The sequence below is a fragment of the Lutra lutra genome, chromosome X (genome assembly GCF_902655055.1).
Source record: "Lutra lutra chromosome X, mLutLut1.2, whole genome shotgun sequence".
NCBI lineage: Eukaryota > Metazoa > Chordata > Mammalia > Carnivora > Mustelidae > Lutra > Lutra lutra.
In genome coordinates, this window is record NC_062296.1 from 24,188,003 (window position 1) to 24,675,589 (window position 487,587).

The 487,587-nt window shown below is 38.6% G+C and overlaps 5 protein-coding genes, 1 long non-coding RNA gene, 1 other non-coding gene and 1 pseudogene across 27 annotated transcripts; 4 read left to right on the plus strand and 4 right to left on the minus strand.

The window, feature by feature from the left end:
• Positions 1–29,826: 29,826 nt before the first annotated feature.
• Positions 29,827–173,054, minus strand: STAG2 (stromal antigen 2). Of its 6 annotated transcripts, XM_047715230.1 has the most exons (35): positions 171,933–172,156; positions 161,011–161,099; positions 116,911–117,054; positions 112,967–113,045; positions 106,867–107,031; positions 96,224–96,320; positions 92,222–92,298; positions 87,554–87,758; positions 85,014–85,165; positions 82,904–82,977; positions 81,693–81,816; positions 80,782–80,880; positions 80,604–80,683; positions 74,341–74,448; positions 72,243–72,354; positions 70,447–70,564; positions 69,713–69,816; positions 68,115–68,207; positions 67,887–67,976; positions 67,082–67,285; positions 65,386–65,456; positions 64,730–64,817; positions 64,560–64,640; positions 62,663–62,755; positions 59,687–59,861; positions 54,940–55,079; positions 52,752–52,853; positions 50,610–50,758; positions 48,853–48,981; positions 44,397–44,620; positions 40,891–41,080; positions 40,690–40,800; positions 37,566–37,692; positions 36,569–36,646; positions 29,827–31,743 (listed from the first exon to the last, which is right to left on the minus strand). In XM_047715230.1, exons 3-35 carry the CDS (start codon positions 116,952–116,954, stop codon positions 31,720–31,722), a joined length of 3,807 nt encoding a protein of 1,268 aa, XP_047571186.1. In that variant the 5' UTR covers positions 116,955–117,054; positions 161,011–161,099; positions 171,933–172,156; the 3' UTR covers positions 29,827–31,719. The 6 variants fall into 6 exon arrangements, with proteins under 6 accessions (XP_047571186.1, XP_047571184.1, XP_047571188.1 ...); XM_047715228.1 differs by lacking the exons at positions 161,011–161,099; positions 171,933–172,156 and adding an exon at positions 172,922–173,054; XM_047715232.1 differs by lacking the exons at positions 161,011–161,099; positions 171,933–172,156 and adding an exon at positions 172,846–172,895.
• Positions 171,555–174,938, plus strand: LOC125091433 (uncharacterized). The gene is made up of 3 exons (XM_047715095.1): positions 171,555–171,605; positions 172,892–174,294; positions 174,405–174,938. Exons 1-2 carry the CDS (start codon positions 171,555–171,557, stop codon positions 173,837–173,839), a joined length of 999 nt encoding a protein of 332 aa, XP_047571051.1. The 3' UTR covers positions 173,840–174,294; positions 174,405–174,938.
• A 40,696-nt stretch (positions 174,939–215,634) lies between these two features.
• On the minus strand, positions 215,635–275,014 carry XIAP (X-linked inhibitor of apoptosis). 3 transcript variants are annotated; one of them, XM_047715199.1, is made up of 8 exons: positions 274,888–275,006; positions 243,773–243,903; positions 237,712–238,620; positions 236,560–236,659; positions 235,240–235,318; positions 234,505–234,547; positions 229,123–229,323; positions 215,635–220,211 (listed from the first exon to the last, which is right to left on the minus strand). In XM_047715199.1, the coding sequence occupies exons 3-8, from the start codon at positions 238,586–238,588 to the stop codon at positions 220,018–220,020; spliced, it is 1,494 nt and encodes a 497-aa protein (XP_047571155.1). In that variant the 5' UTR covers positions 238,589–238,620; positions 243,773–243,903; positions 274,888–275,006; the 3' UTR covers positions 215,635–220,017. The 3 variants fall into 3 exon arrangements, with proteins under 3 accessions (XP_047571155.1, XP_047571154.1, XP_047571156.1); XM_047715198.1 differs by lacking the exon at positions 243,773–243,903 and having other exon boundaries at positions 274,888–275,014; XM_047715200.1 differs by lacking the exons at positions 215,635–220,211; positions 243,773–243,903 and adding an exon at positions 225,148–225,609 and having other exon boundaries at positions 274,888–275,014.
• Positions 274,082–341,922, plus strand: LOC125091434 (uncharacterized). The gene is made up of 5 exons (XM_047715096.1): positions 274,082–274,091; positions 274,692–275,158; positions 276,425–276,509; positions 305,565–305,606; positions 341,428–341,922. Exons 1-5 carry the CDS (start codon positions 274,082–274,084, stop codon positions 341,448–341,450), a joined length of 627 nt encoding a protein of 208 aa, XP_047571052.1. The 3' UTR covers positions 341,451–341,922.
• On the minus strand, positions 289,494–289,601 carry LOC125092498 (U6 spliceosomal RNA). Its single transcript, XR_007124960.1, has one exon. It is a non-coding gene; the product is annotated as a U6 spliceosomal RNA (small nuclear RNA).
• Positions 341,923–346,094: 4,172 nt separating the features above from the next.
• On the plus strand, positions 346,095–353,615 carry LOC125091579 (uncharacterized). Its single transcript, XR_007124684.1, has 4 exons — positions 346,095–346,391; positions 347,370–347,513; positions 347,789–348,134; positions 353,035–353,615. It is a non-coding gene; the product is annotated as an uncharacterized LOC125091579 (long non-coding RNA).
• A 17,715-nt stretch (positions 353,616–371,330) lies between these two features.
• THOC2 (THO complex subunit 2) lies at positions 371,331–484,944 on the plus strand. Of its 14 annotated transcripts, none has more exons than XM_047715065.1 (39): positions 371,331–371,437; positions 388,737–388,795; positions 393,659–393,750; positions 395,992–396,043; positions 400,017–400,087; positions 401,160–401,281; positions 401,825–401,958; positions 414,904–415,070; positions 425,251–425,343; positions 428,051–428,206; positions 428,791–428,963; positions 430,210–430,405; positions 441,302–441,343; positions 441,773–441,903; positions 442,002–442,103; positions 448,932–449,028; positions 449,640–449,733; positions 450,137–450,217; positions 451,837–451,933; positions 454,104–454,221; positions 454,801–454,980; positions 455,777–455,941; positions 460,302–460,577; positions 461,672–461,813; positions 462,268–462,425; positions 463,334–463,462; positions 463,801–463,932; positions 464,016–464,200; positions 464,708–464,886; positions 465,131–465,233; positions 465,928–466,358; positions 466,580–466,638; positions 468,047–468,163; positions 473,151–473,288; positions 473,634–473,703; positions 473,788–473,945; positions 475,991–476,067; positions 476,551–476,596; positions 484,125–484,944. In XM_047715065.1, exons 1-38 carry the CDS (start codon positions 371,367–371,369, stop codon positions 476,576–476,578), a joined length of 4,875 nt encoding a protein of 1,624 aa, XP_047571021.1. In that variant the 5' UTR covers positions 371,331–371,366; the 3' UTR covers positions 476,579–476,596; positions 484,125–484,944. The 14 variants fall into 14 exon arrangements, 13 of the variants coding, with proteins under 13 accessions (XP_047571021.1, XP_047571025.1, XP_047571019.1 ...); XM_047715069.1 differs by having other exon boundaries at positions 476,557–476,596; XM_047715063.1 differs by lacking the exon at positions 484,125–484,944 and adding an exon at positions 482,027–482,158.
• On the minus strand, positions 481,844–482,652 carry LOC125091435 (tyrosine-protein kinase Fer-like; annotated as a pseudogene).
• Positions 484,945–487,587: the final 2,643 nt, after the last annotated feature.

The window sequence follows — 487,587 nt, forward strand, 5'->3', positions numbered from 1 at the left end:
CCAAACAAAATAAATGCCCAAAAAAGCTACACCTAAGCATATAATTTTCAAACTACAGAAAATTAAAAGAAAACCTCCTGAAAGAAATCAAAGGAAAAAGCAACCTTACCTATAGAGGAACAAAGATAAGATTTATATCCAACATCTCATAAAACATGCAATCAAAAAGAAAGTGGAGTGAAATAGTTAATAGTGGAATTAAAAAAAACACTGCAAATCTAAAATTCTGTACTCTGCAAAATAGAAATAGAGAATTTCCCAGACAAACAAAAACTGAAGGAATTTGTTGCCAATAAACCTGCCTTGCAAGAAGTGTTTTGAAAAATTATTTGATGAGAAGGACAATGATATAGGTCAGAAATTCAGTCTACATAAAGAAAGAATGAGCACTGGAAAAGGAATAATTGAAGGCAAAATTAAAACTTTAATTTTCCTTATTCTTCTTTTTAAAGATTTTATCTATTTACTTGAGAGCTCATGGGCAGGAGGTAGGGGCAGAGGGAGAGGGAGAAGCAGACTCGCTGCTGAGCAGGGAGCTCCCCCTCAACATGGGACTTGATCCCAGGACCCCAGGATCATGACTTGAGCTGAAGGCAGATGTTTAAGTGACTGAGCCACCCAGGCACCCTTATTTTTCTTATTCTTTTTTTTTTTCTTAATTTTTTTTTTAAATTTTTTATTTTTTCAGCATAACAGTATTCATTGTTTTTGCACCACACCCAGTGCTCCATGCAATCCGTGCCCTCTACAATACCCACCACCTGGTGCCCCCAACCTCCCACCCCCCACCCCTTCAAAATTCTCAGATCATTTTTCAGAGTCCATAGTCTCTCATGGTTCACCTCCCCTTCCAATTTCCCTCAACTCCCTTCTCCTCTCCATCTCCCCTTGTCCTCCATGCTATTTGTTATGCTCCACAAATAAGTGAAACCATATGATAATTGACTCTCTCTGCTTGACTTATTTCACTCAGCATAATTTCTTCCAGTCCCGTCCATGTTGCTACAAAACTTGGGTATTCATCCTTTCTTTTTTCTTTTCTTTTCTTTTTTTTTTTTACAGCTTTATAAACATATATTTTTATCCCCAGGGGTACAGGTCTGCAAATCGCCAGGTTTACACACTTCACAGCACTCACCATAGCACATACCCTCCCCAATATCCATAACCCCACCCCCCTCTCCCAACCCCCTCCCCCCATCAACCCTCAGTTTGTTTTGTGAGATTAAGAGTCACTTATGGTTTGTCTCCCTCCCAATCCCATCTTGCTTCATTTACTCTTCTCCTACCCCCTCAACCCCCCATGTTGCATCTCCTCTCCCTCATATCAGGGAGATCATATGATAGTTGTCTTTCTCCGATTGACTTATTTCGCTAAGCATGATACCCTCTAGTTCCATCCACGTCGTCGCAAATGGCAAGATATCATTTCTTTTGATGGCTGCATAGTATTCCATTGTGTATATATACCACATCTTCTTTATCCATTCGTCTGTAGATGGACATCTAGGTTCTTTCCATAGTTTGGCTATTGTAGACATTGCTGCTATAAACATTCGGGTGCACGTGCCCCTCCGGATCACTACGTTTGTATCTTTAGGGTAAATACCCAGCAGTGCAATTGCAGGGTCATAGGGTAGTTCTATTTTCAACATTTTGAGGAACCTCCATGCTGTTTTCCAGAGTGGTTGCACCAGCTTGCATTCCCACCAACAGTGTAGGAGGGTTCCCCTTTCTCCGCATCCTCGCCAGCATCTGTCATTTCCTGACTTGTTAATTTTAGCCATTCTGACTGGTGTGAGGTGATATCTCATTGTGGTTTTGATTTGTACTTCCCTGATGCCAAGTAATATGGAGCACTTTTTCATGTGTCTGTTGGCCATCTGGATGTCTTCTTTGCAGAAATGTCTGTTCATGTCCTCTGCCCATTTCTTGATTGGATTATTTGTTCTTTGGGTGTTGAGTTTGCTAAGTTCTTTATAGATTTTGGACACTAGCCCTTTATCTGATATGTCATTTGCAAATATCTTCTCCCATTCTGTCAGTTGTCTTTTGGTTTTGTTAACTGTTTCCTTTGCTGTGCAAAAGCTTTTGATCTTGATAAAATCCCAAAAGTTCATTTTTGCCCTTGCTTCCCTTGCCTTTGCCAGTGTTCCTAGGAAGATGTTGCTGCGGCTGACGTCGAAGAGGTTGCTGCCTGTGTTCTCCTCGAGGATTTTGATGGATTCCTTTCTCACATTGAGATCCTTCATCCATTTTGAGTCTATTTTCGTGTGTGGTGTAAGGAAATGATCCAATTTCATTTTTCTGCATGTGGCTGTCCAATTTTCCCAACACCATTTATTGAAGAGGCTGTCTTTTTTCCATTGGACATTCTTTCCTGCTTTGTCGAAGATGAGTTGACCATAGAGTTGAGGGTCTATTTCTGGGCTCTCTATTCTGTTCCATTGATCTATGTGTCTGTTTTTGTGCCAGTACCATGCAGTCTTGATGATGACAGCTTTGTAATAGAGCTTGAAGTCCGGAATTGTGATGCCACCAACTTTGGCTTTCTTTTTCAATATTCCTTTGGCTATTCGAGGTCTTTTCTGGTTCCATATATATTTTGGGATTATTTGTTCCATTTCTTTGAAAAAAATGGATGGTACTTTGATAGGAATTGCATTAAATGTGTAGATTGCTTTAGGTAGCATAGACATTTTCACAATATTTATTCTTCCAATCCAGGAGCATGGAACATTTTTCCATTTCTTTGTGTCTTCCTCAATTTCTTTCATGAGTACTTTATAGTTTTCTGAGTATAGATTCTTAGTCTCTTTGGTTAGGTTTATTCCTAGGTATCTTATAGTTTTGGGTGCAATTGTAAATGGGATGGACTCCTTAATTTCTCTTTCTTCTGTCTTGTTGTTGGTGTAGAGAAATGCAACTGATTTCTGTGCATTGATTTTATATCCTGACACTTTACTGAATTCCTGTACAAGTTCTAGCAGTTTTGGAGTGGAGTCTTTTGGGTTTTCCACATAGAGTATCATATCATCTGCGAAGAGTGATAGTTTGACTTCTTCTTTGCCGATTTGGATGCCTTTAATTTCCTTTTGTTGTCTGATTGCTGAGGCTAGGACTTCTAGTACTATGTTGAATAGCAGTGGTGATAATGGACATCCCTGCCGTGTTCCTGACCTTAGCGGAAAAGCTTTCAGTTTTTCTCCATTGAGAATGATATTTGCGGTGGGTTTTTCATAGATGGCTTTGATAATATTGAGGTATGTGCCGTCTATCCCTACACTTTGAAGAGTTTTGATCAGGAAGGGATGCTGTACTTTGTCAACTGCTTTTTCAGCATCTATGGAGAGTATCATATGGTTCTTGTTCTTTCTTTTATTAATGTGTTGTATCACATTGATTGATTTGCGGATGTTGAACCAACCTTGCAGCCCTGGAATAAATCCCACTTGGTCGTGGTGAATAATCCTTTTAATGTACTGTTGAATCCTATTGGCTAGTATTTTGGCGAGAATTTTTGCATCTGTGTTCATCAAGGATATTGGTCTGTAGTTCTCTTTTTTGTTGGGATCCTTGTCTGGTTTTGGGATCAAGGTGATGCTGGCCTCGTAAAATGAGTTTGGAAGTTTTCCTTCTATTTCTATTTTTTGGAACAGTTTCAGGAGAATAGGAATTAGTTCTTCTTTAAATATTTGGTAGAATTCCCCCGGGAAGCCGTCTGGCCCTGGGCTTTTGTTTGTTTGGAGATTTTTGATGACTGTTTCAATCTCCTTACTGCTTATGGGTCTGTTCAGGCTTTCTATTTCTTCCTGGTTCAGTTGTGGTAGTTTATATGTCTCTAGGAATGCATCCATTTCTTCCAGATTGTCAAATTTGTTGGCGTAGAGTTGCTCATAGTATGTTCTTATAATTGTCTGTATTTCTTTGGTGTTCGTTGTGATCTCTCCTCTTTCATTCATGATTTATTTGGGTCCTTTCTCTTTTCTTTTTGATAAGTCTGGCCAGAGGTTTATCAATCTTGTTAATTCTTTCAAAGAACCAGCTCCTAGTTTCGTTGATTTGTTCTATTGTTTTTTTGGTTTCTATTTCATTGATTTCTGCTCTGATCTTTATGATTTCTCTTCTCCTGCTGGGTTTAGGGTTTCTTTCTTGTTCTTTCTCCAGCTCCTTTAGGTGTAGGGTTAGGTTGTGTACCTGAGACCTCTCTTGTTTCTTGAGAAAGGCTTGTACCGCTATATATTTTCCTCTCAGGACTGCCTTTGTTGTGTCCCACAGATTCTGAACCGTTGTGTTTTCATTATCATTTGTTTCCATAAATTTTTTCAATTCTTCTTTAATTTCCTGGTTGACCCATTCATTCTTTAGAAGGATGCTGTTTAGTCTCCATGTATTTGGGTTCTTTCCAAATTTCCTCTTGTTATTGAGTTCTAGCTTTAGAGCATTGTGGTCTGAAAATATGCAGGGAATGATCCCAATCTTTTGATACCTGTTGAGACTTGATTTAGGACCAAGAATGTGATCTATTCTGGAGAATGTTCCATGTGCACTAGAGAAGAATGTGTATTCTGTTGCTTTGGGATGAAATGTTCTGAATATATCTGTGATGTCCATCTGGTCCAGTGTGTCATTTAAGGCCTTGATTTCCTTGTTGATCTTTTGCTTGGATGATCTGTCCATTTCAGTGAGGGGAGTGTTAAAATCCCCTACTATTATTGTATTCTTGTCGATGTGTTTCTTTGATTTTGTTATTAATTGGTTTATATAGTTGGCTGCTCCCACGTTAGGGGCATAGATATTTAAAATTGTTAGATCTTCTTGTTGGACAGTTCCTTTGAGTATGATATAGTGTCCTTCCTCATCTCTTATTATAGTCTTTGGCTTAAAATCTAATTGATCTGATATAAGGATTGCCACTCCTGCTTTCTTCTGATGTCCATTAGCATGGTAAATTCTTTTCCACCCCCTCACTTTAAACCTGGAGGTGTCTTCGGGTTTAAGATGAGTTTCTTGTAGGCAACATATAGATGGGTTTTGTTTTTTTATCCATTCTGATACCCTGTGTCTTTTGATTGGGGCATTTAGCCCATTAACATTCAGGGTAAGTATTGAGAGATATGAATTTAGTGCCATTGTATTGCCTGTAAGGTGACTGTTATTGTATATTGTCTCTGTTTCTTTCTGATCTACTACTTTTAGGGTCTCTCTTTGCTTAGAGGAACCCTTTCAATATTTCCTGTAGAGCTGGTTTGGTATTTGCAAATTCTTTCAGTTTTTGTTTGTCTTGGAAGCTTTTAATCTCTCCTTCTATTTTCAATGATAACCTAGCTGGATATAGTATTCTTGGCTGCATGTTTTTCTCATTTAGTGTTCTGAATATATCATGCCAGATCTTTCTGGCCTGCCAGGTCTCTGTGGATAAGTCTGCTGCCAATCTAATATTTTTACCATTGTACGTTACAGACTTCTTTTCCCGGGCTGCTTTCAGGATCTTCTCTTTGTCACTAAGACTTGTAAATTTTACTATTAGGTGACGGGGTGTGGACCTATTCTTATTGATTTTGAGCGGGGTTCTCTGAACCTCCTGAATTTTGATGCTTGTTCCCTTTGCCATATTGGGGAAATTCTCTCCAGTAATTCTCTCCAATATACCTTCTGCTCCCCTCTCTGTTTCCTCTTCTTCTGGAATCCCAATTATTCTAATGTTGTTTCGTCTTATGGTGTCACTTATCTCTCGAATTCTCCCCTCGTGGTCCAGTAGCTGTTTGTCCCTCTTTTGCTCAGCTTCTTTATTCTCTGTCATTTGGTCTTCTATATCGCTAATTCTTTCTTCTGCCTCATTTATCCTAGCAGTGAGAGCCTCCATTTTTTATTGCACCTCATTAATAGCTTTTTTTGATTTCAACTTGGTTAGATTTTAGTTCTTTTATTTCTCCAGAAAGGGCTTTTATATCTCCCGAGAGGGTTGCTTTAATATCTTCCATGCCTTTTTCAAGCCCGGCTAGAACCTTGAGAATCGTCATTCTGAACTCTATATCTGACATATTACCAATGTCTGTATTGATTAGGTCCCTAGCCTTTGGTACTGCCTCTTGTTCTTTTTTTTGTTGTGAATTTTTCCGCCTTGTCATTTTGTCCAGATAAGAGTTTATGAAGGAGCAAGTAAAATACTAAAAGGGTGGCAACAACCCCAGGAAAATATGCTTTAGCCAAATCAGAAGAGATCCCAAATTGTGAGGGGGGAGAAAGGGGATAAAAAGGGGTTCAAAAAGAAAAAAAAAAGAAACTATTTAAAAAAAGAAAGCCGATAAAGAAAAAATATAAAAAGAGGAAAAAATATATATATATTAGATAAACTATTTAAAAAACGTTAAAAAAGAAAACGGTAAAAGTTAAAAAAAAATTAGCAGAAGAAGAGAAAAAGAAAAAAAAATTGAAAAAGAAAAAAAAATTAAATTAACTGCAAGGCTAAAAAATCATGGGGAGAAAGCCATGAGTTCCGTGCTTTGCTTTCTTCTCCTCTGGAATTCCGCCGCTCTCCTTGGTATTGAAACTACACTCCTTGGTAGGTGAACTTGGTCCTGGCTGGGTTTCCCGTTGATCTTCTGGGGGAGGGGCCTGTTGTCGTGATTCTCAAGCGTCTTTGCCCCAGGCGGAGTTGCACCGCCCTTACCCGGGGCCGCGCTGAGTAATCCGCTCGGGTTTGCTTTCGGGAGCTTTTGTTCCCTGAGCGCTTTCCGTAGAGTCCGGAGGGCGGGAATGAAGATGGCGGCCTCCCGGTGTCCGGCCCAGAGGAGCCGAGAGCCCGGGGCCCCACTCCTCAGTGCGCCCTCAGAGAACAGCACCCAATGACTCCCGTCACCCTGGCCTCCGTCCGCCCTCCGAGCTGACCGAGCCTGCTACCGGTTCAGGGCAACCCCGAGCTGAGAGTCACTCCTCGGCTCTGTCTCTGTAGCCGGCTTCCCCGTTCTAATACCGGTAAGCTCTGCGACACTCAGACACCCCCGATCCTTCTGCGACCCTGTGGGACCTGAGGCCGCGCTGACCCCGCCTGGGCTTCACCCCAGTTAAGCCTCTGGAGCGATGTCCCTCAGCGGAACACACTTTTAAAAGTCCTGATTTTGCTCCGTTGCTCCGCCGGGAGCCGGGAGCCGGCCCCTCCCCCCGCGGTCTATCTTCCCGTCGCTTTGGATTCACTTTTCCGCCAGTCCTACCTTTCAGATAGTGGTTGATTTTCTGTTTCTAGAATTGCTGTTCTTCTTCTCTTCAGTCTCCCGTTGGATTTGTAGGTGTTTGCAATCTTTAGATAAGCTATTTAGCTGATCTCCCGCTAACCGAAGTAGTCTCAGCCTGCTACTTCTCCGCCATCTTGACTCCTCCTATTTTTCTTATTCTTAATTGATCTAACGGATAGGTTTGTTTAAAATAATAATAGCAACATTGTATTCAATTATGTATGCCTCTGTGTGTGTATACTCATGTACACTTATCGTATAAGTGAACTAAATGACAACAAAGGTACAAAGGACAGGAGGAATATAATTATTTTGTTATAAGATATTGCACTATCTGTGAAGCTGTATAGGCTTATTTTAAACAGGACTTGGAGTAGTTGTAAAGGTATATTACAAACTCTAGGACAACCACTTAAATAAGTAAAAAAAAAAAGTATATCTGATACACCAAAAAAGGAGAGAAAAAAGCTCATTTAAAACCACAAAAAGCAGAAAAAAAGAGTGGAAGACAAAAATAAGAAAAAAGAACAAGGACAATAAAATAAAAAAACAGTAACAAACATGGTAGTCCAACTATGTCAATAATCACTTTGAACATCAAGGGTCTAAATTAAGCAGTTAAAAGACAAAAAGAGAGAGAGATAAAACAAGATCCAATTATATGTTATCTACAAGAAACCTACTTTAAATATAGAGGTACATATAGAGTAAAAGTAAATACATAGAAGGGCACCTGGCTGGCTCAGTCAGTTTAGGATCCAACTTTTGATTTTGGCTCAAGTCATCTTGAGGTCATGAGATCAAGCCTTGCATGGGGCTCTGTGCTCAGCGACAATTCTGCTTAAGACTCTCTCTCCCTCTCACTCTGCTCCTCCCTATCCCTGCTCTCTCTAAATATAAATAAATAAATCTTTAACACAATTTATCAAAACAAACCTTGTGAACACAGTGGTTAGAGGGAAAATTATAGCATTGAATGCATATATGAGAAAAGAAGAAAGATTTTTTTAAAGATTTTATTTATTTATTTGACAGACAGAGATCACAAGTAGCAGAGAGGCAGGCAGAGAGGAGAAAGGAGGAAGCAGGCTCCCTGCTGAGCAGAGAGCCCGATGCGGGGCTCAATCCCAGGACCCTGGGATCATGACCTGAGCTGAAGGCAGAGGCTTTTTTTTTTTTTTAAGATTTTTTTTTTTTTTTTTTTTGACAGAGAGAGATCACAAGTAGACGGAGAGGCAGGCAGAGAGAGAGAGAGGGAAGCAGGCTTCTTGCTGAGCGGAGAGCCCGACGCGGGACTCGATCCCAGGACCCTGAGATCATGACCTGAGCCGAAGGCAGCAGCTTAACCCACTGAGCCACCCAGGCGCCCCTGAAGGCAGAGGCTTTAATCCACTGAGCCACCCAGGCGCCCCGAAAAGAAGAAAGATTTAAAGTGAATAATCTAAACTTCCACTTCAGGAAATGAAAAAGAAAAGCAAATTAGGTCCAAAGTAAGCAGAAGACAAGAAGTAATAAGAATTAGAGCAGATATGTGGAATTTAAGAAACAAGACAAATGAGCAAAGGGAAAAAGAGAGAGAGAGAGAAAGCAAGAAACAGACCTTTAATTATACATAGAGAACAAATAGATGGTTACCAGAGGGGAGGTGGGTGGGAGGATGGGTGAAATAGGTGATGGGGATTAAGGAGTGCACTTACTGTGATGAGCACAGGGTGATGTATGAAAGTGTTGAATCATTCTATTGTATACCTGTAACTAATATAACACTGTATGTTAACTAACTGGAATTAAAATAAAAACTTTAAAAAAAGAATTAGAGCAGAGGGGCACCTGGGTGGCTCAGTGGGTTAAGCCTCTGCCTTCAGCTCAGATCATGATCTCAGGGTCCTGGGATCGAGCCCCACATCAGGCTCTCTGCTCAGCGGGGAGCCTGCTTCCTCCCTCTTTCTCTGCCTGCTGCGCTGCCTACTTGTGATATCTCTCTATATATCTGTCAAATAAATAAAATCTTTAAAAAAAAGAATTAGAGCAGAAATCAATGAAACTGAAAAAAGGAAATCAATAGAGAAAATCACTGAAACCAAAAGCTGGTTCTCTGAAAAGACAACTGAAAGTGATAGTCTCTAGGCAGGATAAGGAAAAAATGAGAAAGCACAAATTGCTAATCCGGGCATACCTTGTTTGATTATGCTTTGCTTTATTGTACTTCACAGATAGTGTTTTTTACACAGTGAAAGTTTGTGGCAACCCTTTGTTGAGCAAGTCTATTGGTGCCATTTTTGTAATAGCATTTGCTCACTTTGTGTCTCTGTGTTACATTTTGGAAATTCTTACAATATTTCAAACTTTTTCATTATTTTATATTATGATGATCTATGATCAGTGATTATGACTTACTTAAATCTCAGACGATGGTTAGCATTTTTTAACAATCAAGTATTTTTAAATTAAGGCATAGATATTGTTTTTTCAGACATAATGCTACTGCATACTTAATAGACTACAGTATAGTGTAAATGTAACTTTTATACGTACTGGGAAACCAAAAAATTCACCTGACTCACTTTACTGAAATATTTGCTTTATTGTGGTGGTCTGAAACTGAACCCTCAATATCTCCAAGGTATGCTTGTATCTGGAATAAATGAAGAGACATCACTGTAGATCCCATAGACATCGAAAGGACAATAATGGCATACTATGAATAACTCTATGCTCACAAATTTGAAACCCTAGATGAAATGGAACAATTCCTTGAAAGATATAATCTGCCAAAACTCACACAAGAAGAAATAGGCAGAAATTATGGAAGGAAGAAATTATGCTAATTCTCCACAATCTCTTTTGGAAGATAGAAACAGAGGGTAATACTTCCTAACTCATTCTATAAGGCCAGCATGCCTAAATACCAAAATCAGACAAAAGACATTACAAGAAAACTACAGACTAGTATCTCCCATGAGTATATATGCAAAAATCCTCAACAAAATATTAGCAAATTTAATCTAATAATGCATAAAGAGAATTATATACCACAACCAAGTGGGATTTATCCCAGGTATGCAAAGTTAGTTCAACATTTGAAAATTGATTTAATTCATCACATCAGTAGACTAAAGAAGAAAAATGCCATGATCATATCAACAGGTGCAGAAAAAGCATGTGACAAAATCCAAGACCCATTTATTATTTAAAAAAAAAACCTCTCAGTAAACTAAGAATAGAGAGGAACTTTCTCAACTTAATAAATAATATCTACAGTCCTCCATATGCAAACAGTGAATCATGGAACACTATATCAAAAACTAATGATGTACTGTATGGTGACTAACAATATTAAAAAAAGAAATAATATCTACAAATAACCAATAGCTAATATCATACTTAATGGTGAGAAGCTCAAAGCTTTCCCACTAAGAACATCAACAAGGCACAATGCCCCTTCTCACTCCTGCTTTTTAAAATCATACTGGAAATCCTAGAAAATGCAATAAGATAAGAAAAGGAAAACAGAGGTTTACAGATTATGAAGGAAGAAACAAAATTGTCTTTGGTTGCAGACGATATGCTCGTCTATGTAGAAAATCCAAATGAATGGACAAAAAGAGAATTGGAACTAATAAGCAATGATACAATTCAATTGCTTTCCTATATACCAGCAATAAATAAACAGAATTTGACATAAAAAATGCAGTATCTTTCACATTAGCACACCAAAAAATGAAAAACTAAGGTATAAATCTAACAGTATGTGTATGTAGGAGTGCTGACAACACTGACTCCATCTTTGGGCCCTCAATCTTGTTTATGCCCATGCAATTACCTCCCTGGAGGCAATGTGTTCCAGGACCCTTCAAGGTTAATGTATGTCCTGACTGGAATGTGAGAAGGCTTGTTCTCATCTACCCTAAAGTGTGGCACAGATGATACCACTTTAGATAATTATCCTTTGACCTCACCACAATGCTCTTTGCTCTATAAAAGCTATGAATTAAGGTTTGGACTGTGTGGAGAATAGCTGTGTAGTACCTGGATTGTTGGTCTGCCCAATCCCCCCTGCTAGCAAGTTACCCTGAATAGAACTCTGTATAAACCATATGGAGTGGCTTGCATCATTTTTCAGTCTCAGAGTGCCTTCTCAGTCTGGAGAATACTTCACTGTCTCTCAACTACCTTCTGATATATATACAAGATACAGATGAGGAAAACTACAAGAATCTGATTAAAACTAGAAAAGAACTAAATAAATGAAAAGATATGCCATGTTCACAGACAAGAAGACTCAATATTACCAAGATGTCAGTTCTTCCCAACTTGATCTATAGATTCAATGTAATCCAAATCAAAATCTTAGCAAGTTATTTTGTGGATATCAACAAAATTGATTCTAAAGTTTACATGGAGAAGGGAAAGACAGAATTGGCAAGACAGTATTGAAGGAGAAGAATAAGTTTGGAGGACTGACCTTACCCAACTTCCAGACTTATTATAAGGACGACAGTGTGGTATTGGTGAAAGATTAGACAAATAGATCAATGGAATAGAATAGAGAACCCAAAAATAGATCCACATAAATACAGTCAGCTGGTCTTTGACAAGGGAGCAAAAGCAATACAATGGAGCAAAAATAGTCTTTTCAACAAATGGTGCTGAAACAAATGGATATCCATGTGCAAAAAAAAATGTAGATTTTCAGAGAATTAGCTCAAAATAGATCACAGTTCTAAATGTAGAATGTAAAACTATAAAACTCCTATAATGTAACATAGGAGAAAATCTAGATGACCCTGGATTTGAAGGTGAATTTTTAGATACAACACCAAAGGTACAATCCATGAAAGGAAAGATTAATAGGGCTGGACTTCATTAACATTACATTTTTCTTCTCCACAAAAGAAACTTTCAAGGGAATGGAAAGATAAGCCACAAACTGGGAAAAAGATTAATAAAAGACATATTTGATAAAGGACTGGTATTCAAAAATATACAAAGACCTCTTAACACTCAACAGTAAGAAAACAAACCACCCGAATTTTTTTTTAAAAATGGGCCAAAGAGGGGTGCCTGGGTGGCTCAAGTTGGTTAAGTGTCTGACTTCAGCTCAGGTCATGATCTCAGGGTCCTGAGATCAAACCCCACAAGTCCCATGAGCCCCACATCAAGCCCTGTGTCAAACCCCACATTGGGCTCCGCACTCAGCAGAGAGTCTGTTTGTCCCTCTCCCTCTGCTCACCCCAGCTCATGCTCATGCTTGCACTCTCTCTCAAATAAATAAATAAAATCTTTTAAAAAATGGGGCAAAGACCTTAACAGACACCTCATCAAAGAAGATATACAGATGGCAAATAAACATATGAGAAAATGCTCCACATGGTGTGTCATCAAGGGTAATGCAAGTTAAAATAACAATGAGATAGCACTACACATCTAGTAGGCCAAAATCCAGAGCACCAACAACACCAAATGCTGGTGAACATGTGGAACAACAGGAAATCTTATTCATTGCTGGATGGGAATGCAATGAAGCCACTTTGGAACACAGTTTGGTGGTTTCTTACAAAATTAAATACACACTTACCATACAATTCAGCAATCATGCTGAGGAGACAAATACCTTTGCCTACAAAAAACGTCTACATACATGTTTATAGCAGCTTTATTCATAATTGCCAAAACTTGGAAGCAATCAAGATATCCATGAGTAGGTGAATGAATAAATAAACTGGTACATCTAGACAATGGAATATTATTTAGCACGAAAAAATGAGCTATGAAAATTAACAAGTCAGGACACAAAAAATGTTGGCAAAGACGCAGATAAAGGGGAATTCCCTTACACTGTTGGTGGGAATGCCAGCTGGTACAGCCACTCTGGAAAACAGCATGGAGGTTCCTCAAAAAGTTAAACATAGAACTACCCTATGACCCAGCAATTGCGCTACTAGGTAGTTACCCCAAAGATACAGATGCAGTGATCTGAAGGGGCACCTGCACTTCAGTGTTCATAGCAATAGCCACAATATGGAAAGAGCCCAGATGTCTATTGACAGATGAGTGGATAAAGAAGAGGTAGTGAATATACACAATGGAATATTACTCAGCTGTCAAAAAAATGAAATCTTGCCATTTGCAATGATGTGGATGGAACTAGGGGGTATTATGCTAAGTGTAATAAGTCAGAGAAAGATAATTATCGTGATTTCACTCATATGTGGAATTTCAGAAACAAAACAGAGGAGCATAGAGGAAGGGAGGGAAAAATAAAACAAGAGGTAATCAGAGAGGGAGGCAAACCCTAAGAGACCCTAAACTCTAGGAAACAAACTGAGGGTTGCTGGAGGGGATGGGAGTGGGGTGATGGGGTAACAGGGTGATAGGCATTAAGAGGGGGACATGATGTAATGAGTACTGGGTGTTATATACAACTGATGAATCACTGAACTCTACCTCTGAAACTAATAATGTGCTATATGTTAATTAATTAAATTTTAAAAAGAGGTATCATGCCATGAGAAGACATGGAGGGATCTTAAATGCATATTACTAAGTGAAATCACCCAATCTTAAAAGGCTACACCCAATTTTAAAAGGTATGTTTCCAACTATATGACATTCTAGAAAAAACAAAACTATGGAGTCAGTAAAAAGTTCAGTGATTGTGGAGCTCCTGGATGGCTCAGTTGGTTGGGTATCTGACTCTTGATCTGGGCTCAGGTCATGATCTTGGAGTCCTGGAATCAAGCCTCCTGTTGGGTTCCCCGCTTGGCAGGGAGTATGCTTGGACATTATCTTTCTCTCTCTCCCTTTGCCCCTCCCCCAGCTTGCACTCTCTCTCTCTTTCTCAAATAAATAAATAGATCTTTAAAAAAAAGTTCAGTGATTGCCATGGGTTGGGGGTAAGGGAGACAGATGAATAGGAAGAGCACAGAGGACTTTTAGGGCAATGATGCTACTCTTTATGATAGTATATTGATGAATACATGTCTTTATACATTTGTCCAAACACACAGAATGTACAACACCAAGAGCAAACTCTAATGTAAACTACAGACTTTGGATGATAATGATATACTCATATAGGTTCTTGGACTGTAATAAATGTACCACTGTGGTGCAGGGTGTGGATAATGGGGGACACTATGCATATGAGGGGACAGGAGGTATATGGGAAGTCTCTGTACCTTCCACTCAGTTTTGTTACGAACCTAAAGCTGCTCTAAAAACCACAGTGTGCTTTAAAAATATTCAGAAAGCATTTTCTTCAAGCAGCACACAAAACTGACAGTGTTGAGAAATGTATGTCTCTGCAATGTAATGTCAAAATTTTATATGTGAAAAAATTTTTTGATGTGAAAACCTCATTTCTTTACAGAACTATTAATACTTTTTCAATAGGATTTTGGATTTATTCTTATATTCCAGAACTTCTGTCTATGATAGTGTTATTTACTTTTGGCCTTGGCTTCAGGTAAATACTGATTTTTTTACACTTGGTCATTAAGCATTTTGCTTAAATGTATATCCACTGCACTTCTAGTCACCAATTAAACAAGAGCATCAGAATCACAAATTTTCTCATTCATCCAACAAGCATGTGTTCTGGTTCTTCTTCAATTTTAGGTGTATCTTCATAACTTAATATCAGTTTGAAATAAGAAGATAGATTCTTTATCTACTCCCCCATGTAGGTTTTATTATCACAGACTAGGAGTGACAATCATAGAGGTTTCAAACCAACCCCTCAAAAATCAAAGTCACCTTTTTTGGTAGACATTCCTAAACATTTATGAAGTTTAGCACTAATGATCCAATTCAGCAAGTCACTCCATTTGGTTACCTAGGCATACATTTTACAACTAGTTTCGGGAATTATTGTTCCAAGCTAAATCTTTTCTGACATTCATTTTCATGACTGAGATTTGGTTACTGTTTTAATAGGTTTTTTCCAACCTATTATTACTATAGTGATGCTCTCTAGTTTAGAATTTGGGGGTCCGGTTCATTTATGTGCTAAAGCAGATCACAACTTCCTTCTCAAGAGTTTTACTGGCCCTGAGAGTGAGTAGTCCCTTGGCCTGCCTCCACCCAAAAGGGCAATGGCTTTCTATTCCAGGATGGGTTCTTCTTTGGCTCATGTTTCACTTGGGTTGACTTTTAAACACATAGCTCTGCACTTCGGCAAACAGAATAGTTGTGCTCTAAGGACTTGTCAGACAGCATACCCTCAAACCCACAGCTGGTCAACTTATCAAAAGCTCAGCTGAGAGAAATCAAATTTATGGAGGATCGCCTAAAGACTATGAAGTCTGGCCATTTCTCTAGTCTAAAATTTATCCCTGGGGGCACCTGGCTGGCTCAGTCAGTACAGCATGTGACTCTTGATCTCAGGGTCATGTGAGTTCAAGCCCCACACTGGGCATGGAGCCTACTTTTAACCAACTGAGCCACCCAGGCACGCCTGGAGCCTACTTTTAAAAAATAAAAATAAATTTATCCCTGGATAAAAGTGCATCCCTGAATACAAGAAACCTGTATCCTTGGACTGAATTTATTCGGCCCTACATAACTGCTTTTTAAAAACTGAGATATAATTTACATACCATAAAATTCACCTATTTAAAATGTATAGTTCAATGTTTTTTTGTATATTCAGAGTTGTGCAACAATTACCACAATTGTTCTTTGGAACATTTTCATCCCCACCCCCAAGAAAATCCCATGCCTGTTAGTTATCACGCTGACTTTCCCCTTTCCACCACGCTCATCCACTAGAAACCATTAATCTCTGGTCTCTCTCCTATAGATTTGCCTTTTTTGAACAGTTCATAAATGGAATTATCCCATATATGGCCTTTTTGACTGGACTATTCATTATACAAAATATTTTCAAGACCCATCCATGTTGTAGCATCTATTAGTACTTCATTCCTTTTTTTATGGATGAATAATATGCCATCCATGGATGTACGTCTTATTCGTGCATCTAATTCATTTGTTTAACTGATAGACATTTGGGTTACTTCTATATTTTGGCTATTGTGAATAGTGCTGCTGTGGAATTGCTTTTAATGAGTTGCATTTTGGCATTACACGAATAGCCTGCATTAAGGGATAGCCTAAGAAATAAGGTAGAAATGGGAAGTTTTCCTTACTGTTCTTCCTTCCATTACTCAGGATCCTATGTATGAGATTCATAAGAGTTGGCCTTAATCTGAAAAACTTGTTTTATGTGCTTAGGGATACTGTGAATCCTGTCATCATTTTTTTTTTTTTTTTTTTTTTTTTTACTTTTCGTGTTCACCTTTAGGAAGCTCAGAAACAAACTTATGGCCCACTCCTAGCAGGTATACAGGTCCTCACACCTGACTGATTTTTCACTTTTAATTATATTTTGTCCTGATTACTTGCTTATTTTTATATTGTTGTATTGTCTATTTTGAATAAAATTTTGAGCCCACTCAAAAGTCATGGCTGAACGGGAAGAAGGCCTTGAATATTGAAAGAAAGCAAACCAGAAGTCAGCTGGGCAAAAGAGGTCCATGCACATTCCCTCTTAAATTTCAATAACTGGTTTCAAGGCTGAGGCATAAAATTATGTTACCAAGACACAAAAAATCCTTTTACCTTTATCCATGTTTTCCAGAATAAGCTCCTAGAAATATTAGAGGTCTTCAGTTAAATATTTGTTACCAAACAATGGAGATTTACACTACCTATAGGAACTCATTTGTTATTTTTATTTTTTGCATATTGGAGTTCTGTGTACTATTTCATGAAATAGTTCTGCTAAAATGTTGGAAAACCCCTGGGAGTGAGGAAAATTAGAGACAAGTAGTCAAAACACTTGGGTTTGCCTTTAACCTGCTTTGTTAGTCCATGTGTATGCTTCTACCTGTGTTGAATAAAGTGAGTTGGATTAGAAATTTCTGAGGTTCCTTCCAATTCTGCCTTTCTATGATAAGTCACAAAAATTATATAGTTTTCTGAATACAGCCACACTACCAATTATTTAACAAGGCAAAAATCTTAAACAGATTGAGCTGATTTAAGTCAGGAGTTCTGCCATTGGGGAAGTGAGTAAGCCAGCAGTGTTCTTGCTGTTGTTGGCTAAGCTCTTTAATTACAATTGTACAGACTTCTTTAAAAAAATATTTTACTTATTTATTTCAGACAAAGAGAGTACACAATTGGGGGGGGGCATGGGAGGGGCAGAGGGAGAGAATCTCAAGCAGACTCAGTGCTGAGCATGGAGTCTGACATGGAGCTTGATCCAACAACCCTGAGATTATAACCTGAGCCAAAAACTAAGAGTGGGCCACTTAACCAACTGAGCCACCCAGGTGCTCCACAACAGTATACACTTTTTTAAAAAAAGATTTTATTTATTTATTTGACAGAGAAAGATCACAAGCAGGCAGAGAGGCAGGCAGAGAGAGAGAGAGAGAGAGAGAAGCAGACTCCCTGCTGAGCAGAGAGCCCGACACGGGGTTAGATCCCAGGACCTGAGATCGTGACCGAAGCCGAAGGCAGCGGCTTAACCCACTGAGACACCCAGGCGCCCCAACAGTATACACTTTTTAAACAATGGTAAATTAAGTTGCTTTCCAAAAGTATATACAGTCTGTGTGCAATTGGTTAGCTACCTCAGAGTCTATTTATTTGGTACTAGGAACGGGTTGTTAGCATTCCCTGTTTCCACAGACTACATCCTTCTTTCTTAGAAGCTAAGGATCAGTGATTCTTTCTTTTCTCTCTCTTCCTCTTTCCTCATTCCTTCTTTTCAGCATTTTGCTCTGGAGATGGTCAAACACAAAGGAAGTTTTCCAGAGTGAACACTCGTATACCCACCACCTGGAGTCTACAACTAATATTTTAACTGCACATACCCATTCATCTATCCACCTCATCCATGAATTGATCCTATTTTTTTAAGATTTTATTTATTTATTTGGCAGAGAGGCAGAGAGAGAGAGCACAAGCGAGAGAGAGAGTACAAGCAGGGGGAACAGCAGGCAGAGGGAGAGGGAGAAGCAGGCTCCCTGCCGAGCAAGGAGTCCGATGTGGGGCTCGATCCCAGGGTGCTGGGACTGTGACCTGAGCTGAAGGCAGACCCATAACTGACTGAGCCACTCAGGCATCTCGAATTGATCCTGTTTTTAATGCATTTTAAAAGTAGTTAAAAATAGCAATATATTTCACACTTAAACCTTCAGTATAAATATTAACTAGAATTAAATATTTGTTTATGGCTTTTGTTATGAGGTAAAGTATAAATAATATGAAATGCACAAATCTTAAGTCTAAGGGTTTGAGTTACATAGGACAAAGCTTATGTCACTTTCCAGTCAATTCTAGTTTTACACACCAGAGACAACCATTAGGATTTTTCCCACTATACCTTTTTATTGCTGAGTCATATCCCATTGTATAAATTTACCTTGGTTTACTTATCCATTCTCCTATTGATGGAACTTGGGCTATTTCCAGTTTGGGGCTATTACCAATAAAGCTGCTGTGAACAGGCTTGTACAAGTCTTTTTATAAACATGTGCTTTTTACTTCTCTTGGATGAGTACCTAGGAATGGAATTGCTGGATCATAGGGCATGTCTACGTTTCGTTTCCTAAGAAACTTCCAGACCTTTATCCAATACAAAATATTAGAGTTTCACTTGTTCCACATCCTTGCCAATATTTTGTGTCATCAGTCTTTTTGATTTTAGCCATTCTGGTAGGTGTGTAATAGTATTTCATTGTCATTTTAATTTGCATTTCCCACATGAGAGTAGTACAGAACACATTTCTCATGGGTTTATTTCTGCCTACCCATCTTCCATTGAAGTGTGTTCAAATCTTTTGCCTATTTTTATAGTTATTTATTTATTTCATTGAGTTGTCAGGGTTTGTCTTTTTAAGTATCTTTATGCCAAATGTGGGACTCCAACTCACAACCCTGAGATTAAGAGCTGTGTATACTCTATCGACTGAGCCAGCCAGGCACCCCTGGAGTTTTTTTTATCCTGGGTACGTCTTTTCTCAGATATATATGAATATTTCCCCCCGGTCTATGGCTTATCTATGTATTTTCTTAATGGCGTCATTTCATTAGCAGAAGTTTTAAATTTTGAAAGTCTATTTTACCAATTTTTTCTTTGATAGATATTGTTATCTATGCCTTAAGAAGCCTTTGCCCTACTGCCAAATCACGAAGATATTCTTCCCATGTTTTCTCATAGAAGTTTTAGATCTATAATCCATTACAGATTGATTTTTGTGCATAGTGTAAGATAGGGATTGAGATTCATTTTTTTTCATATGGCCATCCATTTGTTTCAACACCATCTTATCCAGGAAGGAATCAGAATATAAAATTAAGATACAGAAATCAATAGCCTTCATATATGCAAGAAATAATCAGAGAAGATAATGGTAGAGAAAAATTCCATTCAAATTGTAATAACAAAGATAAAGTACTTAGAAACAGACCTAATAAGAAATGTGCCAATCCCCTGTGGTGGAAATTTTAAACACTCCTGAAAGACACAAAGTAGAGTTGAACAAATAGAAAGAGAGTCCCTGTTCTTTTTTTTTTTAAGATTTTATTTATTTGTCAGAGAGAGAGAGAGAGAGAGAGAAAAGGGGGAGTGACAAGCAGCGGGAGAGGGAGAAATAGGCTCTCCGCTGAGCAGGGAGACTGATGCAGGACTCTATCCCAGGACCCCGGGATCACAACCTGAGCTGAAGGCAGACACTTACCTGACTGAGCCACCCAGGCATCCCAATAGTACATGTTCTTGAATAGAATAACTTTAGCATCATGAAAATATCAGTTATCCTCAAGTTTGTTTTTAAATATACCACAAACCCAATAAAAAAAACAAAAATTTTATATGGAACTAAACAAATTGATACTATCTATAGGAAAAAATAAGCATGCAACAATAGCTAGGAAAACACCAAAAAGGAAACCACATTTGGGATGTTAAAGCATACTATAAAGCCTTTATAAATAAAACAGTGTGGTATTGCTCACATAAATAGACAGACTGGTGAAATAGAATAGGAAGTCCAAAAATATAAACCAAATACACAGAGAAACTTAGTGTATGATAAAACTGGTATCCAAAAGCACTAGGGAAAAGTAAAGTAAAATAAAATCACTAGGGCAAAGATGAACTTTTAATAGTGCAGGATAGCCATTAAAGGAAAGATAAAAATCAGAGTCATACCTCACACCACACACAAGAATAAATCTCAAATGGATCAGAGAGCTGAATAAATACAATGAACCATGTACGTCCTAGAAGAAAATTGTGCTGAATTCCTATATATGCTGGGTGTAGAGAATGGTTTTAACTATGACTCAAAATCCAGATGCAATAAAAGATTGATACATTTGACCACATATAAATTGTAAGAACTTTTGCATGCCAAAATATGAAATGCACAAATCTTAAGTCTAAGGGTTTGAGTTACATAGGACAAAGCTTATGTTAATCTCATAAGCAAAGTCAAAGACAAATGACAAGAGTGCCTGACTGACTCAGTAGAGTATGCCACTCTTTTTTTTTAAGATTTTTTTTAAAGAATGATGAGGTGTTTTTTTTTATTTTATTTTATTTATTTATTTGACAGAGATCACAAGTAGGCAGAGAGGCAGGCAGAGAGAGAGAGAGAAGCAGGCTCCCCGCCGAGCAGAGAGCCCGATGCGGGACTCGATCCCAGGACCCTGAGATCATGACCTGAGCCGAAGGCAGCGGCCCAACCCACTGAGCCACCCAGGCGCCCCTTTTTTTAAGATTTTATCTACTTATTTGACAGAGAGAGAGATCACAAGCAGGCAGAGAGGCAGGCAGAGACAGAGAGAAGGGGAAGCAGGCTTCCCACCGAGCAGAGAGCACAAAGCGGGGCTCGATCCCGGGACCCTGGGATCATGACGTAAGCTAAAGGCAGAGGCTTTAACCCACTGAGCCACTCAGGCGCCCCGAGCATGCCACTCTTGATCTCAGGGTCATGTGTTCAAGCCCCACTTGGGCATAGAGCTCATTTAAAAAAAAAAAAAAAATGACAAACTGGGAGAAAATATTTGCAACATGTATCCTAGATAAAGGACAAATGATTCTAAAATCTAAGGAACTCTTTAAAATTGAGTGGAAGGGGCGCCTGGGTGGCTCAGTGGGTTAAAGCCTCTGCCTTCGGCTTGGGTCATGATCCCCGTGTCGAGCTCTCTGCTCCGCAGGGAGCCTGCTTCTCCATCTCTCTCTGCCTGCCTCTCTGCCTACTTGTAATCTCTGTCTGTCAAATAAATAAATAAATAATCTTAAAAAAATAAAATAAAATAAAATTGAGTGGAAAACATGGGGCACCTGGGTAGCTCAGTCAGTTAAGCATCTGCCTTTGGCTTGGGTCATGATCCCAGGGTCCTGGAATCGAGTCCTGTGTCAGGATCCCTGCTCAGTGGGGAGTCTGTTTCTCTCTCTCTGCCCCTCCTGCCTGCTCATGCTCACACTCAGTCTCTCTCTCAAATAAATAAAATCTTTTTTTTAAGATTTTATTTATTTGACAGAGAGAGATCACAAGTAGAGAAAGAGAGAGAGAGGAGAAAGCAGGCTCACTGCCTAGCAGAGAGCCCGATGTGGGACTTGATCCCAGGACCCTGAGATCATGACCTGAGCTGAAGGCAGAGGCTTAACCCACTGAGCCACCCAGGCAGCCCCTAAAATCTTTTTTTAAATAAGTAAATAAATAAAAATAAAACTAAGTATAAAACACAAACAAGCCTGATAATACAGAAAACAAAAGACATAAGACAATTCACAATAAAAGATGTAAAAAGGGCGCTTAAACAATAAAAATATTCAACTGCACTTCCATAATAGAAATGCAAATTGATGGGGTCCCTGGGTTGCTCAGTTGGTTAGTCTTCTGACACTTGATTTCAGCTCAGGTCATAATCTTTGGGTCATGGGATCCAGCCCCAAGTGGGGCTCTGTGCTCAGCAGGGAGTCTGCTTGGGATTCATTCCCTCTCCCTTTGCCCCTCCCCCCACTTACATGCACGCACTCTCTCTAAAATAAAGTTTTAAAAAAATGCAAACTGAAACTACACTGAGATACCATTTCTCAGCTATCAGATTGTCAAAATTTAAAAAGTAAGATAAGATGGGGGCACCTGGGTGGCTCAGTCAGTTAAGCATCTGCCTTCAACTCAAGTCATGATCCCAGGGTCCTGGGATCGAGTCCCGTATCAGGCTCCTTGCTCAGTGGGGAGCCTGCTTCTCCCTCTGCCTACTGCTCCCCAGGTTGTGTGCTCTCTCTCTCTCTCTCTCTCTGACAAATAAATAAAATCTTTAAAAAAAAAAAGACAAGACAGTTGGTGAGGCTTTGGAGAAATAGGCACTTGTACATTCAGTACCATATGGTGGTGGAATGCAAATAGATACAAACCTTAGAAAGAGAATTTGGCAATATTTAACCTAAATATGCAGGCATTTACCATTTTATTTGTTTGTTTTAAAGCTTTCTTTAAAAAAAAAAAAGATTTTATTTATTTATTTGACAGAGAGAGCACAAGCCAGGGAGGGGCAGAAGGCTCCCAGGGAGCCTGATGGGGGGAAGTGCGCATATGTATGTGTATATGGATGGGTATTTCCCAACTCTGTCATCTAAGATGGCTTCTAGAAGCAACCACAACTCAGTACCAATGAACACGTGTAGATCCTATATTCTGGTTTCTAAAGACCATTCTCCAATAAAAGGAACTGGGGCTGCTTGGAAAAATGGCTGATTCCAAGGCTGAGCAGGGGAAATACAAAAGGAGCCTGGAATATCTTGTGGTATCAAAAAGTAATGAAACAATCAAAGAATTATGAGAACATATCAAAAGATAAATAAAAACTTGAAAAAAAAAAAAGAGGAGGGGAGCCTGAGTGGTGCAGTCACTTGGGCATTTGACTCTTGGTTTGGGCTTGGGTCATGATTTCGGGGTCCTGTCACTGAGCCCTGCAACGGGCTCTGTGCTAAGTGCGAAGTCTGAGATAATCTCTTCCTCTACCTCTACCCCTCCCGCTTGTGCTCTTTCTCTCTAACATAAATGAATAAATCTTGAAAGAAAGAAAGAGAACATAAGACATAGGAGCCAGTTTGAAAGGACTCCCATTGGCCAAATCTGGGACAAATTGATGAACGAAATACTATTAATGAATTATAACCATAGATTAAAACAAATATTGCTGAGTCCATACTGATATAAATAAATAGTAATAACTGATTAAGACAAGAAAGTTGATGAGTTATAGAGTATTTACATGGACTCAAAGTATCTCCCCACAAAGTACTTATTGAATACAAGGCAAAAAAATAGCAACTTCACAGTGGAGAAACCCAGCATCATCTCAACCAAGTAATCAAAGTTAAAATCACCAGTACAGGGACAAATCAACATCATGTGCCTCCTGATACGATGCACTGAGAACACATTATTTCTGTAGTATTCCTGCTAAAAGTGGGTAAGCCCAAAACCATCTAATCATGAGGAAATATTAGACAAGCCCAAATTGAGGGACATTCCATAAAATGACTGGCCTGTACTCTTCAAAAATGTCCATGTTATAAAAGACAAAGACTGGCGATATTTCTGGATTAACAGAAACTAAAGAGACATGATAATTACATGTAATATGTCATCATGAATTATTTCTTGGACTAGATATTTTTATTCTCTTGATATAAAAAACATTAGTTGGATACTAGGAAATTTTTAAATAAAATCTGCAGATTAAATGATAGTGTTGTGTCAATGTTAGTTTCCTGATTTTGTTAATTGTAATGTGGTTATGTAAGTGAATATCCTTGGTATTTTAGGAAATATATATTACTTAGAGCTAACAGGGCATAGTGTCTGCAGCATTATTAAACTTTTCAGGAAAAAAATATGTGCATATTGAAAGAGAATGATAAAATATGGTAAAATGTTAACACTTAAAAATATGGATACATGGTTTACAAGACTTCTATGTACTAATTCTTGCAACATTTCTGTAAGTCTGACATTATTTCAAAATAAGTAAATGTAATATATAAAACATAGACAAAAAACTATAAATATTGGACTCTAATAAGTGATATGCCTCCTAAACAACATAGTTGTAAAAAATGACAGAACTTTCCACTGTCAGCCCAGAATACCAGAGAAGAGGAGCAACACCCTAACCTAGATCAGCTACCTTGGACTGCGGAAGGGCAGAGAAAAGCCTCTCTTATGTAAGCAACTGTATATAAGCCATTGTCAGGTCTTGTAACAGCAGTGTAGTCTACATCAACTAATACAGATCAAGTACCTGAAAGAGGAGAATGCTTCCAAACAAAATAAACTATTTGTCATTGCCCATGGGTGGCCATGGATAATGGACAAGAAAAAACTGCCAGAGGGAGGATAAGGAAGACAAAAGAAAAGGAAATCCCATCCAGAGAACAGAACCAGAAGTCTTCACAATTTCTGTCTAGCTGGTTTCCTATGAACCAAGTGATTGCTATATTTCCCATCCTTCTGTTTTCTGAATGTGAGTCATTGTAGTCATTCTGTCCATGCTTCAAATTTCTATACCGGGTGTCAGAGGATATCTATCAGTATTTGGACCTGATGGAGAAGACTGGACTTGGAGCTGCATGTAGTAACTGGGATAGGACTTCAGGTATGTCCTAATGACTTCAAGTATGTCCTAAGAATAGTAGGATGGATATACAGGGATGGCAAAAAGGAAAAGACTGAGGCAGAGACTGCCAGTGGTCTGCGAAAATGAGTTCTTCCCTTTACCCTGGGCATATGACTAAGGTACATTTCCCAAAACCCCTGCAAAGTTAGATGCAGCCATATAACTAAATTCACTTCAAAGGAATGTGAACAAAAGTGATAGATACCACTTGCAGGCCTGGCCCATGAAAACCTCCCAAACACACTCCTCCATGATCTTTCCCCACCTCCTATGGGCTAGAATGGTGATGACGAAACAACTTTGGAAGATATGTGTTAAAGATAGCAGAGTTGCTTCCCATTAGCCAGTGTTTCTCAACAACTATACAGAGAAAAGGTACCTGCCAATTTGGAAGAGCCGTCCTGAATTGCTATCAGAAGGAGAAATAAATAAATGTATTAAGTCACTGAATCGTTATTAAGTCTCCTCTTACAACAGCTTAGCCTTCTGCATACAGAGGCTCTGAGGCTCTCAAAGCATGCAATTCTGAATAAAAGGACTTTCAAAGTGCTAAAATCCTGAGAACATGTTGGATAAACCTTTAAACGCTATGGAAGGGCTGGTTAAAATGTGTCTATACTTACACCGAGACTTGGTACAAAGGACCCAAGAGATTTAGAGTCAGAAAATAAGAATCTGACCCAAACAGGTTTTGGCAGGCATTAAATTGAATGCCATGCTCTGCTCCAAGCTTAATTTTAATACCCCATCCAATCTTCTCAACTCACTACCAAAACCATTTGCAAAGGAGGGGAAGATGATGAAATTGGTTGTTCCACTAACACAGGAAGCCAGGAAATTACTAGGAAATTTCCATGTGGCATAAGCCAGACTCTGACAGCCATGGAGGTTAGCGCAGTTACAAGTTCCGTTACTCTTGTGCAGGCTTTGGGAAAGCCCCATGGGAACACCCTTCGGTTGGTTCCCTGTGATGGCAGCTAAATAAAAGGCATCCCCAGAACTCCACCAAAAGGGCACAACATTCAACCTGCCATCCGTGGGTTAGCATGGGGCAGAGGGAAAAACTGTGATTTGGAGGACGAAACTAGTTCTACAGATAGGTTAGAGAGAATAATACTGTAAGAAAAATTGGCAAAATCCAGGTCATTGGAACACTGAAGTGTTTCAGTGGAGTGGTAGGAATGAAGGCCGGATTGGAGTGTATATACAAGAAAGGATGGCAAAAAGAGGAATCCAGGCAGCAAAGGGAGAGAACCAGAGCAGTGGCTAGAGGGAGAGGTTTAGTCAGGGGAATGTTTATCCCCCTAGTTCTGAGGATGAAAGATGTTTTTATGTTGCTAGGAATGACTGAGGGGAAAATTAATAATGCAGGGGAGGCAAGAGGTGAATCCAGTGTCTCATATACAGCGACAGCTTATCCACCTACCAAAAGGAAATGTAGTATATAACACTACAGAGGCAAGTAGGTGGGTACATTTACTAGCACAAAGATGAAGGGAGGTGGTTAAAAGCATGGACTGTGAAGTCAGATGACCTGGGTTCAGATCAAGGCTCTATCACTTACGAGTTATGTACCCTTAGGCAAGTTGATTTAACATGGGCATCATTATCTTAATCTGTAAAAATCAACTATAAATTCAGAGCAAGAATTAACTATCAGTGAAGTACTTTGAAGTGTTCAGCACACAGTAAACACCCAACAAATACTGGATATTTCTTCAAAATTACTTACAATTTCGCTACAAGTACTGTGAAATTATTTAAAAACTAGCTTACCAAAGATTCTTTAAACTTCTCATGCCTAAGATGGCAGAGGGTAAATAAGATAAATTCAAAAGTAAGTAAACTTACTGTAGCTGACTTTTTTTTTTTTTAGGAGCAAGCAAGTGCACAGGGAGGGGACTGAGGGGCACAGGGAAAGGAAGAGAATCTTAAGCAGGCTCCACACCCAGCACTGAGCGCAATGCAGGGCTCAACCTTACCTCCTGAGCCAAAATGAAGTTGGATGCTTACCCAAATGAGCCACCCAGGTGCCCTGTTGACCTTTCATGCTTGCACTATCAGCCCCAAAACTGACTTCAATTGAGCAACCTACTTTTCAAGAATTTACAACTCATTTTTAATACAACCACACAACTGATGAATTGTAGGAAAAATACTGTATTTCTCAATGGTAGAATAAGCCCAATGTGACTCAAACATCCATTTTAGTAAACAAATCAATTTATCATAACTCATAAATGTACCCTACTAGGACTATGGACATTTGCCAATTCTAGGAATATTGCATGGAACACTTCAATTACCAAAGGTGCCAAGTTGTGAACACACTTTTTCATTTTTAAAGCTGATGTAAGGAGATAGATGGCCAACTGTCTTCCAGTTTTGCCCCACCCACCCTAAACAGTTACTGAATAGTTCTTACATCCAGGATAGTCGTTTATGCTGTGGCCCTTGCCTGGAATTCTCAGCCTTGGTTATACCTTTCACCTAGCCCACTTCTCAGCTTTTAAAATTCAACTCAAGTAGTAGCTTTATTCCTAGAGCCAAAAGGTGGAACAATCCAGATGTCCATCAACTACTGCACAGATAAACTGCAGACACATACAACATGGATGAATCTCAAAAACATAGTGAGACTTTGCAAAAAAATACATAGTGTGTAACTCCATTTATATCAAGTTCTAGAATAACCAAATTTGATCTATGGTGGGAAGAAAACAGTTGTTGCCTCTAGAAGGGATGGAAGCAGTGATTGATTGGTAAGGAACATAGAGGAACTTTCTGGATTGATGGTAATGTTCATTATCTTTGATAGGGATTTGGGTTAAACAGCTGTTAAGCATTTGTTAAAACTAGGCAAATATGTATTCACAGTATTTCATCACATATGAATTACACATCAAAAGAAAAAATGGTAAACAAGTATTAAACTCCTTACTATGACAGGCACACTAAATACTTAAATGGTGGACCCATGTTTGCAATTTTGAAATAAAAAAAATTTAAGTAGGTTCCACACCCAGTATGAAGCCCAACACAAGGCTTGAACTCACAACCCTGAGATCAAGACCTGAGCTGAAATCAAGAGTTGGGATGCTTAACTGACTGAGCCACCCAGGGGCCTCTAGTTTGAAATAAATTTTTTTAAAATGAGACCTATTGATAGATGGGTATGTGCTAAAGCAAGTTCACTGTAAAATTCAGCATTGCCGTGTGAAAACCTACGTAATAAAATGTTGGGGAAATGAAACCTAAAGTGACAACCTTATAGGAACACTTCTCCCAGAGCACACCCAGTTAGTGCCACCCTCTTCTGGGGTCCCAGAACACCCAATAAAAACATTGACTGTACTTCATTTTGTTAGTTGTGCATCTACATCCCAATCCCCCAGAACCATAAAAAACTTGACAAGTCTTACTGGTCTTTGCTTAGCAACACAAGGCCACGTACATAGTAGACAGTTGAGATTTGCTTAAGTGAGAGTGACTTCATCACTTAATTTTCTTATAAACAAAGGCCTTGTACTTCATTGGCTCTTTTTCTTTGGCCGAGTCATTACAACTACTAGAAGAATCTATCTGACCTAGAACTCACTCATGTGAATCCTTTTAAGTTCCCTTAACTTAAGGGAGGATATTGAAGGCTATTGAGGCAGGATATTGAAGACCTCTCTTCTGGGTTATTCTCTTCTTTCCCAGTCACTTTAAAGACTATCAACTGGTAACTATTCATGGGCTCAGGGCTCAGATTTAATTTATACTCTCTACAGAAGCCAGCTGGGTAGCGTATTAAGGAAAATGTTACTTCACACCACTCAGTTCTATAGCCAGCTGGATTCCATAAAGATGCCCCATTTCCTCACCATGGCACAATGAATAATGTGCCATTCTATCTTTATGCAATTATCTATTATCCTTATGTATCAGTTTCAATCCCTCTTGGGACTTACTGCAGCCAGACTTTCTGGACTTAAATGTCAACTCCCATCACTCACTAGCCATATATCCCTTGCCCAAGAGATTTTAACTTCTCTGTGCTTCATTTTCCTCACTGCCTCCTCATTTAGAAAAAGGTGGTGGGGTGGCGGATGGGGAGATGATAACAACTTGTATCACCTACTGTCATGACGTTTAATAAGTTATTCCATGTACACCACTTAAAACAGTACCCCAGCTATTAACTATCATTTAGTATGCTTACTTCTGAATCACCAATGACAGAAGACTGGTCTTATGATCTACAAACTAGACTAACCAATGTGCTAGTTTTACAGTGATATGAAGCCTTTTCTAAGAGTACAATGTAAATCTTGACACGCTGAATATTTTTAAGTCAATTAGAAAGTTCTTTTTCCAAAAGTTGCCTTTCACTCACTTCCAAGCATGAGCCCCTTGTTTAAGGGAGGTTTTACACACACACACACACACACACACACACACTTTCTCGTTCTCTAGCTCAGCACACACTGTTAATTTTTTAAACAGTCCTTACAAGTTTAATTATTTTATTTTTTAGTTCACTAGATCTGTGAGGGAGGAACCTTATCTATCTTGTTCACTGTTAGATCTCTAACACATGTCTAGAATATAGTAGGCACTCAAATGTATCCTGGATGAACAATGCAGACGTTTTAAAGAATTTTTAACCCACGCCAGATACAAACTGAAGCAATAATGGTGGCTTCTATTTTAAAGATAGCCCAATTAGGGATTTAGTCTCATTTAAAAATACATGATTCATTAAACATGTAAAATGACAATGTTTTCTATAAATTATCCCCACCCAAACACGTTAAAAGCTGTGATAAGAAATATGTTTTCTAAACCATTCATAGCCACCCTCCTCCTTTAACTATAAAAGATAAAACATACAACATGCTGTAGGTTTATTTTTATTCAAAAAGTTACTGTCTCAAGACATAAATACAAATCAGAAAACAGTACAATTAGGACAATAGAATGTGGAGGACAACAGGTTAGAGTAATATATAAAACATTTTTAGCTGGTTGAAAACAAAGCTGTAAGAACTGCTTTCACAAAGAAGTACTCCTTTCAAGAGTGAGAAAAAAAATCAACTTAGGTTTAAAATCATATATACAGTCCTCTCAGCAGTTCTAGTAATGCAGTGGTGTGAAAAACAACATAGGCAGTACTTTTTGCACATAACAATATTCGTAGATGGAAAATCTGTTAGACAAGTCTCGTTTCGTTTGTTATTAACCATGATTTAATAAAACAGTTGTATCTTTTAGCTAACCTATGGTTTTTGGCTACCACAGCCCAATGCTTGTTGATTTCTGACTCTAAGAACTGAAAGCCTTTTGGTATTCACCCATCTGAAGATATTCTCGTATTGCAAGCATATTAAGGCATGGAATGATTAAAATAATATACCTCAAGAACTGAGAGACGACTGACAAAAAGATAGATATACATGTAATATAAGTTAATATTTTGTTTTAAACGATGTCTAGCTGCCTAAGCTTCGCAAAATGAGTTGATGTCAAAATGGCAAGTAGCCACTTTCTGTTTTAAACTAATTTATTTGTGAAAGGACATAAAATGAAGTTTAAAGCTTAGCTTTCAAAGAATATTATGGGTTATGAATTCTATTATCCCATCTAATTTACATACAGAGGAAATGTACTGTAACCTGTTAGAAGTATCTTTAACCTGAAGACTGCTTGCAAAGACAGATAGATAAAACAATATAAAATACAAATTTAAAAATCATTTTAAAGCATGAACACTCATGCTTTTCTATTTTTAAACATTGTTAAACTTTCAATATATTTCTGAAACCTCATAATTTTAAGTTGGAATTTAAAAGTAAGAAAAAACTAAACAAACTGCGCAATTATAAAATCAGCACCAATTTATATATATATATAATTTTATTTAAAATTTAGATCCCTATTCCCACACTCTAATAAGCTGTATAATTTTTGTTTAGAATTTTTCTGCAAACATACTACAATAAGCTTCTTTTATTTGGAGACAAAATACAGTGGCACTACTGGAAGGAATATCACAACATTACATTTTTATCTTAAAGGACAAGCAAACTTTCAGGGTTGATAATGGGATAAGCATGTTTGAGACTGGTTACCTTCTGGCAGTTCACTGCATCTGGATTATTTCTGAAAAGTATAGAGAAGCTCTTGGATTTTAAAAATATCTTAAAATACATTTTAGATGAAAAAATTGTAAAAGTTCTGCTTATAAGTTTACTTTTCTCCACAATTACAATATTTAAAAGAAAGCTTTGTTGATTGATGTTTTAAGCATTTAAATTTAGAATGCTAAAAACAATTCTATCCTATAATTTCAGGGCAGGGGAATAAATTCATCCTTAACTTTGTTTCTTGGATGTAAACAGAAATCCAGCAGAGGTCATCATTACTTAGTACACCCAGTAAATAAATGTGAGAGGATTCATGTCTGTACCAAATGCCTCTTTAGATTGTTATATTTTCTTTAAAAAAAGCATGAAATAATTGATTCAAAAGCCAACTAACAGCGCATAAATAAAATATTTACTTTCTAAGAAAAACTGTAGCTTATCATCAAACTGTTTACTTGTCCTTTACTTTTTTCAGGCAAACAAAACTGCCCCTCAATGCACTTGATCTTGGTAAGCATAAGCATGTCATATTCTCCTTAGAGAAAAATCTGTACAGAATTTCACTGTATCTACCACACTTTATTTTAAAACTTCCTCTTCCACTTAGAAAATGACTTCACCACAGATTTAATTGAGTACTGGTATTAAAACATTGACACCCCAAGAACCTAATGAAAGAGAAAAAAAAAAAAACCTTGTTAAAATTATCATTCATTTCTTTGTAAAATGCATCTGTAAATGTTACATTAATGTTTGTTAACATGAAGTTTAATAATATGTTAATAAAACCACTCTGAAAAATTCCCCTCCCTTCAGATATATAATTCTAAAATTAAAATTACCATGAATATATTATGAAGTAACAACATCAGGCCTAATCAAGATGTTACTTACCTCACAAATACAACTAAGAGCAGGGACCATGTCTCATTTTTATGTTTATTCATACTCCTGATGCCTAGATAATGCCCTGAATACAGCTACTCAACATTTGTTGAATGAACAAATCTATGTGCTTCTTGACATATACTTCTGGCACAGGGTCAATGGAAAGAGCTTAACAATGTCTTGCAAACTTGGTCATCTACCCTGTGGAGTGGGTATAGCTTTTTAAAAGGCATTTGAACATGCAGACCAAAAATATCCAAGAACAATAAAAGTATGTAGAAATTTCAGAAAATCTAGCCTGAGTGAATAAAGAGAACTGTAAATTTTAAGAACTTAAATAAGGTGAAATCTGGGCAAAGTAACTTATACTGATCACTTTTTATACCACTCCTTTTGGTAAAAGAAGGATAAAATCTAAAAACCATCTGTCACTAACTAAAAGCTATTCAACTAAAATTCTAGCACTTACTATGATAAGGAATATTTCAAAATAATATAATGAGCTAGTAAAAAATGATTATAAAGCCAGAGGTTAATGAGCTAAGTAAGATTAGGAATGCAAAGCGCTCTTATTTGTAAATGAGGTCTCATTTTCAACAAAAGTGACAGAACTCAGAAATTGTTCTGATCTGAAGGAAGTGAGTATTTTCAGACCAGGAAACAAGTATCTACCCGATTACTTAACAATTCACTACAAGGAGGCTGCAAAGTGTTTGGAATCCCCAGTAATAAGAACAGAGAGGATTAATGTACCCCACTTCTTACCTGTCATTCACCAAAACCACCACTACTCACCCCTTGTTCTCCCCTACCCTCCAATAAAGTTCAGGGACCTCCCTTTTTGGTTAGAGTCAGAGATTGGATGCTTAGAAAATATTTCTACCAAAGAAGCCTAGATGATGTTTAAAGGTCCCTTCTAGCCATAATACTCTGTGACTCTGGGTAAGGGAAAGTCTGGTGATGAATGAAAGGATATAATCTCAGCTGGCAACTCTTAGTGTAGAGTGTGGCATGAAGATAAACTTTTCAGAGTGCCTAACTAGAAATCACATGAACAGTTTTTTTCCTGCTTTTTTGTACAGACTAGGTTATAAGTAGATTCTTCTACTAGAACATAAAATTAGCTCCACTAGACTAAACCCTTCTTTTACCAAGTTTATACTACAGATAATTCTAATATGAGAATCGCAACACAACAAAGAAGAATGACGTCAATGACACTTTCTGTGCTAATAAACTACACCTGTTTCTGGTGTTAAAAAGTTTAAGGTATAAAAAGTATAAATAGCAAGCTTTAGTGTGTTGTGGCAATACTGACCCACTAGAAGCAGAAAGTGATGACTGCTTTAAAATGTATAAATAGTATAAACAGCCAAGTATAAATATTTAAAAAGTATAAATAGCAAGCTTTAGTGTGTTGTGGCAATACTGACCCACTAGAAGCAGAGAGTGATGATTGCCACAAATAAACCAATATTGTTTCCAATAAAACTCACTAAAACATAAATCTACTATCTTGTGTATATGTAATCCAAAATTGAGCTGCTCAGAGTTCTTACACTACCACTTCTGAATCATGTGGATATGTTACAAGATATATTTAGATTTAGTAATAACTTAGAGCATCTATACTAGGATGTTTTGGGTTATTTCACTTAGAACTAGAGAATCTTAGAACTAGGTATAAAGGGATTTAAGTCCCAATTTTGCTATTGTTTTGATGAGTCACATATCACAGGCTTGAGTAAAAACAGATGTAGACTATTGCATAAAGATAAAAGATTTTTACATTTAAAAATGTCTGTTATTCTATTTCTTAAGTTACTGTTGAGACAACAGGTAAAGTCTGATATATATTTTAAAATAAACTAGTATTAAGTTAAATATATATTAACCAATAAATATAAAATAAGTACATACATATGGTCAAAGAAATCTAAAGATACCCAAACCTTGAAAGATTATTGGGCACTCAGTTATGTGACTGCTGCCATCATGTGGTAATACTATAAAACTACAGGAATAGATGTGTGTGTTCATTTTCCTAATTTTAATAGAAGCAGCTACACTACTATCATCTTAGTTATAACATAACATAAAAAATCTATAAATAACAAGTAATTATTAGGTTCCTATCTTTGGCCTCACTCAGATTGTAGTTTTCCTTAAATGCTATCAAAAATACACACACAATTTACATTGCTGTTTCATTATTTTAGAAATCTGAAGAACACCTTTTTGCACATCTAGTAAGTGACTAAGGAAACAAATGCCTCAAGCTTTCCTGACTTTAGGTGACCACATGAAAAAATAAAGAGAAGTCTAACTGCCCTTATCAATTCTGACTACAGTTAATCATTTTGATATCTAAATTACTTTTCTTGGTGTTTCTTATAAATGAGGTCTGATTTTAGTTTTGGAAAGTACAACAGCAGAGACAGCATGAAATTTTTAAGTAAAAAAGAAACTCAGATCAAATTACTACTCTGACACTAGAGTCGTAAAACTGAACAAGTCAATGAACCACTTCTTCAGACCCAAGTGTGCTTGAGTATAAAAGTGAGATATTACCACCTTTCTCACAAGGTTGCTGAGAGGATCAACTAATTCATGCCTAGCAGAGCATCAGGCACATTAATCTCTCACATACTAGCTTCCATCCTTTCATTTCAAAGAGACAGTCAAGGTGGACTAGAATACAAACTCCTGGAGGGCAGGGAGAAGACCAAACTGGTTTTAGCACTAAATTCCAGCTCAATAAATTGTTGAATTAATATATTTCATCATATCTGCTTGAAAAGATTCTTTTACTCCCCATCAGTCACGACCTTCACTTTTTTTTTTTTTAACCGGAAGATACATACTCCTAGATTATCAGGGAACCATATACTTCAATATGCATGTAAACTATAGACTTATCTGAGTAGGCCTAGATCACTTATGCTACTGAGAGTATGGACTTCAGATATGAAGAATTGACAGCACTTGTTAAGACGCAGAATCTCAGGCCACACTCCAGACTTACTGAAGCAGAATCTTTAGTAAGATCTCCAGATGATTCATGCGCACATCCAGAGACTGAGAAACACTTACTTAAAGGATCTCAGGGTGGCTTATCCAAAGATTCCTACACCTGCTGTTTTATGAAATGGTGTCTTCTGACTCAAACATTATTTATAGAATAAATAATTAACGGAATATGTTGGTGTGAGTTAGTCTGTCAAAAATTTTCGAAGAACTATCTGAAAGCAGATTATGAGGTGAGGAAGGGCAAGAAGAGAATAGTAGAAACTGGGGCATGGGAGGCAAGCCTCAGCCAATGGTCACCCAAGGCAGCAGGTGTTAGGAGGAAGGAGCAAAAATGGGTAGACACTAGAAAGTGAGATGGAAGGGGACTTAACTGTTTTATTCATTTGACAAATAAAACTAAACACCTATTATGCTAGGCAAAACTCAAAATGAATAAAATCATCACTGCCGGGCACTCAGCTTATTGAGCAAAATGTAGTATCTATTTCACTGCACGGATCTGGTAATTATCAAAATAAAAATGTACACGATGTGTTATGAGAGCCAAGAATAAAGCATCTATCTGGAGGGGTCAGCAAAAACTTTACAGGGACTATCAGAACTATTAAAGGATGAATTCACTAGGATGAAAAGGAAAGGGACAATTCTGGCAGAGAGAAAAGCTTATACAAAGTGATGGTGTCATGAAAGAGTTTAGTATGTCTAAGAGGAACTTTAAGACTTGATATGGCTGGAGAGCAAGATGCATGTAAGGAAAAAGCCAAGATTAACTGGCAAAGGACCAAGAACACAAAAGTCTTTGTTCACCACACTGAGAATCCACAATTTTTTCTTAATGGCAATGGCGAAAAAATCAGTGGAAGACCTAAAACTATGAGGGACAGAACCAGATCTGCATTTTAGAAAGATGACCCCAAAAGAGCTTTAAAGGGGTGCTGTAACAACGGGATCAGTCTAACAAATAAATCTAAATGCCTATTATGCTAGGCAGAACTCAAAATGAATAAAATCATCACTGCCTGGCTACTGCAACAGGCCAAGTAAAAACTGAAAACAATTTATACCAAGGCATTGTCAGGGACAATACAGCAGTGGGGACAGACAGGAGAGGTACTTAAGAAACAGAACTGACAATACCTAATAATAACCAGTAATCTCAATTACCTTCTCTTTATTATCAAACCTTTATTCAAGTTCTATTTTTTATCATGTCTTCGTATTATGATTTCTCATTTATCCTATCCATCCATAAATGCCAAGGATATCTTTCTGAAACACAATTCTGATCATGCCACTCCCTCATTCAAACTGAAGCTTACAGGAAAAGTCCAAATTCCTTAACATAACACTCAAGTTCCAGTTGGCCAGGGATTCAAAGGCACTTTTAATCTGTCACCACCACTGAATCACCCCTCCCATTCTCCTGAAAGCCCTCCTGCTGCCTGACTCCTTTTTTCTCCTGTCCAATTGTTTTTAACCACTCTCAAAGTGCTACCCCAGCTCTTCAATCTCGAATTTAGGGATTGCCTGTACTTTTGATTTTGCAATCCTGGGGTACATTTAAATTGAACGTACTGATTCATCCATAATTGAAGCTGGATCAAAGAAATCAGGTTTCAGTTCTGTTCTTTCTCGTCTGTTCTTTGATGGTGGCTAAGGAAAAAAAAAGGGGGGGGGAGTTGACAATCGCTATTATCTATAAACCAGACAGCAGCTGAAAATATTAAAATTATTAAGTCTTCATGTGGCATATTTAACTGTGCAAGTATACTTTACAATATTTTAAATACTGTACATTAAAACTACAGAATGCATAAAAATACAAAAAGCAAATCATTCACAGGAAATTATTCTGAAAGATGAAAACTAGAAAACTCATTTTTATTTTACTTTAAAAATGCCATTCTCATTTTCCTTTAAAGGTGCCAAATTACACTACTCTGAAGAGAAGCCATATTTAATTATTTCTTCCTTTCAAGGACAACACAGCAAGGTACACTATGAAGTACAATCAGAAGACCTAGCTTATAATAAGTCTCAGCTTTACTGCTGCTTCTTAGTTTTGTCTCCTTGGACAAGCTAATTGTCTTAAGTTTCAATATCCTCCACCCTCCTAACCTACTTCACGAAGTTCAGTGATATATGTGGCAAGATGAAATATGCAGAAGCATTTCATGTATTTGATAAAGCCTTATTCATATATATTATTTAATATGGAAATTTGTCTCAATAGTATGGTAATATCAAGTTACTTATGTATTGTTTTGATAATGGCAAATAAATGGAAAATAAGGTGGATATGATACCTGGTATAACAGAAAGCAAAATGTATACTTTAACTTTATATAGTCCTAAATTAATATGAAAATCTACCATCTTAAACTAAGAGTTAACACCCTCTTCAACCTTACCCTCTCCTCAATCCCTTCTCATATACCAAAATACCTGGCAACTATTTTATTTAATCTTTTTTGCAAAACTCACTTTTCATGGCAGGTATTTCCTTGAATTCCAACTTAATTTCCAAAGGATCTTAAACGAAAATCTGACAGAAATTATTAAAGTTTCTTACCAAGTCTATATCCATGGTGTCAAAATCCATTCCTTCGTTAAGATCTTCAATCCTCCCTTCTGAGGACATCATGACATCTTCAACAATCGGCTCTTCATCATCTTCCATTAGGCTTGTACCACGCCGACTAGAGAAATATAAAAACAAAGTCAAGATCTGAATCAATGTTGTGACTATTAATATACTGGCAGCAACTATGTAGCTCTCTATATTGAAGTGTAATGGAAAATGATGAAATTAAAGGTCAGGGAAAATGATTAGGCATTGATCATGTCATCAATGATGTCAAAACCCCAATGTTCACTTGTCTAAAAACACTAGGAGCTTTTATTCTACATTACTTCAATACATTTAGCTTGACAGTTCTGATATCCCACATAAAAGTTCAATGAGAATTTCCCACATGGGAACAGACAAGATACCTCAAATCCTTTTTGAAAGTAGGCAGGGTACAAATTAATAAACAAATATAAAACAGAGACCAAAGAAATGACATTTTCAGAATACATATATTTTCACTAATATATAATTAGTTTTACCCATCATTCACTCATTCGCTCAGTACCTAATTTGTACCAGGTACTCACTCACTTACTCATTCACACAGTGCCTACTATATGCCAGGCTTCTTTTATGTCCTATGAATGGGGAAAAAAAAGGTAAGTGAGACATGGTTCCTGCCCTCAAGGAGCTCACAGTCTACTATGGGAAAACAAAGATAATTGTTACAAAATGTGACAAATATCACAAGAGAAGTATGTATCAACTGCTATAAAAATTACTAAAAGAAGAGATTAATTCTGCTTCAGGTAGAAATGAGCAACATTTAGGCTAAAACTTGGATTCTGTGTCCTATGAAACTCAAAACTAAGATATATGTGGAAAAGTAAAAATAAAAACTTAACACCAAAAATTCTGTATGTTATCACATAATTTTAAAGCATAAACTCAGATTTCAAGTTCATAAATTAGCCCAGATCAGCATGAAGGAAGTCAATGTAATAGTGAAACTGAAGGTAACTAGTTGCCCAGTTTGCCCAATATTGCCTTCTTTCCCATTCATTTAACTCTTTTCACCTCTATCAAAATAAATTACTTACAATTTAAACAACACAATGTTGAGTTCTTAAAAAAATAATATAAAGATAGCAAGACATGATGTTTAACCCACACTATCTGAACAAACATGTTGACAATGGTCCCTGTTTTCTAAGAGTTCTGGAGAGTAAATGACAATTTTACTATATTTGGTAGAGACAACAATGAAGGAAGTATGTGTACTTTGTGGACCATGTTACAGAAAACCTGAAGTCCATTCTGCATCTCATCTGGAGTGGAAGATATGTGATAGAAACTATAAAAATACAAAGAGATAACTTGGAAGTATTTTCAGTTATAGAGCAGATACCATTACAGAAAAATCATTGTAAAACAAAATTTTTTTAAACTGTCAGGCAAAAGACCACTTATGGCACAGCAACCAGAAGAATCCTATGGTAATAATTATTTAAATGGGAGAATCTCTTTCAGTCACCTGGGGAAGTTTATCTCTAATGGGAATTAAACTACAAACAAAAGAATAATGATAAATGGTACTGAGTAATGAGATGCTATGGAAGATCTTAGGGACTAGAAGAAAATTTTCAGGGGAGAGGTAAGGACCAAATGACTGTATGGTAGAATTCCAGAATGGCTGAACTGGTGACAGGCAGGAAGCTAAAAATTAGCTTGTTGAATTCGGCATGAAATAAGGATATACTACAGGGAAATGTGGTCACAGAAACAGAGAAGAGGGGACAGGACCAAGTCATAATATAGATGATGACCATATCAGACAAGTTAGGATCCAAATCTATAGATTTAATAGAGTGTACTTTATCTGTAGAGGTTCGTAAGACCAGTACAGAAATAACTAAAGCAAATTTTAATAGGTTACCATACATATGGTAAATAATCATTCTTAAGAAGAACAGATGAAATTCTCATTATTTAAAAACCAACAAAATAAAACATAAATTTTAAAAAGATAACAATTACTATCTCCCAGTATTAAAACATGTGCTACATTATGTTACAAATATAAAGCTTCTGAACTCAAAATTTAAATAATCAGAATCATGTTTCCTTTTTTGTACTAATCACTGAAAGACTGCTTTTCTGCCATCTCTCCTAGAGCCAAAGCTAATATTCATAAAAGTCTCATACAGATTCCAGTAAAAAACAAAGCATTTAAAAGTCAAACTACAATTTTTTGCATTGGACATTTATTCATTCAATGAACATTTAACTTAGCACTTTTTATGTGCCAAGCACCAACAGGCAACAAGGTGGTCCCTGCCCTTGAGGAGCTCACAGTCTAGAAAAGGGACAAATTCATAAACAAATATTAATAATACAATGTGGTAAGTGCTACAAGAAATATGAACATACATAGTGTTAATGGGAGCATAGATGACCACAGCTTCACTTAAGGTGACACCTGAGCTTATTCTTTTACAACGATTTTACCAGTTGCCAAGAAATGGGGGACAGGATACTAAAATGTAGGCAGGGTCATATTTTGAAGGATCTTGCATGCCATGAGCTAAGGAGTTTGGACTTTATCCTGTAGGCAATGGGGACCAAGGGAAGGTTTAAGTCAGAGTTACATGATCAGATTCTTATTCTACAATAGTCATTTTTGATGGCAGTGTGAATGATGGAGTGGTGGTGGGGAGTGAGGGGAGGAGTTTGGTGAGAGGATCAATGGGAGATTTGAGGGAAGAAAACAAGTTAGAAAGCTAATACAATGGTTCGGATGAGGGATGAGGACCTGAACTAAGCTGGGGAATCAATTAAGATGTAACAAAAGGGGATTTTTAGCTGTAATTCTGTGTACCAAAATAAACAAGGATTCAAATTTAAACTTTTTCCAACAGATCAACCTAAGATTGGTCCTTTAGCTAACTAGTGAATATTTAACTTCCGAAGCTTTCTTCTGTTGGAAAGACCAAATTTTAGTTCCTTGATTATTTCAGCTAACTCTAGAGAGTCTGCTGAAATTTTTAGGCAAGGCACACATCAAAATATGTTAAAATGAATTAGTGAACTTCCTAGACTCAGACAATAAGGCACTCTCACTTACATGGCATGCTGAAGATTAGTTCGTAGTTTAACATAGCTCACTGCTGCTCTCTCCTGCTGTTGCCTTGCTTCCTCGTGTTGTCTTTGAGCTAACATCCATGTTACCTGCGTGCTTCAAGGAGAATTTTATTCTTCTTTTAACTTAACTTTTTTCTATGTAATTAATAAAGTTGTAATACAGAAAATGATCAAATGTACTTACTTATAATCCAGAGGAGTTTGATGATGTTCAGTCTGCATGGGATAGACACTCATGAAGCTATCCTCAGGTCGTAATCTTTTGGGCTCTCTCATAATCGTTGAGGTGAGTTGTGGCGTCTGCATCATAACTGGCGTGTGCAGTGTTTGTTCTCTGCTTAACCACATACTGTCACTACTACTGCTTTCTTCAGCTAAAAGAGAAAATTAATCGCAATAAAGTTCAGTCACTAACTTTGACTAACCAAATGTCTACTACAACCTACTCTGGTCAACAAACATCTGGTTACCTTCCATATGCTAGTGCTTGAAACAAACCAAGGTATGTAAGGTGCGATCCCTGTCCTTGGAGACAAAGAAAACACAGGCAATGACAACACAGTGTGGTAGTGCTACAAAAGAGGGCAGCACAGGTAGAATGGGAGCAATGAAAAGGATCAGAAACAACTCCCCAAAAGTGACTTCTAATTAGTGTAGATACTGTATAAACAGTGACATTTTTCAGGCAGGGAAAAGAACAAAAGCAGAAACGCTGAGGCATGAAACCGCGATGACTGAACCATATTAATTTGCTGATATTCAGCAGTTTTTGACCTACAAAAATGGCAATTTCATATGGTTCAAACTAAAAGTTTGATACTCCTAGGGTAAGCAGCAAAAGGTAAGGCTGAATAAAAAGACAGGAATCAATTTACAGAAAGTCTTATAAGCTGTGCTAAGGTGATGGGAAATACTGCCGAAGGTTTTATGGAAGGAAAACAATGTGGAAGTTACATGTTTTAGTCAAAGGTGGCAGTGTGGAAGGTGAACTTAAGAACATGGAAGACTAGTGAGCAAACAGGCCAGTTAGGAGGCTAATTGTATATAGCCCAGGTGAGTCAGAGGTAGGAACAGGAATGAATATAATGGAAGAATAATTCCTAGTTTACAGGATGCTCACCAACTCCAAAGGGAGCATAAATCCATATACACATTAAGCACTGAACCAAAAACACCAGACTTCACACCTGCAAAAGCTATTTGTTTTCAAATCTGTAGATGCTGCCATGATTAATAGAAGACAAATTCACATGCAAGTATTACTGAATTCATAGTGATTTTTTTAAAAAAGATTTTATTTATTCATTTATTTGAGAGAGAGAGAGAGAGAAAGAGAGAGACAGACAGACAGTAAGAGAGAGCATGACAGGGGAGAAGGTCAAAGGGAGAAGCAGACTCCCTGTGGAGTTGGGAGCCTGATGCAATACTCGATCCTGAGACTCTGGGATCATGACCTGAGTTGATGGCAGTGGTTTAACCAACTGAGCTACCCGGGTGCCCTCATAATAATTTTTTTTAAACCACTGATTTGGGAGGTGAAGGTGATAGCACTTGATGACTGACTGAATGAGTTTGCAGGAAAACTATTTTATTAGAAGATTATACATGTGCATACAGATGTGTTTTTAAGAAAAGAGTGGACAGGAAAATGTACTAGTACCTAATGACCTGGTGCCAGATAGATTAGACATAAATTTCACAATCTGTAATAAAATTATATCAGCCCTTAAGTTCTACTGTGTTTAGGCTCCAATTTTGCCTTCAACATTGCCCTGAACTAAAAGAAAAAAAAAAAAATGCCCCGAACTGGCCAGTCTGTCAGCATCATTCTTCCTTCTTCTAACTTACTAATGCCCCAATTTCTATGGTTTTCTCCAAAAACCTAAACAAAGAATATGGACTCTTTCTGTAAAAGCTGAACTACCTGGTTTGATAATCTATCTTCAAGATATTATATAAATACCAATTCATTTGTTCTCCATGTAGTCTAAGCAAAAGGAGAAAATTGATGGCCCAGCATAAATCTTCAACAATTAACTATTTGTTCAGATGAGAAATACTTATAGTGATGTACAGGAAACATCATCTTTTAATCAGATAACTTTTGGACTTAAATCTAAGGTTGTATTAGTTATAAGTTTATGCAGGGTTTTTTTTGAAGATTTTATTAATTTATTTGAAAGAGAGAGACAGCAAGAGAAAGAACACAAGTGGGAGAGTGGGAGAGGGAGAGGCTCCTGCTGAGAAGGGAGCCTGATGCGGGACTTGATCACAAGACCTGGGATCCTGACCTGAGCTGAAGGCAGATGCTTAACCGACTGAGCCACCGAGGTGCCCCAGTTTATGCATTTATATTATTGGACAAGAGATACGACCATTACTCTATGGGACAATCAAGTATTGAACACTATATACTTGACAATGGCTGAAGAATTATGTAGCAATTAGAAAATATGGCCCCCAAATCTTTGACACTCCTCCCATTAAGAGGTGGACAATTATGTCCCATCCCTTTGAAGCTAGGCCCTGATTGCTTGATCAAGAGAATACGGTGGAAATTATGCTGTACCAGTTTCTGGCCTTAAAAACCTGGCAGCTTCTACTTCTCTCTTCAGACACTTGCTCTTGGGAGCCCAGTCACATGCTGTGAGAAAGCGAAAAGCCATATGGAGAGGTCACATGTAGGTGTTCTGGCAGCAGACAATCCTGCTAAAGCCCAAGCTAATAGCTAGTACCAGATAAGTAAAGGTGCCTCCATAGGATTTGTCACCAGCCTTTGAGTCTTCCTAGCTGAGGCATCAGACATCATGTCCCTGATATGTCCTAAGTTTTGGGGTAGTCTGTTATTCAGCAATAACTGAAATTTTGGCAATTATGCTAATTTGTTTAAAAGTTCCAAAGGAGGGGCGCCTGGGTGGCTCAGTCTTTTAAGAGTCCACCTTCGGCTCAGGTCATGATCCCAGCGTCCTGGGATCGAGCCCCACATCGGACTCCCTGCTTGACAGGGAGCCTGCTTTCCCTCTCCCACTTCCCCTGCTCATGTTCCTGCTCGCTCTCTCTCTCTCTCTCTCTCGATGTCAAATAAATAAATAAAATCTTAAAAAAAAAAATAAGTTCCAAAGGAGAGTGAAAAAGTCCCCAGGCCCATTACAAACCAACCCTACAGTGTTAGGAGTTCAAGAGACTGAAATGTCATATTGCATTCCTACTTCTAGGATTACAGACAGAAATCTTTATCAAGTTCCTCATGATAAATGACCTCTTCCCAGAAATTCAAAAGTCAGAACCTCCCTGAATCTCTTGCTCCACACATAAACTAGATAATCTGATCTCCTAAGTAACAACTAGCTCTATAATGCTGAGTCCATATCCCTACGCATATATAGTATAGCATACTAATTAAAAAGCAGAGGTTCCAGAGTGAGACTGCCTAGCCACTGAATAGCTGTGTGATCTTATGTAAGTTACTTAACCTCTTTGTGCTGGTTTTCTTATCTGAAAAATAAGGACATACCTGAAGAGTTATGAGAACTGAGTTTATGTATATAAAATGCTTAAAACACAAACTTACACATAACTGGACACACTGTGCAAGATATTATTTAACACATATCTCAAATGTGAACTTACTGACAATTCAGTTAGTAAATGTAAGGGGTAAGTATAAAGAGAAATGAACCATGTTCTTACTGAGTGCAAGTTGCATGCCTTCAACTACTTTCCGTTTTCCTGTAGATGGTTTTGACTTTTTACTCCGCACAGTTGACCCCCGACTGCTGATTCCACTAATGACTGACATGGTATCATCATCACCACCAGCTAGCAAAGAATTTCGGTAAGACATCAGAGGAAGCCACACATCTTCTCTTCGGAGTGACATCTGAAAGGTCATGAACTTTTCCAAGTAAACATACCTTAAAAAGAAGTAGAAACTTTTGATACATAAAACTGCCACAGCTCTCTTTCCTCCTTTTTATTTATTCCTCCTAATGATCTTAATGTTCACATGCCATATGGAACATACAATGATTTTATTAGAATTAAACAAAAAGTAATTTAGAATGAAACAAAACAAACATTTCCTCAAAGCATATAGTAACAAATGAAGGCTGTTAACGTTTTTTTTCCTAATATGTCTCTGTTCTATCTTAATTTTACAGGTCTTCTGATAGAAGAACAAACCCAAGTCACATTTCTGGAAAGAAGACGGATTTAAAATCATGCAATTTGGGTTCTAGTATCAATTCCACCAACCCCTAGCTGTGTAAGTATGGGCACTTTACTTCACAATTCAAACTCAGCTTCACTAGTACACTGACGAGCACTTCTGTAGCTGTCAAAAGTCTTCATTAAATGAAATAATCCAGAGCATTTCAGCTTAGTATTTGTCAAGCATCCACTATGTCACTATGTCCCTGGCACTGGGGATTGGTACAAAAATGAGTTAAGATATGGCCTCTATCTGCAAAAAAGTTTCAACCTGATGGAAGTCACATATTGGCCCTTGGATGCAAGTATCACAAGGATTCTATGGGTTACATGTAATATAGCAATCAAAATTGAACCAACATTTGTGTGATTACTTATGTGTTAGTTATTTTTCTCTTGGGACCTTTAACTTTATTCTTAGTCATTTTTCTCATGGGATCTTTTAACTTAATATTCTTACAATCCTGTGAGAGAGACATTTTCCTTGTTTGACAGATGAGGAAGCAAAAGATAAGAATGAGAAAGCAATATAACCATGATTCAAATCCCAGGCTTCTGACACTAAGAGTTCAGTGCTTTATTGTCTAAATTATGCTTCAAATACACGAACACAATTTTTGTCAACTAACTATAAAAAGTGCAACCCAGGGACGCCTGGGTGGCTCAGTTGGTTAAGCAGCTGCCTTTGGCTCAAGTCATGATCCCAGTGTCCTAGGATCGAGTCCCACATCGGGCTCCTAGCTTGGCGGGAAGCCTGCTTCTCCCTCTGCCTCTGCCTGCCGCTCTGTCTGCCTGTGCTCGCCCGCGCTGTCTCTCTCTCTGACAAATAAATAAAATCTTTAAAAAAAAAAAAGTGCAACCCAAGTATTCTGTTGTCATAATTATGACTAATTCTAATCAATTCAAAAGCACCAGCTTGAACACCATTAAAGAGAAAGGATAAGAGGACTTACTTACAAAGATATTACTTGGTGTTAGCTCAGTATTTCTTAATTTTATTTCAGCTACACACAGTAGTACAGTACTCCTCAAAGTGTGGACTTTAAACTGGCTGTCAGTCTAAAAACTGTTACCAATCTGTGACAAGATATGGAGCTTGAGCCAAAATACACTCACTGGTAGAAAGATTTGTAGGTATGTATCTACCACATAGCTTAACTGAACATTCCAGATAAGGAGCCCTCCTTAATGCTACTTCCCTCTGATGCTATTTGTCCTCTTCCCTGCCACAAAGGCTACCACTAACTTGAACTTATAACCCCACACAAACTTTCATATTTTTAACATATTTTTTTCTCAATTTTTGATTTAAATTCCAGTTAGTTAACATACAGTGTAACATTAGTTTCAGGTTTAGAATTTAGGGATTCAACACTTCCACAGAACACCCAGAGCTCATCACAAGTGCCTTCCCTAAGACCTATTTAACCCATCCCCTCACCCACCTCCCCTCAAGTAACCATTAGTTTGTTCTCTATAGTAAAGAGTCTATTTCTTGGTTTGTCTCTTGTTTCCTCCTATGTTTGTTTTGTTTCTTAAATTTCACATGAGTGAAATCATAATATACTTTTAATATATATTTGTCTATAAACATTATAGAACAGTTTTATACTTTGCTTTTTGTACTCAACATTATGTTTTAAAAATCTAACCATTTTTGGAAGAGTGGCATCAGCTAATGTCATGGTATTAATCATTTTCCAACATGTAAGTCTATGAAATCAACATGTTGTTCACCTTAAAATTATACAATGTTATATAGGTCAACCATATTTCAGTAAACTTAGGGAAAAACTTTTAAAAGATGAATAAGATCTGAGGATATAACATGATTATAACTGATGATGCTGTATTATTATAACACTGCATAATTGAAATTTGCTAAAAGAGAGCTTAAGTATTCTCAAAAAAAGCCAGAGTAAGTATGTGAGGTTTTGGATGTGTTAATAACTTGATCAGGGGGATCCTCTCATAATATATACATATATGAAATCATGTTGTACACTTTAAATATATTACAATTTTATTTGTCAATTATACCACAATAAAGCTGGACAACATTTTTTAACATTTTAAAAACAGAATAATCAATTTGGATGTGTGAATCTTATTTCAAAGCCAATTCAATCAAACTGTAGAAATGAAAGTCATTTAAGACATGAAACTACCACAAATTTGAAGAATGACTCAGTGTTTAAAACATTAAGGAATTAGGGGCGCCTGGGTGGCTCAGTGGGTTAAGGCCTCTGCCTTCGGCTCAGGTCATGATCCCAGGGTTCTGGGATCGAGCCCCGCATCGGGCTCTCTGCTCAGCAGGGAGCCTGCTTCCTCCTCTCTCTCTCTCTGCCTGCTTCTCTGCCTACTTGTGATCTCTGTCAAGTAAATGGATGAAATCTTTAAAAAAAAAAAACATTAAGGAATTCTATTTACTTTGAAAAAAACCTAACCATTTTGACTGCTCATGATATTCCACTATACAAAACTCTATTGATCTCATTTTCTAATTAACAGATGTTATTTCGAGCTTTCCTCTATCCAAACAATGCAATGGTCAAATTCTTTTATGGTTCTCCATGTATTCACATGTAAGAGTTCCTCTAGGGTATCTACCTATGAACAGAATTACCGGATCATGAGATAGGGAGAATCTTAAAACTTTCCTAGACATTGCCAAATAGCTCCACAAAGTGGTCTTATACAAATTTATAGTCACCAACAATGTACAAAAGTTTCTTGCTGGGGCACCTGGGTGGCTCAGTGGGTTAAGCCTCTGCGTTCAGCTCAGGTCATGATCTCAGGGTCCTGGGATGGAGCCCTGCATCGGGCTCTCTGCTCAGCAGGGAGCCTGCTTCCCCCTTTCTCTCTGCCTGCCTCTCTGCCTACTTGTGATCTCTCTCTGTCAAATAAATAAAATAAAATAAAATAAAAAAATAAAAGTTTCTTGCTTCACATCTTTGGCAACACTTCAGACTATCAAGATGCCTTAACTTTTGCTAATCTGCTAGGTGAGAAATAGTTTTTCAATGTTTTAATTTATATTTTTTCTGATTAACAGTGTTAACATTAATTCTTAATTGGGATAAATTTATATATAATAAAATGCATAAAATGCACAGAACATTAAGAGTACAGCTGGGTCATTTTGCAAATAAACGCAGTAATGTAATCCACACACCTATCAAGATAAAGAATATTCCTACAAAGCACCTTATGTTCCTTTTCCCATTCAATATCCCCAAACTTAAAGTATCCACTATTGTAATTTCTATCACGAGATCAGTTTTGTCTGATTCAGAATTTCATGTAAAATGTATACAGTCTTTAAATGCAAAATATTGGTAGACTTTCAGAAGCGGTACATATACTAGGAGTTATTCATATTCTCCTGCCCTTTTATACCTCAAACAGGGGAGTGAATTTTGAGTTTAATTCCATTAGTTGGGTTCTCTTAGAACGTAAGTCACCATTTTAGGATACTACACTAGAAAATTATTCTAACTGGTCTGCTGAGGATAGGACTAGTAGTTAAAGCAAAAAAGATAAAAAGGAAACCTACTCTTCAGGGCACTCACAGCTCAGCACATAGACTAAGATGCTCCTGGATGAATTACCAATATTACTGTCTGTGAAAGGTTCCCTCCTTTGTTAGACTAAGTGAAGAATGCAGATAAGGATACATAAAGCATTCAAGTTATACCTCTAAAGCCACAACTACACTGTGAGGGGAACACACAGAATTAAAAAGGAGCATTATGCATAAGATATAGTTATAATCCTTAAATCATAAATTTTCTGAAGCATAAATTTTTTGTGCATTAATGTAATCCTGAATTCTAATCTGTGTGTGCACGCAGAAAGGAGAAAAACCAAGTATAACAATTCATCTTTAAGAATTTCAAAACAAAATTAAACACAATTATTTTTAGCAAATACATACACCGTTCTTTTGTCTTGTCGGAGTAGTTTAGAAGAAAATTCACTCAAAATATCAAGAAATGCCAAATTTAAAGGTGGATGGCTCTCTCCTTGTGGGTTAGGCTCTTTAAAAGCAAATTCTATGCCATCTCTGCAACAGTAACAAAGAGACAAACATTAAAAAGACTACAATACAAATTTGGTAACTTAGGAAATTTCTCTCTACAGTTTTATTCCACTACTAAGATATTTCCTCTGCTATGTATTTAATCTGAGGAATAAAGAAAATAAGGAGGCTATAGTGTGAGAATGAGCAAATATATTTACATTTTATGTCACTATTACTTTAAAACAAAACAAAAACACACAGAGGTACACACATTCACACAGAAGCCTTTACTCTGAATGTGGTTTGGTGTATCTACTTTCCTTCCTTGGTTCTCTTCTCAGAGAAAATAGCCCAAATTCTTTCATGTAATGATCAATACATTTTCTACATTTTCAAGACATAAAAGGAAAACTAACTTAAAAATAATTATTAAAAACTATTTGTAGTGACCCAAGCAAGAATAAATTTAAAACTTAAATTTCACTCAGGGCCTATTTTAACTATATTTACTTAATAATAAATACCTCTAATCAAGACAACAACCCAATATTATATTCTTATACTATACTGAAAATGTAACTGTGTAAAAAAAAAAAATCCAGATGAAACTGGAAAGAAGGAAGGTTACGACATGAAGAAAACAATATATTACCTTCCCAAAATAATCACCAATCACTGCATGTGTGGTCCTTAAATATTACCTATTATCATCCAATGTATTAAGAGGCATAAAAAGGAATTTGAGACTTTCAGAGCAAAATGAAAGGAGAGTAAACTGAAGTTGGGGTAGGTATGGAACTAACTTAAAGACCAGAAAAACATCTGTAGGGAGACAATTAACACTTTTATAATTAAGTAAGGAGTATGGGATGCCTGGGTGGCTCAGCTGGTTAAGTGTCTGCCTTTGGCTTAGATCATGATCCCAGGGTCCTGGGATAAGTCCCACACTGGGCTCCTTGCTCAGCAGGAAGACTGCTTCTTTCTCTTTCTCTGATAAATAAATAAATAAAATCTTTAAAAAAATAAGTCAGGCGTAAAAGAGACACAAATTAAACAAGAGACCTTTCGTAAAATTGGTTTGCTCAGAGGCTAAGCTCTTCATCCAGAATTAAGAAATTATCTATCTGTGTCTTGGTTATGTTAAAACTCTAAAATATGCTCATTATGTGAAAGTATGATTATCAGTAAATTACATGCCCCAAATAAAATCAGATCATTTCCAGTATTGATAAGGCAAAGAATATATGTAGACAGAAAGGTGGCTGTGGCTCAAAACATGGGAAAAGGTCACTATAAAATAGAAAACAGAACCAGAAAGAGAAAAACTGCATCAAGTCTCAAAAATTTCTCTACCTAGCAGTGAGATTATAATAAAAGCTGTTAAAAGAGATTTTATAATACCTAATGAATATGTGTTTTTCTTCACATAATTTATTAAGATTTTGTAATGCTTTAATTAAAGCAAAGACTTTCTATAAAAGAAGTTTTAATCCCAACACATGTGTTAATGGAGACAGCATTATTACTGGTTCTCAAGAAAGGATATATGCCACAGATTTGAAAAAAAATAACGCATCAATTGAGTTTGGTTATTCTAAACAAAAGAAGTAAATACAAAAAAATTTCATGATTAAAAAACAGGAGAGCTGAATAAAATATCTGGAGATTACTTGTGTAGCATAGCAATGGCCTCTCTTGTTTTCAATTGATCGAGTCCAAAAGTTAATGCAAAACGTCGAGCAAGCTCTTTTATGCCGCTAAATGTTGAGGATGATCTATCAAAATTATAGCCGTTTTCTTGTATCATTTCATTAAAAAGCTATTTGGAAAAAAAGAAAGCATGTTAAAGAAGTTTTGTTATAATTACAGATTACTAACATCTTTTAAGATCCCATGTTCTCTACTTTAAAATATAGCAGATGCTCATAAATGAGGCATTTCATTTTATTCTAAAACATGGATTTTTAAAAATCCCATGATACAAATGAACAAAAACACAGTCCTTTATATATTCAGACCAGAGGTAGTTACGGACATTAGATACTCTTAAGGTTATGGCACAACTCTGTTCTGCTGGTGTTAACTGGATCTTAAAACAGCATATAAAAATATAAAGAAAAAGGAAACCCATCCAATTATTAGGCAACTATGCTGTTACTCTACGTTTACATAATGCATTTTCACATCAAGAACTTCTGTCATAAATAAGCGCAACAAAACACAATTTTTCAACTACCAAAGGGCCAAGGTTTTTAACAGACAATGGCTACTACTGCTAAGAATATTACACAATGAGCACTCTGACCTGGTAGAAACAAAAACTGAGATAACCTATCTACGGGGGAATCTGTACTGAAAGCTTTAAAATTCTAATGTCCTTTGACTAAGCAATTCTAATTACTGGCCTTTACTCAAAGGAATTATAATAATATTTGTGCATGATACATAGGTACAAAAATGTTTTAGTGTTATCTGTAATGGCAAGGATGGTAAAAGACCTCAACATTGAACAAGAGATCTTGGTTAAATCATGGTCCCTCTATAAAATGTAATACTATACAGTCATTAAAAATGCTCAGGAAGTATTTAATGGCATGAAGGCAGTATGGTTTTATAACATGAAAAACTCAGGCTTGCAAAATAGCATGCCCAATATAGTTTAGTTTTTATAAAACATAAGACTTCATATAGGCATAAAAAAGACTAAGAAAGCTATTAAAAACTAAAAATGTATTTGTTAAGTGAAAAACAAGAATAAGTTGTATTTTTTTCTAGTTCCTGTATTTTCTAAATGTTCTACAGCAAAAGGCTATTATTTTATAGGAAAAGACTTAAATGTTACCTTTCAAAACCTTTTAAATTTTATTAACTTTAATTAGGAATATCTAAATATGCAAACAGAACTTAGAGATTTAACACCTAGATTTCTTAAAAACAAGAAAACTTATGACATTGAAATAGGTTAGGTTATATTCTGCATGCATTTGGTCTCCAAAGACAGAAGTATATTAAGCATATGATTTTTATGCAACTAAACCTACCTCACCACTGTCAAAATGAAAATGAGTATTGCAGTTTGATTATTAAGATTGATAAATGGTCATTAAAATAAATATAAAAATGAAAAAAAGTAAAAATCACTTGAACCCTACCAGAGCAAGTTAGCCGCAGCTAAAATTTTGGTGATTATTTTTCCAGATAGATATACAGATAAGTACAATTTTATAGGGATGCTATACTATAGTCTTTTAAACTTTATTCTCAAACTATGTGTTGTGATCTTTACATATTAGTGAATACAAATCTACACTAATTTTAGGTGCTAAACAATAACCAATGCAGAGATACACAACAAAACAGATTCATCTAATATCCTCTTAATGGACAAATGTTTCTAATTTCTTGCTATTATAAACACTGTTGCCATGTGTAATATGGTATACCCCTTTTTGGAAACTTGTCCTATTACCTCCTTGGATAAAATTTTAAAAGTAGAACTGCTGCCACAAATGGCAAACACATTATAAATTTTAACATATACTGCCAAACTGCCTACCAAGGTTATATCAACACATAGTGCTGACAGTACTATTTCCCCCCAAACATTAGATAGTGGTTACGTTTTGCTAATCTTACCAGTCTGAAAGCAAAAACTGATCTCGCTTACAGTGTCTACTACTGACATTGAAAATCTTACATTTCTATTTTTATGAACTGTCTATTGCATCCTTTGCCCAGTTTCCTACTTGTTATCTTGAAAAGTATTAGGTATTAATTACGTTTGCCTAAAGTTGATACTTTTCATATCTTACCTGCTGCAAACTGAGAATGAGGGTCTTTGCACACTGAATTTTGTCTATCTGCCTTGTTTTACTCATTGTTTCTTTGATGATATCTCCATAGTCATTATAATACTAGAAAAGAAATTTGTACAAATTAGAGCTTTATTTCTTAAAACTCCTGGACAATAAGACCAGTTTTATGTTAGTCATGTGAGTAGTATATATTACAAAATTCGTACTTGGCTAAAATTATGCATTCAAACAGAGAAAAGAATGTTTCTGAAACTTGAAGATAATTTCTAAGCATATTAATCCCTAACACCAATAAATTCCAAAATAGACAATCACCTTAAGCTCCAGACCGGTTTTAAGGAGGTGTGGAGTAAAACAATAATCAGGCTCTATACGCTTTCAAAAGTAACAAAAAGGACATAAACAAAGTTCTTCTGCTCTTTGTGAACTACTAAGACAATGAATATAATCAGTTACTTTTATAACTTTTTCATTGTTAACTGGCATGTAGATCATGTGCCATTTCCAACTTTGTTAGTTTGGCTTATAAAAACTAAAAGCCTGGGGGCCCCTGGGTGGCTCAGTCATTAAGTGACTGCCTTCGGCTTGAGTCATGATCCCAGGGTCCTGGGATCAAGCCCCGCATCAGGCTCCCTGCTCAGCAGGAAGCCTGCTTGTCCCTCTCCTGCTCCCGCTCCCACTGCTTGTGTTCCCTCTCTCGACGTCTCTCTCTCTGTCAAAAAAAAAAAAAAAGAAGAAGAAGAAAGAAAGAAAGAAACTAACAGCCTGTTAATACTTAAAAGAAAACTCACTGTGTGTCGACATTTATGTTGTCACATTATAATCTAAGACCTTGTTTCAAAATGAATACATAACAACTCTCAGAGATAACAGGATAACCATGCCCTTAAGGCTAATAAAATTGACTTTATAGGGGCGCCTGGGTGGCTCAGCAGGTTGAAGCCTCTGCCTTTGGCTCAGGTCATGATCCCAGGACCCTGGGATCAAGTCCCACATTGGGCTCTCTGCTCAGCAGGGAGCCTGCTTCCTCCTCTCTGCCTGCCTCTCTGACTACTTGTGATTTCTGTCAAATAAATTTTTTAAAAAATTGACTTTATAATATGCAAGCCTAGAAAGTTTAAAACTTGCAAAAACAACTTCATAAACCTTAGTTTTTTTCTTAAAAATCTAAAAATGGGGGGCACCTGGGTGGCTCAGTGGATTAAGCCTCTGCCTTCGGCTCAGGTCATGATCTCAGGGTTCTGGGATCGAGCCCCGCATCGGGCTCTCTGCTCAGCAGGGAGCCTGCTTCCTCCTCTCTCTCTGCCTGCCTGTCTGCCTACTTGTGATCTCTATCTGTCAAAAAATGAATAAAATCTTTAAAAAAAAATCTAAAAATGGTAATGCCAAATAACTTAAGTCCCAAAGTAATTTATGATGGTGTTAGAGTTCTATCATGTGGCAAAATATTTCAAAGAGAGAATTCATTAATTGGGTTTTTGACAAATTTATTACATATTTATCTGGTGACAGCAAAGACTTAAAAAAGTTTATATTCATAATTAGTTTTTCTTTAATCCTTTCTCAAGTAAAATCTATCTTATCATATTTAGTTATATTTCATTAGTATAATTAGTAATATCTTTTTACTACCACTTAAATATTAGAGAATCTCACAGGTACTTATGAAGACTGTGAATAACACACAGTGAATCAAATCAGATTTTCAAAGCCTAAAGGAATCTTAGTTATCACAGTGGAACAGATGAAGAAAGGCAGGACCCAACAGGTACTGAATTACTCAAGGTCAGGAGCTACATAGTAACCAAGCCAAAACTATAGCGGCTAGGTCTCCTGAATCCTAGAACAATACCCTTTTTATGCTACATCAAGCAGAGGAGGAACACCATCCTATTGTCTTAAACTACACCACAAAGATAAATTCTAACAGTGATACTTAACCCAAAATATTTCCAATATTCTAAATGAAGTGAACTCAATAAACTCAAAATGTCCATTAATGGAAGACTAGAAATACCAAGTAATATTATAAAAAATGTTAAATTTTAAAAGAAATTTATTTTATGCTAGAAAAGTAATTTACTATTTAAAAAATTCAAAGGCAATCAGAAATAAAAGCCAGTGTTACATTCATTTTCTTTTAAGCATTATAAAAAATAAGTTGCTGTCCATTTTCCAACTTTACCTTCATATACTGCTTGAAGATATCTGCAGCAGTATTCATCTCCACCACAGTATATACAATTAGCTTACAAAATGCTGCAAGTAAATTTCTCCTCTTGTGCAGAGCTTCAATTTTACTGGCTTCATCCTCCTGCTGACCATCTGGGAAAAAAAGTTACAAACATTAAGCCATCTGTATTTTACTTCAGCCATATGTATTTTTAATTCTTACTCTAAAATACCTTTATTTTGGAGAATTTGAAAAATACAGTAAACACATTCAAATAAAATACCAATTATAATCACTCCTAATATCTCAGTGAATGACCAGTCTATTAATCCCAATACACAAAATTTTTGTGAACTCAAAGAGTAAGCATAAGGCTGATTATTGAACATGTAACAGGAACCAGTTGAGTGAGTCAGAGGAACTGATGTTTAGTGAAGTCAGGCTAAGCCTGCCTAAGGCAATCATCCACCTCCCTAATAGGATCGCTTGCCAATGAGATCTGCATATTCAATGTTCACTGGTTAAGGCCATTGGGGGCTGGGGGCAGCCAACCTCAGAAATTCTCCTATCCCTTCCAAGGATGACCCCATCCCACCTGAGCCCCAACTCTCACTGACACATACTTACTTTATATATATTACATATACTCAATAAGTCTGACCTAGGAACTATTCTGTCTTTTTAAGATAACTTATGTTTCTGCTCTGACCCATTATGTGAGATGTTGACATTCAGAGTTATCACGGAAATAGGCTTATTTCCAACTTTGTAGTCAAGGAAGCTGGACTATAGCTTCCAAGTACTGCCAAAAGATTATTTCTGATTATTTGATACTGCAAACAAAATTGTGATGAAGCCTTTTATACAAAAAGCTATGTAAAGAATTTTCCTCTGAACAAACTTTATCAACAAAATCCCTTATTAAGAGCTACCTTATTCTGATTTACATTTCTTTGGTTAGCAGTGAAGTTCAAGTTTTTTGTGCATTTGTTAGACATTTATACTTCCTCATTTGTGAACTGTAGGGGTATACCCTGTCAGGTCTTCAATATAAGGTTCCCAATATCAAAAAAATAATTTGTAAAATAGGAATGTTCTTTAAAACAAATGTTTATTTTACCCTACCTCTGATAATCTTCAATAAATGCTAGTAAGTTAAAACCAAATTCTGAGACTAGGAATTTAAGACAGACCATAAGAAAAAGTTTTATCACAAGTGCATATTCCCGAATCCCAAAGACATTTGCTTAGAAACCTAAAATGTCTTGTTTACTCTTTCAGAAGATTACCCTGAACATAAAAACTTTTTGTAATTTTCTCTGTGATTATAATGGATTTCTATACAATACTGTTTCTAATCACTGTTCAGTACTACTCTCAGAAGTACACATATATAGAGGTTCTCCCCTATAGACTAAATTACCCAGATATTAATTACCCAGTTTTTGAGCTCTGATTTTCATTTTTTTCGCCTTTTTCTTTTAAGGTAGGGGTGTGTGTGTGTGTGTGTGTGTGTGTGTGTGTGTGTGAGTGTGTGTTAATCTCTACAACCCAATATGGGGCTTGAACTCACGACCCTGAAATCGAGAGTTGCATGCTCTTCTCAATGAGCCAGTCAAGGCACTCTGGGGTTTTTTTCACTTCGCATCAAAAACTAGCCACCTTTTATCTTGTGGGGATTAAAGAATGTTAGAGAAGTATCCAACATACTGGGCCTTTCGTATATGTCAACTGCCTTTATTATTCTGTGTTATCAGTGCCTCTAGAAGCATTCTCTTCCATTCTCTCATTCTCATCTAATGTACATGGGCTAACAAATCAAATAAATAACCATGGGTCTACAACACCAGGGGTTAGACGAGAATGAAAACCAATGGAAACTCACCCTGCTGGTGGGAGAATAAAACAATACAACCACTCGGGAGAATATTTTCACAACATATGGTAGAATTTAAGATGCACAAAGACTATATAATCTGGCAATTCCACTCTTAGGTATGCACTAGAAAAGCATTTGCACATGTGCTCAAGCCGGTAAGTTTAAGAACATTTATTGTACACTATTTATATAACAGGGAAAAAGTGGAAAAAGTTGGAAAAAGTAGTCATGCCTGGGTGGCCCAGTTGGTTAAGCATCCAACTCTTGATTTCAGCTCAGGTCATGGTCTCAAAGTCATGGAATCGAGCCCCACTGAGCCCACCAGGCCTCTGCACTCAGTGAAAAATCTTCTTCAGATTTTTTCACTTTCCTCCTCTGCCCCTCTCTGCTCATGCTCTCTCTAAAATGAATAAATAAAATCTTTTTTTAAAAGGGTAAAGTGGGGCGCCTAGGTGGCTCAGTCAATTAAGCATCTGCCTTCAGTTCAGGTCATGATCCCAGGGTCCCGGGATCCAGACCCACATCAGGTTCCCTGCTCAGCAGGGAGCCTTCTTCTCCCTCTCCCCTACTTGTGCTCTCTTGCTCTCTGTCAAATAAATAAAATCTTTTTATAAGAAAAAAGGATAAAGTAGGGTTAATTCATATTACATAATAATCCAGCAGTCAAGATGAATAAGCTATAACCATATGTCAACACTAACAAATTTCAAAAATGTTAATGCAAAAAAGCAAGATGCAAAATAAAATGTTCAACATAATACCATTTATATGGGAGCTAGCAACAGAAAATAAACTATATATTGTCAACAGATACATAAACTCCTGGTATAGTAAAATTAAAATGCAAAGGCATGATAACACCAATGCAGGATAGCAGTTATCCCCAGGGAAAAATAATAGGATTGAACAGGGATACAACTGAGGGTTTCTTCTGTATCTATACTTTATTCCCCCTCTAAAAAAATTGCTAACAAACAACAAAATTTGACAAATGCTGGTGGCAGATATGGACAAATGTTATATTTTACATTTTTCAAAAAAACTGGAATACATTTCATTTTTAAATAGGGGGAAAAAAAGGTCCAAGAAGGTAAGACTGAGCATAATTTCAAGAAGCTCCTAGAAAATTCAGAAGTATTGGCAAGCTTATTCTCATTCTAGTTTTATGGTATAAATGAAGCAGAGGCAGTCCCCCAACTATAACAAAAGGATTAAAAAAGAAAACTGATTTTGTATCAATTTTTTTAATGTAGCTAGGCTTTCCCAAGAAGTTTTAAAAACTCCTACTCGTCTTTTAGGATCCAATCCAGATGCTAGCTTATTTCAATGTTTTGACTGCCAGACCAGTTAATATGTCCTCTACATGACAACAACGTGGACATGCTTCTATTACTTATCAAACCGCATTATAATTTTTTTTTAGATATTTTTTGCACTTGAATTTTTTTTTGAAGACTTTATCTACTCATTTAACAGACAAAGATCACAAGCAGGCAGAGAGGGGGAAATAGGCTCCCTGCTGAGCAGAGAGTCCCATGCGGGGCTTGATCCCAAGACCCTGGGATCATGATTGGAGACGAAGACAGAGGCTTAACCCATTGAGCCATCCAGGAGCCCCTGCACTTGAATTCTTAAAAGGAATTGTCTCATTTTTTTGATATCCACAACATCTACTTCCTGACCAACAAATGTCAAATAAATGTTAAAAATAGAAGTGTAACTAAACCACCAACTCCAAGTAAAAGGAGTTTTTACTTACTTGTACTTTACTTTACTTACTTGTACTTTAGTACACGGACTTTTGACAACTGTTTTTGCTACTCTAGGTTTCTCAATTCTCTTCTGGCTAAGTTTTAAATACTTAATAACAAGTTCTTATTGAAAATAAGCTACAAGCCATTTCTAAAATTATATGTATTTAGAATCTGATTTGCAGTGGTACGTTAGTGTATGTATGGATATTCACATATACTGATGTTATATTTTTTTTAAGATTTTATTTATCTACTTATTTGTCTGTTTACCAGACAGAGCGAGCACAAGCAGGGGGAGCAGCAGGCAGCGGGAGAAGCAGATTCCCCGCTGAGGAAGGAGCCCAATGTGGAACTCGATCCCAGGAACCTGGAATCATGACCTGAGCCAAAGGCAGATGCTTAATTGACTGAGCCACCCAGGTGCCCCTATAATGATGTTATATTGTCCTTCAAGTATAACTTCAAATTAAGACCAAACCCAGAAAGAAGCCACCCAACACTTTTTTCCATGACCTCTTATTCAAGGAAGACATCTGTTGTATATAATTAAGTTAGAAAGAGTAACTTACCGCTAGGGAAGACTGGTGAGATTATTTTCCTGTGAACATTCTATACTGTCCCAGACATTTACAGAACAATTTCAAACATCTTCTAACATTGAGAAATTACAAAGTTTAATAACCCCCTCAAAATATGAAAACCTGTGTTACAAAAGTATACAACAAAAATGCCACTTAAATATTTTATTCTGCTCTAACTACCTGAAAACTGGTATTACCAATAACTAAGGGGAAGAGGGATTAAATTTTACTGAGTACCTACTTCATGCCCAGGCACTGCACAAGTCACTTTCCTCAATTAATTCAGACAGTTCTGTAAGGTAGCTACAAATTAGAAAAATAGGCTTGGGCTAGTGAGAAGCAAAGATCTGACTCCAAAGCCTATGCCCTGAGACATCACCATGTTTTTAGAATATTACAAAAATTAATATAAATGTGCTGAAACATGCACTTGTGTTTCATGTTTTCAGAATAAAATATCAAATAGTATCAGAACACTTTACATCACTGTTACTTAAATTTATGGTGGATGCAAAGACTTAACAAAAAGATGCCAACAAAATTACCTGCACTGTTGTTATCATCATCCTGTTCAATGAAGACATGATCCAGAATGAAGCTGAGCAACTCAGACTGCAATGAAGAATCAGGGGTGTAAACTAATGGCTCTAACATGTCGCGCCCTCCTGACATAATTTGATGGCTGAAGATCATCAGAATATCACATAGAATAGTGAAGGCCTATTAAAAAAAAAAAGTACAGCGTGCTATAATCCAAGGTTTCTCACCAACTACCACAAGTAACATATATTTAACACAGAAACAGAATCCAACTTCCAAGAAAAACCAGTGTAGAGTATGTTCTTCAGGTTTTCTGACTCCAAACCCAACACTCCACTATATGACAATACCTCATGGTATACATCCCTAAATAGGGAATAACAAACTTGGTACCATTCCTTTCCTCTATGAAGACAAAAACATACCAAGGAGATCAACTATCACCCAGAAGAGAGATCACAAAGTCCTTGGTACTTTTTAAGCACTCTTATTCTCAATATGTGTAGCGATTAAGTAGGAAAAAAAAAACCACAATAAACTATGTGCCTGTTTAGGTACTCATCAGACAAATCCAATAATATCATGATAAACATAAAGCCAAAGTTGTATCTCAAGAAGCTTATAAAAACTCTGCCAGGAGTTTTAAATGGATTCAAACACTGGTAAAAGTATTCAGAAGAAACTGGAAATTTTTAATTATCTGTTGGGAACGGGTTACAAAAACAGAATTTAGCAGTCACAAAGTCAATAGCGAATTACATTAAAGGAATTACATTTAAATTACTGCTAAGAAAGGTAACAGAGAGCACAAAGCAGATCTCAATAATGTTTTCACCTTTTTGGAACTAACCACATTTACTTCTTTCTCTTTTACTTTATGCTTTTACTTCTTTCAGTTTTTCCTCACTTTACTATGATAGTAGTCATTTACACCCAACAGGATATCTGAGTTTACAAAAACTTTCACAACACACGTGGTAAGAAAAAAAAGAGTGATAAGCATGGTGATACTGACTAAAAAGGTAAACTGGCAGGTCAAGTGACTTGACCAAGACATATTTCTGAAAGCCATTAGGAAGACTGACACACAAGGTATTTCATGACCAAATAATTAATTGCCAAGGCCTGAAAAACAGATTAAACAGAAGGTTACATATGATAATCCTTAAGAAATTGTGTTAACACTTTAATAGGGAATATTATGCTGAGTATCTTGGTGGCATATGAAAACAAAGAGGAATACTTCATGTTATTAATTTTGGATCAATGTATACCTCATTAAAATCTATCCTAAGAGTTTAAATTGAATTTACTGTCTATGGAAATTTTTGTTCCTTTCATGTGAACTATACAGATGAAAATTAAATTTCCAAATCCTTTACTGCTACAATTCAAAACTAAATACTTAACACTGGAGAATTTGGCAATGTAGTAATTATAGGAATATACTTCATACTTTTGCAAGAAAAATGTGGAAGTCAGTTACTGGATCTTGGCCATTTAATATCTTCTAATTTATTTATGCCCAAGCATACAGGTATGGGAGTGACAAATGGGAGTTGGAAGAAGAAAAATAAAATTAACAGCTGGATAATGAATGTGAATTTTTAACTATAAAACTCTAAAGGTATTTCACTGAAATCAGTTTTGATACTTTAAAATAAAATACAGACAAGGGACACTCACAAAGGTTGAAGGAATTTACTAATCGCTTTATAGCTGGATGACCATATCTGAACTGCTTTCACAGTAGCTTTAAGAAGGACAGGACTGGAAGAGACTATGCTGAGTGAAATAAGTCAAGCAGAGAGAGTTAAGTATCATATGGTTTCACTTACTTGTGGAGCATAAGGAGTAACATGGAGGACATTGGGAGATGGAGCAGAGAAGTGAGTTGGAGGAAATTGGAGGGGGGAGACAAACCATGAGAGACTGTGGACTCTGAGAAACAAACTGAGGGTTTTGGAGGGGAGGGGGGTGGGGGGTTGGGTGATCCTGGGGGTGGGTATTATGGAGGGCACATACTGCATAGAGCATTGGGTGTGATGCATAAACTATGAATGCTGGAACACTGAAAAGAAATAAAATAAAATAAAATAAAATAAAATAGAAAAAAAAAGAAGTATACCCTAATTTAAAATGAGTAGTAATCCCAAAAATTAAAAAAATAAATAAATAAACAAACAGTATCCAACGTAACACAAACTGATGAAAATAGAACTTCTGATGACTGGTGGGGCTCTCCCCCAATATGCAAAGGTTAAACAGAATGAAATGGTCAAAAAAAACCCTGGAAATCACCATAACCACTTTGACTGTATCACTATTAATATTTCTTATGATTATAAAAATGTCTTCTTCATAGAAGCATTAAAAAAGCAAATGTACAAAAGAGCCTAATCCTCTATTAGGGAATTAAAACTAAATAGGCTCTCAGTCCCAGGATTAGAATTCATTTTACAGATGGGAAAACTACCTATGACAGCAGTTAACAATGTATTTCCACAATGAGAGCATATGAAGTAGGAAGATAACACTTTGAAGGCAGGGGAATGATTAAAATTTTTATTTCAGACAAAGTCCACATAACACAAAAATAATGTGCATAGTCAGGATGGGCAAGAATGTCAATATCTATCTGATAATATTCTCAGAGATGACAAAACCATGTGGACCCGTTCCCCTCCCTGAGGCATACTTGCACTTGTTAAGTTCAAGAATAACTTATGTAATTTCATACGTCTAATTTGTATATATGGGCCTGTTTACCAAGTCATAAATAACACAGAATAATTTCAATGAAGGTAATCTATAAACTCCATATGAAATTATTAATCTGTTTTTTTTTACTATCATATACATGGACAGATATAAGACATTTCTGCTTTGTTCAAACTCAGTATTACTTAAATTTTCTGTATTAGTTCAGATATTTATTAAGGGTTGCTTACAAAAGATGGCTACCTACGGTAATTACTAACCTGTTCCTTAACAGTAGTATTCACGTTGGTCAGGTAATGCTGACATATCTGACAGAAAACTCTCATCTGTTTCTTTAAACGCAGCAAGTCCTCCTTAAAAAATTTAACATGAATAAAAAAAATTAAATTAAAAAAATTTAACATGAACAATTGTATAAAAACCTCATTTAGTACTTAACATACTTCAAATTACATAAAATATTATGATATATTTAACTATATTTACTCCACTTATACATTAAATTCTTCTTTATTATTTATAAGAAAGAAAAAAAATTAGACCTTTTTTTTAAAAAAAAAATAGCAACAAACTACAGCCTTAAAAGTAACAGGTATATTAGTGCATAATATCCAAAGTGGTCTGGGTCCTTTAAAATGAGAAAACCTGTATGACTGTATATGGCTATCTTTTAACGAATCTACTACCTCAGAATGCTTAGAGAGTAAAGATTAATGCTCCATCCTTGTTTTGTAATTTGAAGGGTAGCCAACTGATGAAGAGAAGAAATTAATTAATAAAAAAGACAGCATCTTTCAGTTGTACTTTTTAAAGAGATGGAAAAAATCAGTTTTGTAGTATTACTCCAATTTAAACAAATTTTAATGTCTTGTAAACTTATGTTAAAATGATAAAATCTGAGCCTGGGTGGCTCAGTGGGTTAAAGCCTCTGCCTTTGGCTCTGGTCATGATCCCAGGGTCCTGGGATCGAGCCCCGCATCAGGCTCTCTGCTCAGCGGGGAGCCGGCTTCCTCCTCTCTCTCTCCGCCTGCCTCTCTATCTACTTGTGATCTCTGTCTGTCAAATAAATAAATAAATAAATCTTTAAAAAAAGATAAAATCTTTTCCTAAAAACAGGTTTAGCTTGATTGATGTAGTAAAGAAAACTTAACCAAGCTTCAGATTAATTTTGTATTTAGTATCATTCATTTTTACCCTTTCCCCTCTACTCAAAATATAATCTTTTCCCACTTTAGTTTTTAATTCAATGCTTTTGACTCAGATGAGTAATCGTATTTGGTTGTTGTTCCTGCTATAAGCTTGATATTGAGTTAAATGAATTTCTTAGCTGTCTGACAAAAAATACACTAACAACAATACTGAATTGCTTTTTCAAGGGGAAAATATTCATTTCTTGCTCTTTAAAAGCTCACAGAAATTCTAAGCATTTAAAATTATTCTGTGATTTTACACAAAAGAAACTTAGTATCAAGACTATCGTTTTTGAGGGAAAAAGCTATGAACAACGAATTCTCTATCTCCAAGATATTACATAGTATCTATAAAAATGTACCTGAATAATATTTATGGCTATATGTACAGCAAGTACAATCTTTTTAAGTTTACAGTTTACAAATAAAAAAAGATAAGGAGCACCTAGGGTGGCTCAGTCAGTTACAAATGAAAAAGGCAATATTGTTTTGGTTCAATTACTAAACAGTGACTTACAATGAATTTGGAACATCAGTAGAAAGATCCTGCATATGAAAAATGTGATCCCAAAACAATACTGAGGCATAAGAAGATCTAGGGGCAGCTGGCTTGTTATCATCAATTTATATAATCCAATAGCTGTAAGCTTGTTTCGAAAGCTCTTGGTCATAATTTACAAAATCTGTATTTCTATATGTTCTCAATACTTTTGAGAACATGAAAATACATAAATTATGCCACCTTAAAATATGAAATTTTTTTAAATTTAAAATCATACCTTGAAACATATTAATGTTCTTTCACTGAATATACATCAAACTATAAACATAACTTTCTAATGGTACACATGCCTAAACAGTAATTTAGAAATAAGCAAGACTTTACCGAAATTGATCTCATTGAAAGTTTGCTGAAAACAGTTAATGATATTTAATGTAATAAGAACTCCACTGGACTACCACAAACCTTTGTAGAGCTGCTTTCAGTTATCTTTGCAAGCTGCCAAAGGATTACATAGTGAGTACACTGCAGTGCATGAATAACTATCTGTAAAAAGAAGAGAATACAGTTAAAACTATAAAGTCCCAAGTATTCATTCTCAAAGTTAAATATGTAACTTGAAAATAAATAAAAACCTGCTCAGGCATGTCTCCATTTTCAATTCCGGTTTTCAACAGTTTGTAATTACAAGCAAACAAATCCCACTTTGAAAGATCATGGGCACTGTAAAAAAGAATCAATTATATTTTAAAAAGTTAAGCTTAATCACTTTTATTCTGGACTTGAATGTTAACAAAATGCTGTCAAAGTAAATACAGCAAACTTTGTAACATGCACCCACAACAACAAAAAAAGTATTTTTTAAAAAAGTATGCTGGTTGACAGTCTATCAATTATTTCTCACTTCAAAACATGACTCTGTCAACTAATTTTTATATATAAGCACAAGAAATCTAGCAGAACTGGGACGCCTGGGTGGCTCAGTTGGTTAAGAATCTGCCTTCAGTTCAGGTCGTGATCCCAGCATCCTAGGATAGAACCCTGCATTGGGCTCCCTGCTCAGCTTCTCCCTTTGCCTGCTGCTCCTCCTGCTTGTACTCTCTCTCTCTGACAATAAAATAAAAAATAAAATAAAATCTTTTAAAAATCTTTTAAAATAAAATCTTTTAAAAAAATTATTCAAAAAAAAAAGAAATCTAGCAGAACTGATAACATTATAACACTAAAACATGCAAGTTGGTTTTGATTTTGCTACAGTTTTAAGAAATCAGAACATTAAAATTCGACTTACTTATGAAAAGCAGTGATTCTCTTCAACGTTGACAATACCTGATATGCATCATCTTCATCAGGTTCTTCACCCTATGAATATCAATTATATATAACATTAAATCTTAATAACCACCAAGTAAAAAATCTTAGACTATCACATTGGTGATAACACCTTGAAAAGAAAGAATAGCTTAATACCACAAATTAACTCTGTCATTCAATACCTAGATCTGTCCAAATTTAAAGCAATATGGCTGGAGTAATGAATCAACACAGTTATTATCACAGGTACATTACACCCAAGAGATAAACATTGAATGACATTCTCCCCTCTCTTTTGAAGTAATCTTGACCCAAACTATGAAGACATTTAGTCTTTCACAGTAAAAAATGTATTAGGACTAGAAAGAAAAAAAACAGTAAAGGATACGCAAGAGATCATAAAAACAACACCTAAAAGACAAAACCTTAATGAAAGAAACATAGTGCCCAAGACAGACATACCAGACCAGTAACAATTTGGATAAAACCTTCTGAATAAAGAGTAGTTATGCATAGTCCTTCCTGGATATCAATTTTCCAATTGAGAGTAACTTAAGTTTTTAAAAAATTTAGGAGTCTTACTGCATGAAACTTGTAAATTTTTTAAACACTACCAAACATACTGTACTGAACCCCAAGTCTCTCAAAAAATGCTTATTTCTAAACATGGTTTTTCTACATTAATAAGCTTAATTAACCCATTGCTTGATTTTAAATTAACTTGTCCTAATCACAATCATATCTAGCCAAGAGTAGAGCCATCACATTTTTAAACTAAGAATGTGATCACTGTACATTAACTTATTTCCACAAACTACCAGTTAAGCAAAACTTAGTAAAAGCACGACTGTTACACAAAAAAGAAAGCTAAAGAAGCAACTATTAAAAAGAAAACTTAAAATTACACTGTCCATATGATTTATGGCAACGACATTAATGACAAAATTATGTGAAAAAGGCTAAATGTATTGAGAATTACGACTTTATTTTAATGCAAGTCAATTAAACTGTTAAGTACATACTTCTTTTTTATTATGTTCAGTTAGCCACTATACAGTACATCATTAGATTTGATGTAGTATTCAGTGATTCAGTAGTTGCATACAACACCCAGTGCTCATCACAACATGTGCCCTCCTTAATCAAAAAAGATAAAAGTAAAAAAACTTTAAGTGTATTTGAGTGCCACACTTTAACTTTCTTTGGAAATATTAACAGAACAGAACACAGGAAACAACAAAATCAACAGTGGCTCTAACAGCAATTTATCAAGGCTTAACAATATCAAAGATTATTACCTTTCCTTACTAACACTGCCAAAACAGTAAGAAATAGCCTACTTTTTGAGGCTAGATAGCCACAGTCTAGCTCTCCTGTTTCATTTACACTGTGTTGTCTAACAGCCTCTAGTTTGGCTAAACCCTGGTAACATCTGAGATCATTTCTTTAAAGTTAAAAAAGTGTAAGGGTATTAGTTTTGCTTTTACCTTCTCCAAGTCACAGATTCTTACCACCTTCCCATTCTGGCGGAAGAGTAATAGTAGCATGATGAATCAAAGAACAGAATATCTGAATATTTTTCAACATACTGCTAGGGACTATCACCAGAAATGGTGACTAATTCAGTTATTAAAGGGGAGGGACGCAACTGACAAAATACTTTTAATATATACCTCTTGCAGAAAATCTTCAAGAAGCCGGTTAAATTTATCTGCCAACTCATCTATCAGTTGACTTCTTGAAATATCTACCCTGTTGAAGATTGTGAACTCTTCATTACAGAGTGCATGGTAAGTTTTAGAACATGCTTCCAAAACATCTGTATCTGTGTGCTTCTCTACAATATTCCGGATCTGTCGTAATAAGGCATCCAAATGCTGCAAAATCAAAGTTTTTTTTCATTAAAACTAAGGTACATATGATAGGCACAGAAAGCCTATACTAACTTGGTGAAAAGCTTCAAAAACAGTAACTCTCCCAGTAGGGCATACATTTCAGTGTGTTTTCCTAGTCGTGGTAAGTAAATACACTGACCCAAGCATACTTATTTCCTCAGCTTTAATGGGAACAATATTACCTATCTTATAGGGCTTTGGTAAGAATGTTAATACAAAGAATTTATATTTCTGGATATATTATATAAGTATTTATATTCCTGAAACACAGTAAAAGTACTTACTATTAACTGATTTCATTTTATAATTGTTATTATCCACTTACCTACCCCCAATCTCCACAAATCTCTCAGATATAATCAAATAATGGCTAGGAATGAGGGCATGGGTATGGGTATGAATCAAAGGGAAGCCTCATTAATACCATTCTCTAAATCCAACTTATAAAAAACAAAGAAGATATATAAAATGTAGGTTTCCTTTAAAATTAGAAGTTTCAAAAACATAAAGAAACAATATGATGGGACAAACTAAACTAATAGTTTTTCTTCAAGGTTGTTTTTATACAGAGAAAACATTGTACCTTTTCTAATCGTCCAGTGGTATAAATTTCCAAATCAAAATACTGCGGCAACTGCAGTAAGTTAGTCACCTTTTCTGCATCTATAGAGTACTTTGAAGTAAAAAAGTAAATAAATCAGGTCAAAACATCACAATAATGTTAAGTAAACATTATGATAAACATCAGTTTGACATTTCCAAACAAAACCTATTAATTCCTTACGAATACTCTTCTATTATACAAACTTACCTTAGCTAATAACTGAGGAAGGGCCACAGCAAAAAGTTCAGTGATTTTTGTCCTGTCATCCAACTGGGTCTTCTTCTCCTTCGCTGTCAGCACCTAAAGCAACACAACGATGCCATTAAGTATTTATTAAACCTAATAACACTGTTAGGTGCTCAAGTTGAAGTTAAGACATACAAAATAAGTAATGAAACTACAGTTCAAATGAAGGACACTAAAATCTCTACTGTAAAACATGAAACCCAAAAGTAACAAAGAATAACTTGCACAGTATTTTTTTTTCTTTTTAAAGATTTTATTTATTATTTGACAGAGAGAGATACAGTGAGCGAGAGAGGGAACACAAGCAGGGGGAGTGGGAGAGGGAGAAGCAGGCTTCCCACTGAGCAGAGAGCCTGATGTGGGGCTTGATCCCAGGACCCTGGGATCATGACCTGAGCTGAAGGCAGATGCTTAATAAGTGAGCCACCCAGGTGCCCCCTGCACAGTATTTTTTAAAAGCCACCTAAAATAACAGCACCAAAAAAAAAAAAAAAACCTCTTAATAGTTCTAGAGGCAAAATCAGTACCCAATTAGACTAACCAATGCTACCATTAGACAAATAAGGCAACAGTTAGGAAGAGGAAAAGTTTAGGAGCTTATAAAATAATGGGACTGAGTAGCATTTCAGCCTACTCTAAGCTGTGGGCCATGATGCATGGATTATGAACTCAACATGAATTCACTTAGGAGAGCATGAATTCTATCATCAATTAGAAAAAGAAGAAAAAAAAAACAGAAAACAAAATAAAACAGAATGTGTCACATACCATAAGCATTGTTCGAAGAACTTTTGTTTCAATTATACACAAATACACATATATATAGATGTATACTATGTGACAAACCATGTATTTTTACGCCTCATAATCAAAATAAGTATCAAAGGTTGTGAAATTATTGGTCTACAATACAAATGTATGTGAACTTTGTAGTGATGAATTAAAATATAATCCAAGGAAATAGGAATTTCTCCATTTTGATGAATAATTAGGTTTCAATTCCTAATTTTTATTAAAAGAAAAAGCAGGGGCGCCTGGGTGGCTCAGTGGGTTAAGCCGCTGCCTTCGGCTCAGGTCATGATCTCAGGGTCTTGGGATCGAGTCCCACATCGGGCTCTCTGCTCAGCAGGGAGCCTGCTTCCCTCTCTCTCTCTGCCTGCCTCTCTGTCTACTTGTGATCTCTGTCTGTCAAATAAATAAAATCTTTAAAAAAAAAAATAAAAATAAAAATAAAAAAAAATAAAAGAAAAAGCAAATCTATAAATAAACCAAAATGCAAAAATGCACCATTCTAAAATGGTAAGCTATATTAAGTCTTGAGAGAAGTCAATCACTTTATCTTCTATAGTAACTAACAAAGTATCTCATGGAAGGAACTCAAAATTTCCTGAATTGTTAATGCTTCAAAATTTTTTTCTAACATATATGTATGGACAAAGATCATCTGAAAAATAAAATGTAAGATTCAATAATGTGGCTTTATAGTTATACGCAAGAATTTTTAAAATCATATCAAAAGGAGAAACACACCTTAGAATAGTAATACTATACCAACATACCCTTTTGCCTGTCCCTCTTCCCACAGGGGGATGACATTCAGCTGCTTGTCTAATGGTACAAAGCATTATTTCAATCAGAGCACTCTCTTGTCTATCTGTTAGTGCTGAAAAAAAATCAGAAAGAATTAACCTTTTTCATTTTTCCCTATATGTTACTTGTAAGTATTACATAACAATCCTTCTGCTTGTGACAGAATCTGACCTAATGTACTAAAAAAAATCCCATTACTGTATCACAGCTAGGATGAGAATTAAACTTTACTGAACAGTACAAATCTGTGTACCACTGGTCCACAATTTAACCAAAGAAAATATGAACAGAGATACCACAAAAATTTTTTAACAACTCAGTACTGACAGCAACTACATTTTTCTTCATAATATTCACGTATATGAAAACAAAATTATTCATGTAGATTTTCAATTACTTTTTTTTAAAAGATTTGAGAGAGAGAGAAAAAAAAACACTCACACAGGGGAAGAGTAGAGCGTAAGGGAGAGAATCTCAAGCAGACTCCATACACAGCCCGAGGCCCAATCTAAGGACCCTGAGAAAGTCCTATGCCCAGCCAACTTAACCATCCAGGTACCCCTCAATTAGTTTTTAGTGTATGTGCTGCCAAAGCAAGCACTCTCGATTACTTTTTAATATTAAAGAGAAAGAAATGGAGTAAGTAAAATCTATTTTTAAAACTGTCTAGGTAACAAAACACCATAATTAAACACCCATTTACCTTCTTCTCCACTCAGCGGCTCCTCCAGCAACAAGCTATTCATACATTCCCAGTCTTTCAGTAGCTCGGTAGCGCAGTCCCACATGCTATCCACAAGGTATGCTGCATGTTCATGTAACTAAAATTTAAAAAGACCAATGTGCTCTTAGACAAACAGCATACTAGCCTCAACTCAAAAGAATGGAAACTTTGCTGGCACCATGTACAAACTCAAACAGCAATCTGGTTTTTTAGGTCAAATGGAAAGAAGAACAAAGAAGAAACTGCCGTAGCTTGCGGAGTGTAAGTAAACTCACAATAATTACTACGATAGTTAACAAGAAAATTAATTCTGATTAATTATATGCATGTATATTCAGTACCTATTTGGACTCAATACTACATGAGTTAACCACACTCAGTTATAAAATACACTGTTAATTTAATGGGAGTAATTATGGTTACTTAAACATTTTTTAAAAATTTACTTATCAATTCAATATATAAGCATATTATTTCTCTTCATTTTGTGAAGACTAAAAGGCCCTACAGATTCCCAACTTGTTTCCAGGGACTATCATTATAATGATACCAAAACCTGTCAAAGACATTACCAATAAAAAAATATGGAGGCCAACATCTAACATGAACAAAGAGGGAGTATCCTCAAAAACCTAGCAAAGTGAAACCAGCAATATATAGAAAGGGTAACAGATCATGACTAAGTAGGTTTTATCCTAGGAATTCAAGGTTGGTTCAACATTAAAAAAACTAGTCAACATTATTCAAATATTAACATAATGAAGGATAAAATATTCATCTCAATAAAATAATCATCTCAGAACAAGCACTGGACAGAATTCAACATCATTCATGATAAAACTCAACAAAAGAGATAAAAGAAAACATTCTCAATATAAATAACTACACCATGTGACCTATAACTAAATAACAATGTAGAAATACTGGATTCTTTACCCCTAAAATCAGGAACAATCAAAAGATGTCCACTCTCACCACTTCTATTCAACATTCTACTGGATGTCTTAATCAGTTCAATAAGGCCAGGGGAAAATGGCACAAATACAGGAAAGGAAGAAGTAAACTGAACATTATTTGCATTATTATAGGTAATCCCAAGGAATCTATTAAAACCTTACTAAAGTAAGTGAATTTAGGGAAGATACAGATGCAAAAGCCAACTATATTTCTATATACAGAAAAAATTTTTAAATTTAATTAAAAGACCCTAAAACTGACTGAGTAATACATAATATGAACACGAAAAATGTATGTTGGATCCTCTCAAATTCTGGTAAACAGGCAAATTTTCAATCTGAGGGAGACCTAGAAGAGCTGAGGTTAAATGTAAATCCCTACCTTCAACAAAAGTTAAAAAAGCAGGTACCAAATACTGAGAACGAAGCGCAAGGTCTGTATTAACAGTTTCGCATGAAAAATGAAGAGTTTTACATGGATTAGCTCAATGTTACCTGAGAAATTATTATCCACATTTTCACAAAGAAAATGAGACTTAGAAAGATTAAGCAACTAAACCAGTTACACAAGTAAGTAGAGGAACACAATTGGTAATAAGGTCTTTCTGACTCCAAAATTCATACTCTTGGTACTATACATAAATCCCATTATTTGAACATCTTACTAAAAGAATGTTTTTCTAAATTTTGTGTAATGGGTACAACTTTATTCTATCCAAGATTTACTGTGATATATGGAAGATTTTAAGATGTACATCATTTCAACTCCTTCTCCAAATTGTTTTGAACGTAAGTACAAAATGAACAACATCAACTAACCTCACTTTCCAGAAAGAAAAAAACCAATGTCTTAACAAGGTTGGCATTTGGACCTTGTCGCCCCCTTCTTTTCATCATTCCATCGTCCTCTGGATCTCTACGACTGAAGAGCCTATGATCAAGGAAAATATTAACTTTTAAAACAAAAAAAAACCATTATTTCCTAATTTTAAAAAACAGTTTGGATTCTATATTTAAGCATCTAATAGAAGAGAGTAAATGGGGCCTAAGTAGGTATTCTCCAACATGATACCCAAGTAAATAATAGTTATAAATCCTTTTCATTTCATACTTAATGGTACTTATAAGACCTCTTCAATTAACTTCTCCATTATTTCTTTTTTTAAAAGATTTTATTTATTTATTTGAGGGAGGGCAAACGAGCAAACAAAAGAGAACAAAAGCAGGGGTGGGGGGGACATGCTAAGGAAGAAGGAGAAAGCAGGTTCCTGGCAGAGCAGGAAGCCTACTGCAGGGTTCAATCCTAGGACCCTAAGACCACAGTCCCAGCCAAAAACAGACACCCAACCGACTGAGCCACCAGACACCCGTGGATTTTTTTTTTAAAGATTTTAATTTATTTGATAGACAGAGATCACAAGTAGGCAGAGAGGCAGGCAGAGATAGAGAGAGAGGAGGAAGCAGGCTCCCCGCTGCGCAGAGAGCCTGACACGGGACTCGATCCCAGGACCCCAAGACCATGACCTGAGCCACAGGCAGAGGCTTAACCCACTGAGCCACCCAGGCGCCCCTGGATTATTTCTTTTTAAAAATATTACTGCATTTTATGCAACTATTTCCTTTTGTAAAAGTATTACACTAGCCCATACCATTTATGCACATTAACCTATAAAGAGTCATCTCTTTAAAAGTGAACATATATTTTCCTTCTATCTTTCTTGCACAATTATTTCAAAGTGTGAATATAGTGGTCTCTTTCTATGGATATCATGGTGGTTTTTCCTTATAAATAACAAAGAAATACCAGTGGATAGCAATGAATAAAAACTGGACTATGAATATTTTACATCGTATACTCTAATAAATGCTTCCCCCACATGCATTTTAATAAAATCTTACCAGAAAGATACAGTTTAGTCCATGTGGTTCAAATTATTCTCTTTATTTTTTGTTTAAAGAGAAACTGTCTTTTCTTTTTTTTAAAGATTTTATTTATTTATTTGAAAGATAGAATGAGAAAGAACACACAAGCAGGGAGAGGGGCAGAAGGAAAGGGAGAAGCAGATTCCCTGCTCAGCAGGGAGCCCAAGGCCAGGCTCAATCCCAGGATCTTGACCTGAGCAGAAGGCAGACACTTAACCAACTGAGTCACCCAGGTACCCCATAAATTGTTCTCTTTAAAAGCCATTACATAACATTTGCCAAATGTTTCCTGTGGTCAGATATTCACACTGCTATCCATACTACTTAATCTGAAGTGTTATACCAACATAAAAAGGACTATAGGGTTTTAGGGATTCTTACATCAAACTCTACCAAACACGTAAAGCAAAGCCCTTTAATATTTTCTAAAGCAAGCAATAACAGACTTAGAACTAAATATTATAATAGGGCAATATTTAGAAACTGACATTGGCGAAAACAATAAAAAATTAGGAAAGGGTCTTAGCATGATGATTTTTATATACTTTGTATGGATTTTCATATATTTTATTCATTAAAAGACATTTCCCTTTGAAGATTTAATTTACACAAATCAAGTGAACTAGAGAACTGAAACCTCTGAAGGAAAGAGTAAAATGTGAAAGTCTCTACTTGACTTGTATGAATAGTTTTTTAAATGAATTATATATTTTTTTAATACTTATTAAAGTACAATAAATTACTGTCATAAAAGTATATTTTAAAGAATAACCAAAATTGGGGCGCCTGGGTGGCTCAGCGGGTTAAGCCGCTGCCTTCGGCTCAGGTCATGATCTCAGGGTCCTGGGATCGAGCCCCGCATCGGGCTCTCTGCTCAGAAGCCTGCTTCTTCCTCTCTCTCTGCCTGCCTCTCTGCCTACTTGTGATCTCTCTCTGTCAAATGAATAAATAAAACCTTTCAAAAAAAAAAAGAATAACCAAAATGTAGGTTTACTTTTTGTAGAGAAATTCCCCAGCTGCTACTGCTACTGGCCGGTGAGCTGAATAAACCAGATGGTAGACATTTTCACAATCTTCTGCAGTGAGAACTTCTTCACTACTCCTAAAAAAAAAAAAAAAAAAAAAAAAAAAAAAAAAAAAAAAAGCAGTAGCAGTTTCAATGACTTAATTTTAAGGGTATTGAGTACAATGATCCGTGCTCATACATTAAAAAATAATACACTTTTCACTAATGTGTGTTTAAGAAAATCGACTTCATTTGATTATCATCTGTCAGTAAAAGCAAGCCCTGATAAAAGAGCTGAATATTTTGTCAAAATCTAAGATCAATGGGAGGTAAAATGAGAGTGAATACCAAAATACAAAAATATCTGCTGAAGAGAAGTAATGATGTGACAAGGATATTAAAGAGAAAGGTAGACAAAATAATATAAACTAATGTAAAAAAAATTAAGTGGTGGCATTCTAAGAGCTTAGAGTTAATAATCACAGAAAACACTATATTTCACAGTAATATTAACAAGATAATATCACATTAAAATATACTAACAGCCCAATTATCTCACAATGATAAATACTTCATGCACCATGTACCGAACACCATATGAGGAAATGCAAATGGTTTTTTGAAATAATCAAAATTTAAATACCGAAGACCTTTAATTACAATCTACCACTGGAAAAGTCTTACTGAAATGTACTGCTCATTTTCTTGATCTTACTTTTAAAAAACAAAATAAGCCTAATAAAATCTTCTTGGTAAATAAAAGTCATTATTAGGCCCATCAACCATAGTACCCAAGGGTAAACATTGTCGAGTTCTTCCCTTACAGACTCTGCTTTCAGGGTCCTCGTGTCTCACAGCTCTTTACCCCCTAATATGCTTTCCGTCTGCTGTGAAATAAACAACCTCGGTTTTTAGCACTCTATATAAATTGAGAACCACAGGACCACCACCAGCAAAAAAGGTCTAAAGTACATTAGATGGTTAGCTGAGGAGCTCAGATCCTTTTTGGTTTTCTTTTCTTTTCTTTTTCCCCTTTTTGGTTTTCTGCTGTGTCAAGGTTTCCAGAAGTCTGATGTCTAAGGAAACATTACTTCTTTTTGAGAAAAATAAAACCAAAATGTTAAAATTCAAGTTTTGAAAGCATTCTGACTTAAATTACTCTATGTATAATACTGAACTGTTACTGGAAAAACCACTTGTGTCATTTTACAATGAAAAGACATATATTGGGACGCCTGGGTGGCTCGGTTGGTTAGGCGGCTGCCTTCGGCTCAGGTCATGATCCCAGGGTCCTGGGATCGAGTCCCACATCGGGCTTCTTGCTCAGCGGGGAGCCAGCTTCTCCCTCTGCCTGCCTGTGCTCACTCTCTCTGACAAATAAATAAACAAAATCTTAAAAATATATATAATCTTAAAAAATCTTAAAAAAATATATTGAATCAGGGGCACCTGGGTGGCTCAGTGGGTTAAGCCTCTGCCTTCGGCTCAGGTCATGATCTCAGGGTCCTGGGATCGAGCCCCGTGTCGGGCTCTCTGCTCAGCAGGGAGCCTGCTTCCCCTCCTCTCTCTCTCTCTCTCTGCTTGCTACTCTGCCTACTTGTGATCTCTCTCTCTCTGTCGAATAAATAAATAAAATATTTAAAAAATATATATATTGAATCAAACCAGTTAAAGTATAGTTAAATGTGCAGTAGTTTGCCCATTTTTATTGTTTGAGAAGGACTGTTCTTGACAAGTTTCAGTTATTAGGTATTTATAATGGCCAAATCAACATAAATGAGTCTATTATCCTTCGTAAAAATATGAGAAATAAGGAAAAATGTCCACAGGGTATTGAGGAAGAACCAGCTACAGAAATACCTGTAGAATACTATTACTTTCTTATTTCAGAATTCTACCGATACTTTCATAACATGTATATATATTTACAATTTTTTAAGTCCAACTAGAAGAGAAAATGTCATAGTTAAGACTGCTCAAAATAGCTATTACATATTTAATTCTTCCTCTACTGATAATCACTTATGTTATTTCAAAAATTCTATTAAAAATAATGTATTCAGGGGCTCCTGGGTGGCTCAGTGGGTTAAAGCCTCTGCCTTCGGCTCAGGTCATGATCCCAGGGTCCTGGGATCGAGCCCCGTGTCGGGCTCTCTGCTCGGCAGGGAGCCTGCTTCCCTTCCTCTCTCTCTGCCTGCCTCTCTGCCTAGTTGTGATCTCTGTCTGTCAAATAAATGAATAAAATCTTTTAAAAAATAATAATGTATTCATTAGAGAATGTGAGCATTTAAAATTTTGAATAAAGATACTGCCAAGCTTTTCTCCAAAGAGGATATACCAATTAATAGTCCCCCATCACAATGTTTAAGGACCTGTTTTTGCACAGCTTCAACAACACAGATACTATCAAACACTTTTCTTTGTCAAGCAACGGTTAAAAAATGATCTCATTTTAATTTACCTGTCCCTGAGTGTAGCTGAACATGTTTTCATATATTTAAGTTATTTTCTTTCTGTCCATGATCTGGTTCTCTAACTTTTGACCATTATTGGGTTTCTATTCTTTAATTTATTGAATATGACTCCAATGATAAAAATATTTTCACCAATCTGTCATTGATTTTCTGAGTTTATGGTATTTTTCACTTTTCATTTTTATGTAGTTAATTCAATGATTTTTTTTTAAGATTTTATTTATTTATTTGACAGACAGAGATGACAAGTAGGCAAAGAGGCAGACAGAGAGAGGAGGAAGCAGGCTCCCTGACGAGCAGAGAGACCAATGCAGGGCGATCCCAGGACTCCAGGGCGATCCCAGGACTCTGGGATCATGACCTGAGCTGAAGGCAGAGGCTTTAAACCACTGAGCCACCCAGGTGCCCCAATTCAAAGATTTTTTATGTCTAGGTTTTATTTCATGTTCAGAAAGATCTTGTTCATTTTACATATAAAATAAAAACATTTAATCTCCCCAAGTTTTCATCTAGTACTTTAATGGTTTCATTTACTTGCATTTAAATTTAAACATGTCATTCACCTAGAAATTTTTTTCCATTTTACTTTATTTCTTTTCAGTGTTCCAGAATTCACTGTTTATGTACCACACCCAGTGCTACACGCAATATGTGCCCTCCATAATACCCACCACCAGGCTCACCCAACCCCCCCCACTCCCCTCCCCTCAAAAACCCTCAGTTTGTAATTATTTTTATATAAGGAATGACATGGGAATCAGATTTAATTTTTCCCCAAATAGAACCTAGCTGTCACAAAACCATTTATCTTTTTAAGATTTCTTTATTTGAGGGGCACCTGGGTGGCTCAGCGGGTTAAAGCCTCTGCATTTGGCTCAGGTCCTGTGGGACAGAGCTCCGCATTGGGCTCTCTGCTCAGCGGGGAGCCTGCTTCCCCTCCCTCTCTCTGCCTGCCTCTCTGCCTACTTGTGATCTCTGTCAAATAAATGAATAAAATCTTAAAAAAAAAAAGATTTCTTTATTTGACAGAGAGAGAGAGCGCACACACATAAGCAGGGGGACCAGCAGGCAGATGGAGAGGGAGAAGCAGGCTCCCCACCAAAAAGAGCCTGACATGGGGCTCAACCCCAGGACCCTGAAATCATCACCCAAGCCAAAGACAGACATTCAGCCGACTAAGCCACCCAATACCCCAAAACCATTTCTTTTCTTTTCTTTTTTTTTTAAGATTTTATTTATTTATTTGACAGATCACAAGTAGGCAGAGAGGCAGGCAGAGAGAGAAGGGGGGAAGCAGGCTCCCCGTTGAGCAAAGAGCCCGATGCAGGGCTCGATCCCAGGACCCTGAGATCATGACCTGAGCTGAAGGCAGAGGCCCAACCCGCTGAGCCACAACCCGCTGAGCCACCCAGGTGCCCCAAAACCATTTATTTTCTTAGAGGAAACGCCACCCTCACCCTATACTAGGTTCCTGGATTCTTTATTCTCTGCTACTCATCAGTCTATTCACACACCAGTACCAAAATTTAAAAATTACTAGTTTTACAATATGACTTAAAATGACACTGGGCAGTCATCACTCATTAGTTTTTATCACAATTTTACTGGCTACTATTACATGATGAATTTTCCATAGGAGTGCCAGAAGTAGTATGCTGTATTAAAAAAAATACCCTTTGGCAATTATTATTTGGATCATCGTAACAACCTAAATGTCCACTGAGAGATGAATGGGTAAATAAGATGTGGTATAAACATACAATGGAGTATTACTGAGTTTGAAAAGTAAGTGAAATCGTGATACATGCTACAATATGAATGAGCTCTTAAGATACCATGCTAAGTGAGATAAGCCAGATACAACTGGACAGATACTTATGTGAGTTACCTAAAATAGTCAAATTCATACAGATAAAAAGTATAACAGTGGTCACTAGGGACTGGGCAGGAAGGAAGGAATGGGGAATAGTGTTTAATGGGTACAAAGGTTTAGTATGGGATGATTAAAAATAGTTATGGATATGGATAAGGGTGATGGCTTCACAACAAGGTGAACATACTAAATGCTACTAAACTACATTTAAAGTATATTTGAAATTGTAAACTTTTTTTTTAAAGATTTATTTATTTGACAGAGGGAGAGAGACAGCAAGAGAAGGAACACAAGCATGGGAATGGGAGAGGGAAAAGCAGGCTTCCCGCTGAGCAAGGAGCCTGAAGTGGGGCTCCATCCCAGGACCCTGGGATCATCACCTGAGCTGAAGGCAGATGCTTAACGACTGAGCCACCCAGGTGCCCCTAAAATTGTAAACTATTATGACTAATATTCCATTGTATGCATGCATGTGTGTGTGTGTATACATACACACACCCACACACTTTTCTTTATCCATTCATCTGTTGATGGGGGCACTTATATTGTTTCTACGTCCCGGCGATAGTAAACAACGTTCCAATATATATGGGGTGCATATATCTCTTCAAATCAGTGTTTCCATTGTCTTTGGGTAAATATCTAGAAGTGGAATTCCTGGATCCTATGGTACTTCTATTTTTAGTTTTTTGAGGAACCTCCAAACTGTTTTCATTCATAAAGAACTCATATAAGTCCACATCAAAACTGAAGAAAAATCTGATTAAAAACTCGCCAGAGGGGGTGCCTGGGTGGCTCAGTCATTAAGCATCTGCCTTCAGCTCAGATCATGATCCCGGGACCCTAGGATCAAGCCCCACACTGGGCTCCCTGCTCAGCCGGAAGCCTGCTTCTTCCTCTCCCACTTCCCTGGCTTGTATTCCTTTTCTTGCTGTCTCTCCCCCACTCTCTTTGTCTGTCTGTCAGATAAATAAATCTTTTTAAAAATAAAATAATAAAATAAATCAAATAAAATAAAACCTCGGCAAAAGATCCAAACAGACATTTTTCCAAAATAATACAGATGACCAAATGACAAATGAAAAGGCTGTCAACATCGCTAATTATTAAGGAAATGCAAATCAAAACCACAATGAGGTATCACTTCACACCAGTCAGAATGAAAGACAGAACAATATTGGAAAAAAAGGAAGCCTCATGCACTCATGCAAAGGGGAGGGGGGTAGGGGAATGGGCGAAATGGGTAAAAGAATTTAAGAGGTACAAACTTTCAGTTATAAGTAAGTCACAAGGATGGCAGTATGACGACAAGTACATCATAGGAAATACAGTCAGTAATACTGTAATATACATATTGTGGTGAGGATTTCATAAAGTGTATAATTATTGAATCAATATGTTGTACACCTGAAATGAATTTAATATTATTTGCCAACTACACTTCAATTAAAACTTTAAAATGTTTTTAAAAATTAAAATGGTAAATTTTTTTAAAAGAAAAAATAAATTACATTATTACATTTTAACATAATAGAATGTTTTAAATTCAGATTGTTTCCAGAGAAATTTCAGTAAATACTAATTTCTAAAAGTGTAACAAAATATAATAAGCACATTTAATACACTCAGGTGTTTAATTTTATTTCAAGGGCACCTAAGTGAAATGGAAAGGAAACTGACCATTAGAATGGGAACACATGAATTCCTAGCACAGTTAAAATTTTTTTACTCTAATGGTTTTTTCTTTCCATTTTCTCAGACTTACATGAGAAAATCAAACTTCCAGCTATAAAACTTCCATGACTTATGTTATTAAAATTTATAACAGATAAATTTAAACCATGTAGTCTAATGTATTATTTAAATATCTGGACATTAGTAATATGCAATAAGAACATACTTACTGTAAAACAAGAGTTAGTAATTTTATTGCTTGTACTGCAACATCATATTCTTTGTCAAGGGTCATGGACACAATTCTATCCTAAGGACAAAAGAAAATTAGGATATATTTAAAGTAAAAGTAAGAGAAAAATATTTTCAAACAACAGGTAATTTTTAAATACAAAAAGGAATACTAACCTTGAACCGACTGGTAAAAAGCTCCAGTTTGGAATTAAGCTCTTTGTTATAATAAAGCCCTTGTAGAGCAGTGAGACATTTGAGTCTTACCTCACCTTGCTAAATGAAGCAAGAAGAGAAAATTCATTAAAACTTGGCATATTTTCAACTTGAATATTCAAGACATACATAGTATCTTTTACTTTAGGTTTTTAAATATGTTCCATACAATTCTCCAAAACTCTAATTTTAAAAAACTCTCATCTTTGATAATGAAAAAATAGGAATCAGTACATACATTTAATACTAAATACCTTTGGGGTTACTATTTCTGTATGTCAAATGAAAATTTTTTGAAACTCTGTTCAGAGCAATACCATTGTGAAAGACAATAGTAGCATATTTCAGTAAGTTTTCCTTTACAGAAAGTAGTATCTGTAAAGGATATATGCACAGAACTTCAAGTCTAGTTAAGAGGCAGCCTAAGAGAAAGGTAGAATAAAAAAAGTAAAATAAAAAATGTCAGAAACCAAGTTGTAATTTATAATCTGGCTAAGATACATGTTTATAAAGAGATAAGAAAAGTTAGAAAAACTTTAAAAAGTATATAGCATTCACATAGTAAGAATAAAGACACTTCTTACAGTTCCAAGAAATGCCTATCCATCACCACCCACATGATTCTAATGTTTCACTATAAAAAATAATTCAAGATTGAAGTCTAAATCAGTTATTAAGATTTAAAAAATCGAGGGGACCACAGAGACCATGTTTTCATGGTCTTCTATTCAGATAGAAAAGCATAAAGGAGAAAGGCCTATAGGAATGTGGCCCCGGGTATACCTATACACAGATAACTCCTTAGGAATGAGAGCTATAGATAGCTATGCCTATGTATAGACATATAAACATTCTGTAGGGGCATATCTTACCTTATCATGCATAGTCCAGCCAACATATTTTAAATAACTGTCATTTAGAAAGGCATCACTATACATCTTCATCCAAATGCCAATTTCTTCAATGCAAATAGCTCGAATTTCAGCTATTGCATCACTGAATGGAGGAAGGAAAAATTATGTACATTAGTGCCACTGTAACATCAGGATTTGTGATTTATCCAAGAGCTGCCAAATACTTCACACCTAGTATGAACATACCACTATCCTAAAGATCACTGGGGGTTTAAAAGTAGAACTGAAGCATGACCCCTGAATGTTTACAGACTACTTGGCAAAGCGTAATTCTCATCACATATATACTTAAAATTAAACTAAATTACAAACAAAATTAGATTCCCACCGTTTATACCATGCCATATTCCAGCCTCTGCTCACACCTGCTAGGCATGGTGTGTTCAGAAGAGAGCAGGCATACTAGTTTGGTTAGAGCATAATTTTCCAGGAGAGAATTAGTTACATGTAAAACTGAGGCCAAGCTTCATTTGGATTTGAATGTCAGACTAAATTATTTTTAATTCATCCTGTAGGTACTAGTGAGTCACTGAAGACTTCTGAGCAGAGGAATAACACAACAAAAGAATGTTTTAGGAAAACTTCAATAATCTCTAGGCATGAGAATGAAAACAGACTAAGGTAATGGTGACAACAGAAACAAAAAGGTAAGAATGCACCAAGGGACATTACAAAGAAAGCGATTCAGTAACTGCCAAGTTGAGGAAGTGAGGGAGAAGTTGAATAAAAATACCACCAACATTTAAAGAATAGGTTACAATAGAAATAGTGATAAGATTAACTATTTCTTTCCTCTGCTCACTCAAAATAGTAAAAGAAAATACTTAAATCTATCCAAAATTTCCCACTAACATGCAAACGGTAGAGTCCAGAACGATTATGTATAGTTTCTGCTAACTTAGTACATCCAAAAGCAATTACGTGTTTTGTACCCTGACTCCTAATCGTAGAATTAGATTCCATCTGCTAGGCAGTTACTAGCCAAGCACATTATCCCATTTTTTCAGAGAGGAAACATCAATTTCAGAGCAGTTAAATAACCAGAGTATCTCAATCAGTGGAAGACCTTACCTTCTAACACTGATCTTATTCCAATGTTCTTTCTACTACTTTATACTGCCTAAACCACTAAATATCCAAACCTGAATAGAAGAAATGTAGTGACTTACCGGTATCTATGTACAAACACTCCCTTAAATATTGCATTCATCATATTTTCTATTTCATCTTGATTTTCTTGAAGCTGAAAAGAATACAATATTTCTTTTCAATTGTAATGGAATACAACCAAAATAACATCTAAAAGTCATACAGGTTTCTCCAGTATTTTCGTGATTACATCTCATTTTCAATTCTACTAGACAACAGTAACCACATAGAAAAATTAACAGCTGTTATAGGTCAGGTAGCTAAAGTCCCTTGATACCTGAATATTTGACTTGGCTTTTAATGTTTAGCTAGTAGATTAGCCTTTTCTAAGGCTCACGAATTTCCATTGCAAAAAGGCACATAAAAATTTGTTAAGTAATTGATTAAAACACATATCTATTATATAACATATATGTTCATATCCAAAAAGCATAATAGTATTTCACTATCTTGGTCATTATGATCTGAAAAAGAAAAGTAATGTTAACTAGTACTTGCTCAAAGAACAAAAGAGGTTTCAGTAAAATAACTTGGCAAAAACTTACGCTACTAAATTCTTCTGAAAGAAACAAGGCTCACCTTAAATAATCAAGAAAACATTTCAAAATCTTGATCTACTTACCGACTCCTATTATTTTCAATTCAGAGATTGAGAAATAAGACAAAATTGTTTCAGAGTTTGATAGTTAGGAGAAAAATCTTTCTCACAGTCTAAGTATCAATTAGCTCTTAGATTATATTCTGTAATTTTGTAAAATGTATTTTTTCTTTTCATGAATATAATATTCTTGCATTTCCAAGTAATGCTAACAAGGGTGTGCACTTCTTATATTCATTAGCACAGAGAGTCAAAGGTACAAAGTGGTCAAAAACTTAACCCTAACCCAGAAATATCAGTATCTTGTATTTGCACAGGAATTTTAACCTCAAAATCCTTTTACCTATACACACTCATTCAATGCTCACAATCTTAAACTTATGTCCAAGAATTGGGCCATAATTTCAAGGCCAAAGACATGCATTATATTTACCTAATAAATCATCTGATGAAATTTAGTAACTACAATTAAGAGGCAAAAAGGTCAATTCTTCACTTCAAACTATATGAAAAAGATGAGGGATTTAGGTAGGGGAAAATATGGACAAGATTTTCAGGCTTTTGTTGAGTCAGGGCATTTTAAAAAGTTATTGACTATCTCAGAAATAACCAACTAAAATTTATAGCTATCACCAACCCCAAATAAATCCAAATCAAGTAGTAAGTTCCGAATTACCATGTCAAATATTACCTCAAATGTATTATTAGAACATTTTGAAACATCAGATTTTGCCTACTAGAAATAAACATCACCAATATTAGATAACAAAATACTGTATCACTAATGAAGAAGAATTTAAATCACAAACACAACAATGAAAGATTTTATTTAGGGGGTGCCTGAGTCAGTTAAGCTTCCGACTCATGATCTCAGGGTTGTGAGATGGAGCTCTGCACTGGACTCCATGCTGGTTGTAGAGCCTGCTTAAAATACTCCCTCCCCCTTCCCCAACAAAATTAAAAAGATTCTCTCTCCCTCTCCATCCATCCCTCTCCTTCTTTAAAAAAAAAATTTTATTTAATATTATTTAGCATAAGAATGAAAAAAAACATCTTTCTTATTCAAAGTTAAATTTGGTAATCAGTCATGTCAATCAACTGCCTCCTATACTACCAAAAAAAAAAGGGCAGCAACTGAGACACCATAAATAGCCTGTTAAGTTATTTTTCAAAGTGATGTCACATAAGTGAAATCTGAATTCATCCTGACAACTAGTTCAGGGAGTAAGTTAGGAGAGACATTTTCATGGCAGAGATGAATAATACTAAGGCTTAAAACAACTTGTCCGATTGATCCAGGACCTTACTGAAAGCCTTAAACTCTTAACCCTAGTCTACAAAGAAAGAAAATACACACAAAAGGTATTGTTGGCATGGACAGTCAACAAAACTGATATTTAAACAACTTGAAATGTTATTTAAATTTAAATCTTTCCAAAAAATGTATCTGATAAACTAGCAACATTATATCATAATTAATGATCAAAGTTGGTCAGGGATTAACACCTCAAATATTCAATACAAAAGTTTACCTCTTTCCGCTTCTGTAGCAAGAGTTCTAGCCTCTCATTGGCTCGTTTTCCAATCATTTTATTCCGCTCTGCCTCATACTGTCTTTGTGTATTATCCATATTAATGCTAAGATTTAGTGCCACATTCACCAAAGCGGTCATCAACTTCATAGCTATTTTTAAAAGGAAAATTTTGAAATTAGTCTCACAGATGCGAAAGTTTACAATTTAATATCAAATTAAGAGAAATTAAAGACAAGATGGGCTGTTCTGCTTCTAAAAGAAAAGAAAAATACACCTGCTACAAATGACAACAATAAATGACAGCTAATGTGTACTGAACACTTACTATGTATCAGTTACCTATGTTAAGTATTTTTCATGATTATCTCCCAATCCTCCCAACAGCCCTCAAAGTTAAGTATTATCCCCATTTCATTCATGAGGAAACTAAAGTCCACAGAGATTAAGAAATTTCCCTTAGATTACACAGTTCACATTAAGTAGTTAAACCATTATTCAAAACTAGGTGATCTGACGTCAGACTAACTCAAATTCCACTATTCTAAAATGTGTCCCCTACAATGATCTTTTTCAAAGGTTAAAATTCAACTTCTCAGAAAATTTTGGTTCCTGTGGCAGTACTTAGCTATTTTGGTTACCAAAGGGAGAAGGAGCTTAAGTGCTTCATATCAAACACAATATGTAAAAATTAGTTTCATCAGTATTTGATTTCTTTTAATTTTACTCTATTGCATATCATCATAAAGACAAGGGTGAAATTACAACGAAAAGACCTAGATCTAGATGAAAAGTCAAAGTACAGAGGCCCCTGGGTAGCTCAGCGGGTTAAAGCCTCTGCCTTCGGCTCAGGTCATGATCTCAGGGTCCTGGGAAAGAGCCGCACATCAGGCTTTCTGCTCAGCGGGGAGCGTGCTTCTACCCCTCTCTCTCTGCCTGCCTCTATGCCTACTTGTAATCTCTGCCTGTCAAAGAAATAAAATCTTTAAAAAGAAAAGTCAAAGTACAAAGAAAAATATCACTCAATACAGTCCGTTTTATTACACTTCCTCCAGATCCCCTTACCTTCTGTTACTGAACCCTTGCTCACAGACAAGACTGTGATTTAAAACTTATTAATTGAAATATCTCACCATTTTATGCCTTTTTAGTTTACTCCAGACTATTCCTCAGATCTGGTTAATTGCGTAAGAAAACAACACAAAACTGTATCTCTATTTGTGACTACTGGGTCTCTTTAAAAAGGATTCTCAACTTTATCTTCAGAGCTATTTCACTCCCTTAGGAAACCAGAATAACAATTCTGATCTAAATTATTCACCTTATGCCATCATACTTATTTTAATTTGCTTTAGCCATCAAGTTCTTAACATTAAATGCTACCTAAGTTAATAGAGCAAGATCACATTCATATTTTGTGACTTCCAATCTAAAAACAAAAATCCTAGGGGCGCCTGGATGGCTCAATTGGTTAAGTGTCTGCCTTAGGCTTGCGTCATAATCCCAGGATCCTGGGATGGAGCCCCATGTCCCGCTCTCTGCTCAGCAGGGAGCCTGCCTCTCCCTCTCTCTCTGCCTGCTGCTGCTCTGCCTGCGAGTGCGTGTGCATGCGCTCTGTCAAATAAATAAATAAATCTTAAATAAAAAATAAAATCCTATAGAAAGACTGCATTTTTTCCCTCCACCTCCTTCCTCCAGATTACCTGCATTTTCTTTTTTGAAAACTGAGGATTTAGCTAAAGTACAGCTTTAATTCTTTAGGGAAATGCTCTAAAGGAAAATAATATCCCCATACTTGGAGAACAAAAACTTTTTGTATATATCAATATATTCTACCATTAGGGCTTATAATACTATAATAATGCCCAGCTGATTTTTTTCAAACTCAAACAAAAAAATACATGTTCAGTAATAGTGTATCAAAAATTTTACCTTCACCACAAAGGAGAAATCAAAAGATTTTATAAACACCAACATCAAAAATCACTGTCTAGAAATGTGTGAGGCTTAAAAATATACCTCATTTCAAGAAGCAAAGGATTTAGCTCAGCCTAAAGTTACTCAGAAAGGTAAGAAAAATCAACTCTTATGGTATGGTTAAAGAATAAACATCATCCTACAGGGACCATTAAACTAGGAGGGACAGTTCATATCACAGACAAAAAGTAAGGAACATTAGAACTACGTATCTAAAATGACTTAACAGTCTCCCCAAATTTTTTGTTAGTATCATTCCTGATAACACATCTTTCAAGAATGCAACACATTCCTATCCACCTCTTTTCCCTTTCTGTGGCATGTAATCAAACAGGCTGAACACAAGAAAATCACCATATACTAACTATAGTATACCTTCACAGAATCAAAACTGAAAATAATCATTGCATTCCCAGTAATTCACAGAGGGAGAGGAGAAAGTGTTCTGTTAATGGTTACTGTATAAGCAAAATTCATTAATGAGTCATCATTTCTTTTAATGAAAACCATTTTCATCTCTAACCTAAGGAAATACGCAAAAAAAAAACCTTCTAAATACTGACCTGCCAAGGTGCTCGTATGTCGAAATGCTCTGACTTGGGAGTCAGACAATCCTGTAAGAAGTGAAATGACTGTATCCATCATGTACTCATCATATATGATACTATATTGACACTGCCGTACTAACACGCCAATGAATTCACAAAAACTGGATTTGAACTTCTTCCACTGAGGACCAGCCATAGTAAGTGGATAGTCTCCACTATCCTAAAACAAAAATTTTAAACAGTAATTTCATTTAAGACACATGATTTGACAAAATTTTGCTTGTTTATGAAATACTCTAGGCAGAAGCTGAAAAGACTACTTTACCCCACCTTTCTTCTCCAATAAATCCTCAAAGTAGGAAGGAGTTACTTTTGAACAGTTCTGCTCTTTAAGACCAAAATGGATATTATGAATTCAATTTAACCAATAAAAATATATGCTAATTACTCAAAGTTAAAAATAAAAAGCTTCCCTCATCAAAGCAAAATATTATACTGATAAACAAAGATATACTCATTGAATTTCCTTAAAACAAAAGCCTAACAAAAGCATACCAAAACCAAACCAAAGTTATATTTTTAAATGGATTCAAAACAATGAAATCATATTTTCAACCAGTCTGATGTTATGATTTATAAATAATCAAAAGATTACAATGTATATTTTCATTACCCTCAAGGACTAGTGGACAGACATAAACAATGACATAACTTATTTTTAAACAATGACATAATTTTAAAACGAAATGGAGGTGCACCTGGGTGGCTCAGTCATTAAGTGTCTGCCTTCAGCTCAAGTCATAATCCCAGGGTCCTAGGATCGAACACCACACATCGGGATCCCTGCTCAGTGGGAAGCCTGCTTCTCCCTCTCCCACTCCCCCTGCTTGTGTTCCCTCTCTGTCTCTGTCAAATAAAATCTTAAGAAAAAAAAAGAAATGGAAATATAGCTATATAGACTGGAAACACTAGTACTTAAGTATTCTGCTATACAGAGATGAGGCATTCTCCAATGAATTACACTGAAAATCCCCATAAACCATTAAAAACAAATCCTTAAGTGGGGTGCCTGAGTGGCTTAGGGGTTGACCTTTGGTTTTGTCTCATAGGTTGTGGGCTAGAGCCCCATGTCAGGATACGTGCTTAGCAGGGAGTCTGCTTGAGAGTCTCTCCCTCTGCCCCTCTCCCCACTCACTCTCTCTCTAAATAAATTAAATCCCCCCCAAAAAACCAAATCCTTAAAAATAAAAAGGGCAATACTACACAGAACCTCTAAAGGCAAGAGTTGCTTTGAAGGGTATTCTGGAGACTTAAGATCATTTTATCAATAGAGTTTACCAATTTTTTAAGCCACTATATATATATGCCTGCTCTCTCTCTGTCAAATAAATAAAATCTTTTATAAAATCTATATATAAAAGATTTTATTTATTTGACAGAGAGAGAGCAGGCATAAAAGCAGGGAGAGCAGAGGGAGAGGGAGAAGTCTGCTCCCCGCTGAGCAGGGAGCCCAACGTGGGGCTCTATCCTAGGACCCTGGAATTATGACCTGAGACGAAGACAGTCACTTAACCAGCTGAGCCACCCAGGGGCATCCCAGCCATTTTTTATTTTTTTAAGTAGGAGAATGGTCGAGTTTCATTCTTCTGTATATAGCTGTCCAATTTTCCCAGCACCACTTGGTGGCTTGAGACAACAGAAATTTGTAGCATTATTTACAATTGTCAAAAGGCAGAAACAACCTAAGTGTCCACTGATGGATGAATGGATAAACAAAATGTATATACATACAACTGAATATTATTCAGCCTTAGAAAGGCAGAAAATCCAGATACATGCTGTGACATGGGTGAAACTTAAAGGCATTATACTAAGTAAAATAAACCAGACACCAATCAATCAATCAATATAAGTAGGGGCCCCTGGGTGACTCAGCTCGTTAAGTGTCTGACTCTTGGTTTCAGCTCAGGTCATGATCTCAAAATCCTGGGACTGATCCCCATGTCAGGCTCCCCACTCAGTGGGGAATCTGCTTCCCCTTTCTCCATGCCCCTCCCAGCTGCTCTCTCTCACTTAAATAAAATCTTTTTAAAAATAAATAAATAAACTCTATGCCCACTATGGGGCTTGAACTCATGACATGAGAGAGAATCACATGCTCTACCAACTGAGCCAGCCAGGCATTATTATTTTTGTCATTAGAGCAATTTTCTTTTTAATTTTAAGTCATGCCACATGTAAGCTGAACTATTATTTCTTATTTGAGAATAGGATCTTAATATTCTACAAAAAGGATTTCTTCCATATTCTCTGAATCTTTTAGTGACTACACTGAAATGCATCATCTTAATTATCTTAATTATCTGCAACTTTGTTTGCTTATACTTTCAAATCAGATCTCAGGATTCTTAAATAGCTGTTTCCTTTTGGTAAGAAGGTTCTCACTAAAACATTTAATATTAGTAGGTCAATAAAACAGTCATGTTCCCTGCCCCCTGCTGCCCTTTATCCATAGTTTCACTTTCCACATTCTAGTGACCCCATGGTCAACCTCCATCTGAGAGCAGATGATCCTCCTAAGGTGTAGTCAGAAGAAGGTCAACAGTAGCCTAAAACTATGTCACAAGGCCTATGTCATTCACCTCACTTCATCTCATCATGCAGGTATTTTATCATCTCACATCATCACAAGGGTGAGAACAGAAGATATTTTGACAGAAACTACATTCACATAATTTTTTACAGTAGAGTATTAAATTGTTCGGTTTTATTATTGTTGTTAATCTCTTATTATGTCTAATTTATAAATCAAACGTTATCATGGGTTACGTACACACAGAAAAAAAAACAGAATATATAGGGTTTACTACTATTTGTCGTTCTAGTCATCCACTGGAGATCTTGGAATGTATCCCCCGAGGATTGGGGGGGGCCTACTGTAATACCATTACTCATAATTACCTCTCAAGTACTTGTGACTGATTAATAGCACTTAGCGATCATCAAAGCCTTTTAAACAACTCTTGTCTATCTTTTAGAATGATCACTGAAGGCTCCTTCATCAGAGTAAGAAAAAAATGATAAAGTAAAACTCAAATGGGATAAGAGTTCCTACTTGAAAATTCACAGTGACAAGTTTTGAAGAGTGAAGCTGCTGCTGCTAGAATGCAGCTGTGAACAAACAAAAATCTCTGCCCTGAAGGAGCTCAGATTTTAGTAAATCTAAATGTCTTTATGAGTAACAATACTTCAAAGGCATCACTGTGATAACGGATTCACTCAAGTCTAAGCTACTATTTTTTATTTGTATTGTTTTTATTACTCATACTTGAACATAAAGGAGATTTTTTTTTAATTTTTTTTTAATTTATTTGACAGAGATCACAAGTAGGCAGAGAGGGAGGCAGGGAGAGAGAGAAAGGAAGAAGCAGGCTCCCTGCTGAGCAGAGAGCCCGATGCGGGGCTCGATCCCAGGACCCTGGGATCATGACCCCAGCCGAAGGCAGAGGCTTTAACCCACTGAGCCACCCAGGCACCCCAAGGAGATATCTTTTTTAAAAATTTTGTTTTCAAGTAATTCTCTATCTACACCCAATGTGGGGCTCGAACTCACAAACCCAGATCAAGAGTCACATGCTCCACTAACTGAGCCAGCCAGATGCTCCCATAAAGGATATTTTAAATAATTACATGTAGAGAGTGGACCATTAAACAACATGGGTTTGAACAGTACAGGTCCACTTATATACAGATTTTCTCCAATAAATATACCTACAGTACTGTAAATTTATTTTCTCTTCCTTATGATTTTTTTAAAAGATTTTATTTATTTTTTTGAGAGAGAGACAGTGAGAGACAACATGAGCGAGGAGAAGGTCAGAGGGAGACAGAGACTCCCCATGGAGCTGGGAGCCTGATGCGGGACTCGATCCCGGGACTCCAGGATCATGACCTGAGCTGAAGGCAGTCGCTTAACCAACTGAGCCACCCAGGCGCCCCCTTATGATTTTCTTAATAACGTTTTCTTTTTTCCAGCTTACTTTATTCTAAGAATAAGTATGTAATACATATAACATACAAAATGTTTGTTAATCACTGTTTATCGGCAAAGCTTCTAGTGAAAAGTAAGCAAGCTATTATAGTAGTTAAGGCGGGGGGGGGGGGGGAGCCAAAGTTACATGCATATTTTTGACCACGTTGGGGGGGGGCGGTAAGCATCCCTAACCCTCATGCCATTTAAGCATTAACATTATAGTCCTTTGCCTAAGCTACCTATTACCCAAATATTGACCAAATCTATCTTTAACAATATTCCAAGACATGTTCTTAGGCACTAAATTGTACTGAAGTTTTAATTTTTTGACAATAACAATAATAGCTACCATTTATTAAGTTCTTATTATATACCAGGCACTGTAAAATGCTAATAAAGTTTTCAAACATTACTCATTTAAATCCACAACAGGCTTATGAAAGAAGTATTTTTAGCCAAGAGTATTATTCACAGATGATAAAACCAATGCTAAGACAACAACTTGCCCAAGGTCACTCCTCATCATTTGATTCAATGTGATGCCAAAGCTGTTATCCATTAACACTAATACTCAGAATTTAAGAATACTTTTAAGGTTATATCAAGATCAACATGCATAAAATTATCAAAACATTAGGGTAATAAGTTACCTCATCAAACTCTTCAGTCATTTTTCGAATTATTTCAGAGTTCTGCATATGTCTAAACATTTCTGCTGTGACAACTCCTGAAATTTGCAAGTGTAAGAAGTTAATATACATTGTAGAATGAATAAAATAAAGAGAATTTCTAAGTCACTCTCTTACACTGTTAGTCTCCATCACATTCCTACCTGACCTTAATCGACTCTTGCCTACAATATGTATACTGGCTTAGTCCCTTTTAATATAATACACGTTATCAAGGGTTAGGCAGCACCCAGGATAACAATTAAAACTTTAAGGATATACCTGAAGACAAGAAAAAGAGTGATAGGTAAAGTTCACCCTAGCTAGGTTTCTTTGTTAAGCATTACTACACACACACACACACACACACACACACACACACACACACACGACAACTACATCCAATCATCCTCTAAAAGGGCTTCAAATAAACATAAACAGTAAGTTGTAGTTTCCATTCATCCATAATCTAGCTGCAAGTTTAAATAAAGAATAACAAAAACAGGAAGGAAGGGAAGGAGGGAGGAAAAAATAAAAACTATTAAAGATAGTACATAAGAAAAGCCCTAATGAGTGACAATGCCAATAAAGGCCACGGGTCAGAACTAACTAACTAAATAAATAAATAAGCATAAGTCAGGTGTTTCACAGAAAAGGAATCTGATAAGGATATTTAGAATTTCAAAGGAAGATGGGAAAGGGGAAGAAGAAGGATACACATTATAAGAAGTGAAAGTTAGCCAGGTAGAGATCAAATATCAGAAAAGGGATTTCTAGAAGAAATTATGAGTAGGAGACAATACAAGAAAAAATATACGTGAATTTCCACTGATAGGGTAACTGATTATTTTAAAATAGAAACTGGATGCTCAAAGCTGGATTTCTATTGCTGGATTACTTATTCCTTGCCAATCTTATTACTACTATGAATACCATAAATACGAGGCAGGATCTATAACCCTGGCTTTACTGATGAGGAAATAAAAGCTAAAGCCAAGAGAAGTTAAATACCTTGTCTGAGATTATTCATCTACATCATGATGCCACCCCCAAGTAAGATCAACTTCTAGTGGTGCTGTGAGGAGTCTGCCCTTACCACATTAAAGAACTACATGATTGTTTTAAGATATTAACAGATCTGGAAGAAGGCACCATTTCCCTTGCTAAAGAAGCAGCACTCTCAAATACCTTTTGAAGGGTTAATTTTAATCAAGTGACGGATATATCTTCTGAACCTTCCTGTACTTTACACCCAGGTGTTATAAACTTGGCAAAGCTATAGAAGGACAAGTTACTCAATCCCTGAAACAATTTCTACAAAATAAATATGTATATAGCAGTAAATCTCAAAGCAAACATACTGCATACATTTTGACAACTGTCCCATTTCTAAAGCTCCTCCCTCATCTCAGACCATTTAACAGCCAGAAACCCAAAAATAAGCAGAAAAAAAAAAAAACAGCTGTCACAAATTCCATGCATGTAACTCCTGGGGCAGGTGTGAAGGTGCCATTAAGACACCACGTGTGAGCCCCATGCCTTGAAATTATAGCAGACCTGAAGGGAGACTGCTAAAAACTGGCAAAATGAAAAGTGGCAGGTGACCAGGAAAGAAGAAACAAACACTGGTCACAGACTGAGCAAACCACAAAGCAGTCTGGAACCAGTCAGTGTAGAGTCAAACGTCCCTCCACACCTCAACAGCTGCTGAAGGCAAAAATTCAGTAAAATAACTGATGCTCGCAATGACAATCCTCAGCCCAAAAGAAAAAGCCTAAAGTACAGCACATATAAAGATGTTTCTAAAAGAATTCAATCAAAATAATTCTAAGTATGTTTTGAAAGTAATGACCTTAACTTTGATTAGATGATAAATTCTCCTTTATGGAGTTTTCTTGATTCATTATGACAGTGTTTAAATCTACCTGATAATTTAAATTTCCAACACTTTCAATTTTTAAAAATCCGGACAACGTGGTATATGACAAAGTACATCCAAAGGTTCAGTTGGCAAGCTCCTGATTCACAAAACAGAATGGTGCCAGGAAAGGAAACAATCTGATAAAGGAAAAACGTTCTGACTATAGCCTTGTTTTAAAATTACAATTCAGAAGCCCAACTAGGAAACTAAAACTGACCAAACTACAGTATGAACAAGGAAGACTGAAGATAGAAGTCAGAATTTCAGCTCATCGAGTTATTTCTGGCACCTGTTCAGTTGTTCTGCAATCAACCTTCTACTTTCACAGAATCTGAAGAGAAAGGACATGGTCCTTGGTTACACAATACAACTAACAGGTACCTGATTCCTTCTACTCCAGAAAAATAGACCAGACACAGACAAAATAAAAATAATACCAGTATATCCTCTTTTTCAAAGTGTTAATCTGATTCACCATATTGTCATTACTACATTTCTTTTGAGCAGAGTCAATCAAATTTTCTATATTGATTTGAAGCTACCTCTAGCTAAGAAGTCAAATTAGGCAACTCTCTGTACTCGAAGGTTTAAAATTCTCTAAAAAGTTCTCAAAAAAATTTTTTTTCTCAAAACTGACCATATTAATGGCATTATGCAGATCAGACTCAAGAAATTAATATATTTGTCTATCAGGCTTCACATACATAATATCTAGTATGCATGCTGCAATGAATGTTGTGATCAACCTCAAATAAAATGTATCAGTTCATAAAATATTATATGGAATTGCTAAATCATGATATTATACACCTGAAACTAATATAACACTGTATGTTAACTACACTGGAATCAAAATAAAATTTTAAAAACCTAACTGAAAGAAAATCTTTATATACAGTCAGATTATCTAAATTTTACACTGAGCAGTGTAATTTTAAGAGTTAGGATTTTAATCCTATGCTACCTGGGAGAAAAAAGTAATGTGGAAAGAATGTAACTCAATTTATTTTCAATAAAATGTCACTGAATCAAAGTTAAAAAAATTAAAAACTCTTTTTAAAAATGTTACTTGTTTTACAATTCCAGTAACAGTATTTTTGAAGTATTACTGTAGAATCAAAGCAGTAGACATAAATAAATTGCTTCCTGAGATTCTTTTTACAGATTTGTTTAAATCATTCTTCACCATCTTAACTTCTGAGATCTATTTTTAAGCAAACTTCCCTCCTTCTGATTTCTGATGTACATGTTTTTGGTGCCACTTTCATAAAAAAAAATGTAATACTCTTGGGAAACTCTAGCATTTATTTTCCTGGACATCTTCTTAAATTTCAAGGATGGACCAAGTATTAGGGAGAAACAAAATAGATAAAATTTGTCCATGATTTTGTCTGAATCATTTACTGATTCAGATCAAGATGTATGACACCACCCCAACTTACCTAATTGTGTCCCCCTGCTCAATGTCTGCACTATATATTTTTGCCCCAGGCAAGACACTACTGTATTTTATATTTTCCCCACTCATACTTGAAAATCTTTTTAAATAAAAAGTGAAAACATTTCCAAAAAGACTCCACTCCAAAACTTCTCTACTTTTTAAGAAAAAAACTAGAAATTTCACCAGAAATTTCACTACTTAACTTAGTTACTTACCTACCTACTTACTTAGTTACTGTCATTCATGGCACTTTTAAACTCCCTATACTTTACAATTCCCTGTCACTTGAACTTGTACCTCTTCGTTATCTTCCTCCTCCCATTTTAATCCATTTCTTTGGTCCTAAAACCAGATGCTGAAAGTGGGAAATGTATCTAATAAAAGTAATAGACGTTATAAATTGCAAAGCTTTTAGTTAATTTTTACACATGAACACACAACTATCTCAACAGAGTTTCTTTCTTTGTTCTTTGCTCCTTCTTCCTTATACATTCTGTATGATTATAACGCAAACAATTCCATATCTTGGCATTATTTTCCATGTAAAGTGCTAATATATATTTAGGTGGGACAAAGAGAGACGATTTCAGAACATTCTGCTTCCAAAATAAATTTATCTTACCTTTACAGCCTGAACACTGAATAAAAAAGTTGATGAGGTCAAGAAGTGCTATATCTCGGTCATGCTTGTATGATTCTATCCAATCATCTACCACCGACTACAGCAGAGAAGGAAAAAAAAAAAAACCATTAGCTTTTGCTAATGTTCTAAGAATTAAGTCTGATTAAAGTCATTAAATCTCAAGATTAAGTAGTATCACATTACTTCAAATTAATACACATTTATTTGTATACTAAAATTTAAAGTTAAATTTTAACAATAAAAGAAAACCAAATTCAGTAAAATAATCACCTGATAACACATAATGATGATCAGTCTTCTGTTTATTTTGCATTAAAAGGAATCTGAAAACTAACTATGGGACCCAACTCTATAAAGTGTACTTATTTCTTAGTGACATTAAGGATATCCTAGAAAAGGTTAAAAATCACACCCATGTTTCTTTTTGACTAAAATAGTGTACTAAATACAAATAACACTTAAATATTAATACTGCAATGGAATGAGAACAAAAATCTTTCTAAAAAGATGTAAATGCCTCTGTCAACGAGAAAATGCAGAACCAAATTTTTTTCAACAATGAGCACTATTGGTCCCATGTTAATAACAAAAGTAAATTAATGGCTAAATAAACATAGTTAAGTAGGACAGTTCATGATCTGTAGACAATTACTCTCCAAATAGATCTACAGAGTCAATGCAATCCCTATTAAAAACCCCGCTGGCTTCTTAGCAGAAACTGGAAAGCTAATCCTAAAATCCTTATGGTAATGCAAGAGATCTAGAATAGTCAAAGCAATCTTGAAAAAGAAGCACAATTGGAAGACTCACATTTCATTATTTCAAAACTTACTAGAAACTACAGTAATCAAGACAGTACTGGCTTAAGGACAAAAGTATAGATAAATATAATAAAAATGCAAATCAAAAATAAACTCTCATATTTATGGTTACTTGATGTTTGACAAGGATGCCAAGACAATTCAATGAAGAAAGACTAGTCTTTTCAACAATCGGTGCTGGGACAACTGGCTATATGCATGCAAAAGAATGAAGTTGGGAGTGCCTGGATAGTTCAATAGGTCAGTTAAATGTCTGACTCAACTTGAGCTTAGGTTATGATCTCAGGGTTTTGAGATCAAGCCCCTCATGGGGCTCCACACTGGGTATGGAGCCTGCTAAAGATTCCCTCTCCACCCTCTCCCTCTGCCCCTCTCCCTGCTCATTCTCTCTCTCTCTCTCTCAAATAACGAAATCTTTTTAAAAATTTTTTAAAAAGACTGTAGTTGGACCCTATCTCATACCATAAATAACACTTAAAATGGATCAGAAACTGAAATATAACAGCTTAAACTATAAAACACGTTAAGTCTTCATAACCATATGTTAAGCAAAGTACTCTTAGATATTAGACTAAAAGCACAAGACAAAAGAAAAAATGAATTTCATTTAATCATAAAAGTTTTGTTTCAAAAGACTCCATCAAAGATGAGAGAAGCAACCCACAGAATAGGAGAAAACATATGCAAATCATATATCTGATAAAGCACTGGTGCTCAAAATATAAAGGCATATCTCGGTTTACTGCACTTCACTGCGCTTCACAGAGAGAGAAGGAGAGAGAGAGAAAGAGAGAGAGGGAGAGAGTGTGTGTGTGTTTGTGTGTATTACAAGCCAAAGGTTTGTGGCAACCCTGTGTCAAGCAAGTCAATCAGAGCCATTTTTTCAGCAGCAGGTGCTCACCATGTTGTCTCTGTCACATTTGGTAATTCTCTCAACATTTTAAACTCTTTCATTGTATTTATTAATGGTAATCTGGGATCAGAGATCTTTGATGTCACTATTGTAGTTGTTTTGGGGCACCACGAATCGTACCCATATAAGACAGCAAACTTAATAAATGTTGTGTGTGTTGGGATTCCCCCACCTCTCCCTCTCCTCAGACCTCCCTATTCCCCGAGTTAACTGGGAATAGTATTAACAGATTAACAGATAACAGTGTTAAAATTAGGCCAATTAATAACCCCACAATGAGCTCCAAGTGTTTAAGTGAAAGGAAGAGCTGCATATCTCTCACTTTAAATCAAAAGCTAGAAAATGATTATGCTTACTGAGGAAGGCATGTGGAAAGCCAAGACAGGCCAAAAGATAAGCCTCTTGAGCCAAACAGCCAAGTTATAAATGCAAAGGAGAAATTCTTACAGAAAATAAAGTGCTGTTCAGTGAACACGTGATGACAATGAAGTGAAACAGCCTTATTGCTATATGGACAATGTTTTAGAGATATGAATAAAAGAATCAAACCAGCCACAACACAGCCTTTAAGCCAAAGCCTAATCTGGAACAAGGCTCCCAACTTTTCAATTCTTTGAAGGCTGGGAGAGGTGAAGAAAAATGCAGAAGGAAAACCTGAAGCTAGCAGAAGTTGGTTCATGAAGTTTAAGGAAAGAAGGAGTCTTCTTTATATCGAAGTGCAAAGTGAGGGCGCCTGGATGGCTCAGTGGTTTAAAGCTTCTGCCTTCGGCTCAGGTCATGATGGGATCAAGCCCCACATCGGGCTCTCTGCTCCACAGGGAGCCTGCTTCCTCCTCTCTCTGCCTGCCTCTCCACCTACTTGTAATCTCTGTCAAATAAATAAAATCTTTTAAAAAAAAAAGTGCAAAGTGAAATAGTAGTAAATGCTGATGTAGAAGCTGGAGTAAGTTATCCAGAAAACTAGATAAGATAATTAACCAGGGTGGCTACACAACAATAAATTTTCAATGTAGACAAAATAGGCTTATATTGGAAGTAGATGCTATGACTTTGATAGCTGGAGGAAGTCAATTCCTGTCTTCAAAGCTTCAAAGAACAGACTGACTCTCTTGTCAGGGACTTAATGCAACTGATTAAACTGAAGCCAGGGCTCATTTACCATTACAAAAATCCTAGAGCCCTTAAGAATTATGCTGAATCTACTCTGCCTACGCTCTACAAATCAAACAACAAAGACTGGATAATAGTCTATTTACAACATGGCTTACTGAATATCTGAAGCCCATTTCCAAACCCACTACTCAGAAGAAAAAGATTCCTTTCAAAATATTACTGTTACTGACAATACACCTGGTCACTCAAGAGCTCTGATGGAGATGTACAATGACATTCATGTTGTTTTCATGCCTACTAACAAAAAAATCCATTCTGAAGCCCATGGTTAAAGGAGTAATTTCAACTTTCAATTCTTCTTATTTAAGAAATACATTTTCACAAGGCTATATACATAGCCTTACATGGTGACTCCTCCATGGATATGGGCAAAGTCAACTGAAAAACTTCTATAAATGATTCATCATTCTAGATTCCATTTAGAACATTCATGATCCATGGGAAGAAGTCAAACTATCAACATTAGCAGGACTTTAGAAGAAGCTGATGGTAACTCTAATAGATGACTTTGAGGGCTTCATGACTTTCAATGGATGTGGTAAAAATTTCACTACAGATGTGGTAGAAAATAGCATAAGAACTACAATTATAAATGGAGCCTAGGGGCACCTGGGAGGCTCAGTCGGTTAAGCGTCTGCCTTCAGCTTGGGTCATGATCCCAGGGTCCTGGGATGGAGCCCCACGTCGGGCTCTCTGCTCAGTGGGGAGCCTGCTTCTCCCTCTCCCTCTGCCTGCAGCTCCCCCTGCTTGTGCTCTCTCTGTCAAATAAATAAACAAAATCTTTTAAAAAAAAGAAATGCAGCCTAAAGATGTGAATGAATTGCTGAAATCTCATGATAAAACTTTTAACGGATGAGGAACTACTTTTTATGGATGATCAAAGAAAGTGATTTCTTGAGGAGGAATCTACTCCAGGTGAAGATGCTGTGAAGATTGTTGAAATAACATCAAAGGATTTAGAATATTACATCAACTTGGATGATAAAATAGCAGGAGAGTTAGAGAAGACTGACTTCAATTTTGAAAGAAGTTCTAATGTGGGTAAAATGCTATCAAACAGTATCTCATACTACAAAGAAACCAACTGTGAAAAGGCATCTATCATTGCGGCAAACTTCATTGTTGTCTTATTCTAAGAAATTGCCATTGCCACCCAAACCTTCAGCAAACACCACCTCCATCAGTCAGCAGCCATCAACACTGAGGCAAGATCCTTCACCAGAAAAAAGATTACAACTCACTGTAAGCTCAGATAATTAGTATTTTTTAGCAATAAAGTATTTTTTTATTTAAGGTATATACAGTTCAGACATAATGCTGTTGCACACTTAACAGACTACAGTATAGTGTAAACATAACTTTTATAGGAATTGGGATACCAAAAAAATTCATCTGACTTGCTTTATTGTGGTATCTGCTTTAGTGAAGTGGTCTAAAATCCAACTCACAGGACCCCTGAGGTATGCCTACATCAAGAACTCTTGCAATTTAGTAATTTTTAAAAAATATTTTTATTTATTTATTTGACAGAGATCACAAGTAGGCAGAGAGCAGGCAGAGAGAGAGGAGGAAGCAGGCTCCCTGCTAAGCAGAGAGCCCGATGTGAAGCTCAATCCCAGGACCCTGAGATGGTGACCTGAGCCGAAGGCAGAGGCTTAACCCACTGAGCCACCCAGGCTCATGAAGTTTAAGGAAAGGGACTTAAGAGCAATTCAATAATTTTTAAAAGCCAAGTAATCTAATTAAAAATACAAAGATTCTGAATATAATTCTTTATAGAAGACATACAAATAGCCATTAGCTCATCAAAAGATGCTCAAAACTGGCCACCAAGGAAATGGAAATCAAAAGTAAAATTAAGACACCTCTTGGGAAACCTGAGTAGCTCAGCCCATTAAACATCTACCTTCAGCTCAGGTTATGATCCTGGGATTGAGCCCCACACTGGGCTCCCTGCTTATTGGGGAGCCTGCTTCTCCCTCTCTCTCTGCTGCTCCCCCTGCCTGTGCTCTCTCCCTCTCTCTCAAGTAAATAAATAAAATCTTTAAAAAAATAAAAAAGGTTTGGGGCCCCTGGGTGGCTCAGTTGTTAAGTGTCTGCCCCCAGCTCAGGTCATGATCCCAGGATCCTTGGATCAAGCCCCAGATCAAGCCCCACATTGGGCTCCCTGCTTGGCGGGAAGCCTGCTTCTCCCTCTCCCACTCCCCCTGCTTGCACCCCCTCTCTCGCTGTCTCTCTGTCAAATAAATAAATAAAATCTTTAAAAAAATAAATGAAACAAAAAAGGTTAAACAGTTACCATATGATCCTACAACTCAACTCCTAGATATATAATACCCAGGAGAAATGAAGACATATGCTTAAAAAAAAAAAAAGACTTGTATAAGAATACCTGTAATAGCATTACTCACAATACCCAACAAGTAGAACCAAAGCAAATATGCATCAGAAGATGAACGGATAAACAAAATGGGAGTATTATTTGGCAATAAAAAAGAATGAGATTATAATACATACCACAATATGGATGAACCTTGAAAACATTATGCCAAGTCAAAGAAACCACTGATAAAGGACCGCATATTGAATGAATCATATATATGAAATGTCCAGAATGGGCAAATTTATAAAAACTACATTAGTGGTAGCCTAGACCTGGGACAGGCACAAAGTTTCCTTCTGGGATATTGAAAAATATTTTAAAATTAGACTTGGTGTTGGCTACACAACTCTATGAATATACTAAACACAACTGAATTTACATTTTATTTTTTTTTTAAGATTTTATTTATTTATTTGACGGAGAGATCACAAGTAGGCAGAGAGGCAGGCAGAGAGAGAGAAAGGGAAGCAGGCTCCCTGCTGTGCAGACAGCCCGATGCGGGGCTGATCCCATGGGATCCCAGGATCCCATGATCCCTGGGATCATGACCCGAACCGAAGGCAGTGGCTTAACCCACTGAGCCACCCAGGTGCCCCTGAATTTACATTTTAAAAGGGTGAATTTTGTGGTATGTGAATTGTGTTTCAACATAGTATTTTTTTTTTTTAAATAGGACAGAGCTAAAAAAATAAAAAGCAGCACGTGATTCTTTGGGGGATAGAAGAGGAAACCAAACAGCAGATGAAAACTATTTTTAAATAACCAAGTTTTAAAAATTAGGATGACAGGGGAACCTGGGTAGCTCAGTTCATTGAGCATCCCACTCTTGATTTCAGTTCAGGTCATGATCTCTGGGTCCTGAGATGGAGCTGAACTGTGCTCCACACTCAGCAGGAAGTCTACTTGATATTCTTTTCCTCTGCCTCTCCCCCCGTTCTTGCACACACATGCACTCTTTCTCGCTCTAATAAAATAAATACATCTTTTTTTTTTTTAAAGCATCAGGAGGGAAAAATGTTTAAGTTATATACAAATAAATACGAAACCTGGGTATAAACTAAATGAATTATGTGTGCAATCTGATGTACAGAAATGGTGGTGTCATTACAAATTAAAGAAAATAAAAAGGAAATATTATCTAAGAATTACCTGGCTCAAAGAGATTGACTGGAGATCTTCTAAAATTTTACCTAATTTCTAGATTTCAGTCCTTTTCAATATTTGACAATAGCTTATGTATGTAAACTTAAGATTATTCCCAAATATCATACAGGTAAAAAATATCAAAAGAATATATTATGGGACTGTGAGAGTTTTAAAACATGGCCCAAAATGTTTGACACTGCTCTTCAATAAGTGGGGGTCTACATTCCCTTTTCTAGAACTGAAGGCAATAAAAATGATGCTTCCAAGATTAAGTCATGGACCACCATTCCACTTCTGTACTTGGTTCTTGGAGAACAGAGAATCAGATCTCTGCTCAAGACATCTCCAAACCCAGAAGCCATACTGTAGGAAACCCAAGCCACATGCAAAAACCATTTGTAGAGGGGCGCCTGGGTGGCTCAGCGGGTTAAGCCGCTGCCTTCGGCTCAGGTCATGATCTCAGGGTCCTGGGATCGAGCCCCGCATCGGGCTCTCTGCTCAGTGGGGAGCCTGCTTCTTCCTCTCTCTCTGCCTGCCTCTCTGCCTACTTGTGATCTCTCTCTGTCAAATGAATAAATAAAATCTTTAAAAAAAAAAAAAAAGAAAGTAAAGTGTTTTAAAAAAAAAAAAAAAAAACCATTTGTAGATATTCCAGGTAATAGTTCCAGCAGTGCCCAGCCTTCAAGTCACTCCAGATTAGGCACCAAAAATGAATAAAGAAGGCTCCAGGGAAGTATAGTCCTTACCTGTTTATGTAACCTCTGAGCATTAAAAGTATCTCAGGTTAAGGCACAAACCATCACGGATGGGAGCACAGACAATTTCATCCCTATTTAGTTCTGCCTGAATTCTAGACCAAGAGAATCATTAAGCCTAGTAAAATGGCTGTTCCTTTACATCACTAACTTTGGATTGACTTGTTATACAGCAATAGATGACTGGAAGAAGGGCTATTTCAACAATAAAGATATAAAAATACTTAATGAAATCTTACAAAAAAAGATCACCACATCATATTAAAAACTTATTCAAAAAGACCAAATAGAATCTGTACTGGGAATACAAGGCTGCTGTAATAAAAATAATGCAATATAACACATTAAAATATTTTAAAATTTTAATCATCAAGCAGTATGCTAAGAATTTATCCAATAAAATTCAATATATATTATCTAATAGAACTAGGGGCATATGCATGCATGATCCCTTTTTTTTTTTAAAGACTGATTTTTTTTTTGAAGATTTTATTTATTTATTTATTTATTTGACAGAGAGAGAGAGAGAGAGATCACAAGTAGGCAGAGAGGCAGGCAGAGAGAGAGGGGGAAGCAGGCTCCCCGCTGAGCAGAGAGCCCACCACGAGGCTCAAGCCCAGGACCCTGAGATCAGGACCTGAGCCAAAGGCAGAGGCTTAACTCACTGAGCTACCCAGGCACCCCTTTAAAGACCGATTTTTAAAAAAGATTTACTTATTTGTCAGAGAGAGAAAGAGAAAGCACACACGTGCAAGCAGGAAGGGTAGCATGCAGAGGGAGAGGCAGGGATAGGGAGAGGCAAGGATAGGGAAAAGCAGAGAGGCAGGCAGAGAGAGAGGGGGAAGCAGGCTCCCCACTGAGCAGGGAGTCCCGCTTAACAGCAGGAGCCAAAGGCAGACACTTAACCTACTGAGCCACCCAAGTGTCCCAGATCCCTCCTTTCTTAATATATAATAACTATTTTAAAACCAACAGCCAGTCTGATACTTATCCTCACCTCTAATTACTGAAATAGGTATACCCTGGGATTAAAAAAATGAATAATATACAGTCCTTGATCAAGAAATTAATGATCTAGAAGCAAATTCAGACATATGCACACCTATAATACAATATATTAAATGCTATAAGGGAAAGAGAAAAGTAAAAAATATATTCAAGGGGAGAAAGAGACAGAGCCCAAGAATGCTTCTCAACGAGTGACATGTGATTTAAGTTAATCTTTTGTGAAGACTATTCCAGGCAAAGGGAAAAACAAAAAGAAAGGTGGGGGGGGTGTGGAGAGTAGGGTGGAGGCAGAGTACGTACAGTGGCTGGGGAATAGGAAGCACATCATAAAAAAAAATCTGGGCTGGAACTTTTAGATAAGGAAGAACTGTTAGAAGCTTGTAAACAGGAGACTTCCTTGATCAAATTTCGTATTACCAAGATAACACAAGTGGGAGTACACAAAACAAACTGGAGGTTAAGAGTCCATTCAGAGAAATCAGTGGAGAGATACTGTGGACTTTTCACTTTTAAGGGTGAAAAAGAAAAAACAAGTAACACAGAGGTACAATATTAATATATGCCAAACCATAATCAACATAAAAATAAGGAAAAAGTTCATTCTTTAAACAATGAGATACCACTAACAAAACAACTAAATATAAAGCTAAATCCTCACATTTTCTATTAAAAATTTTTGATGAACTGAAAAGTTAAACAAAAACCCTATAGACTAGACAAAAATAGAACAGCCTAATTAGCTGTGGATATAAGTTGAGATTTCTGATGTTAACAAAAATGAAAGATACCAAAAAAAGATTAATGCATTTAACAGCTTAAAATATTATAGAGAAAAAGTATAATATAAAAAGGAAAGTAATGAAATGGTATATATAACGTAACTGAGACAATTTATTCCTTTGATGAAGTTTACCCAAAATGGGAATCAGAGAGAAGGGGATAACTTTCTAAATTAGGGAATGACTAAATAAACCATATCACTATAATATAGTAAGACATTATTTTTAAAAATATTGAATATATATATGAAATAATAATTTAAAACATTAAAGAAATAAAATCTACACCCTCATCACAACTATATAAAATGTAAACCATGTATGACTAAATTAAGGCAAATTCAAATTTTATTTATTTATTTTTAAAGATTTTATTTATTTGACAGAGACAGCTGAGAGGGAACACAGCATGGGGAGTAGGAGAGGGAGAAGCAGGCTCCCTGCTGAGCAAAGAGCCTAATGCTCAATCTCAGGGCCCTGGGTATATTATAACCTGACCTGAAGGCAGTTGCTTAACAACTAAGCCACCCAGGCATCCCCAAATTCAAATTTTAAAAGTCACATTCCTCTGTACAACTGATGATAGCTCAAAAAAACAAACAATTTTTATTTTACATGTAAAAATGTGGCTTATCATTCCCAACTGATACTTAAGAATTTATTTATAAAGCCATACATATCAGATAAGCCCATATTTATAAACAAGATTTGCATTTGTTACTCTCTCATAAGAGAATGTTTAAATGGCTAGTTCTCCATAAATCATTTAATTAATTAAAATTAATTCCCTAAAAAATATTCCCTATGGCTTTTATACAGTAAAAAATAACTTTATTAAGCATGTATATACTTGAGCATAGTGTTTATTCAATTTCTTTAAAACCATAATGGGGGGGGGGGCGCCTGGGTGGCTCAGTGGGTTAAGCCGCTGCCTTCAGGCTCAGGTCATGATCTCAGGGTTCTGGGATCGAGCCCCAGGGAGCCTGCTTCCTCCTCTCTCTCTGCCTGCCTCTCTGCCTACTTGTGATCTCTGTCTGTCAAATAAATAAATAAAATCTTTTTAAAAAATTTTTAAAAAAAGAAATAAAACCATATGGGCTTAGTCTCCACTGTAAAGCCTAAATGCTTCTATTGTCATAAAATTATACAGAAGGAATAAAATTAGGATGATTTGACATGGCTATGACTCTCACTTTTTACTCTTCTGCTAAGAAACAGCACAAGTAACAAACTTTGTAACAGACAACAGTGATCAACATAATTCAGTTCACTAAAGTGGAGAGTGATTATATTAGATCACTCAACCAAGAATTCTATATGGGCAAAGGACTTCATATTTTAATGGCAGACAAATAAATTCAGGGGAAACTGAAATCTCAGTTTACATCAGCGTATTTTTTTAGCAAATAATTTTTTATTATATGCTATTAAAAGAAAATAATGCAGCAGAAAATGACTCAAGACACAGCTTAAAGGTCTTATGTCTGAATATAGACAGATCCCTAGTTTTCCGATGACTTTGTTGCTTTTTTCTATAAGCAAGTGTTAGTTTCTTTTAGTGCAATTAGAAAACTCAGGGATTTTATATAACTCACTAAAGTTTAAAATGAACAAATAAACTGGGAAGAACACAATAAACATTACCTGCATAGCACTCTTGCCCATTTTAACAACTTCAAACAACATCATGTTTTCCACTCCATTCTGTTGGTGATGACCATTCATTCGGTTTGGACCAGAAGGAGGTTTTCCTCCACCATTTCCACCTTTGCCCTTTTCTCCTGGGCCCTTTTTGCCTTTTTTACAAGTCTGCATAAAAATACAAGTTAATTAAGTTATATCATTATCCTTGAAAATTTAAAATAAAGCTACGGCAGAAAGCAGTTAAAAAGGTACATAATTATAATATGTCTAAACCTGACCTAAAGAGGAGTGCCATACACATGTCATAATAAAATGATATGGTTGAGACAGCTTCTTTGTGGCATCAATTTTTTCATTTATAGTACCAGACACCTCACATGACACTGTAGTAAGGAGCACAGCCTCTGCAGACTGACGGACTACATGGGTCCAAAGTTTTACTCCTACTAGCTGAGTGATGTTGGGCAAGTTACTTAACCTTACTGTGCTTCAGAGTTTCTAATTTGTAAAGTGAGGATAAAACTGTGCCTACTCACAGGGTTGCTGCTTTAAGGGGCAGACTGCAGTGGGCAGCAAGAATAACAAAACACTTTATCAAATAAGTAACTCGTACTGAGTTCAAATTTCTAAATTTTAACTACTATTAGTCTTATAAATTACTGCAGTGCACTGATAAAGGAATTCTAAAAAGTATGTGTATCAACCTCATTCATATTCCGGATAAACGAAGGAGAATTCAAATTTTAAAAAATCATGTTCCTCTGTACAACTAGTGATAACTCCACACTCATTTATCAAGAAAATTTAGTTAATGAACACTATGAAAATGAAGCCCCTTTATAAGGAATTTGTCAGTACTGGGGAGTGGGGACTTCATAAATCAGCGAAAAGGCTGCCTACACGCCTCAGTTATAAAATACTTCCCACGGCCTTTTAACTTGTTATATAAAAGCAAGTCATTCCCTAACTCAGAATTCTCATTTCTAAAATGTCAAAGTTGTATTAAATCTTTACAGATTAGGGGCGCCTGGGTGGCTCAGTGAGTTAAGCCTCTGCCTTTGGCTCAGGTCATGATCTCAGGGTCCTGGGATGGAGGCCCGTGTCAAGCTCTCTGCTCAGCGGGGAGCCTGCTTCCCTCTCTTTCTGCCAGCCTCTCTGCCTACTTGTGATCTCTGTCAAATAAATAAATAAAATCTTTAAAAAAAATCTTTACACATTAGAATAGATGATTTCTACATCTCTTTTCAACCTACACATTTCTGTGATTTAGAGCAAGGATCGGCAAACTTTCTGTAAAATACCACACAGTAAATATTTCAGACTTTGCAGGCCACCACATTCCATCTCTGTCACATATTTTTTTTTTAAGGATTTTTATTTTATTTATTTGACGGACGGAGATCACAAGTAGGCAGGGAAACAGGCAGAGAGAGGAGGAAGCAGGCTCCCTGCTGAGCAGGGAGCCCAATGCGGGGCTCTATCCCAGGACCCAGGGATCATGACCTGAGCCGAAGGCAGAGGCTTTAACCCACCGAGCCACCCAGGCGCCCCATCTGTCACATATTCTTTATTTTTACAACCTTTTAAAAATTTAAAAAAAAATTCTTAGATCATGGACACTATAGAAACAGGCCATAGTCTGCATACCGCTGATCTACCGCCAACTCTACACACTTATTTCTACTGACAGCCTGTATGTTTGTATACTTTGTTCCACAGAGGATCCTTCCTCCTTCCTCAAGAGTCCAAAACCACCCTACTCTTAACAACTACCTCAAACTCCTTCCTAACAACTGAAATATATTACTTGTTAATTTACATTGTTTTGTTAATGAGATTCAGTCTTTGTGAACCTAAGTCATTAATTCCTAATTGCAGAATGAAAGGTTATTGTCCCCAGTAAAAGTAATTTCAGAGATAAGGGAGAAAGAAAAGATCAACTACAGAGAGTACACCAGAAAAGTAGAAAATGTTAGTGTTAATTAAATGGAATTATATATTTTCAATTTACCTATCATATGCTTCAATATTCCCTGTTGGTATGGAAAACTAGTACAATTAAAATGGCTCAGTGGATATGCTATGCTAGAAAAAAAAAACAATGTGCAAGGAATGATAATACAGGGAAGTACAAGAAGTAAACATGCTAACCTAGGCACAATCTTGTAGATGAAAAAACATCTCTAAAGCAAGACTATGGGGTCGGGGGATGTTGGGGGGGGCCTGGGTGGCTCAGTGGCTAAGCCTCTGCCTCTGGTCCTGATCCCAGGTTCTGGGATAAAGCTCCACGTGGGACTCCCTGCTCAGTGGGGAGTCTGCTTCTTCCTCTTCCTCTGCCCCAACCCTGCTTCTGCTCTCACCACCTTTCAACCGATGCGGGTTCAAACCCTTTAACCACTGAACTTCTCTGGACCAGTTTCCTATCTATAAAATCAGGAAGTTTTCTAATTCACAGGGTGGTTCAAATATTAAATTAGATAACGTATTTTTTAGCACAGTGCTTGGAACATACATAGCATAGTGTCAAAACGTAGTTACTATGATTATTATTATTATTATTATTATAATAAATCCTTAATCTGAGACCTAATACCTCACTCATAGCAGTGACTATACAACTAAACTGTGGCACAAAAACTTTGGGGAGTCCTCTAGTCAGATGCCACTGTGAGTCTTGTCCCAACTTGTAAATTAAATCAAAGTCAAAAGTACATTTTCAGTTTTGCAAGATGGCTGCAGAATAAGAAAAATTAGTTTTCTAATGGAATACCATATACTACCCACTAGAATTATGACGGTCTTTGGACAGTCATGAGTTAACATTTTATTTATTCACACTTTTGTCTCAAAATGTCTATGTTTTAAGAGACTAAAAACGGATATGAAATTATGAAATATGGATTATGTGAACTCTAAAAATATATGCCAAAGATTAATTAAATAAATTGTATTCCATAGATAAAATGGGGTGCTCTGACACCATTAGAAATGATAGCAAAAATTCACTGACAGGGGGCGCCTGAGTGGCTCAGTGGGTTAAAGCCTCTGCCTTCGGCTCAGGTCCTGATCCTAGTGTCCTGGGATCAAGCCCCACATCAGGCTCTCTGTTCCACAGGGAGCCTGCTTCCTCCTCTCTCTCTCTCTCTCTCTCTGCCTGCCTCTCTGCCTACTTGTGATCTCTGTCTGTCAAATAAATAAATAAAATCTTTAAAAAAAATTCACTGACAGGAAAGCTACTTACAACATACTATTTAGTTTTAAAAGCAAATTAAACAGTTTGCATAGTATGAATCCATTTAAGTAAAAGTCTATGTGCATGTTTACAGACAGGTGTATGTACAAAAGAACGGTTCACAAAATGTTTAAAGATTATCTTACCTCTGTGAGATAGGTTTACAGGGAAATTTACTTTATTGTACAGTTCTGTATTATAGACATCTTTTCTTTTGTTTTTAAGACTTTATTTATTTGTCACAGAGAGAGAGAGCACAAGAAGGGGGACTGGGAGAGGGAGGAGCACGCTCCCCACTGAATAAGGAACCCTGAGGTAGGACTCCATCCCAGGACCCTGGGATCATGACCTGAGCCAAAGGCAGATGCTTAACAGACTGAGCCACCCAGGCATCACTATTACAGACTTTTTTAAAAAGGATTTTATTTATTTGACACAGACAGAGAGAGAGATCACAGGTAGGCAAATAGGCAGGCAGAGAGAGAAGAAAGCAGACTCCCTGCTGAGCAGAGAGAACAATGCAGGAATCCATCCCAGGACCCTGAGATCATGACAATTACAGACTTTTAAAAGTAAATGTGTCACGGTGCCTGGGTGACTCAGTTAAGCATCTGACTCTTGATTCCAGCTTAGATCTTGATCTCAGCGCCACGAGATCAAGCCCTGCATGGGTCTCCATGCTCAGCGTGGAGTCTGCTTGAGATTCTTTCTCCCCTTTTTTTCTTTCCTTAGTCCTGCTTGGGCTCTCTCTCTAAATAAATAAAATCTTTTAAAAATTTTTTTAAATATCCTGCCACATTGCTGAATTGCTATATGAGTTCTAGTAGTTTGGGGAATGGATAAGGAAGATGTGGTCCATATACACTATGGAGTATTATGCCTCCATCAGAAAGGATGAATCCCCAACTTTTGTAGCAACATGGACGGGACTGGAAGAGATTATGCTGAGTGAAATAAGTCAAGCAGAGAGAGTCAATTATCATATGGTTTCACTTATTTGTGGAGCATAACAAATAGCATGGAGGACAAGGGGAGATGGAGAGGAGAAGGGAGTTGGGGGAAATTGGTAGGGGAGGTGAACCATGAGAGACTATGGACTCTGAAAAACAATCTGAGGGTTTTGAAGGGGTGGTGGGTGGGAGGTTGGGGGAACCAGGTGGTGGGTATTGGAGAGGGCACGGATTGCATGGAGCACTGGGTGTGGTGCAAAAACAAGGAATACTGTTATGCTGAAAAGAAATAAAAAATTTTTAAAAATTTTTTTAAATAAATAGATTTTTAAAATTTGTTGTAAGAAAATATAAATCCAAAATTCATTTTGGGAAAGAAAATGGTAAACAAAAACAAGTCATCTTTTACACACTGTATTTACACATTACATTACATGTACTTCTGAAAGGATATGTATAAAACATTTTTACAAACTAAACAGAGTCAAATGTACTTTCCAAAACATCAAAATAATTTACACATTCACCAAGTCATTCAGGGTCCTCAGGCTATGCACGTACATTCTAAATCTTCATTCTATTGAGTCAGAACCTCACTTTGTTAGGTTTTGGGGTTTTTTTTTTAAGTTTTACTTATTTAAGTAACCCCTATACCCAATGTGGGGCTCGAACTCACAACCTGGAGATCAAGTGTTGAATGCTCTTCTGACTGAGCTCGCTAGGCACCCCTCACTTTGTTACTTTTTATCCTTAGCATTACTTATAAAGAGTAAAACTCTTGTCAACTGGAACCTACTGGACTTAAACTGATTATAGGTTACATTTTTAGGATAGTTTAGAACAAGGAATTTTATTTATTGCTTTGCTTTGCTTTATGTTTGACTACTCATGAGTAAGTAAAGCCAACAGAGTATCACATTGTGCTTAGCATACTGTGCTTTACAAAATAAACTATCAGAAATACAAACAACAAGTGTTGGTGAGGATGTGGAGAAAAGGAACACTCATGCAGTGTTAGCGGGAACACAAACTGGTGCAGCCACTGTGGAAAACAGTACAGAGGTTCCTCAAAACATTAAAAACAGAACTAGCCTATGATCCAGTAATCACACTATTGGTATTTATCCAAAGAATATAAAAACGCTAATTTGAAAGGATATATGTATCCATATGTTTACTGCAGCGTTATTTACAAAAGCCAAATTATGGAAGCAGTGCAAATACCCATCCATAGATGAATGAATAAAGAAGATGTGGTATCTACATATACAACAGAAAATTATTCAGCCACAAAAAAAGAATGAAATCTTGCCATTTGCAAAAACATGGATGGAGCTAGAGAGTATAACATTAATCAAAGTAAATCAGAGAAAGACAAATACTGTTATGATTTCACTCATATGTGGAATTTAAGAAACAAAGGAAAAGAGAGACAAACCAAGAATCAGACTCTTTAACTACAGAAAACAAACTGATGGTTACCAGAGGGAGGTGGGTGGGGGAAGGGATGAAATAGGTGATGGGGATTAAAAACTATACTTATCATAATAAGCACTGAATTATGTATAGAATTGCTGAATCACTAAAGTGTACACCTAAAACTATTACACTGTAGGTCAACTATACTGGAATTAAAATTAAGAACTTAACAAAATTTTAAAAAAAGAAACAATGTTGTATTATTGATTTTTCAACTTTACAGTAGTGGAAAACAGATAATCAAAAGATATTTGACCTAGAAGCCAAAGAAACCATATACATTCAGAAGGCTTACCATACCAGTGGTGGGGAGAGAACTTTTATAAAAGACAACATGTGAGACATAACTAAAACAGCTATGTATTTTTATATGTACATATGCATATATGTATACAAATGACCTAAAGAACCAAAATAAAGTCATATATTCTATACATACTTTTCCTTTGCCTTGCTTTTGGTTTTTTCCTTCAATGTCTTCAAAATCTGTGTCAGAAGAAAAATGTGTTTCTGACTCCCTGTGACAGAAAGATAAGCAATTATTTAAAACTTTCGTTAGAAATATAGGTGAAGTTTCTATTTTTGCCATATTTTCTAAAACAAAGGCTTGGTTAACTCTTTACAAAATTCCTTATTAGCATTACATGTAACTAAGATGCTTCCCCAAACATCATACCATAGCATACTACCAAACATAAAATTATGTAACAAACTACAAGGCAATAATCTAAAGCAAAAATATCTATAAACATGTCTTATTTTCTTAATTTTTAACCAAAACAAAAACATATAATACCAGTGGCTCTCAAAATTTTAACCACAGGGGTACCTGGGTGGCTCAGTGAGTTAAAGCCTCTGCCTTCAGCTCGGCTCATGATCCCAGGGTCCTGGGATTGAGCCCCACATCAGGCTCTCTGCTCAGCGGGAAGCCTGCCTCCCCCTCTCTTTCTGCCAGCCTCTCTGCCTACTTGTGATCTCTGTCTGTCAAATAAATAAATAAAATCTTTTAAAAAAATTTTAACCATAGTAACTGTGGTGTTCTATTGTAATGGCTGGTTTCATTTTCTGATTCAACACCATGGAGTTCAGAGAAGACTATATTTTAACACTAGGAACTGGATGATCTTTATTAGGGAATTTTAGTGATATTAAGAATCCTCTGACCACTCCTCGCTCACTCAAAAATATTTGGAAATATAACTATACAAAACATGTACTTCTGAAAGGATATGTATAAAACATTTTTACAAACTAAACCATTTGAAATACAATAGGGAAGTGCTAACTGATCAAAATCCTTTATGAAGTAAAAAGGTGGTGAACTACAGGAGAACTGATTCTAGTACTAAGAAACTGTGTGATCTTAGACAAGTGACAACCTCTCAATCTTTTCATCTATAAACAATGTACATGCAAGAAGAATGAAATCTCTAAAGTTTCTTCAATCTCCTCCAATATGTAAATCTACATATTCTCACTGTCTCTCAAATAAATATATAAATCTGTAATTCTAAGAAGTTGCCCTTTATTTTGGAGTAGGTGAGGTGTTTTTTTTTTTTGTTTTGTTTTTTTGTGTTTTTTTTTAAGATTTTATTTTTATTTATTTGACACAGAGATCACAAGTAGGCAGAGAGGCAGGCAGAGAGAGAGAGAGAGAGAGGAGGAAACAGGCTCTCCGCTGAGCAGAGAGCTTGATGCGGGGCTTGATCGCAGGACCCTGAGATCATGACCTGAGCAGAAGGCAGAGGCTTTAACCGACTGAGCCACCCAGGTGCCGCAGTGAGGTGTTTTATATAATCTGGATTTTCTCACACATAAGGAAGAAGACTAATTTAAATACATATGTGTAATGCTTCCTATATATGCAAACATGGGTGTATCTAAGTAGTAGTAACATACCCTCACATTTAAGAGCTGAAGGCAAGGCTTACTTGAAATCTGGGTCATAATGAGTTTAGAACTGAGCCACACCCATAAAAGATAAAAGTTTTACCACTTCAAATATGTAATCCTAGTACCAGTTTTGCTTAAAACAAATGGAATCAAAATGCAAAGCTTGGGGCGCCTGGGTGGCTCAGTGGATTAAGCCGCTGCCTTCGGCTCAGGTCATGATCTCAGGGTCCTGGGATCGAGTCCCGCATCGGGCTCTCTTCTCAGCAGGGTGCCTGCTTCCCTCTCTCTCTCTCTGCCTGCCTCTCCGTCTACTTGTGATCTCTCTCTGTCAAATAAATAAATAAAATAAAATAAAAAATGCAAAGCTTTTCTTCTCTAACTAGATTTCTTCTATTTCCATTTTCATTGCTAAAATAACCAGTTGTCCAGAGGTTATGAGGTAAGTAGGTATACTTTATATACCTATAGTAATGGTTAAGTTGCTAGCAAGGAAAAAAATTACTATTAATAGCAGTTACCTACAACATAATTTAAACAATGTATTGAAGATTGTGGCAATCCTAACTATGTCCTATTACGTTGTGAGGAAAGGGCCTATAATAAATCCCATTTCCCAAGAGTTAATGCACCAAAACCTGAATGACTACTGTCATATTAACACTGAAAATCATGCCTATTACATCTTAAGAAGATTGTTGTCCTCAATATCCTTCCCACACACCTATATGGCCTTGCAAAAAAAAAAAAAAAAAAAAAGAAAAGAAAAGAAAGATAATGTTTTTAGGTATCTTGCTGTCTATAAGTAATATTTCTTTATTCCCAAGACATTTGTGGGACACTAGCTCTCTTAGCTCTGTAACTGCTATAAATCTGCAAACAATCACTAGTCTTCGCAATATTCCAATGGCCACAGACTAATCACAGGCTCAATTACACTCTTAATCCTCATCTCTCCCAACTAAAAGAATGAGCCACTAGAGGTTTGATTACTAACTGGAAAACCTTATGAAGAAAGCTAAAGTTGAGTAATCAGGGTAAGAGCCGAAAACATCCCCAACCAGAGAAGAAATACTCTTGAAAGTCTGCCTTTCTCCTATGTTTTCCTCTGCTTTTAAGATCAAAAGAACACCACCACCACCTATCCCAGGTAAAATAACCTATGCTAGCATGTTTATGGAGCATACCAGGTTAACCTTTTAGTGGCCTGAAATTTCATGAGTCATCTATTATATGACTGACTCTTCCACTCCTTTCTCTTTACCCTGTCCCCCATCTCACATACCCAACCAAACACTGTTTATTCTACCCTCCACATCAATTCCCTCTTACCCATTATCCTATTTCAGGCCTTAATTACTTGAGATATTCTAATAGTCAGTAGTCTAGTTTATAACACAAACATTCTTAATTATCTCCAATCTTAACATATTTAAGAAATTTCATAATTTTCTAATAGTCCAACCAAACATTGTATTTTCCTTGGACTATCCTGTATCCTACTTCAAACGAAAACAAGAAATTTTCCTCAAGAATCTTAAAAACAGAGTCCATATACACTGGGATTAAAATCACACTGAAAAGCACACTTCAAAATACTAGCAATATCCCCGTAGACCACCTTAGTCTCCACCGAAAATAATAAAATTATTTTTAAAATGAATACCTATAAAGCATCAAATGTAGACACTGGCTACCATTATGTACAAAGTATTTATCTGATGTTTTCAAAATTCGTAGCAGCCAAATTATTTTCAAATCAAGTGTTATAAAGATTCCAACAGCAAATATAGTATAGTATATATGTGTATAAAGTTAAAGGGATCCAAAGGCAGTTTAAGGGTTCCTTTTTCACTGAGGCACCTCATGAAACTGCAGCTTAGTATGAAAACCACTATTACATACAGTAGCTGAAATTCCTTCCTACATCAAATACTTAAGAGTAATTAGAATAAAAGTTGAAAAAGGAGTACAGGTAGCTTTTAAGACAAGGGTGAAGAAAATACCTATGTTGAAGTCACTTAATAGACCAATAAGCATGTAATTTTTTCTGAAAAAAAAATATGGACAGCATGTCCTACCTTCCCATATTTAAGCTTATTATCAGTGCGTTTTATAACAGAAATCTGGTATTATACCCTAAATACTACTATGTGGTATATATTCCTTACCAATGGGAACACTTAACTTTTAATTTCATGGCACTCCCTCAAAACAGTTGCTATTGTAAAAACTAAATATGGATTCAAAGAACTGCACAGCAAAATAATAAATTGTACTGTATCTAAATTAAAAATTAAATCAAAAACATACCACAAAAAAACATGGAATCACTGTTACAAAGACCAATGAATGAGCTTTGATATAAACTGTTTCAAAATATACATACTTTTATCTTATACATTAGAACTTCTGCAGAAATAATTTTAATTGAAGTTAATATATTGCCCATTTCGTGGAAAAAGTATTTAAGAATTTTCATAATATACTTACTGTAGTAGATTAAAATCAGTTGGTATTTCTGGAGCTGCTATCATTTCTTTATCATCTTCTGGAACACCCCAATGTCAGAAAGATATTCATAGATTTACGTGGGTAAAACAATGGTTTGCTTCTTTCTTCTAAGACAAACAATTCCTTTAAGGGAAGGGATGCCGTATTTATTACCAACAAATGAAAAATATTGGGAAGGATATCTGTACTCAAAAATTAAATTTCCCAGGGCCTGCTACTGTCCTTCAGGTAAAAAGGGAATTTTTCCCCCTTGCATTTGACTGCATTTTTTAAAAAAGATTTTTAAGACTTATTTATTTGAGAGAGAGTGTACAAGCAGGGGGAGGGGCAGAGGGAAGGTGAGGTAAACAGACTCCCCGTTGAGCAGGTAGCCCAATAAGGGGTTCCATCACAGGACCCTGAGATCATGACTTGAGAAGAAATCAAGAGTCGAATGCAGTTAGATGCTTAACCGACTAAGCCACCCAGACACCCTACCTTTTTAAGATACGGATTTGTTATAAACTGTTGCAATCCAACAACAGTCTTAACAGATACAAAGAAAAACCCCGGTATTGTAATTATTTTTAAAATTTGTATGACTCTCGCTCTTTGGTCTTAGCCACAGAAACAAGATGATGAAGGGGACATAATCACTGGAAACCACTGCAGTAAGACACACATCTGTGCCGCCACTGTGGCTCTAAGGCCTACCACCTTCAGAAATTGACCTATGGCAAATGTGGCTATCCTGCCAAGAGGAAGAGAAAGTACAACTGAAGTGCCCAGGCTAAAAGATGAAATACCACTGGGACTGGTTGAATGAGACACCTAATTGTATACCGCAGATTCAGGCATGGATTCCATGAAGGAACAACACCCAAGCTCAAGAGGGCAGCTGTTGAAACACCCAGCTCATCTTAAGTATTTCAACGATGAGTCACATAATAAATGTTCTGATTTTAACTAATTAATTAAAATAAAATAAAATTAAGATTTGTTATGATGCTCTTGCCTGGCTTAAAAAGACATATGCCCTAAACAGGAACAGGATGTGATTCTTCTACTGGTCCTAAAATCCTTATGACAAATTCAAATCATAATACAATGCCTGAAAACTCCACAGCCTTTGCTAGCAGTACCTGGCTGGTCATGAGTTCAAGCACCATATTGGGCATAAAACCTACTTTAAAAAAAAAAAGGGCAGGTTCTTCTACGATAGAAGAAACATAGAGCCCAAAGTCTTAATAAATAACCATGATAATACTATACTGTGTTGAACAGGGAAGGGGAAACAATGTTAGCTCTGAAGAACTTACAATCAATTTAAATACCAATAATGTCATATGAACAGATGAATACCATCTGTGACCAAAATAAGTTTAGTTTGGCCACAGGAAGGATATTATTTCTGGTTTTGAAGGTCAAAGATGCAGTTCCTAACTGACAGAAAGATCTAAAAGCAAATGACAAATCTGTAACAAAAGAGAGAAAATACGCTGAGTCTGAAGCTCTTGATTTGTATATAACTTTCTTTTATAATTTTCTTATGTTTTCCTTTTATTTCCATGTGAATCTAGGACTTGATGACTACCTAAAGAAAAAGCAGGTAAGACTTACATCCAATTAATAATAAATGTTAAAGTATCACATAATGATTAGCTTCTAATCTCTCCCAATAAAGACATTATACAAAAAAAAAAAATTCAATTTTTCCATTAATTTAAACATTTTTTTTAAAGTAATCTTTACACCCAACCTGGGGGCTGAACTCATAACCCCGAGATCAAGAGTTGCATGCTCTACCAACTGAGAAAACCAGGCACCCCATTTTCTCCATTAATTTTAAATCTCTAAAAAACATCATAAAAAATCATAAATGGCTAGTAATATTCAATTAATAAAAATTTAAAACAGTGCGCTTCCTAGCTCACTCTAATTAAGCTACCATGAACAACAAAATAATGAGGTAACAGGACAAACAAGAAGAATGAATAATCCACAAATCAAACCCTGAATAATCAAGAGTTGTCTATACCACCACTTTGAGTTTACCACCACTTTGAGTTTTTCTTTTCTTCTGAAGAATACTCATACTATAAAATCTTTATTTGGATATGACTGTTAGAATGGGCTTCTCCTTGCACTAAATCATGGTCCCAGGACTGGCTTCCTCTAAAGCCACTAATTGTTAATCTGTTACTATTCATATTATAACCTAGGGAATTATCTAAGTAGCGCACCAAAGTTCAGAAACTTGCCCTCACATGTAGGGTATACCCTAGGCTCCTAAAAACCCCAACTTATTAAAAAAACCTATTTCTTAAAAAAACAATTTTGTTTTTTATAAGGGAGCTGGAAAAGTATAGAGCTATAAGTTCTATACATGTCAGGTAATCTAGATGGCAAGTTGGAAATAAAGTGCTTGTATTGTCTGCCTACCTGCAATGCTCTCTATCCACCCCTCAAGCATTTTGTAAAACCAAACTTGCTGCATTCCTTAAATATACAATTTTTTTAAAGTAGTTCATAACTATATTCTCCTAAGGGACATAAAGAATGCATCAGCTCTGTAGAGCAGAGAACAAACACCAAATAAAATAAGTATTATGTGATACAGTTTTCACCTTCCTCTAAAAATAGCACAGATTTCTAGTGTACAAGTTTTGCCAGATCAAATTATATTGTTCAGTGTATAGGGCTATCTTAACATGTATTTGGTAATTAGAAACCAAAGCAAACACAAAAGAAAAATGGAATTTATAAAGAGGTGAGTCTCCCAGACGAGTTGTTTGTATTTTAAAAAGAAGTATCATGAAATGGTCTAACAGATTTAGAAAAAAATTATTAAACTGACTAACTCCCTATTCCAGTTAAATACATATTTTAAGAGTTTTTAAATATTAAAAATCCATCCAACTAATCAAAAGTATCTACCATGTGCCAAACACAATGCTGGGCACTGGGGCATGCAGGGGTGAACAGGAGAGATCCTTGCCATCATGGAACTACTTGTACCAACAAACATGAGAATGCGTTTCTACAAGAAGGTACTTAACTCTACTGCCACCTAATATTATTAAATATAAATATAAACTGCTTATGTCTGAGTTTTTACTATTTTAATCATTGTCTAAATAACCAATTTGCCACCAAACATTTCTTTATAGCTCAGAATATAAGTTGCTTTGTACTTTAAAAGAGGAGAAGCAATGGGTAAATTAGCACTGGGGTTTTTTTAAGAATGTAAACTTTACATGCAGGAAGGGCTATGAATTTTTTTTTCATTTTAAATGTCTACAGCTGTATATAAAAACAATTTGCTTACCCCAAAGAGTTACATTTAAAAACTTAAAAACGAGGTCTTTAAATATACTTAATATCATTTGTCTGAAGTTGGAAAACCCAAAACTGTAATAATATGTAATGTTCAAATAAAAAGTATGAGTTTAATGATTAAACTCACCACACCATTTCTGGACTACTATAGGTTACTAATTTTCCAAAAAATATGCTCAAAGATCACAAGGTGGAGCTCTCACCTAGTGTCAAGGAAAAACAGATTTTTTATCACATGTACCAATTCTCTGCAACTACTATAGAAGAGTTAACATTCCAAAAGCTTTGAAAAATAAATTATAGAAATGAAATTTGCTTTAACTCTCAATCACTATGTTCCTTTTAAGAAAAAATACATCCAAAAACAATTAGCTTGTTTATCCTCACTGAAAACTAAGCAAACACATTTGTAGATGAGTTGAATACACTTTAAAACCACTTCCTTAGGCTCACGTGTACAGTATACCACCATTAAAGGTTTGTTAAATACATTCATATATAATTATTGAATTAAGAATGGGTGATTATGTATTTTTAATTCTCTACATTAAATTCAAGTAAATGCTCTCAGCAGCACTGCTTTTATACAGAGATCTAAAAGCTAAAACTTGATCACCATAACTTTTTCAAGTTATCTATAATGAATATGTTTATAGCCCATTACTCAGAGTTTACATTACACGTTTAATTCAATAACAAAAAAGATTTCTTCTCTCACTTCTAAAAACATGTTGGACACCAATTACTATAACATATAAAAACAAACATATAAAAAATTATATAACTATGCTTGCATTTTAACTTCAAATGACTTACTAAATTCATTAAAATTACACCCCCCCGCATAAAAGTAAGAATACACAAAAAATCTGTTTTTCTATGATAGTGTTTAAAAATCTTAAAGTAATTTTGATTTTTTTGGTAAAAGAATAACTGTTTCAAAGTTCTTTTAACTCAATCCCAAGTGGTCTCAAGATAAAAATAAAAAGCTGCAAAACAGAGAGCCATCACTAACAAGGTCCCTCAGAATCCACACATTATGAGGGAGTGAGGGAAGCATTCAAGTAGCTAGGTGTGTTATTTCCCTAAAAATGCAGAAAAATTCAGCTGCTAACAGCCAGCAAATTTAGCACATACAAATACGCCAATCTATTATCTTAACACTCCTCCCAAAAGGATTACATCCTTCTATCTATGAGAATCGCACATAAGAAGTACACAGAACCTTATGAAATGCAACCATCACTATAATACACTTTAAAGTAGGAACTACCTAAAGATACAGCAATATGTTAATTTACCATACAAAAATACAATTAATAGAAAACTCATACTATTTATGATGACTAGTAACATGGGTCAAGATTGATAAATCAAAGCCCTATATTAGGATGCAATTATTACCAACAACTAAAAAGCAGCAGCAAAGGAAAACAGCATAACAGGATGGTGACAATGTAGGTGATTTTTATATTTTTAATCTATAATTTTATTGTTCATTTGGAAAAAGTAAATTACGAGGGTGGAAATGTGCTTTTGAATGTCCTCTTTTAAAACCTGAACTACCTGAGAAATTACAAAATATCTCTGCTGGTAAAACTTGATTTATTCATATTTCAGGTCTATAATCTTATGAAGTAGGTACAAAAAACTAAGTTCTATCATAGAATTATTTTTCTAGGGTGCCTGGGTGGCTCAGTTGGTTAAGCAACTGCCTTTGGCTCAGATCATGATCCTGGAGTCCCAGGATTGAGTCCCGCATCAGGCTCCCAGCTCCAAGGGAGTCTGCTTCTCCCTCTGACCTCCCCTCTCATGCTCTCTCTCACTGTCTCTCCCTCAAATATTTAAAATCTTTTTAAAAAATAAAATATTTTTAAAAATTTAAAAACTAAAAAAAATAATCTTTTTAAAAAGTAATCTCTACGCCCAACATGGGGCTAGAACTCATGACCCTGAGATCAAGGGTCACATGCTCTACCAATCAAGCCATCTAGGAGCCCCCAAAAAACAATCTTTATCATGTTCATCTACTCAAAGTGAACAGGGAACAAAACTTTATGAACTCCTGACAAGACCCATAGGTGTGCTCCTTTTACTGGCCTACCTACTTAGAAGACAAAAGGAAGAAGTCTCATTTAGGCTGAAATCGTGAAATGTTAAAAAGTAAACTTAGTTCCGACAGTAGCACATTTAATCAAAGCACACAAGTTATTATCCTTCCTTACATCAAATGATAGGTGGCAACTATGAGTACATAGTTAAGAAATGAAAAGCTCATCAAAAACACCAAAAAATTGTTATATGTAAATATATACACCTTCAAAAGAAGAAAATCTACTGCCCCTTTAATGATTACTAAGACTTTTTAAAAAAGATTTCTCCTTGCTCAAAAAAGATATTTTTCCTCCCTATGTTTATCTCCCCAATTTCTGCTACACATCTTCTGAGGAGATGACAAGGTGAAAAGAATGACAAACCAAGCAATGATCATGCATACCCAGACCAATAACAAATTTTTAACCAAAACATTTTTTAAACCCCTGGAGGCTTGAACTCAGGACCCTGAGATCAAGACCTGAGCCAAATAAGATCAAGAGTCAGACGCTCAGCCAAAGGAGCCACCCAGGCACCCAACCAAAACGTTTCTTGATAGCATACCCATATCATAGCTACCCACATATATCATTTGCAAATATAATTTCCTTTCCATAAGCCTGGGCAGTGTCCTTAAGAATTTCTAATGGTAGCACAGGGAAAGGTCATCTGGAAATGGTACTAGAAGAAATCTGCGCGGGGCACCTGGGTGGCTCAGTGGATTAAGCCTCTGCCTTCGGCTCAGGTCATGATCTCAGGGTCCTGGATCAAGCCCCCATCAGCTCTCTGCTCAGCGGGGAGCCTGCTCCCCATGCCCCTCTGCCTGCCTCTCTGCCTACTTGTGATCTCTGTCAAACAAATAAATAAAAACTTTAAAAAAAATAGAAGAAAAAATAGAAGAAATCTGACACTTAAGAGAATTAATTACCCTGTCTACATTTCTAACTAACTTGATAGGTCAAATGTTTGCCCTTACAAACTTAAAAAATAATATACAGAAGAAAGGCAGGAGGCCAAAAGTAAAAAAAAGACTTTCTCAAATAACTAAATAGACAAACTGAACACAATTAACGCCACAACACTTCTGAAACAATTTCTACTTTCAGGAAGAAGGGAAGGAGCAAGCTGGGGCACGGATATGGCATCACTACACACTGCCAGAAACTAAAGCCAGACAGAACTGGAAACATCCACCTGTTCCCTTCCTATTTTTAAGCATATGATAGTAGGTGCTCAGCAATCTTCCTCGTTTCCTTGTCTACCCACATTCCCCCAATACTTTCCAAATAGGACTCCAGTCCTAAACATAATTAGAATCACCTGGCCCAACCTACATACTGACCTTGCCCCAGATCTCAGACCATCAGTTTTGATTTCTGTAGAAAATTTAGCACACCACTCCTGAACGTGGAAACAAATGAGTACTACCAGTTGTGGTTAGGGGTGGGAAGGAGTAGGGAGGTAAGAAAATGGTTCTGCCTTATTCCTGCAGACCCACTACTGTTTCACCCTATACTCAGTTGTACCCTGTGCCTGAGTCATCCCAGGATCAATATTCTACTTTGTTCTTGCTATATATTATCTACCAGCCCCATCCAAGGAAGTGGATTCTTGCTCCTAAACCTACTCTAAACGGTCTCTGTCTCTCCAGTTGCCACAACCTCCTCTCATCTGTCTACCACACTGGCACTTGCTACTAGACACTGGATATCATGTCATACCTGATATACCGGACATATATCACCTATCTAATTCCAAGTCTGCTGATTCCCCAGTGTGCCCTAACAAGCTGTGGTTGATTTTTATAAATAAATATCAAAACATATAAGTATCAAATAAATATCAAAATAAATGTCAAAAGATAAAATATTTATCATATATTATCACCTTAAAATCTTACCTCAGTCTACCCAAGGTCAATAGCTAAATCATGAATAATTTTTTAAAATAGTATCAGTGATCACTCTTCAAATCACTTATACCAGAACACCATATTTAGCTTTCTACAGTGAGTTAATTTAAAAAATATACATGCCCCATTGACATTACTTTCTGTATGTTAAGACATCATGAATAAACAGTGATAATTACAACTGGGTGCAGTGGCTATCAACATTTCAGAGGTGGGACCCAATTAGCTGGTATTAATGAATATCTAGATCTGAAAATCAAATATACAACCATGAGCTAAATTCATATGTGAACACTTGTAAAAATGGTATACAACATAATATAAGCACAGTGCATTATTACCATCAAACTCACTTCATAGTGGGCATCACTGGCTCACTGGCAGGCTCCAAGCAGTAACAGATACTAAGACAGATTTCCTAGCAAAGTAGATGAAAACAAGCTAATCTTGCCTGAATTTCAAGGGAAATCCAAATTTTTATTTCACGTATTCTAAGACTGATTACATGAAAATTTCACATTTATTTATTCAAGGTGTACAAAAAAGTATCTAAATGAAATATTGAGTCTTTAATATTAATTCACAGGAAGGTAGAGATAAAATTGTAACTAAGATAATAACAAAAAAACAACTAAGATAATAACAATAAACAATAATAAAAACTAATTATAAACAAGCTAAACCACTTTATGGAGGATAATGGGAAATTTTAATATAAAATTTAGAATTACGGGGCACCTGGGTGGCTCAGCGATTGTCTGCCTTTGGCTCAGATCATGATCCCAGCTTCCTGGGATCCAGCCCCCTGTGAGTCCCATGCCTGGCTCCCTGCTCAATAGGGAGCTTGTCCCTCTGCTCCTGTCCCTACTTGTACTCTCTCACTCTCCCTCCCCCTGTCTTCCTCTCCCTTTCTCTCAAATAAATAAAATCTTTTAAAAATTTATTAAAATTTAGAATTGCAGTTACTACTAGTAAGCACAAAATTTTTGTCATTTTAGTATGACCACAAAGCACAACATACATCCTACATACTTAATATTTTTTGTACCTTCCATTTTTTATTAGATAACACCGTATTAAAATACCTAGCATTAGTATCCACTTGATACAAACTGCTAACCTTTCTACTAACACGCACACTATACAATTCATGGGCTTGAATTATATTCATATTGAAGTTTGGAAATCCAATATGCTTTCACAGTGAAGTTTATAAAAGCAGTATGGATACTTCCCATTTCTTCTTTATTTTTTTAAAGATTTTATTTATTTATTTGACAGAGAGAGATCACAAGTAGGCAGAGAGGCAGAGAGGGGGAAACAGGCCCCCCACTGAGCAGAGAGCCCAATGCAGGACTCCATCCTAGGACCCGGGGATCATGACCTGAGCCAAAGGCAGGGGCTTAACCCATGAGCCACCCAGGCGCCCAATGATACTTCCCATTTCTTATTGCACATCTAGGAGATTGGTTCTTCAATGGTAATTCTAAACAAAGACAATGACAGAAAAGTCATATGTATTGTACTCTAAATTTATTTAAATCCTAACCCTTAGCTTTCCTAGAGTAAAACATGTAAATGACTTTAAAAGGTAAATTTAAGCCAAAGAGACACCACGAAAAACCTCAGACCAACATCCTTGAACACCAATACAGAAATCCTCCAAAAAAATACTAACAAACCAAATTCAACAGCACATTTTAAGTATTATACACCATGACCAAGTCAGATTTATTTCCAGGATGCAAAGCTGGGGCAATGCATCAAAATTAACCAATGCACTATATTAAGACAATGAAGGACAAAAAAAATTCATAATTATCTCAACTGGTGCAGAAAAAGCATCTGATAAAATTCAATACCTTTTCATGATAAAAACACTCAACAAGTAGGAATAGCAGGAAAAAAACATAACAAAGGCCACTTGGGAAAAGCCCACAGTTAACACCATATTGAATGGTAAAAAACTGAAAAGTTTCCCTTTTAAGATCAAAAATAAAGCAAGGATGCCTGCTCTCACTTCTATTCAACATAGTATTAGGAGTCCTGCCTAAAACAGTTAAGCAAGGAAAAGAAATAAAAAACAGAAAGAAGTAAAATTACCTGTTTGCAGATGATATGAACTTGTATGTGCATAAAACCCTAAAAATTTCACATTCACACACACCCCTCAAAAAACCCATTAGAATAAATTCAGCAAAGTTGCAGGATACATAGTCAACACAGAAAAATCAGTTGTGCTTTTATATACTAACAATGAACAGTCCAATTTTATTATACATGCTGCCAAAGCAAGCACTAACAATGAACAATCCAAAAGGAAACTAAGAAAATAATTCTATTTGCAATAACACCAAAAGAAAAAAATTCTTAGAAATAAACCTAACCAAGGGAGGCAGAAGATTAATATACTGAAATTTACAAAACACTGCTGGATGAAATTAAAGAAGACACTTGGAGTGCCTGGCTGGCTCAGTCAGTGGAGCATGCAACTCTTGGGTCTCGGGTTTGTGAGTTTGAGCCCCATACTAGATGTAGAGATTACTTAAAAATAAAAGAGGAAAAAAAGAAAGAAGACACAAATAAGTCTAAAGATACCCTATGTAAACTGACTGGATGACTGTTATTATTAAGATGTCCATAGTACCCAAAACAATCTACAGATTCAATGCAATCCCTATCAAAATCTCAAGAGTTTTTTGTTGTTGTTGTTGTTTTGTTTTTTTGTTTTTGTTTTTTTTTGCAGAAATGGAAAAATTCATCATAAAACTCAAGGTACTAAAAATAACTCAAACAATTTGGGGGGAAAAAAGAAACAAAGTTGGAGGCATCACAATTCCTGATTTCAAAACGTATCACAAAACTACAATAATGAAAACAGTGTGCCACTGGCATAAAGAAAGACATACAGACCAACAGAACAGAATGGAGAGGGCAGAAATAAACCCTTGCATACACATTCAAATTATTTTTGACAAGACTGCCAAGACCACTCAATAAGGAAAGGACAGTTTCTTCAAAAACTGGTGCTAGGAAAACTGGATATCCACATGCAAAATATGAAGATAAACCATTATCTCACATCATATAAAAAAATTAATTAAAAATGGGTTAAAGACCTAAATGTAAGACTAAAACTATAAAGGTCCTACAAGAAAACGTTAGAGGAAAAGCTCTGTAACACTGGATTTGGCAATGATTTCTTGGATATGACACCAAAACAGGTAATAAAAGCAAAAACAGACAAAAGAAACTACCATCAAAACTTTTATGTATCAAAGGACACAATCAACAGAGTGAAAAGGCAAACTACAGAATGTGAGAAAATATTTGCAAATCATGTATCTAATAAGGTTAATATCCAGAATATATAAAGAATTCCTACAACTCAACAACAAAATATCAAATAACACAAATTTTAAAAATTGATAAAAGACTTGAATCAAAAATCACATCAAAACCACAATGAGATACCACCTCATACCCTCTGAGATGGCTAGAATCAAAATATACACAAGTGTCTGCAAAGAAGTGTAAAAAACTGAACACCTGTGCACTGTTGGTAGGACTGCAAAACTGTGTATCTGCTATGCAAAACAATATGGAGATTCCCCCAAAATTTTTTAATGGAACTACCATATGATCCAACAATCCCCATTTTCATGTATGTATCTAAAACTGAAAGCTGATTCTCAAGATATATTTGTACACCCACATTCATAGCAGCACTGTTCACAATAGCTAAGAGGTGGAAGCAGCCCACATGTCCATCAACAGCTGAATGGATAAACAAAGTAAGATGTATATGTACAACGGAATATTATTCTCCTTAACAAAGGAGGAAATCCGGTCACATGCTACAATGTGCAGCATGAACCTCCAAGACATTAAGTTACATGAAATAAGCCAGTCAGTCACAAAAACACAAATACTGTATGACTCCACCGATATGAGGTACCTAAAGTTGCCAAATTCGTAGAAACAGAAAGTAGAATAGTGGTTACCAGGAGATGGAAGTAGTGGGAAAAGGGGTGTTGTTTAATGGGTACAGAGTTTCAGATTTTCTTTCTTTTTTTTAAAAAGATTTTATTTATTTGACAGACAGAGAGAGAGCACAAGTAGAGCAGAAGGCAGAGAGAGAGGGAGAAGAAAACTTCCCAACAAGCAGGTAGCCTGATATGAGACCTGATCCCAGGACCCTGGGATCATGACCTGAGCCACAGAATGCTTACTGACTGAGCCACCCAGGCACCCCAAGTTTCAGATTTTCAAGATGAGAAGTTCTGGACATGTTACACAGGAGTGTCAATGTAACTGCTGATCTGTCCACTTAAAAATGGTTAAGATGCGGCGGGGGCACCTGAATGGCTAAGTTAGTTAAGCATTGGACTCTTGATTTTGGCTCAGGTCATGATCTCAGCGTCGTTATGATTGAGCCCCATGTCAGGCTCCACACTGGGCATGTAACCTACTTAAGATTCTCTCTCTCCCTCTGCCCTTCTCCCCACCCCCTCACTCTATCTATTGCTCCCAGAAAAAAGGTTAAGATGGTAAATTTCGTTATTTTTTTACAATAAAAAATTTCAACCTCCTTTTATCAAGTAAGCAACTCCTTTATCATACAAACTCACAAGATTTCATAAATCATCAAACATTTGAAAATACCTTTCTACTGAGCAAGTATATTATAGACCTTAACTACTGATATATTTTGAAACAATTTTCTTTTAGAGGGAGGGGCGGCAGATGGAGAGGGAGAGAGAGAATCTTCAGCAGGCTCCCCCCTGGGCATGGAACCCTACACAAGGCCAGAGCTCACAACCCCAAGATCATGATCTGAGCCAAAAGCAAAAGTTGGACACTTAAACAAGTGAGTCACCCAGTGCCCCTGAAATATAGTTTTATAAATAAGACACTAACAATTGATATCTACACACTCAAAGTACTTTGTTTTGGTAAACAGATTTTGTTACTTATATACTATGATAAAAATGAACCAGGGCACCTGGGTGGCTCAGTGGGTTGAACCTCTGCCTTCGGCTCAGGTTGTGATCCCAGGGCGCTGGGATCAAGCCCCGAATCGGGCTCTCTGCTCAGCAGGGAGTCTGTCCTTGCCCTCTCCGCCTGCCTCTCTGCCTACTTGTGATCTCTGTCTGTCAAATAAATAAATAAAATATTTTTTTAAAAAACTAACCAAAGGGGCGCCTGGGTGGCTCAGTGGGTTAAAGCCTCTGCCTTCGGCTCAGGTCATGATCTCGGGGTCCTGGGATCGAGCCCCGCATCGGGCTCTTTGCTCAGCGGGGAGCCTGCTTCCTCCTCTCTCTCTCTGCCTGCCTCTCTGCCTACCTGTGATCTCTGTCAAATAAATAAATAAAATCTTAAAAAAAAAAAAACTAACCAAAGCTTGTGTAACTTCATGGCAAAGGATCCAAAGAAATACCTAGCTTTTGGGGGGAAAAATGTACTTGGTTGAACAATTTAATAAGCTAGTCCCAGCTACATTCTCAAATTTACTCACTATATGGTATGAAAACAATCACTGAAACCCATTTAATAACAACATTTCTCTCCCTTGTTAAAAATTTGATGGTATAAGTTTCAGTTTCCCACAGGAGAACAGCACATAACTTAAAGCTGGAAAAAAGGCAACAAGAACCTTCTAGGAGCAATCAAGCAAACTGCAAGCAAAAACTAACTAACATGCAAGTTATACTGATCCCTAAAATATAGCATGTGGTTTCATTAATTTGGGAGAGGGAGCTTATCATTAGTGTAAACCATAAAGATGATACTGAAGAGAGATCAAAATGTTAAAACGTGTATAGATTACTGGTACTAGTGTTACAAAGGGCCCCCACATTTTGCCCTATAACCTATTCCATTTTTTTTTCATTTTTTTATTTTTTTATTTACATATAATGTATTATTAGCCCCAGGGGTACAGGTCTGTGAATCACCAGGTTTACACGTCATATCACTCACCATAGCACATACCTTCCCCAATGTCCATAACCCAACCACCCTCTCCCTACCCCCTCCCCCCAGCAACCCTGAGTTTGTTTTGTGAGATTAAGAGTCTCTTATGGTTTGTCTCCATCCTGATCCCATCTTGTTTCATTTATTCCTTTCCTACGTCGCCCAAGCCCCCACATTGCCTCTCAACTTCCTCATATCAGGAAAATCATATGATAATTGTCTTTCTCTGATTGACTTATTTCACTAAGCATAATACCCTCTAGTTCCATCCAAGTCGTTGCAAATGGCAAGATTTCATTTCTTTTGATGGCTGCATAGTATTCTATTGTATATATACACCACATCGTCTTTATCCATTCATCTGTTGATGGACATCTAGGTTCTTTCCATAATTTCACTATTATGGACACTGCTGCTATAATCATTCGGGTGCACATGCCCCTTTGGATCACTACATTTGTATCTTTAGAGTAAATACCCAGTAGTACGATTGCTGGGTCACAGGGTAGCTCTATTTTCAACTTCTTGAGGAACCTCCATGCTTTTTCCAGAGTGGCTGCACCAGCTTGCATTCCCACCAACAGTGTAGGAGGTAACCTATTCCATTTTTAGGGCCTTTATACACCCATGAGTATATTTCATCCACCCTGGTATGCCATCCAATGATGAAAGAGAGAGAGAGAGAAAAAAAAAACCAATTCTCAATTTGAGCTCTAAGATGATGGGAATTTTTTAAAGTCCTAGAGCAACTGAAACCAAAAGACTACCTTATTTCTAAACCACCACAAATATATTAAAGCATCCTGAAAAACATCTCCCCGGGGGTGCCTGGGTGGCTCAGTGGGTTGGGCGGCTGCCTTTGGCTCAGGTCATGATCCCAGTGTCCTGGGATCGAGTCCCACATCGGGCTCCTTGCTCGGCAGGGAGCCTGCTTCTCCCTCTACCTCTGCCTACCACTCTGCCTGCCACTCTGTCTGCCTCTCTCACTCTGTCTCACTCTCTCTCTCTCTCTCTCTCTCTCTGACAAATAAATAAATAAATAAAAATCTTTTAAAAAAAAAAAATCTCCCCGAAGGATTATCTAAATGCTAAAAAAGGAGGCAAAATAATGATTCAGCACACATTTAATATTAATAATGATATGCTATTAAAGGAAAATATATCCTAGAACTAATGCTTTAAGTATTAGGTACCCTTGAAAGTATACTTTGGTATATAGTATACTATAGTATACGATAGTGTATATATAGAGTATATATTATAGTATACAATAAACTATAAAGAGGTTTATAGTTACTGTGACCTTACTTTTAAGACATAATTTGTTGTACTAATGATTTTATCCGCTAAGTCATTAGAAAAGAAACTCAATTAGAAAACTCTTTCTACAGAAAAACATGTGTTGTAATGATCTACTTCACAAGTTTCTACCAAATAATTCAGCAAAAATCTGAGAACAACATGCGTAAGGAGATTCTTCATACACAACTATCTCCCATTTTATTCTATGATTATTACTTTGGCAAAGGGCTCAAAATGCTCCTTCCATCATGAAAAGCAATCTCTCTCTACCATCGATTATGCTCAACCTTACTGATTAATAAATTCCAAACAAGAAAAAGATTTCTTCTTCAACTGCTTCTTACAAATCATTCTGCTCGTTAGCCAAATACTCCACTCGTGTCATTTTACTCTAAAGTTTTACTTCATTATGCCCCTGTCACCGCCAATGCCCCTCCCTCCAACCCCGCCAACACACAGGTTAGTCCTGTTATTATATTACCTGCTTTGGCTAGCAGTGACAACTTACTAGGTATTCAACTATATTTCACCTGTCTCTTTTTCTGTCTAAAATTATACAGTAAAAAGCAGATTTCTCCAATGATGTAAAAATCATCAGCATAAGTACTAGTAAACCTATCTCACTAATTCACATTGATCGCAACTTGCAGATAGATCAAGAGATGGCTCAGGTCACTATGGCAGATTGAACTCTCACACCATGGAAAACGTCATCAACACAACTCAACATCTTCTGTTAGGTCTGACACTTAATATCAATGTCTGTAACAATTTGTTTTTGCCAAAATACTACTTTCAAGAAAGAACTGTAAAATATATATGGGTGTATTTGCGTAAAAACAAATACTGGAAGGATTGACAAGAAACTTTTTTTTTAAAAGATTTTATTTATTTGACAGAGAGAGATCACAAGTAGACAGAGAGGCAGGCAGAGAGAGAGAGAGAGAAGCAGGCTCCCTGCTGAGCAGAGAGCCCTATGCGGGACTCGATCCCAGGACCCTGAGATCGTGACCTGAGCCGAAGGTAGCGGCTTAACCCACTGAGCCACCCAGGCGCCCCGACAAGAAACATTTTTTAAGTTGCCTATAAGAGGGAGGGGATGAAAGAACAGCAAAGGCAGGAGTCTCTGCAAACTTCTATGCACAACTTTCTATATCAAATTTTAACTTTTTATTTGGAATTTTAACTTTTGATTTAGGAAAATGAATTACCTCTCTAAAATAGCCTGAATTTCTGAAATTCCTGAAGTTGAAAAAAAATTTAGAAAAATAAACCTAATCATGTATATGAAATGCGTATGCAGAGAAAACACTTATAGTAAGATTGCAAAACAACATCCTTAGTGAGATAAATTCCAAAGACAAAAAGACATATAAAGAAAATTCAGACTTAATAGTTTTGTTGTTTTAATACTGATTCTGCTCTTCTGAAGCTATTTTCTTTTTACTGTTGGACAGCAAATAAGTAATCATGTTAATGGTATTAAAAATCAAGAGTTTAGGGGCGCCTGGGTGGCTCAGTGGGTTAAGCCGCTGCCTTCGGCTCAGGTCATGATCCCAGGTCCTGGGTTCGAGCCCCACATCGGGCTTTCTGCTCGGCAGGGAGCCTGCTTCCTCCTCTCTCTCTGCCTGCCTCTCTGCTTACTTGTGATTTCTCTCTGTCAAATAAATAAATAAAATCTTTAAAAAAAAAAAATCAAGAGTTTAAGTGTAAGAGAAAAAGGCAGCTATTAAAAAAACCTTTAATAACACATGCTAAAAAATTTTTTTAAAAAAACACATGCTAAAATTGAGCTGAAGAACAATGAGATATCACTATTCCTATCAGAATGGCCAAGATAGGGGGCGCCTGGGTGGCTCAGTGGGTTAAGCCGCTGCCTTCGGCTCAGGTCATGATCTCAGAGTCCTGGGATCGAGCCCCGCATCGGGCTCTCTGCTCAGCAGGGAGCCTGCTTCCTCCTCTCTCTGCCTGCCTCTCTGCCTGCTTGTAATCTCTCTGTCAAATAAATAAATAAAATCTTAAAAAAAAAAAAAAAGAATGGCCAAGATAAAAAATAGTGACAAAACCAAATGACAGCAAAGATGCAAAGAAACTGATACTCATATACTGCTGGGTGTAATTGTTAAATGACACGGCCACTCTGGTAAAAAGTTTAGAAGTTAGTCCTAAAAGCCATACATGCTTGCCACAAAAAATAAATGTCTTTTTTAAAAGCTTTTATTTATTTTTATTTGAGGAGAAAAAATGTGTGCTCTGTGAACTGGGGTGGGGGGCAGAGGGAGAGGAAGAAGCAGACTCCCTGCTCAGCAGGGCTCAATCCCAGGATTGACACTTAACTGACTGAACCACCCACGTGCCCCAAGAAATGATCTTTATGTGACCAGACAGAAGTGTTATCTAAAAGCTATGGTGGTAATCATATTGCAATATGTAAATATATCATCAACACACTGTACACCTTAAACTTACACAATGTTATATGTAAATTGTTACATGTAAAAATTTTTAAAACTAGAAAACCATATATACATTTACCATAAGAACCAGCACTTATTCCCAAGCATTTATCACAGAGAAATGGAAATCTACGTCCACACAAATATATGAATGCAAATGTTCACAGCAGTTTCATTTGTGATGGCCAAAAATAGGGAATGATTTTGTTCTAGGTTGAATTGTGTCCCCCCAAAATCCGTATTTTGAAATCCTAATCCCCCATACCTTGGAATGTGACCTTATCTGGAGTTAGGGTCTTTACAGAAGTTATCAAGTTAAAACAAGGATTTCAGTGTGGGCCCTAATCCTGTAAGACTGGTGTGCTTATAAAAAAGGGAAATTTGGGGGCCCCTGGCTGTTGGTGGATCATACAACTCTTGATCTTGAAATTGTGGGTTTCAGCCCCACACTGGGTATAGATTACTTAAAAATAAAAAAAAAAAATCTTTTAAAAATGGGGGAGGGGGGATTTGGAGAGACATGCACACAAGTTAGATCATCAGGTGAAGACGGAGGCAGAGACAAAGGTGACACTTTTATAAACCAAGGAACACCAAAGATTGTCAGTAAACTACCAGAAGCTCGGCAAGAGATATGGAACAGACTCTCTCCCACAGCCCTCAGAAGGAACCAACCTTGCGGACACCATGATCTGGGATATCCAGCCTCCAGAAGTGTAAAACGATAGACTGGTCATTTAAGCCACCCACTTTCTGGTACTTTTTAATGAGAACACTAGCAAAGTAATACAAACTAATAAAAACACTAATTCAAATACCCTTCAATGAGTCGGTGGTTAAAACAAACTGGTACATCCATACTGTGGAGTATGACTCAGCAATATAAAGGAATTAACTGATGGAATGCAACAACTTGGGTGGATCTCAAGAAAATTATGTTGAGTGAAGAAAGGCTAATTTCAACAGGTTATATACTGTATGATTTCCCATTTATCTAAGAGCCTCCAGAATGACACAATTGCAGAGAACAAATCAGTGGTTGCCAGGGATTAGGGACAGGATTGAGAAAGGTGAAGGAAGGTGATGAATTTAACTATAAATAAGTAGTATGAGGGACCTTTGTGATGACAGAATAGTTCTATATCTTCACGGTGGTCGTTAACCCATCTACACCTGTGATAAAACTGGACAGAATCGGGGTGCCTGGGTGGAAGCATCTGCCTTCAGCTCAGGTCATGATCTCCGAGTCCTGGGATCAGCCCCGAGTCAGGATCCCCGTTCAGCAAGGAAGTCTGCTTCTCCCTCTCCCCTTTGCTCTGTGCTCTCTCTCTCTCTAAAATGAGTAAAATCTTTGTAAAAAAATGGGACAGAGTCATAAAAACAAACACAGTCACACAAATGAGTGCACATATAACTACAGAAATCTAAATAAACTCGTGTGGATTACACGAATGCCAATTTCTTGGTCTTGATTTTGTACTATAGTTATACAAGATGTTTTCATTGGTTGAAACTGAATGAAGAATATATGGAAACTTCTCTCCTGTTTTGGCAACTTCTTATAAATCGAGTATTATGACAAAATAAAACTTAAAAATGTCTAATCAAATTCCTAGCAAGGTTTGGAGTGCCTAGGTGGCTATGTTGGTTGAGCATCCAACTCCTGGTTTCAGCTAAGGTTGGGATCTCAGGGTCGTGGGATGGAACTCCTTATCGGGTTCCATGCTCAGCACAGTGCCTACTTAAGATTCTTTCTCTCTTCCAGCGTGCGCCTGTGCACGCACTCACATGCTCTCTCTCTCTCTCCCCCCCAAATACATAAATAAATAAAATATCTTTTAAGAATCCTAACAAGGTTTTTTTTCCCCCCTTCAAAAGCAACAAATGATTCTTAGGTGAAAAGGCAAAAAAATTATAAATGCCAAAACAATTCCGAAACAGAACAAATTTAGAGAACCCACACTATACTATACCTGATATTACCACACTGTATCACAAGCTTACTATAAAGCTACAGAAATCAAGACAGTACAAACGGTGATCAAGACAAACCTACAGAACTAGAAACCTGAAATAGATGCACATACGCATGGTCACTTGGTTTTTGACAAAAGTACCAAGGCATTTCAGTGAAGAAAGACAGTCCTTTTCAAATGGCTGGATACCCATGTGCCAAAAAAGGTTTCTTAATCCATACCTCGTAACAAATCCAAAAATTAACTCAAAATAAATGCTAGACTCAATATAAAAACCTTAAAGTATAAAACTTCTAGGTGGCTTTACTTATGGTCACTAAAAGGTAAAAAACAATCCAAATATCCTTCAACTGGTGAATGGGTAAGCAAATTACATTTACACCCATACAATGGAATACTACCCAATAATAAAGAGGAACAAACTTCTGATACACATGACTCAGCTGAATCTCAAATGCATTATACTAAGTGGAAGGAGCCAGGCTCAATAAGCTGCTTATTGTAGGATTCCATGTATATGACAGTCTAGAAAAGGCAAAGAAAAAAAAAACAAAAATCTACAGACATAAAACAGATCAGTGGTTGCCAGGGGCTCAGGCTGGAAAGAAAGACTGATTACACCAAGATTACTGAGGAGATCTGGGGGTGGAGGTACTAGAACTGTAATATATTTTGATTGCGAAGATGTTTACATAACTATACACATATGCCAAAACTCTCAGAACTGTACACTAAAAAAAGAGTGAACTGGACTTTATGTAAATTATCTTAATAAGAATTTTTAAATTTGTGTCCATCAGTGCTGTCCCCCACTACCAGTCAAATGCTTCCTTCTAATTAATTTCTCTAACAGCTACATTTGAACCCCAAAACGATGCTTTAGCCAGTTGGAAAATATTTAATTCAATGTTTCTCTGGTCATTTTAATCAATTAACACATAAGCTGTCCCTCATACCAATGGACACAATTAAAGATTTTGGCCAAAGGCCATAAGCATTCGTAATTTTAACAGATAACACCAAAACTGGCCTCCCTAAACAAAGGCTATACCAATCTGTACTTCCACCAGCAACCGATGTATGGGTCTGTTTCTGCACATTCACTAACAGCATTGTCAAGACTTCTGAATTTGGGGGGCACCTATGTGTCCTACTCTTGGTTTCAGTTATGTTGTGATCTCAGAGTCATGAGATAGAGCCCAGTGTTGGCTCCTTGGTCAGTGCAGTCAGCTTGTCCCTCTCCCTCCCCCTCTTCCCCTACTCCCTACTCCCCCCACAGACCCTCTAAATTTCTCAAATAAAAAAAGTTTTATTTGCCAATCTGCTATTATGAAAAATTCAAGACACAGAACAATCTCCTTAAAATGAGGTTCCACTTCACAAACTTAGGAATCAAAAATACTTTGAATAAATCCCATTATTCAAAACTGATAAACTGAAAGATTTGGATAATGCAGTATTCATCATTATCTGAGCTCTTGCTAATGAAAATCAGGAACCAAATAGGTCTGGCTAAAGAGGGGTACTTGCAGTTTTAATTTGCACTTCCCTAATTTCCTTATGTTTATTTAAGAGCCATTCTTACTGTCTTTTCCATAAACACTCTATTCATGTCATTTGCCCATTTTCCAAACAGGCTGATGATCTCTTTCTTACCAACTTCAAAAAAGCTCTTTAAGTGTTAGGATAGTCTTTCAAGCTTGATAAAACAGATTCTCTCCACTGCTTCCACAAAGACAGATCACTTCCTGCTAAAATAGCATCCTTGTGCAATGCAATAGGCATTACATACAGCTCCTATAATCTCTCCTAGCCTGACTAAACCTTGTCCACCAAGGCTTTATCTTCCAGTCTGCTCATCTCTTTCTCTGCTCCCATTGCCACATACGAAAGATACTATCTTTTGCACTTGAGATTTGAGATCAGCCATCTCCTCTTGAGCTAGCTCACTACTCTCCATGCTTCTCTGATGCACTACCTACCTCCCTTACATATTTTTTTGTAATGTGCACATTTTCTCTCTCTCCAAGTATGCATTTTAAAAAGTCTGCAAAGGGTTTTTTTCTGTTCACCTCATTATTTCTGTATCATACCCAAAAAGAAAAATGCCCTTACATCATGGTAAAACCAGAAGTCTTATCAAAATACCTAAGTAATGTCATAAAATGGTTTCTACAACACATCATAAACTTTCGCTAAACACTGACGGACACTGAATATTTTCTCAAAGGTTAAGAGTTTTGCCCAAGGTCACACGGGTGAGGAAAAATCTGGGCTTAAACCTATCTTCTGCTCATTTGCTATCTTGTTAGGCTAAACCACATACCATCTCTTCAGAACATAAATGAGATTATGCTCTTAAAGTCTTCTGAATCAACCCATTCCAAATATAAGATGTGTTGGGTTTCCTTACTCTGTATTTTAATATCTAAAATGATTACACAGAAAAAAACCCTGAAATATCTTATATACTTTGTTCAATGTAAGCACTAAAAACAACTGTTTCCTTACAATTGTGTACACAAAATGATCACTAGCAAAATCTTGAACAGCAGAAAATCCCCAACAGCTGCATTTTACCATCAATCTTATTATAAAGCAATGAGGCATTTGCCGCCTGTAACTGTGCTTTTCTGAAGGCGAGCAGTGGCTCCAGCATAAAACCAACAGTTGATCACTTAATAAATAAATAATGTCTACATGTAAAAGGGTGGTTCTCTTAAATTCCAACTGCATGAGAATCATATAAAATGCTTGTTTTTTTAAAGATTTTTTTTTTTAATGTATTGTCAGAAAGAGAGAGAAAGCACAAGCAGAGGGATCAGCAGGCAGAGGGAGAAGCAGGGTCCCCAGTGAGCACGGAGCCTGATGTGGGACTCCATCCCAGGACCCTGGGATCATGACCTGAGCTGAAGGCAGACCTTAACCAAATGACCCACCCAGGCGTCTCTAAAATGCTTATTAAAATGCAATGTCACAGGACCCACTTCTAGGGCTTCTTCAGTAATCTGTATAAAAGACTCAGATATCTGTATTATTCATAAATCCCCTACATAGCTAGGTCCATACTGCACTTTAAGAAAAGCTGCTATAAGCCATAGAATCTGCAACCTCTAATATACAGAATGACCCAGTTTTAGAGGCAGAGAAGGCGAGAATAGTTAGGAAGAGAAGCAAACACACTTCCCCTTTCCTGCCTTGGGCCACTTAATCATCTGAACCTTATTCACTCAAATGCCAGAAACCCCAGCTCAATTCATCTCCCCAAAATGTCCTTAAGAAGCTTCCCAGAGTTTAAGCCACCAGTAGTCACCATACCACTCTTCTTTCCACAAGAAAGAAATGGGTCTTTTCTAGAAGATATTGCCCAAGTTTAAGTTAACCAAGATTGAAAATCTCCAGGAACTTTATTCCATATGGACTTCAATTTGCCACTGGAATCTTCTTCCTCTTTCCGATTTCTATATTCTATAGAAACACCAGGAACTGCTACTTTCTAGAAAGTCTGAATAACCCAAGACAAAAGTTTACTTAATTGAAAAGTATCAGATAAAGTTTATTTTTTTAAACTGTGAGTTTAAGAAAAATACAAGATAACCTCTTTTAGTACTTGTCATATTTTTTAAAAGATTTTATTTATTTATTTGACAGACAGATCACAAGTAGGCAGAGAGAGAGAGAAGGAAGCAGGCTCCCCGCCGAGCAGAGAGCCTGATGCGGGGCTGATCCCAGGACCCTGAGATCAGGACCTGAGCCGAAAGCAGAGGCTTTAACCCACTGAGCCACCCAGGTGCCCCACACTTGTCCTATTTTAACAACATCAAGCCACTTCCCAGTCCTGAGGAGATCCTGCAACAACCAAAAACTATTGTTTTTATTAATGAAATTGAACCTATGGCTCCAATTACAATTCTTATCTCATTATTCCACAAGAGGTACAGTTTCTCCAGCCTATAGTTATAACCACCCTCTTCTACTCAACCTAGAACCATTCTTTAAAGCCCAATAAAAACCCTAGCTTCTAACATCAGTTTCTGATACCCTCTCAACCTAGTTATTCCTCCCCACCCTATCACCAAATCCACTGCCTAACTACCCTTTTCTATTAACCTAATATTTAGTTCAGCCTTTAAACAATACATTATTCTAATAATAATAATATAGTAATTATCCCTGTTCTATGAAATTCTCTCGACTCCAGCCCTTAATGAATCACTCCTTACAAGTGCAATACATTTATAGTTAAATGCACAAAATAAAGGATTTCAATTCAAATACTAGGCACCTCTATACTAGTACTTTGAGAGCCCTGATGATAAAAATAACAGGCACAATTTTCAAAATTTAAAAAAAGGATGAAGATGAATAAAACATGAACTCCATTTAATGACCATAATGCTGACATCTTTAGGGATAGAAAGGTACTAATGTCTGCAACTTACTCTGAAATGTATCAAAAAAAAAAAAGTCAATGACAATGGATAGAAGGGAGCAATGGCTAGATGGATGGGTATTGGCAAAGCAAGTATAGCAAAATGTTAAAGATAGAATCTAGGTGATGGACATATGGGTGATCACTCTAGAATTATGTATGTTGTAAATTTTTCATAATAAAATATTGGGGGAAATGAATAAAACAAAGTCATCCTCCTCAAATGAGCCACAAATGAGTGAAGATGCCACACAAGCAATTACACTATTAAGTACAATTAAAGTACACTGGCATAAATATGCATAGGAAGCCCCAGGGCACAGAGAAGTAACTCTTAACTGGGAAAGAGGAGCTTCGATATGGTTTCCATGTGACCCCAATCTAAATCTGGAAGGACATATACAGTTATGCTGGCAAGTGGGTGCAGGAATATTCCAGGCATTAGAAAGCTCAAGCAAAGAATCATGTAGGCATCACACAGCGTGGTATGTTAAGAGAACTAAGAGCAGTTGGATACTACTACAACGTGTAAGAAAGGAGGAGAGAAGGAGTAGGTTGGTTGGTTTGGAATGCCCTGATAAACTTCTACTGAATCTCAATCACTACTCACCCCCTCTAAGGCACATTCCCTTTAGACTCCCAGAAAATCACTACCTCTCTCTATTCCTATACTTTACACAAGTTTCCATCATTACAATAATGATCCTGTATTTATGTTTTTGTTTCCTTAGCTACTTTTTGTATTAAGACTGTGAAATCATGGGGCACCTGAGTGGCTCAGTCGTTAAGCGTCTGCCTTTGGCTCCAGACATGATCCCAGGGTCCTGAGATCAAGCCCCATATAGAGCCCGCCCCTCATCCGACTCCCTGCTCAGCAGGAAACCTGCTTCTCCCACTCCCATTCCCCCTGCTTGTGTTCCCTCTCTTGCTGTTTCTCTGTCAAGTAAATAAATAAAATCTTTAAAAAATAAAAAAGTCAGACAAAAACATAGTCTATTTAAAAAAAAAGACTGTGAACTCTTTGAGGACAAAAACTGCACCTTATACACAATTCATCACTCTGAAAAGACACCATTATAATACATATACAAAGTTTTTCTGACAAAGTATGCCCTAAATCACATCCCCATGAACTTCCCACCCAACAGAAACTGTCTAGGCCAACTTAGTATAAAAAAATAATACCACTTTTTCTGGAAGAAAAAAACCACTAAATTACATGTATTCCCAGAAAAAAATATATACATTTTTAAAAGCTCTGGGGGATAATTAGATTCATAAATATGAAGCACATACTGCTAAAATATGTGCTGATATTATAAAATGTGTCAAGGGGAAAGAACAAATTACAGACCAATACATATAAACTTTTTAAAAAATTTTTCTAAAACTTTATTTATTTGAGAGTGAGTGAGTGAGAGAGTGTTTGCACACATGCATGAGAGTGGAGGGACAGAGGGAGAGTGGAGAAAATCTCAAGCAAGAGTTCCCACTGAGCATGGAGCCCAACGCAGAGCTCAATCGCACTCACACCCTGAGATCACAACCTAACCAGAAATCAAAAGTTGGGACACTTAACTGACTGAACCACCCAGGCACCCCTAAACTTTTTTTTTTTAAAGACTTTATTTTTAAGTAATTTCTATATCCAATGTGGGGCTCGAACTCACACCCCTGAGATCAAAAGTCGCATGCTCCACCAACTGACCCAGCCAGGAATCCCACACATCAATACATATAAATATGATACAATTTTTTAAAAACATCTTATTTATTTATTTGAACAGAGAGAGAGAGATCACAAGTAGGCAGAGAGGCAGGCAGAGGGGGAGGGGGAAGCAGGCCCCCCGCTGAGCAGAGTGCTAGGCAGGGCTCAATCCCAGGACCCTGAGATCATGACCCGAGACAAAGGCAGAGGCTTAACCCACTGAGCCACCAAGGCGACACCCCTAAATATGATAAATTTCTTTATGCTTACAAATTTTCTATAAGTACACAAAGAAACTATTAGCAATGGTTACTTCTGAAATTGGGAATGGAGGGACTAGATTTTTCACATTACACCCCTTCTGTACTGAATTCTTATCATGAGTAGAGATCATTATTTTTATACAAGTAATAATACAGTTATTCCTTCTTTCAGAGTAGTTTGTGCTAAACATTTTAAAAATCCTCTGAAGACATGAAAACCATGCTACAGAATCTGTAAGTCTTTCAATGTCTGTGTAAAATACACAAGAAAAGCGAACATTCCAAGGAATACAGAAAACTCTCAATGGTTTCACCTGCAGACATATTTCCTGAGTATTAGTTTAAAAAAGAAATCAGGGGTGCCTGAGTGGCTCAGTAGGTTAAGCCTCTGCCTTCGGCTCAGGTCATGATCTCAGGGTCCTGGAATCAAGCCCCGCATCAAGCTCTCGGCTCAGTAGGGAGCTTGCTTCCCCCTGTCTCTCTACCTGCTGCTCTGCCTACTTGTGATCTTTCCGTCAAATAAATAAATAAAATTTTTTTAAAAAGATAAAAAAGAAACCAGACAGAGTGCCTGGGTGCTCAGTCAGTTGAACACCCAACATTTGATTTTGGCTGAGGTCATGACCTCCTGGGCTGGGGGATCCAGCTCCGCTTTGGGCTTCACACTCTGGGGAATCAGCTTGGAGATTCTCTCCCTGTACCTTTCACCCTTCCACAGCCCCACCACACACACACACTCATGCAGGTAAGTTAGCAGTCACTTGCTCTCTCAAATGGAAAAATAAATCTTTAAAAATAAAAATAAAAATAAATCAGGGACACCTGGGTGGCTCAGCGGGTTAAGCATCTGCCTTCAGCTTAGGTCAGGATCCCAAGGTCCTGGGATGGAGTCCTGCATTGGGCTCCTTGCTCAGCAGGGAGACTGCTTCTCCCTCTGCCTGCAGCTCCCCTTGTTTGTGTTTTCTCTGACAAATAAAATCTTAAAAGAAACAAACAAATCAGACAGAGGTGTGTACAAGAGCACACACATGCGGTGGTGGTGGGGGGGATATTAATATAACAATACCCTTAACTGGAACACAACTCGGAACAACTGAAAAAGTATCCTGGTAAGTTTTCAAACCACCAAGACCATCATATTATTTATACAGGCAAACTCTAACAAGCTTATTTTAAAATCCATATATAAGTGAGAAATACAAGAATCAATGATGCACTGTATCTTACAGTACTCACAGATGGATAGAAAAGGAGGAGTCAAAACTAACACCCCAACCAGTCTTTTTTATGGAAGCAATGAAACAGAAAAGAACACAAATACCATAAAATATATCAACCATAAAATGTATGAAGTAATTTGAAAGGCAGAGGGCAGTAAAGTATTTGCTTTGCTGATTGACAAGCTACACAAAAAGCAATGGGCATAGAAGATTACAGTGGATGGTTTCCCTCATAATACTGCATTGGGACATATATCTGGGGCTTAAAGCATGCTTCTTTTATGTCACCAAGAAGCTGAAGATTTGCAAATCCACTAAGGGAAAAATGGTTATATAATATAGGTCTACTTATTGTGGCTGTAATTTTCAAGAACAAGAGGAGTAACACTAAAATTCCATGGTAAAATCCAATAGTTGACTGATAATGTGTGCTGAGAGTCCACTTGAAGAATAAAGTAAAAATCCAGTAGTTCATAGTATTAAAGTCCCCTCAAAGTATTAAGATAAAATATATTGGACCATGTCATCTAGGTCAAACCTCCTGAATATTTTAAGGGCAATGACCTTCAATGCATACTACACAGGAAGCATGTGAGTTGGTTTTCACAAAATTACATTTAAGAAACTCAGAACAATCACACAGCATCTATTACCTAATAAATCAGTTATTTTCATTTTTCTTCCCAGGCTTTGTCTATATATGTATGCATAAATGCTTAGGTGTAAATTTTTTCAAAAAATATAAACACAAAATAGGGGCACCTGGGTGGCTCATCAGTTGACGATCTGACTCTTGATTTCAACTCAGGTCATGATCTCAGGGTCATGGGATCAAAACCCTGAGTCAGGGGAGTCGGTTTCTTTCCCTCTCCCCTCGCCACTCTCCCTGCTCGCCGATCCCTCTCTCTAAACTCTAAAATAATTAAGTATCTTTAAAACTATAAACACAGAATGGATAATAGTGCATAATTTTTCATTGGTATATGCACTTCTACCATTTCTGTAATATTCATAATAAAAACTAAGGGTTTCATGAAATTCCACCAGATACGATGTACCGTAACCTACTTACTTATTGTTAAACATTAAGACTGACCCCAATATTTCACTATAACTAACACTGCTTCCTGTACATAGATCTTATGTTAAATTATTCTTGATTTTCTCATTATTAGATCCAAGTAGATCAACATTTATTTTTGGGCTCTTGATTACAGACAAGGTACATTTCTACAGTTCTGGGCTATTTGTAAAATAGGAAATATTCACCTCTTCTTTGCCAAGGTTACTACTGCCTAAAGATTAAAAATGATAGCTCTCAAGCATTAGTGTCTGGCACTTAATAAGACTCAATAAATGGTAGTCATATTATTAAAACCTTCAAATCCACTAGCATTTAAGATCAGAATAGTTTTTTATATCAATTTGTACAAATGCTAAGTAATATAAAACCTCTGGTCGTATTTGCTATAAATGCTTTCTCTAATCTTTAAGTTTTATTTATTTAAGTAATCTCTATTCCCAACATGGAGCTTGATCCCACAACCCCAAGATCAAGCATCACATGCTCTCCCAACTGAACCAGGCAGGTGCCCCAAAATTTGTTTTCATCTTACCTGTTCCTTTCTGTACTGCAAAAAGTGAGTTTCATATGTAACATTTTGTAAAATATTAACATTATGGGGCACATTTCACATGTCAGAAACGTAACATAAGACACATCTTTAATTATTTTACCGTAGGTGATATCCTGCCCATTTTACAGATGAAAAAACAAAGAAGTTAGGTAATTTCCACAAGGCCACACAGTCACAAGATTCCAACTTAAATTTGCACAGCTCTAAGACTTATATTCTACTACCCCAAGATGCCTCAAAATACATACAAATATTTCAGGAAGCTATTAACCATTACAAGCATACACACGGGCCAGCCAACTATTAAGAAACCCAAATACCTTTGTTACCAGCCAGCCAATTCATTCAATAGCATATACATTTCCAAGATCAGAGACATGGAAGATTAGAAACAACAGAAAACCAGTCTGAGGAGAGCTGAATTGCAGTCCTGGCACATTAGCTTTGTAATGTTAAATTATTTCATAATTTATATATATGAGATTAAGAGTCATTAAAGCTTCCTCCTTATCTAAAATTCTATAGTTCTAAGGAACACAGAACCAGGAAACAAAAATGCATGTTCTAGAGTTTATTTTACCACATTTAGTTGTGTGACCTTGAGCCGTGTTTGGCACCTCTGAAAGGCTAACTCCTCCTTTGTGTAACTGCCTAAATACCACAAGACTTCCATCCCCCTAAAGGATTATTATGAGGACAAAGTCAAAGTGCTATGTAAACTCTACAATGCATTAAAACTATGCTGGAATCATCACTACTGTTACACTTGATTAACACACATAATGAACAGCACATCTGGAATTTAATATTAGGTAATATGTTTAACACTGGAAAATATAGTGCAAGCAAACATACTTCCCCTACCCCAACCCTCCTACAAGATGGTGGCAAAAAAGCAATAATACAGTTTCTAACTATTCTCTTCTCACTGGCTTCAGATTTCTTTTCTGCAACTTGCAAAAGAAAATAAGTCTGGAAATATACCAAATCAGATGCTTAAGAGTAAAAAAGCTTGTCTTAACTTGTGAAGATAAAAATGATCAGAAAAAATATGCTAATAGTCATAATCCAGATAATTATCTCAGACATAGTTACATATAGCACAAGATTTATTTAATGAACTTTAGAGACAGGGGTCTTTTTTAGCCTGACCTCTAACTTCTCGTATTCTATAGTAATACTGACAAGCCCAAACCCCTCAGATCTCAAAACTTTTTCCACTTCTCAAAACGATTTAAACAAAAAGCAAAAAACCCTGAGTGATTTCTAAAAGTTTGTAAGTTTAGTTACATTCATAACTAAAACTAATTTCTAAATAATTCTAAATCAGTGTCCAGATAAATTACTATCATTTTTTAAGTAGGCTCCACACCCAATGTGGGGCTCAACTCATGACCCTGAGATCAAGAGTCTCATGCTCTACCAACTGAGTCAGCCAGGCACCCCAAGTATCCAGATAAATTACTTAATAAGTTATTCATTCAACAAATATTTGAATACCTACTAGGCACTAGGTACTGTCAGAGCCACCAAGGTTACAGCATTAACCCACAAAATCCCCACTCCCACGGTGCTTAAATTCTAGTAGGGGAAAGACAGACCACAAAGAAAGAAAATACCAAGCAGTGGTAAAAGCTACCTTGAAAATAAAACAGGATGATTGTGTTGAGAGGAGAGCAGGGCTCCATTCACAACACTTAAACATCGTATCACATGTACATGTATAATCATTTTAACTAAAGCTATAAATACAAATTTTTTATATTTTTTATTTATCAATACAACTTGTGTTCCTAACTAAAGTAAATCAATCTATAGAATGTTTGAAAATTAACTACTCTGTATTTCCATTTACCCCGAACTTCTCTTCCTGGACTTGAAAACTGTTTAACTACAAAGTTACTACTGTAGAGGTGCCTGGCTGGTTCAGTCCATAGAGCATGCAACTCTTGATCTCAAGGGTTGTGAGTTCAAGCCCCACAATGGGTATAGAGCTTACTTTAAAAAAAAAAAAAAGTTGGGGCACCTGGGTGACTCAGTCAGTTAAGTGTCTGCCTTTGGCTCAGGTCATGATCCCACAGTCTTGGGATCGAGTCCCATGTCAGGCTCTCTGTGCTTAGCGTAGAGTCTGCCTCAGATCCTCTTTCCCTTTCCTTCTGTTATCCCTCCCCCTACTTGCACGCTCTAAATAAATAAATAAATATCTTTTTTTTTAAGTTGCCAGTGCATCTTTAATAACTCGAAAGTTAGATAGCCCAGAACATTCTCAGATATCCTGAAGAAAAAATGGTATCTTTTTCCACTGGTTTCACAATGCCTTGGCACTGACAAAATCTCAACAGGGAATCTACGGACTTTCTTCCTAGAAGTAGTCAATGGACTGACATAACCATAAACGCAACCAAGTAATTATTTTTTTAATCATGTAATTTTTTTGAATATTTTATTCATTTATTTGACAGAAAGAGAGAGATCACAAGTAGACAGGCAGAGACAGAGAGGAAAGCAGGCTCCCTGCTGAACAGAGAGCCCAATGCGATGCAGGGCTCGATCCCAGGACCCTGAGATCATGACCTGAGCCAAAGGCAAAGCCTTCACCCACTGAGCCAGCCAGGCACCCCAATCATGTAATTTTTTTAAAGATTTAATTTATTTATATAACAGAAAGAGAGCGATCACAATCAGGCGAGGCGGGGGGGCAGGCTCCCCGCTAGGCAGAGAGCCTGATGCCGGGGCTCCATCCCAAGACCCTGAGATCATGACCTGAGCCGAAGGCAGAGGCTTAAACCACTGAGTCACCCAGGCGCCCCACCAATCATGTAATTTTTTCAAAATAATGTCTAGGGGCGCCTGGGTGGCTCAATCGTTAACTATCTGCCTTTAGCTCCGGTCATGATCCCAGGGTCCTGGGATCAAGCCCACATGGAGCTCCCTGCTCAGTGGGAAGCCTCTTCTCCCTCTCCCACTCCCCCTACTTCTGTCCCCTCTCTCTCTTTTCTAAAAATAATAAATAAAGGGTGCCTGGGTGGCTTAGTGGGTTAAGCCTCTGCCTTCGGCTCGGGTCATGATCTCAGGGTCCCCGCATCGGGCTCTCTGATCGGGCTCTCTGCTCGGCAGGGAGCCTGCTTCCTCCTCTCTATCTGCCTGCCTCTCTGCCTACTTGTGATCTCTCTCTGTCAAATAAATAAATAAAAATCTTAAAAATAAATAAATAAAATAAAATAAAATCTTAAAAAAGAAAAGAATGTCTAACAGCCTATTTTACTTTATCCACCCTGCTCATGACTAAAAATAAGCATTACTATGAAGAAACAGGCTGAAGTAATAAAAATTTAATTTCACTGTAGGTTTCATTGCTAAAAAGATTACACTGCAGTAAGAAAAAAATCTGGGCTTTTCCCCCTGGTCTCATACTCTGTTTAAAAAAACACTTCAAGGGACCCTGGGTGGCTCAGTGGGTTAAAGCCTCTGCCTTCAGCTCAGGTCATGATCCCAGGGTCCTGGGATTGAGCCCCATGTCTGACTCTCTGCTCAGGGGGGAGCTTGCTTCTCCCTCGCTCTCTCTGCCTGCCTCTCTGCCTACTTGGGATCTCTGTCTGTCAAATAAATAAATAAAATCTTTTAAAAAAATAAATAATAAAAAACACTTCAACACGGCTTATCTACAAACTGTCCACTGACTGCAACTTAGCACTACTGGGCTAGACAAGAGGATGGATAGATTACTGACGGTTTCCTAAGAAACTGCTACTTGTATATTGAAATGAACTAGAAACACAAAGTGAATAGACATTACAAAATAATACATAGATCCAATTTCAAATAATTAGATATCTACTTAATACTAAAACCATTACTACCAGTGATTAACCTGAAAACTATTAACATACTCATAATTAAAAGGCCCTCAGGTTAAACTTACGTGTTGTCGGTCACATTCAAAATACCTTGCTCAAAAATAAGAGGAAATGTTCCTTCTAGCTAATAAAGAAACCCAAATTAAAGACATCTGAGATATCACTGGCAAAAGTGCTTAAAATAGAGGCGCCTGGGAGACTCAGTGGGTTAAAGCCTCTGCCTTCGGCTCAGGTCATGATCCCAGGGTCCTGGGATTGAGCCCCATGTCTGGCTCTCTGCTCTGCGGGGAGCCTGCTTCCTCCTCTCTCTCTGCCTGCCTCTCTGCCTACTTGTGATCTCGGTCTGTCAAATAAATAAATAAGTAAAATTTTTTTTAAACTGCTTAAAATAACATCTCCAAAGCAGGGATAGTGTAGTTAACATACATCACAGCTACAGTGGCTCTGTTGGGTGGGTACAATCCTATTGGAAAATAATAAATCTTTAGTTACTTAGAGCTTTAAAAAGTTCATGCTGACTGACAGCATTATCCCACTGCTGGACATAATTAGGGGGGAAAAAAAACCACAAAACTACTCACAGAAGCAGTGCCTCCAATCTAAAACAGAGGGAAGAGACACACCAACGTACAGCAAGAAAATTATTAGGTAGTTCATGGCATGGCACAAAAAAAGGCAAAAGCTCCATTATGTTGTGCACCTAAACCAAATGTAATATTTTATGTCAACTATAACTCAAATAATTTTTTTAAGAAGACAAACATTATGGGGCGCCTGGGTGGCTCAGTGGGTTAAGCCTCTGCCTTCGGCTCAAGTCATGGTCTCTGGGTCCTGGGATCGAGCCCCGCTTCTGGCTCTCTGCTCAGCAGGGAGCCTGCTTCCCTTCCTCTCTCTCTCTGCCTACTTGTGATCTCTCTCTGTCAAATAAATAAATCTTTAAAAAAAAAAAAAAAAGAAGACAAACATATGTACAGATCAACTGGCTGAGACCGAATTCCAATGTGTTTTTCTTCCCAAAGAGCACCAAGTTATTCTCCAGTCACCAGCTCGGTGTCCTACAATTTAACTCAATTCTGACACTATGTACCTCAAGATAGCATCAGATTCCACAGGTTAAGCGTTCAGTCCTACAAGACTGCCCTCTCCACCATCACCTTCTGCCACTAGTTGCAAACCCTGTGCTTCTGACAATGAGCTAGAGAATGCAGATTCCCATGACTGCCTCCCTGGACTTCAGAGGACAGTTGCAAATTCAGGTTGTCACCTGTACTTCTAACTAAACAGCTGTAAGTGAGAACTTCCTAGGACCCTCTCCTCAGGTTCAGTTAACTTGTTATAGCAGCTCACAGAACTCAGAGAAACCTTTTACTCACAGAACTCAGAGAAACCCTTCACCGGTTTATTATAAAAGAATATAATTCTCAGAACAGCTAGATGGAAGAGACAAAATAAAGCAAGGTACAGAGAAAGGACACGAAGTTTACCTGCCTACTCTGAGCTCACCACTCCCCGTATCACCTACCTGAAAGTTCTCGGAACGCTGGTGTTTTGGCTTTTGTTTTTGTTTGTTTGTTTTTTTAAAGATTTTATTTATTTATTTATTTATTTATTTATTAAAAGATGGAGAGAGAGCACAAGCAGGCAGAGCAGCAGACAGAGGAAGAGGGAGAAGCAGGCTCTCTGCTGGGCAGGGAGCCTGATGCGGGGCTCCATCCCAGAACCCTGGGATCATGACCTGAGCCAAAGGCAGCCGCTTAACCCACTGAGCCACCCATGCGCCCCATCTTTTGTGTCTTAATGGAGGCCTCATTACAGAAGCATGATAGATTAAATCGTTGGCCAATGGTGACTGGATTCCATCTCCAGCCCCTCTTCCCACTCCTCACAGAGTTGGCACCACCGGCAACAAACCAGTCCCATCCTCAAGTGCTTTCCAAGAGTAACCTCATTAACATAATTTAAGACATTAACTTTTTATTTTTTTTAAAAGATTTTATTTATTTATTTGACAGACAGAGATCTCAAGTAGGCAGAGAGGCAGGCAGAGAGAGAGGAGGAAGCAGGCTCCCCACTGAGCAGAGATCCTGATGCAGGGCTTGATCCCAGGACCCTTGGGTCATGACCCGAGCTGAAAGCAGAGGCCTTAACCCACTGAGCCACCCAGACGCCCCAAGACATTAACTTTTTAAATGTGAAAAAAAGCAGAAAAGATTTCCATGCAGTGGTGCAGGGAGTAGGGTACTGCAGGGGATTATACTGGAATATAGAAAAGCATTTGCTGTTTTGTATTCTTCTCACTAACAATATATACATTACAACCATATAAAACATATACATGGCACTCTGTACTTGCCCTTTTGTAACATTTAACATACTTAATTGTAACTGCTTATTTAATACCTTTTACCCCCAGCAAATTAAATTCTTTGAGGGCAGGGGACAGGTCATTGCTTTATCTCCAATGCTTAGTACAGTGCCTGCCACATACTAGACAAATATTTGTGGAGCAATCATACTTCTGGGTATATACACAAAAGAACTGAAAGTAGGGACTCAAAAAGGTGTTAGTACACCCATATTCATAGCAGCATTCTTCACAATAGCCAAAAGTTGGAAGCAACCCAAATATCCATCATGGATGAATGAACAAAATGTGTTATATACATACAACAGATTATTATTCAGCCTTAAAAGAGAAGAAAATTCTGGCACATCCTACAAAATAGATGAACCTTGAAAATGTTATGTCAAGTGAAGTCAGTCAGTCCCAAAAGGACATGCATTCTATGCTTCCTCTTTTATGAAGTACCTAGAATAGTCAAATACATAGACACAAAGGAGAACACTGGTTTATCAGGGACTGTTTTGAGGGCAGAGGGGAGATAGGAAATTGTTTAATGGGTACAGAGTTTCATTAGGGGATGATGAAACAATGCTGGAGATGGGTGGTGGTAGTGTTTGCACAATGAATAATGCCACTGAACTTTCAGTACACTTAAAATGGTAAAATTTTATGTCTACCAAAATTAAAAAATAAATATTTTTGGTATGAAGAAAGCATTAGAATTGTGGGTAGTTTTCCAGATTGGTAACAGTAATTTCTCTTCATAATATTATCCCAAGAAGCAGAAAAGTGGGAAAATTTTGTAAGATATTCATGTCTAGTATTATTCTACCCAAGATAACTTTTCCACAAAACCTGAAGAAAACTGAAGTTACCTATATACTTTATTTCACATAGAAGTACAGAGGGAAGAAAGAAAAAAACATTTTCCTTTTCAAAATAAGACTCTAACGAATCCAATCATAATTATCAAAGCTGCTTTGCAGAGGACATCAAATTGCAGTGTACTAATACCACTCACATATTTAAGTATAATCAGTTCTTTGATTATCCAAACTGACATAAATGTTTCATACAAAATAATTCCAATGAATTCTTACTTGACTTTTTAGAAAGTAGTAAGCCAAGTATGCCCTCCTTTGTCCTCGACCACTTCCCAGCTTAGTCTTATTCCTGGTAACTTGGGACCCAGTGCGCAAGAAGAACCCACCCCCCCAAGAGATGCCACAAAGAAAACAATCTACCTCAGGATAATCACTGATTATTATCAGTTTTAAAGATAATTTCAGCTTGACATAACCAGAACTAGTTTTTATACTGTACATAATTTAAAAGCATCTCCCAGAGGAGAGAACATGCCACCTGGATTCTTTTCAAATGTAGACACTTCGGGATTTTATTCTGCATTTTCCTAGATTTTCTCCTATCTCCCTGACCACTCTCTACCAATGGTCCTTCTTCTTTCTCCTGTCCAACAATGAGTTTTCACCCCCACCCTCTGATCCTTTTTAGAAATTCTCCCCTCTAAAAGCCAACATACTCTATGCACAGAAATCCCTAACATGTATCTCCTGGTCTTCTATCTACTGAACTCTGATTGCATAACATCGGCTTAAGGTTGAAGTATCTAAGATCTAATTCAACTCTTTCTCTCCAAAATCAGCTACCATTTAAATGCAAAAGCACATACAATATTATCACTACTGTGTTCCAACTACATTAATCACTACAAGAAAATTTTCAATAAGTAGAAACAAAGAAAGAGGTATGCATTCCAGGACATCATAAAATAATGACTTATGTGCTATCAAAATATTAACTAAAGCATCATAATTGAAGTTTCAATACATGGCAGTGTTTTAAACACACATGTATATTTGCATATACATATGTTGTACGTATGTCATTTTCTACTAATTTGTAAGTGGCAAAGCTAAGAATCCTCCTGTCTGAGGCCTACTCCCTAACACATCTACCTCCACACTATGCTCATTACAAATACACTATAACCTCAATTAACAAATCTTTAGGCAAAATGAGGGAACTGAAAGTTAAGACAGTAAGGAGCTGGAAGTCAGACCTCTACTAAGAGATAAAAGGCTTCACAGAACCTAGAAACTAAGCTGAGTGCACATGCTCCTCCTGGAATTGAAGGCAAGTCATGAGAAAAGTCTTCTAAAAACTGTAAGACAAGACTTTGTGACTTCCCCACTCCCACCCCCAAACAGGCTCAAGCACATGCCACAGCAGTTCACTATTCCCGGGAATGCCCACCGTGGTGCATTAAGAGTAAATCAGGGGGCGCCTGGGTGGCTCAGTGGGTTAAAGCCTCTGCCTTCGGCTCAGGTCATGATCCCAGGGTCCTGGGATCGAGCCCCACATCGGGTTCTCTGCTCGGCGGGGAGCCTGCTTTCCTCTCTCTCTCCTGCCTGCCTCTCTGCCTACTTGTGATCTCTCTGTCAAATAAATAAATAAAATCTTTAAAAAAAAAAAAGAGTAAGTCAGTATGGGGCGCCTGGGTGGCTCAGTGGGTTAAGGCCTCTGCCTTTGGCTCAGGTCATGATCTCAGGGTCCTGGGATCGAGCCCCGCATCAGGCTTTCTGTCCAACAGGGAGCCTGCTTCTTCCTCTCTCTCTGCCTGCCTCTCTGCCTACTTGTGATCTCTCTCTGTCAAATAAATAAATAAAATTAAAAAAAAAAAAAAAGTAAATCAGTATGAGACTCCTGGGTGGCTCAGCTGGCTCAGGTCAGGATCTCAGGGTCCCGGGATCAAGCTCTGTCTCAGGCTCCTCACTCATTGGGTAGCCTGCTTCTTCCCCTGCCTGCTGCTTCCCCTACTCGGCCTTTCTCTTTCTCTCTCTCTCTGACAAATAAATAAATAACATCTTTTTTTAAAAAGGGTAAATCAGTTTAACTCAGGGTCAGCTTGCAAAGAAAAGTCTAGTGAGTCTCACAATACCAGAGTTAAGGAGGAAAGTGCATGCTGAAGGCAAAGGATATTATTTTATATAACATGACCAAAAAATACTTCACTGAAAGGCTAATTACTTAAAAAAAAAATGTCCTGAATAAGTGAGAAACCAAGCCAGGCAGAGGGAACAGCAAATACAAAGGCCCTGAGGTAGGAAGCAAATTATTCCAGCCATTTGTTTCTTTAGGCCTCAGTTTTCCAAACTGTAAATTAAGTATATAACATCCCCTACAGCAGGGCACCTGTGTGGCTCAGTCATTAAGCATCTGCCTTCCACTTAGGTCATGATCCCAGAGTCCTGGGATCCAGCCACGCACTGGGCTCCCTGCTCTACTCTTACTTAGCCTGCTTCTCCCTCACCCACTCCCCCTGCTTGTGTTCCCTCTCTCTCTCTCTCTGTCAAATAAATGAATTTTTTAAAAATAACATCCCCTACACCATATAAGAAGGTAGTATATTACGTCAAGTATCTGACACATGGAATGTATTAAAAAACTGAGACTATTACAGTTATCTGGTCACCTATCATTCCGGCAAAACCCTCAGCATATTGTCCAGCACAGAGAAAACACTCAGAAAAATACTGTTAAATAATCCCCATAATAACATAAAGCAGACAGAGGTGCCTGGGTGGCTCAGTCAGTCAAGCATCTGCCTTCAGCTTGGACCATGATCCCAGAGTCCCAAGATCGAGCCCCACATCAGGCTCCCTGCTCAGCAGAGAGTCTGCTTCTCCCTCTCCTCTGCCCCACACCCACTCCTTCTCTCCCTCTCTCTCTAATAAATAAAATCTTTTAAAAAATAATAACATAAGGTAGATGGGATAGTGCCTATTTTACAGGTGGGAAACCTGTGAATCAGAAATTTGCCCAATCTTCTGCTGACCCCTAAAATTCCTGTTAAGGATAAACAAACACACTCTACAATTAAAGACAGCACTTAAAATAATATACTGCCAAGATAATGAAACCATTCAAATTACTGTCAACTAATCAGCAGCATTAAGAACATGGACTCTACAGCCAAACTGCCTGGGTTCACATCAAAGCTCCACTACTTCCTAGTTAAGTGTCCTTGGGCAATTTTACATATTTACTCACACCTCTGTTTCCTCAACCATAAACAGGAAATAATAAAAGTACCTACTTCATAGGGCTGCTGGGAGGATTAAATGGTTTTTTTTTTTTTTTAAGATTTATTTATTTGACAGAGAGAGAGACAGCAAGAGAGAAGGAACACAAGCCAGGAGATAGGGAGAGAAGAAGCAGGCTTCCTGCTGAGCAGGGAGCCCAATTCAAGGCTCTTGATCCCAGAACCCTGGGACCACCACCCAAACCAAAGACAGATGCCCAACAACTGAGCCACCAAGTAAATGGGTTACTTTTTTTTTTTTAAAGATTTTATTGATTTATTTTGACAGACAGAGATCACAAATAGGCAGAGAAGCAGAGAGAGAGAGAGAGAGGAGGAAGCAGGCTCCCCCCGCCAAGCAGAGAGCCCGACGCGGGGCTCGATCCCAGGATCCCGGAATCATGACCAGAGCCGAAGGCAGAGGCTTTAACCCACTGAGCCACCCAGGCGCCCCAATGGGTTACTTTTTGAAATCACTTCTATTTCAGTGTCTAGCATTTGGTTATCCAGTGTTAGTAGTAATAACATAAATTAAAAAAAAAGGAAATAACTATCAAAACCTTTCTACTTCCCATGGGGAATTTTAGAAATTGTAAAGCTACTGGAAGTGGAAAAGCAGCAGAAACAGGAGAAATGGAAACAGGAGAAAATGAAAAAAAAAAAAAAAAACCCACCACCACAAATTGACCTAATGTTGCCTGGACTCAAACCAATTTACCTGAACAGATGTTCCTATTAGTATTATTGTCCTTTAGTAGGAACACTAGTAGTGAGATTATATGCCAACAATGCTTTGGATAACATTTTACTTCATAGTTTATAACAAGTTTAATTACTAAATTTTTTTCTTTTTTTTTAAATTTTATTTATGTATTTGTTGAGAGAGAACAAGAGAGCAAGCAAGCACACAAGCAGGGGGAGCAGCAGACATAGGGAGAAGCAGGCTCCCCACCAAGCAAGGAGCTCAGTGCAGGACTCGGTCCCAGGACCCTGGGATCATCACCCAAGCTGAAGGCAGACACTCAACTGACCAACCCACCCAGGTATCCCTAATTACTAAAAATTAATTCAGATGTCCTATTTCTGAGGATTACGGCAGGTAGAATATAATAAACTTTATCATCTTCCCCCCATCCAAACCTCTTCTAGGTGTTACTTGATGCTTACTGCAAAATATGAAACATCACATGTTAACTTCAGACTGAAAATGATTTATCCTGGGACGCCTGGGTGGCTCAGTTGGTTAAGCAGCTGCCTTCGGCTCAGATCATGATCCCAGCGTCCTGGGATCGAGTCCCACATCGGGCTCCTTGCTCGGCAGGGAGCCTGCTTCTCCCTCTGCCTCTGCCTGCCATTCTGTCTGCCTGTGCTCGCTCTCTCTCCCTCTCTCTCTGACAAATAAACGAATAAAATCTAAAAAAAAAAAATGATTTATCCTTTATCAGCTACTGGTAGAAATAAACCTTTCTGGGAGCCTGGGTGGCTCAGTAGGTTAAGTGTCTGACTCTTGATTTTGGTTCAGGTCTCTGGGTTGTGGGATCAAGCCCCACAAGAGGATCTGAGAGATTCTCTCTCCCTCTCCTTCTGTCCCTCACCCCTGCTCACTCTTTCAAATAAATCTTTTTTTGTTGTTTTTTAATGATTTTATTTATGTATTTGACAGAGAGAGACACAGAAAGAGGGAACACATGCAGGGGGAGAGGGAGAAGCAGGTTTCCCACCTAGGAGGGAGCCCAATGTGGGCCTCGATCTCAGGACCCTCAGATCATGACCTGAGCTGAAGGCAGCTACTTAACAACTGAGCCAACCAGGTGCCATCAAATAAATCTTAAAAATTAAAAAAATTAAAAAAGAAGAGGGGTGCCTGGATGCCTCATAGTCAGTTAAGCACCTGCCTTCAGCTCAGGTCATGATCTCAGGGTCCTAGAATTGAGCCTCCACATAAGGCTCCCTGTTGGGCAGAGTCCGCTTCTCCCTCTGCCCCTTCCCCTGTTCCTGCCGTTCCATCCTTAACGCACATGCCCACACGCTCTCTCAAATAAATAAAAATCTTTAAAAAATCAAAAACACAAGGGGCACCTGGGTGCCTCAGTGGGTTGAGCCTCTGCCTTCGGCTTGGGTCATGGTCTGGGGTCCTGGGATCAAGGCCAGCATAGGGCTCTCTGCTCAATGGGGAGCTTGCTTCCCCCTCCCCCCTGCCTGCCTCTCTGCCTACTTGTGATCTCTCTGTCAAATAAATAAAAATCTTTAAAAAATTTTTTTTAAAATCAAAAACACAAGAAATGGGGTACCTGGCAGGTTCAGTCAGTAGAGCACGCAACTCTTGATCTCAAGGATCATGAGTTCAAGCCCCACAACGGGAGTAGAGTTTACTTAAAAAAAAAAAAATACAAGAGGGACACCTGGGAGGCTCAGTCAGTTAAACTTCTACCTTCAGCTCAGGTCACGATCTCGGGGTCCTGGGATGAAGCCCCACAACAGGCTCCCTGCTTGACAGGGAGTCTGCTTCTCCTTCTTCCTCCTGTTCATTCTCATTCACTCTCTCTCAAATAAATAAAATCTTACACACACACACACACACACACACACACACACACACGAAACAACAAGTGTTATCAAGGATGTGGAGAAAAAGGAATCCTTCCTTGATCACTGATTGTAGGAATGCAAACTGGTGCAGCCACTGAGGAAAACAGTATGGAGGTTCATCAAAAAAACTAAAAATAGAACTGCCATATGATCCAGTAATTCCACTACTGGGTATTTACCCAAATAATACAAAAACACTAATTGGAAAAGATGCACCCCTATGTTTGTCGCAGGATTAGTTCCAATAGCCAAGACAAGGAAGCACCCAACTGTCCAACAATAGGTAAACAGATAAAGATGTAGTGGAGGGGCGCTTGGCTGGTTCAGCTGGTGCGGCATGCGACTCCTGTATTGGAGTTTTAAGTTTCAGCTCCAAGCTGGGTGTAGAGATTACTTAGAAAATACAATAAAATCTTTAAAAAAAGATAGATGTGGTATATGTGTATGTATATGTGTGTGTGTGTGTGTGTGTAGTATTAGTCATAAAGAATGAAATCTTTTTTTAAGATTCTATTTAATTATTTGACAGAGAGAGGGAACACAAGCAGGGGGAGTGATAGAGGGAGAAGTAGGCTTCCCACTGGGCAGGGAGCCTAATGCAGGGCTTGATCCCAGGACCCTGGGATCATGACTTGAGTCTAAGGCAGACATTTAACGACAGAGCCTTCCAGGCACCGTAAAGAATGAAATCTTGCCATTTCCAACAACGTGGACGGATCTAGAAAATATAATCCTAAGTGAAGTCAGTCAGAAAAAGACAAATACCATGATTTCACTCCTATATGAAATTTAAGAAATAAAACAAATGAAAAAAGAGACAAACAAAAAAACATACTCTTAAATATAGAGAACAAATAGATGGTTACCAGAGGGGAGATGGGTGAAATAGGTGAAGGGGATTAAGAGTACCTATTGTGATGGGCACTAGGTAATGTATAGAATTTTTTGAATCACTATACTATCCACCTGAAACTAATATAACACTGAATGTTAATTAAGCTGGAATAAAAAAAAAATAAATTCAGGGTAGCTCAGTTGGTTAAGTATCTGACTCTTGATTTCAGCTCAGGTCATATCTCAGCGTCATGAGATCAAGCCCCTCAGAGTCAGGCTCTGCACTCAGAGTGGAAGCTGCATGTCCCTCCACTCCTAACACCGCTCATGCTCTCTCTCAAATAAATAAATAAAATCTTTTAAAACATAAAAATAAATTTTTAAAAATGTGTTTTAATTCTCAGAGCAGGAAAAAACAAGCCTTTCTCCTACTTAATTGCCAAAAGTCCTCAGACTACTTTGAGAAGTTTAACTTCCTCCTTGGTCTCAACAATTTTGGATTATTGTCTCCATTTTTAAAAAATCTGTATTTATTTTTTAAGCAGGCTCCATGCCCAACACGGAACTTGAACTCATGACCTTGAGATCAAGAGTTGCACACTCCACCAACTGAGCCAGCCAGAGGCCCCTCTCTTTTTTTTAAATTAAGCTCTATGGCCAATGTGGGGCTTGAACTCATGACCCTGAGATCGAGTCGCATGTTCCACCATCTGAGCCAGCCAGGCACCCCAATTATCGTCTCCTTTTCTTTTCCTTCCCAAAAAAAAGTTATCACTAAGAAATCTATAAATCACCCCACTGGGAGGCAGTGTATCACCACATAAAGAAGTATGTTAGACTTGGGTAAAACTGGATTTAAAAGTAGGCTCTGCCACTTACTAGCTGAGTGAACTTGGGCAAGTCACTTAACCATTCTGGAACCTCAGTAAACGAAAATACCACCAACTACATAACAAGGTTGTTTAAGAAATAAAAAAGTCAGTGTTAGAAAAGTACTACAACTTGCCATCTAGTAGATGCTGTAAATGATATCCTATAAAGTTCATCTTCACTGCAAAGCCAACTAGAGGAAATTAATTACTTTTCTTCCAACACACAGTTCTTTAATATGAATATTAATAATGTAATTATAATGCAGAGTTAAATTTCTAGAAAACCTAAGGTTTAATTCAATTATCATTTAAGAATCTGTATAACATACCACATGACACAAGAATTCAAAATTAGATGAAAACACAATTCCCAGTCTGAAGAAGTTAATAATTTACTTATAAGAGATAAATGTGAATATTCACCAATACTGTACACTTAAGCACTATATATTTATACACACACTCAAATAGTTACCTCTCATGTTAGACTTGCTGTTCTCATGCAGCAACCCGGATGCCTGCGTTTCAGCCTAACTTCAAAAGTTTAGGAAATAATTCCTCACTGAAGAATTTTTTTCTAGGGGCACCTGGGTGGCTCAGTTAGTTAACCAGTTACCTTCAGCTCAGGTCATGATCCCAGGGTCCTGGGATCAAGCCCCACCCCATCCAGCTCCCTGCTCAAGCCTGTTTCTTCCTCTCCCTCTGCCTACCACTCTGCCCACTTGTGCTAACTCTGTCAAACAAATAAATAAAATCTTTTTTTAAAAAGGAATTTTTTCTGGGACTCCTGAGTGGCTCAGTCAGTTAAGCTGCTGCCTTCAGCTCAGGTCATGATCCCAGGATCCTGGGATCCTGTCCCGCATTGGGCTCCGTGCTCAGCAGGGAGCCTGCTTCTCTCTCTGCCTCTGCCTGCCACTCTGCCTGCTTGTGCATATTCTCTCTCATTCTCTGACAAATAAATAAATAAATAAATTTTTTTAAAAAGGAATTTTTTCTAATATAATCCCATATTGTCCAAATAATCCCTCTGAAATTTTGAACACCCAGATATGAATGCAACTACTGAATATTCCTCAATGAATTGCTCACTTTATGCACTGATATTTAATCAAAACTCAAAAAAGTACATATACATAGAGCTGGAAAAATCCATTTGTCATTGACAAATTTGCTTTTCAAAAACATACCTTCATGCTTCAGCTTCTCTGCCAACCATGGCTACCACCACTTCCTCAATTCTCCTGCCAGGAATAAAGTCTGAGGAATGTCTTTTGGCCTGAGCAAGTAGTGGAAACAGAGAAGGATAGATCCCAAAAGAAAAATATTATGGCTTTGCTAATATTTCCTACATTTTCTCTATTTCTTTAGTGTAAAAGGGAAATTCTCAAAGGTTCATGTTCCTAACTATCTTTAATACTATTTCTTTAAACCACAAAAAAGACCTTTTTTAGTAAGAGAATATTAACCATGTTCTTTGTGGCAGTAGACACATCAGTGAGTGTGGAAAAATTCTTCTTGCTTTTAAAAAAGGGGGAAAAGATTAGAGATCCAAGAAAAGAGGAGATCATATAACCCCATTCTGAAATGGAAAATACTTTAAATATATCAAAACTAAATTATATATTTCATATACAGAGAACGAATTTAATGAGTATCATATACTGCTACAAAGACACTTTAAGCTAACATTCTAACATAGACTTCAAAGTCAAAAAGTTAAACACACAAACACATTTAACTTCAAATCCCTATTTTTAAGTTTATTTTTAAGTAATCTCTACACCCATCCATATGGGGCCTGAACTCACAATCCTGAGATTAAGAGTTGCATGCTCTTCCAACTGAGCCGGCCAGGCACCCTAAAATTCCTATTTAAAAGCAAGCATTTAGAAAGTGAAATAAAGACACACAAGAGTGCCATGTAACAGTGACTGCCAGGGCACCTGGGTGGCTCAACGTCTGCCTTTGGCTCAGGTCATGGTCCTGGAGTTCTGGGATCGAGTCCTACGTTGGGCTTCCAGCTCCACAAGGAGCCTGCTTCTCCCTCTGCCTGCCGCTCTCCCTGCTTTTGCACATGAGCTCTCCAGGACAAATAAATAAATAAAATCTTCAAAAAAAAAAGTCATTGCCGATTGCCTCTTTTGCTTTTACACAAAACCATAACATCATTTAGAAGATCTCGATTTTTGGAAAACATGGGGGATGAACATGGGCTCTTTTAACTTCATTTATAAACAACCACCCAAGACTGAAGCATTCCAAGGCTTCACTTACAGTCCTCAATCGTTATTTTTCACCCAAAGCTTTTCACTGGGGCGCCTAGGTGGCTCAGTGGGTTAAGCCTCTGCCTTCGGCTCAGGTCGTGATCTCAGAGTCCTAGGATCGAGTCCCGCTTCCGGCTTCCGGCTCTCCGTTCGGCAGGGAGCCTGCTTCCTCCTCTCCCTCTCTCTCTGCCTGCCTCTCTGCCTACTTGTGATCTCTCTCTCTGTCAAATAAATAAATAAAATCTTTAAAATAAAGAATACTTGTCACTGGGGCACCTGGGTGGCTCAGTGGACTAAGCCTCTGCCTTCAGCTCAGGTCATGAACCTGGGGTCCTGGGAACCAGCCCCACATCAGGCTCCCTGCTCAGCAGAGAGCCTGCTTCTCCTTCTGCCTGCTGCTTCCCCTCCCTCCCTCCCTCTCTCTCTGACAAAAAACTAAAAACTAAAAAAAAAACTTGTCACCAGGTGCACCTGGCTGGCTTAGTCAGTAGAGCATGTGACTCTTGATCTTAGGGTTGTAAGTTCAAGCCCCACTAAAATCTTAAAAAAAAAATTCTTGCCATTAATCTCAAATTAAGGACACCATATCAAAAACAACTGCATTGATGGCTACTGGTTTTAACCTAATATTCTTTAATATACCGTAATCCCAGTATGTAGTGTTTGGTGTAGTTTTTTTAATTTTATTTATTTGACACAGAGAGAGCGCGAGCGCACAAGCAGGGGGAGTGGCAGGCAGGCAGAGGGAGAGGGAGAAGCAAGCTACCCGCTGAGCAGTCCTAGATTAAAAACAAGCAACAGCTTTTTAAAATACCAACTGTAGGGGCTCCTGGGTGGCACAGTCAGTTGAGCGTCAGACTCTTGGTTTCTGCTCAGGTCATGATCTCATGGTCGTGGGATTGAGCCCCATGTCGGGCTCCCCACTCACTGGGGAGTCTGCATGAGTTTCTCTCTCTCCCTCTACCCCTAGGCTCTTTCTCTATAAAAATAAATAAAATCTTTTAAATAAATAAAGTCCCAACTGTATTAATTTCATATAATAAACCAAATCCACAAAAAATAACCTTTTGTCTATCAGTGACTATGTGGCCCACAGATATGGTGGGCCACTTTCATGATGGATTTAATGAACTAAAGAAAAGACTTGCAAAATTAGGTAGACCCACTTAATAACCTTGCAGTTGTTTGTAAAATATTGGCACCAACAAAACCTCCAAAAGTGACCTAGCTAAGGGATAAAAAAAACACACAAATTCCTCAATGAAATATTAAAATGGCCAAAAAACAGCCAAGTATGAAAAAACTTAGTCCTCTTAACATCAGCTCTCTATCGGGGCACCTGGTTGGCTCAGTCAGTTAAGCGTCTGCCTTCCCACTCAGGTCATGATCCCAGGGTCCTGGGACCAAGCCCCAAGTGGAGCCCTATGTCTGGTTCCCTGCGCTGTGGGGATCCCGCTTCTCCCTTACCCTCCGCCACTCCCCCGCTTGTGCTCGCTCTTTCTCTTGAATAAATAAAATCTTTAAAAAAATAATTTTTAAACAGAAGATCAGCTAACAATTACCCCCACTAAAAAAAAGGGGGGTGGAAATCCTAGTTTACAATATAGTATAATCTGAGATTATGCTAAAATTATTTCTCTAAATGTCTGAATTAACCTACAGTAATCATTTTGGGGGGATGGGATGTATCACAAATATAAACAAGCAGGAACAGAAGCCAACTACAAAAGTCACCCCCAAAAAAGGAAGTACTGATTTTATGATGACACTTCAGGGGCTCCTGGGGTGGCTCAGTCCTTGATCTTCATTCAGCTCAGGTCTTGATCTCAGGATCCTGGGATCAAGCCCCACCCCATCCGGCTCCCACCCAAGCCTGCCTCTCCCTCTGCCACGCCCCCTGCTTGTGCGCTCTCTGTCGCAGGGGCTCGGTACTCTCTGTCAAATAAAAACCTTTAAATAAAATAATAAATAAAAGAAATGATACCTCAATGTCTATAAGACTTAACTCTCAAATTATGTTACAGGATCAGTTTAACTTGAAATAAGTCTCTAAACTGTACCTTTTTCTTTCTAACACCACTTCTACCCAGTCACAAAATTATTTCTTTCAGCTTTCTTCTGAGAAGAAATTTAAGAACCCCCAAGAAATAGCACAGATTTAACATTTCCTCCCAAGAAAACAGTAAGGGGAGTCTGAATAATACGTAAGAAAAACACAACTTAGGGCGCCTGGGTGGCTCAGTGGGTTAAAGCCTCTGCCTTCGGCTCAGGTCATGATCCCAGAGTTCTGGGATCGAGGCCCACATCGGGCTCTCTGCTCGGTGGAGAGCCTGCTTCCTTCTCTCTCTCTGACTGCCTTTCTGTCTACTTGTGATCTATCTCTCTGTCAAATAAATAAATAAAATCTTTAAAAAAAAAAAAAGAAAGAAAAACACAACTTAAACAATCAAACTAGTTATCTTGGCTTTTTCTTTTTTTTATTTCAGTGGACCTCAGAAGTTGTTTTTCAACAGTCACTCAAAAGTCCAATAGTCACTTAAAAAAAGACAACTGGAAATTCTACTAGGAAGAATTTTAAAAACTGTCTCTTGTCTTTTGCAATCAACCCCACACCAACAGAAATTCCCCCAGGAGTAAAAATAAACTCTCAGAACATGGCTGTTTAAAGTCATTTAAATCACTTTCACGTTCAAATAAACTGTAGAGGTTGTGAATCCCCTACTATCACTTACTAATCAGGCAAGGTACTTGGCTTCCCTATACCTTAGATTCCTCCTGAAAAATGGAGTATTAATCAGGGACATCATACACCCAGTTTCTCTGGGACAGTTCCAGTTTATACTATTATCCCAGAATGCCATCTAGTTAGTGTCCCCTTTCATGCGCAAAAGTATCCTGGTTTGAGCAATAAATCATATGGTAATGGGTAACAAGGTCATGAAGATTAAGTGAGGTAATACATGTAAAGCATTTTAACAGTGTCTGATGGAGAGTAAGAGTTCAGTTAGTGTTAACTATTGCTAATGTTAGTCACTGTCAAATACTTTTTTTTTACTGTCAAATACTTTTTATAAAAATTTTGAATCATATAATGAACAGAATTTCTACAATATTTCTTTTTACAAATGAATTATGCATTTAACTTCCCACATTCAATTTTCTGAAACAACTAAGTAGCACTAACTGCTTGCAATCAACACTAACCAATTTATCCTGAGATGGCAATATTATCAGTTGCATTCATATTTTATTATATGTAAATTTTAGTAGAGGCTATATTAAGGTTACTGACAGGAAAGTAACTGAAAAGTAAAACTCTGGGGGCACCTGGGTGGCTCAGTGGGTTAAAGCCTCTGCCTTCGGTTCAGGTCATGATCCCAGGGTGCTGGGACCGAGCCCCACATCAGGGGCCCTGCTCAGCAGGGAGCCTGCTTCCTCCTCTCTCTCTGCCTGACTCTCTGCCTACTTGTGATCTCTCTCTCTCTCTCTCTCAAATAAATAAATAAATAAATAAATAAATAAATCTTTTTTAAAAAGAAAAAGTAAAACTCTGCTTAGCACCAAACCAAGGCCCTTAATATTCTGCAGCTCTTCTCATCCAGGGTTCCACAATGTTGATTAACCACAAAACTCAAAATTATTTGAATGACCATTTCCTGAATTCTCCCAAGAATGGCACAAAACTAGCATCTTGCCAGATACACAGGAGAAACTAATTCATTACATACAATGGATGCCTTGGGGCATAATCCTGTTGTAGAACACCAGGGTCTTGTTATTCTTGGGAGTACAAAGAGGTAAATATAGATGAAAAGACTCAATATTGAACAAAGAATCTGGGGTAGAAGAAGACTGCATCACTGGAAAAATTATCTCCCACAGAATGAAGCTTAAGGGAACAATTAACATAAAATATATACATTTGACTCATGGCTATGAAAAGCACTATACATTGTTTTACCTCATCTCCACTAATTTACTGTAGGCCAGCTATCCAACATCTAGCAGTCCTTCAGGTAAGAAAAGTTCTAATTGTAGTTTATAAGAAGCAGAAAGAAGAGAGGAAAAGCAAAGCTGAGACCAGGATTCCTGTCACTGATCACTAATGAACCTACTAATGATCAAAGACACCAATATTAACTATTACCTATACAAATTAGAACAAGAAAATTTAATAAAGTCAAAGATGAACTAGAATAGCAATTAGAAGCAAACAGAAATACTAACACAAGAGAATTATTTTTAAGGTACCATTAACTAACAACAAATTGCCCTTACAGAATCAGAGCAGTGAATTATAAAATAGTCGTTTTTATTTATAAAAATAAATTTTTATTTCAAATCTAACTGCTCAATAAACAAGCTGAAAGATTGGGAAACTATTCTCAGACACACTTAGCCTGTATAGAACATAAATGACACAGGGCAAAAATTCAGTGAAACCACTCTATCTACCATAGCATGACCACCCCCCCAAAAAAAATCAAGAACACAATTCATCATATTATCGCACAAACTTTTGTATAATGAGCACATGCAAGAAAAACAAAGCTCAGATTTGTTTCAACTAATCTTTTAGTGTAAAACAAAGTTTAGACTTTTCATTAGGCAGCAACTCATCTAACCCTGTGTAGATAACCCAAGACTTAAACCACTTAGTTAAGGGAAACTAATGAGCATCAACAAAAAAAAAAAAAAAAAAAAAAAAAAGAGTGCCAAGGTTTTGAGGCCAAATTAATTTGGGTCAGAATTCAGACCATCAATTATTATCATGTGACAAGTCATTTATTCTCTGAGAGTCTCAATTTCCCCATCTGTAAAATGACAATAACCACCTATCTTGCAAGGTATGTAAAATTAAATTAAAAATGTTAAAACAAAAAAAAGTTGAAACAGTTATTGGCATTCAAAAGGAACTCAAACTAAATTATTTCTTAGAATATCTCAGGATTCAACAAGTTATAGGTTAAATCCCATTATACCAATGTTATGCATGCAAAAAGTGTAAACAGGACTTACTCTTTTTCCCTTTAATAACAGTGCGACATTAAAAAGGAATTTTACCTTTGAGTGTACCCTAGATTATTCAGAGTTTACAGTAATCTCTCTAGTTGGTCTCATCAATCCTAGTAATGTATTTTCCAATTAAAAAATTTTTAAGAAACAGCATTAACATTATTCACCCATTCCTTTGGAGGAATGGGGAGTATAAAACAATTTCAATAATCTCCTGACTAACCATACGTAAAGACTTCTTGTTTTCTTCTGGTTTGTATCAAAGAGAACTATATCAAGCATACATTAGGAACACAGTTCAGGTAGCAGATTACCACAGCTGCTAAAGAGATGCAGTTTGTTTTCTAGAATGCACATATTCAAAACTCCGCAAGCAACACCACTTACACTGAATAAATATAAACTTTGGTTCGATTAAATGCAAAGCAGGCAACCCAGGATATGTTATAAAAAAAAATCTAACTGACAATTTTGTTTTCTCACATTATCTTCACCAAACAGAAAGAACATGCAATAACCAACACCCATGACAGCCAGAGATACAGAGAAAATATTATACAGGGACAGTACTGAACCACAAATTAAAAGTCCTATGCATGGAACAAATGTAGAAAACTGCAAAAGGAAAACGTACAGAAGTTTTAAAATAGCCTAAATCATTAAAGTTTCTTCTTTATTCTCCAGTAATTAATCACATTTCAGTATATACTGATACCCATAGCTAACTGGGACTATCCCTTTCCTTTGCTAAGGTCCCCAACTTCCAAAATAGGTATACACTAGTGCTCCACTGTACAATAACTGTCATTTCAAGTATCTGAATAATCTACTAATAGCAATTTCAAAATGCTGATACAAGACCAGGTTGGTTTTTTTTTTGAACATGTGAGGCACAAAAGTCACCACATTAAAGAGATGTGAACATTATCCTGCTAAGATAAAATGAACAGATCACTGTGTCCATTTAATGTAAATTTTAAACTCAAAGTTAGCTTGCAGCATCAAAATCTGGAGTCTTCCACCTATTATAAAGAACCAAAAGCAAAAAGAATACGCTATTCACTGTTTACTCCCTTCCCACACATGACTGTGGGTGGCATCAGTTAAACATGCAGAATATTAAGCACTACTAAACTGTCCAAGGCATATTTTCACATCTAACACTATATTCCCGAAAGATAATTTATTTGAGCCTGAGCCTGCTCCCCACCCTTCCCTACCCATTTTAATATACAGGTCCTCAGACAACCACCAGTCAATAAGGCAAGATTGAAAAAGGAAATAATGAGAAATATAGGATTTAATTTCATTAAAATCTGGAGTGTGTGAACTTAAAAAAAAAATCCTAACTAAACAGACTTCAAAGTTACCAAACTCATAATCTGTTGGCTTAATCGTTTAACTGTTACCTTGCCACAATAAATCTGAAGCCACAATCCTCATCACCTACTTAAGATTTGCATACAAATAGGAATTCAAATGTAATCTGTCTTCTCATAACATTCTTCTAAAGCTAAAATGCTAAATGTGAATATACAGACTAATATTAACAGTTATGAGATATCTGTTCCTAGACTAGGGTGGAATTTTGCTTTAATAATGATGAGGGAACACACTTCACCCAACACAAAAATTAAATATCTATTATTTTGGATTCCCTTTAGAACTTTGACATATATTCAAAAATACATCTCATGGGGTAAAAAGCCTGACACTGAACAACACAAAACTACAGAAAATAAGGTACTTACCTTCAAAGAGTGTAGGAACAATTCACAAATATACTAATTATGGAAACTGATTATTTTAACTGCAATGCACTTTTACTGCCGATGGTTAATGGTCAGAATGTCCTTTATAGAACACATTAGAATATTTTACATATCAACTTTTAACTACAACACCAAATCCTTAAAGAGGTGGGATTTAACTCATTTTATAAGTAAACATTTGTTTTCGTATCAGTTACCCAAAAAAAAGAACCCACCCCACCCCCACTGCCAGTCTCTGATACCTTGGAATGCTAGTTATTTCACAGTGGGAAAGAATGGCTAATAAGTACATTTCTTATCCAATCCTCCTCTCTACCCATTCATTAAACACCAAATACTGAAACTGAATTCAACTCCTACCTCTATCTTCCTACCAGGAATGCGCCCTAGGGCACCCAAATCCCTTCCACTGTCACTTACTGCAACTGCCAAAGCCCCTCCTATTAATAGTAAATCCCTTTCATACTGACTCACTGTAACTCCAACTTAATGAAATAGACAAGAAGCAGAATTTACAAACTTTGAGAATGGAATTTTCCCGTTTTCAAAGCCTTAAAAAAAGAAACTAAAAGTTGACCACATCCAGACTAAGTTACAAACATTTGAAGTACAGCCAATTTGTAAGAACTTATGTTGCTTATCCTATATTGGTTCAATTTAAGTATTTTTTCAAAGTTTATATATCAGGCATTGTGTAAGTATTTATATACAAGGACAAGTTTTCCATGCAGTAACTGATACGTAAATACAAACTTTATGTCATCACACCAAAATTCCAAGACAATTTGAAATCTTTTTTCAATTTTTTTGTTTAATTACGGAAATTTTCAAGTACACACAAAAAAGAAGAAAGAATAATAGTACAATGAGCTCTCCTGTAGTCATGACCCAGCTACAATCAACTCAAGGCCATTTTTTTTTCATCTCTACCTCCCACCCTCCCTCCTCCAATTATTATCTTCAGAAAAGAACTATAAGAAGACACTGTGCTCAGTAAAAACAGTGACAAAAAGCCAAAGATAGGGAAGTATCAAAGACTAGCAAGAAATCAAGAATTAAGCAATGTAACTGTCACCCTACACAACTACTTGTTAAGCGGAAAATTTAAGAATTCAGTTAAAAACAAAGAAATGGCCATCTTTAAGAATTTTAATAAAGTCCATAAGATCCAAAGGGCATATTTAAAATTATATCCACAAGGATAAAAAGGAATATGTGATGAAAATGAACTTAAACATCTGCAATTGGCTTACATTCATATAGCACTTCAGCTCAAAACGAAAAAAAAGAGACTATTTAACATAATGTGTCCTAAAATCACAATTCAACCACTTGAAAAAACGCTTAACACTTATGCCTTAACTGGTCCTTCTGATCCCTAATCATAGATTGATATCAATGTAAAAAGAAAACCAGGCATTTTAATGTAAGTGGTTTAAAATGTTCAAAATTAACCCCATCGTTCATTGGAAAATATATGAAAGCAAGTCTAAACTACCTGAATTGTATGTCATTAAACAGAAATGTATCCACTTTCCAGGGCCGGTTTTTTTTTTTTTTAATAAGTTCACATATACCCTGAAACGCAACGCGCTAGGCTACAGATAGAATTAGAAGACCGCCTCCTGCTCTTGCTCCTAACCAATACGCAGAGAGAGAAGGTTGGCAGGAAAGTGCTGCGAGGACAGTAACAAACACCAGCAGCTCCCGAGCAGGCCCTGCTAGAGCCAGGAATGACGCACTTCGGTAACCCGACTCTTTCTCCCCTCCACCCCCGCCCCCAGCAGCGGTGCTGACACCGCCAACAGCCCGGAGTAGGAAAAAAGACAACAGAAAAAAGGCAGAGGTTGGACCGCACAAGGTTTCATCAAGAAACCTCGATTATTCCTCTTTCGACACTAACCACTAGGACTAAACAGGAAAAGAAGCTTCGTGCTTAAGCAAGTCCCATCATGGTGGTTTAAGAGTCACTAAATTAAGCTGATAATGAGTCCAATCCACAGAGACAAATACAGGGTGTGGCTGCCGTGAAATACGGCGGTCCGTGGGAGAAAAGGGGTATGGAATTTACACTCCAGTACGAGGGGAAGATGGGGCTTTACCGGGGGTGGGGGGGGGGGCGGCCCGCGCATTTTAAGGAACCATTTCAAAGCAACACAAGCTTTTCGTTTACTTAAACCTAATCCCACAGATCAAAAGTTTCTAATAGATATACCGTGTAAATGTAAATAACCATTTAATCAAGCTCCATGACCCTCAATTAAGAAACTACATCCAAGAGAAAGGCGGAGGGAGAGGGAAGGGAGGGGTGGTAGGCAACAACATATAAAACATTTCTAGGCCACGGAGGAGAAAGTCTCACAAACCGGATGAAACTACTAATGCAATATTAAAAATTAAAGCTGAACACTGCAGCACGAAAAATCTCACGATAAAACCCATTACAGTTCAGAATTAAAAATAAAATGACATATACACCAAGGGAGAGCGGAAACTAAATGTCGAAAGTACAGCGGTTTATAAAAAACTAAAGGCAAAACAAGACCTTCTCGCGACGAGGAAAAAAAAAAAAGGCAGAAATCAACAATACGTTTACGAATGTAGGCCAGAAGAAAATGGGAACGGGGCTCAAAGTTTTGCGGAACTACTTGATGCTGTTTCCCACACCTTCTCTCTCCCATGGCCCATCAGACCCTTTTCCTGCTAAAATCGCCGTCCACAGATCACTGGGTACGCGAGAGAAGAAAAAAGAAAGTCAACCCCAAGCAAGAATAAAAGTGTGGAGGGAAAAAGCAGAAGCTGCCTACCTGGGGCAAGGATCAGCTCAGTTCGTGCCTTGAGAAAGACAGTGCGGGTGGGGGTGGGAACGAAAAGCAGCACTAAAACTAAAACAAAAGTGGCGCCAAAACCCCCCAACAAACAGCCTTCCACTCCCGCCCTTCCCCCCTCCTCCCATGCCAGGCAGGCAGGGCCCCCTTAGGGGCAAGGTCTGCACGCGGGGGCCAACACCGCCAGACCCCAGCCTATTTATAAAATTGTTGCCCGAAGAAAACTGACCGAAGTCGGGCCTCGGAAGGGATGGAGAGATCGATGCCAATCGCTTTCCCAAGCAGTTCCCCCACCACGCGCTGGAGATGATGGGGCGGGGGAGAAGCAGAGGGGCCCGTCACATGAATGTTGTTCCCTCTCTAGGAAGGGAGGAAGAGAGGGAGGGAGCGAAGGGAGGGAGGAAAGGAAAGAGGGGAAGGGAGGGGGCACGAGGGAGGGGTGTGATCAGAGTAGATTTTCCCTCGCCTCCCTCGGTCCGAGGCCCAAATATACACAACTGAGCCTCCGCTTCTCCCCTCCCCCCTAGGTTCCCAGCACCACCATTTTGCTCTCTTCCTTCCCCTCACCACGATACCGCGCTCTCCCCCACCCCAGCCACGGCCTCCCCGGCTTTCCTCCCCCGACTACGGCTCGCACGCCACCCCACCTCCAGTTTGGGCTCTCCCAGGCTTAAGAGCCTGCCGGAGAAAAGGCACCTAAATCTAATGCTACACAGAGAAGCGGAGCCTCCATCTTGCGCTGCTCCGCGTTCTCCATTTTGGGCCACCCATTGGGGGGGGGGGGTCTCCGTGGAGGCCCCGAGGGAGAGTTGGGCGAGGGAAGGAAGAGAAAATCTTCAGCGAGGGTAGTCGAAAAGAAGAGTCGTGCAGTAGAAAGCCACTCTAGGAGTAGGAGGTAGGGAGGAAGGGGGGCTGGAAGTTCCTTGGTAGTGTTGAGGTAGCCACTTGCGGGGAGAAGGCAGAAAGAAGGGTTGGGGGTTACACGGGGACGGGGATGCTTCTCCCCGTCTTGACTTAGCCACCCGCTCCATGGCTGCCCCCGCTGGGGGCAAAGGGAGTAGAGGGGAAATTAAATGGCAACAGAGTGCCCATTCTCTTTCCCTCCCAACTCCTCTCTCGCGCCCTATTTCAACCATACACACCTCACAGTGGGCCCCGCGCCCTCCGGGTGCCCCTCCAAACTTCTAGAAGCTTCGCCTCCGCCATTTTATAACTTACCTCCCCCCTCAGCGTACACAGAGGCAGCAACGAGACTGTTCGCCTCCCTCACTCCTCCTTCCTTCTTTCTCAGGCCGGGGGCTTCTTCACCCCTGGGCTGGTACAAGATATTTTCCCCTTCCTCTTCTTTACACCCTTGAATTCTACTCAGGGACGGAAGCTCCCGCGGTTCTAGAGCGGTGGGGGGTTTTGAAAGTGGCGGTCGGATCCGGCGGGTTTTTTTTTCTTTTTTTTTTTCTTTTTTTTTCTTTTTTTTTTTTTTTTTTTTTTGGTGGCGCTTCGGGATTGTTTGGGGTGTTCGCTCTTCGGCGACTTGGAGGCGAATGGAACGCGCAGGCGCCATCTGTCGGCCACGAACCCGCGCTCAGCTCCTGTTGGGAGGGAGCGGCATCTAGCGGTAGAGAGCTGGCACTGCAACGCTTGTCTCCCAGCGTCCTCCTCCCTATCACCGACCAATCGTGGCCGACTGCCTCCCGGGTTCAGCGTCTCCGACGCCGTCTGCGAACAAGGCGCCCGCAGGGGCGCGCCGCCGAGTGGGGTAAACAAGGTGCCGTGCCCGCGCCTGACTTACTCATTCGTTTGGCAGCGCTTCCGCCGCGGACCGAAGTGGGCCTCGTTTCCTCTTTCTTTAATGGGGTGGGGGGGCGCGCCGAGGGTCGAAAGGAGGTCGTTAGGGATGTCCGGCAGAGCCCCGGACCGTGGGAAATCGGAAACCGGGCTCGCTCGGGACTCGTCCCCCGGGCCCTTGCGCCCCGCGCGCAGCCCGAGGTTGGCAGCCCAGTCCGGCATCACCCTTCCCTGTCCCCTCTGACACGCCCCAGCGAGGGGCCTTCCGTCCTAGTTCCCAGACCCTCGCTTCCCCGCGGTCCCTACTCCTTACCACCAAAACAACTCTACTCGCGGAACTCTGGCACCTGATCTTAAGTGATATAGGGGGTTTGCTTTTTGAGTTTCTGTTTTGTTTTGTTTGCTTTCTGCTTCGGCTGTGGAGGGAAAGCAAGCCGATTCTCCACCAGGAAGACTTGACACGGGAGAAAAAAAAATTGTTTTTTTACAGCCCACTATTCCTGTCTCCCAGAAAACGTGGTCTTTCTCTCTAGGGTCTAAGAGACTTAAGGAACTGGGCTACGAGCCTAGGCCGGGCGCTCGACCAATTTATTGACTCCTGGGGCGGGGTGGGGGGAAGAAACGGGACGGAGCAAAGTGGAGGGAATTCGAAATTTGGGCTGAAGAAGTCGAGGGGTACCTACCCCGTTTTCCCCCGCCTTCCTCGATTATCCACCGTGTTCCTGGAAACGTGGGACCCGGCGGCCTTGCGACTTTGTTAAGAATTTTGGCTCCTTCTTATCCTGCTTCTTCACCCCTCCTCCAAGGTGAAGTGCAAAAGGACCCCTTGCGCTCCTTTGACCCCCCAGTTAACGCAAGTCTTTATCACCCTTTTTATTTTTTTGTTTGTTTGTTTGTTTGTTTGTTTTGAATCCAGCCTCCCGGACCTTTAACCGAGAGCTCTCTACGCGGGGGAGAAAAAAACTCAGGGAGGGCCTGTCCCCTCCGAAAGCGCCGCTTTTCCTAGGACAGGAAGAAGTGACCTTTTACAGTGTCTCCATTGCTGTTAAAGAAGTTCTCGGATTCATACAATAGTGTATAGCTAAGAGCTCTTAGTTCCTCTTTCTTTTTTTAAAAATTTTTGGTTTGAATATTCCTTTAATATTACCTTTTAATTAGAAGAAAAGGAATAAATGTATTTAATAACAAGACAAATTTTCTAAATGACGAGAAACCAAAGACCCTTGTGAATCGTGGAGATTTCACCCGGTATCACCTCTAAAGCATTCCTAATGCAATATAATGATTAATCTCAGCCCTCAAATTATATTCCACACTTGTTTTAGTTTCCCATTCTCTGTGCTTACTGTTTTTTTCCTGCAACTTCAAAAAAGAGTTATGGTATATTTAATCAACTGAACAATAAAAGTTAAACAGAAACATCTAAATATCAATAACAAATAAAATCCGAGACATTTTTACTTACCTCTAAAGCTTTCGGGAGTGGAATACTATTCAAAATAAATTTCCATTTCTTTTATAGACCATCTTTGGTAGAATATTATACAGTTTTTAATAGATTCAAGTTACAGAATGATGCAGCTAGAACATTAAATAGGGAGTAGTGGAAAATTTACAGTTATATAAGTTAATGCAAAATTCCACTTAAAGTAATAGAAAAATTGGGCTCTATACCAAATCATTTTACATTAATTTAGTTCAGTTGTGCCAATTTAATATCAATTGATATTCAATGATTTCCTGTCTTAGTATTAGCTGAAAACTACTGATTTTCTGCTCCAAACATCACATTATATAGTACATGGTACAAACAGTATTGCATCTATCTTATAAATTCACATTCTTGTCTGATTGTGTAGCAGCTGAGATTTTAAACAATTATATACTTTGAAAAGTTCCTTTTTAGTAAACTTATTTTCATCTTGTGAAAAATACCATAGAAGAAAATTAATAACTGTAACTGGTGTAACATCAGAAAAAATTGCATAGCAAATTTATACTGATACTTAAGTATGTTTCACAGTAGCCTCTCTTTCTAGAGCTTATTCACAAGAATATTTATTGAGCCTTCGGTATGTGCAGATCACAGTGCTGTGTGCCCCAGATCTATCCGAAGAAGTGAAATTTATTTCATAGGGTCCTGAAAGAAGAGTAAACCTTGGGAATTTGAGGACAAAGTGAGAAAATGCCATCAAATGAAATATGTAACTGACAGAAAATAAGCTTTAGTCTAATTATGTTGTAACCTATCCGTCATGGAAAAAAATCATCATATTGTAATGACAGGGGGCGCCTAGGTGGCTCAGTGGGTTAAGCCTCTGCCTTTGGCTCAGGGTCCTGGGATCGAGCCTTGCATTGGGCTCTCTGAGAGCCTGCTTCCCCCTCTCTCTCTGCCTGCCTTTCTGCCTACTTGTGGTCTCTCTCTGTGTCAAGTAAATAAATAAAATCTTTAAATATATATATATATATAGTGCGTGTGTGTGTGTGTGTGTGTGTGTGTGTGTATAAATGACAGAAGTTTTTGGTGCCTGATGAGAAATAAGAAAAAGGAAAGTTGAATACTTAGAACGTTTGATGCTATCTAAGGGACAAGACACTATTTGATGCAAAAATATTCTGGTCGCTAGAAATGCACACCCCACAGTGTAGCAGAGATAATCTTCTAGCCTTACCATAATCTGAATAAAGTATCCCATAGTTCTCTTCAACTCCATCTATACAAATGGAACAAGCTTCTGATTATAAATTAAGTTTCCTAGATAGCCTAGAGTACTAAGCAGCATGTATACATATTCTGTATTTTCTAACACCATTCTAAATGTGTCCTAAAATCCAGAAGCCTGAAGATGGATAAATTTGAATCCACAGAAATCTAAAATTATGTATATCAGAATACCATAAACAAAGTCAAAAGATGAAATATAAGCAGAATATATTTGCTATATGAAAGAAAAAGGCATAATACATGTGAAGAACTCTCACAAATCAATAAGATAAAAATACTCCAGTAGAAAAATGGAGAAAAGATATAAAGAGTCAACTTAATGGATAAGAAATGCAGATGGCGCTTGGGTAGCTCAGCTGGTTGAGCTTCCCACTCTTGGTTTCAGCTCAGGTCATGATCTCCTGGTGGTGGAATAGAGTCCTGAGTTGAGCTCTGCGATCAGTGCAGAGGCTGCTTCAGATTCTTTCTCCCTCTTCCCTCTCCCTCTGCCCCTCCCCACTCACGGGCATACTCTCTCTCTCTAAAATGAATTTTTTTAAAGATTTTATTTATTTATTTGACAGACAGAAATCACAAGTAGGCAGAGAAGCAGGCAGAGAGAGAAGAGGAAGCAGGCTTCCCGCCGAGCAGAGAGCCCAATTCAGGGCTCGATCCTAAGGCCCTGGGATCATGACCTGAGCCAAAGGCAGAGGCTTTAACCCACTGAGCCACCCAGGCGCCCCTCAAATGAATTTTTTTTAAAAAGAAATGTAGGTGGCTAATAAATACATAAAACAATGCTCAACTTCATTCACCACTATGTCCTACAAATTAAATACACTTTGCCTACGGCAGAGATGAAAAATTTGGGTAACATTGAGTGTCAGTGAAGAACTAAGAATTCTCATATACCATTGGTGGGAATTGTTTAAAAACAAGATATCTCAACATATAAAGTGTAAAATTAGGGGCGCCTGGGTGGCTCAGTTAGTTGAGCTTCTGCCTCGGGCTTAGATCCTGATCCCAGGGTCCTGGGACCAAGCCTTGCATAAGGCTCCCTGCTGAGTGGAGAGCTTGCTTCTCCCTTTCCCTCTGCCTCCAACTCCCGCTGCTTGTGCGCTCGCTCTCTCTGTCTCGCTCTCTCTGCCAAATAAATAAATAAAATATATTTTTTTAAAAAAGCAAAATGTAAAATTAGGCTAACACTTCTATTTCTAGGAATCTATCATGCAGATACACTTGTACAAATTACACAAAGATCTATGTAGTAAAACTTTCATCATAGCTTTGTAATAAAGAGAAACTGAAAATAGAAATGGCATCATTTAGGGAATTGGTTAAAGAAATTATACATCCATACAATGGGGTCCTATTTCCATTTAAGCAGTTAACTACAGGGACATCTGACTGGCTTACTTGGTAGAGCATGAGACTCTTGATCTCGAGGTCATGAGTTCAAGCCCCACATTGGCTGTAGAGCCTACTTAAAATTAAAAACAATATTTAAAAGCACGTACATATTTATCTACTGACACCCAAAACATCTAAGATATGTTAAGTGAAAAAATAATTTGTAAATAACTTAGATAGTATGACCCCATTTGTGAATATATATATTTATATACACACATATGTGCTTACATATGCATAAAACATTATTTTTTCATTATTTTATTTATTTATTTATTTATTTGTTAGAAAGAGAGAGAGAGCACAAGCAGGCAGAGTGGTAGGCAGAGGCAGAGAGAGAAGCAGGCTCCTTGCTGAGCAAGGGGCCCTTTGCAGGACTCAATCCCAGGACCCTGGGATCAAGACCTGAGCCGAAGGCAGTGGCTTAACCAACTGAGCCACCCAGGCATCCCTGCATAAAACATTCTTAAAGAATATATAGAAAACCTGGGCCACCTGGGTGGTTCAGTTGGTTAAACGACTGCCTTTAGCTCAGGTCACGATTCTGTTTTGTTTTGTTTTTGTTTTTGTTTTTTTGTTTTTATTTATTTTTAAGATTTTTTTTTTTAATTTATTTGACAGAGAGAGATCACAAGTAGATGGAGAGGCAGGCAGAGAGAGAGAGAGAGGGAAGCAGGCTCCCCGCTGAGCAAAGAGCCCCATGCGGGACTCGATCCCAGGACCCCAAGATCATGACCCAAGCCGAAGGCAGTGGCCCAACCCACTGACCCACCCAGGCGCCCCTGGGTCATGATTCTGGAGTCACAGGATTGACTCCCACATCCGGCTCCCAGCTCTGCAGGGAGTCTGCTTCTCTCTCTGACCCTCCCCTCTCTCATGTACTCTCTCTCTCTCTCTCAGTCTCTCATATAATAGATATATAAAATCTTCAAAAAAAGAATATATAGAAAACTAATGACAATTACCTCTCAGGAAAGAGGTTGTGTAAGCTTCCAGGATTTGTCATTTTACTTTAAAATTTACATTTTACTTTTACTTTATATGTTGCTACCTTGTGTGAATTCTTTTACAGTAAGTGGATGTTACTTATGTGATTTGTAAAATCTAATCCTGGGGGACGCCTGGGTGGCTCAGTGGGTTAAGCCTCTGCCTTCAGCTCAGGTCATTATCTCAGGGTCTTGGGATGGAGCCCCACTCGTTGGGCTCTCTGCTCAGCAGGGAGCCTGCTTCCTCCTCTCTCTCTGCCTGCCTTTCTGCCTACTTGTGATCTCTCTCTCTCTGTCAAATAAATAAATAAAATCTTTAAAAAAATCTAATCCTGGTTACTCTGGAAAACAATTTGGTACTTTCTTATAAAGTTAAACATATACTTACCATATGACCCAGCAATCTTGGTCTCTTAGTCCTGAGCATTTATCCTAGAGAAATGAAAATGTATGTTTACTCAAAAACCTGCATACAAATGCCCATAGGAGATTTACTTTTGAAAGTCAAAAGCAAGAAACAACCCAAATGTCCATCAGCCAGCAGATGGTTAAACTGTGATATGGTCAAACAGTGGAATACTACTCAGCCATCAAAAGGATTACTGATATATGGGACACCTTAGATGAACCTCAAGAGCATTATACTTACCGGAAAAAGCCAATCTCAAAGAATTTACACATCACGTGATTCCATTATGTGATAGTCTCAAAATGTCAAAATTACAGTGATGGAGAAGAGATCAGTGGTTGCCAAAGGCTAGGGTTGAGGAAAGTGTGTGACTATTAAGGGGTAATGGGAGGGTGTTTCTTTGCAATGGTGAAACAGTTGTATATTCTGATTGTGATGTTTACTTAAATCAACACATTATAAAATTTCATAGAACTGCAAACACACAGACACACACACACACAAATGCATGAAAAAATGTGAAATTGGATAAGGTTTGTATTTGAGCTAATAGTACTGTATCAGTGTCCGTTTCTGGGTTTGACAATGTACTATGGTTACATAAGCTATTATCATTGGGAAAAGGGTACATGGGAATTATCTATTATTTCTGCAACTTCTTGTGAGTCCTAAACTATTTCAAAATTAAAAATTTGTCATAAAAAATTGAGTGCTGGGGCACCTGACTGGCTCAGTCGGAAGAGCATGTGATTACTAATCTCAGGGTCATGAGTTTGAGTCCTGTGGTTGAGTGTAGCAATCACTTAAATGAATAAATAAATAGAAACTTGAAAAAAAATTAATGTTGGTAATAAGAGAAAAATCTCTGGTTAGTGGAAAGGTAATTACTCTACTATATATTAATAAACTGAATTTCTAGGTTTTGTGAACTTTGATATAGTGATTTAATTTCTGAAATCCTTATCATAACCCCTGTATGAATTTGTATGATTAAGGGCCTGATACTGTGACATTCAGGAGTACACTTTGGACCTGTGGTGTCAACAGGAAGTAGACATACCGATAGGCCTTGTCCAAAACGAATAGATGGCATCTTCTAAGACATCTCGAATACCTTATTATTGAATTTGCTGATATTTTTTCACTTTGAGTAACATACAATATTTCCAGTATGAGTTAATGGAACTGAAGCTGTATCTGTACACAAAGGATTGATTGTCCCTCACATCCAACCCCTCCCACTTCTTATCTGAGCTACAGTAATAGACCCATGTTCAATTTCTTTTGCATCCGACCCAGAACTGATTAGAATACCACTTTACTTCCTAGTGTCATACTTACTTACTTGCCCCATTCTTCCTCCTTTACTTTAACTCATTCATTTGCAGACTCTCTTACTGGCTCAGTTGGCCTTGAACAATACTAGAATGTTAATGTGCTTAAGGATAATCTTCAACAGATGGATAAAGAAGATGTGGTACATATATACAATGGAATATTATTCAGCCATCAGAAAGGATGAATACCCACCATTTGCATCAACATGGATAGGACTAGAGGGGATTATGCTAAGTGAAGTAAGTCAAGCAAAGAAAGACAATTATCATACGGTCTCACTCATTTGTGGAACATAATACAATGGAGAACCATAGGAGAAGGGAGGGAAATCTGAAGGGTGACAAATCAAACAGGGAGAAGACCCATGAGAGACTATGGACCCTGGGAAACAGGGTTTCAGAGGGGAAGGGGGTGGGGAATAGGGTAACAGAGTGATGGGTATTAAGGAGGGCACATTTTGGGGCACCTGGGTGGCTCAGATGGTTGAGGGTCTGCCTTCGGCTCAGGTCATGATCTCCAGATCCTGGGATCGGGCCCCTTGTTGGGTTCCCTGCTCAGCTGGGAGTCTACTTCTCCTTCTCCCTCTGCCTCTCCCCCTTTTTGTGCTCTCTCTATCTCTTTCTATCAAATGAATAAATAAAAATCTTTTAAAAAAAAGGAGGGCATGTGTTGTGACAGGCACTGGGTGTTATACATAACTAACGAATCATTGAACACTACATCAAAAACTAATGATGTGCTACTATATGCTGGCTAACTGAACATAATAAAAAATAAATTTTTAAAAAAGGGTGAGCTGGAGATCTTGCTAAAGTGCAAATTGTGATTCAATAGGTTTGAGGTTCGGGCGGGACCTGAGATTCTGCATTTCTAACAAACTCCCAGGTCATGCCCAGCCCGTGCAGCTAGTCTAAAGTCCACACTTTGTGTGTGAGGGCCAGAGGAACAAAGTACAAACTCTAGCTTTCAGTGCCTTCCACAGTCTTATCCAAATCTCATTGCTCGTAACTCTGAACTCTGCCGGGGCAATGTCTGTATAGGTCACTGTTTATCCCCAGCACTTAGAATAGAGGCTGAAATAGGATAGGTGCTGAAAAAATATTTGTTGAATGATTAAAGGAACGACGGAATAAACTAAACAACTACTCCCAGCTCATACTTTCTGAACAAACTAAATTACTTCCCATTTTCCTAGTACTTTCCCACCTCTGTACATTTGCTCATACACTTTTGTCTCCTTTCCCAAGATTTGCCCTATTCAAATTCTCTTCCTCCTTAAATGCCCAGCTTAAGTGAGAAAATCTCCATGAAGCCCCCCCCCATGTCCCAATACGGAAATAATCTCATTTTATGAGGTTTCTCCTACCAGATTTCAAATGCCTCGCAAATAATAATCACAATAGTATTCGTATTTTGTTCACATTTGCTATAACCACCATGGCTAGCACAAATGTTAGCATATAGCAGAAAATCAATATTTATTAAATTGAAACGGGAAAATAAAGAATTTTCCAGATCAGCACTATGTAGTGGAATTTTTTGTGATGATGGAAATTTCTGTAATCTGTGCTGCCTGGTATGATACACACAAGTAGCTATAGAGCACTTGAAATGTAGATAGTGTGACTGAGGAACTGCATTTTCTTAAAAGATTTTATTTATTTATTTGACAGAGAGACAGCGAGAGAGGGAACACAAGCAGGGGGAGTGGGAGAGGGAGAAGCAGGCTTCCTGCCGAGAAAGGAGCCTAATTCAGGGCTTGATCCCGGGACCCTGGGATCATGACCTGAGCCAAAGGCAGATGCTTAACAACTGAGCCACCCAGGCGGCCCAAGGAACTGTTTTTTAATTTTAATTAATTAAAACTTAAATGTAAATAGCTACATGTGACTAGTGGCTATGTACTGGACAGTAGCTTTCTAAGCAATTTTAGTTAACAATTGTTCCTCATTCAATAGTATTTTCTGAGTACCTCCTAGGTGCCAGACACAGAATAGGCTACAGGCTGGTGATACAAAGATGAATAATTCATGGTGCTTGACCTCAAAGAGCTTGCAACCTATTAAGAAAAGATAGTCAGGATCAAATAAATTCAATCAAGTGTTATAGATGCTATTATAGAAGACTGACAAAATAGATTGTGTGTACAAAGGTGAATGTGGGCATGAGTCAGAAAAGGCTTTATAAGGGAGTTAAGAGTTGAAATTACATAGCGTTCATTAGGCAAACAAAAGATAAAGAGCTTTGCTCCGGGAGGAGTGTGAACAAAGACATGGAATGTCAAAACAGAGAGCCCCTCTCCTCCTGGAACCACAATTAGTTTGGCTAACAACTGGGAAGTGGAGGGCAAAGAGCTCTGTTAAAAGGAGAGCTGGAGAAGTTTATGCTGGAGACATGCATACACAGGATCCCAATCACAGCCCCCCACCTCCACCACCAAATGCCCATGCTAAGGAATGAGCTTGCTATCTACAGACAATGGAGTGCCATAGAAGCAACGTGCTCAGCTTAACATTTTAGAAAGATGTCTCCAGATGGTGGATTGGAAAGGGATAGACAACCTAAGAAGTTGTAGCCGGGGCGCAAAGGCAAGAGCACCTGACACAGGGTCCCGAACAGATCAGGTTCAGCCACTTGCCACCAACAAAATCCGAAGGCGGAGAAAGGGTTGGTGATGAAAAAATAAAAGGATTTATTTCAGAGAGGCCACCACCGGGAAGACAGTGGACTAACATCTCAGAGACTGTCTCCACAGTGCTGAAAATCCTTTCAGGTTCATGTAAGGAAAATGTGGGACAAAGGTCGGAGGGTACAAGCAGGTGGACAGGAAAGGTCAGGTTGATCATTGTCCTGGGGTCAGTCATGCGGGGTCTTGCTGGCTCAGGGCAGACCTTATTGCTTGAGTGGGTAGTTTCAGTTCCCATCCCAGGATGCTTTGCCCACTGGGACTTTTGCCTGAGTTAAGAGTTAAGCTGGAAAGGAACTTAATCAATTAGAAAGCTAAAGGTCGGGCGCCTGGGTGGCTCAGTGGGTTAAGCCGCTGCCTTCGGCTCAGGTCATGATCTCAGGGTCCTGGGATCGAGGCCCGCATCGGGCTCTCTGCTCAGCAGGGAGCCTACTTCCCTCTCTCTCTCTCTCTCTGCCTGCCTCTCCGTCTACTTGTGATCTCTCTCTGTCAAATAAATAAATAAAATCTTTAAAAAAAAAAAAAAAAAAAAAAAAAAGAAAGCTAAAGGTCAAAATGGAGGTAGTGAAGTCGTCTTTCAAGGTTGATGGGGCTTGGACTGAACAGTGGAAATAAAAATGTAGTCAGGGTCTAGATAGGGTACACGTGATTTTTGGTCTGAAATAAGATGATAATTACAGTGAGCATCTTTTTGTCCTTTTTTGATAATCCATTCTATTTTCCTTTTTTTTTTTTTTTGCATATAGAGGCATAGCTTTTCACTGGCCAGATCTCCATGGAAGCAAAGTAGAAACTTAGTATGAATATCTGGAAATTTCAGGGAAAAAAACTGCCTTCTGCCTTCTGCTTAAATCATTTGAGAAATACTAGCCAAAATAATCCATTCCTATCAGTAGCCAATTCTTTCATCACTCAGTGCTGTCACTAGTCCTAGTTATTTGTATTAAATAGTTAAACATGTCATAGGATTTGTTGCACAGACAGATGACATTTGCATTATTTTTTGAGTGCCAACATTTAGTAAACAACAACAAAAAAGACAAGACACAGGCACACCTATTAACTCAGACTTATGGATTGTTTTATTTTTTTAAGATTTTATTTATTTAGGGCACCTGGGTGGCTCAGCGGGTTAAGCCTCTGCCTTCGGCTCAGGTCATGGTCTTGGGGTCATGGGATCGAGCCCCACATGGGCTCTTTGCTCAGCAGGGGGCCTGCTTCCTCCACCCCCACACCGCCCTCTCTGCCTGCCTCTCTGCCTACTTGTGATCTCTCTCTCTCTCTGTCAAATAAATAAATAAAATCTTAAAAAAAGATTTTATTTATTTACTGACAGAGCACAGGCAGGGGGAGCCGCAGGCAGAGGCAGAGGGGGAAGCAGGCTCCCTACTGAGCAGAGAGCCTGACATGGGGCGCAATCCCAGGACCCCAGGATCATGAGCTGAGCCAAAGGCAGAAGCTTAACAGACTGAGCCACCCAGGTGCCCCTTATGGATTATTTTATAGGTCCTATTGTGATGCAGGAGTTTTCAATGTGTTCAGGAGATATTTATCAGTTTATACCTATACACATTCTATGATTACATTATTCTTTTTGTTTGTTGCTGTTGTAGAACTCTTTGGTGGGCATTCCTTTTTATAGAAATAGCACTAGTTTTGGCAGCAGAAGCATCATTGTTAGCAGAATAACAGACAAACACACACACGCACCCCAAAATTAACATTTTTTACCTATTTTCCTATATGAGTGAAAGTGATTTGGTTAAAATCAGCATTGCCCAAGATCTCCAATACGGCTGTCTTTTTTTCAAGATTCTCTTTTTTTGGCATTCGTGCAAGCTTATAAAGCCAAGATCAGGGGCACCTGGGTGGTGCAGTCAGTTGGGCATCCAACTCTTGGTTTCAGCTCAGGTCTTGGTCTCAGGGTCTTTAGATAGAGCGGGCTCTGAACTGAGGGTGGAGGCTGCTTAGGACACTTTCTCCCTCTCCCTGTCCCTCTGCCCCTCCCTTCCTCTCTCTCAAATAAATCTTCTTTTTTTTTTAAAGCCAAGATCATATTAATTAATGCCTAGGAGGGACACCAACATTAATAACAGCAAAGGCTATTTCTTGAATTTAAGTGTATTTGGTGTTAGTAACTACCAACATTAAGTAAAATTCAAACACTTGAACCGCTTTAAGCATTTGATGTCTATCATTGGTAGCAAGTTTACTGTTATATGCTGATAACACTTCTAATGTTAGACACTAGAAATTAATGCTAGAACTGTTTGTGGAAAGATTAAGAGGTGTGAAGAAAAGATGAAGGGAGGGGTGCCTGGATGGCTCAGTGGGTTAAAGCCTCCGCCTTTGGCTCAGGTCATGATCCCAGGGTCCTGGGATCGAGCCCTGCATCGGGCTCTCTGCTCAGTGGGGAGACTGCTTCCTCCTCTCTCTCTACTTGTGATCTCTGTCTGTCAAATGAATAAATAAGATCTTTTTAAAAAAAAAAAGAAAAGATGAAGAGAGAATTGCAAAGTGGAAGAAGGAACTTCTGAGAAAATGTATTTTATCCCCAAAATATAGACAATACTGGATTAGATTCTGGACCAAACCCTTTTTTTAAGCTATAAAGGCTATTTATTATTGGGACAATTGGCAAAATTTGAATAAGGTCTAATACATTATATAATAATATTGTGGCAATGTTAATTTCCTGATTTTGATAGTCATATTATAGTTACTAGGAGGTTGTCTTCATTTTTTTTTAAGTAATCTCTACACCCAACGTGCAGCTCAAACTCAAGACTCTGAGATGAACAGTTGCATGCTCCCTGACTGAGCCAGCCAGGCGCCCCACTGTCTTTATTCTTGAGACATACACACTGAAGTATTTAAGGGTAAAGGAGGCATTATTACGTCAGCAACTTATACTCTTTTTTTTTTAACATTTTACTTATTTATTTGACACAGAAAGAGAGAGATCACAAGCTGGCAGAGAGGCAAGCAGAGAGAGAGATGGGAAGCAGGGTCCCTGCTGAGCAGAGCCCAATGTGGGGCTCGATCCCAGCACCCTGAGACCATGACCTGAGGCAGAGGCAGAGGCTTTAACCCACTGAGCCACCCAGGCGCCCCAGCAACTTATACTCTGATGGGTCAGAAAGAAAGGTAAATATATTCCTCATATACATGATACATATTATGGTGGTATGTTAGACCTGCTAGCACTGACTCACAAGAGCTGAGTGTGGACATCCTCCCAACTTCAGTTAGTGATCTCACATGGGGATCTTGAAATCAGACATGGTGAGAGCATTTACACCATGAAAACCAGTAAATGCAAGAGATTAGGGCTATTTTCCCCCATGGAGAGCCAGTTGTTAAAACATATTTACCATGGATCAAAATCAAGGATAATGTCCAGAGTCATGAAATTTTTTGTGTTATAATTGATAGACTTAACACAATTCTGTTTTTTTTAACCTGAGTTGATACATTAACAAAAAACCTAGTGATCTTAAACACTCAACAATTATAATAGTAGTAAGAATAATATTTTTTTTAGAATTTATTTGACAGAGAGAGAGCACAAGTAGGCAGAGAGGCAGGTAGAGAGAGAGGAGGAAGCAGGCTCCCCGCTGAGCAGAGTCCGATGCGGGACTCGATCCCAGGACCCTGAGATCATGACCTGAGCCGATGGCAGAGGCTTAACCCACTGAGCCACCCAGGCGCCCCAATAATATATTTTAATACACCATCCTCTAATCATCTGAAAATACATTTCAAATTTATCCACCCAAGAAAGTAGGGAAATATATACATTATTCTAGTTTTGCAGTTATTTAGTATACACTATAAAAGCAATCATATCTAGCAGTAAGAACCAATCCAGTTATGCCTAAACACAGCTCGCCTCCCAAGCACCTGAATTCTTCATGGGACTTTGTGAAGCTTCATGTTCTCTTTAACATCTCTCTTGAGTACTACAATCCACATTGGTCCCTTCCTTACAGTTCATATAATTGTCTAGAAGATACATAGAAGAGCATCCAGACCAGCGCCCCCCCTTTTTTTTGCACTCTATAGTGTTTTTTTTTAATTTAATTTAATATTTTTCAACGTTCCAAAATTCATTGTTTATGCACCACACCCAGTGCTCCAGGCAATACATGCCCTCCTTAATACTCATCACCAGGCTCACCCAACCCCACACCCCCCTCCCCTCCAAAACCCTCAGTTTGTTTCTCAGAGTCCACAGTCTCTCATGGTTCCTCTCCCTCGCCGATTTCCCCCAATTCACTTCCCTCTCCATCTCCCAGTGTCCTCCGTGTTATTCCTTACGCTCCACAAGTAAGTGAAACCATATGATAATTGACTCTCTCTGCTTGACTTATTTCACTCAGCATAATCTCTTCTAGTCCTGTCCATGTTGATACAAAAGTTGGGTATTCATCTCTTCTGATGGATACTCCATAGTATATATGAACCATATCTTCATTTTTCAGAGGAGAAGCTGAAGAGTCAAGAGATGAATGTCCCCAGTATAATACAATGTCCAGTGACAGAGCTAGGAGCAACACCATAGTCCTCTCATCTCCAAGCCCTCAGGTTTTTCTCTATGCCACTAGGGAACACACTTTTCCAGACCACATTTAGATACTGGATCATTGTCTTCTGCTTCCTAGCCAAATTTAGTATGCTTACTCATTTTGAGAATAGGAACAACTATTCAGCATAGTAGATAAGTAAAACTTGGTGCTCAGTAGACATTTGATATATCCGTTAGTTTAGAATGGCTTTCATAGAGACTTCTTTTTTTCAAAGATGCTTTTAGATTTATTTACAAAGCCATAAAACCTGACATATATTTTCTTAGAGTTGTAAATGAAGAACTGCCTACCAACAATGAAAGTGGATGACTTGTTTCACAGACGGTTGGACATCCAAATGTCTAGGTGCCAAATCATAAAATGAGATCAGCTTTGGAATCTCTACTGAGATTTTATTTTTTCAGATTTAAATATGGTTTACAGAACACTTTGAGAACCAATTTAAAGTCACTTCACAAAGCAAAACAGTATAGCCATTTAGATATTCTTAAAAGAGAAGTGTATCAATTATTGGCACAAAAAATTCAAAATATAAAGACTATCAGAAATTGCGTATGATGAACATTTTTTCATGTGGCTATTAGACACATGAAAAAATGTTCATCATCACTAGCCATCAGGGAGATTCAAATTAAAACCACATTGAGATACCACCTTACACCACTTAGAATGGCCAAAATTAGCAACACAGGAAACAACATGTGTTGGAGGGGATGTGGAGAAAGGGGAACCCTCTTACACTGTTAGTGGGAATGCAAGTTGGTGCAGCCACTTTGGAGAACAGTGTGGAGATTCCTCAAGAAATTAAAAATAGAGCTTCCCTATGACCCTGCAATTGCACTACTGGGTATTTACCCCCAAAGATACAGATGTAGTGAAAAGAAGGGCCATCTGTACCCCAATGTTTATAGCAGCAATGGCCACGGTCGCCAAACTGTGGAAAGAACCAAGATGCCCTTCAACGGACGAATGGATAAGGAAGATGTGGTCCATATACACTATGGAGTATTATGCCTCCATCAGAAAGGATGAATACCCAACTTTTGTAGCAACATGGACGGGACTGGAAGAGATTATGCTGAGTGAAATAAGTCAAGCAGAGAGAGTCAATTATCACATGGCTTCACTTATTTGTGGAGCATAACAAATAGCATGGAGGACAAGGGGAGTTAGAGAGGAGAAGGGAGTTGAGGGAAATTGGAAGGGGAGGTGAACCATGAGAGACTATGGTCTCTGAAAAACAATCTGAGGGTTTTGAAGGGGCGGGGGGTGGGAGGTTGGGGGAACCAGCTGGTGGGTAATGGAGAGGGCATGGATTGCATGGAGCACTGGGTGTGGTGCAAAAACAATGAATACTGTTACGTTGAAAATAAATTTAAAAAATTTAAAAAAACACTGAATAAAAAAAAAGAAATTGCGTAGGGAAAAAAAGTTGTTTGTCCCTACTTTGAAAAAATAACACTTCCCTACAATCTTCAGGATGAGAAAATGACAAAATTTGGATACATTTTCAAAAGGACTACCAGAGGAGGTTAGCAGTCTGAGATCCCAGTCATCAGAGAGACTTCAATTGGGATCTTTATTCCTTTAAGAGTTGTTCAAACAGGGGCGCCTGGGTGGCTCAGTGGGTTAAAGCCTCTGCCTTCGATTTGGCTCAGGTCATGATCTCAGGGTCCTGGGATCAAGCCCCACATCGGGCTCTCTGCTCAGCGGGAAGACTACTTGCCCCTCTCTCTCTGCCTACCTCTCCGCCTACTTGTGATCTCTGTCTCTGTCAAATAAATAAATAAAATCTTAAAAAAAAGAGTTGTTCAAACCTTCTTAAGGTTTACAACTACCATTCAGCAAGTTAAGACCAATACGACACCCACTTGACCAATTCAGTCTCTTCCCAAGAAGAAATAACAAAATTGAGGGTTTTTTTTAAAGATTTTATTTATTTTTTTGAGAGAGAGACAGTGAGAGACAACATGAGCGAGTAGAAGGTCAGAGGGAGACGCAGACTCCCCATGAAGCTGGGAGCCTTGATGCAGGACTCGATCCCGGGACTCCAGGATCATGACCTGAGCTGAAGGCAGTCGTTAACCAACTGAGCCACCCAGGCGCCCACAAAATTGAGTTTTAAAAGACATTCATTACAGCTGTTGTGACATGAAACTCAGAAACCTTTGAAGTATGACTTTCAAGTACAATGATCAATCACTATGTATAAAAAAATCTGATTTTATACAAAGCAGAATTGGTATGCTATTTGATTGGAGGTTAGTGTCTATACTTCAGTTTGCAGATAGCAGTAGGCAAAAATTAAAAGGCAATAAAGTGATAATAATAATAATAATAATAATTAATAAGACCAGTATTTGGTGTCATGACATCATCACTTGAACCAAATTGTAATTTTTTTTTAAGATTTGTTTATTTGTCAGAGAGAGACACAGCGAGAGAGGGAACACAAGCAGCGGGTAGTGGGAGAGGGAGAAGCAGGCTTCCCATGGAGCAGGGAGCCCGATGTGGGGCTCGATCCCAGGACCCTGGGATCATGACCTGAGCCAAAGGCAGACGCTTAACGACTGAGCCACCCAGGCGCCCCCCAAATTGTAATTTTAATGCTCAAGAGGGTAGCTGCAAATGTTTAGAAAGTCAAAACACCATTGGTTTTTTTTAACATACATTTTTTTAAAGATTTATTTATTTGTCAGAGAGCATGTGTGCACATGCAAGCAGGAGGAGTGGCAAAACAAAACAAAAACTTGATAAAGTTAAAGATGAAGAACTCCAGAGAAATTCTCATATAGATGTGCACAAAAAATGTTCATTACAGTACTTTTTATAATGGAAACAACCTAAATGTCCATCACGGAAGAGGAGATATATTGCTGTATATTCATATGACAGAATGCTATGTAGTAGTGAAAATGAACTACTGCTACGTGGGTAAATCTCAAAAATGTTATGTAAGAAAAAGCAAGGTGCAAAATAATAGTTAATACATTATGGTTAGTTTATTATGTTCTAAGTGCTTTATATGTATCAACTCATTTAATCCTTAAGACAACATTACAAGGTAAGTATTTTTATGAATTTCCATTTTATAGATGAGAAAATGAGGCACAGAGAGAGAAAGTAATTTGCCCAGGGTCACACAGCTAGTAACATGTACAGCAGATATTCCAGACCACCTCTGGCTCCAATGTTGGTGCTCCTCTGCATTGCACTATACTGCCTCTACTACTGAATGTATGATGCCATTTAATAAAACTTAAAATATGCACAACAATGTCCTATGGATAAATACCTGTGTGGTAAAAATAAGAAGACATGCATGGAAATGAAAGTCCATCCTCAAATCTATGATTGCAGCTACTTCTGAGAAAGGGAGACAGGAAATGAATGGAGGCAGGAAATTTCAACTGTATCTATAAAGTCAAATTTCCTTCCTTTCTTTCTTTAAAAAGGATCTTCAGTAAATATGGGAAATTTTTAAGATTTGACAACATTGGGCAATAAGTATATGGGAGTTTATAGTATTATTCTCTTTATTTTTCTGTATACATAAAACATTTCATAATTTTTTAAAGATTTATTTTTTTATTTATTTGAGAGAAAGAGCATGTGGGAAAAGGGTGGAAGGAGAGGGAAAGAGAGGATCTCAAACAGACTCCCCACTGAGTGTTGAACCCAATGCAGGGCCCGATCCCATAACCCTGAGATCATGACCTGAGCTGAAATCAAGAGCCAGATGCTTAACAAACTGAACCACCCAGGTGCCCCCATTTGATAATTTGAAAAATGAGTTTTGGAGTACTTGGCTGGCTCAGTCAGACGAGCATGCAACTTTTGGTCTCGGGGTCATGTGTTCAAGCTCCACGTTGGGTGTAGAGAATACCTAGAAAAAAAACAGGAATAACTAGGTGGCGCAGTCAGTTAATTGTCTAACTTGATTTTGGCTCAGGTCATGGTCTCAGGGTTGTGAGATGGAGCCCTACCTGTGGCTTCACACTCAGGGCAGAGCCTGCTCTCCCTCTCCCTCTGCCCCTCCCACTGCTTGTGCTCTCTCACTCTCTCAAATAAATAAATAAATAATCTTTTAAAAAAATAAAAAATAAAAACATTAGGTTCTACAAATAACAGTAATGAAAACTTCACAATAAAATATTACTAGTATACATTCATATATAAGTAACTCTTGAGAGACCATGCATAAGTTCAAACCAGAAGTCCACATAACGATTTGGAATTCCTTAAATGCAATACTGTTGTTTTATACTTTCAAGTTATATGGTTTAAAAAAAGTTATAGTTAATCAAGGGAAAGGAAGAATTCTGAAATCAGCTTTCCAAAGTATCCTGATAAATGAATAGGTTTGAAAAAAAAGCATGATTCAAAAAAAGAACAAAAAATACAAGATTCTATTTGGATAATAGGGCTTTTTATTTGCATAACAACTAATACAACATTTTTAAAAAGATTTTATTTATTTATTTGACAGAGATCACAAGCCGGCAGAGAGGCAGGCAGGCAGGGGTGGGGGGAGGAGCAGGCTCCTCGCTGAGCAGAAAGCCAGATTCGGGGCTTGATGTGGGGCTCGATCCCAGGACCCTGAGATCATGACCTGAGCCGAAGGCAGAGCCTTAAACCACTGAGCCACCCAGGCACCCCTAACACAACATTTTAATTTAAAGGTCAAACTATTGATTTGAAATGTGGCAGATGACCCGCCAAAATTTAAGATGCACTAGCCTTTGCTTCATTTGGCGGAAAGGGGGTTTCAGCTTCTGTTGACAAGAGAAAGAAACATCTTTATTACTATTTTCCCCTTTTAAGTAGAACAGAAAATCCCCCAAGTAGGTTTCCTTTCCTAGGAATAGTTGAGAGATGGGGTGGTTCAGTCATTCAAGTGTCTACCTTGGGCTCAGGTCATGATCCTGGAGTCTTGGGATCAAGCCCCCCACATCAAGCTCCCTGCTCTCCAGGGAGTCTGCTTTTTCCTCTCCCTCGGATTCTCCATCCTAGCTTGTGCTCTCTCTCTCTCTCTCTCTCACTCACTCACTCTTTCTCAAATAAATATAATCTTTTAAAAAAATTGTCAAGCGAGCTCAGGATTATATAAATATTCTATAGTTCCCCCCACCTTTTAATTTGTTTCTGCATCCCTCTTATTTACACATTTCCAAGCACATCTTCCCTGTACAGAAGAATTATCCCCATCTTTTAACCTGGGAGTGAAAGGAATTTTCCACTGCAAATGTTGCTGTCTAGCTATTGTGCCCATAAATTATGTTTCTGAAGCACTGATTCTCCATGATTTCCAAAGCAGTGTTCACTCCACACTGGAGGGGTCAACTTTGGCACATGCTCAAATCTCAAAAGTAACATGGAGTTAATTACCATGTTCATGAGACATTTGTTGCCTCTTCTCTCATTCTCCATGTATGTGAGTTCACCCCTTTGGTGTGAAAGATCTGGGAAAAGGAGGTGAGAAGGAAAAATCAAATTATGATACCTTTAATTTCTATGTCCTAACAAGGAGCTCTAAGTACTTTTATAATGCTGCATTTTCCTTTGCAACTTCCCTTTGAATTGCGTGTGTGAAAGCTAAGGAGAAGGACTGGGGCTATTACTTACCCTTCTAGTTTCATTATCTGTTAACTGGGAATAATAAGACAGGCTTGACAAGCTTTTGTTCTTTGAAGTTAGAGTTAATAAATATAATACATGAATCCATTCTCCTTTTAAAAAAATTAGATCATTAGGGGCACCTGGGTGGCTCAGTGGGTTAAGCCTCTGCCTTTGGCTCAGGTCATGATCTCAGGGTCCTGGGATCGAGCCCCGCATCCGGCTCTCTGCTCAGTGGGGAGCCTGCTTCCCTCTCTCTCTCTGCCTGCCTCTCTGCCTACTTGTGATCTCTCTCTCCATCAAATAAATAATAAAATCTTTTTTAAAAAATCAGATCATTAAAAAGGGTAAAGCTAAAATCTCTATTGGTTAGGGTTCTCCAGAGAAACAGAACCTGCAGCATATCTATATATCTATATTGATACTTATGCATGTGTATATGTATCTGTATGTGTATGTGTGGAGAGACAAAGAGAAGGAGAGAAAGAAAGAGAGAAACTGGTCTTATCATTAAGAATTGGCTTAGCATGGTGCATCTGGCTGGCTCAGTCAGTGGAGTATGTGACTCTTGATCTCAGGGTTGTGAGTTTAAGCCCCAGGTTGGGTGTAGAGATCGCTTAAAAATGAATGGAGGAATGAATGGATGAATGGCTCAGCACAATTATGGAGGCTGGGGGGTCCCAAGATCTGCGGTTGGCAAACTGAAGATTCAAGAGAGCTCAGTAGAGAGGCATGAGGAGCTGATGTTTCAATTTGAGCTGCTTAAGCAAGGAAGCAGGAGGAAGGATCAGCCTTTCTGTTCTGGTCAGGCCTTCAACTGATGAGGGCCATGCCCATTCGGGAAGGCAGTCTGCTTGACTCAAGTCTACTGATTCAAAGGTTAATCTCATTCAAAAACATTCACTGGAGGGAAAGGGGTGGAGGGTCAGGTGAGCCTGGTGGTGGGTATTAGGGAGAGCACGTATTGCATGGAACACCGGGTGTGGTGTTAACCAGCACAGACCATCCCCTTGGCACCTTCCCAACTTGCTTCCCTCCCTTCTCCCCACAAACATTTTTTAGTTTGATAAGCATTCTTCCAGATAAATCTTTTAAATACCTTTACCTAAATGGTATAGAAAAATACATAGTATTGTGGTATGTTACATAAATGGTATCATGCCATTCATATCCCTTTTTTATTTTTTTATTTTTTATTTATTATTATTTTTTTAAGATTTTATTTATTTATTTGACAGAGATTACAAGTAGGCAGAGAGGCAGGCAGAGAGAGAGGAGGAAGCAGGCTCCCTGCTGAGCAGAGAGCCCGACGCAGGGCTCTATCCCAGGACTCTGAGATCATGACCTGAGCCGAAGGCAGAGGCTTTAACCCACTGAGCCACCCAGGCGCCCCCATATCCCTTTGTTAAAAGATTTTATTTATTTATTTGACAAAAAAGAGAGAGAGAACACAAGCAGGGGGAGTAGGAGAGGGAGAAGCAGGCTCCACACTGAGCAGGGAGCCTGAGGCAGGACTGGATCCCAGAATCCTGGGATCCTGACCTGAGCAAAAGGCAGGTGCTTAACTGACTGAGCCACCCACGCTTATGATCAGGGGGCTAACATCAACAGATGGGTTTGGTGGAAGTGTGGAGGATGGACAATGGGGCAAGACTAGTATCATGGGAACCTTCCAACAGGCTGTGACACTGGGTCAGAGCGGAGACAATGAGGTAGACCCTGGACTAAAACTATGGCGGGGTAGACAGGATTCAAACTCAGGTTTATTAGGATGCAAAATATATGGGCTTTCCACAACCAAGCCATCTTTCAGTGTAATTATTTCATTATATTTCTAGGTATCATTAATATCTTCATTCTAGTTAAACATATCTTTTTTTTTTTTAAAGATTTTATTATTTATTTATTTGACAGAGAGAGATCACAAGTAGACGGAGAGGCAGGCAGAGAGAGAGAGAGAGGGAAGCAGGCTTCTTGCTGAGCAGAGAGCCCGATGTGGGACTCGATCCCAGGACCCTGAGATCATGACCTGAGCCGAAGGCAGCGGCTTAACCCACTGAGCCACCCAGGCGCCCTAAACATATCTTTTTTTATACAGACTTTGTGTCCCCTTCTGGTTTACTTTTTTTTTTAAGATTTTATTTATTTATTTGAGAGAGAGAGCATGAGTGGAGAAAGGTCAGTGGGAGAAGCAGACTCCCTGCCGAGCAGGGAGCAGGATGTGGGACTTGATTCCGGGACTCTGGGAAAATGACCTGAGCCGAAGGCAGTCACTTAACCAACTGAGCCACCCAGGTGCCCCCCACTTCTGGTTTACCTTAATAGTGGGCTTCATTTCATTTCTTACCTTGATGGGGAGGAGTTGAAGGAAGAATTAAACTTCTGCTGTTATCTAGTACCTTAATTCCACCATTGTATATTTTTGCTTAATAAAATGATTTTGCTTGCATTTTTTTGAAGATTTTATTTGACAAAGAGAGAGACAGTGAAAGAGGGAACACAAGCAGTGGGAGAGGGAGAAATAGGCCTCCCGCCCAGCAGGGAGCCTGATTCGGGGAACCTGATGCAGGACTCCATCCCAAGACCCCAGGACCATGACCCGAGCCAAAGGCAGATGCTTAATGACTGAGCCACGCAGGCACCCCTTTTGCTTGCATTTTTAAATGGCTGACAGAACATCAGTAAACAGAAAATGTATCACTTATGAGCAGTCCTCTGTTCTTCCCTTAATATAATTTGCGTCTTTATTGAAGTATGTGTCTAATTCTGTAGCCATTTTTATCTTTTCAAAAATGGCTAAAACAGGGGCGCCTGGGTGGCTCAATGGGTTAAGCCTCTGCCTTCGGCTCAAGTCATGGTCTCAAGGTCCTGGGATCAAGCCCCACATGGAGCCCCACATGGGGCTCTCTGCTCAGTGGGGAGCCTGCTTCCCCTTCTCTCTCTGCCTGCCTCTCTGCCTACTTGTGATCTCTCTCTCTCTTTCTGTCAAATAAATAAATAAAATGTTTTTTAAAAAGTGGCTAAAACAAGAGAGCAAGAAGAATCATTCATAAATTTCGGGAGTCATTCACTCATTTGTCCATCCATCCATCCATTCAACAGACATTTATAGAGTACCTATTATGTGACAGGCATTATGTTAGTTTCTGAGGATAAGAAGATGAATGTGACATGATATCTATTCTCAAGAAATTCACAGTAGATGGTGGGGGGGTGTCCTACAGGCAAATTGACACGATGCAGTGTGATGTGTGTTCTACCTAAGCAGGAAAGTAATATAGTGGTTTTAATAGGGGTTCCTTGAGTCAGGCACTTTGGGTCCAATCCTAGCGCCGTCATGTACTAGCTGTCACAGTGAGGATCTCCTTCAAGCAGCTGGTATGAGTATTGAGTTATTCATGTGAGTGATCGTTAGGTATTATTATTATGATAGCAGTAAGAACTAGGTGCTATCATGGCACAGAAGAGGGGCGCTTAATACAGAATGAGGGCCGTATAGGTCAGGAAAGTATTCCTAGAGATTGGGTCTTGAAAGAAAACTGGGAGTTACACAAGAGGAGAGGGCAATAGTTTTTGACACAGAGTCTAGCATGGGCAAAGGCACTGGGACATGAGGCATGGATGAAGTAAGGAGCTACAAGAAATTTGGGTCGCTGATATATAAAAGGCAAGATCAAGGCGAGCAATAGAATGAGATTAGGTAGGGGGACAAATCATGGCAGGCCCTTGTATTCAGTGCTAGAGACTGAACTCTCTCTTTCGAGAGTGACAGAAATCCATGAAGGCTTATGATTAGGGGGCTAACATCGGCAGATGAGTTTGGTGGAAGTATGGAGGGTGGAAAATGGGACAAGACTGGTATTATGGGAACTTGCCAACAGGCAGTGACACTAGGTTAGAATAAAGACAATGAGTTAGACCCTGGACTAAAACTATGGCGAGGTAGATAGGAGGATGGGACAGTCAAGAGATATTTAAGAATTGTGATAAGTAGCACTTGGAGGCCATTTGAACAAGGTAGGTAGAAGATTTGAGTCCCTATTTCTGCCATTCACTAGGTTAGGAAATATAGGGGAAAAAGTTTGGGAGATACGTTCTTGGCTTCAGTTCTAAGCGCTTGCAAGATAAAATCTAAATTCCTTAGCATGGCATTCAAGGTTCTCTATGATCTGGCCCTAAACTCTACTTCCAAGTGCATTTCATTGGTATAGCTTTTCCCAGTCAGATTATGGGAAGCTGTTTTTTCAGACTGTTTCCTTAAACCCCTGCCTCCTTCAAGAGTGTCAGGAGCATGCCAGAATATAACAGGGGAAACAGTCATGGACAGAAGAATAAGATAATGTCCATGAGATAATGAGATAATCTGATGGTCCTCCCCCTCTCATCCTCTGTATCACACATGATGAACAAAGAGGTGACATTTCAGCTGTATGATTGTTAAAAATGGCTCCCAGTGAATTATGCTTCCCTGCGTTTCAGGTCCCTTTGCAAAGTGATTCTGTAACTCCTCCTAGCAAGAGGTGGAGTCCATTCCCCTTCCCCTTGAATCTGGGCTGACTGTATAACTTGCTTTGACCAATAATATGCCACAGAAATGACATTCTGGGATTTCTGACTCTAGGCATGTCTGAAGGTAAGTAGCAGTTTTCTGCTTTTGCTCTTGGAATCCAGTTGCCATGGCAAGAAGTCTAGGCAATGGTTCTGGGAAGAGGCTGTGTGGAGGCAGAGGCCCTGGAGGATGAGAAACCACATGGAGAGAAGACCAGGTGTTAGATGACCCACCAGCTGAGGGAGCCCAGGCAAGCCCAGCACTCCTACCCAGACAACCCACATAATCTTGGCAAAATAATAAATCAAGTTGTTTAAAGCCACTCAGTCTGTGGGGGAGTTGTTATGCAGCAATTGGTAAATTAGACAAACTGGCAATGGAAAGGTGAATAGGAATTCCTTAGGAAGATAATGGAGGAAAGAACTTTCTAGTCAGACTGAACACTACAGACAAAGGCACAAAGGACAGAAAGGGCACAGCCTATCTCAGGAAGGGCAAATGGTCTTGTGTGGTTTAAAGTAAAACAAAACAAAACAAAACAAAAAACAGAAAAAAACAGAAGGTGCACGGCAAGAAGTAGCTGATGAAAGGGGAAGCTGGATTTAAGTTTGGAAGGGAAAAGTGTTGTTACCAGTTGAATTTATTTTTTTTTTAAGATTTTATTTACTCATTCGACAGAGAGATAGCACAAGTAGGCAGAGCGGCAGGCAGAGGGAGAGGGAGAAGCAGGCACGATGCTGAGCAGAGAGCTTAATGCAGAACTCGATCCCAGAACCCTGGGATCATGACCTGAGCTGAAGGCAGACGCTTAATCGACTGAGCCACCCAGCTGTAATTGAATGTGAGCTTTGACTCTATCTCATCTTAGCATGTTATACAGGAATTGTGTTTCTCTGGTATTGTTCCTTGTTGCTTTGTAAACAGTTCTCTCCCAAACTTCCTCAAAGAAATTATTAGGTCACCATCTAGTTTCCTTCAATGCTATCATGTAAAGATTACTAAGAAACACTGTCAGAATTTAGCTGCCTCTCCAGCAGGTAAGTGAATGTTGCCTTTCATTTTTCCTTCATTATTTAAGTAGGCTCCTTACCCAATGTGTGGCACGAACTCATGACCCCAACATCAAGAGTCGCAGGCTCTGAGCACTGAGCCAGTCAGGCACCTCCCGCTTTCATTTTTCTTAAGGTTTTTTTTTTTTTTTTTTTTTTTTTTGCTGTTCATTTATTAAAGACGTGAACATTCATTGAGTTCCTAGCACATGCCAGGCACTTGGAATTCAGAACATGTAAGCCACAGTTTTTACCTTCTAGAAATTAATAAGCAGTAGGAAATTACAAAACAGCATGCTTAGCCCCAGAAAGGAAGAAGAGGCTTCCATATAACAATTATTATCGAAGACAATACTGTATTTACAGAAAGAATTACCATCAAGATCCATTATTTGTTTCTGAAATAAGAGACTGTAGGTTTTTAAGCGGCCACGAAACTGTGATTGGCATGATGCCACCAGCTTTGGTTAGAGACCACCTGGAACACTTGAATGTCAACGTAAACTTTGCTCCAAAAAACCCAAATTAGGGGCACCTGCGTGGCTTAGTAGGTTAACCATCCGAGTCTTGGTTTCAGCTCAGGTCATGATTTCAGGGTCATGGGATCAAGCCCTGGGTAGGGCTCTGCACTCAGTGGGGATTCTGCTTGAGATTTTTCTTTCTCCCTCTCCCTCTGCCCCTCCCACCACACTCTCTCACTCTCTAAAATAAATAAATAAACCTTTAAAAAAAGAGCCAAATTACATATAGCCAGGCTCCTTTTCTACCTCCTATGTAATCCTTCTGTGAAATCCTCATTTTTAAAGTTCTTTTAATTATTTTCCTATCATTTTCTTTTTACAGACTAGGACCTGTTCTATGTTTTACACATTTTTTCATCCATGTATAATTTCTCAGCCACTTGGAGGTGTTGGAATCAGCTCTGGGCTAATACTTGCAGCTTCTGCATCTGGAGATTCTCATTGCTTCTTTTCCCCTTTTTGCTTTCGATCATACTTTTGTCAATTCCCTTCACCCAGTCTTTCTTCTTGCTCATTAGAAGTTACTGTATAGCCCTTTGATTCTTTTATAGTGTACTGGCTGTCAGTTCCCTTTTTGCCCATGTGCCTTTGAAAACCTCTAGGAGAGAAGCCCTTCCCTTTCTCCCATGTTTGCCCCAACATGGTAATCTTGATCCTGTGTCTGCTAAATTCTGAGCTCTCTCCTATTCCATGCTGGCACTGAGAACCCTAACTCAGCCTCCAGGAAATTATTTCCCTCCTTGCTTGGATGATATCCTTCAAGTCTTCCTGGGGATGGAAAATATCATCCGGCTGAGCCTTTAGGATGTTGTTTGAAAGAATGATGTAATTTGCCAGGAATATCTGCACAGTAGTTGGACTTTCAGTATATACATTATTTATCATCGCTTAGCCACACCTAGTCTCACATATCATACACATAGGATACTAGGCAAAGATTTGGCTTGGATCGGGAATTCTTTTCAGTTCTATATCAAGGTATATATTAGTTTGAGTCTATCTGAGTTACCTCATTATTGACTCACACAGAACATTTTAATTGGAAAAGGTTTTAATACTTAAACAGATGGCTGAGCCATTTTTTTCTCTTTGATTCCCTCAGGACAATAATTAACTCACAGAAAATGTCAACTAGAGTTTTCCTCATCTCGCTTTGGTCTTATCTACTGCTACCTTTTTGTTTCAAATATATGTTCAAAACCTAGCCTTAATATTTCTTCATTTCCAAAAAAAAGGCTGTATCTACATTTTTGCTATACTTGACACTCTAATATGAAGATTTAATCTTTATGAGATTTATTCCTTTCTCAAAACAAATCTGAACCAGCCATTTTGCAGTGATGGCACCTGGGTTAAGGTAAATTTCTGCCTAAACATCAGCATGATTTCCTATTCTTATTAATAAAAATATGATTCTATAATAAAAATAAATAGACATTAGGGAGTACCATTAATTTGTTTTTTATGATATCTTAGACCAACTTTTAAAAGAAATAAAGATCTTTAAAAGAAATAAAGCATCTTTTTTTTTTCTATTTTGAAACCTAAATTCTTTACATGGAATGTTAAGTTGTAATCAAAAACCATTTCTGAGGCGCCTGGGTGGCTCAGTGGGTTAAGCATCTGACTCTTGATTTCAGCTCTGGTTGTGATCTCAGGGTCATGGGATGGAGCTCTTTGTTGGCTCTGTGCTCAGTGAGGAATCTGCTTGAGATTCTCTCCCTCTCCCTCTGACCCTCCCCCCATGCTCTCTGTCTCACACACTCTCTCTCTTTAAAATAAATAAATAAAAATTTAGAAAAATATAAGCATTTTCTGCCTTTCTGATGTATCAAACTTTGGTTCTGAATCACTCCATCCTCAGAGGCCAGCTTACCTCTCAGGGGTGAGCTTTCTTCTTTTTGTCTCAGCCATGGGTGGTTTGTCTCCTTGCCCATGCTGTTTGAGTAGGGCCTAGCAAAAGTCCTGGTTAACTCTTTTTAACTGAAATTCTTATTGGGCTAAATGTAGATTTGCATGTAGTTGTATAAAAAATACAGAAATCCCTTGTACAGGTTCCCCCAGTGGTAATGTTGTGGGGTTGTTGAGGGAACAATCAAGAAAGAATTCTTGAGACATTGTATGGTGCAACTTAGTAACTTTATTTGAGTAGCACAGGGACAGGGCACTGGGCAGAAAAAGCTGCACTCTTCTGTATGAAGCTGGTGGTTATACGCTTAGTGCTCAAGGGGGAGGGGACATGCAGGGAGTATTACATCATAAATGTCTTCTTCAAATTTCTACTCCTAAAACCACTTCTGTAAAATTTCTCTTATAATTTCTGCTTATATAACATATATAATTGCTGCTTATAATTCATTTTGATATCAACCATTAGTGAGATATACAGGCAGTCATGAGACCCTTTAACAACGTAGCAACCAGGGGCGCCTTGGTGGCTCAGGGGGTTAAGCCTCTACCTTAGGCTCAGGTCATGATCTCAGGGTCCTGGGATAGAGCCCCACATCTGGCTCCCTGCTCAGGAGGAAGCCTGCTCCCCGCCCACACCTGCCTCTATGCCTGCCTCTCTGCCTACTTGTGATCTCTGTCAAATAAATTTTAAAAATCTTAAAAAAAAAAAAAAAAAAAGAATGTGGCAACCAGCAAGTATTTGATGCTTGTCGGAACTATGTAGGCTATAGGTCAGCCTTCTGGACTAAAGGTCAACATTTTTTGCTTCTATGCTTCATCAGTTACATCTTGCAAAACTACAACATTGTTGGGGAGGAAGGAATTTACTCTTCCTTTCAAGATCCTTCTTTTTTTTAACGATTTTATTTTCTAATTCATGAGAGAGAGAGAGAGGGAACAGGCTCCCTGCTGAGCAGGGAGCAGGAGATGGTATCTGATCCCAGCACCCTGGGATCATGACCCAACCCGAAGGCAGACACTTAGGCATCTGAGAAACCCAGGTGCCCATTCCAAGGTCCTTCTAACTAGACTAAGAATCACATTGACATGAGATAGATGAATGGGAAAACTAAATTTAGTTTCGTATATATGGGGAGTCCACACAGACATGAAATATCAAAGACAGACAACATGAGGCACAAATGACATACTGAGCTAAGAAGAGGGGTAGGATATGGGGATACAAGAGGAAGAAGACAGCAGGAAAAGTGAGAGGATGGCCCTGTTATGCATATAAGTTTCTTAGGTAAAGAGGAATCTCTGTTAATAGCTCTCCTCCTGGTACAGGTAGTAGGCACTTGAGGGGGAGGTAAAGTTTTTCCTGAATCTCTTGGGTTTTGATTGCTTTTAACTCAAATAATCCTCATTCCAAAGTGGCCCATCGTGGGGCAACCTGCTCTTGGACCCTATAGTATTATATCACAACCAGAATATTGACACTGATACAGTTCACTGATCTTACTTGGATTTCCCCACTTTAAAAAAAATATATATTTTATTTACTTTTGACAGGCAGAGATCACAAGCAGGCAGAGAGACAGCCAGACAGAGAGGGGGAAGCAGGCTCCCTGCTGAACAGAGAGCCTAATGCCGGGCTCTATCCTAGGACCCTGAGATCATGACCCGAGCTGAAAGAAGAGGCTTTAACCCACTGAGCCACACAGGCGCCCCGGATTTCCCCACTTTTTTTTTTTCTAAAGATTTTATTTATTTGACAGAGAGAGATCACAAGTAGAGAGAGAGAGAGAGAGGAGGAAGCAGGCTCCCTGCCTAGCAGAGAGCCCAATGTGGGACTCGATCCCAGGACCCCGAGATCATGACCTGAGCCGAAGGCAGCGGCTTAACCCACTGAGCCACCCAGGCGCCCCTCAGCCCTCCCCACTTTTAATTGTACTAATTTGTGTGTGTGTGCATGCATGTGCATGTGTGTATTAATTTACATACAATTTTAATCACCCATGTAGATTCATGTATCCACCACCACGGTCAAGATACAGAATAGTTCCGAGGCGCCTGGGTGGCTCAGTGGGTTAAGCTGCTGCCTTCGGCTCAGGTCATGATCTCAGAGTCCTGGGATCGAGCCCCGCATCGGGCTCTCTGCTCAGCGGGGAGCCTGCTTCCTCCTCTCTCTCTGCCTGCCTCTCTGCCTGCTTGTGATCTCTCTCTGTCAAATAAATAAATAAAATCTTTAAAAAAAAAAAAAGATACAGAATAGTTCCAATACCACAAGGATTCCTCCAGTTGCTCTTTTGTAACCACACCCATTTCCCTCTGCCCTCCCCTCCCCAATCCTTGGCAACCACTAAGCTGTCCTCCATTTCTTCAATTTTGTCATTTCAAAATTGTTATATAAATAGATAATTTTCAAAAGTTTTCTGCACTTAGAGTGAGAAACATATGCAGAGCTATAGTATTTCAAGAAGGGGAAAAGCCAAGCCCTCTTGGTGTTTTTTACTCCAATCGAAGGAAAATATTTCCTACCAGCAAAGTAAAAGTAAAATTGACCCACTCTCTGGATATCTTAGTCTGTTTAAGTTCTAGTTTTGTGATGGTAACTGAAGCCATTCAGAAATGGGCACTGCTTTGAGTAGTGGTTTCTATGAAAGGAAGCTCTGTTCCCCTAGGTAGTGCAGACAGAACTCGGGTTGGAGAGAATGAAAGAAAGCTTTTGCCTGAAATTCATGTAGAAATTGTCACACATATTGCTCAGGTAGATATAGATTCTCCTTTCAAGCCTGACATTCCAAAGGCTTAGAGACCACCTCTCAGAAGCCAAGAACAAAGATCAGACCTCTTTTGGGGCAAGGTTAAAATATTTACTACACAGTGAAATCAACTGCAAGACTGTTACAATCATACAATTGTAATACACAATTTCATATTCAAAGAAACGTATTTGACTATTCTGAAATATGTTTGAATTCTTTAAAACCTTTAAAACTACCAATTGCATTTTTTACTTATTTTAAAAATGAAAACCATAACTTATTCTTTACTTGTTATAGCAAATAAAAATAAAGCTAATTTTTAGTTGCCTGGGAGGAAAAAAAGAAGAAAGGGCAGATCATTTTTATGTCCTTACATTTATCTTGCATTTCAACATTATCACTACCAACAGATTTTATTTTCTTCTTTAAAATGGGGAAATGCCACGGATAGAAGGAAATTAATGAGACACACAACGATATGCAATGTGGGATGCTGGACTAGACCCAGGAACAGAAAATGAACACGAGGGGTAAAACTGGTGAAATTTAAGTAAGGTCAGTTGTTTACTGTTAGGTATGACTCTTGTGTATTTACCAAGGCTAATTTCCTGGTTTTCATCATTGTTCTAATTCCTTGAGTTGTTACTATTAGGGAAAGCTGAGTGGAAGATAAATGTGAAAATCCAGTATTGTTGCAACTCTTCTGTAATTTTAAAAGTACTTCAAAATAAAAAGTTAAAAAAACAAAAAGAAATTGTCACACATATTGACAGAATTCAAGCTGAGCTTGAGAAAAAGGTTGGATTTATACTCATATTCCATCTTAGAACCAAATGTTCAGGAAAAAGTGTTCTTTCCTTTGAATAAAGATGTCACTACGGATCCAAGGTCATTAGGATAGATAAGCTTGACGAGCTTTTCCTGTGACGGGGAGGGATACCACATTCTCTCGCTCCCTTCTGTCAAATGGTGAAATGGCAAAAGGAGTTTGTGGAAGGCGGCCCGTGTTAGGGGTCAATGGTTCTCTTTTCCTGTGTTCTCAATTAGCTTTGTTTTTCTAGGTTTCCCCTTACTACCCAGATAGACTAGGATGTTGTCAAAACATCTTGCTCGCATCTCCCCTCTAGTTTTCTGCTTGGCCAATCCCAGTCCCCCTCCTACCCCCCAATTCAACAACTCAACATTTGGATTTTAGCATCTCTTTTCTTCTCCTGCTGTGGAGTCATCTAAAGAATTTCACCTGCTGTGTTTCCAACAGGCCAATTAAAACGGGGGAGAGGGGAGGAGGGAAAGAATAGGAATAAGAACAGCAAAGAAGAAATTACCAAGTATTAAGCAAAGCAAAGAAGGGCCTCCTGTTAGGTTTCAGTGAAGCCATTGAGCTGATCTTTTACAATTTGGGGGAATTATTATCAGAGAGGAGATGAGTGAGTCAATTGAAATGGGAAAATTGAGAAACGTAGGTTGAGAGTGATCTGGAAAACTAAACTCCCCAGAAGGAAAGACTTTAAGAATCCTAAAGCCAAAGGATTAGTGGTCCTTACTACGCTGTGGGCTGCATTCGATTTTAAAGGCAACTGGTATCAGGGCTAAATAATGTAGTAGTAACTTGAGAACAGGGAAAAATCTACCTGAGCTCTATCATTTTGAATACCTATTAAAGAATGAGTGGAAGGAGCCAGCTCACTGCAGGATGTAATTATGAACTTTGAAAGCAAGGTTCATGCATGGATCTCAAAGCACATTACCAACTTCAATTATTTTTCATAACACCTCTGTGAGACCATTATTTCCTACAGACAGATGAAGAAACTGAGTCAGAAAGGTTACCAGACCCCTTCAATCACACCATGAATCACCTGCTGAGTTGCTCCTATTTCGGAGTTGTCATTTGAATTAATTGACCACTTCCAAATGAAGAGAGAACTACTTGAGCAGTGCTCTGAGTGAATTCTGGCTTTTTTTTAAAGTCTTATTTATTTATTTGTCAGAGAGAGAGCACAAGCAGGGGGAGCGGCAGGCAGAGGGAGAAGCAGGCTCCCCGCTGAGCAAGGAGCCGGATTCCAATACTCAGGGGTCATGACCTGAGCCAAAGGCGGGTGCTTAGGCTACTGAGCCACCTAGGCATCCAAATTTTGGCTTTGTTTGTTTGTTTGGATGCAAGGGAGGCTGAATTCTTTTTGAGATAGAATGTTGTTCAGGGGCGCCTGGGTGGCTCAGTCATTAGGCGGCTGCCTTCGCTCAGGTAGTGATCCCGGGGTCCTAGGATTGAGCCCCACATCGGGCTCCCTACTTCTCGGGAAGCCTGCGTCTACCTCTCCCACTCCCCCTGCTTATGTTCCCTCTCTCGCTGTGTCAAATAAATAAATAAAATCTTTAATAAAAAAAAGAATGCTGTTCAAAGCGTTATTACTTAATGGAATGTGTGGAAATATATTAAAATATTATTCAAGACACATGCCAGAAACCACAGATAAGCCCATATAGCATAACAGCCCAAGTGGGTCCTTTTGTCCTCCATCATTAAACTTGCATACAAAACAAAACAACAAAGGTGTCATATACAATCATAAAGTTTTTTTTTAAGATGTTATTTATCCATTTGACAGAGAGAGAGAGATCACAAGTAGGCAGAGAGGCATGCAGAGAGGGGGGGGGAAGCAGACTCCCCACCAAGCAGAGAGCCTGATGTGGGGCTCGATCCCAGGACCGTGAGATCATGACCTGAGCCAAAGGCAGAGGCTTAACCCACTGAGCCACCCAGACGCCACTACAATCGTAAAGTTTTAGTATCTGGAATGACCTTCAACAATCTCAGATCCTTTAGCTTTGGTCACACCAATTTCATGAAACCTACCCTAATTATTGGTTCACACCCTCATTTGTCCTTCTGTGTTCCTACAATAATGATAGTCTACACCACACAATCTAGCACTGTATCACACTGTATTTACATCTTTTGCTCTTTTGATATTTTGAGTTAAACAACACAGTGGTTACCAAAGACCCATGTATTATGTTTGGAACGGGGGATATCTTGTGAATGATGAATGTACATCTCCATTTGCTGACAAGACTGTAAACTCCAGGAGGGCCAAGCCTATCTTGGGGGAGACTGTTCTGAAGGAGGGGACCCTTGAAGTAGTCAAGGAGATGGAGAAAGGGAGTTCTGCCTAGGAGAAAAGCACTCCTATCCCTCCTATTCTCCCATCACTACCTCCCAGAATTTCTGCAAGCACTCAATACACACTGTTGGTGTGACTTAACAAGATTAAAGACATTGGTGGAGGCCCGAATGAAGTGAAAGAAGGTTTCAGTTAACTCATTAAACAAGGTGGCGTAATTTGAATACATATTTCTAATAAAAAGTTGCCTATGTGAAACTCATATATTGCATCCAGCCCCAGCAAAGGCAGTGATGGTTGCAGGCGATGGTTGCCTGGAAAATGAATATCTTTTCCTTTATCCCCAAACATACCTCACAAAACCTACTTTAGAAAATAAGTTTCCTATTCAGAAATTCAAAACCCATTACATACCAGCTTGAATTTCTCTCCCCTGTAGTGGGAGAGATTAAATGTGTACCCAGGAGACCTAGTGCGCATAAAGAACCCTTGAGAGGGGTGCTTGGTTGGCTCAGTCTTTAAGTGTCTGCCTTTGGCTCAGGTCGCAATCCCAGGGTCCTGGGATCCAGCCCCACATCGAGCCCCACATCGAGCCTCGTGTTGGGCTCCCTGCTCGGCGGGAAGCCTGCTTCTCCCTCTCCCACTCTCACTGCTTCTGTTCCCTTTCTCACTGTCTCTGTCTGTCAAATAAATAAATAAAATCTTTACCAAAAATAATGCCCTCAAACCTCTCATTCAAAACCCCCATTTTTAGTTCTTCAGAGGTGTCAGACTTTGTTGACTCTGAGTTCTGCACATGCTTCTCTCCTAGGCAGAACTCCCTTTCTCCACCTCCTTGACTACTTCAAGGGTCCCCTCCTTCAGAACAGTCTCCCCGAGACCCTCCCCCAAACAGTTTGAATTAGAGACAGTTACTACTGCCCTTCTGTGCTCTATGACAGAACAGATCCCCTAGCATCTAGCATAGAGCCTGGCACAGAGCAGGTGTTTGATGTTTGTTCATAAAAAGGGTTGAAATTTGTGGAAAACCAGCATGAATTCTAAATTGTATTATATTTGTCAATGCACAACTTTTAGATGTGGTTTTCCCACTCTGTTTACTTATTTCTTCATTCCTTCACTCATATATGTATGTATTGAAAAAAATTAACTCTGTGCTTATTAATGGACTAGACAGCATGGTAGTCATTGCAAACACAGTGATTGGGAAGACATGGTTCCTGACCTCCAAGGTTTGCCTTGGCAATGTAGTGAAAAGTCCTCTTTCCCACTTCCAAATTCTTGAGATCAGAAACACAAATTTTGGAGGCACCTGGCTGGTTCAGTCAGTAGAATGTGTGACTCTTGATCTCGGGCTCGTGAGTCCAAGCCCCAGGCTGGGGTTAGAGCTTATTTTATTTTATTATTTTTTTTTAAAGATTTTATTTATTTATTTGACAGACAGAAATCACAAGTAGGCAGAGAGGCAGGCAGAGAGAGAGAGGGAGAAGCAGGCTTCCCGCTGAGGAGAGAGCCCGATGCGGGGCTCGATCCCAGGACCCTGGGATCATGACCTGAGCCGAAGGCAGAGGCTTTAACCCACTGAGCCACCCAGGCGCCCCAAGAGCTTATTTTAAAAGAAAAAATTTAAAGAAAGAAATGTAACTTTGAGTTTTTCAGAATTAATTTCGTAATTCGAGTAGACACGCTAAGGATGTCATACACGTATTTACTGCTTCTATTTGGCCTTGTGGTTTGGTATCATATGGCCAGTCAGGTCTTGGCATCCAAAATAGAACCTGGATTTAGACATATATACTCTAAGTTCAGACAGTGAGGCAGCCAGTCTTGCTAATCCATGCCAAAAATTAGCTAAAAACATTCTCACTGCCTATAAGAACAGCTTGACTGGTGATTCACCATATGATTTAGGTGAGTCACATAACCTTTATGTCTGGGGTGCCTCAGCTGTAAATTACAGAGATGCTAGGAATATAATGAATGAGAGATACAATGGCAGAGTGCAAGAATACAGACCAATTATTTTATTGTCCCTAAATTTAATCTGGTTTATGTATTCTTATTTTCACATGTTAGAAAACAGAGCTGACCTGACTGCCCAAGCAAATCTATTTGAGAGCCCCTCAAATGGCAGGGTTTATGAATATGATTTCCACAATCGTACACGGCAACAATTTCTCCAATTATCTCTGGGCTGTTACCCATGCACTTTTCTTTTTTTAAAAGATTTTATTTATTTATTTGACAGACAGAGATCACAAGTAGGCAGAGAGGCAGGCAGAGAGAGGGAGAAGCAGGCTTCCCGCTGAGGAGAGAGCCCGATGCGGGGCTCGATCCCAGGACCCTGGGATCATGACCTGAGCCAAAGGCAGAGGCTTTAACCCACCGAGCCACCCAGGCACCCCTACCCATGCACTTTTGATATAAACACAAGGAGTAACCACATAGAGACTGGAAGACATAGAGACTATGTATATGAAGGGTTTTGAGAGTCATGGAAATGGCCAAGAAACTATATAAATGAATTTCATCACCATATATCCCCCATTAATCAGATGCTGGTCCAGAACTGTTTCGTTTTGTGTAAAACTGCCCATAATTAGTGCAGTAAATTCTAATTAGAGGAATGATTCCTTGGGCTTGTATAGAGGGTTTATACTTTTTTTTTTTAAAGATTTTATTTTTTTATTTATTTGACAGAGAGATCACAAGCAGGCAGAGAGGCAGGCAGAGAGAGAGGAGGAAGCAGGCTCCCTGCTGAGCAGAGAGCCCGATGCGGGGCTCCATCCCAGGACCCTGAGATCATGACCTGAGCCGAAGGCAGCGGCTTAACCCACTGAGCCACCCAGGCGCCCCGGGTTTATACTTTTTGAAGCTCTTTCATGTACATTTACTCATATGATCCTTCCAACAATCCTCTGAGATAGGTGGAGTGGGGATTATTATCCCCGTGTAGTAATACTTTTGTTACATTTTATTTTGTATAACTAACCAAATCTTGCTTTAGAACTTGTAGGTACCATAGGTCTTTTTACTTAATTCTTATATATCACATAAGAATATAATATATACAAAAAGTTTACAGTGGGAAACTAAGAGAGGTATAAGTAGAGCACATTCTTTTTAATAATCAAATGACAAACAAACAAACAAACAAAAAACCCTAGTTGAAAGGAAAACAGGTTTTTCCAGACAAGTAAGGTCATTCTCTTAATGATTAACATGGGCCTTTATTAAATTTCTACAAGGAAATCTATGCACAATGTTTATTTAATGAAAAATAAAATGATGTTTAGTAAGCTTTTATCCATTTCTGATTAATTTAATGGAGGAGAATTGGGATATTTTTGTATTTAATATAAGTTCTTCGGTGGGGGGGAGTAAGTTCCTCTTAAATATCAGTACGTGTTCATGAACATATTCATGTGTTCTGTTTTCCCCAATACGGTTGTCAGTAATCTGGCAGAAGCAGAGCCTAATCATTGCCAAACAAAATTCCAGTATTTAATGAGAAAATACATTTTTGATGCTTTGGCCAAAAATGCAAAGCCCCTTGCATAAGCTAATGGAATTAAAAAGAAATCCCTAGTACCTGGTAATGGAATAAAATTGAAGAAATACAATGCACAGACTTAAAGAAAAATAACTCTCAGAACTTTAGGTAACAAATGGATATCTATAATTTTGTATGTAGAGCACTCCCCCCTTATCTGTTTGGGATACATTCCAAGACTCCCAGTGGATGCTTTAAGCTGTGGATAGTACCAAACCCTTTATAGACTATGTTTTTTCCTACAGCTGCCTACCTATGATAAAGTTTCATTTATAATCTAGGCACAGTAAGAGATTAACAATAATAAAGTAGAGCATTGTAACATACTATAATGAAAGTTATGTGAATGTGATCTCCCTCAAAATATCTTATTGTGCTGTACTCACCCTTCTTGTGATGTGAGATGACAGCATGTTTATGTGATGACATGAAGTGAGGGGAATATGATGTAGGCTGGTGAGGTAGCGTTAGGCTATTGACCTTCTGACGATGGTCAGAAAGAGAATCTTCTGTTTCTGGACCACAGTTGGTTACAGGTAACTGAAACCATAGGAAGGGAACTAGATAAGGGGGGATTACTGTAAAATATATCTTTTAAAGATATATATATATATATCTTTAAAAATATTTAATTTATTTATTTGACAGAGAGAGAGAGCTCAAGTGGGCAGAGTGGCAGGCAGAGGGAGAGGGAAAAGCAGGCTCCCCACTGAGCAAGGAGCCTGATGCAGGACTCCATCCCAGGACCCAGGGATCATAACCTGAGCCAAAGGCAGACGCTTCACTGACTAAGCCACCCAGGTGCCCGCCCCCCACCCCAAATATATCTTTTTGTTTTATTTAAGCGATCTCTACACCCAATGTAGGGTTCAAATTCATGACCTCGAAATCAAGAGTCACATGTCCTTGTGACTGAGCCAGCCAGGCCCCCCTGTAAAATGTATCTTTAGTGAAGTTTATTGAAACAAAAATTACTTTCTTTAAAGATTTTATTTATTTGACAGAGAGAGATACCGTGAGAGAGGGAGCAAAAGCAGGGGCAGAGGGAGAAGGAGAAGCTCCCTGCTCAGCTTGCTTAGTGTTCTATCCCAGGACCCTGGGATCATGACCCAAGCTGAAGGCAGATGCTTAACGACTGAGCCACCCAGGTGCCCCTGAAACAAAAATTAGACTTTGAAGCAGGATCGTTTCAATCACATTACCTCAACTGATTATACTCGAGTTGTGTGTGTGGCTTTTTTTTTTTTCCAACTTTAAATTCCTCTGGGAAATTGACAGGGGAAAATAATGATCAAAGTTTGGTTTCTTGGGGCTCCTGGGTTGGCTCAGTGGGTTAAGGCCTCTGCCTTCAGGTCATGGTCCCTGGGTCCTGGGATCAAGCCCGGCATTGGGCTCTTTGCTCAGCGGGGAGCCTGCTTCCTCCTCTCTCTCTCTCTGCCTGCCTCTCTGCCTGCTTGTGATCTCTGTCAAATAAATAAATAAAATCTTTAAAATAAATTTTAAAAAAAGTTTGGTTTCTCTTGGGTTTTTATTCCTTGTTTTGAATGGGTATCCTTCCATTATTTATTCATAAATTAAAGTTAACAAGTATTGGCCCATACAAAGTATTTTTTATGCTGTTGTCATTAATTATGGTGAATATAGGCTCTTGAAATCTCACATTAAATAGAATAAGATTGGGATTAAAAAACCTCTGAGCAGACCAAATCTATTCAAAGCTAAATGGCCAGTTTATGTAAGTATTTGTTATAAACAAATTAGTGGTTTGCAGGAATAGAACAGAAAAGAAAATCACCGACTTTCATCTAGATTTAAGATTTTAATTTTGGGGTGCCTGGGTGGCTCAGTTGGTTAAGTGTCTGCCTTCAGCTCAGGTCATGATCTGAGGGTCCTGGGATGGAGTCCCTCATTGGGCTCCCTGCTCAGTGGGGAGCCTGCTTCTCCCTCTTCCACACTCCCTGCTTGTGCTCTTTCTCTGTCAAATAAATAAATAAATAAATAAAATATTTTAAAAAAAGAAATTGCAATAAGATCTAATGATCTTATAAGAAAAAACGATTTTAATTTTTGTTACGGTTAAAGAGACCAATAGTGACTAATAAGTGTGGATTTATGCAACTCTGAAGGCCTTCAGAGACCCGACACCACTACAGGAAAGAAGAAATCAGAGGTGCTATTTATTATGAATTAGAGAGGCTTTGAACTCTTAACATTCTATCATTGTAGATTAACTCCTCACATTCCACTGAAGCTTTGGCCCTTTCTAGAGAGCAGGTCTGTTCTGTGCAATTTCAACTGATTCCTGTCACACTAGCACCTGTGAGTGCAGCTTCAAATCTTTAACTCTTTCATTGCTTGATTGGAGGATAGTTTAATGGCATGGGCAATGTGGGGCAATGATGCATTTAGCAGTGAAAGGGCTAAAGATTTATACTTATTATTAAATTCAAAGAGTACTCTATGCCAGAAAGTTTTGTTGAAAAGTAGAATCAGAAGGGACTTTCAGGATGTTGTCTTTTATGTCTTCATGTTTTGATTACAGAAGAAAATACAGGACTGGATCAGCAATGAATTATAAGGAAAAGAATACTGAGGATGACAGTCATTTGCAGAGAGCTACATCAATTAATTTATAAGTTTCAGCCATTTAGTTCTTTCTGGATTCAGACCTTGTACCATATCCCAGGGGTTTTCAAACTTTAGCCTGCATCAGAACCACTTACAGGGCCTGTTAAAACACAGATTGTTGGGGGACGTGGGTGGCTCAGTGGGTTAAAGCCTCTGCCTTCAGCTCAGGTCATGATCCCAGGGTCCTGGGATGAAGGCCTACATCGGGCTCAGCTCCGGCTCTCTGCTCCGCAGGGAGCTTGCTTCCCTCTCTCTCTCTCTCTGCCTGCCTCTCTGCCTACTTATGATTTCTGTATGTCAAATAAATAAAATCTTAAACACACACACACAGATTGCTGGGTCAAGCCCCAGAGTTTCTGATTCAGTAGGTTTGAGATGGGGCCCAATTATCTGCAATTCTAACAAGTTCCTAGCTGATGCAGATGCTGCTGGTCCCAGGAACACACTTTGAGAACAAGGTATCCATTCACCATGCAGTTAGCTTACTCATCTATATATTTCAGGTTTTATTTATTTGAGAGAGAGAATGAGTGGGGAGGAGGGGCAAAGGGAGAGGAATCAGACTCCTCACTGAGTGCAGAGCCCTAAGTGGGGTTCCATCCCAGGACTATGAGATCATGACCTGAGCCAAAGAGGCTTAACTGACTGAGCCACCCAGGTGCCCCCTTTTTAAAATTAAGTAAACTTTATGCCCAGTGTGAGGCTTGAATTCACTATGTCAAGATCAAGAGTCACATGCTCTACCGGCTAACTCAGCCAGGTACCCCGAAACTACTAACTTCTAACAACTACCACATTTATTCTATAATCTATAAACAAATTACAAATGACATAGTGAGAACAGTTTTTTTTTTAAAGATTTTAGTAATCTCTACACCCAACGTGGGGCTCGAACTCACAACCCCAAGATCAAGAGTCACATGCTCTACTGAGCCAGCCAAACCACCCCAAGAACATAGTCTGAAAGTGTTCTTATTCTTTTTAAAGATTTTATTTATATGACAGAGAGAGGATGCGCGTGTGCGCATACTCTCGAGCATGGAGAGGGAGCGAGGGAGAAGCAGACTCCTCACTAAGCAAGAATCCCAGTGTGGGACTCAGTCCCAGGTCCCTGTGATCATGTGAGGCGAAGGCAAAAGGTTAACAATGAGTTACCCAGGCATCCCTGAAAGTATTTTTATGTATCAGTTCTTTTTTTTTTAAGGTTTTATTTATTTGTTTGACAGAGGGAGACATAGCAAGAGAAGAACAGAAGCAGGGGGAGTGGGAGAGGGAGAAGCAGGCTTCCTCCTCAGCAGGACCCTGGGATCATGACCAGAGCCCAAGGCAGACACTTAACAACTGAGCCACCCAGGCACCCCTTAAATATCAGTTCTGAGGGGGTTTTATTTACCCTAATCTTCAAATAGGGGAAAGGGCAATAAAGTTGACTTTAATTCTTATTTAGATGTCCATTAAAATTCAGCAACAGTAGAGTGTTAAAAATTTAATTTTTGTTAAAAAAAAATTCTAATCTGGTATAGGTACATAATAAGGTAACTACAGAAGAAATGACATGATGCCTAGGATTTGTTCTAGAATATGCAAGCAAAAAAGGGGAGGAAAGCGGGGAAATCGCAGATGAAACAAGATGAGGAAAATGTTATTTATTTATTGAATAGTTTTTATTTATATGACAGAGAAAGAGAGTGAGCACAAGCAGGGGGAGTGGCGGGCCAACAGAGAGGGAAAAGCAGGCTCTTTTGGGGCTCGAGACAGACGCTTAACCGACTGAGCCACCCAGGTGCCCCCAAAATGTTATTTATTGAAGCTGAATGAGGAATACCATGGAGTTAGCTATAATTTCCTTTCTACTTTTGTGTAAGTTTGAAAATTTCTGTTAAGAGAAAGCTTTTTTAAAAAAAATTTTTGGTGCCCTCTCTAGGGCTTGAATTTCAAGAGAAAGTTTGAAAATTCACATCTTTATCAATATTCATTGAAAGTATAGTTGACATGAAGAAAGGTAGGCTGCATTTAAATTTCTTGCTCATGATTTGTTATGGTGACTAATATTATCTCTTGGGAGAAATAGGCCAATCTTTGTGGGGCGAGGGTAAAATAGTTTGTATTTTTATACATTTTAAAAACAGGCTTTTCATGTACTTACAGATTTTTATAAATTAATACGAAGACAGATGTCTTTTTTCTTTTAACAGGACATGACTTGATGTGTACCTTAATGCCAGGCCCAATAGCAGAAAATATATTTAGGTTTCATTTTAGTATTTTTAAGAGGGCTATTTTATTTTTTCTAAGGAAGTAAAATAAATACAAAGGAATAAGATATCATTTTAAAGAATAGTACTTTATTGAATAAGTTTTATTCACAGAAAAATAAGCTTTAATCTATGATGCCAGATTATACAGTGGAAAGCTATTTTCTTTGTTTTCCATATTGATGGAAAGGTTTCTACTAAATGAAAAAAGTCATAAAATTATATTCACAAATATAGCACTCTATCTGAAAACATTTCACGATTATTCACAGCACTAAATACAATGACATAAGAATCCGTCATTCTGTCAGATTAAATATTAACAGTAATGAAAAAAATGCAAAATCTTCTAACCAAAAGTACATTAAAGCCTTTATTACATCAAATTGAAAAACGCGTATTTGTTAGTAAATATAGGGAAAATGACAAAATATACTTATATAGTAATTTTAAATGTTGCATTAATGATACACAATAAGAACGTAGGAAATGCCAAAAAAAATCTCTATGCATATCTGCAAACTTCAGTCTTCAAAATAGAATCTTACCACCCAAAACATTAACGTAGTATTGTACAATTTGAAGATATATGTATTTAAGATTGTCCTACTGTGTTAGTCATAAAGTGTCATTTAATATGTAGTGAAAGTTATGTTATAAAAGAAAGAATAGTTGAAAAAATAAACATTTGAGACCTCCCAGGAGAGGTAACTTGAAGTTTTTCACCGTCAAACCATGTGTCAGTCTGAGCTGCCACTAATTAGCTAGATAGCTTTGAATAAATCATTCACCTTTGAGCCTCAGTTGTCTCACCTGTAAAATGAGGGGGAAGAATCAGATACTCCTCTAAGGTCACTTCTAGCTCTGACACTCTAGGATTCTAGTATGCCACTAGTGAAATTTACATTGTGTTAAGTGAGTTAAGAGTCAAATTGACACTGATGATGAAAGTAGAAATAAGCCAATTGTTTCTATTAGGAAAACTCACTGAATTCGATAAAAATAGTTAAGATTTTTAAAAGAGGAACTTAAATATTTTTAAGGACCTGACCTATTTATTATAATTTACATCTTAACTATGAGAGTTGCCAAAAAAAGATGAGTAAGAGTCACCAAACGAGTTATCATCTAAGTCTTAGCCCAAATTTCCAGAGTCAAGGCAAACCCCTGAAGGGTCAGAGAGTATGCTGGGAAGGGAATAAACATTTGTAGCAAGTATCTGACATCCGGGGTCTTCCTGAACTCTCCTGATTTTATAAGACAGTTATTACTCTTATTTCAGAGATAAAGAAATAGCTCTCTCTTTTTAAAAGCAGACTTGGCTAAAAATAACTACATCTGTCAACAATCCCCTCCTGTTTTCTTAATTTCTCTAATGAAAGCGAAAAACCTACCCCATTTGTCTCACTCCTCCACCCTTTCCCCTCATACTCAGCCCCTGGGGAATCAGGAAATAAAACAATGATTTGGGCCTAAAGAGTACAATACACGCATCTAATGCTGGGGTGGTAGTCTCCATTCAGAGAGTTCAAAATACCTGTTTTATCCACTCAAATGAAAACAGGAAAAAAAAAAGCCTACCAAAATTTAAATAATGTAACCACAAAAACAAAAGATCAGAGTTAGGCAGGGCCAAATCCCATTATATACACCCATCACACCCACCCTACCCCATCTTAGCCCTTAACCAAAGGGGGAAAAGAAAAACCCCAAGAAAACCAAACCTAGCAGGAAAGGCAATACAAAGCCGTTAATTAATAAACTGGAGTTTACTTTAGAAATATGAAACCCATTTTTCAAAAATCAAAACAAGGCTTTTGATCAGCACACCAAATTATTATGAATAAAGAGAACTACTTATTACCAAACAACCTGACTCTTCACATGACTAAAATGTAGTAAAATAGGTGGTGACTTGGGAAATCTTTAAAGTGAACTTTCTAACAGAAAAGGAATGTCTACATGTAGATACAAAAAACTATTTTGGGAAAGGGGGAGGCGCAGATTTGGATCTGGTTATATTTTGACCTTGCAAGTAATCATTTTTTGCACAACTAGATGGAAAGGATCCAGTGCTTTTTATAGTGAGAACACAGACAAACACTGGTAAGTCTTAAAAAAAAAATGTGATTAGAAGTTGGAGTGCTGAGTGATTTCAGAACCTGAAGCAACAGCATTTCTAAACAATTCTTAAAATAAACTTGTTATCCACATCAGCTTCATGCATTACATTTCACAACTCACGGGGAGAAAAAAGGTCCTTCTTAACTCTAAACATTCAAGTTTTAAAAAAAGAGTTTTAATGAACTGAGGCTCCCAGAACAGGAAAAGTCTTATGTTAAAATAATCAGTCCTTGGCCAACAACTAGATTGAATTAACTACCTGACTTGGAGCTGACATGTTCTGGAAAACACATTTAAGAACCTTTAACACGTTTCTCCCCTTGTAATTTAAATTCAAAGCATAGACAATATAAGTAAAAGTTAACTTAATGAACATTTAACTAAACCTAAGTGGGAGTGCAAAGGTAAAGAACTGAGAGTTTACACCATAAAACAAGACATCCCCCCAACCAGGGCAGTCATTATTTAATTTGAAAAGTTCTCATTTAAATTCGCAATGCTTTAAATGACTGTCACTTAAAACAGTCATCCACAGAGGTGAGGAGAACATAACAATATTCTTTCTCATAGAAAATACAATGAAAATAGGATTTTTAAGTTTCACTCTCAAATGTTTCTCTGCAGTAAAATGCCTCACTCACCTCTATTGACAGGTTGGTTTAAGAATCTTTTAAGCAAACCCTGGGTGTTGTATGAAGCACTTTTAAACTTCTATTTTTTAATCTCTATTGACTGTTATTCAAGTTTTATTTTCTTTTTAATATTTAAACAAGTATTCTCATTTTCTTGTCATTATTTTGTAATTTTCAAGAGATTTTAAGGATCTTGAGAGAACATTTATTTCAGAAGTACCTACTACTATTACTAGTCAAGGAAACAAAACAACTTAGGTAAAGACTTGACATTTTGTTCTATATACATCTTAATTATCCAAACAGTAAAAACGCACATGAAACTTTAAGATACAAGATGATATGAGAATCTCAACATGGAAAGCTGTCACTATAACTACAAGCAGTGTACAAACATGCTTCTACTTTTTCCTACATAAGCTGACAGATGTTTAAAATACTGGGTTAACAAAGATCTTTTAGTAAAGTGACTTAGGCAGGCTTAAACTAGCAAGGATTAAGGATGAATCCTTACTAATTAATTGGAAGATCTGAGACATATTTTATATTTCATTTTACAAAATCAGGAATATTTATTTTGAAACAAGAGAAGACATGGTCTACCTGTCAGAAAACTACCACTCAGAAATATTTTTCATCCACAAAAGCAGGAAAAACAAAAAAACATTTAAATTTCACATTGGCACCAAAAAGGTTAACTGCTCTGCCTTCTTGGATTAGAAAAACTAAAGCTGAGCAATAAGTAGTTTTGCAGGCGTTTGAACATGCCTAAGCCTTTAAATCAGTAAAATACTTTCTAAAAATTCTGATTACAAAATTAATACATACCTACAAAAATCCAAACAGAACAAAATGAAAAAAGTAGAAAGTGAAAGGCCCCTGCAACGCCCCCTCTGGGCCCTACCCTCCCCCCACCAAGAGAAACCACACTTAACAGTTTGGTGCTTTATCGATCCAAATCTTTTGTTCTATACATATACAAAACACACACACCTTCATCTGACTCATTCTATACACAGTGTTTTGCCACTTCAGCCTACACTTAATATATCTTTGACCTCTTTCCATGTCAGTACATGTTGGCTAGATGGTATTCTATCCTTAAATACCCTTTTAACAATGACAAAATAATTTTTTACAATCACCCATCCAAGCACGTGTGTCTAATTTTAAAACAGAATGGACAAAATACTAAAACACAAAGACAAACATCTAAAAATAATCTCTATCTTTCCACCAGTGTGGAACAGTTCATTCCTTTTCACACAAAACAAATTATGTGATTCGGGAGATTAACTCTAATCTCCACGTTTACAAAGAATGCTCCATTTGTTAAGCCTCTATGAAAAGAATGAAAAATTCAGCTGATTAATTCACTTACACTTAGAAACTAAGTTAGTGTACTACAAATACACATTGTGATCAGTTACAGTATGATGCTTCTTAGTCTAGATTTCAATTAAATAAGAGTAAAAAAAAAAAGATATACAACATATCTAATATCCCCCAAAATCCAGAAATTCAAATTTTAGATTATGAACCAGAACATTGTAGTTTACATTTTGTCTACTTGGTAGCAAATGCTAATGGCATTCAATGCTGATTACTTAAAGTCAGTTCACATCACACACTCAATCAGGGTAATGACAAGAACATAATGTGCCTAACTGTAGAGTTAGATTAAGACATAAAATTTTTTAAGACATAAAAATTTTTTGCTTGAAAGTAATGACTGTGTAGCACATGGGACATTTGTCAACTGCTTCAGCACATTGTTTACAAGTGACCAGATGTCCACAAGGAATGAAAACCACAGCAATATTTCTATCCATACAGATTTTGCAAAGCTTTTCCTCTTGCAGGAGCCTTAGCTGCTCTTCAGCACTAATCTCTGCACAAAGAGAAAAGAAATGTGTTAATTTTTTACTTTCTTAGTTGTTGAAATGTACTGAAACAATGTGAACCCCTACTATGTGCCAGGTGCTAGGCAAGGGCCGGGAGACAGGATGACTCACACACGACGCCTGCTCTCGAGCAGCTTGCGGGCTAGAGAAGGACGTGAGCTGAGGCTATGGAGGGAAGCACAAAGTACAAAGTGGTAAGTGTATCATAAAGTTATGTACAAAGTGCTCGGGGATGAGATGAGAGAACCAGTTCTTCTGTTCAGATGAGGTGGGAAAAGCTTCTCAGGTTGGCAGCTGCAGGGTGTGGGGGACGGGGGAAGAGGTGGAGTGACATTTAAACATGGCCAGCAACTTGCCAGGCAGAGAAGCCAGGGTTAGGTAAAATGAAGTGACATATGGAAAGGGCATGACTTACTCCAGAAATGGAGGGATGGATCTGAGGGATACTTCTGAAGTGGGACTACTAGGATTTGGTGACTGACTACATGTGAGGGATAAGGAAAAATAGGAACCAGAGTTGATTTTAAGATTTCTAGTGTGGCTACAAGGGGATGGTGATGCCAAAAGGAAATATTGGTATGGCATTTTTCAAGTTGTTTTTGAGGTGTCTACAGGGCATCTGTATATAAATGTCATTGGACAGTCACGTCTTGAGATCAGGAGAAGTTAGGGCTAGAAAAAGAGATTTGGGTAACATCAGCATACAGGTGGCACTAAAGTACTTGTTTAATTCAGCCTTTCCCAAACTAGGTTTTGAGGTGTTAACAAATACATCACAAAAATGTGTTTCATGGTCAAACAAAACAATAATGACAGGGGTACTTGGGTGGCTCAAATGGTTAAGTGTCCCACTCTTGATCTCAGCTCAGATCTTGATCTCATGGTTGTGAATTCAAGCCCTGTGCTGGGCTCCACGCTGCAGTGGAGTCTACTTAAAAAAAAAAAAAGAAAAAAAAAGAACTATAATGACAACAACAGCAACAGTGGCAGCAGTTAACAGTAATATAGCCCTTATTATTACGTGCCAGGCACTATTCTAAAGGCATTACATATTTTTATTTTTTTTTAAAAGATTTTATTTACTTATTTGACAGACAGAGATCACAAGCAGGCAGAGAGGCAGGCAGAGAGAGAGGAAGGGAAGCAGGCTCCCTGCCGAGCAGAGAGCCCGATGCGGGGCTCGATCCCAGGACCCCGGGATCATGACCTGAGCCGAAGGCAGCGGCTTTAACCCACTGAGCCACCCAGGCGCCCCAAGGCATTACATATTTTAACAATCTTTGTAGACCAGTGGTTTCCAAATGTGGCCTCACGTGAGAATCACTTGGGGCATTTTAAAAAAAGATTTATTTATCTATTTCCGAGAGTGGGGAAGGGGCAGCAGGAGAGAATCTTCAGACGCCCCACTGAGTGGGGAGCCACGCTGGGGCTCCATCACAGGACCCATGAGATCATGACCTGAGTCAAAACCAAGAGTTGGATGCTTAACTGAGCAACTTGGGCGCACTTGGGCATTTTTAAAAATGATCGATTGCTATGCCCCATCCACTAAATCTAAAATTTCTGGGTTTCTTTTTTGTTGTTGTTCCAAAATTAAAATATGCAAAATAAAGAAGATATAGTTTTATACAACAACAACAATTTCTGGGATTACACACACTGGCTTGGGAACCACCGCTATGAAGTATAGGTCATTACAGTACAGCGCATATCCCCTCCTAGAAAGTCACATTTAACTACAGAGTTCCTTTTTTTTTTTTTTGTTCCCTTTTCATGGCATCCCCTTTAACATCCTGGGGAACACTGTTTGTTTGTTTGTTTTAAAGATTTTTATTTATTTATTTATTTGACAGAGATCACAAGCAGGCAGAGAAGCGGGCAGACAGAGAGCTCGAGGGAAGCAGGCTCCCGGCTGAGCAGAGAGCCCAATGCGATGTCGCGCTTGATGCCACACCCTGAGATCATGACCTGAGCCAAAGGCAGAGGCTTAACCCACTGAGCCACCCCGGCGCCCCAGAACACTGAAAACAAGTTTGGGAAACAGTGGTTCAGTTTTGTTCAACAAATATTTACTGAACACTTAACTAGGTTCTAGGAACTCGAAATACAACAACTAGCAAATACAAAGGCCCTAGGCCCCTAATCATTCTTAAACAAGTGAGAAACACAAGTAGACAGGAAATTATAATAGAATGTAATGATAAGGGTAATTGCAATATGTTATAAAGAACACAGGAAAGGTGTAAATGTGCACGTACACATAAACAGAAGTTCTCTTGGAAGAAATTATAGTTAAACTGGGTCCTAGAGGAGGACAAGGAGGAGTTAACTAGGAAAGATGGAGGGGGGACCCTGGGGGACAGAGGCAGTGGGAGAGGAGTGTTCTGGGCAGAGGAAACGGTATAGGCAGGCTCCGAGGGGAGAGACAGAACCAGGACTACAAGTACACGGATAAGCCTTGGGGAGAGACACAGCATGACTTGAGGCTACAGAAGATCAGCAGGTGCCCCACCATGGAAGACCTGGCAACCCACCTAAAGGAGTTTGGACTTGATCCTAAGGGCCCTGGGGGACAGTAAAGGGTATTAACCTGGAGAGAGATAGGAGATTTGTGCTTTGGAAAGGTATGCCTGACCAGGGTGGAGAGGAAGTATTATTTAATCTCTTTCTTCTTAAAAAGCAACCTCATGGGCATAATCAAAACTGTAAGCTCCTGTAAGCTCAAACATGGACTGCTCTGGAGATAAGATAAAGCACCGGTCCTCAGGAAGCTTCGTCTGAGGTGCTGGACAGAAAAGGAAAACCATTCTAAAACAATGTTACGAATGCTCTCATAGCAGCACTCATAGAGAAGAGGGAGCTCTGGACTCTAATGTAGGTACTGGGGAAAGCTTCAAAGAATGACCTCTAAGTGGAACCTTGAAGGATGAGTTCACAAGATGGATTTACGGGACTGGGGGTGGAGTGGGGAATACGACTAGGTACACAGACAGGGAAAAGGCAGCTGGGGTGCAAGTAACAATGGAAGTAAAGTGATTGCACTCTATACTGTTTTGTCTCATATGAAAGCATTTAACCAAGAAAGTTAGAATCAAGTACATACTCATGATGCCCCATAAGGAGGAAAATAATTAAGAAATTTACACATGGGGGCACCTGGGTGGCTCAGTGGATTAAGCCTCTTAGCGTCCTGGGATGGAGCCCCACATCAGACTCTCTGCTCAGCAGGGAGCCTGCTTCTCCCTCTCTCTGCCTGCCTCTCTGCCTACTTGTTATCTGTCAAATAAATAAATATGATCTTTAAAAAAAAAAGAAATTTACACATGACTTTTAGATGTGATGCTCCAATGAGTAAAAAATGAACACTGGACCTAGAAGAGTCAAGTTTAATGGAGACAGAAAGCAGAATGGCGATTATTGGGCTGGGGGAGGGGGAATAAGGATGTGTTGTTTAATGGGGACAGTTTCAGTTGTTTAGATAAAAAGAGTTGTGGAGACTGGCTGCACAACTGTGAATGTACTTAACACTACTGAATTGTACACTTTAAACATTTTTTTAAAGAGGAACACTGGACCACCTGTCAGGAAAACTGATTTTTATTCTCAACCAGCTGAGTGATCTTTGCCAACAGCACATCTATACTTCAATTTTCTTACTGAAGTAATGAAAGTTTTTTCTTTAAAGATTTTATTTATTTATCTGACAGAGAGAGAGATCACAAGCAGGCAGAGAGGCAGGCAGAGAGAGGAGGAAGCAGGCTGCCTGCTGAGCAGAGAGCCAGATGTAGGGCTCGATCCCAGGACCTGAGATCATGACCTGAGCTGAAGACAGAGGCTTTAACACACTGAGCCACCCAGGCGCCCCTGAAGTAATGAAAGTTTTTTTATGATCTTTCAGGTTCATTTTGGTTCTGATGATTTGTGATTCTGTTTCACAGAGCACAGTGGAATGAAATGCCAGGCCTACCAAACACTGTTATTGATTTTTCCTACCTTATTTCAGCCTTATGTACAGCAACTTACTTGACATGGTGAGGTTCTGGCCATAGATTTCACCCCCTGAGACTAATAGTTTACCTCTGACAATTTTATTTCACTCAAATCTTCAGGTAACTATTGGATTCTACATCCTTTACTATGGTACCTTTCCCCTTACACTTTCTTTAGTATTTAATTAATTTATTTATTTGAGAAAGAGATAGAGAGTACATAAGCAGGTGGAGGAAAAGAGGGAGAGGGACAAGAAGACTCCGCACTGCGCACAGAGCCTGATGGCTGGGCTCAATCCCACGACCCCGAGCCATGACCTGAGCCGAAATCAAGAGTCAGATGCTTAACCAACTGTGCCACCCAGGCACCCCATCTTTTTTTTTTTTTAAAGATTTTATTTATTTATTTGACAGAGAGAAATCACAAGCAGGCAGAGAGGCAGGCAGAGAGAGAGGAGGAAGCAGGCTCCCCGCTGAGCAGAAAGCCCGATGTGGGGCCTGAACCCAGGACCTGGGATCATGACCTGAGCCGAAGGCAGGGGCTTAACCCACTGAGCCACCCAGGCGCCCCTTTTTTTAAAGATTTTATTTATTCATTTGAGAGACAGAGAGAAAGCAAGAGTTGGTGGGGGGAGAGGCAAACTCCCCTGCTTAGCTAGGAGCCCAATGTGGGACTAGATCCCATGACCCGGAGATCATCACCTGAGTTGAAGGCAGATGCTTAACCACCCGAGCCACCTAGGTATCCCCAACTTTTAAAAAAATTATTTATTTGAGAGTGACCACGTGAGTGGGAGGGAAGGGAGAGGGAGAGAGAATCACAAGCAGACTGGCCACTGAGCACAGAACCCAATGAGGGGCTCAATCCCACAACCCTGAGATTGATCGACCCTGAGCTGAAATCAAGAGTAGGATGCTTAACCGACTGGGCTACCCAGGTGCCCCAGCACACTATGTAACCTTTAAAAAGAAATAAATATACTATCTGATACTATTTTTAGAAGACCATTTACCGAGCTATTCTCTGTCACATAGCCATTGGGATAAAGCTAGTACGGAATCTAGGATTTCTCAGTAAGCAACAGTAACAGCATAGTTTTTCTAATAACTTCCACCTGCTTTACCGCAGTTAGGCCCATCTTCTCTTCTGGATAGAATTAAGAAGAGTCTTAGTGCCAGTTTTTACTCATCAGCCCTTGGTAAGAGGAACAGGCAGTAACCCTAGTGTGAGAAGATAGCCTGTATCATCAGTTAACCTCCCTCTCAATTTAATGAGACCAAGAAGAAAAATGATGAATTCCAACTCCTGCTTCTGAAAGCTGCCATTTGCTCAGGACTTCCTTCCCACACCATCCTAGTTTGTAGTCTCTCTGGTAACAAGAATGCCCATCGACTCCTGTTGGATAGAAAACAGACACTCCCTAAAGTACTGTACCTTGTTCTCTTCTTATTGCAACCCACTAAATCATCCTGTTGCTGACAATACCTTCAGGTATAAAAACACCTTATTGTCAAACTTGAGTTGTGGTTTAGATGCAGAGAAAAATGATATGGTCACTTATATTTCTATTGTAGTAGAAAGACGACCAAGTCAGTGGTTCTTTTTACCACTGCCAGGACAAGTGAAGCTATTACCGGTTTTAGTTTTTTTTAAAGGCTTTATTTATTTATTTGAGAGAGAGTGAGAGAGAGAACATGAGAGAAGGTCAGTGGGAGAAGCAGACTCCCCGCCAAGCAGGAAGCCCAATGCAGTACTTGATCCCTGGACTCCAGGATCATGACCTGAGCCAAAGGCAGTTACTTAACCAATTGAGCCACCCAAGTGCCCCTATTACAGGTTTTAAATAAATGCCTATTTAGGAAAAGAACAGTATGCTTTCTGTTGAATGTTTTATATCAACTGATGTAACTAAAAATCACTGTTATACTGTTTTGTGACCAATTAATTATCTGAATAATGTTTTAGAAGCACTGGAAATAACTTAAAGATCAAAAGGGTGTATTCATATTTTAATTTTTTTTTTTTAAGTAAGCCCTACACTCAATGTGGAGCTTGAACTCATAACCCCGAGATTAAGAGTCACCAGCTCTTCTGACTGGGCCAGCCAGGAGCTCCAAAAGGGTCTTTAATGTAAAAAAAAAAAAAAAGGTAAACTTTTAGATTTATTAGCACTGGGAGAATTTTCAACCTTTGCGAGAGGTGGTCAAGAGCTCAGGGAATAATGACTATAACAGCGTACCTCAATACCCAAAATTACTCATAGTTTGAAATGTACTCATAGTTTGCCAAGCAAACATCAAAGAGTTGCTTTCATCCTTTTTTTAAAAAAAGATTTTATTTATTTATTTGACAGAAATCACAAGTAGGCAGAGAGGTAGGCGGGGGTGGGGTGGGGTGGGTGGGGATGCAGGCTCCCTGCTGGGCAGAGAGTCTGATGCGGGGCTCGATCCCAGGACCCTAAGATCATGACCTGAGCCGAAGACAGAGGCTTAACCCACTGAGCCACCCAGGTACCCCAAGTCACTTTCATCCTTAAAGAAGGAAGTTACATTTTTTTTAAAGATTTTATTTATTTATTTGTCAGACAGAGATCACAAGTAGGCAGAGAGACAGGCAGAGAGAGAGGGGGAAGCAGGCTCCCTGCTGAGCAGAGAGCCCAATGTGGGTCTCCATCCCAGGACCCTGGGATCATGACCTGAGCCGAAGGCAGAAGCTTTAACCCACTGAGCCACCCAGGCACCCCAGGAACTTACATTTTTTACCTTTTACTGCATAAACAACAAAATGGCAATTCAACCGGGGTGGGGCTGCTCTGGCTGAATAGGCCCTTACATGGTTTGTTCCTAAAAGGAGTTTATATGCTTCCCTTGCACATTATTTAATGCAATTTTTAGGGGCACCTGGCTGGCTCAGTCAACAGACCATTCGACTCTTGATCTCAGGGTTGTGAGTCCAAGCCCTGGGCTGGGTGTGGAGTCTACTTAAAAAAAAAGTTTAATACACTTTCCATATATGATTTACAGTACCAGGGTGCCACTCATTCAAGCTCTATTTAGCAATATGGTGTGTTTACAGGTTTACATCGCATGAAAAGTTGCAGAACACTCTAAATCCATTTCAATTACAAAACTTACAGATTCCACACATAATCATCAAAGCCTTCATTGTTCTTTATCTAAACCCACACCTAAATAAATCAAATAAATCAGGCATGCCTGGGTGGCTCAGTCAGTTAAGTGTCCAACTCTTTTTTCTTTTTTTTTAAAGATTTATTTATTCTAGAGAGAGACAGAAAGGGGAAAGGCAGAGGGAGAGAATCCTCAAGTGGACTCCCCACCCAGCGGGGAGCCTGATCCCACAACCCATGAGATCACGACCTGAGTTGAAACAAAGAGTTGGATGCTTAACCAACTGAGCTACCTAGGAACCCCAGCATCCAACCCTTGATTTCAGCTCAGGTCATGATCTCAGGGTCATGGGCTCAAGCTCTGCAAAGGTTCCATGCTCAGTGGGGAATCTGCTTGAGATTCTCTTTTTCCCTCTCCCTCTATCCCCTCCCCCAGCACTATCTCTAAAATAAATAGGTAAATCATTACAAAAATAAAATAAAATCACTAAACTAGTGGATCTTACTTGAATACCAATTAGGACAAATCAACTGTTACGACTGTTTCAAGACAATGGAAAAAATTAAAACTAACCGATATTCAAATGATATTATGGAATTACTGATAATTTTGTTAAGTGTGGTAACAGTATGTTATGGAATAAATGTATCCACTCAAAAATTCCTATGTTGAAGCCCTAAACACCCAATGTGATGGGACTCACAGATGGGCCCTCTGGGAGGCAGGTAATTAAATTCCAGATGAGGTCATAAGGGTGGGTGGGACCTGCTCATTATGGAATCGGTATCTTTTTTTTCTTTTATTTCTTTATTTCACTTTATTATGTATGTATGTATATACATATGTATGTATTTTTATTTTCATTTATTTTAAAGACTTTATTTTTAAGTAATCTCTCACATAATGTGGAGCTCCAACTCACAATCCCACGATCAAGAGTTGCATGCTCTACTAAGCCAGCCAGATGTCCCATGGAATCAGTGTATTTATAAGAGGAAAAGAGACCAGAGTGCTCTGCCTTTACAGAGAGAAAGCAGCCATCTGCAAGCCTGGAAGAGTGTCCTCATCAGGAACCAAATATGCCAGCACCTTGATCCTGGACTTCCTGGCCCCCAGAAATGTAAGAAATAAGTATCTGTTGTTTTAAGTCTATGGTATTCTGTTAGAGCACTCTGAGCACAGTTTGTTACTGCTTAACATGACAGCATTAAGTTAAAAAAATCTTTATCTGTTAGGTATATATTAAAGTATTTATAGGCAAATGATATATGGGATACCTGGAATCTTCTTTGAAATACCATAGCAAAAAATGTTGGGGGAAAAAAATGAAACAAGATTGGAAAATTGACGATAATTACTGTATCTGGTTTATGGGTACATGAGGGTTCACTGTACTGTTTTCTCCAATTTTGACTTTTCTTTGAATTTTTTATTAGCAGGAAGTTTTTTAAAAAAGATTTTATTTATTTATTTGATAGAGTGAGCACAAGTAGGCAGAGCTGGAGACAGAGGGGGAGGAGAAGCAGGTTCCCTGCCGAGCAGAGGGCCACATGGGGGCTTCATACCAGGATTCTGGGATCATGACCTGGGCTGGAGGCAGAAGCCCAACCGATTGAGCCACCCAGGTGCCCATAACAGAACATTAAAAAAAAAAATGTTTATCCCAGGGGGGATGTGAGAAGGAAAAAAATGAATGGGCCACAGTCATATAAGATATGATCCATAATGAAGTACTATTAGGTGTTTCTTGCTTTTTAAAAATAAAAACAGCCATGCATACCTTTTTGCAATGAAGTTTGGCTTGATTCATCTTGTGTATTGTCTTTCTGAGCACTCACTAAATCTGAAACCAGAATCTCAAGTGATGTATAGTTGCTCCCAGATGTCTGAATTTTTTCCTCCATTATTTTCTTAATGTCCTTGTAATTGAATCCCATTCGTAGAGCCTCTTGTAACATAGGATTTTGGAAGATGGCATCATCTGAAATAAAAATTGGTGAGGAAAAAGAACACAGAGTTTAAACAATTATTTTCATTAACACAACTCAACAGCAAAGTACAGTTAAGAAGAAAAAGGTACGTAGCAAGAAAATAAAAAAAAATCAAAGTTACTCTGGGAAGATTTTAAAATACTTAAGCACTGAAGAATCAGAATCTTATAATCATTGAAAATACAGTATTATTTTATTGCACTATGAATTGAGATTAGATGCTTTAAAGAGTAAAGAAATAGTGCAAGATTAGGTAAAACTGAGAAGATAAAGTTAAGTGCTTCAAAAATCAGATTTTTTTTTTCAAATCAGCTGTACTCATTAACAGCTAACCTAGATACTTAAGAGTAGATGTCTTTCCCAAGTCACTAGCAATTATTTTGGAAAAATCATGGGAAATGGGGGGAATTTGCAGTCTGTGACCTTGAATGTGTGAGTTTCCTATCTCTGAGACTTAGTTTCTGCAGCCGAAGGGGGTGAACTAGATAAGGAAACAAAATGAATAGAAATTCACTGTAATGGTACTCGAAGTAGAAATACAGGTTATGAATGGAACTGCTGAAAGAGGAGACTTACAACCTCTGATTCATCAATTCTACTTGAGTACTAAAAATAAGTACAAAGGTCCACCAAAAAAAAAAAAAAAAGATCCACCAAAGATATACACAAGAATATTCATAGCAGTGTCATTTGTAAGAGCCTCAAACTGGAAACAACTTGAACATCTATCACCAGGTGAATGGGTAAGTAAACTGTGGTATATTTGAACACTACACAGCAACAAGAAAAATGAACTTCTGCCACAGACAACATAATGAATCTCACAGATCTGATGAACAAAATGTCATCATAATGATGAACCAGAGACAAAAGAATATACCATATGATTACAGTTACTGGATGTTCAAGACTAATCTATGGTGGGGCTTCTGGGTGGCTCTGCTCATGATCCCAGGGATCAAGCCCTGAATCGGGCTCCTTGCTCAGCCGGAAGCCTGCCTCTCCCTCTCCCACCACCCTCTGCTTGTGTCCCCTCTCTCACTGTGTCTCTGTCAAATAAATAAATAAAATCTTAAAAACACAGAAGTCAGAACATAACTTGGGGTAGATGCTGATTGGGAAAGGGGCCTGAAGGAGTTTCTGGCATGGTGGGAATGTTCTATTACCTTTTTTTTTTTAAGATTTTTATTTATTTATTTGAGAGAGAGCGTGCAAGCAGTAGTGGGCGGTGGGGGGTGGGGAGGAGGGAGAAGCAGACTCCCCACTGAGCAGGAAGCCCTATGTAGGGCTCCATCCCAGGATCCTGAGATCATGACCTGAGCCAAAGGCAGATGCTTAACTGACTGAATCACTCAGGTGCCCCCAGTTTTATATTTTGATTTGACTAATGACTACACAGATAAATGCATGTTAAAGTTCACTGACTTAAATACTTAAGATCAGTCTATTTTAAGCATTTTATTGTATGTGTATTATACTTCAATAAATGTTTTTTAAAAAGAGAAGTTGGAAAGGGGTTTGATTGTAAGAAATATTACATGGTAAGTAATAAGAGAAGTAAGAAAGTAACTTAAGATCTTTGATTTGTTGGTTAGTTATAATGCAGATAAAAGACCATTTATGAGACTACTAAAGCAACTGAATGAGAAATCAGGGCAGAAACTAGGGCAGAACCAGTGGATTTTTGACAATATTAAAAAGGTTGAATTCATCAGACCTGGTGGCTAATTAAATGTAGAGGGATTAAGGAAAGCAAAGAGCTTAAAATGACTCAAATTACTGGGCGACTTTGTGAACTGAGGAACTATTAACCAGTTTGGGGGGAAAAGAACAGGACTGGATTCAGTCTGAGTGATTTTTTAGAAATGCTGAATTAAAAAAAAAAAAAGAAATGCTGAATTTGAGCTGCTTTTTGAGATTTCTAGGTGGATATGTCCAGAGGTCAGCTGGACATCACTCTTTCCTGGTTCTACTGTCTGATTTTTTTTTCCAGCTTGTTTTGCTGGCTCCTTCTGCTCACCTGATTAGACACTGGTGGTTCCCTTCTATTCCCTCACTGATTCCCCCTTTTTAACAATCTCTCTGAATAGTCCCCCCAATACCACAATTTTACTCTTATTTATGTGAGTTCCAGATTTTAAGACCCACCTACTTGGATATCCTGTAGGTATCTCAAGGTTATCCTGCTAAAAAACAAAATCAGGGACAACAGGATATCCACATGAAAAATAATTAAAAGGGCCCCCACCTTACACATATATAAAAACTAACTCAAAATGGATCAAAGACCTGACTGTAAGAGATAAAACCATAAAACTCTTAGAAGAAAACATAGATGACCTTGGATTAGGCAATGGTTTCTTAGATATAATACTAAAAGCATAAGCAACAAAAAAGTAAGATAAATTGTTTTCATTGAAATTAAAAATTTATATACTTCAAAGTACACCAGCAAGAAAATGAAAATATTTGCCAATCATATATCTGACAGGGACTTACATGTAAAAAACTAGAATATACAAAGAACTCTTATAAGCCAGTAACAAAAACATAAATAACCCAACTGAAAAACATGCAAAGGCGATGGACGCTTCTCCAAAGAAGACATACAAATGGCCAATAAGCACACAAAAGGATGCCTAACATCATTAGCTATCAGGGAAATGCAAATCAAAATCACAATAAGATACCACTTCACATCCACTAAGATGGACATAATAACAAGACATACAATAACAAGTGTTAACAAAAATGTGGAGAAACAAACTGGAACCCTTCTACACTGCTAGTGAGAATGTAAAATGGTGCAGCCATGTTGGAAAACTGGCCATTTATCAAAAGGTTAAATCTAGAGTTACTACATTTAATTCAACAATTCCATGCTGAAATATATACTCAAGAGAATTAAAAACCTTTGTCCACACAAAAATTTGCACACGAATGTTCATAGCAGCATCAGCATCATTCATAAGAGCCAAAAAGTGGAAACGCAAATGTCTATCAACTGATGAATGGATAAAGAGAATGTGGTATTACCCATACAATGGAAAATTTTTCCCCCATAAAAAAGAAGGAAGGATTCATATGAGTACCACAACATGGATGAACTTCAAAGCCACATATTATTCCATTTATATGAAATGTCCAGGATAGGTAAATCCAGAGAGATAGAAGTAGATTGGTAGTTGTCTGGCTAGACTTGAGGGTGAAGGGGCAGCAATGGTGACTGACTGCTAATGGGTACACAGTTTCTTTTAGGGATTATGATAATGTTCCGCAATTAATTATCAGTAATGGTTCCACGACCCTGTGAATATACTAAAAAACACCAAAGTGTACAGTTTGCAAGGGTGAAATTTTTGCTATATGAATTACATGTCAATTTTAAAACATTAATCCTGAACTAGAGCAAGAGTCTCAGTAGTCCTAAAAAGTACAGTATAGGGCACCTGCATGGCTCAGTTGGTTAAGCAACTGCCTTCGGCTCAGATTATGATCCTAGAGTCCCAGGATCGAGTCCCACATCGGGCTCCCTGCTCAGCAGAGTCTGCTTCTCCCTCTGATCTCTCCCTGCTCATGCTCTCTCTCTCCCAAATACATAAAATCTTTAAAAAAAAAGTACACATTGTTAGGGTGATTACTATGAAGAAATGTCACAGAATCTTTTTTTTTAAAGATCTATTTATTTGACAGAGAGAGACACAGTGAGAGAGGGAACATAAGTAGGAGGAGTGGGAGAGGAAGAAGCAGGCTTCCTGCCAAACAAGGAGCTCAATGTGGGGCTGGACCCCAAGAATTATGACCCAAGCCAAAGGCAGATGCTTAACGACCGAGCCACCCAGGCGCCCCAAGAAATGTTATAGAATCTTCATTTGTGGATAATTTAAAAAATATAGGCTGGAATAAGTGATTTCTTAAACTTTATTACTTATACCCATTACAAAACCTGTATCAAACATTATCAAAGTGGCTCTCCTTCTTAAGCATATTTATGCTTATATATAGTTTTCTCTTGTAACCCTTAGATGATGCTGTAAGGAGTGTGGAATTAGCAGACATATTCTAAATTAAACTTTTTTTACTATTTTTGAAACATGATGCCTAAGTTGAGAACAAGATCAACAGTGTGATGTACGTTTCAGAAGACCCTGTTTACAGTCCTAGTTCTATTAATGATTCATAATGTAACTGTGGGCAGGTCACTTAACCTCATTGACTGCGTCTCTTCATCTGATAATGGTATCATCTCTGCTTAACATAGTATCTTTCTGGTTTTTAAACATGTTTATGATGAGTAAATAATCTTCGGGATAAAAACCTCTACCTCTCTATAATGTAATAGGAAATAAACTGAACCAAGCCCCTCTTCGAAGAAACTGGGGGAGGCACAAAGATGGCATGGGATAAGGAAGCAGGTGGAGCTGATCATGGTGATGGCACATTAGCAGATCACTGGATTCATGATCCCGGGTAACTCAAGAAGCACCTGGGACAAAATACACTTACCTCTTCCTTTTTTGATTTTAACAGAAATGGCAATGGACAGCCATTTGGATCCAAATGGACAGCTGCTGCTCCTGAACTTAGAAAAGCTAACTGCCCAACCTCCATAGGAATGTTGTTTCTTAAAATTTTATTTATTATTTTTAAGTATAATTAATATAATTTTATATATGTAACTATATAACTTATAATTTAATATGATTTAGTGTCATTGAAAATTTTTCCAGTACAATTAATGTACAGTGTTACCTTTGTCACATGAATGTTATTAATATATAAATATCTGGCTTAAATTTATAGGCACTTCATTAATTTTTAGATTTATAGCAATCTCATCTTAAATAAAGATACCTTAATTACCTTGAAAGAATAGCCTTATGTCTCCACCCTATAAATAACAACTGCAATAAACTGGTAATGAAATTAAAAGTATATTTATTTTAGGGGCACCTGGGTGGCTCAGTGGGTTAAGCCTCTGCCTTCAACTCAGGTCATGATCTCTGGGTCCTGGGATCGAGTCCCGCATCAGTCTCTCTGCTTAGCAGGAAGCCTGCTTCCCCACCCCCCCACCTGCTTCTCTGCCTACTTGTGATCTCTGTCTGTCAAATAAATAAATAAAATCTTAAAAAAATAAATAAAGGTGTATTTATTTTAATAAACATATTTACCAATTCTTTTAGTTAATGATGGTGTTTTTTCAGCAGTTCTTACCTAAAATAGAAATATGGATTATAAATTAGAATTCTTTTTGGTAGAAGGTAGTTACCTCAATTTGAAAAGTTACACTAATCATGAATTTTTAAGTTGGCTTTATTCCATTTTAACATATGAGAGTTCGCAAGAGGCATAATATGATGAAGCTAGAAGGAAGTTAACAGATCATCTAACCCAATCCATTCACTTCACAGACAAGACGCTGAGGCTCAGGGAGATAAAGCCAACTCCACTGAGGCTAGAGAGTTCATGGTAAAGCCATAATGGCGACTCAGGCCTTCCATTCTAGTCCATGGCTCTTCCCATGTGGTACTGATACCTTGGCCACCCCAGACTGCACTGTCAATTTAGATACGTTTTTGAGATTTAAAATACTGTCTATGAAAAGTTTACAACTATTTATGAGTATAAAACACATTACACAAAAGTAATTTCAGAAGCTGAGGGATTAAGTATTTTAGTTCTTCAAGCCCATTTTTGTTTACAGTGATCACTGAATGAGTCAGCTCATGGTGATTCCCTTTTCACAAATCTGCTTCAGGTCAAGAACAAGCATTCTTCAAGATCTCCTCTTTAAGGCTCACTATACATTATTAATTTAAGATACTATACTGTGAATTTTACACCAAGAAATCATTGCAAAAGAAATTAAATATTTAAAATTATGTATTCTACAATATGTGACTTACCATAGAGTCCTCAAGTGAATGGGTTAAATGAATATTGCTTACATATTCTTGTCCCTTCTCTTCTAACAGATATTTACACCTAAACAGTTAAAAGAAGGTTAAACTTTGGTAGCTGACAAATTAGTAAAGTATAAGTAAAGATATAATCTCCATGGTCTTAATTCCATGAACTTGCTTTTTGGCATTTCTAAGAAGCTGCAAAATGAAATGTTATCCAATTCCCTATCAACTGTCGTTTTAAAGTTAAAAAAAAAAAAGGTTCCCTTTGTTATGCTACTTTGCTAATTTTAGAGAGGCAAAAAATACCAACGTGAGAACTTTCAACTTTTTAACAAGTTATTACATTATTGCCTTAAGATTCAAACATTTTTTTCAAATAGTTAATCTTAAATTTTATTTAAAGGATTAACCAACTGTACATTTTGAAGGAATTCTTTGGGCTTTCAACCTTTCCTTTTAAGGCTTTTTAAGATTAAGGTTTATTTTCAAACAATCACTCTTAAGTTTTAAGTTGTACTATTTTGCAGGCCAAAAATTCTACACCACCTACATATATGTATACTTTATTTTTAAAGATGACAAAGAGACATTTAGAGTATGTCATTATCATTCTAAGATGCCACTGATTATAAGAAGCATGATTATTTTATGTACCAAGAGTGCCAATTAAATTATGACCCACCACTAGATGTGTCCGCATTTCAAAAATCTGAAAATATGAACAACTGTATGTCTTAGAATCAGTGAGACACAGCACTATTTGCTAGGGGATGTGATGGGTTCTTAGGGAAAATCCTTGGCAACAAGGGCTCTCTTGTGCCCACTGTGAAAAGAACCCACTTCCAACAACAAAACTATATATTCCTAATTTGCTGTTTAGAAATAGAATCATCTGAATGTCATAGATACAACACATAAGCAACAAATGCTTTGGTCACCAGAGAAGGCTTAGGGTTTTCTTTTCCTATAAAGTAGGTGACCCCATTTTTTTTTTCACTTTTAATTTTTTATTTTTTCAGCATAACAGTATTCATTATTTTTGCACCACACCCAGTGCTCCATGCAATCCGTGCCCTCTACAATACCCACCACCTGGTGCCCCCAACCTCCCACCCCCCACCCCTTCAAAATTCTCAGATCGTTTTTCAGAGTCCATAGTCTCTCATGGTTCACCTCCCCTGGTGACCCCATTTTTATAAACCTGGTGTGAATTGCAAGCCATGGTGAAGGCAAAAATAGTTGAGGTGAAAAGTTATTCAAGATTTTCCCATTGTAAATGTCTAACTTGCCTGTTCCCGAATAAACATTTAAATACCTTACCCTGGATACCACTTAGCATGTTGTTCCCAAGGGTCTTCACTGGGCTTCCAATCAGTTAGCCCTCCTCCACAGTGAAAGCATTTTACTTTATCACCTTCCCCTAAGAGAAGACACAAGTAAAAATACATGTATTTGTGCAACTGGAAGCTTATAAAAAATACCCCCTTTTACACCAAGAAATTAATCATTTCTAAATTACATGAAAATCTTACAGCTTCAAGGAAGACATTCAAATTCATATCTAAGTAAAAGATATGATTGTTTGAGGAGGAAATGCATAGTAAACTCACTGATTTAATTTGAGGTATTTTACACGCCCAATTTTTATGTAAAAAATTATGACTGTTACCTTCTTTCTAACATGTCATTTAGGGCCACCAATACTACACTTTTTTCAAACTGTGGAACTTTAACAGTAAAGTTCAGCTTAACAAAAATACAAAGTAAGTTTCTCTATGGTTATTAGGGCTACATGACACTAAACAAGCTTTCAAGATGGCTATAGGAGACTATGTAAATAAAATACTGAAATAACTAATAATTTGTGTTTTGGTACAACTCAATCCTAAAATAAATGGGTCAGATATATAATGGTGTAATTTTTCTGAATACTCCTGGAAGCCATCACACCAATGGCCCTTCCTGACACGTTTACAGCAGTCCCTTTGAGAAGTGCTTATTTGAAGCAAGAAGGCATCATACAGGTCAGCTTTCAAATATACAGTTTCTGTACAAAAGGCAGATATCAATTTTAATATCAGCCAAACTAAACTCTCTAATGTTAACTCTTTTTATGAGATGTAGAAAGAATGCATGTAATACATGTAATACATGACTGAGCTCAATAAATTAGAGTTAATATTATGGTCAGACCCATTCTCTCAGGGAGAACTATCATCTTTTGCATGCCATCCTTCTCCAAAAAACAATCACATAAAGGTAAACATAAGTCACAATATGGTAGTCATTCTCCCATAAACGTAGTGATTACACCGCAGATTCAACATAAGGGTTTGCAGATTAATACTGATATAATCATGCCAGCCTACACCTAAATATTTACCAGTTCAAGGGGCTAAAGGAATCTACTTTTTAAAAGCACTAGAATAGCTGGAAAGTAAGTTATTAGCCTGGTTTTATAATGAAATTTACCTAAAGCATAAAATCCAGCTCTTGCAAGCTGCTCCTTGTTAACTGAGTATATCCACGTCCCAAAAGTAATGATCCGTGCTTCGTAATCTGCCATGGCTGGATTTCTTGGAACATTTGTTGAATTTGGGAAATTCCTATCAGAACTCACAACATCAGATTCACTTCGCATGTTAACATTCCGGCCCAGAACAAAGAAGCAGTTGGGAAAGTGTCGCCTGTGTTCTGACCATGCACGATCACACGGTTCCCAATTTTTCAGTTTTCCACCACAACAAAAGCACTGCACTTGATCATCAATACCTGTGTAGTAGAGTCCAGCACTAGCTAACTCTCTTGGGGTCAAGTGGGCATAGTCTGGCCAGTTCTGAAAGGACTTTAGTCTAGCTTCTTCACTACACATGGCAGGGTTCCTCGGGTATATGGTGTCTGATATATCTACGACCCGACCAGTTCGCAAAAGATAGTCTGCATGAGTCTCAGATGGCCTGTCTAAAACAAAATGATTTCTGTTTCCCAGGAAGCTTTCCACTTTATACTGACCATTTGGTATACCCGGATTTGTAGGTTGTGCAGCGGTATTTTCAAAATAAAAGCCATTGATAAATCTGCAATTTGGGGATACTTTCCTGTGTCTTCCAACTGCTGAGTCTCCATATTGCCATCTATTTACTGCTGCATGACAACTAAAGCACCGCACGATGTCTCCTTCACCAGTATACAGAAAACCAGCTCGTGCTAGTGTTGATGCGGAAACAGGACTACTACTTGGAAAATTAGCAAAAGTTTTTAATCTATTAAACTCTTCTACAAATTCTTCATCCTTATCGATGTCTGCAGGTACACAAGTTTTAGATCCTTCAAAACTGTTAAAACTCATCTTCTCTTGAAAATAGGACTTGTCCACCTTTTCTAAAAAGAGAACATTACATTAGGAAATCCAAAATGTGAAACATAGGCAATATAATTTTGATGTTAGGAGCTAACAAATTACCTTCTGATGACATAAAATTAATTACACAATCTCTAAGAAACCCTCTAATTCTAAATACTAGAGCTCTATATTACGACAAGATTCAAGTTATAAAATAAAACCTAGCATTTTCATTTTTTAGAGGAAAGTAATATTTTAGCAGGTAGAATAGAAGTATTCATTTTTAATTGCTTATTTCACATAAACATGGAAACTATGTGATACAGAATATATTAAAATTATTAACGGTGCAAAATTATTAATTAGGAAAAACATAAAAGCATAAAATATGCAGATTCTCAAACTCTATGCATAATTGTTATAATTGATCATTATATATTCAGGGCATCAAAGTTCAGTTTTTACAATTTAAAAAAAGTATGTTCAGAATCTTAATGAATTAATTTTTGGTATTTCTTTACTTTTCTGCTTGGCAAAAGGTATTTGAGTTTTACTCATAGTATTGGTTCCAATATGTCCTTTAAGAGCATCAAATGTTTCTGATTTTCATGCATATGAAAACAGGACTTTGTAGTCCATTTTTTGTTGGAATCAGATCATTTCAGGTGTATATATTACTGTCCTCTAGAGAGTAGCTCAGGAAAAATACTAAGTATGGGTAGACCCTAACTGCAGTTACTTTTGCTATCAACTTCCCATGGTCAAGAAACAATCTGCTCAAATGGAAGAGAAGTACTACTGCAGCCTCATTAAAGCTGCTGAATTACAGCTGTGTAACCTTTAACCCAGATAAAATAGTAAAAGGAACTAGCTGGATTATGAGAAGGGTGGCCAGATAATTTATCCTCTAAACCTAGACACTTTGGGAAGTGAAAAATGATGCTACTAATAATTACACTAGGACAACAGGCGTAAATCAGAGTTGCCTCAGGCAAACCTGATTCTCCAGAATCTCACACTGTTCCTAATACTGTGCTCAGTATATGCTTGGCAAAAAAAAAAAAAGTCACAATAATTCTGTCTCTACCTCGAATGTGCATTAATTGATTTCTTGGGAAGAATAAGGAGCCCTGGCATTATGTTGGCACAATATGTCTTAGAACATCATCTCAGAGTAATGTTCAACACAAGGCTTCTGTCCTGCAGGCTGGCAATAAACTTTAGCCTTTCAATTGGCCTTGTTAATTTACAATGGTAGTAATTCATATATACCGCAAGAGCTATTATCTGCATACAACAATTTTTGGAAGATAGGCTCCATGATTCTTCATGATTGTTTCCCAGATGTCTGAAAACATTTTGACACTAGCTTCAAGACCCCTTGTTCAATCAGCGTAAGCTAGATGACAAAAATCAAAATTCAAAGAAACTAAGGCTGGCTGATAGGCGGAGATGAAATTTCACAGGGTTATTAAACATTACATTCTGACTTTAGAAATCTGTTGTACAACTAAAGGAAAATGGAAACTTGGTTTGGAAAGAAGTCATGTGAAGGTAAATCTCTATATTAAAATCTTGGGATTTTAGTTAGTTAAAAATTCCATTATGAGGGGTGCCTGGGTGGCTCAGTTGGTAGAGCCTGAGACTCGATCTTGGGGTCATATGTTCAAGTCCCATGTTGGGTACAGAGCTTATTTTTTAAAAAATTCATTATGAGCCAATATCAAATGGCTACTAAAAAGAAATTTAAAGCAACTCCGGGCTGCATTAATGTCCAGATGTACAAGGCTGGACCCAATTCAGCTACACACTGATTATTATTTTCAGTACTGAAAACACTTCAGAAGGAACATTAACAAAGCGTTCTATCTATAGACAGCAATCGGGATGATGAAATTGGTGCTCAGTGAGAACAGGTAGAAGAGCTGAGAATGTTTATCTCAAAGGGAAAAAAAAATATGGAGAGAGAGAAAGAGCTGTAGAGGACAGAATAATTACCGTTAGCTATCTAAAGGGCTGTTACATAGGAAAGGGATCAAATTCAGTGTAGCCTGAGGATAGAAGCTGAGTCAATGAATATAATTCTAGCCAGTAGATTTTAATTCAATACAAGGAGGAACGGTTCGAACAATCAACAGCAGTGAAGAATGGATTGGGGTCTTATAGATTTCTCCCATCAGGAGAAAGCACTTGGGCATACACAAGGAGGCAGAACAAAACATTTCTAAGTCCATAATGACCCTGAGGAATTAATGCTCAATATAATCTAAAACATATGAAAATTACCTTCTCTTTAGTGCTAACTTTTATTTCTCAGGTCAATCAAAACAGAAGTATAAAATCAAGGATCTATTCTCATTTTGCAATAGTGGACATTTTGTATGGTTCAAGTAGTCACCCCATTTCAGATATTATTATATAAAACTCCATCATTCAATAATAGCAGGAGAATCTCTATTTGAAGCTTTCAAGTGGAGACCTCATCTTCCCAAGGGTTATTTCCATGCTAATAGTTTAGATTTCACTGTTTTGAAAAGCAGATATTTATTCAGAAGCACCCAACTGAACACTACACATACATTATCAGAGTGTGAGCTTTTGTTGAAGGGAGCGAAAGCAGAATTACCAGAGGTTAGGGGTGAAAGGGAGAAAAATGACTGACAACAGATAGAAACCTTGGGATTGGCGGAAGGCACCAAAGGAAAGGGATGAGAGAGAGGATTTTTTAAATAAAGGATTTAAGTGAAATGAAGGTGGGAGAGATGATATTTAGAAAGTAAGTATAGATGAAGCACGGGAATTGTGAATAGAAAAGAAAATGGGGTACAGATATTGGAGGAGGGTGATAAAAAGCTTTAGATGTGAAAAGGTCTAAACGTAATAAAGTATGCTGAGATCATTTAAGGCTTCTTTGTGAAAGCACACTCTCACGCTTTATATTGGGTAAGCAGAAAGGTAAGAAGGCACTGAGAGAAAGATGTCAAAGAAATCTCTGACATTAAAGGGGCTGGGCAGTCAGTAATCTTGAATGGAACGGTCGTTGGGAAAAAATGGTATCACGGAAACCAACAGGGGCACAGAAAGAATCAGCAAGCAGTGCTACATGTTTATACGAAGGACATGGAAGATTTCAAGATAGTGAGATGTTGTTTAAAATATATACATACCCAAAAATACACATACATGTACATATACATACACACACAGTACACATACATATTTAGCGTAGTCAACTGGGTAAAGACAGCCATGAACAGGTACCAAGGAGTGATCGATTGTTAATCTATCAAAAATGTGGTAATGGGGGGGGGATTAGAGTGAAGAGAAAAATATACACATAAAACCCACCTACTGATATCTGCACATAATACAAAAGTTTCTTTTTCTTTTGTTTAAAGATTTATTTATTTATTTATTTGCCAGGGAGAGAGAGAGATTGAGATCCTGAGCACAAGCAGGCAGAACAGCAGGGAGAGGGAGAGGCAGAAGCAGACTCCCCGCCAAGTAGGGAGCTTTTATTACTAAAGTTTTTAAATATACAGAAAAAAGGTTATTTTAATGGGGAATAGGACATAAAGTAATTTGTACATTAGACTGCCACTGCATGACAATATATACTCATGAATAAGACCTGTAAGGTAATTTTTTAAAAGCAAACTCTACCCCAAACATGGGGCTTGAACTCACAACCCCAAGATCAAGAGTCACATGTTTCACCAACACATCCAGCCAGGCATCCCCCTTTCTTTTATCATAAGATAACTTATATTAAGTGGGTAAATTATGTTAGGATGACAGGAATACAGGTGATCCTTTTCTCCAGAATGTCTGCCCCACCACCCTGTAAAATGTCTTTAATAATATTTTCACTTACAGTCTCTCAGGTTGGCACTGTTGGCCTGGATCAGGAGCCCAGGCCCAGGTCAGGAGCCTAGTCATGGGGGAGGTAGATGAAAGCAAGGAGGTGGATAGGCTAACTGCCCCCTCAACCTCCTGCACTGGAGCCCGGCAGAGAGGTGGGGGGAACTGTGCCTCTACCAGCTGCACTGCCAGATCACTCCTTGCTGCCCTGTGAAAGCCCTGTGGAGCTCAGCGGAGCTGAGCACCAAGATCCAAGCTACCTTGATAGGTGCATCTGCTGAGCTGTGGATTCCTGGGCTGCAGCTCAGTGTGCACATGCGCCCAACTGGCACTCCATACAGAGGCAGCCCAGCACTCAGCAGGACAGTGGTTGCCAGGGCATCCTGGAGGTGAAGAGCAGGTCTGGCAATTAATTTCGTTGGTTTTTTGCTAGAAAGAGCAAACCTTGGACATTTTGAGTAGTTTTATGGATTACTACGACATGTTCATAAGACACCTAATGATGACAATTTATTAGGCTATGCTACTTATACGGAGACTTACTACTTATAAATAATAATTATCACAAAGGTGTTGCAACAGACAACCCACGCTTAGGATCTTTATACAAAAAGAGAAGAGGCAGATAATATAGTGCCTAAGGTATAGATATGCTAACGAAGAAGGAAAATGTTTACTCAATGCATTGTGCTTCCTCAACACCCCGTCACTGGTATGTCCCAAGCTGTTAGACTTGCATCTTCTATTACAGCCATGAATATCCTCCCAGAAAAACATCATAGGGTTAGTTTATCTTTACAAACACAGGACTGAACATTCCCCGGGACTTGATAGCCAGAATGGTTTCAGAAAGCCCAAGGGAGACACCACATGGCTTTGCTAAGTCCCAGGGATCTTTCTGGTTCACGGCGCAGGATTACTGGATATTAATGATGAAGTTTTAGAAGTTAATGGCATAGAAGTTTCAGAAGAGTTCTGATCAAGTAATAGGATGACTGAAACAGTTGCAATTTCATCGTAACAGCCAGACAAGTAAACCAGAATAACGTTACGAACAGTAGGACTTCCAGGAGCTCTAGCAAATCTACCAATAATAGCCTTCTTGGCCATCCACAGCAAATTAAACCAAACTTTGACCAAAGGATGAAGACGGTGATGAAGATGACATTATTAATGAAGATAATGTATGCTATAAAAGATTCCTAAAGCTCTTCTCACTATCAGAAAGCCTGGAATAAACTTCATTTTGAGTCTGGACAAAATGGTTTTATTCCTTCTTAGTGTAACATCCCTATCAAGTGGCACAAATAGAAATTGAAACACATGTACCAGATCAAAACCTCTTAGAATATGGAACAATCATATTATGAAGTCATCATTTGAATGTTTTCTGAATGAAGATGTCACAGGACTTGTAAATATGGCTAGTTGAAGAACTTCTAAACCTCTGAGTCAGTGCCCTGGAATAGGTATGAGAACAATAGTGTTGCAAGTTTAAAATGTTATGAAAATAAATAGAAACAGGAAGTAGATTAGTGATTGTGCACAGCTGGGGCAGAAGGGGACTAGGAAGTGACTGCAAATGGTTACTGGGTTTTCTTTTCTTTTTTTTATTTATTTGACAGGCGGAGATCACAAGTAGGCAGAGAGGCAGGCAGAGAGAGAGAGAGAGAGTGTGAAGCAGGCTCCCCGCTGAGCAGAGAACCGGATGCGGGACTCAATCCTAGGACCCCAAGATCATGACCTGAGCCAAAGGCAGCAGCTTAACCCACTGAGCCACCCAGGCGCCCCGGTTACTGGGTTTTCTTTTCAGAGTAATGAAAATATTCTAAATTAGACTGTACTGGTGGTTGCACAACTGTGAATATACTAAATGGCAACAGAACTGTACACTTTAATTTTACGGTAGGTGAGATGTATCTTGATAAAGCTATTTAAATGCTAGTTTGGCAACTGTTAGTATGAACTGGTAGATCAGAGGTGATTTTTAATTAAAAAAAATTTTTTTAAGTAAATGCTACGCCAAACACAGGGCTTGAACTCACAACCTTGAGATCAAGAGTCACATGTTTCACCAACTGTGCCAGCCAAGAGCCCTGGATCAGATGTGATTTTTTTTTAAAGATTTTATTTATTTATTTGACAGAGGGAGAGAGATCACAAGTAGGCAGAGAGGCAGGCAGAGAGAGAGGAGGAAGCAGGCTCCCTGCTGAGCAGAGAGCCCGACGTGGGGCTCGATCCCAGGACCCTGAGATCATGACCTGAGCCGAAGGCAGTGGCTTAACCCACTGAGCCACACAGGTGCCCCGATCAGATGTGATTTTAAGGCTAAACCAAAGGGACCTTTGCTAATGAAATTATGTGCTTTTTTATATGGAAAACTAGATGTTACTGTACATTTTCAGAAGTAGGTTGAGAGGACAAAATCACTTCTATGTGAGGTGGTTTAATATTTAACCTGTTACAAAGATCCTAGTTAATTTTTCTTTCAACTACATTCTTCAAATTCTAATATGAAGTCTAATTCTTATCTTTTTCTACCCTGAGGACCTCAGTTCTTATGTTCTCAATATTTTCTTTTTTTAAAGGTTTTATTTATTTATTTGACAGAGAGAGAGAGAGTGCGAGGGGGGGGGAGGGGAGGGCACAAGCAGGGGGAGTGGGAGAGGGAGAAGCAGGCTTCCGGCTGAGGAGGGAGCCCAAGGCAGGGCCATCCCAGGAACCTGGGATCATGACCTGAGCCAAAGGCAGATGCTTAACCACTGAGCCACCCAGGTGCCCCAATATTTTATTTCTTAAAATTCTTGTTCCTAATCATTACAAATCATTTTCTGAAATGCAGTTTTTTCTAAGAAAGCAAACCAACTGGCTGTTTTTAGGAGCTTCTTTCCATATTATGAAACACTGAAGCTATGTTCCCAAATTATGAAATTCTGTGAGTTTTTAACATTCGCTCTGCTCATCTTACGGCTTACGTATTTATAAACTAGTTACAAATAGGTATAATTTGTTACTAAATGCAGTTAATGGCACTGACTCTGGTAATATAGGAGACTCTCCTTTAAGTCTTATCTTCATTCCCTCTCTCATTGAAAGCATTCTTTTTGCTGTGTCTACACATATGTTAGCACTTTTGAACCTTTTTAATGTATTCAAGTAGTGTGAATTGTTTTGAAACCAAAATACACATAGATTGAAAGATTTTTACACACAGGACAGATTTGTGCACAAATTTATACACAGATAAATCTGCGCACAGATTTATACAAAGATTTTAGATCTTCTTCAGCGGGATTATTCTAGGATCACTGACTACACTTTAGAAGAAAGTTGTGGTATTTATTATTGACAGGTAGAGTTTGTCATCCATATTATTTTCATTAGGCTATTTATTTCTCGCATATCCACTTAGAACAAATAAGAGTAAGGCTGCTGGGACGCCTGGGTGGCTTAGTGGGTTAAGCCGCTGCCTTCGGCTCAGGTCACGATGCCAGGATCTGGGATCAAGTCCCGCATCAGGCTTCTTGCTCAGTGGAAAACCTGCTTCTCTCTCTGCCTCTGCCTGCCACTCTGCCTACTTGTGCTCTCTCTGTCAAATAAATCAATAAAAATCTAAAAAAAAAAAAAAGAGTAAGGTTGCTAACTTTCATTCTTTGCCTGACTTCCCTGGTATTTATCATTGTATAGTGTGCAAAAGCACTATAGTATACATGTATATAGAAATTAAGAATATCATGAAGTATATAAATTCCTTACAGTTTATGGGTAATTGCCCCCAAATCTATTTACTAACTTATTTCATTAACTAATCTCTATGCACAATGTGGGGCTCAAACTTAGGACCCCAAGATCAAGAGTCACATGCTCTACTGAGCCAGCCAGGCACCCCAATTAATTAATTTTATGGTAGGTCTCCTATGGGCACCTTTATTTATTTATTTATTTATTTATTTTTTAAAGATTTTATTTATTTATTTGACAGACAGAGATCACAAGTAGGCAGAGAGGCAGGCAGAGAGAGAGAGAGAGGAGGAAGCAGGCTCCCCGCGGAGCAGAGAGCCCGATGCAGGGCTCGATCCCAGGACCCTGGGATCATGACCTGAGCCGAAGGCAGAGGCTTTAACCCACTGAGCCACCCAGGCGCCCCCTTTATTTATTTTTTAAAAAGATTTATTTATTTGGGGGGAGGGGCAGGGCAGAGAGAGTCTTAAGCAGACTCTGGACTGAGTGCAGAGCCCCATGCAGCCTCACAACCCTGAGATTATGACCCATTTAACCAACTGCACCACCCAGGCACCCCATGCATGCCTTTAGAAACAGTTGTGTGCTATTAAAGCAATGGAAGACCCAAATGACTACATTCTGAAGGGCATATTCTCTAAATGGTTAAAAAAAAAAAAAGAAAATCCTGATTTAATTGAAAAAAAAAAAAAAAAAACCAACCTCTAGTATTAAAGCAATAGAAAAAAAATCCCATGCAGAGAGAAGTATTTTTTGTTAGATTTAATAAAAGAACACTATTCAGAAAGATATTAAGCTTTTTAACAATACCTGCCTTACTTGAAACAAAGATTAATATTTTTTAAAAAAAAGTTGTTTGGTAGTCAATTATTACTGGCTTAGGCAATTTTAAAAAACAATGTACTCCATAATATCACGAGTTTCAGTATCACAGCACCTTTGAAAATATAACTAAGCAGTTTCATATGTGTACCAGTGATGAAAAGTCTGCAAATTAATACAAATTTATTTAAGATGGCTAACTAGGATGATGTCTCCGATGACTGAAAATTAAATACTATAAATACCCATTAAAATTTTTTTTAAGATTTTATTTATTTATTTGAGAGAGAGAGAGAAAATGAGAGAGAGAGAGCATTAAGTGGAGAATGTCAGCAGGACAAACAGACTCCCTGTCAAGCAGGGAGCCCGATGCGGGACTCGATCCTAGGACTCCAGGATCATGACCTGAGCTGAAGGCAGTCGCTTAACCAAATGAGCCATCCAGGCGTCCCCCCATTAAAATTTTTAAAGTCAAAACAGCACCTGAATAATAAATCACCATTCTTAACAAATAAATAGCAGAAGCTTTAGTGGTGTTTTTTTTTTTATATCAAGCTCACAGATCTCTACAATCTGTCTATGCTTCACTCTTCTGGTCTCTGGAAGAAATCTGATCACTGCAGGCTCACTTAATGAACTACAAATTTTTTAAGATTTTATTTATTTGAGAGAGAGAGAACACCTGAGAGAGAGCACAAGCAGGGGGAACAGGAGAGGGAGAGAAGAAGCAGGCTCCCTGCTGATGTGAGGGAGGGCTCCATCCCAGGACCCCAGGATCACAACTCAGTCAACTGAGCCACCTAGGCACCCCTGAACTACAAATTCATAACATTATTCCTGCAACCAGAGGGGCTTTGTTAACCTCTCATCATGAAAATGCATTTCTTAAGTAATTACATTGATACGGCACAGTAACAAAGGGAACTAAATGATTGTTGCAGGTTGAATCATGCCCCCACAAAAGGTATGTTTAAGTCCTAACCGCTGGTTAGGAATGTGAACTTACTTGGAAACTGGGTCTTTGCAGATGTAATCAAGTTAAGATGAGGTCATTAGGATGGGCCCTTATAAGGACTGAAGTCTGTATAAGAGAAGAAACCCAGACAAAGAGGCACATAGGGAAGATGGCCATGTGAAGGTGGAGGCAGAGACTGGAGTGATAATGCATCATCAATAAGCCAAGGAACACCAAGCATCAGTGGCAACTCCAGAAGCTACAAGAAAGGCATGGAACAGATTGTCTCCAGAGCCTTCAGAGAGAATGTGGCCCTGCCAACACCTTCATTTCCAATTTCTAGCCTCCAGAACTGTGAGAAAATAAATTTCTGTTTATTTAAGCCACTCAGTTTGTGGTACCATGCTATGGCAGCCCTAAAAAAACTAGTAACAATGATGTTAAAAATTTGACAGGAATTATGCAAGCAATATATCCCTATTAGCTCCCACTGCAGCACTATTATGCCTAAATACATTATGTAATTAAATAAAGGAATCTGTTTAAAACTCAGAAAATGTATGTTTTTAAGACTCTCATTTACGACATCCTTGCAGATTCTTCCACTCGAAACCCCAGAAAGATTACTCTTTGTGCCCCTACTATATCCTCTATACAATTTGCTGATGACCCAAGTTTTACTAGGACAAGATGTAATAATTTCTGCATGTATGTCTGTATGTGTGTATATACGCAGTACATTGTTAGAATGGTCCTTTTTGGCAAGGACTGTCTTACCACACCTGTATTCCCAATGCCTAAGGAAATCAACATACAGTAGTGCTTAATGAATGGTGGGCAAAACCATCTCTAGTAGGTTACTGCTATTATTACACCACATCCCACCCACCATCTCCCCAGGACACTTGAGATTATGGGAGCACTAAAAATTGTTAATATATGCTTCAGAAATGTGAACAAAATAGGAAATACATGCATACCATGCAAACAGTATAATTCTTCAGTGATTAAAAACCAATATTAAAATCACATTTTAGGGGCAACTGGCTGGCTCAGTAGGAGAAGCCTTTGAATCCTGACCTCCACCTTGGGTGGAGAGATTACTTAAAAACTTAAAAATCACATTTCAAAAATATAGGATTCATAAAATTTTTCATAGTAACAATCAAAATTTTATGTGTTCACCATAAAATACCGTAATTTCAAATTTATCTTAAGATCCTCTCTCATTGGGGCACCTGGGTGGCTCAGTGGATTAAAGCCTCTGCCTTCGGCTCAGGTCTCAGGGTGCTGGGATCGAGCCACGCATCGCATCGGGTTCTCCACTCAGTGGGGAGCCTGCTTCCTCCTCTCTCTCTCTGCCTGCCTCTCTGCCTACTTGTGAATAAATAAATAAATAAATAAATAAATAAATAAATAAATAACTGTCTGTCAAATAAATAAATAAAATCTTAATAAAAAAAGATTCTCTCTCATTACATGCAGAAATATTGCAAATTTTTCTCATTAGTTGCCTTTTCCCCCTATAGAAGATCCACCACAGAGATCTTTTAAAATAAGGAACATTCTCACTGACCCAAGGGAAGCTAATCCCTCTTTTAATTACCTTAAATTATTAGCCAGTTAGTTCCCTGTTTAGAAATAGCATTTGGATTTACAAAGTTGTACTATCTATGTAAATTTATCATATTAAGAAGCTGAACTTTTAAAAATGACATGCCCTGAAAAAAAGGGTGTATCAATTTTAAAGTTCAGCCTTTATGCTATATTTACATAAAAATTCAGGGGTGTCTGGGTGGCTCAGTGGGTTAAAGCCTCTGCCTTGGGCTCAGGTCATGATCCCAGGGTCCTGGGATCAAGTCCCGAGTTGGGTTCTCTGCTCAGTGGGGAGCCTGCTTCCCCCTCTTTCTCTGCCTGCCTCTCTGCCTACTTGTGATCTCTGTCAAATAAATAAATAAAATCTTAAAAAAATTTCAAATTTTAGCCAAATTGTTTGTTTATCCTAGTAGGGTTCTTCAAACCATGACATATATTTTTTTTAATTTTTATTTATTTATTTGACAGAGATCACAAGTAGGCAGAGAGGCAGGCAGGGCGGGGGGGGGAGCAGAGAGCCTGATGCGGGGCTCGATCTCAGGACTCTGAGATCATGACCTGGGCTGAAGGCAGAGGCTTAATCCACTGAGCCACCCGGGCGCCCCCAAACCATGACATATTATAATTCTTTTAACTTTAAGTAATCTCTACACTCAATGTGGGGCTCAAATTCACAACCCTGAGATCAAAAGTCGCATGCTCTTCCAACTGAGCCAGCCACGCACCCCTCTTTTAACTTTATATTAACGGTAAACAAAACGTTTTTGAGATTAATCACATTCAATCAAATCAAAAGTTCATTCCCTAAAATTAAGCACCAGAGTCATTCAAATAACTAAATGACATTAATGAGCACTTAGCTCATAAGCTCAGTCAATAACCTAAACTTATGAATAGTGCTATATACAATAGGTACTTGATCATGAAACCTACTTCTATAAACACCTGCAAAGGCATACTGAGAATCGATAGTTATCAATTACATGTTCTATACTTGATTTATAAAGTCAGAGTAATACTTAAATTTTGAGCACAGACCTCCAGTCTTTGCCTAATTATTTATAATAATTAATTCCATAGGTACAGTTGCTCAGAATGGACACACCGTAAGATATTCCCTCCTTTTTTTTTTAATATTCCCTCATCTTTTTTTTTAAAGATTTTATTTATTTATTTGACAGAGAGAGATCACAAGTAGACAAAGAGGCAGGCAGAGAGAGGGAGGGAAGCAGGCTCCCTGCCGAGCAGAGAGCCCGATGCAGGACTCGATCCCAGGACCCTGAGATCATGACCTGAGCCGAAGGCAGCGGCTTAACCCACTGAGCCACCCAGGCGCCCCTAATATTCCCTCATCTTTTAACAAATTATGCACCTGTGTTTCCCAAAACAATGTTTTGCACGAAGAATACAGAGGTTTGGGGCTCAATAATTCATTAAAGATCATAAAAAGGCTCAGCATCAATATTACTATTCCCTCTTTCATTTTATTGGCAACTGTTCAAAACTTAAGCAATTTACCATGCTTGTTAATCTGCTGCCTCTGATTAAAAAAACAAACCATCTACAGTCCAAACTGTAGATCCATGACATAATTAATATTATTTATGCTTATTCAGAGCCCAGATCAAAACCTTTGCTAAAATCTGAACAGGCAGAAAAAAAAAATCTCAAGATGGACATTAACTCAATCTTTAATACAAATGTTTTCTTTCTTATTTTTTAAAAGTTTTTGAAGGGGGCGCCTGGGTGGCTCAGTGGGTTAAGGCCTCTGCCTTCGGCTCAGGTCATGATCCCAGGGTCCTGGGATAGAGCCCCACATCGGGCTCTTTGCTCAGCAGGGAGCCTGCTTCCTCCTCTCTCTCTGCCTGCTTCTCTGCCTACTTGTGATCTCTGTCAAATAAAAATAAATAAATAAATAAATAAAAAGTTTTTGAAGATTTTTGGGACGCTTGGGTGGCTCAGTCGGTTAAGCCGCTGCCTTTGGCTCAGGTTGTGATCCCAGGGTCCTGGGATCGAGTCCCACATTGGGCTCCTTGTTCAGCAGGGAGCCTGCTTCTCTCTCTGCCTCTGTCTGCCACTCTGCCTGCTTGTGTGTGTGCGCGCGCTCTCTCTGACAAACAAATAAATAAAATCTTAAAAAGAAATTTTTTTGAAGATTTTTTTAAATTTATTGGGTGGGGAAGAACAGGAGCAGAGGGAAAAAGCAGACTCCCTGCTGAGTGTGGAAGAACCGATCCTAGGACCCTGAGATCATGACCTGAGCCATAGGCAGACGTCTAATCAGCTGAGCCATCTAGGTACCCTTCATGTTTTCCTTTACAAAGGACAGGAATTAAAAAAGAATCTTACTATGCAGGCTGCGACTTTTAGTATATTTAACCTTTTAAAACCTTTTCCAGGGGCGCCTGGGTGGCTCAGTGGGTTAAAGCCTCTGCCTTCGGCTCAGGTCATGATTCCAGGGTCCTGGGATTGAGCCCTGCATCGGGCTTTCTGCTCTGCAGGTAGCCTGCTTCCCTTCCTCTCTCTCCGCCTGCCTCTCTGCCTACTTGTGATCTCTCTGTCAAATAAATAAATTAAATCTTTAAAAAAAACTTTTCTGTGTGAATGTGCACATGTACATTATAAATATTTCTAGAGGGGATTTATTATACATGGTATTTTATAACTTGCTTTTTATCTTTTTTTTAAAGGTTTTATTTACTTAAGAGAGTGAGTGAGAGTGAGCATAAGAGTGAGGTAAGAGGCAGAGCGAGAAGCAGACTCCCTGCTGTGCAGAGATTCCCCCCCCCCTCTACCCACCAAATGTGGGGCTCCATCCCGGGACTCCAGGCTCATGACCTAAGGAGAAGGCCAATGCTTAACTGACTGAGCCACCCAGGAGCCCTTGCTTTTTTTTCCATTTAGTAATATAGCATAAGCATCTTCCCACATCCATCTTTATCTTGATTAGAACATTATTTTAAATGGATGACTAAGGTGCCTTGTTAGCGCAGTAGGTAGCGCATCAGTCTCATAAATGGATGACCAGTACATGACTATACAAATGTATCATGACCTCATCAAATCATATTTCTGAACACTAATTTTATATGTATATTTCATTTTATTTTTTAAAATGTTTTTATTTATTTATTTGACAGAGAGAGAGAGAGAGAGAGAGAGAGCGCACAAGTAAGCAGAGAGGGGAGGAAGCAGGCTCCCCGCTGAGCAGAGATCCTGGGCTCAATCCCAGGATCCTGGGATCATGACCTGAGCCAAAGGCAGAGGCTTAACCCACTGAACCACTCAAGCGTCCCTAGATGTATATTTAAAAAAGAGACAATACACACATGATCAAACAGTTCGAGAAGTCACCTCATTCATGTTACCTACCCTGTACTTTAAATCCTCTGGTTTCCTTTGAAGGGTTTCAGAAGCTTTCCCAAAATATGCCACTTTGGCATGTGGATTACTTTAAGTTGAAGTCAAATCAAGGCCCAAAGACTCAAAAAAAGCTTTTACCTTCCTTAACTGCCTAAAGGAATTTAGATAAAGGGCCCCGTCCAGGAAGAGTATATTAGAGAAAACTACAAAGAATTTGGGCTAGGTGTGCTTAAGCTGGGGGAAGCTCTACCAGGCCTGGAGATCAAATTCCTCTCTGGTCCCACACTCTCCGTAAGGTCTGGTAAACATTTGTTTATCAAACATTTGTTCTTCCCACCTTCTTGTAAACTGTCTCTCTCCCCTTTGAAGTCTCAGACCCCTACCCCCCCCACCAAGCTCCGGATGGCAAATAACCCTCAACCACCTGACTGCCTGCAGCTCTCATACTACTATGTGGCTTCTGTACATACTTAAATTTGTTTTTCTCCTGTTGGTCTGTTTTATATCAATTTACCAGGCAAAGAACCTGGAATAGCAGAGGAAAAAACTTTTCTCCCCAACAGCTGGTGAGCCAGGCAGGAGCAACTTGACTGACTGATCACTGCTTGCTCCGGGGCTACGGCAGCTGAGAAATCCTGGCATCTCCAATAGGCATGGCAGAAGGTAAGAATTCTTACCATGTGAGTCTTCTGGATTTCTGCCTGAAGGGTCCAGTGGAAATTAGAGTGGTGTGAGTTCTTTTTTTCCTTTTCTAAATTTAGATTAGTAGGAAAACCTATTTGTGAAACTAGTTCCTTGGGTATTGCCACTCTGGTAAAGATCTATTATGAGTACTCTTGATTTTTTTGAGTACTTTTGATTTTTATTGATTCTTTTCCTCCCAGAGACAGTCACTGTTTTCCTTTGTCTCTGCTGTGTTGTCATAAGAAGGAAGACCATAGGGTAGAGAACACAGGCTCAGGCCCTATAAGTCTGCTGTTCAAGCCGGCCTCACTGATTGGTGAACTCATGGTTCTCACCAGACCGGTGTCTGTTTATACAAACTTTGCTGTGGGTTAATGAGCACATGAGGTAAACGCTGTTGCTAAGAAACATCTTGGAAGCCAAAGTCACAAGATTGGAGGGTATGGGTCAAGTATTTAAGAGCTATTACAGCACTGGCCACGTAATCCAAAGACTCCTGTAATAGAGTAAGTTGGAACAGAACAGGTTAGATTCCTATTAGGTCACCTGTCAAACTAAAAAAAAATTCCATGCAAGTTACTCTGTAAACCACCACACGATCCCCCAACCAGTGGAACATCCATCTTAGGTATTAGTTTAGTTCGAGAGACTGGCTTAGCTAAAGCTGTTAACATACATATACAAGAAGCTGAATAAGGTTTTCCTTTTGTCTTGTTCTATGTCTTAGAGAGTGTGGTTGTATGACCAGTGAGAATATTGTCTCTTGTCTCTGCCAGCCAGAAGATGCACATACCAGTGTGCATCTTGATGGCCAAAGAGACTGGGGTTCTGAGACATGAAATCATAAGCAGCACTCTTTTCATCTAACTGTGCCAGCTCTCAGGGGAGTCTGTCAGAAGGGGTCCCATCCCAGTCCATAAGGGGCTCTTATGGCAACCTTCTTTGTTTTCCTAGTGTTGGAAAAAACCCATTCTAGTAATGTCTGGTGTCAGATTAGTGGGTCTGGGACTGGAGGTGTTTTTTGTGAGAAAACAGAGACAAGGTTTTCATACCATTCTTACAGCCTGTAACAACAAAGGGCTTTACTTTCTCTGACTATCTTTGGGAGTGAATTTTCAGGATCTTGTAAGGACTGCATCTTTTGCACTCCCTTGTAGGATACCTCTTGCATCCTTGGGTAAGCCATAAAAAGGCTTCCTGATTTGAACCACTACTGACATTAATAGATGCTACTTGTTGGGGCACTTGGGTGGTTCAGTCAGTTAAGCATCTGGCTCTTGATTTCGATTCAGGTCATGATCTGAGGGTCATGAGATCGAGCCCCATGTCAGGCTCTGTTATCAGTGGGGAGTCTGCTTAAGATTTTCTCTCCTCTCCCTCTGCCTGCCGCCCACTTCACGTGAGTGCACTCTCTCAAATAAATAAATCTTTAAAAAACATAGATTCTACTTTCTCAATGGCCAGATGATGGATCTTCAGAAATGAAAAAGTTCTATATTAGAAAAAAATTTTTAGAGAGCTCTCATCCTAAACAATTGTCTTAATGGTACTTATGGGAAGACCAAATTAAAAAGTAGACACAAAGACACAGAAGAGCTAGCCTTAGAGACTCCTTTAACAAGATGTAAGAATAGAAATGAGAATACAAGCTGTGAAGTCCCCAATATGAATTCCCCTTCTTAAAATCTGGTCCATCTCTTCAGCAAATTCTTTAGTCCCCAGAGCTCCTTCACCTTCCTCAGAAAATCCCTTAAAGCACTTAGCTGCTCATTTCAGCTTCCCCTTCCCTACAATATTTACAGGGAGCACTCCAGCATGATCTCTAAGACCCGGGTAGAGAGGTTACTCAGGTAAACACTGAAAGTCAGAAAATAAACTTAACAGAAGTACCTAGGATGGACAATAAGCCTCAGACATAAGGCTTATTTTGCTGGGTTCTATAATCAGGCTCCTCCAGTTTCCTCCTAGGCAATGTCCCGAAGAATTTCATGTCCCCTGGACAGCAGATCTTTTAAATTATAAAGCCCTTACCTCGGGGCGCCTGGGTGGCTCGGTGGGTTAAGCCTCTGCCTTCGGCTCAGGTCATGATCTCAGGGTCCTGAGATCGAGCCCTGCATTGGGCTCTCTGCTCGGCAGGGAGCCTGCTTCCTCCTCTCTCTCTCTGCCTGCCTGTCTGCCTACTTGTGATCTCTGTCAAATAAATAAATAAAATCTTAAAAAAAAATAAAGCCCTTACCTCTACTTTCAGGAGCCTGCCAAATTTAAAGAGGGATTCAAAAAATTAATGGCCATTTACAACTCCACTCAGCCAGACCACCTCCTGAAAACCTCCCCCTGCCTGGAATTTCTCCCAGGCCCTCCTACAAATATCAGGCCGACAGGGAGGCTTTTCCCCTTAAGGTAAATTCAAGGTTGAACTGAAACACTAAGAAAGAAGGTCTTTATTAAAATGCTCTATACGGGGCGCCTGGGTGGCTCAATGGGTTAAGCCTCTGCCTTCGGCCCAGGTCATGATCTCAGGGTCCTGGGATCGAGCCCCACATCGGGCTCTCGGCTCAGCAGGGAGCCTGCTTCCCCCTCTCCCTCTGCCTGCCTCTCTGCCTACTTGTGATCTCTCTCCCTCTGTCAAATAAATAAATAAAATATTTTAAAAAATAAAATAAAATGCTTTATACAGACTTTACAAAACTGCATTAAACTTGGAAAATGTTTGCTGTCTATCTGGCTAAAAACTGACAAGGTTTTTTTTTTTTTAGGGATGCCTGGTTGGTTCAGTTGGTAGAATATCCAACTCCTGATCTCAGGATCATGAGTTTAAGCCCTATGATGGCCATAAAGCTTACAGCTTACGTAGTTCTGTGGTAAGAGACTGGCCAGATTGAAAGCCAATATTCAGAGTCTGACAGGAACTTTTCTGGCCTCCTCCCCTAAGTTGAAATAAAACTATGTACCCAGAGGGAAAGAAAAATCTTCTAATGTTCTTGGGTAAGGATTCAAGTTGCAACCCAATTCTTGGAGGGACTGAGAGCACCTGTCCTTATCTTACAAATCTTTGCAAAACTAGAAATGCAACTCTAGAGGCAAATCAAAGTTCACCTACACCTTTTTACCATTCCCCAAAGCTCTATCTCACAAGGCTTGTAAATATTGGCCTTAAGAAGCCGAAATTTATCTGAGGAACTTGCACTCTTTCCCTGTGCCTTTGAGATTTTAAGTGTAAACTCTTACCTAGACTATGCCCAATTCCTAAGAGTGCTGTGGGAAAAAAGTGTGGGGGGATAGAAACCTTTTTAAAATATAAACTGCTAGCTTTGCACAGTGGCAGCCAATAAGATTTATTTGAGACACGATTATTACTAATATGAACTGCTAAAAAGGCTTTTGTGCCTCAACTCCAGACTACAGCCTCCTTAAATATTACTTGTCAAGGACAAATACAAATCTTGTAAGTCTTCTCCATAAATATGAGCTAAAAAGCTTCTATTCAGGTAAGCTAAACTTATTCTGACTGTTCTAAGATTTTATTTATTTATTTTTTTTAGATAGAGCATGTGTGCATGCAAACACGAGCAGGGGAAGGAATTGAGGGGGAGAGGAAGGAGGGGAAAAAAATCTCAAGCAGACTCTGCCCTGAGCACAGAGCCTGGCAAGGGGCTTGATCTCTTGACCCTGAGACAAAAAAGTCGATAGCCACCCAGGCACCCCCCCCAATGGTTCCTTTACAAACTAGTGAGTTTTGCATTATCATACCCATCTCATGGCTAAAATGCCCAATGTGGGGCTTGAACTCACGACCCTAAAATCAAGAGATGCATGTTCTATCAACTGCGCCAGTGAGGGACCCCTCTCATGGTTAACATTTTATTATTATTTTTTTAAGATTTTATTTATTTATTTGACAGACAGAGATCACAAGTAGGCAGAAAGGCAGGCAGAGAGAGAGGGGGAAGCAGGCTGCCTGCTGAGCAGAGAGCCTGATGCAGGGCTCGATCCCAGGTTCTGGGATCTTGACCTGAGCCGAAGGCAGAGGCTTTAACCCACTGAGCCACCCAGGCACCCCTGGTTAACATTTTATTTTATTTTATTTTTAAGATTTTATTTATTTACTTGAGAGAGAGACAGTGAGAGAGAGCATGAGCAAGGAGAAGGTCAGAGGGAGAAGCAGACTCCCCATGGAGCTGGGAGCCCGATGTGGGACTTGATCCTAGAACCCCGGGATCATGACCTGAGCCGAAGACAGTCGTCCAACCAACTGAGCCACCCAGGCGTCCCCCTGGTTAACATTTTAAAACAAGGTCTCTACCTGCATTTATCTATATATTTATCTCTGTGTTGTAGATGGGTGGCATTTTCTATCTCCAGATGGTATTACTAAAGTTAATTTGTTGAAAAGCTCTATAAAATTAAATGCTTATAAATTAGGTATCCCGAAAGTTCTCAGAAATATAACAGCAATTAACCCAAATGTTTCTCAGGTTCATGTGATCTGGAAAAATACTCAGTACTGAGCCAGCTGAAGTTCATTAGTTTAAAATAAGATAGGAATCTGCTTGAGACTCTCTTCCTCTCCCCCTGCCTCTCCCTCACGTGGCCTCACTCTTTCTCAAATAAATATTTAAAAAATAAAAAATAAAATAGGCATGTCTTTAGAGTTATCAACACTGATTATAATGCAGACATTCAACTTCTATTCTGCCTACATTTACTAGTCAAGTATATAGCTCTTACAGAAAATAGCTTGGGGTGACGGCTGTCTAATGTCTCATGAAGTCTTTCTGAGTAGTCTAAACACAACCGTTGGGAACAAGTGATTTAGTTAGATGTGAGATGTAAGTGGGGTAGAGGTTTTTGGTTGAATTTTTGAGCAGTTAACTATATTTTACAATATGTGTACTTAAAAATAGCTTCTAGGGACACCTGGGTGGTTCAGTGGGTTGAAGCCTCTGCCTTTGACTCAGGTCATGATCCAAGGGTCCTGGGATCGAGCCCCGAGTTGGGCTCTCTGCTCAGCAGGGAGCCTGCTTCCTCCTCTTTCTCTGCCTGCCTCTCTGCCTACTTGTGATCTCTGTCTGTCAAATAAATAAATAAAATCTTAAAAATAAATAAATAAATAAATAAAATAAAAATAGCTTCTAAAATCTTTTTGGTAACTTTACTTTTTTTAAGGATTTTATTTATTTATTTGGCAGAGAGAGAGAGCACAAGCAGGGAAAGCAGCAGGCAAAGGGAGAGAGAGAAGCAGGCTCCCACCTAGCAGGTAGCTGATGTAGGGCTTGATTCCAGCACCCAGGGATAATGAACTGAGATGAAGGAAGACGCTTAACTGACTGAGCCACCCAGGCACCTCCTTTTTGGTAACTTTAAAGTTTAGAGTTTTGCTAAGTTAAATGATGGAAGTTTACTGAATATCTAATTTCCAAGTAAGATAAAACAATGAAACATTAATTACTGAACACAGGGGACGCCTGGGTGGCTCAGTTGGTTGGGCCGCTGCCTTTGGCTCAGGTCATGACCCCGGCATCCTGGGATCAAGTCCCACATCGGGCTTCTTGCTCAGCGGGAGCCTGCTTCTCTGTCTGCCTCTGCCTGCCACTCTGTCTGCCTGTGCTCACTCTGACAAATAAATAAAATCTTTTTAAAAAATTACTGAACACAGGTTTTTATCTAGTTTTGGGTTCCTGTTACACATAAAGATAAATATGGGCCTATTAGTAAACACATTTTACACCACACTAAAAGACTAAAATGAAGAAGCATATGCTTATAGGAATTATGAAATGTACTCAAAAATTTGCCAATCTAAAAGAATACTGATGTAACTGATCACAACTGCTTATTAGTTTTAACCAGAAAAAAAAAAGCAGGCTGTGTTTTTGGCTATGAAAGTGCATGAGGTATGGAGATGCATTTGTGTTACATTGTCCTGAAGTCAATCTGGTTATTTCAAATTGGGAAAGGTGAAAAGAAAGGACAAATAGAAGTGGGAACACAGAGAGAGAGAGAAAATCCTACCTCATGTAATCAAGCTGGCTAAAATTGAATTGTTGGGGTACCTGGGTGGCTCAGTTGGTTAAGCATCTGCCTTTGGCTCAGGTCATGATCCTGGGATCCTGGATCAAGCCCCTAATTGGGGTCCCCACTAAGCAGGGAGCCGGCTTCTCCCTCTCCCTCTCCTTGCTCATGCTCACTCTCTCTCTGGCTCTCTGTCTCTCAAATAAATAAAATCTTTAAAAAAATTTGAACTGTTATTACAAGGGTTTTTGTTTGGGTACCTCAGTGGCTCAGTGGGTTAAGTCTCTACCTTTAGCTCAGGTCATGATCTCAGGGTCCTGGGATGGAGCCCCACATCGGGCTCTCTGCTCAGCGGGGAGCCTGCTTCCCCCTCTCTCTCTGCCTGCCTCTCTGCCTACTTGTGATTTCTCTCTGTCTTACAAATAAATAAAAATCTTTTAAAAATTAGGGGTTTTGTTAAATTTAATTTTTTAAAGAAGATTTTATTTATTTGAGTGAAAGAGTGTGCTAGCAGGGGAGGCGCAGAGGCAGAAGGATAAGAAGACTCCCTGCTGAGCAGGGAGCTGGACACAGGGCCAATCCCAGGACCTGGAGATCATGACCTGAGCTGAAGGCAGATGCTTAACCTACTGAGCCATGCAGGCACCCTACAAGGGTTTTGAAAATAATCTTTAATATTGGTAGTATACTTATGTAAAATTAAAACTTAATTTTTCATTTGCTAAAAGGACAATGTTTCCTTGGACTACTGGTCTGCTAATTTAAGAGACTGTGAAAGGTTTTTCTTTACCTTTTAAGTAATCTTCTTAGAAAGCAAAGATTTTGTATTTTATTAAAATAATTTCCTGTGCTTTATCAGCTCTTTGATTGGTTTTGCTCACAACTATGTAAGCTTTTGTCACTCTGGTTAAATAATGTTTCATAATCATCTCTGATCCTATTTAGTCAAATGTTTTAAAATATTTTGGTATTTTTGACAAAGTTTCCAAAAATTAAATGATAAATAAAGTCTTTTTTGACCTCAAACTAGTTTGGGGATTTTTCCAAAGAGCCCCCTTGAACCTCTCAAAAGATTTGTTCTCTCCTTATAAAAAGTGAGATATTAACTAATTAGGCTCATTTGGTATGTTAAATTACATGGGAAGCATTGTCAAATAACTGATAATAATCTTCTTAAACCTAAGTGTTCCAGAAATCATATGACATTTTTAAAAAAGATTTTATTTATTTGACAGAGACACAGTGAGAGAGGGAATACAAGTAGGGGGAGTGGGAGAGGGCAAAGCAGGTTTCCTGCCAGCAGGGAGCCTGATGCAGGGCTCCATCCCAGGACCCTGGGATCATGACCAGAGCCGAAGGCAGATACTTAACAACTGAGCCACCAAGGCACCCCTCATATGAAATTTCTAAAAATCTGGGGGTGCCTGGCTGGCTCAGTTAGTCGAGTATGCAACTCTTGATCTCAGGGTTATAGGTTTGAGCCCCAAGTTGGGTGCAGAGATTACTTAAAAATAAAACCTTAAGGGAAAAAATTCTAAAATATTCTAAAATCTGAAAAAATTCTAAAAATCTGTTACATACTGGTATGTTTGCCATTTTATTTTATTTTTTTTTAAGATTTTATTTATTTATTTGACAGAGAGAGAGATCACAAGTAGACAGAGAGGCAGGCAGAGAGAGGGGAAGGGAAGCAGGCTCCCTGCTGAGCAGAGAGCCCCATGCGGGACTCGATCCCAGGACCCTGAGATCATGACCTGAGCCGAATGCAGCGGCTTAACCCACTGAGCCACCCAGGCGCCCGATGTTTGCCATTTTAAAATGTATCTCACCAAAAAACCAAATTTCCTTGTCAACTGCATTATAAGAAACACTCATCAGATCTTTAACCATTGCCATGTTAAAGGCTTTTACTACTTAACACTTATTTACTCCGATGCTTTTGCAAATGTTCCACAAAAGTGTTTCACCTTCAGAGAAATTCATGGGAAGGACTCTTTTTGCTTTTCCTTTTTAAGCAGGCTCCATGCCCTGAGTGGAGCCCTATAGAAAGAACTCGACAGGTATGCTAGAATATGGGTTTCCAATAACTTTAAGATCATAAAACTGAACTGGGTAAGAATTTTTGGAACAAATGTAAAAGCTGGATTTAACAGAACAAGTACTAATCACATAGTACTGTAAAGAACTGAAGAGGATGATTAGGATTCTTTGACTTGTTTATAATATCACTTGTTCTTTTGTCTTTTTTTTTTAAGGTTATTTATTTATTTATTTGACAGACAGAGATCCCAAGTAGGCAGAGAGGCAGGCAGAGAGAGAGGGAAGCAGGCTCCCCACTGATCTGAGAGCCTGATGTGGGGCTCAATCCCAGGACTCTGGGATCATGACCTGAGTTGAAGGCAGAGGCTTTAACCCACTGAGCCACCCAGGCACCTCTCGTTCTTTCATCTTTTATCTTCCAGATATAAGGAACGCTTTCTTTAAAAAAAAAAAAAAAAAAGACTTTAGGGGCACCTGGGTGGCTCAGTCATTAAATCGTCTACCTTCGGCTCAAGTCATGATCCTAGGGTCCTGGGATCGAGCCCCGCACTGGGTTCCCTGGTTGGCAGGAAGCCTGTTTCTCCCTCTGCTGCTCCTCTGCTTGTGTTCCCTCTCTTGCTGTGTCTCTGTCAAACAAATAAATAAAATCTTTTTTAAAAAAGATTTTATTTATTGGGGCACCTGGGTGGCTCAGTTGGTTAAGTGTCTGCCTTCGGCTTGAGTCATGATCCAGGGGTCCTGGGGTCAGGCCCCAGGTTGTTGGGCTCCCTGCTTCTCCCTCTCCCTCTGCCGCTCTCCCTGCTTGTGTTCAGTTTCTCTCTTTTTCAGATAAATAAATTTCAAGTAAGTTTATTTGAGAGAGAGAGAAAGTGTGTGTGCATGGACTCAAACTGGGAGAGGGAGAGGGAAAGAATCTCAAGCGGACTCTGCACTGAGCATGGAGCCCTAAGTGGGGCTTGATCTCACAACCCCCAGATCATGACCTGAGCTGAAACCAAGAGTAAGATACTTAACCGACTGAGCCAGCCAGGCACCCCAGGAAACCTTTCTTCTTAAGCTATGACCTTAAGCAATTTGTTAAATGATATCTTTGAGAGCAGAATTGGAACATACATTTTTTACCTGATCCATCCAGAATTTGGAAACTCAGTATTCTTATTTTCATGGCAAGATAGTTACTTGCAGTAGTTCTATAAGAATCTGTTCTCCTTATAACAGGACACAACGGGAAACACTGGCTATAGTGCCAAGGCTTTGACTGGGATGTTATGTTTGAGAGAGACATGCACAGACTCAGATACCACTAGACAGTTTTAAGGAGCTAAGGTAACTTCATGAAGCCAATAAAGCCCCTTGGAAAAATCAGCCTGATACCTTGCTTACAGGGTTCCCGGTAGCCTTACCAGGTAAGGAAGGAAGGTCACCTTCCAGGAGGATAGGAACCTTAGGAAATCCTGGGAACCGTGAAAAGAGAAATTAACCCAAATCTGTAAGTATCACAGGTTAAGTCTGATGGCAAGTCTTGGCTTGGCTTTCTAACCCCAAGAAGCCTTTAAAGAGTCCAATCAGATTTCTTATGAAAAGTTCCAACAAAGCAGATTAAAAGAGCCTATATGATAAATCACCACTCTTGTTACACTTATGTAAATAGGCCAAGTTTATTGAAACTAGACTGAATTTGCAAATAGATAGGTATGTGATTATCTTTGATAAAAATGGGGGTGATCTGACAGAGAAAAATTATGTTTCACTAATACACCATTATGAATATCAAATTCTAGTTCTACTGGGGTACCTGGGTGGCTCAGTCAGATTAAGCATTTGACTCAAGATTTTAGTTCAGGTCTTGATATCAGGGTTGTGAGCTCAAGTCCCACATTTGGTTCCACACGAAGCCTCTTAAGAAAAGTGGGGGGGTTGCCTGGGTGGCTCAGTTGGTTAAGTGTCCAACTTTTGGTTTCAGCTCAGGTCATGATTTCATGGGTTGTGGGACTGAGCCGCACGTTGGGCTCTGGGCTTAGCAGGAGGTCTGCCTGGAGATACTCTCCCTCTGCCCCTTTCCCCACTTATGTTCTCTCTCTAAATAAATAAATCTTTTTTAAAAAGTCTCAAATGCTAGTGCTATTGTCTTTGAGTTCTACCTATAAACTGGACTGGATTCTGAATCCAGAAGTTTCCTCCAATATTTGGCTACAATTCTCCAAACTAACATTTCTAAATTTACCCCAACCTCCTGAGTTGGAATCAGAGAATAAAACTGCCCCTTTTCCAAAGCCATGTAAGTCGGACAACTTGATATAAGCTTCAGAGAAATCACAACAGATCACATAGTCTTCATACCTATTGCTATGTGGACCGCTCAGAAAGATCACCAGAGACATTCAGGAAAATCTTTCAGAATGCCACTGCCTGCCTCCACTCTATCTGAAGCTGCTTCAAGCTGAACATCTAAAAATCCTCTCACCAGGCTGCCTTCACAACTCAGAAACTAGGGGGGTGCCTGCGTGGCTCAGTCCTTAGGTGACTGCATTCAGCTTGGGTCGTGATCCCAGGTTCCTGGGATGGAGCCCCACACTGGACTCCCTGCTCAGTGGGAAGCCTGCTTCTTCCTCTCCCACTCCCCCTGCTTGTGTTTCCTCTCTCACTCTATCTCTCTCTGTCTAAAAAAACAACTCAGAAACTGAAACTTTAATCTGCTCTATTAACCTTTCTGTTTCGTTTTCACAGAAATTTCTCTTATTTAATACCAGACTGTTTGCATCACAGCCCTAACTTTGGGAGCCCAAGTGCATCACCATCTCCTGAAATGAGACACAACTATTTAACTGAACTGACTATTCTCAGGATTAAAAGAGCAGTTCAATGAGATGGAACAACATACCAACTCAACTTCTGGGTTGTGGAACTTCATGGGCAAGCTTCAAAGGCTGGACTAAAGGGTTTCAGAATAAGCCTTCCCAAAGTGTGCAGCTTTGGTATGAGGATTACTTTTTAAATATTTATTACTATTATTACTGATTATAATTTCTACACCCAACTGGAAGCTCCAACTCACAACCCCGAGATCAAGTTGCATGCTCTTCTCAATCAGCCAGTCAGGCGCCCCTTATTTTTCTAAGTAAACTCTACCCTCAATGTGGGCTTGAACTCAAGACCCAGAGATCAGAAGTTGCATGTCCTACCAACCAAGCCAGCCAGGCGCCTGGGGCCTGTGGACTACTTTAACCGGAAGTGAGTCAAGCCCCAAAGATTCAGGAAATGCTTTTACCTCCTCCTCAACTGCCCAAAGGAATTTAGATAGAGGGCCTGGTCCAGGAAGAGAACTATCACCAAAGATAACTGCAAAGAATACGAGCTAGGTGTGGTAAACTGGGGGAGCTCTGTAGGACCTGGAGATCAAATTCCTCTGTGTTTCATTGTCTATGTATGGCCTGGCAAACATTTATCAAACATTTGTTCTTCCTATCTTCCTATAAACTGTCCTTCTCCCCTTTGAAGTCTCAGACCCCTACCCCCTTTTCTCCCTAGCTTAGGATGGCATATAAATCTCAACTCTGACTGCCTGTAGATCGCATGTTCTCATGGGGCTCCCACATGTATGTAATCAAAACTTTTTCCTATTAATCTGTCCTGTATCAGTTTACCAGCCAAAGGAACCTAGAAAAGTATAAAAATAATCCCCCAACACATTCCCAGTAGCAATAACCCTTACCAATTTCTGTATTCCTCCAGAGATGATCTATGAATATACTAAGCCACCCAGGCACCCCGGAAATGAACTTTTTTCCCCCCGGAAATAAACATTTTAAAAGATACCACCATTTTTGTCCTGTTTGGCAGGATAGTGATGGCCATCACTGCCAATAGTAAAAATCTAACAGTGGGAAAGGAACGTGGTAACAGGCACTCTTGCTGGCTTAGTGGGTTAAGCCTCTGCCTTCAGCTCAGGTCATGATCTCAGGGTCTTGGGATCGAGCCCTGCATCAGGCTCTCTGCTCAGCGGGGAGCCTGCTTCCCCCCCCACCTCTGTCAAATAAATAAAATCTTTAAAGAAAAATAAAATAAAAATAAAAATTGGCATACTTTTTTGGTGGTGGGAATGGGTCAAACAAGTAAAGGGGATTAAGAGTACACTTATCTTGGGGCAGTTGGGTGGCTCAGTTGGTTAAGCATCTGCCTTCACCTCAGGTCATGATCCTGGGGTCCTGGGATCGAGCTCCATGTCAGGGTCCCTGCTAAGAGGGGAGTCTGCTTCTCCCTCTCCCTCTGCCCCCTGCCTTGCCTCCTCTCACCACCTGTGCTCTCTCTCAAATAAATAAATAAAATCTTTTTTTAAAAAAGAGTACACTTATCTTGATGAGCACCAAATAACATATGAAATTGTTGAATCATTATTATACATTTGAAACAAATATAACTTTATGTTAACTACACTAGAATTAAAAGTTTTAAAAAATTAGTACACCTTTCCTAGAGAGTAATGTAGCAATATGTTCTAAAATCTTAAATATATAATTATCTTCTGAACCACCTATTCTAGTTGAAAGCATCAACTTTAAGGAAACTATCAAGGATTTTTTAATGTATATATGAGGATATTCAATATATATGAGGATATTCAATACAGTGCTATTGATAAACAAAAAAATTCAATATCCAACAAATGAGGATAACACTTCAGTAATGTGGATACTAGGCGTTCATTAAAAACTGAGGTCGTAGAAGAATATTAAAGGACACAGACATATGTTCACCCTGTTGTCTTAAGTGAAAAAAAAAGCTGATTACAAAATACTGTGCAGTATAATCCTAATTATAAAAAATTACAGATATATAAAGACAGGCTAAATTATACATCAGAATTCTACTGTGGTTATCTCTGGCCAGTGGGATTATTGATTTTTATTTTCTTCTTTGTGCTTAATTTTCTAAATTTTATCCAGTAAATGGATTAGATTCTTATAAAAAAAAAAGCAGTTGGGCTCTTAATTAGTCAGGTCCCTTATATAATCCTACCCAGCTGACTGACGGGGGGGTGTTACTTGGCTATATGCCAGGTGACAATGCTTCCTTCATCTGTAAACACATTAGCCCAGTAAACTACCAAAAGCAGGGCCTGGTATTGCAAGGTTTGGGTTTTTCATTCACAAAAGATCATTCTCATAACAAGGAGAGGGAAGGATATATTGTTGGTCCGTATCTTTTTGCCTTTGGTGAGAATTTTTGCCAGCTTGCTACTTTGTAATATTACTGTTAGATTACTAACTCCAAGCCACACCAACTAGAAAGAAGAAATTGTAAACTGATGTCAACACTGTCAATCATCAGGTTAAAGAAGAAAAGAGAGAGATACAGGTCAACTCCCAGAGGTAAAAGCGGTAATCAGGTCATGTCCACAGTGGTTGGCCATGAACAAATGTCTTTTGGTGCCCTGCTTGGTGGCAGTAAATCACCAGCAGAGAGGACTGAGAAATACAGGTATTACCTAATTACTACTTATTGTTAACTTGAGTTGAGAATGGGAGGGACTAATCACAGGCCTGTACCCCTGAAACAAATAATACATTATATGTTAGTAAAAAAAAGAAAAGAAGAAAAAAAAAGAAAATGAAAATGAAAGGACTTTGTTGCAAATGTTCGAGTGACGTCTATAGCTGGAGTTGTGAACTATTCATTCACTGCGTTATAAAAATCATCAATTAATTTGGGGCCTGGTAAGAAGAAGAGTTGCCTCTAATCTTTCCCAAAAAATTCCCCTAATTTTTACAAAAGGGAAGTTCTGAATCAAATACGTTATAAACTAAAATCATCATAATTTGCAGAAACCCACAAGCAAAACTTGTTCACCAGAGCTGACTGTATTTGTGCTGACAGGATAACAGAAATCACTCTTTCATTTTGAAGCATAAGGAAGTTAAATGATTTGACTGAGGCCATAGAACTGACTGGTGGCAAAGAAGTGGAACTTACTCTGTTTGATACTTAGATAACTTATCCTGACAGAATGATTAGGATGCAGGACTTTAAAAAATCAGATGGTTCCACACGTGCCATGCCGAGGTTCTTTAATAGATGATTTGGTGAACAGGTAATACCTACCCTAGATATGTCTCAGAATTAAGTACTCTTCCATGATCATGTTGAGATCTCAAGCCAAGTGCTGAAACAAGTTCTTGGTAAAAGCCAACATCTTTTCCTTTTCTCCAGTAAAAATATTTAGTTCTATCTGAAAGTCACTCTGCTGCCTATACACATGCAGGTTTGTCTTCTGTCTGGGTTTGAATTAAAATGACACCAAGTAAACGAGACTGCCACAGCAAGTGACTACAAGCCAAATTAAAACAGTACCACAGAGTTAATGAGTGCTCACGTGTTCTAAACTATCTACAAACTCACTTTCATTTCCCTCCATACAATCATGTTAGCTACACATAAAACTACTACAACATGCTGAATTGAAACTAAAAAATGTCACCCTATTTAACAGAAGGTCAAAAACTCAACATAGAGCTTGTGTGAGTCCATGGCCCATCCACTCTTTTTTTACCATGTCACCTCTGATAATAACTAAATACGTATGTGAATTACAATTAGAAGGTTTTCATATGTGGTATCTAATTTAACCTAAGCAATATATCATAGCCCCCATTTGAAATATGGGGAAACTGTGGTTTTCTGATTGTTACTCATCAAAGATCATACAGTAAATGACAGTCAAACCTGGTGATTATGAGCAATATGGGTCTAAAGAAATTACTCTAAGAATTACTGGCAGAAGGGTTAGTCTGGTGAGGCAGCAAAAAATGTCAGTTCCTGGCCCTTTCAAGGCTTGAAAAATTAGCGGAAGCCACTGAAAGGTAAAGCACATAGCAATGTAATTACATATAGGAGAGGCCTGTGTTGTGAGGCCAACAAAATTATCACAAGAGGATGTATAAAAGTTCAAACCATATGTAAGTATTTATAGATTCCAGAGAATGCACAGTGGTACCAACTTTCCCCAGTTAAGGAAATCAGCCTTAACTCACTCAGTTCAACCTCTGCCTGATCATCTGAGTTCAAGCTATTCCCAGTCTGTACAGGTAAACCTCAGTTTCACCATGACCTATATTCTTGAAAATACATTATAAAAGCAGATCATGGCAGGGCGCCTGGGTGGCTCAGTCGGTTAAGCCTCTGCCTTCGGCTCAGGTCATGATCTCAGGGTCCTGGGATCAAGCCCCACATTGGGCTCTCTGCTCAGCAGGGAACCTGCTTCCCCCTCTCTCTCTGCCTGCCTCTCTGCCTACTTGTGATCTCTGTCTGTCAAATAAATAAATAAAATCTTTAAAAAAAAAGCAGATCATGATAAGTGAATCACATGTATCCTTAACTAAGATTGGGGATCCATCATACCAAAATCAAATTGCAAAATGTATCAAATAGCAAAGCTACAACAATACCAGAATTAAAAATAATAAAAGTCCATGCTAAGTCCTACAAAATTACATAAAACATGCTTTTACCACACAAAGGACAATCTAATATTAAGTATAATCAGAGTACATAAAACATATAACTGGTAAGTTTGGCCTCAAATTCTTTTGGTAGATATAGTAACTAATCAACAGCTGCTTTAATTTCTCAGAGCATAGAAAGTCCTTTATTTCAAATTATCCAGAAGGCCTTAGAAGTTTTAGTTTTTCCTTTTTTATCTAATACATTATAACAAGCAAAGGCACCCAGTCAACAATTTTTTTAAAGACTCCACTTCTTTATTTGACAGAGAGAGCACACAAGCCAGGGGAGAAGCAGTGGGAGAGGGAGAAGCAGACTCCCCACTGAGTGGGGAGCCCAACTCGAGGCCCAATGCCAGGAATCATGACCTGATCCAAAAGTAGACACCCAACCAGCTGAGCCACCCAGATGCCCCTCAGTCAACAATTTTTTTAAAAGATTTATTTATTTGAGAGAGAGAGATGGGAGGAGGCAAAGGGAGAGTGAGAACTTTTTTTTTTTTTGTAAATGGTGTATTTAAACTAACAAGGCAAAGAAAAGAATTCAGATATTTCTGACTTCAAAAGAGATCAATCAGCAATAAGCTAATTTTTTATTTATTTTTATTTTTAAAAAAGATTTTATTTATTTGAGAGAGAGAGACACAGTGAGAGAGGGAACACAAGCAGGGGAGTGGGAGAGGGAGAAGCAGGCTTCCCGCCGAGCATGGAGCTGGATATGGGCCTTGATCCGAGGATCCTGGGATCATGACCTGAGCTGAAGGCAGAGGCTTAATGACTGAGACCCCAGGTGCCTCATAAGCTAATTTTTAAAACCCAACATCGAAACAAACAAATCAAAAAGCACCCAGCAAGCATCTTGTATTTTTTAGCTTGAGGTCTTAGTGTTGACCTATACCTGATAAAACTCTTCCTTTAACTTGACAAGAGTTATGCTTTCCTTCTTTCAGCACCGAAATGAAAGGCAGACATCCCAGATTTATTCACTTCTCACTGGGAAAGCTACAGAGTGTTAGGCCTTATAAAAATACAAACAAAAGAAATGCATCTCCAAGGGAGACAGAAACTTAAGCGGACTCCACGCAAGTGTGAAGCCCAATGTGGGGCTCGATCCCACAACCCTGAGATCTTGACCTGCGCCAAAACCAAGAGTTGAATGCTCAACCAACTGCACCACTCAGGTGCCTTCAGTCAACCATTTTTTGCCAGGCACGTACTTACTACATGCCAGTCACTGTTATACAGTGATGTAAGAATTTGGCTCAAAGCAGAAGGTGCTCAGGGTGTGTTGGATGGGTTGTCTCAAGCTGAAAACCATCTTAAGTGCTATCTCAGCATTTCTCACTTCAGTTCCTCAATTTATTTAAAGATACTGAATTAGTCAATTTTGATCAAAGCAATACCATCAAAATATGTGTCTAAGAGATCTTCTAAAATATAACATGCAATGGAAGAAAAGCATGACTACCAGAATCAGAGAAATCTGGATTCAAATCCTACCCCTGCAACATAATAGCTATTTGGACTTTAAGCAAGTTATTGAACCCTTCTGAGCTTCCACAAATTTTCTCTCCTCTGTACTATGATAATCCCAGCAACCCAGTTTTTCCCTCTTCAACTTATTCTGTACCCACCCTACAAGATAAAACAGGCCAGCTTTTAACACAGTAGTGACACAGGTATCATCACATCTTCAACAAATTAAAGTTCAAGTACTTAGCATGTGAAATTTTTAAAATAAAGTATTCAAATCATAAAGGCAGAAAAAAATGAAAGAATAATCACAAATTATTAAGGTTTATATCTCCACCTTATTCTTAATTTCTTATCATTTTATTTGAGGTATTTATTCCAAAAAGATTTTGAATTGTTATATGGGATTTTTTTCCTTTGGTAAAATCGGAGATAATCAATTAAAAAAAAACTACTATAATGGATTTTCAATCCTTGGAGTCAACTAGCTCAAACCTGTTACTTTATAAAATGAAGGCAAAGCATAGAATAAGATGTAGGATATGGGGCACCTGGGTGGCACAATTGTTAAGCATCCAGCTCTTGGTTTCCGATCAAGTTGTGATCTGCGATCGGCCCCACATCAGGCTCCATGCTCAGTGTGGAGTTTGCTTAAGACTCTGTCTCCCAGGGTGCCTGGGTGGCTTAGTAGGTTAAGCGTCTGACTTCGGCTCTAGTCATGATCTCAGGGGTCCTGGGACTGAGTCCCCTCACCACAACAGGTCATCACTCAGCAGGGAGTCTGCTTGTCTTTCCCTCTCCCTCTGTCCCTCCCCCTGCTTGTCCTTTCTGTTTCAAATAAATCAATCTTAAAAGAAAAGAAGAATATGGAGGATAAATAAAAACGACATTTTAAAAGACTTTTCATGACACAGGAAATCTTCAATATAAAATGCTGAGTAAGGGGCGCCTGGGTGGCTCAGTGGGTTAAAGCCTCTGCCTTCGGCTCAGGTCATGATCCCAGGGTCCTGGGATCGAGCCCCGCATCGGGCTCTCTGCGCGGCAGGGAGCCTGCTTCCTCCCCTCTCTCTCTCTCTCTGCCTGCCTCTCTGCCTACCTGTGATCTCTATCTGTCAAATAAATAAATAAAATCTTTAAAAAAAAAATAAAAAATAAAAATAAAAAATAAAATGCTGAGTAAGAAAAAAGGATTACCGCAATGTACATACAGTATGAGCCAAAACAGTAAAAGCAAGCATAAAAGAACAGGATTTTGCTTCTTCTCTTTATACTATTCTCAATTTCATAATTTTTCCAAAATAAACATATTTATTTTATAATTTAAAATATTCAAAATATTCTATGTTTTAAATGGGATATCTAACTCATAAAATGTTAAGAAAATAGAAATATGTAGGCACTGAGGGGTTTAGTGACTTGCTCACAATCTCACAGCTAAATGGAAACAAAGCCAAGACAACCCAGGCATCAAATCCAAGGCAACTCTCACTGTACCACATGACCTCCAAGACATGAAAACAGTTAAATGTTCACCGGGAATTGCACAGGAAGAACTGGTGAAGAGCTGGAAGCCTGGAACTTTTAAATTTTGTTAGCAATAAATACCTTTTTTGCCTTAAGTTTAAAAAAAAAAGAGTATTCAACATCAATTTCTTTTACCACTACTGTTTTTGTCTCCTCAGATCTACTCACGATGACCTTAAATAGTGCTACAGATTACATTTTATAATACTATTACCAGATTAGAACACAGAGATAAAGCTGAGAACTGACAGCTCCTGATAATCTCCCAGCCTCAAGAGAACAAGGACATCTATTTTGCCACATCTGTCTTTCGAACCCTACACCACACAGTACAATCCTTGGCATACAGTAGGTGATCAATAAATGTTTACTTTATAAAATGTAACTTTTTCCCCCCTCACATTAGCACTAACTACCAGACTTTTAAATATTAGAACAAAAAAAAAAAAACTAGCGACAGTATCATTTAATACTGGGGGTAAGTGTTTACAAGAGAAACAAAGAATTTATCAAACAAATTAATGTTTATAACCAAATGTAAGGGGAACATTTAGGTCAGTAAAATATTTCAAGCACTGTACAAATTAACGGGCATGTTAATTACAATAATTCTTATCTACTGAAATGGGCCTAACCTTTAGCCAGCATTACTTTTTCTGCCTAGCTGGGAGTCTCTGAATGGACTACAAAGCAATAAAGTTATAAAGGTAGCACAAGGGGTACTGGACTAGGACCCAGACCTTAGTCCAAGCTCTTCTAGTAATTAGATATATAATCTTGGGCAAGTTACTTTTTCAACCCTTTTGAATCCCAGTTAACCTATTCATAAAAAGAAAAGAGTTGAAGTACTAATCACCAGAGACCCTTCCAATCTCGAGTTTTAAAAAATGATTCTTATCCACAAAGATTCCACATTCAGATTTTTTCACTGCATCAAACTGGGTATCTTGAATGTTATAGTTTGCTATCTTACTCGATAAGGAAAAGTCAGCATATTTTCTAAGAATATATAAAGATTAGTAGTAACATATATTCTTTTTACCATCTTATATTAGGGACAAAAAGAGAACACAAGAAATGTGAGCATCTGATAATCAGGCCTGCTCTGCCAGGTAGGCTGACAGGAACCATACTGGATTTTACAATATAGACCACAGATACATAAATGCATATACGTCTTTACATAGCACAGATAAATACTTATGTTGATATACATAGAGGTGTGTGAATTTTAAAAATTGTTCCTAATTGTAAAATCAATACTTATGTTAAGAAATTCCAAACAGGGGCGCCTGGGTGGCTCAGTGGGTTAAAGCCTCTGCCTTCAGCTCAGCAGGGAGCCTGCTTCCCTTCCTCTCTCTCTGCCTGCCTCTCTGCCTACTTGTGATCTGTCAAATAAATAAATAAAATCTTAAAAAAAAAGAAATTCCAACAGTACATTAGGCCACATGTGAAGTGCAAATTAAAAAACGTTCCACCCCTCTCCATCCCTCCATTAAGTAGCTACTGTCCACATTTTTCTTGTGTATACTTCAAGGAGTTATCTAAGCGAATTCAAATATGCATATGTGCATGTGTGTATAAATCTTGACCTACTGTTGCCACTTCTTGAATGATGGGGAAAATATCTCAAGCACTGGCTTCATAAACACGTTAAATACATCGAAAGTTGTAGCACAGCTGTATGGTACGAAGTGGTATACGCTTCCGAAGTGTGCGGTGAGTTGAATGTTTAATTTTCTTGCTTGGAGGCATGTGCAGCAGTTGCTCCGAAAGAGCAGTGAGCAAGGAGCCAGACAAGCTGGGTTCTAATCTTAGTTGAGCTTGCCTCAGGCAAGCCATGAAATCTTCCCGTACCTCAGTTTCCGCTTTTGTAAAATTAAGACGATTCGACTAAGATCCCTTCCAACTCTAAAATGTTATAGTTCTAAGATGGCCGTCTGTAACTGTGTTCTCTTGAACTGGTCTTAAGAAATCCGAAGTAAAAAAAAGAGAAGAAAGAAACACCATAGCAACCTCCAGTCTTACAAGAGTACATTTCTATGCGTCACTGACTATCAAGGTATAGTGTGACGAACCTAGGGACATAATTATACTTGAAAGCAAAGTAGTAGATTATTAAAATCGGATAGGTTTTCACAAAGCTTTGATTGACATTTTTCTTTTTTTGGAGGTGGAGGGGGCTGTTGCTGAAACGCTTAGTTTCAGCAATAACCAACCCCCTCCTCCCAAAAACAAGTGTATTATGAAGTTAAAATAATGAAACTGAAAGTTAGACTGAATTTTGTTTTACTCACAGAATATGCTCGGGAGGTGACTAGGGCAGCAAAGATTGGAAAGAATTCCTAGCTAATTTCCTCTTCCGGAAGCTCTTTGGCTCCTATTCTTTCTGCTTCACAAGCCCTTGCCAGGCACACTCCACCCAGCTCAATACCTGCCACACGCATCAGATTGGCGGGGGGGGGGGGGGGGGGGGGGGAGAACGGGGCGGTCCCTTTGATCATTAAAAAAAAAAAAAGTTCTTTGACTCGATTTACCTTAGGGGTCACAGGGTTTAAGACGGCACCCGGCCGCCTGAAGCCACCCACCCACCCACGCCTTCCTTCGGCGCTCCCAGGAACCTGGGCAAGGAGCCGCTGCTGGGCCACCCGCACACGGCCTTCCCGCCCTCCCCCGCAGCGCGGGGCCCGCGGGGAGGGGGGGTTGAGGAGGAGGAAGCCCTTACAGGCAGTACCCACCGCGCTAGGAGAGCCAGCCCGGATCGCCCGCGGCGCCCTGCGCGGTCCGGAGGGGAGGGTCCTGGAGGAGGGGCGGCCCGAGCCCCAATCTGGAAATGCCAACTCCGCTCTGCGGCCGGGCCCCAGCCTAGAAGGAAACGGAAGTCCCTTCGTCTCCCGCAGGCGCACCCACCAGCCCGCCCATCGCCCGGAGAAACCCCGAGTCCAAGGCAGGGCCTCAAACAGACACCGGCCACTGTCGCTCAATCTCACGCCTCCGGCCTCGCCACGGGTACCCCCCCCACCCCCGCAGACTCCTTTTTACCGCCCCCACCCGGGGGATAGCCTCCCGCCCTGCAAGGCCCCTCCTTCTTCCCCTCCGCCATTTTCGAACTTACCCTTCGGGCCCTGGAGTCCTTGAGTAGTGCTGAGCCCTCCCGGGGCGCAGCCAAGGTCCGGCCACTTCCCTGGGCCGGAAGGGGGCAGCCAGGACAATTGAAGCCCTCGTCCCCCCCCCCAACTCCCCCCCCCCCCCAGCTGGAAGCCAGAGCCTGACCTGGCGGATGCGCCTGCGCAGTATGTACTTCGCTGTCCCCGCCCCCCCGCTCAAGCGTTTCCTCTTTACCCTTGAGGTGTTTTTTTCCCACGGCTTTTACCTGCTGGACTCTGGTGTTGACCAGTTGGGGACTAGAGATAAAATTACGGATGAAAAGAGCGAACAAGTTGCGTTCTTACTGTAGATCAGGCAATGTGGTAGGCATATAACGTGTTCTTTGTTGTAATTTTGACAACTCTGTGAGGTAGGCACTCTCTTATTAATCCCATTTTACAGAGGAAATTGAGGCATAGAGAGGATAAGCCCCTCCACCAGCATGCAGCTAATAAATGAGGGAACTGAGATTAAGAATATGGCCTGTGGCCTAGTTGGGAAGGATAAAAGGAAAGAGACATTCATTTGGGACAGCAAGGGGATTGAGAGATAAAGAAAGGGAAAATGAGTAGGAAGAAAGCAGAAGGCAGGGAAAACTGGAAATCTGGTACATAAAATGCTGAGCATATCCTGGATTTATTTCAGGTATGCTGTAAGATTGTCAAAAAGACAAATGAATTTTGTTTCACAAACTTGGGAGCTCCCTTATATGCCAGCGTAGTGACATGAGAGGTTCTCAATGAGTGTTTCATTTAAAGAGGAAGATTATAAATATCACCTCCATCCTCAAATGATGTTGCTCTACTTGAAAAGGGAACTTGGAGGGAGGAGAGAAAAGACTTCTTTCTGATTGTTAGGCTTTTGCTAAATATTACCCTCTCCGATCCTCCTTTACTGTCCTAGCTCTGAGAATCTCACATCTGACTTACTGTGGTAATACAAATTGCAAGCAAATACTTATCTCGTTTAATTCTCAGAGCAATCTTATGAAATATGTAACTACCATCATTTCCATTTTACAGAGGAAGACACTGAGGTTAAGAGAATTTAGGTGGCTTGCCCAAAGTCACACTGTGAGTAGGTGTGGGAGCTGGAACACTGATTCAAACCTAGATCTTCTGATTACAGGTGTGTCTGACCACTACCCTGTCTCCTGGACTGGCCTCTCTATCCCTAGGACTGGTCCCCAGCAGTACAGCCTGTACAAGGCCATGTAAGTTAAACCCTTCAACACTACTTCCCAGATAATGTTAAAACACCTTAGCTCTATGTTCACTCTCCCCTGGATACCCTACTGTCAACTGAAAGACAACCATCCTCAAACTAGGTTAGCAAATGCTTTATTCATTGTCTTACTGGGAACTATAGCCTGGGAAAACAGTCTTTCAGATGGCTCTGAAGAACTGCTCCAAAGCTCAATAGCTACCAGGGATTATATATACAAAAGGGGAAAAGGGTATGCCTGCTTGCAAGCAGCTGTCCAAATACTTGCACATCAAAAGGTATAATTTGTTACAGTTGTAAAAATTAAGGTTTAAAAGAAATTAAGCTTTACTGATTTCCACACAGACACAAGAAAGACCCTTAGGTCATCTTAATACTTTATGTTTCTATCATATCTGATTGTTTAAAAATATTGCTTGCATGTCTCTGCTTAATTGGTTTTCCAGTTCTTTCTGTTTTTGATTCTTCCTTGAGGTCACTTGAGACGGTCACAGAACGCTGTCATCAGTCATCGACTGTAGTTTTATTGCACACTATCCTCTAACAAAATAGAGCTATGAACTGTGCCCCTGCCCACCCCCAGCTTTTCTGCCTTCCATTCATTTACTGAAATGGCTCAAGGGTAGAAAGACTGCCCTTAGTCAAAGCCTCTGATTCCTTTAGCTGAGGGTCATCTCTTCTTCCTATTCTGAACTCTCTTGGCACTTGAATTTTTGTTTTTGGTTTTGTTAGCACCTTTTCAAAGTTGTAATTAAATGTGTATAACATAGGGGCGTCTGGTTGGCTCAGTCAGTGGAGCATGTGACCCTTGATCTTGGGTTGTGAATTCCAGCCCCATGTTGGGCATAGAGATCACTTAAGAAAAAGTATATAACATAAAATTTACCATTTTAACCATTATTAAGTATACATATCAGTGGCATTGAGTACCTTGAGAAATTTTTATCTCACTTGGCACTTGAATTTGTGCCCTTGTTATGGAACACAGTGCTTTCTGTGATGTAATATACCTATTTGTGTACATGTCTTATCTCACCTATACCTGAAGTTCATTTATGGTAAGATCTATGTCTAACTCATTTTTGTAATTCCTCCAAAACTCTTGGAGTCATCTTTAATCCAATCCCCACCTCTTCTATCTCACATCCAATTCATCAGCAAATCCTATCCATCTCAATTTTCAAAATATATCCAGAATCCCACCAATTCACATTGACACCATTATGACCCTGGTCTGTCTGTCTCTTGCACTTTAGCTTCCTCACTCATCTTGCAGCTTACATCCTTGCTCCTCTCCAGTCTATTCACACAGCAGCCAAAGCTATGCTAGTAAGTCAGCTCATTGTAATTTTCATTTATCTGCTCAAAGCCCTCAGTGGCTCTCCATTTTACTCGGGGTAAAAGCCACAGATGTATAATGGCCTACAAAGACGATTGAAGCCAGCCACCAAGATGATCTCTACTGATCTTTACCTCTTGCTCTTCATGCCCTTGGCTAGTTGTCTTCTACAGAGAAGTAGGGCTGACCTGTGTAAACTAATAGAATACTGTGGAAGTGATGGCATATGATTTAAAAGCCTAGGTCATGGGGCGCCTGGGTGGCTCAGTGGGTTAAAGCCTCTGCCTTCGGTTCAGGTCATGATCTCAGGGTCCTGGGATCAAGCCCCTCATCGGGCTGTCTGCTCAGCAGGGAGCCTGCTTCCTCCTCTCTCTCTCTGCCTGCCTCTCTGCCTTCTTGTGATATCTCTCTCCGTCAAATGAATAAATAAAATCTTTAAAAAAAAAAAGCCTAGGTCATAAAAAGCATTGTGGTCTCTGCCTCACTCTGTCTTGGATTGGTTGCTCTGTAGGAAGCCATCTGTTATATCATAAGGATTCTCAAACAGCATGTAGAGAGGCCCACATGGGAAAAACCTGAGTCCTCCCCTTCTTCACATCTACTCCTCCCCCACCACCAACAGACACCAACTTGTCAACCACATGAGTGAGCCACCTTGGAAGAGGATTCTTGAGGCCCAGACTTCTGATGACTGCAACTTCTTGAAACCCAAAGCCAAAACCACCAGCCAAACCACTCTTAATTCCTGTGTATTGCTGTTTTAAATAGCTAAATTTTACTTGTTTTTATTTTTTTCCATAATCTCCATGTCTACCGTGGCCCAAACTCATGACCTTGAGATCAAGAGTCCCGTGTTCCACTGACTAAGTCAGCCAGGTACCCCTTAAATAGCTAAATTTTAGGCAATTTGTTACTCAACAGTAAATTACTAATACAAAGGCTCTACACAGTCAGGGTCCTTTGTCCCTTTATGTCTTCATCTCCTAGTCTTTCCCCTATTCCTTTAGCTTTCCTGCCTCAGGGCCTTGGCACTTGCTATTCACTCTGCATGGAACACTTCCCCCAGATTTTTCCATGGCTTGTCCTTCAAGTCTTTGCTTAATTGTCACCCTCTCAAAAAAGAAAATTATCGCCTTCTCAATAAGGCCTACCATGACCACCATATCTAAAATTACAACTTCTCTCATAGCGTTCTCAATCTCTCCTGCTCTACTTTTTTTCCCTCCATGGCATCTATCACTTTGGAACGTACTGTATGGTTATTTTTTTTTAAAGATTTTATTTATTTAACAGACAAAGATCACAAGTAGGCAGAGAGGCAGGCAGAGAGAGAGGAGGAAGCAGGCTCCCCGCTGAGCAGAGAGCCCGAGGTGGGGCTCGATCCCAGGACCCTGAGATCATGACCTGAGCCGAAGGCAGAGGCTTTAACCCACTGAGCCACCCAGGCGCCCCCTGTATGGTTATTTTTTTAAAATATTTTATTTATTTATTTGAGAGAGAGAGAAAGAAAATGAGTGGTGGGGAGGGGCAGAGGGAGAGGGAGAAGCAGACTTCCTGCTGAACAGGGAGCCCTAAGTGGGGCCCTGTCCCAGTACCTGGAGATCATGAACCTGAGCTGAAGGCAGACATTTAACTGACAGAGCCACCCAGGCACTCCAATTATTTTCTTTATTGTGTTTATTTGTTGTATATCTCCTACCAACCCCTACTAGACTGTAAGCTCCAAGAGGACAGGAATTTTTCTTTTGTTCACTGATCTAGCCCAAGTACTTAGAATAGTGTCTGGCACAGTGTAGCTACTCAGAAGTTAGTTATTGAATGAGTGACTAAAAACTTCATAAACACGCCAGACCCTTGGAAAATATTTGTTAGGTGATTTGTCATTTGGGAGATGTGAACAGCAAAGGCAGACATAGCTGAGGTATGGTGTTTAGGTTTTATACGAAGGGACACAGGAGGTGTGAAGTTAGAAAAATACAATCTTTGGAGAGGTTACTCTTGTCTGTACAAGGATGTTTTGTTTTAATTGTTTTTGGTCGAGGAGAAGGAATATTTAGAGAGGAAAAGTACAAAGGTATATTAGCTTGGACCATCTGAATTGCCAATGTTAGACCATTGCCAAATACTCCAAGCAGCAGTTTAATGGCAAAAGGGAAAAAGATAGCATAAAGATGCAGCAGAAATGAGAAAGAGATAGAATCAAGAATGAGTAGTAGCATTAACCTTGAATGGGAAAAAGGATACATCCTTAGAGGCTAAAAGTGATGAGATGTAGGTAAGTAGAGAAGAATCTAGAGGGTGATCATCACACCTCAATGGCAGCTGGATTCTGTGGAAAATAACATATGTAGTTATCTGCTGGGAAGAACAGCCAAAGTTTAGCACTATAACGCTTTCTGGAAATGCAGTTTTAAGTGAAAGTCCAACTAAATAGAGAGCAGAATTGTTTACAGTGAAGGAAGGTGGGGTGAGCCCTGACTTCCAGGCATTGCCCTCAGAGCTATATACCTTCTGGCAGGAAGGAGTACACACCTGCATAGGATTACTCTTTTTTTTTTTTTAAGATTTTATTTATTTATTTATTGAAGAGAGAGACAGTGAGAGAGAGCATGAGCGAGGAGAAGGTCAGAGGGAGAAGCAGACCCCCCGTGGAGCTGGGAGCCCGATACGGGACTCGATCCTGAGACTCCTGGATCATGACCTGAGCCGAAGGCAGTCATCCAACCAACTGAGCCGCCCAGGCATCCCATAGGATTACTCTTGACTCATCACCAGAGAATAGCCTCCGTGAAGGTCATTCATGCTGAACAGTGTCTATTAGCAGCACTTCCCCTCAGTCTCCTGACTTTTGCTCAGGTATCTTGATTGCTAACCTCTCCCTCCCTCCTTGCTGCCAGAAAGATGGCTACTGTAATTTCCTCTCTTTGAGCAGTCACAAAGATGCCTGCCCTTATCTCGTGCCCACAAAACTAGCATCTCCAGCCAGCCCTCTCTTTTTTCCTTTGCTTTTATCCTCCAGGACTCAGTCATACAGAAGAGACTTTTTGCTTGTTTGGAGTAGGGACTGAAGAGCTCACTCTCAACTTAAGCTAATGGAAAATTCTGCCCAGGTTTCTAATCTATTCCTATGGTTATACACAATGTTTTTAGTCTGCAAAAGTCCAACAACAGTGTCAAGGTCAGGATATTGTCATGGTGTGTCTGGTCCAGGACCAGACACATGGTTGAGGTCCAGGAGAGGCGCTAGCATGTTGGAGGTGTCATCACCCAGGATGATAGTGGGATTTGTGTTTAGGGAGGAAGACTGAACCAAAGGCCACAGATGTCAATAGATGTGAGGAAGTGTCCTGAATATAGATAGATACTAATTGTTAGCACTTACTGAGAGTTTACCATATGCTAGGCACTATCTAAAGTCTCTCATAATCCTCTCAGTAATCCTATAAGTTAACTCTTCTTTTTATTCTCATCTTGACTCGGAACCTAAAATGGTGCCTGCCATATGGTAGGTACTCAAGCCAGATCAGGTCACTCCTCTGCCTAAACCCCTGCGATGGCATCTCACTTGGTAGAGGCAAGCACAGAGTGCTGTGGGAATCTAGAGGAGCGCTCTAGAAGCGTGGGAGGGAGGAGAAGAGTGAATCAGAGCTGGCTCTACACGGACTTCAGTCTTGAAGGACAACCAAGATTTAGCTAGCTGAGGAGGTGGGAGAAGGGCATTCTAAGACAGTCAGCAGACGCGCTGACTCATGGAGGTGGAACAAAACAACATGTAGCTGGAGAATGGCAGTTAGTGGAGAATGGCCAGAGTGTAGCCGCTAACATTTACTGAGTATTTTTATGTTCACAATGTGTTCAGATCATCAGTTAGATGATCACATTTAATCATCATGCAGCTCCTGGAAAGTGATGTTATTATCCCCATTTCATAGGTAAGAAAACGGACAGAGAGGTTAGGTTGCCCAAGGTCTCCAAACTAGCAAGCCGGAGGTGTGGGTGGGTGGTGATTGGGGGGGATGGATGGAGCCTGACAGGAGAGCTGTGGCTCTGGTAGTCAGGGCCCAGATAAAATCCTTGTATATTAGTCTACTCGAGCTGCCATAACAAAATACCACAGACCATGTGGCTTACACAACAGAAATTTGTTTTCTCACAGTCTTTGAGGCTTAAAGTCTGAGTTCAAGGTGTTGGCAGGTTCAATATCTGAGGTCTGTCCTCTAGGCTTGCAGATGGCCGTCTTCTCTCTGTGTCTTCCCCCTTGGTGTGTCTGCCTCCTAATCTCTTCTCAATGAAGACATCTGTCATATTGGATTAGGGCACACCCTAATCACCTCGTTTTTAAACTTAATTGCCTCTTCAAAAGCCTTATCTCCAAATGCAGTCACATTCTGAAGTACTGGGGGTTAGGACTTCAACATGAATTTTGGGGAGAATACAGTCCAGTCTCTAACACCTTGCACGGCATGTTATATCATTTGGCCTTTATCATGTAAGTCAATGGTTCCCAAACCTGAGGGTGAGCCAGAATCACTTGAACACCGATTTTGTTTTTTTAACAGAGAAAGGTAATACAAGCCGGGAGTGGAGCCTGATGCAGGCTTCAATTCCAGGACCCTGGGATCATGACCTGAGCTGAAGGCAGACACTTAACAACTGAGCCACCCAGGTGCCGCCACTTGAACAGCTTTTTGACAGTACTAATTCTTGGATACTCCCCACTCCTGTGATTCGGAGTCAGTAAAGCTAAGCCATGTTTGGTGGAAATGTAAAGCTTCGCCACAGGCTCCAGCTGATTTTAGTGCTGTGTCTATCTGGGCTATGTTTTAGGGAAATCAATTCCAGGCTGATTAGAGACAGAAATGTGAAAGGCAAAACTTTGACATTTTTTCAAATTTTATTGTTACTATTTTTTTAATCAGGAGAAAGAGATAGAGGGAATGCTCGAGTGGAGGGAGGGACAGAGGGAGAGTGGGAGGGGAAGCAGTCCAGGAGCTCATGATGTGAGCCCAAACCAAGTCTGATGGTTAACCAAGTCACCCAGGTGCCCCAAAACTTTGACATTTTAAAGAAAATACAAGAGAGGGTGCCTGGGTGGCTCAGTCAGTTAAGCGTGTATCTTCAGCTCAGGTCAGGATCCCAGGGTCCTGGATCAAGCCCCACATTGTTGTCAGGATCCCTGCCTGCTTCTCCCTCTGCTCCTCTTCCTTGCTCCTGCTTTCTCTCTCAAATAAATATAATGTTTAAAAACTAAAATATAAGAGAGTATAATTTCATTATAGGGTAGGAAATGATTTTTAGACCAGTGGTTTTCATGCTGTTTGCTCTCATATCCCTCAAAGAATTTTGAAAAAACATGTTTTTCAACATGTAACAGTTTTACATGTTAATGTGACATAAAAATGTTTTCATTTTAAGTTAAGATACTTACAAAGGCTGTAATTTCCAAGGTAACATAAATGGTGACATAAAAGCCAAATCTATCATTATTTTAAATGAATTCTAAGTACCATAGTGGTTTGATACCCAACATCATCCATATGAAAGTTAAAGGGATAAGATCTTCTTTAATAGCCAGAAAATTTTTATCTATTTTTGTCTTTAATTCATTTTTCCTTTCCACTTCTCCCATAGAATATTATCTTAGGTGATATGTTTTTATGCTTAGAGTCCTTTATTGATCACTCTATCATTTCTTTTTTTTAAAGATTTTATTTATTTATTTGACAAAGAGAGATCATAAGTAGGCCGAGAGGCAGGCAGAGAGAGAGAGCGAAGCAGGCTTCCTGCTGAGCAGAGAGCCCGATGCGGGGCTCAATCCCAGGACCCCAAGATCATGACCTGGGCCGAAGGCAGAGGTCCAACCCGCTGAGCCACCCAGGCACCCTATCACTCTATCATATTCCTTTGCACAAAAATGTGAATATAAAACAATTTTTTAGCAAGTGTCCTATAAACATTTTTAGCTATTAAAAAAATTTCTCTGGATTGAGTTATTTGTAACTGTTATTATTGGTATAAAATTGGTCAAAACATAAATTTTTTATACATTTTGATAAATTAATGGAAAACATAAAAGTCAAATTTTATTGGAAATGCACCCTTGAATGAGATGGACTGTTTTTTGTCCCCTCCAGTGTACATATGGGTGGATGAATACAACCTGTTGCTAGAATGAGAGTTCAGTTTCAATTCTGTTTTTGTTTTTATGATGCACTGAGAAAATTGTTCAAACATGTAAGCATCTAAAAATATAATAGTATTGTAATAGCATCGTAATTTAATTTTTGAGCTCTTTCTGAGTTGTTTGCCAAAAATCACATAATGATCTATCAGAAATGTCTTTTTATGATCTCTTGTCTGGCTACTTGATTAGATTTTCCTTCAAATTTGTTGAAAGCAAAGGATTGGAAACCATGTGACTTGTAAAAGGATTTGTTACTCATTCACTAGAGTTATTCAATTTCTCACCTTCTAGGAACTATACCAAAAAGGCTTTTTAGATGACTAGTAACTGTACCTCTTTACTTTTTCATTGAGTGTAACTTATTTAACCTGATATACTCAGAAAGTGTTGGAAAAATTAAAATATTAATTTGAATGTATATTTGCCAATTTAGTATTTTAAAATAAATATTTCTGTTTCTTCTTGAGCTTTTTTTTTTTTTTTTTTTTTAGATTTTATTTATTTACTTGACAGAGATCACAAGTAGATGGAGAGGCAGGCAGAGAGAGAGAGAGAGAGGGAAGCAGGCTCCCCGCTGAGCAGAGAGCCCGATGTGGGACTCGATCCCAGGACCCTGAGATCATGACCTGAGCCGAAGGCAGCGGCTTAACCCACTGAGCCACCCAGGCGCCCCTCTTCTTGAGCTTTAAATATTTTTTCATCAAAAGCTTTTGATGTTACTGATCAGAGTTTATTCAATTTACAGAAAATGCCCACTATATAATCTAACTGGCAGTCAGTCCTCTTCATCATAAAAAAAAAGTCAAATGAGACTTATTTTGTTTTAAAAAGTCTGACTTTTTTTTTTCAATTCAAATAAAAATGTATTAATGCCTTCCTTGTAACAACTATCTCAATTCTGCATTCTCATTCTAAGATAGATGAGGCTGAGCCTTGCCATGAATTTGTTGCCTAGATGAAATAAGGCACTGCCACCCTCAGTATTTCTTACCACAGTTCTCATTGCTTTGTTCTCATGGACCTGTGTCTCAGAAGCAGAAAAAGACACAAGACTTTGACTAGAGGAAGCTTCCTCAACATCTACTTGTTTTAAACAAGTAAAGAAATTGATAGAATTGTACACAAATGTCCATATCCTTGACACCTAGATTCTACAATTGGCATTTTGCTGTGTTCACTTTAATTCCGCTTTTTCTATCTACCCATTGCTCTATCCATTGTTGGGGTAGAAGACCTACCTTTGCCTTATGGTCCTTCTAAGTGGACTTAGAATCAAATTGTCATGAGACAGATTGCCAGGAGAAAACCAAATTTAATAGACGTATGTATAGTAAACCTACAGACCTGAAAATTCCAAAGACAGTGAGGCAACATGAAGCTTATGTGAACTAAGGAGAGGTCTGAGGATACAAAGAGAAGGCCATTAGCAGGAAGGTGAAGGGAGATGTTTAGAAAAGCAAGGTTGTTCTATTATGCAGTTAAGTTCCTTACATAAAGGGGAGTCTCTGTTAATAGCATTCTTCCTGGGGCACCTGGGTGGGTTGGTTGGTTGGGCCTCTGCCTTCAGCTCAGGTCGAGATCCAGGAGTCCCAGGATCAGCCGCAGTGGGCTCCCCACTGGCAGGGAGCCTGCTTCTCTCTCTGCCCCTCCCCCTACTTGTGTACTCTCTCTCACTCGTGTTCTCGCTCTATAGATAAATGAAATTTTAATTTTTTAAAAAAGATTGATTTTATTTATTTGACAGTGAGAGATACACTGAGAAAGGGAACACAAGCAGGGAGAGTGGGAGAGGGAGATGCAGGCTTCCCACTGAGCAAGGAGCCTGATATTGGGCTTGATCCCAGTGACCTGAGCTGAAGGCAGATGTGTAATGGCTGAGCCACCCAGGAGCCCATAAATGGAATCTTTAAAAAACACACACACACACACACACACACACAAAACTCTCTTCCTGGTACAGGCTCTGCTTTCCAATGTAAATTTAGGCCATTTGGGGGGACCTAGAGAGCTTTTCCTGCATCTCCTTTTGATTACTTTTAAATCAAAATAATCTTTATGCCAAAGTGGCCCATCTTGGGGCAGCCTGCCCCGGACCCCTGGACCTTCCATTAACCCATGTTATGTTTTTATGCATTTTGAAGTAAGTTTCAGACATTGGTACACTTCACTCCTGAAAACTTCAACATGCATATTATTTGCTCTTGTGTTTTTTTGTTTGAAGTAGGCAGTCTTCATTCCCACCCCAGAAGCAACCACTGTTCTGACTGTTCTCACTAACAATTCATTTTCCCTGTTCTGTAATTTCATATAAGTATAGTATGTACACTTTTATTTTTTTTAATGATTTTATTTATTTGAGAGAGAGAGAGAGAGAGAGCATGAGAGGAGAGAAATCAGTGGGAGAAGCAGACTCCCCGCCGAGCAGGGAGTCCGATGTGGGACTTGATCCCAGGACTCTAGGATCATGACCCGAGCCGAAGGCAGTTGCTTAACCAACTGAGCCACCCAGGCACCCCTAGTATGTACACTTTTAACAGCAATATTTTTATTTGTCCCTTTGGCTCACCAAACATTTTATATTTAGGGGAATGAACAATACTAAGGTTCAGACTGGGGAAAAGGAATATAGGCGTTCATGAAAGGAAAGGAGGAAATGGAGACCCGGAGTGAGGCCACCACACAAGCATTCTGAAACATTTCTTTTAGGAAAGAATAGATATGGCAACTGAGGATCTAGAAATTAATTTCTTCAAAGCTGTCCATACTCTTAAACACCTTAAAAGTCTTCACATACCTTCAGGGAATATATACCCTAGACTGAAGATCACTGTCCTAGACAAGGTGCATAAAGGACAACTGTAAAAGAAAAAGAATTAGTAAATTCGATTGTGTTAAAGATTCAAACTTTTACATAAGAATAGACACCATAAACAAAGAGAAGAGACAAGATATTTACAACATGTAAGAAATTCGTAATTGGCATCCAGAATAAAAAGAGCTGCTTCTTGGGGTGCCTGGGTGGCTCAGTCAGAAGAGCATGAGACTCTTGATCTTGGGGTTTTTAGTTCAAGCCCTATGTTGAGTGTAGAGGTGACTTGACTAAATAAAACTTAAAAAAAAACCTGCTTTTTAAAAAAGATTTTATTTATTTATTTGACACAGAGAGAGAGAGATCACAAGTAGGCAGAGAGGCAGGCAGAGAGAGAGGGGGAAGCAGGCTCCCCGCTGAGCAGAGAGCCCGATGAGGGGCTCGATCCCAGGACTCTGAGACCATGACCTGAGCTGAAGGCAGAGGCTTAACCCACTGAGCCACCCAGGCACCCCAAGACCTGCTTTTTTTTTTTTTAATTAAAGATTTTATTTATTTATTTGACAGAGATCACAAGTAGGCAGAGAGGCAGGCAGAGAGAGAGGAGGAAGCAGGCTCTCCACGGAGCTGAGAGCCCGATGCGGGGCTCGATTCCAGGACCCTGGGATCATGACCCATGACCCAAGCCAAACGCAGAGGCTTAACCCACTGAGCCACCCAGATGCCCCAAAACGTGCTTTTTTAAAAAAAAGATTTATTTATTTATTTGAGAGAAAGCGTGCTTGGGGGTAGGGAGAGACAGAATCTCAAGCAGATTCCCTACTGTGCACAGAGCCCTATGTAGGGCTCTATCTCTTGATCCATGAGATAACAACCTGAGCTGAAACCAAGAGTCAGATACCCAACCCACTGAGCCACCCAGGTGTCCTGAGATCTGCTTCATAAAGAAAAAAGATTCTCGGCCTTTTGGCTAAGATCAAGTGTAGAAAAAAGATTAAAGACAAACAGCTTAACAGAAAAATGAACAAAAGATAAAAGTAGATAATACATACAGTAAAATATAGCTAATATGAAAATATGTTTATGGTGCCTGGCTGGCTCAGCTGGAAGAACATGTGACGCTTGATCTCAGGGTGGGGAATTGAAGACCCACATTGGGTGTAGAGAATACTTAAATAAACTTTAAAAAAAAGAAAATATGTCCAATTTCACTAGTAATCAGAGATATGCAGATTAAAATAATAAAAACCCAAGAGAAATGAAAACATATATATGCAAAAATACTTGCCAAGAATGTTCATAACAGCCTTATTCACAATAGCCCCAAACTGAAAAGAGACTAGGTGTCTATCACCAGAAAAATGGATCAACAAACTGTGTCATATTCATACAATGGAATTCTACTCAGTGACAATAAGGAGCAAACTAGGGGTGCCTTGGTGGCTCAGTTGGTAGAAGCATCTGCTTTCTGCTCAGATCATGGTCCTGGAGTCCTGGGATGGAGTTCCACTTTGGGCTCTCTGCTCAGTGGAAAGCCTCCTTCTCCCTCTCCCTCTGCCGCTCCCCTGCTTGTGCCTTCTTGCTCTCTCTCTCAAATAAATGAAGTCTTAAAAAAAACAAACTAGTGATAGAGGCAGCCGCATGTATTAATCTCAAAAACATGCTGAGTGAAAGAAATTGTCCACCAAAAAAGTGCATATTATGTCTAGAAGAGACAAAACTAATCATGAAAAAACCAATCAGAGCAGTGGTTACCTGGTGGAAGTGGGAGCAGGGGTTGGCCTGGAGGGGAATTAGGGAGCTTTCTAGGGGTGATGGTAATGTTCTATATTTTTATAGAGGTCTGGCTTACATGTGTGTGTGCATTTGTTAGAACTCAGCAAATATATATTCATGGTTTGGGCATTCTACTGTGTATATATTTTACCTTAAAAATCTGTAAGCAAATGTTGAACTCTCGTAAACGATATGCATGCTGAAGTATTTAGAGGTGAAGTATAAAGATGTTTTCAATTTACTTTCAAATACATAACAGAATATGATAAAGGGATGGATAGATACATGATAAATATGACAAAATGTTCATGTAGCTACCACCCGAGTTCACTGCATAATTTTTTAAACGTTATGTTTAAATTTCTTTTCGTAATACAGTGTTAGGAAAAAAGCAGTAATGAGATACTGTCTTACACCCATCATTGGCAGAAACAAGAACTGATAGTGTTCTGTGAAGATGTGGTAAAATATGGTGGAAGTAGAAACTGGTATGACCACCTTGGAGAGTAATATAACAATCTCGAATAAAGCTAAAAATGCTCATATTTTATGACTTAGAAATTCCACTTCTAGCATATAACCTACAGTTTCATGTGCCCAGCCAGATATGTGCAAAATATTCTTTGCAGCATGGTTCCTCCCCCTAATTTTTTATTTTGAAATAGTTTAAGATATTAAGTTGTAAGAATCATACAACGAATACCTATATACCCTTTATAAATTGTTAGCATGTTGCCACATTTGCTTTATCTATGTGTAAATATACATTATTTTTTTTCCTGAATCACTTGAGAGTAAATTGCATGGATTCCCTGAATACTTCAGCATGTATTTCCTTGTTTTTTTTTTTTAAATAAAGACCTTTAAAAATATGAAATGCTTCACGAATTTGCACGTCATTCTTGTGCAGAGGCCAAACTCAATCTTCTCTGTATCGTTCCAATTTTAGTATACGTGCTGCTGAAGTGAGCACAGCATGTGTTTCCTAAAGCAGAAGCATTCTTCTACATAACCACAATACAATGATCCCACTCAGGACATTTTAACATTGATTATAACACTATTATCTGATTTATAACCCATATTCAGATATCTCTAATTACTGTAATCATGTCTTTTAGAGGTGTTTAAAACTTCATCGAGAATCCACTCAAATGTCACAGATTGTATTTAGTTGTCACTTCATTTAGTCTCCAGTAAAGTTCCACAGCCGCCTTCTTGGTGCCTTTCAGGACATTGACTTTTGAAGAGCCTAGGCAAATTGCTTTGTGGAATGTCCTTTCGTTTGGATTTGCAACATTTTAGAAAAGGGGAGCCAATTAGATTCTAAGCCCCTCAGTTAGTGTCAGAAACAGCAACAGCTTCCACTGGGTAGAAGGAGCAGACCTTGTCAGTGGAATCAACTGTAGCCTCAACCAGTCATGCTTTGGATATAATCACAGCTTGGCTGTGTGGAATGGCTCAAGGCTTGTCAAGCGTACACAGGAGACAAGGCCTGACTGATCTGGCTGGTAAAAAGACACCAAGTCACTTCAAGACTTAGACATTTTAGTAAGTAGACAGCAAAAAGTGAAGTAAGTCTAAGTTGCCTGCTCGCCATGATCCTTGTTCCACATACTAAAAAGGACAACACCGAAACAACGGTGTTCCAGTATTGCAGAGGACCCCATTCTAGGCTGCCACTAAGGGGTTTTATATTCTGCAGCTCTATTCCAAAGGCACAGGAGAGAGAGCTTCATATCCCATCAAAACCAGGGAGGTAATGAGAAACTGTCTCATGACAGTCTCCCAGGAAATATAGGGAGTTGACTGAGAGACAACCTCCTTACAGACCTCCTGTGCTCTTGTATTTCAGGAGGCTCACAAGGCATTCCGCCACAACTCAGATAGTTCAAGCCTTTGCCTGTGTGGATATGTGCAATGTCACCACAGGAGAGCTATTTCCGTAATAAGGCTATTTCTCTATTGACAATGACTAGAAACAGTAACAGCAGTGGCCTTGAGTGAATACAAGGACTCAGGCCTCTCTTGCATGATCTGGCATTGACCTGGATCAATCATGATTTGGAGGAAATCCAAGTTCAGATTTTTTAGGTAACTGGATATATTAGGTTAGTTCCTAGAATCTTTATGTTGTCCTAGAAATAGATTCACTTCCCTTTGCCACACTGCCAAGGGAGAGAAGGGATTAGTGGTAGTTCACAAGTTTGGCTACTATGTCAATTGCAGTACATTTTACTTTTTATTATTTTGTCCTTTGTAGAGCAGAGGCTCCATTTTCTAAATTCTTTGGGTTTTCTTTAGAAATTCCTAAGCAAAGCTCTCTGTGTTAAGGGAAGAGCTCTTAACTGGTGTTTGGCTCTAAATTATAGTCACAGCAAGGTTTCTGTCCAGAGAAAGAGCTCACTAAGTCAACACTTCTACTTCAGGATGGTGTCTGAACAAGGCCCATTTCTGTTTGGGTATGCCGCATGTTACAAGGCATTAAGAAAAATTAAGACTAACATTCAGAAAGTCAATAACCCACAGGAAGCCTGTGGACTATTTTCAACATAACATATTAGAAGCCTGAGAAAATGTATGCCAATCATCAAAAATACTAGGCACTTGGGACATAAAATATGCAGCTGGGTTAGTTGGCAAAGTCAAAGAGGCTATTGTAAGAAGGGGAAAGGCATCCTTCAAAAAATGGAAGTAATAGCTTCTAATGAGGAAAAAAGGGAAGTCTGGAAAAATATGGCAGCTCAGATACAAAGTAGAAATTACGTGGGCTAAAAGAGAATGAGGAGTTCTTTGCCAGGGACTCTAAAGCTTCTCTGTGAAATGTATCCGGGAGAAAGCCAGCTAGAGAATCAGTGGGATTACAAGGATTAAAGAGGGATTTGACGTGTGGCAGGAGCCTGGGAGGTGGGGGTTTCAGGTTGCTGGTGGCTTCACTGAGAGGGCTCTAGCAAAGCTTTGGGTGAGGCTCTGGAGAGGTGACTGAGGAAGAGAAGTTTTAGCTTTCTCTCTATCTCAGTGTCTTCTTTCCTCCTCCTACTTCATTCTCTCCCTGGATCTGCCTCATCTTGCTCCTCTTTGACTTGAATGTTTCTTTTCTGCTTCTCTGTGACCGGATCTTGGTCATTTCCAAATTGTGGTGCCAAATGGAGACAGCAGAATGCTTTGGATTGGTCTCACTCTGTAGGCACACACGTTCTCACCTAAGATTGGTACTAACAGATGTCTGCACCTAAGTAGCTCTGATTAGGAAGAGGGGAGGGGTGAAGAGTGGCCTCAAGGTCCTTTGCTACTTCCACTGGTTTTTGGAGAGGGTAGACAACCTGGTCACCCTTGACCTAGTAGGGTTTAGCTAGGGGATCCTGACACCTGGTGGTTACACTTGGGAGGTGCAGCGGAGTTCTTAATAGCCCCACCCCTTCACCATTTACTTACCATTTATTGAGCTATTAGCATGATACGAATCATCTCATTTAAAACACACACCAACCCTCTGAAGTATCATTATTTTAACTTGACATATGAATTATTTATGTTAAATAGTTGTGAACTGATTTAAGCAATGGGATAAGGGATTTTTTTTTTCTTTACTCAGCTCTTGGGGCGGTGCCTGCCACATAGTAGGTTCTCAGGAAATATTTGTTGAAATAACATTTTGTGTGACACCTGGGTGGCTCGGGCAGTTAAGTGGCTGCCTTTGGCTCAGGTCACGATCCCATGATCCCTGGGTCCTGGGATTGAGCCCTGTGTCAGGCTCCCTGCTCACCCAAAAGCCTGCTTCTCCCTCTCCCTCTACGTGCACCCCCCACATTCTCTTTCTCTCTCAAATAATAAAATCTTTTAAAAAGGTATTTTGTACTTATCAAAATCATGAAACGTTGATTCAGAAGACAGTATCTTTGTAATAGAATTGATGTGGGGGTGTCTGGGTGGCTCATTCTGTTAAGCATCCAACTCTTGATTTCAGCTCAGGCCTTGATTTCAGGGTTATGAGTTCAAGCTGCATGCCTGGCTCCATGCTGGGCATGGAGCTTGCTTTAAAAAAATTGATGTGAGTGCAGTACTGCCAGCCAGATAAGCCTAGACTCAGTCTGCTGCAACTCTTGCTTAAATGCTCTTTCCCAGAAATCTTCCTGCCTCAGATACTTGGAGACCAAGTCTGCTGCTGAGAAAAATTCAAATCTATTGAAACTCTACTCACCTACAGTCATCCTAGACTCTATACTGGACACCATAAGGCCGAGTTTCTGTTCAAATGCGGCCATTTCATATTGAGAAACCACCAGAAAAACCACAAGATGGTGCCAAGATGGATGTTTGCTGAAGATGTCTGGGATGATGGTCAGTTTGTTAGAGAGGAAGACTGTGAGTGAAGTGGCAACATTCAGTGAATGACAGGGAGAGGGAGAGAGAGACTGACCAGTAGTTGTTAGATGACCACAATGAAGAAGAGAAAATGAGTGAATGGTATGAACCTCAAGGAAGCAATGTTGGAAGTGTTATGGCTTAGAAGTAGTGATGAAGTAGTAGGAGAATGTCAACCCTGTCTCTAGGTCCTGTGATATGTGGAGATGCAGGGGAAGTAGTGTCTTGAGGGGAAAACCATGTTTCATTTAAGGCTGGAAAATGAGAGTTTCCATGGAGGAGAGTTTGTCTCTCTTTTTAAAAAGATTTTATTTATTTATTTGAGAGAGAGCAAGGGAGAGGGAGAGCAGGAGTGGGGTGAAGGGCAGAGGGAGAAGCAGACTCCCTGCCGAGCAGGGAGCCTGATGCGGGGCTCGATCCCCGACTCCAGGACCACGACCCAAGCCCAAGGCAGACACCCAACAGACTGAGCCACCCAGGCACCCGAAGTTTGTCTGTCTTTGAATGAGAATTCTCTAGGGCCAACTGGAAAGGTCTGGGAGGGAAAGGTGCCGTGGGAATTTGGGTGGGTGAGAAAGCAGAGAGCAGTGTGGAAACAGAGAGACTATACTATCAGAGGGGTTTCATCTTGGATAGTGGCCAAATATGGTAGAATATAAAGAAGAGGGGTATTAGCTTCCCTCAAAGCTAAGGCAGGAGACTGGGACATTTGGAGTCATTATTTTGAGACTCATAAGGGAGTTGCAGAGATAAATTCAAAGCCATCTGAGTGATTAAACCTGGCAGGTAGAAAAGAGAGGGAGCAGAAGGTGAGTCGTGCCTCGAAACGGCTGAAGAGTGAAAGCCTCTACACATTGGCTGACATCATGTGAAAAAGAAGAGTGTTTTCAGAACGCTTAGGCCCCAAACTTTAGTGGGCTGCTTGTTTTCTGATTTCAACATCTCTTTGGATGACAGCTTTCTGAAATTTCTTGGCAGGCTCTTGGTAATTCCTTTTTTTTTTCTTTTATTTATTTGAGAAAGAGAATGGGAGGAGGAACAGAGGGTGAGAGAGAGGGAAGGGATGCCCCACTGAGCATGAGATTCTGTCTCACAACCCCGAGATCATGACCTGAGCTGAAATCAGTAGTCAGACATTTAACCAACTGAGCCACCCAGGCACCCCTCTTGGTATTTCTTTTAGATCATTCTTCTTGATCCTCCTAGAATTCATTAAGGTGTGTGTTCCTTGAGACCACGGATCAACCATGTCTGTCTCTCAGATGCCCCTCTATTTCTGTCTCTGCCCATTTGACATGTTTTCATAATGGGAATAAAGGAAGTGAGGCATTTGAAGATCAGAGATTTTGAGGTGGAGAAGAGGGAAATTGAGGAAGCATATGTTGATGTCCTCACTTCCTGTACAATGGAAAGCATGGTCAATGGCTGAAGGTGATGGGGGTAATTCTTTTTTCGTTAAGATTTTATTTATTTGGCAGAGAGAGACACAGTGAGAGAGGGAACACAAGCAGGGGGAGTGGAAGAGGGAGAAGCAGGCTTCCCGCTGAGCAGGGAGCCCGATGTGGGGCTCAATCCCAGGACCCCGGGATCATGACCTGAGCCAAAGGCAGACACTTAACGACTGAGCCACCCAGGCACCCCGAGGGGGTAATTCTTACCTCACATGGTTGTGAGCATTAAAAGACATAGTGCATATGAAGCATTTAGCATAACGTGTAGCTCAATAAATAGAAATTTTGTTTTTTTAATGTTTTTAAAATTTTACTTATTTTTCAGTAACCTCTGCACCACACATGGGGCTCGAACTCACAACCCTGAGATCAAGAGTTGCATGTTCTTTTGACTGAGCCAGCCAAGTGCCCCTAAATTGGAGTTTTAAAGAGCTCCCTGTGAAGAAGTCAAAGTCCTGATCGGGCACAGAAGTAGTCAAGGCAACTGACAGAGGTTGGGCCAAGTTTCAACTGGGAAAATGGTGTGGAGTTGGGTAGGTGGTGTGCGTCTAGGCAACACTCAGCAAGGATGAAAGCACAGACAGAAGCTGGGATCTAAGCAAGGACAGACCAGCAAGCTACTCAAGGTGAAAGAATAAACAGGTGTCATCACATGGTATAACCTTAAGCAGTAAGTTTTAAGTGAGGCATGGATCTTGGAAAACTGTTTGCTAGCTAGGGGGTTGCCTTAGACCCAGAGGTTATATCTTTCCACAGTTGAACTTTATTTTATTTTATTTTTATTTTTTAAAAGATTTTATTTATTTATTCGACAGAACGAGAGAGATCACAAGTAGGCAGAGGGGCAGGCAGAAAGGGGGAAGCAGGCTCCCCTCTAAGCAGAGAGCCTGATGCAGGGCTCGATCACAGGACCCTGAGATTATGACCTGAGCCAAAGGCAGAGGCTTAACCCACTGAGTCACCCAGGCGCTCCATGCAGTTGAACTTTAAAGACCATTCGTTATGACCCATTATGGAGGCTAGAGAGCCCGGCTTTGTATTTTTATCTCTGCAAACACCAGCCAATATGATTTCGAGTTTCTTTAATAATACTTAGTAGAGGGCGCCTGGTGGCTCAGTTGGTTAAGCGACTGCCTTTCAGCTCAGGTCATGATCTGGGAGTCCGAGGATCGTGTCTCGCATGGGGCTCTCTGCTCAGCAGGGAGTCTGCTTCTCCCTCTGACCCTCTCCCTTCTCATGCTCTCTCTCTCTCAAGTAAATAAATAAAATCTTCTAAAAAAGTAATACTTAGTAGATAGGAAGAGGGAATAAAGAAATTGGGATGGGGACAGGGACTGGCAAAGGAAGAAATGAATGGGGGAGCTTAGGATAGTAAAAGCCATATTATTGGAGTGTTTGATAAAGGGATGAAGCAAAAAATGGGAGAGTATTGTGTAGGATAGCAGACAAATCTAAAAAAGAAGGGGAGGCAATGGAATAATGACGTTATATTTGCTTTCCCTCCATCAAATATAGTACCTAGAACCCAAATATGTGAGAGCTAGAAACTTAATTCTAAGAAATAATATAATCAATCTCTAAAGTAGGAAGTAAACTTATTTATAAAAAACGGATTAAAACTGTACTAACAAAATAAGATGAAAAAAAAAAAACTGAGTAAGCGGCATTCACACAAAACATTTCCCTGGTTATGTTTTCAGTTCTTTGTCTCTCAGAATAAAAGATGTTGCAGTGCTTTATTTTATTTTTTAAAAGATTTTATTTTAAGTAATCTCTATACCCAACAACCTCACAACCCTGAGCTTAAGAGTTGCATGCTCTACTGACTGAGCCAGCCAGGTGCCCCTGTTGCTGTGCTTTAAATCAGTGGGAAATTTTAAAATTCACTTGTTATGGTATAAAAAAAAAATCTTAGTCCTATTTTCAATAGGTACTGCTAACATATACTAGTAGTATTTTAACAGTCACAGTTGCTTGACAAATACGAATGTTTGATGAAATGCAGTTGGCTAAATTATACTCTCTTGTCTAAGGAGGAACATTCCTTTTTTTTTTAAAGATATTTATTTATTTATTTATTGAGAGAGAAGGCGTGCACACATTAGTGTGGGGAGGGACAATGGGGAAGGAGAGGGAATGACAGAATCTCCCAAGTAGATCTCCCACTGAGTGCAGAGCCTCACCAGACCCGAGATATGACCTGAGCAGAAACCAAGAGTCAGATGCTTAACTGACTGAACCACCCAGGCGCCCCCAAAGAGGAACATTCTAGGGAAATAAAAAGAAGTCCTCAGCATTTAACTGTACATTTAACACTGTACAAAAGAAAAGAAGTAGAAGCAAGGTATATTAGTTTACTATGGCTGCTGTAACAAATTACCCCGAACTGGGTCACTTAAAACAACAGAAGTTTATTCTCTCATAGTTCTGGAGGCTGGAAGTCTGAAAAATCAAGGAGTCTGTTGGGTTCCTGCTGGGCCTTGCTCCCTCCGAAGGCTCTACAGAAGATTCCTTCCTTGCCTCTTCTTAGCTTGTGTGGGTTGCTGGTAACCTTTGGTGTGTAGACACATCCTTGCAGTCTCTATCTTCACATGGCATTCTCCTTTCTGTGTGTCTCTGTGTGTCTCTGCCCCAAATTTCCTCTTATAAAGACACCAGTCATTGGATTTAGTGCCTCCCCTAATCCAGTATGACTTCATCTAAACTTGATGACAGGAGTGCCTGGGTGGCTCAGTCGGTTAAGCCTCTGCCTTCAACTCAGGTCATGATCTTAGGGTCTTGGGATGGAGCCCCGCATCGGGCTCCCTGCTCAGTGGAGAGTCTTCCTCTTCCTCTCTCTCTGTCCCTCATCCCCACTTATTTCTCTCTCTCATCCTATTCTCTCTCTCAAATAAAGAAAATCTTAAAAAAATAAACTTTCACAGGTTTTGAATGGACACGAATTTGGGGGGGATACTGTTCAACCTAGTACAAAGGGGAAATGTGCTCTCTTGAAAGCTGGTATTACCAGGACAGCAAATGTACTCCAGGTTCATGAGACTACCACTGAGGATGGCAGAGGAGTGACTGGTAGAGAAACTAAAGAGAAAGGCAGAATTAAGAATTAATGATAATGGTGAAAGGAAAGGTCTTCACTACTTGTTTGTTATTGAGATTTCTTAGTATCTGTGTAGACTGGATTTCTGGGAGGACTCCCTGGCCTCTAAGTTGAAGCTGCTGATGTGACCTATGTTGTCAGAGTACAGTATTGCCTGTAGACAGCAGAGTTGCTTCAGAGAGAACGTTCTCTGTAGAGGAGAGGGTTATGCTATTCCAACAGAAATTCAGGGTATGGAAATGGGCAGCTCAGTTGTACTACTGATGGGATGTGTAGCACCCACCCAGACAGGGACCGATATGCTGTCACCATTCAGCATATTAGAATATGGTCCCTTGGGCACCTGGATGGCTCAGTCCGTCAAGCGTTTGGCTTTGGTTCAGGTCATGATCTCGAGGTCCTGGGATCGAGTCCCTCATGGGGCTCCCTGCTCAACAGGAAGTCTGCTTCTCCCTCTCCCTCTGCTCCTCCCCACTGCTCATGCACTCTCTTTCAAATAAATAAAATCTTAAAAAAAAAAAAAAAAGAATATGGCCCCTTCCCGGAGCTGGGTTTATAGCTACACCACTGCTTAAAAAACAATGTCCACGCTTACCCAAACTCAAACACATATAACACCATTTAAACACTTTAGAAACAACCTTGCCCCTGTATCTTACCACTAGTCAATACATTGCCAGACAGCCCATGTTGTCAGTATCCCTATCAACTACTCATCAAGCCTAAGTGAAGGCTCCTGCACTGGCCACTCTGTGTACGCATCTGACCTCTAATCACACGGGGACAGCCATATCTCCTGAGAGCCTAAGGTCATTCCAGTCTTCAACATATCTTGGCAGAGTCCTGCTCAGATCACTGTTCATTGTTCATACCTACACAGTCCTCAGCAAGACAGGAGATAGCTCTTATCTGAGAACTGGGCTGCCCCCACACATCTTTAAAGTTTTCCACAAAATAGCCCTGTACCAGGCCAGAACCCATAACCGGTGTATAGCACACCAGTGGACAGATTCAAATCTGTCAAGAACAAGAACAAGAACAAGAACAAGAGTCACACAGCTCATTAGCAAGTCCATATGCATGCTTGCTTTAGCACATCATGGGAAGGTTAGCACACAGACCAACACTTATCTGCACTTTCCCCAGATCTCAGTATTCTACAGAATGTACAAATCAAAGACCAGGGAGCACACTTATCCCATCATCCAGTAAGCCATCAGGAGCTCCACCCCAGAACAATAATCCAGAGTCAGTCCAGCACTCATCACACTAGGAGGCTTTCCCCAACAAGACTAAGGTCCATATTGCAGATTGCTTCTTAGCAAACCAAGAGAAAAAATCTTTTTTTTTTTAAAGATTTTATTTATTTGTCAGAGAGAGAGGAGAGCGAGCGAGCACAGGCAGACAGAATGGCAGGCAGAGGCAGAGGGAGAAGCAGGCTCCCCGCCAAGCAAGGAGCCCGATGTGGGACTCGATCCCAGGACGCTGGGATCATGACCTGAGCCGAAGGCAGCTGCTTAACCAACTGAGCCACCCAGGCGTCCTCCAAGAGAAAAAATCTTACACAGTAAAAGGATAATATATAGCACCATTGAACACCATACTAGAAAGTCCTTGTTGAATAGGACTGATAACTGTACTCACACTTAACTCATCAGGAAACAGCCCTCACTTGCATGAGATCCTATGCCTATATCATTATAAATAACAGAAACATAATCTGAAGCAGACCATCAAACTCCCATACCATCACTTAGCATGGTGGGAAGATTCATATGGGGGGGACCCTATATATATGTTCACCAAAGAAGTAATGAGCCCCTGTGAAAAACTGAGCCATGACATAGATCTACCCCAGCACACCACCATAGAGCCCATCTCAGATGGGCGTGTATAGTCATACCAAACTACATGGCCCACTATGAGACAGTGCCAACCCAGAACAGAGCCTTCACCCATGTCACTCCTCCACGTGCCAGAAGACCAGAAGACATTCTCTTCCCAGACCACATTTTGTGGTTACATCAGGACTGGGTATACCAGGACAAAGCCCCTGCAAAGATAAACTTAAAGCTAGATCATCACTCAGGTCATCTGGAGAACCCCACTCCTCAGCTACCACTGGGTTTAAGGCACATACCTTCATCCCCTCTTGGCACCATCGTTGCCTAATCCTTCCCAGACAAAGGTCAACATCTGCTCCACCAATGTGCACCCTAAGAGGCAGCATCTGCCCAGGGAACAGCCATTTCTTTCTTCCTCTATCAGTGTTTCAAACACAAGGAGATAGCCCAAACTAGGGGGCTATACCAGCACTTGGTGAACCAACAGACAGCTTCAGCCAAAAACAGAGCTTGTGAGTACATCTCTGCTCAGCAAATCACTGGACAGTTGGGGTGACCAGACCACTGATCTGCATACTGAGCATAGTCTCTTGCCTAGGTTAGGACCTGGATAGGTGACCACTTGATACAGACAATGCAACCCCAGAGGGTATAGGACTAAGTCACACAACCCCAATTTGGCATACCAGGAACCATCAGAACATGAATCATACCTGGGCCATTGCTCAGGATACTACAAGAAGGGCTTCCCTAGTCAGACCTGGACGTAGATCCTTGCCCAGTGCTCAGCTAGCCAAGACACAGCCCCAGGCCACATGCCACCACTTGCTCAGCAGAACAAACTGTGATGCTGATTCCAGCACCAACTGAAGCAATACCCTTCAGGACAGGATCTTCCCTTTCCTCATACCTAATGAGGCACAGGACAATCTTTGCTGAGGATATGATACTTGCCACCCCTCAGAACTGGGACTCAGTGTCCTTATTGGACTCAGTGTCCTTAGTTGCTCAGGATAATGAATGAGAGATTCAGTTTAACCTGAGACCTCTCCCTTACCCTTTGCAGTATGCCTGGACACAGCCCCCATCCAGAACCCTCTCTTCTATCTTTTCATTCTTTGTTCACTCCTTTTCTACTGGGTCCTTCCCCAAAGTCCCCCTTATAACCTACTGCATCTCTCTCTTTCATCCTAAACACCAAAGCCAGCCCTTTCTACTTCTCTTTCTATTCATGTCAGAGCTGAGCTATTTGTTTGTTTAGTTATTTATATATTTTTTAAGATTTTATTTATTTATTTGACAGACAGAGATCACAAGTAGGCAGAGAGGCAGGCAGAGAGAGAGGAGGAAGCAGGCTCCCCGAAAAGCAGAGAGCCCGATGCGGGGCTCCATCCCAGGACCCCAGGATCATGACTTGAGCTGAAGGCAGAGGCCTCAACCCACTGAGCCACCCAGGTGCCCCTAGTTATTATCTTTAAAAGATTTATTTATATATTTGAGAGAGCGAGAGTGAGCATGAGTGGGAGGGACAGAGGGGGAGGGAAAGAGAATCTCAAGCAGACTCTGTGCTCTGCGAGTCTGCGCAGAGTCCCACTCAGGACTTGATGTCATGACCCTGAGATCAAGACCTGAGCTGAAACAAGAGTTGGTTGCTTAACCGACTATCCCACCCAGGTGCTCCAGAGCTGAGCTTTTAGAAGAGCATTCTGTAGCTCTGTGTCTACCTCCTCTGCTGGCTTCTGTCATCATGCCTTAGTTACCACCTGCAAAGTTTACTCGTCCAGCCCCCTCACCTCCTGGACCTGGTTGGGAGATCAGACACTGGGTTTCAGCTTCCTCAGTGAAAGTGTCTCCTCCTGTAGGTCCCTGGATTCTATTCCTGCATCTTCCTACCTTTCCACACATCCCTTGTGCCATCCCATGTCCCCATGGACACTGTTTTCTAGGCCCCTGAGATCTCCCCCAGTGCCCTCTTCTTTGTACAACTTCCAGGTGACCTGTGAGGCTCCTCTCAGGCGTCCCTTCCCAAGAAACCCTGGCTGATCCCACCCACAATCCCTGCCTGGCCTTGCCTCTCTAGCACAATGCGACCTTGCATGCTGGAGGGGTGCATCCCTCCTCTTCTAGAGCTTAGGTCCTCACAGGCAGGAACCCCCTGTTGCTCACCTCAGGGTTCCCTGTTCAGGGTGCAGAACCTGATTCTGAACCAGCTCTTGGTAAAATTGTGTACCTCTGGGGCTGGAGAGCTGGGTGTTTGGAAGCAAGGAGGCAGCTAGGACCTGTGCACGGGATCCTGAGCTCCCAGGAACAGGCAGGAAGCCCTCATATTGCTGGGTTGGGGGCGGGGGCTGTTGCAGAAGGTGGGAGGGGCTGTCAAATCAGGCCTGCTCCCAGCAAGTGGCAGCAGGGGCCATCTCTAATAACCCCCATAAGGGCTCAGTAAATGTGTGTTGAATCAGCTGAGAGGCGTCTGTGCAGACTTAGTCATCATGAGAGGCATGAAGAGCCCTTGAATTCCCGCTGTTAGTAAAGATAATTTGGCAGGCAGAAGAGAGGGAGGTTGCATGAGCAGCTTGTAGAGAGAAGCACCCAGCTGCAAGAGAACAAGAAATAGTGGCCCGACAGTTTGAGGTCAAGTGCAGGGCTCTGATGGCTTCTGGGAAGTGGGGGGAGCCAGGTGCCTTCCTGTATGCAGAACCGGAGCACTCTCCATAGTAATGGGTGATACACACCCACACTATCATGGTGATGCCATCATAGAGGAAAGGGGTGGCGTCAGGGTGACCAACTGTCCCAACTTTCCTGAGACGGGGGAATTTCCAAAGAGCTGACACTTTCGGTTTGCAAACTAGGACAGAGCCCTGGGCAAACTGGGACAGTTGGTCACGCTTGGTGGCAGTGGATGGAGTATCAGTCTCAAGTGGGGCTCGCTTCCCCTCTGCTGTTTAGAGCACAGGAACTCAAGGAGGCATCAATCTGAGTTGCAGCCCCATCTGGATGTTCCAGTGGGGCTATGGGCCTGTATCAAGTTTGCAAGGGGAGGGCTTCCTGGAGGTGGCATGGCTTGGGCCCTCTTCTCTCTACTGGAGGGCTTATCCTAAGGGAGTTGGGTCTCACTATGGTTTGGGGTCACTGTGTTTGGCAGGGGTGCTTTGAGGGTTAATGCATATAAAAGGGCCAAGCGTTATGTGCAAGCTGCACGTGAGATACGCAGTAAGTCTGAAATTATCCTGAGCTGTTTTGCCACAGCGTAAAACCTAATGATCACTAGCGTGGCTCTGTGACCATGGGTCCCAAGAATTTCAGGGCAGTTTTTACTACAGTGTCAGCATTATTTTGTTTATTTATTTTTAACTGAGAATTAAATTCATATCACATGTAATTTGCCATTTTATTTTTTTTTAAGATTATTTATTTGTTTATTTGAGAGGGAGAGCAAGAGTAGCAGGGAAGGGCAGAGGGAGAGGGAGGGGAAGAGGCAGACTCCTCACCAAGCGTGGAGCCAGACGAAGGGCTCAATCCCAGGACCCCCAGATCATGACCTGAGCCAAAGGCAGACGCTTCACTGGCTGAGCCACCTAGGCACCCCTAGAGCATTTATTATTTTTTAATACTTGTGAGATGCATGGTTTGCACGTGGTCTCGAAGCCACACTCTTTACTCCTGCCCAGGGCTCTAGGGTCGAAATTCTGCAGTTTCCAATCTGAGAGAGAAAGCGCATCCCACCATGGCCCTTACAGAGGAGGACAGCTGGAGCTTGCACCTGTCCTCTCCACATACCATTCTGTGAGACAGCCTTGGCCCGTGATGCTTATCCTTACCTTCATGCTGTATTTTATTCTTCAAACTCTACATTTGCAAGCATTGTCATGTTGGATCTCTGGATCTTCGGTAGCAAGCCAACCGTGTTTTCACTACTGGGAGCTTGAAGTAGGGGAGTTGTGCCTGCTTCTTGTCTGGAGATTGGGGGAGGGGGCAGGGGGACTGTAGAACTAAGCTGTGCCACTGTGGTGTGAAAGAACTGTAAAGTGCCATCTAGACATACGGCATGTAGACATGTAGACCTATGAGAGAGGCCCAAGGTCTGTCTGATTCCAAAGCCCATGCTTTTGATGACTTCTCTTTCTCTCTTCATCAGGGATTCCTGTCACAAAGGGAAGCTTTCCATTTCATAGCCTTGTGTCTCTACTTGGAACTAGGGCTTGGCATGTTTTCCTTCCTTCCTCTCTCCTTGCCTCCCTTTCTTGATTCCCTATTTACTTTTAGTCCTTCTCCCTTCCTTTCTTCCTTTCCTCCCTGTTTCTCTTCTTTCTTTCCTTCTTTTTAAAATTCCTTCTCCTTGTTTCCTTCCTTCCCTCCTCCTTTACCGTTAGGATTCTCTCATTGTCTATGCTATTGTCCTACAACCCTGGGTAAATACCTCACTTAACCCACTACTTCATACAATATCTTGTAAAAACTGGACCCTAAGGTTCATATTAGCTTCCCGCTGGCAGCATTGCTGAAAGAACATGGAGGACACTCCCTAGCCCACCTTACAGGTACGTGGCAGACAGGGTGAGATAGCATACCAAGAGCTCCGCCTACAGGAGGAAAGTGCTGGGTATTTTCCGTGGATCTTCTTACGCTCCCCCCCCACCACCCGATTCATTCTCCACATTTTGCTGCCTTGTTCTGCGCCCTGGGAGACCAGCCCTTCCATGGTCTGTGTCACATGGGCTTCTGGTTGGGTTTGGCCAGTGGCAGGCGCTGACATGGGCTTAGAGGGTAGAAAGAGAGAAGTCAGATTATGTATTCTTTCTGTTCCCTTCCTGTCCAGCCATGGTTCTGGAGAGGGCAGCATTCCTCAATGACCACAACTGCTATCAGGCTACCTTCTTCCATAGCTCCTTCTCTTACCAGGTTCTAGTATTACTTCCCTCTCTTGGCCCCTTTTGGTCAAGGGGTATTGCCCTCTGTTACTAGTCCCTGAACAGCTTATCATCCCTTGTTCTCTTATTCCTGTCCACATCTTCATTCAGTTCATCTCGCATAAATCCTTTCAGTGGGCCATCTATCTTTTGCCAGGACCGTGCCTCATACAAGCAGGACAAGGAGCCACCCTAGGACTGGGGCCAGGATAGTGCCATTTCCATCAAGGCTGGGGTTCTCTTCTCCATCAAGAGAGAACACATGTTGTCAGAGCCATGGGTTTGGGTGCTAGAAGAAACAGTGAATCCAAATCTGAAATTGGAGTGCAAAAGACATTCGTTCATACAAGGCTCTTGGGCTTTGTGTGAGGAAGTGAGGTATGAAGGCCAGGCTTTGCTAGGACTATCAGACCCTAAACAAAGTGGATGGTACAGAATTCTATTCATTTCTGACTTACTGGTCTGTGTCAAGGTGGCTCAGTGTGCTCAAATCCAGACTTCATGGGAATGAACAATCTTATCTGAATCAGAGAGAGTGATAAATCAGGATATCATTTTAGTCCTTAGTAGGGCAGTGTGAGTACAGCGTATTTCCTTTGCCTACATTGTTCCCAAGCCAGCTATCTGGCAGCCTCTATGACCTCCTCGGATGATAGTAATCATCTGAGGTGACTATTGTGGGTCTCCTGGTTTGTGTTAATTGTTCCCATGGCTGGAATTCAACCATGTCTGTGCATGTCTCATAACTTGGAGGGGAGGCAACACAAAGCTATTTATTTGCATCAGTATCAAATCGCATAGGGCACCTGTGTAAAGGAGGTTTTCATGGGCACCGGGGGAGATATGAAAATAAAGAAGATGGTGCCTTATTTTTCTTGGGTGTTGATTTTCCTGCCCAGCCTTGGACACATGTATTTGATCCCTATATGTAGAGAGAAGCTACTGGCAAAGGCTGATGGATCTGGTTCCCCTCTGAAGTGTGATAGTGTGGGAGGGAGCACTCCCCTGATGTCTTGATAATTTGCAATTTCAGCGGTCTAAGGGGGCTACACTCTTCATACAGATGTGGTAGTAAGAAAAATTATGCACAATCTGGAAATAAGGCAAAAGGGTGTCCTTTCCATGTCATATTGGAACCTTGTCTAACAAGTCCGCCTAAAAATTATTTAATTCTCTAAGGAAATGTATTTTGTGTGACTTACTATTGACTATTGATTAAAGGCCAAGTCTTTATGAAGTCTCTGTTAACTCGAAGATTTTTGTTTGTAGGGATGCAAGTGATTCAGTCCAGTAGAAAAGACTGCACCCAAGGTAACAATTGTATTTCCCCACAGTCCATTAACTAGTATTGTATCTAATTTAGTAATCTTATTCTAGAATTATTTCTTTTAGTGCCTCTATGCATTCTTTCCAATTCTCCTTTGAATCAATTTACCATACTGCTGTTTCTCTGTCAATGAGTTAAATAAAATTGTTGCTAACTTTATATTTTGTACTAGTCATATTTTTTAAAGATTTTATTTATTTGAAAGAGAGAGAGGGTGCCTGGGGGGCTCAGTTGGTTAAGTGTCTGCCTTCTGCTGGATGGTGGTCCCAGGGTCCTGGGATTGAGCTCGGAGTCAGGTTTCCTGCTCACCAGGGAGCCTGCTTTTCCCTCTCCCTCTGCCATTCTCCCTGCTTGTGCTCTCTCACTCTCTCTGTCTGCCAAATGGATAGATTAAATCTTTAAATGAAAAAAAAAGAAGAGAAAAGAAAGAGAGAGAGAGAGAGAGGGTAGATGAGCAGAGGGGAGGGGCAGAGGGAAATGGAGAAGCAGACTGCCTGCTGAGCAGGGAACCCGACATGGGACTTGATCCCAGAACCCTAGGATCATGACCTGAACTAAAGGCAGATGCTTAACTGACCGAGCTACCCAGGTGCCCCTGTACAAGTCATATTTTTAACTTTTTAAAGATTATACTTTGACAGTGGACAATGGTAGCTGTGGCATGGATGAGGGACTCAGAAGATGTTTTATTGAGCAATGTGAAAAGAATGATGGGTGCTGTTAATTATAGCTGACAGATATGTTTGTGAGGACATTAGATACACCTCCTGATGACTCCCGGACATCACTTGGTGAAATAAATATTTTCCCCAAAGTTCCTGGTTTTATCTTGACTGTGAAGGCGAAAGGAAGTCAGAAGAGGGAAGCTGCCCAATTTTCACTGAGACATTTTTTCAGAACCTTTTCCTGAAAACTTCTGGTTGGTTATCTTTTTGCCAACTCCAACTCAGCATATCTAACGCTGACCTTATCTTTTGCCTCAAAGGTACTCCTGCCATTTTCCCTACTCAATTGAATGGCACCTCTGTTCATCCAATCCTTCAAGCCAGAAACTGGAAAGTCCTCTTGGGCTTCTCCTGCTTCTCCATCTTCTACCTATTATCAGTATTGTCAACCTAAATAAAGAAGTAAACTGAGGCAAGCTGGAATTACCAGAAATTGAGTTTATTCAGGAGTAGCAGAGGAATTGCAATTTGGAGAACCCATGCTGTAGCAAGCTACAGGCTAGTCCATCAAGGGCTGGGGGTGGGTTGTATTCATGGGCAGAGTACAAAGAGGGGGAAGTCCAGCCCCTGTCGAAGCAGTAGGTTCATTGGCTTGAGGACAAGAGAGATTCCTGGTGGGTTTTCATTGGTCAGGAGATAAGTCTCAGTCTTCTTGTAAATCAGACATTTAAGGGAAACTGGTCTCTCAATTCTTAAGTTCCATTCTTCCAAGTGTGTATCCATGAGATTCCCCATTTTGCATCCTCCAGTTCCATTTTATTTATTTATTTATTTTAAATGTGTATTTTTTTTAGTAATCTCTACACCCAACAGGGGGCTCAAACTCATGATCCAGAGATCTAAAGTCACATGCTCTACTGACTGAGCCAGCCAGACACCCCCTTCAGTTCCATTTTAATTCCATTTTATTTCATTTTATTTTTATTTAAAGATTTTTTTAAAAGTTTTAAGATTTATTTATTTATTTATGAGAGAGAGAGTATGTGCATGCATGCACACAAGTGGAGAGGGAGGGGCAGAGGGAGAGGGAAAAGCAAAGTCCCCACTGAGCAGGAAGCCCAATGCAGGGCTCGATCCCAGGACCCCGAGATCATGACCTGAGCTGAAGGCAGACGCTTCACTAGACTGAGCCACCAGGCATCTCTTAAAAATTTTTTTTAGAGTTTTATTTGTTTAAGTAATCTCTATACCCCACATGGAGCTTGAAGTCATGACCCCAAGATCAGGAATTGCAAGGTCCTCAAACTGAGCCAGCCAGGCACCCCTAAAGATTTTTTTAAAGATTTTATTTTTAAGTAATCTCTACACCCAACATGGGGCTCGAACTCATAAACCCAAGATCAAAAGTCACGTGCTTTACCCAGTGATCCAGCCAGGAGCCCCTCCAGTTACATTTTGGAGTGAAATTCATTTATATACCCAAGTCTTACTAATTCTGTCTCATAAACATTTATCTTCCTGTTACTACTTTCTCAATTCAGTTCTTTATCACCTCTCACTTGATGAGCGTCCTCACCTGCCTCAGGTTTGCCTTTCTTCCCACCCATTCTGCCAGCCTGGTTGATATCATGTTGCCAGTTTCATCTCACTAAAAGAAAATTGTAATCATGTTACTCCTCTGATTAAAACCCTTCAAGGGGGGCGCCTGGGTGGCTCAGTGGGTTAAGCCACTGCCTTCGCTCAGGTTATGATCTCAGGGTCCTGGGATTGAGTCCCGCATCGGGTTCTCTGCTCAGCAGGGAGCCTGCTTCCCTCTCTCTCTCTCTGCCTGCCTGCCTCTCTGCCTACTTGTGATCTCTGCCTGTCAAATAAATAAATAAACAAACAAATAAATAAACAAACAAACAAATAAATAATCTTAAACAAACAAACAAACAACCCTTCAAGGGAGGGGAACCTGTGTGGCTCAGGCGGTTAAATGTCTGCCTTCAGCTCGGATCATGACCCCAGCATCCTGGGATCAGCCTCCCTGCTCAGCAAGGAGCCTGCTTCTCCCTCTCCCTCTGCCTCTCCCCCTGCTTGTGGTCTCTCATGCGTGCGCTCTCTCAAGTAAATAAATAAATAATCTTTAAAATACATAAAATAGGGGCATCTAGATGGCTCAGTGGGTTAAAGCCTCTGCCTTTGGCTCACGCGTCATGATCCCAGGGTCCTGGGATGGAGCAGCGCATGGGGCTTTCTGCTCAGCAGGGAGCCTGTTTCCCCCTCTCTCTCTGCCTGCCTCTCTGCCTACTTGTAATCTCTCTCTCTGTCAAATAAATAAATAAAATATTTTAAAAAATACATAAAATAAAACCCTTCAAGGGAAGCCAGTGCAGAATTGGAATGGATAGAATTTAATGATGGAATGGATAAAGCAATACCCATGTTGGGTATTGAAATTACTTTAAAAAAAAAAGTACATCATTTCAATGTAATCATGAGGAAATAGTAGAAAAACAAAATAAAAAGTAGTTTATTTTGGGGGTGCCTGGGTGGCTCAGTGGGTTATGCCTTTGCCTTCGGCTCAGGTCATGATCTCGGGGTCCTGGGATCAAGCCCTGCATCGGGCTCTCTGCTCAGCGGGGAGCCTGCTTCTTCCTCTCTCTCTGCCTACTTGTGATCTCTGTCAAATAAATAAATAAAATCTTGTAAAAAATTTTTAATAGGTTCTTTTTTAAAGGAGGGTATGTATTCTTCAAAAATGTCTATGTCATAAAAGACAAAGAAAGAAAGAAAAAAAAAAATGGGGGCACCTGGCTGGCTCAGTTGGTAGAACATGCAACTCTTGATCTCAGGATTGTGAGTTTGGTCTCCCGTTGGGTGTAGAGATTACTTAAAAATAAAATCTTAAGGGGCGCCTGGGTGGCTCAGTGGGTTAAGCCTCTGCCTTTGGCTCAGGTCATGGTCTCAGGGTCCTGGGATCGAGCCCCGCGTCGGGCTCTCTGCTCAGCAGGGTGCCTGCTTCCCTTCCTCTCTCTCTCTGCCTGCCTCTCTGCCTACTTGTGATTTCTGTCTGTCAAATAACTAAAATAAAATCTTTAAAAAATAAATAAATAAAATAAAATCTTAAGAGGTACCTGGGTGACTCAGTTGGTTGAGCATCTGACTCTTGATTTCTGCTCAGATCATAATCTCAGGGTCATGGTTTTGAGCCTGGTCTTAGGCTCTCCTCTCAGCAGAGAGTCTGCTTGAGATTTTCTCTCTCTCCATCTTCCTCTGCCTCTCCCTGCCATGACCCACAAATAAACAAATCTTTAAAAAATAAATAAAAGGGGTGTCTGGGTGGTTCCGTCGTTAAGCATCTGCCTTCGGCTCAGGTCATGATCCTAGGCTTCTGATATCGAGGCCCACATTGGGCTCCCTGCTTGGTGGAGAGCCCGCTTCTCCCTCTCCCACTCCCCTTGCTTGTGTTCCCTCTCTCACTGTGTCTATCTCTGTCAAATAAGTAAATAAAATCTCTAAAAAAAAAAAAAATAGAAAAGGAAAGAAAATCTTAAAAAAAAAAGACAAAGCCTATAGAAATGTTCCAGATTAAAGGAAGCTAAAGAGACAAGATGTTGGTTCACAAACTAAAGTATATAAGGGTGAGGGGTAATTATGTATAATACTCTTAAATAGTTTAGGGGAAAATATAGGCAGATAGATAAAGCATGCAAAAGCACATGGGCTAAAAAGTTAACATTACATGAATCTGGGTAAAGGTGTTGGAAGAGGTCTGACCCATGAGCTAGACCCCATTCAATCAGAGGCTCCTTACCTCCTCTCCTATCCTGGGAATGTATGTTCTGCCCACCATTCTCACAGTACAGTGGAAGCTGTTCCAAGGTCATAGCCTTGAGAGAATAAAGTGTTGTTGAGACCATCTGGACTATACATGTAACTGAGCCCCATTAAGCCCCCTATATATACCTTTTTTTTAGGGGCACCTGGGTGGCTCATTTAGCTAAGCACCTCCCTTCAGCTCATGTCATGATCCCAGGGTCCTGGGATTGAGCCCCACATCTGGCTCCCTGCTCAGTGGAGAGCCTGCTTCTCCCTCTGCCTGCTGCTCCCCCAGTTTGTGCTCTCACTCTCTCTCAAATAAATAAATAAAATCTTTTTCTCTCTCAAATAAATAAATAAAATCTTTTTTAAAAAGAATTTATTTATTTATTTGAGAGAGAGAGAGACCGCGCTCGAGTAAATGGGGGGGGGGTGCAGAGGGAGAGGCACAAGCAGACTGTACTGAGCGCTGAGCCTGATGTAGGGCTCCATCCCATGACCCTAAGATCATGACCTGAGCACCCCAAGGCCTCTGTATAAACTTTTAAGATTTAGAGGCTGGGCACAGAGATTTAGTCATCTCATAGCCACCTAAGATAAGGCTTGCATGTAAGTTCTTTTGCTTAGTAAATCTGCCACCTACCAATCTATAATGGTCTGCCTCTTCCTTTGGTTCCCACTGCCCCTCTGTGTACCGAGGCCAATTTTAGATTTCACCTAGGAAGCTGCCAAGGTTTCAAATCAACAAAAGGTGTCCTTATACTACTTTTATTCTAGCACGCTTGCCCAAAGCTTGAAATTATCTCCAAATAAAAAGTTCAAAAAACAAAACAGTAGTACCTTTATAGTATGTGCCATAGCATATTGTGATTGTGGCTCCACTAGTCTGTGAGTAATCACAGACACGGACTATATCTTTTTTTTTTTTAAATAATCTCTGCACCCAATGTAGGGCTTGAACCTCTGACCCCCAAGATCAAGAGCTACATGTTCCATAGACCGAGCCAGTCAGGCGCCCCAGACTTAATCACCATTGCCAGAGTCTGGGAGTGGGTGGGTACCTTCACAGGACAGGAGGAATAGTAGGTATGCAATGCATGTTTGATAATTGAACATAAGCATTTGCAGTCGAATGCCGCACAACAGTTGTGCTCATATGGGTTATTTCCTGGGTGATATGAGGCAAGGGTTTAGGCAAGGAAGAAATCTCTGATGGTTCTCCTATCAAAGCATTTATGGATTTCTTTTCTTTTTTTTTTTTTTTAAAGATTTTTATTTATTTGACAGAGAGAGAGATCACAAGCAGGCAGAGAGGCAGGTAGAGAGAGAGGAGGAACCAGGCTCCCCGCTGAGCAGAGAGCCCGATGCGGGGCTCGATCCCAGGACCCTGGGATCATGACCTGAGCCGAAGGCAGCGGCTTAACCCACTGAGCCACCCAGGCGCCCCGCATTTATGGATTTCTTTTCCTTGTGGTTAGTATACCTTTTTTTTTTTTTTTAAAGATTTTATTTATTTATTTGACAGACAGAGATCACAAGTAGGCAGAGAGGCAGGCAGAGAGAGAGAGGTGGAGGCAGGCTCCCTGCGGAGCAGAGAGCCCGATGTGGGGCTCGATCCCAGGACACTGGGATCATGACCTGAGCTGAAGGCAGAGGCTTAACCCACTGAGCCACCCAGGCGCCCCTAGTATACCTTTTTTATGGTATTTCTTTTTTTTTTATTAGAGTATAATTGACATATAACATGTTAGTTTTAGGTATATAATATAATGATTCAATCCTTTATACATTGCAGAATGATCACCACTATAAGTCTGGTTACCTTCCATCATCATACAGTTACAAACTCTTTTTTTTATAATGAAAACTTTCAAGATTTACTCTCTTGGCAACTTTCAAATATGCAATACAATATTATTGACTATCATCATCATGTTGTATATTACATCACCGTGACATTTATTTTATAACTGGAAGTTTGTACCTCTGAATCCACTTCACCCATTTTACCCACCCTCCTTTCCCTTCCCTCTGGCAATCAGCAATCTGTTCTCTGTATCTATGAGTTTTGTTTTGTTTTGCTCATTTGTTTTGGTTTTTTAGATGGTACATGTAAGTGAAATCCTATGGTATTTGTCTTTCTCTGTCTGATTTATTTCATTTAGCATAATACCCTCAGGGTCCATCCATGTTGTTACAAATGGCAAGATTTCATTCTTTTTATGGCTAAGTAGTATTCCATTATATACATGTATCACATATTTTTTATCCATTTATCCATTGATGGATGCTTAGGTTGCTTCCATATCTTAGCTATCGTAAATAATACTGCAGTGAACATAGCAAGTCCATATATCTTTTTGAATTTGTGTTTTCATTCTCTTTGGATAAATACCCAGAAGTGGGACTGCTAGATCATATGGTAGTTTTCTTTTTTAATTTTTGGGGGGACCTCCATTCTGTTTTTCACAGTGGTGTAGATTTCTTGATGTTATTGCCTCTTCAGGGATTCATTTGATATCACAGGCATTATATCTCTGTAAAGGATGTACTGTGGATTCCTCCGTTCTGAATATGTTAAGGCTCTCCTAAAGAAAATCTAAACAATTTTGTGCAGGCTATGTTGAGATTTACCATTTCCTGCATCTCTGTAATTGAGAAGACACCCTGAAAAATTTGTGAACACTCCCACACCACCTTCACAAAAAGATATGATTGTAAGCCACAAAGAAGTCACATGATTCACTGAAGAAACTCTCCAAACAAGTGCCCGCCTCATATCTGCCTCTAATTAAGAGAATGACTCATCAGTATTCCATGATGGTTAATTGTTTTTACTACTGCTTTTGACTATTTTCAAAACCATAACTCAAAAAATTATTTTAATCACAATTCACTCGTTCATTAAATAAAAGAAATTGTTGAATATCTACTGTTTGAGGGATATTGGTCACTGAGGATGCAGTAGTGAATAAAACAGATATGTCTCTGGTGTCATGGAGTTTACAGTGTAGTAGGGGAGACAGATATTAGACAAATAAGTATATCAGAGATTACCTTTGTAAAACTCAACATTTAAAAAAAGATACAACAGATTTCCAGGCCTAAGAGTCAACGTTCCTAGAAATCATTTCTTTAGGAAGTTTTGGTGTATACATTTTGTGCTTTTACAAAATTATCAGTTAGAGTCTTTCTATATATCCCCTCCTTGGATTGAAAGTTAATGCTGTTCGTTTGTCATTAATAGAAGTAATAGAATTAACTTGTCAGCAATTTTCTCAGTAACTTAAGAAATGAGCCCTGTATCAGTGACCAGTGGGAACAGATGGCACACTCACAGTTTTTGAAAGAAGCATTTAATAGAGTAACTATGTGCAGGATTTAGGTAGTGTAGGTAGTGTGTCGAGAATCCACAGTGATATTCCAGAACATGCGGCTAGCAAGGCTGTTAACACCCTTATACCTAAAGCAGCAGAGGGAGAGAGTGATTTCTTGAACCTGGATTGGGGAGAGCAAGGGCCTTATGGCAAGGGCTACTTGATGAGAGGAACTATGACCTTCAGGTGAGGGAAACAGCCAGCCAGCCTACAGAAACTTCTCAGAGAACAAGTCATAGAAGTAGGTACCACAACTTTGTCCTACTCCATTCCTACAATTTCTTGCCAGTCCTCTCCATTGGCCAAACCCGACTGGAAGTCAGTGGCCATGGAGCTCACCAATATCTGTATGTGGGTGAATATGGAGCAGAGTGGGGAGTGGATCCAGAGGGGAAAATCAATAAAGGATAAGGAGCACAGGTCCTTAGTACTCTCTTCTCACCACAGCCTAGATCTTGACTCCACCTCTCTTATGTTTTATTTTCTAATCTTACCATCTCTTACTCCCCCTTTCTAATGTAAAACTGAGGCTCATCTTTGGAAGCTAATCCTGGTAACTTTTTCCTAGTTGTTGTAGAGGCTACTTTGAGACCACAGGGTTGAGCCATGGAAACTTGGTTAAGGCAAAAGGGACCATGGTATCCCAACCCCCGGGCTGAATCCAGACAGGCCCATCAGGCGACCCATCTCAAAATAGCCATAGGCCCTAACTAACCAACGGGCTGCTATGCACAACCAGGTTCGGTTACCAAAAAAGGGGAAATTCCATACATCCCCCTCCCTCCTCACTTTCCCCCTTTAAATACTGCCCACACCCACTACCTCCCTGCAGACAATCTTTGCTTTGCTCCCTTGTGTGGTGTATTCAATAAACTTCTAGCTCCTTTGTGCAGCCTTGGGTGAATTCTTTCATTACTGGGGCCAACGGCTTCCACTCCATCAGGTGGCTCCACATTTGGGGGCCCCCATCGGGTGGGGAGACACACCACAGTTGCAACTTCCGGCCTTCTTCCTCCTTCCCTCATCCCTTTGACCACAATGTTTTCACCTGCTCTGGGTAACCTTGCCCAGTTCAGCCCAAGGTCTGGAACACAATTTCGGCGAAGGCCCTCATAGCAAGAACTTCTTCCTTTAGCCTGGTGAGTGTAACAAGTGGATGTAACAGAATGAGATGGGAAGCCCTTATTTGTGTTAAACTAGTAACTCAGTCACCACTCCAGTTCTGTTTTCCTCCACCCCCACCCCTTGCCTGGCAACCACACCCATGATTAGGATCATTGAGAACAAAGACACTGAACTCCAAACAACCAGATTCAAAGATACCACCTACCTCATCAGAGGAAGGATGAAAATGGTTGGAGAGACTATGAACCCGAAGAACTAGTATTTCTTGCCCAGGCCGGATGATGAAATTTTTTTTTTTTTTTGGATGATGAAATTTTTAAAAAGGCAGGCTAGTAAAGAGTTCTGGCATGCATGGGAAAGAAACTCCCAATTTCAGTACCGTGGCTACCTTTGGAGAGGGAAGGTAAAGAGATCCAGGAGAAGCACAGAGGGAGCTCCAACTGGGGTTATATTTTATTTCTTAATAACAGAAATGCTGAAGCATATGGAAGAAAATGCTAGAATTTTCTAGTGAATGGTAGGGTGCTACTTATGAAATTCTTTGTTCTTTTCTCTGTGTGGTGAGTACAGTTGGTGGGGCAGGGCTACACATGACCCAGGAAAGCAGACAGGATGTACAGAATAGTGCAATTATCTGTCTGCCAGGGTCCCAGTGGTGTTTTGGGAGCAAGGTTCTTAAGTCTAGCCACAAGCTAACTGCCTCAGGGGGCTCTGGAATCCTGATAGGAGGAGTTTGAAGACTGATAAAGTTTACATTCCTAGCTCTGCTTCACAAAGGAGGTAGTCCTCTGTAGGAGTTCAGAGCCAGTCTGGAGAGCCAGCCTGTCAGATCTTGGTTGGGGAACGTCCTGGCGTGTCCCAGTTTCCTCATCTGTAAAAGGGGATGAGAATGTCAACCCATGTCAAAGGGTTGTTGAGAGGATTATGGCCACAGACTTAATTTTACACTATTTTTAGGCTGTTTTTCTCCCAGACAAGCTAAACTAATGAGAACAGTCCTCTCATGTGGGGTTGGCAAACTTTTTCTGTAAAGGCCAAGTGCTAAACATTTGAGACTTTGCAGGCCATACAATTTCTGTCCCAAGTGATGTAGGAAAGATGTTAGGGTTCAAAGCAGATGGCCAAGAAAGAATTCTTGAGACGTCTTTGGTGCAAAAAGTGGTTTTATTAAAGCACGGCGGCAGGACCCATGGGCAGAAAGAGCTGGGGTCATGAAGAGTGACCCATTATACACTTGCAAGTTGGGAGGGTGTTAGGAACAGAACAAAGCTCCAAGAAGGTATTTTGGAAACAAGTTTTCCAGGATCCTGAGGGGCCTAGCTATTGTTAGGAAAAGACATTTATTACTGTCTAGTAAACTCTCAGTCAAGAGATCCTTCAGATGTGTATCGGTGGGCCACATGGAGGACGATTCCTAAAGTGTATGGGCAGGGTGTGGGGGTTGAAATAAAGGGATCTCCAAAGGAATTTCCATATATTTAAAGCAGACTCAGAGGATCCTGGAGGGTCCGCTAAGATTGCCTTTTGCTCTTAGCAAAGTGTCAACATTTAGGCAGTTGAGTCCCTAGAGGAATGTCATTCTGCCTGTTTCAAGAACTTATCAATGGGCTGTAAGTTGTAAGGAAATTTAATAATTTTTCTTTTGCCTCTGTTGCCTTTCCCATATCACCAACTACTTAACTCTGGTGTTGTAGTGAGAAAGCAGTCATGTACAATATGTAAACAAATGGATATAGTTGTGCTCCGATAAAATTTTATTCATTACATCCATTAATAAGCAGTGGGAGCCAGAGGCCTGAGTTTTCAGGGTTCAAGAAGGGATTGGGGGAGCAGGGACTTCATTATCCCTTGGGGAGAGGGGATGCATTGTAAAGACAGGTCATGAGGGTGGCTGTAAGAGATTGACTTCTGAATGGGAAGCAGCTTAAAGGGGAGCACTGTGAGCTGCGGAGGAGAAAGGAGGGAAGAATTAGGAGGAGTTCGCTAAATTATTTGCAACTTCACATAGGTACGCCCCTTGTGGGTTCTAGGGGGTCCTGATGTACTGCCTTCCTCAGTCTTCAGGACAGCCAGGCAAAGACTAGTGTGGCCGAGCCCCTAGGCTAATCATCTGTGTCCATGAGCCATCTATCCATTTACCACAGTGTGCCCTAAAAAACAAGTTTCTATTAAGGTTGTTTAAAAAAAAAAAAAAGGCCGCAAATGGAGTCACTTGCAAACCAAAACTTAATTCCAAGATTTAAAGTGACCTTTAACCGGTCAATCTGGAATTTCCTGATCAACACTGGTAAAACAATCTGCACGATAAGACCCCCTGCCCTGGGGTGCCTGGGTGGCTCAGTGGGTTAAGCCGCTGCCTTCGGCTCAGGTCATGATCTCAGGGTCCTGGGATCGAGCCCCGCATCGGGCTCTCTGCTCCGCAGGGAGCCTGCTTCCTCCTTTCTCTCTACCTGCTTCTCTGCCTGCTTGTGATCTCTCTCTGTCAAATAAATAAATAAAATCTTAAAAAAAAAAAACAAAACAGGAAAGACCCCCTGCCCTTCTTCCAAGGGAAGGTGACCTTGCCTGAAACAATCCTTTCTTTTCTTTTGCTAATAACTTCCTTGTTTCTGCCTGTACAAACCTTCCAGTTATGTATAACTCTTTTGTACGGGGCCTTTCTATTTGCTAGATGGGATGCTGCCCGATTCATGAATTGAGTAAAGCCAATTAGCTCTTCAAATTTACTCAGTTAAATTTTGCTTCAACTGTACCAGGACAAGAAATAGTCGGGGAAGCACCAAATTAGGAAATAAGGAGTACCCAGGGTACTACTCCTGATCTTCCCGTCAACCTAACTGTATGTACAGCTTTGAAAGACATGCCTGAGACCTTAAGCCAAGAACTGCTTAAGGTATTCTATATCAGGTAATGGCAGATCAGGTAATTCAGACCAACCCTCCTTTAAAGACAAGTAAAAAAGGTGGACAAAGTCTATGAAAAAATGTCTAAAACCATCAAGAGAGCTACTGATACTGTAGGCCTTTTATTAGTTGAACATTGAGGAAGTATTTAGGTAATAAGAGAATTTCATGACCTACTTTATGTCAGACATTTTTAAAACAGATATATTTATTTATTTGAGAGAAAGAATGAGCAGGAGGAGCAGAGGGAGAGGGAGAATTTCAAGCAGACTCTGGGCTGAGCATGGAACCTGACACAGGGCTTGATCAGAGGACACAGATCAGGACCTGAGCCGAAACCAAGGGTTGGATGCTTAACCAACTGTGCAACCCAGGAGCCCCACATGTCAGACATTTTTTTTTTTTAAAGATTCCATTTGTTTATTTCATAGAGAGAGGGATCACAAGTAAGCAGAGCAGCAGGTGTGGGGGCGGAAGCAGGCTCCCCACTGAGCAGAGAACCCGATGCGGGATTTGATTCCAGGCCCCTGAGATCGTGACTTGAGCTGAAGGCAGAGGCTTAACCCACTGAGCCACCCAGGCGCCCCAGATGTCAGACACTTTAACATTATAATAAAATGGATACATTCTTTGAAAACACAGTTTATCAAAATTAATACAGTAAGAAAATCGAAAGCTCAAATAATACTAAAGTTTCAGGCCAAGAGCTCTTCACAGTTGAGTTCTACTAAATATTTGAAGAAACAGCTCCAGTCTCTTCCGGAGACTAGAAATAGGACATTGCCCAACTTACTTTATGAGGCTCCTCTAACCTTGTTACTAGAATAACAAGGACAGTTTGAAAAAGGCAAAATGATAGGCCAGTTTCATTTGTCAACTTAGGTGCAAAACTCCTAAACCAAATTTTAGCAAACCAAGTCCAGTAATATATGAAGGAAAGGATAATATATCTTGAATAGGTTGGGTTTATGCCCAGAAATGCAAGTATATTTTGACAAAAGAAGCAATTATTTTAAGTGGTCTTATTAACATATTTCTTTTTTTTTTTTTTTCAATTTTTATTTAGTTAGTTGGGACGCCAGAGTGGCTCATTTGGTTAAGCATCTGCGTTTGGCTCAGGTCATGATCCCAGGGTCCTGGGATCGAGTCCCACATCGGGCTCCCTGCTCGGCGGGGAGCCTGCTTCTTCCTCTCCCTCTGCCACTCCCCTGCTTGTGCTCTCTCTATCTGTGATAAATAAATAAAATCTTAAAAAAAATAAATTCTAGTTAGTTACCATATACTGTAATATTGTTTTCAGGAACACAATTTAGTGATTCATCATTTATATATAACATCCAGTGCTCAATATGACAAGTGCCCTCCTTAATATCCATCACCTATTTAGCCCACCCCACCCAACTCCCTCCATGAACCCTCAGTTTGTTCTCTATCATTAGGGGTCTTATGGTTTGTTTCCCTCTCTCTCTTTTTTACCCCCTTCCGATAGGTTCATCTGTTTTGTTTCTTAAACTCCACAGATGAGTGAAATCATATGGTATTTGTCTTTCTATGCCTGACTTATTTCACTTAACATAATCCACTCTAGCTCCATCCACATTGTTGCAAATGGCAAGATTTCATTCCTTTTGATGGCTGAGTAATATTCCATTGTATACATATACCACTTCTTTATCCATTCATCAGTCAGTGGACATTTGGGTTCTTTTCATAGTTTGATTATTGTTGATAATGCTGCTATAAACAGTGGGGTACATGTACCCCTTTGAATCTGTATTTTTGTATCCTTTGGATAAATACCTAGTAGTGCAGTTGCTGGGTCATAGGGTAGTTCTATTTTTAACTTTTTGAGGAATCTACATACTGTTTCCCAGAGTGGCTGCACCATTTTGCATTCCCACCAACAATGTAGGAGAGTTACCCTTTCTCCACATCCTCACCAGCACTTGTTTCTTGTGTTGTTAATTTTAGCTATTCTGACAGCTCTGAAATGATAACTCATCAGGGTTTTGATTTATATTTCCCCAATGATGAATGATGTTGAGCATCTTTTCATTTATCTGTTAGCCATCTGGAGATCTTTGGAAAAATGTTTATTCATGTCTTCTACCCATTCCTTAACTGGATTATTTTTTTTAAAGATTTTATTTATTTATTTGACAGAGAGAGAGATCACAAGTAGGCAGAGAGGCAGACAGAGAGAGGTGGGGGAAGCAGGCTCCCTGCTGAGCAGAGGGCCCGATGCGGGGCTTGATCCCAGGACCCTGAGACCATGACCTGAGCTAAAGGCAGAGACTTAACCCACTGAGCCATCCAGGTGCCCCTGGATTATTTGTTTTTTGGCTGTTGAGTTTAATAAGTTCTGTATAGATTTTAGATACGAACCCATAATCTGATAGGTCATTTGCAAGTATTTTCTCCCATTCTATAGGCTGCCTTTTAGTTTTGTTGACTGTTTCCTTCCCTTTGCAGAAAGTTTTTATCTTGATGAAGCCCCAGTAGTTCATTTTCCCTTTTGTTTTCCTTGCCTCTGGCAATGTGTCTAGTAAGAAGTTGAAATAGAGCTTGAACTTCAGAGTTGTGATGTCTCTAGTTTTGCTTTCTTTTTCAGGATTGCTCTGGCTATTCTGTATTAATATATTAAAAGGGAAAATCTTTTTTTAAATTTTATTTTATTTTTTCAGTGTTCCAAGATTCATTGTTTATGCACCACACCCAGTGCTCCATGCAATACATGCCCTCCTTAATACCCACCACCAGGCTCACCCATCCCCTCACCCCCCTCCCTTCCAAAACCCTCAGTTTGTTTCTCAGAGTCCACAGTCTCTCATGGTTCATCTCCGACTCTGATTTCCCCCAATTCACTTTTCCTTCCTTCTCCTAATGTCCTCCATGTTATTCTAAAAGGGAAAATCTTGGGGCGCCTGGGTGGCTCAGTGGGTTAAAGCCTCTACCTTTGGCTCGGGTCATGATCCCAGAGTCCTGGGATCGAGACCCGCATCAGGCTTCCTGCTCAGTGGGGAGCCTGCTTCCTCTTCTCTCTCTGCCTGCCTCTCTGCCTACTTGTGATCTCTCTCTCTGTCAAATAAATAAAATCTTTTTAAAAAAATAAATAAAAGGGAAAATCTTGTGGTAACCTCAGAAGATGCAGAAAAAACATAACAAATTCAATATCCATTCAAGGGTGCCTGACTGGCTCAGTTGGTAGAACATGCAACTTTTGATCTTGGGGTTGTAAGTTCAAGTCCCACATGGGGTATAGAGATTACTTAAAAATAAAATATTTTAAAAATTCAGTATCCACGCATATTAAAAACTAATAGCAAAATAGGAATAGATGAGAATATTCTTTTTATATTTTAAGAAATATTTTAGATGAGAATGGTTTTAATTTGATAAGGATCTTGAAAAACCATCACCATATTTAATGGTGAATAATTGAACATATGAGATCATGAACATAACAGACATGCCCACTATCACTACCATTTGTCTTTAACATTGTAGTGGAAGTCCTATGCAGTGCAACAAGGGGAAAATGGTATAAGGTTTTGAGAGGATAAACCAGAATTTTTATTATTTGCACATGACATGACTATGTATATAAATGTTCTAAAAGTACATACAGATCAATGTTTAGAATTAATGGGTCTGTTAAACAAGGATGCTGGATAAAAGATCTATATACAAAATTTAATTTTTGGGACACCTGGGTGGCTCAGTTGGTTAAGCCGCTGCCTTCGGCTCAGGTCATGATTCCAGCGTCCTGGGATCGAGTCCCACATCGGGCTCCTTGCTCAGCAGGAGCCTGCTTCTCCCTCTGCCTCTGCCTGCCATTCTGTCTGCCTGTGCTTGCTCTCTCTCCCTCTCTCTCTGACAAATAAATAAAATCTTTAAAAAAAAAATTTAATTTTTTCCCACATAATGACAACAAATAGAAAAATGGAAATTAAAAGAAAAGGATACAATATGCCAAAGCATCATTTTAAAAAACTTGGAATATCATGTTGAACTTCAGAGTAAGTGTACCAACCATGAAGGCCACCAAATGTGGGGTCTCCCGATCGGATGGGGGGGGCCACCAAATGTGGGGCAACCTGATAGGGTGGAGGCTAATTATGTGGGTGGTGAAATAATTCCCCCAAGGGAGAACAAAAGATAAAAAAGATAGAAAAGATAGAAGTTTACTGAATCCCCCACAAGGGAGTGGTGAGCAGGACCGCAAAGCAGAGAGACTATCTGGAAAAAGGTGTTGGTAAGGGGCCACAGTTACAGGGCAGAGTAAGGGAGTATGGGGTATATGGAATTTTCCCCTTTTTGGTAATCTCCGGAACTGTGCTTGGTTGTAATTGGTCAGTTAGGACTTATGACTGTTTTGAGGTGGGTGGCTTAATGAGCCTGTCTGCATTCGGCTCGGTGGTTGCTGTGGGCGCTTTTGCCTTAAGTTTCCATTCCTCAAGCCTATTGCCTAAAAGTAGCCTCTGCACCGATGTCTGCAATTTACTTTGAAATACATCAAGAATGACGTGGATTAATGGATGGATAGAGAGTTAGGGAGATGAATAATACATGATAAAGCAAGTATAGTGCAATGTTAATGGTAAAAATCAAGGTGGTGGGTATATGGGTGTTCACTATAATATCCTCTCACCTTTTCTGTAGTTTTGAACAATATCACAATAAAATGTTAGAAAAGCCTTGAAACAAATACAATTGGAGAAGTTTATATACTCTGTGGATAAAAATATGAAACCTTATTAAAAAATATTCAAGAAGACCTAAACAGAGATGCCTGGGTGGCTCAGACAGTTGGGCATCTGACTCTTGATTTTGGCTTGGGTGGTGATCTCGAGCTTGTTGGATCAAGCCCCAGGTGGGGCTCTGCATTGGCAGGGAGTCTGCTTGAGATTCTCTCTCTCTCCCTTGCCTCTCCCTCACTTTCTCTCTAAAATAAGTAGGTGAATCTTTAAAAAAAAGAAAAGAAGAAGAAGAAAAAGACCTAAACCAAAGAAGTGATACACTGTGTTTGTGGAGTAGAAGACTAAATACTATTGGAGGAAATCATTGAGAGGATATGACCACCCAAAATAAGTTTTGTATGTATGGAAGCTCCCTTGCTTATGAAGACTGCCCCCCACCAATCTAGAGTGCTCTCTTTCTTGGGTCTCTTCCTGCCCACTGTGTTTGTGGGGGAAGTGGTTTCAAATTTCACCCAGGGAATGAACCAACAATTGTAAAATAGTAAAATGATCTATAGATTCAGTGCAATGATCTATAGATGCAATGTAATCTACAGATTACAATTAAAATCCCAGCAGGTTTTCTTTGTGGAATTTGACAAGCTAATTCAAAAGCTTACTTGGAAATCCACAGGGCCAGGGATAGCTAAGGCACTGTTGAAGAACAGGGTGGGAGGAATTGCTGTAGCAGATATCAAGACTCATTGTAAAGCTATATTGACTAATACATTGTGATATTAACACAAATAAACAAGCCAATGGAGCAGAACAGAGAGCCCAGGAACAAACTGATGATTTTAAGTGCATTAAAATTAAGATATTCTGGGGCACCTGCGTGGCTCAGTGGGTTAAGTCTCTGCCTTCGGCTCAGGTCATGATCTCAGGGTCCTTGGATTGAGCCCCATGTAGGCTCTCTGCTCAGCGGGGGGCCTGCTTCCCCCTCCTCACTGCCTGCCTCTCTGTCTACTTGTAACCTCTCTCTCTCTCTCTGTCAAATTAAAATAAATAAAATTAAATTAGATTAAATTAAGAAATTCTCTTGGGGCTTCTGGGTGGCTAGTCAGTTAAGAATCATTTGGCTCAGGGCACATCTCATGGGTTGTGGAATCGAGGCCCGCATAGAACTCTGCACTCATCAGGGAGTCTGCTTGAAGAATCTCTCCCTCTGCCCCTCCCACCACTTGCTGTCTCTCAAGGTCTCTTTCTCACCCTGTCTCTCTAGAATAAATCTTAAAAAAAAAAGAAAGGCCCCTTAACTTTATTGCTGCCCCTGTAAGCCGTGATACAAATCTCACTCATATAAGTGACCAAATAAGACCCAACAACTCAACTCTCTATACCGTAAGTGTTTTTACACTCTAAGTTTTTATTTGTATATGTAGTTTGTTTTCCTTGTTATGTAATAGTCCATTAGATAAACATGGCATGTTTTATTCTACTTTTGAAGGACAACTTCTCTTAAGTATACATATAATTATTTTATATATTATAGGGTACATGGGAAAATATTTCTGTCAGATATATACCTATGTGGAACTGCTCACTCATGAAATATGTATATTTTCAAATTTAGTAAATAACTAGACAATTTTCAAAGGTGGTTACAATAGTATGCAGTCTCATTATTGCTCTGTGTTTTTGTCAGCCATTGTTAGTGTCAGGCTTTTGATTTTCACCAATCAAGTGGGTATGCAATAACAGCACATTGTAGTTTTAATTTACATTTCTCTGATTACTAATGAGGTTAAGCAAATTTTCACATGTTTATTATGTAGTTGGATTTACAGTTTTGTGGAGTGACTACTCAAGTCTCTAGCTTATTTTTCTATTATATTGTCTTTTGTCTTATTGATTTATAGGAATTCTTTATTCATTTTTTGAAAACAGCCATTTATTCTAGGATTTATTGCAAATATCTACTCCATTCTGTAACTTGTCTTTTCACCTTATGATATTTTCTGATAAAGAGAATTTCTTTTTTTTGAGGGGGAGAGGGGGAGAGAGAGAGAGAGAGGTGAGAGAGGAAGAGAGAGGTAGGGGAGGGGCAGAGGGAGAGAGAGAATCTTAAGCAGGCCCTATTATGCTAAAGACTGGTATGGATATAGACAGAAGAAATCCTGCTGGTCTGCTTTGTGTTAGAAGATGATATGCTCAGCAACTGTGGGAGTAGAAGTCTGTATAAGGGTCCTGAACTGGGCAGAGTGTCATCCCTCACCTCAGTGGCTACTATGGTTAAGGACTGTGGGCTCTATGAGGGCTCCTTTATGTTGGGCTAAGACAGGTATGTGAAGGAATCCTGGACTGAGCAGGGACCATACATGGCTGCTGGGCTGTGGTATGCATATGAGCACTGCTCTTGAAAGAAGACGATTTGAAAGGAAAAAATATCAGTCAAGAAAAAGAGATTGTTCAAAATAAAAATAACGAAATATCACTTAAAATATTGCTGCAAAAACTCTAATAAGATACTAACAAAAGAATACCATCATGTATTAACCATGACCACATGGACTTTATTTTAGAAATGTGAAGGTGCTTCAGTATAATGAAATATATTATTATAATATTTATTATATTAATAGGGGAAAGGTAGAAAACATATGATCCTCTTAATAATGTGCCCAAAAGGACAATTCCATGTCTCCTTATGATAATATTTTATAAAACCTTACTGAAACAGGAATAGATGGATATTGCCTTAATAATGTAAGAAACACTGGCGTCAAACAAAAAAACTGGCACTATCTTTCATATTTTTTTCTGAACTACTTACCTACTGTCTGCTTTTATGGCTTGATTAGCAAGCAACTGGGTATGGCCTAAAGAAAACAATGACTATGGGGGCGCCTGGGTTGCTCAGTGGGGTAAGCATCTGTCTTCAGCTCAGGTCATGATCCCAGGGTCCTGGGATCAAGCCCATCGGGCTCCCAGCTCAGTGGAGAGTCTGCTTGTCCCTCTGCCCCTCCCTCTGCTCATTCTCTCTTTCAAATAAATAAAATCTTTAAAAAATAAAATAAAGAAAACGGTTACAACTTATAATTTTTATTTATTTATTTATTTATATATTTTTAAAAGATTTTATTTATTTATTTGACAGATGGAGATCACAAGTAGGCAGAGAAGCAGGCAGAGAGAGAGGAGGAAGCAGGCTTCCTGCTGAGCAGAGAGCCCGATGCGGGGCTCGATCCCAGGACCCTGAGATTATGACCTGAGCCGAAGGCAGAGGCTTTAACCCACTGAGCCAACCAGGCGCCTCGCAACTTATAATTTTTAAAAAACAACTTTAAATTTCAACAATCTTCTGGAATAGACAGTAACTGTTCAGTATCTGGCTGTGCTAGAAGTCAGGATGCTGCCCCTACAGACAAATGTGTTGTGCAAATCTGTATAAATAAAGCTGCTCCGGAAGCCCTTTGGAAGGCTCAATGGAAGCTGGATTCTCTGGCTAGAAGTAGGGCAGCTGGCAAGCAGGAAGGTAAAGTATTCTTTTTTTGTGGGTTGAGAATGTGAGAGAGAGGGAGTGTCACCATAAGATTACAAAACAGAATTGAGAAGTGTTATGTAATGAATTGCCTGGGCTGATGGGAGAGCAGGGAGAGAGAGGTTGTCTAGCTTGGAGCCCACTGGATACTTGAGATACTTGAAGTGCTACCTCAAGGGTCAGAGCTTAAGGAAACTTAGGTGAAGCCATCAACTAGGGTAGATGAGGTGGTTTATACTGGAATCTTCATTCCCATTATCCTCACCACCTAGGTTTCTATTATTTGGTTTGCTATTTTAAAATGATATTCTTTGAGGGGCGTCTGGGTGGCTCAGTCGGTTAAGTATCTGACTCTTGGTTTCAGCTCAGGTCATGATCTCATTGTCATGAGATGGAGTCCTGTGTCCGTGGAGTCTGCTTGAGAGTCTCTCACTCCATCTCCTTCTGCTCCCCCCCACCCCGCCGCCCTTTGGTTGTGTGCTTGCTCTCTCTCTTTCTGTCTCTCTCTCTCAAATAAAACAATAGATCTTTTAAGAAAATGATATCCTTTGACTCCTGCCTACGGCCTATATGGCAATCATTGAGTCACCTCGACATTTCTCCTTCACTCCGTTTTTGGGTTGTATTTCTACTTTGTCAGAAAGCATTCAAACCTTGATTCTTCTATTTGTTTTAGTCTTAGATTTATAATTAAACCTACTCAACTCTCATTATGTGTTCTTTTACCAAAAATGTCCAATCTTCTCTTAGTTGGATGAAACTTGACCTCTAGTAGAATCCTCAGAACGAGTTCCTAAATACAAAATATCTTTAGTTCTTAAAACTTTAAAACTAAATTCATGGCACACCATTTTTTTTTAAAGGATTTTATTTATTTATTTGACAGAGAGAGATCACAAGTAGGCAGAGTCAGGCGGAGAGAGAGGAAGGGAAGCAGGCTTCCTGCTGAGCAGCGAGCCCGATGCGGGACTCGATCCTAGGACTCTGGGATCATGACCTGAGCCGAAGGCAGCGGCTTAACCCACTGAGCCACCCAGGCGCCCCGGCACACAATTTTTTTACTTGAGTTTCTTTAAAGTGTTTCTTCACTCCTGTCTTACTTTATGTAATCCTATCAAGTGGTTTGATGCCACCCAATTTTCTTTTTTTTGTAGGTCACTTGTTTTCAGTTTTTTCTTCTTTTTGCCTCTAGATCCAAAGGATTTTTTTATTTATCATTAATGTCTGTTTTATCAGACCTTGTCTCAGAATTGATGGTCAGTTTTCCCAGTTATAAAATGGACTCTTTATTCATTTTTTATTTTTTTTAAATTTTATTTTTAAGTGATCTCTATACCCTATGTGGGGCTCCAGCTTACAACCCCAAGATCAATAGTCACATGCTCCACCAACTGAGCCAGCCAGGAACCCCTAAAATGGGCTCTTTGAATATGTAGAATCAGGTGTTCTTTTACTCTAGAAAGTTTTGTTGTGATTTTAATTTTAAAAAATTACTTCTGTTCATTATTTGCTTTTTCTTTTCAAGAGATTCCAGATATATTATATCAAGCATCTTCCTCTTTAGCTCTTTATTTTGTTTCAGTTTTCCTGGCTCTTTTTCACTGTCATTCTTTCTTTCCTGTTTTATTCGATCATATCCATTCTCTTTTGGCTACTTCTTAATTTGGTCTTCTGAGATGATTTTGTCTTTTTGTTCACTTTTTTTTCCTGAGTTCAGTCAGCACTACTTCACATTTTCCTGGTTGTTTCTATTCTGAGTATGAATTTCTGATTCATAGTATTCTTTCATATCTGTAATTGCTTGTTTAATATATTTAACTCATTTTTTTCTTATACTAGCTTTGTGCAGATGTTGGGTTCCTTTTTCTAGTCATTCTAAAGTGTTCTGGGAGCTCTTGGTTCAGCAATAATAGTTGATGCGATAGGGGAAAAGGAGTTTGGACGCCTTATTTGGTTTATTGGTTCAAGAGCACCCTCTTCTGTTGACATGATGAAGTACAGTTTCTTTAATAAATGGTGCTTTTTGGGGGAAGGGTCATTTGAACTTCTGATTCTGTGATGCTCTCCTCTAACAGATACTTCTCCCTTCCAAGTTACTGCCTTCTTTCTTAAGCCTTTTGTTCAGTGCAGTTTTGAAGAACCCTTCTTTTGACTCTTAGTGTTCAGATCCACCAGGTCTCAAACCTGTTCTTAGTATTTACTTAAAGTGAGACTTTCTCCTGAGTATGAACTCAAAGTGTTGTTATCATGTTTTATCACTGCTGGTACCCTGAAGAAGCCTCCTCTCTTCCTTACAATTCCTTTAAAGGTTTTATTTGTTTATTAATTTGAGAGAGAGAGAGCACACACCGCATGCATGAGTGGGAGGGGTGGGGAGAGGGAGAGAGAGAGAGAATCTCAAGCAGACTCCCTGATGAAGGTGAAGCCCAATGTGGGGCTTGATCCCATGACCCTGAGATCATGACCTGAGCTGAAACCGAGAGTTGGAGGCACCAACTGAGTCACCCAGGTGCCCCTCTTCCTCAAAATCCCTGTCTGACATTTCATACAAATGTAACTATATAGTATGTGGTCCTTTGTGACTGGTTTCTTTCACTTGGCATAATGTCTTCAAGGTTCATCCATTTGTAGCAGGCCATAGTTTATGTTAGGGTTCATTCTTTGTGTTGTGTGTTCTATGGTTTTTGACAAATATGTAATGGCATGTATCCTCCATTATATGTTATACAGAATAGTTCACTGCTCTAGGGGTGCCTGGCTGGCTCATTTGGAAGGGCATACAACTCTTGATCTTGGGGTCGTGAGTTCAAGCCCCATATTGGGTGTAGATTCAAAAAAAAAATAGTTCACTGCTCTAAAAATCCTCTGTGCTCGATCTAGTCATCTCTCCCTCCCCAAGCCCCTGGCAACCACTGATCTTTTTATTATCTCCATAGTTTCCAGAATGTCATATATGTAATTGGATTCATACAGTATATAGCCTTTTCAGATTTCTTTCTTTCACTTAGTAATATACACTAAAGCTTCTTCCATGTCTTTTAATGGCATGATAGTGCATTTCATTTTTTAACACTGAACAATATTCCATTGTCTAGTTGTACCACAGGTTTTTTTATTTAAATTTAAATTTATTTGTTAATTTTAAATATTTTTATTTATTTATTTAATTGAGAGAGAGAGCATGAGAGGGGGGAGGGTCAGAGGGAGAAGCAGACTCTCTGCTGATCAGGGAACCTGACATGGAACTCCATCCTGGGACACCGGAATCATGACCTGAGCCAAAGGCAGTTGCTTAACCAACTGAGCCACCCAGGTACCCATAATTTTTATTTTTTTAAGATTTTATTTATTTATTTGAGACAGAGAGAGAGCACAAGTGAGGAGGAGGATCAGAGAGAGAGGGAGAAGCAGACTCCCCACTGAGCAGGGAGTCCAATGTGGTGCTTGATCCCAGGACCCTGAGATTATGACCTGAGCCAAAGGCAGATACTTAACTGACAGTGCCCCTGGATATAACACAGTTTATTTATCCATTAACTTTTTGAAAGACATCTTGGTTGCTTCCAAGGTTTGGCAATTATGAATAAAGCTGCCTTGCTTTTTTTTTCCTGTGTTTCCCATATCTTGCTTCAATTTTGAGAGATATTTTCACCTGTATAGAATTGGTATGACTAAGTTGGAATTAAAAATATTCTTTTCTTTAAAGACTTTATTTATTTATTTGACAGAGAAAGAGAGAGAGAGAGAACAGGAACAGAAGCAGGGAGAGTGGGAGAGGAAAAGCAGGCTTCCTGATGAGCAGGGATCCCGATGATGTGGGGCTCAATCCCAGGACCCTGGGATCATGACCTGAGCTGAAGGCAGACACTTAATGACTGAGCCACCCAGGCGCCCCTAAAAAATCCTTTTAATACCTTAAAGATCTCTTTCTAGAGGTGCCTGGGTGGCTCAGTCAGTTGGGCATTTGCCTTTGGCTCAGGTCATGATCCCAGGGTCCTGGGATTTGGGATGAAGCCCCACGTCAAGCTCTCTGCTCAGCGGGGAGCCTGCTTTCCCTCTGCCTGCTGCTCCTGTGCTTGTACTCTTTTTCTCTGTGTCAAACAAATCTTAAAAAAAAAAAAAGCCCAAAACCTCTTTCTATTATCTTCTGGCTCCTTGGTCTGCAGTTTAGAAAATAGATTCATTGGAACAATTTCCTTTAGTTTCTCTTCTGGTTAATTGATTCTGTTTTTAGCTGTGCTTAATCTACTCTGAAACCTATCTACCAAGATCTTAATTTTGGTTATAATTTTCACTTCTATAATTTCTAGTTGTTTTTTTTTTTAAGATTTTATTTTTTTATTTGACAGAGAGAGAGCACAAGTGGGGAGAGCAGCAGTGGGAGAGGGAGAAGCACATTCCTCACTGAGCAAGGAGCTCAATGTGGGGCTCTATCCCAGGACCCCAGGATCATGACCTGAGCCAAACACAGATGCTTAACCAGCTGAGCCACCCAGATGCCCCTAGTTGGTTTGTTTTCAAAACTGTACTATCACTTTTCTAATTTTTAGTTCTTTAAGAAATGTTTAAATAAGACTTTTCTCAGTATCTAGCATCCTAGTGAGTCTGTTTCTATTGTCTACTGTTTCTGATGGTTCTTGCTCATTGTGTGTTGTCTCTCACTGTGGATCTAGTTACCTTTAATTATGTGTTGGATATCATATTTGAAAATTATTTATAGAAATAATTTGAAGTCTGGAACATTCACTTTTCCTAGAAAAGATTTGTTTGCTCCTTTCCAGGTGCCTGGGGGTTCTAAGAATATGGGATTCCTTAATCCAAGTTTAAACCTTGATGTGTTCTGAGCTGTTTAAATGACAAAGTTGAAATGCAGACTTAGTAAAGACTGATTTAATTCTGGGTCATCCTTACTCCTAGAGTGTAATCCTCTAGTTTCTAAGCCCAAAGCAAGGAATTGTTTACCCAGGATTCCAACTTCTGTACGCCTAGCTCCATGATGCTACTGAAAGAGCAACTCAGCTTCTCAGATGCCTCTTGGGAGTAGGCAAACACCCTTAGGATAAAAGCATCCCTGTGTGCTTCGTTAACCTCTGTGGGTTTCTCCCCTCTTTCAGATCTCATACCAGTTACCTGATGGCTCACTTGAAGGCATAAGCAGTCTGGAAGTGATGCTTGAGGATTTTTTGTGTCCCCATTTCCAGAGTGCAGTCCTTTAAGTTCTGTCTCCGGAATAGGGTCTGTGTTGCACTAGGAGTCTCCCTTTGGCTGGTACTTACCTCCAACTGACCCTCATCTCTTTGGTTCCCAGTTCCCACTAGTTAGTAGTTGCCTGTTCACTGTTTCCTCTGTGTGTGTGTGTGTGTGTGAGAGAGAGAGAGAGAGAGGTTATCCAGGGTCTAGGGTCTATCTTTCTGGTAGCTTCAGGTCACTAACTCATTGTCTCATCTGCCACCCTCACTTAAGAAGCACCTCTAGATTGGCAAATCCTTGTGGATAGAAGAAGTCCCTGGCTAACTTCTTTGTGTTCTGACCACACAAAACCCTCACCACTACCACCCTAGCCCAAACTACCATCATCTCTCTCCTGGATGTAACTGGTCTTCCTACTTCAACTTTTGTTCCCCTATTCTCCATATGAAAATGAGTGATAATCTAAAAGAATAAATCAGACAGGACACTACTTTCTTTAAAACCTCCCAGGGTGCCTGGGTGGCTCAGCTGGTTAAGTACCTGCCTTTGGCTTGGGTCGTGATCTCAGGGTCCTGGGATTGAGACCCCACATCAGACTCCCTGCTCAGGAGGGAATCTGCTTCTCCCTCTGCCTCTTCCTCTGCTGTTACCCCTGCTGTACTTTCTCTCTCTGTGTGTGTCAAATAAATAAATAAAATCTTAAAAAAAAAAACACCCTCCCAGTGGTAGGACGCCTGGGTGGCTCAGTCAGTTGAGGGTCTGACTCGATTTCAGCTCAGATCATGGTCTCAGGGTTGTGGAATCAAGCTCCACATTGGGCTCCCACTCCGCACTCAGCAGGGAGTCTGCTTCTCTCCCTCTGTCCTCTGTCCTTCCCCACCCCCACAACACGCACTCTCTCTCTCTCTATATATATATATAAAATAAATATTTTTTAAAAGATTTTATTTATTCATTTGACAGAGGGAGAGAGATGACAAGTAGGCAGAGAGGCAGGCAGAGAGAGGAGGGGAAGCAGGCTCCCCGCTGAGCAGAGAGCCTGATGCAATGTAGGGCTCGATCCCAGGACCCTGGAATCACGACCCAAGTTGAAGGCAGAGGCTTCAACCCACTGAGCTACCCAGGTGCCCCTATAATAAATATTTTTAAAAATAAGAATAAAAAATAAAACCTCCCAGTGGCTTTTAAACCCACTCAGAATAAAATTCAAAGTCCTTCCCATGACCTGTAAGGACTTATATAACCTGGCCCCTAGTTACCACTCAGATCTTAACACCTGCACTTCAGTCACACCAGCTAGCTTCCTTGCTGTTCCTCAAACCAATCATGCTTGAGCTGCAGGGCTTTGTACTTACTTCCTGTAATGCCCTGATATTCACATGGCTGGTTTGTTCACCTCCTTTAAGTTTCCCATCAAGTTTCACCTATCACAAAGGCCTTCCCTGACCACTCTATATAAAATAGCACTCCTTTCCCTTTATTCTCTATCCTCTTATCCAGCTTTCTTTTCTTTTCTTCTTTTTAAGATATATTTATTTGAGAGAGAGAGAGAGAGCATGCATGTGGTGGGGAGGGAGAGAGGGAGAGAAAGAAAGAAAATCTCGGGCAGACTCCCTTCTGAGCCTGGAGCCCGATGCACAATTCCATCTCACGACCCTGAGATCATGACCTGAGTCAAAATCAAGAGTTGGACACTTAACTGACTGAGCCACCCCAGCACCCCCAGATTTATTTTCTTTATGGCACTCATCACCAATTGTCATATTATATGCTTGTTTTTTAAAAATGCTGTTCTTTTTCTCCCACTAGCTTGTAAGCTCCACCAAAACAGGAACTTTATTTTTTGTGTCCAACATCTTAAACAGTGCCTTGCACATTATAGGTGCCATGAAATACTATATTAATGAAGAAATTGTGTAAAATACTATATTAATGAAGAAATTGTGTAAAACCTACATTAGGGAAACTAATTTTTTCCAGAGACATCAAGAGATTGAATTTTGTAAAGGTATTGATTACCCCTAAATTGATTTACAAATTTATAGCAATTCTGATTTTATTTTTAAGTAATCTCCACACCCCGTGTGGGGCTTGAACTTACAACCCTGAGATCAAGGTTGCATGCTCTACCAACTGAGCCAGCCAGGTGCCCCTATAGCTATCCTGATTTTAAAATCCCATAGTGGGGCACCTAGGTGGCTCAGTGGGTTAAAGCCTCTGCCTTTAGCTTGGGTCATGACCCCAGGGTCCTGGGATCGAGCCCCACATCAGGCTCTCTGCTTGGCGGGGAGCCTGCTTCCCTGCCCCCCCCCCCGCCTGTCTCTCTGCCTACTTGTGATCTCTCTCTGTCAAATAAATAAATAAATAATCTTTAAAAAAAAATCCCATAGTACTTTTGGGATAGTTGAAAGATGATCTTAAAGATTCATCTAAGTAGAGGCTTCTGGGTGGCTCAGTCAGTTAAGCACCTGTCTTCGGCTCAGGTCATGATCCCAGGGACCTGGGATTGAGCCCACATTGGGCTCCTTGCTCAGCAGGGAGCATGCTTCCCTCTCGCCCCTGCTCCTGCTCTTACTATCTCTCTCTCTCAAGTAAATAAAAAAAGTCTTTGAGGGACGCCTGGGTGGCTCAATCAGTTAAGTGTCTGCCTTCAGCTCAGGTCATGATCCTGGGTCGTGGGATCAAGTGCTACGTTGGGCTTCCTGCTCAGTGGGGAGCCTACTTCTCCCTCTGCCTGCTGCTCCCGGTGCTTCTGTGTGCTCCGCTCTGTTACAAATAAATTAATAAAACCTTTAAGTAGAACTTAGAAAAATAAATAAAATCTTTGAAAAAAAATTCATCTAAGTAAAAACATGAAAGAATATCTGGGAAAGTTATAAAAAATAAATTAGAGGGAAATCCAGCTCTACTAGTTATTAAAACAATTGTAAGGTTACAATCTTAAAAGTACGGTATGATAATTAAAATAGTAAGCAGGGGTGCCTGGCTGGTGGTAGAACGTGCAACTCTTTATCTTCAAGCCCCCAGTTGAGTGTGGAGCCTACTTAAAAAAAAGAAGCAGAGTAGAAGGTTTGGAAACAAACCAAGTGCATACAACAATTTAGATTTTGGTAAAGGTAGCATTTTGAAATCAGTAGAGAAAAGATAATATTGTAAAAGGTGTCTGGAAAACTAGTTAGCTAGTTGGAAAAATAAAGATCATGTACTACCTTATTCCTTATTCCAAAATACATTGAAATGTACCAAAGATATAATAGAACCATAAAAATAGCATAAGAAAAAAAAAATGGGTGAGGCTTTTGTAAGGGTGGCAGAAAACCAAGAAACTCTAGGAGCAAGAAGACATGAATTCAGCTACATAAAAAAACTTTAAAACCTGCAAAGCATAAAACACCATAAATAAAGATTAAAAAAAAAACATGGGTACCTCGTTGGTGCAGTCAGTAAAGTGTCTGACTCTTGGCTTTGGTTTAGGTCTTGATCTTAGCGTCATTGCATCGAGCCCTGCATGGAGTCTTATGTCAGGTTCCACACTCAGTGGGGAGCCTGCTGGAGATTTTCTCTCTCTCCCTTTCTGCCCACCACCCTGCTTACTTGCTCTCTCTCTAAAATAAATAAATAAATAAGTCATTTAAAAAAAAAACCAAATTGGGTCACCTGGGTGATACAGTTGGTAAAGCGACTGCCTTTGGCTCAGGTCATGATCCTGGGGATCCCAGGATGGAGCCCTGCATTAGGCTTCCTGCTCAGCAGGGAGTATGCTTCTCCCTCTGATCCTCCCCCACCTCATGCTCTCTCTCTCACTCGCTCTCTCTCAAATAAATAAAATCCTTAAAAAAAATAAAATCTTTAAGAAAAACAAACAAATTGGGAAGATATAGTTGCAACACATATGACGACAAGACTTTCCTTAATACAAAAAGTATTCTTACAAATCAATAAGACCAACACATTAGAAAAATGGAGAAAGGATATGAGAATATACAAATGGTTAGTAAATGTATAAAAGATACTCTGCCTCATTAGTAACCAAAGAAATACAAATCAAAATATTTCATCTGACCTATCAGCTTGGTAAAGATTAAAAATATTGACGATTTCCAGGGTTGACAAGTATGCAGAGAAACAGCCATTCATCACTGTGGTGGGATTATATACTGGGTCAGTATTGTTGGAAAGCATTTTGTATATCTATAGACATTGTATATCTATAAATATTTTACAAGTCCAGACTGTTTGACCTAGCCAGTACACTTTGGTGAATCTGTTGTATAGAAATACTTAAAGCTGGATGTATAGTATTGATCACTGTGGAATTAATTGTAAAGATGAAAAATTGATGAAAAACCCTTAAATATAGGAAGCTGGTTAAATAAATCATAGTAACCCATATAGTAGAATTCTACATAACAATTAAAAGAATTAGGTAAGTTGCTATTGTCACATTTTAAACCTTTTTTAAATTAATAAACTTTATTTTTAGAGCAGTTTTAGGTTTACAGCAAAATTGAGCAGAAAGTACAGAACATTCTCAAATATCCCCAGTCTCCACACGTGCACAACCCCCCACCCCCACTGACATCCTATAACACAGTGGTATTTTTGTTACAATTGATGAACCTATGTTGACACGTCATTATCACCCAAAGTTCATGGTTTACATTAGGATTCATTCTTGGCGTGGGACAGTCTATGTATTGTATGGATTTTTAAAAGCAAGGGTAGAAATAAATAGCATGAGTTTGGTATTATAAACAACATTATATATAAACATATCTGTGTGCATATAACTTGTGTGTGTGTGTGTGTGTGCGCGTGCGCACGTGCACGCACATGTAAAATTCAAATGAGAATTGTCCTGTTTTGGAATTTAGCTAATGCTCAAAGCTGAGGTCCACTTCCTTCTCCTCCTCCTCCTCCTCCTCCTTCTTCTGCAGGTTTCAGAACAAGGTTTAATCTGTGTGCATTCAAACATGAAAGCTATTTTCAGAAACAGAGTCCTAAGTCATGCTGTCAATCTCCTTGAGGTGCATCCTGAGGGCATGGGCTGTTCCAGGCACGGCAGGAGCTGGCATGGAAAGAGACAGCAACATCGGCAGACACCAGAGGGGTCTGAGGAGGGTCAGTTTAATCGTCTTTAAGCCTGCCCTCGGTATAGAGCACCCAGGCCAGAATCAGCCACCAGTCTGTGGCCCAGACCACCCCCACAGCTTAAGGTCCACTTTCTAAAGAATGGACCAAGGACCTGCCGGCACCCCCTCCAGCACACACAGAAATACAGAATTGGTTCTTCAGCCATCATCCTTACCACCTCGCTAAGTCCATATGAAGAGAAGACCAGAAATCTGAGGTAAATTCTTTGACACACAAAGCAGACATCAGATTCAGGAGTTGACAGACTAAGGTGACAAATGCCGTGGTTTTCCTGTTCAAATGTGGAGGGTCCAAGAGAACCCCTCAAAGCTAGGATGGCTCCTGAGCTGCAGAAATTTGGAGACTTAATTTGGGTCCTCTGGGAATCAGATGCTAAGAGTGAATTAAGAGTGTCAGAAGCTTATTGGGTAGGTAAACTCCTGGGAAACGTCAAGAGAGGGAAGGAAAATTGGACACTGAAAATTTCAGATGATACATGTTTCACACCTGTGAAAAGAAATGGCTGGGGGTTTGTGTGCAGAATTGAGCAGGGAGAGGGTGCTGATGGTGATGCAGATATAATATCTGTGGAGGGGGCAGAAAGTAGGATTGGGCAGAAAGAACCTGCAACCACAATGTAAATCTGACTAAGTTTCAGCCAACCGAATAGTGAGCTTCGGAGCAAAGAATGCCTATTAGAGGAATCCCATACTGGGCAGAAAATGGACAGGTCCTAGGACCTCTGCCATGCTCAGTCATTGGCTGGAGGATGCCCAGAAAGAGCATCTTGGTTAAAACACTCCAGTGGATCCTGAAGGTGTTGCAGCTGGAGGCTGTCAACTGCTTTCACTCCTTGCAGCTAAATGGCAAATTCTTTCTTGAAGGGAGAGCCTCGCAGTAATCCTTCGTGCCTGCCATAGAGGACTGCTCTGGGAGCGTCACTTGAGTGGAGGGTGGTGAAGGAATGTTTGAGAACTTGACACATGCCTCCTGGAATTTGGGGGCATCTGTGAACATAGAGAAGGATGCCCACTACTCTCCCAGAGAATGCTGCAGGTGGAATAAAATAACCTATGGCAATAGGGTAAGGAGAGAAGGCAGAAGTGGGGGAGCTTGTTCTCCCATTGGTGAGGTTGCTTGAGTTTCCCAAGAAACAAGTAGGTGCTTCAGAATGAAGCTGGACTCCAGCTGTTGTGAAGTTATCCCGCTTTCAGCAGGCAACCTGTTGAAATGAGGGAGTCCCCATCGTATGAGGCGATGAGGTATACTATCAGAGACAGGAACTGAAGGACGTTTGCAAGTAAATCAGCAAGAGTGCCCAGTATTCAAATTGGGGAACTGTGCAGTGTGGAGATTTTTGTGGCATCTCTGAAGAATCCATATATGTGTCTTCCTAACCTTTACCTCCCCAAAAGCAAACATTAGGAATATCTGCCACACCGGGGACATCAAGGCCAACCTACATTAGTCAGGAGGGAGCGAAAAAAGAAACACCAGATAAGTAAAAATAAAAAACAAAAATGAAACATCCAAAACAAAACACTTGGGGGTACCTGGGTGGCTCAGTCAGTTAAGCAGCTACCTTTGGCTCCGATCATGATCCCAGGGTCTTGGGATCAAATTCTGCATCGGGCTCCCTGCTCAGTGGGGAGCCTGCTTCTCCCTCTGTCTGCTGCTCCCACTGCTTGTGTGCTCGCTCTGTCTCTCTCTGTCTCTCTCTCTCTCAAATAAATAAATAAATAAAATCTTTAAAAAAAAGAGGAAAACAAAACAAAACACTTAGCTCCTTTCTTCTAACTCCCCACAGCTCCTTACCCTTGGGAAGCCAGAAGCAGTTGAGCAAGGAGAAAGAGAATGAAAGAGGTCAGGCCTGACCTGGGATGGAAGAAGACACTGTTTGAGTGGAGTGGTTGGAGACAAAGCTTTTTTTTTTTTTTAAAGATTTTATTTATTTATTTGACAGGGAGAGAGAGAACACAATCAGGGGGACTGGCAGGCAGAGGGAGAGGGACAAACAGACCCCCACTGAGTAGGGAGCTCAAAGCAGGGCTCTATCCCAGGACCCTGGGATCATGACCTGAGCTAGAGACAGGTGCTTAACTGACTGAGCCACCCAGGTGCCCTGAGACAAAGCTTTTTCGTATTTACACTCCACCAAATTAAAAATGTTCAATAAATCAATTATATATCCATCGTTCTAAATATGCATTGGAAAAAATTTGAGAAGGTACATATCAAACTGTTGTTTATAGCAATTACTAGGGATTTAGGGGAAGTTAAGGATGGGGCACAATTTTATTTTTTACTTTATTTGCTTCTCTATGAGTTTTATTTCATCAAGCACCAATTAGTTTTAAAATTAAGAAAAGTAAGTTAAAACAAGTGGTTTGAAATGAACTAACTGAAAAGTATTTGATTGAGAATTAATTTATTGTACACATCCATGAAGGTCGATGCATCTCAAGTAGGATAAACATAAAGAGAGCCACAAATACACACATCATAATAAAATCAATTCATTCTGTATATTTTTTGAGGTTTTGGGGGAGGTTGTTCAAAGGTTTATCCTCAAATTCTGGGAAGATGGCAGCTTGAACAAATGTCCATGGCACACTCTTTCTATTCGTTCTGCTTAAGAATAACACAACAAGGGCGCCTGGGTGGCTCAGTCTTTAAGCATCTGCCTTCAGCTCAGGTCATGATCCCAGGGTCCTGGGATCCAGCCCTGTGTAGGGCTCCCTGCTCAGCAAGAAGCCTGCTTCTCCCTCTCCCACTCCCCTGCTTCTGTTTCCTTTCTTGCTGTGTCTCTCTCCGTCAAATAAATAAATAAAATCTTAAAAAAAAAAAAAGAATAACAGAACAGCCAGTGTAGGCAACATGATGGAGCCTGGAAGGTGCATCTAAGGCCATATTTCTTTTAGGATCTTGAGTGGGGGTGAAGAACAGATTCAAGCCAAGGTCATGCTCTTCTTGGGTGGCCTCCAGCTAATGACTAAGCATGGCAGGGGTGCTAGTGCCTGACCACTTTTGTCAAATGTGGGACACTTCAAATAGGAGATTTCTGTTCCGGACTTACTTCTTCAGTTGGCTGAGATTGTTCAATCACCTTAAAGCTGGGTGGGAGTCAAGGGGTAGTGGTAGAGGACAGGGCATATCTGTTGGAAACCTGGGATAATGACAGTGATTTTGTGGTTCTCTGAGGAAGTTCAGCCTGCCCTATGAAGCCTGGGCCTGCTTCCCTGAATCAGGGGCCTGATTCAGCTGACCATGGTAGACCTCCAGGAAAACTATTTGTTGGTCTGAATTGCCACAGTTTTAAGAGATTTCCACTTCTATTCAGGGAGACATGGGACAGAGAGGCTTCCTCCCTGTGCCTCACAAAGGCATAACAGCTCTTCATTTAGCTTATTTCTGACCCACAAAAATAAAAACTACTTAACCTTCTACCATTCACTGGTTTACCACTGCTCAGGAGACGCTAATTGCCTGACCTAATTGCTAAGGAGTCAAAATCACAAAAAGGCAAAGAGAAATAACCCATTTAAGGAAAATGCTTAACTAGAGGGAGGAAGACTAACTAAGACAATTAGGTGGCTCCCATTAATGTAGAAAGGAAGAGTCAGAATAGAATTATTAAATAACTAAACAAATTAATATTTGTAAAATGTTTAGAATAGTTCCTGTCATATACATGTTTGTTAAATAATAAACTGTAACAAGAAGTAATGAGAACTCCCGAGGATCTGAAATTGGAGCACAAAAAAGACACTGTAGAACTAGAAAGTATGATTTTAGAATTTAAAAATTCAGAACAAAAATCTTGCAAGATTCCAAGCAGAAAGAACACATTCTGGCTTCCAGCTGATTTGGACAACAGGAGGCATTGATAGATGGTTGGAGGTAGGGAATACAGAGAAAGAGTGTTTCTTCACCTCCCTCTCTGCCTCAGATAGCATCTCTAGTAGTGATTACAGCTCCTCTGTCGCCCCAGCTCCTACCAGGAGGCTTCCATTGGGTAACCAGTACTGGGCTCCAGTAAAACCACTTCCTTCCTTTGACCAGCCCCCTTTCCAGCCTAGGGGCAGTAGTTGCTCCCTGCCATTCTTAATCTCTAGGCTGTCCTTATTGTCCCCTGTTTGGTTTATCAATTCTTCCATTATCTGTGCAATCCATTCCCTGTAGTTTTTAAAAGATTTTATTTATTTATTTGACAGAGAGAGATCACAAGCAGGCAGAGAGGCAGGCAGAGAGAGAGGGGAAGCAGGCTCTCCGCTGAGCAGAGAGCCTGATGCAGGGCTCGATCCTAGGACCCTGAGAATCATGACCTGAGCCAAAGGCAGAGGCTCAACCCACTGAGCCACCCAGGTGCCCCATTCCCTGTATTTTTATATTCCCTCTGTTTTATTTACTTATTCATTCATTCATTCATTCATTTAGTGATCTCCACACCCAACATGGGGCTCGAACTCATGATCCCAAGATCAAGAATCATATGCCCTTCCAGCTGAGCCAGCCAGGTGCCCCGTATATTCCCTCTATTTTATTTTATTTTTTATTTTTTAAAGCTTTGTTTATTTGAGAGACACACAGAGAGAGTGCAATCAGGTAGAGGCGCAAATTGAGAGGGAAAGAGAATCCTAAAGCAGACTCCCCGCTGAGCACGGAGCCCGACATGGTGGGCTTGATTCCAGGACCCTGAGTTATGACCTGAGCCAAAATCAACAGTCAGATGCTTAACTGACTGAGCCACCCAGGCACTCCTCCCTCTATTTTGAATACTCAGAGCTGTTTCTATTTTCTGGTTGGATGCTGACACTCTTACAAAGGAAAATAAACCAGGATCAGAGGTTTATTTTTTTATAAGGCTGTTTTTTAAAAGATTTTATTAATTTATTTGAGAGAGTGGCTGTGAGAACATGAGTGAGGGAGCATGAGTTGGGGGTGGGGAGCAGAGCGAGGAGCAGATACCCCCTGAGCTGGGAGCCTGATGCAGGGACTCAATCCCAGATCATGACCTGAGCTGAAGACAGAGGCTTAACTGTCTGAGCCACCCAGGTGCCCCAGGATTAGAGTTTTAATATATGACACAGAAAGCTGGAAAACACTGGAATACCGTCTATAGCATGTTGGGAGTAGAGAACTGCTGGCTGACAATCATATTACCAGGGCAGGACGGGTTGCTTCTAAAATGGCTCCCAACAATCCTCACCTCCTGGTGTTCACTCCCGGTGTAATTTCTTCTTCTGTGTGTGTGTTGGTCCTGGTGACTTGCTTATTACAGACTAAGGCAAAAATGATGGGATGTCACTTTCATAATTAGGTTACGAAAAACTGTGGCTTCTGTTCTGCTTACATTCCCTCTCTGGCTGTTCTTGTACTCTGATGTAGAGAGCCATCTGGCAAAAAACTGAGGACCTCAGTCCAACAGCCAGCAAGAAACTGAACCCTGCCAAAAACCATGTAACTGAACTTGGACATGGATCCTGTCCCGGCTGAGCCTTGAGATAAGACTGCAGCCCCAGCTGACACTTTGATGGCAGCCCGTGAGAGACACTGAGTGTACACCTTGATGGAAATCCTATGAGAGACTGTGAAGTAGATGACTTGGTTAGGCCATGCTCTTCCTGACCCGTAGAAATGGTGAGATCATAAATGTGTGTTGCTTAAGCTAAGTTTTATTTTTTTTAAAACTGAAATTCAAGATTAAAAGCAATAAACAATACAAAAAGGGGCATAAATCGTTTGATCTTTTATGAAGAGATGAGCCATAAACCTTTATGTACTAAATTGTTAGAGCAGGTTAAAATTTAAAGCAAAACTCTTAGAAACACAAGAAAATTTTGATAAAAACCACAACCATAATGGGAGATTATAATATACCTCCTTCAAAACTTAACTGATCAAGTACACAAAAAATAAGCTAGAAAATAGATGATTTGGGAGCAACTGGTTGGCTCAGTCTGTGGAGTGACCAACTCTTGGTCTTGGCTCAGGTCATGATCTCAGGGTCATGGGATTGAGCCCCCTGTTGGGCTCCACATTCAGTGAGGAGTTGGTTTGGGATTCTCTCTCTCCCTCTCCTTCTGCCCCTCCTGGGCCCTGCTCATGGTTGCTAAATAAATTTAAAAATAAAGGCTTTATTTATTTGAGAGAGAGAGCATGAATAGGGCAGAGGGAGAGGGGAAGCAGGCTCCCTGCTGAGCAGGGATCCTGATGCAGGGCTCAATCCCAGGACCTCGAGATCATGATCTGAGCCTAAGGTAGATGCTTAACTGACTGAGCCACCCAGGTGCCCCAATAAATAAAATCTTTAAAAAAAATAGGTGATTTGATTAATATAACCAAAAAGCTTAATGTATGACGATATATATATATATATATATATATATATCTCCATATGCATCTAGAAATGTGAATTATTTTCTAACGTCCATTAACTAAGTGCTTCATCACAGAGGAAAATCTTTATAAATTTAAGAGAAGAGAATTTATTTTTTTAATTTTTTAAAAGATTTTTATTTATATATTTGACAGAGAGAGAGAGAGAGAGCATGCAAGCAGGGGGAGCTGCAGGCGGAGGGAGAGGGAGAAGCAGGCTCCTTGCCGAGCAGGGAGCCCAATTCGGGGTTCCATCCCAGGACCCCGGGATCATGACCTGAGCTGAAGGCAGACGCTTAACCAACTGAGCCACCCAGGTGCCCCAAAGTGAATTTCTTTTTTTAAATAAGGTCAACATGGGGCTTGACCTCACAACCCCGAGATCGAGTCACGTGGTCTACCGACTGAGCCAGCCAGGCACCCCTGAGAGAGGAGATTTTAGAGGCTGCATTTTCTCAATATAAGCCAGTGAAATTAGAAAGAAATAATAAAATATGGTCAAAATATCTTTACTAGTTAGAAATTGAAGGACATCAATTTAATCCTAGATTAAAGAGAAAATAAAAACAGAACTCATGAAAAGTTTAGGAAGTAACAAAATGTAGATATAGCAAATTCTATGGGATCACCTAAAACTTTATTTAGATGAAAATTTACAGCTCTGGGGCACCTGGGTGACTCAGTCAGTTGAGAATCTGCCTTTGGCTCAGGTCATGATCTCAGGGTCCTGTGATAGAGCCCCTGCATTGGGCTCCCTCCGCTGCTCCCTCTGCTGCTCCCCCTACTTGTACTCTTTTACTCTTTCTCTCTCTCAAATAAATAAATTAATGGAATCTTTAAAAAAAAAAAAACAACTTTCTAAAAAAAAAAGAAAATTCACAGCTTTAAATCAGGAATCACGAAAGTCTGGGTAGGTGATGGAGATGTAGGAAGTGGCTAGATATAACAGTGGAGGTGGGGCCTCTGGAGTCTTAGCAGGGACATGACAGCCCTGAAAGCCTTGAAGTGCACCAGTCTGTGATACCCCCTTTAAATGCTTTTAGTATTAATAAAGAAGAAAATGGAAAATATGGAAACGAATCTACTAAGAACATAGTGGCAAAGCTGCAAAATTATCTAAAAGAAAACATAGGTGGAATTAATAAAGATAAAGCACCAAAAATTAGTGAAACAGAAAATTGTCACAGGTTGGGTTCCCTGGGAAACAGATACGGAGGAGGAAAGAATCCAAAAGGTTTACTGAGAAGTAATGTCTGTGAAGCAGAAGAGGCTGGGCATGTTGTTGGCAACGCAGACCTGACAAAGTCTCTGCCAGCTCACTGGGGAGCTGCATAGCAAAGATGACCCCGTTTGAAGGATCTCGCACGGGGCAGAAAAGGCTACACCCCGGTCCTGCCACCTTTCCCAGTCATTAGCTGTGGGCATCCCAAGAGCACTGTGACCCTCAGTTCAAAATCTGAGGTGGACTCTGAAGGTCCTAAGAGCCACCAGCACTGTTTGCAGCTGTATGGTTAGTCCTTTCTGGAAGTGGGCACTGCGGGTTGCCTCTCTGCCACAAAAATAATAAAAAGTGGTATAAAAAAGTTAATAAAACCTCAATAAAATAAAAAGTTGGCTTTAAAAAATTCAATTTATTAAAGATTTTACCTTTTGTGTGTGTGCACGATTTGGAAAAATTGCGCTGTAAGTAAAATTCATGTGCGCAAACCTGCAAAGAGTGGACATTTGGGATGTGTTGAATGGTTATCAGGCAAAAACAAGTAGCCTTCAGGGACCTACCTTCCACAGTGGGGCCTTTCAGTCCCTCATCTTTTTAAACCAGACTTTCAATGCCAGCCTTCCTTCCACTGCTTTGTAAATACAGAACTGATTTTTAATGACCTGAAATTAAGAAAAGGCTATTCCTACTAGAAAACAAGAGAGGAACATTATATCGGTTTGAGGTTACATTATCCCTTCAGATCAGGAAGGGCTGGGCTGGGACCTCAAAGAGTGTATGTGAACGTGCACTTGAACCCCTGAGGATTCAGAGATTTGGTGGACCCAGTTTCCCCACCTGCCCAACTCACTGAGATTTCCTGCCAGTTTCTGCACTGGCTTGATTGGCATAATTCAAACGGGAAAACCTCACAGTCATTCCAGCTTTCTGGAGCTCCATGATAACATTTGGTAACAGCTGATAGGATGTATTCCACACATTGTATTATGGAATTTCTTCAAGGAATTGCTAAAATATATGGAGTCAATTATTTTGTACTACTCCTACATATTTTATCTAGATTAGATTCTAGACTGCCAATAGATCTATTAAATGGCTCTGGAGATTTAGCATAGTAACTCTTCCGAACCTTTGATCTCAATGGCAGAAATGGAAGAAACTGCATTGTCCAGTGTTGATTGTAGCCACATGTGGCTACTGAGCACCAAAATGTTGGTAATCTGATTGTAAATGTGCTAGAAGTGTAAATACATGCAGGATGTCAAAGACTTGGTATGAAAAAGAAAAAGGAATGTGAAATGTCATAATTTTCATACTGATGAATATTGATGTATTTTGGATCTATTAGAGCAAATATATTAAGATTTATTTGACCTGTTTCTTTTAACTTTTTAATGGAGATACTAGTATTTAAAATCAAACATGTAGGGGTGCCTGGCTGGCTCCGTCAGAAGCACACAGGACTCTTGATCTTCTGGTCGCGAGTTCGAGCCCCACGTTGTGCGTAGAGATCGCTAAATTAAATAAACTTTTAAAAAATCACCCAGGGAGTGCCTGGGTGGCTCAGTGGGTTAAAGCCTCTGCCTTCTGCTCAGGTCATGATCCCAGGGTCCTGGGATGGAGCCCGCATTGGACTCTCTACTCAGCAGGGAGTCTGCTTCCTTCTCTCTCTCCCCGCCTGCTTTTCTGCCTACTTGTGATCTCTGTCTGTCAAGTAAATAAATAAAATCTTTAAAAAAAAAATCACCCAGGTAGCTCACATTTGTGACCTTCACCGTATTTCTATTGTACAGTGCTGCATGAGATATTTACTGTGAAGTTTCCTGAATCCCTATTCTTTTTAAAAAATTATTTTATTTTTTAAATTCCGGTATAATTAACATACACTTTGAATTCCTGTTCTTTTGACTCACTCGGAGTTTCAACCAGCACAACAATATTGATAAACCCATCCTTACGGCTGGCTATGGCTGTAACTGTGTAAAGGCTGATGTGTGTCATTACTGTGTGCATCTTCAGTTCTCCGTAATCTTTTGATTAATGGGGAGGTAATGTGAAGATATCCAGTGTATATTCACTGGAAAGTGCACATCGAGAGAGGGGAACATCATGGGAATGTCACAAACAGGGGCAGCAACAAAACAAAACCCACAGTAAGTTATCCTGCACCGCGTGTGATAATGGCACCAGCGAGTCCTTTTGTTGACCGACCTGTGAAGGTCAGCCTTCTAGGTGTGCATCGAGCTGAGATCTGCGGCTGAGCACCACTGTGTACCGCCCGGACACTCGGCTGGACATCTGGTGCCGTTGGATGAACCGAGCGGCGGTGGCGGCGGTGCGGCTGGAGCCGCTCCAGGAGGGACCAGGCACCGCGAGCCCGGCGGGGGAGGCGGGGGGAGGCGGGGGGAGGCGGGGGTGCTGGTGGGCGGAGAAGGAGGAGGAGGAGGTGGCAGAGGCGGCGACAAAGGAGGAGGTGATAGCATCCGGGGCCGCGACGCCGGAAGATGAGGCTGGCGGCCACTTCCCTAAGCCCGGAAAACCCCGGAGTCACCGCCTCTGCGCGGCCGAGCCCATTCCCCGGAGCCGCTCCTGCCGCCCTCTTGCTTCCGCTCGGAGTGACCGGGTCCCGGGGCTGCGCGTCCGCGCGCCTCCCGCCTGACCCGGGGCTGGGCTTCCTCGTCAGCTCGCTCCGCAAAGCCGGGTTGTTTGGAAAGGACCAGTAAAATAGATCAAACTCTTGGCTAGCCAGACTAAGGTAGGAAGGAAGAGAAGGAGGAAGGGGAGGTAAAATAGTAGCGATGATGTAGATAAAAACAGATCTATGTGAAAAGACTTTAAAGAGAATCTCGTGTGCAACAAATGTGAATATATAGAAGGAATGATGGATTTCCTGTTAAACTATAAACTACCAAAATTGACCCAAGGAGTAGAAAACCGAAGAGAGCAGTAACGAGAATGAAAAGTCAGCCGGTCCAGTTGCTTTTATAGCAACGTTCTAGATAACCTTTAAGAAACAAATAATTTTAATGTTATTTGGTCCCTTCTAGACCAGTGTTTTTCAAAACATCTCTAGTGAAGGACCCGTTTCTTAAAATATTTACCATTATTGTGGAGATATGCTTTTGTAAAATTTAATAAGAATATTAGAGAAATGCAATAAGCAAAATGCAAGCTCAATTTTTAAATTTTAAGATTCATCGGAAATAAATTACATTTCATTAAATATACTCAAAACCAATTTAACGTAGGGACAAAAAACTAATTACAAAAACGGCATGCATTGTTCATGGATGAGTCCAGCGATCACTGCTTGGATGTCATAGCGATGTTTAATCCTGCATTTCTGTACTTATCCCGTCATCCGTTGGTAACCATCAGTTCAGGGACTGGCACCAGTTCTCAGACCACAGAAACAGATCGAAGGATCCCAGATTAACTTTTTAAAGTTAGTATAGCCTTACATATGGTTATGATACTAAAATATTTGCACAAAATATACGCATAGAAATTCCAAATAAGATCTTAATAAACGGAATCTGGCAGTGTAGCAAAGAAATAATATACCGTGACCAAGTACAGTTTATTTCAGAAATGCAAAAATGATTCAACATTAAGAAGTTTATCAACATAATTTACAACATGAAACAATTAAAGGAGAAAACCCATAGTATTATGTTAATAGAAACTGAAAATGTATTTAAAAACTCAGCAGCCATTTTTTTTTTTAATGTAGGCTCCAGATCCAGGATGGAGTCCAACACAGGACCGTCAATTCCCAACCTTGAGATTCAGAACTGAGCTGAGATCAAGAGTGAGATGCTCAACCATCTGAGTCACTCAGTGCCCCTTCAGGAGCCATTCTTAATAAATATTTCAAGTAAAATAGAAATTTATTTATTTTTAAAAATAGAGATTTAAAAGAAACTACTTAGATATGATAAAGAAACTACTTACTAAAACTCAATAACAAACATACTAAATGATAAAATAGTAAAGTCATTTTCATTAAAATCATGAATGAGAGAAGGATACTGTCACCACTATTCTTCAACATCGTTTTGGATGCTCTAATTTAGAAGATAAGACAATGAAGTATTATGTGTAGCCTACTGTTAGTTGTCTTCAAAATTCTGTTCTCCCCTTCTTCCTTAGAAATATAGTTTCAGCTATGGACATGGCTGAGAGACAGTAATTTCCAGTTTCTCCTGAAGCTCAGTGCAGCCATATGACTGTGTTTGCACCGGTGGAATATGCATGGATGTGATGAGGTCAGCCTATCGCTCAGTTGCTTAAAAGGAAGTTGTTTATCCTAGACTTTTCTCCCACCCTGTTCCTCACCGTTTGGAACAAAGATTTAACTGTAACTCCACTTCAGCCATGCAGATGAGTAGAACACTCCAGTAGATGCCAGGGCAATAAGATGAAAGGAACATGGATCACTGAACAACCTGGAGGAGAAGGGTATTTGTTTCACCTGTCCGGACTAGTCAGCCACTATGTAAGAAAGAAACTTCGATCTTATTTATACTTATTTATTATATTTCTCTCTCTCTTTTTCTCCCTCTCTCTCAGGTGTGTTCAGCTTTTACCACAACTAAAATGGTAGGAATTCACATTAGAAAGAATATGCAAAACTTATCCTATTTATTTTTGACTTGTTATTATTTATATTTAATTTTTAAAAGATTTTATTTTTTTAAAGTAATCTCTGCAGTAAACGTGGGGCTTGAACTTACGATCTAGAGATCAAGAGTCACATGCCCTACTGACAGAGCCAGTCAGATGCTGGCCAAATTATCTTATTTAAACAATTGTATCTGTAGAAAACTTACTGGATTCTAGTTTTACAAAAAGTACAGAAGTAACACAAGTTTTTGGTGAGATGTTTAACTACATGAAAATAGGCAAAAACCAATAATATTTCTTTATGTTATCAATAACCAGCTAGAAATAGTAATGGGAAAGTATCCCATTCACAACACTGATAAAAATTTCAAATACTTAGGAATGAGGGGTGTGTGGCTGGCTCAGTAAGTAGAGCGTGTGACTCTCGATCTCAGGATTGTGAGTTCGAGTCCCATACTGAGGGTTGAGATTACTTAAATAAATAAAACTTAAAAAAATACTTAAGAATGAGTGGAAGAGGAAATACACAGAATTTATATGAAGAACAGTGTAGCTTCTTTTCTTTTTTTTTTTAAAGATTTTATTTATTTATTTGACAGACAGAGATCACAAGCAGGCAGAGAAGCAGGCAGAGAGAGAGGAGGAAGCAGGCTCCCTGCCGAGCTGAGAGCCCGATGCGGGGCTCGATCCCACAATCCTGGGATCATGACCTGAGCCGAAGGCAGAGGCTTTAACCCACTGAGCCACCCAGGCGCCCCAAACAGTATAGCTTCTTATTGAAGAAAATAAAATAAGACCTGAAGAGGGTGCCTGGCTGGCTCAGTCAGTGGAGCCTACAACTCTTAATCTCAGAATTGTGAGTTCGAGTCCCATGTTGGGTGGAGAGAGTACTTAAAAAAAAAAAGATCTGAAGAAATGGAAAGGACATAATATCATAAGAATGGTAATCTTCCCCAAATGACAAATATAATGTAATTCAAATAGGACTCTTATAAATGTCTCATATTATTTAATTAATCATAAAAATTAATATTTTATTTATTCTTTTAAATGAGTGAAATATTCATATGGTTCAAGTTCAGAAGCTACAAGAGGCATACAGCGCTCTACACCCCTCCCCCACCCTCCCCAAGCCACTCAGTTATCTTCTGCCTAGACAATTTAGGTCACAAATTTCTCCCATTTACTTTCAGAGATATTTGAATCATTTTTTTCCACAGTATTCACACTGTTCTTTATATTGCTTTGTCTTAACAATGTAACTTTGAGATGTACCTAAAGAGCTTGCTTCTTGTTCCCTTGTGAATATAGAATTAGATTTTAGGGATATACCACTGTTTAACTAGTTCTCTGTTGATGGATTTTAATATTTTTTTTATTTTATTTTTCTGATGGACTTTAATATTTAAAATACCTTATCAATCTGCTTCTATTACAGTGTTTCAATGAATAGCAATGTATATATGATTTGTATATTCCTAACTATATATGTAAGATATATTTCTAGACGTAGAATTTCTGAGTCAAGCAGCATGTACATTTTAAATGTTTGTACATGGTGCCAAACTACTCTCCAAATAAGTTGTATCAATTTATATTCCTACCAACAATATATGAAAGTGGGTGTTTCCCTGCATTCTCACAAAAATAGCATTTTGTTAAACTTTTTGGTCATTGCGTATCTGTGAAGTATGGTTTCATTTCACATTTTTCTAATTATGATGAAGTTTGAACATGTTTTCATAAATTGAAGAGCCATTTATATTTATGTTTTGTGAACTGCATACTCATATTCTTTGCCCTTTATTCTACTGGGTTGTTGCTCATTTTCTTGTTGATTTTATTGTGACTCTTTATATGTTATAGAAATTGGTCCTTTGTGAGATTAGTTGCAAGAATATTTTACCAGATATTAAAGGTATATAGAGTCACCGTAATCAAAATGTACTGGTTCCTGTACGGTACCTATACAGGAATAAAAACCTGATCAGTGAAATATACTTGTCCAGAAACAAAATCCAAATATGCATTGTAAATTAATAGATAACAAAAGCAGCAGTTTAATTAAATTGTTTGATAAACTGGGGGCGCCTGGGTGGCTCAGTGGGTTAAGCCGCTGCCTTCGGCTCGGGTTATGATCCCAGGGTCCTGGGATCGAGTCCCGCATCAGGCTCACTGCTCAGCAGGGAGCCTGCTTCCCTTCCTCTCTCTCTGCCTGCCTCTCTGCCTACTTGTGATCTCTCTCTGTCAAATAAATAAATAAAATCTTTAAAAAAAAATAAAAAAAAAATTGTTTGATAAACTGATGTTGGCACAATTGGCTATCCACATGAAGGAAAACAGCGATGCCCCTATATCATACCATATCAGAAATATAACTCAGATGAATGAATAATTTTTAATAAAATTATTTTAGAGTCCAGAAATAAGCCTATTCACATATAGTCAATTATTTTTTAATAAAATTATTTTGAAACAATTTTAGATTTCCTGAAAAATAGTGAAGATAGTATGGAGTTTCCATATACCTCACACCCAGTTTCTTTTATGAACATCTTACATTAATATAGGTGGTACATTTGTCATAATTTTTTCATAGAACAGCAATATGGATTCATTTTTATCAAATGAAGTCCATACTTTATTTAGATTTCCTTAGTTCTACCCTAATGTCCTTTTTCTGTTCTGGGATCCCATCCAGGTTACCACATAACATTTAGTAGTCATATTTCTTGTCTCTTTTTTATTGTGATAGTTTCTCAATCATTGCTTGCTTTTCATTAGCTTGACAGCTTTGAGGAATGCTGGTCAGGTATTTTGTAGTATGTTCCTCAGTTGAGGTTTGTCTTCTCGATATTAGACTAGTGTTACAGGTTTTGAAGAAGACCACCATAGAGGTAACATGCCATGTCATCACATATTAGCAAAGAAGACATATTATCAAAATAACATAATTGTTCCTACTAACCTTGATCACCTGTTTGAGGTAGCGTTTGTCAGTCTTCTCCACTGGAAAATTGTACCGTCCCTCCCCCCCACCGCCTATGCTCTACCTCTTTGGAAGGATGCCACAATGCACAGTCCACATTTAAGTAGTGGGGAGTTATGATTCACCTCCTTGAGGACAGAGTGTATACATAAATTATTTGGAATTCTTCTGAGTGGGAGATTTGTCTCTTCTCCCCTATTTCTTTATATAACCATTTATTTATAACAGTATGAATCTATGGATATGTTTTGTATGCTTATAATCTAACACAACTTTTTCTTGTTACTTAAGTTGTTCCAGCTTTGGTTATCAGGAGCTCTTTCAGTTTGGCTCCTGTGTCCCTTTGACATACCTTCACCGTTGTGGATTTTTTTGAAGATTTTATTTATTTATTTAGAGAGAACAAGCAGGGGGAGGGGAATAGGGAGAGGGAGAGAATCTCAAGTAGACTCCCCACTGAGCATGGAGCCCAACGTGGGGCTCAATGTCATGACCTTGAGATCATGATCTGAGCTGAAACCAAGAGTTGGATGCTTAACTACTGTACCACCCAAGTGCCCCCTGAAGGTAGATTATTTGAAAGGATTTTTTAAAAGTTTATTCAATTCTATTTTATTTTTAGTAATCTGTACACCCAGTGTAGGGCTTGAACTCATGACCCCAAAATCAAGAGTTGCATGCTCTTCCAACTGAGCCAGCCAGGCACCCCTGAAAGTAGATTTTTGTCAGTGAAAATACACATACCTTTTGATTAGCAATCCTTAGTTTCAGAGTCTATCTTATATAAAAAGAAGTACTGGTTCATTAAGCTATATGTCTAAGAATGCTTATGGCAGCATTGTTTATGGAGGCAAATCTGGAAACTACCTGAATGTTTAGCAGTAGGAGAGTGGATATGGATATCCATATTATGGAATTTGACACAGCTATTAAAATATGAATTATATATAATTTATTGGTCTGAAGAATTTCCATAAAGCCTCATAAAATGAAGAAAGTTTATTGCAGAACAGTGTGTATGGTGTGAGTTTTTGGGGGGGTAACAACCAACAACAATGGCAACAAAACCCCTCCATATGTGGATTTTTTTAGTAGGAACAGAGGCCAGAGAGGAGATGGGTTAGGTTGGGTTTCCTCACTTTGAGACACCGAGGCAAGCCTTTGGGTACAAATAGTCTATTTGGGAGGTGATAAGCATCAATAGGGAAATAGAAAAGTGAGGCAGGGAAGGAAGGAAAGCAATGCAAGGTGCATTAGTGAGGAGGTCTGTTTCAGGCAATTGGGTCTCAGTCCTCCTGGGGATCTCTAGGTGGCTGTGGAACACACCTCAAGGTTGTCTTACCTGGGGAAGAGGTGAGGAAGCTGGCACTATTTCCTGCCAGTCCTGTCAGGATGGCTGGCTTAAGGGAGTTTCTGAAGCTTCCACTTAGCCATTTCTATCATAATGGCTTTTACTTGTTGGGTGAGGGATAATTTGAGGGTTCTTCTAACTACTGAATATGTATCTTCCAATAATACACCCAGGGACTAGAGAAATGACCACAGAATGGGTATGGATCCATTGGCTTCACTGTAAGACTTGGGCCAAGCCTCCCCTTTCCTACCAAACCTCCACATATCCCACTCTAACAGAGGACCCTGAGATGGTGCTTTAGATTCCCTGACATCAGCTCCTTAAATATTCCCTTCCCCCAACTTTACAGTCACACTGATGAATGACCTAGGTCCTGTGGAAGCAGAGTTGCTGGAATCATAACTGTATATATTTGCTGTTGCTTTGCAGGGTCCTTCCTCAGCAGGACTTGGCCTTTCTTCACTTGATCAGTTCTGGGTCTGAGAAACTGCTCAGGGATGGAAACTTGACAAAGGATCATGATTTTTCCACTGGGACAACTGACAGGCTACTGTTCAAGTAGTCTTAATTTGTTTATCTTTATTTTTTTAGTTTTATAAGAAATACTCTTGCTGGTTTCTGTTATGAGCTGCATTGTGTTCTCCCAAAATTCATATGTTGAAGTCCTACTGTGACATATTTGGAGATAGGGCCTTTAAGGACATAATTAAGGTAGAATGAGGTAATTTGGGTAGGCCCGAATCCGATATTACTGGTGTCCTTATAAGAATAATAAATTAGGGTACAGACCACACAGAGACTAAGGAGGCAACCATGTGAGGACCCAGTGAGAAGGCGGCCATCTTCAAGCCAAGGAAAGAGGCCTCAGAAGAAACTGACCATACCAACAATTTGACCTTGGACTTCTAATTTCTAGAACAGTGAGGAAGAAACTGACCCTGCCAACAATTTGATCTTGGACATCTAGCTTCCAGAACTCTGAGGAAATAAATTTCTGTTCTTTAAGCTGCTAAGTCTGGTATTTTGTTATGGCGCCTCAAGTGAACTGGTATAGCTTGCCATCTGTATCGTTCCCAGGAATGCCATAATTTATTAGCCATCTCTACAGCTCCTCGCAGGTCAGAGCCCCATCTTTGCCATTTCAGACTTGGTGTCTATAACAGTTATTACACTTACCTAACAATTAACTGCTGCCACCTGGCCTCTGCTATTCTAGAGTCCTATCATCCCCATTGACTCCAAGGAGCCTAAATTACATACTAGTCTTCCCTATCATGAACCCAGACCCATAGAAGACAACCACCATGGAGCCTTTCAACAATGCCAGTAACACATTCCTTATTGCCTTAATAAAAAAAAAGAGTCCTCTGGGCCTTTCCAGCGGACACCATCAACTAGTGTGCCTTCTGTTCTTACATAAGGAAGCCATTCTAATTTCCCCACCCCTCTGAGCTTTTTAACCCTTCTCTCAGAACTCTGTCAAGGCAATTCCAACAACTCCACTTCATTTACTATATAGGATTTGCTGTTTCAAGGAGCCATTCCAGCAGCATACTAGGACTGACTCCAGGTATCCCTGCCAGGATGTGAAATCCTGAGTCATGGGAGAGTGTTCCAATATCAAAAACTCTTCCATATCCAGTTTTATATTTTTTCCCTGGCGCAGCACCCTCAAGATCCATTCCCAGGTTTATTTTCTCAACTCCAGCAAGTATATATTCACTAAGTCCTACAACTATTCAGTGAATAATCTCTTTTATCTCCTACCAGAAAGGATATTTCTCTGCTTGGGCCATACTAAGGATTGTCCCTAAAAGAAATATGCTGAGGTGGGGGCAGATCATAAGGAAGACAAGCATCATCCTCTTCTGTCACTCTATCATCTCACAACCAAATCTGGAACTGATTTTTAGCCTAGCCTGCCCCCTTTCTGGAAGAGATGAAAAAAGATAAAAGTTCCTAAAGTTTTCATCTTTCAAGTGCTAGAGCTATTGCAAGAACCAGCTCATTTCCTTCCATTTGTATATCTTATCCCAATCCAGTATAGGCGAGAGTCTCATCAGTTGTCATTCTACAGCATGCTAGAGATTGCCACCACCCTACTTACCAGCAGTAATGAGGTCTTTGTATTCCTGTGTTGTATGAGTAATCCAATTCCAGAATCCCATCCTGAAGGTCTACTTCAAAAGACCACTTCTGGTACAGCTGTCTTACTTTGGGTGAAACAGATCCTCAGATAAGTATTTGAGAGCAAGTGGTTTATTTGGAAAGTAATCTTACAAAGCCAAGGAGCGAAATGGGGGAGTGAGACAGGGAAGACATGGAAAACAATACAAGGTCTGTTAATGAGCAGGTTAGTGCTGTGGGCCACTGGGACTCGACTCTGTTGGGACCTCAGGAAGACAAAATAAAACAGGCCTCAGGTTTTCCATTCAGGAAATAAGGAAGCTGGGATATTTTTCTTATATTCATGTTCATCACTGAGAGGTTTGCTCTTATGGACCTTAACTCCCTGCCACTTCTGGCTAAGCACACCCCTGTGGCCAGCAAGTCCTTGGGCAGAGTCACAGGTGCCAGCAATAAGAAGTCATTGAAAGAGAAACGACGAGTGCCTAGGGAAAATTGGGAGGGGCATCAACACAGGATGTTAACCTTTTCTTTATGTACACTTGTGTCCTTTTTTTTTGTTGAGGTGAGCCTGTGCCCTGTGCACTGGTTGCCAAGGGGCAGGAAGATGAAAGATTTCCTCCTTTAGACTTTGAAGTGGGTAGTGCAGTCCACCAAGGCTGTACACACTGGGAATTCCTCCCCAAATAGGAAGGGGAATTGGATGTTGGACAGAAAAAAAAATTCCACTATGCACACATTTCTTTTTTTAAAGATTTTATTTATTCATTTGAGAGAGAGAGAGAAAGAGAGCATGAGCAGGGGGAGGGGCAAAGGGAGAAACAGATTCCCATCTGAGCAGGGAGCCAGACATGGGGCTCAATCCCAGGACCCCGGGATCACAACCTGAGCCAAAGGCAGACACTTAACCGACTGAGCCACCCAGGTGCCACCCACTATGCACACATTTCATTATCGAGTTAGGTGTCTGTGATATGTGATGTTCCCTCATAGCCATTTATACCATCTTGTCATTCAGAGACGTTTTTGTCTGCATGTAACTGGGTAATCACAAGAGCTGAAAAGTATGGGTCTATGTTTTGTTTGTTTGTTTTTGTTTTTTTTTTTTCCCCTTACAGAACTAGAAGGCTGGAAGTCAAGGGTGGCTGGCATTTCTTCAGCAGCTCAACCATATCAGGACTGATGGCTGCGCAGTTCTCTTGGCCTTTCCCTTAGTGTCACTGGATGACTTCTACGGCTCCACATTCAAGAAAAGAATAAGGTAGGGCGCCTGGGTGGCTCAGTGGGTTAAGCAGCTGCCTTCGGCTCAGGTCATGATCTCAGGGTCCTGGGATCGAGTCCCGCATCGGGTTCTCTGCTCGGCAGAGATCCTGCTTCCCTCTCTCTCTCTGCCTGCCTCTCCATCTACTTGTGATCTCTCTCTGTCAAATAAATAAATAAAATCTTAAAAAAAAAAGAAAAGAAAAGAATAAGGTAGAAGAGGGAGGGATGATACGTGTGTCAGGCAAGCAATAGTTTTCCCAAAGAATCCATGCATGAGTTTCCTCTGCCTGCTATAACAAAGTTCTGTGAATGTAGTGGCTTAAAACAACACAAGCTAATCATCTTACAGTTCTTTTTTTTTTTTTCATCTTAACAGTTCTTGATGTCAGAAGTCTGAAATGGGTTTTGCTAGGCTAAAATCACAGTATCAGTAAGGTTGCCTTCCTTCTCTGGGCTCTATGGGAGTACCGGTTTCCTTGCCTTTTCTAGCTTCCAGAAGGTGCCTGCATTCCTTGAGTGGTGGCCTCCTTCCATCTTCACGGGCAGCAATCACATCACTGTGACTTCTGCTTTTTGTCATCACATCTCTGACTTTGTGTCCCCCCCTTGCACATTTAAGGATCTTTGTGATGATATTGGGCCCGTCTGGATAATCCAGGATACGCTCCTTCTTCTTCTCCTTCTCCTCCTTCACCTTCTCCTTCTCCATCTCCTTCTCCTCCTCCTCCTTCTTTTTCTTCTTTTTGTTTCACAGTTTTATTTAAATTTTTGTTTGGTTAACATATAGTGTAATATTGGTTTCAGGAGTAGAAATTAGTGATTTTCTCTTCCACTCAGGGCTTATGCTCCCTCTCCTAAGGTTAACTGATTAGTAAGCTTAATTCCATTTGCAACCTTAATTCTTTGCCATGTAACCCAACATATGCACAGTTTCTGGGGATTGGGATGTGATTCAGCAGACCATGATTTGCCTCCCACAATCCACTTTTGTCTCATTGGCCAAAATTCTAGTTGGAAGGAGGCTTGAGAGTGGGAGTTGGATTAGTTGAACAACTGTCTGCCATACCTTGCTCTCACTTCTTGAAGTTTGTAATTATATGTTTCTTGTGTGATTTTTCTCTCATAGTAGATCCTTTATGCCATGAGAATAAGAACCGTGTCTGTTTTGCCTACCATTGTATTTTCAGCATATAACACAGTACTGAATATATAGTGGCAGCTCAATAAATTTTTAGTGCATAAAGAAATGCATGAACAAGTACACAGACACAAACCCACACACACATATGTAAAAGCATACTGTAGCATTTTCTGGACCATAGCCAAGAAATGGAAGCAATCTAGCTGTTCGTCTACAGAAAACTGGTTGTACAAATCATTGATTTTTAAAAAGTAAACGTCTGGTACATGTCTACAAAAGAATATTCAGCCTTCATAAACAATGAGACCGATCTTAAACGTAGGGACATGAAAGGATGTTCATTATTTATCACTAAGGGAAAATGCAAGTTGCAGAACAGCATGTATTATATGATTCTATTTGTGTGATAGAGAATAAAATGAAGCTTATTGCCCTTGGGAAGGAAGAACACAAGGAACCAGAAAGAACAAAGAGTCAAATTCTTGGCCTTGGATTGTTCTGGGAACCCACACCAAGCACATTCCTGTCTCATGGTCTTTGCACTGATTGTTCAAAGAGGAGTAATACTCCTCCCTCACATATTAACATATTGATATTAGTTAACATTAATGTTAATTTATTAATAGCTTGCTCTCCTCTTTCATTAAGTCTCTGTCCTGTGTCGTGTACTTAGAGAGGGCCTGACTTGACCACCCTGTCTTAAATAGCATGCCCTATCACTCTCCATTCCTGCAATCCATTTTATTTTATATGACATTATCTATTTAATTGTTTATTTTTTTAAGTTTATTTAAGTAATCCGCCCCCCCGCCCCCCCCCCCCCGCATGGGGTTGGAACTCACAATCCCCAGATCAAGAGTCTTGCATCCTCTACTGACTGAGCCAGCCAGGCACCCCTTGTTTATTGTTTATTCTATTGCTTCTTCACTCAAATGTAAGCACCAGGGGGCCGGGGGGCCTAGGTGATTCTGATGCAGGTTGCTGGAGTACCTCAGTTTAGGAATCACTTCTCACTCACAGAGCAGCAATTCTCAAGGTGTGGTCTGCAGACCAGCAACAGCAGCATCACCTGGGACTTGTTAGAAAGGCACATTCTGAAGCCTCATCTACTGAGTAAAACCCCTGGGAGTAGGACCCAGCAGTCTGTTGTTAAGAAACCTTCCAGGTAGTTCTGATGCCCACTCAAGTCTGAGAACCACTGACTTGACTTTTCTTTTTTACGCGCCACTCCCTGGATCTTTTCCCAGGGATCTTTTCCAGGTGGAAAGAGGTTAACTCTCCTCCTTACTCTTTTCTCTATGCTGCTCCTAAGAATGTTCTGAATAAGATAGAAATGTTGAAATTCTGTGTTTAACTTACCTTAATTTAACTTAAATTTTTCTTGAACTTTACCCTCTAGAAAAGGAGCTGACAGCATTTTTGGCTTTGTGAACCACAGAGTCTGATGCAACGACACAACTCTGCCTTTGTAGTGGGAAAGCAGCCAGAGACAATATGTAGATGAAGGAGCTTGGCTGTGTACCAATAAACTTCATATATGGACACTGAAATTTGAATTGTCAACAATTTGGTGGCATAATGTGTATATAATATGTTATTTTGCGTTTCTCTGATTACATTCATTGGGCCTCTTCCGAGAAATGCTTGCCCATTTCTTTTGCCCCCTTTCCTATCAGCTAAAGGGAACTATTCCAGTGGGCAGTACCCTTGGGTATTCCTTTTCTTTTCTTTTTTTCTTTTAAGATCTTATTTATTTATTTGACAGACAGAGATTACAAGTAGGCAGAGAGGCAGGCAGAGAGGTGGGGGGAAGCCTTCTCCCTGCTGAGCAGAGAGCCAGATGTGGGGCTGGATCCCAGGACCCTGAGATCATGACCTGAGCTGAAGGCAGAGGCTTAACCCACTGAGCCACCCAGGCACCCCAGGCATTCCTTTTCTACGGAGGGAGCTGAAGCCTGGTATATGGACATACACAGTGAATCCTGAAAAGTGGCAAGTATCTTGGCTCATTGGAAGTGTAGAAGAACAATGTTGCCATACCAGTGGCAAGGATATCTGGGAAAGAGATATGTAGATGGGCCCCTGGTGTTTGTTCCCAGTGTGCATATCTTTGTCTTACATTAATATTCACCAAAGAGCATCCACTGCAAAGTAGATTCAAAACCAGCCAGATGGATAAGCCAAACTTTCTCTTGGTCACCATAGTACTTGTGCCATGGGGCCCCGAAGAGATGGTTATGCAGGCAGGTAGGGAGGGAGGCGATGTGTGGGTCCAGCAGCATGGGCTTCATTTCTCCAAGGCTGGGTTAGCTACTGCCACCTGCTGAGTGCCCAAGAAGCCAACAGCAGAGACCAATGGTGAGTCCTTTATACAGTGCCGATGACCAAAGGGACACTAGCCAGGCATCTTATGGTCTTAATTCCATTAGACCCCTTCCACCTTGGAAGGGAGAGTGAGTTGTCTTTGATGGAATCGACACATATTTCAGATTTGGGTTTGTTTTGCCTGCCTGTACTGCCTCTGCCCAGGCTACCGCCTCCTCATTTGCTTCACAGGTTTCGCTCTCCAGTAAATGCTTTGCATCCTAACTCAATTTCAGCTTTGGCTTCCTAAAGAATGCAATCTGCGACAACCTCTTTTCTAGGGGGAAATGAGACACTTGTAATGCGTGGTATGCACTGAATGATGATTACTCAAATTATCAGTGATGGTGGCTTGAAATGGAATACAAGTGGAGGGCAAAGCTTTGGGAAATCAAGTGGCTAGAGCACTTAGTCCCTATGGTGACAGTGATGATTGCAAAGGATGTAGCTAGGGCTAACTGCTTCTGATGATCGTAGAGAGCTTATACAGAAAAAAGGACAAATGGAAAGCCTTGAATGTACAACACAGATCAGAGTGGAAAATCAGAGAGCCTCACTGTCACCATTCAAGTAGTCTTTATTCTCCTGGAACTGTAGGATGGATATGCCTGATAATCATGCCCAGGGACTGATCATAAACATTGCAGAGGTGCAGCACTGATTAAAGGTATGGACTGTTAGACCTCTGAGGTTAACTGATGGGCTCTTCTGGGGAAAGAAAAGGACCCTAACACACTGGGTGGAAATATTTGGGCATTAACAGATGAAGCTGAGAAAAACTTAGCCTCCACGTTTCCCTGAAACTTCCTTGCCAGCAGAAGGATTCGTACATCTTTTGTCTAATGGTACCGGCCTTCTTCTGCTTAAAAACCTTTTGGTGACTTCCATGGGGGCCGTTTTTTCTCACAGGAAATACTGATTCTCCTCAGGATCAACACCCCCAACAGTTCATTGTCTCCTCTCCCATAAGAATCATAGGATTTCAGTATAGCCCTAATGTTCAAGAAGAAGAGAATGTTGAAGTAGATCTATGACATGCAATCTTCTCAGTGCCTACCAGTAACTCTACTCATATGAAGACTGTAGTAGAGTTTCTTAGGATTTTCAGTTTTAAAACTGTGGCAGTCCCAGGAAAATCTGTACCAGCCAGTCACCCTATTGGGAGGACACTCTGCACTAAAGCACTAAGAAATACATTGGGTATTATATGCAACTAATGAACCATTGAACACAACATCAAAAACTAATGATGTACTATAAGCTGGCTAATTGAATTTAATTTAAAAAAAAAAAAAAGGAAATACATCGGTGAGGGGAGCCCCAGTATGGTTGGAAAACTCTATGGAATAACCTCCGTAGGCCAGAGATAATAGTGGGAGGGAGATGCTTCAGTGGAATTGGATGCCCTGATTTCAAAAGGAATAATGGAGTCCTAAAGGGTAAAGTCCAGGTGATGGTGCTTAACTGTCAGAACTAATATGGATGCAACTGATATAAAGCACAAGGATAGAGTGTTTTGACCTCCCTCTCTTGCAGCAGGTGATCTCCATCTCTTGCAGGGAGTGATTGTTTATGGAATTTCCTAGGAATGAAATCGATGTGATATAGAGAAACAGAAAAATTCTAGGTCTGGGCGAAAATTTTGCAGACTCTTGAACTCCTACTCTGTTCCCAGATCTACCAAGCCGGTTCACAGATCTGGAAGTCCTTGATTTTGTTGTTGTTGTTGAGCTCCTTGATTAAGGGGGAGGCCAGATCTCTTTGAGAAAGGACCTTATTGCAATGCTATCACAGATATATACTACAAATCTTCCTCCAAACGTTCCTCAGTCTGAGACCTATGGTCATTTACTAGGAGGCCATAGCCAGGGCAAAGAAAATATCTGGAACTTTCTGAAGGTTATAAGATTTCAGTTCTGAATTGATGCTAATTGTTGGACAGTGTGCCACTGTGGTTTATTTCCAGAATGGGGTCTTAGGGAGTCAGGTGATAAATTAGGTCTTGGTCTGAGTTCATTTCAGTGGGAAATTGGACCCATCATGGCCGAATCACCACATATTATTTTTCTGACTCATGTTCCATGGAGGGAAGGCTCTCATTATAGGAAAGGTCAAGTAGTACCCCCTGGAACTGCATCCCTCGCTACTTTCACCTTTACTGCCAAGAAAGTAAACCAAAGCAACACCAAATTCCTGGGGCAATTGAAGAGATAAGAGCCACCACCAAAGACTCAAACGATGAAATCATGATGACTCCAACCACATGCCCCTATATAACTTGCCTGTTTAGCCCGTGGGTAAAGGCATACAAGTTTTGGAGAATGCTTTTGAATTATTGTTAATTTAATCAGGTTGTGACACCAATCACAACTGTGTTTCTTTTTTTTTTTTCCCCACAACTGTGTTTCTTAATGTGGTATCTTTGTTGGAGTAAATCAACCCAGTCTCTGGCACCTATTGACCTAGAAACTATCATCAGCGGAGATAATCAGAAATAGTTTGTACTGGCTCTCTTACCTCAGGGCTATCTCAAACTATGCTGTTTTCTGTCATAATCTCGTCTAGAAGGAACTTGTCTTTTTATTCCACAGACATAATGCTGGTCCATGATATTGATGGCATTATGCTAATGACTCTGAGGGGCAGGAAGAATCAAGTGTTCTAGATGCCTCATGACCAGAGGATGGGAGATGGGCCCTGTGAAAATCCAGGAGCCTGCTGCATGGATGACATTTCTAGGGGTCCAGTGATCTGGGGAATGCCAGAATATCTCTTCTGAAGTAAGGTAAGTTGTTTCCTTGCACTGACCACCACAAAGAAAGAAACCGATACTTGGTGGACCTCTCTGGATTTAGGAGGCAACATATATTCTACTTGGGTATGCTTCTCTAACCCATTTACTGAGTAACCTGTAAGGATGCCAGTTTTGAGTGGGATCTGAGGCAAGAAAAACCTCAGCAACAAATCTAAGTCTGTGGTAGGTGTTCTATGAAGCCTCAATAGAAGCATCACAGCACAGATTCTTAGGGTGTTGAAGTAAGGCCAGACTTTCCTTAATCGAAGATTATTTTCCATTTGAAAGGCAATGCCTGTATTGCTACCAGGTTCTGACAGTGACTGAATTACTGACCATGAGACACCAGGAGACTGTGTGATTTGATATGGCCATTAGGAAATGAGTATTATCTAATGCACCCAATCATCAAATGGCCATGTGCAGCAGCATTCCATTGTTAAATGGAAACTGTGAATGAAATCAAATCTGAGAAAATTGGGAAAGTAAAAGTAAAGTGAATGAGCAACTAGCTTATACTCACTTAATACTTGCTCCTACTGTATCGCTGGCTCTTGATCAGCTCCTACATATGGCGTTAAGGAGAGTTCTCTATAATCATTAAACAGGCCAAGAAAATGTAGGCTTATGGCTTTACAGATGGGTCTGCATGGTAGGCTGGCACCTGGCAGAAGTGGGTCACAGGTGGCTGACAGCTCTACTCAGGGGTGGCCCCTGAAGACAGAGGTAAAGGAAAATCCTCTCAAGTAGTACATCTAGTTGTCTACTTCGGTGGAAGGAGAAATGGTCTAATATACTGATGTAGACTGATTCAGGGGCAGAAGCTAACATGTTGGCTAGATGGTGAAGAATGTGGAAAGAGAAAGAGAGGAATTTAGTGACAAGGAAGCCTAGGAAAAAGGTATATGCATAGGCCTCTTAGAATGGGTCAGAAGTGTGAAGATACTTGTATTCCATACAATTTCGTCTAGAGGACATCCACTGTGGAAGAGGCTCTCAGAATCAGGTGGATAAGATAACTTAATCTACTGATGTTAGCCTCTTTAGCTACCCTAGTGCTTGCTCAGTAGACCCATATACAAAATGGCTGTGGCAGCTGGGATGGGGTGTATATATGGGGTCTTTTCTCACTGAAACTGATTTGGCTATCACCACTTTGAATTGGTAATCTGCTTATAAGCAGAGACCAAATGCTGAGGCACCAATATGGCACCATTCCTTGGGGGGAACCAGGTAGTTTGGCAGATTGGTTACACTGAACCCCCTTCCATCACGGAGGAGGCACCCACTGTCTTCACAGGAATAGATACATATTCTGAATATGGATTTGCATTTCATGCCTGCAAACTTTCTGCCAGCACCACCATGTGCACTCACAGAATGCCTGATTCATCACCATGGTATCCCACCCAACATTGCTTCCAACAAAGAAATTCAGCTTAGCATGAAGGAAGTGTGGCCATGGGCTTGTCCCCATGGAATTCTTTGGTCTTATCATATGTCTCATCACCCAGAAAAAACTGACTTGATAGAATACTGACATTTCCTGCCAAAGGCTCAGTTATGGCACCATAACCTGCAAGTTTGGGGTACTGTCCTACAGAACTTAGTATATACTTTAAACCAGGGGCCAATATATCATATCATCTCTCTTGTAGCCAGAATCTATGGGTCCAGGATTCCAGAGGTGTGGTGGGATTGACCTCTCCCCCTAAAGAAATATTTGCTTCCTTTCCCTACATCTTGGACTCAGTGGGTTAAGAGGTTCTAATGCCTGAGAGAGAAATGCTTCCATCAGGGAACATGTCAGAATTCTGATGTTTTGGAAACTAACACTGCCCTCTGGCCATTTTGTGTTCTTCATGCTGTTTAATTAACAGGAAGACAAGGGGTCACTGTACAGACCTGGGTGGTTTAACCTGATTACCAAAGGCAGATTAGGTTGCTCCTATGCAATGGAAGCAAGGAGAACTATCTCTAGAACTCAGGGGCTTCACTAGGTTGCCTTTTATCACTCCCTTGTTCAATAGTACTGGTCAGTGAAAACTGGTAACATAGTCAAGGTAAGATTATAAGGATTCAGATACCCTGTGGGGATGAAGGTTTAGATCACCCTACCAGGGAATGTATCCTATCCTGGGATGTATGCCTATGCTAGGCAAGGGAAGCATGAAGTGGGTGGCAGAAAAATTGAAGCTATGATTATCAACTTAGGGCCTGCTTCAAGCTACAGAAGCAGGGACTATAGCAACTATGTTTCTTTTTTTTAAATTTTTAAAAAGACATTTATTTATTTATTTAAGAGAGAGAGAGAGAGAGAGAGAGAGAGAGAGAGTGAGCACGGGCAAGTGCACACAGGGGGAGGGGCAGAGGAAGAGGGAGAGAGAGAATCTCAAACAGGTTCCACTCCCAGCATGGGAGCCCAACGCAGGGCTTGAGTCTACAACCCTGAGATCATGACCTGAGCTGAGATCAAGAGTCAGAGGCCTAACCAACTGAGCCACCCCGGTGCCCCTATGGCAACTATGTTTTATGTTTAGAGCACCCTCTCCTTTCTACTTTTTATGAAAAACACTGGTGGTGGTTAATATTTTAGATTTCATGTGGGAGTATGAATGAATTGACACCCCCCGCAATAATATAGTAGCTGATAGGAATTTGTACATTTTGTTTGAGATCATGGGGATTTCATCTGGATGAGGGGCAAGAGTGGTGTGGAGGTACAAAAGGAATGGTCAGTGCTGGGAATTTTCTGTTTTCCTTTTCAAGGTTCACTTTACATCCTTCTCCACCCACCTCTGTTCCCTGACCCACATTAACTGTATTTGGCTCCCCTGCATTATGGCTCTCAGTAGCTGTCAGCCAATAGGAGGTATTAGCAGCAGGAGATCAGATAGTGGAATGAGGGAAAGGTCAGGAAATTTATTCCCCACATTCTCTCCCTGCAGGGATGTGAGTTGGCAGTGATTCCTCTACAGAAGGCCACAGTTCCTGTTGAATGTTCCTCCCTTATTATTTTATTTTATTTTTCCTTGTTGCCTTAGTTTTTGGTAACCATTCCCTCTCCTTGTCGCTTCAGGCTTACAGGTACTAACATCTTCCAGTGTTGCTAGCCCTGAGGTTCTTCACCATCCATTGTTGATTTCCCTTAATCCAGCTCACCCACATCCTTGTATATGGTTCCTTCATTAAACTGTCTTTAGGGGTGCCTGGCTGGCTCAGCCTGTAGAAAATGTGCTTCTTGATCTCAGGGTTGTAAGTCTGAGTCCCACATTGGGTGTAGAGATTTCTTAAAAATAAAATCTAAAAAAACCCTGTCTTTAATTATCTACTTTGAGTATGTCATCTGTTTCCTGTCAGGAACCCAACTGATACAATTCTTAATATTTGTTTATATATACCTTCTCCCATTTTTGTAATAAGTCTTATTAGACTTTTCAACCAACCAGTTTTGGGTTTTATTGATCTTTTGTATTGGACATTTTGTTTAGTATTTCTTATTTTGAAATATCCTTATTTCTGCTTTCTTTCATTTACTCTGTAACTGTTTTTGTAACTTCTTAAACTGGATGCTTAGCTTTTTAATTTCCAACCTTGCTTCTTTCTTTCTTTTTTAATTTTTATTTATTTTTATTTTTTAATTTTTAAAAAAGATTTTGTTTATTTATTTGACAGAGAGAGAGACAGAAGAGCAGGAACACAAGCAGGGAGAGTAGGAGAGGGAGAAGCAGGCTCCCCACTGAGCAGGGAGAGTCCAATGCAGGGCTTGATCCCAGGACTCTGGGATCATGACCTGGGCCAAAGGCAGATGCTTAACCGACAGAGCCACCCAAGTGTCCCAGCCTTACTTCTTTAATAATACTAAGTTTTAACGACATAAATTTCTTTCTAACTATGACTTGGGCTGCAACCCATAATTTTAAATTCGTTTTCTTTTTCTTAATTAGGCTCTATGCCCAAGGTGGGGCTTGAGCTCACAACCCCAAGATCAGGAATCACTTCCTCAACTGACTGGTCCAGCCAAGTGCCCCTATTAATTTTGATATGTAATAGCTTCATTATTGTCCTGTTCTAAGTATTTTCTAATTTTTAGTATGATTTTTTTCTTTGATATGTGATTTCAAAGTATATTTTAAAATTTCCAAACATAGATGTTTTCTTTATCTTCTTGTTATTGATTTCCACTTTAATTGTGGTGTGGTCAGAAACTGTGAACTGTTTGAGACCGAGTCTTTGAAATTCATTGACATTTTTTTTAACCTAGCATATGATTAATTTTCATGAATGTTTCATGTGCTGGATCACTACTAAATGACATATTGTTTTTGTATGAGTTAGGAAAATGTGCTCTTTCTTCCAGATAGATGTAACACCATACCTGAGCGCATGGTTTAGCAAGTGGAGCTTAGGGTGGATTTTGACCCCCACCTGTTGTCCCCTTGACTAGGTGCTTTTGATCAGTGAACAATCTGTACATGGTGACTTGTTCATGTGTTCTTGTAAAGAATGTTTATTTTCCAGTTGCTAGGTACAGTGTTCCTTGTATATCTGCTAGAACAAGCTAGTTCATTTGATGTTCAAATTTTCTTAATCTTTACTGATTTTTTTGTCTGCGTCATCTATGAATTTATGAGAGAGATGAACTAAAAACTTACTGTGTTGGTGGTTTGTCTATTTCTCCTTGTATTTCTGTTAATTTTTGTTTCACATAGTCAAAGCAGTTGAGTACATTCAAGGTTAGTATTATTACATTTTTCTGTTGAATTGAAATTTTTAAAAAGATTTTGTTTATTTGACAGAAAGAGAGAGAAAGCGAGAGAGGGATCATAAGCGGGGGAGTGGGAGAGGGAGAAGCAGGCTTTCCCCTGAGCAGGGAACCTGATGGGGGGCTCGATCCCAGGACCCGGGGATCCTGACCTGAGCCAAAGGCAGATGCTTAATGACTAAGCCACCCAGATGCCCCTGAATTGAAATTTTTATCAATATATTGTAACCTTCTTTATTTAAAAAATTTTTTAAAAAGATTTTATTTATCTGTCAGAAAGAGAGAGAGCACAAGCAGGCAGAGAGAGAAGCAGGCTCCCCGCTGAGCAAGGAGCCGGGCATGGAACTCTATCCCAGGACCCCAAGACCACAACCTGAGGCAAAGGCAGTGGCCTAACTGACTGAGCCACCCAGATGCCCCTTAAAATTATTTTTAAAAGATTTTATTTTTAAGTAATCTTACATCCAGCATGGGTCTTGAACTTACAACCCCAAGACCATGAGTTCCATGCTCTACCAACTGAGCCTTATAACTTTCTTTAAATCTAGTAATTATTTTTCCTTTGAAGTATGTTTTGTGTGATATTAATCTAGCTATAACAGCTTATTTTTTGTTGATCATACTATTTAACTGTGTATTTTTTTCCATCAATTTTACTTTCAAGCTTACTGTGTGTGTGTGTGTTTTGGGGGTATCTCTTAAAAATAGCTAGACTTTGTTTTTAAAGATTTTATTTATTTATTTGACAGAGAGAGAGAGTGAAAGATCACAAGCAGGCAGGCAGAGAGAGGGGGAGGCAGGCTCCCTGCTGAGCAGAGAGCCCGATGCTGGGCTTGATCCCAGGACCCTGGGATCACAAGCTGAGCTGAAGGCAGAGGCTTAACCCTCTGAGCCACCCAGGCACCCTATAGCTAGACTTCTTTAAGTCCAGACTGATAGTCTTTACTTTTAACTGGAGCATTTGGTTCATTTACATTTTATGCAATTATTGATATATTTAAGTTTAAATCTACCATCTTCCTCTATTCTCTTTGTCCCATTTTTCCAAAAAGTTTTTCCTCCTTTCTTGACTTTTTTGGATTGGTTGATTTTTTTCTCTTTCTCTCTTTTAATTTTCCCCCTTTTCGTAGTTTGGAAGAGATAGGATATCCTTTTATGTTAGTGGTTATCCTAGAAAATTTAATATGTATATTTAACATAATTAAGTCTTTAGTTAATAGAAATCCATTACCAATACTCAGCATTCTAGGGCACAATTCAACAAAGGGTACAGTTTTTGCATTCATTCTTCTATTATTTTATTTACTTTTTCTTGTTTTTTTTTGACTTTACAGTAACCTAAAATTAAACTATCACTCCATGCATCAGACTATCAACATTGAAACTACCCAATTCCTAGCCTTCATCACAGACCTTCGTCCCTGCCTAGTCCATTGGTACCTGGGAGCCAGTGAGATCACCCGGGAACAGTACTCTCAGCTGCTGAGATAATACTAGACTCTGATAGCAAAGAACAGGCAAGCCACCAGCAAAGATGCAGAAGATATGATAGCTTTGCAGTCTTATAGAGTGAAAAGCCAATTAGCTCCGAGGAATTCCTAAAGGAGTCATCATAATGTGTAAAAATAGTTCTGCAGGCTCTGGGAGAAGGGAAAATCAAAGCTTCAAAGGGTATCACTTCAGTCAAGTCATACCACATTTGTGGCATACTGAGTAGTATGCATACTGTGCACAGTTCAGTGTTTGGAAGGAAAAATCACCATGATAAAGTGGCAAGGTAAACTATAATACAGCAGAATATTGTCAGTGGCTCTCAACAGGGGTTTTTTTTTGTACTGCAGGAGACATTTTGCAATGTCTGGAGAGACTTTCAGTAACAATTTGTGTTTTGGGGAGGGGAAGTTCTACAATACACAGGATCCTCCGTGTCCTCTGTAAAGAATTACCTGGACTCAAATGTGGATAGTGCCCATTGCTATCCGTTGTACAGTGAAGTATACATAAGCAGCAGAATAGTGTTTGTTGTATCACAGAAACTATCCTGTAATAATGATTTCACATATCTTTAAGTGAGAATGATGGTACAGCAAAGATTCACTATATCTTTTTGTTGACACTTGAAAAATCCTTAGTAATGAAAAATTAAAAGATCAGTGGGCACTTGCATCTCTGAATCTCTTTGAAATGGCAAAGGGTTTTTATGAGATGTCATTGAAACTAAGCAGTGTGTATTTTCTAATTAGTGGTTCTAGGATTTCAAAACCAGACAGGATGTTAGGAGACTAGATATAGCTGATGAAAAACAATCATGAACAATGTAGTATTTCTCCAGAACTTATTCTGAATACAGTCTTTCTCTCCAACAGCTTTTCAGTGCAAACGAACCTGGTGCTTTTGGTGAAAATTACCAAATTTAGAAGATACTAGTTCTTTTTAAAAAAAGATTTTATTTATTTATTTGACAGAGATAGACACAGCGAGAGAGGGAGCACAAACAGGGGGAGTGAGAGAGGGAGAATCAGGCTTCCCGCTGAGCCAGGAGCCTGATGCAGGCTGGATTCCAGGACCCTGGGATCAGGATGTGAGCCAAAGGCAGATACTTAACGAATGAGCCACCCAGGGACCCCAAGAAATACTAGATCTAAAGTTCATACCTAAATATATGTTTGGTAGGATTTCTTTCTTTGGTTTGCCTACATTTTCTAAAATTTCTGCCACTTATTTTTAAAACTTTTTTGTTTTGTAAAGCTGCACAAATTAAGCAAAGAATCCTTGCATGTCCTTCACTTATACTCCTAAAATGTTAATATTTTGCATTTGCTTAATCATCCTATGGCTTTCTTCTGAGGTATTATAGAGTAAGTTGCAACATAATGCCCCATTATCTCTAAATATTCCAGCGAGTATTTTCTTTTTTAAGATTTTATTTATTCATTTGAGAGAGATACAGAGAGACGGAGAGAGAGAGAACACAAGCAGGGGGAGAGGCATAGGGAGAGGGAGAAGCAGACTCCCCACCGAGCTGGGAGCCCGACATGGGGCTGGATCCCGGGACCTGGACATCATGACCTCAGCGGAAGGCAGACGCTCAAAAATCTGAGCCACCCAGGCGCCCCTCCAGCCAGTATTTTCTTAAACAAGGACTTTCACATTAACCATAGCACAAATATAAAAATCAAGAAATTTACATTGATACCGTATTATTAATCTATAGATACTCAAATTTTGTCAGTTGTCCCAGTAATACCCTTTTTAGCAAAAGAAAAATGTTCTTTTTCTGGCTGGGGATCAGTTGTCATGTCTGTTTCTATTAATCCGGAGGAGTTCCTCAATATGTCTTTGTCTTTAGTGACTTTGATGATTTTGAAGAGCGAAAGCCAGTAATTTTGTAGACTGTCCCTCTATGGGTTTGTTTGATGTTCCCTCATGATTAAATTCAGGTTATGCGAATTTTGGTGTCATGAACGCTACAAAATTGGTTAGTGTTTTTCTTAGCACCTTATCAGTAGGCACATGATGTCCATTTCTGGGCGTGCTGATTTTCATCATAATTAGGACGGTGTCTGCCATGTTTTCCCACTGTAGTTTTTATCTCGCCTTTGAAATCTTAGTATCTTGTCGGGAGATGCTTTGAGACTCTGTAATGTAAACAAGTTGTTTCTTATGGTAATTGCGCCCCCTAGTTTTGTCTAAGGTTACAGAGACAGAAGCCGATTACAGTAGGGTGTCAGCACTGGTGGCTGCAAGTGTTTCCAAGGGTCATTTTCTGCCTGTATCCCTTGTATTAGCATGTCTAGCACATAGTAAATAGCTGCTTCTTTCCTGATTAGTTTCTTTTATCTCAGCAGTTAGTTGGGTGTATTGTAATTGATCTGCCCATGTTTTTCTTTCCCACAGACTGTGAGCTCGTTGAGGGTAGGCACAATGGCTTATTGCTTCTCTGTCGCCATTGTCTAGCACATACTAGGGGCTTCAAAAGTACATGTTCGAATTATTGGCCTGGAGTAGATACTACGGAAGAAGATAAGGGCTATGAGTCGGCCAGGGATGGCATTTTTCCTGTTCTAAAGGGAAGGTAGGGCAAAGGTAGTAGAGGGCGCGGCCGGCGTAGTCACTCTGCAAAAGAACCCATGGGTCTCAGCCACCTGGTTGGAGGCAATGCCTCGGTTTCCGCGGGTGGGGAGGAAAGTGGGGCGGGAAATCGAAAACCGAACTCGCAGCTCCCGGCATTCCCCGTGGGCGGTGCTCCCCTTTGACCCCTCGCTCGCGTGCTACACATCCGGGCCTCTGCTACTAGTGAGGGGAAGATGGCGGCCGCAACTGTGGTGGTTCCCGTAGAGTGGATAAAGAACTGGGAGAAATCAGGGAGAGGCGAATTGTGAGTGTCCGGGCTGGAGGCGCGCTCACGGCCGGGCCGGGCCCGGGCGTCAGCCGTGCTCTCCCAAGTGGGGAGAGGTTGGGGGGGGAAGATGTGCCCCCTCCCCCATCCGGGCGGCGGGTGTGGAGGGTTGGTTAGGAGTTTCGAACTCGGGGAGGAGAGGTGCTGGTAACCGTCCCCGACCTCCTTCCTTCTCTGGCCTCTTTGAAATCCCCGTTGCCCTCCGTAGGCTGTCTTCTTTTAGTCTCTTAACAGAACTCCCGTTTCGCCCCTGCGGGTCTCCGCGCTCCCGCTCCGTCTCTTTTTGTCCCCCTCTTCGCTTGAGCTCACTTGGCTCCTTTATCTTTACGGGGCCGCGCCAGTCGGGGGTGGGGGTTCGGACTTTCCATCTCTCTGTCCCATTTCTTCACTCTGCACCCGTTCGACTCTGCAGTTTGGAGCCCGTAGCCTCCTTTGCCCGAAGTCGGAGGAGGGCAAACCGTCCTGACTCCCTCCCGTCTTCTCTGCCCGCCGCGGCGATGCCCGGGGCGTCGCGAAGAGCCCCTCTTGGCACCTCTCTTCCTCCCGGGGAGCGGTCTTTCGGATTGTCCCGGCCTCGCGCGGCGCCACTAGCCGTGGGAGAAGTGTAGCTGGATTGCCGCTTTTCTCGAAGACCTACCGGCATTCTTTGCTCAGTCTTTTCACTTCAGAGCCATTTCGGGTTTGATTCAACTTTCGTCATTAAATGTTTCCTAAACCCCATTTTGTCCTGGGACTGCAACTAATTTTGGCAACTCTCCAAGGTTCTCGAGTACCTGGAATAACGCGTTTCCTTTAGTCATAAAACTTGTTTTTTTCCCCCGGTAATACAGAAAAACAGTAATTTGCCATACCCGCGGTTTCCTCGCCCAAAATTTCAGTTCGCGCTCTCTCGGAAAGAAAGAAATCGTTTACGCAATAAAACCCTAGATTCAAAAACAATTTGTTTTTAATTTCTTTCTCTGAATTGCTTTATTAGCTAAAGTTCAACAGTGTATGAGATTAACTCTCGTTTGCCATTTTTGCGGTCGTTACCCCCCCCCCCCCCCCCCCCCCCCGGTCAGTTTACGGTCGCTGGTGCGAAAGATAACGAATCTTTGGAACTTCGTTACTTCGAACGAAACCCGGGGAATGCGTTGCCCGATCTTGCGCGTGTAATATTGCCAGTCTGTATGGCCTCCTCCTCCTCCCCCCGCCTCCCCCGCTCGCCGCGCACTCGCATTGCTTTACGAAGTCTTAACTGTGTGAGCTCTAGAATTGTATTTCCTGGGTAAGCGGCGGTCTTAGCCACTTAACTAGCTGAGTGACCTTGGGTAAGTTCCTTAACCACTTTGACCGTTTCCCCTTGAGTAAATTGGGATTAATAAGTACTCTACTCAAAGGATTGTTGTGAAGACTAAATAATGACTGTAAAGCACTTGGCTTATAGTAAGTGCTCAAGTGATAGCTATTAAAAGTAATATTATTATTCCAATCTTTAGATATTTAAACTTCTCTGGACAGCTCTTGCTCTTAAAGCCCGTACCACTCAGGTTAGCAATTAATTGGTCTTTGACTCTTTCTCCTACTTACTCTTGTACTCTTAACGAATTGAGAGACCCTTGAAGAGTGGGGACTGTGTTTCATATTTATTTTGGTTAAACCCTCCCGCCCCTGTCCCCCACCCCCCCCACGCCCCTCCGTGCCCACGCCTCTCGCCCCTTCTTCCTCTTCCCCTAGCTTTTCTAGCATATGCTTAGAGTGAGTGCTTATTTGTTTATTAAGTGAGAAGTCTGTTCCATAAACATTTTTAACTGTTAGGAACATTTTCCAGATCCTTGTACATGCTACTTAACAAGTAGCTATTTAGTTCCTTGTGTGCAGGGAAGGCAGGATGGGAGGTTACCTAACCAAACCATCCTTTTCATCTATATTAGGTTAGGATAACCTCCCCACACTGATAAATCAGTTCATTGTTTTCTTTACCTAGGTAGTTGTTTAGGGCTTGTCATCTTTGTAGATTGCTCAGCTTCCTCCTCTCAGCTGTTTTTGACAGTTTTACTATTATTACTTTCACCTTAGAATGAGGGGTATTAAGGCTAGGAGGTGAAATTCTGCTTGACTTCTTACCAATAGTGGTTGGAGAAAAATAGTGATGTAGGAGGTTGAAATACCTTGTCAAAATGAGATTTTTGGATTCACTTTATGTATATTTGCATGATCCATGCTACCCATATTGTTCTGAAGAGCTTTTTCAATACTGTTGCTAGGGCTTATTCGTATATAGTTACTCCATGGCTTGAGGAATGTAATTTGAAATATCATAGATCCAAATCAGTGTAATCATTTTTATAATCGTATTCTGTTATGTGAAGAGAGCATAAGGTATTAGTTGTATGCCATAATGAAATATTTTAAATAGGCAGACACGTCACCATCCAATACTTAGGCTTCATTTGCCTGACCTCTTTCCCCTCTTTCAAAACTTTGTGCATATAGTCTAACTTCAGAGTTCTTGTAGCTAGCATTTTGATTTTATTAGAATGGATGGTGTTGTAAATATATTACGAAAAATCCTTTCCTTTGTTTGAGAACAGAGCCTCTTAAATATAAATCAGCAACTAGAAATGTTAAAAACAAAGCTAACATGCCAACAAATTATTAGTGAATCCATTTATAGATTTAGCTTTTAGAATATGACCAATATTTAAAATAATATCTCGGGTGGATTTTCAGTTTTTAATGAGATAAATTAGCAGATGAGATTTCACTTGACTGAAAATTACCTTTTTAAGAAAAATGCATGATGTATTTCATGAGGTTTTTAGTTCATTTCTTGTCTATCACTTCTTACCAGTGTATTTTGGGAGTTGTAGTCAACCTCAGCCATATAGTGTTAAAGCAACACATGAGATATATGGGGCATTTAGTAATTTACAGAGAGGGCAGTGTCTTAATTGTGCCTCATGAAAAGCAACTGTATTAAGATGGAAAGTCTTGGCTTTGAAGAATAAGCTTTGTTTGGTAATTATGGGGACAATAAAAAACTGTATTTTCCTTGTCTAAATGGTCAGTCACATACCTAGCTAACCTATTTCCAGAGATACTGATTATGTTTTTAATGATAAATTATAGAACTTTTAAAGTGATCTTTCCCCACAGATACCAAAAGGACAAAGGAGGACTACCAAAACATAATTATTAAGCATCTTTCTTAGTAACATTTAGATCTGTTCTTACAAGTTTCATATCTAAATGCAAACTTAAGAATTCTACCACATATGAAAGATAAGGATTTAATTTCTTTAATTTTGGAATTGGAGTTTTAGTTTCTTGACAACTTCATATTAGCATAGGACTTGCCATGATTATGCTAATAAACTTTCATGTTACAGGTAGATCCAGTGTGAATTTTGTTTTTAGTAGAAAACATTAACACAGTGGACTCAGCATTTCTGTGTGTCACAAGCATCCTTAATGGAGGATTTATGTTCCAAGGTTTTAATCTGAAGATGTTAGCCTCATGTCCATACTTGGTCTAATTTTGAAATATTTATATTTGTTGAATATTATGTTAGTTCGAAGAACTTAATTTAAAAATTTACATATCAATTAGAAGTTTCTGTTAGATCTCACCTTATAAGTTATTGGTAGTTATAATAAGCTTTTTAAAATTTAATTGCCAGATGTTTTGATTGCCATTCTTTTTCTTCTGCTATTAAATGATTTTAAGTCTTCCAGAACTTACCTAAGTGCACTTGGACATTCATTAAATGCTGTCTGACCTGAATTTTTTAGAGGGAGGTAGGAGGAGGGAGTTTATGGCAAATAATCATTCAAAGAGAGTTGTCTTGGTAGTTGAGTCTTTTTTTTTTCTTCATAAGATGCTCTGAATTCAACTGAAGTTTTATCTGAAGCCTTTTCTTCATATTTTAGTTTTCGTTGGCATTTATTTTCTCATTTTGACCTGTATTCACAAATTAAGAGTAAGTCTTGGTCCTTTTTCCTGGTAAGAGAAATGCATTTTTCAAAAAAATGTTGTAGCAATATCAGGAGATTTTCTAGGCTATTGCTTTCTTTGTTAGAAAAATTAAATTATACTCCAGTGGTTAAATATTAAGGTAGAGAGAGCGCTATTAATGTACTCATGTGCAGGAACCTTTGTTCTTTTTTTAAACATTTCCTGTTCCCTTTCCTCCTCTTAAGTGAATATTTTCTTTTTTATAAATACATGTTTCAAGATAAAACTGCATGCCCAATATTTCATTTTTGTGTTATATTTCTGTTCTGATAATGATAGTAGAGGTAGTACTTTGCGTCACCAAATTTAACCTTTTTTGTTGTTTTGCTTTTAAGAATTAATTGAAGCACAGATTGACATTAGTGTTTCATATGTGAAGCCAACTTTGAGATGTTGCCCATAATCAAGTAGCTCAGGCTTGTGCTGTTTCCTTTTTTACTGGAAAATGGGTTCAAGTAAGGTGGAAACCTAAATACTCAAGAACTATTCACAAAATACTTGAGTCCTTGGAAGAATTTAAGACATTTCAGTTTAAGGTTCACAGATCTTTGACGGAATGTAGATTATGTCTTTGTTCTCAGGGACCTGAGACAGCATTTCCATAATAGCACCAAATTGTTTTAAAAGTGGAAAAACCGGCAAACTCAATTATTTGGAAGTTATGAGAGGAATTAAATAATCATTTAGATTGAGGCAGAATTTATTTGATTATTTTTAAGCCATATTAAAATGGGCAGCTGCTGGTGGTAGGTTTGTTTTTTTCTTCCTTTGTAATTCAGGATAGAGTACTAAAACTGTTTAACTGGTGTGGTAAGACAAGCAGCATTCAGAAACAGAATTTGTGTGTGTTTTTTTTAAAAGATTTTATTTACTTATTTGACAGCACAAGCAGGGGGGAGCGGGAGCAGGAGAGGGAGAAGCAGGCTCCTTGCTGAGCAGAGGTGGGGTGGGCGGGGCCCCATGAGACTCAGTGCTTATGGAGCTCAATTTCAGGACCCTGGGATCATGACCTGAGAGGCAGACGATTAACCGACTGAGCCACCCAGAATTGATTTATTTTATTTTTTAAATTTTTATTTGAGAGAGAGAATGAGAGAGAGAGAGAGAGAGAGCATGAGAAGAGGGAGGGTCAGAGAGAGGGTCAAAGGGAGAAGTAGAATCCCTGCCAAGCAGGGAGCCCAATGCGGGACTCCAGGATCATGACTTGAGCAGTCACTTAGGCAGTCGCTTAAGCAGCTGAACCACCCAGGTGCCCCAGAATTGTTTTTTTTAAGGATACCTTATGATTGATCTTCTGTTAGTGAATTACTTAGGGAGAAGAGCATGGACAAATCTACTGATTGGAGAAACAGTCTTAGCAATTGGTTTAGTTTCCTCCTATAACTAGGGAAGAACTGTTTTGTACTAGGGAAACAAAAGTATCTTATGCAGGTGAATTGCCTTATTGTAATAAACCATCCATGATTCCTTACACAATTTGAGCAAATCTTTGAGATGCTAATGAATAGTTCATGATGACGTTATCATCTACATTCCAGTGAGTATGTTTGTGGCCTTGTGACTGACAAAATGGAATTATGTTTCAATTATTTCTTAAAATTATTTAACAATGGCTATACCATTAGATTAGGTGGGATGAGGTGGGAACACTGACATTCCCTCCTCTCCACTGGAAAGTTTATTGTGAAAGACATGTTTTAAGCTTATTAAAACAAATTGAAAATGAAGCTGTTGAAAATGTGAATAAGCAAATATGTTCACCTTAAGAAGGAATAATTGACTTTGCTTTTTTAGTAGCCTGGATACAAAGGGAAAGATGAGTTACTTGATTCCGTTCCATTCTTCTGTCAAAAACCATTGTTTCCTACTACTACTTTCTAAAGGGAATTGAACCTTTCGGGACAGTGAGAACCACAAGGAATTGTTTTAATACTTTATAACAGATATGGAAGTGATCTTGATATACCTTTTTGTTTTTTTTAAAGATTTTACTTATTTATGTGAGTGAGAGAGAATGAGAGAGCCCAAGCAGGGGAAGCTGCAGAGGGAGAGGGAGAAGCAGGTTTCCTGAGCCCAACATGGGGTTGGATCCCAGGACCTCAGGATCACGACCTGAGCCAAAGGCAAGCACCTAACTAATAGAGCCACCCCGGCATCCCAACTTTCTTTCTTTCTTTTTTGTTTTTAAAGATTTTCTTTATTTATTTGACAGACAGAGATCACAAGCAGGCAGAGAGGCAGGCGGCGGGTGTGGGGGGTGTGTGTGGGGTGAGGGGTGGGGGGTGGGAAGCAGGCTGGATCCCAGGAGCTTGGGATCATGACCTGAGCCGAAGGCAGAGGCTTTAACCCACTGAGTCACCCAGGCGCCCCATCAGCTTTCTTAAATATTTACTCTTTAACAAAAAAGAGCTAGATGGTAGATATTTTTGGGTTACATTTTCTGATGTACATATTTGGGTTACATAGTCTGAAGCAGATATTTCTGTGTTGCTTGTTGGAAGGAAGATTGATTTTGTTTTATATTTCAGATAAGTTTGTGGTAGGTTTAACATTTTGAGAAATTAAAAAGCTTAATTAACACTGTTTTTAACATATTGGAAGGCTTGTCTAGTTCTTCAGGAAAGTAGTTGAAAGTACTTGGGGTCAAACTTAAATCAGTTTATTTTACTGTTTATAATGTGTTCTCTGAAAATTCTTCTTTTTGTTTTTTTAGTAGACGTTGGTTAAGAAACTAACTAAATGAGATTTTCAAACTATGCAGATTTAGTCTCCATTGGCAAGGCCTTTTTATTCTTTGAAGATAATTTTGTGAGACCTAGATGTGAATTGTTGACCAAGAAAAGTTTACTTTATTGGCTTTAACAGCCTTAACTCTGCTCATCATGATGATGGAGTATTGAAATAATCAAAAGACAGAGTGGTGAGCTGCAACAGCATAGATAATCTGCAAAGTAGATAATCTCTCTGTGGGTGATTGTAACTTGGCGTATTTCACTTTAGGTGTGATATAGAGTGATATTCTAGAAGTCCTAAAAATTATTTGTTTTACTGAGTATAGAAAAAGGATTGCTAGACATAAAGTAAAAAACACACATTCACTGGTTTTCTTTTTTGTTAGAGCCTTGTGCAACCTGTAATAAGAATATTTCTTCTTGGGACGCCTGGGTGGCTCAGTTGGTTGGACGACTGTCTTCGGCTCAGGTCATGATCCCGGGGTTCCAGGATCGAGTCCCACATCAGGCTCCCAGCTCCATGGGGAGTCTGCTTCTCCCTCTGACCTTCTCCTCGCTCATGCTCTCTCTCACTGTCTCTCTCTCAAATAAATAAATCAAATCTTTAAAAAAAAAAGAATATTTCTTCTTGTAAATTGTGCCATTAAAACAACGTAGAAAACTGTGTAAAACTTAAATGTAGAGCTTAAAGAGTCAGTGTAATATGCACACCCATGTAACTCATATCCAGGTCAAGACAACTGCTTTTCTAAAACTTTGGTTTTCTCATCCTTGTTTTTATTTACAGTTTTACTACCCTATAAGCTTAAGTTTGTTCTTGAATTTCCTATAAGTTGAATCATAGAGGGTGTATTCTCTTGTATCTGGCTGCTTTTGCTCAACATTATGTCTTTAGGATCCATCGATATTTTTGCAAGTATTTGCCATTCTTTGATTTTCATAGTTACAAGATGCTCCGTTGCATAACTCTACCACAGTTGTTTTTATTTCTTATGCTACTGATAAACAATTTTGCTGTTTTGAAATTTCAGCTATTACCAACAGCGCCAATAGAAACAAGTATCTTGGTGTACATAAGCATGTGCTTTTATGGGATATATACTGATGTGTAGAAAATTGCTGGGCTCTGGGTTGTGACTAACTTTAACCTTCCTATAAACCATGAAACCGTTTCAAAGTATACTTCCAACAGCAGGTGTATGAGAGTTCACCTTGTTTCACATCCTCGCTCATATTTAATATTGTCAGACTTCAAAGATTTTATTTATTTGTCAGAGAGCACAAGCATGGGGAGTGCAAGCAGAGGGAGAAGCAGGCTCCCTGCCTAGCAAGGAGCCTGCTGTGAGACTGAATCCCAGGACCCTGGGATCATGACCTGAGCCGAAGGCAGACACTTAACTGACTGAGCCACCCAGATGTCCCCATGGGTGTTTTTTTTTTTTTATGGTTACTGGCCATTTGGATTTTTGATTTCGTGTGAAAGCCTTCTTTATATTTTTTCTCCCATTTTTCTACTGGATTGTTTGCATTTCTTTCATTGATTTGTAGGAGTTCTTTATAGAGTCTGCATTTGTGTCCTTTGTGGGTCATACTGTATATGTGGCAGATATCTTTTGTTACTCTTTGGCTTGCATTTCCACTCTTAAAATGGTGATTTTTGATGAACAGAAGTTATTTATTTTAATGTCAAATTTATTGATATTTTGCTTTATCCTTAGTAGTTTTTTTGTGTTAAAGCAGTCTTTTCCCCATTCTAAGGCAAATGAACTTCTACTGTGATCTTCTGGAGGTGTATTATTTTGCTTTTCATTTTTAAGCCTTACCTAAATGGAGTTGATTTTTATGTGTGCTATGAAGTAGGGTTTGTAGTATATTGTTGTGGACGATGTATATGAAGAAAATCCAGCCTCACACAGATAAGTAGTTGGCAAAAGGAGGAGAATTTTAATAGTCTTTTCAGATAATTGTAGTTATTCTTCTTTGGTATCATGTCAAGATTTGTTAAGTGGTAGTTTTTTTTTAAAGATTTTATTTATTTATTTGACAGAGATCACAAGTAGGCAGAGAGGCAGGCGGGGGGGGGGGGAGGAAGGCTCCCTGCTGAGCAGAGAGCCCCATGCAGGGCTTGATCCCAGGACCCTGAGATCATGACCTGAGCCAAAAGCAGAGGCTTAACCCACTGAGCCACCCAGGCACCCCAAGTGGTAGTTTCTTAATGGCTTATTGCAAGGCCAAATCTGAAACCACATCAGTGAACTTTTTGTACTTTGTTGAATTAAAATGCATTTGTCTTTTACTTGAAATCTTTTACCCATCCATTATTTTGCAACATCATGCATTGGTCAGTTGGAAAATACTGGTTCACTGAATGATGCAGCTCTTCCAAATATTGACAACAGTACATTGTATTAAAAAAAAGTCCAAATTCTATAGTATCATCGCTGAACTAATCAGGAAAGTTTTTTTTTAAAGATTTTATTTATTTATTTGACAGACAGAGATCACAAGTAGGCAGAGAGGCAGGCAGGGGAGGGGGGAAGCAGGCTCCCTGCTGAGCAGAGAGTGGGATGCAGGGCTCTATCCCAGGGCCCTAGGATCATGACCTGAGCTGAAGGCAGAGGCTTTAACCCACTGAGCCACCCAGGTGCCCCTGTAATCAGGAAGTTTTTATGAATTGGAAACTAGTCAAGTCCATGGTGGCAGCTATAAGTTTTTCAGTATTTGGATTTTTGTTTGAAACCTCACATTTTATCATTGGCAACAAATACTCTCAGTTGTTTTCCTTGAAGTGACTGGCTCAGTTGGTTCATTTTTGAGAAAATGCCTGCCAAAGACTTAAGTCTGAATAACCATTGTTTGTCAGTTGTTCTTTCAAGTAAAAATGGCATTTTAAGAAAAAGCAGCTAGTTCAGCTCACAATTTAAACAGTTGCTTAAGTGATTTTCCTGGAGACAACTATAATATTTTGGTGTGTGGCAGAAATGACTTTATGTGTACCTTCCATTTTGTCACATGTACCTTCCATTAATGTCTTATTAAAATATGTGTTCTTAAAAGACATGTTCTCAGGGCTCAGGATTTAATTAATATTTTTAACTACTGCATCAAGCACATTTTTTATTGTAGATAAAACCATATAACAAGATCAGCCTTAACAAACTTTTAAGTGAACAGTACCCTATTGTTAAAGATAAGCACAATCTTGTACAATACATCTCTGGATCTTTTCCGGCTTGTTTTATACCCATTGACTCGCAGCTCCCCATTTCTCCTTCCCTCTGGTCCCTGGGAACTATTGAAATTGTACTTTTTGCTTCTATGAATATGACTCCCTTCGATAAACTTCATAGAAGCAGAACCGTGCAGTATTTATGCTTCTGTGACTGACTGACTTCACTTTGCATACTGTCCTCAAGGCTCATCTGTGTTGTGGCGTATGACAGGAATTCCTTCTTACAGCTGAATAATAATCAGTGGTATGTATATGCCACATTGCCTTTATGCATTCATCTGTTGATGTATGTTTAGATTGTTCCTACCTTTTGAAAGCTATTGTGAATAATGCAGCAGTGAACATGGGAGTGCAAATACCTTTTTGAAATCCTGATTTCCACTCTTGTGAATAAATACCCAGAAGTGGGATTGCTGGATTATAGTTCTGTTCTTAATTTCTTGAGGAACTTCCATACGGTTTCCCATAGTTGCTGTACCATTTTACATTTCCACCCACAATTCACAAGTTTCTCCACTCTCCAGCACTTGTTATTTTGTTTTTTTTTTAAGAATTAATTTTTTTTTTACAGCAGTTTTAGGTTAACCAAAAAATAGAGAGGGATGTACAGAGATTTCCCATTTACCCCTTGCCTCCACGCATACATAGCTATCTCCTTTATTTTCAACATTCCCCACCGGAGTGGTGCCTTTGTTAAAATTGATGAATCTGTGTTGACACATCATAATCACCCAAAGTTCATAGTTTACTTTTGGCTTCACTCATGATGTTGTGTATTCTTTGGGTTTGTATAAATGTGTACTGATACGTATCCTCTATTAGAGTATCAGAGTATTTCCCCAGCCCTCAGTATCCTCTTTGTTGTTTGCTCATCTCTCCGGCTACCCCCAACCCCTGGCAACCACTGATCTTTTTACTCTCTCCATAGTCCATACTCTCTCCATCTTTTTACTCTGCCCATAGTTTTGCCTTTTCCAAAATGTCCTAAGTTGGAAATATATACTATATAGCCTTTTCAGATTGGTTTCTTTCACTTAGTAATAATGTATTTAAGGTTCCCCCATGTCTTTTCATGGCTTGATTGCTCATTTCTGTTCAGTACTGAATAATTGCATAGTGTAGATGTACCAGTTTATCCATTCACCTACTGAAGTACATTTTGGTTGCTTCCAGGTTTTGGCAATTACGAATAAAGCTGCTGTAAACATCTGTGCATAGGTTTTTGTGTGGACATAAGTTTTCACTTCTTTTGGGTAAATACCGAGGAGTGAGATTGCTGTATCATAAGGTTAGAGTATGTTTAGTTTTATAAGAAACCACCCAACTGCTCTAATATGGCTGTACCATTTTTCATTTCCACCTGTAATGTTGAGAGTTCTGTTGTGCCATATCCTTAATAGCATTCGGTGTTGGTGGTGTTCCAGATTTTGGCTGTTCTTATAGGTATGTAGTGGTATCTCGTTGTTGTAATGTGCATTTCTCTGATGACATACAATGTAAGGCATCTTTTCATGTGCTTATTTTGTCATCTATATATTTTTGGTGAGATGGCTGTTATGGTCTTTTGCCCATTTTTAAATTGCTTAACCGACTGAGCCACCTAGGTGTCCCCTTTTCCCATTTTTTAATTGGCTTGTTTTTTTGCTATTGAATTATAGATGTTCCCCTTATTAGTTATATGGTTTGCAAATATTTTCTTCAATTCCATAGGTTGGCTTTTCATCCTCATTGTTTCCTTTGGTGTGCATGCAATTTTTAGCTTGATGTCCTACTTGGCTGTTTTTTTTTTTTTTTCTTTTTGTCATATCCAAGAAATCATTGCCATGGTGCGCCTGGGTGGCTCAGTTGGTTAAGTGACTGCCTTGGGCTCAGGTCATGATCCTGGAGTCCCCAGATCAAGTCGTGCATTGGGCTCCCTGCTTAGCAGGGAGTCTGCTTCTCCCTCTGTTTTCCCCCTGTGTTTTTCCCTAGGAATTGCATAGTTTTGGATCTTAAACTTATGCACTTAATCCATTTTGAGTTGGTTTTTATATGATGTAAGGTAAGTGTCCAGTTTCATTCTTTTGCATGTGATTATCCATAAATGCTGTTGAACCTCTTTATTTTTCAGTTCAGTTATTACAGTCTCTTATTTTTCTTTAAGTAGGCTCCATGCCCAATATAGGGCTTAAACTCATGACTCTGAGATCAAGAGTTTCATGGTCTACTAACTGAACCAGCCAGGGGCCCCACTTATTACATTCTTTAGCTCCCAAAATTTGTTCAGTTCCTTTTAAATATTTTCTATCCTTTCATTGAAAAACTCATTTTATTCGTGCATCATTTTCCTGAGCTCATTGAGCATCTTTATGATGGTTATTTTAAATTCTTTGTCAGGTAACTCATGTATCTCTAATTCTTGAGGGTCAGTTTTTGGAGACTCATTTTGTTCCTTTTATTGGGCCATTGTCCCTGTTTCTTTACGTTCTTTTAAATTTTGTGTTTGTGTGATTGTATTTGAAAAAACACTCCTTTATCCCAGTCTTTGTGGACTGCAGCTTAGTACAGGGAAAAGCCTTTACCAATGAGCCTGGCTGTAGATTCTGGGGCCTCCTCAAACCTTTTCTCTGGATGTGTCTTGGACTTAATGTGTGTAGATTCCACATTAAAGGAATTTTCCAGTTGTCTTTTTTCAGAAGCTTGTACTCTTTGTATCCTTTGGTGTTCATCTGTTGTACTCTGGATCCCATGAAGTAGCAGCATACCACTCAGCTCGTTTTTGTTCTTGGTGGCCCCTAGGCAGCTTGAGTAGGCTGGGTGCTGTCACTGCCCTAGGTCAAACTAAACAGAAACCAGTCCTTCAGGCAGTCCCCCCAAAAGCCAGAATGTTGGATACTCTTTTCTCCCCCCCAGGGAGAGGTTGCTGAGCTGCATTGGTTTTTGTTTGCTGTACTGTGGATTCTCTGAATCTGCAGCTTGCCACCCAGCTTTTTTTTGTTGTCAGCAGGCCTCAGGCACCTAGGGTATACAAGGTCCCATCTGTTCTCCAAGATGTTCAGGAAAGAAACTAGTTCCTCACGCAGCCCCTACCCCAAGTCAGAATGTTGGTTGTGAAGTCCTGTCTTCTCTTTCTATCCACAGGGGGAATTTGGGAGCTGGGGTTTTTTTTTTTTTCCCAGTCAGGTGGTGCTGTGCCAGGAGGAGGGACTATGCTGAAAGAGTGACATGAATTTTTCTGCTGGCTTTGATGCAGTTGGTTTAGTGCTCACCTAGGGTGCAGGAGGCAGGAGCCTCTTAACTGGTTTCTGAATTTCTCATGAAGGGAATTGGTATGTGTATTGTTGTTGAGTTGGTGTTTCTTTGGGAGGAAGGAAAACCTGGGGCTTCCTGTTCTGCCATCTTGCTGATGCCACTCCCATCAAGTTCAAGTACCTTCTTAAGTGAAACTGGCTTTTGTTTTGTGATTGGTCATGAAAAATAAAATAACTTGGTGACATCTTACATGGGACTGGCTTTATTCTTTCCTTTGATTTCTTTTTTTTTTTTTTAAAGATTGATTTAAGAGAGAGAGAGAGCATGCACATGTGGGTTGGGGGAGAGGCAGAGGGGGAGAATCCCAAGCAGACTCTCCATTGACCAGAGAGTCCAATGTGGGGCTCAGTCTCAGGACCCATGAGATCATGACCTGAGATGAAATCAAGAGTCTGATGCTCAACCAACTGAACCACCCAGGTTGTCCCTCTTTTGATTTCTTGATCACAAAGAATCAATGAAGCAGTTTGATGCAAGTGACTTGATATGTTAAGGTGCCTGTAGACTTTCCTTCCTTTTCTTTTGAACTGTTAGTACAGGGGCACCTGGATGGCTCAGTTGGTTAAGTGTCAGACTCTTGATTTTGGCTCAGGTTGTGATCTCTCAGGATTGTGAGATTGAGTCCTGTGTGGCACTTCGAGCTGGGTGTGGAGGCTGCTGAGGATTCTCTCTCTCTTCCCTCTGCCCCTTCCCCCTCTAAGAAAAAAAGAAAAGAACTTTTAGTGTAAATGTTAATACTGCAAAAAAGGGTAATGAAGTGTTAGTATTATTATTAATATGGTTTTGACCTTGCAGAATTCTAGAAAGTGTCTTGGGCATCAGGGGTATGTGAACCACACTACTAGAACTGCTACTTTAAGGGTGCCTGGATGGCTCAGTTGGTTAAGTTACCTGCTTTCTGCTCAGGTCATGATCCCAGGGTCCTGGGATCAAGCCCTGTATCAGGCTCCCTGCTCAGTGGGGAGCCCGCTTCTCCTTCACCCTCTCCTGCTACCCCTGGTGTGTTCTCTGACTTTCTTTGTCAAATAAATAAATAAATAAATAAAATCTTAAAAAGAACTGCTACTTTATGAAATTATAATGGTTCCTTTCTATTCCTATTTTTAAGTCTTTTTAAAAAAATAGTGAATGGTTGTTGAATTTTGTCAAATGTCTTTTATGTATCTGTTGAACTCGTGTGATTTTTAAAAGCCAGTTTAATGTGAATTAACTTGAATGAACTTCGTGTGTTTGGGATAAACCCACATAAGTCTTGATGTATTTCAATAATATTTTTCCATTTATATATTTAATACTGCACATGTTTAAATACAAGCCACTGTTATTATTAACAGTTAATATTCATTTAGAATCATTCATATACTTGCCACATTTTCCTCATTTCTTGCTTTAACGCTAAAGTTCTCTCTGGAATAATTTTTACTCTGCCTAAAAAATGTCCTTAAGTGTTTATTTTAGTGTATAAATCAGTTATTTGTTTAAACTTCAGTGCTTATTTTGTCTTTTTTTGGAACTTGGAACTTTGTTTTTTGGGTATAGAATTTTAGATGGGCAGATAGTATGTTTTAGCGCTTTGGATGTATCTTTCATCTATATCTTGCATTCTGTGGTGTTTGAGAAGTCCTGAAGAACTCTCTCTTTTTTTTTTTTTCCCTCAGGTGCTTTACTGATTTGTCTTTGGGTTTCTCTAGCTTTATTATGATGTTCCAGTTGTGGACTTCACTTCAGTTGTAGAAAACTGAATTCTTGGCTATTATTTCTTCAAAAGTTGTTTTTGTCCTGTTCTCTCTTTCTGGAATTCCAATTAAGCATATCTCTTTTCACTGTGTTGTGTATATCTATTTCTTTACAATGTTTAAATTAATCTAATGAAAAGATATCTAAAATACACGTTTTTTTTTTCAATTTTCAGATTTTTTGTTTTTAAACTTTATAATTAGAAAAAAAGTCTCATGAGAATATAGGATACTAATGAAATCATCAGTCAGCTTTGGTAGTTCTCAACTGCTGGCCAATCTTGTTTCACCTATAACCCCACCCATTTTCCCATTCTCATTTTATCTGTGAATTTTTTAGTACTATCTTTTAAAGATACATTTTTTAAAAGATTTTATATATTTATTTGACAGACAGAGATCACAAGTAGGTAGAGAGGCAGGCAGAGAGAGAGGGGAAGCACACTCCCTGCTGAGGAGAGAGCCTGATGCAGGACTCTATCCCAGGACCCTGAGATCATGACCTGAGCCGAAGGCAGAGACTCAACCCACTGAGCCACCCAGGCGTTCCTAAAGATACATTTTTATAAAATTTATAAAATCATTTTTTTGATGATTTATTTGAGAGAGCATGAGAGAGAGCGAGCTGGGGGGAGGGGCAGAGGGGGAGAGAGAGAAACTCAAGGCCACTTCTTTTTTTTTTTGGTAAAGATTATTTATTTATTTATTTGATGGAGAGAAATCACAAGCAGGCAGAGAGGCAGGTGTGGGGGGGTGGGTAGCAGGCTCCCTGCTGAGCAGAGAACCCCATGCGAGGCTCGATCCCAGGACTCTGGGATCATGACCTGAGCTGAAGGCAGAGGCTTTAACTCACTGAGCCACCCAGGCGCCCCTCAAGGCTACTTCTTGATGAGCGCAGAGTCCATGCGGGGCTTGATCTCATGGCCTTGAGATCAGACCTGAGCCAAAACCAAGAGTCAGATGCTTTAACTGAATGTGCCACCCAGGCACCCCCAAAGTTTATAAGATCTTTATAAAATATTCCAGTTGATTCAGAAATACTAAATTTTTTTTTTTTAGATTTTTTTTTAATTTATTTATTTGACAGAGATCACAAGTAGGCAGAGAGGCAGGCAGAGAGAGAGAGAGAGGAAGCAGGCTCCCTGCCGAGCAGAGAGCCCGACGCGGGGCTCGATCCCAGGACCCTGGGATCATGACCTGAGCCGAAGGCAGAGGCTTTAACCCGCTGAGCCACCCAGGCGCCCCACTAAATTTTTTTAAAAAAGATTTTATTTACTTGAGAGAGAGAGAGAGCATGAGAGGGGAGAGGGTCAGAGGGAGAAGCAGACTCCCCGCTAAGCAGGGAGCTTGATGCAGTACTTGATCCCAGGACTCCAGGATCATGACCCGAGCAGAAGGCAGTCGCTTAACCAACTGAGCCATCCAGGCACCCTGATTCAGAAATACTAATTTAAAAAAAAATACTTGTTTAAAACAGGACCCAAACACTGGTATTGATGTATCTCTGAGGGCTTTTTTACCCTGAGGATTCCCCAGCATCTTTAATTTGTCCTTGCAGTGTATTTTTTTTTAAGATTTTATTTATTTGATATATATAGAGAGAGTACAGGCAGGGGGAGCAGCAGGCAGTGTGAGAGGGAGAAGCAGACTTGGCAGGGAGTCTGATGTGGGGCTTGATCCCGGGATCCCAAGATCCCCATGACCTGAGCCAAAGGAAGGCGCTTAGCCAACCTAGCCACCCAGGCACCTCTTGCAGTGTTTTTGTTGAAGAGACTGGGTCATTGTACAGAGTTTCCCACAGTTCAAATTTAGGTTCATGGCTTTTTTTTTTTTCCTTAAAGACAACTTCATAGGTGGGTGGTATATTCTTTCATCATGATTAAATGTTTCAATGTCTCTTCTTGTGATGTAAACAGCTATTGATAGGTGCTTAGATCCTTTAATTTATTAGGGATCTTTGAATGATGATGTTCTTCTGTCATTCTTTCTTTATTATCTGAAATACTTGAGTACAGAGTCATTTCTTTTCAGTTACTGGTTCGTATGTGAAAGGCAGAATAAGTGCTTGATTTTTATTCATTTCCAGTTTTCAAAAATAATGATTGATTTACTAGCATCTTCGAGTTCTGACCAATTAGGGTTTTTATGTTTGTTTTATTCTCATTATAAACTAATAGATTTAAACAAACCTGATAGGTTTCCAAGTATTTTTAGTTGATATAATTTGCTCTCTAAGTGTCATCTATATTAGGATTGGAAATGAATGCAGATTATTTCTGTTTTATTCTAGTTTGCATTTGTGCCGGATCCTCAGTGAAAATAAAAGCCATGATAGTTCAACTTACAGAGGTAAGACTTTTAAAAGTATCATAGCTATTATTTTTGGCTTGGTGAAAATTAATAGATGTTCTGTTTTCTGTTAAATTGTTATGAATGAAAAACAAAAGATAGGAAATAGTTCACATTATATAAAGCCTTTATGAGAGTATAATTAGGATTAAAACTATAGTTATAGTAAGACTATTTCTGTATATAGATGTTTGATCTGCATAATAGTTATGTATCGCTTGGCTTTTATCCTTGTGACATGGTATATTTGGCCAAATATCAGCAGTTGCTAGCTGTATTAAAAATTACACAGGCTAGCTCTCAGTCATAAACAGAAGAGAAGAGCTAGCATGGGAAAACGATTCTGATCTTGTTTGCATTAGGAAATTTCCAGAAACTGAGGTGGTGTTTTTACTAAAGCTGCTTATGTTTAGGTAGTATCTGGGGATCTTATTAAAGGCAGTTGTCATGGAAAACATTAAAAGCAAAGGAGTTGTTTACTGCATATCACAACTATGATTTATTAAGTAAGATGTAATTAAACAGGATGTAAATTTTAATTTTAAAGGCTTTTACTGTTTAGCATTTATTAATTTAAAATTAGGCATTTGTATTTAGAAGAGGAGGGGCAAAAACAATTATGTCTAGTAAGTTTAAAGCATTTTCATATGCAGCTTTCACTGAGGGTAGAACCAATAACAGTTTTTTTCAGTCTGGAAAAAATAATTTATAACCAGTAGTCTATTTTAAATAAAATTCATTATAGTTATTTAAATTATGCCTTTGTGAATAGAAGATTAAAAACTTTTTAAAAAAAGATTTTATTTATTTATTTGACAGAGAGAGATCACAGGTAGGCAGAGAGGCAGGCAGTGGGGGGAAAGCAGGCTCCCTGCTGAGCAGAGTGTCTGATGTGGGGCTCCATCCTAGGACCCTGAGATCATGACCTGAGTCAAAGGCAGAGGCCCAACCCACCGAGCCATCCAGGTGCCCCTAAAAACGTTTTTCTATAGATAAATTTACTTTTGTTTTATCAAAAATTAAATATTATCTTAATATGAGAGTGTATACTTTAAAGAACGTTTGAATTTTTGAGTGGAAAGCACTTTTTAACAAATGAGCCCTTTTGTTTTTTTGTCATTTGGGTAAGACCTGTGTTAACATTACTAGCTTGCACCCCCAATTATTTTCCAGTTTAGCCTGCTTATAAAGTTGCATGATCTTTCATAAAGATTTCTGAGGTTGCTATAATGCCTTTTTAAAAAAAAAAAAGATTTTATTTATTTGTTTGACAGAGAGAGACACAGCAAGAGAGGGAGCACAAGCAGGGGGAGTGGGAGAGGGAGAAGCAGGCTTCCCGCTGAGTGGGGAGCCTGATGTGGGGCTCGATCCCAGGACCCTGGGATCATGACCTGAGCTCAAGGTAGGCGCTTAAGGACTGAGCCACCTAGGTGCCCTGTAATGCCTTTTCTTTGAATAAGTCAGTTGACTGCCAGAATTGTAAGAAAGTAAAGAAAGACTCCTTCCTAAAAGCACTTGGATACTTAACTTTTTTCCTTTTCTATGTTTAAAACAAGTTTATAACTTCTCAGTTAATTTTGATCTTGTCTGTGATTGAAATCTTATCTGGGTAAAATAAGAGAAAGAATTTGCAAAAAACTGAAATAATGTAACACAGGATGTTTACTCTTCAGTTTTAAAAGGGACTGTATGGATCTTTAATAACTACCAGATTATTGTTAATTTGCATGGTTGTTCTGATTCATGTATGAAACCAAAAATAGTTATGAGTGTGGCCTCATTGATTGATTTGCTGATGCTGTCTTTTACCTGCCCTTGCCTACTTCCACAATACATACATTCTTTGGCTGATAGCTGCCAGCAGTCAAGCTTTGGTCTAAGGGCTTCATTTGGTAGTCCATGCAGAAAACTAGGAATGTCATTTCTTCAGAATTTTCCTTCGTTCTGTCTCAGGGGGATTGAGTTTGGGCAGTGTTCCCTGAGCCCTTTCCTTTCTGCCCCTGCCTTCTCAGTATCCTTTGCTCACACTACTTCTTTTTTATAAATCCCTTCCCCCCAGTAAAATGATATTGTAATGATGGCTGGTAAACATGAGTAGTCCTGACATAACCAAGAACTAGTGTCTTCTGTATTGAAATCCCATAAAGAATCTCTAAGAATCTCTAGAAGTCCCTTTTACTTGTGGCTGTCCTTAAAACTACTTTTTCTGAGGGGTGCCTGGCTGGCTTAGTTGGAAGAGCATGCAGCTCTTGATCTGCAGGTCCTAAGTTTGAGCCCCACTCTTGGTGTGGAGAATACTAAAAATAAACAAAGGAAAAACCCTACTTTTTCTGAAATGTTAGCATTAAGATAAAATCTTTTATTTATTTCTGTCTATAATTATAAGGCTTATTAAATTTTCCTCCACTTTGTAAATGTAATGTTTTTCAACTTTAGTATAGATTTTACAGGATTTTTGGGGGTTAGCCTTGGTAGTCTTAAAATACCACTTCTTGTTTCAGTGGCTAAAATACAATAGATGTTCCGACAGCTTAAATGGGCATTTAAAAACATATGAATTGGGGACTGCCTTTCCTGTTTTGTGGATGACATTATGATTGTTTTTATGTCACTTAGTGTCAGCAAAATGACCTGGGCTATTTGTTCTCTATTTTAATTTCCTTTTCTGATTAAGATTAGAATTTCCTCAGCTCCTATGAGCCCATATTCTTCTTGGAATTTAGTTTATGTTGTTTAGCTGTTTTGTCCTTCCAAGAGTGATTGTTTTTTTTCCTTAAACTTCGTTTTAATTTTATTTATTTATTTTAGAGGTAGCACACACTCCGGGGAGGGGGGTAGAGAGAGGGAAAGAAGCAGATTCCCCACTGAGTGTGGAGCCTGATGCGGGCCTCAATTCCATGGACCTGAGATCATGACCTGAGCCAAAATTGAGTCAGATGCTTAACCCACTGAGCCACCCAGGTGCCCTCTGGCTGTATTTCTTTAGCAGATAATTTAGTGGACAAATTTATTTCATTGTAAAATAATTGTAAATTAATAACATTGTAAATGAGGTTGTTTTAAGGGTTGATAAAAGTTTTGATTTCTACCCTGTTCCTTTTTTATGACAAGTAATCAAACTAAGGGAGAAGATTTGTATTTTTAAATTTTTTTAATTTGTATTTTTTTTTTAAGATTTTATTTATTTATTTGACAGATAGAGATCACAAGTAGGCAGAGAGGCAGGCAGAGAGAGAGGAAGGGAAGCAGGCTCCCTGCTGAGCAGAGAGCCCCATGCGGGGCTCGATCCCAGAACCCTGAGATCATGACCTGAGCCGAAGGCAGAGGCTTTAACCCCCTGAGCCACCCAGGTGCCCCTTAATTTGTATTTTTTAAAAAAGATTTTATTTATTCATTTGATAGAAAGGGAGACCGAGAGGGGACACAAGCAGGGGGAGTGGGAGTGGGAAAGGGAGGAGCCGGCCTCCTGAGGAGGAGGAGCCCGATGTGGGGCTCCATTCCAGGACCCTGGGACCATGACCTGAGCTGAAGGCAGACGCTCAACGACTGAGCCACCCAGGTGCCCCTGGGAGAAGATTTTTAAATACTTGATTTCTTTAAAAAAATATTTTATTTATTTATTTGACAGACAGAGATCACAAGTAGTCAGAGAGGCAGGCAGAGAGAGAGGGGGAAGCAGGCTCCCCGCTGAGCAGAGAGCCTGATGTGGGGCTAGATCCCAGGATCCTGAGATCATGACCTGAGCTGAAGGCAGAGGCTTAACCTACTGAGCCACCCAGGCGCCCCAAATATTTGACGTTTTACTTGCTATTTTGCCCTGAAAGAGTATTGATTCCCTTCAGAAGGATAAATTGACTTTATTTTATAGCTGTTTTTAGAGCTACTTGTTTTTCTACCTTTTTTTTTTAAATAAATATAGGCGACACATAATAAATTAGTTTCAGGTGTATAACATAGTAATTCAGCAACTCTATACCTATACATTATGCTATGCTCACCACAAGCATAGCTACCATCTGTCACCATACAATTGTTCTACTTTTAATGAGAGAAAGGAGGTAAAGTTTTCAATGTATAGAACTTAAGAAAAATATGGCCGGAAGGAGGCATTCACATGACCATTAGCCACCCCCCCCATTCCTTCTCCAGGGAAGGAAGCTATGGTAATTGTGAATGAGACTATTTGTGGTTGACAGTTCTCACAGAACTGCCATTTTCTTTTGTATGTATGTATGTAATTATTTTAGTTTGAATTGTTGTGGAGCTAGAGGAGAAAAGATCTACATTTGGGGAAAAATTTCTCTGAGAGTAGGATATGGATAAAACTTGATTTTATGTTGATTGGTATTCTTTACCCGTTGTCAATGTAGCACTGAGATTAAATTGACTATAATCTGAATATATTGAGGAAAACTTTGTGAAATTTGCTGGTGAGAGAAATGGTTACACTAGTTTATATCCACCTGCTGGAATTCCATGCAGTCACTGAAAATAATTTTGGAGACTTTGGTAGCATGATAAAATACTTCAAAAAGTGTTTATGGGGGAATCAGAGTACCAAGTGATGTGCACTGTGATTGCAAATATGTAAAATATGTAAATACATTGAAAAAGATTGGAAGGAAATGTTTAAGCAATAGTTATAGTAGTAGAGTCAAGGTTAACTATTTTCTACTTTTAGTGTTGTGTTTTTGTGAAAGTAAAAGGGAAAAAATCTGCTAGAGAAAAGCACTAAAAGTATATTTTCTTATTATTTTTGATATAATTTTGAGAAGTAGGAAATATAGAGGTCTTCCCTCAGAAGGACCCACCTTTTATGTTTAAGAGATTGTATTCTTATACTCTTTCTTTTATGTTCAACAGATTTCCAGCAGGCTCTTTATGAGTTATCTTACCATGTCATTAAAGGAAATCTAAAGCATGAACAGGCATCTAATGTTCTTAATGACATTAGCGTAAGTATATACACACACAAAGACACACACATGTTTTTAAAATTTAATGATTATTACATATTTCTTTTTGCCTTTGATACAAAGATCCCTAAAGTATATAATTTGCATTTCATTTTGTTCAAAATTATAGTAGTAAATGTTGTAAGGCAATATTGGTAAGCTGTTGTTGCTAGGAAGAAATAAAGATATTCTAATCTTTTTGTCTGGTTGTGAGTAAAGCAGAAAATGTTAGGTAACTGAGAGGGCAAAAAAAAAACCCCAACCCTGCCTTGTAACAAAATCACGATATACTTAATTAAAAATGCTACTATAAAAATAATTCGACTAGAATATTTTTCTCCCAGTGTAGCATATCAAAACATTTTTTGTTTGCAGTTATGTCTAGAAATGAAATAAATTTTAAAATTTGAGAATTAAATTATTTAAAATTGAGGTTGCGTAGTTCTAACTAATGCTCACTAGATGGCAATTTTCATGTGTTTCCTGTTAGAAAATATTAATAACTAGAGTTTTTCCTAAGCTTTACATGATTTTTCTGTCTCACTCTTTTATTTATTAGAGAATTTAAGTTAGATTCAGACCAGATACTTTTCATGGGTGTTTGGTATTTGAATTGTAAGATGAGCTCTCAAATTGTAAGGGTGTTGATTGTAAACCAGTAGTTGAGTTTCTTAACTTATTTAAGTGGTATATTATTCTATTATTATTAGGCTGGATTTTAACCTTATATAAATTAAATATCTACACAGTTGAGAGCAGCTTTCATGAGTATTATCGAGGTGCAGGTCCTGGAGCTTGACACCAGTATGAATTTCCCTTGTGCTGCTTTAAGCTTCTCTAGTTTTTTTTTTTTGTTGTTGTTAGGATAGGTACTCTCCTTCATACGCTTTCTGTGCTTTTCTGAGGATAGTCACAAGGAACTTCTATGTTTAGCTGTTGTGATTTTTTTCCCCCCTACATACTGAAATGTAGTTGAGCAGTTGAGGTTCAATATGAGTTTCTCTTTTATCCTTAAACTGTCTCTGTCTGACCACAGCAGTATTAATGTATTAATTCATGTTGGAGTAGTCTGTTTTTTTAACAACTAATATTCCATATTGAAAATTCTTGTCTTGCTCTTTTCTTCGAGTAGCCTGAGTACTTGGATTCAAGTAGACATGGCAGAAATTCATAGCCCTTAAGAAACTTTTGAGACTAAAGTGGTGTGCAATTAAGGTTCATTCATTCTGTAAATTGGCTATTGGTATAGTCTGTTTAGGATTCAGTTCTAATGCTTTCCCCATTTTTTGAAAATGAACAGTCCAAATGGACTTAATACATATTTTGTTTTTACTTAGCTTCCCCTTTCCTTTGAGTCTTTATATACACCTTTGCAGCTGGATTGTCTTTCTCATGGCTTTCTCATAGTCCCATAGTCCCCTGCCTTAGCCATGGAAGCGTATCTTGCATGTCTCCTACAGCTGCCAGTTTTGTTGTTAGGATTATATTTCTTTCCTTTACTCTCTGAAAATAGGCTAGTTTAAGGGTTGCTATAGTGCCAGCAAACTAATTGCAGTGGTTGAACTTTGATCCTTACTAATGGAAAATGTTTCTAAAATTGGGCATGGGAGTAGGAAGTCAGGAGACAAATCTAGAATAAATGCTGAAGTTTTCATCCAGAAATGAGGGGAGAATTTTAGCTTAGTTTCTCCAAAGGCTACAAATATCAGTGCATAAAGAAAATAAAGATGGATTTTTGGTAATTGTTTTCATCTTCAGAGTATCTTGAGTTATGGAATGACAGCTTGTAATTGTTTTTGTATTTTTTAGATTTCTGTTCTGATACCACTAGGACTTTTGCGTAAATCAGTGTTGATTCAGGCATGAGCACATTTAAAGTTGTAGATAAAAAATGTACCATTTTAACAGTAGGTTTAAGGTACCCAAATTCCAGTGGTTTCTAACATGAAACTTCATTGGAAAAGTGTCATTCATTAATGCTCTTTAATATTTTCTCAGGTGCATGTTAGGTTTTTTAATCAAGTTTTTTATCAGCTTTTTTCATGGTAGACATTTAAACATTTTTTTTTCCAATTATTGTCTCTTTCTGTTTTCTCTGTATTATGAAACTTGAATTTTATTATTTAGAGGTGTTGGGGTTTTGTTAGGTTTTAAGTTTTACTGAAGAGTATTATTCTGAAACCACACTTGCTAGTGTGCTATTCTTGTATTTACTATGAATAATTATATTTTTATAATTAGGAATTTCGTGAGGATATGCCCTCCATTCTTGCTGATGTATTCTGCATATTAGGTAGGTATCAAACCTTTATTTCACCTGTAAAAGTGCTGTTTGGTAGATTAATGTACTGTGTTTAGGTAAAATGTTTTCTTTCAAATTTGTAGAAACTAGATTATATAGTTTTTTTAATTTATAGAGAATATAGTGTTATAAGTCAAATGTGAGTATGATCACTGTTTATAAACTAGCTTTGGACATAATTTATAATTGAAATAGTTTGAGTTTTGCAGAATGTATGTTTATATAAAATTGAGCTAAATTAAGTCATTTCAAATAAAAAAAAGCTAAGTTTTTTGAAGTTCAGTTAGTCTGAATTACTCAGATTTTAGTAACCACTTATTTAATCTTACTCAGTGGAGGTTATCAATGAATGTCAGAATCTCAAACTTAGGACACTCAAGAGGTATTTACTTTGCTATTATACTCTTTTGATTCTTCTTAATTTTAGAAAGAGCAAGAAGAGCCAAAGTAATCAAAAGTACTTTTGTTTTGAGGATGAGAAACCAGCTTTGGAAATAGCAACTTCTCTATTTGTCCAGAATAAATAAGAATTTATGCAAGATAAAAAAGGATATTTCTTTGACTTAGAACAAAAGGTAGTGTCCCTCCATGGGAAGCATGGATTTAAAAAATAATGTATATTATAAATTTATTTCTCTTAATTTTAGATTTGAATTAAAATAACTTCGAGCACAGTTTTCCCCATCAGTGTTATGCTTTCTAAAACTTTGATCTAAGAGAAACCTTTACCAGACATTATAATATTCACTTTAAAATTAAATAAGACATCCTCTGAGAGTTTGTCAAGCTGGAGTGAATTAATTTAGCTCATTAATCTTAATTCCTAGAATAGATAGGTTACTTAAATGTCTTACTGAGAATCTGGGAATTTGATCTCATCAATTCTGAATACCTGGTGCTTGATCCTTCAGGATGTTTAAGATTTCATAACAGTAGTAATGTCAGAACAGGTCAAAATGTATGTGGACTGTGAATGGTAAATGAAAAGAGCAGACCACTGATGGGGTGACCGTATGTCCCACTTTTGTTTTGTTTTCCCTGGCATAATTAATAGCATCTTATTTCAATTTTATAAAACTGTCCAGGTTTGGATATAAAGTATAAGTTCATACTGTCTTTTGAATTGATTTATGCCAGCAACAACAACAAAACCTTATAAGTTTAATTTCTTAAAGCAGGTGCTAAAGGTATTACATTATGTTACATATAAATATAACTTGAAACAAATTTTAAAACAAAAATTAAAAAAATTGTTTTTACTATAAATTTATAGGACTGAAAGAGTGATTTGTAGGTAACATTTTGTGGAAGCTTTTGTTCCTTGATAGTGTCAGGAGTATATTTTATGTCTTTGGATAATTATCAGCTATCAGTTTACTTGTAAGTTTGAGTAACTTCTTTATTGATTTATTCTATTAGGATATATTTTCCCTTTGTAGTTACTTAGTAATATGAATCATTGTTACAAGTCATTGCTTTTTATTATTAATGTAAATTTATGAGGATGTTTGGTTGCTCTTGGGAATTTTCTTTTAGCTGGTCAGTTTTTTTTTTAAGATTTTTAAAAATTTATTTATTTGACAGAGGGAGAGAGAGATCACAAGTAGGCAGAGAGGTAGGCAGAGAGAGAGGGGGAAGCAGCCTCTCCGCTGAGCAGATTTTAGGACCCTGGGATCATGACCTGAGCCGAAGGCAGAGGCTTAACCCACTGAACCACCCAGGTTCCCTAGCCAGTCAGTTTTTGTAAGCGAGATTAGAATGGCAAACTTGGAACGAGAAATTTCCCGCACCTGTCCCCTCACTCACCCACCTTCACCGATAGCAGAAAAAAAAAAATGGTCGAAGGATGACTCCAGACCAAACTAGGGGAATAGGAGTAAGAATGGGAGCTAACTCTATAATGATACTGGTGATAATAATGTAGATGCGATTTTGGGGGCACCTTCTATGTTCTAAGCATTGTATTATGCATTTAATTTCATTTTAATCTTTACAGCAACTTATGTAAAGTAGGTGTACAGATCAGAAAATTGAAGCTCAGAGAAGGGATTTTTCAAGGCCACATAGCCAGTAAAGCAGGGTGTGAACCTGGGTCTTTCTGGTTCCAGAGCCCATAATTTTTTTTTACTATATCATGTTGTCTTTCTGGTACTTTAAGAGTTATAAGAAAGATCACTGGTGTACTTTCCTGGTTAAGGTTACAGAGTTCTTTAAAAGACTATGTAAGGGGGCACTTGGGTGGCTCAGTGGGTTAAAGCCTCTGCCTTCGGCTCTGTACTTAGAGTTGGAAATGGTTGAGGGCTTTTTAGTAAAATCATAGGGGAAATTAAAGAGAATTTACTAGTTACTGATTCAGGTTGATAACTAAGGGATAATGAATGAATTTATTAGAATAACTTCGTTAGGACAAAAAGAAGAAAGAAACAGGGAAGACATAATTGTGATAATGGAGTCTTGTATTGATTGTTGAGATAGCTCAGCAAAGTAGTTTACTGAGGTCCTATTAATAAACATTTCTTAACATGGTCAGAACCCAGAGAGTGGTATCTTGATCAGGTCAAACGGCTAAGAGAAGAGCAGACTTGGCTTGAAGAGGATGAACCTGCTATCCAGGTGCTCTGATCATAGAGGGACTTTGGGGGTAGACATTAGGGACTTTTGGGCCTTGGTAGATAGATGTTGGTTAAAAGAATGGGCCCAGGTTAGTCCTTAGCCCTCAAGGTTGGTATCCTTGAAGTTCTAGCCTGAGGAGGAACCAGAAGACGGGATAACAGGGAGACAACTAGGAGTCCCTGGAAGGGATTGATGAGATACACGTGAATTAAAAGTCTAATTGAAAAAATGAGATTGTATTGCAGATTATGTTGTGTAAATTATACCCTGAAATTCTCTTAGTATGCTTGAGCTGACCATGTGCTTAGCTGCAGTGGCCAGGATATTGGGAAATGGCACTGGCCAAGATGGGAAAGGGGAGAAGAACCAGGAAAACGTGGATATGTTTGATGATAAATTCCTCTCTCTTTTGATTCTCAGTGATGGCAATAGAAAGTAAACTGAAGCAGATCAGTGGTAGGATGTCTGGGGAGAACTATGGAACCCTTAGAAGACAATTTTTATTATATCACTAAGATTGGTGTCTCTTGTAAATTAAAAGTTGACCTTAATATAGTAGTATGTAACCATTAAAGCAGTAATCCTGAGATCAGTTTTGTAATCCTGTCAATCCTGGTTGACTTTTTTGATGCTTGGCATTAAGAACTAATTGTTTTATTTCCTCAATACTTTATAAAAGTTTTTGACAAATTTTCTGAATAAGCTACCAAAACTTGGAGGTTTCAGTTTCTTAATAGTTCAGTAGGAAGAAAATAAAAACCATGAATAAATTTTTGTTCGCTATTCAAATTGTAATTCAAAATAGGGTGTAAAAAATATTCTTTTAATACTGTCCTTTCGTAGAGTTGATGGCCAGGTAGTTTGGTTAGAACGTGGTACCAAGGTGACCAAGGTCAAAGGTTTAATCTTCACAAGTAATAGGATCTTTTAGTGTTAGAAGAGATCTTTGTTGTCACCTGGTTCAATTCTGCACCTAAAGAAGGAATCTCTTCTTTAGCATCTCTGACGTGTTGTCATTTACACTTTGCTTGAATATTTCCATTTTTGAAAACATTATTTTTTTGAAGTTTTGTTGCTTCCAATGCGATAGATAGCCTGTAACTCCTGTGTAATCAACTTACCATTTTATGGATATGCCATTGGTCACAGGGTCAGTCTGCAGTATCAGGAGAAATTAATTCTGAGCATTCATATACATATGAAGGACAGTTCCTGCTTACTATAGTTTCAAATTTTTTTCCAATTTCAGAATGAGGCATTTTAGTTTTAAAGAAAATAAGTATCTTATAGTGCTGGAGACAGTCTGGAAAAATCAATCAAACTTTCATCTTTTTTTCTTCCATCATTATAGATATTGAGACAAATTGTTTAGAAGAAAAAAGCAAGAGAGACTATTTTACACAATTGGTATTAGCATGTTTGGTAAGTTGTAAAATATACTTTCCCTTTCTAGATTTTTACATTGAATAGTTGTAATCACAGTTAATCATTTTAATGGAGGAAGATACTGACATTCAGTTGGCTATTCATTATAAGGTGAGATTTGGATTTTGAAATGGAATGCTTTATAAAATTAGACATGCTAATTATTTGTGAAATATGCATGCATCATATCACTTAAACTCTCTGTATATATCAGACTTTTGATGATACTCCTGATCTAGTAAGTTCCTAAATAAGGAAAAGGTAAGAATCTATCAAGTGAGTAGAAATGATCTGGACAGCTTTTAAACTGAATGGTTTTTCATAAACTCTTTATTAGGGAAGGAGAAAAAGAATGGAGGTAGCTTAGAAATAATAAATTCTAGAACTTGTCATAATCATTGTCTAGTAAACCATTTTATGTTCATAAATTTAGAACCAAGGAGAAGTGCTGTTACTTAGAAATGGAAAATGTCCTTGTCTTTGTTGTGCTAGAATTTGACTTAAACAGTAGAAACTAATGAAGGCTTAAGTGCTGTATTAATCTTAAAGAAAGGGCGCCTGGGTGGCTCAGTGGCTTAAGCCTCTGCCTTCGGCTCAGGTCGTGATCTCAGGGTCCTGGGATCGAGTCCCGCAGTGGGCTCTCTGCTCAGCAGGGAGCCTGCTTCCTCCTCTCTCTCTGCCTGCCTCTCTGCCTACTTGTGATCTCTGTCTGTCAAATAAATAAATAAATAATCTTAAAAAAAATCTTAAAGAAAAATTCAGTTGACAGACACAGTTTTAATCAATTTCATCTGTAGTTCTTGTTATTTATAGGCTGTGTACAGCACGCATATAATTTTTTAGTGAGTTTTATTTGAAGAGCTATATGTCACAGTTTTCAGTATTTGGAGAGTCATCATTTTTGTTAAATTGAAGTTCCAGGCTTTTTTTTTTAAGTAAATCAAAAGTTGATATATATTTAATGTGATTTTTAATATTTTTATTTGGGAAAAATTATTTTGAATGCATTTAAATGGTGGATGTATTACAATGCTAAGGAATAAATGGCCTTTAATATTTTTTAATACAGTATTTAGTTTCAGACACAGTTCTAAAGGAACGCCTGGATCCAGAAACATTGGAATCATTAGGGCTTATCAAACAATCACAGCAGTTCAATCAAAAGTCAGTTAAAATCAAGACAAAACTCTTGTAAGTACATTTATCTTTATGTTGCAGATCAAGTATCTGAGTATGTTTCCTTAGTTCTCATTTTGATGTTTCTAACAGCAGTTTGAAAAATTTTTTTTGTTGTTGTTAGCATGCCTTATGTTTTTTCCTTTTAAAAGAAGCCTAGGATTATTGAGTCAGCAGTGAACTCTATCTGTGTGAAACTTTTCTCTGTATTAGAAGTTAAAATAATATTCAGTGCTTTTATTATTACCAGTAAAATAATTTACAAGTATGGCTATGCTCTAGGTATTTTCTTAGCAGTGGAAATAGTGGCATGTTATTGTTCCTTGAGATTAGTGGTATTCTTTCTTTGTGTTACTAGTTTTCTCTGTGTAATTAACATTGGGGTCTCTTATGAATCACTGTTATTTTCTATTTTAAAAAATATACAAAGAAATAAAACTTTAACAACTGTTCTTATACTTGTTCTAAGAGAAGAAAAATCAGTGAGAAGAATACATTACTTGTATGCAAGCTTGTTAATTGAATTAATTTTATCCCTTTTATGATGTTTAATTTCAGTTATAAGCAGCAAAAATTCAATTTGTTAAGAGAAGAGAATGAAGGTTATGCCAAGCTGATTGCTGAATTGGGGCAAGATTTATCTGGAAATATTACTAGTGATTTAATCTTAGAAAATATAAAATCTTTAATAGGTAAGACATATATCTAATAATAGTATGTGTTACTAAGTTTTTTTAAACTGTTGGAGAATATTTGTAAAGACAGAATGAATGCATTCCCCCTTATAGGTTTCTTTTTTTCAGTTAAGAAATGAGAGAAGTGTCTAGCTTGTACTTTTAAGATTTTACCAGTACTAATAAAATTTGGGATATTTATGAGAAATCCTTTTGTCAGTGCTACCTGTGTGTTTGTATTTATTTCCTTTTTAATTATTATTCTTATTTTTTATTTTACTATTTGTTTCAGGAGTACAGTTCTGTGATTCATCAGTCTTAGGCAATACACAGTGCTCACCACAATGCATACCCTCCCCAATGTCCATCACCCAGCCACCTCATCCCACCTAACCACTGCACTCCAGCAACCCTTAGTTTGTTTCCAGAGATTAAGAATTTTATGGTTTGTCTGCCTCTCTGGTTTCATCTTGTTTCATTTTTTCCTCTCTACCCCTATAATCCTCTGCCTTGTTTCTCAAATTCCACATATGAGTGAGATCATATGATAATTGTCTTTCTCTGATTGACTTCTCTTAGTATAATAACATCTTTAGGTCCATCCACGTTGCAAATGGCAAGATTTCATTTTTTGATGGCTACATAATATTCCATTTTGTGTGTGTGTGTGTGTGTGTGTGTGTGTGTGTATACATATATATATGTATATATATGTACACATCACATCTTCTTTATCCATTCATCTGTTGATGGACATCTGGACTTTTTCCATGGTTAGGATATTGTGGACGTTGCTGCTGCAAACATTGGGGAACAGGTGCCCCTTCAGATTACTGCATTTGTATCTTTGGGGTAAAGTCCCAGTAGTGCAGTATGTCATAAATACCCAGTATGTTGTAGGGTAGCTCTATTTTCAACTTTCTGAAGAACCTCCATACTGTTTTCCAGAGTGGCTGCACCAGCTTGCATTCCCACCAACAGTGTAGGAGGGTTCCCCTTTCTCTGCATCCTCACCGACACCTGTCGTTTCCTGACTTGTTAATTTTATCCATTCTAACTGGTGTGAGGTGGTATCTCACTGAGGTTTTGATTTGTATTTCCCTGTTGCCAAGTGATATTGAAAACTTTTTCATGTGTCTGTTGGCCATTTGGATGTCTTTGCAGAAATGTGTGTTCCCGTCTTCTGCCCATTTCTTGATTGGATTATTTGTTCCTTGGATGTTGAGTTTGATAAGCTCTTTATATATTTTGGATCCTAGCCCTTTATCTGATATGTCGTTTGCAAATATCTTCTCCCATTCAGTTGGTTGTCTTTTTGTTTTGTTGACTGTTTCTTTTGATGTGAAAAAGCTTTTGATCTTGATGAAGTCCCAATAGTTCATTTTTACCCTTGCTTCCTTTACCTTTGGCAGTGTGTCTAGGAAGAAGTTGTTGGAGCTGAGGTTGAAGAGGTTGCTGCCTATGTTCTCCTCAAGGGTTTTGATGGATTCCTGTCTCACATTTAGGTTTTTCATCCATTTTGAGTTTATCTTTGTGTATGGTGTAAGGAAATAGTTTCATTCTTCTGCGTGTGGCTGTCCAGTTTTCCCAGCACCGTTTGTTGAAGAGAATGTCTTTTTTTCCATTGGATACTCTTCCCTGCTTTGTCAATTAGTTGACTATAGAGTTGAGTGTCCATTTCTTGAGTTCTCTATTCTGTCCCATTGATATATGTATCTGTTTTTGTGCCAGTACCATACTGTCTCGATGATGACAGCTTTGTAATAGAGCTTAAAGTCCAGAACTGTGATGCTACCAGCTTTGGTTTTCTTTTTCAACATTCCTCTGGCTATTCAGGGTCTTTACTAGTTCCATACAGATTTTAGGATTATTTGTTCCATTTCTGTGGAAAAAGATGATGGTAACTTGATATGGATTGCATTAAATGTGTATATTGCTCTAGGTAGCATAGACATTTTCACAATATTTGTTCTTCAAATTCATGAGCATGGAATGTTTTTCCTTTTCTTTTTGTCTTCCTCAATTTCTTTTGTGAGTGTTCTATAGTTTTCTGAGTACAGATCCTTTGTCTCTTTGGTTAGATTTATTCCTGGGTGTCTTGTGGTTTTGGGTGCAATTGTAAATGGATTGACTCCTTAATTTCTTGTTCTTCTGTCTCATTGTTGGTGTATAGAAATGCACCTGATTTTGTGCATTGATTTTATATCTTGCCACTTTACTGAATTCCTGTATGAGTTCTAGCAGTTTGGGGCGGAGTCATTTGGATTTTCCACATAAAGCATCATATTCTCTGCTAAGAGTGAGAGTTTGACTTCTTTGCCAATTTGTATGACTTTTATTTCTTTTTGTTGTCTGACTGCTGAGGCTAGGACTTCTCTTACTGTGTTGAACAGCAGTGGTGATAGTGGACATCCCTGCCGTGTTCCTGACCTTAAGGGGAAAAGCTCTCAGTTTTTCCCCATTAGAGAATGATATTCACTTGGGGTTTTTCATAGATGACTTTTATGATACTGAGCTGTGTACTCTTTATCCTTATTCTGTGAAGAGTTTTAATCAAGAAAGGATGCTGTACTTTGTCAAATGCTTTTTCTGCATCTACTGAGAGTATCATATGGTTCTTATCCTTTCTTTTATTAATGTAGTGTATCACATTGATTTGCAGATGTTGAACCAACCTTGCAGTCCAGGAATAAATTCCAGTTGGTCATGGTGAATGATCTTTTTAATGTAATTTTGGATCCTATTGGCTAGTATTTTGGTGATAATTTTTGCATCCATATTCATCAGAGATGTTGGTCTGTAATTTTCCTTTTTGGTGGGGTCTTTGGTTTTGGGATCAGGGTAATGCTGGCCTCATAAAATGAGTTTGGAAGTTTTCCTTCCATTTCTATTTTTTGAAACAGTTTCAGAAAAATAGGTATTAATTCTTCTGTAAATGTTTGGTAGGATTCCCCTGGGAAGCCATCTGGCCCTGGGCTGTTGTTGGAAGATTCTTTATTATGGCTTTATTTCCTTGCTGGTTATGGATCTGTTCAGGTTTTCTGTTTCTTTGTGGTTCAGTTTCGGTATTTTATACATTTCTAGGAATGTATCCATTTCTTCCATATTGTCTAATTTGTTGGCATATAGTTGCTCATAATATGTTCTTATAATTATATTTCTTCAGTGTTAGTTGTGATCTCTCCACTTTCATTCATGATTTTATTTATTTGGGTCCTTTCTCTTTTCTTTTTAATAAGTCTGGCCAGGGGTTTATCAGTCTTACTAATTCTTTCAGAGCACCAGCTCCTCCTTTCATTAATCTTTTCTGCTGTTCTTTTGGTTTCTATTTCATCGATTTCTGCTCTGATCTTTATTATTTCTCTTCTCCTGCTGGGTGTTTTTTTAAAAAATTAATTTATTTCTTTAAAAGATTTTATTTATTTATTTGACAGACGAGATCACAGTAGGCAGAGAGGCAGGCAGAGAGAGAGAGGGAAGCAGGCTCCCTGCTGAACAGAAAGCCCAATGCGGGGCTCGATCCCAGGATCCTGAGATCATGACCTGAGCCGAAGGCAGAGGCTTAACCCACTGAGCCATCCAGGTGCCCCGTGCTGGGTCTTTTTATACATTTCTGTTCTCTCTGGTATTTCTATCAAAATAAGCAAATGTGAAACTTTAATAAAATCTTTATCGTACTCTCAGAACTCTTTTTGAGCTTGATTTAAAAAATACCTTTACAAGGGACTTTGATGCATACCTTATTTTATCTTTACAAAAACCTGTTAAAATAAGTGCAACAGATGTTGTAAAAGATAGGGAAGTGTTATTCGCCCTACCTTTTAAGTAGAATTTCTTCAGCTTTATTCTTTTTATTTGTGTTGAGCATTTGAAGGAAATAGTTGGCTTCTGTAGAAAGGAGGAATGAATGGTAGAAAAGTAGTGTAATCCTGATTTTTCAGAATGGAAAGAGTTTTTGCTATTATTTGTTAGGTGTTGTGCTATCTTAGGGAAGATTTCACAACACAAAGATGTCTTAGATTTGAGACCTGTTGTAGAAGTCATGTTCCCTGCTTTACTGGTTATATTTTAGAGGATGCTTATGCTCCACTTCTCAGTTTTTTCTTCACTTTTGGAAATTTATGTTTGACTAAGAAAGAGAGAGGAAGTGTTCCAATCCTCATTCCCTTGCTCTATTCCTGTGTATTGCAACCCGGATTAAACTAGATTTATTATAGTTACCTTTGTTTTTAGCTTAGGTTTTGGTGATCAGCAGGTATAGCAGTAAGGAGCCTTTACTTTAAATTTATCCTTTTTAAAAGTTTCTATTTAAATTGCAGTTAACACAGTGTAAGTGTAATATTAGGTATATGATATTGTGGTTCAACACTTTCATGCCACACCCAGTGCTCACAGGTGTACTCCTTTATCCCCATCACCTATTCCACCCCTCCTCTCCCCTTTGAAGTGAGTCTAGTTCTGGCAGCTGATTTACTCTCTTTGCTACTTCCTCCTATTGTCAGTTGACCACCAAGACTGGTAGCCCATGGGCTTCAGGGCTCTTGCTTAACTTTGTGGCAGTGACCTATTTTTAAAAAGCCTCCTGTAGGGTTTCCTTTCTGTTCTTTTCAGGGTCAGCTCTACATTTTTCCTGCAGCATTTTGATCTAGCTTGAGATGCTTGCTTGGCAATATTGCTTTCCTAAAGGTTTGTCTTTTCTTATATCCTGTCATGTACTCTTTTAAGATATTTCTCACGTAAGAATTTTTATGCTGGGGTGCCTGTGTGGCTCAGTCAGTTGAGTGGTTGAGCTGCCTTTGGCTCAGGTCATGATCTCCATTGGGCTTCCTGCTCATCAGAGAGTCTGCTTCTCTCTCTCTCCCTCTGTCCCTCCCTCCCCGCCCCTGCCCCATGTCCCTCCCCACTGCTCCTTCTCTCTCTTTCTCTCAAATAAATAAATCTTTAAAAAAAATTTAAAAAAATTTTATGCTATGTAAACTCTGCACTTGTTTTTGTTTCTATTTTATATATTTGTTGACATTTCTTGTCTGTCCTTGTTTCTTCTAATTTTAGTCCTTTGTTATGTTAGGAACATTTCAAAGAGATTTTCTTGAAGTTATGCTTTAATCTAACTGGGAAGGACACACTACTTTCTTATCTTGAACGTGGCTCTCCTACAGAACAGGTTACATTACTGTCTCTGAAGAACAATGTGATAGTCACAACTGCAAGCTCATGATGTACTTGGATATTCTGTGAATATAAAGAATTGGATTTCTTGGGCTAAACCCCTATTCTAGGCTATCAAGTGAACTCCAGCACACTAGGCCAGAAGTACTCACATGTAACCTCCTCAGTATAGCCTTTCCTGGCCATCCCCCTCAGCATTCCCTTTCATTCACTGTGTTTTCTTCAGAGCACTTACCACCATTAACATGAAATGCAGTTTATTCTCTACCCCCCCTTGGAATGTAAGCTTCACAAAAATAGTGGATTTTGTTTTGTTTAGTACCTCTAAGTTCAGTTCCTGGTATGTAGGTGCCAAATAAGTACTCGTTGACAAAATGAATGAAAATTCTTTCTTACAGAATTTATAGTGATTCTTAGCCTCTTTCCCTTGACATGGAAGATTTTAGTAAGCTCATCTCCCTGACTCAGTGTTTGTTTCTCTCTGGCTTGCTTCTGTCCTCTCCCCCATTGTCTGAGAAAGGAATTTTTCATTGACATGAAAATTGAGATTAAGACTCCAATTCCAATGAGTACTCTCTCAGTGTTAAAATTTATGGGAATTCCCCTCAATGCAGACTCCACGCAGGCCTTGTCTCATCTGGCCTGAGCAGTTCACTGACGCAGCATCTTATTTTCATAGCATCTTTGGAAGAGTTTCCCCTTGTTTATTCCCATCGTTTTCTCTGTAGGAGTAGTCTGGACATAATACCTCATACAAAGCTATCTCAGGTCTGATGTCCTTTACTAGCCATTGGCAGAACTGATACCTGGTTTGGGAGGTCTGCATTTAAATGCAGTTAACTTACAGGGGCACCTGGGTGGTTCGGTGGGTTGGGCCTCTGCCTTCGGCTCAGGTCATGATCTCCGGGTCCTGGGATTGAGTCCCGCGTTGGGCTCTGCTGGGTGAGGAGCCTGCTTCCTCCACTCTCTCTCTGCCTGCCTCTCTGCCTGCTTGTGATCTCTCTCTGTCAAGTGAATGAGTGGAATCTTTGGAAAATAAATAAATAAATGCACTTACATTTCAAGGCACTTGGTCTGGTCAGGAGAAATCCTTATTTATCATCTTTAATTAAAAGCTAGTCATTTGCTCCCTAAAAGATTCTGGCACATCAAAATGTTTATATCCTAAATATAATAAACAAGGTTTATATCCTGTCAGATAGGGACTATTTTCTGCATGAGTCAGCAAAGAAGGAGAATCATTATGAGTCTGCATGGTGGTTGTGATCTCAAGTTTGACAGTAAATTTGGAAAACTTATTAAATGGGAATGGATAGTGATTAGTAGGCTCTTTAGCTACCAAATCATAAACCCCACTCAAAGATGAACCCTGCATCAAGATGGCAAAAGTCATCTTTTAGAAATTCAAGAAAAGATAGCAGAGATGGACACCTTTGATTGTTGAGCTAAACTATAACTCTACTCTTCTGAATGCCCTTCAAAAAAAATAATAGGCATTCCTTTTCTTTCTTTTAAATTAGGAGTCAGCACATTTTTTCTCTAAAGGGTGAGGTAGTAAATATTTGCTTGCTTTGTGGGCCATAAGGTTTCTGTTGCAACTACTCAACTCTGCTGATGTAGTTTGAAAGTAACCATAGATAGTATGTAAATAAGTGTGTTCTAGTATATCTTTATTTATGGAAACTGAATGGATTTGACCCACAGGCCCCACTATGCTGGTTTCTACTCTAAATCAAAAGAATTAGTCACGGAGCTAGCTAACTTGAGTTGAGTTTTAGGGAGTGGAAATGGTTCTTCCTGGTTTTGGGTTTAGCGGTCCAAGATCTTTTTGGCCTAGGCTCTAAACCTGTCCTACTCACCCAGAACCAGAGGCCTGTTCACCAAACCTCAGGATCTTGATTTGTTGCCTGGTATCCAAGGTTGTAGATTTGGCTAGGGGTAGGGAAAGGTATGGTTAGGACCTCTCTACCTTCAGTCTTACAAGTCCTCTTGGTCACTTGGCAAGTAACCTGAGAAACGTTAAAGACAAAAAAAAGACCCCAGACCGAATGATTCTTGGGCATATTATGGGACATTTAACCATTTTGACTAAGTTACCTTGAGTGTACTTAGTATTTTATTTTTGGACCAATCTGGATGTAAGGGCCATCCAGCCTAGAAGCATCTTATCTTTGTGTCAGCTCTCTGCTCTCTCTTGAAAAGGGAAGCCAGTTGACTACCTCCTTTGCATTTTTGCTTTATTGAAGTTTCTTTACTGTATACTAGTTATGAAGAAGTTTTTTCTGCTATGAAAAAGAAGACAGCAATTGGTGTTCTCAAACATAGATTTTTTTTTTCTTACAATTATACATTTATTTTGTTAGGTGCATTTCTCTGCATCTTTGTTTTCTGGTTCTTTCCTTGAGATGCACAGTTCTTTGCAAATACTATTTACTAGGTGTAACCTAACATAGGTTTTTATTAGCCTGTTTTAGTCCATTTGGACTGCTATAATAAGTTACCACAGACTGGGTAGCTTATAAACGACAGAAATGTATCTCTCACAGTTCTCGAGGCTGGAAATTCCAAAATCTAGGTGCCAGCATGGTTGGGTTCTTGGTGAAGGCCTCTTCTAGGTTGCAGACTTCTGACTTCTTGCTGTATCCTCACATGGTAGAAGGGGCAGGGGAGCTCTTTTTTAAGTGCATTAATCTCATTCATGAGGGCTCTGCTCTTGTGACCTAATCACCTCTCAAAGGCCCCACTTCTGAAATATCACATTGTGGATTAGAATTTCCATAAAAGAATTTTTGGTAGGAGGGGCAGAAGCATTCAGATTACAGCCTAGCCTGTTTCTAAAGTAATTCTAGATGCCAGATTATATCCTTTTGTTTAAAACGTGGTTTTTCTATGTCTCATAAGGTCCTTTCTGTCTGGAATGTGGTGTTTGAAGCTACTCTCTTCCCTTGTCTGAAGTGTACAGGTTGATCATCTCTCCCAGGCATGTTTACAATATTACCTTGGGATTTTTTTTTCTGTTAGGAATCTCCGTTTGGCACATCATATTCCTCCAACAGCCATTGTCAGTTTAATCAGTATTATTTTTTTTGCCTCTAGTTGCAATCACTTGCTTTAATAATGACTAGTGTCATCTTGTCTATCTTTGGGAGAACTTCACTTTTTCAACGCATTTCTAAAAAGACGTGTCATCCAAAAGGTGTAAACTCTCTTTTAGGCATTTTATTAATCTTCATATCACAAGCACCTGGCACATATCAGGTGGTTATTTAATGTTTATTTAAATGAAATTTCAATTATTTAAATATATATAAATTTATTAATTATAATTTAAATTATTTAAATGCATCCATGGCCATTACAGCTCTGCCACTTTTTTTATTTTTCCACTTGTTTCCTTCAAGTATGGTTCCCTGTTTGTTCCTCAGAAGACATAAAGGCATTATATGTGTGTATATATCTCTAATGTAGCTGGTGATAGAGGTAGGGAACTTGGCTTATGATCTCTTTCAAGATCACATGACTATTGATGTTTGGGCTAGATGAAAGCCTTTCTAAGATGGTTGAGCACAAGAGTGCCTATGTTCTGCCATAGCTGCCATTAGAAAAAAAAATTTTTTGGAAATTCCAAGCTTACTGGTTGTTTCTACAGTCTTATTCTGTATGAAATAGTTTAACTGTTACCTAGCAGATTTTTAAGGTTTTAAAAATCATTTTCTGAATCTATGGTTTGGTTACTTTTTCCACCTTATGGAGCAAAGGTCATTCTAGTTGGTTGTGCTAAACTTGAGACACTCAATAGAATATTATAAGCCAGTTTTTCTGTTGTGAAAGATGCAAAGGTTGATATCTGTTATAAATAAAAGTACATATCTTCAGGATGCCTGGGTGGCTCAGTTGGTTAAGCGGCTGTCTTCGGCTCAGGTCATGATCCCAGCATTCTGGGATCGAGTCCCACATCGGGCTCCTTGCTCCACAGGGAGCCTGCTTCTCCCTCTGCCTCTGCCTGCCACTCTGCCTGCCTGTGCTCTATCTCTCTAACAAACAAATAAATAAAATCTTTAAAAAAAAGTACATATCGGGATGCCTGGGTGGCTCAGTTGGTTAAGCAGCTGCCCTCGGCTCAGGTCATGATCCCAGAGTCCTGGGATCGAGTCCCACATCGGGCTCCTTGCTCTGTGGGGAGCCTGCTTCTCCCTCTGCCTCTGCCGGCCACTCTGTCTGCCTGTGCTTGCTCTCTCTCTCTCTCTGACAAATAAATAAATAAATCAAAAAAAAAAAAAAAAAAAAAAAAGTACATATCTTCTCTTTTAGATTACTGCCTTAAATTGCACCTAGAAAGAAACTGGTAGTTGACAGTTCAGATCACTGATAGAATAGCCTTGTTGCAGTAATACTGTTAAAAAAAAACATAATGGAGGTGGTTCGCACTGTAGCACATTGAAAATATAAGTTTTAGGAGTGCCTGGGTGGCTCAGTTGGTTAAGCATCGGCCTTTGGCTCAGGTCATGGTCCTGAAGTCCTGGCATCAAGTCCTGCATCAGGCTCCCCTGCTCTACCCCTCACCCTGCTCATGCTCTTTCTCTTTCACACACACTCTCTCTCTCATAAATAATAAAATCTTGAAAAGAAAAGAAAAGAAACTTTAAAACAATGTGAATGAAGCACAGCATTCCCGTAACATGTTGTTCTAGTTGTAGCTTGATGGGTAATTAGAAACCAGCAATTTTTTCAAAATTATATTTAATGGATCTTTTGTCATCTCTGATAGAGTATTTTTATTTGGTGATTGGATTTTTATATTTAGTAAATTAGGAGAGCAGTTACAAGGCTGGAGAATTTGGAGGTATTTTTTCAGTTTTATTGAGGCATACTTGACATAAATAAACTGTATATTTCAACTGTATAGTTTGAGTTATGTATGTGTCTGTGAAAACATCACCACAATCTAGATAATGCACATTTACCATTGTCCCCTTGCCCTAAATTTCTTCTTGCCCCTTTGCGTTTTATCTTCCTTCACTCTGTTTCCCCCTCTCCAGGCAACCACTGGTCTGTTTTCTGTCACTATAGATTAGTTCCCATTTTTTAGAATTCTTTTATAAATGGAATCATATAATGACTATTCTTTTTTGGTCTGGCTTTTTTCATTCAGCATAATTATTTTGTGATTCATCCATGTTTTTGCTTGTATTATTAGTTCTTTCCTTGTTATTTCTGAGTAATAGTCTACTGTATATACTACAGTTACAGTGTAATACAGTTTATCCATTTACATGCTGGTAGACATTTGAGTGTGTACTATTATAAAGAAAGTTGTTTAATAAATACATTTGTACAAGTCTTTGTATGAACATAGACATTTCTCTTGGGTAAATACTTAGGAATAAAAAAATACTTAGGAATGAAATGGCTGGGTCATATAAACATAGTTATAAGTTGAATTTTTAAGGAAATTGCCAGTTTTACAAAGTAGTGCCATTTGACATTTTATATTTCCACCAGCAGCCTTTAAAAATTCCATTTGCAGGGGGTTGCCTGGGTGGCTCAGTTGGTTAAGCGACTGACTACCTTTGGCTAAGGTCATGATCCTGGAGTCCCGGGATTGGGCTCCCTGCTCAGCAGGGAGTTTGCTTCTCCCTCTGACCCTCCCCCTCCATGCTTTCTCTCTCTCTCTCATAAATAAATCTTTAAAAAAATCCATTTGCTATTTTGGAGTCACTTCTACATTCATAGGCCATACTTTTTGGGGGTATAGAGAGAGATGAAAATATTTAGAAGTTTTCTTCTCAGAACTTTAGGTAAATAATTCTTTGGAGAATATGTGAAAATTTGGAACTCTTTTCACTAAGACATCATTACTGTGTTAGTCTTTTTTCCCTTCAGTATGAGAAAGAGAAGAAAATGTATTCTTAACTTTGGATTTCATAAAAAGAGGCAAGAAATACTCCTTACATTTGGAGAGTTTGGTTTTCCAAGTGATTGTTAAGAATATTAGTTTATTAGTTTATAGCATTCAGATATTAGTTTATAGCATTCAGTGTAACTAAGTGTAGAGTTAATAGAAGTAACTCTGGAAATCTCTTATAATAGGTTATATAAGAAATTTCTTTGAAAAATCTCTTTAGGTCATCTATAAAATACAGTATTCAGAACTAACATTTAAGTTTAACACAGTTGTTTTTTCTTCCTCCAGCATTAGAAGAAATGAATATTTGTTTGCCCCAATAGGTGGTTAGCTTGCATGGAGGCACTATGTCTAATGAAAAATATGTAATTTAAAATAGAGTTCCATTCAGGTTGATGTGCAAAGGCATATGGGAGTTGATAAAAACCGAGGGGACAGCAGCTTGATAATTTTGTGCTCAGGGTTATAAGCATACATTTTATTGAGAGGAATGGTGGGTGGAACTTCTGTATTGTTTAAATTTATTTCGCCTTTTTTTGTTGTGTACAAATGGTTGCATTTTCATAAATTAAATGCACATATGATAGGACTGCACTATAATACAATTATGGTAACAGGTGAAGCTGGATGCAAATGGAATTAATAATGTATTAAGAATAGGGTGGCTGGGACACCTGAGTGGTTCAGTTGGTTAAGTGTCTGCCTTTGGCTCGGGTCATGATCCCAGGGTCCTGGGACCAAGTCCCACATCAGGCTCCTTGCTCAGTGGGGAGCTGCTTCTCCCTCTGCCTGCTGCTCCCTATGCTTGTGTTCTCTCTCTAATAAATAAAACCTTAAAAAATAAAAAAAAAAAAAGAATAGGGTGGCTGATAGGAATGTCTATTAAATCTGTGTCCATTGGCCCTTTTGAGCTTACTCCAAGAGATTAGCAAGGGTAAGTAGCCATCGGGACCTTTTCAGTGCTGTTTTTGTTTTCTTTTCTGGCTCAGCCTGGATTGTTTTCCTCCTCTCTTTGCTTGTATTATCTACACTCTTTGGTTATGTCCCCAGCTCCTTGGTGTTCTTTCATCTCTTCAGTATCAGTAGTATACTTGTTTTCTCTTTAGAATGCTGCCAAAAACCACAGATACAAATCAGTGGTGCAGTTATATTTTATAGTTTTGTTGTATATATAAGAAAAACTAAGGAATGATTCTAAAAATGATGTTCTGCTTTTATGAACCTGAACTTTTAACTGTTTACCGACATTCCAAATGCTTTTTTTTTTTTTAAAGATTTATTTATTTGACAGAGAGAAATCACAAGTAAGCAGAGAGGCAGGCAGAGAGAGAGGAGGAAGCAGGCTCCCCGCTGAGCAGTAAGCCCGATGTGGGGCTCGAACCCAGGACCTGGGATCATGACCTGAGCCGAAGGCAGCGGCTTAACCCACTGAGCCACCCAGGCGCCCCCCAAATGCTTCTTAAAACATTGCAGAAAACCCTTTAGTTGCCTAACTTTTAAATGGATTGTTTGATTGTCATATTTTCCTGAGAATTAAAAATGTGGATCTCTTTAATTAGCCTGAGTAATTAAGACCAGAGACAATGTTGCATAGAAAAGTTTACTTGACTGTGTGTTGCAGGTCCTGGGCTCCAGCCCCAGTACTGTTATTAACCTACTTTGTAATCCTGGGCAAGTCACATTTCTCATCTGTAAAATGTGGGGAGTGGACTTGATCATCTTGAAAATTATAAAGATTATCCTCTGATGCAGGGAAAGCAAACTTGTAAAAGAAGTTGTTTTTAAAAATATTTCTATCTTGTTATATAAGTTGTCCCTGAAAATTAATGATTCAATTAAAAAATGATATATAATCATTTTTGAATTTATGTATATCTCATCTGTTGCAGGATGCTTTAATCTGGATCCCAATAGAGTTTTGGATGTCATTTTAGAAGTGTTTGAATGCAGGCCAGAACATGATGACTTCTTTATATCTTTATTAGAATCTTACATGAGTATGTGTGAACCGCAAACACTGTGTCATATTCTTGGGTTCAAATTCAAGTTTTACCAGGTAAAAAAAAAATACGTGTGTGTGTGTGTGTCTGTGTGTGTATGTGTATACATATATATGCATATATATACAGGCATTGATGAATCACATGGTTTTATATGTATAACTTAATTTGAATTTTATTTGTAAATGATTGGTTTCAGCTCATCCATTCTAGCAAAGCAGGTAGATAAATGGATAGCTAACAATGCTGTATGATAAGTACTGTATTAGTAGTATGAATGATATGATGTGAAAGCCTAGAGCAAGGCATAATAAATTTTTGCTTTGGGAGAGATGGAATCAGAGAAAACTTTATAGATACAACTCTTTTTTAATTCAGTCCTTGAAGGATGAGTAGGAGCTTGTTGAGAATTGTCTGTTTAGCAACAACAAATAGCATGAGTGAAGACATGGCAGTATGAATGTATTTAACCGATTGAAGAAATGGTACATAGTCTGGTGTGGCTGGATTGTAAGAGGGAAAGGAAAGAAACAGGAAGTGAAGTTGGAAAGGTGGGCACACTTTAGATTGTCAAGGGCCTTAAATACTGTGTTGAATTAGAATTTTATTATACAGGCAATGACTATGGGAATTTTTTTAAGGATGTGGATAAACTCTTGAGATGTATTTTACATTATTTTTCACTTAAATCACTGTAGTAGTTATCTAGCAAGTCTGTGCTTCTGATGATTTCTCTTTCAGTCTATCTTTCATATTATTACTTCTCTTATATTCTAAAAGAGATCGAATTGACACACTGCTCTAAAAACCTTTGCAGGATAAAATTCAAACTTCTAAATGTGGCAGAAAAGGCTCTTCACAGTCTATCCCCATTCTTTCTTTCCAGCCACATCTTTACTGGGTTTCCCCCCTCAGATCTAATATTCTAGTCATATGAAATTACTAGCCATTTCCTAAAGTTAGGTATAGACACTGGTATATAGAGACCTTTATTTATATGCAGTTCCTTATAACTAGAAAACTCTTCTTACTCAACCCTCTCACCTGTCTTTTCTTCATCTCAAGGACTCCTATTTATTCTTTAAGATCAAGTTCTACTTGCTCTGTAAAGTCTTGCTGGCACTTCACCTATGTGGAATTAGTTATTTCTTAATCTCTATTCTCAGAAAACTTGACACAGACTTCTGGCACTTAATCTCTGTTCTTATAAAACTTGACACAGACTTATAGCACTTACCAGGTTATAGTAGCATAAACTATATCTGTGTCCTTTGCCAGATTGTGAGCCAGTTAGGGTGGGGTCTATATTTTACCAGTTTCTCTGAATTAATTTAGCCTATAGTAAATGCTCACTAATTGTAAATGAGTGATCTGTGTTTTCAGGAAGATAACTTTCATGATAGCATGGAGGATTTTAATGTAATAAGGCCTCTATTGTCCTTTTGGTAGAGCATTCCTGATTTGTCTACCTGTCTGGGATACTTAGTCAAGAAATAATCATTTATGGGGGACCTGGGTGGCTCAGTCATTGGGTGTCTGCCTTCAGCTAGAGTTATGATCCCAGGGTTCTGGGATTGAACCCCACATTGGGCTCCCTGCTCAGTGGGAGGCCTGCTTCTCCCTCTCCCACTCCCCCTTCTCGCTGTGTCTCTCTCTGTCAAATAAATAAATAAAATCTTTTAAAAAAAGAAATACTCATTTATGGAATGTTTATGATACGCTGTTGCTTTGCTAGGCACTGAGTATACTTTGGTAAAGAAGGTCTTTTCCTGTCCTTGGAGCTCAAATTCAGGATATTAAGACAATTTCTTTTAGGATTCTCAAGTAATACCACCTACTGCCTCTGCTTATCTTTTATTTTCCATTTTCTGGGACTTTCCAGAAGAGAAATCAGATCAGAACTTTATGTAGCATTTTGATACCAAACAAGACATATGGCAGGGTTTTCAGGCAAGAGTACTTAATCTTTGTTCAAACATTAGTCATGGCAGCTTTCCCTGTTCCTACCAACAGTCAGGGAGTCTGCTCTTAGTACAAGGAAACAGAAGTTGAAATATTTATCACATCTTAGGAGGTACCATGATTGCTTTGGGTTTGAGAACATGAAGCCAACTGCTAAAGTGACAAGGTGGCTGAAATTTAACTTGGGCTTAATTAATTAGAATATAGGATACGGCTTTGGAGACTGTAGGTTTCTGAGCATATTACAGGGAATAATGCTGACCTACTGCATAACAACAAGCTTTATTAGTTGAAAGTTTCAGAATTTAAAAATTTTTATATGAAAATATTCCTCATAATGGTAACACTTTTGAGCTGAATTAAAATATCCCTGGGGGTTTGACATTGTTGGAATAATCCTTTTTTTCAATAGATGATTGGCCCTTTTCTTATATAAGAAATACCCAGTCAAGAAACATTTGATTTAGAAATAACCTATTATCGGAAAGAGTAACCCTCATATTGCTCTATGTAACACCATTCCTTTGTTTCTGTTGCCTGAACTATCTTATACAAATCTGTAGTCTTAAGGACCACTGAGGGTAGAGGAAGAAATGTCAGAGATTTTCAGTAATTTGTGGTCTGAGAGGTTAAGTGAGGACAACCATGAAAATGAACTGCTTAGGGCACGTAAGCCTGGGAATTGGCTCCTAGGCATATGTTGTCACCCTTGTGTATTGGTCCCTTGCCTTACTCTACCCTCCCCTCTTTTCATCACTTTCTGAAAATGTTCATTCCACTTGCCCACAACTCAGATTTTCACCGGTTGGGAATTATTTGGATAAAGAGGCTTCTTTTTTTTTCCCTTAATGCTAGGATTTCTAGGCAAAGCTGATTATTTATGCCATGAAGTCAGTGAGAGTGATTTTATCCTATTTTCAACCTGGGATCGGCTATACTGGATGTTTTGACTTGGAAGAGTGGCAGGGGATGTAAGCAGTTTGAAAGCAGACTTTGGAAAATTTGTCAGGTGCATCTGCTTGATTTCCTTAACAGGGATGGCTGTAATAGAGGGCTTAGGGACAGCATGAGGATTAGGACAAAGGACAGAAAGAAAGGAGTACTAGAATGTGTCAGGGTACCAAAAGGCTAGAGTTGTCTTGCCACAGGAAAGAGAAAGGAGATGATGACTCTTACCCATATCATAGCCCCTTGATTTCTGGATTCAGAACATGACTATAGTAGTAATAGTGGTATTGTGGCTAGGGATTATTATAACTTAAATTCACTCACTTAAGAGATATTAATCGGGGGCACCTGGGTGGATCAGTCAGTTAAGCATCCAACTCTTGATCTCAGCTCAGATCTTGATCTCAGGGTCATGAGTTCAAGCCCTGCACTGTGCGCCATGCTGGGCATGGAGCCTGCTTTTGGGGAAAAAAAAAATACTGATCAGTGGGGCACCTGGCTTGTTGAGTTGTTGGAGCATGAAACTCTTGATCTCAGGTTGTGAGTTTGAGTCCTGCTTTGGATATAGAGATTACTTAAAAAAATATTTGAAGAAAAAAAGTATTGATCAAGTACTTCTTATGTGCCAGGTAATGTTCTGGATGCTGGGGCTACATCTGTAAACAAATAGAAATTCTTGCCTTTGTGATGCTTATATTTGAGGCAAATTATATGGTATATTAGGAGGTGATCAGTGAGATGGGGCAAAAAAAATGTAGAGCAGGGTAAGGAAGAATGGGAGTGCTAGAGAAGTAGGTTGCAATTTTACATGGAATAGTGAGAGTATACCTCATTGAAAAGATAAATTTAAGCAATGAAATGAAGATGTGAGGTTTAAACTCTGCAGATATCTGGGGAAGAGGCCCTAGGCAAAGAGAACAGCCAACGCAAAGGCCTTAAGGTGTGAGCATGCCTGATGTGTTGGAAAACAACAAGGAGACCAATGTTTTTGGATCAGACTTTAGTAGCTGCCTCTAATGGTGACATGGCAGTATGTGTGTATGAGAGAGAGAGAGAGAAGAGAGATGGAAGGCATTGTGTATATGTGTATTTTGACTTAGGTTATCAAAGAATCAATGTGGTTAAGGTAGCAGTAGAACTTGATGAGCTTCTGAATATATTCTGAAGGTGGAGCCAATCGTATTCGTTGATTGATTAGATACAGAATGTGAGAGAGTAGAGTTGGGGCTATTTCTAACCTTTTTTTTTTTTTTTTGGTACTGAGCAACTAAAAGGATGGTGTTATTATCAAATGAGATAGAGTAAATTTCAAGTGAAATGGGTTTGGTGTACTGTGGGTAGGAGTCAGGAATTCCAGTTTTGCATATTTTAAGTTTGAGATGTCTTAGATATCCAAGTGAGATGTTAAGTAAATAATTGGATGTATAGATCTGGTATTCAAGAGAAAGGACTGGGTTAGAAATAGAAATGTAGATGTCAGAAGCATGTAGATGATATTTAAAGTTGTGATGCTAAATGAAATCACCAAGAGTTGGGTCTAGAGAGACAAGAGAAGAGAACCAGGGGCTGAGCCTTGGCATTCCAATGTTAAAGGCCTGGAGAAGAGGAGGAATCAGCAAAGGAGATATAGAAGTAATGCATAAGGTAAGAGGACAATAAAGAAGATGTAGCATCTTGGAAGCTAAATGGAAGAAGGAATGATGAACTTTGTTAAATGCCTCTGATAGGTCATTTAAGATGAGGACTAATATTTGGTCTTTGGATTTATCATCAGGGAGGGCAAAACTAGCCATTTTCGTAAAGTTGGGGTGGTGTTAAGAGAATGGGGAGAGTAAACTGGAGATAGAGTAGACAACTCTAAAGCGGTTGTTACAAAGAGACACAAAGGTAGCTGCCAGGGGAAGTGAGCTCAAGAGAGATTATTTTTTGAAAATGGAAGAGAGAACACATTTATATGTTCATGGGAATGATTGAGTAGAAAAGCACAAAACTGGTGATGTATGAGAGAGAGGAGAGAGTTATTGGAGTAATGTTCTTAGATAGAGAGGATGGAGTTTATGACTTAAGTGGATGGAATGACTTTAAATGGGAGCATAGAAAGTTCATCTAGAATAATAATTGAAAAGGTAGCAGCAAATGTAGGTACAGCTGTTGGTAGGTGGATGGATGTGAGGGTGAGAGTTTGTAGAAATTTTGTTGATTGCTCCAGTTTCCTTGCTGAAATAGAAAATAAGGTCATCAGCTGAGAGAGGAGGTATTGGAGGTTAGGAGAGGTTAAGAAAGAAGGTAGGAAATAGTTATGTCGGAGAGTAGGAGAATGAATGAGAGAGAGTATGACTGTCCAACAGGATTAAGGATCTCTGTGAAGGTAGATACATGAAATAAACATTTTGGAGGGGTTGTTGGTATTGGTAATATTAAAGTTTAGGAAATGTAGTGAATGGCTGAGATGGGGTAGAGGAGAAGATCTTTGGAAGAGATGAGTTCTAGGAGCCAAGAGGCCAGCATGATGGAAATATCACTTACGTATATATGAAAATCTCCAAAAATTAAGAAAGGAATAGAATTGGACACAGTGACAGTGAATCAGAAGCTATAAGATCATTTCTACATGATGGGCAGTGACCCAGGAGTCTATAAATGGCAATAGTAGGACATGACTGAGAATGGCAGAGTAGGGAACCCCAGAGCACTGTCCCTCCATAAAAGCAACTAATGAACTGGCAAAAAACTGTTAATCAACTTTTACAGAACTCTGGAATTTAGTAAAAAACGTACAACAATCAAGGAAAGGCTGGGTGAAGAAAGAAGCTGCTGCTTTGGGGAAGAGAGCACTGTGATGTTATAAATTGCCTGCTTACTATCCCTTACGCCCAGATCGATGATGGCTATGAAGATAGAAGCCTGCGCTTCTAGTGTAGATTGCTAATGCCAGAGGACATAAAGAATTGTGGGTTGCAACCTCTCTGGCTGTTCCCTTAGGGACTTGTGCAAGGGCCTGTTTTTGATTTGCCTTACTAGGAGCATCTCCAGATCTGGGGTGGCTTTTGCCAAAAGGATTTAAAGGCACAACTATTGGCTTTAGCAGCCTAGAGCAAGAGATAATGGTTAGATGAGCAATAGAAAGACTGAAAGCCTGGGAAGAGAGAAGATGGATAAGGAGTTAATACAGGGGAATAACATGTACCAGGGAATTGGAACAAAAGGCCTGCTTATGCCCAGAACTGGATACTTAACTCAGGAAAGGACTGAGAAGATTTTAGGCTTTTTCCTCTGGCTGGCCTTCAGGCTCTGCACAAGCAGGAAGTGAAGACTAAGATGGAATTGTGAATGACCTGGCCAAGTGTTGAGGCATGCCTAGTATGCAAACACTGGGAGAGTGTTTTTTTTTTTCCTTTTTTCTTTTTTTTTTTGGCTTCAGGCCTTTAAGAAAACTCAAAACATTAGCTAACCACTACGGTGACAGAACACAGATTTCAGTGGCTAACATGACAATAATAAAGACTTTACAAAATATCACTAAACAAGCAAACAATAATAACCCACAATAAGCATCAACAAACCCCCCCAAATGGGGCAGAATTTGATTTTCAGAGTGCCACATAATATTCAAAATACCCAGTTTTCAACAAGTGATAGTGAGGTATGCAATGAAACAAAGTATGACTCGTTCACAAGAAAAAAAAATAGAAACTATCCCTGAGCAAGTCCAGGTAATGGACTTAGTAGATAATTTAAATCACCAGTTCTAAATATGTTTATGATCTGTATAAGAAACCATGGGCAAAGAGCTAAAGGAGGCTAGACAGAATATAAAAAAAAAGAATAGAAGTTATTAAAAAAAAAAAGGAACCAGACATTCTGGAGTCAAAAAGTATGATAACTGAAATGAAAATTCGCTAGAGGGTTACACCAACAGATTTGAGAAGGCTGAAGAAACGATCAGCCAATATGATGAGCCAATTGAGATTATCCAGTATGAGGAGCAGAAAGAGAAACGAATGAAGAAAAATGACAAAGTCTGAGAGACTATAGGACACTATCCAATACCAATATGTACATTGGACTCCTAGAAGCAGAGGAGAGAGGGACAGAAGTATGTTCGAAAAAAAGAAGGTTGAAAACGTCCCAAATTTGATGAAAGATATGAATCTATACATCTAAGAAGCTCCATAAACAGTGGATAAGCTCAAAGAGAGTCACACCAAGAATATTATACTCAGATTGTTGAAAACCAAAGAAAAGGAAAATTTTGAAAGCAGCAAAACAGACGTGACCCATCGCATATAAAAGATCCTCAATAAGATTAACAGGTGATTTCTCTTCAGAAGGCAGTGGGATGGCACATATAAACTGGTGAGGGAATAACACTGTCAGTAAAGAATCTGTATCCAGTAAAACTATCCTTCAAAAATGGGAGTTCATGGCATTTCAAGATAAACAAAAGTTGGGGGAATTCATTGCTGGTAGACTTGCCTAACAAGAAATGCTAAAGAAAGTCTTTCAGGCTGAAATAAAAGGACACTAGATAATAACTTGAAGCCATATGAAGAAATAAAGAACACTGGTAAAGGTAACTATATAGGTAAATCTAAAAGCCAATAATACTGTATTTTTTTTGGTTTGTACCTCCTCCTTTTCTCTTACATGACTTAAAAGACTAATAAAACTAATTATAAATCTAATTGGTAAACAATGTAACAATATAAAAGGGGAGGGATTCAGGTGTATAGGTCCAGAGTTTTTGTATACTATTGAAGCTAAATTGGTATTAGTTCAAACTAGATTATTATGTTTAAAATACCACTTGCGGGATGCCTGGATGGCTCAGTTGGTTGAGCTGCTGCCTTTGGCTTGGGTCATGATCCCATGGGTCCTGGGATCGAGTCCCGCATCGGGCTCCTTGCTCGGCAGGGAGCCTGCTTCTCTCTCCGCCTCTGCCTGCCACTCTGCCTGCTTGTGCACTTGCTCTCTCTGACAAAGAAAGAAAGAAAGAGAAAATCTTAAAAAAAAAAAAAAATCACTTGCAATACCCAGGGTAACCACTAGGAAAATAACTAAAAACAGAAAAGGAAAGAAGGGAACAACCAAAAGGCTACACTACAGGAAAACAAACAAACAAACACAAAAGAAGGCAGTAATGGAAGAAATGAGGAACAAAAAAAATATAAGACCTATAGAAAACAAAAAAGTGTCAGAAGTCCTTCTTTGTCAGGTATTACTTTAAATGTAGATTAAAATTTGTAATCAAAAGGTGGTCTGGCAGAATATATAAAACATGATTCAACTATATGTTACCTGTAAGAAACTTACTTTTAGATCCAAAGATAGAAATATGTTCAAAGTGGAAAATCCTATGCAAATAGTATCCACGAGAGAGCTAGGGTGGCTCTTCTAAAATCAGACAAAATAGACTTTAAGACAAAAATTTAAGACAGAAAAGGACATTATATATTGATAAAAGGGTCAACCCATGAAGATAAGACAGTTATAAACACATTTGCACCAAACAGAGCCTCAAACTATATGAAGCATACACTAACAGGATTGTATGGGGAAATAGTTCTGCAATAATTTTTGGACATTTCCATACCCCACTCTCATTAATGTTAGAACAACTAGACAAAAGGAAATAGAGGTCTTGAACAGCCTATAAACCAATTAGACTTAACAGACATACATAGAACAGTATCTAGCTAGCAACACATTACATATTCTTCTCAAGTGTGCAATGGGACATTTGTCCAGGGTAGACTCTTAGACCACAAAACGTCTCAAAAAATTTAAAACATTGAAATCCTACAAAATATCTTCTTTGACTACAATGGAATGAAACTAGATCCTAGCAATAGTGAGGGATAGGGAGCGGCTGGAAATTAAAAGCTGGGTGGGCATTAGGGGTGGGTGGTGGGACAATAGTCTGAAAACAACTATAAAAAGCAAAGATGACTCATACTCCACCTTCAGGCCTAGTAGCGTGAGGAGTGGGGGGAAAAGAGCCACCACTTGACTGGGTTACAGTGAGAGTGGTGTTCCTAGGGAGTCCTCTGTTTGAGCAAGAAAATGAAGGGAACAGTTAGAGGAGAAGTTCAGGATATATAAAGGGTTTTGCTGAGGATGGTTTATGAATTCCAGAGGATTCCATGGAACTTTTTCAAGAGTGCAGAAAGGTGTGTTAGGACAGAACAGGGATTGTGCTGAGCAATATGAAGAGTATGGGAGTTGATTGGCCTGGGAGTCACAGGCTTCTTGTGGTAAACCCATTGAAATGGAGATAATGGGAATAATAAGAGTGTGCCTGGTGGATTCAAGTCAGATAGTAAGCTTTTGTGGGTTTGCTCTGAGACCCTGACCACCATTTGTTTTTATGGGAAAATGTTTTGATACTGAATAGCTATTTAAACTATTGTGAAGTGGAAGACTTAAACTTATCTTAACAAATACAGTGAACAATGCCTTCTTTATAGGCTATCCATTAGTTTGGTTAGCTTTGTGTGTTACATCTTTAACACCTATCACAATTGTGGGGAACCTTACAAAGATCTTGTTTTCAGTGTTGAGTAGAAGCAGAACATAACATATTGCCACTGTTTGCTTTTTATTTGCATTTGGCCATTTAGTAATTGCTAGTTGTCGTGACTTTAGTCTTCCATTCAGCTGACCCCAAGCAGTTTAAAAATTAGGGGAAGTCTTCTTGATAGCATTCAGAGATCCTTCTGTTTCTGTGAAGGGTCCACTGGAATTGGCCGTTCTGTATTTTAAGATGTTGATTTATCCGTATGTAATATGTATAGGCACATGTTTTGAAGGGGGAAATCAGTTGATAAGCAGATATATTTAGTACAAAATCTAAGAAGTAAAAGAATAAGGAGAAAACTATAAAGTAGACACAGATAGTTCAGTACTTCCAAATCTGTCATTGTTGTTTGCATTTACACTGAGAACTACTTGAAAAAGCAAGTTAAGAAAATACACCTACAAACAAAACCCAAAACTAAGTATTATGCAGTATAAAATCTCACTTATTCTATTTGATTTTCAGATTTTGTTGAAATATTAGCATGCACTGTAAAAATATTAGCATGCACTGTAAAATGTGCACATTTTTGTACTTTGTGTTCATCAGAAAATGTTCCAGTGTCAAAAGGGATATTGACCTAATTATCTTTGTCCTCAGTTCAGATGTCATGTGTGAAAAGAAAGAGCAAAGAAGCTTATTGTTGATCTAGTTATTTGATAAAATTGTTCTTGATTATTGGTAGGTAAAGTTCATGATTTTAGTTTTACTTTATGCACTAAATAGAAACTTTTTTTTTGTTTTTCAAGGAACCGAACGGAGAGACTCCTTCTTCTTTATACAGAGTTGCTGCAGTACTTCTACAGTTTAATCTTATTGATTTAGATGATCTTTATGTACATGTAAGTCAAGTGGGCGGCTAAGAATATTTGGTTGTCCATCCCAGGGGTGGGAAGAGGAATAGGCAGCCAAATAGCACTTCAAGGTTGGTCAGGCTCTCAAGTTATAATTTTTGAAGCACTAATGCATTATTGCTTTGTGTTATGTGTTATGAAGTGAGTGAATTTAATTCTTTGACAAACTATGGAAATGAAATACCCTCTGTCACTCTTACAGAGTTTGAGGTTGGATATGAAGTTAAAGTTCTTAATCGTCAGCAAAGTATATCTCATGGGGAGGAGGCCAAGTTCTAACCAATGTGATTTTAGACTTCTCTGTTACATGCAAATTATCAGAAATATGGGATTACCTAGATACTTTTTCCTTCTCCCCAAAATGTTAATTTTAGGCATTTAAGATGAATGAGAACTCTGTATATTTTTTAATGGATTTTCTTATGTTTTTACTGGGTAGTAAATGAGCATTGTTGTGCTTTTGTTGCTGGATCCAGGATTTGGAAGAGTATATATGTGATTGTGATTGATGACTTCCAGTTTAGCAACAGTTTAGCCTGTCAGTTTGAAAAAACTAGGTTTGTAGTATAGAAATTCCTATTATGTTTGGTTGTACATTAGGATATCTATGGACTTAAACCTGTCCAAAGCCAACATCATCTTCACTGTCTTTAGAAATCACTTTCTGACTTCCTTGTCTCTCATGTACTATGGTTACAGAGTTGAATAAAACTTACTCTCTACCTTGGAAGCAGTCATAGTTCCAATGAAGAAAACATTTTTCATTATGTAGTAACTGCTATATTGGAGGTATTCACAAAGTGCAATGGGGGCCCAGAATAGATAGTGACTATGTCTATCTGGGGGGTGGATTTTGGAAGGCTTTTTCAAACTAGTGATGTTGAACTGAGATGTTGGTAGATGAGATGGTAATGGCCTGGCTGGCTCTAAAGGTGAGAAGTTTTGTAGGTAGAATTAACTGAGTATAAAGGCAGGAAGGTTGAAGGGGCTTCATTACCACCTTAGGGGAAGGAAGCTCAAAGTGGTTGGAGCCTAGGGTAGTATGTGGGGCAATGAAGATGGAGAAGTAGATTGGGGCTAAACTTTGCAGGGCCTTAAGTGCCATAGTAAGGAGTTTCAATTTTTTCTTCTTTGGACTAAAGAGCCATTCAAGATTTAAAGTTGAAAAGTGATACTACAAACAGAACATGGAAACTTGGTCAGAAAAAGGGGAATTCAAAGGCAGGTATGAGTTTATAGGCAAGGATAGACTGGTAGGACAAGTGGAAAGATGATAGATGGTGATAGATTTATTACTGAAATGTTTGAGTTCAATAAATGCAAGTGGCCTAGGTGTTCCTGTTAAGTTGTCAAAGATTTTCAGATGGGATTAAAACCTAGTTTATTGCTTATTTTTCACATGAGACTTCTAAAACCTAAGGACAAAGGAAGATTGAAAGTAAATGGTGGGAAAAATATACCAGGGAAATTATTATTGTTAAACAAAATGGACTTTTTGGGCAAAAAATGATAGTCACTTCATAATAAATAAAGTTGTGTTCACTAGGAAGATAAAACATTTGTAACTTCATATGCACTTACATATTCTCAAAATACACAAAACTATAATTGAGAGGAACTATAAAAGAAACTTACAGGGGTGTCAGGCTGGCTCAGTTGGTGGGGTGTGTGACTCTTGATCTCTGGGATTTCAGTTTGAGCCCCACGTTGGTTGAAGAGATTACTACTACTACTACTACTACTAAGTTCACAGAGAACTTATTATTATATATAATATATATATTATATATTATTATAACTATTCACAGAGAAAACTCCTGCCTCCAATTTTGGACTAATGGGATGAAGTCTACAGTATATAGTTTAATATTTCACTGTTTCCTTTTATTGTTTAGTGATTATTTACTTTGCATTAGACTTAGTTACTGAAGTAGATTATGTATTTCTGGGGGCAGGAACATTTCTTTTATAGCCCACCATAGTGCCTAGCAGGAACTATGATGGTTTGTTGCTATATTTTTCTTTGTGTCTGTGTTTTTTATTTATTTTATGAAATATCTACATTAACCTTCTTCTGTTCATACAAGATGGCTGTACTGGGGATATTTACTCCTTTTTCATAATGGAGGGTTGACTCTACACATACTACTTTCTCTTTTATAATAAGCTAGAAACTAGTGTGTGACATAAGACATCAGAGAGGTATTAGAAAATGAAAAGTGAGATGTCAAGTTGCTCATGATTTTTCTACTTGAGATTTTTAATCTAGAGGTGTTAAATTTAACCCCTTCATGTAATTCAGTAGCTCATATCTCCCAAATTGGATCCATATGCAGTACTTTATGTAATTTGCAGTTTGACTTTTAATGAAACAGTTACATATATTTTCTTGAGTAAACTAATAAATTCAATGGTAAGCACCACTGTTGTAGTATTGTATTAATGTAGGCCCTCTAGCAGAAAGATGTGGAACTTTGAACTGCTATCTGATTTTAAAAGGTGTACAAAATTCAGGTACTTAACCCTGTTAGATTATAAGAAAATAATGGAGAGAAACTTATTTTGAAGGTTGATCGTGGTCATTAGTAGGCTAGACCTTATTTAAAACTTCATCAATTCAGAGTAGATAGTGTTTGCTTTTTATATGTGCAACTAGTATTAGCTGTTTTATGAAACTTTAATGAACCATTTTTAGCTTCTTCCAGCTGATAATTGCATTATGGATGAACACAAACGAGAAATTGTAGAAGCTAAGCAAATTGTTAGAAAACTTACGATGGTTGTATTGTCTTCTGAAAAAATTGATGAGCGAGAGAAAGAAAAGGAAAAAGAAGAGGAGAAAGTAGAGAAGGTATATGGTTCCTTTTTGTAAAATTAACATTGTCTTCTGGATTTAGAATTATGAAATTTAACTTGTAATAGTTAATCAGCTTATGGGAAAATAACATTAATTTTGATTGTGGTGAAATCTGGTTTTTGGAATACTGATTTGCTAAGGTGGTTTTGTTTTTAATCTGATTGGCACCTTCCCAAAAGAGGCTGCCATTTTTTTTTCTTAAATTAATTTCAGAATGTATCCTAAGTAAAATATATTTGTGCTTTGTGTGTTAATGTCTCTCAAGTCCTAAGGGGATTCTCAGAGATGAATGAATTCTAGTTCCCTATGGCACAGTACAACATTAAATAGAACTTAATTTAATTCCAAGTCTGTAAACTGTCTTGCTGTGTCTGCTAAATGAAAGAGCATATCCTATTGTTTTTTTCAGTAGCTAAAAAACTTGATTGTACTTTCAGGGAAATACGCATTTCCCATGAGTGGCAACTCTTAACATACATTATTGTGGTTGTTGAGCTCAATTTTTTTAAAATGAAAAAATACTAAGATTTATTGGTGTCTATATTCTGAGTATCTTTGCTCTAATTGTTCATTTTTAGCCGCCTGACAACCAAAAACTTGGTTTGTTGGAAGCCTTGTTGAAGATTGGTGATTGGCAGCATGCACAGAACATTATGGATCAGATGCCTCCATACTATGCAGCTTCACATAAGCTAATAGCCCTTGCTATTTGCAAGCTCATTCACATAACTATTGAGCCTCTCTACCGAAGGTATGTTACAGTATGCTTTTCTAATCGTTGAGGTAGAAATAGCTTAGGACTACAAAAAAAAATCTGCATATTTATCTTGTCTTCTCCAACCAAGCAAACATTTTAGTATGTTTTATTAGATGATAAGAACTGTTCACAGATTGTATCAGTTTTATACGTATGAATCAGTGACTTGTCTCCTAACGTGTAGACCAGGTGATGCAGAAGGTGTGCCGCAGAGTAGTCTAAAAACTATAGGTTAGACATCTAGGTTGGGTTTACTCCATTGAGAGTGAAAACTCCATTCTTCTGTTTTTGACTTTTCCTCCTCTCTTGGTGGGGGGGGCAGAGAATTCCTCAGGTTTTTACTTAGTGTACCTCTGTCCCGGGTTGAGTGGCTCTAAGTGAGGACATTGCCTCTCTGCTTGCCTTATCTCTTCTGGCATATAGGCTGCTGTTCTGGAAATTGCTAGTGCAGCCTTTCTCATCATCCCTAGTTACTGTGTCGACCAGTCCTCTAGCCCTCAGCCTACTTGCAGGATACTTAGGAGCAGTATTGGCAGCAGCTCTGGCTTCAGCCCCACAGATCAGAGCCTGCCTCAAAAGCCCCAGCCTTGTGACTCGTGCATAGCTGCTGGCTGCTGCCTTTAGTGCCACCTGGGCTATGGACCATGAAGGCTTCTTCTCAAAGAGTGACCCCTGTGACTCCACAGCGGGACACCTGCTCAGCAGGTGAGAACTCTGGGCATGCTGTCCTTTTAGTGTGACACCCTCTTTCATTATGCTGCTCACCTTCCCTACCACCACCTACCTCATGCTCAGTCTAGGTAGTGGAACCCAGATTGAGAAGTGTTTTATTGACTTGAATCACTGTTGTTATATCCATGTTTTTCTGTTTCATCTTCCAGTGTCTATGAGGTCCATCCCTTGTTCCCCATTCCCATATCCAAATTCCTGATACTGGCCAAGTTTAACTAAAACCAAATTCATAATGATGTATGTTAAATGTTACTTGAAATTTGTGTTTCTCTGATTTCCTTATGCAGTTAATTTGAAACGTTCTCTGAGCTCTGATTTGTTTTCCAAATGAGTATTGTTTTTGTCTTTTTCAACCAGGTAAATTATCTGGTATTAATTAATAAAGTTAGGCACAAATGAAATACAGAAATCAGATTTGAACAAGAAAAGCTTTACTTATTAATATGGCTGTGTTAATTTAAAATGGGGTATTGTATAGTATACGTATAAACTTTGCTTCTTTTTATAGAGTTGGCGTTCCTAAAGGTGCTAAAGGTTCACCTGTTAATGCTTTGCAAAATAAGAGGGCACCAAAACAAGCAGAGAGCTTTGAAGATTTGAGGAGAGATGTCTTTAATATGTTCTGTTACCTTGGTCCTCACCTTTCACATGATCCCATTTTATTTGCAAAAGTGGTGCGCATAGGCAAATCATTTATGAAAGAGGTTAGTAAGATTTTTTTTTTCCTTCTAAGCAGAAAACTACATTTTAGAATGAAAATGTCCTGCGTATATTTGTCTTATGCATATCTCTAGAAATGAAAAGTGAACTACAGAAAAAAAAAGAATTGAAAAGTGAACTTAATTTAAGAAAAGGTTACATTGAATAAGGTTTGGGGAAAGTCCACTATGTCCTAACCACATATATGCGTGTGCAAACGTGTGTGTGTGTGTGCAAACACACACACACACACTCTCTTAAATTTAGGTAGAATATTAGTCAAGTCCCCCGCAAAAGAAAATGTACTTTGGACGAGTGATTGCTTTTTGAATCCCTTTATAATTTTAGTGGTCAACTTACCTTTCTTTCCCCCTTACTTCTCTTGTTATTTTCTTGGCTATAATTTTGAATCATTGTGATTATTTGTATGAAGTCAGACTGTTGAGGATACATTCTTTTCTAGTAAACTTTTTATTGAAATGAAATGTACAGACAGTAACACAAATCATAATTGTACACTTCGGTGACTTTTTTCAAACTAAACCCCCGTGTATCCCCCACCCTGATAAAAGAAATTAGAACACTACCGCAGAGTTCCCCTTGTACTCCCTTCTAGTTAATACCCTAACGGTAGCCATTTAGGCTATTACTAAATTTTAAAATCGGCTTTGAGTTGCAGTTTAGATACAGTAAACCTCACCAATTTGTGAAGTGTACAATTTGATGAGTTTTGACAAAGTTGTGTGTCCACCACCACAACCATGATAGAGAATATTTTCATCACCCCAGAAAGTTCCCTCTTGCCCCTTTGCCTTTAATTCTGTCCCTTCGTTGCTGGTTCCTGGCAACCACTGATAGGCTTTTTGTCACTATAGTCTTGCTTTTTCTAGAACTTCATATAAATGGAATTTTATAGAATGTACTCTTTTTTTCTCTGGTTTCTTTCACGTAATGCTTTTGAGAATCATCCAAGTTGTTGGCACATGATAGTAGTTCCTTTATTGCTGAGCAATATTAGATAGACATACCAGAGTTTATGCCTTCTCCAGTTGATGGGCATTGGGGTTGTTTCTAGTTGGGGGCTATTATAAATAAAGCTGCGATGAATATTCCTGTACAAGTCTTTTTTTTGGGGGGGCATATGTTTTTGTTTCCCCAGGAATGGGATTGCTGGGCCATATGGGTAAGTGTATGTTTAACTTTTTGCCAAATTGTTCCAACATGTGTGTACCATTTTGCATCCCTGTATATGACTTCCAGTTGTTCCACATCCACATCAGCACTTGTTGTCACTCTTAAATTTTAGTCATTCTAGTGGGTGTGTAGTGGTACCTATTGTGCTTTTAATTTATGTTTCCCTGATGATCGGTGATGTTTAGCGTCTTTCATGTTCTTATTTGCCATTTGTAATCATCATCTATCAAAATGTCTATTCAAATCTCTACCCATTTTAATTGGGTTGTCTTTTGTTATTATTTCTCTGATTTGCCTTTTTATTATGTTAATTGTCTTTTGAAAAGCAAAATTTTAAATTTTGATTAATTCCAATTTAGCAGTACTTTTATGGTTTCCTCTTTGTGTTCTAAGAGATCTTTACCTAACCCAAGGTCTTGAAACAGAGAAGAGTACATCATTGTCCATTATAAAACAAGGCTACCAAAAGAATCTGCAAATTGTTTTAAGTACAGTTTTCTCCAGTGTTTGGCGATTGCATCTAATTTCAATTTTTGACAACAGTAACTGTACAGAAAATTTATCAGCTGTTGTATACTAATCCCTCGACACCTGAAATATTTGATTTGATTTTTGATACTTACCTGTTTTTTTTAAAAAAATACTCAACAAATTTACACTGTGTAAAGGTACTCTAAAGAAATCTGCTGGGTGCCTGGGTGGCTCAGTCAGTTAAGCATCTGCCTTTGGCCCAGATCATGTTCCCAGAGTCCTGGGATTGTGTCTCACATCGGGCTCAGCAGGGAGTCTGCTTCTCCCTCAGCTTTTCCCCTCTGCCCATGCTCTCTCTCTCACTCTCTCAAATAAATAAAATCTTTTAAAAAATCACTATAATTATAAAAATCAATAAATTAACATTGATACTGTATTATTAAACAAATCTGAGTAGTTTATTACTATACAAATCATTTATTATATAATATATATAAAGGAAGTATAATGATGTTTCATTATTTTAATTCTTATAGTCTGAAAGGGATGAGTCATGTTACTAGTGCCTGTTCAAAGAACAAAAGGGTTGTCTTTTCCAGTGCCTCATATTGGGAAGCATATGAAGTCAATCTATCCCATTACTGGTGATGTTAACATTGATCACTTGGTTAAGGTAATGCACTACCAGGTTTCTCTAGGGTACAATTATTTTTTTTCCTTTGTTGCTAATATATGCCTTGTGGGAAGATACTTTTTTGACAATGTAAATAGCCTCTTTCTCATCTTACCTTCACCCACTAATGCTATTCTTTTTAACTGAACATCTTAATGTTCATATCTTGTTCTGAAATTCTTTCTTTGGCTGCAAATGTTATAAACCTGTAAGCAGGAGACCAAACATCTAGCTTGTGGAAGTCCTATACATAGACATATGCATGAACATATGCACAAACATAGACAGTATTGTTACCAAGATGTGCAGGTGCTAAAGTGGTCACCCCTCCCCTCTGCCATCTCCATCGCAGCTTTCCTGTATCTCTGTTCTATCACAGTTGTGCCTGGTGCCTGCCCCTAACTCCAGTCTCTATTTTTACAGAGGTAGAAGGGCAGAAAGGAAGAGGAAAATGTTTATTTTGATCACAGTGTGGGAAGAAATCTGTCTTCTCTCATTGCTAAGGTTGTGGTAGGAAAAGTGAATCTTTCCAACGATTGGAGTTAGAATTTTGGTTCATTTTTTTACCCATGAAAATATTTCACTGTAACAGATCATTTGTCCTGTGTTTATAGGTTTACAAGGCTTTTGTTGCTTAGCAAGGAATTTAACTAGGGTATATAAGATTATTTCTAATGAGGAATTTGACCTTAGTTCCAAATAATATAATTAAATGACTTTAACAACTCATTTATAAGCTTGGGGTTGCTTGCATATATAATTTATGCATATTTTGAAAATGTTGGTTATATAGTTATACCAGCTTCACTTAACAGAATAGTCTTCTAGCCTACAGTTACTTGTAATCATTTATCTCTGTGTGTTTCTTAAATTTGAGGTACATAACATAGGACCATTTAGTACAGTGATCTTCAAACTTCAGCATACATTAGACTCACCTGGAGCTCATCTTAAAACACATTGTTGGGTCCTATCCTCAGAATTTCTGATTCAGTAGGTCTGGTGTGGAACCCACTGAAGAGAGTTTGCAGAGAGTTTGCATTTCTAACAAGTTACCAGGTGATGCTGATGCTACTTATTCAAAGACCAAACTTTGAGAACTGTTGTTCTAGTATATTAACCAATTTTGGTCTTTATTTCAGCCTTAAAAGAATTCTTCAGCTCTAAAGAATATTTCTATATGAATGGGCAGATTTTACTATCTTTAATTTTCTTGAATTATAGAGCATAGCTTTAACATGCTCATCTGACATACTTAAATGGTTTTGACAGCACCTACACACCTGAAGATGAATTCCTTGGTGCTTTTTTGCATCCAGCTGATGTTAATGGATTAAGTTGTTTGTGATAATGACAGTTAATATTGAACTCTTTACTCTGGGCCAGGTCCTATTCTGAGTACTTCATGTGAATCAGCTCATTTAATCTTTATCGTACCCTTTATGCTTTAGGTTACGTAAATTGTCCCAGCTCACACTGTTAATAAAGGGCAGGAATGAGATGTCAATCCAGGCAATCTGGATTTAGAGGCCAAGCTCAAAATCATCATGCTGTCCCGCCTATACAAATGTAGTGTGTCTGAAGTGGAAGAAATGATAGGTTATCTAAATTTTGCAATTCTTGAAATTTCTTGCTATTTTAAATTAAATCTGTTAGTGGTATTTTGTTATTTTGTTTATCTCAACAATCTGTTTTCATCTCAGTCTGTGTGTATCTCATCAAGCTTTTCTTGTTTTATCAGGATCATCCTTAAGACTTTTTTCTATGACTATATGTAGATACTTGTGGAGAATCTGCCTCTGTCCTTGTGTTCTACTTTCATCCATACTGAGTTCATTTACCTTTTATATGCTTTTTTTGGCAGGGGTGAGGCATGTTATTTATGTTTCTATTGTAGCCACAGCATTTCTTTTCATCTTAATATGTATAGCTCTGTTTACAGCTTCTTTCTGATATAGTGGAGTGAATCTCTTACCTTTCCTACCTTATTTATGACCAGCCCTAAACCCCCAAGCTACAGTCTGAGTATTGAGTTCTTCTTTCAGCCTTCTCTGTAGTCTATCATGGGGAGTGAATGAGCTTAGTGAGGCTGAGTATAGCCCTCATTTAGAGTATCTCTCTTTCTCTTCTGAGATACTGTAACCTGTCCTGTACTAGGCATGCCCAGCCATGTGGGTATGCCAGCTCCCTTAGGCTTTGACTCCCTCAGCCATCTAAGCATGGTTCTTTTGGGTTTTTTTTTTTTTTTTGAGATTTTATTTATTTATTTGACAGAGATAACAAGTAGGCAGAGAGGCAGGCAGAGAGAGAGGGGGAAGCAGGCTCCCTGCTGAGCAGAGAGCCCCATGCTGGGCTCGATCCCAGTACCCTGAGATCATGACCTGAGCCGAAGACAAGAGGCTTTAACCCACTGCGCCACTCAGGCGCCCCAGCACGGTTCTTTTGAATGACAGCAGGCTTTAGCAGCTGGTTTTTCCTTTGCCAGAGTCCTGCTGGGCTCCTATTCACGAGTTTTTCCTCAGTCTACTCACTAACCTTGCAGGTCTTTCTTCCATACCACACTGTGTGTAGTACCAGAATCGTGTGTGTGTGTGTGTGTGTGTGTGTGTGTGTGTGTGTGTGTGTCTGTCTGTCTGTCTGTCTCCCATCCCCTTGAAGTTAATAGCATAGTTTACTTTTTTCTTGCTTGGTTGGTGGTGAATTTGGAGCATTAAAACAACAAGGCATACCTTGTTCATTGCATTAGGGATAGGGGAGAGAAATTCTGTTTCACTCTATTATCTTAATTCATTTGTCTGGCCAGGCTGTTCATATGGCTCTTTTTTTATTGACCTTTGGTAAAAGCCAGAGTGCTTTAAATTGATTCATAGATGAAGCTTGAAAAACCTAGAGTCAGAGGGTCAGAATATTCCTTAGATTGGACATTGGATGATATTAGGAATAGCTAGCTGTGATAATGATATTGTGGTAATGTGGAAGAATGTCCTTTTTAGGAGATGCATACTGAATTATTTTGAGATAAAATGTCATGCCTGCTTTTTTTTGTCAGTCAACAGGGCAAAATGTTAATTGTTGAATCTGCAAAGTAGGTATAAGAGGTGTTTATTGATAGGGCAGTATCCACCCATTCAACTTTTATGTAAACTTGAAATTTTTCATAATAAAAGTCGGGGTTGCTAGGGACAGAATCTGCCTTAGCCCACTGATTCCAAAGCTCTACTTTTTGAACCAGTTACTTTAGAATTTGGGCTTGGTATTTACTGTTTTTGTTTTGTTTTTCTTTTCAAAATTGAAGATGTACTCTGGTTGTGTAGATTAGAGCTCAAAGTTAACGTTCCTTCTGGACAAAGGGACAAGTACAGGGGAATTATACCATACTTGTGCTTAATTTGTGTGAATGTGGCCAGGCTTGTTCATCCAAATACTCAAGTGTATATGCCTAGGAGTAAGGGCGAAATGAGAGGATTTTTTTTTCTCTCAGTTTGATTCAGTTTCTAAGGTCTCTAACCATATTCCGTGTGAATCTACTTTTTAAAGTAATGCGTGTTCATGTGGCATGGCCCCTAAATGCAAGCCAGTTACTTATTTCATGTTCACATGAATTCATATTCCCATCTCATGTTCAAGTGATTAATAGTGATTTCTTCTAATACTACAGGGGGAGAACAGTCTTGTAGTGGACTAAATGAAAGATAATGTATCTGTGTACTTTATAGATACTTTAAGGGACTTTTAAGGGTAATTGTGAGTATATGTAATTTTCATTGTATGCACTGACTTTAGAACCTAGCTTGCCCACAAAGAGTCTTCATTTAAGGCTGTCCCCAAACAAAGAAATTTAAGGCATTACATACTGATTGTTAGGTTAACTGGTTTCATCAGGATGAGCTGCTAGCTACATGTTAGTAATGTGACTTTTCTATGCCAAAGATGAGTGGTAATAATATTTGTCTTACCTAGTTCCTGGGGTTGCAGTGAGAACCAAATAAGATTTGTCTAAACATTAATTAGATACTAACATTAACTAGGCATTCAACTTCAGAGAGTTAAAGTTGTCATGAATTCCTCAGAACATAGTAAGTTACAACTTTTGTTAGTTGTCACTGCACTGGCTTTTGATGATTTGTTTTAAAGTATTAATATACTTTAATCTATCTCTGTCTTTAAATAATAGATACTACTTTAAAGTAGCAGCTTCATTTACCCATCAGAGAAGATTTGATTTTTATATAGGAATGTCTTTGACTTCTTTACATTGTGGTGGTAATCAGATGTTCCCCCCTTTCATTGTGGAAATTTATGTTATAAATTAGTAACAAAACAAATTTTTTATCAAATTTTTATTGCTGGGGCTTTGTGAAAGGACTAGTGAGGGGTAGCTATAGACATGTCAGTTTCCAATTTCAAGTAGACAAAAATTTTGTAAGAATATTTTTAGGAGAATTAGAACCTTGCATTATAATTCTTATTGTTCGAGAGACAGATGCAGCTCTCAATGGCATTGTTTACTAAGCTCCTTTATGTACTTTTGCTATTGTAAGTCTTATACAAAGCAAATGAACTCCAAAGTTGGAGACCAGATTTAATCTATAACATTCTTGCTATTTAATGAGCTTGAGCAGGGAAGAACTGTTAGGATGTTTATATTTGTACTTATATTGTCACCTGTATTTGAACTAAGGTCATCTTAGCTCAAGATGTCATATATGACAATTCTAATCAAGATGTAGAATCATAGTAAAGGTAATAAAATTAAAAATAGGTTCTTAATTTTTACCATTAACTATGCTTTTTACTTAAGAGAAATATAAAAACATACAAGATAGGCAGATACTAAGTCTGTTAATAGGCAAATGTAGACTCTGTGTACAAACAGTATAATTTTAAGAAGTATATTTTGTATAAGAAAGACAAGTCAAATTTTTAGTGTGCACCAGACGCACACTGTAAGCAGTCGATTCGATCCTTGTGCCTCCTCTCAAAGATGGTTTTCTCAAATTGAACCCCAGTGTTCAGTTTCAGGAAAAAAAATGTCGGATGTAAAAATGAAAAATATTTGTGAAAGATTCAACTCTTGGAGGTTTGGCCATTTGTCCATGCAGGGCATAGCAGATGCTATTAGATTCCATCTGTATTCTTTTGGCTCTACACTAGATCCTTATCATTTTGGTGTGTGCCAGCCCAATTTTCAACTATTGGCACCTGCATCTCTCTCTTTGAGGGCTTTTCTGGCCACTTAGGTAATATAGGAATTGGTATCCTGGAATTTCTGGAGAACTAATTGACCTTGCCCCCCTTTCCCCAGCTCTCAACCAGTGAAATGATTGGTGTTAGTGTTTAACTACCATGCTTTGAGATGGGATAATCCTGAGTTGTATTTCTTCTGGGACCCTCAGAGTCCCCAGTGGGATTAAGTTCCAGTTAACTCACAGGAATAATTCCTACTAGTGGTACCTAGGGTTGCTTCCAAAATAAATTATGTCTGCACTTGAATAGGGTCTGCTTTTGGGGGAATGTAAAGTAAAACACAGGGGCATATCCCTTTAAATGAGTTCCATACGAAAACTTTAATTTTCCCTAAAGATAGATTTACAGGGCAATTTTTTTGTTTTACAACAGACTTCTGTTATGAACTCCATTTATGAAGAGAATTCATTTAAGTAAATCACATATTCATATTCATTAAGTGCACCAAAAATAGCCATTTTTACACACGGCTTGTTAGAACTATGCTTGTGTAAAACAGCACAATTTCATATCATAATCAACGTTTTAACCAAAGTAATTACTTTTGGGTGGTGAATTTTATGAAACCAAGTGTAGCTATTTAGCATTTTGTTTTGTTTGCTATATTTTAATGTTTAAACCACTCCCACAAGTCCATTTACTGCAATTTGAATGCTACTCATGTGGTAGGGAAGGGAGACCATGTGCTTTATTGTCTAAACCAGGATACTCAAGATGGAAAGGTTGTGCTGTTACATACACTAGGATAAAAAGCAAGAACCAGCACATATGGTCATCCTGTGTACTGGTGACCATATTATTAATTCTTTGCTACAGATTTTTACTGATTTTAAAATGAAAAGTGTTGGAAGATAGTACTTTTCCATTTAGTATCTCTGTTTTCAGAAATGATGTAGTATCAATATTACTGATTGTTCTGTTTTATACAATTTTAAGAGTTCCTGATTAAAAGATAAAAACAAAGCTTTGAACCAAAACATTGAAAGGCAATTCATTTATCTCTTCTTCAGGCTCGGTAAACTCATGGCCTTGTAACTTTTAACCTGTAGGTTATATTTTCCTATTTCTAAGTTATTTTGATGGGTCTTAGTTGGATCCTTTCTAGCAAAAAGATTTTCCTTAACAGTTTTAAGACCTAAATGGGAAATTCTTAGTCTACTGTATGGCACATAGTGAGTACTCCATAAATGGCAGTTAACAAGAAGGAGAAAAATAATGAAGGTGAAAATAGTGCCACAGTGTACTTAGATCTAGCTTCAGGTTCAAATCTAGTCACATATCTTTTTTTTTTTTCTAGTCACATATCTTATCTATTTTTCTTTTTTTTCTTTTCTGAAATAAAGTATAAAGTAGCATTTTAAATATTCATGGATTGGAGATAGTAAAAGTAGGACATCAGTGATAAAGTAATTTATCTAGTTAAATCTACAGCTTTTTACCAAGCTTTATTTCTTGACTCTTGAGAAACCCCCTCTTAGTGGACCTACATTCTTTTTCTGCCCAGTTCTTTTATGCAGCCTTGTCATCTGCTCCCTCACTATAGGGCAAGAATGGAACCTGCTTGGGGCTATTTTTAGCTGATGGTCTGTCTAGGCATAATTATGCTTGATTTTATTCAGACATAAAAATTCAGTTCCTAATGGTACATTGGTAAGTGTAAACTACGCTTCAAGAGATCCTCAAAGATGGGAACTGTCTTTGTCACTTCCTCAAAGATAGGAGCTCTGTTCTGTTCATTTTAGAATCCCCAGTGTCTGGCACATAGCAAATGAATGAATGAAATGTATATATTTTGTTTCTCCCCCTCTTTTCTTCCTCACTTTCTCCCTGGACTGGCCATTCAATAAAATTTTCGTGTTGTACTATGGGAATGGAGAGTTTTATATTTACTCTAAATTAAAAAGCAAATTAAACTAAAAGAAAAAAAGCATCAAGGGATTGGAATGTATCTAACTGACATAGAGACATTACAAACTTAAATAAGTATTTAGTAAAGGAATTAAGACAGTTTAGTAGGTAAGAAAATGTTTCATTTCTATGTAGAAAACTATGTGTAGCTTCATTAGAATTATAATATACTAGAAAAGGAGTAGCTTAACTGTCTTTATCCCCGACAGACTATACTGTAAATCTAGTTCTTCCTAATGTGCCACCAGAATTATCCCCCTGCCCTAAACCAAACCAAATCAAACCAAACCAAAGCAGCTATCTACTTTGTTTTCTGCCAGACCATTCCTTCATAACCTGACCTTTACTTGCTGACCAGGATATATGTTGACTTAATAGTTGTTTCTGTGAAAGGGAACCGTATCTTTTTAACTTGCTGATTAAAAAAAGTGGGGGGGGATTATGTGTTTTTTTTCCCCCATCAAGATGACATGGCAGTCCCTGAACTAGTCTTATGTGGAAATGTTGCACAGAAGTTAGATTTCTCTTTAGTAGTATCCATTAAATTACCAAGTATGAAAACAACATGCACAAAATACCCATCTCTGCCAAGAAGGTAAATAAGCTTTGTTAGCTGCATGTTAGCGTTTTTCCCCTTCGTCACTTGGTATTGAGTTAAATTCTTCCCAGACATCTAGATTGTCTTTGGCTATCAGTGCTTCAATTGTCCTTTTGGCCTTTGCACACTCCTCTAACTCTCCACTTGCCTGTATGCACACATAAGTACTACTATTTCATTTTGAATGAATGGACAGCATCAGCATCAAACATGGTACTTCAGCGGTCCATCTGCAAATCACTGATAGGAAATGACTCAAGTTTTTTCATTCAGGCCAGCTTAGGCAGTGGTTTGGTCTTTGTCAGTAATGTTACTAATATTTTGGGCTTCTCATTGAGAGTTTAAGTAATGGTGAATTAAAACATAGTTTAAATTTCTTTGGGTTTAATCTTTTGTGTTATTGCTTTAGTCTTAGATTTTACTAATTCCATAGCAGAAAATCAGAACTTCTGGATGGAAGAATGCAAATGCATTATAACTAAATTGTGCTGGATACAATCTTATAATAAATACTTAGATCAATTTTTAAGATGCTTTGGTTTGTGTTAATGAGGTTGAGAAAAGAATTGGCTTATAAAATTGACATTTAAAATTCATGAATGTTGCAAATGATTTGAAAGTTAGAAATATAGGTGAAATTTAAAAATGTTAATTAGTAATGCTGGTTATATTTAAAATCTACACTTATTTAGAAAGTAAGGAAATAATTCACAACCATGTGCAAGTTAATTTTTTTCAAATTAGATGTTAAATTGTGACATCATAATCTTAACCTTTTTGCATTTTATTTATAGTTTTTTTTAATTTTAGTTTCAGTCTGATGGAAGCAAACAAGAAGATAAAGAGAAAACGGTAAGAGACTAGAAAAATCCAATGTATTGTATCTGATTTGTCTTTGTACAGCATACTGTAAATTTTACTGTGAACAAGCTTTAATCACCTGTGTGAATATTTTGTACTCCACGTGCTTAGTATAGTTTTTGACATATCTTTTAAGATTGATAACTCCTGTTTTTGAGGATTACCATGTTGAGAAAGGAAGAGGGATAATACAAGTCCCTTATTCTCTTGCTACCCCTTTCCTTACCTCATCTCATTGCTCCCTTAGATGGAGAAGCACAAATATCCATTGTGAAAAGGGCAGTGATAGTGTGGGAAATTAGATGTGGTGTGGTATGAGATCAAGGAATGGCAGTTTTTCCAAGGCTGACATAGACTTATTTGGGGGGGGCGGTTAATGTGGATCTTTTACTAAAATAATTTTTCCTCCCTTTTTCTTAGGAAGTTATCCTTAGCTGTTTACTTAGCATTACTGACCAGGTACTTCTTCCATCTCTTTCTTTGATGGACTGCAATGCTTGTATGTCTGAGGAACTGTGGGGAATGTTTAAAACATTTCCATATCAGCATAGGTAAATACATAATATTTTTGTATTTTTAACTACTGTTCTAGTGCATTAACCTCTAAGTATTTAACTTTTCCTAATTCTTCATCTCATCGTTTTTTAAGATATCGTCTGTATGGCCAATGGAAGAATGAAACTTATAACAGTCACCCACTTTTAGTAAAAGTTAAAGCCCAAACAATAGACAGAGCCAAATATATCATGAAGTAAGTTTTAATTTACTTTTCTTCATATTAACCTAAAGTATATCTGGATTAATTTACTTTCTTCTAGCCAACTTATGTCTGAGCCTCAGTTCTGAGAAAGTCCAGGAGTATTTGCTTAATGGTATAGCTGATTATATATTGCAGATAGAATGACTATCAATTTTTGTGCCTTTTAGCTCATTTTGACTACCAAGTTAGTTTTTGTAGTTGTCATGTTTGCATAGCTGTAAAATCTAATAATCTTTAATGCATCATATTATAGGGTGAGTCTGTTTTTAAAGGACAGCCTACTATGGCCTTTGTTCAGTTTGCATAATACATTTAATGGCTTATAAAAGGTGGTCAAAGTTCTGAAATTTCTTCTGCCAAAAGTTATCATAATAAAGATTTTTCCTGGGGTGCCCTGGTGGCTCAGTCAGTTAAGCTTCTGACTCTTGGTTTTGGCTTAATTTGTGATCTCATGGGTTGTGGATCCTGCCCTGCATTGGGCTCTGTGCTCAGCACACAGTCTGCTTGGGATTCTCTGCCTTTCTCTCTCCCTCTTCTCTTACCCCTGCTTGCATGTGTGCTTTCTCTCTCTTTTTCTCAAATAAATAAGATCTTAAAAAAAATTTTCTTTTTTGGAAAATCTAATGGAATTCTGCAGAACTACCTCCTTGAGTCAACTTCTGAAAAATTTCTATTCTCTTCGTTTGTGTGCTTTTACTTCTTGGCAAACTGAAATTTAATTATGAAAATCGTATACTTGTCAGTTTATATGCTGCTAAATAACTGCTGTATTATGAGTGTTTTTAGCAAGGCTGTTGATTGCCATATCTTTTATGTTTATGCAGTGGTATGGTTATTCTAATTAAAATAGTTTCTTCTCTAGTTTAGATTTAACAGTATGCAGTGATACTGTCTGCCCAGTGATACTGTCCCTGGCCACAGTCTGCTGGGGGAACAGGTGTGTGCACAATCACAGTCTGGTTTAGTAGTTGCTTTATGCAGTATATATAATGTTATTTGGGAGGATAGAGAAGAGAGTGAGTTATTTCACCCTGTGGAAGTTGGGGAAGGCGTAGAAAGATGATATTAGAATTGGTTCTTCCAAAGGAGTTCTGGTCTTATGAATTTGCCAAGTAGAGTATCTAGCTTAACAACAGCTAATATTTATGGAGCCATTAATATTTATGTGTGCTAGGCCGTGAACCAAGTGCTTTAGGTAGATTATTTAATAATACAGTTGATCCTTGAACAAACATGGGTTTGAACTATGCAGATTCACTCACATGTGGATTTTTTTAAATAAATGTATTGGAAATTTTTTTGGAGATTTCGAACAAATTTGAAAAAACTTACAAATCACATAGCCTAGAAATACTGAAAAAAATCAAGAAAAAGGTATGTCATGAATGCATAAAATACACATAGATACCAGTCTATTTTATCATTTGCTACAATAAAATATACACCAATCTATTCTACAAAGTTAAAATTTACCAGAACTTACTTACATGCACATTTACAGACTGTACAATGTGCCATTCAGTCAAGCGAGATGTAAACATATGTGAAGATTTAGTATTAAGTCATAACTGCATAAAACTACCTGTAATACTGTACTACTATAATAATTTTGTAACCACCCCCTGTTGCTATGCAGTGAGCTCAAGTGTTGTTGAGTGTCCGCTTAAAATACTGTGTGATGCTAATCATCTCTGTGTGAGCAGTTCATCTCCCCAACAAATTGTGTATTGCAGTAAAAAGTGATCTCTCACGGTTCTTACATATTTTTCGTGTTTATTGTGATACTGTACGCCTTGCATAACACCCTGGGACCCATACGAAGTGCTTCTAGTGCTGCCGGAAGTGCTCACAAGCAGAGAAAAGTCATGACATTATAAGAAAAATGTGAATTGCTTAATAACGTACCATAGATTGAGGTCTGTAGCTGCTGCTATCTGCTGTTTTCAAGAGAAATGAATCCAGTGTAAGGACTTTTTTTTTTTTTAAAGGAAATTCATCAAGTCATTGCTGCAGCTATATCAGCAGATGTGAAAACCTTGTAGTTTTTGTGAAATACCTTTTTATCTTGTATTGAAAATGCAGCTGTTATGTGGGTGCAGGATTGCTTTAAGAATGAAATATCTATTGATTCTAATATAATTTGAGAAAATGCCAACTCATTATATGAAAACTTAAAGCAAAAGGAAGGTGAAGGATCAGAAGCTGGAGAATTTAAGGCCAGCAAAGGATGGTTTGATAATTTTAGAGAGGTTGGCTTAAAAAAAAGTCAGGATGACAGGAGAAGCCGTTTCTGCTGAACAAGAGGCAGAAAGTAGATAAGTTCCCAGATGCCATTAAGAAAATCATTGAGAAGGGATATTTGCCTGAACAGGTTTTTAATGCAGACAAAAGTTGCCCTATTCTGGAAAATAAAGCCACAAAGAACATTTATTTGTGAGGAAGGAGGAGGAAGCACCAGGATTTAAGGTAGGAAGGGATAGGCTAACTCTGTTGTTTTGTGCAAACACAGGTTTATGATCTGGAGTGCCCTTAACTTATCAAGCTGCTATAGCTCCTGAGCCTCGAAGGGAAAAGATAAATGCCAGGTGCCAGGAAACAAATTGACACAGGACAATCTGGCAGAAGGTTCTTACATTCTAGACTGCTTTTTGACTTCTGTTATGACATGGACCCTTCTGTGATAGGAGCACTGAAACTAAAGCAGATGGTGGAAGAAGGCTAGGTACCATATAGAAACATTTTTGAAGAAGTAGAAAAGCAAAAAAGTCAGACAGAAATTACCATTTACTTCCATAAAGTTACACTGAGTGTGCCTGTCTCAACTGCCCTCCTTCCACCTCCTCTGCCTCTTCCACTCTGCCATCCCTGAGACAAGAAGACCAACATGAGAGTGAAGACCTTTATGTTAATCCACTTCCACTTAATGAATAGTAAATAATCATCATGATAGACAGTTAATAAATTTGCCTGTTGTGTTTGTGTGTCTTCGTGTGAAATCTGATCTTTTGGCAAGAACTATAGGAGATATTTTTGTGTCCTCTTTATCATCGTCACGTAGGATATTGTGTGCAAGACTTGTATGCAAGTGGGTAGCTTATCCTTACATACGCATAGGTGAATGATATTTAACAAAATTAATAATGTGTTTGTTTTCTTACTTTTCTTACTTTTATAACTTTGCTTTCAAAGAATTCTATTATTGTGTAATATGCCTTTCTTGTAATTGGACAAACTGCATTATCAGCCTATCACAGTAAGTGGGTTTTTAAAAAAAGTAATAGTATTTCCAGTACTGTATTATGAATATACTGTAATGCTATATGCCATAAAAATTTGATAACGATTCATTCTTTAGCATATAAGCTAAGCTACCATGAGGCAATCATATCAATTATATTAGGCTGCCATAAAGCAATCATATTGTTGCTGTTTTGTTGTCAGTGCATGAATCATTATACCTGTAAATAAATACGAGTTTCTTTTCACATTGTCTTCGTTTTTGATGTCTAGTGTTAGTGATGCATATAACATCTACAGTGTTCTGTATCATATAAGATAGTACTGGTGTGGGTGCTGACAGACTGTCTATCTTGTAAATAGACAATGTAAGCTTAACGGTATTGACAGTAGTGTAAATGTATTTTCCTTATGATTTTCTTAATAACATTTTCTTTAGCTTACTTGTAATACTCTTACTTAAAAAACTTTCTTACATTGTAAGAATATAGTATATGAGATACAGAATATATGTTAATCTGCTGTTTATGTTATTAGGCAGGCTTCTTTCTGGTCAGTAGTAGGCTATTAGTAGTTAAGGTTTTTGGGGAGTCAGAAATTACACACAGATTTTCGACTGTGTAGGGATTTGTTGCCCCTAATCTCTGTGTTGTTCAGGGGTCAGTTGTATAGTAAATATTATCAGATCTCTTGAATCTGTGTCTTTACTCTCTACTGCCACTGACTTCTTTTATCTGGAGTATTATGGTACCTTTATTCTTTATTCTTTCTTCAATATCCTTTGGTGACTAACTGTTGCCTGTAGGTTATATGTCAATCTTTATGACATGGTGATGTAAGACATCTTTCACACTCTGTCTCTCCCCATTTCCAACCTCTTTGCCAGCTAATTCTACCTCCAGCTGTGCTGAGCTCAGTCAGTTAAGTTTCCCTGAATGTACTGTGGTCTCCTTTTTCTTTGCATATATTTTTCGTTTCTTCTGTTTGAACAGGTTTTCCCTTACCTCTTTTTCCTCTCTCAATCTGGTGACCTCATCATCCTTCGAGGGTGGGCTTCAGTGTTAGCTCCTCACAAAGCCTTCTGTAGTACATACTGCCAAGCACAGTTGACTGTTCCTTGTACCACTGCTGTCCCATGTACATATGATGCTATCATACCATTTAGATATTGCTGTGATTATTTTCTTTTATCTAATTATCTAATCTTTTGAATAGTTTATACATTCACATGGCTTACATTTCAATAAATATAAAGAGGTAGATAATAAAAAGTCTCTCATCCCATCCTCCATTGGCTCAGTCCTCCTAAAGGAAAAAAGTAGCCACTGTTTAGTTTATTTATCCTCCCAGAGATTTTTGTGTATATATAGGTGAATGCAAAAACATTATTCTCTCCCTTTATACTATTGATAGCATATAATAAATACTGTTCTGTAACTTGCTGGATTTAAGAATGTAAAATTTAAAAAATAGGTTAAGTTGTTCTCCCCAGCTGGACTAAGCTTGAGAGTAGGAGCTATTATTCATCCTTGTATTCCACGTGCTTAGCTCTTTGCCTGTTATAGAAGACATTAATATGAATGAATTGATTAATAAAAATACATATCAGAGAAGAGTATGTGTAGTTAATGTACTTGGATTTTTGTCGTTGTAATTATTTCACCAGGCTTGAGCAATATGATTTTGGTGTTGATTAAACTTTGTATTTTGGGAATGGAATGTATTAATTTATTACTTACAGAATTTCTCAAGTTTTGATTACTGTTTAAAAAATGCATTTGCTGTAAGACATTCAGTAATTCATTCAACAGATGGCCATTGATTGTGTTCCATATGCCAGACACCATGGTAGCTTAAGGGTAAGACATCATCAAGAAAGTCTTCCTTTTATTTTTTTACTTTTTTTGTTTTTCCCTCCAGGGTGGAGGCAGAAGGGAATGGGATAAAAGGTATAGAGAGGATGGATCTGTTTTGGCAAGTAGGAGGACCACCTGAAATAGTAGGGTCAGAAGGAAGGACAGGTGGCAGTACGTTTAAAGGTGGAACAGAGTATAGCCAAAGTTTCAAATATGATTGGTCTCTCTTTTCTGTGGGATAAAAGGAAACTGGACAATGGAGAATGGGAAAGGGGAGCAATTGATGATGAAATAATTTTGATTGATGGCTGTTTTGTCACAAGAAACTTCTTAAGGGGGTGCCGGCGTGGCTCAGTGTGTTAAGCCTCTGCCTTTGGCTCAGGTCATGATCTCAGGGTCCTGGGATCAAGCCCCGCATGGGGCTCTCTGCTCAGCAGGGAGCCTGCTCCCCCCCCCACCCTCCTGCCTCTCTGCCTACTTGTGATCTCTGTCAAATAAATAAATAAAATCTTCAAAAAAAGGGAGAAACTTCTTAACATAATTATCAAGTTTGTTACTTCCAGAATGGTCCCATTCCTTGAACTATCAATTGAATTCATTATTTGCTTCATTGCATTGTATTTTTATTCTAGAAAGCTTTTAGTCATCAGTTTGTTTTTTTTTTTTTAAGATTTTATTTATTTATTTGACAGAGAGATCACAAGCAGGCAGAGAGGCAGGCAGAGAGAGAGGAGGAAGCAGGCTCCCCGCGGAGCAGAGAGCCCGATGCGGGGCTCGATCCCAGGACTCTGAGATCATGACCTGAGCCGAAGGCAGCGGCTTAACCCACTGTGCCACCCAGGTGCCCCTAGTCATCAGTTTTTTTAAGTTTCTAGATTTACTGTATAATATCAGAAGAGTTTAAGATGCTGTGTAATAATTTTGAGCTGTAAGCGTTTCATAGATAAGTTTTCCAGAATGTTAGTTAAAAGAATACTGAGCAGAGGAAGAATTAAAGAGGAAGGAAAGGAGTAGAACTGAGTTTTTAAAAAATTGTTTACTTTCAAAAATTGTTTACACGGAAACCAGAGAACTTCCTCTATCAAGGAATGCAGCATTGGTAGCTCTTACTCTGTTAGGGTAACTTAGACAGATGGTATGAGGTATTTGATTGCATTACACTGAATTTGATACCTAAACTGATAAATGAGCACTTCTAAATCTAAAATAACTATGAGTTTTGGGATGCCTGGGTGGCTCAGTGGGTTAAGCATCTGCCTTTGGCTCAGGTCATGATTCCAGGGTCCTGGGATTGAGTCCTGCTTCGGGCTCCTTGCTCAGCAGGGGGCCTGCTTCTGCCTCTGCCTGCTGCTCCCCCTGCTTGTGCTCCCTCTCTCTCTGACAAATAAATAGAAAAATCTTTAAAAAAATAATGATGATTTTCTTCAAGAGGAGTTTTATATATTTGTAGAGTACATTAAGAGTTTTTGCTTATTAGACTATTTCTATAAAATGGAAGTGTATGTATTATAAATGTTCAGCATTGATACCCTTTGGGAGAATGCCTAACCAAAATAACTTAAGTCCTATAGTAATGTATATGAAAAATGTGGTGGTTTTACATGGATCCCTTTTGGATACTTGGGAAAGAATTGTTTTTTGTTTGTTTTTTTATGATACAACAAAGCTATCAACATTATAAGGGAAAAGACTTAACATGATTTCTGCCACCATTTTTCCCCTTTAGGCGTCTAACCAAGGAAAATGTGAAGCCTTCCGGAAGACAAATTGGGAAGTTGAGCCACAGCAATCCAACCATTTTGTTTGATTATGTATGTTTTGAGGTTAATATTATTTTAAGGGATTTTCCTTTTTGTTGTCTTTAAATCAGCACAAGTGGAAATGGAATGATGAAGTTTTAGAAATGATAGTTTTAAGGGAAAAAATCTTTAGCAAATGAGACTGTATGGTTACTCTAAAAATAAAACAGCATACACTATATTTAACACATTGATCTGCTTTTTTGGTCATATGTAACAATGCTACTGTCAAACAGTCTAAATTGTTTTATTTACCCCATGTTGATTTAGAAAAATATTAATAAAGAGATGCATTATTTATTGATTTTAGTTGTTAGAAATATTTGAATCGCATTTCATTGTGACTCAGACGTAATGCTTTCATATTTAGAAAGATTTCTGAAAGACATTTGGCATTTATCATTCCAGAAGTCAAGTTATATGTCCTGGAATTATTTCCTAATTAAAGAATATAGCCTAAGAAAATACTTCCTAAGAAATGATAGAATATAGTAGGTTTTATATAAATACAAAGTAGAAGGAAGCTACTTTAATTTTAAGCATTCTTTTGAAAAGCAAAAAGTATAGCTATTATTTAGCACAAAAGTTCCCTTTTGATGAGTAAATGCTATCTGTCTTTTGTTGCTGTCTTCCAGATCTTGTCACAAATACAGAAGTATGATAATTTAATAACACCTGTAGTAGATTCATTGAAATACCTCACTTCATTGAATTATGATGTTTTGGCCTGTATCCTTTCAAGTGAAGTAATACATAAATCTCACATTTCATAGGTCTTAACTGGTGAACATTTGTTTTCATTCTTTTTATTTTTCTTTTTCACTCTGAATTCCATTAATAACCATATGAGGTTAATTCCATTGGCTGGTCTAAAGGTTGGGTAGTCAGGAGTTTGTGTGTGTGTGTTTGTTGTGTATAGGGAGAGAACAAGTCAACTTTATTTAACATGGTAATATGTCTTGCTTGGTGAAAGATGTAAAAGTTGGTACTACAGTAAGTGTAATTTTCAATAATCTGTAATAACTTGAAGCTAACAATTTTATTTTTTCCCCAAGATGTGGCATTTTCTTATTATTTAAAGGGTCTTTGTTAGAGATGTATTGAACTAAAATTTTTCCTTAATGTGCAAAAGATTGTATCATTGAAGCTTTAGCTAATCCAGAAAAGGAGAGAATGAAACATGATGACACAACCATCTCAAGTTGGCTTCAGAGTAAGTATTTTTATTTTTCTAAGGATGAAATTTCCATCTGTTGTAATTACCATGTTAAGTATCCTATTGCTAATGCTAAGGGCCTATTTGTAAAGAGGTCTTGAAAATACCTAGCCACTCAGCTCGTTCTCAGAGTGTCTCTTAAGTCTTCGGCTGTGTGAGGAAGTTCATAGTACTTACTCATTTTCCAACTGAAGAGTCCAATATTGGCTCTCATAGAATTTGTGCAAGCATTACTGGGGAGATAAAAATTCTCTTCTATTATTTTAGAGGGATTAATCTTTTTTTTTTTTAGAGGAATTAATCTTAAGGGAACTCTTCTCCTTTCTCTCCTTTCCATCCTGAGGTTTCAGTCATCTTAAAAGAACAAAAAATGTGATTGTTAATGTGATTAAATGTGATTGTTTCATTTTAAATATCTTGTGCTTTTGATTTCCAGCTGTGAGTTCCCTTTTCTTTCAACCTGTTGTGTTTGATAGCTGAATCTTGTGGTAGCTCCCCATTGCCCTTTAAAGTCTGAAATTTGCATTAAGTCATACAAGTGAGTTCTTGTGGGATCGGGTCCTTTTACTCGGTGTATTAGGCTCATCTTTTGCCCCTCCTCCATTAATACTGAATACTTACACTTTCCATGGCCTTTTTGTACATGTATTGCCTCCACTTGGAATACCCTTCCATGACTACTCATTTCCTCCACCATATCTATATACTCATTAGATTTCAGCTTAGAGGTCACTTTTTTTCAGAAAACTTTCCCTATTAATGCTCCTACCCAAAAGTCAGAATTAGGTGCTCTTCTCTGTACTCCCATGGAACCTTTTATTTATCAGTTATTTCAGCTTACTTTTCTGTATCCCTCACTAGACTGTAAGCTCCTTGAGGGCAGTACCTGTGCTTTGTCCATTATGCTTTAAGGTACTCAGCAAATAATTGTTGAAAAGGCCACAGATCACTTGATTTTACTAGGATCTCCTCTTGTCTTGACTGGGGCTTTCTCCCTACTCATAATGCGGTAAGGACTATTGGTTAAAATTGGTCTTTTGTTTGCTTCTTGGTCTGGCAATGCTTTACCTATTTCCTTGCCTCTCCACAACTAGCAGTATGTTTCTAGTTGAGAGATTTTTTTGTGTGCAGCTCCTTAGAGATTGACTCATTAGTGTGTTTTGTTGATCATTCAAATTTACTGAGTGATCTGCAAGATTTTGTTGTGGCCTGGTTAATTGTTGTGGCCCAACAGGCTCTGGAGTCAGGCCGTATAGCTTTGAATCACTGCTTTACCTCATACCAACTATGTGACATGAACAAGTTGCATGATATATCTGTTCCAAATTTTCCTCATCGATGGGTTTAAGCCAACCTGAGATGATTATTGCAAAAATTAAATGAGTTAATTAATGTAAAGTACTTACTTAGTATAGTGCTTAGCATATGTATGCTCAATAAATACTAGCTATTATTAATTGTAAAACTCCATTCAGTGGCATCAGCAGTACAATTATTCCTACCTCATTTTGTTTTAGAAATTGAGTTAGTTGAGAAATGCCACTTAATACTGTGTTTTTTTTTTTTTTTGTTTTATGAACTGTTTTTTAAAAGCCCTATTTTTTTATTTCATATAGGTCTGGCTAGTTTCTGTGGTGCAGTTTTTCGTAAATATCCAATTGATCTTGCTGGTCTTCTTCAGTATGTGGCTAATCAGCTAAAGGCAGGCAAAAGGTATTCATAGCAAATCATATGTAAATGAAATTCAATAATTAGAATACTTCTGGTGGTATTGGGATATTGAGATTGCTATTATTCTGAAAAACTGTTTTGTAGGCTTAAGTAGAATAGTTGCTCACTTATATGGAATTCTTTAAATAAAGGAAATTGTAATTTCATATATAAACACTTTTTTTGCAGAAAGAAATATAATATTTGGCTATATATGTAACTCATTAAAAAAACAATTCATTTTGACTACCTGTTAGGCTCTTGAGTAAATGGTTTATATGGTATATTGTAAATCCTCTTATGACAAAACGTATTGCATTGTTGATTGTGCTGCTGGACAGTAATTGGCCTTTACGTTAATAAGCATATGGTAGGAACATATTTTGAGGGTGTATACAGTATTTTCAAAACACAGTTTCTTTTGATTTTGAACTTCAGAGATTCATACGGCTTACATACCTTTTGGACAATGTCTTCTTTATGAATACTGGGTTTTATTATTTTATTCTGGACCACTGTCAATGTTTAGAGTTTGAATTAGTAAACCTCATCAGCAGTAGACTGACGAGAATCAAAGAACTAGAAATTGTTTTCCAAAACTTTCTGGTAGAAAGCAAACAAAAATTTGTAAAGCTATCTGGTGTTCCACACAAGTATTACCTCAGTAATTTGTGACAGATTATTAGAGAATTAGAGAAAAGTTAAAAAATTTAGATTTAGGATTTTATAGGCATATCATTTACACTGTGTGCATCTCTCCACCATTCCTATACACTTTACTCTCCTGTGTCTATGGACTAGGAGAACATAATGTTATTTTTAAATCTATAACTCAATTTTCTGTACTATGAATATAGTATTTAATTAAAAGATAGTTTAAAGAAAAATTAAAACTTTTTTGGGTACTTGTTGCAAACTAATTTGCATGAAGGCTCTCATTTTCATAAACTATGTTTAGGGAAGGCAGACAAGGTGAAAGAGTAAGCACTTAAGAATCTTCAAAAACTGTGCCTTTTGTCTGTTATTAACTTGTGTCTTGGGTATGTCTGGCTTTACCTTTGGAAAAACATCTGTATTTGTTTTGTAGGAAAGAAGGTTTCTACTTTATCTTCATTACTTAACTAATTAAAGAAGATCTTGAAAGTCATAAGTTATTTTCATTGACAGTTCTAAACTTCGAGAATTAAAATGCATAACTATTAGCACAATAACAGATGTTCTTAAGGCTGTTGTCTTAGGTTCATACACCAGAACTTGGAACTTCCATTCCCTTCCTTTTCTTTCTCCACTCCCTCACTCCCTCCATCCCTTCCAAGTGTGTGTGATTATTTAGAGAGATGGCTTTATACCATCATATATATGTATTGGCTACCTTGTACTGGAGGATAAAAAAAACACTATGAAGAAGTGAAGGGGAATAAGAGTTCACTTAAACCACGATGAACACTGAATAATGCATGGAATTGTTGAATCACTATGTTGTACCTGACTAAAACTAATATAAACTATGTTTATTATACTTGAATTTAAAAAGTGAAAAACATTAAAAGAATTTTGTGAAGGACTATTGGGAAAACTGATAAAAATGAAATATGAACATAAAGTATTATATCAGTGTTAGGTTTACTAAAGTTGGTAACTATGCTGTGGTTATGTTAAGAGATTATATTCTTAGGAAATTCATTTTTAGGAAATACATCCTTTGGAATTTTAGGGGTAAAATGTGCCTTTAAAATGATGTTGCTTACTACATAAGTTACTCCCAAATGGTTAAGAAAAAAAAGTGTGTGTGTGTGTGTGTGTGTGTAGAAAGGGAAGGAGGGAGAGAAAACACAAATGATAACGTGAACAGGAGTAAGAATGTTAGTAATAGGCGAGGTTGGGGTAAAGGGCATATGGATGTGCTTTGTACTATTTTCTGTCTTTACATCTTACCTGTAAGTTTGAAATTATTCCCAAGGAAAAAGTTAAAATAAGCATAAACCGATTACATGCCCCAAATATTTTTCATTATAGTTCTGGAAATGCAGTTTTTCCTTAACTACTCCAGCCCCTTCTTCTCATATTTATATACAAATAATTTAGGGATTCTCAACATACTAATTATAGTATATATTGTCACTTTTATGTTTGAAGTTTCAACTACAGACTGTTTCTTATTTTTTCTAAATAGTTTTGACCTGCTTATATTGAAAGAAGTGGTACAAAAAATGGCAGGAATAGAAATTACAGAGGAAATGACGATGGAGCAACTAGAAGCCATGACTGGTGGAGAGCAATTAAAAGCTGAGGTGAGAGTTACTAATTTTTTTAATTGACTTTTTAAGTTTCAGATATACGCATGCTCATACTAAAGACTCCAGACAACACACAAGTACATGAAACCAAATGTCAAAGTCATATGTACCCTTCCCTCATGACTGCCCTCACCTCCCTTTCAAAAATTGAGATATACTACTGACTTTAACCCTTTCAAAAAGCTGAAACAAAGTGTAAAAGACAGTGTTAAATCTGTAAGAGAAGTAAATATCAAGTCTTCTGTGGTCCTTGATATCCTAACTGGTGTAAAGCTGAATATAGTTATTCTATTGTTGAATCTGTTCCATACCAAATAAAGAATAATCCTTTATGAGGGACTGCAAGGTGGAAAATGGAAAAAATGCAGAAGTTGAAAGACAGTTGACAGTTATCTTTAAGCTAGTGACTGTAATCAACAACAGTATCACTAAAATAAATTTGTGAAGAAAGGGAAGGAATGTAAAGTTTTTTATCTTCAGGATTGTAACTGAGCCTTTTCTGGGTCTTTTTCAAATCAGAAAGTGTATTTTAATGCAGTGTGCACTGGTAAATTTATGTCTTCTCTTATGTAGGGTGGTTATTTTGGCCAGATAAGAAACACTAAAAAATCCTCCCAGAGATTAAAGGATGCACTATTGGACCATGATCTTGCTCTTCCTCTCTGTTTGCTTATGGCTCAGCAGAGGAATGGAGTAATTTTCCAAGAAGGTGGAGAGAAACATTTGAAACTTGTGGGAAAACTCTATGATCAGGCAAGTTAAAGTGGCTTTTGTGTTTATGTGGATTTTTTTTTATCCTGATAATGGAAAAGATGGAATGTGATAAAATTTTTAAAATGTCATTTTGGACATCAGATGAATGTGAAACAGCTCTAATGTAAACTAGACATTCTGGAAATAGGGGCTATTTCTGTGCATATTACGGTATTTAAGAGAAGACTCTAGGAGATGTAGTACTAGTTAACTACTAGTTAACTACTAGTTAAGTGGTTAACTTCAAGTTGTTAGTTTGCTCTTCATATCTTCTCTGATCTCCGGAAATCTGAAATTTCAATCAGAACAAAGTAGATGTGATCTTTATAAAATATACCCATAAATATTAAGCAGTAAAACCTGTGATTAGCTTACAAAATATGTTTATCACCAACCATATTACAAGGGAAAAAAGATCCCATATATTTTATAAATGAAGTTTTCCTCTTTTAAGGGCAAGGAAATTCTGTATATATAAAATTGTTGTATGTGATGTAGGGTAAATATATCCTGTTACTAAAAGTGATGAACAATAACTTGGAACTTGAGAATTTGTTGACTATTAAAGCCTTAGATTGATCAGCTTTTCAGGGCCTTCACATCTTATTTGGTAATATGATTACATGATGATGTTTATTGATTGTCTCTAAAGTTCTTTTAAGTTGTAAAATTTGAATTCTTAAATGTTAATCAAAATACATTTAAAATGACATTATAATCATTTTGGAAAATTTTTATATTGGTTTCATAAAATGGTAGCACATTTGTGTTTTTTTGTCTTATTTTTTAAATTTAGTGTCATGATACCCTGGTACAGTTCGGTGGGTTTTTAGCATCTAATCTAAGCACAGAAGATTATATAAAGCGAGTGCCTTCAATTGATGTGCTCTGTAATGAATTTCATACACCCCATGATGCAGCATTTTTCCTGTCTAGGCCAATGTATGCACACCATATTTCGGTAAGTGTCTTTGCTGCCATTCAAGAATGATTCTGAATTATTTCTTAACTGTAAATGTATTTTAGTTTGACACAGATACAGATTATGTCTCTTAGAGAGTTATTCTTTTGTTAGTACTCATCTCTGAACAGTGTACAATGAAAATGCTCCCTTTAAAAGTAAGTCTTACTAGTACTATACCACCAGTTGTCCAGGTTGATATCTTAAGGGCCCTGTAGAACTGTAGCAGTCAAACCTTAATATAGATGAGAGTCACCAGCAAAGCATCTTTGAGACTCAGTCCCCTCAATCCTCTGTCCCTAGATTCTAATGTAGTAACCTTCAGTAGTACCTGGGAATTTGTTTTGTTTTTGTTTTTGCTTATTTTTTAACAAGTGCTAATTGATTCTGATGGAGGAAAATATGGTTGGTGACTCTGCAAAAAACTCCTATTGAATACAGAAAATCCTCTTTCCTCAGGAATAATATCCCTGTCAGTTGACTTGCTATTCATACTACCTTGAGACAGACAGACCTAACCATCCCCAAACACTCTAAAAACTCTTGTAGGCTGTGTTGTGTAACTTCTCAGAGAGGTATTCTTAGTTCTTGTTTTACTTCTCTCCACCTAAATGAGACAACAAAAAAGAGAAAAGCACAGAAGCAAACCAGAGTCTTCCCAAGTAGGGCATCCCAGTACTGACTGTAAGGATGGTTGGGGCAAGAGGAGACTGCCCTCCCTCTTCTTCTCTAACTGCCACCTGGATTCCTGCCTGCAAAGCAGTGACCTCTAATGGGAATCGACTCTTCCTTTTCCTTCAGACCACAGTCAGGCCTATGTTCGGAAACTATAGTACTTCTCCATTCTGACTGGAGCCCCAGCATATTCTTTATCTTTGTGTAGGCTTGAATTCTGGCCCTTCTGTTTGTTTGTTAATGGTTTTAAGTCTGTACTGCTCAAGGAAGGCTTTCACTACAGATTCTAGGGGGAAGATCTTGGTCCTTTCTCTTAAACTAGGATCCCTTCTTTGTTCTCAGTAGGAACATAGGGTTGTGTAGTAGAGGTGTGGAAAAAAGTGACTGAGAAATTTGGGGTCTAATTGATCATTTAATTGACCATCAGCTGTTAGTGTTTACATATCAGCTGCTACAGTGTCACACTTCCCTCTAACAAGTAACTGTTAATTGATTTAATTATCACTTGATTAGCCTTACACAGCAATACCATGCTATATTCTCTAGAAGGGAAAAGGGGACGGGGTGGGGGTAGTATTAGGGCTCTTTCCCCACCTTTACAATCTTTCAATCCAGAAAATTGTGTGCTCTCTTTGTGTAGTTAGGTCTTGCATTGTCACCCGACCCTTCAGTAGATAAGTCTCAGCTATACAGCAGGCAGGGGACCTGATTTCTTGAAGGACTGAGGTGGGAGAGTTGCTTCATTTCAGGAATTCTGCCCTGCCCTGTGTGTTACTGAGAAGTGAATACACTAATCAGCTATATTGAAGCTTAGCAAACAGGAACACCTGGTTGCCTGAATTTTTCCAGTCAGGAACGGAGTAGGTCATTCATACCAATAACTACCTTTTCTATAGCCTTTGTAAAATATTGTGTCTTTGTCATTTAAGAGATACAAAAATCTAAACAAAGAAATGTCATTTCCCACTCAGGGTTGCAGAGGAAAACAAAGAACTCTATAGAGGTGACTATATAGCCAAATCAGGGGTAAGTCTGTTACCAATAGACCCCATAACACCCTCTGGAAAAGGAGTTCTTTGGTAACCTTGGTTGCACTGGATGGACACCCAGACTTCCTGGGGATCCTTGCTTTTTCTTCTTGGGTGAGAGCCTCTCTTGAAGAGCCTTTGATGAGAGGGTATGAGTATTGGAGGACTGTTAGGACCTTCCATAAATTGATAAATTGAGTAGGCTCTCAATGGGAATAATTCAGCCAGCCACACACTGTTCAGGTTATTGGGCCAACAAGAGCTTTTTGAACAGGAATTAGAAATATAGCAATAACTGTGGATATCAGTTCTGTTTCATAGATGTAGTGCACTGGGTGACTTGAGAAGTAGAGCTGTTACGCCTCTCCATTTGACTAAAGGTGTAAGCTTGAAGAGGGAGTTCAACTAACTTTATATCAGGAACTATTCATCCTAGTTAAATGTGAAGTATAGTTGTCTTTTCTGATCAAGCCTAATTTTTTTTTAACTAGATAGGGACTAGATCAGTACCTAGCAATAAAAGTGACAAATTCAGAACCCAAGGACTGGGGATATGGGGGCTGTTTTACCACATCATTACCCTCACGTACCTGTAAACCTAATTTTCAGTTCTGTTGTTGAGACCCACCATGTAACACAGTTCTGAAAGAAAGGCTTTCCTCCAGTTCATGTTCTAGATCTTGCCGGAATTAGGTAGTTAAGCTGTCCTATACAGGTAGTTTCAGTTCTGCTTATCCTTTGTTTTATTAGAATCTTAGCAGATGTCATTCTGCCTCACATAGATTGATACTGGTTACCATCGACAGGACCTGCCCTCAAAGTGCAAAACCACTTCCTTATTCTTGCTGCTAATCTCTCAGGTCTGTGATGTAATTGGGACCTCTCTCTCATAAGTAATATTGTTTGTAGTTTTTCACCTGTTTGGTCTCCGTAATTATCAGCATGCTCTCTAAAATGGGGGTAACAAGGTAAATCTTTCCACTTACAGAAAAATTGAGAGATTCTCAGATTGTAGTTATAATAATTGTAAGATGGTGCTTAAGATACCCTCTGAAACAAAGTACTTGGTATATCTTTAGTCCAGTTAGCCTGGGTTACAGAGGCACTTAGGAAGGAAGACAGGTGGAGTGTAAGGAGCCAAGAATCTTGCCTACCATAATGCAGAACTGGAAGTGGAACCTTTGACCTGTGACCTTCTAGTTCTGGATTCCATGTGTAGCACAAACTGATGATTTAAATGCTTTTCTAAAAAAAGAAGTGAGTTTTAGTTCTCCTCTTAGGTTCTTCTTCAGGGATGATGCCTAATCCAAACAAAATTTTCATCCTAAAGAGACTGAAGGACATGAGACAATAGCAACAAGACTTTGTATTATTTTCTTTTTTTTTTTTAATATTATTTTCTTTTTTACATTTGGTGTTATACTCTATGAACTAATAGGTAGCTCCCTCCCATTGTACTAACAGATTCTTTTCCTCATACTCTCAAGAGTATGGCCTTCCTCCGACTCTCTTCCAAAATAGGATAAACCAGTCTGGTCTAAAAAAGCTGCGTGTCAATTCCCACATGCTTTAAACTCCACATACCATATCCATTCATAGAGAGTCTTACTTAGGGACGCCTGGGTGGCTCAGCTGGTTAAGTATCAGCCTTCAGTTCAGGTCGTGATTCTAGCGTCCTGGAATTGAACCCTATGTTGGGCTCTCCTTGCTTGGTGGAGAGTCTGTTTTCCCCTTTCTCTCTTGCCCCTCCCACTGCCTTTGCTCTCTCTCGTGCATGCTCACTCTCTCAAATAAACAAAATCTTAAAAAAAAAAAAGAAGAAGGTCTTACTTAGCTTAGCAGTAGGGTAACCAGTTTATCCTAGTTTGCTTGAGACTTTGCCAGTTTTGGCACTATACTCTTACATGCTGGGAGTCCTCTCATTCACTGGCAAACTTGGATAGTCAGTCACCCTACTTAGCAGTCTTATAGTAACTTTCTCATAGCCTTTCTTAATGTTGATCCAATTTATTTCTCACTCTTTTTTTTAAAGATTTTATTTTTTAAGTAATTTCTACACCCAACGTGGGGTTTGAGCTCACAACCCTGAGATCAATAATTGCACGTTCCACTGACTGAGCCATCCAGGCACCCCTGATCCACTTTCTTTCTTTTTTTTTTCCTGACCCACTTTCTTAATTGACAAATTATAGTGGCCAATAAGGGCTATGTGTAGTAGTAAAGCATCTTGTGCTGATTGGCTGTTACTAGTTCCATTATGCCTCTTTACCAGTGTTAAGACCCTTTACTTGGTGTCCTTGAAGATTTTAAAAGCAGGAGTGGAAACCCTGTATGTTCAATCCTTGTCGTGGTAGTAAGAGAGAGTACAGTTGGGGATATGGATGGTGGAGGGGGGTACACATACTCTATTTATTATGCAACAGGTCAGATTTAATAAGAATCTTCTTAAAAGCTCCTAGTGAGCACATAGGACTAAAGATGAGAACAGCTTCCAGGGTTGATTTATCTTAAAGTAAATGTCATTGGTAAGAACTTCGAATTCTTACAACAGTTTTTATTGGTTGTCTTCTGATTCTCGAAAAGGGAACATAGGCTTTTATACTATGAAGGTTAGTGCAATAAATTGTGTTGTGTTTGTTTTTACTTTTTATCTCCAGTCTAAATATGATGAACTTAAAAAGTCGGAAAAGGGAAGTAAACAGCAACATAAAGTTCATAAGTACATTACATCATGTGAAATGGTGATGGCTCCTGTCCATGAAGCAGTGGTCTCCTTACATGTTTCCAAAGTTTGGGATGACATCAGCCCTCAGTTCTATGCCACATTCTGGTCATTGACAATGTACGACCTTGCAGTTCCACACACCAGCTATGAACGGGAAGTCAATAAACTTAAAGTCCAGATGAAAGCAATTGATGACAATCAGGAAATGGTAGGTGGCTCTAGTAGCTCAAGTATAGTAATTTCATGGTATTAAGTTGACATTACCCATGCTTTGTATTAGTTCAGGTTCCTTAAAGCTATGATCTTATTGCTATATAGTATTTTCCTAAGTGAGTTAATGGTGACCTCTGAGTGGGTGCGGGCAGGGGCTTGGTGAATATGTGGCAGTTATGATCACACAAAAGGTATTTGAGTTTGCCCTTTTTTTTCTAACTGAAGACTGTGTTAGCAACTTAAAACGATCCATGGGACTCCAATTGCAAGAACAGTAGGAGTTCCCAAAAGGGGAACTCTTTAGGAGAAGGATTTATTGAAGAGGTGAGTCTTGAGCTGGATAGGCTTTGAAGATAGATTAGGTTTGGAAATAAAGAGGCATATTGGCGGCTCAGCTCTAGCAAAGGTGTGAAGTAATTTAAGGTTTTAAGAGACCACTTTTACTGTAGTGAATGGGCTTAGTGATAAATTTGAATGGTTAGGGTGGGACCAGATTATGTAGAGCAGTTAAAGTTAGAAAAGAAGACTTTAGTAAAAGGCGAAAGATTTATGCAATCTGAAGAGAAACCAGAGTATAGAAAAGAAGACGATAAAATTGGGAGCTATATTAGATTCCTCAGCAGGGAAGTGATAATGGTAAAAAACGGTATATTGGAAAGATTACCCTTGACAGTGGCTTGAAAGATGCATTTGTTAGGGGAAGGGACTGGCATCAGGCTGGAGTCCAGCTAGGTAACTCTTAGGGTAATTCATTGTGAAGTACTGAGAACATAGACTATTGGTGGAGGTAGTAGGAATGCATGAGACTTTTAAGCAGTTGGGATGCTGAAATGAAGGAGAAGGAAGAGTCAAAGATGACTTGATGCTTGAGACTAAAAGTATCAGTGCTAGGAAGGTAGCCTGTTTTGATGTGAAAACCAGATTTTGGATTTGTTGAATGGTGGTGAAAGCACATTCAGGTGGACTCCTCAATATCCCTGTGAAGTAGTTAATATAAAATACCAGCACTGATCTTTCTGAATTTTTTAATTAAAAGGAAGGGAGGTAATGTGCGTGTAGTTAGAAAAGTATCTAACTTATACTTCGTAGCCTCCAAATAAAAAGAAAAAAGAGAAAGAGCGTTGTACTGCCCTTCAGGACAAGCTTCTTGAAGAAGAAAAGAAGCAGATGGAACATGTACAGCGAGTTCTACAGAGACTGAAACTGGAAAAGGACAACTGGCTTTTAGCAAGTAAGTTGTTGAAACTGTTACATTCATACTACTGCCAAATTACAAAAGCAAACCTCAGAGGTATTGAAGTATATTATGTTTGTATTTCAGCTCAGTGTTCACTATCCCATTCTTTGGTTATTCATTAATGCAGAGTCAACCTCACATGTTCACTGAAGGAACTAATTTAGTTTGTGGGTGAAATTAACTTATAACTACAATATTAGCAATTTATCATCCAACCTTTCTGTATGAAATCATGTTTCTGGAGAAGTTATAGATAGAAAATTTATGCTCATAGTGTGAAAATGAAAGTTTTATTCCAAGCATGACCTTTTGGTTACAAACTATAAAGAGTTTGTGGGTTTTTTTTATAGCATTCTCTACACTAAAATTAATATGTTGTCATGTTTAGAGGTCTTGAGGCACTTGAGGAAGAAGTTTACCACTTAATATATTCTTCCCTTATTTTTAGAATCTACCAAAAATGAGACCATCACAAAATTTCTACAGCTGTGTATATTTCCTCGATGTATTTTTTCAGCAATTGATGCCGTTTACTGTGCTCGTTTTGTTGAATTGGTACATCAACAGAAAACTCCAAATTTTTCCACACTTCTTTGCTATGATCGAGTAAGTTCTTTTTATTGCAACCTTAAAAAAAAAGTCTCACACAAAGATAGCTAAACATTATAATCTATAGAGGTATTAATTGTGTGTGTGGTTAAAAGCATGAACTCAAGAGCCAAGTGCCTGAACTTGAATCCTAGCTCTGCTCCTTTTTAGCTATATGATCTTTGGCAAGTTTTTTAACCTCTCTGTGCCTCAGTTTTCTTACCTGTAAAATGGGATAATAGTACTTGCTTCACAAGATTGTTGTGAGGATTAAACGGGTCACTGTACACAAAAGTGCTTTGAATAGTGCCGGACATGTAGTAGGCACTCCTAGTTAATCTTTTAACTCATAATATGGGTTTATATGTTTGTCATAATAGAACTCTTTTCTTAACCTTCACCTTCTCCCCCTCAAAAAACAAAACAGCTTATACCTTCGCACATACATAAAAGCAGGGATGCTTTTCAGTATAGTCACATTTATGTATTTTTGCATCTGGCTTTTTTCTTAATAGTAAATGACTGCATTTGAGGTTTAAAAATGTAGTATATGTCATAGCATGTCAGCTGCCTATTTCTAGTTTCTGTCAGCCTCGTCTCTGCTTACTGTCCTCCTAACTCCAGTAATATCTATGGCTAAGTCTTCGTTGAAGAAGTTGTGTTGTAATAATAATGATAGTTTTTTCCACTGTCATTGTAAATCAGTTTTTTTAAAATAAAAGTTTGTTGTTGCTTTATGAATGTGCTATTTCCTCACAAAGGCCAAAATCTCTAAAGGTTTCTGGAATTGTGACTAAAGAAAGGGAAGATACATTTTGACTAAACTAACCTGTTTAATTTACTATGATTTGCTATAACAATGTTTTACTATTTTGAACTAATTTTGACCTTGATTTATTTTTATTTTTCAAACATTCTTCCTGTAGGTTTTCTCTGATATAATTTACACAGTTGCAAGCTGTACCGAAAATGAAGCTAGTCGATATGGGAGATTTCTTTGCTGCATGTTAGAGACTGTGACCAGGTGGCATAGTGACAGAGCCACGTATGAAAAGGTATGGTTAATAAACACCCTTACATTTTACCCATGTAATCTTTAGGTTGTTCAGTTCTGAAAGGGAAGCGGAGTTTAAGATTCAGTTGTAAAACAGTGTTTAAAATGTAAACATCATTCATTCATTATTAAAAGGTGATAGATATAAAAAAAATCTATCTCAAACTGACATTGCAAATTCATACCATTAAATAAACTGAACTTTTCTGTGAAAACTACCTGTCATTCAAATACACATCTTGTTTTTGTGTGGAATCATTAATCTAGTCCACTTAAGGTTTTACCTTCTGCTAGTTTAGGAGCAGAATTTTTCTTTAACAACCCCCTTTTATTTTCAAGGAATGTGGAAATTATCCAGGATTCCTAACTATATTGCGGGCCACTGGATTTGATGGTGGAAATAAAGCTGACCAGTTAGACTATGAAAATTTTCGACATGTTGTACATAAATGGCATTACAAACTAACCAAGGTAAAAAAAATTATGTTTCTTAAAGGTTGTTTTTCTCTTTATACTTACTTTTATAATAATAGATCTTAAAATGTTTGTTGTAGGCATCCGTACATTGCCTTGAAACAGGCGAATATACTCACATCAGGAATATCTTGATTGTGCTAACAAAAATACTTCCTTGGTACCCAAAAGTTTTGAATTTGGGTCAGGCTTTGGAAAGAAGAGTGCATAAAATCTGCCAAGAAGAAAAAGAGAAGAGGCCAGATCTATATGCATTGGCTATGGGGTAACACAATTATACTTTAATGTGATTTATGAGACTAGATGACAGAAGGATTCTGAAGACTCTAAAATGTTTTACAGTGTTGAAGTTTATCTTCTGCCTTACTTCAGGAGATTATGGGAGATTATGCGATCATGTTCCCACAGGCTGGTGAGAGTTGTCACTTCTGATTATCAGCTTCCGGTCTATACTGGATGATAGTTTCAAAAGTCATATACAATATGTCTTGGTTTGGAGGAAATGTAATTTTATCGTCAGTTGAGTTTTGGATCTTCAGTAGTGGAAAAAAGACATCTTAGTTTAAGGATTAGTTTACATTGAAACTTTTATTTTTTAAGAAAGCACCTGGGGCTCTCTGTAAAGACCTTCAGAAACTTATTGAAAATTAGTATTTTTTTATTCTCTGAAACAAAGTAGCAGAGTGAATAACTTGCTAGTTTTATTCTTTTAAACTCCAGTTTGTGCTTTTGATTTGTATTTGTATATTTAAACACTTTGTGCGACTTTCAGCTACTCTGGGCAGTTGAAAAGTAGAAAGTCATACATGATACCTGAAAATGAGTTTCATCACAAAGACCCCCCTCCGAGGAATGCAGTTGCCAGTGTACAAAATGGGCCTGGTGGTGGGCCTTCTTCATCGTCGATAGGAAGTGCATCTAAGTCGGATGAAAGCAGTACTGAGGAGACTGGTACGCTTATTTGTAGAAATTTATAAGTAAATATGCTTTGTTTCAACAAACCTAAGATGTTTTATATCACATGACAAATAAAATGCTGGCTAGTATTATAGTTTATTCCTTAGGTAGAAGTATATAACTGTCAAGAAGAAATTAGCCCTTTGTTTCTTTCTAATTAATCTCTAATCATTTTGCTGTGAAATTGTAGTTTATTTACATTTAGGGGCTTGTCAAATAAAACTTTACTTTATTTCAGATAAATCAAGGGAGAGATCTCAGTGTGGTGTGAAAGCTGTTAATAAAGCTTCTAGTGCCACACCGAAAGGGAATTCAAGCAATGGAAACAGTAGCTCTAACAGGTAGGGACACTGACTGTATGTCAGAATTCTGAATTCATATATGATTAACCTCATTAGACATGAATGAAAGAGGCTGGTATTTGAATACTATGAAAGTCATTTATGTTGGACCTTGAAATTTTATATGTACCCCTAATTTGATGATGTGCTTAACTGCCCTCCTTATGTTTTATATAATGCTGAGACTGACATTGTTTCCCCTGCTGAGTTACGCAGGTGAAGGTAAGTGGTGAAGTTAGAAATATATTTAGGATTGAGTGCTTGCCGTGGGCATTCTGGGTAAGGATAATGAACATAAGAGAAGCCTACACTGATTTCGACCAGTGATCCATCCAGCCAAGTAATCCTGCTTCTGATATTAGCACCCTTGGTCGGCTTGTGGGATAATTTTTGGTTGTGACCTAGTAATCCTCAGAGGTTATGAACATACGGAAAATGGCCTGGCATCATTTTAATCATTCTTTTTTAATCTGCTGTTCATGAATTTGGTCATTTATTATTTACTGAATAAAGAAGTATTTCCTAAAAATAAAAAAAAAGTAGTACTTTCTTTTCACTTGTCTTTAAAGTCCTTTAGTTTTCAAAGGGCTACTCTTCTAGTATTTTCGAAGTCGGTAAGAAACCCTTTCTAATTTGTAACATGGACTATGTTTTATGACAGTTTGTCTTAAAATCTCGTGTTTTTATTCTTAAGCAGCAAAGCTGTTAAAGAAAATGACAAAGAAAAAGGGAAAGAGAAAGAAAAAGAGAAAAAAGAAAAGACTCCAGCTACTACTCCAGAGGCCAGGGTACTTGGTAAAGATGGTAAAGAAAAACCGAAGGAAGAGCGGCCAAACAAAGATGAAAAAGCAAGAGAGACGAAGGAAAGAACACCTAAGTCTGACAAAGAGAAAGAAAAATTCAAGAAGGAAGAAAAAGCTAAAGATGAGAAATTCAAAACCACTGTCCCCAATGTAGAATCAAAATCGATTCAAGAAAAGGAAAGAGAGAAGGAGCCATCCAGAGAAAGAGATATAGCAAAGGAAATGAAATCAAAGGAAAATGTTAAAGGAGGAGAAAAAACACCAGTTTCTGGGTCCTTGAAGTCCCCTGTTCCCCGATCAGATGTTGCAGAGCCTGAAAGGGGCAAGTTTGCCTTTATTTATATTTGTTTACTTTTGGTTCTTGTTAATGTATAGTTGGTTCTTGTCTCCTTGTTTTGGCAAGTTATCTAGGGACTTTACTTGGTGGGGGGAGCGGATACTTGATGACCTTAAAGGTGATTTTTTAAATGGTGATTTTTTTTTTAAGTGCTTGGAAAAAGTAGAACACTGTCTTACTGTGACCATTTCTTTTTGTACCAACAGAACAAAAACGCCGCAAAATTGATACCCACCCTTCTCCATCACATTCCTCAACAGTAAAGGTTAGTATAGCCTGAGGAAGGCAGCGTCCATGTTAGGCTCACCTGGTTGGAATACGTGTCCTGACTTCCTTCAAGTCTTGTGCCAAGTATTCACTGGAGCCACTGGAGGTTTTATATTGCATTAGAAAATGAATTTTTTACATATTGGTGGACTGATATTTTTTCCTATTGAGTATTTTTATTATAAAAATATTAAAACTTCAAGGACCTAGCACTAATTTTGTAGTGTTTCAAAGTGCAAGAAAAATTTTACCCAGAAGTGCCTCACTGCTTTAAGCAGTCTTTTTTGGAGTGCAATGGTAGCTACAAGCAAATGAATCTTTTCAGCAGAATGAAGCCTATTTTTCAGCATAAATATTGAAGAATATATAGCACTGAAGACTTCCTGGATGATACAGGATAAACAAGATACCTCTGAATTCATCAAGCTTCTTGATGAGCATCATACCGATGTGTGCCTTCTAAGAAGGAATCTTGAAAGGCGTTCCATTTTAAAGTCTCCTTGGTGATCAGTTCTCCTGTAGTTGTGTATATTCAGTGAGCATGCAGCTTCTGTTGTATCTTCCCTTGGAGGTTTGTTTATACCCATTGGGTTCCCAACAAGTTGAACCTTGCGTTACGATAAAAGCAGATGTGGCATCCAATCCTACCACCCAGCAAAGAGAAACCCCAGGCATTCAACTGCAGCACAAAATCGTGGGTGTAGCCTTCTTGAAGACTCAGGGTAGCCATTCCTTGCTCCATATTTAATTTTAATTCTAAAGTCATCTAATTTCATGGAATCTTTGAATTTGCAGTACGTTGAACTTTTAAAACTGTAAGTTAACTAATTCTTCATCAAGAGCACTGTGGTGAAATACCGTAATTGATTTCTTTTTCTTTCTTTCTTTTTTTAAAGTGCTTTTTTTGTGGGAGGCATGAGATTCACCATCAGAGGCACTTTGCAAAAAAGTGACTACTCTTGTAGAGAATATATTTTGTTTTCTTGTTAATATAATGCCACTAAGTCTTTTGGTTAGGATTAAACATGTATATTTATGGTAGAGTCATAAGTAAAATTTGAAACCTCCCAATTAAAGAACAACTATGAAAATGTAAGATAATGTTCTTCCACAGTGACCTCCACTGTTTTAAACTTTCTGTGGAGGGAAAAAAGTGTTTTGCTTTCTAAAGCCTCTTAACATTACTTATAGCCTAAGTACTGTGTTATGAAAAATGTGGCATTGACATTTATCTTTAAATTATGAGCACAGAGATTTTTATTTGTTACGTTGAGTACATATAATTTAGTTTTTTTAACATTACAGTTCCATTACATGGTTTTGCTTTTGTTTTCTATTGTTGATATTCATATAATAATTGACATCACAAGATTTATCCTCACAAGAAGTAGCTGGTTTATTTCCAGGTTACAGCCATACTTCCCAAAGTTCCTCTGGGTTCTGAGAACTATGCCAGCTCACCTGTCATCTCCATTCATTTTCTACAGGACAGTCTCATCGAACTCAAGGAGTCTTCAGCAAAGGTTTGAGCCTTTTAAAATCATCATGCCTAAGTAAAACAAAAAAAAAATTCTTCATTTATTTAATAGATACCTTCACCCTAGTAAATTCAGTAAGCTAGTGAATAACCTTTAAAATACCTATCACAAACTGAAACAATGGATGACAGCGGTCCCTTTTAAGGAGATTGTTACCAAATGCGTGTAATGTGGCAATATTTCTATAATCTCTCTTTGCTTGCTGTGTAATGCATTATCCTTTTATGCTTCAAAATCTGGAAATAAGTTTAAGGTTTGGGGAAGGGGCTGTTGGTTTGTTTTGGGGAGTAAGCTTATTTAATTTCTCGAAACAAATCTGTCAGGTTGTTTTCTGACTTTTTTAGACAACCCAAAAGACCAGAAAAGAAATTTGATGCATTCACATACTGTTCTAATAACTGAGCCCATCTCAATCCATAAAACTCTTTCTCTTGTCTCTGCTTGAGCTACCTTTTTGGTAGTTGTAGCAGAATATTAAGAAATTGGGTTAATGTCAACTAATCATTCTCTTGGCGGGGAATACTCAACTTGATGATCGTGTTTACATGCCAGTATTAATTCTTGCCTATTACTCTACTTTTTCTTGAGTATTCTTCTTCTAAAAATAATGTGCAGTTTGTGTATCTTATTACAGAGTTCACCTCATTATTGTAGTTGAATTGTCCATTGTTCATGTTATTTTGTCTACTTATTATGAAATTTGTACCTTCTTTCACTTTGATTTTCTACTTTGCCTCCTCTTATATCTGCTAAGTATTATCTCTTACTGGTGGACCAATACAAAATGAAATTTTGAAACGAAGGCAGTTGACATTACAAACTGCTTTTAGATCTGTAGTTTTATAATGAAATGTCTGTGGATATTGGGCAATAAGCACTAATTTTTCAATAGTTTAGGTTAGCTAATGTGCCTTTGTCCTGAAATTGTAGCATTGTTTTTAGAATATACTGTATTAATCAAAAGAGTATTAGCTGTACTGTGTGAATGCTTTCTTTTAAAGTAAAACTTTTTATTGGATAAATTAAGTATGTATTGCAATACAGTTGGTTTTCATAACCAGTTTGGGATTGTGTATGTCAGTTTTAAACATCAGTGGCTTGTATGGGCTATTTTAAATTCATGGGTTAACAATGTTACCTGGGGAGTATTTATTTCCTGAAACATACTTTGAAGCAGTTTGAAACCTGCTGTTACAGATAACTGGAATTTCTCATCAGTGATGGAAATTATGGTTTCTTACATTTGTGAAAGCATTTTGAAAATAAAACATGTGAGATAAACACGTTATTTCATTTCATGCTCATAACAGTGCTGTGAGGTAGATAGGGCAGGAGGGTAGTGTCTTTTGGACAAATAAGAAACTAAAAAAGTTCTTGATCTTTTCCCAGTGGCACATAACTTGTTTGTAGTACCAAAACTTGGACTGAAATTAAGGTTCCTCAAGTATTCTTACCAGAATGAAAAAAAATTGCAAAAAAATGTATGGTTCCTTGATTCTTTTTTTTTTTTTTAAGATTTTATTTATTTATTTGACAGACAAAGATCACAAGTAGGCAGAGAGACAGTCAGAGAGAGGAGGAAGCAGGCTCCCTGCTGAGTAGAAAGCCTGATGCAGGGCTCCCTCTCAGGACCCTGGGATCATGACCTAAGCCGAAGGCAGAGGCTTTAACCCACTGAGCCACCCAGGCGCCGTGGTCCCTTGATTCTTAGCACCCATTTCAGCAGTAGTCGGAACGGGTTCCTAACTCCTTTAGTGTGTTTGCCTTGTTTTTAAAATTATAATGCTTTAAGTCAGTCTCTTTATTCACCCTTTGAAAAAAGATAGTGATTTTCTGGTATTTAAAATTCAGTAGACTTATTCCACATTCAACCAGAAATTTTTGAAAATGGCACTGAATGCACTTGTGGTATGAATCACATGATTTTTACTTTTCAGATCCTTAGGGCTCAGTATAGTTAACTCGGTGATATGATTAGGTGTTACAACTATTTGAAATGAACTCTTAAGCCTTTGGAGTTTGGTAAAGTATCCACAGATTACTGGTCTGCATTTTTATATGTCTAGGAAGGTTCAATAGCATATGAATGTCTTAGAAAAAAAAACATTACCAGACTTTGAGTGATCTTTAAAATTGACAATCTATATCCCTCACTGTTTCTGGGGTAGCTTTTACTTTTTAGAGGATTTGAATGATCTGTGTCTATTTTTTTTTCATGTTCTGTTGTCAATTGTACATATAAAATTGTTTCTATGCTTTAATTTTTTAGTTAATGCTTTTTCCCTGGGATCTTTTTTTATTACATTATTATTTTCACTTTCTAATCCATGGTAAAAGTAATACGTAGATTTAGCTTTTCAAGTGGGATTTGTTAACGGGAGAAAAACCTAGCTTAATATCCAAATCTTTTCTGTCTGTGTGCCTTCCACCCCCAATTTCCAATTGGTGTATTTCCAGTTTGGTCACTCGTGTATTCAACTAGCAAACCTAGAAGCTACATTTGATGAAGGAAGTGTGAAAAGCATTTTCCTTTACCCATGCCTCTCTGTAATTGAGGAGAGCAACAGTGACCACTTGAAACAATTCAGGTTTTAATTCTGTTCATCATCTTAAAATAAGGATTTACAATCAAATGGAAACCTACAAGTGAGACCATCTTTATATACTGTAGCTTTAATAAAGTCGGTATAGTAGTGTTAACAGATTTTGAAAATCAGTCATGTTTTTGGACTATTGATCCCAATGTTAAGAATAAAAGCAAATCAAAAGCAAAATCCATCAACATTATATGCCGATCAATTTAACAAATCATTCATTTTGTTTGGCAAACATGTATTGAGTACTCGGTTGTGTATAAGGCACTAGGAAGTGTGTTAAAGTAGAAAAAACAAGCTTCCATGCCATACTGGAAACTGTTATGGACAAATATAAGTGACATGAAATTAATAGAAAATGCCTGTCACAAAAAAAGGTTAATATAAAATAATAAATATAGTAATGCACCAGAAAGTGAGTTGAAAATGAGTTGCAGAGTTCAGAGACAATTGAAGTGCTGATGGCTTTTGAGCTGTCTTTGAAAGCTAGTAGGATTTTAAGAGATTAAGAGAAATGTGAGTGACTATTCTGGTGAAGAGAACTGCTGGAAAGGATAGTGTTAGGGAGCCAGTGGTAGCCACAGCATAGAGTGCATTGGGTTGCCCCATAGTAGGATATAATTGTACAAAGATTGTGAAGAGGTTGGAAGTGCCTAAGCTAAGGAGTATGCATTTTATTCTGTAGGCAGTGAGAGATTGCACGTTACTGTGGAAAAGAGTCTTGTGATCAGAACTATTCTTAGAAAGGTAGGAAGAATGAATAGAATTAGGTACATTTCTAAAGTAAGAATATATAAGTTTCTCAATTCCTTGCAATACAGAATTCAAGTTAGGCACAATTAAAAACTTCATTCTTGAGTACTGTGTGTGTGCATGTGCACGTGTGTGCATGCGTATGCTTGTGTGTACTTATTTGTAATCACACCCCCTTTTTTCTTTTATCAGGAGAATTAAGCAGTACTTCCCTTAGAGAAATCTTTGTGTATTGTAGGAATATATTATTTCTTTTGTCTTATCAGTTTCATAACTAATATTAACTTAAGATATAAATAAACCTCACAATTAGAAAATCTTGAAGTGTTGTATAGGGCATTAACCCAGCAAGAGTACCATTTGGACGAGCACTTTTATGACTGTTTCTCATTCTTTTGCTCTTTGTTGTTAATAAACATTTTGTCTATTTCAGTTGATCATCAACTTTTAAACATTGACATTTTAAAGAATCTACTTCTGCATTGCTATGGCAGTATTTCTCAGCCAACTGAATTGAAAATATTTGATGGTGTTAAAAAATAAGTGTTTCTTTAATTTTCAAACTGATGGTCTTTTTAAAATGTATTCCTTTGAATACAAAGGATTTCCTCATGTAAAACTATTTGGCTTTTGACTCACTATTTGTTTTCATTCCTAAGGTATATCTAGGATTGTGTAGTTAATGTAATGAGTTATATTTCATATTCTGCTGCCTATTACTTGTAATGTCTTAAATTGAACATAAGCTTGTAGCACAGTTATAAATGCTATAAGGATAGGTATCTGATTACTTCCTTAATGTTTTCTTTTATACTAGATTTCCGTATTTACAACTTGCGTAAGTTATTAAGGTTGTCTCTTAATTATTTAGGTAGCACATCCTTGATATTTGGCTGTTTATTGTCTGTGGGCCTTTTGAAACAATAGGCAGATATCAGTTCATCATTTTTCAGTCTCTGAGTTTTTATTTTTAATCATCCTCAGGTGACCAAATGGTTTTCTGAGCTCCTTAGAACCAGTGAGACAAATGTTGCAGTCCATTGTGATTATTTGGTAGAAATTGGAGTGCTTTCAGAAGTAGAGAATATGCAGCCTTTATATTTACAAAAAAAATTTAGGATAATGTATGCATGGTATATGCTGAGGCAAAGAAGACTTATTAGTAAAGTCGTGGTGAGGTTTTATTTTATACTTTGGCTCACTGTCATCAGTTGCCTTGTAAGTGGATGGTAAAACTATTTAAAATTTTCCTGATTGTGTAGAGGTTTGTATCTTTTTTTTTTTTTAACAGTAAGAGAGTTCAGTCATTATTTTTCACATATGGACTCCTATAGTGGTGTTTATAGATCTTTACAATAGAGCTATAAAAGCCTCCCGTAAGTCTCAGTCTCATTTAAGACCGAATGAACTGGTTGAGTTTAAATGAAAATTTTTGTAAGGCCAAGAATTGAAGTCTTTGCATAATTTGTGCCATGCTTTTATTTCACCTCTTGTAATCCAGACAGCTGACCAGTTTTGACTTTGGGTCTAACTACCAATTGTCTTTTCATTAAATAAAGAATCAAGCAGATGATGCCGATACTGGAAAACTAATAATCTTTAGTAATATTGCCTTAATTTAACAGCTCTACATTAATCATACTCCTCCACCACTGTCCAAGAGTAAGGAGAGAGAAATGGACAAGAAAGACTTGGACAAGTCGAGGGAAAGATCCAGAGAAAGAGAGAAAAAAGATGAAAAGGACAGGAAAGAACGGAAAAGGGTTTGTAATTTTTTAAAAACTAGTTTGGAAAGTCATTATATTGTGTATGATAGTGTGTTTTTGCCTTTTTTAAAGTACTAGGTTGTTGCATGGCAGGCTGTTATTTGGCGTTTTAACTGGTATTTTCACCCTAAAATGTGTTTGAATTGAATCTTCTACAGTAGTAAGGATCTTCATTCAGCCTAACAATCTCTACCAGCTCTGCTTGTCTTTCTTGTCATTTTGCAATGTGAAAGGACTGACAATACTCTCCAATGCTAGTTAGCTGTGCCCTTGTATAAAAGTAATATTTTAAAACAAAAACATAAACTCTTGATCAATGTAGTTCACAATTCTTGGTTCTAGGATCATTCAAACAATGACCGGGAAGTGCCGCCGGACTTAGCCAAGAGGCGAAAAGAGGAAAATGGAACAAGTAGGTAGATTTATTAATGCTTTCAAAGTTGTCGTCAAACTGAACTGGAAAAGGCTTTCATGATTTTCTTATTTATACTTTTAGTGGGGGTTTCAAAACACAAAAGTGAAAGTCCATGTGAGTCTCCTTATCCAAATGAGAAAGACAAGGAAAAAAATAAGTCAAAATCTTCAGGCAAAGAAAAAGGTGGCGATTCTTTTAAATCTGAAAAGATGGATAAAATCTCCTCCGGTGGCAAAAAGGTAAATTAGGGAAACAGTAGAACAAAAGGCTTTTTCTTAAAAATTGACTCTTGAGTATTTAGCAAATACTGAGTTAATTTGATAATCAAATAGTCTTTGCTTAATTATTTGAGGGTGGGAAGAGGAGGCAGTGGGGGAGGGTTATCTGGGGGGAATTCCAGCCAATTGGGTCCCAAATTACGGGGAGTAGAATTAGTTTATCTCTGAAATTCCTTTTCTCTCCATTCCACCCCCACCTGCTTCTATTCATTGAGCTTTACCCTTTACCCTTTCTTTTTGTGTTTTCTTTTATTCCTCCTCGCCAGCAGTGTTTTGGTTTCTTTACATTCATAAGATTAAAATATGGTCATGTGTACTCTTTCTCCCTGATCATTACATTGTCATAAAGTCTTTATTAATTGTGATTTTTAAAACATTTTTATAACATTTTCTCCTAATAAACTTGTGTGTTTGTAACTAGTATTTGATTTTCAAACTAAATATAATGTGCATTTTCTTAGAGACTCATGGATGATATTCATAATACATTTCATGCGTCTGCCATAAAGTAGGCAAGTCATTACTACTAAGGTATAAAGTGTTTCAAAAGCATTATTGTATATACATAGTCATAGTTCTTAAAAGCAGTTTTGGAAAATTATAAGGTAATCATTTTAAAATTTCTCAGTGCTTTGGGGCGCCTGGGTGGCTCAGTCGGTTAAGCTTCCGACTCTTGATCTCAGCTCAGGTCTTGATCTCAGGGTTGTGAATTCAAGCCCTACCTTGGGCTCTATCCTGGGCATGGAGCCTACTTAAAAAAAAAAAATTTCTGTATGTTTTAAAAGTGATGCTGCTCCTTTTAAATAAGTGTTTTTAAATTGAGGTAAAATTAACATAAAAATAGCCATTGTAAAATGTACGATTCTGTGGCATTTAGTATATTTACAGTGTTGTGCAATCATTATGTCTATCAAGTTCCAAAACATTGTCATCACCCCAGAGAGAAACCCCATACCCATTAAGCAGTCATTCCCCATTTCCCTCTCCTTTTAGCTCCTGTCAGCTACTAATTTGCTTTCTGTCTCTATGGGCTTACCGGTTTTGGATATTTTATGTAAATGGAATCACATAATAATGTGGCCTTTTGTGTCTGACTTCTTTCATTTAGCATAATATTTTGAGATTCTTCCATGCCGTAGCATGTATCAGTACTTCCATTTCTTTTTATGGCTGAATAATATTCCATTATATGCATATACCACATTTGTTCATCCATTTTTCAGTTGATGGGACTTTTTTGTTGTTTCCCTTTGGCTGTTGTGAATAGTGCTGCTATGAATGTTCATGTGCTGCTCTGAAGTGTTTGTTTGAAGACCTGTTTTTAGTTCTCTTGTGCGTATACCCAGGAGTGGAATTTCTGGGTTATATGGTAATGCTATGTTTAACTTTTTGAGGGACCAACAAACTTTTCCACGGTAGCTGGACTGCTTCTATTTTACCAGCAATGTATGAGGGTGCCAGTTTCTCTAAATCATTGCCAACGCTTGTTATTTTCTGTTTTTTTTTTTAATTTTTATTAAATTTTTTTTTATTATAGCCATCCTAGTGGGTGTGAAGTGGTATCTCATTGTGGTTTTGTTTTGCATTTCCTTAATGACTAATGATGTTGAGCATCTTTTCATGTGTTTGTTGGCCATTTGTATACCTTGGGAGAAATCTGTTCAGATGCTGTGGCCATTTTTAAATTGGATTGTCTGTCTTTTTGTTGCTCTGTTGTAAGACTTCTTTATATAGTCTAGATACTAGACCCATATGAGATGTATGATTTGCAAATATTTTCCCCCATTCTGTACATTGTATTTTCACTTTCTTGCTAGTGTTCTTTGATGCATGAAAGTTTTTGTTTTTGACGAAGTCCAATTTTTTTCTTTTGTTGCTTGTGCTTTTGGCATCATTAAATATGTTTTTGAAGAAAAATGTATGACTGGTGGGTGATAAAAAGGGATTTGGAGCTGATTTTTATATTTGGTTTTCCCTTCCCAAACTAATTCCACCATTCCTTATAGGAGTCCAGGCATGATAAAGAAAAGATAGAAAAGAAAGAGAAACGGGACAGTTCAGGAGGAAAGGAAGAGAAGAAACAATATCCTTTTCATCTTATTGGAGTTTTTAATCAGTATAATGGAAAGCTTTGATACTGGTCATGTTTAGAATTGTACCCTTGTAGTATGTAGTCTGAATAAAGTTTAAGGGCTTGTTAGCTTTTAAATAGTCTCTTCAATTAACCCTCTCAAATGTACGAAATGCGGAAGTGGGAGACTTGATACATTTTTTTTTTTTTAAACTTCTGTGGTGACTGTGAGGTTGTTTTATGCCGTCAGGGGATTTCAATTCTCTCTGGTTGTATTACTACTGAGAGGAAGAAAGGGAACAGGGAGTCCCTTGGGCCGGGGGCATGGGAATTAGAAGGGCAAGATGATGCAGCAGATGAGCAGAGCTGGTGGAAGTTGAGGCTACCAGGCTGGTCAGAGCCAATTAGGCCTGCAAACTGAAGGACTGCACTAAAAATTGAGACACCATTCCTTTTTTTTTTTTCAAAGTTGTTTTCCCTTAATTTGTCATCTACTCATAAGTCCTCGGACAAGCACAGATAATGAAGACTTTCAATCAAGGTGAGTGTTTTCTCACCTCCTTTCATTTAAAGATAGAAAAATGAAACAAGGTCTGATAATGTTGAAGAAACTAGATACATTTTGCAAGATGCAACTTGAATTTTGCACCTAACTCTTAATGACCAGGTCTTCAGGTACAGATGCAAAACAAGATTCACAGTTATTTTTAAGCTGCTTTCATCTTAAGCTTGCTGATTAGCCATGCAGGGTTTTTTGTTTGTTTGTTTGTTTGTTTTGTTTGTTTGTGTTTTTTTAGCACCAAGATGTATTTAAGAACATCTGGCTTTCTCTTCACCACTCATTTCCAACTTCTCTGAATAATTAATCACCTTTTTTTTAAAAGTACTTATAGCCTTGTGGGTGGTGCTGATATCTGCACTTTACAGGTGAAGGACCTGAGACTCTGAGGGTTTAAGTTGAAGAGGCTAGCAGAGGTATTAGCTGACAGAGTCAGTATTCACAACATAGGTTTTCTTGCCCTTTAGTGATCTCTGTTCCTCTTTTTGCCTTTTCCTGCAAATGTGTTATCAAGAAATTTTTGTTCTAAGTTTTTATGCCTCATTTGCTACCACAGGCCATGTTTTGCAAGGCCTGAAAATATGGTCTGTGCTTTTCGTTCTGGAATTTAAAATACGCAACTTCGTTTTCAAGGTAATTCTGCCTTGTATGAGATTTAAAGTGTCTAACCATCTTAAATAAATTGTATGTGTATAGTAGTTCACTTTTAGTGAAGAGAGTGTTCAGAACTTAAGATAGTTTTTTTGAGTACTCAGATCATCATCTGAATAGCTCTTGTTTGGTGATGCGTTAGGATTATTGAGGTTTATAGGATGATTTACCCTCTACATTTAATTGAGATGGCTGTATTTGAAGTTGTCAACTCTTTTATAGCCCATTTTCTTGCTTCCTTATTAGCTATCATTTCTTAATGATATAAAGTATACTTTATATTCACCTCTATATACTATATAAAGTATACTTGCTGTCTCCACCCTCCCCCTAATATTATTTCCTGCTGCTTTTTATGAAACCAGAGAGATAACTAAGGCTATTTACAGTTGTTTAAGAGTCAGAAATGCGTGAGAGCCCATTTTGTGTAAGGGTATGAGTTTTAGGGTATGGATTTTGTCCCATTTATTTTGGCTGCAGAACAGGCCACCTGGGTAACATCCTAACAAGTGGTGTGTGCCTTTTCAGTTTTGTTATTCTCTGCTTGTTATCTAAGTAGTAGAATAGGCTAAATGAGAATTATGAGAGAACACTTAGAATTGAGTAGGTTTTCTTGAAAACCTTTAGAAAGATTGCCCATTCCTCAGATCTAGCAAACTAGCTGCCTTCCCTAGCAAACTATAAACTCTTCATCTCCTTTTTTTATTCTTCACTTTACTTTCTTTTATTTTGGCATTTTGCTTTTTACTTCTTGCTTTCAGATGGTCTCCTTATTAAAGAAAGCAAAAAACCTACTACTTACATCTTCATTAGGAATGGGTCAACCATTGTGACAGACCACTTTCACTGTGATTTTATATATTCTCTCTTTACTTAGTACCTAAATATTATTCTTTGGTATGTGAAGGTTTTACTACAGATTTCTTTTGAGTTCTTATTCACAAGGGCCATGGATTTGTATTTTACCTCTTCTGATAAGCTTTCAGGACTAAAGGCATGAAAAGACTGGTTTGGGTATTAAATGTTAGATTAGTGGTCTTGTAGCAAACCTTCTCAATTCAGATATCCTTTTCAGATATATTTGGCTTGATGTTCATACTGTTAAATTTTTTCCTGACAACCACGTCCTGTACTTTATCCTTGGGTAGACTCTTAATTTTTTTGAGGCTCTGGTTGATTTTTCCTTCTTCTGGCTGTTCTGGCTGCCTCCTTCTATTTGGGTACATTCTAGGATTGGTCAGGTCTTTCTCTTGTTCTTCTTGATCCTTTAGAAATCTCATCATTTCTGATTGGCACCATTTACTTTTAGGCTACTTCAAATCTGCTGCTCCCTTTTTAAGTTACTTTACATTCTACATAAAAGAGAGCTGCCGCATAATGTCACATTTCCATGATTCTGAGATGTTATTAATTGTAAGATCCACTGTTGGTTTCTAGAACTTTTTTTTTTTGAGCAGAGTGGATAGGGAAATGACATTGATTTGTAAATATTGCCCTGATTTCAGGAAAATTAAAATGATCACATTAGAGATAAGAAAATATAATATATAAATGTGACCCAGATTAGATTGCTTCCAAAGTCTTCTGTTGTCTTTTCCTATCTCCTGATTTTTAGTTGAAAAATCCTTTCTCCTTGTTCTCTAAATCTTCTGTTACTTATTATTGGTAATGTTTTTGTCCAAATTGATCTTTCCTCTCCTTGAGTTAGTCTCTTGAACACTACTGGTTTCTGTGCCTTTAACTTTTTCCCCTAGTTTAATCTCTAAAAACTCCTGCCAATTGAAATTTTTCTCTTCGAACCAGTTTCCATTAGCATCTCAATTTTAATTTGATATGTGTGGTCCTCTGTGAGTGTCAGGTTTTAGCTAACCTTTGAGAGTCCTTTTGTGAACCAGATGCTGTACTGAGACTTGGCTCCCAGACTGAGAAGCTCAGTCTTCTTGGACTTTGATTCTTGATTTCAAAGAACATTAGCAGTTAAGCTCTATCCTACCCATATGTATTTGTGGTATACTACATTCCTGTTCTAATCCTTCGCTCCAGTGAGGCCTAATCTGTTTTGCAGGTCCTTCTCTTACCTCCAGTATCATAGGTGTAACCTAACTCTTTTATCCTTTAAACCACATTCTGCCCAAGGGCAAACTCTCAGCCCCTGGGCAGAATGTGGCTTGTTAAATGTACTTTCTTGGCCTCACATAATATTTAACTTTGTTTTAATCAATATGATAAAGTCCAAATTTCAGTTTCTCTTGAAGAATTGGAACATCTGGCGACTCTGTGTCCAATTTCTGCATGGTAACAATCAGCTGGGCACCCTAGGTGCTGCTCCCCTTACATAGAGAATGGGTCTTTTTTTTTATTTAATAGTTACCTCAGTCAGTCCCCACCCAGCTTACTTCATTTGTTTACATTATATACTAGCCTCTGTAAACCATTGATTTTGCAGTTCCTGTTCTGAACCTTTTTTCTTCAGTCCATACTTGGAAACTGACCTCCTACATGCTCAAAGATGGCTTATTTTAGGAATGTGTCACCATGGTGAAGCACAGTCCTAGGTCCTGGTAATACCCGTTGTGGAGGGGGGGAGTGTTAAGTTTCTTTCTTAGTTTCCCATTGCTTACATGTGGGCATGTCAGCTTGCCTACAGAGTCTCAGTCACAGATTCCTGTGTAATATATGGGTATGTTACATATCCCTCTCCTTAGATTGTGATCTTGTTGAAGGCAGAAACTTCATCCTTTCCTTTTAATCAAACAACCAGGTATTTTTCTTTATTGCCTGCTATGTTTCAGATACTCAGTTAACTCTACAGGGAGAGCTATGTGCAGAAGTATTATGTATATCTCTTTGGGATTGATGAGAAAGAGCACTGGACTTTTTTTTGCCCTCAAAGTTCACTGATAGCATTTGGTAGTATCCTGTTTAAGAAGAGGTTGCTTTGTGTGTTACAACATATTTTTGAGGGCGGGTTTATTTTGCTTTCATTTAGGTCTGTATGTAGTAATCATTAAATGCATTTGAAAGTTTTGTTAGGAGATTGAAATGATAGACACAAACTATTTTTCTCTTCATTTCCATCATTTATACTCTTCAGTGGGTGTGCATTCTTTGCACTGATATTCATAGGTTACCAAAAAGTTGGACAGAATAGGAGGAATTTTCTGTTTTCTTTCTCTCACATAGGGTAGACCAAATATTCACTAGGTGCTGTGCTGGTTATTAGGATTTAGGCATAAGCACCTAGAAAAGGGCTCCCATGCCACATTTATCCCGGAGTATGACTATCCCTTATTCATGCTTTTATCCTGAGAGGGACCCGTAGGTTTGCTAAGATTGAGTTCAACAGAATCCCAGTTTTAATTCTTTGTTACATTTATCTACATGGACCATCTCAGGAAGTATGTTTACTATGATAAGAATTCCTAGGTAGCAGTAGTATAAGGAGAGTAAATGATAGAGTAAAGTGGAATTAAGATGGCTATCCCTATGTCTTTCTCCTATATCTACTTTCTTCTTCATAAATGTTCATTTGACTTTTTAACTGTCAGCTTCATCCATATATGCCTTTCTATTGTGTGTGTGTGTGTGTGTGTGTGTGTATGTGTGTAATAGGATCACAAAATCCTGATAACTCCAGAAACTGGTGGAAATGAAAGGAATCCGATTCTCAGATGCCTCCTTTGAGGTGAAGACACTTAACCCAAAGCAATCTTACTAATTCTTTGGGCCTGTGTTTTCTAGTTTCTCTAAAAAAAATTCTGTTGCCATCAAGAGGGCTCCTTTATGAGGAATCTGTGTGCTATTGAAACATTTCTTAGGATCTTTTTGGTGAATTTGATCATAAAATTAGAATATGTGTGTGTTTATAAGGGCATACCTTGGATAAGAAGACTGAATTTATATTTGCTTTTCTTCTCTATTTTGATCAGTGGTCTAGTTGTTCTTTTCTCCAGACCACTCTACTTTTCAGACTTGGTTCTTGCTGTCACAGCTCTGTATAAAGTAACATCATTTGAAACTAGCTGCCTCAGCTCTGAGAGCATGCTCTTCAAGGGCATTTCGTGCATAGTTTTCTGATGCCCAGGAGGAGGGTGCGGTAGAACCTAGGGAAATTGCAACCTTACTAATACAACAGGGCCAATTTTTGGGGGGACAGTTGGGGGAGGGAGGAAGAAAACCTCAGGATGTCCTGCCCAGCCAGATAATACCTAGTAGAAGGTGATGTTTTTAAAGGTAATCTTGTCTCTCTGCAAGCACAGTATTACCAGTGCAGTTGATAGCACTGATAGAGATGTCTAGGATGGAGGACAGCCAGCTCTGACCCAGCCTGAAGTAGAAGCCCTGTGAAACTAAGCAGTCCTAAGTATGAAAAAGATCTGTGTTATCTCTTGGATTTAGCACCTGTGCTTTCTTATTTATAATTGTTAGAGTAGCACATATTTTAAAAAATAGTTAAGAAAACAATAACCTTAGGAGAATGTTCCAGGTAATGTGGTATAAACGCATTGTTAATGAGAAGAAAATATTACTCTGCTAGAAGATAGAGTCCTGAAGGCTGAGTTTGGCACTGTTTCATCACTATATGACTTTTCTTCTTGATGGCAGTTCTTTCTGAAGTTCACTGAAGTTGGGGCGGTTTTCAAGTTTGTAATCCCAACACTTCAACACTGTATTGGTAAATACGCTCTGGACACTGCTGAGAGACTGACATCCAGTATCTTCTTTCCACTTGCTCTTGTGCCTGCTGATTTGTCATTCCAGGGTATGGACAGACCCCTAAGCTGAAGGTCTCCCAGAGGAGGATGCCAAAGCTCCATACGTCACTCTCAGAACGATATCTCCCATAATTAAGAGCTTCTGGTGCTGTCCATTTAATGGGAATCTGCTTTAAGTCAGAAGATGAATACACACCACCATCCTCTTGACGAGACATTCCAAAGTCACTGATTTTCAGAACATTATTTTCACCTCCAGGCAGTTTCTTGCAGCAAGGTCCCTGTGTATACAATTTTTACCCGAGATTCGCCATCCAGAAGCAGCATCCAATGAAAATTTCACTAACTGTTTTAGTTCATCCTTCTTTCTCAGAAAGGAGAGGAAATCGCCTCCTGGAACCAGTTCTTAATGATATAGATAGGCTGTATTTGTGTGCGAACTCCTGTAAGTTTGACGATATCGGGATGGTGATACTGCTTGAGGATTTTGGCTTCTTGTAAAAATTTTAATTTCAGTTCCTGGGAAAGATCATCTTCACATGTTTTAATGGCAACAGCAGTTTTGTCCCTTAATGTGCCCTTAAGTATGTCAGCAAAAGTTCCCTTGCCCGGTAATTCTACTGTGACATCATCATGATTGAGACCCCCATTTCTTATTCTAGTTATGGCCATACTGAAATCATGATACTCTTTATGCAACACTTTCTTTTTTCTTTTGCTTTTGCGATTTAAAAAATTGAGATAAAATTTACATAACAAAATTTGCAATTTTAAAGTGGTTTTTAATTATATTCACTATGTTAATAGCCATCACCACTAATTCCAGAACATTTCCATCACCCCCAAAAGAGACCCCATACATATTAGCAGTCACTCCCAGTTCTTTCCTTCCCCTCCCCTGGAAACAACTAATGTACTTTCTGTTTCTATGGATTTACCTGTTTTGGACATTTCATAAAAATGGAATCATGCAATATGTGGCCTTTTGTATCTGGCTTCTTTCACTTAGCATCATGTTTTCAAGGTTCATCCATGTTATAGCATGTATCAGAACTTCATTTCTTTTTATAACCGCGTAATGCTCCATTGTATGAATGTGTACCACATTTTGTTTATCCATTCATCAGTGATGGACAGGAACAATGATTTTTAAGTATTAAAATTGTAAGTTCAAAATTAGTGTATCCACAGTTATAATTGATAATGTCAAGTTTATACATGGTGTGAACAGAATGCTGTATAGAAATGATGTGTAAATTATTTGCCAGCATTTCATGCAAGTGTGATTACTTCCCAAGGCCCTTCTAGCTCTGGTTTTATGAAATATGTGAATGTAGTATTTTCATCAATAAAGTTTAATGCTTTAAGCATTAGTTTAAAATTTGAATGAGAACAATGTTAGGCAGATATGAAGTTATTTGCCACATGTTGTAATGATCATGTTTTGAATTTATTTCAATATGCAGTATTTGAAAATGTCAGTACATAAAGGAAAGGAAATGAGTATAATTAAGTCAATATATTTTTAAAGCAATTTTTATAATTTAGCAGACATTGCATCTTAATATAAGTCACTATTAAAATCGTGTCCTTGTGAAAAATGTGATGTCATTTTTCTTTTTCTTTTCTTTTTTTTTTTTTTTTTTTTGATCATGTAAAATTGGTTCCTTTTCATTGCTCTGTGTTCTGTTTACGTTTGACAAGCTATTGCTTGCCCCTGTGGAATATTTTCTTGTTTCTCTTTCATTTTATCCTCCCTCCCCTCCCCAACTTCTCCCTCTCTCACAGACAAAATATTCAGTGGTTGTTTTTTTTTTTAAACTCCTCCTAGCGTGCCTATCTTTAATGGTTTCTGAGAGAGGGGGAAGTGATGAGAAATACACAAATATTTCATTCTTATCTAGGGACTTAATTCAAGCCTTTGTTATTGATAGAACTCATCGATTTTTCTTTGTTTCTTAAATCTTCCTTCTTTCCTTCCTTCTTATTTTCCTTCTTTCCTCCCCTCCATTCCTTCCCTCCCTGGTTTCTCCTTCCCTCTCTCTGCCCCCTCTTTCCATAACCCCCTTCCCTTTCTTTTCCCTGTGTCCTTCCTTCTCTTCTTCCTTTCTTATCTATCAATATAATCACTTTGTTTCTTTCAGGTGAGATTGGAATGAAATTGTTCAGCTGTGACCAGAAATTAATTTTCCTGAGTAGATTGCCGAGAATTATGAATCAAGAGGGCCCATTTGCATCTTCTTAAGTTATTCAGTTATCTGCTTTATTGCTCCATGCCGAAAACTTAAAATTGTTGAGTTGTGCATTACTGTATTTAACTTGTTGCTTAGTTTCTACATGTTTATTTTCAGTAAATGGCTGAAAGTGTTAACTGTTCCATATTTTTAGCACAATGTGCTGCATACAGTTCCCAACAAGCAAATAAGGTTACATGTGTACAGAATTTCACTTTAGGTTAATAACTAAATATTGCCTGGGTTTAGTTTTGGTTTTTTTTGTTTGTTTTTATTTTTTCAATCTGAAATGCTTCCTTTTTATTGTTTGAAACTGAAAATAAACAATTATTGAACCATTTTGAATTTACCTCATTTTAAAACTCAGTTTTAATTTATTATTTGGCCTGTTTTTAATATTAAGTCACTAAAAACGAAGTGGGAGCAGTGTCTTATGCAATGCTTAGGAATCATTTTATATAGTACATGTACAACATTAAAACCTGTTTTAAAAAGAAAAAGGTACCAGCACTCACTTGTCCCTTGCCATTTTTTCTTGTAATTATGTTAGACAAATCTGGGGGCGGGGGGAAACCAAAAGTTAATTGTGTTTTAATTCTACAGCTACAGAAGCTTTGTATTGCTGAACTTTCGTCTGGAAAAGTTTCACAGTGACATTTTTAAAAGAAAATTTTTTTATCTACTGAATTCTACCAGTGTAACCTTTTTTCTAAATAAACAATAGTTTTCTCAAATGATTGTATATCATTGTGTATATTGTTGCTTATTCACAATAACTTAGTAAAGATAGATCAGTAAGGCTCCTAGCCCTTTTCATTTCTTAGTCCATGATCTACAGTGTTTTCAAATGATATCTCATCCAATAATATGAAAAAATCTTATTTGTTAACCTCTGCACCTGGGGTAAACAGTGGGTTGTAATCATGCCTAAAATTATCCATTTACTCTTCAATTCTTTGGAACTGATGATATCTATGCAAATTAATTTTTTTTTTTTTTTTAGAGAATGACAAGGCTATAATTTTTTAAAGGATTGAGAAATGCTGAGCATATATGAGAATTGGCATAGGGATATAAATCTTGATGCCCCTTTTCAGGTAATTGTGATTTGCAAAAATTGATGAACACAGTAATTATGGGAGAATGATCCATTCAGTGACTGTTGAGCACCCATAATGTGCCTGGCATAAAAAGAAATTATGCATTGTTAAAATGATTTTGACATTGAGAAAATAGCTATGATTCACCTCAGAGTCATTTGTCTGAAACATAGCAGGGAGGAGCTCTCTAGTTATGTTGCATTCACATTTTAAAGAATACATGATTATGAGTTTGAACCAGAAAGATCACTACTTGCTTAGGATCAGGATCTATTCTTGTCCCTCAAAGTAATTGAACACAGGGCGCCTGGGTGGCTCAGTGGGTTAAGCCTCTACCTTCGGCTCAGGTCATGGTCTCAGGGTCCTGGGATCGAGGCCCACATCGGGCTCTCTGCTCAGCAGGGAGCCTGCTTCCTCCTCTCTCTCACTGCCTGCCTCTCTGCCTACTTGTGATCTCTCTCTCTCTGTCTGTGTCAAAATGGATGAATAAAATCTTTAAAAAAAAATTAATTGAACACTGGTGAACTTTGGTTGTATCCTTGCTAGAAATGCATTGAGGATGGAAAATACTAACTTTGGATTTAACTGTGCAAAAATAATTTATGTTGGAAGTAGGAAATCTGTATTTGTGTAGTGATAGCTATTTTTAAGCATCTGCTCTGCTCTACGTACAATGGGGTATTAAGACCTAATTCCTGTACCTAGGGTGCTTCCAGTCTAGCTTGAGATAAGGGCCAAATGAGTGCTATTGGGGGTCAGCAAACTATGTAAAGGACTGGATAGTAAATATTTGAGACTTTACGGGCTGTTTATACCCTGTTGCAACTGGGCTCTGCCATTATAGCATGAAAGCAGCCATAGGTGATACGTAAATGAATAAGCATGATTGAGTTCTAGTAGAAAGAATTTCATTTACAAAAAACAGCTATCGAGCCTCCTAGAGAATATTTATTTAAAAAATATTTGAAAAAAAATATTTGAGTGCCTCTTATGCACCAGAGGTACATCCCTGAGCAATACAAAGTCCCTGCTACCCTCATTTAACTTCCATTTTAGTCAATAGAGGCAAACAAATAATGTTGGATGGAGGGAGGTCCTCCTAGGAAATCTAAATCTGGGTGGTGCAGAGTTTATTGTTCTCTATATAGAGGGATCATGTAGAATGAAGAGGTGCAAAGCAGAATATTTTGAGGCAGTTACCACACTATGAATATATTATTACTAAATAATACGAGCAGGTGCCATCCCTAATCACCCCCCCCCCCCCCCAAGCTTTGAGCCTTTTACATGAAATCATGTAATAGAGGATTTCTCTCTCAGGAACTAGGATCTGAGCTGTAGTGACTGGTGTCTTAAGCTTGCCATCTTTTAGAAAGGAGTTCTTACCTTTAGGATCACAAATGGAGGATATCTATAGGACCAACCCCCGCAACCGAAATTTTTGTGGTATGTGTGTTTTTCTAGCTTTCAGTTCTCAAAAAGATTTTAAGTTGGCAAGTTTTTTTTCTGGGTCTTGATCCAAAGAACTGTATGTAAACACATACAAGTAACCCTGGACCTGTCTCTCTTGAGCTGGTGAGAAGTTGGAAGACAGTCGTCTGTCCATCTGTGTTGTCTTAAAACAGTAGGGGCAAAAGTTAGAGTATCTTGCTTTGTCAGTATACAAGTGATTTGTAGTTTATTGTTGGAAAATCACTGGTCCATGCTACAGGGCTATTTTCTATTTCCTGGAAGCACCTTAGTCTGGAAGCAGCTTAGACAAATGGAAATTTCTAGCAGCCTTATTTTTTTTTCCAGCAATTGTATAATTGTTTTATTTCTACCCTGCCATGTTCCAAATAGGATTTATGAAAAAACATACTGTACAATATTTAAGAAGTAAATGAGAACATTTGTTTGGGTGAAATTAATACCTAAAATGAATTTAACACCCTAAAATGTCATGTACACCTGGGCAATGAATCAGTTCTGAGAAACCTGATAGGCCACACAGAGAAGGTGTGATTTCTTAGTTACAGGAATTACAGTGTCCATTAAATAAAAAGCTAGTCATGGAGAAGAACATTTTCTGGTAATGTAGCCCAAAAGAAACTTTTCCTTTGCGCTCACGTAAGAAAAAAACCCTGTCTTCCCAGTAAACAAAACAAAGGGATGTATCTTGCATTCATGTAAGAAAAAAGTCCTGTCTTTCCAGTAAACAAAACAAAAAGGGTTGTATCTTGTAGTGGCCCTAAATACTAGCTGATGGCCAACACCTCAACTCATCCTGGTGA

Excerpts from the sequence above, each read along its gene's own strand:
- STAG2 (XM_047715228.1), bottom strand. The coding sequence starts at position 116,954 with ATGATAGCAGCTCCAGAAATACCAACTGATTTTAATCTACTACA. Across the intron at positions 82,978-85,013 it reads TGCTACAGAAGCGGAAAGAG|CTTCAAGAAAATCAAGATGA; the intron begins GTAAACTTTTGT and ends TATTCTTTTCAG. Across the intron at positions 67,286-67,886 it reads CCACTGGACGATTAGAAAAG|CATTTGGATGCCTTATTACG; the intron begins GTACAATGTTTT and ends TTGATTTTGCAG.
- LOC125091433 (XM_047715095.1), top strand. The coding sequence starts at position 171,555 with ATGGCCCATCAGACCCTTTTCCTGCTAAAATCGCCGTCCACAGATCAC. Across the intron at positions 171,606-172,891 it reads CGCCGTCCACAGATCACTGG|AAGCTTCGCCTCCGCCATTT; the intron begins GTACGCGAGAGA and ends CCAAACTTCTAG.
- XIAP (XM_047715198.1), bottom strand. The coding sequence starts at position 238,588 with ATGAGTTTTAACAGTTTTGAAGGATCTAAAACTTGTGTACCTGCAGAC. Across the intron at positions 234,548-235,239 it reads ATTCACTTGAGGACTCTATG|GTAAGAACTGCTGAAAAAAC; the intron begins GTAAGTCACATA and ends TTTCTATTTTAG. Across the intron at positions 229,324-234,504 it reads ATCATTAACTAAAAGAATTG|ATGATGCCATCTTCCAAAAT; the intron begins GTAAATATGTTT and ends TTTTTATTTCAG.
- LOC125091434 (XM_047715096.1), top strand. Across the intron at positions 275,159-276,424 it reads CGCCTCCGGCCTCGCCACGG|GTGTGTCTGACCACTACCCT; the intron begins GTACCCCCCCCA and ends TTCTGATTACAG. Across the intron at positions 276,510-305,564 it reads TACAGCCTGTACAAGGCCAT|GGATGCAAGTGATTCAGTCC; the intron begins GTAAGTTAAACC and ends TTTTGTTTGTAG.
- THOC2 (XM_047715065.1), top strand. The coding sequence starts at position 371,367 with ATGGCGGCCGCAACTGTGGTGGTTCCCGTAGAGTGGATAAAGAACTGG. Across the intron at positions 455,942-460,301 it reads TGTATGCACACCATATTTCG|TCTAAATATGATGAACTTAA; the intron begins GTAAGTGTCTTT and ends TTTTATCTCCAG. Across the intron at positions 473,704-473,787 it reads AAAAGAGGAAAATGGAACAA|TGGGGGTTTCAAAACACAAA; the intron begins GTAGGTAGATTT and ends TTATACTTTTAG.